At 42.2% G+C, this 511,990-nt stretch overlaps 6 protein-coding genes, 1 long non-coding RNA gene, 1 other non-coding gene and 7 pseudogenes across 38 annotated transcripts, besides 31 other annotated features; 6 read left to right on the top strand and 9 right to left on the bottom strand.

Annotated features, from left to right (window-relative positions):
• AFG3L2P1 (AFG3L2 pseudogene 1) lies at positions 19,981-40,673 on the top strand (annotated as a pseudogene).
• LOC101059977 (protein enabled homolog) lies at positions 44,978-45,829 on the bottom strand (annotated as a pseudogene).
• VN1R46P (vomeronasal 1 receptor 46 pseudogene) lies at positions 71,277-72,158 on the top strand (annotated as a pseudogene).
• Positions 75,473-75,602, top strand: VN1R45P (vomeronasal 1 receptor 45 pseudogene; annotated as a pseudogene).
• HGSNAT (heparan-alpha-glucosaminide N-acetyltransferase) lies at positions 89,231-151,622 on the bottom strand. 8 transcript variants are annotated; one of them, XM_005273409.2, is made up of 19 exons: positions 151,472-151,622; positions 145,023-145,138; positions 133,375-133,511; positions 133,042-133,163; positions 130,579-130,648; positions 122,844-122,913; positions 121,392-121,501; positions 119,700-119,776; positions 118,343-118,373; positions 113,852-114,012; positions 109,826-109,941; positions 100,491-100,612; positions 99,656-99,782; positions 98,243-98,329; positions 95,546-95,656; positions 95,061-95,138; positions 94,344-94,414; positions 94,134-94,246; positions 89,231-92,698 (listed from the first exon to the last, which is right to left on the bottom strand). In XM_005273409.2, the coding sequence occupies exons 1-19, from the start codon at positions 151,587-151,589 to the stop codon at positions 92,517-92,519; spliced, it is 2,019 nt and encodes a 672-aa protein (XP_005273466.1). In that variant the 5' UTR covers positions 151,590-151,622; the 3' UTR covers positions 89,231-92,516. The 8 variants fall into 8 exon arrangements, with proteins under 8 accessions (XP_005273466.1, NP_001350156.1, NP_689632.2 ...); NM_001363227.2 differs by having other exon boundaries at positions 95,570-95,656; NM_152419.3 differs by lacking the exon at positions 95,546-95,656.
• Positions 128,992-129,151: an enhancer, noted in NCBI's record as "active region_27324". NCBI's record gives its function as "activates an Ori minimal core promoter by ATAC-STARR-seq in GM12878 lymphoblastoid cells {active_cell/tissue: GM12878}" and the evidence as "EXISTENCE:reporter gene assay evidence [ECO:0000049][PMID:35858748]".
• Positions 131,535-131,634: an enhancer, noted in NCBI's record as "active region_27323". NCBI's record gives its function as "activates an Ori minimal core promoter by ATAC-STARR-seq in GM12878 lymphoblastoid cells {active_cell/tissue: GM12878}" and the evidence as "EXISTENCE:reporter gene assay evidence [ECO:0000049][PMID:35858748]".
• Positions 136,475-136,524: an enhancer, noted in NCBI's record as "active region_27322". NCBI's record gives its function as "activates an Ori minimal core promoter by ATAC-STARR-seq in GM12878 lymphoblastoid cells {active_cell/tissue: GM12878}" and the evidence as "EXISTENCE:reporter gene assay evidence [ECO:0000049][PMID:35858748]".
• RNY5P6 (RNY5 pseudogene 6) lies at positions 139,035-139,110 on the bottom strand (annotated as a pseudogene).
• Positions 148,395-148,444: a silencer, noted in NCBI's record as "silent region_19166". NCBI's record gives its function as "represses an Ori minimal core promoter by ATAC-STARR-seq in GM12878 lymphoblastoid cells {active_cell/tissue: GM12878}" and the evidence as "EXISTENCE:reporter gene assay evidence [ECO:0000049][PMID:35858748]".
• Positions 150,643-151,022: a silencer, noted in NCBI's record as "silent region_19165". NCBI's record gives its function as "represses an Ori minimal core promoter by ATAC-STARR-seq in GM12878 lymphoblastoid cells {active_cell/tissue: GM12878}" and the evidence as "EXISTENCE:reporter gene assay evidence [ECO:0000049][PMID:35858748]".
• Positions 151,033-151,822: a silencer, noted in NCBI's record as "silent region_19164". NCBI's record gives its function as "represses an Ori minimal core promoter by ATAC-STARR-seq in GM12878 lymphoblastoid cells {active_cell/tissue: GM12878}" and the evidence as "EXISTENCE:reporter gene assay evidence [ECO:0000049][PMID:35858748]".
• Positions 152,666-152,960: an enhancer, noted in NCBI's record as "tiled region #5985; K562 Activating DNase unmatched - State 5:Enh". NCBI's record gives its function as "activates a minimal TATA promoter and a strong SV40 promoter by Sharpr-MPRA in K562 cells {active_cell/tissue: K562}" and the evidence as "EXISTENCE:reporter gene assay evidence [ECO:0000049][PMID:27701403]".
• Positions 168,652-198,571, bottom strand: POMK (protein O-mannose kinase). Of its 2 annotated transcripts, NM_032237.5 has the most exons (5): positions 198,523-198,571; positions 194,471-194,562; positions 189,486-189,581; positions 188,256-188,558; positions 168,652-169,979 (listed from the first exon to the last, which is right to left on the bottom strand). In NM_032237.5, exons 4-5 carry the CDS (start codon positions 188,535-188,537, stop codon positions 169,209-169,211), a joined length of 1,053 nt encoding a protein of 350 aa, NP_115613.1. In that variant the 5' UTR covers positions 188,538-188,558; positions 189,486-189,581; positions 194,471-194,562; positions 198,523-198,571; the 3' UTR covers positions 168,652-169,208. The 2 variants fall into 2 exon arrangements, with proteins under 2 accessions (NP_115613.1, NP_001264900.1); NM_001277971.2 differs by lacking the exon at positions 189,486-189,581.
• Positions 174,686-175,244: an enhancer, noted in NCBI's record as "NANOG hESC enhancer chr8:42971985-42972543 (GRCh37/hg19 assembly coordinates)". NCBI's record gives its function as "activates a minimal SCP1, AML or CMV promoter by ChIP-STARR-seq in naive and primed H9 embryonic stem cells {active_cell/tissue: H9 hESC(naive and primed)}" and the evidence as "EXISTENCE:reporter gene assay evidence [ECO:0000049][PMID:30033119]".
• Positions 197,795-198,700: an enhancer, noted in NCBI's record as "H3K27ac-H3K4me1 hESC enhancer chr8:42948529-42949434 (GRCh37/hg19 assembly coordinates)". NCBI's record gives its function as "activates a minimal SCP1, AML or CMV promoter by ChIP-STARR-seq in primed H9 embryonic stem cells {active_cell/tissue: H9 hESC(primed)}" and the evidence as "EXISTENCE:reporter gene assay evidence [ECO:0000049][PMID:30033119]".
• Positions 198,334-198,543: a silencer, noted in NCBI's record as "silent region_19163". NCBI's record gives its function as "represses an Ori minimal core promoter by ATAC-STARR-seq in GM12878 lymphoblastoid cells {active_cell/tissue: GM12878}" and the evidence as "EXISTENCE:reporter gene assay evidence [ECO:0000049][PMID:35858748]".
• Positions 198,701-199,607: an enhancer, noted in NCBI's record as "H3K27ac-H3K4me1 hESC enhancer chr8:42947622-42948528 (GRCh37/hg19 assembly coordinates)". NCBI's record gives its function as "activates a minimal SCP1, AML or CMV promoter by ChIP-STARR-seq in naive and primed H9 embryonic stem cells {active_cell/tissue: H9 hESC(naive and primed)}" and the evidence as "EXISTENCE:reporter gene assay evidence [ECO:0000049][PMID:30033119]".
• Positions 200,942-201,131: an enhancer, noted in NCBI's record as "active region_27321". NCBI's record gives its function as "activates an Ori minimal core promoter by ATAC-STARR-seq in GM12878 lymphoblastoid cells {active_cell/tissue: GM12878}" and the evidence as "EXISTENCE:reporter gene assay evidence [ECO:0000049][PMID:35858748]".
• On the bottom strand, positions 206,301-235,763 carry FNTA (farnesyltransferase, CAAX box, subunit alpha). Of its 2 annotated transcripts, NM_002027.3 has the most exons (9): positions 235,540-235,763; positions 232,909-232,994; positions 227,871-227,985; positions 222,427-222,531; positions 219,779-219,905; positions 214,722-214,870; positions 208,906-208,968; positions 207,205-207,376; positions 206,301-206,926 (listed from the first exon to the last, which is right to left on the bottom strand). In NM_002027.3, the coding sequence occupies exons 1-9, from the start codon at positions 235,737-235,739 to the stop codon at positions 206,804-206,806; spliced, it is 1,140 nt and encodes a 379-aa protein (NP_002018.1). In that variant the 5' UTR covers positions 235,740-235,763; the 3' UTR covers positions 206,301-206,803. The 2 variants fall into 2 exon arrangements, 1 of the variants encoding a protein (NP_002018.1); NR_033698.2 differs by lacking the exon at positions 232,909-232,994.
• Positions 218,468-218,612, bottom strand: RNU1-124P (RNA, U1 small nuclear 124, pseudogene; annotated as a pseudogene).
• Positions 235,245-235,814: a silencer, noted in NCBI's record as "silent region_19162". NCBI's record gives its function as "represses an Ori minimal core promoter by ATAC-STARR-seq in GM12878 lymphoblastoid cells {active_cell/tissue: GM12878}" and the evidence as "EXISTENCE:reporter gene assay evidence [ECO:0000049][PMID:35858748]".
• Positions 235,945-236,134: an enhancer, noted in NCBI's record as "active region_27320". NCBI's record gives its function as "activates an Ori minimal core promoter by ATAC-STARR-seq in GM12878 lymphoblastoid cells {active_cell/tissue: GM12878}" and the evidence as "EXISTENCE:reporter gene assay evidence [ECO:0000049][PMID:35858748]".
• Positions 258,205-258,756: an enhancer, noted in NCBI's record as "H3K27ac hESC enhancer chr8:42888473-42889024 (GRCh37/hg19 assembly coordinates)". NCBI's record gives its function as "activates a minimal SCP1, AML or CMV promoter by ChIP-STARR-seq in primed H9 embryonic stem cells {active_cell/tissue: H9 hESC(primed)}" and the evidence as "EXISTENCE:reporter gene assay evidence [ECO:0000049][PMID:30033119]".
• Positions 261,551-395,108, bottom strand: HOOK3 (hook microtubule tethering protein 3). The gene is made up of 22 exons (NM_032410.4): positions 394,898-395,108; positions 385,828-385,913; positions 366,457-366,529; positions 361,914-361,964; positions 348,641-348,773; positions 341,631-341,698; positions 334,930-334,992; positions 332,772-332,855; positions 327,612-327,775; positions 325,473-325,613; positions 323,872-324,073; positions 318,687-318,797; positions 317,892-317,979; positions 309,390-309,459; positions 305,291-305,431; positions 294,449-294,536; positions 289,945-289,979; positions 284,157-284,239; positions 281,681-281,781; positions 278,931-279,035; positions 278,686-278,757; positions 261,551-273,728 (listed from the first exon to the last, which is right to left on the bottom strand). The coding sequence occupies exons 1-22, from the start codon at positions 394,952-394,954 to the stop codon at positions 273,588-273,590; spliced, it is 2,157 nt and encodes a 718-aa protein (NP_115786.1). The 5' UTR covers positions 394,955-395,108; the 3' UTR covers positions 261,551-273,587.
• Positions 308,633-308,833: a silencer, noted in NCBI's record as "peak7007 fragment used in MPRA reporter construct". NCBI's record gives its function as "represses an SCP1 promoter by STARR-seq MPRAs in K562 erythroleukemia cells {active_cell/tissue: K562}" and the evidence as "EXISTENCE:reporter gene assay evidence [ECO:0000049][PMID:32103011]".
• Positions 372,295-373,014: an enhancer, noted in NCBI's record as "H3K27ac hESC enhancer chr8:42774215-42774934 (GRCh37/hg19 assembly coordinates)". NCBI's record gives its function as "activates a minimal SCP1, AML or CMV promoter by ChIP-STARR-seq in naive H9 embryonic stem cells {active_cell/tissue: H9 hESC(naive)}" and the evidence as "EXISTENCE:reporter gene assay evidence [ECO:0000049][PMID:30033119]".
• Positions 394,490-394,549: a silencer, noted in NCBI's record as "silent region_19161". NCBI's record gives its function as "represses an Ori minimal core promoter by ATAC-STARR-seq in GM12878 lymphoblastoid cells {active_cell/tissue: GM12878}" and the evidence as "EXISTENCE:reporter gene assay evidence [ECO:0000049][PMID:35858748]".
• Positions 394,560-395,349: a silencer, noted in NCBI's record as "silent region_19160". NCBI's record gives its function as "represses an Ori minimal core promoter by ATAC-STARR-seq in GM12878 lymphoblastoid cells {active_cell/tissue: GM12878}" and the evidence as "EXISTENCE:reporter gene assay evidence [ECO:0000049][PMID:35858748]".
• RNF170 (ring finger protein 170) lies at positions 394,787-442,449 on the top strand. Of its 21 annotated transcripts, none has more exons than XM_047422279.1 (8): positions 394,787-394,846; positions 402,672-402,783; positions 404,215-404,358; positions 418,080-418,155; positions 421,974-422,082; positions 426,597-426,670; positions 430,231-430,341; positions 435,658-438,785. In XM_047422279.1, the coding sequence occupies exons 3-8, from the start codon at positions 404,222-404,224 to the stop codon at positions 435,925-435,927; spliced, it is 777 nt and encodes a 258-aa protein (XP_047278235.1). In that variant the 5' UTR covers positions 394,787-394,846; positions 402,672-402,783; positions 404,215-404,221; the 3' UTR covers positions 435,928-438,785. The 21 variants fall into 21 exon arrangements, 19 of the variants coding, with proteins under 19 accessions (XP_047278235.1, XP_011542968.1, XP_047278237.1 ...); XM_006716404.3 differs by lacking the exon at positions 394,787-394,846 and adding an exon at positions 395,481-395,602; XM_017013881.2 differs by lacking the exon at positions 394,787-394,846 and adding an exon at positions 395,481-395,832.
• Positions 395,530-395,889: a silencer, noted in NCBI's record as "silent region_19159". NCBI's record gives its function as "represses an Ori minimal core promoter by ATAC-STARR-seq in GM12878 lymphoblastoid cells {active_cell/tissue: GM12878}" and the evidence as "EXISTENCE:reporter gene assay evidence [ECO:0000049][PMID:35858748]".
• Positions 395,530-396,364: a biological region, named in NCBI's record as "NANOG-H3K27ac-H3K4me1 hESC enhancer GRCh37_chr8:42750865-42751426".
• Positions 395,685-395,896: a silencer, noted in NCBI's record as "fragment chr8:42751333-42751544 (GRCh37/hg19 assembly coordinates)". NCBI's record gives its function as "represses an EF-1alpha promoter that drives an FKBP-Casp9 reporter gene in an ReSE screen in K562 erythroleukemia cells {active_cell/tissue: K562}" and the evidence as "EXISTENCE:reporter gene assay evidence [ECO:0000049][PMID:32094911]".
• Positions 395,803-396,364: an enhancer, noted in NCBI's record as "NANOG-H3K27ac-H3K4me1 hESC enhancer chr8:42750865-42751426 (GRCh37/hg19 assembly coordinates)". NCBI's record gives its function as "activates a minimal SCP1, AML or CMV promoter by ChIP-STARR-seq in primed H9 embryonic stem cells {active_cell/tissue: H9 hESC(primed)}" and the evidence as "EXISTENCE:reporter gene assay evidence [ECO:0000049][PMID:30033119]".
• On the top strand, positions 395,811-395,889 carry MIR4469 (microRNA 4469). The gene has a single exon (NR_039679.1). It is a non-coding gene; the product is annotated as a microRNA 4469 (primary transcript).
• On the bottom strand, positions 410,569-410,850 carry RN7SL806P (RNA, 7SL, cytoplasmic 806, pseudogene; annotated as a pseudogene).
• Positions 435,002-435,111: an enhancer, noted in NCBI's record as "active region_27319". NCBI's record gives its function as "activates an Ori minimal core promoter by ATAC-STARR-seq in GM12878 lymphoblastoid cells {active_cell/tissue: GM12878}" and the evidence as "EXISTENCE:reporter gene assay evidence [ECO:0000049][PMID:35858748]".
• LOC124901940 (uncharacterized) lies at positions 446,674-449,152 on the bottom strand. Its single transcript, XR_007060901.1, has 2 exons — positions 448,703-449,152; positions 446,674-448,319 (listed from the first exon to the last, which is right to left on the bottom strand). It is a non-coding gene; the product is annotated as an uncharacterized LOC124901940 (long non-coding RNA).
• Positions 448,378-449,168: an enhancer, noted in NCBI's record as "OCT4-NANOG-H3K27ac hESC enhancer chr8:42698061-42698851 (GRCh37/hg19 assembly coordinates)". NCBI's record gives its function as "activates a minimal SCP1, AML or CMV promoter by ChIP-STARR-seq in naive H9 embryonic stem cells {active_cell/tissue: H9 hESC(naive)}" and the evidence as "EXISTENCE:reporter gene assay evidence [ECO:0000049][PMID:30033119]".
• Positions 448,683-449,042: an enhancer, noted in NCBI's record as "active region_27318". NCBI's record gives its function as "activates an Ori minimal core promoter by ATAC-STARR-seq in GM12878 lymphoblastoid cells {active_cell/tissue: GM12878}" and the evidence as "EXISTENCE:reporter gene assay evidence [ECO:0000049][PMID:35858748]".
• THAP1 (THAP domain containing 1) lies at positions 448,761-455,412 on the top strand. Of its 2 annotated transcripts, NM_018105.3 has the most exons (3): positions 448,761-449,062; positions 452,705-452,900; positions 453,750-455,412. In NM_018105.3, exons 1-3 carry the CDS (start codon positions 448,992-448,994, stop codon positions 454,122-454,124), a joined length of 642 nt encoding a protein of 213 aa, NP_060575.1. In that variant the 5' UTR covers positions 448,761-448,991; the 3' UTR covers positions 454,125-455,412. The 2 variants fall into 2 exon arrangements, with proteins under 2 accessions (NP_060575.1, NP_945354.1); NM_199003.2 differs by lacking the exon at positions 452,705-452,900.
• Positions 449,073-449,162: a silencer, noted in NCBI's record as "silent region_19158". NCBI's record gives its function as "represses an Ori minimal core promoter by ATAC-STARR-seq in GM12878 lymphoblastoid cells {active_cell/tissue: GM12878}" and the evidence as "EXISTENCE:reporter gene assay evidence [ECO:0000049][PMID:35858748]".
• Positions 475,499-475,666: a silencer, noted in NCBI's record as "fragment chr8:42671563-42671730 (GRCh37/hg19 assembly coordinates)". NCBI's record gives its function as "represses an EF-1alpha promoter that drives an FKBP-Casp9 reporter gene in an ReSE screen in K562 erythroleukemia cells {active_cell/tissue: K562}" and the evidence as "EXISTENCE:reporter gene assay evidence [ECO:0000049][PMID:32094911]".
• Positions 487,970-488,129: an enhancer, noted in NCBI's record as "active region_27317". NCBI's record gives its function as "activates an Ori minimal core promoter by ATAC-STARR-seq in GM12878 lymphoblastoid cells {active_cell/tissue: GM12878}" and the evidence as "EXISTENCE:reporter gene assay evidence [ECO:0000049][PMID:35858748]".
• Positions 497,241-498,075: an enhancer, noted in NCBI's record as "H3K4me1 hESC enhancer chr8:42649154-42649988 (GRCh37/hg19 assembly coordinates)". NCBI's record gives its function as "activates a minimal SCP1, AML or CMV promoter by ChIP-STARR-seq in naive H9 embryonic stem cells {active_cell/tissue: H9 hESC(naive)}" and the evidence as "EXISTENCE:reporter gene assay evidence [ECO:0000049][PMID:30033119]".
• Positions 501,360-501,619: an enhancer, noted in NCBI's record as "active region_27316". NCBI's record gives its function as "activates an Ori minimal core promoter by ATAC-STARR-seq in GM12878 lymphoblastoid cells {active_cell/tissue: GM12878}" and the evidence as "EXISTENCE:reporter gene assay evidence [ECO:0000049][PMID:35858748]".

Raw genomic sequence — 511,990 nt, 5'->3', positions numbered from 1 at the left:
CCGTGCGCACCTCGGGCGGCGTCACTGCACGTGACACAGACAGTGGCTGACGTTTGCAACCCGCGTGGGCAAGTCCTGGCGCCACAAATGTCAGTGACAGCCTGTGTTACTGCCAAACTTTGTGGGAGTTGGCCAAGCTTTTAGGCCATTGAGGAGAGGCCGCAGGTGGGAAAAAGCCTGTTGTAGCAGGCTAGAGCGCCTGGAACTTGAGGACGCTGACAGCCTCCTCTGAAGAAAGCCCCCAAGACACTCGTGGTGGTGCTGTTGTGGCTGGCAGCGGCTGCAGCTCAGAGCGGTGGGCTGGCGGAGCTGCTGCAAATGGCCTCAAAATCGCGGAGCACAAGCCGCCCATGGAGCCCAGGGCCTGCCTGAGGCGCCTTTGCCACCGGCTCCTCCTTGGTCCGCACCCAGAACACCGGACCATCAGCGACAGGGCACTCGGGGGCCACAGGATCGGGTACACTGCGACATTTCAGTTCACATTTGTTGCGTTGACTTCAATGTGACACTATGGGGATTTGGTCCCAATAATGCCAAGGAGAAATTTCACCAGAGGCTTCCTATGCTACAAATTCCTTCTCATCAGGCTCTCAGCAAGCACCTTAAATTACTGAGAACAAAAACGTTCCCATAGCGGCTCCTCCTGGAGGCAGCTGTGCCAGGAGGGCAGGCTGCAAGGTGCTCAGTGTGGAGACTCTGGAGGCAGTGGGGCTGGGATCTGCCCTGCAGGCCCCCGTGCCCGGATGCTGGCCAGGGATTTCAGAGGCAGAGAGCACCAGACATGCGGGACTCAGGTGGCATGCATGAGGCATCAATGAGATCGTTCACAGAAACAAACACGACATGGAATCACCCTAAGCATCCATCAGCTGACACACAGATAATGGGGTGGAACATGAACACAGCAGCGATGTTCATCCTTAAACAAGAAGCAAACCCTGCTGTCTCTGGCAGCAGGGCTGAACCCTGAATGCATGGTATTAAGTGACATAAGCCAGATGCATGAAGCCGAGCACCCTAAGATCTCACCTACCTGAAGACACTCAAACTTATGGGAGTAGAGAGTGGAAGGGAGGCTGCGGAGGATGGGGCTGAGGGACAGAATTGAGAGAGGTTGGACAAAAGGTACAAAATTTCAGACAAGGAGGAGGAGCAAGTTTAAGAGCTCTATTGCACTTCACGGTGGCTACAGGTAATAGCAATGTATCATATTCTCGAAAATTGCTAAGAGTAGATTTCATTGTTCTCACGACAAAAAATGTGAGGTAATGCATATGTTAATTAGCTTGATTTAGCTATTCCACAAAGTATTCTTATTTCAAAACATCATATTGTACACCTTAAATATATATTTTTGTCAACTAAAATTTATAAAACTAAATAAGTACTTGAAAAAAGGGGCTAATCCCATTGCTGAGCTCAACTAGCAACTGCTTCATGGACCTGGCTGTGATTGATCATAGTAACAAGAGTATCTTGACAGCCCCAGCCACAGCTCCAACCCCAGCTCATCACAGCAGTCGGTTTCACTGGGTAGAGAAGAGAAAGCCGCCCAGAAAGTGTGGAGACCACTCACACCTTAAATCCATCTCAGAGATCCCTGGGAGACTGACAGGAGCTATAAATCTCCAGCTATACAGGGCAACCAGTATTCACAGCCCCATGCTGTGATTTTTCAGACATTATATTTAAAGTCATTGTGCAACAAATACACACAAGAAAACAATGACCACGATTGAGGTCAACAGTGAGCTTAATGTTTTCAGGGACTGTTTGTGCCAAGAATAAAGTCGCTCCCTATTGAATGTAACATGAACATGTAATATCAATTTAAAGGCATATCTTATATAAAATAATATACTTTATTTCTATACAATTGAGTTTCAAGCTAAAGGCCACCTGGAAGAAAAATTACATAAAAATCAGATGACAAAGTGTGATTAGCAGTGGGAATAAAGAGTAAGTTGCAATAAGTTTAAGTTCTTTCTACATTTCTAATGTTTTGAAGCTTTGTCTGCTCATTGGAACACAGAGAAGGGACACAGATCTTACACGTGCTGGCATTAAGCGGTATTATATCAACACATATGGCACATTGTGGCTGCCTGTCTTGTTCTATGTAAGATGTGCAGAGGGTGGATTTTCAGAGTTAAAAATTTCAAGAGATAACACTTTTTTGGTTTTTTGTTTGTTTGTTTGTTTGTTTGTTTGAGACAGAGTCATTCTCTGTCACCAGCTGGAGTGCAGTGGCCCAATCTCGGCTCACTGCAACCCTCCGCCTCCCAGGTTCAAGCGATTCTCCTGCCTCAGCCTCTGCAGTAGCTGGGACTACAGGCATGCACCAACACGCCTGGCTAATTTTTGTATTTTTAATAAAGACGGGATTTCACCATGTCAGCCAGGACGGTCTCCATCTCTTGACCTCGTGATCCGCCCGCCTCGGCCTCCCAAAGTGCTGGGATTACAGGCGTGAGCCACTGCGCCCGGCCGAGATAACACTTTCTACTTCTTATTTTACTTAGTACTTTTGAAAGGATTGTAGAATTTTCTTATAGATAATCAGTATCTACTTATACTGAAACAGTTATAAAGAAAATTTATTCACAACATGTATTGCAACAAATCCCATGTAAATAAATCAAACACTCCTCCAATCTTCAGAACACAACCTCTCCCCCTGGGATGCATCAAGGTAATCCAGGACCTGCTGGAGTCAGGTCCCTTAGTTCCCCCGACTGTGAGGAACTGGCCCTGGCCTCGCCCACCTCCCTGGTTACGCCATGGCGGTGGAATGGCCTCCGTAGGAGAAGCATGGAGCAGAAACACACCACGTGCATGGTGGCGTGAGCTGCCGAAAGACCGCACGCCTTGTGCACCTGAAATCTGGACTCCCATTGAGGATCTGCTCCTGGAGTAAGGACCTTCAACGGGCCAGGTGACCTCTGGCCCTGACTTTCCTCTTCTATGCATGAGACATGGGACCAGGGGGTCGAGGAGAAGCCTCCCATCCAACCACACACTTGCAACCTTGCACAGGCACCAAACGGCTGCATCTGCTTTGAGTGCTGATAGCAAGAGGCAGCTCCTGGTGTCCAGGTGAGACTAGAAGCAAGGACGGTGCGGTCAGAGGCATCGAACGGACGAGTGTCTCCTGCACGTGAGATGCTGACCTGGAAAGATCGCCTAGCGGCAAATATCCGGGTCACAAGGGAGCTACTCCAAGAGCAGATGCCCTGGACCCTGAGTCTTGCCACTCCAAGAACATAACTCTCAACTAACACAGGCCTCAGCATCACGTTTCTATTTCACCAAACCAAGTGAAAGAAAATCAAGTAGATGGAGGGCATGTTGTTGCCATAAAGCAAAGCGACCAAGAGTGCCGTAGACTTGGAGGAGTCTCTGTGAAACCACCGAAATCTGTGACAGGTCTGGGTCTGAGTATTAGGGGAAAAATTCCATTTCTCTAAAATAAAAACCGTAACTCAACTCAAGCCCTACAAAGTGGAGTTGTTTATTGTTAGTATTATGAGTCAAGAGGCCACTTCCCTCAAGGAGCAGAAAACCAGAGCCCATAATTAGCCTGACAACTCTCAGTGAATAAACAAGGGCCTTTAAACTCTAGAGAACAGGGGATTCCCCTTTCAATAGTGTTATGGATTTGCTGCAATCTCATTCACCCTACTTGGATTTTCCTAGGATTTTCACCTCCTTTCCTGGCACCCAAAGCCATGAATTATGCTCCCACATCACCTCCACGATTTTTCTTTATGTCTGCCTCCTGCCCTCGGAAGCATCCCCTAATTTCCCCTCCAGCCTGGAGTCTTCCTGCCTCCGTGAACTGTCCCAGGCAGGTGGCTGTATTTGCCACATCCTGAACAAGCATTTTCTGTTCCACATACACCATCACCAAATTATAATATTTATAGATAAAAGATCGCTCAAATTGCTTTTGAAGCAGTACATTAGACTTGAATGTGCAGTTACAGTTCAACATTTTCTAGAGTAAAACTGGAAAGCATAATAAAATGATATATTTTGATTAGAACTGAAAAAAGCATACTAATGGCAATGCTTGATAACAATTCAAGACTATTTTTGAGATATACAAGTTTAAGCCATGCAAACATATTTAAACACATCTTTCCTACTATATATAATATGTTAAGTAGCTTGCAGTATGTAAACACTATCGACGACAGTGTATTCAGTGTAATTAGGCTACAAAAACAAACATTTAACATAATATCTTAATTTATGCTTGAGAAAGGCAAGATGAAAACAAAACTCAGAGGAACACCAGATTTCTTTGCAGTCTCTTTGAAATAGATGTCAATATTTGTCAAAGTACAAATTGAGCCACAATAATAATGGATATTTGCCTTCAGGGGATTGGGAACCCAGAGGTCCAGAGTAGGGTGAGGACAAGAAGGGAAGAAGATCTTTCTCTATTGATCTTCACAGAATACACAGTATTGGAGCTTGATGTAAGTTTAGCCTTAGCCTACACAAATTAATTGGCCGGGTGATTAGTCTTCTGTTGATTGAGAGTTTGGTTCACTATACTTCTTAAATGTCTGGGATGCTTATGGACCATATCATCTGCTAGGTATTTCAATGGGTGGCCCAATAATTCAGTAACATCTGTGATTTAGTGGATGTTTGAAATGCAACTTCTACAGGGTTTTTAACCAAAACTCCGCTAAGCCATTTTTATTCATTAGGTGAACTCTGGGACCTGTTTGTTAAATTTATTTTTGGGTAATTATGACCAGACTTAAACTTGGGATAGATGTAAAATAACCAACTTTTTTGACAGTAGGAATCTTTTTTAGCCTATATTTAATATTATCACATTTTTCTCTAGTAGGGTAGCATTTTATATGTCTCTTGAGTGTCCTACAAATTCTCATTTTTAATGGTGTGTTCATGGTGTAATTGATGTGTTATTGCATTGGTACTCCACACGCTATTATAATGTTTTAGGATTATAAACCATTAAGCTCCTGTATGCTCGGCTCAGTGCAGCTTCAGTTTCTGTCACTTGCAAATAAGAGTCCTAATATATGAGAAATAAAAGACAAGAAGATAACACAAGGAGATAGATTAGATGAAGGTAGAAATATAAAAGGATATGTATGAAATTAGAAACAAAGATTAAGGTAAAAATTATGGACTTTAATAAGGGAAAGATCAGGATATAAATACATCATCAGTATATGAAGAAATATTTCAGGATAAAGAATGAAAGAACAAACAAGATAAGTTAAATAAAAAAAGAGGCAAGAATGAAAAAGGGCAGAAGCAACAATCAGAAATATGTATGTGGAAAAGTGAGTTAAACGTAAGGAAATCTCTCATACCTTAAAGTAAAGAAGCTTTTTGGTACTAGTACAAATTATTAAGAAGTTGAGTTTTGGAAAAAAAAGAAGAAAAAGGAGGAGTTGACGAAGGAGAAGAAGAAATAATGCAAACTTCTAGATAGAAAAACAACAATCACAAAGATTACCACTATCAAAAATTATCTACTAGAAGAAGGGAAGGCAGGGATACCCTCCATGCATTGAATACTAGGAGAGGAGGGAACCATATCTCCAGAACTCAGAATTGGCACACAAAAAGAGGCCAGAGAAAGGAAACATTGTTACCTAATAACTGCATGCCTAGCAAAGTTATTGTTCCATTGATAAGATTATAGGAGCAAGGAATTAAATAAACTTATCTCCCATAGTTTTCCTTTAAAAAAATGTACCTTTGAGAATTACATAAAAAACTATGATGAATTTCAAAGAAGCAGGAATAAAACAAGTAGTAGAAAGGTTTGTGACAAGCATTGGAACCATATAAACATGTAATTATATGTAGATCAATGGTTATAGTCATAAACGCTTTCCAAAACAAAGCTAATTAAACATGATTTAAGAAGACATGTATATTGATATTCATAATTATAAAATTTAAAAATGGGTCTGCTAGTTCAAGATAATTTCAATTAAATAAGGGAGGAAAGTGAGAAAAGATCATGGGAGAAATATTATTCACCTGGCAAATTCTCCATAGGAATAATCAACAATTACTTCTTGAGGTTGATAAAATATATTTTGGCAATAAAATTAATTTCAGAAGTAAAAACAACATTTGTAAACACCAAATCTCCAAAACGCTGAATAAAGAATTGAAAGTGTTGTTCAAACATTCACAAGATAGAAAATAAAGTACAGTAAAACTGTTTGAAAACAAATTTATTCATGAAAAAAGTATCAATAGTGACATTATAGAAGTGTTTTCCTTTTGAATGAAAAAAATATGGATGATCAAACCAAGTCAAGAGATAAAATTGAAAAGTATTTAAGTCATTGAGTCTTACACCAAAGAGATTTAATGTGTGCTTGGGATACAGCAGGAAACAGAACAAGCAGCAATCCCAGCATTCTTGGATCATACATTTTAGGGGGAGCCAACAAACAACAAACATCACAAATATCTGAAATATTTAAAAAGTTAGAAAGTGATAAGTCATATAAAGGAAAATAAAGCAGATATCAAGGGGTGGGGCTGAGTAGAGGGGAAGCATAATCTGTATTACGATGGACTGGAAAGTTGTCACTGTGAAGCTGTCATTTGATCAAGACTTGAAGGTGAAGGAGTGATCAGATAAACGGGAAAAGTGGTTCTGGTGGAGGCATAGCCCGTTCAAAGGCCCTATGGTAAGATTATGCTTGGCAGTAATGTGGCTAGAGTAAGGGTGGTGGACGGCAGAGTTGCAGGAGGTGAAGTCTCAGATGGGGTGGGGTCTAATTTGCCAAAGGCCTCCCAAAGTGCTGGGATTACAGGCGTGAGCCACCGCGCCCGGCCTGTTTCCTGTTCATTTTAAGGAAACCTACTAAATCCAGTTAATATTAAAAGGACAGCACTCATTAAGAAATTTCTTTATGGCTCCTCTGAATACTTAAATGCCTTACTACAGTTATCAAGTTGACATGTTTTTAATTCATATAAGGTATATTGGATATATTGAAGTATATATTGTACCACAAAGACTTGTTCATATATTTTAAAATGTCAATGCAGAAAATATATAGTGGAGCCTTTCTTTAAAGTTGAAATACAGTATTATTTAAGTCTGAAAGGTTAAAAAGCTTTCTTCACCTTACATATGTTCTTCCACTGTGACTTTTTAGTTGAAGACTAGTAAATTAACTTTTAGTTAGAAGATGCCTACTGCTCTTGTTGTTTGTTTGAATCAGTGGAGCACAGAGACACATAAAAACTGTGGGAAGAGACTAGGGTAAAAATATCAGTAGGTATCTGTTTTAGATATTTCGAGTTTTGCTTTTTTATGCCTTGAATATTTTATTTCAAAAAGTATCTGAAGCAAATTCTAGACTGAACTGCTCCTTAGCCCTCACTGTAAGAATGCTTTATTCAATGTCTCATTTATGATAGATTTGCAAGCTGCTCATTTTTTAACAGCTTTTTGCATGGGATAGGAGAGTGTCTATTCTAATACATCAGCTATTCAAAAGCAAGAATTTTAAAAATAAGATAAATGTAAAGTTGTTTTACAAACAATCCTGTTAATTAAACCACAGACACCATATATCCTTCTGCATTCTTTGACCAAGAAAAGTTGCTGGAGAACAAAAGAAAAAAGAAGAGGACATATCATTCAGACGTAGATTATAGTTACATAAAACTTAAGATACTTGAAGAAAGTCATCCACATCAGTGGGGAAGAGATGGACTACAAAATACTGTTAAGAAATGTTCTTCATACTTATTATTTTTTTTTCTTTCAACAATTTTTTAAAACAATTTCAACTTTTCTTTTAGATTCAGGGAGTACATGTGCAGGTTTGTTACATGGGTAGATCACCTGACACTGAAGTTTAGGATATTAACGATTCCATCACCCAGATAGTGAGGATAGTACCCAGGTTAGTTTTTCAATCCTTCCCCCACTCCAGCCCTCCTCCCTCTATTAGTCTCCAGTATCTATTGTTGCCATCTTTGTGTCCATTAGTACTCAGTATTTAGCTTCCTTTCATAAGTAAGAACATGCAGTATTTGGTTTTCTGTGCCTGTGTTAATTGGCTTAGGATAATGGCCTCTAGTTGCATCCATATTGCTACAAAGGACATGACTTCACTATTTCTTTTGGCTGCGTGTAGTATTCCACGGTGCATATGTACCACATATTCTTTATCCAATCCACCACTGATGTAACCCAAGTTGATATCCTAAAATTCATATGGAACCAAAAAAAAGCCCAAATAGCCAAAGCAATCCTAAGCAAAAAGAACAAAGCTGGAGGTATCAGTATCATATTACCTGGCTTCAAACTATATCAAAAGAGCATGGTGCTGGTAAAAAACAAAACAAAACAAAACAACATAGCCCAGTGGAACAGAGAACCAAGAAATAAAGCTGCACACCTACAGCCATCTGGTCCTTGACAAAGTCAACAAAAATAAGCAATGGGGAAAGGACTACTTATTCAATAAATGTTGCTGGGATAGCTGGCTAGCTCTATGCAGAAGAATGAAACTAGACCCCTGCCTTTCATCATATACAAAAATTAACTCAAGATGGATTTAAGATTTAAATGTAAGATCTCAAACTATAAGAATCCTAGAAGAAAACCTAGGAAACATCATTCTGGACATTGGCCTTGGGAAAGAATTTATGAGTAAGTCCTCAAAAGCAATTGCAATGAAAATGTATATTGACAAGTGGGACCTGCTTAACCTGAAGAGCATCTGCACAGCAAAAGAAACTATCAACAGAGCAAACAGACAACATACAGAATGGGAGAACATATTCACAAACTATGCATCCAACAGAGGTCTAATATCCAGAATCTATAAGGAACTTCATTCAACAAGCAAAAACCAAATAAGCCAATTAAAAAGTGGACAAAAGACAGAAACAGGCACTTTTCAAAAGATGACATACAAGCGGCCAACAAACACATGAAAAAATGCTCAACATCACTGATCAAAGAAATGCAAATCAAAACTACAATGAAATACCATCTCACACTAGTCAGAATGGCTACTATGCAAAAGCCAAGAAACAATAGACGCTGGTGAGGCTGGGGAGAAAAGGGAACACTTATACACTGTTGGTGGGAATGCAAAGTAGTTCAGCCACTGTGGAAAACAGTTTGGAGATTTCTCAAAGAACTTGATACAGAACTACCATCTGATATAGCAATCCTATTCGTAGTATATATCCAAAAGGAAATAAAACATTTTACTAAAATGACACATGAAATGTTCATTGCTTTGGTATACAGAAAATAATTTGTACCTTCAGAAGCTGGATTCCAAATAAATTTGAAAAGTAAAATACATAAAAATAACAAATAACCAAGGTTAATAAATAGAATAAATTAAAAAACTGATATATTTAACTACCTAAAAATGAAAAAATAGATGTATCTACAAAAAATCAAAATTGAATGAAACAACAGGAAATATTTATGCTATATAAAGCAATCAGGCAATCAATTAGAAAAATTGTTATGGACACGGCAAGTTGATGAAACACATGGAAAATTTCCACATACTGTTAACAAGCACGTGGGAAAGTTTAATTACAGTAATAGTCTAACATAAAATTGTATAAATATTTCCAAAAAAGGATAACACATTGCTGGTGGATATCTGATAAACTGGTGTCAATGATTGCTGGGCAGAAAAAAAAGATGTTCCAATTCTGTTGGAAAACAATTTAGCAACATGTATCAATATCCCTTGACCTAGCATCTTTTTACCTAGTTTTGATTAGGCTGAAATTTGACTTAATTTTGCTTTCAAAATAAATTCTAAGAAAATTACCCAAAAATGGCTCATGCCTGTCATCCCAGCCCTTTGGGAGACTGAGGCAGGTGGATCACCTGAGGTCAGGAGTTCGAGACCAGCCTGACCAACATGGAGAAACCCCGTCTCTACTAAAACTATACAGTTAGCAGGGCGTGGTGGTGCATGCATGTAATCCCAGCTACTTGGGAGGCTGAGGCAGAAGAATCGCTTGAACCCGGGAGGCAGAAGTTGCAGTGAGCTGAGATCGCACTACTGCACTACATACAGCTTGGGCAACAAGAGCAAAACACCGTCTCCAAAAAAAAAAAAAACAAAAAAAAGGAAAAATAAGTAAATTACCCAAAAATATGGGGAAATTTTTATGTACAATAATGCTCATAATGACAAAAAATTAAAAAACCAAGTGGCCACAGGTATTAGAGAATGGGAAATGAATGAGAACAGTATAGAATATTATATTGTCACTACCCATGATGTTGACAAGGCACCTTCTATAATATGAGAAAATTCCATCACCAAAGTCTAATTGTTGCATGGGGACATTGGGTTCTCTTTCTTCCCTTTCTGTTTCTGCCCGTCTGTTTCCCACATTGTCTAACATGATCCTGGGGGACTTCTAGAACAGGAATATACTTAGTTGTGAGGAGGAAGGAAGCCAGCTCCAGTGTGTATTCTTGTGTGTGTCAGCGTGTTCCCGAGGCCAGGCAGCCTGGCAGTGGGAGGACCTAAGGTGAGTACATCCAGTGTCAGCAGCAGAGTGAGTTGTGACGAGTGTTTCTTCTCAGGCACTTCACTGAAGCGAAATGTTTTGAGATAGCTCTTCGAATCACGGCAATCAAGGCGTTGTTCTGAGACCGGCCCTGGAATTCCACCTCGGGCTCTCGCTCACCACCATGAGTGCTTTGGGTCTGGCTGTGATGTGTGCGTCTGTGTAAGGACCTGTGGAGGCGGATCCAGCCGTCATTCTTTCCCACACACCTTTGATCCGCTAAAGGGAGACTGCAAAGCCCATAGCCAAGGTACCCAGGCAGGGAGAGTTTCAGAAGGTGGAGCGGGAAGCGGGATGGGTCCCGGGCCGCTTTGCTAAATGAGTAGCAGTTAATTGGGCCTGTTAGGATCAGCAACTAGCTTGGGGCTATTCAGAGCTACTGACAGGGCCACCTTTGTCTCTGAACCAGGTCTTTATTGAACAATAAGGGTGCCGCCAGCCAGGGAGCAGTCCCTGCGGGTTCGCAGCAGGCCGCGGCACGTGGCCTGCTGAGCTCTCTGTGGATGGGATGATGGCGCCCTCCAGCGGGGAAGCGCAGCGTCGCCCGCTAGCTCAGGGCGGCATTCAGCAGGGACTCCCGCAGAGAAACTTTATTTCCCTTAGTCCCCATTATCAAGTTGTTTCTTTAACTAAAAATTACAAATTGATAAAACTAAGGGTTATATTTTGCTTTCAGACAGTGAAGGGAATATTTTAAAACTTCACTTCAGAAATGATCTACCAGTGTTGTTTTAAAGGTTAATAAGAGTGAAGTTTGGAAAATAAAACTTAGAAAACTCATCTCTGGGAAGTTTAAAAATTTTCCTCCTGCTTTTGATAGTTGAGAAGAAAATGTGTGCATTTCTGTGTCAGATCCTTAACCTTTTTATTTCTTCTTATTTATGTATTTATTTATTTTGAGACATAGTTTCCCTCTTGTCGCCCAGGCTGGAGTGCAATGGGGAGCTCTCGGCTCACTGCAACCTCCACCTCCCGGGTTCAAGTGATTCTCCTGCCTCAGCCTCCCAAGTAGCTGGGATTACAGGCGCGCCCCACCATTCCTGGCTAATTTTTGTATTTTTATTCAACACGGGGTTTCACCATGTTGGCGCCAGGCTGGTCTTGAACTCCTGACCTCGAGTGATCCACTCTCCTTGGCCTCCCAAAGTGCTGGGATTACAGGCCTGAGCCACCACGCCCTGCCTAAGCTTTATCTTTAATACTTATACAGACATGTAATTTCTTAAGTGGGTTCATTATTACTTTTTGCTCACTTTTCTTGTCACATCTGCACCTCTTTTTTGCATCTTACTACTACCTTAGAACCACCATGAAATTAGAGTAAAGTCTCGCTATTAAAGGAGCAGAAACAGTATTCTATACTTTTGTTATCTATTGGTAACATATTGATTAAATCGTATAGGCTTTTTTTTTTAGTAGAAAATACAGATAATCAATGTAAATGTTAAAACTACATAATCCTAACACCCAGAGGCACTACTTCATTGTGCTTATCTTAAGAAGTGAATTGATAATAGTAATATAAATTTTGGAGGACTGTTATCTAAAAACAGGAAAAAATACTTTTATCAACTAATACAAATGAAGAGATTCTTATAATTCTAATTGTAGTCAGTGAGACCTGTCTCTGTATAAAACATTTTCTAATGTTTAGAGATTAAGTCCTTCTGAGTAAAAGAAAAAGTAGAACGAGAACAATATGGAAGGCAAAAACCTCCCTTAAAACATAGCCATGCATTTCAGAGTTAATACAGTAATTACAATAAATTCAAGTTTCTGCAAATTTTGCTTTGATAGCAACAAAATAATAAATATTCTCTAACATTCCATTTCTAACAGTGTGGGCAAATGCAGAACACTAAAAAAAAAATTCTTGAAGATAATAATTTTGCCATCAGCACATGCCCTCAGTTACACAGTGTAACTCATTTTATAATATGCCTATTTCTCTAGAGGTCATGTATGAAGAAATCTCAACATTCCAGAACATAGTCTCTGAAACTAAAAACAAAAGTTGTTAAACAACAACTATCTGCCAAAAAGTCCATTTGCGTTACTTGATAAGAGAAATGGTGCCAGCCTTAGACCATTACCTAGATGATGATGAGTAGAATGACAGAAGATTCCAGCAGAAATAGAAAAACCTTTACAACATTCATCCTAATCTATTCCAAGTCATCAAAACAACAGTTCATGGTAATTAACACAAGCTTCACTGGCCCACCTAAAAATTATAGTAATATTCATAATGACACCATTGAGTCAGCAGGCAAAATATGTCTGAAGTACTCTAGTTAAAAAAATTAACAAAACCTATGATGCAATTTGAAGATGTTCATAAATGCATTAAAATGGCATTTTTGACATAAAAGATAAACTTACATGGGTCGCCCCCACAGAATAAAGGCAATTCTGCTATGGTGAAACTATTTTAATTAGCTCAGTCAACAAGTACTTGAGTACTTCCTACGTGGCACTAGGTGCCAGGTACTGGGATACAGCAGCAAATAAAACAGATGAAAACCCCTGTCCACAAGGAACTTATATTTCAGTGGAATGTACAAAACAGTAAGGGTGGTGTCTATTTATTTTTCCTTGTGTTGTGAAAACTCAGAGGTCTTTAAATCAGTGATTTTACTCTCACCTGATAGATGTAAAATAAGCACAAATGGAAGAGTTCTTAATCCTTTGTTTTAAAATCAAATTTTGACCGGTCTCTTTTAAAATACAATGCTAGAGGCAGTAAACAAATACTTCTTCATCAAAAATTCATAACTCTTCATCAAAAATTCAGAATATAAAAAAATTCAAAAGCTAGAGATTTTTCTCTAAGTTTAGAAATTGAGGTCCCTTTTTTTTGAAAAAGCACAGACAGCATTGTATTGGAATGGTGAGATTATGGGTATTTTTCTGGTTTACTTTCCAATTTTTCTGTAATGCTATGCATATTCAAAAATGAAGAAAAAGAATGGACTTTTAAAGAATGCTTGTTCTTTAAACACTACCAAGATAGTTAACTCATAACTTCTACCTAAAGAAATGAGTTCCACGTTATGAAAAGTTAAAGAGAAAATGGTAGACATGGCCACATAAACACATGTAAATGACCTGCACACCTAATGCCTATCTTTGTTACTCTTTCCCTGGACTTAACAAACAAAGCTCACAGGGTATTTTGAAACTCACGATTTTATCACTGCATTTTTGTTTAATACATGTTTTTATCTTCATTATATTTTCTTTCTCATTTTCTAGAATATAGCTGATTTTTTAGTTAGGGCAAGGGTGACAGTCTAGGGGGGATTTCAGTTGTACAAATATATACAGGAAAGTTTGAGTGTTTTTACTTCAACAGAAAAGAAGAAGAGAAACATTATTTGGAAAATTTAATCTATGTGTATAGAAAATTCAAATTCTCAAACTCTGTCTCTTGCTCTGTCTCTTCTTTCTTCATTGTTTTTTTAGCAGCATAATTGTGTCTTTTCAGACAATTGCTGAAACTACTAAATATTTAGCAAGTATAACTTTGCCAAGAAGGAATTTGAGGCTATGTAAAACATCAAGATTCCGGGGAAAACGAATAAAAATTTTAAAAAGATAAAAGTAAATTTAAAAGTGAGCACAGACATAGTCACTATGTGCTTCAGTCCGTTCAGATAACCATGTTTAATACATGTTTTTATCTTCATTATATTTTCTTTCTCATTTTCTAGAATATAACTGATTTTTTAGTTAGGGCAAGGGTGACAGTCCAGGGGGGATTTCAGTTGTACAAATATATACAGGAAAGTTTGGGTGTTTTTACTTCAACAGAAAAGAAGAGAAACATTATTTGCAAAATTTAATCTGTGTGTATAGAAAATTCAAATTCTCAAACTCTGTCTGTTGCTGTCTCTTCTTTCTTCCTTGTTTTTTTAGCAGCATAATTGTGTCTTTTCAGACAGTTGCTGAAACTACTAAATATTTAGCAAGTATAACTTTGCCAAGAAGGAATTTGAGGCTATGTAAAACATCAAGATTTCCGGGAAAACTAATAAAAATTTTAAAAAGATAAAAGTAAATTTAAAAGCGAGCACAGACATAGTCACTATGTGCTTCAGTCCGTTCAGGCCGCCATAACACAACACCGTGAACTGGGTGGCTTCTAAGCAGAAATGCGATTTTCGCTGGCGCCCTGCGCAGCCGGCTCCCAGGTGGCGGCGCCGAGGGCTGGAGGCGGCGGCTCCGGAGGCCGCAGGACATGGCGGAGCTGCGCTGAGGTCGGGAGCCCTGGCTGGAGGCCGCGTGGCGCCGTGGGTCCCGGGCCTAGCGGGAGGCCTGTCCCGCGGGGACACAGTGCGAGTCGAGCTGCTCCGCCGCTGCCGCTGAGCTTCCCGGCCGCCACCGGGCTCGGACGTCCCAGTAGAAAGATGGTTCCCGCCCTGAAGAAGCTGGTGGGGTCGGAGCAGGCCCCGGCGGGGACAAGAACATCCCCTGCGTGCTGCAGGCCAGGAGCTGAGGCCACGGAGGCGCTTCGCCGTGGCGTGAAAACATGAAGATGGCTATCCGGGAGACGGGGCCACCCGCCCCACCGCGCTGAGGCACGGTCCGCAGGGCAAGCATTTGGTGGAGGTGGATATCCCCACGCAGGGATCCAGGCCACAGCATCTACGGGAACCACCCCACCACTGAAGACGTCGTGAGAGTTGAAGTCTCGGAGGTAGTGGAGGGTGGAAAATGCAAACAGCCAGACCGGGGCTTGCAGGTGGAGAACAACCCAAGGAGGCGGAGTCCAAAATGGACCTGGATGCAAGTTCCTGGACGTGCCCAAGAACTGCCACCGGCTGGCCAGGTGATCCCCATCACCAAGCAGTGCGCCTTCAAGTGCATTCTCTGGGGCTTCAGAAAGTGCTGCCCACGCGCAGGTGTGCGTCCTGGGGACTGCGGGACAGGAGCCAGTGGGAGTCATCCTGCTGAGGCCGCTCCTCCTGTTCCCCTCCGCCGAGTCTTCCAGGAAGAACAGCTCGGGCCTAAAGCACCTTCACGAATTTTTCAATATTCCATTTTTGCAGCTTCAGAGGGAGAAAAAGCAGTTGGAGGTGGACTCCACGCTGGAGGAGCGGTGGTGCAGCAGGAGACTGAGGACCAGAAGCATTGCACTTTCCTCCACGTGGGGGCTCCCAGCCGCAGCTCCGCGTCCCCGCTGGCGGCCAACAGGCAAAGCCGGTCCTTGGCCTCCCAGGAGCCAGTGACGCTTCTGAGCGCAGTGTCCACCCGGAGCTCCAGACCCCCTCACCCCGCCCGCCCCCACAGCGGCCCCTCAATGCCCCATCAGCCTGTCCCCCGTCCGCCACCGTCCTCTTCGTCCTCAACATCCCAGGGTCGGAGACCCTGCCGGCTCCCACATGCCGCTGGGGCCCGTCTGGTCACCCCGCCCCACCGCGCAGCGTCACCTCCAGGCTGTCTGGGACATCACGCGGCCAATGCAGCCCCTTCACCTCCAGAGCTGGCCCCGGCTGCAGAAGCCTCAGCAAAAGTCCAGAATGTGGAGGACTTGGTTCCCAGCACCCACCTGGACTCCATATTCCTGGCAGAAACGGCCACACACCCACCCCCAGGGACACAAAGATAGTGGAAGCCAAGGCCACAGCGGAACAGCCACAATCTGGGGAGGCCCTGGGCGAGAGCCACACCCCCAGAAACCCTGGCAGTTCTCCAGGACGACATGGGCCTCAGAGCCCAGCACCACAGGAAGCCCCTGCCACCCTCGGTCCCCAACCCCAGTCAAAACATCACTCTTTCCAGGGAGGACGAACAGGGGAGGTGGCAGGTCCCTCAAAAGGCGCTGTCCGGGCTACCCAGCAGTGGGCAGAGCCAGAGACCACATGTCCTCCACAAAGGCCTAGAGGCCGAGGAGCGGGAAGCTCCCACCAGGGCTGCACCTGGGCTCCCAGGCGCTCTCAGAAGCGGGGCAGGCCCAGGCCCCTGCCGAGGGCCCCTCTCTCAGACCCGAGGAGGGAAGAAGGAGCAGGCATCTTTGTCAGCGACCCTGAGGGGCCCACCGCTGCTAAATGCTGTCCTTCTTCATGAATGAACCCAACTTTGAGAGAGAAGCGTGGGACACACAGCGGAGGGTGGATGTTTCCCGTGCCAGACAACATCTCTGATGTGATAGGAGGAAGAGGGCCCTGCCCAGCAGCCCCTGCAACCCAGTCCTACCTCCTGGCCTTCAGACAGAAGCTGCTCAGACCTCAAGGCTGGGGCTGGAGGAGGCAGACCCCAAGGAGAGCAGCAAGGAAGATTAGAAAGGCAAATTCCCTCCAAGGACCAGCCCAAGAAAAAGGCAAAGAGGAAGGAAAGGCTGTGAAGGAGAAGAGCAAATGCAAGAACAAGGACGAGGAGGGCAAGGAAAAGTGGAGGAGGAGGAGGGGAAGCAGGAGAAGGAGTGGGAGGAGGAGAGAGAGGGGAAGCAGGAGGAGGGACGGGGGAAGGAGGAGGAGGGGGAGGAAGAGGAGACGGAGGAAGGGAAGGGGGAGGAGGAAGAGGGAGGAGGATGAGGGAGGAGGAGGAGGGGAGGAGGAGCAGGAGGAGGAGGGGGAGGGGGAGGAGGAGAAGATCAGAAGGAGGAGGAGTGAGAGGAAGAGGAGGAGGGGGAGGGCAAGAAGGAAATGAGAATGAGGAGGAGGAGGGTGAGGAGAAGAAGGAGGAGCACAAGGAGGAGGAGGAGGTAGAGGAGGAGGGTAAGGAGGATCCGAGGAGGAGGAGGATGCAGGCTCTGTGCAGCAGCGAGAGGAAGGCAGCCAAGATCAGGGGCCCTTGCTGGGGACCGGGTCCCCAGGCAGCCGCCACCCTGGGGGGATGATTAAGGGAGGTCTAGTTCTGTGAGGGCAGCTGGCCACTCTAGGGAAGGGAGGGAGAACCTTGCCTGCCGCTGACCAAGGAGGCTTCTGCCACTGGGTCTACCCTTGCCTTTGCTGGCGATCCTACCGGCTGCTCTGTTTGCCCTTTGCTGCTGTATGTGCCAGGCCTCCAGGCCAGGCATAAGCCTGCTGTGCAGGGAGGGATGGGCTAGCTGGGCCTTTGGTAGACAACCTGGTCCTCTCGGCAGAGATGCCAGTCCCCAGCATTTCTCAGAGGTGTGACTGAGGCTGAGGAGGGTCCCCTCTGGGGTCTGTTTACAGAGGCCAGGAAACCAGGCAGGGACCACCTAGCTGCGCTGTTGTGCACAGCCCTGGAGCCTGTTTGCCCTCCCGTGCCACCCAGGGCATAGCATAAAGGCTCCGCTTCCAGCCGTGAGCCCTGAATACAGAGCTGCAGACCTGCAGGGGAGGCAGCAGCACCTGCCCTGCAGGATGGCCCAGGCCCCCACTAGGCAAGGCTGGGAGAGAGGTGCTTCCCAGGGAGGGCTGGTTTTCCCATGGTGGCCGAAGCTGCACCTCTGCTCAAGTGAGCACCTCAGCTCAGGTGAGTGCCCAGGCAGAAGCTGGGAGGTGCTACTCCTCAGACACTCCACTCACACCATGAAGCTCTTTAAAAGGAAGAGAAGAAAAGAAAGTATCTCTGAGCAGTTCTACAGGCTTGGAAGTCCAAGATCAATGGAAATTTCTATGAGGATTTAGTAATTTTTGCTAAAACTGGGTGTATTTTTTGTATATTTTCTACAGATTTTGAAGTTTTCAGAAGGATGGGGTCACCAGGGTCTTTTATTCTAATTATTCTAATTGATTACAGTTACATTTTTCAGAATTATTTTAACACTTTATCTTATAATTGGTATACATAGAAAAATGAGAGTACATTGGCATATTAATGTACTTCTGAGAAACTCTGGAGGAAGTCATCACAAAGCACACCACATTTTTAACCTGTTTCAAACAGTATAACTGTGTGTGTGCATTTAAATGCAGCACTTAATGTTCAGTTTTTTCAAACACAGAGGGGAGTGGAGACAACCTTTTACAACCACCCAGTGTCCTTTCCATTCCCTGCACAGTGTCCTACTTGTTCTGCCTGTCATAATGAGGAACTAGGGTAAGGAGACAGAACGGTCATGGGCTTAGGAGCTGCAGAAAATGAAGAAAAATCTTTTATCAAATACAACAATGTCACCAAAACACATGACATCTTTTCTGTGTTAGCTGCAATTAGTGATTGCCTAGAAGACATCCAAAGCATGTAGGATATTTATTTTGAATTCTTTATTGATAAACACAATATTAACTGTAATAGAAAAAAACCCTTTTTCTGTTTTTGGACGTGATAAATGAGTTAAAGAAACAGACAAGTTAAAGAATATCATGGCTTTACCCTTCTCATGCTGGAAGCAGTTTTTTTTTTCAAATAATGAATCACCTCTCTGCATATTTGTTGAATTTTCATTTATATTAGATATCCTATTTATATGCCCTATTAAGTTCAATTTATCAAATTAAGTTCAGAGTTCCAATTCAATAAAAATAAGATTTTGTTTAAAATAAGCTAAATATATTTTCTAAAATTAGTCATTGAAGGAGGTGTCAGAGAGGGGAGATAAAATGATTTGAGCCATGGGTGGGCAGAAGGGAAACCCAAAGTTTTTCAAGCAAGAACTCAGGGATTTGAAGCCATGAGTCACCCAAGAACAGAGTGATGGAGGCTATTAGCCTACTGAGATTAGAGGCTTCACTCAAGCCACATTTTTTTTTCTCCTAAGGAAGATCATAGTCATTGATAACTCACAACCTTAACTTCAATCTGGCCATAAAATGAAGAGTGAACCACTCAGGCATCACTTCTTTCCATCACGCAATTTTGAAGATGTCTGGATATTTTTAATTTAATACATACTTATAGGAGTTAAACTTAGAAAAAAACCAAAAGTCAAAATTGGCCTGATTTCTAACTGAAGATTTGTCTGACAACTATTTAAAACACAAATAAAAATACTCTGATAAGAATTGTTTTTTGATTAACCTTTGTTTTTCTCAAAGGTGATATCCATGATGATATGATTAGGGTCTGTGTCCCTGCCCAAATCTCGTGTTGAATTGTAACCCCCAGTGTTGGAAGAGGGGCATGGTGGGATCAAGGGGGCACATTTCCCCACTTGCTGTTCTCATGATAATGAGTGAGTTCTCACAATATCTTCTAGTTGTTTAAAAGTGTGTGTCCCCTCCTTCTTCTCACTCTTTCTTCTGATCCCGCCATGTAAGATGTGTTTGCTTCTCCTTCACTTTCCCCAGTGAATGTAAGTTTCCTGAGGGCTCCCCAGTCATGCTTCCTGTACAGCCTGCAGAACTGTGAGTCAATTAAACCTTTTTTCTTTATAAATTACCCAGTCTTAGGTAGTTCTTTATAGCAATATAAGAACAGACAAATATAGAAAATTGGTACCAGAGAAGTGGAATATTACTATAAAGATACCTGGTTGAGAGCTTGCGCTCTGCAGTGAGCCACGGGCGCACTTCGCTGCCTGGCAGCCTCTCCCGGAGTGGAGCCCGCTTCCCGAGGCAGCCCGTTGTCGCCTGCTTGCGCCTGCGCAGCGTCCCGGGCCAAGAGGGCCACTGCGGTGGCCATGGCTCGCTGCTGCTTGCAGCTGTGGGGCCGGGTCGGCTGCTGGGCCCCGCGGCCTAAAGCAGCTCTTCGTGCATGGCAGGCATGGGCCCTGGCGAGCAGCCCTGCCTTCGGACGCTTTATGGATTTATTACAACTCAAGCAAGGGCCAGCAGAAATTCTCTTTTGACAGATGTAATTGCTGCTTATCAAATATTCTGTTCTCGACCCCCAAAAGGATTTGAAAAATACTTTCCTAATGGAAAAAAATGGGGGAAAAATGCTAATGAACCTAAAGAAGTTATGGGACAGAAAAAAGAATCAAAGCCAGCTGCTACCACACACTCTTCTGAAGGAGGAGGTGGTGGCGGTGGAAAACGAGGTGGCAAGAAAGATGATTCTCACTGGTGGTCCAGGTTCCAGAAGGGTGACTTTCCATGGGACGACAAGGATTTCAGGATGTTCTTCGTCTGGACTGCTCTATTCTGGGGTAGAGTCATGTTTTACTTCCTGCTCAAGAGATCCGGGAGAGAAGTCACTTGGAAGGAACTTGTCAATAACTATGTTTCAAAAGGAGTAGTAGACAGACTGAAAGTTGTCAACGAGCGTTTTGTTCGAGTGACCTTTACACCAGGAAGAACTCCTGTTGATGGGCAACACGTTTGGTTTAATACTGGCAGTGTGGACACCTTTGAATGGAATCTGGAAACTTTACAGCAGGAATTGGGCATAGAAGGAGAAAATCGGGTGCCTGTTGTCTACATTGCTGAAAGTGATGACTCTTTCCTGCTGAGCATGCTGCCCGCGGTGCTCATCATTGCCTTCTTGCTCTGCACCATCAGAAGAGGGCCTGCTGGCATTGGCCGGACAGGCCGAGGGATGGGCCAACTCTTTAGTGTCAGAGAAACCAAGGTCTTAAAGGATGAAATTGATGTGCAGTTCAAAGATGTGGCTGTGAGAAGGCCAAGCTAGAGATCATGAAATTTGTGAATTTCTTGAAAAACCCAAAGCAGTATCAAGACCTAGGAGCAAAAATCCCAAAGGGTGCCATTCTCACTGGCCCTCCAGGCACTGGGAAGACGCTGCTAGCTAAGGCCACAGCTGGAAAAGCCAATGTCCCTTTCATCACCGTTAGTGGATCCGAGTTTCTGGAGATGTTTGTTGGTGTGGGCCCAGCTAGAGTCGGAGACTTATTTGCCCTTGCTCGGAAGAATGCCCCTTGCATCCTCTTCCAATGTGGTGGGAAGGAAGACAGGAAAAGGCAACTTTGGAGGGCAGAATGAGCAGGAGGACACACTCAACCAGCTGCTGGTGGAGATGGATGGTTTTAATACAACAACAAATGTCGTCATTTTGGCCAGCACCAATCAACCGGATATCCTGGACCCTGCGCTGCTTAGGCCGGGGCGTTTCGACAGGCAAATCTTTATTGGACTACCAGACATAAAAGGAAGGGGTTCTATTTTCAAAGTTCACCTCCGACCACTAAAACTGGACAGTACCCTGGAGAAGGAGAAATTGGCAAGAAAACTGGCATCTTTAACTCCAGGGTTTTCAGGTGCTGATGTTGCTAATGTCTGTAATGAAGCTGCGTAGATTGCTGCGAGACACCTGTCAGATTCCATAAATCAGAAACACTTCGAACAGGCAATTGAGCAAGTGATTGGTCGCTTAGAGAAGAAAACGCAGGTTCTGCAGCCTGAGGAGAAGACCGTGGCATACCATGAAGCAGGCCATGCGGTTGCCAGCTGGTATCTGGAGCCCACAGACCTGCTCTTAAAGGTGAAGCAGGGTGGCTGCACTAGGCAGCCAGTGCACGCAAGCAGCTGCTCGCTGCAGTCACTCAAGAAGCAAGCTACACTCCCGCAAAGGAGAAAGAAACAAGATATTTAGAAGGCTTTAGCCAAAACTTCTGGTAACTTCTGGTAACCATGGTTGCACAAACTGTCCCATAGATAAATATAAAATTTGGACAGAAAATCATTATTATTATTTTTTTGACACGGAGTCACTCTGTTGCCCAGGCTGGAGTGCAGTGGCACCATCTCGGCTTGCTGCAGGCTCCGCCTCCCGGGTTCACGCCATTCTCCTGCCTCAGCCTCCCGAGTGGCTGGGGCTGCAGGTGCCCGCCAACACGCCCGGCTAATTTTTTGTATTTTTAGTGGAGACAGGGTTTCGCCGTGTTGGCCAGGATGGTCTCGATCTCCTGAACTCGTGATCCGCCCGCCTTGGCCTCCCGAGGTGCTGGGATTGCAGGCGTGAACCACCGCCCCCGGCCCAGAAAATTATTTAAAGGGACCTCAGAGTGTCCAAAAGCAGGCCAGAGCTGGAGGAGAGTTTGCTCCTATAAAGCAGCAGCTGCAGTGGGTTTGAACTGGGAGCCTGTGGCTCTCTTGCCTAAGGGTTTTTCATAATCTCCACACTAGAGTGGTGTGAGACATAGGCTTTACTCTCCTAAGATGGTAGAGGAGATAGTCTGGAACTTGAAGAATACTGGAAATTTAATACGAAAATCCCAGAAGCGAGAAAACTACCAAGAGGTGAGGCCCGAATCTGAGTAGGAACTGCCCAAATCCCAGGCCGACCACTAAACTACACGTTCACAGTGGCGATCCCAGAAAGCCTGGCAAAAGGGTAAGCAGAGACCAAAGATAAATCTACCCCTGAAAGACAGGGGGGAACCACGTGACATTTTTACGTTTTCTGCTTTTCAACTGAGGGCATTTCCCAAACTACTGCAGCACAGATGACAGAAAGCAGCTGCCTCCCTGCCTTACAATGGGTATCAGGGTCACTGGGAATTGAGGTGGGCCAGGAATTGAGGTGAAGCAAGGGAACCATAGAGAAGACAACATTAGAGTGTCCATAAAACATCCTAAGGAACCCACAGAGAAGCCACTAGAACTAATAAGTAAAGTTAGCAAGTTTGAAGAATTCAAGGTCAGTATACAAAGACCAATTGTATTTCTGTGTATTAGCAGTAAACAATTGGAAAATGAAATTTTAAAAATTCAATTTCATTAGGAATTTCAGTAGCATATAAAAACTTGAAATATGGAGGAATAAATTTAAGAAAATATTTGTAGGACATGCACATTGAAATAATAAGACCTAAATAAAAACAGATGTAGACTTTGCTCGTGGAGTGTTACATCAGTTCTCCCCAAACTAATTGATAATTTCAGTGCAATCTATTGTAATTATAGCAGAATTTTTTTGTAGAAATTGAGAAGCCGAATCTAAAACCGATATGGAAATACAAATGAGTAAGAGTAGCCAAAACAGTGTAAGTTACTCACCCCAATATTAAGACTGTGTGCAGCTACAGCGATGAGAATGTGGTGCTGGTAAGAGGACTGGCACGCAGGCCATTGGGGTGGAATGGAGCCCAGAAAGCAACCCACACACTTTTGGTTAATTGATTTTCAACAGAGGTACCGGGATAATTCAAGGTGGAGGAATTGTCTTATCTGCAGGTGGCTCTGGCAACAGAGTAGTCACAGGAAAAACAGTGAACATTTGCAAAAATTTCTTGGGACACAAAAAGCACAAGCCACAAAAGAAAAAGTTGATAAGTGGGATCTCATCAAAATTTAAGACTCTCTTTCTTTGAAAGACAGTTAAGAAAATAAAAAGGCAAGCCACACCCTCTGAAAATACTTACAATACATATATAGGACAAAGGACTTGTATCGAGCATATAAAGAACTCTTAGAACTCAATAATAAGAAAACAAGCAACCCAGTAAAACAATGGGTGAAAGATTTAAACACGCATCTCACAGAAGGTATATGGGTGGGCATTAAGCACACACAGGGTATAATTATTCATCAGGAACATGCAAATTCACCCATAATGAGCTATCTGAACATACTTGCTGGAATGGTTAAAATAAAAAAGAGACAGTCTTCATTGTTGATAAGGATACAGAGCAGTTGAAACGCTCACATGTTGATAGGAATGTAAAATGGGGCAGGGTGCAGTGGCTCACGCCTGTGGTCCCAGCAATTTGCGGGGTCGAGGCAGGTGGATCACTTAAGGTTAGGAGTTTGAGGCCAGCCTGGCCGGCACGGCGAAACACATCTCTGCTACAAATGGAAAGGTCAGCCAGACATGGTAGTGAATGCCTGTGGTCCCAGCTGCTCAGGGGACTAAGGCAGGACAATCGCTGGAACCTGGGAGGATCACTTGAACCTGGGAGGCGGAGGCTGCGGTGGGCAGGGATCAGACCCCTGCACTCCAGTGTGGGGGACAGAATGAGACCCTGCCAAAAAAAAAAAAAGGAATGTAAAATGGTACAATCATTTTGGAAAACAGTTTGGCAGATTCTTATAAAGGCAGATGAACACTTCCATGTGACCAAACAATTCGACTCTTATTTCCCCAAGATAAGCAAAAACCTATGTCCATGCAAAGACTGTTACTACTTTATTTATAATATCAATAAACTGAAAATAATCCTGACATCCATCAAGAATGAAATGGATATTTGGTATGTTTGTAACAGTGGAATGCCACACAGCAGTAAAAATGAATGACTATTAATACACACAGCAGTGTCTGTGGATCTCAAAAAACAGGAAAAGAGACCAAACACAATGAAGTATGTGCCATACGATTTCATTTATTTCCAATTCTAGAAGCTAACGAATCCATAGGGACGGAAAGCAAATCTGTGGTTGCCTGGGGTTGGGTGTGGAGGGAAAGACTCTCTACCAAGGGGTACAAGGGAACTTTCTGGGCATGATGAGAATATTCTGTATTTTCATTGTGGCTTGAGGTTATGTTTGTCAAAACTCACTGAACTCTACACTTCAAATGGGTGCATTTTACCATATATGTCTTCTCTCAATAAACTGAATTTTTGAAAAATTAAAAAAACCAGATACCTGAAAATTTGGAAATGACTTGGAACTGGGTAATGGGAAGAATTTGAAAAAGTTTGGAGGGCTCAGAAGAAGACAGGAGGGTGAGGGAAAGTTTGGAACTTCCTCGTGACTTGCTAAATTGTTGTGACCAAAATGCTAATAGTGATATGGACAATAAAGTCCAGGCTAAGGAAGTCTCAGATGGAGATGAGAAACTCATTGGAAACTGGGGAAAAGGACACTCAGCTATGCTTTGGCAAAGAGACTGGCAGCAATGTGCCCTGGTCTAGGGATCTGTGGAATTTTGAGCTTGAAAAGAATGATTTAGGGTATCTGGCAGAAGAAATTTCTAAGCAGCAAAATGTTCAAGATATGACCTGGCTGATTCTAATAGCCTACGGTAATATGCCTAAGTAAATAAATTATCTAAAATTGGAAATTATATTTAAAAGGGAAGCAGAGCATAAAAGATTGGAAAATTTGCAGCCTGACCATGTGGTATAAAAGAAAAACATGATCTTATGTGAAGATGGCCGAATAGGAACAGCTCTGGTCTACAGCTCCCAGCGTGAGCAATGCAGAAGACAGGTGATTTCTGCATTTCCGTCTGAGGTATCGGGTTCATCTCACTAGGGAGTGCCAGACAGTGGGTGCAGGTCAGTGGGTGCGCACACCATGCGCAAGCTGAAGCAGGGCGAGGCATTGCCTCACTCGGGAAGCGCAAGGGGTCAGGGAGTTCCCTTTCCTAGTCAAAGAAAGGGGTGACAGATGGCACCTGGAAAATCGGATCACTCCCACTTGAACACTGCGCTTTTCCGACGGGCTTAAAAAACGGCACACCAGGAGATTATATCCCGCACCTGGCTTGGAGGATCCTACGCCCACGGAGTCTCACTGATTGCTAGCACAGCAGTCTGAGATCAAACTGCAAGGTGGCAGTGAGGCTGGGGGAGGGGCACCCACCATTGCCCAGGCTTGCTTAGGTAAACAAAGCAGCCGGGAAGCTCGAACTGGGTGGAGCCCACCACAGCTCAAGGAGGCCTGCCTGCCTCTGTAGGCTCCACCTATGGGGGCAGGGCACAGACAAACAAGAAGACAGCAGTAACCTCCGCAGACTTAAATGTCCCTGTCTGACAGCTTTGAAGAGAGCAGTGGTTCTCCCAGCATGCAGCTGGAGATCTGAGAATGGGCAGACTGCCTCCTCAAATGGGTTCCTGACCCCTGACCCCCAAGCAGCCTAACTGGGAGGCACCCCCCAGCAGGGGCAGACTGACACCTCACACGGCCGGGTACTCCAACAGACTTGCAGCTGAGGGTCCTGTCTGTTAGAAGGAAAACTAACAAACAGAAAGGACATCCACACCAAAAACCCATCTATACATCACCATCATCAAAGACCAAAAGTAGATAAAACCACAAAGATGGGGAAAAAACAGAGCAGAAGAACTGGAAACTCTGAAAAGCAGAGCATCTCTCCTCCTCCAAAGGAATGCAGCTCCTCACCAGCAATGGAATAAAGCTGGACAGAGAATGACTTTGACGAGTTCAGAGAAGAAGGCTTCAGACGATCAAACTACTCTGAGCTACAGGAGGAAATTCAAACCAAAGGCAAAGAAGTTGAAAACTTTGCAAAAATTTAGACGAATGTATAACTAGAATAACCAATACAGAGAAGTGCTTAAAGGAGCTGATGGAGCTGAAAGCCAAGGCTCGAGAACTACATGAAGAATGAAGAAGCCTCAGGAGTCGATGCGATCAACTGGAAGAAAGGGTATCAGTGATGGAAGATGAAATGAAAGAAATGAAGCGAGAAGGGAAGTTTAGAGAAAAAAGAATAAAAAGAAATGAACAAAGCCTCCAAGAAATATGGGACTATGTGAAAAGACCAAATCTACGTCTGATTGGTGTACCTAAAAGTGAAAGGGAGAATGGAACCAAGTTGGAAAACACTGCAGGATATTATCCAGGAGAACTTCCCCAATCTAGCAAGGAAGGCCAACATTCACATTCAGGAAATACAGAGAACGCCACAAAGATACTCCTCGAGAAGAGCAATGCCAAGACACATAATTTTCAGATTCACCAAAGTTGAAATGAGGAAAAAATGTTAAGGGCAGCCAGAGAGAAAGGTCGGGTTACCCACAAAGGGAAGCCCATCAGACTAACAGCGGATCTCTCGGCAGAAACTCTACAAGCCAGAAGAGAGTGGCGGCCAATATTCAACATTCTTGAAGAAAAGAATTTTCAACCCAGAATTTCATATCCAGCCAAACTAAGCTTCATAAGTGAAGGAGAAATAAAATACTTTACAGACAAGCAAATGCTGAGAGATTTTGTCACCACCAGGCCTGCCCTAAAAGAGCTCCTGAAGGAAGTGCTAAACATGGAAAGGAACAACCGATACCAGCCACTGCAAAATCATGCAAAAATGTAAAGACCATTGGGACTAGGAAGAAACTGCATGAACTAACGAGCAAAATAACCAGCTAACATCATAATGACAGGATCAAATTCACACATAACAATATTAACTTTAAATGTAAATGGACTAAATGGTCCAATTAAAAGACACAGACTGGAAAATTGGATAAAGAGTCAAGACCCATCAGTGTGCTGTATTCAGGAAACCCATCTCACGTGCAGAGACACATAGGCTCAAAATAAAAGGATGGAGGAAGATCTACCAAGCAAATGGAAAATAAAAAAAGGCAGGGGTTGCAATCCTAGTCTCTGATAAAACAGATTTTAAACCAACAAAGATCAAAAGAGACAAAGAAGGCCATCACATAATGGTAAAGGGATCAATTCAACAAGAAGAGCTAACTATCCTGAATATATATGCACCCAATACAGGAGCACCCAGATCCATAAAGCAAGTCCTGAGTGACCTACAAAGAGACTTAGACTCCCACACATTAATAATGGGAGACTTTAACACCCCACTGTCAACATTAGACAGATCAATGAGACAGAAAGTTAACAAGGATACCCAGGAATTGAACTCAGCTCTGCAACAAGCGGACCTAATAGACATCTACAGAACTCTCCACCCCAAATCAACAGAATATACATTTTTTTCAGCACCACACCACACCTATTCCAAAACTGACCACATACTTGGAAGTAAAACTCTCCTCAGCAAATGTAAAAGAACAGAGATTATAACAAACTATCTCTCAGACCACAGTGCAATCAAACTAGAACTCAGGATTAAGAATCTCACTCTAAACCGCTCAACTACATGGAAACTGAACAACCTGCTCCTGAATGACTACTGGGTACATAACGAAATGAAGGCAGAAATAAAGATGTTCTTTGAAACCAACGAGAACAAAGACACAACATACCAGAATCTCTGGGACGCACTCAAAGCAGTGTGTAGAAGGAAATTTATAGCACTAAATGCCCACAAGAGAAAGCAGGAAAGATCCAAAATTGACACCCTAACATCACAATTAAAAGAACTAGAAAAGCAAGAGCAAACACATTCAAAAGCTAGCAGAAGGCAAGAAATAACTAAAATCAGAGCAGAACTGAAGGAAATAGAGATACAAAAAACCCTTCAAAAAATTAATGAATCCAGGAGCTGGTTTTTGAAAAGGATCAACAAAACTGATAGACCGCTAGCAAGACTAATAAAGAAAAAAGAGAAGAATCAAATAGATGCAATAAAAAATGATAAAGGGGATATCACCACCGATCCCACAGAAATACAAACTACCATCAGAGAATACTACAAACACCTCTACGCAAATAAACTAGAAAATCTAGAAGAAATGGATAAATTCCTCGACACATACACTCTCCCAAGACTAAACCAGGAAGAAGTTGAATCTCTGAATAGACCAATAACAGGATCTGAAATTGTGGCAATAATTAATAGCTTACCAACCAAAAAGAGTCCAAGACCAGATGGATTCACAGCCAAATTCTACCAGAGGTACAAGGAGGAACTGGTACCATTCCTTCTGAAACTATTCCAATCAATAGATAAAGAAGGAATCCTCCCTAACTCATTATATGAGGCCAGCATCATCCTGATACCAAAGCTGGGCAGAGACACAACCAAAAAAGAGAATTTTAGACCAATATCCTTGATGAACATTGATGCAAAAATCCTCAGTAAAATACTGGCAAACCGAATCCAGCAGCACATCAAAAAGCTTATCCACCATGATCAAGTAGGCTTCATCCCTGGGATGCAAGGCTGGTTCAATATACGCAAATGAATAAATGTAATCCACCATATAAAGAGAACCAAAGACAAAAACCACATGATTATCTCAATAGATGCAGAAAAGGCCTTTGACAAAATTCAACAATCCTTCATGCTAAAAACTCTCAATAAATTAGGTATTGATGGGACGTATCTCAAAATAATAAGAGCTATCTATGACAAACCCACAGCCAATATCATACTGAATGGGCAAAAGCTTTAAGCATTCCCTTTGAAAACTGGCACAAGACAGGGATGCCCTCTCTCATCACTCCTATTCAACATAGTGTTGGAAGTTCTGGCCAGGGCAATTAGGCAGGAAAAAGAAATAAAGGGTATTCAATTAGGAAAAGAGGAAATCAAATTGTCCCTGTTTGCAGACGACATGATTGTATATCTAGAAAACCCCACTGTCTCAGCCCAAAATCTCCTTAAGCTGATAAGCAACTTCAGCAAAGTCTCAGGATACAAAATCAATGTACAAAAATCACAAGCATTCTTATACACCAACAACAGACAGACAGAGAGCCAAATCATGAGTGAAGTCCCATTCACAATTGCTTCAAAGAGAATAAAATACCTAGGAATCCAATTTACAAGGGATGTGAAGGACCTCTTCAGGGAGAACTACAAACCACTGCTCAAGGAAATAAAAGAGGATACAAACAAATGGAAGAACATTCCATGCTCATGGGTAGGAAGAATCAATATCATGAATTTACAGATTCAATGCCATCCCCATCAAGCTACCAATGACTTTCTTCACAGAATTGGAAAAAACTACTTTAAAGTTCATATGGAACCAAAAAAGAGCCCGCATCACCAAGTCAATCCTAAGCCAAAAGAACAAAGCTGGAGGCATCACACTACCTGACTTCAAACTATACTACAAGGCTACAGTAACCAAAACAGCATGGTACTGGTACCAAAACAGAGATATAGAACAATGGAACAGAACAGAGCCCTCAGAAATAATGCCACATATCTACAACTATCTGATCTTTGACAAACCTGAGAAAAACAAGCAAAGGGGAAAGGATTCCCTATTTAATAAATGGTGCTGGGAAAACTGGCTAGCCATATGTAGAAAGCTGAAACTGGATCCCTTCCTTACACATTATACAAAAATCAATTCAAGATGGATTAAAGACTTAAACGTTAGACCTAAAACCATAAAAACCCTAGAAGAAAACCTAGGCACTACCATTCAGGACATAGGCATGGGCAAGCACTTCATGTCTAAAACACCAAAAGCAATGGCAACAAAAGCCAAAATTGACAAATGGGATCTAATTAAACTAAAGAGCTTCTGCACAGCAAAAGAAACTACCATCAGAGTGAACAGGCAACCTACAAAATGGGAGAAAATTTTCGCAACCTACTCCTCTGACAAAGGGCTAATATCCAGAATCTACAATGAACTCCAACAAATTTACAAGAGAAAAAAAACCCCATGAAAAACTGGGCAAAGGACATGAACAGACACTTCTCAAAAGAAGACATTTATGCAGCCAAAAAACACATGAAAAAATGCTCACCATCACTGGCCATCAGAGAAATGCAAATCAAAACCACAATGAGATACCATCTCACACCAGTTAGAATGGCAATCATTAAAAAGTCAGGAAACAACAGGTGCTGGAGAGGATGTGGAGAAATAGGAACACTTTTACACTGTTGGTGGGACTGTAAACTAGTTTAACCATTGTGGAAGTCAGTGTGGCGATTCCTCAGGGATCTAGAACTAGAAATACCATTTGACCCAGCCATCCCATTACTGGGTATATACCCAAAGGACTATAAATCATGCTGCTATAAAGACACATGCACACGTATGTTTATTGTGGCATTATTCACAATAGCAAAGACTTGGAACCAACCCAAATGTCCAACAATGATAGACTGGATTAAGAAAATGTGGCACATATACACCATGGAATACTATGCAGCCATAAAAAATGATGAGTTCATGTCCTTTGTAGGGACATGGATGAAATTGGAAATCATCATTCTCAGTAAACTATCGCAAGAACAAAAAACCAAACACCGCATATTCTCACTCATAGGTGGGAACTGAACAATGAGAACACATGGACACAGGAAGGGGAACATCACACTCCAGGGACTGTTGTGGGGTGGGGGGAGGGGGGAGGGATAGCATTGGGAGATATACCTAATACTAGATGACGAGTTAGTGGGTGCAGCGCAGCAGCATGGCACATGTATGCATATGTAACTAACCTGCACAATGTGCACATGTACCCTAAAACTTAAAGTATAATAATAATAAATTTTTTAAAAAAGAAAAACATATCTTCTGATGAAGAATTCAAGCCAGCTACAGAAATTTGCATAAATAAAGAGGAACCAAATGTTAATAGCCAAGACAATAGGAAAATTGCCTTGAAGGAATTTCAGAGAACTTTGTTGCCATCCCTCCCATTACAGGCCTGGAGACTGAGAAGAAAAGAATGGTTTCATGGGCTAAGCCCAGGGCTGTGCTGCCCTGTGCAATCTCAGGACACTGCTCCCTGCATCCAGCTTCAGCTAAGGCTAAAAAGGTCCCAGATATGTTTCAGGCTGCTGTGCCAGAGGGTGTAAGCTGGAAGCCACTAGGGCTTCTATGTGGTGTTAAGCCTGCAGATGCTCGGAGGCTGAGCATCTAGGAATATCAGCCTAGATTCCAGAGGATGTATGGAAATGCCTGGATGTCCAGGCAGAAGTCTGCTGCAGGGGCAGAGCCCTTATGGAGAATGTTTGCTATGGCAGTGTAGAGGGAAAACGTGGGTTGGTGCCCCCCACAGAGTTCCCACAGGGGAACTGCCTAGTGGAGCTGTGAGAAAAAGGCCACAGTCCTCCAGTCCCCAGAATAGTAGATTCACCATCAGCTTGTATTGTGTGCCTGGAAAAGCCACAGGTACTCAATATCAGCCTGTAAAAGCAGCCATGTATCCTGCAGATCCACAGAGGCAGAGCTGCCCAAGGACTTGGGAAACCACTCCTTGCATCAGCATGCCCTGGATGTGAAACATGGAATCAAAAGAGATTACTTTGGAGCTTTAAGATTTAATGACTGTCCTGCTGGGTTTTAGACTTGCATGGAGCCTGTAGCTTCTTTGTTTTGGCCAATTTCTCTTTTCTGAAATGGGAGCATTTACCCAATGACTGTACCCCCATTGTATGCTGGAAGTAAGTAATAAGTAATATCGATTTGATTTTACAGGCTCAGGCAAAAAGGACTAGCCTTATCTCAGATAAGACTTTGAACTTTGGACTTTTGCATTAAGGCTGAAATGAGTTAAGATTTTGGAGGACTGTTGGGAAGACATGATTGTATTTTGAAATGTGAGAAGGACATGAGATTTGGGAGGGGCCAGGACAGAATGATATGGTTTGAGTCTGTGTCCCTACCCAAGTCTCATGTCAAATTGTAATCCCCAGTGTTGGAGGAGGGGCTGATGAAAGGAGATTGGATCATGGGGGCAGATTTCTCCCTTGCTATTCTCCTGATAGTGAATTCTCATGAGATCTGGCTTTTAAAATGTGTATATCATCTCCCCCTTCTCTCTCTTCCTCTTGCTCTCACAACGAAAGATGTGTTTGCTTCCCCTTCACTTTCTGCCATGATTATAAGTTTCCTGAGGCCTCTCTAGCCATGCTTCCTGCATAGTCTGAGAACTGTCAGTCAACTAACCCCCACTTTTTTTAACAAATTACCCAGTATCAGTTAGTCCTTTATCATAATGTGAGAATGGAATAATACACGTGGTGAGGAAGAGGAGAAAAAATCAGATTTTAGGTTTTACATTTTACATATGTATCAAATATATTTTCTTCAGTTGATAGCTTTATAATATTACATTCTGTTTCTTGGCCATGCATGGTGTTCACATCTGTAATACCAGTGCTTTGGGAAGCCAAGGTACGAGAATTGCTTGAGGCTAGGAGTTTATGACCAACCTAGATGACACAGCCAGATCCAATATTTACAAAAAAAAAAAATTTAAATGAGCCAGTTGGGGTAGCATGCACCTGTAGTCCCAGCTACTCAAGAGGCTGAGGCAAGAGGATCACTTGAGCTCCATAGTTCCAGGGTACAGTAACCCATGATTGTCCCACTGCACTCCAACACCTGGTTGACAGAGTGAGACCACAATCTCTAAAAACAAAAAAAGTAAAAATTAAAAATAGGTACTATTTTTTTGAAAGCATTAATAAACTTTAGATCCTGAATATTTATTAGTGAATATCCAAGTACCATAGTTACTTTTATCCTAAATACAATTTTAGAATATTTTCATATTTTGAATTTTCTTTTATAGTTGTTGATATTATTTAGAAAAAGGTTAACTTGTGTTACCATCTTTAATGCCTGCTATCACTGTGCAGGAAGATCAAACTCTATTTAACCAGTGTCTTAACTCTCACTGAAAGAGCTGGTACTGCTTTATCTCAAAGCACAGAGATGTGAAAGACTGGTACAGGTGGAAACCAACTAGATCTGAGGGATTTTTAGTCTTTCCTGAGCTTGAGGAGGAGACTAGGAGCAAGGTAGCAGAGACTGATGTCTTCAAGAAAGGAGATGAGAGTCTCATTCCTGACAGCAGCACCCAAGGGCAGACAACTGGCCTGAGCACTCCACCACCCCATCTCCTAGGTAAGGCAAAGGCCAACCCAGTGCCCACTGTGGACAGAAGCCATGGAGCACCCCTGATTTTCTTTTTCTGCTAACACTTATACCTCAAATTCCTATTCATATTTGGATCATTTCTATGCAGGGTATGAGAACACAATGTAAGCAACTGAGACTGAACTTACTAACATCCAAGTAGGCTAAGTCTTAGAACTAATTAATTTATGGCTTTATAGAAATGTGACTTTTTCAATGCAAATTGTCTTCATTAAATTTTATGCACACTACACTTCAAACAATGGATGTAGTACTACAAAGAGTTATCTAGGAATCCATTTTCCCCACAGTTGAGACATGTAGTTAACACTTACATAAGTAAATATAATTTTATTCCCCCTGGGAGAAACAGTTCTTAAACAGGATGTTAGAAAACAAACCTAACAGTAACAGAACAAATTTGATAAGTAACAGAACAAATTTGATAAGTAACTTTATTCCCCCTGGGATAAATAGTTCTTAAACAGGGTGTTAGAAAACAAACCTAACAGTAACAGAACAAAATTGTTATGTCAAATTAAGAAATTCTGGCCTTGCATGGTGGCTCACATCTGAAATCGCAGCAGCACTTTGGGAGGCTGAGACAGGTGGATTGCTTGAGGCAAGGAGTTCGAGACCAGCCTTGCTAATATAGCAAAAACTCGTCCCCACTAAAAATACAAAAAAATCAGCTGAGCTTAGTGGCACATGCCTGTAATCCCAACTACTAGGGAGGCTGAGGCACAAGAACTGCTTGAACCTGGGAGGCAGAGGTTGCAGTAAGCCTAGATCGTGCCACTGTACTCCAGCCTCAGTAACAAAGTGAGACCCTGTCTCAAAAGCAAACAAATAAAGGGAGAAATTCTGTGAATCCACAGGCACTATTAGCATAATAAAAATGAAGGCCAAAGATATAAGGAGATATTTTATGTGTATATTCTACATATCTATAGTATTCAATAAATGATAGGCAATCAAGTAGAAATATAGAAAAAATATTTTAAAAGGCACTTTATAAGATGGGATATTCAAACAGCCAGCATAAACACAAACAGATGCTCAACTTCATTACACACAAAAAATGCAAAATTAAATATAATATTTCTACAAACTCATCCAAATGTAAATATTTTTTAAAAACATACAATGTGTTGGTTTGGAAGTGGAGTGACTTGAATTCACATATACTAGAAGTACTTGTATAAATTTGAAAAATATAAATTTGAAAAACTGCTGGCAATATCTACTTTACATGTTCTATGACCCAGCAATTCCATTCTGAGAAATATGCCCTAAAAATGTGTACATGTTTCCAAAAAATGTTAAATATTATTATTGCAGCACAATTAGCATCAACCCTACTCCAGAAACTCCTCAAAGGTCTGTAAATAGGAAAATGGATAAACAAAGTATCTATATTCACATGGACTGCAATAAAGCTATGAAAATGAATGACCTGTAACTATTCATAACAACATGAATGAATTTCACAAAAAATCATTTGTAAAAAGAAGGCACAAAAGAAAACTTACTGTATCACCCCACTTGTGAGAAACTCAAAGCCTGAGAAATCCAATCTAGAAATCTAATTAGAAGTTAGGATGTAGCTATGGAGAGACACGGCGATGAGTTGGGTGGGGAGGCTCAGTGCTGTTTCTTAATCTGTGCTGCTTTCACAGGTGCCTAACTCTGTAAAAGCTCTTTGAGCTGCACCCTTGTAATCAGGCATTTTTCTGTATTTAGATTTTGCTTTAAGTTCACTTTAGAAAATAATTATATTTTTAAAAGTAAGATAATTTAAAATTATCTTGGCCTCTGCTTTCTGCTATGAGCAGAAATCTACAATCTACAAATCTACAAGAGAAGATTCGTTTTATAAACTTGGTATTTATAAATTATAAAAAGATTTACATTTACTTCCATTTTGGACACTCTGAAGTGCTCTTTTCCATCAGTATATTTTAATCAAATATAATTCAATAATACACTGTTCAGTATTCCTGGAGAATGAAAACAGGGAGATACTACCTTCTCATAAACTGTCTAGCTGGTCAACCCCAAGGTATTCTCTCTCAGACATGAGAGAGAGTAAGAGAGACAGAGAATATACAAGCTCCTACCATGTGTTCTCTTCTGTAATATTCAAATCAAAGTTTGATTTGATTTGATCTAAGCCTTATTAAGTGGAATGGTGCTGACTGAGCAAATTCAGAGCAGAATGTGAAGGAAAAGTATTATAATGATATACATCCTGTTTTAGCCTTGATAAAACATTTCAAATCCGCCACCTGTACAAAATATATTTCTATATTTTAGTTTTTCAATTTGTGGAAGATCTGTATATTCTAGATAGGAAAGCCATCAGCAGGACCAGAGACTTTGAGCTTTGGAGGGCAAGACAAAACATTTTATACAAACGGTTTTCTTAAGCAGATTTTGACAGCTTTCCACTACTCTAAAAGAAATTCTTCCTTTCTTCCATATTTTTTCTTCCTTCCCTTCTTCCTTCCTCACTTTCTTTTTTTCTTCCTTCTTTCCTTTTTTTCTTGTTTTGTTTCTTTCCTGCTTTCTTTAAACAAACTACAGGAACTATTTCAAAATCAGGATGCTACTTTACTCTAAGAAAAATACAAATCCATACTATTAAGTAAGCAGTCTGTAAGTCCTCTCAGTATGTGACCAGAGCAAGGAAAAAAATAGATGAATTTTTCTTAAAAGCTCCATCAAAGTATAAAAACTTCTTAAATCTTCCTGAGGCATCTGAGTCCTCAAGGACTGTTTTTGTCTTTCTTTTCTCTCAAATTGTGGACATCAACTTAGGTAGTCTTTGTCACATTTATTCAAAAGGTTTTTAGAGAATTTTGTCAATAGCACAGGGACATCTAACTTATACATTACAATTACTTTCATAATAATAAACTACCATGTTCACTTTATTTTGTTTGTTCATGTTTTCAAATTTGACATGCAAAAAGCCCAATAGAAAGTGGAGTAAGCAGGGAATGACTGGGGAGAATAAATACTTCTCTATAAAAAATGCCTTATGAAACAATTTATTTAGTAAGCTTCACACATGTAGTTGCCATATGATTTAGTTAAGGTGTTTTCATTTACCAGTGACTAGAAGAATGCTTCAGTTGTAAAATGTTAGCTACATCTGTATTTCACATTTTTATTTTATAATATACATGTATCAGTATCCTCATTGTGTATAGGCCAATGAAAATACTTCTCAGAGGTACTTGCATGTAGAGCTAGAGCTAGAAATATGACTAGAATTGAAACTGCTTTCTGCTGTCTCCTAGATCATGCCTCCGAGGGTAGTGGGAGGCCTCATCTGCTTTTACTTTGAAAAAAGAAAATCTCTAGATTTTTGTCTATCTTTAGAACAAAATGTACAGAACTCAGCTTTCAACTAAAGAATCAAATGCTAAATTTTTGGCTGAGGGGTTATGCTACTTATATGACAAAATCATACATGTCAAAACTTAACATATTTTAATAAACAACATAACGTAAATTCTGATTCAACAGAAACATTGGAGAGTGGTGATTTTTTTTAATATGTGAAAGTATATGTATTTGTTTCCAAAAATATTTAAAATGACCATGATGGAATAATAAGTTTAAACAGTTTGAGTCAAACAGATAAACTTGCATGCATGAAAGCACATTAAACAGACTTCTTTGGATGGGAATATTTGTTGCAACTCTCAAGGCAAGATATATTTTTATGTCTCTTCTCAGTCATTGCTTCCCTCCCACTGTATTACCATTTTATCATTTAAATAAATGTAATTCGTCTTTAAATGAATACAGAAAAAAGAATCTAGAGCTTATTTCTTTAGCAATTTTCTTTATGCTTATCTGGTTCAGAAGATCACATGGTATATGGCTAAATTAGTTTCCCAGCCCATAAGCCACTTGAAAGACTAATAGTGAGACTTGGGTTGAGTAATCAACAAAGATTACAAGAATATTTCCAGAAGTGTCATTTAGATAGCAGCACTAATTTACTTTGACACATAATTACACATTTAGATAACCACAGTGTAACCATACACATGAGATTTTCTTGAGTAGAAAATCAGAATGAATCAGATAACTTATAAAAAGAGAACAGCAAGTGAACCTCTGTCATTTTGTAGTTAAACTTTCTCTTTCTTCAAAGCCAGGGACTCTACTTGTAACATGCCCACCTCATTCTTAAACCTTTGGATATCTTGCTGTAAGTCTTCTTCTAGATATGCTTTTGATGTTCTGTCACTACAGGGTGGAGAATAACTTCTAATTCATGTTTTATGCTTTTATAGTTATTAACAGTGGGACTGTCATATGTAGGTCCCTGAAACACACTTGCCAGTCATCTTTAAGCTTTAGAAGAGCCTCTAAGATCCACATGAATTGTGGAACAAGTGCTGTATTGGTTTTCTATTTTTATAAGTGTCTGCAACAGCGGAAATACTGTGGCTTTCTATCTGTATCACATGATACATTTCTTTGGAGTGGCCAAACCACAAATCAAAAAGACTTTTTGGATCTCTAGACTGAGGCCAATGTCTAATGTGTAATTTCCAATCAGTGGTATTTTGGTTTATATTTTTTATCACTTGCATTATCAAACTCTGGGTTTTCTTTTATTTCAACCGTAACTACTGAGCTCCTTAATTTTTCATTTTCTGTATCATTTCAACCATTTTCTTCATCGCTGTTAGAAACAGGCTATGGTCTGTTTATAACTGTTTGTTATAATTTTTATAGTCTGATTTGTTTTCATTTGAATAAAGCTTAGAAGATGACTGGCAAGTTTGTTTGAGGAACCCAAGGTATAAATGCAATGACAAGACATGTTTGAAGAATGAACAGACATTCCTTCTGTTCAGGCAATGCCTGGAATACTACAGTTAGACACTCCAGATGCATCTGCTTCCTCATGATCAGGGATATGATTCATCAGATTAGAGGGCACTCCCTTTAAGTTTGTCCCTCTTTAGAGTTACTATGTACGAACGCTTCCTCAGGACAAACAGTAATTTTGAATATTTCAAAACTTTCACCAATCTTCAGTTGAACGTTTTTAAAATGAATTTTAAAGGAAGCCCTGAATAGACATATCCTCTTTATCACAATTCTTACTCAGTTCTTGTTCTCGAGACATTTTTTTGCAGGTGGAAAATTCATTTGCTTGTTTTGTTTCTCAGATGCCTTCTCTGTCAGAGTGCATGTTTTAAAATTAACTTTATTCTGAAGTAATCAAGTATGAGCAAAGAAAAATTATAACATAATTAAAATTTAACTGTGAAGCTTATTCTATGTTTTGCTACCCCTAAGCTACTGGATTATAACTAAGAAGTAAAAACTAATTTGCCTTGGTCTAACACAGGAGAAAAACATGAACCATCAAGCTTAACTCTCGTTGTTTCTTGGGACTAAATTTAATTCATTATGAGTTAAATCTACCAGAAATAGGTTCACAGAAGATATGTAGTATTATAAAAGCTTTCTCTCTTTAAAAGACTTTTACCTCAGCATACCATAAATAGTGAACCCCTACAGTGAATTTATACTTCTAAAGATTAACTGTAGGGTAGGCAAATGCCAAATTATTAGAAGCCAAAATGAACACCAATTAGAAAGAGAAGAAAATTTTTAGATTCTACTTCAAATGCTATACTGTAATATGATAGTGTTATGTATCTAGATAGATTATCTGCTTATATCCAGTTCTAATATATTCTAAGTTCCACTAGTGACAGTGGACTTAAAATTTTTAATAACATTTACTATTTATGTTAAAATAAGAAAGTTTTTGTTTGTATCCTAATACCAAAGGTCCCATTCTGGAAGGCATGATTCTCTTAATAGGCAGTTGGGTTGATTTTATGACCCAATTCTCTCCCTGAACATAGACACTGGAGGCAACCAGAGACCAAAAAACAGAAGTCTTTAACCTCAGCCACTAGTGACTGGCAACATAAAACTGCAAAGTTTGGGCCACTGGCAATGATGAGTCCTTTAACATGAGTTGAATTCAGTGGCCATCACTGTTAAATTGTTCGTAATTTCTCTTGCTTAGTAGCACAACTCAATTTTTGATGTTACCTTCTTTATCATGAAGAAGGTTATAAAAATAAAAGAGCAAAGAGACTTCTGGAAATTTCTGGCCTCAATTCCAAGGGTAAAGATAGCTATGAGTTACTACAGACTGTAAGAATTTTTTAAATTTTATAACTGGTTAAAATGTTTTAAAATTAAATATGAAATGATTATCTGTTGGATTCTAAAAGGGATAGTCCAGAAGGTCACTTCATTTGGACTATACCATGTTATTAAAGAAAAAGAAACAAACAAACCAATAGTAAGCCAGAAATTAAAATTTAAATTTTTATATACCTGTGGCTGTTTATTTTCACATCTTTCAAGCCTTTCTTGCTTTTCCTCTGAAGCCACTTTTAAGTCGTGTTCTGCTGACAAATCCACATGTTTAATTAAAATGAGTGACTTAGAACGGTTAGATAACGACTATAATCTTTATAAAAATTGATACAAAATAATATATACTCTTATTTTATAAATTGAGAGTTTAAATAAAGCTTAATGTTTACTGGAATATTTACATCTTTAAGAAATACTTCTAGTTATCTGAAACTTCAACGCACCACTTGGGGAGACACTAGGTATCAGTAGGTTCAAGCCATGCAAAAATCTAAGGTTTGCTCACAAATTGTTCCACCCAACATAAATAAACAAAACTTCTGGAAACAAAACAAAATTTAAAAATACAGTAAAAACATATAAAGTAACACTTTACTATTCTCTACTTCATAATAGTATCTTTTTAACAACATGCTATGCAAGTTGGTATTTACTAATAATTTGCAAAATTATTGTTACCATTTGTACCTTTATTAGTGTACACCCTATTTTTTACATCAGAAATGTTTTCCTCTACTATTCTGACAAATTTATTTTCATTTTTTAAGACTCTGAATGTAGGCTGGGCACAGTAGCTCACACCTGTAATCCCAGTACTTTGGAAGGCCCAGGAAGGAGAATTGCTTGAGGCCAAGAGTTTAAGACCAGCCTGGAGACCACAGAGAAACCCTGACTCTACAGAAAATTTGCCAGGCATGGTGGTGAGCACCTGTAGTCCCAGCTACTCAAGAGGTTGAGACGAGAGGCTCCCTTAAGCCCAGGAGTTTGAGTTTGCTATGAGTCTTAATCATGCCATTGCACTCCACCCTGGGTGACAGAGTAAGAATGTGTCTCCAAAAACAGAAAAAGAAAAAAAAAAAGGCTCAGAATGCTATGTGAAATCCTCCTTGAATCTGACTATCTTTCTCCACATACACAGGCATCTCCTTCCTTGGGGCTCCCTTAGTACTTTGTCAATTTTTCTAGTGTCACTTCACCACCTGAACTGTACATCATGTCTTTGCATGTCTATCCCCTTTGCAGCTAGACTGTAGCAATCATCTTTGTATAAACAGTCTTTATTTTACCAAATATTTATTATTGAGTTCCTACTAAGTGGTAGGCACCGGGGTGTAAAGAATAGGAATAAAACCTTCGGGGATGGCTTTTCTAGAGATCATGCCTGAGCTGAGACTTAAAGAATGAGGTCCACCAGATTAAAAGAGGCAGAGGGCAGGAAACCTGAAGATGATGAAGATGAAGACCTTTGGGAGGATTCATTTATGCTTTATGAATAGTAAGTATATTTTTTCTTTTCTATGATTTTCTTTATATCAGCTTCATTTATCTAGCTTACTTTATTTTAAGAACATAGTAAATAATGCAGCAGCACATACCAAATATATGTACCTCGACTGTTTATGTTATCAGTAAAGCTTCCAGTCAATGGTAGGCTAGTTTGGAAGAGGTCAAAAGTTATACTCGGATTTTCAATTCCACAGAAATAAGAGTCCCTAACCCCCACATTATTCAAGAATCAAGTGTAATTAATATTTATCTACTAAATACAAACCATTTATTATAAAAATTAAATAGAAGAACCATTTGCATAAGTCCAATTTGTTATAATATGACTATAGAGAAAAATACAACACACTAACTTAAAAATCTTAAAAGTCTAATTTCTTGTTTATATTAATACAAAAATATATAGAATTTCAGGGATCATAATTAGGTAAATGAATTTGTTTCAGACAGTACTGTTTGAGAAACCGCGGGCCAGTGGTGCGATGGATAACGTGTCTGACTATGGATCAGAAGATTCCAGACAATACTGTTTGAGATTATGAATTAGCTACAACTAACTTCTGAAATAACTCTGAATTCTAAGCTAAACTAATTAAATTAAAAGAATTAATTTATATATATATACATGTAATTTATATATACATTCTTTAAACTGCTCAGTCAGGGCAGGTAAACATGAACTTTTTAAGGATGGAAGGATCCTGAGAGATAGTAGAATATGTCTGTTACATAACAAGCATTCATGTTATGTTTGATGAATAAATGGATTGAAAGAATGGATAAATACAGTTGTGGAGTTCAATATTTTTAAATAAAACTTTTATAAAACAATATTTTTGTGATAGTAATTATATTTGCTATTTATTATTTTTGTAAGAATACAAAATGAAATGTTTAATCTGTCATTGTTTGCATATATTCAATGAATCTATACATAAGAAAAGCATATGTACCTAATAAAATATATACATAATAAAATCTGCAAGCATACATAAAAAGATTCCCTTTTTACTTCTGAAGAGGCTAAAAGTTCAAAGAAGATAACAACCCACGCAATAATAATGATAAAATAGACAGCGAGAAATTATTTTTACCTGTGCAAGATTCATATTCTCTCTTCCCAAGGATTATTCCATTAATAATAAACTTTTACTAGAAGTTTTATACATGATCATTGCGGAAATCACAGATAAGAAAAAGGAGCAAGAAACTTTACTTAAAATACCAATGCTCAGAAGTTACAATTTTTATCATATTTTGTACATAGTTTTGGCTAACACAAGACCATAGTATGTTTGTGTGTATATGCAAGCAAACTGACTTTTTTTTCTCACTGGCTATAACAAAATGGTCACATATTATTCCATCCTATGGATGCAACTGAAATTTATTTATAGGATCTATCCTATCATTTCTTGTTAAAATAAGTGCTGAGAAAAAACAAAGTGCATGTATCTCTATTTTCTAAAGGTATTTTAATATAATGGAATTGATAGGTAAAGGGCATATAGATTTTTTAAATGTGGTAATTACCACCAAATTATCTACTTGAAAAGTCATCAGCAACTTAAACTTTAAGCAGCAGTATAACTACCACTGCTCTTTATTCTCACAAACATTGTGGATAGAAAACAGTCTCATTTCTCTTTTAACTTAAATTCTCTTATGAGAAACACTAAGGATTTTTTCCTATGTACGTAAGTTAAGTTGTGGATCTGCAAAAAAGTACTTTGCTCACTTTTAGAGTTCTTTTCTTCTGGATTTTATTTGAAAGAATTCCCTGTAAAATAAAGATGTGCTTTTTATCTGTGTGTGTGTGTGTGTGTGTGTGTGTGTGTGTGTGTGTATAAAACTGATATATATAACATATTATATCAGTAATATATACAATTTGTTATAATCAGTAATATATATTATATATAATAAAAAATGTAATAAGTTCCCTGTAGAATAAAGACACACTTTTCATCTGAATATGTATTAATATATATTTATATATAGTAAAAAATTATAGCATTTTTCAAGTATGTCATCTTTTGTTAATTTTTTCTGATACACAAGGGGTTTTAATTTTTAGTTGCTAAATCAACCTTCAGAATGCCTACTTGTGAGGTCATTCTTAGGAAGGCCTTTGTCAATATAAAATGTACCTGTATAAATAAGCATTTCTGTTTTCTTCTGGTACTTTCTTCGTTTTGCATATGTAATAATTTCAATCTGTATTCTTTCAGGAACTCATTTTTGTCGCACAAAATTTTATTAGTTTTCTTCAAATAGGACACGTTATTAATAACTCATACCTTCCTACTCATCTGAAATGTTACCACAATCCCTACGTATATATCTTACATTTATCTCAGTGTTTTGGGATTTCCTATCCTGTTCCATGTATTTACGTCTTTTCAGCTGTTAGTCAACAGTTAATTGTGGGAATTAATAGCACATTTTGATATCTAGAGGAGCAAGACTTTTTTCACTCCATTATAAAAATGTTTAAATGTCATCGCAAGAGAAAAAGACAGACAGCAAGTGTCATGCAAAAATGTTAAAACGTTGATATTTTCACTTGGTTTACGTAAAACTGATAAATATAGAAAGAGCTCACATTTTGAGAAAACTGAGTCTTCCCATTCAAGAACACGGAACCCACCTCCCACTTCCAAGTTTCCCTCTAAGGAGCCCCAGTAAAGAATTTATCTACATAGGTGGATTCGGATGTAAAACAGACGCAGGGTTTTATCGGAGAACTTTTCGCCTACTGAAAATGACTCATGGCATTTTTGATATGGGAATGAGTTCTCATTAGGCACCTCCCTATCATGTATATGAGACTTATCTTTTAAACGTGTATATGCCTAACTTTGTGAGATAAATCAAATTCTCCACCAAGTGCTCCAGACGGGGAATTGCCAGCGATAGAAAGCAGCTGAGGCTCCGTTTGGCTTCGCTGTTCCGAGGGTGCCCGGCGCCCTCCAAGATCCCCGCCCCAGGTGCTGCGGGGCTTCGGGGCTACGGGGCTGCGGGGCTGCGGGGCTGCGGGGCTGCGGGAAGCCGGGCCTAGGGCCCCCTCCCACCTGGAGCTGAGGCCCCGCTGCCTGTCTTTCCTGTCGCGGGCGTACAAGTCCCGGCTTCTGCGCATCTGGCGGCGCTCGACCTCTGCGGCGGCGCTCCACCTCTGCGGCGTCGCCCCTCACTGCCGCCCTGTGGATCTTCCGCAGTTCCGCGTCCCAGGTGTGGTACCCGGGATCCGGGTACTCGTGGTCGATGGAGCAGGACCGCCTGGCCCAGGCGTCTCCAGAAGCTGAAGCGCTTCCTCGTGGTGGCGACTTCTCAGACGCTCAACAACCCGCTCCTGAGCCGCCGCGGCTCCAGGTAGCCTTTCCACCCCGCCTCCCAGCCCTAAATCTGCGATCCACCCCCAAATCCGCGATCCACCCAAAAACCGCAATCTACCCTCAAATCCCTGGTCGTGCCACCCGCCGTCCTCCTCTGACGGAGCTCGGGACCGCTGGCCAGAAGCAGTCCGCAGCCACCGGGGATGGGATTGAGCGGCAGGTTCTCGCCCCTGTGCAGCCGCCGTCGGGCGGACCGCCTGGCTCGGCAGCAGCCACAGGGACATCTGGTCCTGGTTCTTAGATGTTCGGAGAGCAGGCGGGCTTAGAGGTTTCCCGGAGGCTGCTGCCTGCACACAGAGGGCGACTGCAGCTTGGGTGCCCAGGCGGGCTGGAGGGGCATGGCCTGGGCGGCCTCGGGATCGCCAGCGCGACCAGCCTGAGGGCCCCTAGGCCGTGCCTCCCGCCCCGCTCCTCCGCCGCAGGGAGACAGAAGCCGCTGGCATGGGCACTCCGCAGTCACCCAGGATGGGGTTGAGCGGCAGGTTCTCAGTTCTCGCCCCTGTGCAGCCGCCGCCGGGCAGAACGCCTGGCTTGGCCGCAGCACCGGGACTTCTGGCCCCGGCTCTGCGATGCTGGCAGTGTGAGCGGGCTGGGGAGTTGCCGGGCAGCGCCCAAGTGCAGCCCCAAATCCGCGATCCACCCCAAAACCACAATCCACCCAAAAATTTGGGGCTGCAGCTTGGGCGCCCAGGCGACGGAGCATGGCCTGGCGACCTCCGGAATGCGTGCGCGCCAGGCCTGAGGGCTCCCCTGGCGGTGCCACCCGCTCTGCTCCTCCTCTGCCAGAGCCTGGAACAGCTGGAAGGGCCACTCTGCAGTCACTGGGGATGGGGTTAAGTATTCTTATCCCACGCATGCGCACAAAAAGCTATTATGTGAGGTAATTAATATGTTAATTGACTTCGTTTTGGTAATCATTTCAGAATGTGCATATAGATAGAAACACATCACATTGCAAACCTTGAATATGTTCACATTTATTTCTCAATTATACCTCAGTAAAGCTGAAAAAATTTAACAGGATTAAAAGGTTAAACCCACACAGTTCTATAATAACAGTTGGACACTTCAATACCTCATTTTAATTAATGGGTAGAAAAACCAGACAGAAGCTTCATGAGAAACAGAAGACTTGAACAATAGTATAAGCCGCTTAGATCTAATATACAGATACAGAACAGTCCACCCAACAACAGCAGAATACACATTATTTTCAAGTGGATATGGAACTTTCTCTAGGATAGGCCATATCTTCCTCTGCAAAAATATGTCCTAATCATTTTTAAAAGTTTGAAATCATACAAAATATAATTTACAACCACAATGGAAGAAACAACAGATAAATAAAAAATGAAAATGGGAAAATTCACAAATATGTGGAAATTAAACAATGTACTCTTAAACTACCAGTGAGTGAAAGGATAAATCACAAGTGAAATTATAAAGTATTTTGAGACAAATTAAAATAAAAATAAAGCATACCAAAACTTATTGAATGCAGTGAAAGTAGAGTTCAAAGGAAAATGTATGGATATAAACAATCACATTAAAAAAAAAATCTCAAATCAGTAACCTCACTGTGTACCTAAAAGCAGTAGAAAAACCAGAGAAAACTAAATCCAAAGCTAGCAGAAGGAAAGAAATAATAAAGATTAGAGTATAAATCAATAAAATAGAAGGTTGAAAAGCAGTAGAAGAAATAAACACAGCTAAAAGTTGATTCTTTGAAAAGATCAAACCTTTCACTGTATTGACTGAGCAAAAGATGGAAGACTTTCATCACTAAAATCATAAATGAAAGTAGAGCCATTACTACCAACTTTACAGAAATAAAAAAGGATTATAGGAGAATACTGTGAACAGCTGCATATTAACAAATTAGGTGCCCTGGATGAAATGGACGAATTGCTGGAAAGACACAAACTACCAAAATAGCTCAAGAAGAAAGAGAAAATCTGAATAGACCTGCATTCAGATAACAAGCAAGAAGATTGGACTAGTAATCAAAAACCATTTAACAAAAAAAGATTTATGACCAAATAGCCATATTTGGTCATAAATCTACCTAACATTTAAATGTGAGTCTATCTAACATTTAAAGAAAAATTAATACCATTTCTTCTCAAACTCTTCCAACAAAATGTATGAAGAAAGAATACTTGCCAATTCAGTTGTTTTGTGGGGTGGGGGCGGGGAGTTGTTTGTTTGTTTGTTTGTTTGGAGACAGAGTCTTATCCCCCAGGCTGGAGTGCAGTGGCACGACCTTGGCTAACTGCAACCTCTGCCTCCTGGGTTCAAGCGATTCTCATGTCTCAGCCTCCCGAGTAGCTGGGATTACAGGTCCCTGCCACTACACCCAGCTAATTTTCGTATTTTTAGTAGAGACGGGGGTTTCACCATGTTGGTCAGGCTGGTCTCAAACTGACCTCATGATCCAACTGCCTCAGCCTCCCAAAGTGCTGGGATTACAGGCATGAGCCACCGCGCCCAACCCTCACTTTTTGATAACAGCATTATCCTGATACCAAAGCCAGACAAAGCACAAAAAAAGAGAACTAAAGCACGATATCCCTTATGAAAATATAGGCAAAAATCTCAGCAAAATGCTAGCAATACTAACAAAATACTAGCAGCACTACTGTATAATCAAAGGATTGTAAACTATCACCAAGTGAGATTTATCCCAAAAATGCAAGTGTGGCTCAACATATTATAAACCGATCAGTGTAATATACTATAACAGTAAAATGAATAAGCACATGATTATTTCAATTGATGCAGAAAAAGCATTGATGATATACAACTCTCTTTTATGATAAAAATACCCAATAAACTAAGCACAGAAGGGAACTTCTGCAACATGACAATGGGATATAAAAAACTGACAGTTAATATCGTGCTCAATGGTGAAACACTGAAAGCTGTTTTCCTAACATCTAGAACAGGACAAGGATGGTGCATTTGCCAATTCTGTTCAGCATAGCACTGGAAATTCTAGCCAGAGCAATTAGGCAAGACAAAGAAATAAAAGGCATCTAAATTAGAAATGAAAAATAGAAGTAAAATTATATCTACACATGATCTTATGTGTATAAAGCTCTAAAGAATACCCAAAACCCATCAGAACTAATAAAAGAGGAAGGAAGCAAGACAAACACATGCTAATTAGTTGTATTTCTATATAGCTGTAATGAACTATGGAAACATTTTTAAAATTCCATTTATAATAGCATCAAAGAATAAGATATTCAGGCATAAATCTAAACATGGTGGTATGCACAAAACTTCGCTGAAAGAAACTGAAGAGTTTAAATAACTGGAAAGACATTCTGTGTTCATGGGTTGTAAGACAATATTTGATGACCATACCATCTAAAGTAATCTAGAGATTCAATACGATACCATCAAAATCTCAAAGACATTTTTTGCAGACACAGAGAAACCCATTATAAAATTCATACAAAAATTCAAAGAATCTGACATAGACAAAACAATCTTGAAAAAGAACATTGGAAAACTCACATTTTCCAGTTTCACAACCTACTACAAATCTACAGTAATCAAGAGGGTGTGGTACTGGCATAAAATCAATAGACATTTAAAATAACAGAATAGGATTGAGATCCTAGAAATTAGTCCTCATATATATGGTCAATGACTGTTCAGCAAGGAGGCCAAGACCAGTCAATGGAGGAAAGAACACTCTCTTCAACAGCTGGATATCCATGCACAGGAGTGAAGTTAGACCCCTACCTTGCACTATATACAAAAATTAACTCTAAATTAACAAAAGACTTAAATGTAAGGACTAAAAATATGTAACTCTTAGAAGAAAACACACACGTAAATCTTTATGACCTTTGAGTTTTAAATGCTTTTTGAAATATGACACAAAAGCACAGATAACAAAAGAAAAAACACGTTAGATTTAATCAAAATCGAAAAATTTTATGCATCAAAGGACACTATCAAGGGAGTGAAAAGACCACCCGTAGTATGTGAGAAAATATTTATCTGATAAAAGCAAAACATATATCCGATAAAAGCTTAATATCGCACAACTTAACAACAAAATTTCTAACATTCCAATTAAAAAATAGGCAAAGGACTTGAATAGACATTTCTCCAAAGAAAATATACAAATGTCTAATAAGGACAAAAAAAATGCTAAACACCATTATTCATTAATAAAGTGCAAATCAAAACCAAAATGAAATACCACTTTCCATCCTCCGATATGGCTTTCATAACAACAATGAAACAGAAAATAAATGTTGCTAAGGATGTGGAGAAAATGAAGCCCTCATGAATTGGCTGCTAAAAACAGAAAATGATGCAGTTGCTGTGGAGAGCAGTTCGGTGGTTCCTCACAGAATCACACATAGACCCAGAAATGCCACTCCTAGGTATTACACACAAAAAAGTTGACAGCAGGATCTGGAACAGACATTTTTACACCAAAGTTTATTGTAGCATTATTTGCCATAGCCAAAAGGCAGGGACAGCCCATGTCCATCAACAAATGAATGGATAAACAAAATATGATACATATATAATAGAGTATTATTCATCCATTAAAGGGAATGAAGTTCTCATGCATGCAACATGGGTGAAACTTGGAAACGTGATGCTAAGTGAGGTAAGCCAGACATAAAAAGACAAATGTTGTGTGATTCCATTGATATGAAATATCTACAATAGGCAAATTTGTGAAGACAGAACAAAGATAAGTGTTTATTTTGTGTACTTTGATATTTTATGTACAGTATATAATATGTATTTGGTATACTTTGATATTTTAGGTACAGTATGTAATATGTATTTGGTGTATTTGATATTTTAGGTACAGTATGTAATATGTATTTGTTGTACTTTGATATTTTAGGTACAGTATAAAATGTGTATTTGGTGAACTTTGATATTTTAGGTACAGTATGTAATATGTATTTGGTGTACTTTGATATTTTAGGTACAGTATGTAATATGTATTATGTGTACTTTGATATTTTAGGTACAGTATATAATATGTATTTCGTCTAGTTTGATATTTTGGGTACAGTATGTAATATGTATTTCGTGTACTTTGATATTTTAGGTACAGTATATAATATGTATTTCGTGTATTTTGATATTTTAGGTACAGTATTTAATGTGTATTTCGTGTACTTTGATATTTTAGGTACAGTATGTAATATATATTTCGTGTACTTTGATATTTTATGTACAGTATATAATATGTATTTTGTGTACTTTGATATTTTATGTACAGTTTATAATATGTATTTGGTGTAGTTTGATTTTTTATGTACAGTATATAATATGTATTTGGTGTAGTTTGATATTTTATGTACAGTATATAATGTGTATTTGGTGTACTTTGATATTTTATGTACAGTATATAATATGTATTTGGTGTAGTTTAATATTTAGCATACAGTATATAATATGTATTTTGTGTACTTTGATATTTTGAATACAGTATATAATATGTATTTAGAGTACTTTGATATTTTATGTACACTATATAATATGTACTTTGTGTACTTTGATATTTTATGCACAGTATATAATATGTATTTGGTGTACTTTGATATTTTATATAGAGTATATAATATGTATTTGGTGTACTTTGATATTTTATGTACAGTATATAATATGTATTTTGTGTACATTGATATTTTATGTACAGTATATAATATGTATCTGGTGTACTTTGATGATTAATGTACAGTATGTAATATGTATCTGGTGTACTTTCATGTTTTATGTATAGTATATTATATGTATTTGGTGTAATTTGATATTTTATGTACAGTATATAATATGTATTTGGTGTACTTTAATATTTTACATACAGTATATAATATGTATTTTCTGTACTTTGATGTTTTGTGTACAGTATATAATATGTATTTTGTGTATTTTGATATTTTATTTGCAGTACATAATATGTATTTAGTGTACTTTGATATTTTATGTATGGTATATAATATGTACTTTGTGTACTTTGATATTTTATGCACAGCATATAATATGTATATGGTGTACTTTGAAATTTTATGTACAGTATGTAATATGAATTTGGTGTACTTTGATATTTTATGTACAGTATATAATATGTATTTTGTGTACTTTGATATTTTATGTAGAGTATATAATATGTATTTGGTGTACTTAGGTATTTTATGTACAGTATATATTATGTATTTGGTGTACTTTGATATTTTAGTTATAGTATATAGTATGTATTTGGTATGTTTGATATTTTATGTACAGTAAATAATATATATTTGGTGTACTTTGATATTTTATGTACAGTATACAATACATATTTTGTGTACTTTGATATTTTATATACAGTATATAATATGTATTTTCTGTAATTTTATATTTTGTGTACAGTATATAATATGTATTTGGGGTACTTTTCTATTTTATATACAGTATATAATATGTATCTGGTGTACTTTCATATTTTGTGTACAGTATATAATAAGTATTTTGTGTACTTTGATATTTGATGTACAGTATATAATAAGTACTTGGTGTACTATTTCATGTTTGATATACAGTATATAATATGTATTTGGTTAATTTTTAATATTTGATGTACATTATATAATATATATTTGTTGTACATTTTGATATTTGATGTACAGTATATAATATATAATGTACTTTTTGATATTTGATGTACAGTATATAATATATATGATGTACTTTTTGATACTTGATGTACAGGATATAATATATATTAGGTGTACTTTTTCATATTTTATGTACAATATATAATATATCTTTGGTGTACCTTTTGATATTTTATGTACAATATATAATATGTATTTGGGGTACGTTTTGATATTTTATGTACAGTATAAAATATGTATTTGGTGTACCTTTTTACATTTTATGTACAGTATAAAATATGTATTTGGTGGACTTTGATATTTTATGTACAGTATATAATATATATTTTGTGTACGTTGCTTTTTATGTACAGTATATAATATGTATTTGGTGTACTTTGATATTTCATGTACAGTATATAATATGTATTTGGTGTACTTTGATATTTTATGTACAGTATATAATATATAATATGTGTGATTTGATATTTTATGTTCAGTATATAATATATATTCGGTGTACTTTGATATTTTATGTACAGTATATAATATATACTTCGTGTAAGTTGATATTTTATGTGCAGTATATATGTTTTGCATACTTTGATATTTTATGTACAGTGTATAATATGTATTTTGTGTACTTTGATATTTTATGTACAGTATATAATATGTATTTGGTGCACATTGATATTTTATGTACAGTATATAACATGTAATTTGTGTACTTTGATATTTTATGAACAGTATATAATATGTATTTGGTGTACTTTGATATTTTATGTACAGTATATAATATGTATTTGGTGTACTTTGATATTTTATGTACAGTATATAATATATATTTTGTGTACTTTGGTATTTTAAGTACAGTGTATAATATATATTATGTATACTTTGATATTATATGTACAGCATATAATATATATTTTGTGTACTTTGATATATTATGTATAGTATATAATATGTATTAAGTGTACTTTGATATCTTATGTACAGTATATAATACGTATTTGGTGTACTTTGATAATTGATGTACAGTATATAGTATGTATTTGGTGTACTATTTGATATTTTATGTACAGTATATAATATGTATTTGCTGTAGTTTGATGTTTTATGTACATTATATAATATGTATTTGGTGAACTTTGATATTTTATGTACTGTATATCATATGTATTTTTTGTACTTTGATTTTTTATGTACAGTATATCATATGTATTTTGGGTACTTTGATATTTTGTGTACAGCATATAATATGTATTTGGTGTAATTTTTGATATTTTATTTACAGTATATAATATGTATTTGCTGTAGTTTTTGATATTTTATGTACAGTATATAATATGTATTTGGTGTACTTTCGTATATTTTATCTACAGTATATAATATGTATTTGGTGTACTTTTTGATAATATATGTACAGAATATAATATGTATTTCGTGTACTTTTTGACATTTTAGGTACAGTATATAATATGTATTTGGTGTACTTTTTGACATTTTATGTACAGTATATAATATGTATTTGGTGTACTTTCAAACTATGTACAGTATATAGTATGTATTTGGTGTACGTTGGTGTTTTATATACAGTATATAAAATGCATTTGGTGTACTTTGATATTTTATGTACAGTATATAAATTGTATTTGGTGTATTATACACTGTGCATAAAATATCAAAATACACCAAATACATATTATATAGAGTACATAAAATATCAAACTACATCAAATGCATATTATATACTGTACATAAAATATCAAAGTACACCAAATACATATTTTATACTGTACATAAAATATCAAACTACACAAAATACCTATTATATACTGTCCATAAAATATCAAAGTACGCCAAATTCATATTATATACTGTACATAAAATTTCATAGTGCACCAAATACATATTATATACTCTACATAAAATATCAAAGTACAGCAAACACATGTTATATACTGTACATAAAATATCAAAAAGTACACCACATGCATGTCATATACTGTAAATAAAATATCAAAAAGTACACCAAATGTATCTTATATACTGTACATATAATATCAAATAGTACACTAAATACGTATTATATACTGTACATAAAATATCAAAAAGTACACCAAATATATACTATATACTGTACATAAAATATCAAAGTACACCAAATACATATTATGTACTGTACATAAAATATCAAAAAGTACACCAAATACATATTACATACTGTACATAAAATATCAAAAAGTACACCAAATACTTATTATTTACTGTACTTAAATTATCAAAAATTACACCAACTACTTATTATATACTGTACATAAAATATCAAAAAGTACACCAAATATATATTATATACTGTACATATAATATCAAAGTACACCAAATACATATTATATACTGTGCATAAAATATCAAAGTACACCAAATACATTTTATATACTGTACATAAAATATCAAAGTACAGAAAACACATATAATATACTGTACATAAAATATCAAAGTACACAAAATATATATTATATACTGTACACAAAATATCAAAATACACAAAATACATATTATATACTGTATGTAAAATATTAAAGTACACCAAATACATATTATATACTGTACATAAAATATCAAAGTACACCAAATACATGTTATATACTGTACATAAAATATCAAAGTACACCAAATACTTATTATATACTGTACATAAAATATCAAAGTACCCAAAATACATATTATATACTGTACATAAAATATCAAAAAGTACACCAAATACATATTATATACTGAACATAAAATATCAAATTACACCAATTACATATTATATACTGTACATAAAATATCAAAGTACACGAAATATATATTATATACTCTACCTAAAATACCAAAGGAAGTAATGGTGAGTCACTGTTTAATGGGTACTTTATTTTGGCTTGTGATTAATAGGATGGTTGTACAACACTGTGAATGTACTTAATGCTACTGAATTATATACTTAAAATTGTTAAAATTTTAACACAATAAAAAAATTAACATATATATCTGAGAATTATTCATTGTTATTTAGAAGTTCTTTGCTCAATTGCCAAATATTAAGGTTTTCTGAGTATATTTTTGTTGTTGATGTTTAATTTAGTCCTATTTTGCTCAGTATACAAACCCTCTATGATTTAAATCATTTTATATTTATTGAGAATTGTTTTATGGTCCAGTATTTGATCTGTCTTGATTAATGTTCCACAGACACTTAAAAAAGTAGATCTGATTATCGTCACCTTTACTGTTGATGTCTGTTTCACACATTTTGAAGTTTCATTAGGCTCACCCATTTAAGATTGTTAATCTTATGAACTGGCCTATTTTGATTGTGACTTGACCCCTTTATCTTTGGCAGTACTCCTGTTTGGAAGACCACTTTATCTAATATTAATATGGGCACACCAATTCTTTTAGGATGAGCATTTGTATGACACATTTATACCCATACTTTTGCCTACGTGTTGTTTCTATATCTAAAATATGCTTCTTGTGAACAGCATAGGGTTGGGTCTTATTTATTTTTTTTAATCTCATAAGTAATCCGAACTTTGAAATTGAGATATCCAGCCCTTCTATATTTATTTATGTATTAGAAACAGGGTCTGGCTCTGTCACACAGGCTGGGCTGCAGTAGCATGATCATAGCTCGTTGTAACCTCAAACTCCTGGGCTCAAAGGATCCTCTTGCCTCAGCCTTCTGAGTAGCTAGGACTGCAGGGACATGGCACCATGCCCAGCTAATCTTTTATTTTTTAAAAAAAATTTTCTTTGGGAGGCCGAGGTGGGCAGATCACAAGGTCGGAAGATCGAGACCATCCTGGCTAACACAGTGAAACCCCGTTTCTACTAAAAAAAAATACAAAAAATTAGCCGGGCATGGTGGCGGGAGCCTGTAGTCCCAGTTACTCAGGAGGCTGAGGCAGGAGAATGGCATGAACCCGGGAGGCGGAGCTTGCAGTGAGCCAGAGATCGCGCCACTGCAGTCCAGCCTGGGCGACAGAGTGAGACTCCGTCTCAAAGAAAAAAAAAATTTTGACCGGGCACGCGGTGGCTCACGCCTGTAATCCCAGCACTTTGGAAGGACGAGGCGGGTGGATCACCTGAAGTCAGGAGTTCGAGACCAGCCTGACCAATATGGAGAAACCCCGTTTCTACTAAAAATACAAAATTAGCTGGGCGTGGTGGCACATGCCTGTAATCCCAGCTACTCGGGAGGCTGAGGCAGGAGAATCGCTTGAACCTTGGAGGCGGAGGTTGCAGTGAGCTGAGACTGTGCCATTGCACTCCAGCCTGGGCAACCAGAATGAAACTCCCTCAAAAAAAAACAAAAAAAACACAGTGCATGCAGAGACAGAGACAGCATCTCACTGCCAGGGCTGGTCTCAAACTCCTGGTCTCAAGTCATCCTCCCACCTCAGCTTCCAGAGTGCTGGGATTACAGGCATGAGCCATGAAGCCTGGGCCCTTTTATATTTAATGTAATTGTTGAAAATGACTAGGTTTAAGTGTACCCTGTTGTTATTTGTTTTCTATTTCTTCTTTTTTTTAAACTATTCTTTCTTTAGTGTGCCTATTTTTTAGTCTTCTGTTTTATCACTTCTGCTGTCTTCTTAGCTATATCTGTTTGTTTTCATTTTTTTTGTTAATTGAAAGATTACAATATGTAGGCCAGGCACAGTGGCTCGCGACTGTAACCCCAGCACTTTGGAAGGCCGAGGCGGGCAGATCATTTGAGGTCAGGAGTTCGAGACCAGCCTAGCCAACATGGTGAAACCCTGTCTCTACTAAAAATTCAAAAATTAGCCGGACATGGTGGCAGGCACCTGTAATCCCAGCTACTCAGGAGGCTGAGGCAGGAGAGTTGCTTGAACCTGGGACGTGGAGGTTGCAGTGAGCTGAGATCTTGCCACTGCACTCCAGCCTGGGTGACAGAGCTAGGCTCTGTCTCAAAAAAAAAAAAAAAAAGAAAGAAAGAAAGAAAGATTGCAATATGTATCTTTATCATAGTCTATCTTGAATTAATATTTTAACATTTTTGTTTAAGGCAAGAGCCTTAAAATGGTATAATTCCAATTACTCTCCTCTGTCCTTTATGCTAGTTTTTTTCACTTTTTTACGTATGTTTGTTGTGAGTTATCAGAAATTAGCATTGGATTTTGTCAAAATGCTTTTATGTCTTTTGAGATGATTCTATTGATTTACTACTTTATTTTATTTATATGATGTACTATGTTCATTGGGTTTTAGATAGTAAACCAAATTTGCATTACTAGGATTAATTCCAGAGAGTTACAGTGTATCACCATTTTACATGTTGTTGGATTTAATTTGCTTCCGTTTTGTTAAATATGTTTGCATGTAAACTTATGACAGATATTGCTTGGTGCTTTTCCTCTGATGTCGCCATCCTGCCTTGGTATCAAGCTAATACTGGCTTTCTAAAATGTTTGGGCATATGCTCTTTTCTCCATTTGCTGAAAATGTTTGTGTATGACTGGTATTCTTTCTTCCTTAAATATTAGATGGAATTCACAGGTTAAGCCATCTGGCACTACACTCTTCTTCAGGGGAATATATTTAGTTACTAATTCAATTTTTTTTTACTTTATATACATCTATTAAGATTTTCTATTTTGTTTTTAAGTCAGTTTTTCTACTTAATATCTATCTAGGAATTTTATTATTTCATTTATGTTGTTAAACTTGTTGATATTAGTTGTTCATCATTACCTTACTTTTTTTATTTTATTTTATTTTATTTTTTGAGATGGAGCCTTGCTCTGTCACCCAGGCTGGAGTGCAGTAGCACAATCTTGGCTCACTGCAAACTCTGCCTCCCAGGTTCAAGCGATTCTCCTACCTCAGTCTTCCCAGTAGCTGGGACTACAGGCCTGTGCCACCACACCCCGGCTAATTTTTTTTTTTTTTTTTTTGTATTTTTAGTAGTGACAGGGTTTCACCATGTTGGCCAGGCTGGTCTTGAACTCCTGACCTCAAACGATCCACCCACCTCAACCTCCCAAAGTGCTGGGATTACAAGCGTGAGCCACCATGTCAGCCTTAAATTCTTTTTAAATTTCTGTTGAATCTGTTGTAAGGTTCTGCCTTTCATTCCTGATATTGACAATCTGTGCCTTCTCTCTTTCATCTTGATGAGTCCAGTAAAATCTCTACCAGTTGCGTTATTTCAAAGATACAATTTTAGGTTTCATTGTTTTCTCTATTGTTTTTGTGTTTCCTATTTCACTAATTGTTGTTCTGATTATTATTATTTCTTTTATTTTATTTATTTTTGTTTTTGTTTTTGTTTCTTAAGTTGATTAGGTAATTGATTTGAGACGCTCTTCCTTTCTAGCAAAACATTTGAATTCATAAGTTTCCCTGTAAGCATTGCTTTAGCTTCTTTCCATGTATTTTGATTTATTGTGTTATTCTTTTCAATCCACTCCAGATATTTTCTAATTTCCCTTGTGATTTCTTGTTGAAATGATGGATGGTTCAGAGCTATTTTGTTTAATATTTGTTCTGTTTAATTTTTTAATACACATGTGTACATATCTATTATTTTATATTGTGTTTTCTGATACACGTATTAGATGTTTTCTTTTGGAGGTGAGAAAAAGGGCAGCATAGGTAAGAGAAAGAGAAATAAGGTTGGCTAGAAATGGGAGTCAGTGGTTATTACTTTATGAGAAACCACAAAACTATAGTAAATTAGTGGGAAACAATTATCTGCTTGAGATAGAACACTTTTCTGGATGAGCCAAAAATAGGTATCCCACTTCAGAGTAGATTATGGGAAGAGAAGCTTAATTTCTCAGCTTCCTCCTACCTTCTTTTTCCATTGACAAAGTATTCCCCATAGGACATTAACTCCCTCATACCTCCAGAATGCATCATTCTTTCAATAGTGAGTTCAAATGCCAAAGCCCAAGCTATTTTATGGGTTGCTAGTTCCTACAGAGGAAAAAGCTGGAATCTCTGGGCAATCACTGCTGGACCTGGCTGTGTATCAGAGGCTATACTCCTAGGACAGACAGCACACTGGTTGTCACCAGGCAGCAAAGCTACTTGGGCCTGAGCAGGAAACCACAGGGCATGGCTGGTGGCAGAGTAGATGGCCAAGGATACATGAGACAGGTGCGCTAAGGAAACCGGTGACTGAGATCTGTGTCAGATCTACATACATACTTATTGATGTATAATTACAAACTTAGAAAATTATTGTGAAAGATCCACACAAGAAAGTTAACCTTTGGGAAAATTACAGCATGAACAGAAGAGGGAGCTTTTACTGCCTTTTTTTTTTTTTTTTTTTTTTTTTCCGAAATGGAGTCTTGTTTGCCCTGTCGCCCAGGCTAGAGTGCAGTGGCGCGATTTCGGCTCGCTGCAACCTCTGCCTCCCAGGATCAAGCAATTCTCCTGCCTCAGCCTCCTGAGTAGCTGGGACTATAGGCACATGCCACCACACCCAGCTAATTGCTTTTACTGCTTTACATGAATTTCAATAATAATATTATGGGTGATTTAAAAATTTTTAAATATATTTTAGAAAAATTAAAAATAGTTGTTACATTAAATTATTGTACATTCATACAATGAATGTCTTTGCAGCTATTTAGATACATCTCAAAAAAATCATTTAAAAAAGCACCATGTTCATAATAAGTAAAAAAATATTGAACAGTATACAGTCATCCCTCATTTTATTGTGCTTTGCAGATATTGAGTGTTTTACAAATTGAAGGTTTCCGGCAACGCTGCATCAAACACTTCTATTGGCATCATTTTTCCAACAGCGTGTACTTACTTCATGCCTGTGTGTCACATTTTGGTAATTCACATATTATTTCAAACTTTTTCCTTTCTGTTATATCTGTTATGGTGATCTGTAATTCGTGATTTCCGATGTTAATACTGTACTCGTTTGGGGTGCCATGAACTGTGCCCATAGAAGACAGCAAACCTAATCAATATGTGTTGCATGTGTTCTGCCTGCTACATTGACCACCCATTCTTCTCTTTTTGCCATCTCTCTCCCTTGGCCTCTCTATTCCCTGAGACACAACAATCTTAGGCCAATTAATAGCTCTAAAATGGTCTCTAAGTATTCAAATAAAAGGAAGAGTTGCATTTCTCTCACTTTAAATCAAAAGCTAGAAATTATTAAGCTTAGTGAGGAAGACATGTCAAAAACTGAGATAGCCTTAAAGCTAGGCCTCTTGCACCAAACAGTTAGCTAAGTTGTGAATGCAAATAAAAGTTCCTGAAAAAAATCAAAAGTGCTGGTCCAGTAAACACATGAATGATAAGAAAGCAAACAGTCTTATTGCTGATATGGAGAAATTTTGAGTGGTCTGAATAGAAGATCAAACCAGCCATAACGCTTCCTTAAGCCAAAGCCTAATCCAGAGAAACTCCCTAACTCTCTTCAATTCTGTAAAAGCTGAGAGAGGTGAGGAAGTGACCGAAGCTGCAGAAGAAAAGTTTGAAGTTAGCAGAAGTTGGTTCATGAGGTTTAAGGAAAGAAGTCACCTCCGTAACATGAAAGTGCAAGGCAAGGCAGCAAGAGCTGATAGAGAAGCTGTAGCAAGTTACCTTGATCTAGCTAAGGTCACTGAGGAAAGTGACCACACCAAATGACAGACTGTCAGTGCAGCTGAAATAGTCTTGCATTGGAAGAAGATGTCTCCTAGGACTTTCATAGCTAAGAAGTGAAGTCAATGCCTGGTTTCACAGCTTCAAAGGACAGACTGACTCTCTTATTAGTGGGTAATGCAGCTGGACACTTTAGGTTGAAGCCAGTACTCATTTACCATTCAGAAAATCCTAGGGACCTTAGGAATGATGCTAAACCTACTCTGCCTTTGCTCTGGAAATGGAACAAAGCCTGATGACAGCATATCTGTTTGCAGTGTGGTTTACTTAATATTTTAAGCCAACTGCTGAGACCTACTGCTCAGAAAAAAAGATATTTTTTTCAAAACTTTACCATACATTGATAATGTACCTAGTTACCCAAGAGCTATGACAGAGATGCACAAGGAGATTCATATTGTTTTAGGTCTGCTCACAGAATATCCATTCTACAGCCCATGGATCAGCAAGAAGTAAATTTGACTTCCAAGTCATATTATCTGAGAAATAAATTTCAACTATTCGATAGTACAACAAGCTGACTATACTCAACAGTAACTTAATTGTACAATTTAAAATAACTAAAAGAGTATAATTGAATTATTTGTAACAATGCATAAATGCTGAGGGGATGGACACCCCATTCTCCATGATGTGATTATTACTCGTTGCATGCATGTATCAAAACATCTCATGTACCCCATAAATATATACACCTACTATATACCCACCAACATTAAATTTTTTTTAATTAAAAAAAGAAAGAAATTTCATAAGATTATAGCTGCCGCAGATAGTGATTCCTCAGAGAGATTTGGGCAAAGCAAATTTAAAACCTTTTAGAAAGAATGTACTGTTCTTGTGATAGTTTACTGAGAATGATGATTTCCAATTTCATCCAGGTGGCTACAAAGGACATGAACTCATCATTTTTTATGGCTGCATAGTATTCCATGGTGTATATGTGCCACATTTTCTTAATCCAGTCTATCATTTAGTGGGTGCAGCACACCAGCACGGCACATGTATACATATGTAACTAACCTGTACATTGTGCACATGTACCCTAAAACTTAAAGTATAATAATAATAAATAAATAAATAAATAAGTAAAAAAAAAAAAAAAAGAAAGAATGTACTGTTCTAGACGCCATTAAGAACATTCGTGATTCATGGAGGCTGGGCACGGTGGCTCATGCCTGTAATCCCAGCACTTTGGGAGGCTGAGATGGGAAGATTGCTTGAGGCCGGGAGTTCAACACCAGCCTGGTCAACATAGTAAGATCCCATCTCTATGTATACAAAAAAAAAGAATATTTGTGATTCATGGGAGGAGGTCAAAATATCAACATTAATAGGAGTTTAGAAGAAGTTGCTTCCAACCTTCATTGATGACTTTGAGGGATTCAAGACTTTAGTGGAAGAAGGAAGCACTGCTGTGGTGGAAATAGAAAGAGACCTAGAATCAGCAGTGGAGCTTGAAGATGTGACTGAATTGCTGCAATCTCATCATAAAATTTTAATGGATCTTCTAGAATGATTTACATGGATGAGCCAAGAAAATGCTATTAACAGTGTTTAGATAACTGCAAAGGAATTCAAATATTAAATAAATTTAGTTGATGAAGCAATGGCAGGGTTATATAAGGTGAACCCCAATTTTGAAAGAAATGCTACTGTAGGGTAAAATGCTATCAAACAGCATTGCATGCTACAGAGAAATCTTCCCTTAAAAGATGTCAGTAAATGTAGCAAACTTCATTGTTTTCTTATTTTAAGAAATTACCACAGCCCCCCAACCTTTAGCAACCACCACCCTGATTGGTCAGCAGCCATGAAAATTGAGGTAAGAGCTTCCACCAACAAAAAGGTTATAACTTGCTGAAGGTCCAGATGATTATTAGCATTTTTTAGCAATACAGTATTTTCAATTAAGTTATGTACATTGATGTTTAGACATAATGCCATTGCACACTTAATGTACTACACTATAGAGTAAACATAGCTTTTCTATGTGTCAGAAACCAAAAAGTCTGTGTTACTCACTTTATTGCAATATTCACTTTATTGTTGTGGTTTGGAACTGAACGCACAATATTTCTGAGGTATGCCTGTATGGAGAAAATAATTGAAAATGTAATCAATGTTTAAGGTTTTTAAATAGAAATTGTCATAAATATCTGCTGTTAATGTTTGACCATGTGAATAAACTGATTAGAATGTATGGAGAGAAAGAAAATACTATAAAAACAATAAGATAAAATACATAATATAAATGAAACTGAATGTTTAGCTATCATAAACAAAATAGATTACAGAAAAAGAATTCTATATAAAAAAGACTTGTGGAAGAACAGTGGTTTTGGACACTGACAAATGCAATTTTGAGTTCTGCCATTGCCATCTTGAAATTCATCCTGTTTGAGCTCTCGTTTTCTTGCCTGTTAATAATTAAAAAAGAAAAATCAGTATCTCACAGGGTACCTATTATGAAGAATAACAAGAACATATTTTAAATGCTTTGGATAAATTGAAGAGATAACGATGTGAAAACGAACGAGAAAGTTTAAACAACTTTGTTTGATGGTGTCAAATGAAGGAAATTTATTTATACTATTGTTGTCTTTTCCCATGTAAATTAGTTGAGCTTACTCTGCTGTTAATTATCCAACTTCAATAAGAACAGTAAAACTTTTATTATATAACTGACTACTATTTCATGTGGGGGAGTTCATAACAACTTAGAAAGAAAATTTAAGATATTTGGTCAATGTGTGTCCTGCTTAAAAAACTATTATGTTACCACAGAATATTTACTTCTTTTTTTTTTTTTTTTTTCCGTGAAGGAGTCTCACTCTGTCACTCAGGCTGGAATGCAGTGACATGATCTCAGCTCACTGCAACCTCTGCCTCCCAGGTTCAAGCGATTCTCCTGCCTCAGTCTCCCAAGTGGTGGGGCTACAGGCACCTGCTACCATGTCTGGCTACTTTTTGCATTTTTAGTGGAGACGGGGTTTCACCATGTTGACCAGGCTTGTTTTGAACTCTCGACCTCAAGTAATCCGCCCGCCTCAGCCTTCCAAAGTGCTAGGATTACAGGCGTGAGCCACTGTGCCTGGCCAGAATATTCACTTCTATTTGTTTTGCTTTTAACACTCAAAACCACATGATGGAGTAACTTTGACACTCAAAATTAGCCTAATATGGCTTCAGAGAAATGAGAACAAACAATATTCATGGATTCAAATAATTTTTACAATTTTCTTTAAAAAAAGACATGATTGTTGACTATCATAAGTCATGTTATAAAATGCTATTTTAATTTCTTGGATCTTTAAAGGAAACAAGATATTTTATTTAACATCTATACAAGAAGAGAGTATTCTTATTTCCTTATAATGCTTAAATCTCTAAGAAACTGAATTTTAAATGGGTGTCAAAACTTCGGCATGATAATTATAAGTAATTTGTAAGACAGTAATATTTGAGCAGTCATAACTTTTCTAACTAATTTGCATTATGATTATTACTCCTAGCATCAAATTTCAATTATAATCTATTTAAATGTCATTGATATAATTTGGAAATTAAGTGTTTGCAGAAACTCCATTTTGAATTACAAACATGTAAATACATTCTGGCATTTCTAAATTTAAGACTCTCTTTTAAAGTAGACTTAAAGATAAAAGCATATATAACTTTTATCCAATTTGTGAGTCAATTTGGAAAATGTCAGGGGTTAATTTTAAGTAAACATTCACTGTCTAATAAACACATGAGATTAAAGCATTAAAAATCTGTGAACATAATTACTTTTGGGGCCCTAAAGATGATAACATTGCAATTCAGCCTTAGCAAAGATGACAGAAAAGGTTCTTACTATATTAAATGACTTGGAAACTTCCCCCAAATCATAAGCTCAGTACAATATTTTTCTTTTTTTTTTGAGACGGAGTCTCGCTCTGTCGCCCAGACTGGAGTGCAGTGGCGCAATCTCAGCTCACTGCAAGCTCCGCCTCCCGGGTTCACGCCATTCTCCTGCCTCAGCCTCCCAAGTAGCTGGGACTACAGGCACTCGCCACCATGCCTGGCTAATTTTTTGTATTTTGTATTTTTTTTTTTTAGTAGAGACAGGGTTTCACTGTGTTAGCCAGGAAGGTCTCGATCTCCTGACCTCGTGATCCACCCACCTCGGCCTCCCAAAGTACTGGGATTACAGGTTTGAGACAATATTTTTTATCTTAAATACATAATGTTTAAATTCCATCCCCACAATTATCATTCTCTCCCACTGCCTAGGAATACATTTAACCAAGGACGTGAAAGATCTCCACAAGGAGAACTACAAAACAAAGATGAGGTAATTGTAGATGACACAAACAAGTGGGAAAATATCCCATTATTATGGATCTGAAGAAGTAATATTAAAATGACTATACTGCCCAAAGCTATGTACAGATTCAGTGTAATCCCTATCAAAATATCAATGTCATTTTTCACAGAATTAAAAAAAAATCCTAAAATTCGTGTGGAACCAAAAAAACCTGAAGAGGTAAAGCAATCCTAAGCAAAAAGAACAAAGCTGCAGGTATCATATTACATGGCTTCAAATTATACTACAAAGCTATAGCAACCAAACAGCATGGTACAGGTATAAAAATAGATCAATGGAACAAAAGAAAGAAGCCAAAAATAAAGTCACATGTCTACAGCCAACTGATTTTGACAAAATCAACACAAATATACACTGGAAAAAGGACACCATTTTCACTCAGGGAGGCTGGGAAAATCAGGTATTTATATCCAAAAGAATGAAACTGAGCACATATCTCTCACCATATACAAAAATCAACCCAAGATGGACCAAAACTTAAATATAAGTTGTAGAACTATAAACATAGCAGAAGAAACCTGGGCAAAACTCTTTTGAACAGTTTGTCCACACAAAGAATTTATTAGTAAGACCTCAAAAGTACAAGTAACAAAAATAAAAATATAGAAATGGGTCTTATTAAACTAAAAAACTTCTACAGAACAAAAGAAATAATAAACAGAGTGAATAGACAACCTGCAGAATAGGAGGAAATATTTGCAAACTATGCATCTGACAGAGGACTGATACCTAGAATTTCCAAGGAACTAAAGCAACTCCATACACACACCAAAAAAAAAATAACCCCACCAAAAAGCGGGCAAAGATTGTTGTACAGATTATACTAAAAATAAATAAATAAAATAAAAAGTGGGCAAAGAACATGAACAGATATTTTTCAAAAGAAGCCATACAAATGGCCATGAAGCATATGAAAAAATGTGCAACATTATTAATCATGAGAGAAATGCAAATTAAAACCACAATGAGACACTATCTCACACCAGTCAGAATGGCAATTATTAAAAAGTCAAAAAATAACAGATTCTGGTGAGGAGGTGGAGAAAAGGAAACACTTATACACTGTTAGTGGGAACTAAATTAGTACAACCTCTATGGAAAAGAGTATGTAAGTGTTTCAAAGAACTAAAAATAGAACTACCCTTCGATCCAGCAATTCTACTGCTGGATATGTACACAAAGGAAAAATATTATATCAAAAAGATACCTGCACTTGTATGCTCAGAGCAGCACTTAGATTGATTCCATATCTTTGCTATTGTCCATCAATGGATGACTGAATAAAGAAAATGTGGTATGTATATAATGGATTACTCTTCAGCCATAAAAAGAATAAAATCCACAATAGTCCCATCTAACAAATCTGTACATGTATTCCTATATCTAAGATAAACTACAAAATTAAAAAATAAATAAAATCATGTCCTTTTTTTGAGACAGAGTTTCATTCTTGTTGCCCAGGCTGGAGTGCGATGGCAAGATCTAGGATCACTGCAACCTCCACCTCCTAGGTTCAAGTGATTCTCCTGCCTCAGCCTCCCAAGTAGCTGGGAATACAGGCATGCACTAACCACACCTGGCTAATTTTGTATTTTTAGCAGAGACAGGGTTTCACCATGTTGGCCAGACTGGTCTCGAACTCCTGACCTCAAGTGATCCACCCGCCTCAGCCTCCCAAAGTGCTGGGATTACAGGTGTGAGCCACCATGCCCAGCCTTGAAATCATGTCTTTTGCAGCAATGTGGATGGAAATGGAGGTTATTATCTTAAGTAAAATAAAAGAAACAAAGTCAAATATTCCATGTTCTCACTTATAAATGGGAGCTAAATAACATGTACTCATGGATATAGAAAGTGGAATAATAGTCATTGGAGGTCAGGCACGCTGGCTCAAGCCTGTAATCCCAGCACTATGGGAGGCTAAAGTGGGCAGATCACCTGAGGTCAGGAGTTCGAGACCAGCCTGGCCAACATGGTGAAACCCCGTCTCTACTATAAATACAAAAATTAGCCGGGTGTGATAGCGTGCACCTATAGTCCGAGCCACCCAGAGGCTGAGGCAGTAGAATTGCTTGAATCTAGGAGGCGGGAGGTTGCAGTGAGCCGGGATCCCGCCATTGCATTCCAGCCTAGGCGACAGAGGGAAACTCCATCTCAAAAAAATATATATATATAGTCATTGGAGACTCAGAAGGGTGGGTGAGTGGGAGGGTGTAAGGGATGAGAAATTACTTGGTGGATACAATGTGCACTATTCAGGTGATAAACCAAACTTCATCACCACCCAGTGTATCCATGTAACAAAACTACACTTGTACCGCTTAAATTTATACAAATAAAAATTAAAACATGCAAGACAGAGGACCTTAATTTTTCTTTTTTCCTTTTTTTTTTTTTTTTTTTTTTTTTTTGAGATGGAGCTTCACTTCACTCTTTTTGCCCAGGCTGGATTACAATGGCAAAATCTTGGCTCACTGCAACCTCTGCCTCCCAGGTTCAAGCAAGTCTCCTGCCTCAGCCTCTCGAGTAACTGGGCTTACAGGCGTGTACCACCATGCCCAGCTAATTTTTGTATTTTTAGTAGAGATGGGGTTTCACCATATTGGCCAGGCTGGTCTCGAACTTCTGACCTCAGGCGATCTGCCCACCTTGGCCCTCAAAGTGCTGGGATTACAGGTGTGAGCCACCGCGCCCAGCCAAAATCAGTTGTGAATTAGTTTTTAAACATATACCTGGCAGGGGTCCCAGGAGTGGGGGGACCATTATTGCATGCTTTGAAATTTGAGGGTCCCATTCTGCTTATTAATCTCTCGAGAGCAAAAAACAGAACAAACAAAAAACTCTACAATGCCTATGAGAAAATATTTTGGGTTTGTACTGGTGTTTTGTTTTACATGTGCTTAACACAGAATTTTGTTTTACTTGGTGGGGAGGCTGCGATCTAATTGCCTGGTTGTGACCAATTTTTCCCTAGATGCATAAAATTTTTCTTAAGACTGGCAGGCCACTAGGGATCACCTTGCCTGCCCATGTACCAGTTGAGTAATCCTTACAGAAGAGACTTTTTCTTCCAAGACACATCCCTCATAGAACATTGGTGACTGCCCTAATGGCTTTTTATTTTATTTTAATTTTATTTTATTTTATTTTATTTTATTTTATTTTATTTTAGACAGAGTCTTGCTCTGTCGCCCAGGCTGGAGTGCAATGGCGCGATCTCGGCTCACTACAACCTCTGCCTCCTGGGTTCAAGAGATTCTCCTGCCTCAGCCTCCCAAGTAGCTGGGATTACAGGTGTGCACCACCACGCCCAGCTAATTCTTGTATTTTTAGTAGAGACGGGGTTTCGCCATGTTGGCCAGGTTTGTCTCAAACTTCTGACCTCAGGTGATTCACCTGCCTTGGCCTCCCAAACCATTGGGATTACAGGCGTGAGCCACAGCACCTAGCCAATTGCTTCTAATATTTAAATTTTTTATAGTTATATTCATATGTCCTATATTTTTGTAATATGTGGCTCAAACCATGGTAAGTTCTCATATCACCTTTATGCACCTTTCCTAAAAACTATTGGGAAGATAGACTACTTTAAGATTCAAATAGTTTAGGTAGCATCAGTTTATCAATCAGTTCATTAGTAGAATTCCTTTCTGGATCATATGAACTTGGTGCTTTTGTGTATGTGAGGGACTCTGATAAACGTCTGTTTCTTTTATATATATTGTACAATTTAGAACTTCTATCTCTCTGGGGGTAAATGTTGATAAAATATATATTTATAGAATATATAACATCTACATTTGCAGGTTAAGTTACATTGGATTGCCCAAATTTGTTTCCATTTATTTTTCCTATCAGTATTGGACTTCAAGTTGCTGTTTGCACTGTAACCTGCTGACACATCCTTCTCAAGTTCTTGGCATGATCCCATTTCTCTATTCATAATCAAATGATAGTTTGGCTCAGGAATCTGAGGATTAGCAGAAAATTGGATTTTCCATAGGAGACCATCTCAGGAAAGCACAGACTCCGGCAAGACGCGTGTGCTCTGCTGCCAACCCCTCAGTCTGGACTCAGCCCTTCCTGCTCCCTCCTTGGGAGCCTCTTCCTGTTGCCTCCAAGGGATCGTGGAAAGCAAGAACCTCTGCCAAACACTCTCATCTCTCTGGAGATGCTCACTAGAAAATTATACTTGTTTTTGGTCATTGGTAACTGTGACAAAGTTTCTTTAAACTATCTTTAGCTCCCCAAGTGTGCACTGTCATTGTTGCCACAGGTGAAATGCTCATTGAAGTGCTGAGAAATGGTGAGGTCACAGGACAAAAACCCATATCTGAGAGCTGGCTGCCTCCCTCCGCACACTCATCTGCTGGCTGTCCTGAGCATAAACCTGCATTGTCCCAGCAGCAAGGGAAAAATCAGGTGAGTATTTTCTATTTCAGTCTAGAAGGCATAGCCTGCACCAGAAGGAAGTGTACTGGGAGATGGAGCAAAGGCTTTTGTCTGGGAAATGGGAATCTTCTGGGCTAGAAACTAAGTCAGTGCCAACACAATGCAGGGAAAGGGAAATAATCACTGGGTCATGGGCTGGACTCATGGAGAAGGAATGGAGGTCAAGACCATAAACCAGCCCCTAACTGCTTCTCATTTAATGTAATCCTCGCTGTTCATCATTGTTGGTTTCAATAAAGTCATTAAATCTTTTTTTGTTTGTTTGAGGCAGGGTCTCTTTCTGTTGCTCAGGCCAGAGTACAATTGTGGCCCACTGCAGCCTTGACTCAAATGATCCTCCCACCTCAGCCTTCCGAGTAGCTGGGACCACAGGCATGTGCCACAACATTCAGCAAATTTTAAAAAATTTTTTGTAGAGACAGGCTCTCCCTATGTTGCTCAGGCTGGTCTCCTGGCCTCAAGCAATCCTCTTGCCTCAACCTCCAAAAGTTTTGGGGTTATAGGCATGAGCCATCATACCCGGCCTATTTTTAAGTTCTCTAATATAATTTGGAAATTAATTTGCCAGCTGCTCTCTCTTATCTACATGAACATTTCTAAGATTTGTAGACTTGTTTCCATGACACCTCCATGCCTGTGATCATGTATAAGATGTAGCTGATTGAATTATCTTATTCTGTTCAGAAATAGTAAATATAGTGTTTTCACCAACTCTGTGCATAGAATATACCAAATGGAGACCGTAACTGTGCCGTGACAGAAAAAAAATCTGTTGTCTCTTTATTATGGTGAGGCTGTTTTCCTTCATGAAATCAGCAAAGAAAGGTAACTGACCTTAGGTTTTTGTATTCAGGAAAAAAGTTACACTCTTCAGCAGTTTTCAGAATTGCATTATTTTGTGATCTTTCCTCTGGTGTAAAAATGTTTTCATGCCATTCGCAGTCTCAGTGCTCATCTTAGTACTATTTTGAGTCAATGTACAATCTTTACCTCTAGTTTTTCTTTTGCATGGTGGACTCGTGTTTTAATATAGTGAACCAGTCTGACATTGAAATACTATATTTGATATTTTTGCATTCACAAATACTCATTTTCTTTCTACACTCATGGTAATTTAGTTTCTCCTGCAATGTTTTCCCTCCTACTCATTTTCCTGCTCCCTTGCTTAGCGCATGCCCATTCTATTGTATGCTCCTTCCTGGTTAAGATGGAAAAGAACCTCCTCTTTTAATTCCATTTGTGCATTCAATAAATTCCATTTGGTTTATATAATTATTCTTTTAAGGTTATACTAAAATCAGCCCATCTATATTTTACTTGGATCTCTAATCACTATAATGTTTGCCTAGAAAACAAGCAATGTTGTTTTCAATCACAATTGAAAAGAAAAACAAGACTCACAACCATTCTTTTAAAAACTCAAGAGATACAAAATATTTTTTTAAGTATGTGGATTGTTTTAAAAAATAAATATATCTGGGCCGGGCACAGTGGCTCATGCCTGTAATCCCAGCACTTTGGGAGGCCGTGGAGGGCAGATCACCTGAGGTCAGGAGTTTGTGACCAGCCTGGCCAACATGGTGAAACCCTGTCTCTACTAAACATACAAAAATTAGCCAGGTGTGGTGGCACGCACCTGTAATCCCAGCTACTCGGGAGGCTGAGGTGGGAGAATGACTTGAACGTGGGAGGCAGAGGTTGCAGTGAGCCGCGATGGTGCCACTGCACTCCACTCCATCTCAAAATAAATAAATAAATAAATATATCTGCTGCTAAGACAGCATAGTGGTCAAGTACACTAGCAGCTTCTGACACTGCCTCTTACAAGGAAGTGACTTTGGGAGTGTCATTCAGCTTTCCTGTGCCCAAGATTGCCTCACCTGTCAAATGGGAACAATAAAGCCCTTCAGAGAATTGTTGTAACAGTTATACATAAAACACTGTTATAACACTCTTATGCTAGGAATATGTATCTATATACACATATATATTTTTATAGCAAAACTCTCAGAAAAAGGAAAATGAAATTTAATAGGAAATTAATGGTTTGAAAACTATGGTCCACAAGAGTGGATTTCAGTTGTCATGGTACCACAGGCCTCCTGTTTTCATGCAGGATCTTCTCACTCTGAATAGGATGATCAGTCATTGAAAAATGGCAAATGGCCTCCAGGGATGTGACAATAGGAATGATCTTCTTATCTCAGGCCACAGTAGGATTCCTGGGCAATTGCTTTCTTCTTTATCATTATAGTTTCCTTTATTTCACCAGATGCACATTAAAGTCCACAGATCTGATTCTCCAGCACCTGACTATAGCCAACTCCTTGGTCATTCTCTCTAAAGGAGTCCCACAAACAATGGCCATTTCCTCAGTGACATTGGGTGCAAATTTGTTTTCTGTTTCCACAGAGTGGGCAGGGGTGTGTGCATGGGCACCACCTGATTTCTGAGTATCTTCCAGGCCATCACGATCGGCCCCACAAATTCCACGTGGGCAGAGCTGAAACTATAAGCTCCCAGATACGTTGGGGCCTTCACCCTCCTGTGCTAGGTGCTGAACATGCTGGTAAATACCATTTTTCTTAGGAGTATGACTGACAAGTGGAGTAACAAACATAACACACGGAAAAGAGATTTGGGATATTGTTGTGCAGTAAGTAATAACAGAATTACAGGATTACTACATACAACGTTGTCATGATCCTACGATGTTTTGTGTTTGGGCCTCATGACCTGGGCCAGCAGGTCCATGGTCTTTATTCGGCACAGGCACAGGGAGTGGGTCCAACACCTTCACAGGACTAACCTCCCCACCAGGTCCTCCCCTGAGTTCAGAGTGACCCAAAGCATCCTTGTTCTAGTGAGCACCTTTGCATCATTCTATACCCTCTCCTCTGTCTTCACACCATTTTTGGCTAAGTACCCTAACCCCAGCTGGTGGCTGGTGAACACGTCTGCACTGACCACTGCCTGTTTCCCCACAGTCAGCCCCTTTGTCCTCATGGGCCATGACCAGGGCATTCGGGCTCAGCTCTGCCTGATGTGGAAGGACTGGACAATCTCCTAAGCTAGTCGCATAGCTCTAATTTATGTGGGCTGTCTTGATTGTTTCTACACTGTGCAGTTATTTACTCTCCCTGTGCCGATGTTGAAGCGCCACTGTGAGCAGTCACATGACAGAGAGTGTGATCTGGAAACAGATCCTCTGCCTTCGTAGGATTGTCATGGGGTGAGAATGGCAGGTGTAGACTAAATGTTTTGAAAATGATTTTATAATTTTTTTTTTGAGACTGAGTTTCATTCTTGTCACCCAGGCTGGAGTGCAGTGGCGCCATCTCGGCTGACTGCAACCTCCGCCTCCCAGGTTCAAGCGATTCTCCTACCTCAGCCTCCTAAGTAGCTGGGATTACAAGCACCCGCTACCACGCCCAGCTAATTTTTTGTATTTTTAGTACAGATGGGGTTTCACCATGTTGGCCAGGCTGGTCACAAACTCCTGACCTCAGGTGATCCACCTGCCTCGGTCTCCCAAAGTGCTGGTATAACTTTCATTTATTAAACATTTTAGTGGAGAAGTTTAGAAGCTAAAAACTCTTTTCTCTTTTTTAAATGGGCCTCTAATAACTTGGAGACAATGGAAAGCTTATACGAGTATGTAATGTAGAACCGATTAATTAAAAATATCCTGAAATTAACTGGACACAGAAATATAAGAAGAGTTTAATAAAATGGAAAAGACTGAGTAATTGCTTATCAAGAAAGTGAAAAGGAAAAGCAGGAACACCACAGCAAGTGGCCTGGAATGAAGCATGAAGGAAAACGGTGTATCAGATACTGCAGGACATCAAAGACCAGTTTTGTCATTTTACCTTAAATCCTGAAAAGAAAGTTAATCATTTGAGATATGTGATTTTTTGGTGGGAAGAGAGTAGCATATTTTTCAAATATTTTCAGGTAAAAGTAAACAGAATGGCCTGGGTGGGGCAAAGTGAGCACAAGAATTTTTTTTTTTTTTTTTTTGAGACGGAGTCTCACTGTTTCCCAGGCTGGAGTGCAATGGTGTGATCTCGGCTCACTGCAACCTCCACCTCCTGGGTTCAAGCGATTCTCCTGCCTCAGCCTCCCGACAAGCTGGGATTACAGGCGCCTGCCACCACACCCGGCTAATTTTTATAAGTTTTAGTAGAGACGGGGTTTCACTGTGTTAGCCAGGCTCGTCTCAAACTCCTGACCTCAGGTGATCCACCTGCCTCGGCCTCCCAAAGTGCTGTGATTACAGGCCTGACCCACCATGCCCAGCCAAGAATCTTATCAAGAAGTTTTAATTAGAACTTGATTCACAGCTAATAAATATTAGAATTGTGGCCGGGCATGGTGGCTCATGTCTGTAATCCCAGCACTTTGAAAGGCCAAGGTAGGTGGATCACCTGAGGTCAGGAGTTTGAGACCAGCCTGACCAATATGGTGAAACCCCGTCTCTACTAAAAATTACAAAAATTAGCCAGGTGAGGTGGTGCATGCCTGTAATCCCAGCTACCTGGGAGGCTGAGGTGGGAGGATCGCTTGAACCAGGAGTCAAGAGGCTGCAGTGAGCCGAGATTGTGCTCCAGCATGGGTGACAGAACAAGACTTCATCTCAAAAAAAAAAAAAAAAAAAGAGGGAGAGGGATCATAGAGAAAACCAACTGGTTTTTGGAACACTTTGGAGGTAGAATATTCTGTATTCTTATCTCTCAAGTGATAATCTCAATTAGCCTGCTCCAAAGAAAGAAGTGGGATGAACCACACATTCTGATCTTTGGGAAGGAATCTATGGTGGAACCGTCCACTGTCCATGGAGGAGCTGAAGACAAGGTATCTGGGAAAAACGGCCATGGCTTCATTTTTTAGGGAAGATAATTGCTGGTTTGAATAGTAAGGGGGAACTTTTGACAGAATCATAAGATAAAATGTGCAGTTCTTTGACCACAGTGAAAAACTTTAACAGACCCTTTGTGATGTGATTATATTTGTGATAACACAGATAACATTTATTGATGATTCAAAATTTTCAACAATACGACACACATGCTTGTCCTAATTGACATATGCTGAATCTGAGCTTTGTATCACATTTTTCAGCACAATGAAACCATTGAAATATTTTGTTCTCAAAGAAAGTTGTTTTTTTTTTTTTTGCTTTTTCATGCTGGTTATTATTGATATAAAATAAAAAAAATAGGAACTTACAAGGCTTAATTATGAAAATACTTTGTTTTTATTATAAATGTCTGTACTTTTTGATAAAAACTCCAACTTTATAGTTTGAATGTAATTTTATTTTATTTTTTTTGTTATTATTATACTTGTTTAAGTACATGTGCACAATGTGCAGTTTACATGTGTACACATGTGCCATGCTGGTGTGCTGCACCCATTAACTCATCATTTAGCATTAGGTATATCAAAGAAAGTTTTTTTGTTTGTTTTGTTTTGTTTTGTTTTTTGAGACGGAGTCTTGCACTGTAGCCCAGGCTGGAGTGCAGTGGTGCGATCTCGGCTCACTGCAAGCTCCGCCTCCCGGGTTCAAACCATTCTTCTGCCTCAGCCTCCCCAGTAGCTGGGACTACAGGCGCCTGCCACCACGCCTGGTTAATTTTTTTGTATTTTTAGTAGAGACGGGATTTCACCGTGTTAGCCAGGATGGTCTCGATCTCCTGACCTTGTGATCTGCCCTCCTCAGCCTCCCAAAGTGCTGGGATTACAGGCATGAGCCACTGCGCCTGGCCTCAAAGAAAGTTTTACCAAGCATAAAATATTTTAATCAAAGAGATTAGCTTTGCTACTTATAATGTAATAATATTTGTAAATAATATATTAAAGAATTTTAAATTTTAAAGATTAAAACTAGGCAATATTCCTAATATTATTTTTTACACGAGAAGACAATATAACTCCTCCAAATCAAAGTTGTGCACGCTATTTGATTCAAGAGTTTTAGGCAAAATAAGATAACTGCAAATTCAATTACTAGAATAAAGGATGCCGACAATATGCATGCTTAATGTCAGTCTCTGGAACTTATACATAGAAGCATAGGCTAAATACAGTAATGTGTAACAACAAAGCATAAGGTAGACAGTAAAATATAGAATAATTATTACATAGAATATAACAAAAAAGGAATAAAATTATGATAAAATACACAGACCTAGTGCAATGGTGAGAAAAAGATGAAGAGACTAACTTAAATATTAATAAACACGATTAAAACAATTGATAGTTTTTAAACCCGTAGAGACTAATATAAACAACCTTATGGTAATAAATTAGAAAACAGAGAAAAGTGATTTCTATATAATATAGTTGCCATTCTATGGCTGCACTCATCACTGCCTGTTTTCCCACAGTCAGCCCCTTTGTCCTCATGGGCCATGACCAGGGCATCCAGGCTTAGCTCTGCCTGCTGTGGAAGGACTAGACAATCTCCTAAGTTAGTCGCATAGCTCTAGTTTATGTGGGCTGCCTTGATTGCTTCTACACTGTGCAGTTATTTACTCTCCCCGTGCCGAGGTTGAAGCACCACTATGAGCAGTCCCGTGACAGAAAGTGTGATCCAGAAACGGAGCCTCTGCCCTCCTAGGAGGTGTCAACTCAACTCAACTGGGAATAATTAGAAACTAAAAAAAATTTTTTTTTTAATATTTGGAAGCATTCACCAAAAGTGGTCATTGTTTTCAATGACACTTTTTCCCATGTTTTTCAAGTTTAGGTATTCATCTTTCAAATCCATTTCATTAATCATGAAAAAAAAGAAAAGCCATGGAAAGACTGTGTGTGCTATTAGATCCACTATACCCAAACTTTTAAAATAGGCCAGGAAGAATTATGAATTTTGACATAAAATTACTAGCTAAGTATACAAAATGATGACAGATGGTTTATTTCAAAAAGGGTGCAGAGTATGCTAATAAGAAAATCAAATCTATCATCCAGTACATTGCAAATAAATGAGACAACTACATTCACTGAGGAAATCATTTTATACCCTTGTAAATGTCCTTCATGTGTAAATTAACTTGGGATAAATATTCTGAGGACTTTCAATTATTAGTGATGACAACACATCAGGATAGAGAAATAAATGATACAAGAGGGCAATGAGCACAGAAGACATTCTCAACATCCACTTCACCCCTGTTAGTATGGGTGTAGTTCAGAAGACAGACAAGTGTGGGGGAAAACATGAGGAAACTAGAGCCCCATGCAGTGCTGGGGGGTTGGTGAAATGAGGCAGCCATTTTGGAAAACATTTTGGAAGTTTCTCCCAAGGTTAACATAGGGTTATCATATGGCCCAGCAATTCCACTCCTGAAGATATACCCAACAGAAATGAAAACATATGCCCACACAAAGACTTGATATGCTTTTCATACGAGGATTATTGATTATCACCAAAAAGTGGAAACCACCCAAATGTCCCTCAATGGAAGACTAGATACACAGCCGAGACACATTCATGCAATGGACAATTAGCCATACAAAGGAATGAAGCACTGATATGTGCCTCTATATGGACGGCTATTTAAAACAACATGATCAATGACAAAAGGCAGACATCAAAGCCAGAGACTTTATTAATCTAGTTGTATAAAATGCCCAGAATAGGCAAATCCATAGGAACAGAAACTGGATTAGTGGTTACCAGGGCCTTGGGGAGTGAGGGGAGCAATAGGAAACGAGCACTTAATGGGTGTGAGGTTTCTTTTGGGGGTGTCATACTGTTCTGGAACTACATAGTGATGATTGTAAAATCTTGTGAACACAACAAAAAGCACTGAGTTGTAAATTCTAACATGATTAATATATTAAATGTTATATAAATTTTATCTTAATAAAAAGAATTAAATAAACTCCAAACCCTTGTGCCAAAAGTGGAAACAGCTTTTCAGCTATAAATGTGGCAAAAAACTCATCAACATGAAATTAACAGAATGGAAAATTGAAATGAGAAAAGCAGAGTCAACAAATTTCCACTGATGTTTTGCAGTCACGCAGGAGAGCCAAGAAAAGACACGCCCAGGCTTCAGTTATGCATTTGATGCAACTTTCTGTCATAGAAATTTATCTGGTCCTAGTAGTTGAATCAATTGGGCATATTGGTGTGACCTTAAAAATGCTTAAAATACATCTTTTTAAAAAAATTAAGTCTGGCACTCATAAAGATACAAACACATGTTAAAATATTTTATTTAACTTATAAGAGATTAGCAGATACAATAACCAGTAGAAAAAAAGAATCCAACAAACAGAGGAATATTAACCAGGAGTATTTAAATGAGTATGTAAATGGGAAGAAAGCTCATTTCCTTCCTCTGTGAGAGGAGAGAAAATTGACCCTGGACTGGACAACACATTGTGCATGTCTATCAGTGACCTAAAACTTAAAAAGGGTTGCAAAACACACATTGAGTGCAGACTAGAGTCAGATAACCTGGCGTGGTATCTTCTAAAGAGGGTAAGGTTTTCCACTGAAGAACACATTTTTCTTTTTTCTTTTTTTTTTTTTTTTTGAGATAGGTCACTCTGTCACCCAGGCTGGAGTGCAGTGGTGCAATCTCGGCTCACTGCAACCTCTACCTCCTAGGCTCAAGCAATCCTCCCACCTCAGCCTCCCGAGTAGCTGTGGCCATAAGCGATGCCACCACACCCGGCTAATTTTTTGTATTTTTGCTAGAGACGGGGTTTTGCCATGTTCCCCAGGCTGGTCTCAAACTCCTGAGCTCAAGTGATCCACCTGCCTCAGCCTCCCGAAGTGCTGGGATTACAGGCATGAGCTACCACCAGCCAGAACGCATTTCTTTCTACAATAAAAAGTCAAATGAAAGGTTAGGTTTGGTCACTAGGATGACCAGGGTCCTATCATGGGCACTTCTAGGCCAAGTGGACACCAATGGCATCCCAGTGAGGGGCTGGCCCACAGGAACACAACGGTGGGAGTGAGCACTGGCATCTTGAGTGGCCCAGGCCAGGGGCAGGATCAAGCTGGGCCAATCGGAGCAAAGCTCCCTGTCTTCATCCTTTTTGTGCTGCTATCACACAACCTAAGAATGGATAATCTATAAAGAAAAGAGGTTTATTTAGCTCAGGGTTCTACAGGCTGCGAACTATAAGAGGCATGGGGCTGGCATCTGCTCGGCTTCTAGAGAGGACCTCGTGCTGCCTCCACTCATGGTGGAGAGTGGAAGGTGTGTGCAAAGAGATCACACGGCAAGAGGTGAATCAAGAGAGAAACCAAGAGAGCCAGACTCTTTCTAACAACCTGCCCTTGCAGGAAATAATGACAGTGAGAACTCACCCCTGGAAGAGGGCATTCTTTATGAGGGTCCACACCCATGACCTAAAATCCCCCACTAGGGCCCACCTCCCAACCCTGCCACATTGGCATCAAATTTCACAAGAGATTTTTTATTTTTGTGTTTCTGAGATGGAGTCTCGCTCTGTCACCCAGGCTGGAATGCAGTGGCATGATCTTGGCTCACTGCAACCTCCACATCCCAAGTTCAAGCAATTCTCCTGCCTCAGCCTCCCGAGTAGCTGGGACTACAGGTGCGCACCACCACGCTGGGCTAATTTTTGTATTTTTAGTAGAGACAGGGTTTTGCCATGTTGTCCAGGCTGGTGTCTCAAACTCCTGACCTCAAGTGATCCCCCCATCTCAGTCTCCGAAAGTGCTGGGATTATAGGTGTGAGCCACCACACCCAGCTCAACATGAGTTTTGTTGGGGACAAATAACATCCGAGCCACACCATTCACCAAACCTTGTGTCTAGAAAAAGGAGACTTTTAGAGGTCCTATAGGCTTAGGAAGCTGCCTGGCACCCTCTCAGCAGGAGCAGAGCTGCCATACCCCCTGAACTCTGTGGACCCCTCTCGTGGGAGATCCACTGTGCCCAGTGGCTTGGCCCATGCACGCCTGATTTCCTCACTGCCACTGTTGAGGACCTGATGGCTGACACCTTGGTGGGTAATAAAGCCCACAAAAGCCACAGAAGGTGCAGCTATATTGTAATATAATATAAAGTGTATATATAAAAATTATACATAATAGGTATTATATAGTGTAGGTACATATATATGTAAATATTCTGGCCAAAGACATGTATTCAAGTGGTTACTAGTTATTAAATATTCATGATCATACTTATTTATAAATACATTTTATTACAAACACAGTTACTCATCTCAGATGAAACACCTAATCCGTCTAATCATTACATATTTTACAGAGCTTCATAGAGTTATCAGTGGCTGAATAAATGCTTTTTGAGATAAAATATATTCCACGTAAAGTCTTATCCAAGAGATAGACTCAAAACCCATGTAAGTCTTTTTTTTTTTTTTTTTTTTGAGATGGTGTTTCAATCTTTCCCCCAGGCTGGAGTGAAGTGGTACGATCTCCTCTCACTGCAACCTCCACCCCCCCAGGTTCAAACGATTCTCCTGCCTCAGCCTCCTGAGTAGCTGGGATTACAGGCACCCACCACCACATCTGGCTAATTTTTATATTTTTAGTAGAGACAGGGTTTCACCATGTTGGCCAGGCTGGTCTCAAACTCCTGACCTCAGGTGATCCACCCACCTCGGCCTCCCAAAGTGCTGGGATTACAGGCGTGAGCCACCGTGCCCGGCCTGAACCCATATAAGCCTTACAGGCACTTTCATGGACTGCATTAAGATAAAAATGGGTGTCTCCCTCCTTCCCAGTGAAGTAAAAAAAAAAGTTACAAATAGGTGTCCCGTCAAATGTTGTAACAATCTTAACCCCATTCTCATGAGTGGCAACGTTTGAGGTTTTCTCCTGTTCATCAAAGGCTCAAATGACACCCTCTGCTGCTTGTGGCATTTTCGTAGAGAGCTGGCATGAGGCTGCCTAGCTCACCTAAAGTACGATCAGATGACCTGTCTTTGAGATATCAGTTTACCATTTACCAGCCATTTAATCCTGTCTATTTATTTATTCCATCTAAACGGCAGTTTCCTCATGTAAAATAAGGATAATGAGTTCCTCCATTGTTGAGTTAGCCCAAAGAATAAGTCACCCAGAGCCTATAACCTGCTGTTAGCACACGGCTTGGCACACCATGCCCTGAGTAAACAGTGCATCTGTCTTCTGTATACTCCAGATACTCACGTGTGCCTCCCAAAGACGCACCTGGGCTGGGTCCTCATATAATTCCCGGATTCTTGAGTCCCAGGCTATGAAACCACACCCTACTGAGCTTTGTAGCATGTCAATCAGAGGAGGAGGACAGAGCTGGGTGAGTGAAGTGCAATCCACGCTGGTTTCCTCTCTTCCCCACTGCCTGGTGACCCATGCACTCCGCCTCTTCCCACCATCAGTCAAAGCAGCAGGACCTGGCTTGGCTTTGCCTCCTTTGCAAAGATGACCTAAGAATGAGATAAGTACTATTGGGATTGTGCTTAGAATTCATTGAATATGTGCTTCTATAATACAAAAGGCTTCATTGTCACATAGTGTTCATTAATACCCATATTTACAGAACTCTCATTGGTCATATGTCACCCAAACAAATTTTTGATTTACTATAGAGAGCCATGAAGCACGCTTAGCATTAGCTCAGTAAGCACAGACCATGGTGATTCACACCTGTCTGAGTCAGGGGCTGACTTAAGATTGCACCATCCCCTGTGCAAGGGTGTGGAGGCACAAGGGGCCAGAAGGGGCTAGGGTGAGGAGAGGGTTTGGGTGATGGGATTTTTCTCTAAGGGTTGTGCTACCTTCTCCCCTGTGGGCATCCCAGCATTTGGAGAGCACCCAGGATCCGGAATTTACTCCTTTCTGCCCATTTGCCACCACTCTAGACCCTACAGTCCTCTGGGGCTTCCACCTACCCTGCACCCAGAGCTCCCCGTGTGCTCCAGGGGACTACACAGGATGGTTAACTGAACACCTATCTCCAAAGAGTTACTCTCCTCTCTCAAATACCCATTCATACTTGGCTTAATCTTTCAAGATGCTGAAGTTGGATACTGGTGGATGGGTGATTACGGAGTGCAGAGGGAATGGGCACCTCCATGCTGGTAAGAAAGCCACTAACAAAGCACATTTTCCTTTAGTTTCTAGCAGCCTCTTGCCACTCACAGATCAACCATATCAACTTCTAGTGCTTTGGATTCATTCAAGGCTCAGTGTCAGCTCTGGGGACCCCTTACCCCTTTTTCCTAGCAGGAGAAACATGAACAAGCAAAGTACTCAGGCTGCTTGTTTCAATCCTGTCTCACCCACTCGTCGCTACATTCGCAGACAGGACAGTGCAGGACACTCATCCCCACCTTGCTCACCACTTGGCCAAGAGAATTCACAGGTCCTCTTACCAGGCCTACAAAGGGGCCAGAAAGTCATCTCTCAGCATCCCAGCCTCATTACCAAAACTTTCCATAAGTGTGCAGCTTCTTCAATTCCATCCTATTGTAAGTCGTCATATTAACCTGCCATTTTCATGGATGCCGGTAGAAGCCATGGGATATTAGCTCCTTTTCAGGAGTTTGATTTGCAAAGACTCTCTCCTATTCCTTAGGTTATCTCATCACTCTATTTCCTTTGCTGGGCAGAAGCTTTTTGCTTTGATGTAATCCCATTTGTCTTAATTTTTCTTTTGTTGTCCGTACTTTTGGGGGTCACATCCAAAACACTATCACCCAGACCAATGTCATAGAGATTTTCCCCAGTGTGTTCATCTAGTCGTTTTAGTTTCAGGGAGTGTGGTCACCACAGACATTTTCTGAAATAACACTGCTGTCAGCATAGTGTAAGAGTAACATTCAAGAGACATCTGTAATACCTATGTCTTTTTTTTTTTTTGAGACGGAGTTTCGCTCTTGTCTCCCAGGCTGGAGTGCAATGGCACAATCTCGGCTCACTGCAACCTCTGCCTCCCAGATTCAAGCCATTCTTCTGCCTCAGCCTCCCAAATAACTGGGATTACAGGCATGCACCACCACACTCAGCTAATTTTTGTATTTTTAGTAAAGATGGGATTTCGCCACGTTGGTCAGGCTAGTCTCAAACTCCTGACCTTAGGTGATCCGCCCACCTCAACCTCCCAAAGTGCTGGGATTACAGGCATGAGCCACCACACCTGGCCTGTAATACCTCTCTTTAAGCATTCCTTAAGTGCATTACGGTGCAGTCATCACATCACTCACTGCCAAAACATTGTTCTTAACATAGTATGTATGTAGAATACCACAAAGCAGCTTTAAAACACGTGTCTTAGTACTTTGCTATAGGCATTATTTTATGGTCATCACATCCATTCTTTGAAACAACACTGTATGCGACATAGTGTACAAGTAGCCTTGTAAGAAATATCTTTTAAACAAGTGTCTTTTAGCCCAACTCTGCATGCATTAGAGTGTGGGCTTCACCTCCACCTGAAGTAACACTGTTCTCCACATGGTGTATGAGAAACATGATGACAAACAGCTGTGAAATGTGTGTCTCTGCATCCACCTCATGCATTACTTGGGGGTTTTCATATCCGTTCTGTGTAATAAGACTACGACAACATAGTGTACGTGTAGCATTCTTAGAAATATCTGTAAACATGTGTCTTTTAACGCTACATACAGAGTGCTCACCACATCCATTCTTGGAAATGACACTGATCTCAACATAGTGTGTACATAGCTTTCTCAGAAACATCTTTAAATATGTCTTTACACTATAGGCATTATTGTGTTACCACCATATCCAGTCTCTGAAATAAAACTATTTGCAACATAGTGTATAGAAAGCATTCTAAGAAACAGCTTTTAAACATGTTATAGTCACCATGTCTATACTGTTAAAATAACATTCTCCCAACACAGTGTGTGAGTAGCATTCTAATCAACTGGGTTTTTTTTAAATTTTTTATTTCTCTTCTTCCTTAGAATTAGGCATAACTATGTATCTCACAGGTTGGTGTGATAAACCAAGCAAATAATACTTGTCTAGTACCTAGCATTTAGTTAGGGCCGAATGCATACAGCTACTGGTATTTATTTTACCAGATACATATTTTAATTATTTTTCATAAATTTACAGCTAAGCCCAAGTGCATATTGATTAATCCTGATGCATATTATAGAATAATAGTATGCTAGGAGATTGGCTGTTGAGTACTCCCCAGAAGTAGCCAAACTGCAAAGTCTCATGGCACATTCCTTAAGACTGCCTTTGCAAGCTTGGGGTGTTCACAAAACCACTGTCAGATACAGTAATTCACAGAAGGACTCACAGAGCTCAGTGGAAGCTATTATACTCATGGTTATAGTGTATTACAGGGCAAGGGTACAAACTCATATCAGCCAAAGGAGGAGACCCACAGAGCTGAGTCTGGGAGATTTATAAATGCAAAGCTTCCACTGTCCTCCGGATGTGTTAGCCTACCTGCATGGATACACAACAACACACTAGGAGTATTTTTAGCTAGGGAAGCCCACCCACACTCTGCTGTCCAGAGATCTGACCGGGGCTTTCCTATGTAGACATGACTGACTGACTGATGATTTCTCACATGGGTCAAGTCAGTCATCAGGTAAACAAACTCATATCAGGGGACCAAAGCCACTACCCTAGGTTACATGATTGGTCTTTCTGGCATAATCACCCCATACCCTGAGACTGTTAGGTGTGGGCAGCCTCTCCATTAGATCCAGTGTGGTCAGCCCGGCTCTACACAAGGACACTCTGTCAGGTGTGATATGGGTTACCTCCCTGAAGTCAACAGAAGGGGCCAGACCTCTCTTTGGGCAAAGCCAAATTACTTACTATGCAGATGTCTTGCCAGAAATGTACAAAGAAGATGATGTGTTTTGTTTTTGCTGCATTATTTTATTTCATAAGAACCCAGTAAACTGAATACAGTAATATAAAGTATGAAGTAAATACACAATGTTGCTATTAGAAAATTTTCAAAGTATAAGCTTCAATAGTCAATATCATAATGGTGTTCTGTTATCAAAGTTTTATTAATTGACAAATAAAAATTGTATATATGTATGTGCGCAACGTGATGTTTTGATATATGTATATATTGTAGAATGCCTAAGTCCAGCTAATTCACATAATCCTCACTTAACAAACTTTTATTGTTGTGGGGAGAACACTTAAAATCTACTGTCTCAGCAGTTCTCAAGTGACTTCTCTCTGCAGGTTCACAGACGTAAACACATTGTTGTTAACTCTAGTCACCATGTTGCACTATGCAGCTCTTCAATTTATACCTCCTGTCTAACTGGACTTTTGTATCCTTTGACCCACATCTCCTCAATCAACTCGTCTGCCCCTGACAATCTCCATTCTACTCTCTGCTTCTGTGAATTCCTTTTTTGGATTCTACATAAGTGAGATCATGTGGGATTTGTCTTTCTGTACCTAGTTTATTTCAGTTAATGCCCTCCAGGTTTATCCATGTTGTCACAAATGACAGGATTCCCTTTTCTATTTTTAAAGGCTGACTAGTATTCCATTGTCAATATATACCACATTTTCTGGATTCATTCATTCATTCATGAACACTTAGGTTGACTTCATAAGGTTGGCTCTTATGAACAATGCTGTAATGAACACTGGAATGCAGATATCTCTTCAATATGCAAAATCCATATCCTTTAGATAAATACTTAGCACAGCTGGATCATATCACAGTTCTATTTTTAATTTTTTGAAGAACCTCCATACCGTTTCCCCTCCCGGCTGTACTAATGGGGTTCTCCAAGGATTTGGATGGGAGTCTGTCTGGGAATAGGGGGCCTCTAGGCTCTCTGTGGCCACCCCTACTGCACACCCACTGCCAGCTGCCTCTCTCTCTCCTCTTACAGATGGCCTGAACACGGCCCCCTCCATCACTTCCTGCCCCTCCACTGTCAAACATCTCACACAGGAGCCTCTGTCACGGTCCCCGCCCAGGACCTTCTCACCCCTGTTGGCAGTTACATCCCATCCCTACAGTTTGGAGCTTCACCCATGTCCACATATGACCACGGGTGGACAGGACCCGGGGCCCAGGAACCCATCGGCAAAGGTTGCCTATGTCCTCTGCCCAGGCCAGCCGCATGCACCCCCCTTTTCGCCAAACCAGGGGCTGTGGCCCAAACCTGTGGCCGAATAGACCTTCCTTGGGCTAGGCCTGCCCTGCTCTCTAGGGGAATGACAGAGATGGGGGCTAGGCCTACCCTGCTCTCTAGGGGAATGACAGAGATGGACCAAGAACGCAAACGATCTCTATACCTACTGGACCCATCCTGCAAAGCGTGCCTGCTAGTCCCAAGGCAGCCGCCAACGTGGGGCCTCGGGCCCTTTGGCCTGCTCTTTACCAATGCTCGAAACAAACGGAATGTTTGGTCAAGCCTCAGCTCTTACTGCAGGCATGGAGGAAAAGGGCACACTAAAGCCACGAGCGCACGAGGCTTCTACGGGCAGGCCCGGGTGCGGAGTCCCGGCTCCCTCCAGCAGGTGATGGCGCTTGCACTGGGCTCCACACTGAGGGATAATAAGGCCTGGCCTGGGCCTGTCAGAGAGCCGAGGGGCGCAGGAAGTTGAAAGGACCGTCTCCTGGGGCATTTGCTGCTGCTCTGGCTGCAGGACCTAGGCAGGAAGTCGGAATGACTTCCTCTTGGGCCGGGGGGGAGCCCCTTGAAGGTCTCTGTGCATGCGGGCTTGTGTGTGTGTGTGCGTATGTGTATGCTCGTGTCTGTGTCCTTGCACGTGTGCATTTGTGCGTATGTACTCGTGCATGTTTATGCGTGTGCTTGTGTGCACTTGTGCGTGTGCACTTGTGCATGTGTGCTTGTGTGTGCTTATGCATGTGCATGCTTGTGCGTATGTCCTTGTGTGTGTTTCTACACACTTGTGCATGTGTGCTTGTGCGTGTGTTTGTGTGTGTGCTTGGTGTATGTGTGCTTGGGTGTATATGTGCTTGTGTGTGTGTGCTTGTGTGTGCTTATATCTGTATGCTTGTGCATGTTTGCTTGTATTTGCATGTGTGCATGTTTGCATGTGTGCTTGGGTGCGTATGTATGTGTGTGCTTGTGCATGTATGCATATGTGTATGCTTGTGTGTGTGGTGTGTGTGCTTGTCTGTGTTTGCACGTGTATGTTTGTGCATTGTGCTTGTGTGTATTCATGTATGTGTGTGCATGTGTGTGTGCATGTGTGTGTGTGCTTGTGCATGTGTGCTGCTGTGTTTGTGCTTTTCTCCTCTTTTTGCATGAATCTGTGGACTCTATGAAACGCTTTGCTGATTCTTATGAATACTGAATAAGAGCAGGCCTAAGGGCCCCAGGCCCAGCAAGTCAGGTTTCCTTGAGCCTAGAGGACATACGCAGTCTGTTCAACGGGATGAGGGGTTGTGTCCTGGGTGAGTCCCTGTCTGGCAGAGGCCATTTCATTCTCCCAGAGAGTAGCCCAGGTCTAGTGGAGAGAAGGGATGTAGTTTGGGCGGGGCGCCTACTGGGGAATATTGGGAGCTCCCGCGAATGGCCAGGGTTCCCCAGCGGTGGATTCTGATGGAGGAAGTGGGGAGCCTTCACCAACGTGGGTGCCTGGTTGGGGGTCCTTACCCCCCTGGTCCTTTGTGAATATGGGTGAAGCCCCAAACTGTAGGGACGGGATGCCACTGTCAGCTGGGGCCATCCGATGGCCTGGGCACAGAGAAGTGACATAAACTTGGATGTGAAGTTCAATAGCGGAGGGGCAGAGGTGTTGGAGAGGGCCGTGCCCCAGCCACCAGCTGGAGGAGAGAGAGGAGTTTGGCTGGGGTGGGCATTCCGGAGGGGCGGGCACGGAGGTCAAAAGTCTCAAGGACCGGTGCGGTGGCTCATGCCTGAAATCCCAGAACTTTGAGAGGCCGAGGCCAGAGGATCGCTTGAGTCCAGGAGTTTGAGACCACCCTAGGCAATAGAGTGAGCCCCGTCGCTAGACCAAAAAAAAAAAAAAAGTTTAAAAAAATTAGGCGTGTTGGCGCGCCTGTAGCCTGGGAGGCTAAGGCGAGAGAATGGCTTGAGCCAGGGAGGTCGAGGCTGCATTGAGCCATAACTGCGCCATTGCACTCCAGCCTGGGCAACAAAAGAAGACCCCGTCTGGGGGGCCGTGGGGTGTGGCGGACGCCTAGAGGGCGCGGTATTCACAGGTGTTCTTCCATCAGAGTCTTTGAGGCTGGATTTCACTTGCTTCCGCGCGCAGCAGAAGAGCCCGGAACGTTCCTGGTGGGGCAGTGGACGGCTCCGGGAGCCTGCCTGGCGTGGCCTAGACGCTAAGCTGCAGCCGCGGCCAAACCGCCTGCTAGGCCTGGGCGCAGCTCCTCGCGCTGGTCTGGGAGCCCATTTTCAGCCCCACCCAGCCCTGTGGGTCAAGGTCGAGGCCCTGCCTCCGGGGCAACCTCCAGGGGCGCGGGGCCCCAGAGCTGCGTCCCTCACTGGGCTCTCCCTGGCCACCCCTCACGCCAGGGCCCTCCTGCCTGTGCAAGCCACAATTCAGTGGGCGTCTTCCTACAACTTGCATCGCTGCCTCCTATTACAAAGACAGACGGTTTGTTTCTCCCCCGGACAACGCCAATGAACAGAATCCAGGTGGCGTGGTCACAAGGACAGCCATCCCGCTCAGTGCCTCCTCGGTGACGCACCCCGCCCTTTAAGACGTCTCCAGTCTTTGCTCTCCATTCACGCTGCACCTCCCTGCTGTGACAGTGTTAGTGGCCAGTGTCCTCTTAGTGTCCTTTGACAGGAAAGCATCACCTGGGGTTGTCACACTGCCGGGCTGTACCTCTGCTCAACCAGCTGTGACCTGGACAGAGCCGCATAGGATGTAGGGAGAGGGAGGCACCAGTTTGTAGCCAAATGACACTCAGACTGTGACCAAATATCAGAATAGAAACTCTCGTTTATGGAAGTATAGGTGTGACTACATATACGATAAAATACAAGAACAGCTGACCATGAAAGGTGGAAAATCAGAAAAAGAACTGATTTCTACAGAAAAATTTCCAGTAGTCAGAGTAGGATTCCACCGAACCGCAAATGGTAATGGACACTGTGGGAAGCCACAAGCTCCTCCTGACAGTGGGCAAGACAGCTGTCCTCACATCTAGCACTTTGGATGGAATTCTGGAAAGAACAGCCAGCAGGTGATGGCGTATTTTGCCTATTACAGTCTTTTGACAAACACAATTAGATAAGGCATTTATGAAGTCCGAGGCATTTTATGGCATAATGCAAACATCTAGCATTTCCATTAACTTTGTTTTTTGTTAGTTTGTTTTTGTTTTTGTTTTTTTTGTTTTTGAGAGAGTCTTGCTCTGTCACCCAGGCTGGAGTGCAGCGCCGTGATCTCAGCTCACTGCAACCTCCACCTCCCAGGTTCAAGCAATTCTCTGCCTTAGCCTCCAGAGTAGCTGGGATTACAGGTGCCTGCCACCATGCCTGACTTTTTGTATTTTTTGGTAAAGAAGCAGTTTCACCATGTTGGCCAGGCTGGTCTCGAACTTCTGACCTCAAGTGATCCACCCACCTTGGCCAAAGTGCAGGAATTACAGGCGTAAGCCACCACGCCTGGCCAAGCATTTCCATCCACTTTGAATTTGGAAATGCATGTAGCTTGAAGAACAATTTTAAAATGAATGCTCAACAGAAACCTATTACTAAAAGAAAAATGCTGGCTTACTACATTCTAGTGAAAACTGATAGATTACACAAATATGTAACTGGTAAGTTTCCCCACTTAATTTCAAAGCTTACCAAGAGGTGTGATAAAGACTTTAAAAGCTGGAATTATGCCAGAAGCTTCATTATTAATAGGGTCATGGATTATATGGTGTATTGCTTAGCACTTTTAAAACTCTATCCCTAATTTTGTTTTGCTTTCTTTCTTTAGAGACAGAGTCTTGCTCTGTCACCCAGGCTGGAATGCAGTTGTGCAATCATAGCTCACTGCAGCCTCGAACTCCTAAGCTCATGGGATCCTCCCACCTTAGCCTCTCGAGTGCCTGGGCCTATAGGCACACGCCACTGCACCCAGTTACTCCTAGTCTTCTTAGAATCCATACAAAGATCTGTTTGTGAAAGGCAGTTTGATATGCTAAGAAATTTACTCAAAGTCCATTTGTCTCCCCCATTTATTTGGAAAACAGAATTACATTAAAAGGAAAAAGTAACAGCATGTTGAAATTTCACTTAAGTCGATACCCTTTGATACAAACTGGGTTATTATGCATTTATAAAAGATGCCCCTTGTTGGCCATGGAAAAGATACATTTTATGATCTACAGCGGCAGTATATTCACTTTAAGTAGGAATTAGGAATATAAATGCAAAAAAAAATTAAAATGTCACATTTTCTCTCCCCATTCTACAGAATAGAATTTTTTTGCTCCATTACTTAGGAGCTCGCACCTCCCTGCCTCCCTGTGAGATGCCATGCACCTGTTGCAGCTGTCAGCGGTTGTTGCCCCCTGACCATTCCTCTGCTCTACCCCTTACCCCAACACACTCCCTCTTCCCTTCCCAAAGGAAACCAATCTTGTGCTGGGGGTCGCCTTCCTCCACACAGCCACGGGCTCGGACAGTTCCCTGTCCCTGCTGGTCTTGGGACAAGCGAGGCGCTTCTAGCTGATAGGACAGGAGGGGAGGCTGCTGAGAGGCTTCTGGGAAGCATTTCCTGTTGAAGGGGATTATGGCACACCCTTCGTGGGAGGAGAGGGGATGCCTGGTGTCGAGCACCTGGGCCACCAGCAGCTGCCTCCGCTAGCTAACAGCAAGCTCAGGCTGGGTCTGGCCTCCCGCAGGACTTAGAGAAGCTCCCCTGTAGCCCAGCTGACTCCGGAGTTCCTTCCTTACAGCTCAAGACACCCAAGTTGATGTAACCCACAGTTTGAGAAATGCTTCTAGAAAACTCACCTGGAGAGGCCCAGCTCAGCTTTCCCTGCTGAACTTTGGGATGACACAGCTGGGACCATCCACAGTGACTCACTGAAAGAAAAGGGTGGCAGGAGGAGGAATGACGACTGTCCCCACACGGCCCCAAGAACATTTCATGGGCACCCCGGATACATGCTCATCTTACCAGCACTTAAATATTTATTTTAAAAATCCACATCATTTTGCTTTAAAAATGTTTATTCAGCGCCTGCAATGTAGAAGGCACTGTGTTTGGCACCATGAGGAATACAGAAACCAACAAGGCATGATTCTTGCCTTAGGAAGCTCACAGTCTAGCGTGGGAAATTAGAAATTGCACATGCACACAGGTAACTGTCACACCAGGCAGGAAGCACTAAATGCTGTGAGATTGATACCAACATTATAAGAACCCAGAGGAAGAAAACACTATTTGGGGATGAGGATAAGAGATTAGAGAAGTTCCCTTAGAAGTAGGGGGTTTAAACATGACAGATCAAATGTAGATAGGAAAAAATTCAGAGGAAAATGTAATCGGGGAAGGCTCTAATTAAAACCAGAAGCAGGAGGTACTTCTGTGATGTGATGGAGGCAGGAGAAGCCCCGCTGGGCTGGATTCAGAGGGGAGGGGAGACAAGAGGATGGGGAGGTGGAGGAGAGAGCAGGGAGTGGAGTGGGAGGGGAGGCTGGAAAGATGTGTGGGGATCAAGACGGGAAGGTGAGTATGTGAGTATGTGTGCCAGACAATGGTGTTTCCATGTCAATGGAGGTTTCTCAGAGAGAGGTGATCTGGCTGGAGAAAGCTTAATCTGGTGGCAATGGACAGGTGACTTTAAGAAGTGGGGAACGAGGGAAGGAGGCCAGTTTGAAAATGATAACAAGGGTCCAGACTCAGTGATGCAGCAGTGACCATGAGAACAGAGCAGCTGCAGGTAGAAGATGGAGACAGAACTGGGGAGATCTGGTGGAGGTAAGCCGGGTGGAAAGATGATGTCAGGTTTATACCTAGAGACACATGATCCATTCACAAAGCCAGGGAAACCTAAAGAGAAAACACTTAGAATTTGAGGAGAAGAGGCTAGGGCTGGGCCTGAGACATGGGCTGGCCTCCAGGTGGAGGGGTCCAGCAGGCAGGTACAAGCCGGATGAGAGTTCAGGGCAGAGGGCAGAGCCGGAAACAGACCAAAAGCTGCCATGGAGTGGCGAGGGTGGAAGCAGCGGCACAGGCCGAGGGCCATCTCGCCGGGGAAGGGTGGGTACAGCACAACCCTGTGGCCACGTTTTCCTCACACAGGAAATTCCCACAGAACACCCAGGAGGGTGACGATGCCTCCCATGAACAATGCCGTGTGTCTCTGTTTGTCCTTTGTCCCCGATTTCACACCTAAGAAACAATGTCTTCAGCTGTGTGATGACAAGTAGGAACGCTGCCTCCATTGTGGAGGATCATCTTGAAAAGACTTACTCCAATGAGAGTTTTTAAAAGTTTTCACTACTATTTATTTTGAAGAGTTTTCTGTAATGGAACTATTTCTTCTGAAGATTTCAGAAAAGCTTTTGATGTCTGTTACCTCACCATGTCTAAGAGGTGGAAGGAACTGAGAGTCATCTTCCCGCTCATTTCACAAGTGAGGAAGCCAAGGCCCAGACGGGCCAAGGGTCTTGCCCAGCATCACCCAGCAGGGATGGCTCAGCTGGACCCACAGGCAAAGACAGTACCTGCCCTCCCCACAGCCACTCCCCTGGGCAGCGGCTGCCATCCAGATACACAGAGATAGGGAGGAAGGAAGATGATGGACAGACAGGCAGATACATAGGTAAGAGGGTTTGGGAATAACACATAGATATTTTAACTTTTCGAGAGAGGAAAAGGAAAAAATGGCTTGTGATAGACATTTTTTGGACCCACCAAAGCCTTGCATATCTGAAAAGAAAATTACTTTGGCTTTCTGGAAACATTAAACTGCATTCAATCAAAAAAACAGACTAAATTATAACACATCACAACCAGTAAGCTTCATAGCAGCCGCAGTAGGAGTGATGGCATTTCGTGTTGGTGTGCGCGTACACGTGGAAAGGAAGTTTGCAGGGCAACAAGGTCAGCAAGAACCAGACCTCAGATTGTTTCACTCACCACAGAAGAAAAACACCCATGGCAATTCCCTTTTGGAAAGTTAAAGCTTATCTCCTCGGAATGAAGTTCCAAAGACATCCATTTCCACAGAAGATGGAGGAAAAAAGACAATTACATTTCAAATCTGTAAGTCACAAATAGACAGGCAGAGTTCTGGCGAGCCGTGTCACAGTTAACCAGTTTGAGGACATCAGTGTCTTCCCCCAGAGTCTGTAAACACGCAGCCAGTCAATTTCCTAATGAATGCTTCCCTTTAACAAAGGCTGCTTCAGTCCTCCCTGCAGGCCTACTAGAGTCTTCCAGCAGCACATCTCAGTGGGAGCCATCAGATTTTCCAAAAAATCTTCTTTCTATAGAGGATGTAGGCAATGAGCACCCAGAGGGCAGTGGCGACGATGTTCTGAGTCAGGTGCTCCTTGTGGGACTGGTTGTCCTTCAGCTTCCACTGAAAGGGGAAGTAGTTCTCAAACACCTCGTGGCCGACATATACCAGAATGGAATTCATTCCTTAAGGAGAGAGACATACAGAAGATCATGTTTCTCACAGATGAGTCACATCTAACCATCTATTTAATTCTTGAAACCAGTTCAATGAAAAAACAGAAAGTGTGCACTTCCATTGTTGGCTACTGCCAAAAATAAGTAATGCATATCTTAGGTATTTAAATATAAACCATATCAAAAATTATTGAAAGGCCTGGTGTAGTGGCTCACGACTATAATCCCAGCACTTTGGGAGGCCAAAGCGGGTGGATCGCTTAAGGCCAGGAGTTCGAGACCAGCCTGGCCAACGTGATGAAACCCCGTCTCTACTAAAAATACAAAATTAGCCGGGCGTGGTGGGGTGTGCCCGTAATCCCAGCTTCTTGGGAGGCTGAGGCACAAGAATCACTTGAACCTGGGAGGCGGAGGTTGCAGTGAGCCAAAATCACACCACTGCACTCCAGCCTGGGCGACAGAGCAAGACTGTGTCTCAAAAACACAAAAAAGGTATTAGATAATATTCATTTTATAACAGTACAATTCTTGAAAACTAAATCTGAAAGGAAAGCTAAAATTATTATTAATAACTTATATTTTCTAGGCAGAAAATCTGAGGTCCAAAGAATGTAACTATTCCTCGAATCAAAGGGCTGAAATGAGGCATTGAAATGATCTGATGTGTTTCTAAGTCCTCGGTTGGAACTGCATCTAAATCATTCCATTTATCCCTTGATATCACCTCTTGCTATTTCTTCTAATGCACAATCTCTATAGTAGTGGATTTATATTAAGAAAGCAAGCATAGCACCATTATTAAGAACCAGAGGCTGGGCACGGTGGCTCACGCCTGTAATCCCAGCACTTTGGGAGGCCGAGGCGGGCGGATCACGAGGTCGGGAGATCAAGACCATCCTAGCTAACACTGTGAAATCCCATCTCAACTAAAAATACAAAAAATTAGCTGGGCGTGGTGGCGGGCGCCTGTAGTCCCAGCTACTCAGGAGGCTGAGGCAGGAGAATGGCGTGAACCTGGGAAGCGGAGCTTGCAGTGAGCCGAGATCACACCACTGCACTCCAGCCTGGGCAACAGAGCAAGACTCTGTCTCAAAAAAAAAAAAAAAAAAAAAAAAAGAACCAGAAACTGGATAATGTGCCCTGAATCATTTCCGCTCCTCCACAATTTGGTATAGCCTGAAGAAACAGGTGGAGTCACAAACTGTCATACAACGACTCCACAACCTACACGGTGAAAATGGGGTGGACTGCTCTGGAGCAGGCCAGTGACATCTGGTGTGGGCTGGGACAATGTGGGCCCTGCTGCTTCCTCCCTCAGCCTGGCTTTTGGACACCTGCCGCTAGGGCAGTGGCTCAAGACCCCAGCACCAAGGATGCTCCAGAGGTCCCTGGGCCTGCCTCCTGGTCACCATCCCAGCTCTGTTTGAGGTTGGAGGTGACTTACCTGGATAAAAGAATGGGGTTCCTGTCCACAGCCCCTTCACATCCACAACTGGGTACAGGACCAGCAGGATGAAGAAGGCAAAAGAACTGAGCGTAGTGACATACGAAAGGGACCTGGGAGGGGTGGAGGAGACGTTTCAGTGCTCGTACGGAACAAATCCAATTTCAGCATGAACAGTCATCCATAAAATCATGCTTTTTCCATACATACCAGAGATTTTTGTTTACTGGAATAAAGCCTTCATTTTCAGAAACCTTCGTCAGAGCAACAGAAATGAGCCCCTGTAATGGGGAAGAGAAGGATGTTAACATTTTATATTATTATCTCAGAAAACACTTGGTTTCAACACCAATATATATTAGTTATTTAATCACGTAGAGAGGGCTGAAACTTGTGCCTTATATTTTTCTCTTTTAAATGGAAACATATTTTTTTAAATGTATGAACTGAAAAATACTCTCCCAAAATCTCTTCACCATTCTACTGAGTTGAAGAGGGTAAGCTTACTGATTAAATGACAGTGACTCTGAAGAGGAGGCATGGCTGCGGTCAGGATGAAATGAACAAACAGTCAACCTTGCAACTCTCTTTCCCATATAATCTGGAAGTTGATGTCTGCAACCTGGTCTGATTTGCCCAGTCTCTCTGATACGCCTCTCCACACAGAGCCCATACCTCACATTTCTTCAGGCATTCCTGGCTATCTGATGGCAAACACTGCCTTATTGATAAAGACATTTTCCTAAGAAAATAAATCTGTGCATTTAGGTGGAAAGATTTGTTCCTCTCTGTTATTCAAGTGAAGAAAATGGTACCTGCTGCCATGTGGTGACAATGGCTAGCTCAGTGTTGCTAAACATTTTATTCCTTTTAAATATCTATACATGTGAAGGAAAGGAATTTTAGCGAGGAATGCTGCTTACTTACAAGAATACAACACCAAGCAGTGAATCGAATCAGGATGTCTTTGGTCCGAGCCTTGTAATACAATAGTATTTTTCCTGCCTGGAGGAGATAACACAGTGTGACCAAAAGAATCGCCAAAGGGATATTTTTATTTCATATTAATCCACTGTCTTAACTACCTGACAAAGAGATTCACTTGCTGGGCACGCTACTAGGTGCTGGGATTACAGGGAGGCGGGAAACATCACCTCTGCCTTTGACTAGTGGAGACTAACAGAGGAGCATGGGACCAGAGATGAACGCCCTCTCTGGGGAGGAGGAGGCATCAGAGAGGACGAGCCACAGAGGTGAGGCCAGAGCACCAGAGGGTCCCCGCAGGAAGAGGCTCCTGAGCAGAATGGGGCAGCAGGCACAGAGCTCGGGGGAAGCATGGTAGCCACACCACATCTCCACTGCTGCAGGGAATGCAGAAGCCCAGGTCATGGGGAAAGGAGGAGAAGGGGCACCTGGGCAGGCTCCGTGGCTCTTACTTCCAGGCAGGGCCCAAAGAGAATTCTCCACAAAGGTGACAAGGGTTCCGTCAGACAGGCCTGTTTGGTGACCCAGTCTGGGCAGCACTAGGAAGAGGGACCGGGACAGGGTGGAACCAGAGGCAGGGTGGGGGAGGCAGGGAAACATTTAAAAACAGTGAAATATGGACTTCACATACAATCCCTCTGAAATTAGGTATTCATTTTTGAAAACATCAAAGGATGAGAAGCTTTAAAAATAATTTATAGTAATAGCTAATATTAATCAACATTTTTTATGTGCCAGTTCTTAGAACTTTACATGAATTAACTTATTCAATCCTTGCAACACCCTTCTGAAGTAGGTGCTGTTGAAGCACAAGAGGGAGTCAGCCACACGCCCGAGGTCACCCAGCTGGGAAGTGGCAGAGCTGGACACAAACCCAGGGAGCGTGGCTCCAGGTCTGCACTCCTAGCCTCCCCACTGGACTGACCGCTCCAGTGATCTACCTAGAAAGTGTATGTAGGGATTACATGAATATACGGAATATATGGAAAAGCACAATATCAACTAGAAAGTGCTACAGAGATAAAGGCCGTATTTCTAAATACAAAATTATTTCATCACCAAAATGTACAGCTGATCCTTGAACAACACAGGTTTGAACTGCGCAGGTCCACTTATATGCGGATTCTCTTCTGCCTCTGTTACCCCTGAGACAGCAAGACCGACCCCTACTCCTCTTCCACACCCTCCTCCTCCTCTTCTTCCTCTACCCCTCCTCCTCCTCTTCCTCCTCTTCCTCTACCCCCTCCTCCTCTTCCTCCTCCTCCTCCACACCCTCCTCCTCCTCATCCACACCCTCACCCTCCTCCTCCTCCAGCCCCTCCTCCTCCTCTTCCTCCACCCCATCCTCCTCCACACCCTCCTTCTCTTCTTCCTCCTCCTCCTCTTCCTCCACCCCCTCTTCCTCCTCATCCTCCTCCTCCTCTACTCCCTCCTCCTCTTCCTCCTCTTCTTCCTCCTCCTCCTCCTCCTCTTCCTTCTCCTCCTCCTACTACTCATACTCAACATGAAGATGATGAAGATGCAGATCTTCATGATGATCCACTCCCACTTAATGAATAGGACTAGATTTTCTCTTCCTTATGGCTTTCTTAATAACATTTTCTTTTCTTGAGCTTACTTTATTGTAAAAACACAGTATATAATATTTATATAAAATATGTGTGAATCAACTGTTGATGTTATTGGTAAGGCTTTGGGTCCACAGCAGGCTATTAGTGTTTAAGTTTTGGGGGAGTCAAAAGTCCTCTGTAGATTTTCCACTGCATGGGGGGACAGTGTCCCCATGCCCCGAGGTGTTCCAGGGTCACCTGTGTATGCTTCAGATCTGCACTACCCAACAGCCGAACCACTAGCCACAAGTGACCATCTAAATTTAAAATCATATTAAGTAAAATTTAAAATTCAGTTCCTCAGTCACACTCCCCACATCTCAAATGCTCAACAGCGACCCTGGCTAGGGACTGTCCCACTAGATAGCACAGAGGAGAAAAAAAATTTTTTGTTGGCTTCTGAAAAACAGAATTTTATTTCTCACAGTTCTGAAGGTTGGGAAGTCCAAGATCAAGGCACCAGTAGATTCGGTATCTGGTGAAGGCCTGTTTTCAGATAGATGGCGACTTCTTGTTCTGTCCTCACATGGTAGAAGAGGCAAGGCAGGTCTCTGGGGCTTCTCTTTCATAAGGGCAACAATCCCATTCACGGGATGCAGCGTGAGGGCTCCACCCTCATGAATGGCCTTAGAAAAGGGCTTGAGGCAGTAAGTCCTGTCTCTGCCCTTTCACCAGCTGGTGGGGACACCGTGTGAGGACACAGCATTTGTCCCCCCTGAAGGACATGCCCCAATCAAGTTGCCACCTTGGGAGGAGAGCCCAGACCCTCACCAGACAAATGAACCTGCAGTGTTACTGTTCTTTATGAATTACCCAGTCTCGGGTATTTTGTTAGGTCAGGACACACAGACTAATATGAGTGTACATGAAAGAAGTGTGACAAATGACACAGTGACTTCCCAATGTTACCAATACCCACACACTCTGCACACTCCATCAGGAAAACCTTTTTTTCTTTTTTGAGACAGGGTCTCACTCTGTTGCCCAGCCAGGAGTGCAGTGGTGCAATCAAGGCTCACTGCAGCCTCAACCTCCTTGGTTCAAGCCATACTCCTACCTCAGCTCCCAAGTAGCTGGGACTACAGGTGTGTGCCATCATGCCTGGCTAATATTTTTAATTTCTTGTAGAGACAGGGTCTCACTATGTTACCCAGGCTGGTCTCAAACTCCCGGACTCAAGCAATCCTCCTGCCTTGGCTTCCCAAAATGTTGGCGTTATAGGCATGAGCCACTGCAGCTTGGCAAGGGAAACCTTTTATCTAGAAACTGCCGTGCTAAGATAAGCCATATAAGTAAGAATTTTTTTGAGAATATAAGAATTATATCTAATTACTTGAATGTGCTGAATTTCAGTAACTTTTGGTTCTGCACAATCTGTCAAAGATAACAGAATATATTAGGCCCATAGCACAAGAGAGAATATGCTTCCAATTATTTTAATGAAATGGTTTTTAAATGAGTGAATAAAATATCATAAATTGTCAGAAAAAGTAACCTAATGAAATGAACAAATACCTGAACTCCTAAAAAGGCCATCACGATGGAGTTGATGGTGCCCAGGATGCCCTCGGGGTCATAGGCCACCTCGGTGTGGTAAAGTACCTTAACAAACAGAAGCAGAAGGCAGCACTCACTCACTGATCTGAAAACACGTACAAACAGCTCCTAGACCAAATACAAACCTGAATACACTCCAGTATGTCATGGTTTTCTGTTTTTGCTGCAGAAATTCATTGCCAACTTATAGGGATAACAGGCAGAATGCTTCCGGCTAAGAAAGTGTGCAGTGTGGACACTCAGCAGGGAACAGAGACTCCCAGGGACAAGTCACAGTCCAGCAGCCACTGTGATTGCAGCGGGGGCAGCAAACAGCGCTGGCTCCAGGCCTTGTGACATGACGCCTTCCTGACCAGCTTCAAATGCAATGCACGGTACCTTCCTAATTTCCAGATTTATTCTTTTTGGTCAACCCTACTGTAGCAACAACAGCTTCCTATCTTCTTTTAAGGCAAATAACATTTTTAAATATGTTTCTTTTTTTATTATAAAATAAATGTTACTGCAGAAATTGTAGAAATCTGGAAATGAACAGTGTAATTAGGTGCTGTCACACACCCTCAGAGCCCTCCAACCCTTTCAGCACAAAACCTTCATTCCTCCAGCTGCTGGAAGTATTCATGACCACAGCTCTCAGACAGGTGCCTCTTCTGGATCTGCCCTTGACTAAAGAGAGCTACCTCTCCAGGGATCAGCCTTCTGCAGGGGGCCTTCCGCACCATCCAGGGGTAGGAAGGGCCCAAACCTTTGCCTCAATTCAGAACAATTCTGCAGCGCCACCCCGGTGCCCCCAAGATTGGCTGGGGCCTTTGCTGGGGCTACCTACAAAGTTGACCGTGCAGGTCAACTTCTCCCTCTGCACGGTCCTGCCTCCTTTATTCCCCCGCAAGGACTGCCTGATCCACTTCCTGCATGTGACCCTCTGTCTCAGGGTCTGCTGCCAGGAAATCCGACCTGAGACGTACAGAAAAGCACTGTGCTATGATCATTTACACAATGCATTCTCACTTGCTTTTTTTTTTGTTTTTTGTTTTTTTTTTCCTTACAGAGACGGGGTCTCACTATTGCACAGGCTGGTCTCAGATTCCTGGGCTCAAGCAATCCTCTCACCTTGGCCTCCCGAGTAGCTGGGAATGCAGGTGTGAGCCACTGTGTCCAGCTCCACATTCTCACTTTAAAATCCAAAATAATGTTTACACACTGCCATACAGTGATCCCTAAAGTCATTAAGTTAGCTGACTTTTCAAATAATCATCAGTTCTCAGTGTGTTTTCTTAAATGGGCATGGTTTAACGTTTGCTGGCTCTTTCTACTTTCCTTCACTTCTGAAAGCCTGAGTTCCAGTTCTAAGCGAACTCGAGTCTCACTCACAGCAGAAGATGGGTGCTGGTAAAGGTGATCGTCTCCCAGCAGCAGGCGGTCGATGTAGCCTGCAGCTCCTCCAGTGCAATTTGGATACTTGCCAAAATCTCCAATGCCCCCAGGACCAAGATAACCACTAGGAAGGTGAAAAGCATATGTAAATGACAAGACCTCATAAGGGCGAACAGAGGGACAAGAATAAAAAAACCTCAGGCCGGGCACGGTGGCTCACGCCTGTAATCCCAACACTTTGGGAGGCCAAGGCGGGCAGATCACCTGAGGTCAGGAATTTGAGACCAACCTGGCCAACATGGTGAAACCCCGTCTCTATTAAAATACAAAAATTAGCCGGGCATGGTGGTGTGCGCCTGTAATCCCAGCTACTCAGGAGGCTAATGCAGGAGAATCGCTTGAACCTGGGAGGCGCAGGTTGCAGTGAGCCGAGTTCATGCCACTGCACTCCTGCCTGGGCGACAGAGCAAGATTCCATCTCCAAAAAGAGAAAAAAAAAACATGGTTTATATTGGCTATGTATGCAGCCCAATTCAGAGAGCCCCAAACATGAGCCAGCTAAAACGTCCTTCTGGCTCATGCACGCTCACTGACAAACTGCTCCCACACTATGAAGGTGGGAGGCCCGAATTCTATTCAAGCTGACCCTCACACCACCCACAGGGAAATCACTCTGGACACGTGCCAATCTCCTCTCCCCATGCAAAGCAGGCCTCAAAGGAGAAGGAAGAGGGAAAGAGAATTCCTCTGACTCGAGACCTGTGAAAGCCCAGAACCTCTGACTGGGCAGAACAGGACATGCACAAGGGATGACCCCCAGGGGTTCGCTTACGTAGGGCACCCAGGGACTGGCAGGAGGAATGTCAAGCCCAGCCACAGGCCTTCCAGCACCAGGATGAGCAGCCACTGGGGCCAGCTGGACGTGATGTCTCGAAGAGAAAGGCAGCTCCTCTCCTGAGTGGGGGCAGAAAAATAAAACACGGGTGAACTAAATGCAAATAGAAGGGAACTAAGCACATGTCTTTAGGAAATTCCCGGTGACTCATTTCTTGGCCTTTTTGGCAGTAATACAAAAACTTACTGACTACGTTAGGTTCTCCAGATGTTCCCTCTCCATGAAATCTCACAGCAAAACACCCATTCAAAAGAAATCAGCAGACAATTCTATTCCTATACCCAAGAGAACTGAAAACATATGTTCACACAAAAACTTGTACACATACATATAGGAGCATTGTTCACAACAGCAAAAAAGGGGACACAAGTCAAATGTTCACTGACTAATAAATGGGTGAGCAAAATGTGGTGTATCCCTAAAGCGGAATCTAATTCAGCAATTTTGGAAGGAAGTGCTGACATATGCAACATGGATGAACCTCAAAAAATATGCTAAGTGGAAGCAGCCAGGCACAAAAAGCCACGTTATATGACTTCATGTATACGGACTGTCTAGAGCAGGTACATGTGTAGAGACAACAAGTAGGCTGGGGTTGCCTGGGGCTGGGGGAGTTGTGATGTGGGGAGTGACTGGCGGTTAGTGCAGGGTTCTTCGTGGGGTAAGGAAAACCTTCCAGAATTACAGACTGGTGACAGCTGCACAACTCTGAATAGAGCAAATATCATCAAATTGTACACTTTCAACATGGGAGTTTTATGGTACGTAAATTATACATCAATATACCTGTGATTTAAAATTTAAAAATAAAATAAGTAAACTAACGAAATTCAAACTTTTGGATCTCTGTGGTTGAAGGAAGAAAGGGTGCAGCCCACCTGTTCTTAGTGTCCCACTGAACCCCTGACCCTATGGTGATGGCCCAGGATGCACCTCCGCGGACCCTCAGGTCCCACAGAAGGGCTGAAAATAGCAGCTTTCATATCCATGGCTGACCAAGCTCTGTGCCCACTCAGGCACGTCTCGCCTGTCCTTCACCCTAAGGAAATCCACAGCCAGAGGACACATTAATGACAAGGGCAGAGGGGGAAAGAGTAACAATGACTAAAACGCCCCCCAAACTAGATAACTAACATTGTAGGAAGCACCCAGAGAAAGTGAGATTCAGTGATGAACTTGCTAGTTACGTATCTTGAAAGAAGCTAGAAGACAACACGGCTTTATTAACTGATTGTTGAATAGGACCCCAAATGGAAGAATTTAAACATTTCCGTCGGAATTTTTGTCACTAATGGTGGGTGGGGGAAAGAAGTAACTGTCACCTGAGTGAACTCCACCTAGCAATTTATAGTAAGAGAGGAAGTAATCACAAATGAGATGGGACTCCGACATGCTTCTGATAAAGAAGCAATGCAAATAGCCAAGCACAATACCATCACTCTCCCATGCCCTACCTGGGGATTATCCTCAAAATTGAACTTTACAGCATTTGAACAGATACCAAAACGTTACATGAATTTTACACATATATATGTTATGCTACAAGGAAATTGAAAAAATCGCAATAATGCCCCAAGAGACTGAACCAGCAAACTGGATGCTGGTGGTATTATTTAATACTATCAAGAATGGGGTCAGGCGGCCAGACGCGGTGGCTCCCGCCTGTACTCCCAGCACTTTGGGAGGCCAAGGCAGGCAGATCACGAGGTCAGATCGAGACCATCCTGGCTAACACAGTGAAACTCCATCTCTACTAAAAAATACAAAAAATTAGCTGGGCGTGGAGGAGGTTCCAAGATGGCCGAATAGGAACAGCTCCAGTATACAGCTCCCAGTGTGAGCGACGCAGAAGACAGATGATTTCTGCATTTCCAACTGAGGTACCGGGTTCATCTCACTGGGGCTTGTCAGACAGTGGGTACAGCCCACGGAGCAGGGTGGAGCATCACCCCAAGTGCAAGAGGTCGGATAATTCCCTTTCCTAGCCAAGGGAAGCCATGACAGATGGTACCTGGAAAATCGGGACACTCCTACACTAATACTGCACTTTTCCAATGGTCTTAACAAACGGCACACCAGGAGATTATATCTTGCATCTGGCTCGGAGGGTCCCACGCCCACAGAACCTTACTCATTGCTAGCACAGCAGTCTGAGATCAAACTGCAAGGTGGCAGCGAGGCTGGGGGGAAGGGCATCCGCCATTGCTGAGGCTTGAGAAGGTAAACAAAGCAGGTGGGGAGCTTGAACTGAGTGGAGCCCACCGCAGCTCAAGAAGGCCTGCCTGCCTCTGTAGACTCCACCTCTGGGGGCAGGGCATAGCTGAATAAAAGGCAGCAGAAACTTCTGCAAACTTAAACGTCCCTGTCTGACAGCTTTGAAGAGAGTAGTGGTTCTCCCAGCACAGAGTTTGAGATCTGAGAACGGACAGACTGCCTCCTCAAGTGGGTCCCTGACCCCCAAGTAGCCTAAATGGGAGACACCTCCCAGTAGGGACCGACTGACACCCCATACAGCTGGGTGCCCCTCTGAGACGAAGCTTCCAGGGGAAGGATCAGGCAGCAACATTTGCCATTCTGCAGCCTCCACTGGTGATACCCAGGCAAACAGGGTCTGGAGTGGACCTCCAGCAAACTCCAACAGACCTGCAGCTGAGGGTCCTGACTGTTAGAAGGAAAACTAACAAACAAAAAGGACATCCACACCAAAACCCCATCTGTACATCACCATCATCAAAGACCAAAGGTAGATAAAACCACAAAGATGGGGAGAAAACAGAGCAGAAAAGCTGAAAATTCTAAAAATCAGAGCGCCTCTTCTCCTCCAAAGGAACGCAGCACCTCGCCAGCAATGGAACAAACCTGGTTGGAGAATGACTTTGATGAGTTGAGAGAAGAAGGCTTCAGATGAATGGTAATAACAAACTTCTCCGAGCTAAAGGAGGATGTTTGAACCCATCTCAAAGAAGCTAAAAACCTTGAGAAAAGATTAGACAAATGGGTAACTAGAATCAACAGTGTAGAAAAGACCTTAAATGACCTGATGGAGCTGAAAACTGTGGCACAAGAACTACGTGATGCATGCACAAGCTTCAGTAGCCAATTCAGTCAAGTGGAAGAAAGGGTATCAGTGATTGAAGATCAAATGAATGAAATGAAGCGAGAAAAGAAGTTTGGAGAAAAAAGAGTAAAAAGAAATGAACAAAGCTCCAAGAAATATGGGACTATGTGAAAAGATCAAATCTGTGTCTGATTGGTGTACCTGAAAGTGACGGGGAGAACAGAACCAAGTCGGAAAAAACTCTTCAGGATATTATCTAGGAGAACTTCCGCAACCCAGCAAGGCAGGCCAACATTCAAATTCAGGAAATACAGAGAACACCACAAAGATACTCCTCAAGAAGAGCAACTCCAAGACACATAATTGTCAGATTCACCAAAGTTGAAATGAAGGAAAAAATGTTAAGGGCAGCCAGAGAGAAAGGTCAGGTTACCCATAAAGGGAAGTCCATCAGACTAACAGCAGATCTCTCAGCAGAAACTCTACAAGCCACAAGACAGTGGGGGCCAATATCCAACATTCTTAAAGAAAAGGATTTTCAGTCTAGAATTTCATATCCAGCCAAACTAAGCTTCATAAGTGAAAGAGAAATAAAATACTTTACAGACAAACAAATACTGAAAGATTTTGTCACCAGCAGGCCTACCTTACAAGAGCTCCTCAAGGAAGCACTAAACATGGAAAGGAACAACCGGTACCAGACACTGCAAAAACATGCCAAATTGTAAAGACCATCAATGCTAGGAAGAAACTGCATCAACTAAAGTGCAAAATAACCAGCTAACGTCATAATGACAGGATCAAATTCACACATAACGATATTAACCTTAAATATAAATGGGCTAAATGCTCCAATTAAAAGACACAGACTGGCAAATTGGATAAAGAGTCAAGACCCATCAGTGTGCTGTATTCAGGAGACCCATCTCACGTGCAAAGACACACATAGGCTCAAAATAAAGGGATGGAGGAAGATCTACCAGGTAAACGGAAAACAAAAAAAGGCAGGAGTTGCAATCCAAGTCTCTGATTAAACAGACTTTAAACCAACAAAGATCAAAAGAGACAAAGAAGGCCATTACATAATGGTAAAGGGATCAATTCAACAAGAAGAGCTAACTATCCTAAATATATATGCACCCAATACAGGAGCACCCAGATTTATAAAGCAAGTCCTTAGAGACCTACAAAGAGACTTACACTCCCACATGATAATAATGGGAGACTTTAACAACCCACTGTCAACATTAGACAGATCAATGAGACAGAAAGTTAACAAGGATATCCAGGAATTGAACTCAGCTCTGCACCACACAGACCTGATAGACATCTACAGAACTCTCCACCTCAAATCAACAGAATATACATTCTTCTCAGCACCACATTGCACTTATTCCAAAATTGACCACATAGTTGGAAGTAAAGCACTCCTCAGCAAATGTAAAAGAACAGAAATTATAACAAACTGTCTCTCAGACCACAGTGCAATCAAATTAGAACTCAGGATTAAGAAACTCTCTCAAAACTGCTCAACTACATGGAAACTGAACAACCCACTCCTGAATGACTACTGGGTACATAACGAAATGAAGGCAGAAATAAAGATGTTCTTTGAAATCAATGATAACAAAGACACAACATACCAGAATCTCCAGGACACATTTAGAGCAGTGTGTAGAAGGAAATTTATAGCACTAAATGCCCACAAGAGAAAGCAGGAAAAGATCTAAAATTGACACCCTAACATCACAATTAAAAGAACTAGAGAAGCAAGAGCAAACACATTCAAAAGCTAGCAGAAGGCAAGAAGTAACTAAGATCAGAGCAGAACTGAAGGAGATAGAAACACAAAAAACCCTTCAAAAAAATCAATGAATCCAGGAGCTGGTTTTTTTAAAAGATCAACAAAATTGATAAACTGCTAGCAAGACTAATAAAGAAGAAAAGGGAGAAGAATCAAATAGACACAATAAAAAATGATAAGGGTGATATCACCACCGATTCCACAGAAATACAAACTACAATCAGAGAATACTATAAACACTTCTACTCAAAAAAACTAGAAAATCTAGAAGAAATTGATAAATTCCTGGACACATACACACCCTCCCAAGACTAAACCAGGAAGAAGTTGAATCCCTGAATAGAACAATAACAGGCTCTGAAATTGAAGCAATAATTAATAGCCTACCAACAAAAAAACTCCAGCACCAGATGGATTCACAACCAAATTCTACCAGAGGTACAAAGAGGAGCTGGTACCATTCCTTCTGAAACTATTCCAATCAATAGAAAAAGAGGGAATCAACCCTAACTCATTTTATGAGGCCAGCATCATCCTGATACCAAAGCCTGGCAGAGACACAACAAAAAAAGAGAATTTTAGACCAATATCCCTGATGAACATCGATGCAAAAATCCTCAATAAAATACTGGGAAACCGAATCCAGCAGCACATCAAAAAGCTTATCCACCATGATCAAGTCGGCTTCATTCCTGGGATGCAAGGCTGGTTCAACATATGCAAATCAATAAATGTAATCCATCATATAAACAGAACCAAAAACAAAAACCACATGATTATCTCAATAGATGCAGAAAAGGCCTTCGACAAAATTCAACAGCCCTTCATGCTAAAAACTTTCAATAAACTAGGTATCGATGGGACCTGTCTCAAAATAATAAGAGCTACTTATGACAAACCCACAGCCAATATCATACTGAATGGACAAAAACTGGAAGCATTCCCTTTGAAAACTGGCACAAGACAGGGATGCCCTCTCTCACCACTCCTGTTCAACATAGGATTGGAAGTTCTGGCCAGGGCAATCAGGCAGGAGAAAGAAATAAAAGGTATTCAATTAGGAAAGGAGGAAGTCAAATTGTCCCTGTTTGCAGATGACATGATTGTATATTTAGAAAACCCCATCATCTCAGCCCAAAATTTCCTTAAGCTGATAAGCAACTTCAGCAAAGTCTCAGGATACAAAATCAATGTACAAAAATCACAAGCATTCCTATACACCAATAACAGACAAACAGAGAGCCAAATCATGAGTGAAGTCCCATTCACAATTGCTTCAAAGAGAATAAAATACCTAGGAATCCAACTTACAAGGGATGTGAAGGACCTCCTCAAGGAGAACTACAAACCACTGCTCAACAAAATAAAAGAGGACACAAACAAATGGAAGAACATTCCATGCTTATGGATAGGAAGAATCAATATCATGAAAATGGCGATACTGCCCAAGGTAATTTATAGATTCAATGCCATCCCCATCAAGCTACCAATGACTTTCTTCACAGAATTGGAAAAAACTACTTTAAAGTTCATATGGAACCAAAAAAGAGCCTGCATTGCCAAGACAATCCTAAGCCACAAGAACAAAGCTGGAGGTATCATGCCACCTGGCTTCAAACTATACTACAAGGCTACAGTAACCAAAACAGCATGGTACTGGTAGTAAAACAGAGATATAGACCAATGGAACAGAACAGAGCCCTCAGAAATAATACCACACATCTACAACCATCTGATCTCTGACAAACCTGACAAAAACAAGAAATGGGGAAAGGATTCCTTATTTAATAAATGGTGCTGGGAAAACTAGCTAGCCATATGTAGAAAGCTGAAACTGAATCGCTTCCTTACACCTTATACAAAAATTAATTCACAATGGATTAAAGACTTAAATGTTAGACCTAAAACCATAAAAACCCTAGAAGAAAACCTAGGCAATACCATTCAGGACACAGGCATGGGCAAGGACTTCACGTCTAAAACACCAAAAGCAATGGCAACAAAAGCCAGAATTGACAAATGGGATCTAACTAAACTAAAGAGCTTCTGCACAGCAAAAGAAACTACCATCAGAGTGAACAGGCAACCTACAGAATGGGAGAAAAGTTTTACAACCTACCCATCTGACAAAGGGCTAATATCCAGAATCTACAAAGAACTTAAACAAATTTACAAGAAGAAATCAAACAACCCCATCAAAAAGTGGGCAAAGGATATGAACAGACACTTCTCAAAAGAAGACATTTATGCAGCCAACAGACACATGAAAAAATGCTCATCATCACTGGCCATCAGAGAAATGCAAATCAAAACCACAATGAGATACCATCTCACACCAGTTAGAATGGCAATCATTAAAAAGTCAGGAAACAACAGGTGCTGGAGAGGATGTGGAGAAATAGGAACACTTTTACACTGTTGGTGGGACCGTAAACTAGTTCAACCATTGTGGAAGTCAGTATGGCGATTCCTCAGGGATCTAGAACTAGAAATACCATTGGACCCAGCCATCCCATTACTGGGTATATACCCAAAGGATTATAAATCATGCTGCTATAAAGACACATGCACACGTATGTTTATTGCAGCACTATTCACAATAGCAAAGACTTGGAACCAACCCAAATGCCCAACAATGATAGACTGGATTAAGAAAATGTGGCACATATACACCATGGAATACTATGCAGCCATAAAAAAGGATGAATTCATGTCCTTTGTAGGGACATGGATGAAGCTGGAAACCATCATTCTCAGCAAACTATCACAAAGACAGAAAACCAAACACTACATGTTCTCACTCATAGGTGGGAATTAAACAATGAGAACACTTGGTCACAGGGTGGGGAACATCACACACCGGGGCCTGTTGTGGGGCAGGGGGAAAGGGGAGGTATAGCATTAGGGGATATACCTAATGTAAATGACGAGTTAACGGGTGCAGCATACCAACATGGCACATGTATACCTATGTAACAAACCTGCACGTTGTGCACATATACCCTAGAACTTAAAGGATAATTTAAAAAAAAATTAGCTGGGAGTGGTGGCGGGCGCCTGTAGTCCCAGCTACTCAGGAGGCTGAGACAGGAGAACGGCGTGAACCCAGGAGGCGGAGTTTGCAGTGAGCCCAGATCGCGCCACTGCACTCCAGCCTGGCGGACAGAGCAAGACTCCCTCTCAAAAGAAAAAAAAAAAAAATGAGGCCAGGCATGGTGACTCACACCTGTAGTCCTAGCATTTTGGGAGGCTGAGGTGGGTAAATCACTTGAGCCCAGGAGTTCAAGACCAGCCTGGGCAACACAGTGAAACCTCGTCTCTACAATAAATACAATCATTAACTGGGCATGGTAGTGCATGCCTATAGTCCCAGCTACTCAGGAGGCTGAGGTAGGAGAATCGCTTGAGCCTGGGAGGTTAAGGCAACAGTGAGTTGAGATCGTGCCCCTGCACTCCAGCCTGGGTAACAGAGTGAGACCCTGTCTCCAAGAAGTAAATAAAACAGAATGCATTTGAAACTAGCAGAGAGGATTGTGCATGTTCCTGACACAAAGAAATGATAATAACTGTTTGAGGTGATGAATATGCTAATTACCCTGATTTGATCGTTACACACTGTATGATACACAGGTATCAAAATATTACTCTGAGCCTCATAAATATGTACAAGTATTACATATCAACTAAAAATAAGAGGAAAAAAGAATGCATGTGATTACTGTCTGCTGACAAATTTGTTAAGAGGATAGATCTCATGTCGTGTATTTTATAATAAAAAAATTGACATAAAGATTAAAAATAACTAATGAAAGTGAAAATCAGAATGTATTTGATTAGCAGATGTACAGTATTGCATGCAGAAATTTTAGAAGTTCTAAAAACCATATCCCCCTTTGTTCTCCCTTTTTTTAAAAAACACTGTTTTGGCTGGGCATGGTGGCTCACACCTGTAATCCCAGCAATTTGTGAGGCCGAGGCAGGAAGATCACCTGAGTCCAGGAGTTTGAAACCAGCCTGGACAACATAGTGAGACCTTGTCTCTACAAAAGAATAAATAAAACTAGCCAGGCATGGTGGTGCGCTCCTGTAGTCCCAGCTAATTAGGAGACTGAGGAGGGAGGATCGCTTAAGCCTGGGATGTTGAGGCTTCAGTGAGCCAAGATCACACCACTGCACCCCAGCCTGGGCAACACAGCAAGACCCTGTATCAACAACAACAAGAACACAGTTTCTGGCCAGGCATGGTGGCTCACACCTGTAATCCCGGCGCTTTGGGTGGCCAAGGCAGGAGGATCACTTGAAGCCAGGAGTGAGGGACCAGTCTGGACAACATAGTGAGACCGTATCACCACACAATACATTTTTTTTAATTTAAAAAAAGTTTTTCTTAATTAAAACATGGTTTCTCACCGAGGCACAATGTTCAGGCACAGGTTTAGCAAAGAGGAGCTCCAACACAGCAACCACAAAGTATGTCACTCCCAATCGCTGCAGCACACCAGGAATGCGCACCTTGTCCCAAGACACTGCAAAAGACACAAGTTAGGTCAAGTGTTAGCCAGGACTTCTCCTCTCATCCCAGGACAACATTATTTGTTTCCTAAAGGGGAAGACATACCTATATTGCATCTAAGTAAGTCTTTTTTAAGCTCTTGGACATGGAAATATATACGGTCAAGAGACATGGGCTCAGCCCAGCTTCCAAAAACAGGCCAATCCCTCTTAATAGAGGGAGGGTCAGTCAGGGACATGGCTCAAACTCAAAACAGGAAGCTGGCCAGATGAGAGACTGGGATAAGAACCAAAGCGTCTTACTCAGGTGTGGGGATAAAGCCAGGCCTGTGCCTGACCCTGGCTCTTTCCTATTAGGAATTTGCAATCAACCCGCACGTCTGCTAGGACCTTGCAGGCCCAACACAAGCCACTCTCCCTGCCCTACCCACTACCCAGCTGTATCACCCCAAGAACGCCACTGACTGACCCTCCCTGCCCTATCTGCTACCCAACCGTATGACCGGAAGAACAGACCTGACAACAAACCCTAAAATGAATCCTACTGGAAGCAGTGGCTCCCTTTTTGGAGATCCACCAAGTCCACATTCATATGAAACACCATCTAGAAGTGACCTCCACCTCTTGCTAGTGCCTATTAAAGTACATATTGCCTGAGGGCTCCATTTGGCCATTGTCTAGATGTTTGTGTCCTCTTCTGCTAACGACAGTTGCAAGGCCCTTGAGGACAGTGACTAGTGCCCTCCCGACTCTGATACTCATTCAAAGCAGAGGGCTCACAAGCCTTCCCTCAGCTCTGCTGTCCCTGCGCACCACTAAACTAATGACAAAGATATTACTCCTTCCAGAAACCCAGCTGCCATACAAGTGCCAGTGAAGGTGGATTCGTGAACTGCCGCACACTATCGAAAGCTGATGAAATGCTCTCCCTCTCCCTCTCCCTCTCCCTCTCCCTCTCCCTCTCCCTCTCCCTCTCCCTCTCCCTCTCCCTCTCCCTCTCCCTCTCCCTCTCCCTCTCCCTCTCCCTCTCCCTCTCCCTCTCCCTCTCCCTCTCCCTCTCCCTCTCCCTCTCCCTCCACGGTCTCCCTCTGATGCCGAGCCAAGGCTGGACGGTACTGCTGCCATCTCGGCTCACTGCAACCTCCCTGCCTGATTCTCCTGCCTCAGCCTGCCGAGTGCCTGCGATTGCAGGCGCGCACCGCCACGCCTGACTGGTTTTCGGTTTTTTTTGGTGGAGACGGGGTTTCGCTGTGTTGGCCGGGCTGGTCTCCAGCTCCTAGCCGCGAGTGATCCGCCAGCCTCGGCCTCCCGAGGTGCCGGGATTGCAGATGGAGTCTCGTTCACTCAGTGCTCAATGGTGCCCAGGCTGGAGTGCAGTGGCGTGATCTCGGCTCGCTGCAACCACCTCCCAGCCGCCTGCCTTGGCCTCCCGGAGAGCCGAGATTGCAGCCTCTGCCCAGCAGCCACCCCGTCTGGGAAGTGAGGAGCGTCTCTGCTTGGCCACCCATCGTCTGGGATGTGAGGAGCCCCTCTGCCTGGCTGCCCAGTCTGGAAAGTGAGGAGCGTCTCTGCCCGGCCGCCATCCCATCTGGGAAGCGAGGAGCGCCTCTTCCCCGCCGCCATCCCATCTAGGAAGTGAGGAGCGTCTCTGCCCGGCCGCCCATCGTCTGAGATGTGGGGAGCACCTCTGCCCCGCCGCCCTGTCTGGGATGTGAGGAGTGCCTCTGCTGGGCCGCAGCCCTGTCTGGGAGGTGGGGAGCGTCTCTGCCCGGCCGCTCCGTCTGAGAAGTGAGGAAACCCTCTGCCTGGCAACCGCCCCGTCTGAGAAGTGAGGAGCCCCTCCGTCCGGCAACCACCCCGTCTGGGAAATGAGGAGCGTCTCCGCCCAGCAGCCACCCCGTCCGGGAGGGAGGTGGGGGGGGTCAGCCCCCCGCCCGGCCAGCCACCCCGTCCGGGAGGTGAGGGGCTCCTCTGCCCGGCCGCCCCTACTGGGAAGTGAGGAGCCCCTCTGCCCGGCCAGCCGCCCCATCCGGGAGGGAGGCGGTGGGGGGGGGGGTCGGCCAGCCGCCCCGTCCGGGAGGGAGGTGGGGGGGTCAGCCCCCCGCCCGGCCAGCCGCCCCGTCTGGGAGGTGAGGGGCTCCTCTGCCCGGCCGCCCCTACTGGGAAGTGAGGAGCCCCTCTGCCCGGCCAGACGCCCCGTCCAGGAGGGAGGTGGGGGGGTCAGCCCCCCGCCCGGCCAGCCGCCCAGTCCGGGAGGGAGGTGGGGGGTCAGCCCCCCGCCCGGCCAGCCGCCCCGTCTGGGAGGGAGGTGGGGGGATCAGCCCCCCGCCTGGCCAGCCGCCCCATCCGGGAGGTGAGGGGCGCCTCTGCCCGGCCGCCCCTACTGGGAAGTGAGGAGCCCCTCTGCCCGGCCAGCCGCCCCGCCCGGGAGGGAGGTGGGGGGGTCATCCCCCCACCTGGCCAGCCGCCCCATCCGGGAGGGAGGTGGGGGGATCAGCCCCCCGCCTGGCCAGTCGCCCCGTCCGGGAGGTGAGGGGCGCCTCTGCCCGGCCGCCCCTACTGGAAAGTGAGGAGCCCCTCTGTCCGGCCAGCCGCCCCGTCCGGGAGGGAGGCGGTGGGGGGGGTCGGCCAGCCGCCCCGTCCGGGAGGGAGGTGGGGGGGGTCAGCCCCCCTTCCGGCCGGCCGCCCCGTCCGGGAGGTGAGGGGCGCCTCTGCCCGGCCGCCCCTACTGGGAAGTGAGGACCCCTCTGCCCGGCCAGCCGCCCCGTCCGGGAGGGAGGTGGGGGGGACAGCCCCCCGCCCAGCCAGCCGCCCTATCCAGGAGGTGAGGGGCGCCTCTGCCCGGCCGCCCCTACTGGGAAGTGAGGAGCCCCTCTGCCTGGCCAGCCGCCCCGTCCGGGAGGGTGGTGGGGGGGTCAGCCCCCGCCCGGCCAGCCGCCCCATCCGGGAGGTGAGGGGCGCTTCTGCCCGGCCGCCCCTACTGGGAAGTGAGGAGCCCCTCTGCCCGGCCACGACCCCGTCTGGGAGGTGTGCCCAGCGGCTCATTGGGGATGGGCCATGATGACAATGGCGGTTTTGTGGAATAGAAAGGCGGGAAGGGTGGGGAAAAAATTGAGAAATCGGATGGTTGCCGGGTCTGTGTGGATAGAAGTAGACATGGGAGACTTTTCATTTTGTTCTGTACTAAGAAAAATTCTTCTGCCTTGGGATCCTGTTGATCTGTGACCTTATCCCCAACCCTGTGCTCTCTGAAACATGTGCTGTGTCCACTCAGGGTTAAATGGATTAAGGGTGGTGCAAGATGTGCTTTGTTAAACAGATGCTTGAAGGCAGCATGCTCGTTAAGAGTCATCACCACTCCCTAATCTTAAGTACCCAGGGACACAAACACTGCGGAAGGCCAAGGCCGCAGGGTCCTCTGCCTAGGAAAACCAGAGACCTTTGTTCACTTGTTTATCTGCTGACCTTCCCTCCACTATTGTCCTATGACCCTGCCAAATCCCAACACCCAAGAATGATCAATAAAAAATAAATAAATAAATTTAAAAAAAAAAAAAAAAAAAAGAAAGCTGATGAAATCACATTAGCAGGGGGCAAAGTTGGAGACCAAGGCGGCCTGGTCTGGTCCCTGCTGTGCCTCTCACTACACTCAGATAATCCAGAGAAAACCTTCAATCGCTCTTGGCCTCAGACTTTTCCTCTGCACAAGAGAAGGGTTTGAGTAGTCTCAGAGGCTCCTCCCAGGTCTAAAATTCAAAAATAATAATAATAATGCTCACAGTTAGACAACCATTGTATATACTTTCCTAATGATTATTCTATTTGCAGGCACCTGAGATGGAGGAATTGCATTTCTCTCAAATTACAACATATAGTTTCCATATTTCAACCTGAATATATATAACAGAGGGAAAAAGTACTTACATGGACCAAGGCAATAATTGGGATTCACAATGATAATTCCTATGCAGATTAACAGGAAACTCCTCCATGCAATCTTCCCCAGCAATCTGAATTTTGAACACCCCCGTTGCAGTATAGAAGTCATCGATAGAAAAATGGAAGATCCCATAATAAATACAAACCTAAAAAGAATCTAGTTATTAATAGGTGGCCATTTCCAAATTTTTTGTCTATATATCAGTAACATTTTATAATATGCTATAAAAGAGAAGCAACCATAATTTGTTTAAAGTAGCCAATTACTGAAATAATACTGAGCTAACAGTAGAGGAAGAGTTCAGAATATAGCCCCATGGGGCTGGAAGGTTTTTGACAGTGCACCTTCAAGTCCTGTCTTAGGAGAAAATTTCTTTAATATTAAATGGAATTTCCAAAGACAACCCTCCCATTTCGTTATCAAAAAGAAATGATGATTCGAAGCCACAGTAATGTCTTCAAATAACTTGACATTCACAAGCACACCCTCAAAGCCCTTGAAACACAGACATTTCAATCATTTCTATACACCCTTCTGCACCTGAAAGAAAAATGAAAGCTTACTTTTTCTCTCTCCATTTAGTCTAAGTAATACACATTTCCTTTCTTTTCTTTGACCATACTAAATTACTAAATTACTCTTTTTTTTTTTTTTTTTTTTTGAGACGGAGTCTTGCTCTGTTGCCCAGACTGGAGTGCAATGGCACGATCTCGGCTCACTGCAAGCTCCGCCTCCTGGGTTCACGCCATTCTCCCACCTCAGCCTCCTGAGTAGCTGGGACTACAGGTGCCCGCCACCGTGCCCGGCTAATTTTCTTTTTTTTGTATTTTTAGTAGAGACAGGGTTTCACCGTGTTAGCCAGGATGGTCTCAATCTCCCGACCTTGTGATCCGCCCGCCTCGGCCTCCCAAAAGTGCTGGGATTACAGGCATGAGCCACCACACCTGGCCCTAAATTATCTCTTTAAAAAAAAAAAAGTTAGAATACTGATTTTTCTAATTACTTGGCAAGGGATCACAGAGATGAAAGTTTGCTCTTGCTGCATTCCTTGGTGTCTCTAGGAAAAACTGAAAGCCTTTCCTCCAAGATCTGGAACATGACAAGGATGCCTACTTTTCACCACTGTTATTCAACATGGCACTAATAATGAGTACAAAAATAGAGCAGTCAGACAAGAGAAACAAATAAAGGGCATCCAAGTTGGAAAGGAGGAAGTCAAAGTACCCTTGTTTGCAGATAACGTGATCTTATATTTGGAAAAACCTAGACTCCACCAGAAAACTATTAGAACTGATCAACAAATTCAGTAAAGTTGCAGGATACAAATCAACATACAAAAATCAGTAGCATTTCTATATGCCAACAGAAAACAATCTGAAAAAGAAATCAGGAAAGGAATTCCATTTCCAATTGCCACAAATAAAATAAAGTACCTCAAAATTAACTTAACCAAAGAAGAGAAGGATTTCTACAATGAAAACTATAAACCACTGATGAAAGAAATTGAAGAGGGCACCAAAAAATGGAAAGAAATTCCATGTTCATACATTAGAAAAATTAATATTGTTAAAATGTTCACACTACCTAAAGCAATCTACAGACTCAATGCAATCCCTATCAAAATACCAATAACATTCTTCACTGAAATAGAAAAAAAAATGCTGAAATTTATATGGAACCACAAAAGACCCAGCGTAGCCAAAGTTATCCTGAGCAAGAGAACAAAACTGGAAGAATCACATTACCTGACTTTAAATTATACCACAGAGCTATAGAAACAAAAACAGCATGGTAGTGGCATAAAAACAGACACATAGATAGTGGGACAGAATAAAGAACTCAGAGCTAAATCCATATAGCTACAGTGAACTCATTTTCGACAAAAGTGCCAAGAACACACATTGGAGAAAGGACAGTCTCTTCAAAAAAATGATGCTAGAAAACTGGATATTCATATGCAGAAGAATGAACCTAGACCCCTATCTCTCATCATATTAAAAAAATCAAATCAAAATGGATTAAAGACTTAAACTTAAGACCTCAAACTATGAAACTACTAAGAGAAAACATTGGGGAAACACTCCAGCACACTGGACTAAGTGAAGATTTCTTGATTAACACTTCACACAGCACAAGTAACCAAAGCAAAAATGGACAAACGGGATCATATCAAGTAAAAAGCTTCCACACAGAAAAGAAGATAATTAACAAAGTGAAGAGACAACCCATGGAATGGGAGAAAATATTTGCAAACTCCCCATCAGACAAGCAATAAATAGCCAGAACATATAAGGAGCTCAAACAACTCTATAGGAAAAAAAATCTAATAATCCAATTAAAAATGGATTAAAAGGCCGGGCTCGGTGGCTCACGCCTGTAATCCTAGCACTTTGGGAGGCCAAGGCAGGCAGATTACCTGAGGTCAGGAGTTCAAGACCAGCCTGGCCAACATGGTGAAACCTCATCTCTACTAAAAATACAAAAAAATAGCCAGGTGTGGTGGTGCGCACCTGTAATCCCAGCTACTCGGGAGGCTGAGGCAGAAGAATCGCTGGAACCCAGGAGGCAGAGGTTGCAATGAACCAAGATCATGCCACTGCACTCCCACCTGGGCTACAGAGCAAGACTTCATCTTGAAAAAAAAAAAAAAAAAAAAAAAAAGAGGACAAAAGATCTGAACAGACATTTCTCAAAAGAAGACATCCAAATGGCAAACACGAATATGAAACGGTGCTCAACATCATTGATCATCAGAGAAATGCAAGTCAAAGCTACAGTGAGATATCATCTTACCCCAGTTAAAATGGTTTTTATCCAAAAGACAGCAATAACCAATGCTGATGAGGAGGTGGGGAAAAGGGAACACTTGTACACTGTTGGTGGGAATGTAAATTAGTACAATCACCATGGACAATAGGTTAGAGGTTCCTCAAAACCTAAAAGTAGAGGTACCATATGATCCAGCAATCCCACTGCTGGGTATATATGCAAAAGGAAGGAAATCAGTATATTGAAGAGATACTCCCATCTTTATTGCAGCACTATTCACAATAGCCAAGATCTGGAAGCAGACTAAGCATCCATCAACAGACACTTAGAAAGAAAATGTGGTGTATATACACAATGAAGTACTATTCAGCCATAAAAAAGAATGAGATCCTGTCATGTGCAACAGCATGGATGGAACTCGAGGACATTATGTTAAGTGAAATAAGCCATGTTCCAATTATTTGTGGAGCTAAAAATTAAAACAACTGAACTCAGGGCGATAGAAGGATGGATACCAGAAGGGAAGGGTAGTGGGGAGGGAAGGAGGGGGCGTGGTTAATGAGTACAAAAATATAGCTGGATGGAATGAATAAGATCAAGTATTTGATAGCATGACAGGGTGACTACAGTCAACAATAATTTACTGTACATTTAAAAATAACTAAAAAATTATAATTGGATTGTTTATAACACAAAATGGTAAATGCCTGAGGGGGTGGGTACCCCATTTACCCTGATGTGATTATTACACATTGTATGCCTGCATCAAAATATCTCATATCTACCATACTATATAAACTATGTACCCACAAAAATTTAAAATTTGAAATAAAAAATAACAATAATAAGGCTGGTACTACCTGCTAATGAGGGAGCAATGTCACTTAATACACCATAGCAAAGATACAAATTCCACATCACATAGGCAATGTCCCTTCACAAGAATAAGAAGCTATGAATGATCAGAGACAGAATTGAGCTACTCAACTGTTATTTTAAATTTTAGTTTATGACTATCATTGCCCACCTACATATTTATTAGCATTCACTGATACCAATATACTGTAATTCTTCAGGAAATAGGATTTTATAAGTATTTTCAGGATTAATGGAACTGAACTACATGTTCAGAATGTATAATTTCCTACAAGGTTTCAGGATCTGGCATACCATATCTACACTAACAAAATATTCCCTATAAAATCACTTTATTTTTTTTATTTTTTTTTTTTTGAGATGAAGTCTCACTCTGTCGCCCAGGCTGGAGTGCAGTGGCGTGATCTCTGCTCACCGCAACCCCCGCCTCCTGGGTTCAAGTGATTCTCCTTCCTCAGCCTCCCGAGTAGCTGGGATTACAGGCACGTGCCACTGCACCCAGCTAATTTTTTGTATTTTTAGTAGAGACAGAGTTTCACCATGTTGGCCAGGCTGGTCTTGAACTCCTGACCTCAGGTAATTCGCCTGCCTCAGCCTCCCAAAGTGCTAGGATTACAGGCGTGAGCCACCGCGCCCGGCCCCAAATCACTCTTTTATACACACGTGTAGGCACTGGGTCAAGTATGAGAACTATCCAGTAACAGGACTTTTGGAAGGACTTCCTAACCACATAACACATGCCCGTCTCAGAAGAGAGGCTCCAGCATCATCTGAAAAACAGGAGATTGGAGTCAACCCGTGGAAGAGAAGAGGGCAGACCGGCAACTCACCACGGGAACACGAGGTCAGCCACTGTCAGCCCTGCAGAACAAGTACAAAGCATAAGCAAAAGGACTCTAGAATACAAATACCTCCTAAATCTAGTGTGGACTTCATTACACACTGGTATAGAAAGTAAACCCAGGGGAGGCGCAGTGACTCATGCCCGTAATCCCAACACTTTGTGGGGGCCGAGGCGAGCAGATCACCTGAGGTCAGGAGTTCGAGACTAGCCTGGCCAACGTGATCAAACTCCGTCTCTACTAAAAATACAAAAATTAGCCGGGTGTGGTGGCGGGCACCTGTAATCCCAGCTACCTGGGAGGCTGAGGCAGGAGAATCACTTGAACCTGGGAGGCAGAGGTTGCAGTGAGCCAAGATCGCGCCATTGCACTCCAGCCTGGGTGACAAGAATGAAACTCCATCTCAAAAAAAAAAAAGAAAAAGAAAAAGAAAACTCATAGGCCAGGTGTGGTGTGGCTCACACCTGTAATCCCAGCACTTTGGGAGGCTAAGGTGGGAGGATCGCTTGAGCCCAGGAGTTTGAGACCAGCCTGGGCAACAGAGTGAGACACCATCTGTACTAAAAATTGTTTTAAAAAACTAGCCATGTATGGTGGCACACACCTGTAGTCCCAGCTACTCAGGAGGCTGAGGTGGGAGGATTGCTTGAGCCCAGGAGGTCGAGGCTGTGGTCAGCTATTATCACACCACTGCAATCTAGCCTGGGCTACAAAGCAAGACTCTGCCTTTAAAAAAAGAAAGTAAACTCACAAACTCTTCCTTGAGACTCTGCAACCAAGCACTGGACCTGGCTGGGACACTTCCTATGAACATAACTAGACACAGGAAAACCAAACTAGAAATATGTAGACACGTTTGTTATGTTTAAGAAGCACTAATCCATTTGTAAAGCAACTACCAAGCCAGACTTACAGATATTATTCACCACCACTCAGACCAATCCTAGTTCAACGCCATCTCAAAAAGGACCATAAGTCCTAGAAGACAGAGCCCCCAAGAGCATGGTGGCTGTAATAGAAGGCATATCTAGAATATGACCATGATCATTTACAACCAAATCCATAACATATTCTGCAGAGTCCCTCAGTCCCACAGCAGAAACTTCTAGAGTCTGTTATTACAGTGAAGCTTTACAGATTCACAGCACACAAAAGGAGGAACAAAACTAAAGGGCTCGCAGAATCATCTACAGGTCACCCTAGGAGGGAGCAGGAGCTCAGTGGCTCAGAGGAGGCTGCTGGGGCTCATTTCTGGAGTTTCTGGGGAGAATGCTGAGTGATTCTCCTGCCCTGAAGCTCTGTGAAGGACGTATATAAGCAACATTACTTTTAGGAAATATCTTACCATTCCAACTTGCATGTTTGAAGTACCAATATTTTCCTCCTCCATAATTGACAAAGACCATGAGTATAAGAGCAATCCTAGAAGAAGCCAACAAAGAGAAGCCTTTCAGGGTTTGCTATGTGAAAAGGAAGGGCTGAACTGAAGACACATTTATACTCACAAGGTGCAATCATGCAACAATGCAATTCTACTGAGCATTTTATTACACAAGATGAGACATCAAGGCCAAGAAGCGATTATTTTCTAGTCATCGCAATTAGGACCATGCACTACAGTTAGGACCATTGCCAACACTGCCAACATGATGTCTTAACCAAAGTGTATACTGCAGTCTTAAACTATGTAACTTGAAAACATTGCAAAATATTTCCAATAACTCAGTTTTGTGCTAATTATTTAGATGTCTCGGGTTAAAGAACTCTGGTGGAAGGCACACAGCCAGCTGAGTCAGCGAGCTCAGAATTCCAATCTTAGATCCTTTTCTGTCATTAGCCATAAGACCCTGGGCAAGGTTCTCATCAGTAAACTCAGTGTGCTCATCTGTAAAAGAAAGTGCCCTAACCACATGTGACTTTTAAGGAGAATGATGTATTTTACAGCAGCTAACCAGTGCCCAGCATATTTTAGACACTTAATAAATGTTAGTTCCTGTCTATCTGTGACCATCTTATCTCCAAAAGTAGCAATGGAAATCTAAAAGACAGAGTAATAGATTCCGGATGTGCTACTGTTTGAGGCTAACTGTGCAGAATGCTGAGGGTGCTGACCTTAGGTGTCAACAGACTAATTTGGGAGACTCTGTAACCCAAGTGCCTGCCATCAAACCCTGGCTTTCCTATTTGGTACCTGAGTGAGCTTGGGCAAGTTACTTCACTCAGCAGCACAATTTCTTTTACTTTTAATGTGAATCAGGCACATTAAAAGTATATATCTCATAGGATTACTAAGAGATTAAATAAATTAAGACGAGTTAGAACAGTGACTGGCACATTATGAGAACTCCAGAATTGTTAGCAAGTTTCATTATGATCATATTGTTCTTACTACCTGCTTCCAATCTACCTGCCAGGGCACTCAGGGCTCTGGTGAGACTGGGGCAAAGTTATAGGGTTGTCACTAGAGTTCAGAAGGCTTCAGTATGTAGAAATAAAAGAGCTGATACCTGTGTATTTATTCTTCGCTATACAGTTTTTAAACTTTATTTTCAGATTTCAGTCCTGGCCCTTGTTCTTCTACCAGGGCTATGGGTTTGCTAGCACGAGGGCCTGATACTCAAGTCACTCTGCTAGCAGCGCAGGATCAGCCCTCCCTCTGCCACATGCTGGTGTTTCCTTGCTAGACTAGTGCATCTTCTGAGCCGTCAAGCTACTGACTGGACATGGGATACAGTCTGCAGCCCCAAGTAACAGCGACTTGCCCAAATAAAAATGCCCTTCACTCAGCAGACCACGTATCCAAGTGGACACTGGCTCTGGCCTCATCCACTACTCCTCTGTCAATACAGACACTGAGGATCATGATGGTCTTCCAGACTGGAGAGGCTGCAGAGTTTACTTTTACATCCAAGAAATCCTTCCTAGCCTAGAAAGTAAAAGATATGTAAAAGTCCTTAAAAGCTAAAAGTGTGTGTATGTACAATTATGTAGTCCTGTGACTACCTGCACCCACTGTGCTACAGGGAGGCCCACATACCCCCTGAAGGTGTCCACGCTGCGGAGGCGGGGCGGCAGGGCAGATAGACGCCACGTTGCTGGCTGAACATCACCATCGAGAGGGTCTGTCCTGCTGGGAGATCCCAGCTCCTTCAGAAAAAAAGGGAGAAAGATGACAACTCATAATGCTAAGGGGTAAATTTCATTTTGTCATTTTTTGATTTCTTTGTTTTGTTTTGTTTTGTTTTGTTTTTTGAGACAGAGTCTCGCTCTGTGGCCCAGCCTGGAGTGCAATGGCAAGACCTTGGCTCACTGCAACCTCCACCTCCTGGGGTCAAGCGATTCTCCTGCCTCAGCCTCCTGCGTAGCTGTGATTACAGGCATGCGCCACCACGTCCGGCTAATTTTTGTATTTTTAGTAGAGATGGGGTTTCATCATGTTGGTCAGGCTGGTCTCAAACTCCTGACCTCATGATCTGCCTGCCTCAGCCTCCTAAAGTGCTGGGATTACAGACGTGAGTCACCGCAACCGGCATCAATTTTTTATTTCTTTAGGAAAGAATGTGATATAGTAGAAATCTAAAAATAGTTTAGAAAGCTAAAAAATAGTTTTTCTGTAGGCACAGTGGCTCACACCTGTGATTTCAGCACTTTGGGAGGCCAAGGTGGGCAAATCTCTTGAGCCCAAGAGTTTGAGACCAGCCTGGGCAACATGGTGAAACCCTGTCTCTACAAAAAATACAAAAATTAGCCAGGTGGAGTGGCACACACCTGTAGTCCCAGCTACTTGGGAAGCTGAGGTGGGAAGATCATCTGAGCCCAGGAGGTTGAGGCTGCAGCGAGTTGAGACCACGCCACTGAACTCCAGCCTGGGCAACAGAGTAAGATCCTGTCTCAAAAAATAAAAAAGTTTTTCTAAACAATACTTGGATTTGCTTTTGTAAAGATCCCATCTAGAGGTCTGGTTTTGTACTTTATCAGCTTTTCCTGCCTTTTACTGAGTTTGCCAGTGGCCACATTGATAAATGACACCAAAAAAACTAGTCGTAAGTGCATCTAGCACAAGCACAGAAGCCAACATCCCCATAAATGAGCCTGAATTTATTAACAAAAATTTAATGACATATTTAAATCATTAGAGGAGGCCATCAGCATTTATAGATTTAATATTGTTGTCTCTTATTTCTTTGTTTTAACTTTGACACTCTCTACTTAACTGGATTGATTCAACAATGCTGCCTGCAGAGTGAAAAATGTCTCTACCTCAGGTATCCTGATAGAGCGGAACGTTCCAATGTCACTGAAGCAAGAGAAGGGATGGAGCCCTTCCCAGCAGCTGAAGAGAGGGCTGCTCTCTATTAGGAATACGGGAGCTACAACCTGGCCTTCCTCAATATAAACATAAAACTGGACAATAATGATTAAATAAGAAACTATAAATTCCAAGTTTAGAAAACCACCTGGGCAATACACTATGCATCTCATAACTTACAGAATTGATGAGGCGATCAGTTTCTCGAGAACTTATGGCTTTAGAAATCCAATTGTTAAAGTCATCCAAACTGAAAATAAATAAAGGGCTCAATTAATTTATTTTCATTGGCAGAATTTTTTAAATGATTGGATATTATATGGAAATAAAATTAAAGCTCATATTCTATATTACTAAGTAATTAAACATTCTAAACATTTTTTAACAATATAAAAATAGAAATCACAATTTTCAGCAGCTCTACTTATAAATACTCAACTCTGACAGCATAGTTTCCTCATCAATAAAACAGGAATGATGACAGAGCTTTCATTAAAGACTTCAGAAGGTAAATGAGGTAACTATTCCCCGTGGCTGGGATTCTCACTAATAATACTATTAAAATTAAAATAGCAAAAACTTGGAAACAACCAAATTTACTCAAAACAAGGATGACTAAACACAGAATATGACAGCTGTGTGATAGGATGTGATACAGTCATGAAAGCAAAAGAATGTGGGCTCTGCCCACACAAAGAAACATTAAGATGAAGATATAAATTATTAGGCCAGGCATGGTGGCTCTTGCCTGTAATCCCAGCACTTTGGGGGGCCGAGGTGGGTGGATCACTTGAGGTCAGGAGTTCGAGACCAGCCTGGCCAACATGGTGAAACCATGTCTCTACTAAAAATACAAAAATTAGCCAGATGTGGTGGTACACGCCTGTAATCCCAGCTACTCAGGAGGCTGAGGCAGGAGAATTGCTTGAACCCAGGAGGCGGAGGGAAGTTGCAGTGAGCCGAGATCACGCCCACTGGACTCCAGCCTGGGCAACAGAGCGAGACTCCATCTCAAAAAAAAAAAAAAAAAAAAAAAAAGATCAACTATTAAATACAAAAAGCAAAAACCTAACATTTACATTCAATTACAAACAAAAATGCATATGTGCACACTGGGAAAAGTTGAAAGCAACTTTGGGGTGATTCAAATAGTTAATGTACTGGGTTCTTTTTGAATATGGTTGCTTTAATTCAAAATGATCCAGGCTGGGCGCGGTGGCTCACGCCTGTAATCCCAACACTTTGGGAGGCCAAGACGGGCGGATCACGAGGTTAGGAGATCAAGACCATCCTGGCTAAGACGGTGAAACCCTGTCTCTACTAAAAATACAAAAAAATTAGCCAGGCATGGTGGCGGGCACCTGCAGTTCCAGCTACTCAGGAGGCTGAGGTAGGAGAATGGTGTGAACCCGGGAGGCAGAGCTTGGAGTGAGCCGAGATGGTGCCACCGCACTCCAGCCTGGGTGACATAGCAAGACTCTGTCTCAAAAAAAAAAAAAGAAAGAAAGAAAAGAAAGATATCCAGATAACATTAAATTGATTTACATGACTAACAAAAGATAAATATATTAACTGGTTTTTCTTTAAAATGAGATTTCTACCTGGGAAGAAATCTTTTGAAAAGTATACCCTACCCTGGCATAAACAAATTATCCAGTGCATAGGATTTTTTCCCCTTTTATTTTTTGGTCATGAACAGTTACACAGAAGCAGAGAAACCAGTACAGGCATAGCTCAAGACACTGCAGGCTTGGTCCCAGACCACCACAATAAGGCCAATATCACAATACAGTGACTCTCACAAATTTTCTGTGACCCAGTGTATATAAAAGTTATATATTACACTATACTATAGTCTATTAAGTGTGCAATACCATTATGCACAAAAAGACAGTTTACATACCTTAATTTAAAAATGTATTGCTAATAAAAAGTTAATGATTATTTGAGCCTTCAGCAAGTTCTAATCTTTTTGCTGGTGGAGGATCTGGCCTCCATGTTGATGGCTGCTGAGTGGTCAGGGTGGTGGCTGCCGTAGGTTGAGGTGGCTGTGGCAATTTCCGAAATCAAGACAATACAGTTTGCCACAGACTTTTCCTTTCACAAGATTTCTCTGCAGCACGTGATGCTGTTTGATAGCATTTTACCCACAGTTAGACCTTCTTTCAAAATTAGAGTCAATCGTCTCAAACTCTGCCTCTGCTCTACCAACTACATTTATGTGATATTCTAAATCCTTTGTTGTCATCTCAGCAATGTTCACAACATGGTTACCAGGAGTAGATTCCACCTTGAGAAACCACTTCCTTTGCTCATCTATAAGAAGCAACTCCTTGTCTGATCAAGTATTGTCATGAGATTGCAGCAATTCAGTCACATCTTCAGGCTTCACTTCTAATTCTAGTTTTATTTCCACCACATCTGCAGTTATTTCCTCCACTGAAGCCTTAAACCCCCGAGTCATCCATGAGGGCTGGAATCAACTTCCTCCAAACTCCTGTTAATGTTGATAATTTTACTTCCTCTCATGAATCACAAATTTCTTAATGGCATCTACAATGGTGAATCCTTTCCAGAAGGTTTTCAATGGACTTTGCCCAGATTCATTGGAGAAATCACTGTCTATGTATGGCAGCTATACGGCTTTATAAAAACCTATTTTTTAAATAGTAAGACTTGAAAATCAATATTACTCCTTGATCCATGGGCTGCAGAATGGATATTGTGTTACAGGCATGAAAACAACATTCATCTGCTTGTACATCTCCATTGGAGCTCTTGGGTGACTTGCTGCATTGTCAATGACCAACAATATTTTGAAAAAAATATTCTTTTCTGAACAGTAGGTCTCGACAGTAGGCTTAAAATAGTCAGTAAGCCACGCTGTAAACAGATGTGCTGTCATCCAGGCTTTGCTGTTCCATTTATTGAGCACAGACAGAGGAGATTTAGCATAATTCTTAAGGACCCTAGGATTTCCAGAATGGTAAATGAGCATTGGCTTCAACTTAAAGTCACCAGTTGCGTTAGCTCCTAACAAGAGAGTCAGCCTGTCCTGTGAAGCTTTGAATTCTCCTTCCTGGCTATTAAAAGTCTTAGATGGCATCTTCTTCCAATAGAAGGCTGTTTCATCTGCATGGAAACTGTGTTGTTAGTGTAGCCACTTTCATCAATTATCTTAGCTGGATCTTCTGGATAACTTGCTGCAGCTTCTCCATCAGCACTTGCCGCTTCACCTTGCACTTTTATGTTATGGAAATGGCTTCCTTCCTTAAACCTTCTGAACCAACCTCTGCTAGTTTCCAACTTTTCTTCTGCAGATTCCTCACTTCTCTTAGTCTCTACAGAACTGAAAAGAGCTAGGGCCTTGCTCTGGATTAGGCTTTGGCTTAAGGGAATAGTTTGATCTTCTATCCAGACCATTCAAACTTTCTCCATATCAGCAGTAAGGCTGTTTCATTTTCTTCTTTTTCTTTTTTTTCTTTTTGAGACAGAGTCTAGCTCCTTTGCCTAGGCTGGAGTACAGTGGAGCAATCTCAGCTCACTGCAACTTCTGACTCCCGGGTTCAAGCAATTCTCCTGCCTCAGGCTCCAGAGTAGCTGGGATTACAGGCATGCAACACCATGCCCAGCTAATTTTGTATTTTTAGTAGAGATGGGGTTTTGCCATGTTGGCCAGGCTGGTCTCGAACTCCTAGCTTCAAGCAATAATCTGGCCTCAGGCTCCCAAAGTGCTGGGATTACAGGTGTGAGCCACTAAGCCCAGCCTGTTTCACTTTCTTATCATTTGTGTCTTCCCTGGAGTAGAACATTTAATTTTCTTCAAGAACTTTCACAACTTGGCTAACTGTTGGGCACAAGAGGCCTAGCTTTCAGCCTATCATGGCTCTCGACATGCCTTTCTCACTAAGTTTAATCATTTCTAGCTTTTGATTTAAAGTGAGAGACATGCAACTCTTTCTTTTACTCACTTAGAAGCCACTGTAGGATAATTAATTAGCCTAATTTCAATATTGTTGTATCTGAAAGGATAGAGAAGCCCAAAGAGAGGGAGAGAAATGGGGGAACAGTCAGTGGGTGGAACAGTCAGAATACACTCAATACTGATTAAGTTCACCATCTTATACAGGCAGGGTTCATGGCATCCCAAAACAATTACAGTAGGAGCATCAAAGATCATTGATCACAGATCACCATAACAGATATAATAGTATGAAAAAGTTTGAAATATTATAACGATTACCAAAATGTAATGCAAAGACAAGAAGTGAGCACATGCTGTTGGAAAAATGGTGCCAACAGAATTACTCAATGCAAGCCTGGGCAACACAGTGAGAACTTCATCTCTACTAAAAAAAAAAAAAAAAAAAAAAAAAAATTATCATGGTGGCACATGCCTCTAGTCCCAGCTACTTGGGAGGCTGAGATGGGAGGACTGCTTGTGCCTGGGAGGTCAATAAGGTCAATAAGCGTTGAGTATGTTCTGACTGTTCCTCCATCTCCCTCCCTCTCTTTGGGCCTCTCTATTCATTCAGATACAACAATATTGAAATTAGGCCAATTATAATTGCCCTACAATGGCTTCTAAGCGTTTGAGTAAAAGAAAGAGTTGCATGTCTCTCACTTTATTTTTTATTTTTTGAGATGGAGTCTCACTCTGTCACCCAGGCTGGAGTGCAGTAGCGCGATCTCGGCTCACTGCAAACCTCCACTTCCTGGGTTCCAGCAATTCTCCTGCCTCAGCCTCCCGAGTACCTGGGATTACAGGCGTGCGCCGCCACGCCCAGCTAATTTTTCTATTTTTAGTAGAGATGGGGGTTTCACCATGTTGGCCAGGCTGGTCTCGAACTCCTGAGTTCAAGCGATCCACCTGCCTAGGCCCCCCAAAGTGCTGGGATTACAGGTGTGAGCCATGGTGTCCGGCTGCACGTCTCTCGCTTTAAATCAAAAGGCTGCAGTGTGGGAGGTCAAGGCTGCAGTGAGCTGTGATGGCACCACTGCTCTCCAACTTGGGAGACAGAATGAGACCACGTCTCAAAAAAAAAAAAGAATTGCTGGATGCAGGGTTGCCACGAACCTTCAATTTGTAAAACATGCAATATCTGTGAAGTGCAATAAAGCAAAGCACAATAACACAGGGTTTGCCTGAATAATGGACCTCCATCATCCAGCTTCAACAAGTGTCGACACATGGCCAATCTTACTTCATATGTCCTCTCACCCACTGTCCCTCATTCCTGCCTCGGATTGTTTTATAGAAAATCCTAGACATCATATCATTTCATGCAAAAACAATTTAGTATGTATCTCTAATGGATATGGACTATTTTTATTTCTAAACATAACCACAATACCCTTATCACATTTTTAAATGTTAGCAGTAATTCCTTAATACCGTCACATAGCCAGTGCAGTTTCCCTGTTTCATAACATGTTTTTATAGTTCAGTGGTTCAATTCAGTATCCAAATATGATCCATATGCCCAAGGCATACATTTGCAATTTCTCTTTTTCCCTCACAACTCAACTCTGATTTCTAGTTTATTCAACATGGATAACATCACCATCACATGTAAAATGTTAAAATAGACACATCTAAAGAAGGGTGGCCAGGCATGGTGGCTCACGCCTGTAATCCCAGCACTTTGAGAGGCAGAGGCAGGTGGATCACGAGGTCAGGAGTTCAAGACCAGCTTGGCCAAGATGCTGAAACCTCATCTCTACTAAAAATTAGCTGGGCATGGTGTCACGTGCCTGTAATCCCAGCTATTTGGGAGGCTGAGGCAGAGAATTTCTTAAAACCCAGAGGCAGAGGTTGCAGCGAGCAGAGATCGCACCACTGCACTCCAGCCTGCGTGGCAGAGTGAGACTCCACCTCAAAAAATTAAAAAAAAAAAAAAAGGGTGAAAAGGAGAAGTTAAGATTTCTAAAAATAAAACAAAAATACTTAATTTTCTTGTTCATGCTTGTTGCCTAAGTGAAAAAGAGAGGGGCTCTTTATTCTCTCGACTTTTTCTGGTTGTTTTTTGGCTCACAGTCATCTGAACCTCCCTGGGTATGTTGGAAAGCGAGGGGGCAAGGAATAAGGGACTCCTGCTTTGTCAAGAAGAGCATTCTGCCCGCAGGCTGGAAGGGCAGCATCATGTGCAAAGAGTAGTTTCAGTTCCACATGGGGCAAGGTGGAATCTCTTCCCTTTGAAAATGCTTGATCTCAGCTATCAATTACTTTTTTTTTTCTTGAGAGTCCCCGGCCGGAATGCAGTGGCACAATCTCAGATCACTGCAACCTCCAACCTCCCTCCCACCTCACTGCAACCTCAAGCCATTTTCGTGCCTCAGCCTCCTGAGTAGCTGGGACTACAGGCACCCACCATCACACTTAGCTACTTTTTGTATTTTTAGTAGAGATGGGATTTCATCATGTTACCAGGCTGGTCTCAAACTCCTGACCTCAAGTGATCCATCTGCCTTGGCCTCTCAAAGTGCTGGTATTAGAGGCGTGAGCCACCGTACCCGGCCTAGCTACCAATTACTTTAAAAAGTCATGTAATATGACCAGGTGTGGTGACTCATGCCTATAATCCCTGCACTCTGGGAGTCAGAGACAGATGGAACACTTGAGTCGAGGAGTTCAAGACCAGCCTGGGCAACATATCAAGACCCCGTCTCCACTAAAAATACAAAAATTAAAAAAAAAAAAACCATTAGCCAGGCATGGTGATGCATGCCTGTAGTCCCAACTACTTAGGAGGCAAAGGTGGGAGAATCACCTGAGCCCAGGAAGTCAAGGCTGCAGTCAGCCATAATGGCACCACTGCACTCCAGCCTGGATGACAAGAGTGAGACTCTGTCTCAAAAAAAAAAAAAATCCATAATAGATCCATTTACGTGAAAAGCATCCTGATATACTGAAATAGCATTTGCATTTTATCAAAAGGTTGATGAGATAATACCTTAACTCAAAGAAATGAAACTCCACTGCTAGAATCTTCCTCTATCCCTAAAAAACAGGTTACACACCGGCTTCTGGGCAACATGTGGTTCTTTTACCCTATACACAGTTGGGGTCCTCACACATGGAATTATACTATTTCTAAGATGTACAAAGCTAGAGTATCACAGTGCAGAAATTCCCCAAAGCTTCAGGGTTTCCCAAGCTAGCCGACTTAGAGGTTAGGTTTTCATTCTTTCAGTTTGGATATTGCTCATCAATAAAACCTTGTGGTTCTTCTTGAGACCCTAACAAGATAAGCATGAGAAAATTCACTCTTATTCTTTTTAAAACATGAAAAAAACTTTCCTTTGAAAGTTAATTAAAACTGGATCTATTTTACTTTCTTGTTCTAGTCTACTAATTCACTCTTACCAGAATCGCTATTCACCACGCAGAGCAGGACCAGTCCCTTCTCCACATTGGCTAACAAACTAACCAAGGGACAGGGAGTCCGTGCGAGGTCCAGAAGAACAGCCACCAGGCATACATCTGTGCCACCAGATGCCTGGGCTGGCAGAGGTTGGGCAGCTGGACTAGAAGGTGCCTCAGGGCTCAGGGCCAGAGAGGGGGAAGGGAGTTCAGTGCAGCGACCTCCTCCTAAAATTGTCATGAGCCACTTCTGCTCGTTAAAAAGTCGGATGCTTTAGGAAATAATGATTTCTCAAGCATTTTCTTCCTCTTCAGCCATGTGGGAGGAAGGAAGGAAAAAATCCACAAGCACCTTTAATATCACTTCCCTAAAGTCAGAGACCACGTCTTAGTCTACATGAGTCCCTGAAGCCTAGCACTGGATGGACATGGGGGACACAGAAATGTTCATATCATCGAAGAATATGGCCACTTGAGGGTGACAGCTGCCCCTTCTGAATGTGTTATTTCTATACTCTGCCTTTCCAGTGGCGTCCTCCCCAAATATCTTACCTCAACAAGAGCCTCAGAAAGGATATCACAATGATGACAGCAAGACCAATAAGGAATGCAATGCTCACAGCTAGAAAAAGAGAAGAAAACACATTAGCCCCCAAAAATGTCATCATGAACATCAAAGACATCACATCATTACATTTATCTATAAATGAAAACCAGTGAGGGGAAGCCTATATTCTCATGCTGAATTTCCTATGCTCACCCTGAAGGGAGTGATAATTGTCATTATAAAAAATATCAAACATAAACAAAAGCACAGAGAATGGTACCATCACCCTATATATAATCCATCACCCAGATCCTAGAATTATCAAGATATTGTCCCTGTTGCTTCATCTATAACTACCCACCCACCCCCATGTCCTGCTTTTTCTGGCTAAACTATTTCTTTAGGAATCCAAGACATCATGTTATTTCATCCCTACATACTTCAGGATGTGTCTCTAAAGCCCTTGTAAAGACAGCCTGACACTGTGTGCCTCCTCACACAAGGCACTGAGAAGGACCCAGCCTCGCTTTTGCTGTATACCAGTAAAAAATGCAAAACCTCTACCTATTCATGAGAAAACACCAAACATCAAGCAAATCCAAATCAAGGACAGTTGACAAAACAACCAGACATTACCCTTCAAACCATCAAGGTCATGAAAGACAAAGAAAGACTGAGGAACTGTCCTAGACTGGAGGAGACAAAGGAGATCTGAAAGCTAAATGCAGTGTGGGATCCTACCTCAAATCCAGCACCGGAGAAGGATATTAAAAGGGACATTTAGAGAAATTTAAATAACCCCAATCAGTACTGTATCAATATTATGTTCAATGTTAAGAACAATGTTAAGTTGCTGGTTTCAGTAATAGTATGTGGGATAATTACACTGTGATTTTACAGTTTAGGGTTTAGGGGAAGCTAAGTGAAGGATATTTGAGAACTCTTTTTGCAACACTTCTACAAATCTAAAACTATTTCAAAACTAAAAGTATCTTTGAAATGGGCCTTTTGTTATATAAACACAATGTCATATGAAATTAACAATAACTTCCTGGCCAACACTGAAAGTGTACCTGTTGCGGTTGCCCCATGACTGGTGGATGTGTTCAGCTGGTAAAAATTCCCCTTCACCTCGTGGTTTCATCCACTCATATAGTATATGCCTGAATCACAATCACTTACTTCATTAAGGGTTGCGACATATCCTGCCCTTTTGCTGTATTTATTACCTGGAATTCTTCTCCACAGAATTTTCCCTCAACAGGGACTATCTTTGGTTACCCTGAATTACAGTTAAAACGGGCAAAATAAATGCTTAAATCTCTCCTTTCAACTGACAATTTTAAATCACACAGTTAACATCAGGTGCCCTGATTACCTATAAAGACAAAGCATTGTTTTTGTTTTCTTTGGGAAGGCAGGCCTTGCTCATCTTAGTTTCATATGACCTCATGGTTTTTATACATTCATTATTTTTCTTCCACTACATATATTATTCTTCTTAATGCTTAAATTGTCCTACATTGGCCCTTTCATATCGGCTCCTGCGTTCTTTTGATATAACCTCATAGTCTTTAATAGCTTCCCTGTGAACAGTACTTGTTCACACCACAGGGATTTGTTACTGCCTTTCAAAAGGCAGCACATACATTGTTACCTAATAGGGAGTTCCGAATGGCAGATTTTCTTCAGTGGGGTTATTAGATAATGAATGATCCCTCCTTAACCTAAGAGGATCTCTGGACTGGCAGCAGAAGATATACAGGAAATACTATACGCTCACTCCTAAAACAAGGAGAGATATTTGACAGTCAATTACCCTATTTCTAGTTTCTTTCCACTGCATTAACATTTTTGGCTTATTAATGCTTCATAATTAAACTAAAAACTATGAGAATGTATTGATATATCATATAATTTTTTTTGAGACAAGGTCTGGCTCTATCACCCAGGTTGCAGTGCAGTGGTACAATCTTGGCTCATTGCAACTTCTGCCTCCCAGGTTCAAGCCATCCTCCCACCTCAGCCTCCCAAGTAGCTGGGACTACAGGCACGCATCGCCAGGCCCAGCTAATTTTTGTATTTTTTGTAGAGATGGGGTTTTACCACATCACCCAGGCTCGTCTCAAACTTGTGAGCTCGAGTGATCTGCCTGCCTTGGCCTCCCAAAGTGCTGGGATTACAAGCATGAGCCACCATGCCAGGCCAATAAATAATTTTTTAATGTCACATAATTGTATTATTATATACAGATAATACAATAAACATATTTTAAATACATCATAACTAAGTAGAAATAACCTATAATTTATGTGGATTTTTTGGGGGGAGTGGTGCTCATCAATGACCTAAGATTTAGGTTTTCAACTACAGAAAGCGTCATGGACTGCTTTGCTTTACAAACAGTACTCAAAAACTGAAACCTCTGAAAATGCAAATGTGAAAATCAGCAGAGAACATATACGTACGAAGGTTACTATCAACTGGATCCTCGTTCACAGCCAGGTCACAGGCAATTTCACTAACTCCATTATGGATGTTCTTTACCAAGAGAGAATAGTTTCCAAATTCTCCAAATCTGTATTCCAACCTACAAACATTAGGTAAAATTAAGACAAGTGGTTAGATTAGAAAATAAGAAGTTGGATTTTGCTAATATCATGGAGGCAGAATAATACATGTTCCTGGGTACGGACCAGAAAAGATAAAGAAAAATACTGTAAAGAGAAAAAAAGCTAAAACCAAAATAGAAAAAGAGAAAATGCAGACTTCACTTAGATCACAACAAAGCAGGCACAAACCTACAAACTTCTTTCTCTTCCAAGGTGTCGTTCAGCTGCAGGATAGATCCGTGCTGGGTGCTGACAGAGGCAGCTGCAGCACTAGGCTTCCCTGCTTTTGGACTCTGAGGAACGTTTACCAGAACCTGAAACAAGCACTGTAAATAAAAGCACAACAGGTCAACCGCCAGAGGTTTTTCAACATCTGTTGATTGCTGGAGGACATAAATATCCAACTGGAGATCCTGACATGACTTTTCCTTCATACTTATAAAAAAACCTCTACATTTCAATAATTTAAATTTACCTATTATTTTGTACTAAAACAATGACTGGGCTGGGCGCAGTGGCTCATACCTGTAATCCCAGCACTTTGGGAGGCCAAGGCAGGCGGATCAGGAGGTCAGGAAATCAAGACCATCCTGGCCAACATGGTGAAACCCTGTCTCTACTAAAAAATACAAAAATTAGCTGGACGTGGTGGCACATGCCTGTAATCCCAGCTACTTGGGAGGCTGAGGCAGGAGAATCGCTTGAACCAGGGAGTAGGAGGTTGCAGTGAGCTGAGATCACGCCACTGCACTCCAGCCTGGCAAGAGAGCAAGACTCTGTCTCAAAACAAAAAACAAAACAAAAAAAAAATCACTGTGTCACTATGGAATTGTACAATCTTCATAGGTAAACTTCACAAATCAATAAGTAGAACATACATTAAGTCTTGCATTAAGTCTTGCATAAATTTAATATTAACAAGTAAGTTTCCATGATTTTATCTAATGTGCATATTTGTAACTTAATATATGTATTCTAGTCAGTCCATCAAATACTTTGAGTATTTAGGCTGGTTTCAAAGCTTTTTTAATCTATTTATTGTTTTTGCTATATAAATTATGTGTTTTAAAAGACCTACACATGAGGTTCTTATTACTTTTTTGTTTTGTTTTATTTTTGTTTTGAGATGGGGTCTCACTCTGTCACCCAGGTTGGAGTGCAGTGGCATGATCTCAGCTCACTGCAACCTTCACCTCCCAGGCTCAAGCAATTCTCCCACCTCAGCCTCCCAAGTAGCTGGGACCACAGGCACGCATCACTACGCCCAGCTAGTTTTTTGTACTTTTTGGTAGAGATGGGGTTTTGCCATGTTGCCCAGGCTTGTCTTGAACTCCTGAACTCAGGTGATGCACCTGCCTCAGCCTCTCAAAGTGCTGGGATTACAGGCATAAGCCACCATGCCTGGCCAAGGTTCTTATTCTTTTCAATTCTTTCTCTAAAGCAGATTTCTAAGGGTAAGATTACTGGATTAAAAAAATAGTCATTTTAATAGCTCCCGTTACAAATGACCAAATATTAGTTAAATAAATCAAATTAAAGCAATATATTTATTTCTCACCAGCTTTACTAGGATTTTAAAATCATTTTTTGTTCAGTTACTAGATATTTATATCACAGCATTAAGATTATATTTTAAAATGATCACAAATTAAATAATTCAATAATTTTGTTATTTTGTTTCCTATGGTGTGAAACACTGTTTACATACCAAGTTCCCTTGACATAATCTTAGAAATATGTCCTCATATACTATAATATTAAACTTTTAACCCTCTCAAATATTTCTCCATTCTAGTGCTTTCTGTTTCATCCTGCTATATTATGTTTTCAATTATAAGTTTTAAATTTTTAATATAGCCATACTAATCTGGCTTGTTGTTTCTTCTATTGCTTCATTAATTCAAAAATGTATTCTGCTGACATAGAATAGTTGAAAGGATTAAAAAAAACAGACCCAACTGTATGCTGCCTACAAGAGACTCCCTTCAATTTTAAGAACACACAGACTCAAAGAAAAGGGATGGAAAAAGGTATTCTATGAAAATGGAAACAAAAAAGGTCAAGAGTAGCTGTACTAATACAAAAGACATAGACTTTAAGCCAAAAACTGTAAAAAGAGAAAAAGAAGGCCATTATATAAAAGGCCATATAAAATGATTAATACAGCAGGAAGATGTAACAGTTATAAATATATTTGCACCCAACATTGTAACAACTAAATATATAAAGGAATTATTAATAGACCTAAAGGGAGCAAACAAGTCTAAACAAAGTTTAAAAATCAAAATCATATCAATTATCTTTTCTGACCACAATGGAATAAAACTAAAAATCAGTAACAGGAGGAACTTTGGAAACTGTACAAATCCATGAAAATTAAACAACATATTCCTGAATAACCAATGAGTCAATGAAAAAATTTTAAAAATTAGCTGGGCATGGTGGTGGGCACCTATAATCCCAGTTACGTGGGAGGCTGAGGCAGGAAAATCACTTGAACCCAGGGGGTGGAGGTTGCAGTGAGCCGAGATGACACCACTTCTCTCCAGCCTGGGCGAAAGAGTGAGACTCTGTCTCAGAAAAGAAAAAATTTAAAAGAAATTTAAAATTTTCTTGAGAAAATGTAAAAAGAAATTTAAAACTAAAAATGTTGTTTCCATATGAAAATGGAAGCACAACATTCCAAAACCTATGGAATACAGCAAAACCAGTTCTAAGAGAGAAGTTTATGGCAATAAATGTCTACATCAAAAAAGTAGGTGACTGGGCACAGTGGCTCATGCCTGTAATCCCAGCACTTTGGGAGGCCGAGGCTGGCAGATCACCTGAGGTCAGGAATTCGAGACCAGCCTGGCCAACATGGTGAAACCCCATATCTACTAAAAATACAAAATTAGCCGGGCATGGTAGTGGGTGTCTATAATCCCAGCTACTCAGGAGGCTGAGATGGGAGAATCACTTGAACCCGGAAGACAGAGGCTGCAGTAAGCAGAGATGTGCCATTGCACTCCAGCCTGGGCAAAAAGAGCACAACTCCATCTTAAAAAAAGAAAAAAAAAAGGACACACATTGAGGAAAGGACAGTCTCTTCAATAAATAGTGCTGGGAAACTGGATATTTACATGTAGAAGAATGAAACTAGACCCCTATCTCTCATATCTTTCACAAACCAACTCAAAATGGATTAACAGCTTAAATGTAAGACCTGAAACTATGAAACTACTAGAAGTAAGCATGGGGGAAACATTGCATGACACTGGTGCATAGGTAACAGAAGCAAATCTAGACAAATGGGATTATACTAAAGTAAAAAAGCCTATGCACAGTGAAAGAAGCAATCCACAGAGTGAAGAAACAAGCTATAGAATGGGAGAAAATATTCACACACTACCATCTGACAGAATATATAAGGAACTCAAACACCTCAATAGCAAAAAAAAGGCTCATTTTTTAAATGGGCAATAAATCAAAATAGGTATTTCTCAAAAGACATATACAACTATTATGTATCAGGGGAAAAAAAGAAGATATAAAAATCCCAACAGGTATGTGAAAAAATGCACATCACTAATAATCAGGGAAATGTAAATCAAAACCACAATAAGATATCACCTCAACTCAGTTATTTAGATTGGCTACTATCAAAAAGACAAAAAATAATGCATGCTGGCAAGGATGTGGAGAAAGGGGCACTCTTACACACTGTTGTTGGGAATATAAATTAGTACAGCCATTGTGGGAAACAATATGAAGGTTCCTAAAAATTAAAATAGAACTACCACATGATCCAACAATCCCACTACTGGGTATAGATCCAAAAGAAAGAAAATCAGTTTGTCAAATTTACAAGAAAAAAACAAACAACCCCATCAACAAGTGGGCGAAGGATATGAACAGACACTTCTCAAAAGAAGACAATTATGCAGCCCACAAACACATGAAAAAATGCTCATCATCACTGGCCATCAGAGAAATGCAAATCAAAACCACAATGAGATACCATCTTACACCAGTTAGAATGGCGATCATTAAAAAGTCAGGAAACAACAGGTGCTGGAGAGGATGTGGAGAAATAGGAACACTTTTACACTGTTGGGAGGACTGTAAACTAGTTCAACCACTGTGGAAGTCGGTGTGGCGATTCCTCAGGGATCTAGAACTAGAAATACCATTTGACCCAGCCATCCCTTTACTGGATTACCCAAAGGAATATAAATCATGCTGCTATAAAGACACATGCACACATATGTTTATTGCGGCACTATTCACAATAGCAAAGACTTGGAACCAACCCAAATGTCCAACAATGATAGACTGGATTAAGAAAATGTGGCACATATACACCATGGAATACTAGGCAGCGATAAAAAAGGATGAGTTCATGTCCTTTGTAGGGACATGGATGAAGCTGGAAACCATCATTCTCAGCAAACTATCGCAAGGACAAAAAACCAAACACCGCGTGCTCTCACTCATATGTGGGAATTGAACAATGAGAACACATGGACACAGGAAGGGGAACATCACACACCAGGACCTGCTGTGCGGTGGGGGGAGGGGGGAGGGATAGCATTAGGAGATATACCTAATGTTAAATGATGAGTTAATGGGTGCAGCACACCAACATGGCACATGTATACATATGTAACAAACCTGCACATTGTGCACATGTACCCTAAAACTGAAAGTATAATAAAGAAAAAAAAAGTAATACAAGTCTATCTTGCTACAAGAAGTTTGTGTGGCTAATAAGGAATTTCTAGCATGAAATTCTTGCCTTCAAAGCAGCCCCCTGGCCTGGATTCTACAATAAAGATCAATCTCATTTTCATCCTTCAAGAAAAAAAAGAAAAGAAAAGAAAATCAGTTTGTCAAAGAGATACTTGTACTCCCATGTTTAATACAGCACTATTCATAATAGCCAAGATATGGAATCAACCTAACTATCCATCAACCGATGAATGGACAAAGAAATGTGCAATATATTCACAGAGGAATACTATTCAGCCATAAAAAAGAATAAAATCCTCTCATTTGCAGCAACATGGATAAGCCTAATGGACATTATGTTAAGTGAAATAAGCCAGACACAGAAAGACAAATACCACATGATCTCACTCGTATGTAAAAGCTAAAAATGTGACCTCATAGAAGTAGAGAGTAAATAGAGGTTAGTAGGAAAGAGGAGATATGGAGGTTGATCAACAGGTGTAAAAGTCACAGTTACAATGGGATCAGTTCTGGTGACACATGGCACAGTAGGGTGACTATAGTTAACAATAATGTAATGTATATTGCAAAATAGATGAAGAGATGATTTTGAACCATCGCACCACAAAGAAATGACAAGTGTTTTGGTGATGGAAATGTTAACTACCCTAACTTGATCATTACCCAACGTGTACATTGGCTGGGCACGGTGGCTCACACCTGTAATCCTAGCACTTTGGGAGGCCGAGGTGGGCGGATCACTTGAGCTCAGCAGTTCGAGATACTGTACCCCATAAATATGTACCATTATTATGTCAATTAAAAAAAAAACTTTTTAAAAATGTATTCTGCCTTTTAAAATTTTTTTTAGTTTGTGGGTTTACTTTTTAACTTGAATCCTCTTGGAGTACTTGATACATGGTATACAGTAATTTTAAATACCTTTCCCCATGGTCTTAGTTATAATACTCTAGGTTCTTACATAAATTAGATTCTACTTCTCACACTTACATTGGTCTGTTAGTCTTCATTTCTCTTTTTTGGCTACATAAACGATTATGGCCTCACAATATATCTTATCTAATACAGCAAGTCTCCACATTGCCCAATCTCCTTTTGGGCCTTTTTTTTTTTCTTTTAAGCTAGTCAAGCATGGTTGTCGGGGGAGACAATATTAAATCAGCTTAACAATAACCCACAATACTCAGACCAATTTGGGCCGTCTTTTGATCCTCTGACTCATTTACTTTTTCATATGAATTTTGAAATTATTTATGTAGACTATATAATGAATTCTATTTACATATTAATAGAAATTAAGTATATTAATTAACTTGGGAAACACTGATATTTTTCCTGTTTAGTCTTGATATCAATGGTTATTGGCTATCTCTCCACTTAACCTTTATTTTTCTCATTTAAATGTATCATTTTCATCCAGATCTGTGGTTCACGCCTGTAATTCTAGCACTTTGGGAGGCCGAGGCAGGAGAATCACTTGAGGCCAGGAGTTCCAAACCAGTCTGAGCAACATAGCAAGACCTTGTCTCCACAAAAATTTTTAAATAAAAAATTAGCTGGGTGTCATGGTCCACGCCTATAGTCCTAGCTACTTGAGAGGCTGAAGCAGAAGGATTTCTTGAGCCCAGGAGTTTGAGAGTGCAGTGAGTCATGATCACACACCACTGCACTCCAACCTGGGCAACAGAGCAAGACCCTGCCTCAAAAATAAAAAATCATTTCTCAGCTTGTTCTTACTTCGATTCTGCTATCATTTTCTACCTTATGTATTTATTAATATTATTGCTTCTTTTTCTTTTTGTTTGGATGATTACACTGTTTGCTTTCAAAAACCTTGAGATCCCTACTGAATAGCTTTGCATTTCCCCTTTTCTTTCTTGAGATGGACTCTCGCTCTGTCACCCAGGCTGGAGTGCAATGGCATGCTCTCAGCTCACTACAACCTCCGCCTACCAGGTTCAAGTGATTCTCCTGCCTCAGCCTCCCAAGTAACTGGTACTACAAGCGCCCACCACCATGCCCAGCTAATTTTTGTATTTTTAGTAGAGATGGGGTTTCACCATGTTGGTCAGGCTGGTCTCAAAACTCCCAACCTTCAAGTGATCTGCCCACCTGGGCCTCCCAAAGTGCTGGGATTAGACGTATGAACCACTGCATCCAGCCTCCCCTTTTCTTTCTGATTAACATAAATACCAACCTCCAAAGCTACAGGGAGGGGTGAATTGTAGCTTTGCCACCTAACAGCTAGGTAACCCAGAAAAATGTCACTTTATTTCTCTTAATTTCAGTATCTCCAGCAAATCCTCTCTCCTGGATAGAATCTCTCTACTGGAGTGTTGTAAGTTAAATGAGACAGACCTAAAACACTGAACAAGTCCTCAGGAAACAGTAGCTGCAATTTCTATTACCATCGTCTTTATTATTATGAACATTTACATGCATTTTTTTCATAGGAATTGCTTTGGCCTGATCTAAAGATTTTCAACGAAATGCTCGTATTTATATTATAACCCTTATTATATTAGTTTGTTTCTTTGTTGTGCAGAAGTATGAGGTAGAATACATAATCCCTGCTTTTTTTAATTTATCCAGTCTCTTTTGACTTAACATATGATGAGTGTTTTGTGAAACGAATATATACAGGAATTTTTTAATTATCTACTTTTTTCATTTAATTTCTGCCACACGTGTTACTTATTTCTATTGCCAGTAACACTGACACGTGGAGAGGTCTCGCTCTGCTTCAGCTTACAGACACTCAGTCACGAAACACTCCCAAGGAGCTCAGCGGCAGGTTCCGTTATTTTTCCAGCTTCACAGGGGAAGAGAAGCAGAGAGAAGGTGAGAACCATACCCAAAGTAACACAAGTGACAGAGGTGGGATTCAAACCAGACACTTGGACTGCAGAATCCAAGCTCTTAACCACCTCACTCCCTGACATTATTCAGCTCAGTTCACCAGCTCTATGATGAAACCTTCAAAATGTTTGCCCTGGTAAGAGTATCTTATCATTTGTCTCTACTACGACTTTGTTTTGTATTATTAGCTGCTACCATTATTTTCGATGTACTTTGGGGACCCACATAAATTTGGTGCCTTTTTATTTAGGGTGTTCATATTTTAGCATTAGTATTTACTATTTATGCAAATGCTTAACTAGCCCCTTTTATTCTAATATCTACTTCATCAAAAAGTACAAGTTTTCATTGTATTCTTTATGAGTGCAATATTTTAGTTTTTAATACTTTATTTACTAATGTATATATATATAGCTCTTCTCTTTCCAAAAGCAATTTTATTTTATTTATTTATTTATTTATTTATTTATTTATTTTGAAACGGAGTCTCGCTCTGTCACCCAGGCTGGAGTGCAGTGGCGCAATCTTGGCTCTTTGCAAGCTCCGCCTCCCGGGTTCACGCCATTCTCCTGCCTCAGCCTCCCGAGTAGCTGGGACTACAGGAGCCCACCACCATGCCTGGCTAATTTTTTGTATTTTTTAGTAGAGACAGGGTTTCACCGTGTTGGCCAGGATGGTCTCGATCTCCTGACCTTGTGATCCGCCCACCTTGGCCTCCCAGAGTGCTGGGATTACAGGTGTGAGCCACCGCGCCTGGCCTCCAAAAGCAATTTTAAATACTCACAATATCTTTTCTTTTTTATGTATTTTCCACATTGTATAGTCTTGTTTTTGTTTTGTTTTGTTTTGAAAGAGATGAGGACTTACTTTGTTGCCCCAGCTGGTCTCAAACTCCTACCTCAAGTGATCCTCTCACCTTGGCCTCCCAAAGTGCTGGGATTACAGGTGTGAACTACCTCGCAGGGCTCAGTCTTCTTTTTTTAGCAATATTTTAAAGATACAGAAACATTAACTGTTTACCATACTGAGAACATCTTACTTATAAAAAACTAAATGTTGGCCAGGCGCGGTGGCTCACGTCGGTAATCCCAGCACTCTGGGAGGCTGAGGCGGGCGGATCACAAGGTCAGGAGTTCAGGACCAGCGTGGCCAAAATGGTGAAACCCTGTCTCTACTAAAAATACAAAATTACTGGGTGCGGTGGCGGGCGCCTGTAGTCCCAACTACTCGGGAGGCTGAGGCAGGAGAATCGCTTGAACCCAGGAGGTGGAGGTTGTGGTGAGGTGAGATCGTGCCACTGCACTCCAGCCTGGGCGACAGAGCAAGACTCCGTCTTAAAATAAATAAATAAATAAAATAAAAGGTCTTTCTACTTTAAGGAAGTGAGATAAAGAGGGAAACAGAACAGGAAATTCTTCAACTCAGCTAGTAACTGATCTCTTGGGCATACCTTCACCTTAAATATCTTAAAGATATCCTTCCATCAGCCCCAGATTTTTATTATCTGGTTTACTAAATGTATGAAGTTATTATAATTTGCATTTTTTGCATACTTGTGTCTCCTATAATCTACATCTGCTTAAAATTTAAAAAAAAATTTTTTTTTTTTTTGAGACAGAGTCTTGCTCTGTTGCCCAGGCTGGAGTACAGTGGCCCGATCTCGGCTCACTGCAAGCTCCGCCTCCCGGGTTCACGCCATTCTCCTGCCTCAGCCTCCTGAGTAGCTGGGACTACAGGCGCCCGCCACCATGCCTGGCTAACTTTTCGTATTTTTTCAGTAGAGACGGGGTTTCACGGTGCTAGCCAGGATGGTCTCGATCTCCTGACTTCGTGATCCGCCCGCCTCGGCCTCCCAAAGTGCTGGGATTATAGGCGTGAGCCACCGCGCCCGGCCTAAAATTTTAAAAATTATCATTAAATTTCAAAATTTAAAAGTTTATGTCTAGACATAATTTTATCAGTCTCTAGTTAAAAGAGTCATAAGTGTCTTTCCAGTTTCCAGGGTAAAATCTTTTTTGCAATAATGGGATATTTTCTACCACTATGATTAAATACAAACCCTGTGTCACTTCTTTATACATTTTCCTGACATAATTATCTCCATGCTCTTTTAAATAAATCGGCAATTTTTTTCTTAAAACAGTCTCGTGTAGTTAATTCCTTTATTTATTTATTTATTTATTTATTTATTTTTTGAGACAGAGTCTCGCTCTGATGCCCAGGCTGGAGTGCAGTGGCTCGATCTCAGCTCACTGCCACCTCTGCCTCCCGGGGTTAAACGATTCTCCTGCCTCAGCCTCCCAAGTAGCTGGGATTACAGGCACACACCACTGTGCGTAGCTAATTTTTGTATTTTTAGTAGAGTCGGGGTTTCACCATGCTGGCCAGGCTGGTCTCAAACTCCTGACCTCATGATCTGCCCACTAGGCCACCCAAAGTGCTAGGATTATAAGAGTGAGCCACCGTGCACGGCCTGTCTTCCTGTTTTTTAATTCTTTCTTTTTTTTTTTTTTTCTTGAGACGGAGTTTCGCTCTTGTTGCCCAGGTTAGAGTGCAATGGTGCGATCTCGGCTCACTGCAACCTCCGCCTCCACCCAGGTTCAAGCGATTCTCCAGCCTCAGCCTCCCAAGTAGCTGTGATTACAGGCACCTGCTACCATGCCCGGGTAATTTTTTGTATTTTTTAATAGAGATGGGGTTTCACCATGTTGGCCAGGCTGATCTCTAACTCCAGACCTCAGGTGATCCACCCTCCTTGGCCTCCCAAAGTGCTGGGATTACAGGTGTGAGCCACCATGCCTGGCCTCTTTTTTAATTCTTTAATTTGTCCACAGCATCACTGTTGTATGCCAATGATCCTACTTGTTTTATTCTAATAATGGTCTTACTTGCCCTACACCTAACACCTTGACGACAGCATAACACCTTGATATAGCATTACTATATATATGAATTTAATATAAATTTAATATAAATTAAATATAAATATAAATTAAAATTCAACCTCTGATGGTAGGTATAACGAAGCTCTCAATTTGGCAATAAAAATTTTTTCTTTTTATTTTTTTGAGACAGAGTTTCGCTTTTGTTGCCCAGGCTGGAGAGCAATGGCGCGATCTCGGCTCACTGCAACCTCCACCTCCTGGGTTCAAGCGATTCTCCTGCCTCAGCCTCCCAAGTAGCTGGGATTACAAGTCATGTGCCACCATGCCCGGTAATTTTGTATTTTTAGTAGAGACAGGGTTTCTCCATGTTGGTCAGGCTGGTCTCGAACTCCTGACCTCAGGTGATCCCCCTACCTCGGTCTCCCAAAGTGCTGAGATTACAGGCGTGAGCCACTGTGCCTGGCAAAAACATTTTATCATTTCAATTTTTATTTTAGATTCAGGGGCACATGTGCAGGTTTGTTACATGGGTATACTGTATGATGCTGAAGTTTGGGGCATGAATGATCCTGTCTCCCAGGTGGTGAGCACAGTACCTAGTAGGTAATTTTTCAGCCCTATAGGTACTACTCAGCTCTAGTACCCAAGTTTTTCAGTACTGCTTGGGTACTGCAGCCCAAATAGTCCCTAGTGTCTCCTGTTCCCACCTTTATGTTCATAAGTACCCAATGCTTAGCTCCACTTAGAAGTGAGAACATGCAGTATTTGGCTTTCTATTCCTGTGTTAATTTACTTAGGATATTGGCCTCCAACTGCATCCATGTTGCTGCAAAGGACATGATTTCATTCTTTTTTTATGGTTGCATAGTAGAATATTTTATTTTACATGAAAGAATAGCCTTGTCCTTAAAAAGCAACAAGGTCTAGAATAGGAGTAAAACCTTCAGAGAAAATGCATTTGTTATCATCAGGGAGGCAGGGCCCTGGAATAACTGCCACTCCCTCAACTTGCACCACTCTGCTGGCCCCTGGAGAATACCCTGGTGTCTCACTCCTTCCTTCTCTGGTCCAGCAAGAGGGTTATGCACTAGAGAGGAGGAAAATAAAACATAGTCTATCAAGGTTGTTCATCCCTGAGAACTGGCTTTTTAAAGGATGAGTAGATGAAAAGATAAAAATAGATGCTGTGCATTCCTAGGCATCCTCCCCTGACTGTATTTCTTCCGACTCTTTATATAGCTTCTTTGTTTCTTTAGCTGCAAAACTGAAATTAACTTGTGAAGGGCTTTAGACATGAGAGCATTAAGGATCATATCAAACAAGCCCCAAAGCAAACAGAACTGAGTGTGAACTGATACATACGTGATAACAGCATTCAGATTTCCAGTAGACGGTCAAGTTGGTCCAGAGAAGTTCATTATGGATGAGTAGCAAAGCCTGATCCATCTTCAGCTCTGCATGTCTTTTTTTGTCTAAGTCTGGTAGAAATTAGGAAAAGTTAAAAAAAAAAAAAAAAGGCACCCGAAAGATGTGTTAGAGACAAAGTACATTCGTGTGAACAGTTGCTTCCAGTAGTGCTTCTCAAAAGCTTACACTCTGGGATTTCTGGGGTCTCTCACACATTACTTTGTGTATGCGCAGATATATGTGCGTGCATGCATGCATGTGCACACACACACATGCATGCATGTGCACACACACAGGTCTCCTTTTGCACAGATGTCTCTACTACAAGAGGATTCAGTCAACACCACTCAAATCTAGTGCATCAAAGGATCGTGTAAGGAACTTATATTCATCGAGTGCTAAGATGTGACATGTACTGAATTTAGTAGTTTCCCTATAATAATGACAATCTTATGAGCTAGGTATTTTCCCCACTTTACAGATGAATAAATTAAGCCTCTCAAGAATTAGATAACTGCCTGTGACCACGGTTTTTCAATGAAATAATTGATATGAACCCAATTTGTATTACTCTAAAGTTCAAGCTTTCTCCCCTACCACGTTACTGAGCTGCGATTGTAGCCAGGCAGCTTGTTAGAAATGCAGAACCTGCTTGAGTCAGACAGGTTAGCGAGGCCCAGGGGCGGGGTGCACGTGTCTTGAAAGTTTGAGAAGTGCTGCTTTCTATCACTTTGTTTTGGAGTTTGGAATATCCTAATTTCCATGGCAGATCGGAGAGGGGTAAGCAGACAGTTTTAAGACAAGCCTCAGTCTGAAGGGCAGAGAAACTCACTGCTCCTGGATTGGGAGCAGTGAATCCTGGATTGGGAGCATGCCCCAATCCAGAAACTCACACAGCTCACCAGTTCACTAGATGATGTGCTGAGGATGACAGAAAGATGACGCACATTCTAAAATCACGTGTGCCAATTTGGTAGGAAAAATAAAGTGAACTGCTCTTGTCTAAAAGTCAAAGCAGAGTGGTTCATGTCAACCAACTGGGCCATTTATATGATATTATATAAAAGAGAAGTTAATTTATCCTCTGAGTAAATTTACCCAAAAGAAAAAAATGGGGAACTACTTAATAACACAATGAGGAAGGTAAGAACTCGGTCTCTATTTTGTAATGGGAAAGCTTCCTCTGGGCTCCCTAGTCACTCATTTGAATGGCAGAATCATGAATTCTTCACGTAGCCAGCTCAATCCCTCTTTCTTTCTTTTTTTTTTAAATGGAGTCTTGCTCTGTCACCCAGGCTGGAGTGCAGTGGCGCGATCTCGGCTCACTGCAACCTCTACCACTCGGGTTCAAGCCATTCTCCTGCCTCAGCCTCCTGAGTAGCTGGGACTACAGGCACGCACCACCAAACCCAGCTAATTTTTGTATTTTTAGTAGTGACGGGGTTTCACCACATTGGCCAGGATGGTCTCGATCTCTTGACCTCGTGATCTGCCTGCCTCGGCCTCCCAAAGTGCTGGGATTATAGGCATGAGCCACTGTGCCGGGCCTCAATCCCTCATTTTTAAGTTTATCTTACTTTACCCTTATTTAGCTCTCAGTGAAGACAAGCCCTGCAGTATAAAACTCTTAATCCACTAGAGCTGGCTTTTCCTTGGTGATGAAGGGGTAGAGATTGAGCCATGGGGATGCTTTAGGTTAAAGAATGCTTTTTTTTGGCCATCATGAGGATCTAACAACAGAGTAGAAGGAAGGATGCCCTAGGTCAGCACGCAGGGTGGTGGGAGGGCTTTCATCTTCCTTACCCAAGCCTCTCTTTTCACTTTTCTAGAAGTTCGGAAGTTGTTATATGATGAAATAGCCTCCTTTAACGTTTATTTCTGGGTGCCAAGGGAGGCCCATTCCTCTAACATTCTGATAATTCTTCTCAAAGGCCTATGATCTAAACATTTCACCATGGCATCCACTTAGCTGTGAGGCTGCATACACAGTCTCCACCTCTGAAATCTGAACTTCATTTACCAGTGGTGCTGTTTGAACTTCATAATGCCAGCACTTCCTGAACACTTACTGTGTGCCTGGCTTGTGTTCCTGAGTGCCTTATATCACAAGGAAACGGCAAAATCAGGGGACTGGTGTAAGTGGTGAAGCTGGGCTTGAATCTAAGCTTTGTCTTCAGAGCCAGTACCCCTAACCTCTCTTTCTGTAAAACATTACTTTTCAAAGAATGAAGTTGTAGCCAAATCTTGAAATTTTTCATTTACCCTAAGTGAGAACAAATAAAGCTTTCAGCAAAATAATAATAATAATAATAATCCACTATAGCTTTTGGTTCTCTAGGCCAAAGAAAGCTTTCACAATCATTTTTTCTGTTCTTTGGTCTCCTGGAAAGCTTTCAGTGGAAGCGATGTTTGGGACCTGGAGTATGACATAGTGGGATAAATTCAAGTTAAACTTGAATCTGAAGCCCAACTTGCCTCAGTTTCCTCACCAATAAATTAAGGGTCATAAGAGTATGTGCCTCATGAAACCGTTGGGAAATCTAAACTTGACCATCTACAAAGTGGCTGGCACAGAAACAAGTGCTCAACACATAGACATTACAGTGATCCAGGCCACATCCAACCAATGCAGAGACCAACAGAGCCTCTTCAGGATCGGGAACATCCAGTTAAAATTTTTTTTTTTTTTTTTTTGAGACAGAGTCTCGCTCTGTCTCCCAGGCTGGAGTGCAGTGGCAAGATCTCGGCCCACTGCAGCCTCAACCTCCTGAGTTCAAGCAATCCTCCCACCTCAGCCTCCCAAGTAGCTGGGACTACAGGGGCATGCCAGCACATCCAGCTAATTTTTTTTTGTCTTTTTTTGTAGACACAGGGTTTCACCATGTTACCTAGGCTGGTCTCAACTTCCTGGGGTCAAGTGATCTGCCCACCTCGACCTCCCAAAAGTGCTAGGACTACAGGCGTGAGCCACCACACCGGGCCCAAGAGTAAAATCTTTAACCAAAAACAGGCTTTTGAATAGCTTCTGATATGCATTACAAAATTTCTCTCCAATTCAGTTGTGCTGATTTCTAATGACAACTGTGATGGTTGAGATCTCCCAGGTAATACAAAGAACCACACTTACCAAAGAACCACCAGGCCCCAAGAGCCCTATGAAATAGCTCCTGGTGGGCCAGGCACGGTGGCTCACACCTGTAATCCCAGCAGTTTGGGAGGCTAAGGAGGGTGGATCATGAGGTCAGGGGATTGAGACCATCCTGGCTAACACGGTGAAACCCCATCTCTACTAAAAAATACAAAAAAAAAAAAAATTAGCCAGGCGTGATGGTGGGTGCCTATAGTCCCAGCTACTCGGGAGGCTGAGTCAGGAGAATGGTGTGAACCCAGGAGGCGGAGCTTGCAGTGAGCTGAGTTCGCACCACTGCACTCCAGCCTGGGCGACAGAGCGAGACTCTGTCTCAAAAAAAAAAAAAAGAAAGAAAGAAATAGCTCCTGGTGTCTCCATTTTGGGATGAGGCATCTGAGGCCTGAAGAGGTCAAGCAGCTTGCCCAAAGTCACCTACTAGCAGCCAGGATTTAAGCTGAGGTCAGTCTAACTGTGCACATAACGGCTAACCAGTCTCCTGAGCCTCAACAGATCCCTCCCTATAAGCCCAGCCAGATTAGCCTTTCCATGTTTCCCTCATATGTTAGCCTGGTGGATAGAAAATGGCACGTCCTAATTATTTTAGTTTTGAATTTGTGATTAACAAGTTTGAACATGTTTTCCAAATGTTTACCATCAGTATGTGACTTTCATATTAATTCCTGAATCATTTATTTATTTAACCACCTTTATTTAATCCCTGACACCTTCTGAGGTATTTGCATAACTTCTCTACATTAAAGACAAAAATATTAAATCCTTTGTCAATTTGTCATCGTTTTAAAATAGTTCTTTTTCATTTCCCTTCTTCAGTTTTAATGGCTTCCATTTTCACATTTCTAGTCACTCTCTGTAGACTTTTTCCTACACTTGATCATACCCAAGAGACCATGAAGCCATGAGCTTTTCCTTCGTAATTTCTCCACACATCATCATCCCTTCGTAGATGGAATAAGTACTGTGTGTACTCATGTTTCTCTAAGCCTTTGGTGGTGGGCGGAATAAGGTACTTGTTTTATACTTAGATTATCCACACGAATTTTAGGCTGAAAGCTCTTCATTGTCATTGTTACTAACTATGCTATTTGGGAATGTGCAGAGGGGCTCAGTCTTCATTGAATGTCAAAATTACCTGAGGAAGCTCTAAAAAAACTACAAAAGTTACCAATGCCCTGGCCCCATTCCAGACCAATTAAATCAGAATCTCTGCCCAATCAGCATGATTTTTTTAATTTCCCACAAAAAACAACGAACCTCCCAAAGGGATTCGAGTGTGCAGCCGAGGGTGAAGACCACAGCTAGGGAACCACAGCTAGAGACTGTCAGAGTAACGCCAGCGGATTTTGACACCTTTTTTTTTCACTTTGCATTATTTGAATGTGGTTTTTAAAAATAATAATAACAGTCTGTATCACTTACAGACACGACCAAAGGACCCAATTACTAAGCCATCAAATAAGTCATCAAATATGACCTCGAAACTGAGCTTGATGTTCAGCTTCAAGAAAAAGCTGTCACCTTCCCACACAGCAGCTGACCTAAGAAATTCCAGGGCAATACCCCCAGAGCGTTACAGACAAAAGAACAATTATTTCCTTCTCTCTCCTCTGGTCTACCTCGTCTTGGTGGGCAAATTACCAAATAAAGTCACCTTCCAATGGTGCGGGGATAAATGTGCTGCTTGTGTATTACACCTTTATTTCCTTTCCAAATATTTAATTTCTGGTCTAGCTCTCTGCTCGTGAGTTATCTTTGCTGGGCATATTTTTAAAGACATAGTCTACTTTTTTTTTTCTTCAAGCAAATGCTGAATTTTCAAAAAGAAGGAAGATGATGACGTTTTTAGTAGGAAAGCTGTGCGGCCCAAACATGGGCTCCAGGTGACAGGGAAAGCCTTGCGGTCCCAACGCGGCTTCCCCTCACTACGTGTGATTACTATTTACAAACCACCTCTCTCTAAAAGTAAGTGCCCTTTGATAAGCTAATACTGGCGCTAAAATGCAAAGAGTGTTCGGCGGGATCAGTCCCTGACAAATTGTGATCAGGCAGATTACATAACCTCCCCGGGGTCCTTGCAATTTTAAAGGAGGGGAGCGCAGGAGATGAAGGTTGGGTGGATCAAGGATCGCACAAAATGTAATCCTCTGAGCCGCTTTTCCAAAATTCACAACGCCTTTCTCCTCCAGCTTCTGCTTGGAGAGGAGGGGTCGTTTGAACTCCATACACAGACACTAAAACTTCGTATTCTGACCAAGAAAAGGGCGCGAGAGGGGAAAGACAGGTGACTCCCACCGTCCCTCCTACCCAAAGGGGTTTGCGATGCTTGCCCGACCCCTCTGGGAGGGGCGTGTGCGAAGGACCTAGGGCCTGGGGCTCCCCGGTGCAGGGGTCTAGATGGAGACCTGGAATCTGTATTTGTCACCGTTTTCCCCACCGAGTTCGGAGAGCAAGCCAGTTGTGCAATCACGGTATGAGCTGAGCGCCTCTTAAGCCAGCGCACCGGACAAACGCCCGGGGTCCGGGGCCCGGGGCAAAAGCGCCCAGCCCGGCCCCTCCCAGGCGGCGGCGGCGGCGGCGGCGGCTTCCCAGTCACCCTGGAGGGAAAACGCGCCGAGGGGAGACGCGCGGAGGGCTCGCCCGGGACCGGGCTGCAGGCCGCGCCCCCACCGCCTTCTCCGCGGTTCCTCACCCGCCGCACATCCACGCAGGTTCAACCCCAGCGCGGGGCGAACGCGCGTCCCGGCCCCAGGCTTCCCACCCGCTGAAGCCAATGGGTCGCACGGCTCCGGCGCCACGTCCTCGGGGGCGAGGCCCTCAGGGAAGGGACCCTGCTCTAAGTCCCTCCGAACAGTGGACTGGGTGCAGGGGGAGTCCGAGCCCCCCCGATCCTCGGCTGGCCCGCCTCCTGGCTGCCAGTTTGTGGGGTCCCGGCGTCCCGATCCGCGGCCTCTGTTTAGACGGAAGGCGCCAGGACGCAGGCTCCGCTGGGGTGGGCGCCGCCTGGGCGCCCAGGTTCCACTCCGCCGCGGTCCGAACCGCCCCCTCCCCCGCCTCCGCGGGGCCCGGCCGCAGCACCCCGAAGTCCGGCCTCCGGTCTGGGGCGCGGGACCGCGAAGTCGCAGCAACAGCCCAGGCCACGGGGGCGGTTCCGGCCCGGCCTAGCGCTCGGCGCCGCGCACGGAGATAGGGGCGGCGCCGCGGAGAGGAGACGCTGCGCTCGTAGCCGGCCGGGCGGCGGTAGGAGGTGTGCACTCACCTCGTGGCGGCGCGGCCTGGGCATCGCGCCCCGAAGAGCCGCCGGGGGCCAGCAGCGCGGCGCTCAGCACGGACGCGGCCAGCAGCAGCGCGGCCAGCGCCCTGCCCGCCCCGCTCATGCCCGCCGCCCGCTCGGCCGCCCTTGCCTGCCCGCTGCGCCCCGCCCTGCGCTGCTCCGCCGCGGACGCCCGCGCGCCCGTCATCGCCCCCTCCGCTGCCGTCACCGCCGCCTGAGTCACCGCGGGAGGCGGAGGCGCCCGGGAGCCGCGGGCGGGGGAACCTAGGGGCTGGGCCGGGCCATGCTAGGCCCTGCCTTGAGGGAGCTGGCCAGGAAAGAAGCCGAGGCTCTGCGCCCCTGCGTTGGGAGTGTTTGTCTTCGGGAGGAAAAACAGCCGGAAGAGAGGCCCCTGCAGGCCAGGAGCCTTCTTCCCTCGCCCCACCTTCTCCAGCCGCATTCTGCCAAACTCCCGCCCCCGCCGGCCACCCTCCGCACGGGTGTTAGAGCCCTCGGTCCCTGTTTTGGAAAACGCCTCAATAAGCAAGACTGCAAAGTCCCTGCCCCCAAGGCGTTTATTACCCAGAGGGAGAGGCACGACTTAGAAGCCACCAAGCGGCCCCACCTCTTGAAAGAGCCCCCGGCCAGGCTGACGAAGTGGAAGGGAGCAGGTCGAGGAGTGTGCACACCCATTCTTGGCTGTATGCCGGGAGACACTATCGCAGGTATAAGGGACAGGTACAGTAATACCTATAGCAGAGGTGCTTGTAATTGCAAAACCTTGTCAACAAGCTGAATGTCCGCCAGCGAGAAAACAAACTGCCCCACAGCAGGGGAAGTGCTCTACAGCTTCCCGCATCCACATGGATAAATCTCAAAACACAAGGCTGGGGAAAATGCAAATTGCAGAATGCCTTTTTAATATATAAAGCAAAACAATAATGTATGTTGTTTAGGGACATCCATATATGTAATAAAAATACAAAGGCACACATGAAAATGTTGCGGGACTTTTCCTTAGTTCAGCTAAAGACGGTGGAGGTCCTTGTCACACGCCAGGAAAGATTAGGCTCGCAGACAATTTGAAGGGTAAGGCAGGGTTTTATTGGGTGTAAAGGAAGAAAAAGGGGAACAGGGACTCAGCAGAGCCAGAGTTCTCCTAGTTGTAGGCTTCCCACCTCACAGATTAAATCCCAGGTTCTCCCGAGGAAGAGGAGGGCCAGGCTCCTCCCAGCTGCAAACTGAGGAGCGAACTTCTGTGGCTCCACCCCAGAGCAGTGCACAGGCCAGTTGGAGTTTTACCAGGGAACCCTTCCCATCTGGCTCATTCCTCGCTCTAAAGAAGTCTATCTAACTGCCACTAGGATAAGAATAGGGACAAAGACAGATCTTAACTGCTTCCTGCTGATAGGGGGCACTGTTTCGGGAAAATGGCAATCAGATCTCCCTCAGAGGCCTATCTAAGGGTGCCCAGCAGAAGGGGCCATGGTCCGAGCTTCCAGTAGCATGACCGTTTGATGTCCTGAAGGCAAGAAGAGACAAACTGGGTTATTAAACACATATGGCCGGGCACAGTGGCTCACGCCTGTAATCCCAGCACTTTGGGAGGCCAAGGCAGGTGGATCACGAGGTCAAGAAATCGAGACCATCCTGGCCAACATGGTGAAACCCTGTCACTACTAAAAATACAAAAAATTAGCCGGGCGTCATGGCAAGTACCTGTAGTCCCAGCTACTTGGGAGGCTGAGGCAGGAGAATCACTTGAATCCGGGAGGCAGAGTTTGCAGTGAGCCAAGATTATGCCACTGCACTCCAGCCTGGCAGGTCAGGAGTTCAAGACCAGCCTGGCCAACATGGTGAAACCCTGTCTCTACTAAAAATACAAAAATTAGCCAGCAGTGGTGGTGCCTGCCTGTACTCCCAGCTACTTAGGAGGTTGAGGCAGGAGAATCGTTTGAACGGAGGTTGCAGTGAGCCAAGACCACATCACTGCACTCCAGCCTGGGCGACAGAGTGAGACCCTGTCTCAAAAAAAAAAAGAAAAGAAAAGAAACAAGGGGAGGGATAAGGACAGCTCAAAAATCCTGAGGCTTTTTACCAATTTGTACACGGAGAAGGGGGCCAAAAGTCCGAATGGTAAACAACTTTACCCTTTTGCTGGCATGTTGGGCTTCTGGGTTCCCTTCCCCTGAAACCAATCCTAAGCCAGCCAGTTTAAGGTTTAGGAAATTAACTCTTTCCAGTTTGGAAAATGCATCTGAGGGGAGTGTCCCATAGTATGGAGACACAATTAGGATTGTCATTGTGAACCGAGGAGGAGAAAGGAAAAAAGAAGGCATTTTTTCAAAGGAATCCGAAGGGTTCCAGATGCATTTGAAAGTGGTGCAGACTGAAGATAAATGGCTACCCACATAGAAAGAGGGGAGCAGGCATCCCTGGTTCTTTTCCTAGCAAATACCTGGGGTACGTGAGGGATAGAAGGAATAGCGTCCTCTTCCATCCTTGCATCCCCATGCAACCTTCGAAAGTGCTACCATGGGTGCCAAAATGGCTTGCATCCATGAAGCAGGGGTCTAGAGGGTGGGAATTATCTCCTCTACCCATGAATGCCCTATCACCCCTGCTGTCAGTAGTCTTGGAGTTCCCTAGACCTCACTTATGCTCAGGGGTTGAGGGGTTGCATGGACTCCTTCTCGTAAGCCAAATGCTAAGGAAAAACTGTGGAACTGAGTCCTCCAACAAGGGAGAGAAAAGGATGTCTTGTGACACACCCAGATAACTGGTGGCTACAGTTATGTTTGGTAGGATTTGGGTGCATGGTGCTTGGCTTTGGTTAGCTCCCTTGGTCTTACTTTCCCAAAAGGAAACCTCTGGATGATGGGCACCCTATTTATTCCCATTGCCTAGCAGAATTTGCAGGATAATTGCTCATAACTAGAATACTAATCCAGATTTTTTTACATTACCCATCCCTCTTGTTCTTTCTGAGCTGCAGCTGGAGATTGCTGGTTGGTTCACAAGCAGGGTCAGTCTAAAAATGCAGGCAAAAATTTAAAAACAACTGAGTTTAGAATTGAATGACAAATTATGGTAAGTTTTGGAACATAATTTTTCTCCAGGCCTCGTTTTTGTTAAAAAAAAAAAAAAGAAAAGAAAGAAAAGAAAAGAAATTATGATAGGACTCAGTTGTTTGCAAAATAGACTTCAGTCTTATACTTGGCCTGATTATTTACATAAAGTGCAGCAAGAATAATTATTTCTACAAAGGCCTTTTGGACTGGCTTTGATGGAACTCTGTTCCACAAGGAATCTCAGATAAGATAAAGCCAAGCCCAGCCATGAACTGGGCTAATCCTCTCCTCTTAAGTTCCCATGATACACCTTGGGTTGGGTGATCCTCTCCTCTTAAGGTCCCAGGATAAACTTGGAGCTCCTGGACCTGTTAGCAAGTGACATTCTTTACTGACCACAGGTCAGGAACCCTGTACAGGGACTGTGTAGACAAGAGTATGAGGCCAACTTCCCCACTGGGCTTTTATTGGCCCTGCAAGTCGAGATTGATTCTTTAAACAGAAGCATAGCCTTCCAGTGAAAGCCTCGGGAAAATAACCAGTTTTTCCAATTGCGTCTTGTTAACAAAAGATAAATGGATTCCTATCACACCGATCCAGACAACTATATTGCCACAAGTTAAAAATACTCACAGATAGTTTCCAGATTCTAGAGGAACCAGGCCGGGCGCAGTGGCTCACAGCTAATCCCAATACTTTGGAAGGCCAAGGCAGGCAGATCACTTGAGGTCAGGAGTTCGAGACCAGGCTGGACAACATAGTGAAACCCCATCTCTACTAAAAATACAAAAACTACCTGGGCATGGTGGCCCGCGCCTGTAGTCCCAGCTACTCAGGAGGCTGTGGCAGGAGAATCGCTTGAGCCAGGGAAGCGGAGGTTGCAGTGGGCCAAGATCCCTCCACTGTAGTCCAGCCTGGGCGAAAGAGTAACAGTCTGTCCACAAAAAAAAAGGAACCAGGCAAAGAGAAACAAGCATGCTCCAAATCTTGTCCACAGGAGTATACCTCAGTCAATTATTAAAGACCATAAATAGTTTAAAATAAGTTTCCCTGACTCTGAAAAACAAAACAAGGATCAACAATATTCCCAGCAAAAGTCAAAAAGTTTGCTTCAGCTTTGAGTTCAGTCCATTTAGTTCTTGTTTTGCTTGATATTCGTGAACACTTCAGCTCTTTATGAATCCTGTACATTTGCCTTTATTCCAATGTGACAATCTCCAAAGTTATCAGAAACCTGTATTTGAGAGTACCTGCCAGAGTCCTATTGCTTATTATAAACCATCTTTTGAAAATGATTAAAACAAGACAACAATTGTCTGTGACTAGCCAAATGTCCAGGTTAGTTGCAGTTAGAAACACAATTGACAAAGAAGTTTGGCTATCTCTGTGGTTTACAATAACTTAACAACCTTAATTATGGTTGATAGCATATACTTAGACATTAGAGTTTTAGAAATCCCATATAATTTTGGAACATACATTAGCATTATTCACAAAAATATAACCTAAAGAAAACTGAACATCATTTTGGCAATCCCATGTACCTAAACATGTCAAATGATCCTGTTTACCTATTTCTTGGATATTTCAGGGGCACTCCAAACGGTCCAAAAAGCCAAACATCAGGAAAGACAATTTTGAAACTGAAGTTTGATTTGGGAAGGCTGTTAAATATGTTCGAGGTTTAAAGCACTTGATGTTATGAAACAGAATTCCAGATTACCATAAGTTATTTATTTTGCCAAAATGATGACTCAGAAATTTTAAAGAAGCAAAAATCTTTTATAACCCCTTACAAATTTTGCTGAAGAGCAGATCAGTGCCTTAAGAATACCTTGTTGTGCTTTTATTTCAATGCTCAATTTACAGAAAAATCATATAATACCCTTTGAAATTTAGTCAATATGTTCACATAGAAAACCCCTTTGCAAGATTAATTTCCACAATGCTTCCACCACTTGTTTGAACCTGCAACTTCATCCTAATTTAAAACAATCCTTTAACCCTAGGCAAAAATTTACATTTCCATGCCTTCTTATAACCTTTTACAAAAAAACACATTTGGCTGGGCGTGGTGGCTCACACCTGTAATCCCAAGCACTTTGGGAGGCTGAAGCGGGTGGATCATGAGGTCAGGAGTTAGGGACCAGCCTGGGCAACATGGTGAAACCTCATCTCTACTAAAAATACAAAAATTAACCAGGCATGGTGGCGCATGCCTGTAATCCCAGCTACTTGGGAGGCTGAGGCAGGAGAATAGCTTGAACCCAGGAGGCGGAGGATTCAGTGAGCCCTGATCACTCCACTGCACTCCAGCCTGGGCGACAGAGCAAGACTCCGTTTCAAAAAAAAAAAAAAATTTACTGTTCTTACACACCTCGCATATAAATCTATTTCCAGTAGTCTCAATTACATGTTAAAACAGTAACTCCTAGCAATTTTTAATTTTAATGTAAAACTTGGTAAGCTGTTTTGTGTGCCAGATGCAGCCAAGGTTTGACTCCTAGCATAATTAAGGGTGTGGTTAGTTCCATATGTTCCCAGGTCTTAATAATTGTGAAGCCATCAAGACAAATAGTTCTCAAAACCCAAAAAGCAGTTTATAACCTTAAAACACTTAGCAAACCTTGCATCTGGCCTGCATAATTTAGTCCGCCTATTTACATTTTGATGGCATCTGCTTTTTACCAATAATCTTTAAAGCTGTTTTTATTTCTCAAAGATTAAAGTCACATAAACTGAAAGGTACCACAGCTTTTATCTTCTCTTTAAAAAAAATTTGATCTAAGCGCTTGTCTTTCTTTAGGCCAGATTAATTAGAGCTCTTTTTACAGACATCATACACAACATATATATATAGTTACACAGGCAGGCAGAAGAAACCTCAGTCACTGGGTGGGATCCTTTAAGAGACAGGGCTAGGAAAACATGCAGCTATCGAACTAGAAAGGGACTCACTCCCTAAGGCAGGATTGCTAAACAAAGCCTTACCAGGGAGTTACAGGCCATGCCCCCAGATTGTAAAACAAGATGGAGGCCTGCAGTGAAGTTACCTACAAACCACACAGACATGCAAAGCACACCAGTGTGCAGGCCAGTTGGAGTTTCTCTGGGGACCCCTTCCCACCTGGCTGTCTCAGAAAGATAAACATTAAATTCCGGTAAGGGTTGAGAGCAGGAAGGGAGGAGAACCTTAAGGACTTCACTGGCAGTGTTTCATTGCTTAAGTTGGGTGATACGGTGCATTTTGTATTATTTTTTATACTTCTTTGGGTGTCTGAATTATTTGATAATTTTTTAAAGCTACAAGACAATGTGATTAGTGCTATTAGGAGAAGGACAAAATGCTAAGGTGGCATTTGACAGAAGCACCCAGGCTTGTCTGGGAAGGCTTCCAGGAGGACTGTCATTTAAGTTGAGCCCTGAGAGATGTTAGCCAGGAGAAAGCAGGAAGAGTGTTCTCAGGAGAAGGAACAGCCTTTCCAACAGCGCAGAGAAAGTGTCACTTTGTGAAGGAACTGAAAGAAACCTGGGGCAACTGGAGCAGGGTTCTCTAAGGGGAGAGGGGAGAGAGGAGGTGAACTAGATAGCAGAGTTGAGTGCAGGCTTCTTCCTAAGTACAGTAGAAGCTGTTGGTGAGTTTGAAGGTGGAGAATAACTCAGGAAAGTAATGGTCATGAGCTATCTCACAAACTCAAGTTCAGTCAAATGATTTTTCTCAAAGAAAGCCCCTATGCCAGAATGTCAGGACATTCAGGTACTCCCTCTTTCCTCTTTGCCCCCTGCCCCATCGCTCGAAATCCCAGGAGCTGAAGGACGCTGGCATCGGAGCGGTCTGGCCAGGCCATGGCCAACTAGTCATCTTCTGCCTAACACACAGCAGCGGCCCTCTCTAGCCCAGCCCTGGCTTAAACCACAGAAGTCACTGGCTGAATGTGCCCTTCTCTTTTCACTTGGAGGACAGCTTTGTCACACCCTCCATGTCCAGGAGAGTCTGGAGTTCCTGTCTTAGGGCTGTGCATAGCTGTTCCTGTACCTGGAAGACCCTTCCTTACCCAGACACCTCATGGCTCCTCCCTCACTTCATTCAGCTCTCAGGCCAACTGCTGCCTCATTTAAGGAGGCCTTCCACAAAAACCGTTATCTAAAGCTAAAAGGTGCTGGAGCCTCGGATCCTGCTTTTCTTCATTACACTAATCTCCACCTGACATTACGTGTATTTGTCTGCCCCACTTGCACTAGAATGTAAGCTCCATGAAGGCAAGGAGTTTGTCCTGAGGGCAAGAACCTTCTCATTAGACTGTAATACATTAACAAACAGCTCCAAAACCTCATGGCTTACCCCAACAACAATCCCTTTCTTGTTCACACTGATGCCCAACGCTTCATCACAGCAGAAGCGGCGGTGGGAGGACAATGTAGCAAATCCTACACTGGCTCTTCAAGCGCCTATCTAGAAGAGATGTCTATGACTTCCTTCATGTTTCTCTGGCCAGAGCAAGTCATATGGCCCCATGTGATCAACAGATTCAACACCTATTCAACTCTCAGCAACTAGAAAAAGAGGGAACTTCCTTAGTATGATAAAGGCATCTCCAAAAAACCTAACCTGACACTTGCAAAGACCAAATGCTTCCCCCTGTGGATCAAGAACAAAGCAAGGATACACAATAAGGCAAAGAAATATAAAAGCAAACAAACTGGCTCCATTCAAAGATGGCCTGATTGTACATGTGGAATATCTTAAGGAATCTACCCATCAAAAAGCTACTAGAACTCATGAGTTTGGCAAGGTCACAGAATTCAAAGTCAGTATACAAAAATCAATTGTATTTTTATTTTCTGGACATAAACAACTGGATGTTGACACTGAAAAAACTGGAATTTACAATTGAATTTTTTTTCTTTTATGATGGAATTTTTTTTTTTTTTTGAGACAGAGTTTTGCTCTTGTCGCCCAGGTTGGAGTGCAATGGGACAATCTCGATTCACCACAACCTCCGCCTCCTGGGTTCAAACGATTCTCCTGCCTCAGACTCCCAAGTACCTGGGACTACAGACGTGTGCCACTATGCCCAGCTAATTTTTTTGTATTTTTAGTAGAGATGGGGTTTCACTATTTTGGCCAGCCTAGTCTCGAACTCCTGACCTCGTGATCTGCCTGCCTCAGCCTCCCAAAGTGGGAATTTTTTAAATTTAACAAAACAGGTACAAGACCAGAACACTGAAAACTACAAACAATTTAACAAAATTAAGACCTAAAAAGTTGGAGAGATATACTGTGTTCATAGATTGGAAGAATCATTACTGTTAAGATGCCAGTTCTCCCCAGATTGATCTATAAGTTCAATACAATCCCAGTCAAAGTTCCAGGAGTTTTGTTGTTGTTGTTGTTGTTGTTAAAATTGACAAGTTGATTCTAAAAATGTATGTGGAAATGCAAAGGACCTAAAATGGCCAAAACAATTGTGAAAAATAACGAATTTGCAGGTCTTACAACTACCTGATGTTAAGATTTACTAAAAAAGGATAGGTGCCAGGCGTGGTGGCTCATGCCTCTAATCCCAGCACTTTGGGAGGCCAAGGCAGGCAGATCACGACGTCAGGAGTTCAAGACCAGCCGGACCAACACGGTAAAACCCCATCTCTACTAAAAATACAAAAATTAGCTGGGCGTGGTGGCGCATGCCTGTAATCCCAGCTACTCAGGAGGCTGAAGCAGGAGAATCACTTGAACCCGGGAGGCGGGGGTTGCAGTGAGCCGAGATCACGCCACTACACTCCAGCTGGGCAACACAGCAAGACTCCGTCTCAAAACAAAAACAAAAAAAACAAAAAGGGACAGGATAGAGAGCCTAGAAATAAACCCACCCATTGGTTTTTCACCAAGCTGCCAAAGGAATTTAATGAAGGAAAGGATAATCTTGTCAATAAATAATGCTGGAACAATTGGATATCCACATGGAAAGAAACCTTGATTCTAACTGCTACTTGGGAGGCTGAGGTGGAAGGATCACTTGAGTCTAGGAAATTGAGGCTGCAGTGAGCTATGATTGTGCCACTGCACTCAAGCCTGGGCAATAGAGAAAGGCAATCCAAAAAAAAACAACAAAAACAAAAAAACCCTACATTGAGACACTAATCACACCCACTAAAACAGCTAAAATTTAATGGGCTAAAATAAATAACAAGTGTTGGCAAAGATGTGGATCAAATGGAACTCATACATCGCTAGTGGGAAAATAAAATGGCACAACTACTTTGGTAAACAGTTGGAAGTACATGATATTAAACATATACTGACATATGACCATCTGACCAATCAGGTATTTGCTCAAGACAAATGAAAACATATGTCTACACAAAGACTTATATTTTAAGGTTAACAGCAGTTTTATTCATAATAACCCAAAACTGGAAACAATGCAATATCCATCAGCAGGTAAATGAAGAGTGTGGTACATACATACAATGGAATAACTATGCACCAATAGATACAACCTACTAATACATGCAACAACATAGATGAACCTCAAAAACATTACACTGAGCAAAAGCAGACAGACACAAAAAATATATACTATACTATATTACTATATTCTATGGTGTGAATATTTGTATCCCTCCAAAATTCATGTTGAAACTTAATCTGCAATGCAATAGTATTAAGAGGTGGGGTCTTTGGAGGTGATTAGGTCATGAGAGCTCTTCCCTGGTGAATGAGCTTAAGCCCTTTATGAGAGGGGCTACACACAGCATTTGCCCTTTTTTTTTTTTTTTTTTTTTTGCCCATCTGCCCCTTCTACCATGTGAGGACAGTGTTTAAAGCACCATCTTCAAATTAGAAACTGGGCCCTCAGACACCAAACCTGCTAGTGCCTTGATCATAAACTTTTCAGCATCCAGAACTGTGAGAAATAAATTCCTATAATTTATAAATTACCCAGTCTCAGGTATTTTGTTACAGCACCACAAACAGACTTAGACACTGTATGATTCCATTACTGGAACTCTAGAAAAGCAATTCTAATCTTTCTAAAAAGATAGGAAAGAGTCATTGTTTGGAGCCAGCAAAGGGGAAAGGATTGATTGGGATGGGACACATAGGAAATTGCCGGTGTGATAGAAATGTTTTGTCTCTATCTATGAGGATAGTGACACAAGTACATAAATGTATTAAAACTCATTGAAATATACACTTAAAACTGTTGCATTTTATTATATAAAACAATGAGTCAATAAGCTGAGTTTTTAAAAACTCAATAATATTTCTTCCTGGAGTCAAGAATAACTATGAGGTTTCTGGCTTGGGAAATCAGATGTATGCTGTGCCACCTACAGATGAGGAAACACAGAAGCAGATTTTGAAGAAAGAAAAGTTATCTGGGAAATCTTGAGCTTGAGATGTTCTTTAGAAAAATGTTCATTCAAATCTCTTCTCCATTTATTAATTGGACTGTTTGGTTTCTGTATTGAATTACAGGAGTTCTACATGTACACTGGATATCAATTCCTTATTAGATATATGACCTGCAAATAAAATAGATGTAAAGGTCGGGAGAAATAGGAATTTGGGGAAAATCAGCACATATATGGCAAGTGAAGTCATGGCAGAGAATGAGATCACCCAGGTAATGTGTGTAAGGCTGAGAACAGAACCTTCAGGAGCACCAGGGATGGACAGAGACTGAGAAGAAGCCACAGTGACAGGGGGAAATCTAGGAGAGTATGATGTCACAGAAGCCAAGGCTTGTATATTACAAGGAGGAAACAACAAAAGATTATCTACTCAACTAAGCTACCCAGTCCTCAGTAACCCAGTGACAGCAGTTTCAGGGCAGTGGTAGTAGCAAAGGTCCAACTGCCTTGGTTAGAGGAGTCAAGGGAATATAAAGAAGTGTAGGCATTTCAACAAATAATGCTGGGATACCTGGACAGCCAAATGCAAAAGAATGATGTTTGACAGTGACTTTACATCATATACAAAAGTTAAGTCAAAGATCTTAATGGCTCAAAGACCTTATGTAATAGCAAAAACTATAAAATTCTTAGAAGAAAACATAGGAGTAAATCTTCATGACCTTGGATTTGGCAGTGGATTCTTAGATGCAACACCAAAAGCATGAGCAACCAAAGAAAAATGTAGATACATTTGACTTCATAAAAATTTAAAACTTTGTGTATTAAAAGACACTACCAAGGAAGTGAAGACAACCCACCTGGGAGAAAATATCTGCAAAGCATATATCTGATAAGGGACTAGTATAAGGAATACAAAAAGAACTCCTACAACTCAACAACAAAAAAAACCCTGATTTTTAAATGGACAAATTAAAAAATTGGCAAAAAGTCTGCATAGACATTTCTCCCAGGAAGATCTACAAATAGCCAATAAGCATATGAAAAGGTACAACATCATTAGTCATCAGGAAAATGCATGTGTTCATGTACTGGAAGACTTAATAGTGGGAAGATGTCAATACTACCCAAAGCACTCTACAGATTCAATGCAGTATCTATCAGACTCCTAATGGCACAATTCCAGAAATAGAAAAATCCATCTAAAATGCATATGGAATCATAATTGACTCAACAGCCAAAATAATCTTGAAAAAGAAAAAGTTGGAGGTCTCACACTTCTGAATTTCAAAAACTACAAAACTATGGTAATCAAAAAACCGTGAGCCTGGCACTCAACTCCTGCACAACAAAGGACCAAAAAAGCAAGTAGTTAACCACATGTCAGGTAGAGCACCAAAGACAGAACACTATTCAACAGGGAACTTCTGAGGCACAAAGGGAGCAGTAAATAAAGCAGCCAGCATGTCTTGGACTGGCTCAGAAGCAGGAGGGGAATCCCATTTCTGGGAAAAGAAAAGTCAAAGAACTGCAGTGGTCCACATTCGCAGCACAGATGCTGGCACCCACAGGGGATGCCGTCAGCCTTCACAGGCCCTGAGTCCAGTATACGGAGCTGCCTGGAATCCATGCAAATGCGTTCTTCCAGAAAGGGAATTCCACTGGATCCTACTCACATCCCAAGAAACATGCTGCTGTGGCACAGCACCATTTTAAGAGGCTAGCCCCCACCAGATTATATCCTGCCCACTTGGGGTCCAATAAGCCCCTGCAGTCCACATCCCTGGACCCCCAAGAACATCCTCCCACATCCATCCAGAAGGTTGCAGTATCACAATCACCCAGCAGTGCAGCCAGGTCCCCAGTACTCTGACCCATGAAGTGTCTTATATCCCAGGGAACAGGCAGTATAGCACACCAGGGAGGCTACCCCAGGAAAAAGGGAGCTGAAGCTCCCAGAACCTGGGAGCCATCTTCCCAACACCAATGCCACCAACAGAACCTTGCCCCTCTCAGCAGGGCAACAGCATGCCTGTGTGCACCTTCAGGGGGCCTGAGGACCAGTATGTCCATATGTGCCATCCAAGAACCTAAAGACAGGCCTGCTCCACCCACTGTCACCAGTGTTCTCCAGCGCTATCTTTCCCTCATGCCACTACTGGTGCCTATATGCTCTGTAGGGGGGCCTGACGACTGGCCCACCCCATCCAACACCACTGGTGCCCACGCACACAATCCCAAGGCCTGAACAGGCCTGCCCCACCTACCACCAGTGCCCACCCAAGTGCATCACCTAGGGGGCTAGAAACTGTCCCATTCATCCTGCCACAGCTACTGCCAACAGCTATGATTGCCACCTGACAGTCCAGTGTCTAGCCCACTGCTGCTACTGCCACTGCCAGCACCATAAATGCTGCCTGGGGGCTTGAGGACCAGCCCACCTGGGCCCCCCACTACCAGCACTTACACCAGCTGGGGTCCTGAGGACTAGCATGCCCAGCCCATCGCCACCACAGCTAAAGCCTGCCCATGCCACCAAAAGGCCCAGGGACTGGCCCCTCTGGCATCCCTTTCCCCAGAAAAGCCTCACAACAGCCTCAGCTAACAATGGCAACTTAAGCCACTGAGGACTCACAGTGACATGGTTACATGACACCAGTTACATTGGTTACAGCTGAAGAAATCATTGAGCCTACACTCCTGTGCTCACCAGAATCAAAGCCAAAACATCCTAATCACAACCAAAACTACAGATATGCCTACAAAAAAGTCTTTCCTTATGAAAGCCAATCCATAAAATTGGAAGAAGCAACTCTTCCACTAGCTGAATAGATATCAATGTAAGGACACAAGAAACATGAAAAAGCAAGGAAATTTGATACCTCCAAAGAGACACAATAATTCTCCAGTAACAGATTCAAAAGAAAAGGAAATCTATAAAAATGCCAGAAAAGGAATTCAAAATAATGATCTTAGGGAAACTCAGCAAGTTGCAAGAGAACACAGATAATACAAAGTAGGAAAACAATTCATGATCTGAATAAGACAGTCAGTAGAGATAGATATAGAAAAATAACCAAACAAATCCTGGAACTGAAAAATTCAATGAATAAAATTTAAAAATGCAACTGAGAGCTTCAAAAGTACGCTAGATAAAGCAAAACTAAGATTTTCTGAACTTGAAGACAGGTCTTTTGAAATAACCCAGTCAGACCAAATAAATTCTCGGTGTTTCAGGAAAGAGAAGGGAAGAGGCACAGAAAACCTATTTAGCAAAATAACAGTCAAACATTTCTTAAGTCTTGCAAGAGATACAGACATCCAGATACAGGATGTTCAGTAATCCCAAAAAAGATTCAAACCAAAAAGGTCTTCTGCAAGGCACATTACAATCAAATTGTCAAAAGTCAAACACAGAGAGAATTCTAAAAACAGCAAAAGGAAAGCATCAAGTCACTTATAAGAGAATTTCCTGTTTAAAAAAAAAAAAAAAAACTTACAGGTCAGGAGAGAATGGGATAATATATATTACAGTGCTGAAATAAAAAAAACTGCCAGCCAAGAATATTAAACTAAGTAAAGCTATCCTTCAAAATTGAAGGACAAATAAAGTCTTTCCCACACAAGTAAAAACTGAGAGGAGGAGGACCCCAGGCCCTCAGAGGAGCCTCATAGTGAGGCATTATACAGGTCCTGTGAGGGAGCACCATCAAGGGTCCCTCAGGGTTGAGGAGTCGCCTCTGGCATCCCAGGACAACTAGCGATTGCACCCAAGGCAGGAGGAGCAACAGGAGGGCTGCCAAGGTCCAGTTGGAGGCTCAGGTCATGGCCACCCAGGAAATGGAACAGGGAGAAAAGGATCCAGAAACTGATGAGCACAGGGAAAGAAAACCTTTTGCAGAAACAGATGAGGAAGACAAGGGGGTTGATGTAGAGAAGCTACAAGTAATTGCAGCTGCCATTAAACAGGGTCTTGCTGCAAAAAGATAAAGGCCTCAAAAGTATATACAAAAGCTTGCATCAACACCGAGAACATAACTGAATGTTATTTTGAGAACACAGAATGCAGAAATGGAATTATAGATATCCTATACAGTTGCTGACTTTGCTTCAAGAATACAACATAGACATGTAGAAGACTGAGGAGAGGAAGAAAAACTAATTAAAATATTTCAAGAGCAACAAAAGAGGTGGCAACAAGTTAGCATTGTTAGGAGACAGCAAATGAAAGAGATTAAGCTGCTATATGAGCAATTCACGAAGAGTATCATGAAAGAACTCTTTTCAGTGAAGAAAGTCAATTTAAATCGCCAAGTTCCAAGATAAAATTGTGTGAGAGACACTGCAGCAAGAGTTGGCACTAATTCATAACTTGAGCTACACTAAACCACATGACAGTATTTTGATATTCTTGTATAAACCAGTTTATTTCTTCTATCATTAGTCTGTTAAATGCCAGACCTCATTTCTGTGGTCTGTTGAATGAATCCTAGACAGTTCTGTGAGAAAGCAGCAATTACACAGTTATATACATGGTCAGTTAAATTTTAACATTAATGATAATTTAGTTTTAAAAAAAAAATACTGGCCAGGCACGGTGGCTCACACCTGTAATACCAGCACTTTGGGAGGCCGAGGCGGGTGGATCACGAGGTCTGAGGCGGGCAGATCACGAGATCAGGAGATCGAGACCATCCTGGCTAACATGGTGAAACCCCATCTCTACTAAAGATACAAAAAATTAGCCGGGTGTGGTGGCAGGCACCTGTGGTCCCAGCTACTTGGGAGGCTGAGGCAGGAGAATGGTGCAAACCCGGGAGGCAGAGCTTGCAGTGAGCAGAGGTTGTGCCACTGCATTCCAGCCTGGGTGACAGAGTAAGACTCCATCTCAAAAAAAAAGAAAAAACAGGGAAATCATCACAACCAGATCAGCCCGACAAGAAATGCTTAAGGGAATCCTACATCTGGAAGAGAAAGCCATACTGAGGCAGGAAAGTAAAGAAAGAAAAATAAAATTAAAAAAAGAAAAACAAGCTTTCTATATTAGGCTGACTCATCCCAAAGGCAGTTAACAGTCAAAGCCTGGACCCAGACAAAGTCTCGATAACATTATCAAATAAGCAAAGGCTCAAAGGAATGTGCTCTGGAGACTCTCCCAGCACTTCCTCAACATAGGGAGAAAAAAACAAATTTTCCTTTCCCTTATGAGTAAACATATGAGTTTATAGATTCCGGTTTTCTGTAACCAGTAACTTCAAGTACTCTGTTTTAACTAAGCAGCACAGTGAAGGTTGTAAGACATGCCTGAGCAGGCCTGGGCTGCGGCAGTCTGGGTGCCATAGCGAACGTTATGAGATAAGCCCATGCAAGGCTCTTTTGAGCAAGCCTAGATAACAGCCATGTGAGCTGCACAGCAAGGGTCATATGTAATCCTGGCTCATGAACCTGTCACAGTTTGATTAGCTGCCTTTGTTCTGCCCCTGTATCTTTGCTTCACGCCACCATAAGCTTGTTTCAAGCTAGCCCACCCCCTTTTAGAAGTGTGTATAAAAGTCAAGTACTGTCTTTGTCTGGGCCCAGTTTTTGAATGTTATCAGCTGGGTCTGAGTGCACTCAATAAAAATCCTCTTGTCTCACCCCATTGTCTCTCCAGTCCTCCTTCATTCCCACATTAATACCACCCTGAACACGCCCAATCTCATCTGATCTTCAAATAGACAGGATGGTATCTACCATCATGAAAACAAACAAAGGCTTAAAACTCACTAATAGAACAGAAACACAAATGAGAAAAAGGAATCAAACATTATGACTATTTAAAAAACCACCAAATTGTAAAGTAAACAATACAAAAGAAGATAGGTGAAACCCCATCTCTACTAAAAGTACAAAAATTAGCTGGGTGTGGTGGTGGGCACCTGTAATCCCAGCCACTTGGGAGGTTGAGGCAGGAGAATTGCTTGAACTTGGGAGGCAGAGGTTGCAGTGAGCCGAGATCCTGCCACTGCACTCCAGCCTGGGAGACACAGCAACACTCTGTCTCAAAATAAAAAATAAAAATAAATAAAAAAGATAGGAAAAAATATATACAAGACAATCAGAAAACAAATGCACAGGACTAAGTCCTCACCTATCAATAAAAACCCTGAATGTAAATAATTTAAATTCTCCAATTAAAATACATAGACTGGCTGAATGGATTTTAAAAAAACAAGATTCAACTATATGTTACCTATAACAAACTCACTTCACATGTAAAAACACATATAGACTGAAAGTGAACAGATGGAAAAAAATATTCCGTGCAAATTTAAACCAAAAATGTGCAGGAGTAGCTATACTTATTCATAATAGACTAAGTCAGAAAACATAAAAAGGGACAAAGAAGATCATTACATAATGAAAAAGGGATCAATTCAGCAAAAGGATGTAACAATTTTAAATATATATGCACCCAATACCAAAGTACTCACATGTATAAACAAACACTATTAGAGCTAAAGAGAGAGGCAGATCCTAATACAAAAAAAAGCAGGGGATTTTAATGCCTCACTTTCAGTATTGGGCAGATCATCTAGAAAGAAACATCAGACTTAATCTGCATTATAGACCAAATGGACCTAACAGACATTTACAGACCCTTTCTTCCAACAGCTGCAGAATATACATTCTTCTCATCAGCACATGGACCATTCTGCAGCATAGACCATATGTTAGACCACAAAACAAGTCTCAATAAATTTTTAAAAATCTAAATCATATCAAGTACCTTCTCAGACCACAATGGAAGAAAAGTAGAAATCAATAACGAGAAACTTTGGAAACTACAAATCCATGGAAATCTAACAACTGGCCAGGCATAGTGGCCCATGCCTGTAATCCCAACACTTTGGGAGGCCGAGGAAGTCAGGAGTTCGGGACCAGCCTGGCCAACATGGTGAAACCCCACCTCCACTAAAAATACAAAAATTAGCCAGGCGTGGTGGTGTGCCTGTAATCCCAGCTACTCAGGAGGCTGAGGTGGGAGAATTGCTTGAACCTGGGAGGCAGAGGCTGCAGTGAGCCAAGATCACATCACTGCACTCCAGCCTCAGCAACAGAGCAAGACCGCATCTCAAAGAAAAAAAAAAAAATCTAACAACCAATGTGGACTACATACAAACGTACATGTGGATGTGGACAACGAACCACATGGCTAAGCCATAAAAAAAACAATAAAACACGAAACTCAGGCAAAAAACTCCACCATCAGAGTAGAATGCTGTAACTTCCATTCAGCCCTTCAATCCCACCTTCATTGGCTGGACTGGTTTTCACAGCATCTCTCTTGCCTGAGACATCATGGCATCTCTAAGTGTATCCAAGACCTTCTGGTAGGTCTCCAGAACGTCCTGGGCAGTGGGTCTTTCTGAGGGAGTCTGGCTCTTGCATGCTTTGTGAATATCAAACAAATGGAATCGGACCATATCACTCCCTTCAATGTGCCCCAGAAGGAAACTGGAGATGTCTGGGATCTTCCAAATGTCAATCTTCTCATCATATGAGGGCATGAGATCATCGTGGAAAGGCACGTCCTCTCCATAGGGCCACAGTTGCTCTGGAGCCACGAAATCCCCATGCAGCTCCCTGTGGCCGCACTTCACCAGCATCCCGGAGCTGTGGTTCACCAGGGGTAAGGCGTCCAAGTCATTTGCCAAAATGCTGAAGTTGCTTGTTAGCAGATACTGGGACAGTGTCTTCGGCAGGTCGTTGGAGTCGCACATGACCCGTGTGCCCACAGGGCTGTGGTGCAGGTAATTAATGATGCTGACATAGTCCATGGCCAGCTCCAGCCTGTGCTGCCACGTGTTCACATTTTGGTACTTTGAAAGGTTTAGTGTTTCTTCCAGGTTACTCAAGGAACCTAGAGGGTGATATTCAGTAAGCATAGTGTTGTCATCCTCACAATAGCCAAGCAGCGTGACAACATGTGTGCCTTGGAGAGATTTCAGCATCTGCAGTCCATGGAGGAAATCATCTTTCATCTCCAGGCTGGTGAGCTGTGAGAGTGCAACTTTGTGCTCCTTCCACTCAGACAGAAAGACCTGCAACAAAGCCATAGAGAGCATCAGGCCTGAACTCTCACCTAATTTAGTGACCAAAGAACAACAAATATCTTTTAAGTGGCAGGTGTTCTGCAGAAGATACAGAAATTAACAAGGTGCAGACCCCATCGTAGAGTTGCTCTCCGTCTAGTTATGAAGAGAGACCGATGAGCAAACACAGCATTCAGCAAGGCAAGTGCCACATTAGTGGGTGGAACCTCAGGGCAGGAAGCGATTGCCTCTGGGCAGGACACTGAGAGCTGCTGCAGAGGGTGCTGGAAGGCTTTGGGAAGCTGGTCTCATAGAACGAGGGGGACCTGCAGATTCAATGTAGGGCAGGGGAGTGCTAGCTCAGGAGGGAAGACTCCATATAACTGCATGGCAGGGAGGAGTGGCAAGTAGACTGCCAGTTCCAATGGACCACCACACAGTGGGTGGGGAGGAAGAGGAGGCAGGGGAGTGGACTGGAAAAGTGGGTAAGTGTGGAGACCCCGAAAAGCCTACATGAGGGCGTAGAGCCCTGCCCATCACGTGTAACAATGTTACTCATTAATTTTAAAAGGTGGCATAGTAAATCATAAATAGGAACATTTATATGTAAGGAAAACATTTTTGCATGTTCTGTGGTTTGGTGTTACTTCAGCTGTAAAGGCAGGAGCTGAAATGCTACATAAACACTAGACCTTCTCATAGAGTCCACAGCTAATAGAAGAGCAAGTTCACATTTCTGCCTTGGATTTTCACCTTTCATTTGCTTGCAGGAAGCACTGTAATTAAAGGAAGAACCTCTGATCTTTTGCTTAAATCCCAAGAGAAGGCAGAAGATTACAAAAGAGAAAGCAGGCTCAGGACTCAGGAGATTCCTGCCCCAGGCTCATTCTGCAAGCAGTGTGCCATGTCATTGTTCAAATAAAGGTTATGGTTTCCAAAGCAGTTTTTTGCATTATTTATCAAGAGACTCTAACATCTAAATCTAAGGCAATAATCGGAAATAGGTAAGAAGCTCCAGGAATAAAAATCTGACATTATTTATAAAAGCATACACTGAAACTTATCAAAAGATGGGAGCAGCATGATCAACATAGTGAGAACCCATCTCTACAAAACATTTTTTAGAAACTAGCAGGGTGGGCCAGGCGTGGTGGCTCACACCTGTAATTCCAACACTTTGGGAGGCCAAGGCGGGTGGATCACCTGAGGTCAGGAATTCAAGACCAGCCTGACCAACATGGAGAAACCCTGACTCTACTAAAAATACAAAATTAGCCAGGCGTGGTGGTGCATGCCTGTAATCCCAGCTACCTGGGAGGCTGAGGCAGGAGAATCACTTGAACCCGGGAGGCAGAGGTTGCCGTAAGCCAAGATCACGCCACTGTGCTCCAGCCTGGGCAACAAGAGTGAAACTCTGTCTCAAAAAAAAAAAAAAAGAAAGAAATTAAGAAACAAGCAGGGTGTAATGGAGCGTACATGTACCCCCAGCTACTCAGGGGAGGCTGAGGTGGGAGGATCATTCAATATATATATATATCATGCGGTCACCAAAATGTATATATTTATACAGTTATAACAGATAAAAGTAATGGTACGGCTGGGTGCGGTGGCTCATACCTATAATCCCAGCACTTTTGGAAGCCAAGGCAGGCAGATCACCTGAGGTCAGGAGTTGGAGACCAGCCTAGCCAACATGACGAAACCTAAAACCTAAAACCTCTACTAAAAATACAAAATTAGCCGGGCATGGTGGTGCATGCCTGTAATCCCAGCTACTCAGGAGGCTGAGGCAGAAGAGTAGCTTGAACCCCAGGAGGTGGAGGTTGCAGAGAGCCAAGATCACACCATTGCACTCCAGCCTGGGTGAACAAGAGTGAAACTCCATCTCAAAAAAAAAAAAAGCAATGTTACAAATGAGAAGTATACAAAACCATTTGTATAATATTGTTCCAACTGCATAAAACGAGACAAATTTAAATTACAGCACATGGAAATCAAAGGAAATATGCTAATGCCTTAGTTGTCTTTATGTGGTAAGATTCTGGGTGATTTTTTTTTCCTTCATATCTTTTGGTATTTTCCAAGATGAACATATATTACTTTTACAACTTAAATTTTTTAACTCAAAAATATATAAAATTTCAGAAAAACTAACATTGGGAATTTAAAAAAAAAAAAAGAAAAAGAAATATTATATAAAATGGAGTTAGACCCAAGGACCATGAAGATCTTTTCTGGATCTAAGAAGGGAGGTTCATTATGGAAAAACCCAGATAACTTTGATTGGCTCATAACATTCAAATGAAAACTCTTTCAAGACTCTCTAATCCTCATATTTGAGAAATTTCACTAAGGATAATAACTTCTATTAAAAAGCTGTTTTTGGGCCGGACGCGGTGGCTCACGCCTGTAATCCCAGCACTTTGGGAGCCGAGGCAAGAGGATCACAAGGTCAGGAGATCGAGACCAGCCTGGCAACATGGTGAAACCCCATCTCTACTAAAAATACAAAATAATTAGCTGGGCGTGGTGGCGCGCGCCTGCAGTCCCAGCTACTCAGGAGGCTGAGGCAGGAGAATTGCTTGAACCCAGGAGGCAGAGGCTGAAGTGAGCCAAGATCACACCACTGCACACCAGCCTGGTTAGAGACTTCGTCTCAAAAAAAAAAAAAAAAAAAAAAAAGCTGTTTTTCACTCTGGCTGCTACATGCACTAAAAATTTCCTAATTTTTAAGGACTAGATAAGACCACATTCTAAAAGTTCAAGATTTTTTTAAATTTTCATATTGAACACACGCTCTCCATAGATTTGCATCCCACTGAATCTGATAATTGGCTCTAATACGAACAACTGAGGTTTTGTTCAGATCCATGGCTTCCTTACGCCCACCTCTGCATGGTCACCACCAGAACTGGCAATGGCTTTGGTTTTCTAGGCCCATTTTTCACCTAAAAACGATGCTGGCTTTTGGGAAGCTGCTGCTACACATTCAACAATAAGTGGGGGGCCGGCCGCAGTGGCTCATGCCTGTAATCCCAGCACTTCAAGAGGCCGAGGCGGGTGGATCACGAGGTCAGGAGATCAAGACCATCCTGGCTAACATGGTGAAATCCCATCTCTACTAAAAATACAAAAAATTAGCCGGGCATGGTGGCAGGTGCCTGTAGTCCCAGCTACTCAGGAGGCTGAGGCAGGAGAATGGCAGAATGGCATGAACCGTGGAGGCGGAGCTTGCAGTTAGCCGAGATCAGGCCACTGCACTCCAGCCTGGGCAACAGAGCGAGACTCCGTAACAACAACAACAAAAAAAACAGTAAGTTGGGGAGGCTCAGCCACAGGCCCCAGGGCTCCTGATCCCTCATTTGTGTCTCATTCATTTTTGTTTCAGATAAATGAAGATTATTAAATATTATTATGAAATACTATTAGTCTTTGAGATCACACACAAATATTTGAATCCTCCAATATAAAAAATTTGCTAGTCATGGACTGTTTAAGAATCATTTCTCACAACCTCTAATTTAGTTGCTTTTAATCATTTTCTAAAAGACTTTTATTTGGAAAGAACAGTTAAAATACTTTACTTTTTTATTATAAAATTAATCGTGAACACTTTTCTTGGTAAAAACTCAAATACAGAGGATAGGCAGGATGTCTCCCTGCCCCCAGTTTTACTTCCCGACCCAAAGGAAACCTGGTAACTGGCTGTCATCCTCCCAGAAGTTTTTCTATGCCTTTATTTATTAATGTACACTTGTAAAACAGCATTTGGGTTTGCTGTTATACTAATGGCGTTATAACATACATACATTGCAGCTCTTTTTTCATTTAACTGAGCCTCAGAAATCCTTTCCATATATACATGTAGATCTAGGCCATTCTTTTTAAAGCTGAGTAATGTTTCATAGTGTGGGCATAATACCTACACTTGTGTATTTCCAGTAAGCTTTTACAGATACTACTACCTTTTTTCTTTAAAATTAAAGTATAATATAATAAAAATACCAGGAATTTGGAATTGATGCTGTCAAAATAGACTGGATTCTTTCTTAAGATTATTATGTAGCTATAATTTTGTAAAGACCTTTAATAAGATCTTATATGATCTATTTCTAAAGACCTGGACATTTAAGTTAGTCCCTTTTCTAATGACAATGCTACAGTGTATAGCCTTATATTTACATGTCTATGTACATGCACAAATATTTTATAAGCTAGGTAGGCAGACAGAATTTACCAAATATCTATTGCCATCATTACCCTCCAAAGTCTGTGCTAGCATGCACTTTCACCAGCAGCGCATGATAGAATCTTAGGAATACACCCTTAGTCACACCAGATTATTACCACTGTTTGTAATTTGTGCCAATCAATGGATGAAAATACCTTACTCTTCTAATTTGTATTTCCCTGATTACTAATAAGGCTAGGCATTTGTCATCTTTTTAGGCATTTCTGTATTTCTGCTGTCAAAAGTCTGTTCACTGTCCTTTATCCAATTTTCTATAGGGTTGTCTGCCTTGTGCTTATTAATTACTGGGAGCTCTTTATATATACTTGACCCTTGAACAACACGGGTTTGAACTGCGCAGTTCCACTTACACACAGATTTTCTTCTGCCTTTACCACCCCTTGGATACCAAGACCAACCTCTTCCTTTCCTCCTCCTCCTCAGCCCACTCACTGTGAAAAAACCAAGGATAAAGACGTTTGCGATGGATGATGGATCCACTTCCACTTAAAGAACAGTAAATGTATTTAATTAACAGTAAATGTATTTTTTCTTATGATTTTTCTTAATAACATTTCTCTCGTCAGGCTTCTGAGCCCAAGCCAAGCCATCGCATCCCCTGTGACTTGCACATATACGCCCAGATGGCCTGAAGTAACTGAAGAATCACAAAAGAAGTGAATTTGCCCTGCCCCGCCTTAACTGATGACATTCCACCACAAAAGAAGTGTAAATGGCCGCTCCTTGCCTTAACTGATGATATTCCACCACAAAAGAAGTGAAAATGGCCAGTCCTTGCCTTAAGCGATGACATTACCTTGTGAAAGTCCTTTTCCTGGCTCATCCTGGCTCAAAAAGCTCCCCCACTGAGCACCTTGCGACCCCCACTCCTGCCCACCACAGAACAAACCCCCCTTGACTGTAATTTTCCTTTACCTACCCAAATCTTATAAAAATGGCCCTACCCCTATCTCCCTTGGCTGACTCTCTTTTCGGACTCAGCCCGCCTGCACCCAGGTGATTAAATGCTTTATTGCTCACACAAAGCCTGTTTGGTGGTCTCTTCACACGGACATGCATGAAATCTACCTATCTTGAAGAATACAGTATATAATACTTATATAAAGTACAGTTAACCAACTATGATATCAGTAGTAGGCTTTTAGTTGTTAAGTTTTTAAGGAATCAAACAGTATAAGCAGATTTCTTATTATGTGGGGGATCAGTGCCCCTAATCTCCACATTGTTCAAGGGTCAATGTATTACCTATGAGATCCTTTATTGCAAATGTAAAAGACAAGATCCAGAAAATAATTAGGCCAGACACAGTGGCTCACACCTGTAATCCTAGCACTTTGGGAGGCCAAGGCAGGAGGACTACTTGAGCCCAGAATTCGAGACCGGCCTGGGCAACATAACAAGATCTCAACTCTTTAAAAAAAAAAAGTTTTAATTAGCCAGGCATGGTGGCACACGCCTGTGGTCCCAGTTACTCAAGAGGCTGAGGTGGGAGGATCACTGGAGTTTGAGGTTGCAATAAGCTATGATCGCACCACTGCACTCCAGACTGGGCAAAAGAGAGAGACTCTGTCTCTGAAAAGAAAAAGAATATAATTAACTTAGTTAATGTGGTCTTACAATATTTTAACTGCTATGTAGTCAAATGTGTCTTCATTATGTCAATAAACATAAATCCCTACCACCATGAAATTTACATACTAGTGCAGTAGGCAAACAATGAATAAAGTAAATAGGAAATGTATAAAGTATATTGGAAAGAGAAATGCGCTTTAGAGAAGAATTAAGCAGGGATGGTTTGCAATTTTAAACGGGGTTGAAGGACTTCTCACTGGGGTGGCCTTTGAGCAAGACCGTGAAGGAGGTAAGGGAAGGAACCACTTGTTATTTGTGGAACTACAGCCCAGACAGAAAACAGCAAGGGCCAAGGGCCCTGGAGTGGCAGCATGCCCACAGGCTTCCAGAACAGCATGGCTCTGATGCTGGAGTAGACCGGACAGGGACCATGGAGCAGGAGAGAGCTGGAGGGAGGCTGTTAAGTCTCGCAGGGCCTTGTCGTTGCAAGGGCTCTTTTACTCAGAATGAGACAGAGAGCACCAAAGGATTTTGAGCAGAGGAATGACACTATTTGACCAATAATTTAGAAGAGGCATTCTGAGTGCTGTGTTCAGAATAGACTGAAGAGGTAGGGAGCAAGTGTGAAGCAGAAAGACCATTTTTGGAGGCTGGTGAAACAATTTAAGTCCAGGGTCAGGGTGGTTTGGGGGGCTGGGCTGGGTCCTGGTGCAAGCCTGAGGAGTGGTCAAATTCCAGGTCTCTTCCAAAAGTAGAAACAATGTAACTTGCTGATGTACTGAAGGTGGATGAGAGAGAGGTCAGGATATTGACAAGATAGGTGGCCAGAACAGCAGGACTGATGGAGTTAGGAAATAATAAAAGGTGAGTAGGCTCTGAGGGAGATCTGTGACGTGGTGAGTTTGAGAAGCCTCTCAGAAACCCCAGGTACATGTCGGGTAGGCAGCTGTATAGAAAACTTCAGGGAAGCAGTCTCTGCACAGATGAAGCCAGAAGGCTGGATGACGTCATGCGGGGTACAAGCACAGAAGACGAGAGGTCCAGGATTAGAAGGGATGGAAGGGATGAGGAGGCAGAGCTGGCAAGAGGCCAAGAAGTGGACACTATTCCTCCATGCTTTAAACAGACTGTTCATGTAACATCTTTCCAGAAGGTAAGCATTAAATATAGCCTCAAACATTAAGACATCACAAGGGATCCTCCCAAAGGTTACACAAAATGAGAGCTACAAAATAATTTAAGAGAAAGAATCAAATCCACTCTTCTGACAGGATCCAAGCTATACTGTATGGATTTTTAATGTACTATACAACAGGCCCTTCAATAAGTCATTTCATTATAACGATGAGAAAAAAAAATTTGACTCCCAGCTCTGCTATAATCTTTCTTCTTAATATACCTGTTGCCCCAAATCTACATTCCAGACTTTGAGCAGCTCCCCTGACACAGGTGTACTGTGTCCTTGAGATGACTGGGAGAGTGCACAACTGGTTCTTTTAATGTAATCTTGGGTTTAAAAATCTCAAAGCATCGAAGGGGCAAGATGGCCGAATAGGAACAGCTCTGGTCTACAGCTCCCAGCGTGAGCGACGCAGAAGACAGGTGATTTCTGCATTTCCATCTGAGGTACCAGGTTCACCTCACTAGGGAGTGCCAGACAGTGGGTGCAGGACAGTGGGTGCAGCGCACCGTGCACGAGCCGAAGCACGGCGAGGCAGTGCCTCACTCAGGAAGCGCAAGGGGTCAGGGCATTCCCTTTCCTAGTCAAAGAAAGGGGTGACAGACGGCACCTGGAAAATCAGGGCACTCCCACCCTAATACTGCACTTTTCCCACGGGCTTAAAAAACGGCACACCAGGAGATTATATCCCGCACGTGGCTCGGAGGGTCCTACGCCCACGGAGTCTCACTGATTGCTAGCACAGCAGTCTGAGATCAAACTGCAAGGCCGCAGCGAGCCTGGGGGAGGGGTGCCCGCCATTGCTCAGGCTTGCTTAGGTAAACAAAGCAGCCGGGAAGCTCTAACTGGGTGGAGCCCACCACAGCTCAAGGAGGCCTGCCTGCCTCTGTAGGCTCCACCTCTGGGGACAGGGCACAGAGAAACGAAAAGACAGCAGTAACCTCTGCAGACTTAAATGTCCCTGTCTGACAGCTTTGAAGAGAGCAGTGGTTCTCCCAGCACGCAGCTGGAGATCTGACAACAGGCAGACTGCCTCAAGTGGGTCCCTGACCCCTGACCCCCAAGCAGCCTAACTGGGAGGCAGCCCCCAGTAGGGGCAGACTGACACCTCACGGGGCCGGGTACTCCTCTGAGACAAAACTTCCAGAGGAACGATCAGACAGCAGCATTCGCGGTTCACGAAAATCCGCTGTTCTGCAGCCACCGCTGCTGGTACCCAGGCAAACAGGGTCTGGAGTGGACCTCTAGCAAACTCCAACAGACCTGCAGCTGAGGGTCCTGTCTGTTAGAAGGAAAACTAACAAACAGAAAGGACATCCACACCAAAAACCCATCTGTACATCACCATCATCAAAGACCAAAAGTAGATAAAACCACAAAGATGGGGAAAAAACAGAGCAGAAAAACTGGAAACTCTAAAAAGCAGAGCGTCTCTCCTCCTCCAAAGGAATGCACCTCCTCACCAGCAACGGAAAAAAGCTGGACGGAGAATGACTTTGACGAGTTCAGAGAAGAAGGCTTCAGACAATCAAACTACGCCGAGCTACAGGAGGAAATTCAAACCAAAGGCAAAGAAGTTGAAAACTTTGAAAAAATTTAGATGAATGTATAACTAGAATAACCAATACAGAGAAGTGCTTAAAGGAGCTGATGGAGCTGAAAGCCAAGGCTCGAGAACTACATGAAGAGTGAAGAAGCCTCAGGAGTCGATGCAATCAACTGGAAGAAAGGGTATCAGTGATGGAAGACGAAATGAAAGAAATGAAGCAAGAAGGGAAGTTTAGAGAAAAAAGAATAAAAAGAAATGAACAAAGCCTCCAAGAAATATGAGACTATGTGAAAAGACCAAATCTACGTCTGATTGGTGTACCTGAAAGTGATGGGGAGAATGGAACCAAGTTGGAAAACACTCTGCAGGATATTATCCAGGAGAACTTCCACAATCTAGCAAGGCAGGCCAACTTTCAGATTCAGGAAATACAGAAAATGCCACAAAGATACTCCTCGAGAAGAGCAACTCCAAGACACATAATTGTGAGATTCACCAATTGTTATGTGTGTATTTGATCCTGTGATTATGATGTTAGCTGGTTATTTTCCTCGTTAGTTGATGCAGTTTCTTCCTAGCCTTGATGGTCTTTACAATTGGCATGATTTTGCAGTGGCTGGTACCGGTTGTTCCTTTCCATGTTTAGCGCTTCCTTCAGGAGCTCTTTTAGGGCAGGCCTGGTGGTGACAAAATCTCTCAGCATTTGCTTGTCTGTAAAGTATTTTATTTCTCCTTCACTGATGAAGCTTAGTTTGGCTGGATATGAAATTCTGGGTTGAAAATTCTTTTCTCTAAGAATGTTGAATATTGGCCCCCACTCTCTTCTGGCTTGTAGAGTTTCTGCTGAGAGATCCGCTATTAGTCTGATGGGCTTCCCTTTGTGGGTAACCCGACCTTTCTCTCTGGCTGCCCTTAACATTTTTTCCTTCATTTCAACTTTGGTGAATCTGACAATTATGTGTCTTGGAGTTGCTCTTCTCGAGGAGTATCTTTGTGGCGTTCTCTGTATTTCCTGAATGTGAATGTTGGCCTGCCTTGCTAGATTGGGGAAGTTCTCCTGGATAATATCCTGCAGAGTGTTTTCCAACTTGGTTCCATTCTCCCCGTCACCTTCAGGTACACCAATCAGACGTAGATTTGGTCTTTTCACATAGTCCCACATTTCTTAGAGGCTTTGTTCATTTCTTATTATTTTTTCTCTAAACTTCTCTTCACGCTTCATTTCATTCATTTCGTCTTCCATCACTGATACCCTATCTTCCAGTTGATCGCATAGGTTACTGAGGCTTGTGCATTTGTCACGTAGTTCTTGTGCCGTGGTTTTCAGCTCCTTCAGGTCCTTTAAGGACTTCTCTGCATTGGTTATTCTAGTTAGCCATTCGTCTAATTTTTTTTCGAAGTTTTTAACTTCTTTCCCATTGGTTCGAACTTCCTCCTTTAGCTCGCAGTAGTTTGATCATCTGAAGCCTTCCTCTCTCAACTCATCAAAGTCATTCTCCGTCCAGTTTTGTTCCATTGCTGGTGAGGAGCTGCGTTCCTTTGGAGGAGGAGAGGCGCTCTGATTTTTAGAGTTTCCAGTTTTTCTGCTCTGTTTTTTCCCCATCTTTGTGGTTTTATCTACTTTTGGTCTTTGATGATGGTGACGTACAGATGGGTTTTTGGTGTGGACGTCCTGTTTGTTAGTTTTCCTTCTAACAGTCAGGACCCTCAGCTGCAGGTTTGTTGGAGTTTACTGGAAGTCCACTCCAGACCCTGTTTGCCTGGGTATCAGCAGCGGGGGCTGCAGAACAGCAGATATTGGTGAACCGCAAATGCTGCTGCCCGATCGTTCCTCTGGAAGTTTTGTCTCAGAGGAGTACCTGGCCGTGTGAGGTGTCAGTCTGCCCCTACTGGGGGGTGCCTCCCAGTTAGGCTACTCGGGGGTCAGGGACCCACTTGAGGAGGTAGTCTGCCCATTCTGAGATCTCAAGCTGCATGCTGGGAGAACCACTACTCTCTTCAAAGCTGTCACACAGGGACATTTAAGTCCGCAGAGGTTATTACTGTCTTTTGTTTGTCTGTGCCCTGCCCCCAGAGGTGGAGCCTATAGGGGCAGGCAGGCCTCCTTGAGCTGTGGTGGGCTCCACCCAGTTTGAGCTTCCCAGCTGCTTTGTTTACCTACTCAAGCCTGAGCAATGGCGGGCGCCCCTCCCCCAGCCTCGCTGCGGCCTTGCAGTTTGATCTCAGACTGCTGTGCTAGCAATGAGTGAGGCTCCATGGGCGTAGGACCCTCCGAGCCAGGTGCAGGATATAATCTCCTGGTGTGCCACTTGTTGAGCTCGCTGGAAAAGTGCAGTATTAGGGTGGGAGTGACCCGATTTTCCAGGTGCCATCTGTCTCCACTTTCTTTGACTAGAAAAGGGACTCCCTGACTCCTTACGCTTCCCGGGTGGGGCAATGCCTCGCCCTGCTTCGGCTCACGCATGGTGTGCTGCACCCACTGTCCTGCACCCACTGTCCGGCACTCCCCAGTGAGATGAACCTGGTACCTCAGTTGGAAATGCAGAAATCACCCGTCTTCTGCGTCGCTCACACTGGGTGCTGTAGACTGGAGCTGTTCCTATTCGGCCATCTTGGCTTCACCCCCAAGACTTTTTTTTTTTAAGACGGAGGCTCACTCTTGTACCCCAGGCTGGAGTGCAATGGCGCGATCTCGGCTCACTGCAACCTCCGCCTCCCGGCTTCAGCTTCAAGCAATTCTCCTGCCTCAGCCTCCCGAGTAGCTTGGAATATATGCACCCAGCACAACGCCCGGCTAATATTAGTATTTCTAATAGAGATGGGGTTTTACCATGTTGGCTGGTCTCTTAACTCCTGACCTCAGGTGATCCTTCTGCCCCGGCCTCCCAAAGTGCTGGGATTATAGGCGTGAGCCACCACGCCCAGCCAAGAAATTTTATATAAGAAAAGATCTTGTATGGTAAAATCTGGTCCTAAAGTAAAATGACTGTTTAAAAAGAGGGATGTTTAGGAAAAGTCTGAAAGTCCAAGCATGTTGTAGATGGTCTCTGTAAGTTGTGAACGTATTCATGAAAAGGCAATTTATGCAAGAAATGTTGTACAATTCAAAGGTTGTTAGGCCTGTTAAATACTTCATAAAATGCCACTATGACTCTTACTGTACAACTTGCCTGCTTTATAGCTAGGTAAGGCCTGAGACATGTGGAGTTAGCCACACTCCCTAGCTACACTGGAAACAGTCAGACCTTCTGGTGTCCTAGGCTCCACTCCTGGTACGTAATTGAAATTGCTTACTCACCAGGCTTTCCACCAAAAGTAAAAGTCATTGAGTTAACAGTGTAATATGCACTTGAGACTACTGAAGAAACAGTTCTATACACGAGGCATGTAAGGGAAGTAAAATGTACTTTTGGTAAAAGATTATGAGAAGGCATGGGAATGTGGATTTCTTGCCTAAGTTTAGAGTGTTAACGGACTGTTTTAAATGAGATAGGAAAAGTCTAAAGGTTTGAACAAGTTGTGAAAGGGTTATAAAAACTTAATTGTAAGAGATTCTGTGTGTGAACATATTGGCTAAAGTTTAAGTCACGTTATGCAGTTTTTCCATAAATTGGAAATTGGAATAAAAGCACAACAGAGTTTTCTTAAAACAGTTTTGTTCTAAGAAAAAAACAAAATTGTAAAGGGTTATAAAAGATTCATAAAAATCTTACCTTATGGCAAGCCAGGTGTGGTGGCTCACGCCTGTTATACCAACACTTTGGGAGGCTGAGGCAGGTAGATCAAGGGGTCAAGAGTTCGAGACCAGCCTGGCCAACATAGTGAAACCCTGTCTCTACTAAAAATACAAAAATTAGCCAGGTGTGGTGGCACATGCCTATAGTCCCAGCTACTCGGGAGGCTGAGGCAGGAGAATCACTTGAACCCAGGAGATGGAGGCTGCAGTGAGCCGAGACCATGCCATTGCACTCCAGCCTGGGCAACAGAGAGAGACTGCGTCTTGAAAAAAATAAAAAATAAAAAAAAAATCTTACCTTATGGTCAAACTAATTAGAACTAGACAGATTTATAAGATGTAATTAAAACTGGCTTTAACGTTAAAAATACACTAATGGAAACATAAAATTCAGTTTTCTCTTTTAAAAAGGATTTTTATGGAATATTAAAAGATAATGAAAGGTTTTTATTTACCTTTTAAGTAAACTACAAAAGAAAAAAGGGGGAGGGGAGAGAGAGGAGGCAATCAGCCTCATGCTACCTTCATTGGGTCTTGTTTGGAAAGCTGAGTCTCCTACCAGAATAATGGTTTTTCCTTTTGAAAATTTTTGAGTTACTTTGGCTAAATGAATGACTTACGGAAACCTAAGACTCCATTTTGTAATATCCAATGTTTTAAACGTTTGGTATTTAACAAACCTTTCAAAATCAAGCTCTAAGTTAAAATAAAAAATTTTTAAAAATTAAGTCCCCTAAAGTACAAAAGACATATTCAGCTTATTTAATGTATTAAAATCATGCAGGAAACACTGTCAAATAGAAAATGGTGCTTAACTTTCTTTGGGTTATATTCATATAAATTTGTGATATAAAGTTACGTGCTGCAAAACTGTATAAAATTCCTACAATTCTGATATGACTCAGTATATGTCATCAGTAATAACTGTTGTGTTGAATTATTGTGTGCCACAGATTCACAAATTTCCTTGTTAATTGTGTCTTTGTGGCTTCCCTAAAATGCTTTTCTCATCCAAAGATAACTGCTGTTTTAATTTGGTCCTCTTTAGAAGATGGTTTTATAATCAGCTATAAAACTTTGATATGTGCTCTTGAATGCAAGTTTCTGATAACTCTGGAGATTATGACATAGAATAAAGGAAAAAAACTTTTAGAACTCTCATGGAAAGCTGAAATGTTCATAAATATCAAACAGAAGTTAAATGCATGGACTAAACTAATAAAAGTCTGAAGTAACCTTTTTGTTTAAAATGCTGCTGATTCTTTGCTTTTTCAGAGTCAGGGAAATTTCTTTTAAGCTATTTACAGCTTGTAGCAACTGAGTAAAGTACACTCCTGTGAATAAAATTTGGCGCATATTTGTTTCTACTTGATTTCTCCAGAATTTAAAAACTATTTGTGAGTATTCTTAATTTATGGCAATACAGTTATTTTCATAAATACAATAAGAATCTGTTTTCTTTTGTAACAGGACACTATTGAAAACACTGGTTATTTTACCAAGGGTTTGACTAGAATGGCATGCTTTCCTTTATGGAATCAACCTTGACTTGTACTTGTAAAGCCAGTAAAAGCCCTTGGGAAAACTGAGCTCATACTTTGTCTACACAGTCCCTGTACAGGGTTCCTGACCCATGGTAAGTATAGAATGTCACTTTCTGACAGGCCCAGGAGCCCCAAGTTATCTAGGGGCATCAAGAGGAGAGGAACTTACCCAACTCATAAGTATTTGAAGGTACAAACCTATGGCTGGACTCAGCTTTAGAAAGTCTTATCTGAGATTCCTTATGGAACAGAGTTCCATCAAAGGCAATTTAAAAAGCCTATGTAAAAAATAATTATTCTAGCCAGGCGCAGAGGCTCATGCCTGTAATCCTAGTACTTTGAGAGGCCAAGGCAGGCGGATTGCCTGAGCTCAGGAGTTCAAGACCAGCCTGGGCAACACAGTGAAACCCCGTCTTTACTAAAATACAAAAGAAATCAGCCAGGCATGGCGACGTGCACCTATAGTCCCAGCTACTCGAGAGGCTGAGGCAGAAGAATTGCTTGAACCCGGGAGGCGGAGGTTGCAGTAAGCCACAATCACACCACTGCAATCCAGCCTGGGTGACGGAGCAAGACTCCATCTCTACCAAAAAAAAAAAAAGTATTCTTGCCAGGTGATTACTGATTCATGCCTGTAATCCCAGCACTTTGGGAGACCAAGGCAGGCAGATCACGAGGTCAGGAGTTCGAGACCAGCCTGACCAACGTGGTGAAACCCTGTCTCTACTAAAAATACAAAAATTAGCCAGGTGTGGTGGCACTCACCTGTAATCCCAGCTACTCAGGAGGCTGAGGCAGGAAAACTGCTTGAACCCGGGAGGCGGAGGTTGCAGTGAGCTGAGATCACGCCACTGCACTCCAGCCTGGGCGACAGAGCAAGGCTCCATCTCGGAAAAAAAAAGTATTACTGATGCGCTTTATGCAAATAATCAGGCCAAGCATAATAAAATTAAAGTTTATTTTGCCAACAAATCAGTCCTATCGTGATTTGTTTTAATAAAAATAAGGACTAAAGAGAGAAAAATTATGTTCCAAAAACTATGGTACACATGTTGTTAGTTTTTTTTTTCTTCAATTTAGACTAAATCCTAATATTTTTGTGGACTATAAGTCCCCAGACTAATGCTTTCAAACCTTTACTTTTAAAACTGGAAATTGCACTCCTTATCCTAAAACTCATTATTTACCTTATAGTAGACTGTCTGTTTAAATGCTGTACTAAAACTATAAAGATACTACTGCCTTTGTCACGAAAGCCTTGGAACCACAGCCCGGCCTGCATGAATATACTCAGACAGCTGCAAAGCAGTTCTACTCCTCTCACCTTAGGGTCAACTCCGACCCCAACTATGCCCCCTGTCAGCATGAAGAAGCTAGAGTGATCAATGGCCTTTTTCCATCTTCATAGCCCACACCTTAAGAATAAGATGCTACAAAACCCCAAAGGGAGGGATTGAAACCGCCTTTGCAAAATTATAACTGAGGGCTGGGCCCAGTGGCTCATGCCTGTAATCCCAGCATTTTGGGAGGTCGAGGAGGGCGGATCACCTGAGGTCAAGAGTTCAAGACCAGCCTGGCCAACATGGAGAAACCCCATTTTTACTAAAAATACAGGCATGGTGGTGGGCGCCTGTAATCCCAGCTACTCAGGAGGCTGAGGCACGAGAATCTCTTGAACCTGGGAGGTGGAGGTTGCGGTGAGCCAAGATCATGTCACAGCACTCCAGCCTGGGCGATAGAGCAAGACTCAGTCAAAAAAAAAAAAAAAAAAAAGCAAAAGTAAACCAATGGGATTATAACAAACCAAAAACCTTCTTCCCAGCAAAGGAAACAAATAGAGTTAAGAGACAAACTACATAATGGGAGAAAATATTTGCAAGCTATTCATCTAACAAGGGATCAATATCCAAGGAACTCAAACATCTCAACAGAAAAAAATAACAATATGATCAAAAAATGGGCAAATGATCTAAACTGACATTCTCGAAAGAAGACATACAAATGGCCAATAAATTTGTGAAAAAATGCTCAATGTTACTAATCATCAGGAAAATGCAAACCAAAATCACAATGAGATACCATCTCACCCCAGTTAGGATGGCCATTATCAAAAAGACAAAAAATAACAAATGCTGGTGAAGATGCAGAGAAATGGGAACGCTTATACTCTGTTAGTGAGAATGTAAATTAGTACAGCCATTATGGAAAACAGTATGGAGGTTCCGCAGAAAATTACAAACAGAACTAACATATGATCCAGCAATTCCACTACTGGGTATATATCCAAAGGAAAGGAAATCAATATATCAAAGAGATATGCACAGCCAGGCTAAGTGGCTCACGCCTGTAATCCCAGCACTTTGGGAGGCCAAGGTGGGTGGATCACAAGGTCAGGAGTTCAAGACCAGCCTGGCCAACATGGAGAAACCCCATCTCTACTAAAAATATAAAATTAGCCGGGCATGGTGGCACATGCCTGTAACTCCAGCTACTCAGGAGGCTGAGGCAGGAGAATTGCTTGAACCCAGAAGTGGAGGTGGTAGTGAGTCGAGACTGCATCATTGCACTCCAGCCTGGGCAACAAGAGGGAAACTCCGTCTCAAAAAACAACAACAAAAAAAGAGATATGTGCATCCCGATGTTTATTGCAGCACTATTCACAATAGCCAAGATATGGAATCAACCTAAGTGTCCTTCAGCAGATGAATGGATAAAGAAAATGTGGTATATATACACAAAATAGAATACTATTCAGCTATAAAAAAGAAGGAAATCTGTCATTTATGGCAACATGAAAGGAACTGGAGGACATTATGTTACGTGAAATAAACTAGGAACAGAAAGTTAAACACTACAAGTTCTCATTCATATGCAGAAGTTTAAAAAAGCTTACTCAAAGAAGTAAAAAGCCTAACAGTTTTCTAGAGGCTGGGAAGGGTAGAGCAAAGGCGAGGATAGGCAGAGATTTGTTAAAGGATACAAAATTACAGCTAGATAAGAGAAGCAAGTTCCAGTGTTTCATAGCACCATAGGATGACTATAATTAACAATATATTATACACTCTCAAATAGCCAGAAGAGAAGATATTGAATGTTCCCAACCAAAAGAAGTGATACATGTTTGAGATGGCAGATATGCCCTGATCCGCTAACTACACACTGTAAGTAGGTATGGAAACATCACTGTGTACCCCATAAATATGGATAATTATTACATGCCAATTAAAAATAAATTGTTAAAAATCAGTATAATACCATCACAGAGTTTGAAAAACAGGAAAAGAAATTGCCCATAATCCCCCTTTCACCCTAGCACAATTTCTATCATTTTCATATTTTTTTTTTCCTTTGGAGACAGCATCTTGCTCTGTCACCCAGTCTGGAATGCAGTGGCAAGATCATGGCTTACTGTAGCCTCAAACTCCCCAGGCTCAAGAGATTCTCCCACCTGAGCTTCCCAAGTAGTGCGCACCATTATGCCAGGCTAATTTTTGTATTTTTGTAGAAACTGGGTTTTGCCATGTTGCCCAGGTTGGTCTGGAACTCCTGTGCTTAAGTAATCCGCCCACCTCCGCCTCCCAAAGTGCTGGGATTACATGTATAAGACACTGCGCCTGACCATTTTTGTATTTATCTACATATACACGTAATTTCACAGTTGAAAAGTCAATTATACAATTTTATATCTTGTTTTCTTCACTTATCATCATAAGGTTTTATTCATGTTGCCTCTTGGGGTTCCTAACTACACAACAGTTGCAGAATATTCCGTCAAGTGGATGGACCATCATTTAATGAACTATTCTAAAAGTTTTGTTTCTAGTTTTCTATCACTATGGCACTCTTTTATGCATTTGACTTTTTTCCTGCCTTGGATTACTTATTAAGATAAAGTCCGATTGGGAGGCCGAGGCAGGTAGATCACTTAAGGTCAGGAGTTCAAGACCAGCCTGGCCAACATGGTGAAACCCCATCTCTACTAAAATTAAAAAATTAGCCAGGCGTGGTGGCATATGCCCATAGTCCCAGCTACTCGGGAGGCTGAGTCACGAGAATCACTTGAACCCAGGAGGTGGAGATTGCAGTGCACCGAGATGGCGCCATTGCACTCCAGCCTGGGTGACAGAGCGAGACTCTCAAAAAAAAAAAGATAAAGTGCCAGATGTAAGATTATTGAGCTCAACAATAAAAACGTAGAGCTAGCAGGGCTCCTAACACTGGATGCCACACTGCTTCCCTAAGGGCTGAAACCTATGCCTACTGCAGCACTATTCACAATTGCCAAGATACAGAATCAACCAAAGCAAATGTGGTGCACATATGCAATGGAGTACACTTTGGCAGTAACAAAGGATGAAATTCCGTAATCCGTGCCAGCATGGATGGAGCTGGAGGACACTGTGTTAAGCGAAATAACAGGATGACAGCAATCGCAAATGAACCCGGACTCACTCTCTTTACAGCTCCTTCCCCAACACGCTTCAGCTGTCTCACTTCTGTTCTCAGCTCCTCGCAGGACAGCCAAGGTGAGCAGTTTTTCATCTGTCCTATCCTGAAGTGACCATAGGGACAGTGTGTGGGGTCCACAGTGGATTGTCGAGGAGCGATGAAGAAGTGGTCGAGGCAGAGGTAGAGCAGAGTATTCATCAGGGCCATGATCAGCAGCAGCCCAACAGCTGGCGGCACCTCTCGGGGGGCGAGGCCTCTCCTGCTGTTCTGGGGCTGCTTTTCCATGTTGACGGCCTCTGCAATTTCCTAAAATACACAATGAAACAAGAAGTCATGACAGTCAGCTTTCACTTCCTTTCATTTCCAAAAATGTGTTCTGATGCCTCTTCTACTCAAGGGTCCTGTAAGCTGCAGCGTTACCGTGGGGATTAAAGCAGGTATCGAACACCAGGCTTATCCCAAATGCCCAATGTTAGCTGTTTCCATAATCATTACTTTTTATTACAAACTAAAATGCGGGTTCCTCTAGATTAGGTTAGGTGGGAGGTGTTTGTGTCTGACTCTGTCCGACTCACAGTAGCATGCATTAAATAGATGCTCATGAATATTCAGTAAAATGAAAGCAAAATGTATTAGTCAACTGGTGGGACAGGGACAGAGGGTGGACAAAGGACAGCAGAAGGAGGCTGCTTAGGGTAGCAGGTGGAGGCTGGGAAGCTGAGGGCCTCTGTCGAACTCAGCTAAGCAGCTGTCCTGTTCCCTGGGAGGTACTCAGAATCCCCTCAACAGTTTTAAGAAATAAAAGCTACTCTTCAGCAGTTATGAAAGGTAGATTTGGGGTGAAAGAGACTGAGGCTGGGAGACCAGTTATTAAGAAGCCCTGGTTATGACCACGGACAGGAGCTGACAAGTACATGAGCTAGAATAACAGCGATGAGATTGGAGAGATGACCACTCAGATGTCACACCAGCGATAAGTAACCACTGATAATGTGTGGGCTCTACCGCTGGAGCCGTGCAAGGCCATGGTGGAGGGGCCTGGCTGCGGAGAAGCCTGAAGTAGGACCGTGGATGGCAGAGGTGATTTACAGAAGCAGAATGGAGCAGAATGGAAGTATATGGAGACTTTAACAGTGGATGTGGCCATGCCAGTGGGAGCCAGCTAAACAGCACTGGAATGCTGGGGCACTGGGACAGAACTGGGTCAGAGACAGCTGTGACATGCAGGGTTACCTCCCAAGCGCATCTCCTTCTCCAGCTCAGGTCTCCATCCAGGTACCTGGTCAGTCCATACTCTAGTTGGCGCCCAGGGACTGGTCGGGAAACACCCTGCCACAAAGTACCAAACAGGAAGTGTGTAAACAGAAACTGCAGCTATGTACCCAGACAAATCGCCATAGTCCAAACGGTCCAACTTTCCCAGGGCCCTCCTCCTGCCTCAAGTCCAGGTTTCCTCAGGTTCTCAAGCCCCAGGACAGAGCAGGGCCGTGGGGAAGCCCATCAGAGTCTCTCTGTCCCAGTCTGCTCTCTTCTTCTCCATCACTGACTTCCAGCTGCTCATTCCCGCAACATGTCCTGAGCAGCTTCTATGTGCCCAGCCCTGCAGTGGGTGCTGGAGACATTCACACACAGTGAATTACACCAGCATGGTTCCTATCCTGCTGGAGCTTAGGGGAAAAGTCTAGTGGGGAAGACAGACAATAAACAAGTAAACAAATAGGTCTATCATCATCCTGTGATGGGGGTTCAAAGATAGAGAGTAACTGTGTAGGAACTCCCTGGAGGAAGCATCCCAGGAGACCTCTCTAAGGAGGTGACCTTCACACTGTGACTAGAGGCCTGAGAGGAGCCAGCCATGAAAAATCCAGGACAGGAAGCTTGTTCCTACCTCCTCCTTGAGAAAACAAAATCCACTCCCATATACAGAGCTGGGACAAGACGTCAATGAAACCACAAAGTTAACAGGAAACGGCATTTCTCCTTAGAACACACTGCAGCCATAAAGTGTCAAAAACCCCCTTTGGATGAAGACTCCTTTTTTACTACCTAGAAATTCTGTTCTCTACAATCACAGACTACCAGAAATTTTGCAGTTTGAAGTCTTATCAGTTGGGATAAAACATCCCATGCTTTCCTGGAGGATCAAAGTCACTCTGACACACAGAAGCAACCTCAGTTCCCAAACAGGGCAGACCTTCAGATAAGGAGTTTCTGGAGATAATCCTGCACATCTATGTTAACCTGGTAGTCTCCAAGGAAAGAGGACCACTTTGCAGTCCAGACTAGATCTTGGCCCCTTTACACTCAGTTCTACATGGCTTTGAGCCCATCAAAACACTACTTCATTTAAATTTGCCTAAACTTTACTCATCTCCAAAATTCTATGATTTTCTTCCTTTTTTTTTTTTTTTTTTTTGACATAGGGTCTGACTCTGTCACTCGGGCTGGAGTGCAGTGGTGCAATCATAGCTCAATGCAGCCTCAAACTCAAGCAATCCTGTCACCTCTGCCTCCTTAGTAGCTGGGACTACAGGTGCGCATCACCACATCCAGCTAATTTTTGTATTTTTTTTTGTAGAGACTGGGTCTCACGATGTTGCTCAGGCTGGCCTTGAACTCCTGGCCTCAAGCAATCCTCCTGCGTCAGCCTCCCAAATTGCTGGGATTACAGGCATGAGCCACTGCACCTGGCCTTTTAAATTTATTTTTATCCCCTCCACGGCTCTACTCATCCCCTGCATCAGTATTCCCTGGAACCTCAACACATTCCAGTACCCCACAGATGCAAGCACACAAGCTCATACTGTTCTGGCGCTCTTGAGCGTACTCCAGACCTCACACTGCTGACTCTCCCAGCAATGGCACACACTTCAGTGCCTCTATGGCTCTAAACCCACAGTAGCAGCCTCTAGAACGCCTTAAACCATCCGGCTGCCCCTTCCTAGAGTGTCCTCGTGCTCAGGGACACACGTGCACCTCACACCAACTTGACCCTTAGCGCACCGGGCCTCTGACGGTACCAAGACCCTTCCCGCACCACCACCACCCCCTACCTCACAGAGATCCACAATCCTCATCCCCGCTAGCACAGGCTCAGGTCTCCCACCGTCCTCCCTCCATCAGATCCCTCCATGAGGTCCCTCCAGCTCTGTTCCATTAGCATGCACTGGGCTCCAACTACCCAGACCTTTATTAGCGCATGCACACACCCACCACGGCACAACCCCCACAAGCGCACACCCAGCACTTGAGTCCTTCAACCACCTCCCCTCCATAAGCACCCCATTCTCTCCTACCCTGCAGGCCCCCACAGACACACACACAGCACTAACACCATACACACCCCCATCACCACACACGAGGCCTCAGAGGCCTATTAGCACACACCCTGGTGCCTCTACCACACTATCCCCCATTAGCACACACACTGGGCCTCTCTCCAGCCATAACCCCTATTAGCTTGCTTTGGAACTTCCTCAACACCCTACCCCTGTGATACACCCACGGGTCCCTCACCCGCTCTGCTGCCCACTTCCCTAAGCACACACTGGGCCTTGAGCCTCACCTGCCATAAGGCTCATCACCACATGCTCTGAGCCCTGCTCAGCCCAGGCCCCCATTGGCAAAGCTCCAGTCTCTCCCGGCTCCACCACCCATTCCCATATCCTCTGTTCCTCTGACCCCCTGCTCCCTATTTGCACTCATGGCACTTCCATCCCCAGCTCCCTGCCCCGGGCCAGGTCAGAGAGGCCCCGAAGGACTCCTGCCCTGTGCCCTCTCAGATGACTCTCTGTCCCTCTGATGAAGATATGCAAGTCCCGCCAGTATGCAGCCTCGCTTATTGCAGTGAGTCAATAAAAGTGATAGGTGTGTCCCGAGTGGCCTTAGGCTAGCTGGAAGCTCACACTCTCCTTCTCCAAACATGTACCACCTGTTCCCCCACCTTCACTCTCAGCTGATCATCTAACGAGATCATCCTATTTTACTAGAAAAACAGAAGCAATCAGAGAGCATTTCCACCAGTTCCCAAGCCCCACCCCAGGTTCCTGCACTCTCCTATTACTACAAACAGTGTGTTACCATGAAACTGGCCCCGAGCCCAGCTCAGGCAAACCCCACGCCCAGCTCTGTCCTCTCATTCTCTCCAACTCACTGCCACTGCACCCAAACTGACCTTATCACAGTCAGCACAGGTGGCCTCCACATCACTAAACACAACAGTCAAAGCACAGCCCCAGTCTTCCTTGATCTATCAATAGCATCTACCGTGATTGATAACTCCCTCCTTAAACGCCTTATATAATTGGTTTCCAGGAAACTACATTCTGGCAGCTCCTCATCTCTGAGTCCACGTAGTGGGGTCCCCCAGAGTTCAGAGCTCAGGCCTCTGCCACACTCCCTGGGAGAGCTCACCCAGACTCAGGACTTTTCATCGCTGCCTGCTGACAACTTCCAAAGGTAAAACTCCATTCCCAGCCTCTCCTCAGAACCCAAGGCTTGCTTCCTTGACATCTCCATGTGGATGTCTGGTGAACAACTCAAAAGATTCAAAAAAAACAACTCAATTTAAAAATGTGCAAAGGGTCAGGCATTGGTGGCTCACACTTGTAATCCCGGCACTTTGGGAGGCCAAGGTGGGAGGATCGCTTGAGCCTAGGAGTTCCAGACCAGCCAGGGTAACATAGTAAGACCTCCTGTCTACAAAAACTAAATTTAAAAATTAGCCAGGCATGTTGGCCTGTGCCTATAGGCCCAGCTACTCAGGAGGCTGAGGTGGGAGGATCATTTGAGTCCAGGAGACCAAGGCTGCAGTGAGCTGTGATCGTGCCACAACACTCCAGCCTGAGTGACAGTGAGACCCTGTCTCAAAAAAATAAACAAATAAAATTTTTAAAATGGGCAAAGGACTTGAACAGACATTTCTCCAAAGTAGATACACAGATGGCCAACAGGCACATACATGAAAGATGCTCAGCTTCACCAGTCATCAAGGCAAACGCAGATCAGAAGTGTGACAAGATGGCATTTTACACCCATGAGGATGGCTATAATACAAAAATCAGTAACAACATAGGGGAATGTGGAAAAACTGAAATCCTCAAACATCACTGGTGAGAAAGTAAAATGCAGCCACTGTGGAAAGCAGTCTGGCCGCTCCTCAAAAGGTTAAGCACAGTCACCACACGACCCAGCAACTCCACTGCCCAGTATGTACCTATGAAAACACACACACTCACACACACACTCATACATGAATGTTCACGGAAGCATTATCCACAACTGCCAAACAGTGGAAACAAGCCAAGTGTCCATTGGCAGATGAATGGATAGACAAAATGTGGTACATCCATAAATGGAATATTATTCAGCCATAAAAAATAAAGCACTAATTCATGCTGCAACATGGGTGAACCCTGGAAACATCATGCTCAGTGAAATAAGCCTGACAAAAAGGCCACATGCTGTAAGATTCCATTTACATGAAATGTCCAGAAACAGCAAATTCAGACACAGAACATAGATTTGTGGCTCCCAGAGGCTGGGGAGGCAGGGGGTGGAATAGCTGCTGACAGGGATGGGGTCTCTTTTTGGCTAAAATGTTCCTGAATTAGACAGTGATGATGATTGTACAACCTTGTAAATATGCTAAATATCACTGAATTGTACACTTTAAAATGTCAAATGTTATGGTTTGTGAATTATATCTTCCTTGAAGTCTCCCCCTAACATTTAAAAAGATAAAAGCATTCCCAGCTCTCAGGCTACGCAAAAACAAGCAGAAGCTGTGGTTGGCCAAGCCCTGCCTTAGGTGATGGCATTCCTCCAGGTCTGCCAAAGACCCAGGTAACCTCACCCACACCTGGGACACTAGCAGCCATCTGAACTCTGCTGCTTTCTAAGTCTGCACTGCAGCCCAGGTCTCTCCTATGCTTTGCTCACTGGCCTATCAAGGTATGGGATGTCCACTGCAGAACTCCCCAGTCCCCACAGGCCCCTCCTCCAGGGTTCCCTCTGTCATGGGCTCATGACCCAACCACCCACTCAAGTTACAGACCAGGTGTGTGTGACTTGATTCCTCCCTCCCCTAAACTCTAAACCAACCGATTACCACATGCAGTCAATGCTCCCACCAAAACCTCCCTCACAACTGCTTGCATATCTCCTTCCTTGCTGCCCTTCCCCTCCACCCCGCTGCGTGAGCCAGCAGCACCTCTCACCTGGGTTTCCACAATAGATTCCCAAGCAGACGCCCAGTTTTTCCTCTCTTGCAGTCCATTCTCAGGATTACACAGCAAACAGGATCCTTTTTCTTTAAGTGTTTCACACACAGAGAAAAAAAAAATCATAAGCATTCATCCAGCTTTGTCAAGTCACACTGCATCATTTTTTCAGATCTTTTTTTAAAGAAATTAAATATTACAAATAGAGTTGAAGACCCTCTGGACTCCTCCCCATCCAATTCTACTCCCCCTCAAGAAGTGATCACTATCTTCAAGTTGGTGGACATCAGAGATTCTCAAACTGTGCTCCCCAGACCTGTGGCGTCATAGCCCAGGAACCTGGGAGAAATGCAAATTCTTGGGTCCACACTCCAAACCTACTGAATCAGAAATGAACATCTGTGTTTTAATAAATCCTCTAGGTGATTTGGATGCATGCTAAAGTCTGAAAACCACTGGTGTATATAATTCCTATACATGCTGTCTATCTATCTAATCGATCTTATCTATTTACCTACCTACTTATCTATCTACTTAAGACATGGAGTCTCACTATGTTGCCCAGGCTAGACTCAAGTGATCCTCCTGCCTCCACCTCCCAAGCAGCTGGGACTGACTACAGGGATGGGTTACCAAACTCCGCTTCTCATACATGCTTATTTTCACAAGTATGTGCCCATAAATCATACATATGTTTTCAAGCTTTATACAAACAGTGATGGGCTGGTATTATCCTCCTGCAACCAGTTTTTTTTAAAAGCTCAACATTACATTTCTGAGATTTATCCATGCAGATGCACAAAACTCAGTTCACTATTTTCAACTGGTTTGACTTTTCCACAATTAGTGAGACAAGCTGTGTATACATCTCCCCAGGCATACATGGAAGTTTCTCTGATACATGCAGGGAGAGCTTTCTTTTTTTTCTTTTTTCTTTTTTTGAGAAGGAGTCTCACTCTGTCACCAGGCTGGAGTGCTATAGCACAATCTCAGCTCACTGCAACCTCTGACTCCCTTGTTAAAGGGATTCTCCTGCCTCAGCCTCCTGAGTAGCTGGGATTACAGAGCTGGGATTACAGGCACGTGCCACCATGCCCAGCTAATTTTAGTATTTTAATAGAGACGGAGTTTCACTATGTTGGCCAGATGGTCTCAATCTCCTGACCTCGTGATCCGCCCACCTTGGCTTCCCAAAGTGCTGGGATTACAGGCATGAGCCACCATGTCCGGCCCATGCAGGGAGAGCTTTCTAAAGCACGGATCTGATCCCACCTTGCTTAACATTCAACAGCCCCCCACTCGGCCCACAGGATCAAGTCCAAACTCTTATGTGGCCTCCTGAAATCTAGCCCCTATCTGCTTCCCTAAACCCTCCCTGCACCACACTCTCTGGCCCCTGAGCTTTCCTCAAAGGCTCCCTTTCTGGGATACCCAGGCCCCGGCTTCCTCTAGATTCTGAGCACCAAGAAGCCTGCCTGCCTGTCCTGTTCACCACTGCACCCCAGTGCCTGGCACACAGCGGGTACTCGGCAAAGACGCACCAACTGCCTGGTCACTCTGCACCTCTCCCTCTTCATGGCCTCAGCCGCACAGGCTGCTTTCCCTCTCCTGTGTTCGCTCCACGGAATCCGCTCTTCCTCTCCTCACGGCTCCTGTCTTCTGAGGACCCTCATCTGCCACCTCCTTCTCCAATCCAAGTTTCCCAGCTCAAACCCTGCGATAAATCCTTTCAACCCTCCAACCCTCCTTACCCCTAACCTCCCACCAATCCTTCCTTGCCACTAGTGGATTCAGGTTTTATGGGGCCTGAAGCTTATACAAGTTGGGGCAAGGAGTGGTAATTCCTTAAGAGAAGAATAGTTATGAATGTAAAAGTGCTGAGCCTCTTGCCAGAGTTTTGGCAAGAGGATTTGTGCAAGGTTTTGGAAGGTATTTGTGCAAGTGAAGAGGCTAGAGGCTTCATCATAAACCCAGATCTGCTTGTCATTCACCAGACCCATGTAACTTGCCCTGTCCACTTCTTCATTTCCACTCAAAGGCTGCCAACATCAGCTACAAAACTCTGTGGGACTCTAGAAATGCATATTTTCTAATCTCTCTTGGACCCTCAGCATTACTCAGAAAACCTTTAATGCATTTCTTGCTGAATCCAAATTTCATATGCCCCAAAAACCTTTTATATATCCCTAAGTCCTCACATTCACTTCTGAATCCTCTCTCGGCAAAAACAAACCAAACCAAACCAAAACAAAACAAATAAAAAAAATACCCCAAAATTCATTTGACTTTTATACACTGTCAACTTCACACCAATTCTGTGAAGTGGATGTAATTGTTGTTATTCCCATTTCACAGATAAGACAACTGAGTCAGAGGTGAAGTAATATATCTAAGGTCACTGAACTATACACAGAAGAGCCAAGTTTTCTGGCCTCAAGCCCATTCTTCCCCTAAATACCGCAATGCTCGGGAGTTGAACTAAATCAAACCCAGCGTGGTCAGCTAGGGGCTGGGCTGGGGTACCCTGGGACTGCCGGTTTCTTAAAGAAGACTTCAGCCCACCTCAACCCCGATTTGCTTTTTTGTTTCACAGGCATATTCTGGAGTAGGCCGCCCAGAGCATAGCATGAGGCTGTGTGGCTAAAGGAACTTTCGTGTCCAGAAGTAAGCAAAAACCACTGAAATTTACTGGTCCTGAAAACAGCCTGCACATTAAGGAATAAAGATGGTGGGGCAGGTTGGGCAGAAGAAATTCAGGCACGACTGAAATGCAAAGCATTTCTGACACTGATAGGAAGGCTTATTGATAGAGAAAGGCTTGGGACCCACTGCTCCACATTTACAGCTTAAAAAGAAAAGAAAAGCAAAGGGACAAAACTAGTTTTTACCGACTTACAAGATATTTTCTACAACTAGGGAAGACACAGAGTAATGTCATCCAATACAGTTTAGAGTAGAATTCCATTGCGCCAATAAAGCACAAGGTACATTAAGAGGATTATTTTAAATATTCTGAACGCTTATTTAGCCTTAAGGTTCTATAGCAAAGGCAAAGGGTGGCAAAGACAAGATTATGCAACAAAACAGCGAAATTTTGCTTTCTAAAAAAAAGAGAATATGATTACACTTAACACCTCCTGGCAACAATGATCTCGTGCAGAATAAACACCCAAAGGCAAAGAGCTGAGACAGAGTCCTCGGTCCTTTCTGGTTTTTTTGTTTTTTGTTTTGTTTTGGTTTGGTTTGGTTTTTGTTTTTTTAAACAGAGACAGCCTCTGCCGGACCCAGTAGCTCACGCCTGTAATCCCAGCACTTTGGGAGGCAGAGGCGGGCGGATCACCTGAGGTCAGGCGTTCGAGACCAGCCTGACCAACATGGGGAAACCCCGTTTCTACTAAAAATACAAAAATTAGCCGGGCGTGGTGGCGGACGCCTGTAATCCCAGGAGCCAAGACCGCGCCACTACACTCCAGCCTGGGCGACAGAGCGAGACTCCGTCTCAAATAATAATAATAATGATAAAGTAATAATAATAGAAACAGCCTCTCACTCTGGCCCCCAGGCTGAAGTGCAGTGGCGCGATTTCGGCTCACTGAAACCTCCGCCCCCGCCGGGTTCAAGCATTCTCCCGCCTCAGCCTCCGGAGTAGATAAGACTATAGGCGGCGCCACCGCGCCCGGCTAAGTGCTTTTTTACGGAGACAGAAGTTCCGCCATGTTGCCCAGGCTGCTCTCGCCTGAGCTCACGCGATCCTCCCGCCTCGGCCTCCCAAAGCGCTGGGATTACAGGCTGGAGCCACCTCGCCGGGCCCTTCTCTGGTTCTTTAACGTCCCGCTACCGCGCAGGGGTGGACGCGGAGATAGGGGCTGGGCGCGGTGGACACGGCCGCTCAGGCCCAGCGCAGCCTCCTAGGGAGCCTCCGGACAGGCCGCGGGCAGGCGGCCGGGGCTGCGGGGGGTGCGGCCCAGGCCACGTACAGGGTCCCCCGGGAAACCCAGCTGCACGCCCCCTCGCCCCTTCGCCCTCTCACCCCTCGCCGCAGCACCTACCTGCAGCCCAAGCCTCTGCGGCTCCTGCCACCCCGGGCCAGCACGCACTGGGCCTACTGCGCTTGCGCGTTCGGAAGCGCGTCCTGGGCGGGTGAGCGTGGCGCTGCTGCCCCCTGGCGTCCTCCTCCGGCCGTGCACTGAAGCCGGAGCGAACGCCGCGGCGGTACCAGCGCGCACCTACCCAGTCTCCCTGTCTGGCTTCTGCTTCCCTAACTTGGGAGAACGATTTTGTGTTGACCGACTATTGCTTCAGCCTGGAGCCAGGCTCATGCAGAGCAGCTGTCAGATCTAGACGCACTGCGAGGCCTTCCAAAGCGTAGTCCTCAGACCCGCGGCATCTGCAGGGACCTTGCTGGAAAGGCTGATTCCCAGCTCCGGCCCAGACCCGCCACTCGGGGACCCAGATGCCTGAAGTTGGACAATCGCTCTGTAAAAGAAACTGTGGGGCTTAGCCTAGACGCAGTAAAGCTGAGCTGCACACATCAAGCGCAGCAGACAAGACCTTGGCAAGCCTCCGCGGAGGGGCAGGACTGGGCAAAGGCGGGGAAGTCCGTCGAGGGCCGGCCAGGAGCCCTGCCGGGAGCCCAACACGCACTCGGGCGCTTGCTCCGGGAAACCGAAAGGGAGGCTTGCAGCATCGAAGTCAGCTGGGTCATGGAACGTCTAGGTTGTGTACATCGGAAGCGTTAGCTGCTTCTACACTGACACACTGCGAAAGTCCAGAATCAAGACAGTAACATGGTGTGGGTTAAAAAAACTGAGCCGGTACTAGCTATCCAAACAGTATTAAAATTAACAGAAACGTTTGCCTATCACATGGACAAACAGCGGTAATACCTCCTGTCGTTACAGTAGAGTCTGAAAGTTTCCTCACACATACAAGTGAGTGTAAATTGGAATTCCTCCTACGTGCCCTAGCAAATCCATTTCTAGGAATTTATCCTTCAGAAATAACGTCTGTGGCCGGGCGCCGTGGCTCATGCCTGTAATCCCAGGACTTTGGGAGGCCGAGGTGGGCGGATCACGAGGTCAGGAGACCGAGACCATCCTGGATAACACGGTGAAACCCCGTCTCTACTAAAAATACAAAAAATTAGCCGGGCATGGTGGCGGGCGTGAGAATGGCGTGAACCCGGGAGGCGGAGCTTGCAGTGAGCCGAGATCGCGCCACTGTACTCCAGCCTGGGTGACAGAGCGAGACTCCGTCTCAAAAAAAAAAAAAAAAAAAAAGAAAAAGAAATAATATGTCTGCAAGATGTATGCACAAGAGATCTTGCTGAAGCATTGCTGATAAAAGATATTTATAATAGAGAAAAAAAGAAACCTGAATGTATAACAATAGGGGTTTCTGAAAGAAATTATATTACATCCACATAGCCATGAAAAATACTAACGGGTGCACAGTTTCAGTGTGAGAAGATGGTAAAGTCCTGGAGATGGATGGGGGTGATGGTTGCACAACAGTGTGAATATACACCAATAAATTGGGTGGAGGCCGAGAGCTCGGGGCCGTGAGCAAGCCTCCAACGCTCCGGTCCCCCGGACCCGCCTTTTAAACTCTTATTCTAATTCCTTTGTCTTCGCTGGACTCGGGGTACCCGCCGGGTGGTGTGGGGCTGGTTTCCCCAACAACTTCACTCTAGCCTGGGCAAAAGAGCAAAGCTCCGTCTCAAACAAACAAAGATAGAAACCAACCAGCAGCTCTCCTTGCTGAGTTCTTTGCCACGTGGCCACCATTTTGTGCCCACAGGCTTTTTGGGGGTGCTGGGAAAAGGTGAAATTTTAACACTGATGAAAAATTAGAGGAATTAAATTCAAACAAAAAATTAAAAATAAAAAGAACAGCAGAATTTGACGCACCATCAAACTGGTTGTGTCACCCATCTTCAAGCTGAAGGTAGTCCAAAGCCTGGAACTGAGTGTCGGGGGCACACACAGAGACTCGGGAGAAACCCTCTGATTCTGGCTCGTGGAGCAGAAAAGGAAACTCCTAACCCTCAGAGGGAGTGAAGAAAATTCCCTGTTCTTTCTATTTTCTTCTTTTCTTTGCACTCCAGCCCCCAGTCAAGCCCAAGGCCAGAGCAAAAAGCTTCAGCAGCCAAAAGTCTGAGGGAAAGAGATAGTCCTTTCCATTCAGTAGCACTGCAGCTCCAAGAGGACAGACACAAACTTGGTGTTTTGTTGTTTTTAACTGTTTCCCACTGCTGTGGCACAATTGTGGAAGTGGGCAGCTCCCCCAAGCCAAACTGAAAGTGGGAAGTTTCAGACCAGCGCACTGAAACCTGAGGGAACCTAAAAACACTGAGAAGATAGCGGAAGGTGAGAGCATCTGGCAAGCAACCTCACAGAGTTGTTTTTGAACTCTTGGGCTCATCGCTGACCTGCGTATCATCGACTTAACGAGCACACCAAACACTCAGAGAACTGTGCTCATGAACAGATTTTTGTTCAGGTACCAAACTACGGGAGGATGCAGCCACGAGACAGATCCAAATAGCCCCACAGAGGGTATGAACACAGAACTCACTTTGGAACATGAACCCCAGAAGAAGATCGGAACCTGCAGGCTGTCCCTAACTAGTTCATGTGCTTGCTTAAATTAAACTGTTGGCCAGGCGCGGTAGCTCACACCTGTAATCCCAGCACTTAGGGAGGGCAGATCACCTGAGGTTAGGAGTTTGAGACCAGCCTGGTAAACATGGTGGAACCCGGTCTCTACTTAAAAAAAAAAAAAAAAAAAAAATAGCCGGGCATGGTGGCGGATGCCTGTAATCCCAACTGCCCGGAAGGTTGAGGCACAAGAATCACTTGAACCCAGGAGGCAGAGGTTTCAGTGAGCCCAGATCACAGCACTGCACTCTAGCCTGAGTGACAGAGCAAGACTCCTTCTCAAAAAAAAAAAATTAAAATGCCAACATTCTCCATAGGATTTAAACAAGAATTAGAGCCTCATAATATTCAAAATGCTCAGGATACAAAATTGCTAGGCATATGAACCATCACAAAAATCTCAACTTGCATGGGAAAAGATAATCAAGAGTCACCAACTATAAAATGACTGTTAGGATTATCTGAAAAAGACATTAGTTATGAAAATGCTCAAAAAATTATAAACATTCTTGAAACAAAAGTTAAAATAGAAAGTATGGGGCTGGGCACAGTGGCTCGCGCCTGTAATCCCAAGACTTTGAGAGGCTGAGGCAGGCGAATCACTTGAGATCAGGAGTTCGAGACCAGCCTGGCTAACATGGTGAAACCCTGTCTCTATTAAAAATACAAAAATTAGCCGGACATGGTGGCAGGTGCACTCAGGAGGCTGAGGCAGGAGAATCGCTTGTACCTGGGAGGTGGAGGTTGCAGTGAGCCGAGATCGTGCCATTGTACTCCAGCCTGGGCCACCGAGCGAGACTCTGTCTCAAACAAATAAAAAATAATAATTTTAAAAAAGAAAGTATGAGTAAAAAACTTGGAGAAAGTAAGAGGAACCAAATAAACATTTAAAATAGAAAAGTACAATAATCAAATTTTAAAACTCACTGGATAGATTCAATGGCAGAATGGAAATGACAGAGGAGTCAGTGAACATGAAGACAGATTAATAGAAATTATCCAAACTGACCAACAGAGAGGAGGGGAAAATTAATAAAACTTCAAGCACCTGTGGGACATAACAAAAGGTCTAATATTTATGCCATCAGAATCCCAAAGCAGATGAGAAAGAAAGCACTAAAAAGCTTTTGAAGAAATAATGGCTGAAAACTTCCCAAGTTTGGGAAAGAAACACCAACCTACAGATTCAAAAAACTGAGCAAACCCCAAATGCAATAAATCCAAAGACATCCATGCCCAGACACATCAAAATCAAACTGCTGAAAAATAAAGACAAGGAAAAAAAATTGAAAACAGCCAAAGAGAAATGCCACGAGCTGTAGGTGACCCACAATCCTAATGACAGTGAATTTATCCTCTGAGATCATGAAGACCAAAGTGGCACAACGTTTTTCAAGTGCTGAAAGAAAAGAATTGCAAGCCCAGAATTCCATATGCAGTGAAAACATCCTTCAGGAATAACCTTGAAATAAACTAAGATGAAGGAAAACTAAGAGAATTTGTAGCCTGCAGACCTACTCTAACAGAACTGCTAAAAGAGTTCTTTGGTGGCTCAAGCCTGTAATCCCAGCACTTTGGGAGGCTGAGGCGGGCAGATCACCCGAGGTCAGGAGTTCGAGACCAGCCTGGCCAATATGGTGAAATCCCATCTCTACTAAAAATACAAAAATCAGCTGGGCGTGGTGGCACGTGCCTGTAATCCCAGCTACTGGCAAGGCTGAGGCACTGAGGTTGCTTGAACCTGGGAGGCAAAGTTTGCAGTGATCTGAGATCACGCCACTGCACTCCAGCCTAAGCGACAGAGTGAGACTCCATCTCAAAAAAAAGAGAAAGTTCTTTGGACAGAATAACAGAAATGAAAGAATAACAGAGAATATAAATAACTGGGTAAATGCGATACACTCTCCTTCTTTTCTTGAGTTCTTTAAAATATGTTTGGTGGTTTAATACAAAAGTATTATAAGATTATCTGATGGGTTTTTGTTTTTTTTTTTTTTTTTTTGTCTTTTTTTTTCTGTTTTTTTTTTGAGACAGAGTCTCACTCTGTCACCCAGGCTGGAGTGCAGTGGTGCGATCTCGGCTCACTGCAAGCTCTGCCTCCCGGGTTCACGCCATTCTCCTGGCTCAGCCTCCCGAGTAGCTGGGACTACAGGCGCCCGCCACCATGCCCGGCTAATTTTTTGTATTTTTAGTAGAGATGGGGTTTCACCGTGTTATCCACGATGGTCTCGATCTCCTGACCTCGTGATCCGCCCGCCTCGGTCTTCAAAGTGCTGGGATTACAGGCGTGAGCCACCGCGCCCAGCCTCTGATGGGGTTTTCAATGTAAGAAATGGTGAACGGTAAGGAGACATATGGTGGTAATGTTTCCATATGCCAACTGAAGTGACAAAATATTCTAAATAGGCTGTGAAAAGTTGAATATTTTGTAACCCCTGGAGTACCACTAAAACAAAATAAAACCAACTAGAAATAACAGAGATAACAGGAAATTCTCCAAACCCCTGAGAATTAATACTTTTTTTTTTTTTTTTGAGATGAAATTTCACTTTGTTGCCCAGGCTGGAGTACAGTGGTGCAATCTCGGCTCACTGCAACCTCCGCCTCCTGGGTTCAAGTGATTCCCCTGCCTTAGCCCCCCAAGTAGCTGGGATTATAGGTGCGTGCCACCACACCCAGCTAGTTTCTGTATATTTAGTAGAAATGGGGTTTCACTACATTGGCCAGACTGGTCTCAAACTCCTGACCTCAAGTGATCCACCTGCCTCAGCCTCCCAAAGTGCTGGGATTACAGGCATGAGCCACCACGTCCAGCCTAAAATTGTCACTTGAAAGCTCACATTTTTGGCCTGGCACGGTGGCTCATGCCTGTAATCCCAGCACTTTGGGAGGCCGAGGCTGGTAGATGACCTGAGGTCTGGAGTTCAACACCAGCCTCGCCAACATGGGGAAACCCTGTCTCTACTAAAAATACAAAAAATTAGCTGGGCGTGGTGGCGGACGCCTATAATCCCAGCTACTTGGGAGGTTGAGGCAGGAGAATCGCTTGAACCCGGGAGGCGGAGGTTGTGGTGAGCCGAGATCATGCCATTGCTCTCCAGCCTGGGCAACAAGAGTGAAACTCCGTCTCAAAAAAAAAAAAAAAAGCAAGCAAGCAAGCTCACATTTTATCACTGGCAACATTCCGTTGTTTTCCTTGAAATGACAAACTCATTTTTTAAACAGTTTTTGAGACACAGTCTCACTCTGTCACCCAGGCTGCAGTGGCACGACCATGGCTCACTGCAGCCTGGACCACCCTGGCTCAAGTGATCCTCCCACCCCAGCCTCCCGGGTTGCTGGGACTACAGGCGCACACCACTCTTCACTAATAACTTTAAAAAATATTTTTGTAGAGATGAGATCTTGCTGTTGCCCAGGCAGGTCTTGAATTCCAGGGCTCAAGCAGTCCTCCTGCCTCGGCCTCCCAAAGTGCTGGTACTATAGGCATGAGCCACTCCACCCGGCCTCACTATGCTTTTTATTAAGCTGTCTCTATGAGCTCTGTTGAGTCCAAAGTCCCAAATCCAATCAGTTTTGGGTCACCGATTATAGTTTCTGAGAGTAATTGCTTTTTTTTTTTTTTTTTTGAGACTGAGTCTCGCTCTATTGCCCAGGCTGGAGTGTAATGGCACAATCTTAGCTCACTGCAACCTCCACCTCCTGGGTTCAAGCAATTTTCCTGTCTCAGCCTCCCAAGTAGCTGGGATTACAGGTGCCTGCCACCACACCTGGCTAACTTTTGAATTTTTAGTAGAGATGGGGGTTTCACCATGCTGGCCATGCTGGTCTCAAACTCCTGACCTCAAATGATCTGCCCGCCTCGGCCTCCCAAAGTGCTGGGATTACAAGCGTGAGCCATCGTGCCCGGCAGAGAGTAATTGCTATCTTATGAGAACTTTTCTATGTAGCTTTTGATCCTTATGACACCTTTGAAATGGTCTACATGGAAATGGCACTTTATGGCAGCTTCAAAAATAAAACTGGAAATTTTTGGATTCTAAAAATAACAAAAACATGTAAAATGTTAGAAATAACACTACATATATTTTCTTCAAAAAGTATTAAAATATTATTTCCTAAATTTATCTTGAGAAAGGATGACTATGTAACGCTGTATGATTTCCTTAGTTGTATTTTGGTGCTTTGACATTGAACAAAAATTACAGATAAAGTGAGACTGAGGCCGGGCCTGGTGTCTCATGCCTGTAATCCCAACACTTTGGGAGGCCCATGCAGGCAGATTACTTGAGGTCAGGAGTTCATGACCAGCCTGGCCAACATGGTAAAACTCCGTCTCTACTAAAAATACAAAAATTAGCCAGGCATGGTGGCGGGCACCTATAATTCCAGCCACTCGGGATGGTGGGGCAGGAGAATTGCTTGAGCCTGGGCGGTGGAGGTTGCAGTAAGCTGCGATCACGCCACTGCACTCCAGCCTGGGTGACAGAGTGGGACTCCTTGTAAACAAAAAATCAATATATAAAAATAAATAAAGTGAGATTAAGTGCAGGTACAGCAAGCTAGCTTGCTAACCACTCCCAACTCCTTCCTGGCATGGCGTCCTGCATCATAAAAGGCTAGAAAGCTACAAACTACACTTCCCAGATTCCTCTGCAGTTAAGCTTTTAAGACATCCTGTTGGTTCCTTCCAATCAGATGCACTGCAGTGAGCCTTTAATTTGGAACCACACTACATGGGAAAAGCAGCAGATGTGCTTTGCGTGGAACGTGCAGACACAGCACAGTCCTGGAGCTGGCAGCCAGGATCGTGGCTTCCTCACTCCTCATCCAGCAGTTTCCTGATTCTGGCACAGGCAGCAGCAACGGGACGGTCCAGTTGTGTAGCATGGTTTGGGAATGTCTTTCTAAAAGATCAGGCAATTCTTCTGTGAGATATTTATAAACCTGAATAAACCCTTTGGGTTTAAACTACCTTGAGTGGATTTTGTCACTTTCAGTCAAGAACTGACCAATTTACATTTTAACATTTCCTCCAACACATCATGTTTCTAGTTTACAGTTTTATAGCAATATTTTCTTTCTCAAATGCTTTTCTAAGCTGAGACAATGTGTCTTGTATAATATATAGTTCAATGCTATTAAAAAATCAAACTTCTATGGCATTGTTTTTAGATACAGCTATAATTTTATTACAAAACCGTTCTTTTGGCATTAGTTGGTTACAGTGATAGCAAGATAATGTGAGTGTGCAGACCAGCTCTGATGGAACGACTGTATTCCCTGCTTACTGAACCAAACTTCGGCTACCTCACATCCATTACATACAAGTGACCTGCAGTTATTACTGCTACAAATCTTGACGCATGTACCACTGAGGGAGGAGCTGATGCTAAGGGATTAGATTATATGTTGATAAGACTACAAAAGTTCCTTTATGGGACTTTTTCTTCCTCCTCCCATCCAATGACTTTGCTTTAGAAGAATCACATTACTTAGAGCTAGTCTGAGTAGCAGCAGCACCCAAGGAGCATCAGTTCTTGTTAAAAAGCAATACCTGTGTGATGCACTTTTACACCACAGGCAAAGGGAAGGACCACTCTCGTGTGAAACTCCTGCAGGGTCCCTTAATAAAAAATAAAAGCATTCCATCAAGTTCTTCTGGATGGTGTTATTGCTGTACATTTGTTGGTGAGTCATTTTCTGTGCTGTGTTTGCTTTGAAGGGATCTTCCAATGTATCTCCAATATTCCTTTCTTATAGTGTCCTTTTCTTTAGCTAGGATTTCACATAACTGAAAATGAAAAATAAAAATTAAAGTAATATGTAATTCAATTTCAAGCGCAAATGCCTTTGAGCCAATACAATTTAACTCAAATCACATTCAAATGAAGACACACTATTAAGAGTCACCGGCTGTGTTGCCAAGTGATGTCAATGCTGCCCCTAACCAGAAATAGCCCTGCACTGAATTCTGAGGAACGATGTTGAAAGGGGACATGGATATTAGTGGTATTGGGCAGATCAATTCTGAGATACCAAAAATGACAGCACTGAGCCCCACCAGCTTACCTCTAATGCTTTATTAAGAATGTCTTCCTTATTGTCACACTGATTTTCTAGCATGTCTTCATAGATATCCACAAGAAAGGCAATTAGGTAGGGGGAACTATGACTTGGTTGTAAATCAAGTAATTGATTTAACAGATTAGGATATTTGGAAAGACCACGATCCTGCAAAATCCTGTAAACAACAACAAAAAACAAAGACTTGATTTTGTGAAGGAAGAACAAAAGCAGTAGAAAGATCAAGAGAAAATAAACCCTGAAACACAAACAAGAAAAGGAGAGTTATTTTGAATGAATGACGCTGAAACTATAATGAAACTTTTAAATTACATGAGTCTTATCATAGATCATTAGTTAATTAAGAGCTGGCCAGGTGCAGTGGCTCATGCCTGGGAAACACTCTGGGAAACAGAGGCAGGAGGAACACTTGAACCCAGGAGTTCAAGACCAGCCTGGGTAAAATAGCAAGATCTCGTCTCTACTAAAATTTTTTTAAAAATCAGCCATGCCTAGTGGTGGCACCTATAGTCTCAGCTACTTGGGAGGCTGAGGTGGGAGAATCACTAGAGCCTAGGAGATCGAGACTGCAGTGGGCCACGATCATGCCACTGCCCTCCAGCCTAGGCAACAGAGTGAGATCCTGTCTCCAAAAAAAAAAAAAAAAAAAGGATAATTACAAGCTAAGTAGAAAAAGTTTTTAAAAATGAAGTTTAAAAGTGTTCATTTATAACTTAAACTGTACAACACACAAAATAAATCATCTTAAAAAGTGAAGGACAAAACCAGGAGAGATGTTCTTCTTTTTTTTTTTTCTTTGAGACAGGGTCTCTTGTCGCCCAGGCTGGGGCACAGTGGTGTGATCTTGGCTCACTCTGACCTCCACCTCCAGGTTCAAGCAACTCTCGTGCTTCAGCCTCCCAAGTAGCTGGGATTACAGGTGTGCACCAACATGCTCAGCTAATTTGTATATTTTTAGTAGAGACGGGGTTTTGCCATGTTGGCCAGGCTGGTCTCGACCTCCTAGCCTCAAGTAATCCGCCCATCTTGGCCTCCCAAAGTGCTGGGATTGCAGGCATGAGCTAACATGCCCAGCCCTCGTCTTCTCTTGAGATGGCTTCTCATCCCTCGAGCTCTCCAAATACTACAGGCACCTCCCCTGACACATCTCCAAGGGTAACTGGTTCCATACTTTGTGCTCTTTGAGCCTAGTTTCCTTGAAGACCTCTTATGTTCAACAAGGAGCTTAGTTACGTCAGTGGCCAGGCAAGTGAAACCTTTTCTAGTTGAGGAGTAGGTTAACCTGAAGGCGGAGATCTCTAGAAATGAAAACAGAAAGGTTGGCTGCCCACTGGCAAAATCTACCTGTAAACTACCCCGCTTTACTGTGTTCCTGAGCCAACTAGAGCCTGGGGGTGTGTGTGTTCCATTCTTTGATATAAAGACTACAGGATTCTTAAATACAATTAAAATGGCATTATTTACTGGTGGATTATTCTGAAAACAGTGTTGGTAGGTACTTGGGAGGTGCATAGAAGGGCAAACTCCCAGAGAGTTTCCATAATGCTGTTATACTTCTGCTCTTAGGTTCAGAAAAATGAAAAATTATTTACTATCCTTTTGGAATCTGATTATGGAATACACTCCATGATGCATCATATAGCCACTTCTTTTTTATATATAAAAAAAGCAAAAACAACCTCTTACCCTTTCAAATAGTTCCATGCACTTTCATTATGTGGTACTAGTTTAATCATTTCCAGAGTGTATCTGCAAGAAAAATATATATATACAATTTTAAAAGAACAGTGCAATGATGAGACACAGTTTTTTTTTTTTTCTGAAACGGAGTCTTGCTCTGTCACCCAGGCTGGAGTGCAGTGGCACAATCTCAGCTCACTGCAACCTCCGCCTCCCAGGTTCAAGTCATACTCCTGCCTCAGCCTCCCGAGTAGCTGGGACTACAGGCGCCCACCACCACACCCAGCTAATTTTTGTATTTTTAGTAGAGACAGGGTTTCACCATATTGGCCAGACTGGTCTTGAACTCCTGACCTTGTGATCCGCCTGCCTCGGCCTCCCAAAGTGCTGGGATTATAGGCATGAGCCACTGCGCCCGGCCAAGACACAGTTTTACTAAGACTGTGGCACAGCTTTGTAAACACACTTTCACTTGTGTCAGCGTTTCTTAGTGTACTGTGGCACCTCTCTCAGTCATATTTAAATCACGAGAATCCCTTAAGGCTGCAGCTGTCAATTCAGTTCTAGGGAAGGACACAAAACTAATCTAAAAGCTTCAATTCACAATAGGAAAAAAAGGAACATAAAATATTTCCTTTAAATAATATGGAAGATTTTCCTTTTGAAGGAAACATCAGCTAAAAGAAGGAAACTTTCCATTTATTGGTAAAGCAACCTTGGGGAAACAGTCTAAGCTCTACTTACGTCCCAACAAATCCCTAGTCACTGAAATAGGAGAATTTACATAATCTTTAGCTATCATTAAAAAATGGCATGGAAATTACATAGGCAAAGAATAAAAATGAAAAATCAACACAAGAATGTATTTCTTATATTCCAAAGCAAGATGACTAGTAAACTGTGATGTGATTCCCTGTCAAAATGGGTGCTCCATACCTTTATCTTCCCCTTAAACAGATTAAATATAATTCAGACTCAATTATCACAAATCCCAAGGAAGCCACAGAACTTGCTTTACCACATAATTGCTCAGATGAGTAAGTCACTGACTAAAGCTTGGTAGTCTTGGTTCTGCTGCAGTGCTGTTACTATAATTTTTTTTTTTCCACAGAGTAATAATAAACTCATTCAACATTATAAAAATACTTTTCCAACTACTTTTACATGACTTAATGTTTCCAATTATTTGCGAAACCATGTCCCCGCAGGTCTTAGCTGGTCCTTGTTTAAGATTCTTAATTTCATTTTGGCAATATCTAAATTTTTATTTACATACATGTGTACTAAAGCATTACCTATTTTTATGGTTAAAACATGAACTTTAGCTGGGCATGGTGGCTCACATCTGTAATCCCAGCACTTTCAGAGATCAAAGCGGGAAGACTGCTTGAGGCCAGGAGATCAAGACCAGTCTGGGCAACATAGTGAGACCTCATCGCTACAAAAAATTTTAACAATTAGCTGGATGCAGTGGCACATGCCTGTAGTCCCAGCTACTCGCAGGCTGAGGTGGGAGGATTCCTTCAGCTCAGGAGCTCAAGGCAGCAGTGAGCTATGATCCGTCACTGCACTCCAGCCTGGGTGACAGAGTGAAACCCTGTCTCTTAGGAAAACAAACAAACAAAAAGACCGATGAACTTTGAGGTCAGGCTGCCTCGCTTCAAATCCTGGTCCCATAAATTATGTGCTCTTGGGCAAATTACAGAATTACCTGGAACCTCAAGTTCTTCATGAAGTGTCTCACAGAGCTGTTAGAATTAGTGGCATATAGTAAATGCTTGATAAATGCTGTTATTGGTAGTACTAGAAGACTATGCACTCATAGTCTAGAAAAAGGGCCATGACACATTAACTGAAAAGGCAATGCCTGTAACATTATTATCTAGGTTGCTGTGTATAAATGTTTGCAAGTGTATTTATAAAGTTTGGAAAAATTCACCCAATTATAGCTCACTCTGGAAAATGGGATGTGGGATGAAGAACAGTAAAAGACTTTGACTTTTTACTTTATAGAATTTAGTACAATTTCCCCCCCCATAACTACATTGCATTACTTTTATAATAAAAAGAAAAAAATGACAAAAATAATTATGTACATCTATCTGTGTATGCTTAGAGTTAAAAAAAATTTAACAAACTGTAAATTCTAGATACCTACAGCTACTCTTCACATTTTAAATACTTCTTTTACCCATCTTAAAAGGAAAATAAATCCTAAGTATAGGAAGCTCTTTTAGATTCTTGGGTAATTATTTCTGTTTCTATTTGGCAACAGGAAGCCAGTGATCTGCCTCTGAAAAGGCTAAACGTTTGCATTTTGAAAACTCTTCATATTCAATTTTTAAAATGCTTTGTTACCGCTAACTACTGTCAATCTTTAGACGAATAATGTTCAATAAAACTGCCAGTGATGATGCAAATGTTTTGTATGTGCTGTCCAATATGGTAGTCACTAGCCACATGTACGTACTGAACGCCCAAAATAGGACATGTGCAATGAAATAATTGTATTTTTAATTTTTTATAATCATACCGATTGAAACTTAAATAGCCATATGTGGCTAGTAGCTACCATACTGAACAATACAGGAATACCTTGCAGATATGGAAGGTTCAGTAAAGCAATTTTATCACAATTAAGCAAGTCACACGACTTTTCTTTTTCCCAGCACATATAAATTATGTTTACACTATATTGTAGTCTAGTATGCAATAGCATCATATCTAAAAAAACAATGTACATACCTCAATTAAAAAATACTTTATTGCTAAAAAATGCTAATGATCATCTGAGCCTTCAGCAAGTCGTAATCTTTCTGCTGGTGGAGGGTCTGGCCTCCATGTTGATGGCTGCTGACTGATCAGGGTAGGGTGCTGGGTGCTGAAGGATGAGATGGCTGTGGCAATTTCTTAAAATAAGACAACAATAAAAGATTTCTCTGTAGCATGTGATGCTGTCTGATAGCATTTTACTCACAGTAAAACTTTTCAAAACTGGAGTCAATCCTCTCATATATCCTGCTGCTTTATCAACTAAGTTCAGGTAATATTTACAATATTTAAAATCCTTTGTTGTCATTTCAACAATGTCATTTCACAACGTCGTTGCCAGGATTAGATTCCATCTTGAGAAACCACTTCTTTTGCTCATCCATAAGAAGCGACTCCTCATCTGATCAAGTATTGTCTTGATGCAGCAGTTCGGTCACATCTTCAGGCTCCACTTCTAATTCTAGTTTCCTTGCTGTTTCCACCACAGCAGCAGTTCCTTCTTCCTCTAAAGTCTTGAACCCCTCAAAGTCATCCATGAGGGCTGGAATCAACTTCTTCCAAACTCCTGTTAATGTTGGTATTCTGACCTCCTCCTATGAATCACGAATATTCCTAATAGCACCTAGAATGGTAAATTCTTCCCAGAAGGTTTTCAATTGACTCTGCAGATTCATTGGAGGAATCACTATCTATGGTAGCTCATAGCCTTACAAAATTTATTTCTTAAATAGTGAGACTTTAAAATCAAAATGACTCCTTTATCCATGGGCTGCAGAATGGATGTTGTGTTCGCAGGCATGAAAACAGCATCTCCTTGCACATCTCCATTAGAGCTCTTGGGTGATGAGGTCCGTTGTCCATGAACAATCATATTTTCCAAGAAATTTTTCTGAACAACAGACCTCAAAGAGGGCTTAAAATATTCAGTAAACCATGCTGTAAACAGATGTGCTGTCATCCAGGCTTTGTTGTTCCATTTATAGAGCACAGGCAGAGGAGATTCAGCATAATTCTTAAGGGCCCTAAGATTTCCAGAATCATCACCGAACACTGGTTTCAACTTCAAGTCACCAGCTGCATTGGGCCCTAACAAGATTCAGCCAGCTGTGTGAAGCTTTGAAGCAGTGCCTTCTCTCTAGCTATGAAAAGTCTTAGATGGCATCTTCTTCCAATAGAAGGCTGTTTCATCTACACTGAAAATCTTCTGTTTACATGCAGCCACCTTCATTAGTGATCTGAGCGGGATCTGGAAAACTCACTGCAGCTTCTCCAGCAGCACTTGCTGCTTCACCTTGCACTTCCATGCTATGGAGATGGCTTCTTTCTTATACCTCATGAACCAACCTCTGCTAGCATCCAAGTTTTCTTCTGCAGCTTCCTCACTTCTCTCAGCCTTCATCAAATTAAAGAGAATTAGGGCTTCCTCTGGATTAGGCTTTGGCTTAAGGGAATGTTGTGGCTGGTTTTATCTTTTATCCAGGCCACTCAAACTTTCTCTATACCAGCAATAATGCTGTTTTGTCCAGGTGTTCACTGGAGCAGCACTTTTAATTTCCTTCAAGAACTCTTTCTTATGAGTTTGGTGTTTGGTGCAAGAGGCCTAGCTTTGGACCTATCTCAGCTTTTGATATGTGTTCCTCACTAAGCTTAATCACTTCTGGCTTTTGATTTAAAGTGAGAGGCTGTGACTCTTCCTTTCACTTGAACACTCAGAGGACACTGTAGGGTTAATTGGCTTAATTTCAATATTGTTGTGTCTCAGGGAATAGGGAGGCCTGAGGTGAGGGAGAGAGATGGTGGAACACATGCAACAGTGATATTCTCTGTTTTATATGGGTGCAGTTAGTGGCACCCCCAAACAATTACAATAGATGACTGATCAAAGATGACTGATCACAAATCACTGGAACAGATATAATGATTATGAAAAAATGTGAAATACTGAGGAGTACCAAAATGTGACACGGAGACACAAGTGAGCACATGCTGTTAGAAAGAATGGCAATGAAGACATGCTCAACTCAAGATTGCTCAAGATGCTTCAACTTGTTAAAAAAAACAAAAAACAAACAAAAAAAAAAAACATAATATATACAAGGCTCAAAAAACCAGGTATGCCTGTACAGCTTTATATAGGAGAGCACTAGAAAAAAAGCATGAAGTGTGCTTGAGGGGTAGTGCACGCTCCAGACAAAAGCCCAGAGCAGAGTGTTAAGGTGAGACATGGATTAAAGCCTTTTATAAATTTTAAGTCACCAGAATCCTGTATAGAGCAGATAAAAGAAGAGCAAGCTGCCTCGATCCAGGCAAAATCAAGAGCTTGGAAGAGAGGAGATGCACTATACAAATCAGCTCCACTCAACAGTTGTTCAAACACATTTACACTAAAATTATGACTCCCATCTCATCAGGCTCTGAAAACAACAAGCCTGTTCAAATTGTAAAACAGACACTCAGACACAATGGACAAATAAGGTCACAAAAATCGTGGCTACTAATGTTTATGGATACAATATAGAAATTGATGCCAATTCAGAAATGTCTAGCTCTAATAACAGCTCTTTGTATAGAGCGGTTCTCAACTTGGGGGTGACTTTACCGCTCGGGGGACATTTGGCAATGTCTGAAAACATTTTTGTTTTAAGGCCAGGATGCTGCTAAATACCCTACAAAACACAGGATAGCCACCTACAACAAAAACTTATCCAGCCCCAAACTCTGCACTAGGGTAACATGGCATCTGGGGACGATTATCTAAAATGCAACAAAATTTAATGAGATGGTTTTAAAATAAAGCTTCTTAGACAATACCCCATAACATTAAGATTTCTTTCCAATCTCCAGTAGCAATATTTCAAGAAACTTAAGATACAATGAAGTAGAAGTATGCTACATTATTTGTAAATCTATCATCCTATGTTCCACTCAGTACTCTGTCCTCTTTTAGTTCCATGGGGTAGGATCTTGATCTGCTGTATCCCCAGTGCCTGAGATATGGTAGGCATGCAAACATGTTTGTAACGAATGAGCAAGTGAAGGAGATTACTAACTGGACTTCTCTCTCCAATACAGCACGATCATTGTAGCCAGTGGTGTTAGAAATAACGAAGTATCTTTGGTTCCAGACAGAGTTATTTCTCACATCCTCTTTCAGAAGTTGGTCCACATACTGCAGCTCATTATCCCAAAGTTTAAATTCCTAAAGGAAAAATTTAGAAAAATCATCCAATTAGAAATGTCCCATTATTTATGAATAAAAAATAAATTAAAACTACAACAAAGAAGGTAGAACTGAGGACACAGGATTTATCACAAATTCAGAAGGTAGTGATAGCTGCAAGTAAAGGAAATAGAGGGGGATACAAGTATGAAATTGATGATAGAGCCTGGAAAGACACATACAGAAAGCAGGAAAAAAGACATCCAAGAAAATTTTGAGGGAAAAAAACCCCAAACTCACTAGTAAGAGAAGGAGTGACCACAGTATAGATATAAATTTGATGTGACTTGATATTAATATATCTTATTATTATTTTTTTGAGGCAGTTTCACTCTTGTTGCCCAGGCTGGAGTGCAATGGCGTGAACTCAGCTCACTGCAACCTCCACTTCCTGGGTTCAAGCGATTCTCCTGCCTCAGCCTCCCAAGTAGCTGGGATTACAAGCATGCGCCACCACACCTGGCTAATTTTGTATTTTTAGTAGAGATGGGGTTTCTCCACGTTGGTCAGGCTGGTCTTGAACTCCCAACCTCAGGTGATCCGCCCACCTCGGGCTCCTAAAGTGCTGGGATTACAGGCGTAAGCCACCGTACCTGGCCGATATTAATATATCAAAGTAAAAGGGCAGCATTCAAAAATGAAAATTAAGTAAAAGGGTAGCATTCAAAAGTGCACATATGATAAAATTACATTAAAATACATGGAGAGAAGCATACATGGTCAATAGTGGTGGCTCTCATGGGCAATCCCACTGCTTCAGGAGGCTGAGGCAGAAAGGTCACTTGAGGCCAGGAGTTCGAGACCAGCAGAGGCAACATAACAAGATCTTGTCTGGAAAAATAATAAAGACAGTCCGGGCACGGTGGCTCAAGTTTGTAATCCCAGCACTTTGGGAGGTCGAGGTGGGTGGATCACCTGAGGTCAGGAGTTTGAGACCAACCTGGCCAACATGGCTAAACCCCATCTCTACTAAAAACACAAAAATTAGCCGGGTGTGATGACAGGCGCCTGTAATCCCGGTTACTTGGGAGGCTGAGGCAAGAGAATCGCTTGAACCCGTGAGGTGGAGGTTGCAATGAGCTGAGATCGTGCCATTGCACTCAAGCCTGGGGGACAGAGCAAGGCTCTGTCTCCAAAAAATAAAAACAATAAAAATAAAAAAATTAGTCGGGCATCGTGGCACATGCCTAGAATCCCAGCTACTCAGGAGGCTGAAGAGGATCACTTGAGCCCCGGAGTTTAAGGCTGCAGTGAGCTATGACTGCACCACTGCACTCTGGGCGACAGAAACAGACCCTGTCCCAAAAAAAAAAAAGAAAAAGAAAAAGAAAAGAAATATACACAATTGGACAAAGATATAAATTTCTATTATTTTTATTGAGACAGCGTCTCACTTGGTCGCCCAGGCTGCAGTGCAGTGGCATAGTCTCAGCTCGCTGTAACCTCCAACTCCCAGACTCAAGCGATATTCTTGCCTCAGCTCCTCAAGTAGCTGGGACTACAGGTGTGAGCCAACATAACCGGCTAATTTTTGTAGTTTTCGTAGAGACCAGGTTTTACCATGTTGGCCAGGCTGGTCTTGAACTCCTGAACTCAAGTAATCTGCCCACCTCGGCCTCCCAAAGTGCTGGGATTACAGGCATGAGCCACCACACCCAGGCAATATAAATTTTTTATATTATAAAGCTCTCTTAATAAAAAAAAATGGGGGAAGAGAACCAATAAAGATAATTTAAAAGAGGAAAATGATAAAAAAAACTTATAAATAATTTGAAAGTAGGGGACATTATAAAAAAGATAATGGAGTTTTCTTATTTGGTAACAGCAAAAAAGTAAGAATCTCCTATGATAGTCCCCGATTTTACAGGTGATCATAAAAATAAACGCATTAAGGAAAGTAACATTTTTGTGAAAGTTCCTAGTGGAGTTCAGGAACTAGTGCCTAGTGTGGGCACTGATTGGTGTCCTCCCACTGTTCTCAGTCTCCAGCATGCTAAGGATAGAGAGTAAACACCTACAAGCTTTTGTATCAATGTAACAATTTAATGTCTGTAGAGTCTAATAATGAAAAACAAAGAGTAGTGTTTTCTATACATATGTTTCTATTTGTTTTCAGACTCATGGAAGTTATAAAAATAACACAGTGCCCTGTGTACCCTTCACTTAGATTCCCCAAATGGTAAACATCTTACTAAAGTGCAATCCCAAAACCAGAAAATGACATCTGTACATTATTGTTAATGGAACCGCTCACCTTATTCAGATCTTACATGTACTCACTTGTGGGTATGTGGGACAGGTGGAGGAGTGGGGGTAGAATATAATTCTACACAATTTAATCCCATGTATAGTATAACTACCACAATCAAGATGGAGAACTATTCCCTCAGCACACAGAAACTACCTCATGCTACCCCTTTATAGCTGTACCCCCTTTTCCCTCACCCTGGCAACCTCTGATCTGTTCTCTACGTCTATAATTTTGCTGTTTCAAGGATATTATCTCAATGGAGCCATACAGTATGAAACCTGAGACTTCCCCTTCCACTAAGGATCATACCCTTGAGATCCATCCAAGTTGTTGCCGGTATGGATCATTCATTTCTTTTGACTGGTGAGTAGTAGTGTGTGTGTGTGTGTGTGTATTTCACTTTTAATTTTTTTTCTTTTGAGACAGGGTCTCATTTTGTTGCCCAGGATGGACTGTGGTGGCGTGAGCATAGCTCACCACAGCCTCCACCTCTTGGGCTCAAGTGATTCTCCTGCCTCAGCCTCCTGAGTAGCTGCGAACACAAGCATGCGCCACTACGCTCGTCTCATTTTTTTGTATTTTTTGTAGAGACGGGGTTTTGCCATGTTGCCAGGCTAGTCGTGAACTCCTGGCCTCACGGGATCCACTTGCCTGGGCCTCCCAAAGTGTTGGGATTACAGGCGTGAGCCACTGTACCCAGACTCATTTTTAAAGTAATTGATTTTTAGTGTATTTTATATAAATGAGATATACATGAAATACAGTAAAATACATCCAATCTGTGATCGGTTGGGGACAAAGAAGGGTCCTCTACTCCTTCATTTAAGAAGCTCTAGTACAGTCAATGCCAATGACATACAGGCCATGAATGTTTATAATTCATGTTTAAAACTAACGTTTAAAACTAAAATTTTACCACGTTTTTAATATATATGTCATGAAATATTTTTTAGAGATCTCATAGTCCCATTTTAGGTCATCAAAGAGTATGCTGAATTCATTAAATCCTCATTGAAAATAACTGAAATATTAATAAAATAGTTTTCCATATAGAAATAGACCACAGTTCCTTGGCTTTGACACTACTGAAAGTATGGGCTGGATAATTCTTTGTTGTGGGGGACTGTCCTGTGCATTTTGGGATGTTTAGCAGCATCCTGGCCCTCTACCCAATAGATGCCAATAGCAACATGCCCCAAGTTCTGACAACCAAAAATGTCCCCTAGGGGGCACAATCACTGCTGCTTGAGAACCACTGACTCACATAATTTTTTTTTTTTTAATAAAAATAAGCAGAGAAAACCTGTTCTTAAACCACGAAGACCAGAGGAAAGTGCCACACAGTCCCCCTATCACAAATTATGCAGTTGAGCTTCCCCCATTTGGGGAAATTGCAGGGGTCAGCACATCCAGAGTGCAATGAATGTGAAAGGCACCTTGGTGATCATATCTTCCCTGCCAGGTAAGTAACTCACATGAATTAAATAATGTATAAAATAAATAGAAATGCATAAGCTACAACACAATTAAGGGATATTCTGGAATCCTTTCTCATACGAACCTTTTATGATAATTTCAGTAAGAAGCATGCCAGTTAAGGGGGCTTTTCAAAAATACTGGTTATGTTTTATGTCTTAATCTATTGTGGAAGATGGAGAGAGCTGTATGTGTAAAATGTATGCTTTTATGTGATTAAGTTTTTCAGAGATAAGTAAAAATATTGAATACCTTTAGAATATGTTATCCTTTTAATCAAATTTGGAAAAGTTTAAAAATTTTTAAGTTTTAAGTATTTGGTGAAATGCTCTTGGTCTAATGAATAGTGCAGAAAGTAGCAATCCCTGGAAAAAATTCACAGGAAACAATACTAGAACTGTTTAAAATAAATAAAATACCCAGAGTGGGAGTTACAACTATTCTATTCAGAATTTAGCATAAAACTTTGACACATGGGTAGAAATAAAAAACTTAAGTTACTGTAAAATCCTATTCCAAAGTTTATATATGAAAAAAATGTATAATATGCCTTTGTTAGTTAAAATAATACATCTGTAGTAAAAATATGCTACTCTTTATACTCAATTTGCTAGCAAATATGATACAAATTCAATCTAAAAAATACTAAAAATTTACTACATCCAAAGAGATTATAAAGGTTAGCTAACATGAAGGATGTCAGGTTTTAAGTATGTTAATAATGTTTGTTTTTTTTTAAAATAGATAGGGTCTCACTCTGCTGCCCAGGGTAGACTGCAGTGGTGTAATCATAGTTCACTGCAACCTCAAATTCTTGGGCTCAAGCAATCCTCCTGCCTCAGCCTCCCAAGCAGCTGGGACTACAGGTGTGTGCCACCATGCATGGCTAATTTTTGTATTTTTTGTAGAGACGGGGGTCTCACTTTGTTGCCCAGGCTGATCTCAAACTCCTGGCCTCACTCAATCCTCCTGCCTTGGCCTCCCAAAGTACTGGGATCACAGACATGAGCCACCACACATGGCCAATAATTTTTAGTTATATATTGGGTGCAATGATCTACGTATGTGTGTGTTTTGGTTTAGAAACAGACTTTAAGAGTAATTTTATTTAGTTCAGTTAAAAAAAAAATCTGAAAAACACTGTACAAGAAAGGCAATACCTGAATAACCCATTGTCGATGCTGCCAGGCATGATAATTCTTTGCATCCTGATTAAGAATATCAGCAATAAATTCAAGCTCCTGAGATGGATCTCTTAGCCATTCCACTAATACTCGCCTATGATGCCTAAAGCCCAAAGAAGGGAGAGAAGTTTTTTGTTAATTTACCCATGAACTAAAATATCAGTTGCACATGTTGTAAAGGTGACATGAAAGGACACACAATAAACAAAAATTCATCTCTAATTCTTAACACTCCACTGTGGAGAAAAGGTAACACAAAAAAAATAGAAAAAAAATTCAGATAGTTTATCTCAAACTACATCTGGTAGTATCTTTCAACAACCATGAAATTGTGTCAAAAAATTAAGAAACATTACTAGATTGTATAATGAGAGACAAGACAAAATGTGCTATTATTTTATCAAATATATAAGTTCCTCTACTTAACACACGCCTGTCAATTTTCCCTAAGTGCAAAGTGTCATCAAACAAGCAGCTTCTCATTCTACAAATGAGTGGGCAGAACTGAATTTACTGCTACACTGGCAAGTAGCTATGACAAGTTGCAAGTTGTCAACAGAGGAGTTTTTTTGTTTTTTTTTTTTTTTTTGAGACGAAGTCTCGCTCTTGTTCCCCAGGCTGGAGTGCATTGTCCCCCAGGCTGGAGTGCAATGGCGCAATCTCAGCTCACTGCAACCTCCGCCTCCCAGGTTCAAGCAATTCTCGTGCCTCAGCCTCCCGAGTAGCTGGGATTACAGGCGCCTGCCACCACGCCCGGCTAATTTTTTGGATTTTAAGTAGAGACGGGGTTTCACCATGTTTGCCAGGCAGGTCTCAAACTCCTGCCCTCAGGTGATCCGCCCACCTCAGCCTCCTAAAGTGCTGGGATTACAGACGTGAGCCACCGCGCCCGGCCAGGAGTTTCTGCGCTAGGAAAATACTTAAGGATTTTATATTGGGTTCCATTTTTATAATTTTCTTTGGCTGAAATATTTATATAAATCTATTAGTGAAAATGTTCTAAAACTCACTATGGTGATGGTTGTACAGATCTGTATATATACTAAAAAACACTGAATTATATACTTTGAATGGGGGAATTGTATGGTAAGTGAACTATATCTCAATAAAACGGACCCTTAAAAAATCTATATTAGAGTATAACATTCAACTAAAAGTGAGCAGAACAATAGGAAAAAGGGAAGGATTTAATGCTTAATGAATGACCTATTCTACATGCCTGGAAAATTAAAAAATTCGTCTTACAGATTAAGACAAGATACTACCAAAAACAAAAGCCTAGACAGAAGGTTTCCAAATTTATTTTAGAAATCTTCCAAGTCAGTGAACACTAGCTGGATTTTATTTTTCCAGGTTGCTGGTGAGTTCAGTAATTTAGAAAAGCTAAGAATCAGATCCTCCAGGATATCAAACTGAGGAAGAAAAAGTTCATGCTGATGTTCTCGGATTTAAGGAGTTACACGGCTTTATGTTATAGCATAAGTTTTCAGTTAGAAGTTAATAAAAGTGATTAGTTAACTGGGATACAGAATTTGCATCGCCTGTACTACACTGGTTATAAAACGAACAGAGCGGATAATTAGAAATGTACAACAATTTCAAAACTGCTGGGCTTTCCATAGCAGCTACTTTGAGTGGTTTTGTGTTTTACATAACAGTGGGTGATGAAGTGCTAATGACAGTGTGCAGTATCCAGAAAAGAAAAGCAATTTCTCTTTAGCAAAAACTCGATGTAATCAAACACTAATGCCTGTGATGTCAGAATTTTATAGCTACAGATTTTTACATAAAAGCACCTTAATTCCACAGGGTAAATAACTTTAGTGAGGGTCTGCAACTCTCCATTTAATCTCTTTTCCCATTAAACCAATTATTTTATAATGTAATTTCTTAGAAATACAACAATCTTGTAATCAACAGGCTACAATGGTAAAGTTTTTAGTTTTTTAATTTATTTTTTATTTTTTATTTTTTTTGAGACAGAGTCTCACTCGGTCCCCCAGGCTGGAGTGCAGTGGTGCAATCTCAGCTCACCGAAACCTCCACCTCCCAGGTTCAAGTGATTATCCTGACAGCCTCCTGAGTAGCTGGGATTACAGGCACGCTCCTTGAGTAGCTGGGATTACAGGCACGCTCCTTGAGTAGCTGGGATTACAGGCACGCCACCACACCCGGCTAATTTCTGTATTTTTAGTAGAGACGGGGATTCACCATGTTGGCCAGGCTGGTCTCAAACTCCTGAACTCAAGTGATCTGCTCGCCTCAGCCTCCCAAACTGCTGGGATTACAAGCAGAAGCCACTGCACCTGGCTACAGTGGTAGTTTTTAAATAAAATTCTAGGCCAGGCGCAATGGCTCATACCTGTAATCCCTGCACTTTGGGAGGCTGAGGAGGGCGGATCACCTGAGGTCAGAAGTTCGAGACCAGCCTGGCCAACATGGCAAAACCCCGTCTCTACTAAAAATACAAAATTAGCCAGGTGTGGTTGCGTGCACCTGTAATCCCAGCTACCCAGGAGGCTGAAGCTGGAGAATCACTTGAACCCAGGAGGCAGAGGCTGCAGTGAGCCGAGGTCATGCCACTGCACTCCAGCCTGGGAGACACAGCTAGACTCCAAACTTACCAAACTTGATAGTTTTTGGGCTGCTCCTCAATTATTGCAGTGATGTAGTTCATTTCCTCATGTAGATCCTTCTGAAGTGACTTCAAAAGAACTCTCCGGAAATGCCTAGGGCAAACATACAACATCCAAAGTCGCATTATTACACAGAAGTTCCCTAATAACAATATCAAATACAGCTACAAGTCAGCAATACAGTTAGACAAATTTTTGGCAGGTAATCTGTATAATTTAACAATTATAGGCCAAGCACGGTGGCTCATGCTTGTAATCCCAGCACTTTGGGAGGCCGAGGTGTGCAGGTCACATGAGGTCAAGAGTTTGAGACCAGCCTTGCCAACGTGGTGAAACCTCGTCTCTACTAAAAATACAGAAAAAATTAGTTGGGCATGGTGGTGCACACCTGTAGTCCCAGCTGCTCGGGGAGGCTGAGGCAGGAGAATTGCTTGAACCCAGGAGGCAGAGGTTGCAATGAGCCAAGATCACACCACTGCACACTAGCCTGGGCAACAGAGGGAGACTCCATCCACCCCCACCCAAAAAAAAAATTATACATAGGTACTCTGTATAATTTAACAATTTAAGTGCTTGTGAGTGGACTATCTGGTGACTGGAAGAAATGAAGCACTTTTAGTAAAAATAGTGAAAGGTGGCCAGGCACAGTGGCTCACGCCTGTAACCCCAGCACTTTGAGAGGCTGAGGCAGGTGGGTCACCTGAGGTCAGGAGTTTGAGACCAGCCTAACCAACATGGAGAAACCCCATCTCTACTAAAAATGCAAAATCAGTTGGGCGAGGTGGTGCATGCCTGTAATCCCAGCTACCTGGGAGACTGAGGCAGGAGAATCACTTGAACCGAGGAGGCAGAGGCTGCAGTGAGCCAAGATCACGCCATTGCACTCCAGACTGGGCAACAAGAGCAAAACTCTGTCTCAAAAAGAAAAAAATAGTGAAAGGTAACAAGTATGAGATAGAAGAAAAGTAAATTTCTGATTCTTAAGTAATGACAGCCAACCAACTAAAATTATTTTCAGGTACTACTCTGGTCACCTATGTTCTATAATATGAAAATCAAAGACATCTCTTTCCCTACACAGTACACGTTGTTCGTGTACATACATTATCCATATAATAAATTAATTCTATTATAAACATTAACAAAATACTTCTAGAACAACCACAAAAATGCTACTTGTAAATGAAACAAGTTTGTCTTTAATTTCCCCATAGGTGGAGTTTTAACCACCACCACCAACAAAAGGAATTTTCCTAAAGACGTCGTTAGTTCTGGTCTAGTTTTACTTCAAAATTTCAAAAATTTCCAACTCGATATATAGTAAGGGACATTCCAGGACCTAATTTTATTAGCTTTTAAAATGAACTGCTAACTTTGGGAGGCTGAGGCAGGCAGATCACTTGAGGTCAAGAGTTTGAGACCAGCCTGGCCAACGTGGCAAAACCCCATCTCTATTAAAAATACAAAAATTAGCCTGTAATCCCAGCACTTTGGGAGGCCGAGGTGGGCGGATCACGAGGTCAGGAGTTTGAGACCTGGCTAACATGGTGAAACACCATCTCTACTAAAAATACAAAAAAATTAGCTGGGCATGGTGGCATGCGCCTGTAGTCCCAGCTACTCGGGAGACTGAGGCAGGAGACTTGCTTGAAGCCGGGAGTCGGAAGTTGTAATGAGCCATGATTGTGCCACTGCACTCCAGCCTGGGCGACAGAGCAAGACTCCGTCTCAAAAAACAAACAAACAAACAAAAATACAAAACTAGCTGGGTGTGGTGGCAGACACCTGTAATTCCAGCTATTCGCGACACTGCAGCACGAGAATCACTTGAACCCCGGTGACGGAGGTTGCAGTGAGCCAAGATCACGTCACCGTACTCCAGCCTGGGCAACAGCGTGAGACTCCATCTCAAAAAAATTAATAAAAATAAAATAAAATAAAATGCTAAATAGGAGAGACAACAGTATTTCTCTCCATTATTATTCCAAAAAAAAAAAAAAAGTAGACTTCCCAGAGCATGTAAATATAAGCCCTTGGCTTTTATGGGTAAGGATTCCAGGTATACTGCTTCTTTCAAAACAGCAATAAACTCACAGGAAATCTTTTAAGTGTACTGTCAGTTCCAAAAATGATGAAACACACTGAGAATTCCAGTTAAACAGGGTAGATTAAGTAAACAAGTTTATTCTCACTCCCTAATAAAACCCCACTAAAATGACAACAAAGGAATAAACCCACAAGAACAAAGAGAATCGGGGCAAAGATACCACGGCAACTGGAAGAGGTCAACAACATTATGGGAAGTGTGAGCAGATAGACAAGATTTAACTAAAACACAGAATAAGACTTTAAGAAAATTCCAGAAATCAGAGGTATGACGTATTTCCAAAACTGGGACTAAAAACAGTGGAAAGTCTATATAAAGAGTCCTTGGCGGCCAAGACCGTTCCCACTACCATGACAGAAGTGACATCCTGTCTTGGGCAGGAGACAAGTGGCTTTATTCTCTGGAAAAATCTGAAGCAGAATGGGTTACAAGGCACACTGGAAGGCAGGGTGAGTTAAAGGGTGGAAATAAGGACATTTAAAATGTTGATATACAAACTTAGAAAAAAAAGTTTCTATTTCAAATTACAACAGGATAAGATCTGCAAAAAGCAAAAAGTTGGTATCCTAAACAGTGAGACTCTCCTACCATCTTCCCCTGCCTAACACCCTAGAACTGTGGCAGTTAAATGTACACTCCTTAGGCAATAAACTACTTAATCCTCTTTGAGAGACACACTGTCCAAGAGAAAAGACTTAAATACTGACTAGTGAGATTTCACTACAACACAGCCACATCCCCACTCAGTAACTTCACAGCGAAGCCCTTCAGCTGACAAATCCTGCCACACACAGGGCTTCCAATCAGGATTTTTCCTGTCTCTCTTATACGCATAAAGAGAAAGTCAAGAATTACCAACCATTTGAGAAAAATATTTATATGAAAGAGAACAAAAGAGATGAGAAGATCTCACATCCATGAAATTAAACACACACACACACACACACACACACGAACGATGCTATTTAAAAAAGAATATTCAGGCCAGGCAAGGTGGCTCACGCCTGTAATCCCAGCACTTTGGGAGGCCGAGGCGGGCGGATCACGAGGTCAGGAGATCAAGACCATCCTGGCTAACACGGTGAAACCCCATCTCTACTAAAAAAATACAAAAAAATTAGCTGGGAGTGGTGGCAGGCGTCCGTAGTCCCAGCTACTCGGGAGGCTGAGGCAGGAGAATGGCGTGAACCCAGGAGGCAGAGCTTGCAGTGAGCAGAGATCGAGCCACTGCACTCCAGCCTGGGCAACTGAGCGAGACTCTGTCTCAAAAAAAAAAAAGCATATTCACAGAACAAAAAAACAGCTCCCCCAAATTAAAAATGAATGCAGAAATCTTTAAAAATCCATACGAGAGTTAGAAAATAAAATTGATGAAATTATCTCAAAAGAAAATAAAAAGATAAACAAATGAAAATAAGAAAAATTGAGGAGATACAACATAGAACTAAAAGGCATTCCAGAAAAAGAAAACAGAGGAAAGAGAAGAAATTATCAGAAGAACCCAGAAAAATCCCCAGAACATAAAGAGAAAAAGAAAAGTTTTAAACAAAGGAATGGAAATCTTCTCAACCTGAAAAGAAGCTAAGAGAAACAGAAAAAGAGTTTTAAAATTCTGAGGGAAAATAATTTCCAATCTACAATTTTATTACTAAAGTTGAAGGGAGACTAATGATTTTTAATTGTATAAATCCCAAAAATTATTTTCCATCTTTCTACTCAATGATGTGCTCTATAAAATGAGAAAGTAAATCAAGAAAGAGAAAGGTATACGATCTAGGACACAGGGGATCTAACACATGAATGAGCTGAAAACCAGGTATGCAGCATCCAATTGGTGAAGAGAAAAATGAAACTGAAGGATGACCTGTGTTCAATAGAAAAATGATACTTCACATATAGCAGAGCATCTGGACGACAAATTACCTATTGGTACAAAGAAAACAAAAATGACACTGTTAGAGGGAATGTCATTATACTATTAAATGTGGGTCAGCAGCCGTGCACAGTGGCTCACGCCTATAATCCCAGTACTTTGGGAGGCTGAGACTGGTGGATCACCCGAGGTCAGGAGGTCGAGACCAACCTGAGCAACATGATGAAACCCCGTCTCTACTAAAAATACAAAATTAGCTGGGTGTGGTGGCGTACACCTGTAATCCCAGCTACCTGGGAGGCTGAGGCAGGAGAATCACTTGAATCTGGTAGGCAGAGGCTGCAGTAAGCCAAGATTGCACCACTGCACTCCAACCTGGGCAACAAGAGCGAAACTCCATCTCAAAACAAACAAACAAAAAAAAAAAAGTGTGTCAGCATGAACATAAATTGAGTGCTCATTTGTGATGGAGGGAGGGTAGTGGAGAATGAACTATCTTTCACAGAAGGAATAATGTTTTAAATGAAAAAAATAAGCCAGGCACGGTGGTTCACGCCTGTAATCCCAGCACTTTGGAAGGCTGAGGTGGGCGGATCACGAGGTCAGGAGATCGAGGCCAGCCTGACCAACATGGTGAAACCCTATCTCTACTAAAAATAAAAAATTAGCCAGGCATGGTGGCGGGCACCTGTAATCCCAGCTACTGGGGAGGCTGAGGCAGGAAAATCGATTGAACCCTGGAGGCAGAGGTTGCAGTGAGCCAAGATCGTGCCACTGCACTCCAGATGGTGACAAAGCAAGACTCCATCTCAAAAAAAAAAAATAAAAGTAAAAATATAAAATAAAATAAAATAAAATGAAAAAATAATAACAGTTAAGCAAATTATCTAGAATATGGAGGTTAATTCAAGAAAAAAATCACTAAGAGTTACTTACCACCTCTGCGGAGTGGGACTGGCAGTGGGAGGGAATATTGGGCTAGAGATTGCTACTTTTCATGCAGCTTCTGACTTTTAAACCCATAAGCGAATTGCTATTTTGATAAAAATTAAAGGCCAGGCACAGTGGCTCACACCTGCAATCCAAACACTTTAGGAGGCCGCGGGGAGTGGATCACCTTAAGTCAGGATTTCAAGACCAGCTTGGCCAACATGGTGAAACCCTGTCTCTACTAAAAATACAAAAAAATTAGCTGGGCGTGGTGGTGGGCGCCCGTAATCCCAGCTACTCAGAAGGCTGAGGCAGGAGAATCACTTGAACCCAGGAGGCAGAGGTTGCAGTGAGCCAAGATTGTACCAGTTATACTCCAGCCTGGGCAACAAGAGTGAAACTGCACCCCCCTCCAAAAAAAATAAAGTACAGTTTAAAAAAATTAAAGTACAGTTTAAAAAAAGAAAAGCCACTTGAAGTAAAACATTTAAGCAGGGAATACTGATGATGTGTATTACTTACCACACTGTATAATTGGCTGCATTTAACTCAATAGCATCCCGGGTTAGCTTAAAAGCTCGTTCACTTCTTTCATCACGCTGCAGGACAGCTCGGAAGTAATCATAAACATCTCTAACTAGAGATAGAGCACACAACTACATTAGGACCATCTTACTTAAAATTAGCACTATAATGTATAATGTCACTATACCTATAAAGATATTTTATTGGCCTGTGTATCATTTATACCAACAAGCAAAATAAAGTCAAATGGCTGTGGCCGCCACCCTAATAATGCCCTAGTGCCTCAGCCACAAAAAGCATGGACTATTTATGTATAACTGTATGCTTACTGCTTACGTGTGTGCATGAGTTCATGCCAGATTCCATATCTCCCATAGGCCTTATGTATAAAAGAAAAATTAGGGTTGCATATATTCAAATATATTCATATAGCTGTTTTTCTGACATTTTGATCAGATTTTTAACTGAAAAATATGCCCAAAGGCAGAAAACTCAAACAGTACAAAAAGGTTCACACTAGATTTCCATTCCACTAAATTCCCAAGCCTCCTCCCCAGAAGCAACCATTATTAACTCATTCTAGTGTATCCTTCCAAATATAGTCTATGCATCTACAAGTATATAGCCTAATTCCATCCTTCATTTTTATGCAAACGAGATCCCATCACACTCTGAGCTTTGCATTTTTCACTCGTACATTATTAAAGATAGTGTAAACTAGTACAAATACTTCTACAACAAATCATTAAAATTTACATACTCTTTGACCCAGTAATTCCAGCTCTAGAAAGTTCTCTCACAAATATACTCCCATATGTGTGCAAGTATTCAAGGATATTTATTGGGAGCATTGGATTACAAAAAAAACAAACAAAAGACTGAGGCAGGCAGATCACTTGAACCCAGCAGTTTAAAATTAGCCTGGGCAACTTAGGGAAACTCCGCCTCTACAAAAAATATAGAAATTAATCGGGCGTGGTGATCCAGGCCTGCAGTCACAGCTACTCGGGAGGCAGAGGTAGGAGGATCGCTTGAGCCTGGGAGGTCAAGGCTGCAGTGAGCCATGATCGCAAGCACCGAGCCTGGGTGACAGCACAACACTGTCTCAAAAAAAAAAAAAAAAAAGGAACTGCCAGGTATGGTGGTTTGCACCTGTACTCCCAGCTACTCGGGAGGCTGAGGCAGAAGGACTGCTTGAGCCCAAGAGTTTGAGACCACGCTGGGTAACATAGTGAGAGCCTGTCTCTGAAAAGAAAAAAACAGAAAGGGGTCATTTACAGCCAAGTAGAATATTAAATGTGGGTAATGTGGTGACCCACTACTTGCAATGGCATCTGAAGTGGGATGGATGTTGCAGCACTGATCCCTTGGCCTGTGGGATCTGTGCTAACTCTGGGTAATGTCAGAACTGAATTAAATTGTAGGGCAACTAGTTGGTGTCTACAGAAAATTGCTTGGTGTGAAAAATCCAAACATTTGGTGTCGAAGTATTTTGACTATAGAGAAACAGTTTTTTCCTTTTAGCCTGTAACACTGAAAGTATCAGACACGAATATGAACAATTACTCCTCTTCACAAAATTCTGAGGTATACAAAGTTTACCTAGTTCTAAACACTATCTTTAAAAAGTTGAATTTGAGCAGTGGCTCAGGCCTGTAATCTCAGCACCTTGGGAGGCCGAGGTGGGAGGATCACTTGAGGTCAGAAGCTCAAGACCAGCCTGACCAACATGGTGAAACCCCATCTCTACTAAAAATACAAAAATTAGCTGGGCATGGTGACACATGCCTGTAATCCCAGCTACTCAGAAGGCTGAGGCACGAGAATCGCTTGAACCTGGGAGACAGAGGTTGCAGTGAGCCGAGATCACGCCATTGTACTCCAGCCTGTGCAACAAGAGCGAAAGTCTGTCTCAAAAAAAAAACCAAGCTTCCAAATAATTTCAAATTTAAAACAAAATGGTAACATATTAAATATGTATACAAATGTATATATATAATACATTATCTTACACACACACACACACACACACACACACATAAAACATACACATATGCACATTGATAAAATAAACTGGGAGGCTATCAGGCTGGGATAGCTCCAAAGCCTCAGGTTCCTATGTAAACAACCAAAATCCGATTCACTGTAAAAGGTAAAATGAAACATTATTCTTTTAATTCAAACATTATAAACAGACCAGGCGCGGTAGCTCACGCTTGTAATCCCAGCACTCTGGGAGGCCGAGGTGGGCGGATCACCTGAGGTCGGGAGTTCGAGACCAGCCTAACCAACATGGAGAAACCCCGTCTCTACTAAAAATGCAAAATTAGCCAGGTGTGGTGTCGCAAGCCTGTAATCCCAGCTACTCGGGCGGCTGAGGCAGGAGAATCACTTGAACCCGGGAGGCGGAGGTCGCGGTGAGCCAAGATCATGCCATTGCACTCCAGCCTGGGCAACAAGAGCGAAACTCCATCTCAAAAAAAAAAAATTATAAACAACATATTGTCATGCTCGAAGATTCTCAAACTTTGACTTTTTTAACTCAACATTGTTTCTGAGATCTGTTCATGTTATAATAGATCTAAATCCTCTTAACGGTTATATAGTATTAACTGTATGACAATGATACATTTTATTTTATCCATTTCTCCAAAAGATAGACATATAGCTTCCAATATCTTGCTTTTTCAAAAAATGCTGCAAATTATAGTAGCTAACATATATAGTGCTTACTATGAGCCAGACAGTATTCTACTATTTTATGTAAATAATTTACTACATCTATAGTTACTACCAAGATCCTCATTTTACACAGGTGGAAACAGAGGCACATAGGAGTTAAATAACTTGTCCAAGATTACACAGTCAGTAAAATGTGAAGTTAGAATTTGAACCAGATGGTCTGGCTCCAAAGTCTGTGCTTTTAACCTCCTGTGCATATCTTCTCATGCCATGTGCCAGAATGAACCCAATATTAAATTAGAAGCAACACACTGCTAGGTTGTAAGATAAGTGCATTTTCCAGTTTTAACAGATATACCAAACTACTTTCCAAAATGGCTAAACATTCGAAAAATCCCATATGAAATGTATGGAGCTCTTCATATATCTTAATACCTAATATAATATCAAGACAGTTTTCATTTCTGCCACTTAAATCATGGGTGGAAAATGGAATTCTCATTTTAACCTGTCATTCTTAATGATAAAGGATTCTTCCTATTTTATTGGCCAATGGGATTTTCTTTTCTGTGAATTGCCAGTTCATACCCTTTGTCCATTTTTTGATTAAACTCTCTGTCTCCTTATCCTGTTGTAAAAACGTCTCAGTTTTAATATGGATCCTGTTTAAATGACATACCTTCTTCCACACTGCTGCTTGCTTTTTAACTTGCTCATGGTTTCTTCTGCTGTGTAAGTTTTAAATTGATATATTTGTCTATAAACGGTTGACAGGTCAAACTTATCTTTTCCTTTAGGGTTTCTAACCATGGTGTATGTAAGAATTCACAAAGTTAATTTTTTTTTTTTTTTTTTGAGACAGAGTTTTGCTCTTGTCGTCCAGACTACAGTGCAATGGCGTGATCGTGGCTCACTGCAACCTCCACCTCTCAGGTTCAAGCAATTCTCCTGCCTCAGCCTCCTGAGTAGCTGGGATTACAGGCGCCTGCCACCACGCCCAGCTAATTTTTGTATTTTTAGTAGAGACAGGGTTTCGCCACGTTGGCCAGGCTAGTCTCAAACTCCTAACCTTAGGTGATCTGCCCACCTCAGCCTCCCAAAGTACTGGGATTACAGGCGTGAGCCACCGCGCCTGGCCCAAAATGTTAATTTTATACCTTGCAAAAAGGTTAATTTATCCTCAATGGAAACATATGATTATATTAGTTTCCCCCAACATCTCTGTTATAAGTACTTATGAATCTGAATAAGTTATGGTTTATATTTCTCTGATCACTAGTAAGGTTAATATCTCTTCATAGATATTTCTATTTTGTGAATTGTCTCTTCATATATACTATCTCTCAAAGTATGAGAGTTTTGCATTTCCGTGCAGTTATATATTCTGACCTTCTCCTTAATCGATTCTGAGGTTTACATCTTGCCTAATACGTTCTCCATCCTAAGAATGATAGGGATACAACTCTGCTTTTATCTAAGTGCACAGCCAACTGTTCCAACCATTATTTGATTAATCCACCCTTTTCATAAAGGTATAAAATGTCCTTTTTATCACATATTAAGCTTTCATAGAGTGAGGATCTATTTCTCGAGTCTTTACAAATCTACTTCTGTGCTACTTCCACTTAATCATTAAGTTTAGTAATATATCTGCACACTTAATACGGCAAACCTATCATTATGCTTTTTTAAACATTTATTGTCATTTTATTAGCAGAAAAAAAATGCTTTTGTAAAAGAATGATCTTAGAAAAGCCTTAACTGAAAGAAATATATATACATAAAATTACAAAACTATCATTCCATTTTATTCATTTTCCCTTTCCTAGAAGAACTAACAATTAACATTTCCACGACCTTCAATTTACACTTTCACATTCATTACAAAAGAATATTTTGTCAAAGAAAAAAATCCACTCATTTTAATATCAATAAATGTATTCCAACTGAGCTGAACACTTCACTGCCAAAATATATGTTTAAATCCTGATGTTTCAGCAACCAAAGTTTATTCTAAAAACAGTAACTCATTTATATTGTGTGGTACATGCATAATCTCCCTGGCGGTGGAGTCTCCAGCAAAGAAAAGAAAACCACAATCACATAGTAGCTATTATCTACTATACTGTAACGTTTATTATTTAGAATATGTCCAGTCTTTGGGCAAAATAAAACTTTTAATCATAAAGCTAAATCACACACACACATAAAAAAAACACAAAATTAACTCATCTTAAGTCATTCAGATTTTTATTAGACAGAAATTTGTCATCTATCTTGCTACATAGTTGTGAATTCCAATTCTGCTACTATATTTAACTTACAGACCTTTTCCTAATATAAACAAACTTACATTTGTCACTATAAATGATCTGGACCACGGGATTGGGGCCATCATTCTGCGGCACCGGATCTATATCAGCCCATTCTGCTCTGTCCCTGAAAACAGACATTCCCCAACCAGTGGTTACATTCAAATACAGAAGAAAAGGGACTCTAGTGTTTTTAAAATGACAATAATTACAGTTACATTGATATTAATAACTTACAGGGCTCATAATGTAATCATGGTTGGATTCTTCATGACCAAGTTTTGCCAATATGTTTTACACATTAAACTATTAAAGTAAAATTAAAACAAATAACCCTCAGATGCTGAAAAGCTAATCAACAGTTTTCAAATTTAAAGTTTTATAAGTAGAAAAATAAGTTTTTGCAGCAAGTAGACAGTACTTTTTTTTATTTTATTTTTTTGAGACGGAATCTCACTCTGTCGCCCAGGCTGGAGTGCAGTGGTGTCATCTCGGCTCACTGCAACCTCTGCCTCCTGGGTTCAACCAATTCTTCTGCCTCAGCCTCCCGAGTAGCTGGGACTAAGGACTACAGGCGGGCGCCACCAAGCCCAGCTAATTTTTGTATTTTTAGTAGAGATGGGGTTTCACCATGTTGGCCAGGATGGTCTCAATCTCTTGACCTGGTGATCCGCCCGCCTCGGCCTCCCAAAGTGCTGGCATTACAGGTGTGAGCCACCGCTCCCTGCCTCACAGTATTTTTAACTTAGAAATCAATCTAACTCATTGGTCTAGTAAGATTCTTTGAGTCAGTCAGCATTTTTAAAACGTTTGAGTAACAAAATACTAGGAATTGACATTTTAAGATAAAAATAAGTACTATTAATTTACTCAAGAGGTGGCGCAGGTGATCATTAATAAGACAGGCTCTGGAATCTGACAACTGCCTAAGTCGTAACATTGGCTGGAGCACTTAATAGCTGTGTGACCTTCAGAAAGTTACTTATTGGGGCCTCAGTTTCACCATTTATAAAATCAGGGCAGTATTATTACCTACCAACCTTAGAAGGGTATTTGGAGGATTAAATGAGATAAGCACTTAAAACATCCACAGCACACAGGCGGCATTCAATGACTACTTAATAAGCAATGCTAAAATAACTGTATAGTGACAACAGTGAGTGCTTACAGAAATTTCTGTGAACTACCTACCCAGTGTAACAAAATTTCTCTTAAACACTTTCACTTATATTCTTTTCCTTTCACTTTTTTTTTTTTTTTTTGAGATGGAGTCACGCTCTTGTCCAGGCTGTGGTGCAATGGGCGCAATCTCCGCTCATTGCAACCTCTGCCTCCTGGGTTAAAGCGATTCTCCTGCCTCAGCCTCCCGAGTAGCTGGAATTACAGGTGCCCGCCACCACGCCCGGCTAATTTTTGTATTTTTAGTAGAGACAGGGTTTCACCATGTTGGCCAGGTTAGTCTGGAACTCCTGACCTCAGGTGATCCGCCCGCCTCGGCCTCCCAAAGTGCTGGGATTACAGGCGTGAGCCACCGCGCCGGCCCTTCCTTTCACTTTTTATTTCTCTATAATGATCAGCTGTTGACAGCAGAGATTCTGTGGCATCCAATGCGCAATGCTAGTAATTGTGTCCATTATACAGGGAGAAATACAAGTGAAATCATGACCTAAGACGTGACACCTAGAGCCTGGGGGAGTGGCCTGGGAAAGGTAAGGCTGTATTTAGTCACCAGGAAATCACCCACAGTCACGTGAGAACCTGAGTATTTCACAATCCAGAGAGCAGACTTGAGGATTATGGGGCTACCAATTTAAATCAGTAAAACACTATCTCCAATCAAAAAAATATATATGGGTAGTGACTTCTACTCATTCACAAAATCAAGGTAAACAAGCCATCGAATGGATTTACCTAGAACTACAGAAGTAAGACCTAAGGCGATTATCTCTGCAGGTTCACAGGGAATTAGGAATCAACATTACCATCTGAAAGCAAAGAACTGATGGAACTGGGTGTCAGCAAAGACGGGGTGACAGAGGCAAGAAAGTTACCGCAGTCCCCAGTACACCTCACTTGTATTATGTACGAGGCGATGCAGGGAGACTTAAGAGAGGTTCAGTAGCAAATCTCTTTTCAGCCTTTAGCCTGGCTGATACGAGGCGCTAAAATACAGATTGGATGAAAATGTCTCTGGGCTCCAAGCAGAGCCAGCCACTGGAAGCCCTCACACTTCGTTTTTAGGGTGAGCAAATCTGGCCCTGGTTTCCTGCCCGGCTACCAGAACTGCACCCTAGCCCTTGGGTCTTCACTGGTTGTTAGCGACACAGCGTTCTGGGAAGCCGTGGAAGAGAGCGGGAAATTTCTTATATTTACGAATCGCGACGCCTGAACAGCTGAACGAGTGCAGTCAAGGGTGCAGCAGTTTCCGCGTGGCTTAAAGCAGGCGGAAAGCCGAGACCTCGCTGCTTCGCGTCCCCGCGGTCTCGCGCCGGCGCCGCCCTGGGAAGCGGCGACGTCCCGGCAGCCGCCCGGGCCCAGCGCCATGCACCGGCCCACGCGGCGCCACGGGAACTTCGGCCTGGCGCGCCGGGGCCGGAAGCGCGCGCCGCGGGTCTTGGGGCCGCTGGGCCTCCAGGGAGTGTCCCGAGCCGCGGCCGCCGCGGGGGCGTTACCTGTACAGGACATAGGAGGGCGAGTCCAGGCTCACAAACCCGTCGTCCATGGGGGACGCCACGGCTTCCCCAGCCTCGGCCGCCATCTCTTCCTTGTGCTGCTGCTGGGGCGGCGGTGGGTGCGGCTGGGGCGGGGGTTGCGCCGGCTGCCCGGGCTCGCCCCCTTGCGCAGCCTCCCCGACCCCCTCGGTGGCCGCCATCTCGCCTCGGTCCGCAGCTGAGGTGGTGGCGGAGGCCCCGCCCCTCCCTTCCCCCTCTCGAGGCCACTTCCTGTTTTCTGGGTTTCCTACCATAGAGGTGCGGGCCAGAGAGTCTTGGCGGGCTGCCGGGGTATGGGTGGGAGTGTGCGGGTGCTGGCTGCGGGTGCTGGCTGCGTCCGCCGCGAGTTTGCGCGGCTCTCCCGAGATCCCCCAGGCTCCCACGCGTCTTCCCATCTGTCGCCGTTCCCGAGCTTTGCCGATGCCATTCGGACCGTGTTAGTGCTGTTAGTGGCCCCAGCAGGGAGAGGGCGATTCCTTCTTTGGACGGAAGCTGCAACTGAGGGTGACTGGGGGACACTGAGCACTCAGCCCTTTGCGTCCATCTCAGCATTTTCAAAACGAAATATAAAGCCCGGGCGCGGTGATTAACGCCTGATCCCAGCCGCTCGGAGGCCGCGGCGGGAGGATCATGTGAGCCAGGGAGGTCGAGACCAGCCTGGGCAATCTAATGCGACCCCATCTCTACCAAAAATACAAAAATTAGCTGGGCATCATGTGGGTGCCTGTGGTTCCAGCTACTCGGAAGGCTGAAGTGGGAGGATCGCTTGAGCTGGGAGTTTGAGGCTGCAGTGAGCAGAAATCACCACTGCACTCCAGTCTGAGGGACAGAGATCCTGTCCCAAAACACACACACCATTAGAAAAAGAAAGTAATATTTGGTGAAGTTTTTGTTTGTATTTATATATGATCGGATATAATGGTGTAAACCAAAAAATAAAATTCTGAACCCAACACCAAACCATCTGAATAGACCCTTCCTCTCTGCCAAGGGCTTTCCAAAGTTAACCTGAAAAACTTGTTCAGGCCATGATGGAAGGAGGTGGGGGTGAGGGTGGGTCATTAACATCAAGGCCGACCTTAAGTCTGATGAGAAACATTTACAATCTATTCTTTCTGAAGCCTGTTACTTGGAGGCTTCATCTGCATAATAAAACTTTGGTCTCCACAACCCCTTATCACAACCTGGACATTCTATTGATAACAACTTAACCAATTGCTAATCAGAACATATTTAAATCGGCCTAGGACCCGGAAGCACCCCTCTCCCTACACTTTGAGTTGTCTTGTCCTTCCAAAGGAACCAATGTGTATCTTACATGTATTTGATTGATGTCTTATGCCTCCCGAAAATGTATAAAACCCCACTGTGCCCCAACCACCCTGGGCACATGTTCTCAGGATCTCTTAAGGGCTGTGTCACAGGCCATTAATCACTCATATTTGGCTCAGAATAAATCTCTTCAAATATTTTCCAGAGTTTGACTCTTTTCATTAACAATGGGTCATATGAATGTATGTTGTTGGGGCTCAGAAAAGAATATCCCAAATGAAGGTCTAAGCATCAGCTTCACAATCACAGTCTCTCTCTGACCTTCTCCTGCCCTCCTCTCTGTGGCCACTCATCCTCTCTGAAGCAAGCCACAGCAACTAGAATCTCTCTTCCCCCTGGCAGGTCATAGAAACCAGAACCCTTTTCCCCCAAAGCCAGCCGTGGCACCTGAAAATACTACTCTAACCTTCCTCCAGCCCTGCCTTTCTATGTGACAGCTGGCTGTAAAGAAACTAAACCCTAGTTCCAGAGGGCTCCTCTTCCACTGGGTGTTGCAGGGAGGAACAGTGAGGCCAAGGAAACCTGAACAGACAGGCCTTGTTGAATTTCTCCACTCCATATATTAGCATTAAATCATCCTCTTTTTGTTCAAATAGGGTATAGTATTAGGGCAGAAATAGCTACATCAAATAATGGGACACAGTAGAGAACTCACAAACAGATCCATGCATATGTGGATGCTTGAGACTAGACAAAGGCTTCATTGCAGAAGATTGAGAAAAGGACGGTGTTCTGAACAATGGTGCTGGGTCAATTGGGCACCCACAGAGGAAAAGAAATTGCATCCCTACGTTATACTACATAGACTTCAATGTGAAAGGCAAAACATAAAAGCTTAAGATTCTGCACAAAACAGAAAACCCAAAATGGCAAATAAATGCATGAAGAGATGATCAATCTCATTAGTAATCAAGAAAATGCAAATTAGAAATATCTTTATATACCATACACATCCACTACGTTGGCAAAAATGGAAAAGCTTAACAATTCCAAGTGGCTTTGGAAAATAGGTTGGCATTATGTAGGAAAGCTAAAGATACACATTGTTATCACCCAGTGCTATAGTTTGGATGTGTTTTGTCCCTACCAAAACTCATTCAGGGTTGAGAGGCAGGGCCTAGTGGGAGCTGTTTGGGTCATTCCTCATGAATAGATGAATGCCCTACCTCAAGGATAAGTGGGTTCTTGCTCTTGCAGAATAGATTAGCTGTCTTCCTTGGTTTCTCTCTCTTGCTTCCCCTCTTGCTATGTGATCTCCTTGCACATACTACTCCCCTTCCACTTTCCCCCCATGAGTTGAAGCAGCCTGAGGCCCTCACTAGATAAAGCTACCCAGTCTTGAACCTTTTGGCCTCCAGAATCATTAGTCAAATAAACCTCTTTTCTTTATAAATTACCAGCCTCAGGTATTCTATTATGGTAACACAAAACGACTAAGACACCCAGTAATGCTAAGATACATATATATATATATATATATATATATTTTTTTTTTTTTTTTTTTTTTTGAGACAGAGTCTCACACTGTTCCCCGGGCTGGAGTGCAATGGCATGGTCTCGGCTCACTGCAACCTCTGCTTCCCAGGTTCACGCGATTCTTCTGCCTCAGCCCTCAGCCTCCCGAGTAGCTGGGATTACAGGCACACACCACCACACCTGGTTAATTTTTTGTATTTTTAGTAGAGATGGGGTTTCACTATGTTGGCCAGACTGGTCTCGAACTCCTGACCTCATGATCCAGCTGCCTCGGCCTCCCAAAGTGCTGGGATTACAGACGTGAGCGACCGTGCCTGGCCAGATGTATATATATATATATATATATATTTTTTTTTTTTAAATGATGCACTCACATGCATCAGAACACAGAACAACAGTACTGGAAACACATTGTAATAGCCACAGACCAGAAACAACCAACATGCTCATCAAGAGTACAATGTGGTATAGTCATATAATGGAATACTATGCAAAAATGAAACATATGAACTAAAGGTCATACACTAATAAGTGTGGTTAAAAGAAAATCATGGCTGGGCACAGTGGCTCACATCTGTAATTACAGCACTTTAGGAGGACAAAGCAGGAGGATCACATGAGGCCAGGAGTTTGAGACTAGCCTGGGCAACATAGCCAGACCCCAACTCTAAAAAAATACAAAAATTAGTTGGACGTGGTGACATGTGCCTGTAATCCCAGGTACTCAGGAAGCTGAGGTGGGAGGATCACTTGAGCTCAGGAAGTCAAGGCTACAATGAGCCATGATCACACCACTGCACTCCAGCCTGGGCAACAGAGTGAGAGCCTGTCTCAAAAAAATATAAAAAAAGAAAAAGACGGCCAGGTGCGGTGGCTCACACCTGTAATCCCAGCACTCTGGGAGGCCAAGGCAGGCGGATCACCTGAGGTCAGGAGTTTGAGACCAGCCTGGCCAACATGGTGACACCCCGTGTCTACTAAAAATGCAAAAATTAGCTGGGCATGGTGGCAGGCACCTGTAATCCCAGCTTCTTGGGAGGCTGAGGTAGGAGAACTGCTTGAACCCAGGAGATGGAGGAGGTTGCAGTGAGCCGAGATCATGCCACTGCACTCCAACCTGGGCGACAGAGCGAGACTCTATCTCAAAAAAAAGAAAAACACTTGTTTCCTCTACTCACAACACTTCTGACACCAAATATGTGAGGTTTTCCTTCACATTAAGCAATCATCCAACCCTACTGACACCAGATGGGTAAACTACAATTCGGTTATGACACTAACTACCCTGAGCTAGTGGAGACCCCACAGGTTAAGGGCTCTGTCCCACAAGACTGCTCTCCCACTTCAGATGCCAGTCACAAGTCCCAGGTTATCACCTGAACTTCTAACAAACTGGCTATAAATCAGGGGTTCCTGCAACCCCACATTTGACAATTTGCTATAATGGCTCATAGAATGCAGGGAACCACATTACTTATGTTTACTGGTTTATTATAAAGGATATTACAAATGATCCCAGTGAGGAGGTACATAGGGTGAGGTCTGGAAGGGTTCTGAGCATGGGAGCTGCTGTTCCCATGGAGTTTGGGGTCTGCTACCCTCTTGCATGTGGATATATCCTTTCTCAGCAACCCTGAAGCTCTCTGAGCCTCTTCAGTTAGGGCTTTTATAGATGCTTCATTACATAGGCCCAGTTGATTAAATCATTGGTCACTGGTGATTGACTCAACCTCTAGCCCTTCTCCCATTCCCAGAGGTGGGGATGGCTGAAAGTTCCAATCCTCTAATCACATGCTTGGCTTCCCTGGTGTCTTAGTCCATTTAATGCTGTGATAAAGGAAAAGCTGAAGCTGGCTAATTTATAAGGAAAAGAGGTTGACTTGGGTCATGGTTCTGCAGGCTGTGCAAGAAGCATTGTACCAGCACCTGCTTCTGGTGAGGGCCTCAGGCTGCTTCCAGTAATGGCAGAAGCTGAAGGGGAGCCATTGCGCAGAGATCACAGGGCGAGAGAGGAAGCAGGAGGCCAGGAGGGGCCCATCCCTTCCTAACAATCAGCTCTTGTGGAAATCAATAGAATGAGAAGTCACTCATTACAGAGAGGATGGCACCAAGCCATTCCTAAGAAAAATCCACCCCCATCACCCAAACACCTCCCATAGGCCCCACCTCCATAAGATTTGGAGGGTCAGATATTTAAACCATAGCACATGGCAACCAGCCCCCGCCCTCCAAGAGTCAGCTCATTAGCATAAACTCAGGTTTGGTTGAAAGGGTTTGTCATGAATAACAAAAGACATGGACAGACATGGTGGCTCACACCTGTAATCCTAACACTTTGGTAGGCCGAGTCGGGTGGATCATCTGTGGTCAGGAGTTCAAGACCAGCCTGGCCAACATGGTGAAACCCCGTCTCTACTAAAAATACAAAAATTAGCTGAGTGTGGTGGTGCATGCCTGTAATTCCAGCTACTCGGGAGGCTGAGACAGGAGAATTGTGTGAACCTGGGAGGTGGAAGTTGCAGTGAGCCAAGATTGCGCCACTGCACTCCAGCCTGAGAACAGACGGAGACTCCATCTCAAAAAAAAAAAAAAAAAGACATTCCTTTCACCCTTCACCTTTATCACTTAGGAATTAAAAGAATTATAGGCTCTCTGGCCAGGAGCTGGAGATAAAGACCAAAGTACATATTTATTATATCACAATACCACAGTTGTATAAACAAAGTGCTGAGCAAAAGAAACCACAGTATATAATTCTATGTACATAGAGTTTAGTAACAGGCAAAATTACAGCCTATTGTTTTTACTTGAAGATAAAACTAAACAAATAAAGAAAATCGTTACCATAGAACTCAGACTAGTAGGTACCTCTAGGGGAGGAGAGCAGGTTATGGTTGAGAAGGGACATGTGTAAGGATCCCAGGGTGCTTGCAATGTTTGATTTTCTGCCTTGGATCACAGTGACACTGGTGTTCACTAGATCAGTAACTCAGGGAGAAACGTGGAAGTCTGCATTCCCAAGTTTCATGTATGTCGAATGTACACCAGGTAAAGGTTTTATGCTAGGTTAATTTGAAAGTGATCACTTTTCTAGAATATTGCATAAAAGCTGTACTTCACTAAAAACAATTGTCTGTTACTAAAAAAAAATTCTATAACTCACTTTTCATAAAGGCTGTTTTGAAATTCTGTAAGGGAAGAAATGTGACTTTAGCTTTATGAAGGCAACTTGCTTCTTTCTGTCTAAACACTCTGGAGACAAATGTTGAAATATATTGGCCAAACACAATGTGTACCTTGGTCTCCTCCACAGAAACAGATAGTTTTTAATGACTGCATGATATTTCTTTTAGATATTGTGCTTTATATAGTAGTTAATAGTTATATAGCAGTTACAGGCTCACAAGTTTGAGACCAGCCTGGGCAACCCCACTGCTACAAAAAAAAATTAGCTGGGCATGGTGTCGCGTGCTTCTGGTCCCAGCTACTCAGGAGGTTGAGGCAGGAGGATCACTTGAGCCGAGGAAGTTGAGGCTGCAGTAAGCCATGACTGTGCCACTGCACTCCACCCTGGGCAACAGAGGGAGACCCTGGATCTAAAAAATAATAATGTTGGCCAGGCACAATGGCTCACACCTGTAATCCCAGCACTTTGGGAGGCCAGGGTAGGTGGATCATGAGGTTAGGAGTTTGAGACGAGCCTGGCCAAGATGGTGAAAACCCATCTCTACTAAAAATACAAAAATTAGCAGGGTGTGGTGGCACACGCCTGTAATCCCAGCTACTTGGGAGGCTGAGGCAGGAGAATCGTTTGAACCCAGGAGGCGGAGGTTGCAGTGAGCCGAGATCGTGTCATTGCACCCCAGCCTGGGCGACAGGATGAGACTCCATCTCAAAAAAAAAATAATAATGTTAATAATAAAAAATAATCTATTGTTGAATGTTTAACATTGTTTCAAATTTCTCACTTGGAATGTTTCATTCATGAGTATCTTCATATTAATAAATGTATCTAATAAACATTCATTTTGTGACCATTGTGGACTACTATTCTCAACAGTGGTGATATAGCAGTGAAAACAAAATTTTTAACAACAACAAAAAAACTCTGCTCTTATGGTATTTTTATTCTAGTGAGGGAGATAAAGAAGATAAACGTGTAATAGTTGTTGAATATTATCTAGTGATAAGTGCTAGGAAGGAAAAGCAGGGAAGTGTAGGGATGGATTATAAGTGATAGCTCATCACTAGGGGAAAGTCCTCATTAAGGAGGTGACAGTCAAATAAAGATTTGAGGAATATGAATGAGCAAGCCCACTTGGAGATCTTCTAGACCATTCCCGGCAGAAGTCCAAAGATACTGAGCAGGGAGAGTCTGGTGCATCTGTGGATCTAGGCGGCCAGTGTGGCTGGAATGGAGTGACCAGATGGGAGTGGGGGAGGAGGTGAGGTCGGAGATGGAGGTGGAGCACATCACAGGGTCTTACTGCCACCCAGGCTGGAGAGTAGTGGCGCAATCATAGCTCACTGCAGCCTTGAACTCCTGGGCTCAAGCAATCTTCCCACTTCAGCCTCCCAAGTAGGTGGAACTACAGGTGTGTGCCATCATGCCTGGCTGATTTTTTTTTTTAATTTTTGTAAAGAGAGTATCTTGCTATGTTACCCAGGCTGGTTTCATTTTCGTAAAGACAGAATCTTGCTATGTTGCCCAGGCTGGGTTCAAGCAGTCCTCCTGACTTGGCCTCCCGAAGTGCTGAGATTACAGGCGTGAGCCATTGTGCCTGGCCTGACATAAATTTTGAAATCAGCAAGTATAAGCCCTTTATATTTACTTTTTATAATGGAAAATTTCAATCTACACAAATATAGGGGAAATAATTCAATAAACCCTCATATCCTCTCAGCCAAGTACCAAAACAATCATCAACTCAAGGATATTGATTTCAATACTTTTCTCTGTTTTTTTTTCTTTTTTTTTTTTTTTTGAGACAGAGTCTCACTCTGTCATCCAGATTGGAGTGCAGTGATGCGGTCTCAGCTCACTGCAACCTCTGCCTCCTGGGTTCAAGTGATTCTCCTGCCTCAGCCTCCCAAGTAGCTGGGATTACAGGCGTGAGCCACCAGACCCGGCTAATTTTTGTATTTTTAGTAGAGACGGGGTTTCACTATATTGGCCAGGCTGGTCTCAAATGGCTAACCTCAAGTGATCCACCTGTCTTGGCCTCCTAAAATCCTGGGATTACAGGCGTGAGCCACCGCGCTCGGCCCCAATACTCTTCTCTTAATCTCTCACCCTACAGAAATATTTTGAAGCAAATTCAAGACATCATATAGCATCATTATAATATAAAAAAATAACTATCATTATCCTGCCTACAAAATTGACAATAAAGATTTCTGTGGCCGGGCATGGTGGCTCATGCCTGTAATCCTAGCATTTTGCGGGGCTGAGGCAGGCGGGTCACCTGAAGTCAGGAGTTCAAGACCAGCCTGACCAACATGGTGAAACCCGTCTCTACTAAAAATACAAAAATTAGCTGGGCATGGTGGCACGCACCTGTAATCCCAGCGACTCAGGAGGCTGAGAAGGGGGAATCGCTTGAACCCGGGAGGCAGAGGTTGCAGTGAGCAGAGATGGCACCACTGCACTCCAGCCTGGGCAGCAGAGCAAGACTCTGTCTCAAAAAAAAAGACAAAAAAGTTTTCTGCTACTGCCAAGATGGAGTAACAGGGATCTCCCAACTGAAACAACTAAGACAGCAGGACCAAAAAAATGAGACAACAGTTCTCATCAGGACATCAGGAAAATAAGAACCATAAACTCTAAGCATGTGACACAAAAAAAGATGAATCCTGGCCAAGCACGGTGGCTCACACCTATAATCCCAGCACTTTGGGTGGCTGACATGGGCGGATCACGAGGTCAGGAGATCAAGATCATCCTGGCCAACATGGTGAAACCCCGTCTCTACTAAAAATACAAAAATTAGCTGGGCATGGTGGAATGCACCTGTAGTCCCAGCTACTCAGGAGGCTGAGGCAGGAAAATTGCTTGAACCCGGGAGGCAGAGGTTGCAGTGAGCTAAGATCGGGCCACTGCACTCCAGCCTGGGCAACAGAGCAAAACTCTGTCTCAAAAAAAAAAAAGAAAAAAAGAATCCTGAAATTGCCTTAGCTTATAGCTTATGAAAAAAATTCTAGGGGCTGGGTGTAGCCCTTATATACCTGTAATCTCAGCATTTTAGGAGATTAGATCTCTCTAATTTCCTAAATTGCCTGAGATCAGGAATTTGAGACCAGCCCGGGCAACATAGCAAGATCCTGTCTCAAAAAAAAAAAAAAAATTAGTTGGACTTGGTGGTGTGCACCTGTAGTCCCAGCTTCTTGGGAGGCTTAGGTGGGAGGATGACTTGGACCCAGGAGTTCGAGGTCGCAAGGAGCTATGATCGCACCACTGTACTCTAGCCTGGGTGACAGAGCGAGACCCTGCCTCTAAAAAAATTTAATTAAAAATGTGCAGGTCATGGCTGGGTAAAGGGGTTCACACCTGTAATCCTAGCACTTTGGGAGGCTGAGATGGGCAGATCACTTGAGGCCAGGAGTTTGAGACCAGCCTGGCCAACATGATGAAACTCTGTCTCTACTAAAAAAAATACAAAAATCACCCAGATGTGGTGGTGCGTGCCTGTAGTTCTAGCTACTTGGGAGGCTGAGGCAGGAGAATCACTTGAACCCAGGAGGCAGAGGTTGCAGTAAGCTGAGATCACACCACTGCACTCCAGCCTGGGCAACAGAGCGAGACTCTGTCTAAAAAAAAAAAAAAATGCGCAGGCCATGATGTAGAGGGCAGAGCACAACGGCCCCTCCACAATTGAAGAGGCAGTGCTGGACAATTGAGGAAGCCAGTGTGGCTACTTTTTACAGGGCAGGATACCTGAAGGAGACAGTTACAGAGAGAAAATTCTGAAGACCTGCTGAGGGTCGCCCTGAAGTATTCAGTTGCATAACGATCAGTGTATGTATTGGAGGAATAAACAAGGATGGAGAAAGGATCACACAAAGGATTAGATGCAAGAATTCCTGAAGCTCACACACGGTCACAAATACTGCCTGTTCAGATGGATTGCTTGGGCCCAGGAGTTTGAGGCTGCAGTCAGCTATGATCGTGCCACGGCACTCCAGCCTGGGTGACAGAGCAAGACTCTGTCTTTAAAACAACAACAACAACAACAACAACAAAAACGAAAAAAGAAATACTGCCCGTTTTAACCACCTACAGTGAGAAATCTTAAAATTCACAGAGTATCAGGTAGAGTACTCAACAGGGTCTTCCCTTAGTTGTGGGATGAAATTATCCCAAATGTGGACATGGTTGGGCAAGACCCAAAGGGATCAATCTGCTTCCAATTAACCTAACTGTACCCTATTAAAAAGTTCAAGAATTATTTTAGGAAAAGAAAGATACCCATCACCCAATAAAATAAAGTTCACAATTTCTGGCATCCAATTTAAAGTTTCCAGGCACACAAAGAAGTAGGAAAATTTGACTCATTATGAGCAGGAAAAAATTCTATCTATCAAAACCAACCCCGAACTGACACAAACATTACAATCAACAGTCATGGGCACTAAGACAGTTGTAACTGTGTTCTTATGATCAAGAAGCTAGCAGAAATATTCCACATGTTAAGCAGAGACATGGAAGATGTCAATAAAAAAATAAATTTAACCTCTAGAGACTCAAAAATACACTGGATGGCATTAGCAGCAGATTAGACATTCTAGAGAAAAAGATTCGTGAATTTGAAGACACTAATAGAAATTATCCAAAATGAAACTGAGAGAAAAGACTGGAAAGAGATCCACAGAGCATCCATGAGCTGTCAGACACCCTTAGCTCACTAATATCTGTGTAACTAGAGTTCTCAGAGAGGAGCAGAAGGATAGAAAAAAATATCTGGAGACATAATGGCTGCAGTTTTTCCAAATTGGAGAAAAATTATAAACCTACAAAGAAAGCTCAAAGAAGCCCAAGCACAAGAAATGTTCAAAAAATACATAACAGATCAAAATCAAATTGCTCAAAAGCAGTGATAAAGAGAAAATCTTAAAATCCACCAAAGAAGAAGACACATTAGATATAGAAGAACAAACCTGGCTGGGCAAGGTGGCTCACGCCTGTAATCCCAGCACTTTGGGAGGCCGAGGCAGGTGGATCACCTGAGGTCAGGAGTTTGAGACCAGCCTGGCCATTATGGTGAAACCCTGTCTCTACTAAAAATACAAAAATTAGGCCGAGCGCAGTGGCTCACGCCTGTAATCCCAGCACTTTGTGGGGGCTGAGGCGGGTGGATCACCTGAGGTCGGGAGTTCGAGACCAACCTGACCAACATGGAGAAACCCCGTCTCTACTAAAAATACAAAAAAAGAAAATTAGCCAGGTGTGATGGCGCATGCCTGTAATCCCAGCTACTCCAGAGGCTGAGGCAGGAGAATCGCTTGAACCCAGGAGGTGGAGGATGCGGTGAGCCAAGATCGCGCATTGCACTCCAGCTTGGGCAACAAGAGTGAAACTCCATCTCAGAAAGAAAAAAAAAATTAGCCAGGCATAGTGGTGGACGCCTGTAATTCCAGCTACTCGGGAGACTGAGGCAGGAGAATCGCTTGAACCTGGAAGGTGGAGGTTGCAGTGAGCCGAGATCGCGCCACTGCACTCCAGCCTAAGTGACAGAGTAAGACTCTATCACAAAAAAACAAAAACAAAAACAAAACAAAACAAAAACCTATAGATGACAGCAGATTCTCACTGGAAGCTGCAGTAGGCAGTCTTGCAGATGGTCCCTAAGGAGCCCACCTCTTGGAATTCATACCCTTGTAAAGTCCCCTCCACTCGAGTGTGGGCTGACCTCATGACCAGCTTCTAATGAATAGAATATGGCAAAAGTGGCCAGACCTGTAGTCCCTACTACTTGGGAGGCTGATGTGGGAGGATCACTTGAGCCCAGGGGTTCGAGGCTGCAGGGAGTTATGATCATGTCCTGAACTCCAGTCTGGGTGATGGAGTGAGACTCTGTCTCAAAAAAGAAAAAAAAAAAGGCAAAAGTGATAGCATGCCACCCTGAGATTACAAGACTGTGACCTCCACCATGTTGGCCCCCCTGCTCCGGCCCTTACGTCTCTAGGAGCCCTCATTTTGAGGGAAGCAAATGGCCATGTTGTGAAATGCACTACGGAGAGGCCAACGTGGCAGGAAACTGACGTATCTGGCCGGTAGTTGGTAAGGACCTGAAGTGTGCCAACAGTGATGTGAGTGAACTTGGAAGTAGATCTTCCCTTCGCCCAGCTTTTTTTTTTTTTTTTTTTTTTTTTGCGGGGTCTCCCTCTGTCGCTCAGGCTGGAGTGCACTGGTGCGATCTCATCTCACTGCCGCCTCTCCCTCTTGGGTTCAAGTGATCCTCCTGCCTTAGCCTCCCCAGTAGCTGAGACTATAGGCATGCACCATCACGACTGGTTTTTACATTTTTTATAGAGATGGGGTTTTCGCTATGCTGACCAGGCTGGTCTCAAACTCCTGGGCTCAAGAGATCCTCCCACCTTGGCCTCCTAAAGTGCTGGGATTGGCCTGGTACAGTGGCTCATGCCTGTAATCCCAGCACCTTGGGAGGCCAAAGTGGGCGGATCACCTAAGGTCAGGAGTTCGAGACCAGCCAGACCAACATAGTGAAACCCCACCTAAATAAAAATACAAAATTAGCTGGACGTGGAGGTGGGTGCCTGTAATCCCAGCTACTTGGGAGGCTGCAGCAGGAGAATCGCTTGGACCTGGGAGGCGGAGGTTGCAGTGAGCTGAGATGGTGCCACTGCACTCCAGCCTGGGCAACAAGGACGAAACTCCATCTCAAAAAAATAAATACAGTGCTGGGATTAGAGGAGTGAGCCATTCTACCTGACTGGTTTGTTTTTTTTTTTTTTCGTTATCAAAAGTCAGTAATATTTTTGTATATTTCCTCCTAAGAGGTTTTTTAACACAAATTTTTACATGGTGATAATCAGATTTTACATACAATTTTGCATCCTACTTGTCCCTTGACATATCCCCATGTTATTTATTGTAAATACAACATCCCATCAGGAGGGACATACTAAATTTTATTTAACTATTTATTGCTGGATATGGACATTATTTTTTATTTTTCTCTATATAATGTGACATGCCCCTTTATGCATAGAAGACTTTTCTGCAGGTAGGATTACTTCTTTGAGCTACTGAATTTTTTTTAAGGCTTTGACACATATTGCCAAGTTCCTTTTGCAAAGAGGTTGTACCAAGGCACCAGAGTGGCAGTTGTGTTGAACATGCCTGGCACCAAAGTTGTAGACACCCTTGCAGGAGTAGAGGAGTATGAGTGAAGGTAATTTGCTTAATTCATCTTGTACTCTATTTAAGGTCTTCCCTCATTGTTTTTGTTTGTTTGTTTGTTTGTTTTTTTGAGACCGAATCTCCCTTGTCGCCCAGGCTAGAGTACAATGGCGTGATCTCTGCTCACTGCAACCTCCGCCTCTGGGGTTCAAGCAATTCTTCCTGCCTCAGCCTCCCGAGTAGCTGGGATTACAGGCGTCTGTCACCACGTCCAGCTAATTTTTTGTATTTTTAGTAGTGACGGGGTTTTACCATGTTGGCCAGGTTGGTCTCAAAGTCCTGACTTCAGGTGATCTGACTGCCTCGGCCTCCCAAAAGTGCTGGGATTACAGGCATGAGCCACCATGCCCAGCTGGTCTTCCCTCATTCTTATGTGATATTTTAATGACAGTATAACACATATATAGAAAAATACAAATTGTTAGTCAACAGCTACACAATGATCATAAACAAGACACTCTCATGACACCAACGTCTGCACCAAATTACAGAATATTCCCACCGACCAAGCTGTCCTTGTGGCCCCTCCCAGGCACTCCCCTAAGGGTAATTATGTTTTGCCCATTTTTGAACTTTATATGTGTAGACCATGCTGTATCCATTTTTGTATCTGGCTTTTGTTCAATACTGTATCTACCAGAGTCAACTGTGTTGTATGTAATAGCAGTTCATTTGCTGTCACTGCTGAGTAGCGTTCTATTTTATGGATGTGCCACAACCTCTTTATCCATTTTACTTTAATGGATATATGAGTGGTCTCCAGTTTTGACTCTTATATACAGTGCTACTGTGAACATGCTAGTATATAAACTTTAGTGAACACATGCATGCTTTTCTGTTGGGCATATATGTAGGAGTGGAGTGGCTGGGTCATGGGGGATATGTGTTTTCAGCTTCCTGATCCAATTTTTTTTTTTTTGAGACGGAGTCTGGCTCTGTCGCCCAGGCTGGAGTGCAGTGGTGCAATATCGGCTCACTGCAAGCTCCGCCTCCCGGGTTCACACCATTCTCCTGCCTCAGCCTCCCGAGTAGCTGGGACTACAGGTGCCCGCCACAACATCCGGCTAATTTTTTGTATTTTTAGTAGAGACGAGGTTTCACCGTGTTAGCCCGGATGGCCTTGATCTCCTGACCTCGTGATCCGCCCGCCTCGGCCTCTCAAAGTGCTGGGATTACAGGCGTGAGCCACCGCGCCCGGCCTCTTGCTCCAATTTTTAATGGATCATCTTCAGTTGAAAGGAGATGGAGGTTCAGCAGCAAAGATCGCATTGAGGAGTTGGGAATTCTGATCCCCAAGGCCTACGACCTATGGGGGAGGGTAGGGGTCTGGGAGTGGGTGGCAGCTGACAAGTATTATCTGTCCCTAGCCCCATGCTAGTTGCTAGGGGGAAGCGATGGGAAGAGAGTCCGTTCTAGGAATTCACCTGAGAAAATAAGATCCTAGTCCAGTTTTGAGATGACTACAGCCAGGACAGGCACCTGGATTGCAGCTTTGTCAGAAAGTTTGAGCCGGAGGGACCAGCTGAGCAGCATCTGCATTCCCGCACCACAGAAACTGTGAGCCAACAAATGTGTGTTCTTTTATGTGGCCAACTTGGGGATTAATTTCTTTTTGGTTGTTGTTTTTTGAGACGGAGTCTCACTCTGTCGCCCAGGCTGGAGTGCAGCAGCATGATCTCGGCTCACTGCAACCTCCGCCTCCCGGGTTCAAGCAGTTCTCCTGCCTCAGCCTCCTGAGTAGCTGGGACTACAGGCGCCAGCCACCACGCCCGGCTAATTTTTTGTATTTTTAGTAGAGACGGGGTTTCACCATGTTGGACAGGATGGTCTCGGGCTCCTGACCTCGTGATCCACCCGCCTCGGCCTCCCAAAGTGCTGGGATTACAGGTGTGAGCCACTGTGCCCGGCCGCAATTTATTTCATAGCAATAGATAAGAAATACAGAAGGCTAGGGGCCGGGCACGGTGGCTCGCGCCTGTAATCCCAGCACTTTGGGAGGCCGAGGAGGGCGGATCACGAGGTCAGGAGATCAAGACCATCCTGGCTAACATGGTGAAAACCCCTCTCTACTAAAAATACAAAAAATTAGCCGGGCGTAGTGACGGGCGCCTGTAGTCCCAGCTACTCAGGAGGCTGAGGTAGGAGAATGGCGTGAACCCGGGAGGCGGAGCTTGCAGTGAGCCGAGATTGCGCCACTGCACTCCAGCCTGGGAGACAGAGCAAGACTACGTCTCAAAAAAAAAAAAAAAAGAAAAGAAAAAAGAAAGAAATACAGAAGGCCAGGCACGGTGGCTCACGCCTGTAATCCCGGCATTTTGAGAGGCCGAGGCAGGTGGATCACCTGAGGTCAGGGGTTTGAGACCAGACTGGCCAACATGGGAAAACCCTGTCTCTACTAAAAATACAAAATTAGCCGGGCATGGTGGCGCATGCCTGTAATCTCAGCTGATCGGCAGCCTGAGGCAGGAAAATCACTTGAACCCAGGAGGTGGAGGTTGCAGTGAGCTAAGATCACGCCACTGCAGTCTAGCCTGGGCGACAGACTGAGACTCCGTCTGAAAAGAAAGGGAAGGAAGGAAGGAAGGAAGGAAGGGAGGGAGGGAGGGAGGGAGGGAGGCAGGCAGGCAGGGAGGCAGGCAGGGAGGCAGGCAGGGAGGGAGGGAGGAAATATAGAAAAAATGCAAGGCCGAGGAAAGTAGAGCAACCTCTTTAAACAAGTGAAGGAAAAACCCCAGTAAAAATATGTTTCAAAAATGTGGCAAAGTACTTTTCAAGTTATAGAAAAGCTGAAGGAATTCATCACCAGTAGACTTTTAGTACGAAATACGTTAAGGGACATCCTTCAAGCAGAAGGAAAATGATATGAAACAGAAATCTGAATCTACACAAAAGAAGGGCACCAGAAATGGTAACTGTATTGTAAAATATAATATTTTTATTCTTATGCAGTCCTCTTTAAAAGATAAGTGACTGCTTATAGCAAAACAAGTGTATTATGGGTTTAAATAACAGTTATAGATTCAAAATATAGTAGCATAAAGCATGGGCAGGAAGAATGAAGATATACTGTTGGAGGCTCTTACGCTACACTTGAAGGGGTACAATATCACTTGAAAGCAAACTGTGGTAAGTTAAACATGTAAACTATAAACCATAAAGCAACCACTAAAACAACACAACAAAGAGTTATCACAAATATGTCAACAAAGGAGATAAAATGGAATACTAAAAAATACTCAATTATTCCAAAAGAAGGCAAAAAAAGAAAAAAGGAACAATGAACAGATAGAACAAATAGAAACAAATAGCAAGATGGCAGTTTTAAACTAGCCATACAAACAATTTTATTAAATGTAAATGGCCTAACACACGGATATGATTTGGATCTGTGTCTTTAAACAAATCTCATATTGAATTGTAATCCCCAGTGTCACAAGTGGGGCCTAGAAGGAAGTGATTGACTCGTGGGGGTGAATTTCTCATGAATGGTTTAGCACCATGCTCCTTGGTACTGTCCTCCAGGTAGATAGTGAGTTCTTGTGAGATATGATAACTTAAAAGTGGGTAGCATGGGGCCAGGTGCAGTGGCTCACCCCTGTAATCCCAGCACTTTGGGAGGCCTTGGCGGGCAGATCACCTGAGGCCAGCAGTTCGAGACCAGCCTGGTCAACATGGTGAAACCCTGTCTCTACTAAAAATACAAAAATAAGCCAGACATGGTGGTGGGCACCTGTAATCCCAGCTAGTCGGGAGGCTGAGGCAGGAGAATTGCTTCAACCCGGGAGGCGGAGGTTGCAGTGAGCTAAGATTGTGCCACTGAACTCCAGCCTGAGCGACAGAGCAAAACTCTGTCTGAAAAAAAAAGAAAAAAGAAAATATTCTGAACTGAATAAAAAGAAAAACATAGTATATAAAAATTTGCAAGATTTAGGCAAGGTAGTACAGAGAGGGTTTTTTTTGTTTTGTTTTTGTTTTGAGACTGAGTCTCACTCTGTAGCCCCGGTTGGAGTGCAGTGGCACAATCTCGGCTCACTGAAAATTCTGCCTCCTGGTTTCAGGTGATTCTCCTGCCTCAGCCTCCTGAGTAGCTGAGATTACAGGCGCCTACCATCACACCCAGCTAATTTTTGTGTTTTTAGAAGAGACAGGGCTTCACCATGTTGGCCAGGATGGTCTCGATCTCTTGACCTCGTGATCTGCCTGCCACGGCCTTCCAAAGTGCTGGGATTACAGGCGTGAGCCACTGTGCCCGGCCCAAAATTCCAACTTTTTAAAAGTAGAAGTTGATGAGCTGATTATAAAATTCATATGGCAAAGAACCCAAATAACAAAAACAATTTTGAAAAGGAAAAGAAACTGGAGGACTCACACCATGTGACTTCAACATTTCTTGTAAAGCTACCACAATCAAGGTAGGGTGTTACTGGTGTCAAGACAGAAATATAGATCAATGGAACCAAAAAGGAATCCAGAAATAAATAGGCTTACACATTATACTCAATTGATTTCCAACAAACATGTACAATGCAGTTCAGTGGAACAAATTTCCACTTTTCAACAAATGGTGCTGGAACAGTTTATATACCCACACACAAAATAAAAAGAAAGAAAAGAAACTTCAATCCATATTTTACACTATATACCAAAATTAAGCTGAAATGGATAATAAACCTAAATGTAATATATAACATTATGAAACGTCTAAAAAAAAAAAAGGAAATCTTTGCAAGCTTAGGTTAGAAAAAGATTTCTTAGATCCAAGATGAAAATTAAGAAATTCTGCACTTTGAAAGACACACTACTAAGAAAATAGAAAGCCAAGCAACAGACTGGGAGAAAATATATTGCACATCAATTATCTAATAAAGAATTTTTTTTTTCCCAAGATGGAATGTTGCTCTGTCACCCAGAGCTGGAGTGCAATGCTGTGATCTCGGCTCACTGTAATGTCCACCTCCCGGGTTCAAGCAATTCTCCTGCCTTAGTCTCCCGAGTAGCTGGGATTACAGGCATGTGCCACCATGCCTGGCTAATTTTGTATTTTTAGTAGAGATGGAGTTTCACCATGTTGGGCAGGCTGGTCGCTAACTCCTGACCTCGTGATCCGCCCACTTCAGCCACCAAAAGTGCTGGGATTACAGGCATGAGCCACTGCGTGCAGCCTTAAAGAACTTTCATCTAGAATACATACAGAATTTTCAAAATCAATAATAGAAAAATAAACCCAATAAAAATGGGAAACAATTTGAAAAATAATTTCATCAAAAGATATATGTATGGCAAGAACATGAAATGTTCATCAAGAGGGATGAACATTAATACCACAAGATATCATTATATGCCATTAGAGTGGCTAAAGTGAAACAGACTGACCAAATCAAAACCACAGTAATACCAGTTCACACCTGCTGGAATGACTAGAATAAAACAGATGGACCCAAGTATTGGCAAGGAGGTAAAGGAGCTGAAAGTCTCCTGTACTGCTGTTGGGAATGTAAAATATACAACCAGATCATAATATAGTTTGGTGGTTTGTAAAACATGGGCGGTGTGGTAGCTCACACCTGTAATCCCAGCACTTCAGGAGGCCAAGGTGTATGGATTACCTGAAGTCAGGAGTTTGAGACCAGCCTGGCCAACATAGTAAAACTCTGTCTCTACTAAAAAAATACAAAAATTAGCCGAGTGTGGTGGCAGCCTTCTGTTATCCCAGCTATTCAGGAGGCTGAGGCAGGAGAATCGCTTGAACCTGGGAAGCGGAGGTTGCAGTGAGCCAAGATCTCGCCATTGCACTCCAGCCTGGGTGACATAGTTAAGCATAGGCTGGGCACAGCGGCTGAGGCCTGTAATCCCACAATTTTGGGAGGCTGAGGCGGGTGTATCACGAGGTCAGGAGATCGAGACCATCCTGCCAACATGGTGAAACCTCTTCTCTACTGAAAATACAAAAATTAGCTGGGCGTGGTGGCACATGCCTGTAATCCCAGCTATTCGGGAGGCCGAGGCAGGAGAATTGCTTGAACCCAGGAGGCAGAGGTTGCAATGAGCTGAGATCGCGCCACTGCACTCTAGCCTGGCAACAGAGCAAGACTCCATCTCAAAAAAAAAAAAAAAATTAAAAAAAAATTAAGCATATGACCTAGCCATTCCACTCCTAGGTGTTTACCCAAGAGAAATGAAAGCACATGTTCATAGGAATGCTTATAAACAAACATTTAAAACAACTTTATTTGTAACAGCCCCAAAACTGGAAACAACTCAAATGTCTACCACAGGCAAATGCATAGATTGTGCATTCATAGTAGTACCCATACAATGGATCCTACTGAGCAGTTAAAAGAAATGAACTATGGGTGTATACGGCATGGATAATTTTTTTTTTTTTTTTTTTTGAGACGTAGTCTTGCTCTGTCACCCAGGCTGGAGTGTCTTGCTCTGTCACCCAGGCTGGAGTGCGGTGGCCCCATCTCGGCTCACTGCAAGCTCCGCCTCCCGGGTTCATGCCATTCTCCTGCCTCATCCTCCCGGGTAGCTGGGACTACACGTGCCCGCCACCACACCCAGCTAATTTTTTGTATTTTTAGTAGAGACGGGGTTTCACCGTGTTAGCCAGGATAGTCTCGATCTCCTGACCTCGTGATCCGCCCTCCTCGACCTTCCAAAGTGCTGGGATTACAGGCGTAAGCCGCCGCGCCCAGCTCGCATGGATGAATTTCAAAATAATTATGTTGAGTAAAAGAAGCCAGACAAAATGAGTACATACTATATGATTCCATTTACATAAAATTATAGACTATGCCAAATAATCTAGTGACAGAAAGCAGATAAATCATTGCCTGGAAATGGGGGTGAGTACATGGGAGCTTGGAGGGACCAGAGGAATGACAAAGGGGCCTGAGCAAACCTTAACTGGGAGTATGAACAGTTCATCACCACACATACGTGTATTCTTATTTTGGACAATATCCTTAAAATATAGTCCCCCAAGCTGGGCGCGGTGGCTCACTTGTAATCCCAGGACTTTGGGAGGTTGAGGCAGGCAGATCCCTTGAGTTTAAGAGTTTTGATACCAGCCTGGGCAACATGGGGAGACCCCTTCTCTACTAAAAATACAACAATTAGCCGGGAGTGGTAACACATGCCCGTAATCCCAGCTGTTCGGGAGGCTGAGGCAAGAGACTCTCTTGAACCTGGGAGGTGGAGGTTGCAGTGAGCCGAGATCATGCCACTGGACTCCAGCCTGGGCAACAGAGTGAGACTCTGTCTCAAAAAAAAAAACAAAACAAAAAAAGAGGGAGCGGGGTGGGCTGGGCGCAGTGGCTCAAGCCTGTAATCCCAGCACAGCACTTTGGAAGGCCGAGGCGGGCGGATCATGAGGTCAGGAGATGGAGACCATCCTGGCTAACCTGGTGAAACCCCGTCTCTCCTAAAAATACAAAAAAATTAGTCAGGCGTGGTGGCGGGCACCAGTACTCCCAGCTACTCGGTAGGCTGAGGCAGGAGAATGGTGTGAACCCAGGAGGTAGAGCTTGCAGTGAGCTGAGATCACACCACTGCACTCCAGCCTGGGCGACAGAGCAAGACTCCATCTCGGAAAAAATAAATAAATAAATAAGCCAGATGTGGTGGTGCACACCTATAGTCCTAACTACTCAGGAGGCTAAGGCAGAAGGATTGCTTGAGCCCAAGAGTTTGAAGTTGCAGTGAGCAGTGTTTGCGCCACTGCACTCCAGCTTGGGTGACAGAATGAGACCCTGTCTTATGAACAAATAAAGTCCCCCAAATTAGGCACCAGGGTACTTAACATTTTATATGTAACATTTTTTTTTGAGACTGAGTCTCACTCTCGCCCAAGCTGGGATTCAATGGCGTGGTCTCGGCTCACTGCAACCTCTGCCTCCTGGTTTCAAGCGATTCTCCCACCTCAGCCTCCCAGGTAGCTGGGACTACAGGCGCATGCCACTACACCCAGCAAATTTTTGTATTTTTAGTAGAGACGGGGTTTCACTATGTTGGCCAGGCTGGTCTCAAACTCCTGACCTTGTGATCCACCTGCCTCGGCCTCTCAAAGTGCTAGGATTACAGGTGTGAGCCACCGTGCCCGGCCAACATTTTATATATAACTTTTTTATAGCTTATGTTACGTGCAATTAGATACCTACCAAAAGAAGTACGAGTGTTACTTGTGGCTTCGAACCTACCAGATTTCTGTGTAGTTTCTACCTCAGGTTTTGTTCACACTGAAGTCATGTACCTGACTGTTGTGCACAGTGAACGTGCTTGGCATAGAAATCAGAAAATGGGGAAAGATTTTACCTCAGAAGTATGGTCCTCATAGCAGACATTTTCCTTCGAGTCCAGAGTGGCAGCTGTGTAACCTGGTCATCCTACCACTGAGAATTGCAGTGTATTCTGTCACCCCATGGACCTGGTCTTGTCCATGACAGTTTTGACAAATAAGAGACGTGATGCCATGTGGTTTCCAAGGCTACAGAAGCTGCAAAGCATTCACCTGGGTCTCTTAGGACTCTTGCTCTAGGGAAAGCTGGCTGCGTGGAATAACTCACCTAGTCATTTTGTGAGAAAATCCAAACAAGTCCTGGCATGATGCTGTGTGGAAATGTCCAATGCGCCTTGGAGGTGCCATCCATATCAGCCTGGGTGCCAGGCATGTGGGAGAGCAAGTCTTCAGATCACTCTGGCCTCACACGTCATCTAACCTAACCACACCCAAATGGGAGATCCCATCTGAGAACAGCGGAGCCTGAGCCTGTCTCCAGACTCAGGAGGGATAGTAATAAGTTGTTTGAAGACCCTAGGTTTTGGAGTGGTTTGTGATACAGCAATAGATAATCAGAACAGTAGCAAAAATGTATTTAAGGCAAACCTGGCAGGTCTTTGGCTGGGGAACACTTCTTTTTGCAGGGTTTTGCTCTGTTGCCCAAGCTGGAGTGCAGTGGCACGATCTTGGCTCACTTGCAGCCTCGACCTCCTGGGCTCAAGTGATCCTCTTGCTGAGTAGCTGGGACTACATTAGTGCATCACCATAACTTCCATTGTGAACTTTAATTAATATGGGTATCTCCGATGTGTGAAAGAAAGTATGGAAAACAAATTAATTGAAAGGGAGAAAGAATGTGGAATGGAAAAGTTAAAATACAAGTGAAAAGATGCTGAAAATGATCATTTTTTGGTAACTGAGTAACAGGACATGGGTAACTTTTTTTCTACTTAAAAATTAATCACCTCTCCCTCTCCCTCTCCCGTCTCCCTCTCCCTGTCCCTCTCCCCACAGTCTCCCTCTCCCTCTCTTTCCACGGTCTCCCTCTGATGCCGAGCCGAAGCTGGACTGTACTGCTGCCATCTCGGCTCACTGCAACCTCCCTGCCTGATTCTCCTGCCTCAGCCTGCCGAGTGCCTGGGATTGCAGGCGCGTGCCGCCACACCTGACTGGTTTTCGTATTTTTTTGGTGGAGACGGGGTTTCGCTGTGTTGGCGGGGCCGGTCTCCAGCTCCTAACCGCGAGTGATCCGCCAGCCTCGGCCTCCCGAGGTGCCGGGATTGCAGACGGAGTCTCGTTCACTCAGTGCTCAATGGTGCCCAGGCTGGAGTGCAGTGGCGTGATCTCGGCTCGCTACAACCTCCACCTCCCAGCCGCCTGCCTTGGCCTCCCAAAGTGCCGAGATTGCAGCCTCTGCCCGGCCGCCACCCCGTCTGGGAAGTGAGGAGCGTCTCTGCCTGGCCGCCATCCCCATCTAGGAAGTGAGGAGCGTCTCTGCCCGGCCGCCCATCGTCTGAGATGTGGGGAGCGCCTCTGCCCCGCCGCCCCGTCTGGGATGTGAGGAGCCCCTCTGCCTGGCTGCCCAGTCTGGAAAGTGAGGAGCTTCTCTGCCCGGCCGCCATCCCATCTAGGAAGCGAGGAGCGCCTCTTCCCGGCCGCCATCCCCGTCTAGGAAGTGAGGAGCATCTCTGCCCGGCCGCCCATCGTCTGAGATGTGGGGAGCGCCTCTGCCCCGCCGCCCCGTCTGGGATGTGAGGAGCGCCTCTGCCCGGCCGCGACCCTGTCTGGGAGGTGAGGGGCGTCTCTGCCCGGCCGCCCCGTCTGAGAAGTGAGGAGACCCTCTGCCTGGCAGCCGCCCCGTCTGGGAAGTCAGGAGCGTCTCCGCCTGGCAGCCGCCCCGTCCGGGAGGGAGGTGGCGGGGTCAGCCCCCCACCCCCCCCAGCCGCCCCGCCCGGGAGGGAGGTGGTGGGGTCAGCCCCCCGCCCGGCCAGCCGCCCCGTCCGGGAGGGAGATGAGGGGCGCCTCTGCCCGGCCGCCCCTACTGGGAAGTGAAGAGCCCCTCTGCCCAGCCGCCACCCCGTCTGGGAGGTGTACCCAACAGCTCATTGAGAACGGGCCATGATGACAATGGCGGTTTTGTGGAATAGAAAGGGGGGAAAGGTGGGGAAAAGATTGAGAAATCGGATGGTTGCCATGTCTGTGTAGAAAGAAGTAGACATGGGAGACTTTTCATTTTGTTCTGTACTAAGAAAAATTCTTCTGCCTTGGGATCCTGTTGATCTGTGACCTTACCCCCAACCCTGTGCTCTCTGAAACATGTGCTGTGTCCACTCAGGGTTAAATGGATTAAGGGTGGTGCAAGATGTGCTTTGTTAAACAGATGCTTGAAGGCAGCATGCTCGTTAAGAGTCATCACCACTCCCTAATCTCAAGTACCCAGGGACACAAACACTGCGGAAGGCCGCAGGGTCCTCTGCCTAGGAAAACCAGAGACCTTTGTTCACTTGTTTATCTGCTGACCTTCCCTCCACTATTGTCCTATTACCCTGCCAAATCCCCCTCTGCGAGAAACACCCAAGAATGATCAATAAAAAAAAAAAAAATTAATCAATGCAGATTTTTTTTTTTTTTTTTTGACGGAGTCTTGCTCTGTTGCCAGGTTGGAGTGCAGTGGCACGATCTTGGTTCACTGCAATCTCCACCTCCCAGGTTCAAGTGATTCTCCTGCCTCAGCCTCCCGAGTACCTGGGATTACAGATGCATGCCACCATGCCTGGCTAATTTTTGTATTTTTAAAAGAGATGGGTTTTCACCATGTTGGCCGGGTTGGTCTCAAACTCCTGACCTTGTGAACTGCCCCCCTCAGCCTCCCAAAGTGCTGGGATTACAGGCGTGATCCACTGCGCCCGGCCAATACAGATTTAAAAAAAAAAAAACAAACCAGACATTTTTAACTTAAAGAAGATGATGATTCCAGGTAAAATCATAAATTGGTATCATCAGCCAGGCACAGTGGCTCACGTCTGTAATCCCAGCACTTTGGGAGGCCAAGGTGGGAAGATTGCTTGAGCTCAGGAGTTCGAGACCAGCCTGGGCAACATGGAGAGAATCTCTTTAAAAAATAAAATAAAATATAAATAAATTGGTGTAACCCCTTTGGAAACCAGTACGACTACCCATTCAGCATTCTAATTTTAGGTATATCGGTAGTTGCAGATGTTGTCCACAGACATGGGGAAGAATGCTCATGAAGCACCTTCTATTTACCCACAAAAATTTAAAATAAAAAAGCTTTTAAAAGAAAAAAAAAATATGGGTATCTCCAAGCAAATGAGTAAAGAAAACTTGTATTTATTTTTCTGACATTAAAATGGGTACTATTTTGGCTAAATATATACTAGTTTTATTTTGCTGCTAACTTCACTTTGGAACTAACAAGTTGATATTTAATGTAAATATAATCCACTTCCATTCTGCTACTACCATTTTAAATAACAACAAAGATGCCAGATTTCAATGACTAGGGGAGAGCTGGGGGAAAAGGATAAATTGTAAGGATCTAAGAAGGCAGGAAAAGTGCATTTATTGCCTAAATAGGGTGTCAACAATGCTTTACATTGTGACCTTATCACAAAGAATACTATACTCTCTGTGGCAAAATCAATCATGGCAACATGCTAGCTCTAGAGAGAAGCAGCCATGTTTCATTTTTATCCTCAAAGGCTAATCAGCTTACAAACATAAAATACCAGCCTAAATCAACATGAAATCTACCACCAGTACTGGAAAAAAACCAAATACTACTCCTGACTTACACTCACTGCAACCTCCGCCTCCTGGGTTCAGCAATTCTCCTGCCTCAGCTTCCCAAGTAGTTGGGACTACACATGCATGCCACCACGCCCAGCTAATTTTTGGATTATTTATTTACTTACTTATTTATTTATTTATTGGCTGGAGTGCAGTGGCGCAATCTCGGCTCACTGCAACCTCCGTCTCCTGGGTTTAAGTAATTCTCCTACCTCAGCCTCCTGAGTAGCTGGGATTACAGATGCGTGCCACCAAGCCTGGCTAATTTTTGCATTTTTAGTAGAGACAGGGTTTCACCACATTGGCCAGGCTGGTCTTGAACTCCTGACCTCAGGTAATCCGCCAGCCTCGGCCTCCCAAAGTGTTGGGATTACAGGCATGAACCACCGCACCTGGCCAATTGTATTTTTAGTAGAGACGGGGTTTCACCGTGTTGGCCAGGCTGGTCTTGAACTACTGACCTCAGGTGATCTGCCTGTCTTGGCTTCCCAAAGTGCTGGGATTACAGGCATGTGCCACCGCTCCCAGCCAGTGACATAATCTTTAAATTGATAGGACATAATGGCAAGTCTCAAAGGTGAGTGGAAGAATATCACCAATTATGAAGTATATTTGTCAGAGTTTAAGAGCAGAAAAAAGAAATCTAGGCTGAATTTTTATACAAGTCTTTATTTACAACTTGTTTAACAACTGTACACTTTTTGCAGCCTTGAAAACATTTTTGTACTTGAATGGGAAAATATAGTTTGACCAAATCTTAACTTTATTCTTCATATACATATACATATATTATATGCATACATATAAACACATACATATAATTAATACCGTAACAAGTTGGCAGTCGTAAAATTAAAATGAGTAAATGATATCAAAAGGAAATACAAGATTTCAAAAACACTAAAAATCCATCTTCTGGTGGTTTCCTGGACTTTATGTTTTTGTGATTTTAGTTGAAATTTCTTACTGAGGCTCTGTAACAAGTCATTCACCTCAGAAAAACAGCCAGAAAACCCACCAATCTCAACACATAGTAAATGGTTGGAAAACTCAGTAAACAGGTGGAAAAATGCTTGGACATCATTATGTACAACACTGCTAAATCTGTATTTCATTTTTGAAGTGAGAAGTTCCAAGTCTGATGTGGACATTGTTTTTGGATTATAATGACAAAGAATGAAATTCTGAAAAATGTAAATTCAATACTCAATCAGAAATAAGAATATACCTAGCAATATCCTTTTTGCAAAGACTAAAATGCAAGGTGGATTACTACAATGTCAAATATGAAACTAACAACAATTCACAGAACAATCAATGGTACTTAAGACATGAATATAAGGCTTCAGAGTTGGGGCTGTACTCAATACAACTCCAGCTCCAATGTACTAAGGTTTCATCCAGCTCATCTAAAAAGTTTTAAAAATACTACAGGGGGAAAAAAAAGCCTCTTTCTATCCCCAAGTTTTTTGATATAATTTATTAATCAAACTAAGGCAAATTATTATTAGATATGTTTGAATTTTACTATTCATTTCATAATCAAAAATTGAGTATTGTAAATGGTGGGCAATTGTCAAAACATGAAAACTGCAAAACAAGATAAGCCTAGAAATTATTTTCTAAGTACAAAGCATTCTGAATTACACAGAACCTGTAAACAGCAAAGTTCATGACAGCGATGATATTTTAGTGCATTTGAATTATAAATAACTAAGGCTGTTAAAAAATAAAAGATTTGGGCCGGGCGCAGTGGCTCATGCCTGTAATCCCAGCACTTCAGGAGGCCAATGCGGGCAGATCACGAGATCAAGAGATCGAGATCATCCTGGCCAACAAGGTGAAACCCCGTCTCTACTAAAAATACAAAAATTAGCTGGATGTGGTGGCATGTGCCTGCAGTCCCAGTTACTTGGGAGGCTGAGGCAGGAGAATAGCTTGAACCTGGGAGGCGGAGGTTGCAGTGAGGCGAGATCGTGCCACTGCTCCAGCCTGGTGACACAGCAAGACTCCGTCTCAAAAATAAATAAATAAATAAATAAAAGATTGCTGTTAAAGACATTAAAAGGCCCCAAATCACTGATTAGCATTTGTGTACAGTCATTTCTTGTATTTAGAGTAAAATGCTATTTCTTATTTCAAGCATATTGAAAACGTCCCTTAACTAATATGAATCGCTACAGAACACATACTAAAGTAGGTCACCAAGAAGATAATAAACTGAAGTCACACCACTTACTCATCTGTACTTGAACTACAATAAGAATCATCATAACTTGCTTGGAATTCGACACTGCTGGATCAAGTCTGTTGCTTGATTACAAAAATTTAAAGAGAAAGAAGAAAGCATCAAGATTTCCTAACAAAATAATTGTAAGCACCAAGCTGACTCAAAAGGATTATGGTTAGTCCCTTATTTCCATTAAAAAATTTAGACATGTTACTATAGATCCATTTAGTTATGTTAAGCACTTTAGTAGCAGGCCAAGTAAATTAATACATATTTTTAAATGTTTTCATTAGCTAAGTCACTGGAATAGTAAATGCCTTATACATAAAACTTAATTTGATTCATAATACAAGTTAATAAGAGCAGGAAGTTATGAAGATAAAAAAATTGTTTGCATCTTGATGTACCTTTGAGGTGGACTTTCAGGGGAAATGTTTAAGGGACAGAAACAAAAAAAACTGTTGGCAATGTTCATTAGATCTATATAAATTTAAAAGGAAGGATATCATTAAATCTATCAATCTTTATTTGAAATAAGCATTCATATGAATTTGCCTGATAAATGTTAACTATATAACATCAATTTATATTATTTTTTTTTAGAGACAGGGGTCTTGCTTTGCCACCCAGGCTGGAGTGCAGTCAGGTGTGATCAGACCTTACTGCAGCCTGAACCTCCTGGGCTTAAGCGATGCTCCTGCCTCGACCTCTGGAGTAGCTGGGACTACAGGCATGAGCTACCATGCCCAGCTAATATCAATTTTAAAAGAGTTTACATAAAAAGGGAAAAAACACTGAAGATATTAAGAAATGATTTATAAAATGATTTTATCACTTGAAAAATAAAGTATTGAGAATCTGTTCTTAGAAAAATATATACTGAAGACTAGCTTAAAGGAATGGGGTTTTGATTTTTTCCAAGGTCTTTAAAAAGGATTAGTATTAATTTTTATAACAGAAAAACTTTCTCTAAGTATGGTGGTAAAATCTCAGAGTTGTCTTAAGTTACTTCACTGCCTTTATTTTGTCCTTATTTTCTCTCTGGGCAATAAAAGTGCTGTTGAATAGCATTTTTGGCAATACTGGAAATGTTCTATACCTGTACTGTCTGATAGGTAACTACTATCCACATGTGACTGTGGAACACTTGAAATGTGGCTAGGCCACTGAGAAACTATAGTTTTAATTTTACTTAATTTTAACTGTCACATGTGGCTACTGAATAATCTACTCTTGTCTAGGTTAACAAGAAGACAATGGAAGTTAAGATACTTAGAGACTTAATCATTCAACAATTAATTAGTGGAAGATATTCAGAACATTGTATTTCGTCCTTATGTGTTATGTTTCACTTTTAATTTTCTAATTTGGGAGAGAAAAAAAGCAGTCCTTTCCCTCAAAGGCCAGGGTCTAGACTTCTCTATTCCAGCGTTGCTCTCTTCTAGATGAGCTTCTCATGCAAAGCACGTCAGTAGAACAGGGGGTAAGGTAGAAGAGAAACGTTTTGTACTTTAAAAGCATGTCTCTCATCTACAAACAGAACAAATGACAGAATGTTCTCATAAGCAAATCTCTCTATTCTTTGGCAGTAATTGTGTCCATATTTATGTAACATAATAAACAAGTATTTCAGTATTTTTGAACTATGATTTGAATATTAATATACTCAAGTTACAAATGTAGAAGTCCTGGCTCCTAAAGAAAGTCTCTCGGTAGACAAGTTGAAAACTTTGCTATATATGAATGTAAGAAAATGGCCAAGTTCACTGGGCATGGTGGCTCACGCCTATAATAATCCCAGCACTTTGGGAGGCTGAGGCGGGTGGATTACCTGAGGTCAGGAGTTCAAAACCAGCCTAGCCAATATGGCGACACCCTGTCTTTACTAAAAATACAAAAATTAGTTGGGCGTGGTGGTGGGCACCTGTAATCCTAACTACTCGGGAGGCTGAGGTGGGAGAATCACTTGAAACCGGGAGGTGGAGGCTGCAGTGAGCTGAGATTGTGCCACTGCACTCCAGCCTGGGCAACAGAGTGAGACTCAGAGTGAGACTCCATCTCAAAAGAAAAAAAAAGAAAAAAGAAAACAGCTGAGTTCATAAAACCTATCTGTTACAGGGGAACTCAGAATGCTTTTGCAGCCTGCCATCTTTAGTGCCTGCCTTTCCAGTCACCTCTTCCCCACCATTTTCCTGATCCTCCGACTTGACAGCTCCCAGAACTTGGCTTTCCTGTCTTTTAGGTACATGCAGTGACGGAGGCACTGCTGAAGTTAGGGGCAATCTGCAGGTTTGTGTTTCAGGAGGCAGGCAAACCAAAGGTAAGAACATCTTCTGATTAACTGTAAGATGGGATAATTTTTATGAATACAACTTCAGAAAGCATCAAGTTTCAAGGGTGTTTGCGTTTGAAAGGATTTGGCTTCTAAGTATTACATTATAAAAGAGTCTTCTTAAGGAGACATGTAAAAAGTAACTCATATCCAGTAGCTCCAACCCAGCTTCCAACAGATTTCTAGACTTAGACCTTTAGATTCCTGACTCTAAGATAACAGAAAATGCCAGAAAGGTAGAGGGGAAGAGGGAAAATAATGATCTAATATTAGTAAAGTGCTACAAATTTTGCAGTAAAATATACTACATAAATGACTAGAAGTAACAGTAAATAATATTAAGATACTATATAAAGACTATATATTAAGACACTAAATAAAATACACACACTATAGAATGTACACGGAGTAATCACTACCCATGGGTTGACAAATACACCAGAATAAACATGAGTCCTTTTTATTAATTTTACAACATAACTGCTAAAGTAATTATTTTCCTTCATCAAGCTAGTTACCACTCAAGTGTTAACGCCTACCTGGAAGTCTCCCATGTTAAAGCCTCAACATGCTTTGGTAGTCTTCTTTCTCTCAAGTAGGAGTTGCTTTTCTCATGATACCTAATTCTTCCTCTAAGCTCTAAGTAGATATAATTCGGATTTGATAGTCCCATGGGCCCAAACTTTGAGGCCGTGGACACCTCTGATTTCACCTTTATCAGGTAAATAATGGCACAATGTTGAATATACTTTAAAAATGTCTACTTTTGCCTTCATTTAAAACAAAACTGTGTGGGGCTACTGTGTGTAAGTAAGAAGGACATAAAATTGAGCCTATGGCTTGCAAACTAGATAAAGCAGATCTAGATAACACCAAGTTGGTCACGATTTTCAGCCACCGCAGATTTCTTCTCATCTCATCAAATCATAGTATCCTTGGCGACCTAAAATCACTTTCTCAGCTTTAGTAATAGCCAAACAGTCTCAAAATGAAAATAAGTGTTTTTCCCTTTACTAGTAAACATATACAACTACATTATGCACCTAGTTAATACTCAATGAAGGGAAGGACAATTAGAAAATAAATTAGATATTTGTTTACTCTTTTACTGAATAATCATGTAATACAGAGGATTTTAGGCAAACTATTGCTTTGGGAACATCTGTTTAGATAATGCAAGTTTTCATTGTATTAGGACTTCCCTCTGCCTGCATATTTGTTTATAATTAGGCTATTTCTTATCCCAATGATCCACTCCACTTTCTAGGAATGAATTTGCCTTAATAGCCTTCCATTATGTTCTTAGGTTTCTATACTCATGCAAACACACACAGCATGCAAACCGAGTCTTACAGAGTATTACTGGAAATTATAAGAAAACAGAAAACTTCTGAAGAGACATCAAGTAATTCCTGATCTATATCTATATATTTATCTATCATAGGAAAACATTTATAACCCCCCACAATCACCAAAACTCATATACTTGCCATAATTAGGTACAGGTCTCTTGTTTCTCAAACAAATGTCCCTTTCTCTATCATTTCAGTCAATGTGGAGAATCCAAGGATGCCCATGTTTTAAGTCAACATGAATTAAATGTTTTATAAGTTTCTATAGTCATATAGATAATACATGTGAAATGGTTTGATAAAAGGCTATTTAAAAAATAAAATCATCTATATATACTTCCCCAGAAAATCATCAGTGATTTAAAAGAGATGGATGCCACCCCATTTGTGCTGCCCCTTGTTTTCTAGAAAGGAAGCTAAATATTAATACTTCGGTAATTTGAGGGATTGGGTGGAAATTAGCTCTGTTAGCATATTATGTTATGTTTTTTAGGCTTCTGGGAACTGAACAGCATTTGCTGCAAAACTTTAGACCACTTCTGTGTTAAAACTGGACAATAAAACATTTTCAACAAAAGGAACATACACCAATTATTATTTAAATATTCTTTATAGATAGAAAATAAAAAATTAGACGACAGATACATTGAGAATAGCCTTCCTCATAGAAAAAACTTCATGATATAAAACATTCAAATCATTATTATAGTTATCAAGAATAAGCTCTGAAACCTCCTTCTAAATGTAATGAAACTAGGTTGGATAATTACCAAAAGAAACTGCCATTTTGACAGAATGATAGGAAGAGAGATTATCCTTATTGAATGGAAAATCCTTCTAATTTATAAAAATGAAAAAATAGAAAAAATGATAAAATAATTTTCAAAGATTCTGACATCCCATTTGATTTTGCTCAGAATAGTCTTTCATCCTACTGTATGGTATTACACAGGCTTCACTGTTGAGAAGTACAATGCTACATCAGTTTGACGGCCACTGCTAGGCAAAGAATCCCTTCATAATATAAGAATAAAAACTCAAAATATTCTTCTACAGTTTCATGAATAGACAACAAAAAGCACTTTGTCTTCATGTTGTTATTTTGCCCTCAGCAAAAAGCAAGATACCAAGCACTTTCCTCTCACTTTAGAAACAAAGATGTTCTTATCCACGTGGCTGTAAACTAGCTCGGTTTCCACTAGCTGTGGGTTGTGGATGCTTTCTCAGATAAATCACACATGATCCAACTGGGGATAACTGGAGTTATCCTGGACTCAGAGATCTAGATAATAGGAGACTAAATGCAGAGTTAAGAGAATTTTTAAAAGTAATTTAGATTTTTGTTTCAAGATAATTCTTATATTGGGATAAAGACTTCCAAGTTTTTAACATGCTGTTATCATTAAAATGACAGGTGAATTTTTGTGAGGGAGCAGGAGAGGCTGAAAAATATTTCAAACAATTACTTAGCAAACGAGAATAAACCAAACTGCTACTTTCGAAAAGGAAATAGGAGGCTGGGGCAGTAACACACGCCTGTAATCCCAGCACTTTGGGAGGCCAAGGTGGACGGATCACCTGAGGTCAGGAGTTAGAGACCAGCCTGGCCAACATGGTGAAACCCCGTCTCTTTGTATTTTGTAAAAATACAAAAATTAGCTGGGCGTGGTGGCAGATGCCTGTAATCCTAGCTACTAGGGAGGATGAGGCAGGAGAATCGCTTGAACCTGGTAGGCAGAGTTTGCAGTCAGCCAGGATCGTGCCTCTGCACTCCAGCCTGGGGGAGGGGAGGGGAAGGGAAGGGAAGGAAGAAAGGAGGGAGAAAAGAAAAGAAAAGAAAAAAGAAAAGAAGGGAAGGAAGGAAGGAAGGAAGGAAGGAAGGAAGGAGGAAGGAAGGAGAGATAGCAAAGTGGCTCATCAATAAAATGTATATTTTCTTCAACCTAGCTCATCTTTCACTTAACACTCACTCACTACTGATCTATTTGCACAGCACGGATTTTCATTCTTCTGTGAGAACTACTGGAATATACAGGCTGATGTTTCTTTTTTTTTTTTTTTTTTTTTTTGAGATGGAGTCTCACTCTGTGGCCCAGGCTGGAGTGCAGTGGCACAATCTCGGCTTACTGCAACCTCCACCTCCTGGGTTCACATGATTCTCCTGCCTCAGCCTCCCAAGTAGCTGGGATCACAGGCGCCTGCCACCATGCCTGGCTAATACTGTATTTTTAGTAGAGATGGGGTTTCACCATATTAGCCAGGCTGGTCTTGAACTCCTGACCTCAGGTGATCCGCCTGCCTTGGCCTCCCAAAGTGCTGGGATTACAGGCGTGAGCCACCGCACCTGGCCACAGGCTGATGTTTCTGACTGGATAACATTTAGCTTAATTTTGTACAGTTGAGCTTTTATTATATTAACAATAAAACCTCAACAAAATTACAGACAGCAATTTCATCCTTATTATAGTCTAATAATCTAATTAAAACACTTAGGTTAAGGATGTCTAATAGAAATGTCAATCTTGGTAAATTTTGGAACACAGGGTCTTTAGGGACTTTTTTCTGCATTACTATCAAATAGACAAATGGTAAAAGATATGACGGAGTTTTTCAAAGTTCTTTAAAAATATGTACAATTGTATACTTGATTCTCTTTTCAGATATTATACACTACTATATTTTCTGGATTACAAACTTCTGAAATACACACTGTGGAACATAAATGCTAGGTTTTAATATTCTTTAGTTCTTTACTTTGTATTTTCTCACCCTGGTTAGAAGGAAAACAGAAAATGATCTTCCTGTTTATAAGACTTCAGACACTGTGGTGACAGTGTGCTCCAACCCAACACAGCAACCCTGTACTTGCTCCATGCTGGTGCCTGGACAAGCTCCACTGCACAAGCCAACGTGGCCCCAGGAAGGTGCTGTATGCGAGAGTTTGTAAAAATACAGCACAGCATCACTCACGATGAGGCAAAGCTCCTAGTGACTTTAAATTTCCAGATAGACCAGACAACATCACGAATCTCCTGAGGAATCATTAATCATTACTAGAGAAACAGAAACGTCATAAACCCTGTCCAAAGCTGGACACCGGACATGGAGTTGCCACCGTTAGAGCTAAATTTTATTCTTGGCTTTCTGATACCTAAAGTATATTCAGAAGTTTTTTTTTTTTTTTTTTTTACAACAGCCTGTTTTGTTTTTAAACATCATAAAATGTTTAGAAATATAATTTCTCCTATGTAATGAAACTAATACACTGAATTTTATAGGTAAAAGAGAATGAAAATTATAAATGTAGGCTGGGCGCGGTGGCTCACGCCTGTAATCCCAGCACTCTGGGAGGCTGAGGCGGGTGGATCACGAGGTCAGGAGATCGAGACCATCCTGGCTAACATGGTGAAACCCCGTCTCTACTAAAAAATACAAAAAATTAGTCGGGCGTAGTGGCGGGCGCCTGTAGTCCCCGCTACTCAGGAGGCTGAGGCAGGAGAATGGCGTGAACCCGGGAGGCGGAGCTTGCAGTGAGCCGAGATCGCGCCACTGCACTCCAGCCTGGGTGACAGAGCGAGACATCATCTCACAAAAAAAAAAAAAAGAAAGAAAATTATAAATGTAAACATCAAAATAATAGCATACAACAGATGCTGAAGAAAAGTCAGAAGTACGACTGGGCGCGGTGGCTCGTGCCTGTAATCTCAGCACTTTGGGAGGCCGAGGTGGGTAGATCACGAGGTCAGGAGTTTGAGACCAGCCTGGCCAACATGGTGAAACACCATCTCTACTAAATTACAAAAATTAGCCAGCCATGGTGGTGGGCACCTGTAATCCCAGCTACTCTGGAGGCTGAGGCAGGAGAATTGCTTGAACCCGGGAGGCAGAGGCTGCAGTGAGCCGAGATCATGCCACGGCACTACAGCCTGGGTGACGGAACGAGGCTCCGTCTCGGGGGGAAAAAAAAGTCAGAAGTAAAACTCCCCTCTAAAAGCCTGGGGCCTTTCCAACCCAGATAGAGAAAAAATATCTGGGTAGGTGGATGGGTAGGAGATTAGGACTGGGGCTGTAAATAGAAAATGAAAATGAAAACCTCTCATCTCACAGAACAAAATTCATTCAGTGAGTAGTTCACAGACTGTTTTTTTTTTTTTTTTTTTTTTTTTTTTTCTTGCGACAGAGTTTCGCTCTTGTCGCCAGGCTGGGGTGCAATGGCGCCATCTCGGCTCACTGCAATCTCTGTCTCCCAGGTTCAAGCAATTCTCCTGCCTCACCCTCCCAAGTAGCTGGGACTACAGGCACACACCACCATGCCTGGCTAATTGTTTGTATTTTTAGTAGAGACGGAGTTTCACCATGTTGGACAGGCTGGTCTGGAAGTCCTGACCTCAGATGATGTGCCTGTCTCGGCCTCCCAAAGTGCTGGGATTATACGCGTGAGCCACTGCACCTGGCTGTTGTTTTCATCCATCATATTCTGCAGGTACAATTTTCCCAAAATTTTAACTTACCAAGGTTAGTGCTCATATTCCAATTTGATTGATTGATTGATTGACTGATTGAGACAGAGTCTCACTCTGTCGCCCAGGCTGGAATGCAGTGGTGCGATCTCAGCTCACTGCAGTCTCTGGCTCCTGAGTTCAAGTGACTCTCCTGCCTCAGCCTCCCAAGTAGCTGGGATTACAGCCACATGCCACCATGCCCAGCTAATTTTTGTAATTTAGTAGAGATGGGGTTTCACCATGTTGGCCAGGCTGGTCTCAAACTCCTGACCTCAAGTGATCCACCCCCACCTAGGTCTCCCAAATGGTGAGATTGCAGGCGTGAGGCACCACGTCTGGCCCCAATTTGCTTTAAAAATAGTTGGATCCTCAGGCTATTTGTGAAACACGGGTAGAGGTAAGAACCGTCTGAAAGTTTTTAATCTTTTACTTTGGAAACTTTGCAGTTGATCAGGTCTGCGTAGCCTCCTGAAGCCCTACAGCAGTTCTACTCATGGCTATCTCCATTTATCCCTAACTTCTGCTGCTTTGTGGTCCTGTCAGGCAGAAGCATTCATGCTGTGCTCAGACTTCTGTACTTAATGTAAAAAATTAGCACAATGTATGGCTCCAGTTCTGTGTATACTCTAATATCTTTCTTCAACTACGGCTTCTGAGGACAAACAAATACCACTGATTTTTAGGTCATCTTTCTTATTAAAAAGAAAGAAAGAATTTAAAAATCAAACACTTGAATATAGTTGCTGAAAATTCTTAATTACATTTAGCTTGATTTGAGGTTACTTATTCGTATTTAACATAAAGAACCAAATGAAACCTGAACTTGCAAATAGCAAGTACATGAGAAAACATCCTCCTATATTAAGTGACCTAACCTAAAAATAAACAAAAAAACCATGACCTAATTTCAGAAATGTTTTGCTTTCAAAAAATGGGCTACGTTGCAAGAAAAAAGACTTAAATATAATTTGGGACCAAATACATAAGTCAATATGGAAAGTTAGAAGGCATTTCATTTATAAATGAATGATATTTCACACTTATATAGCACCTTATATATACAAAGTGCTTTACAATGATTATTCAACAGCCCATTCATCAATGTAAATAAATGTGGTTTACAATCTGTTAACAAATGTAAGCACTTTGAGGCAACCAAATATCCAAGAAAATCTATTTAGTAACAAATTCCTGGACTAGCAGATAGATGTGAGAAAAAACGTAAAGAGATCTGCCATAATATAACATACAAGAAGTTACTAATGTTAGTGACTGATATTAAGATATCAAGTGTTAGGAATTGTTAAAAAATGGAAGGGTTTATATTAAAGAACAAGTAAAACAAATGGGGCATAAGTCAACAAACAGCCCAAAAATAAGACTACCAATAACTTGTACATATATGAAAGATAACTCTTTTAGATGTGGAAAGCAACTGAAGGTATGTCAACCACATTGTTAGAAAATGATCCTCAGTTACTAAGATATTCCAAAAGAACAAGAAATTAATGCAGTGTCTAATTTTTTTTCTTTTGTAATTTATCCCAAAATAACCTCACCAAACATTCACTTCTGCCAGCAAACAAGATAGCAGGAAATAATGAAATTTTATGTATTTATGTTTTAAAAATAGTCTCCAAATCTTTGGACAAATTTAATTTCCTATAAAACAATGTGAAAACTCATTTTTTCCTCAAATAATTCTTCCAGGTGCCTTAGGGAAGATGTGATTAGCACCTCTGCCAATGTATTCAAGTCTTTGCAAAAAGAACACTTGTCAACCATTTTGTATAGTAAATATGCAAGTTATTTGAACTGTACTTGGAAAACAATTGAAAACACAGATTAATACATCATAAAAAGATTAATTCCCTTTAAACAAAGACATTCTTAGCATGGTAACACACAGGCACAATAAAGAATATAAATTGTATATCAATTATTGGCAGAAAATCTAATTCATTACAAAGCCTATACCTTTGAAGAAGAGGACATTTTCATACAAAGAAAAGTATTACACTATTATACAACATTTTTAATTGAACATGTACAAATTTTTGGCACATTAAAAATAACTGAAAGGACTACAAAATAAAAACCAAAGAAACTAAAACAAAGATACAGGAGAGAGAAAAAGTCCTCAAAATGAGAAACACTAAGTATTGACATAGAAGAGAAACAAAAAATAAGCTGGCTGAGTTTCCTGAAATGTTCTTGTGTGTAACAGAAGTATGTTGTGGGTGCAGGTGTCTGTGATTGAGCGGCACAACTTCTCTACCTTGCTGTGGCCGGCTGCACGTGGCCTGGGTATGATCTTCTGCTGCTGGTCGCTTGCCTCTGCCTCGCCAGAAATGACTGCCCTGAGCCTGTGCTTGCCAGTCTATCTTCAGCTGCCTTTTTATGCAGGGTCATTCCCTGCAACATTAAAACAAAAAAAGGAATCAATGAAAAAATAGTGGAACATACTTCACAAAAGAAAATTTCATCATGCAGAATTTGTTACAGTGTATCATAAAGCACAATTAGGAATGTTAATACTACTCACTATAGATTAAAATCTCATAGAGGCATTTTAGTTCCCATAATTAGGCACAAATTTTCTTTTGGAAAAATTCAGGCTTAATTGTCTGATTTTACAATAAACAATACAGCAGATGATAGAGACAGACTTTACCCATACTCAATCATACTTCCTTTCAAATTAAATGTAGAAAGTGATTTTTTTCCAAGGAAAAGAGTATGATTGGTAGCAGTTGATTCACTCAGGTGGTAGAAATCACAGGGTTTATTTAGAATGAAAAACACAAATGCTTGTGTTGTTTCTTAAGATGGAAAGCCACACTAGGTACTGTACATACCAGCATGCTGTTTTTCTTCACTTCAAGGCAGATTTGTATTCTCAAACAAATTAAGAAAACTTCCTGACAGTCCACAACAGAGGGCCCAAATGAGAGAAGGGGGTCTTTCTTGAAGACAGGAGAAGGATCGCCTACTAACTTAGAAGGGAGAGGAGGCAACTGCTGGACCCAGAGCACCTTAACAGGAGGGAGGAAACCTCCAGGGCACTACCTGACTGCGGAGGAATGACAAGAATATGATAATGACACTACTTACTAAAGGCAGAAGTCTATGAGTACATCAGGAAAAAAGCAGTTTTTTGGTACTCATTTAATAAGACAATGAAGAATCCTAGCCAGAGAAACATTAAGAACTGAGTAGTGGCTCATGCCTGTAACCCCAGCACTTTGGGAGGCTAAGGTGGGAAGATCACTTGAGGCTAGAAGCTCAAGACCAGCCTTAGCAAAATAACAAGAAACCCCCTCTCTAAAATAATAAAAAAATTAGCTGGGCATGATGGCATGCCCATAGTCCCAGCTACTTGGAAGGCTGAGGTGGGAGGCTCGCTTGAGCCCAGGAGGTTGAGGCTGCAGTGAGCCGTGATTACACCACCGCACTGTAGCATGGGAACAGTGCGAGAACTTGGCTCAAAAACGATAACAACAACAACAAAAATGAAAGAACTGAGAGCTGCTGTTTAATCTCACCAATGACTGAATGCAAGTAAACTGCTGGGCATAAGCAGAAGCTGGCAGCAAGGAAGAAAAAAGCAATCAAGAGGCAAAAGGAGAGCCAGGTGGAAAAGCCAAACTACGGGATGCAATGAAGGATGTGCAGAAGACAGAAGGCTGGAAGATACATCACTAGCTGGTTTCTAGGGAAAACAGTCATGGCTTTGCATTGTTTTATCTTTTTTCATTTTTTTTTTAGACGGAGTCTTGCCATGTTGCCCAGGCTGGTCTCGAACTCCTGGGTTCAAGAGATCCTCCCACCTTGGCCACTCAAAGTACTGGAATTACAGGCGTGAGCCCATGCGCCCAACCTCAGCTTTGCATTTTTAATACAATTTCAGTCTATTCTATCAACCCAAATACATAATATTTTCCAAATAAGAAAAATCTAAAATATGTTTTTAAACTCAACTTGAAATCAGAGAATTTAAAGTTTTGAATAAAATTGACAAATATTTATTGGTAATCTTTAACTTATACATTTGGCTACATATATTAAAAATTTGTATTTTATTTAAATATTCTCATTTTTCCACTTTCACATTTCAAGCAATTTATTCAAATTCTTCACATAGGTTAAAGACCTCAGTCTATTGCAAGGGCATTCTCTGAGCTACTTAATACCTCTTCCCAGCACTCATCATTTCCATTTCCATTTAAGTTACCTGAGAAGCAGAACTTTCTGAATGTAAGCATGATGGTTTACTTATCTGAACATAACTTCTGGGAGTCTATTTGGAGTTATTCCTTCACTCTCTGAAGAGTTAAAAATTAGGACTATTCTGGCCGGGCGCGGTGGCTCATGCCTGTAATCCCAGCACTTTGGGAGGCCGAGGAGGGTGGATCATGAAGTCAGGAGATTGAGACCATCCTGGCTAAAACGGTGAAACCCTGTTTCTACTAAACAAAATACAAAAAATTAGCCAGGCGTGGTGTCGGGCGCCTGTAGTCCCAGCTACTCGGGAGGCTGAGGCAAGAGGATGGCGTGAACCCAGGAGTCGGAGCTTACAGTGAGCCGAGATCGTGCCACTGCACTCCAGCCTGGGCGACAGAGAAAGACTCCATTTAAAAAAAAAAAAAACAAATTAGGACTATTCTTTAGTACCACTTCACAGAATAAATCATTCTGGCTCCATAAGAAACAAAATATGTGAAGTCATAAAAATCAATCCAGAATATGAGATTATTGGGCTCGGTGGGGTGGCTCATGCCTGTAATCCAGCACTTTGGGAGACTGAGGCGGGTGAATCACGAGGTCAGGAATTCAAGAACAGCCTGGCCAAGATGGTGAAACCCTGTCTCTACTAAAAATACAAAAATTAGCCAGGCGTGGTGGCGGGCGCCTGTAACCCCAGTTACTCGGGAGGCTAAGGCAGAGACTTGCTTGAACCCGGGAGGCGGAGGTTGCAGTGAGCCAAGATTGCACCACTGCACTCCAGCCTGGGTGACAAAGTGAGACTCCGTCTCAAAAAATAATAATAGTAATATGAAATTATTAATAAGGCCTGAAATGCAGAGCTCCTAGATTGCTAACACTAAGCTTCCAGGAGGACAGGGAAGAGACAGAATAGTTTAAAAGTTAGGACTAATTCCCAGAGAATTTCTTTAAATATATAGTTTTATTTTTTCTATTTCTTGAATTTTAATTTTCAAGAAATCTGTATTTGTTTGTTTGTTTTCTGAGACGGAGTCTCGCTCTGTCGTCAAGGCTGGAGGGCAGTGGTGTGATCTCGGCTCACTGCAACCTCCACCTCCTGGGTTCAGGCGATTCTCCTGCTTCAGCCTCCGGAGTACCTGGGATTACAGGCACCCGCCACCACAACCTGCTAATTTCTGTATTTTTAGTAGAGATGGGGTTTCACCATGTTGGCCAGGCTGGTCTCCAACTCCTGAGCTCAGGTGACCCGCCCACCTTGGCCTCCCAAAGTGCTGGGATTACAGGTGTGAGCCATCGTGCATAGCCTATATTTGTCAATAATAGTATTCTAACTCTGATACGATTTCCTCTCTGGTTTTAAAATTGCAATAAAATCTTAGATATGCAGTTTTTGTTTTTTGTTTTTTTTTGAGACAGAGTCTCACTCTGTCACCCAGGCTGGAGTAAAGTGGTGCAATCCCAACTTCCGCCTCCCGGGTTTAAGCGATTCTCGTGCCTCAGCCTCCTGAGTAGCTGGGACTAGAGGCATGTGCCACCATGCCTGGCTAATTTTTGTATTTTTAGTAGAGACGGGGTTTTACCATGTTGTGGCCAGGCTGGTCTCAAATTCCTGACCTCAGGTGATCTGCCTGCCTCAGACTCCCAAAGTGCCATGATTACAGGCATTAGCCACCGCACCGAGCCATCGTTACACAGTTTTGACCAAGGCAAATACAGATGTGAAAATAATATATAATGAAATTTATGAATTTTTGACAAAGATCAAATCACAGTGTTCAGAGGCCAGGGACACTAACCTTTAAGAGGCAGTTATCAATTATAACTGTAAAACAAAAACAATGGTACTGTGCCAGTAACAGAGCTACAGGGTCACAGTGGGATGTTAAAAGGAATCTGGGGCTGGGTGCGGTGGCTCACGCCTGTAATCCCAGCATTTGGGAGGCCAAGGCAGGTGGATCACAAGGTCAGGAGTTCGAGACCAGCCTGGCCAATATGGTGAAAACCTGTCTCTACTAAAAATACAAAAATTATTCGGGCGTGCTGGCAGGCATCTGTAGTCCCAGCTACTTGGAAGGCTGAGGCAGAAGAATCGCTTGAACCTGGGAGGCGGAGGTTGCAGTGAGCCGAGATCACACCACTGCACTCCAGCCTAGGATACACAGCGAGACTCTATCTCAAAAATAAATAAATAAATAAATAAATAAATGGAATCTGGTCCCATTTCTTGTCTTGGACAACTTTTTTTTTTTTTTTTTTTTTTCTGAGACAGTCTTGCTGTGTCACCCAGGCTGGAGTGCAATGGCACAATCTCGGCTCATTGCAACCTCTGCTTCCCAAGTTCAAGCGATTCTCCTGCCTCAGCCTCCCAAGTAGCTGGGATTACAAGCATGTGCCACCATGCCCAGCTAATTTTTGTATTTTTAGTAGAGACAGGGTTTCACCACGTTGTCCAGGCTGGTCTCAAACTTCTGACCTCGTGATCCGCCCACCTGGCCTCCCAAAATGCTGGGATTACAGAAGTGAGCCATCACGCCTGGCCAACTAACATTTTTTAAAAGCAGAAGTGGTCTTATTGGGAAGAACAAAAAACAAAAGGAAGACAGAAAGTCTTGAAAAAATACTTCAGAAGTGCAGCACTCTTTAAAATCCGTAACTATTCACATCCCAACCAGGATGCTGATGAGCATTAGTTTTTGTGTTGGGATATTCAATTTCAAAACCTGCAGTGGTTCAGGGTCTGACATTGTGAACATTTTCCAAACCCCATGAGATAAACTACCCTCAATCAAATACCATCCTGCAAAGACACTGAAATAATCCCACAAAACAAAAACTATTGCATCTGTGTTTAGATGGTATTAATGTCCCTTCTCTTACAATAAAGTCTCTGAGGGACAGAAATTAGACTGACATTTATCTTTCTATCCTCTAGAAATAATGTTTTCAAAATGCTCTAACCCTGTTTACAGTGGTTCTCATAGTTGCTTTTCAGTTCAGAAATAACATTAAGATTCTGTTAGTGTATGTTAGGATAGCAGTTACTTTCAGATTCATTTGGTAGAGTGACTTCTACAGTAAAGGGAATATAATAAGTATTACATATTCATTGAAGTTTTCATTATGCTCCAAAGTACTATTTTCTTACCATATTGTACCAGGCACTAACAATATATTTCTCTTCCATCTCTCTCTGACTCTTTGTTTTCTCATATTCTTTCTAAAAAAAAAAAAAAGCACATGTAAATATGTAAAGATATAAAATAACTCAATATAAATAAAATACTTACAATTAATTGTTAAAACTCATGAACACAATTGTAAAATATAACAAGGCTCCCAAAACATTAAAATCAAAACACAATTATTTTATTGTACAGTATAGTAAACTACCTCTAATGAGTGGAACAGTCGGTCTCGTTCCTGGAGCTGATTTTTAAGAGCTTGTATTTCTGGTGCTGCTCCTTGATTCTGTTTAGGATCTAAAGTACGGATGACCTGCAAAAAATAATAAAAGAAAAATTTAAAAAGTCTCAAACTTAAAGAATGTAACGTTTAAGAAAAGAATGACTATTTTTTTAAAATAAAAGGATAAACTTATGAAAAATCAAAGGTTATCTTACAAGGGTATTTTAAAAAGTAAATGCGGCCTGGAGTGGTGGCTCATGCCTGTAATCACAGCACTTTGGGAGGCTGAGGCAGGTGGATCACTTTAGCTCAGGAGTTTGAGACCAGCCTGGGCAACATAGTGAGAACCATCTCTACAAAAAGTGTTTAAAAAATTAGCTGGGTGTGGTGGTGCACCCCTATAGTCCCAGCTACTCTGGAGGCTGAGGCAGGACGATCACTTGAGCCTGGGAGGTTGAGGCTGCAGTGAGCTGAGATCATGTCACTGTGCTCCAGCCTGGGCAACAGAGCAAGAATCTGTCTAAAAAAAATTAAAAGTAAATGTATGAAATAGTATTAATTGTTGTAACTTGAAGTAAAAATTTTTTATGGGTACATAATATTTGTACAAACATAAAACTTTTTACTTATATAAAGAACCAATTATAAAAAGTAATTCTGGCTTAAAATTAATAAATGCAGTCATGTACCACATAATGATGTTTCAGTCAACGATGAACCACATATATGATGGTGGTCCCGTAAGATTATAAGGAGCTGAAAAAGTCCTATCACAAAAATAACATTGTGTAACTATTTCCTTATACTATTCAGTACAGTAATGTGCTGTACAGGTTTGTACCTAGAAGCAATACTCCATACCATATCGCCTAGTTGTGTACTAAACTATAGCATACAGTTTTGCATAAGTACACTCTACAATGTTTGCACAATGACAAAATCACCTAAGGATGCATTTCTCAGAACGTGTCCCTGTTATTAAATGACATGTGTCTGTACAGCGGACACTACTGACAGTGGTCTACTCTTTTTCTTTCCTCTGATCTGGTCTGCTAGACTTCTGTCTCTGATCAGATACGTACTTTGGGGAGAGGGTCCTGACTGGTGTAAGCCTATCACTGTGGCCCCATTTCTTCCTCTGCTGGCAATCCTGTTTGGGCATGGACATTGGATGTGATTCTGGCTGGCCAACTAGAGGACTACTGGGAAAGGTCTTTTTACTTCTCCACCCAATATTTTTATTTAGTTTTATTTTATTTTTAAAGACAGAGCCTTGCTCTGTCACCTAGGCTGGAGTGCGGTGATGTGATCATAGCCCACTGCAGCCTTGAACCACAGGGCTCAAGTGATTTTCCTGCCCCAGCCTCCTGAACAGCTAGGATTACAGGTGCATGCCACCATGACCAGCTAATTTTTTAAAACTTTTTTTTGTAGAGACGGAGTCTGGATATGTTGCCCAGACTGACCTCAAACTCCTGGGCTAAAGCAATCCTCCAGCCTTGACCTCCTACAGCGACAGGATTACAGGCGTGAGCCACTGTGCCCAGCTCCCCTAATACTTTTACTATCAAAATGTTCAAGCCCATAGAAAACTTGAAAGGGTAGAATAAAAATCCATTTACCTTTAACCTAGACTCACCAATTGCTTCACTGCCATATTTGATTTCTCTCCACACACACACACACACACATGCTGTTACTTATTTGGGAGGCTATTTTAAAGTCTCCCAAATAAGTTATTCAGGCCTCATAATGCATAACCTTTAAATACTTGAGCACAAATCTCCTTAAAGATATTAACTTACATAATCACAAAGCATTATCATCTGTAAGAAAACTGACCCCCTTGGCCAGGCACGGTGGCTCACACCTGTAATCCCAGCACTTTGGGAGGCCGAGGCGGGCGGATCACGAGGTCAGGAGATCAAGCCCATCCTGGCTAACACAGTGAAACCCTGTCTCTACTAAAAAATACAAAAAATTAGCCGAGTGTGGTGGCAGGCGCCTGTAGTCCTAGCTACTCGGGAGGCTGAGGCAGGAGAATGGCGTGAACCCGGGAGGCGGAGCTTGCAGTGAGCCAAGATCGTGCCACTGTACTCCAGCCTGGGCGACAGAGCGAGACTCCATCTCAAAAAAAAAAAGAAAATGGACCCCCTTAACCCCCAGTCCAGGACTCAGAGATGAATGCCTTGATTTGGCAATTAGCAGGGGGCTCTTTTCAATTAGAATGGGTCCTGTGCTCTCCCACAATCCACGGCCTGTTCTTGTTTTCATGACAGTGACTTCTATTCCAAATTTTGAATTTACCTGATGGTTTCCTGAACGTGTTATTTAGCTTGTTCCAATAAACCTTATTTTGCCTGTGAACTGGAAATAGAAGGTTGCTTAAATTCAGGTTAACTATTATTTACAACGATACTCCATCAAGAGGCACAGGATATCGGCTGTCCTATCATTAATTGGTGTTGTTAATTTTGATGACTAATAAGGTGGCAAGTGCCACTCATTTCCCACACAAAGTACATTTTCCTCTTGGTAATTAGTAAGTAATCCATGGAATGACCTATTTTGAGCACTGCTTGTTGCTCAGGTTCTTTTTATTTGTTATAAGATTTGTTCTTCTCCTGAGAGTTTTCTGCATTAAGAAGTTGCTGTAGTGTCCGTCCATTATATTTGAGACTTCACTGAAATGTGATCAGAAGGTAGAGTGAGATGCCTACAAAATTCATACTTACACTTTTGGCTTTCTCTAAGTATTTTTTGTATCGTTCTTCCATTTGCTTCATTTCTTCCTCTTTCTTTCGTAAAGCTTCTTGTAATTCTTCAATTTTTAAGGCTGCAGATGAGACACAGTAAAATATATATATTTAGATAATATATATAAATTGTTATAATATAAATAAATTTATTTTAGATTACCACAATTTTAAAAATATTTTAATTGACTAATAACAAATAGTTAACAGCTTTGAGAGACTGGTCTATTTTTACACATAATTTTATTTTAAAAAAATTCAGAATTTTTTTTTTTTTTTTTACAAAAAGATTTTCTTATAAATAAATAAAAACTCCAGTATGGAAGTACATAAATAAAGAATCCATGAGGGATGAATGGATAAACAAAATGTAGTACATAGATATAATATTATTCAGCCTTAGTTATGACACATGCTATGATATGGAGACATTATGTTAAGTGAAATAAACCAGATACAAAAGGACAAATATTATATGATTCTACTTATATGAGTGACCTAGAATAGTCAAATTCAGAGACAGAAAATGGAATAGCAGTTATTAGCGGCTGGGGAGAGGAAGGAAGGGAGAGTTATTGTTTAATGATAGAGAACTTCGGTTTGAGATGATACAGTTTTGTAGATGGGTAAAAGTGAGAGTTGTGCTATGTGAATGTCCTTAATGTCACTGGACTATACACTAAAAATGGCTTAAAATGGGTGTGTTTTGTATATTTTACCATAATAAAAATAAGTCTGTTCTCTCACCTCTTATCTCTTTATTAATACAAAAGAATTAACAAAATCAAGCTACCTACAGGAGTAAATATTTGGGAAGCACAGGTCTGGATGACTTACATGGAACTACATTATGAAAATATCTTAACATCATATAATATTCATTAGAATACAGAGTTAACGAAAAATTCAAAGTACAATCAGAAAGACATTATAAAGATGATTATATACTCCCTATATGTAAATAGAGCCTATTTCTTTCTTTCTTTTTTTTTTTGGAGACAGTCTCACTGGAGCACAGTGGCGAGATCTCGGCTCACTCCAACCTCTGCCTCCTGGGCTCAAGCGATTCTCCTGCCTCAGCCTCCCGAGTAGCTGGGTCTACAGGTGTTTGCCACCACCCCCGGCTAATTTTTTGTATTTTTAGTAGAGATGGGCTTTTACCACGTCGCCCAGGCTGGTCTCAAACTCCTGAGCTCAGGCAATCCACCCACCTCGGCCTCCCAAATAAGTGCTAGGATTACAGGAGTGAGCCACCGTTGCTGGCCTTCTTTCTTTTTTGTGAGACAGGGTCTTGCTGTGTTCCCCAGGCTGGTCTTGAACTCCTGGGCTCAAGCAATCCTCCTACCTTGGCCTGCCAAATTGCTAGGATTACAGGCATGAGCTACCATACCCAGCCAATAGAGCCTATTTCTTAAATAAAAATTTAGGCCGGGCGCGGTGGCTCACGCCTGTAATCCCAGCACTTTGGGAGGCCGAGGCGGGCGGATCACGAGGTCAGGAGATCGAGACCATCCCGGCTAAAACGGTGAAACCCCGTCTCTACTAAAAATACAAAAAATTAGCCGGGCGTAGTGGCGGGCGCCTGTAGTCCCAGCTACTTGGGAGGCTGAGGCAGGAGAATGGCGTGAACCCGGGAGGTGGAGCTTGCAGTGAGCCGAGATCCCGCCACTGCACTCCAGCCTGGGCGACAGAGCGAGACTCCGTCTCAAAAAAAAAAAAAATAAAAATAAAAATAAAAATAAAAATAAAAATAAAAATTTAATATAGGCCAGGTATGGTTGCTCACATCTGTAATCCCAGTACTTTGGGAGACTGAGGTGGGCAAGTGACTTGAGCTCAGAAGTTCAAAACTAGCCTGGGCAACATGGCAAAATCCCGTCTCTACAAAAAATTATAAAAATTAGCCGGGCAGGGTGGCTCATGCCTGTATCACAGCTATTGGCGGGGTGGTTAGGTAGAAGGATGGCTTGAGCATGGGAGGTCAAGACTGCTGCAGTGAGCTGTGATCATACCATTTACTCCAGTCTGGGCAACACAGCCAGACCCTATCTCAAAAATAAATAAACAGGCTGGGCACAGTGGCTCATGTCTGTAATCTCAGCACTTTGGGAGGCCGAGGCGGGCAGATCACGAGGTCAGGAGATCGAAACCATCCTGGCTAACATGGTGAAACCCCATCTCTACTAAAAATACAAAAAATTAGCCGGGCGTAGTGGCGGGCACCTGTAGTCCCAGCTACTCAGGAGGCTGAGGCAGGAGAATGGCAAGAACCCAAAAGGCAAAGCTTGCAGTGAGCCAAAATCGCACCACTGCACTCCAGCCTGGGTGAGAGTGAGACTTCATCTCAAAAAAAATAAAAATAAAAAATAAATAATTAAAAATTATGTAAACTCACTATCACTATGGCAGTATACAGCAAGCCCACTTAAAAACTATCCTAATTAGGAAAACTCACAGCTGTTGTTAAATCTTGGCTCGAGATCTTCAATAATGGCTCTCTTCTTCTGTAGTTCATTATTGGCCTCATGCAGCTTCTCTCTGTAACAAACAGGTAAACATCACCTACTACTGCTTCTGTAATTTTTTCCAGTTCAAATTAAAGATCTGAGTTCCTTATATTTGGATTACACTTGCATTGCATGCAAGTGATATGAAACATATATGAAAAGACAAAACACAAATTTAATATATTTAAAAAATAAGTAAAAAATAAAGACAAAAAAATTCCTCTGTTTGAAAAAGTAGTCATTTAGTTTAGATAGACCTGCATAAAGAGAGGGTATACATTTTTTCTAGGAATATTTAGATAACTTTGCAAAGGTTTTACCATGCAAAATCTTGTTGCAAAAAAATGAAGTTCTAAAAATAAGAATTAACAAATAGAACACTACCTATCAATAAAAAAATGAACTAATGATATACTCAACCACATGAATAGATCTCACAGAATGTCGAACAAAGGAAGTCAAAGCGGTAACAATGTACGATTCTGTTACGTACACTGATGTTAAAATGAGTGGAAGGTGATACAGATCAGCTGTGTGGCTAGTTTTGTGGTCAATCTACTGGGAGGAAGAATGAAGAACCGATCCGGGTCACCTAGGTTTGGGAGGCCTTGGCAGGCGGATCACTTGACATCACAAGTTCAAGGCCAGCCTGGCCAACATGGCAAAACCCAGTCTCTGCTAAAAATAGAAAAATTAGCCGGGTGTGGTGGTGGGTGCTTGTAATCCCAGCTACATGGGAGGGAGAATCGCTTGAACCTGGGAGGCAGAGGTTGCAGTGAGCCAAGATGGTGCCACTGTACTCCAGCCTGGATGACAGAGTGAGACTCCATCTCAAAAAAAAAAAAAAAAAAAAAAAAAAAATCTAGGAACTTAAGACGTGTACTTTATATGTTATATTCCAATATAAAGGTATTTAAATAATTAACTGAAAGTGAGATATTTTCCCCTGGTATTTGATAATATGTGTAATTTTCCCTTTATCATATTTAATATGGCACTATGTAACATAACTAGGAAAAAAGGCTGCAAAAATGGGAAGATAGAGAAAATCACTAATTAAAAAAAAGCACTTTACGTCTTTCTGATCTTTTCTATGCATGATGCTTTAATAAACCTTTTTCTTTCTCAATAAATTTTTTGAAGATGAGACTTGTATGCATTTATGACCTATGACAAAGAACATATACAATATAACAGTTAAAAGAATAATACAACTAAGCCCAATGAATCACTACCATGTTAAAAAATAGAAATTGGCTGGGCACAGTGGTTCATGCCTGTAATCCTAGCACTTTGGGAGGCCAAGGTGGGTAGACTGCCTGAGCTCAGGAGTTCGAGACCAGCCTGGGCAACATGGTGAAACCCCATCTCTACTAAAATACAAAAAATTAGCCGGGCATGGTGGTGTTTGCCTGTAGTCCCAGCTACTCAGCTACTCGGGAGGCTAAGGTGGGAGAATTGCTTGAACCTGGGAGGCGGAGGTTGCAGTGAGCCGAGATTGTGCCACTGCACTCCAGCCTGGGCAACAGAGTGAGACTCCGTCTCAAAAAAATAAATAGGCTGGGCGCAGTGGCTAACACCTGTAATCCCAGCACTTTGGGAGGCTGAGGCAGGCGGATCACGAGGTCAGGAGAACAAGACCATCCTGGCTAACACGGTGAAACCCCATCTCTACTAAAAATACAAAAAATTAGCTGGGCGTGGTGGTGGGCGCCTGTAGTCCCAGCTACTCGGGAGGCTGAGGCAGGAGAATGGCGTGAACCCGGGAGGCGGAGCTTGCAGTGAGCCGAGATCACACCACTGCACTCCAGCCTGGGCGACAGAGCGAGACTCCATCTCAAAATAAATAAAAATAAATAAATAAATAAATAAATAAATAAATAGACCAGGTGCGGTGGCTCACACCTGTAATCCCAGCACTTTGAGAGGCCAAGGCGGGTGGATCACAAGGTCAGGAGTTCAAGACCAGCCTGTCCAACATGGTGAAACCCCGTCTCTACTAAAAGTACAAAAATGAGCTGGGTGTGGTGGGGGGGGGCCTGTAATCCCAGCTACTTGGGAGGCCAAGGCAGAGACCTGCTTGAACCCGGGAGGCAGAGGTTGAAGTGAGCCGAGATCATGCCACTGCAGTCCAGCCTGGGTGACAGAGTGAAACTCCGTCTCAAAATAAATAAATAAATAAATATAGTTTAAAAACATAAAAATAAAAATAAATACAAATCATCCCCAAAACTTAGTAGTCATGCATGTCTCTATATTCTTCCCAGAGGTAACCAAAGTCAGAATTTGAATCATTCTCATTAAATTCATGATGGTTTTATTGTCTTTGTGCTATTCCTAAAAAATATATTGCTTAGGCCAGGCGCGGTGGCTCACATCTGTAATCCCAGCACTTTGGAAGGCCGAGGCAGGCGGATCACGAGGTCAGGAGATCAAGCCCATCCTGGCTAAGATGGTGAAACCTTGTCTCTACTAAAAACACACAAAAAATGAGCCAGGCGTGGTGGCAGATGACTGTGGTCCTAGCTACTCGGGAGGCTGAGGCAGGAGAATGTCGTGAACCCGGGAAGCGGAGCTTGCAGTGAGCTGAGATGGCGCCACTGCACTCCAGCCTGGGGGACAGAGCGAGACTCCGTCTCAAAAAAAAAAAAAAAAAAAAAAAATTATATATATATATAGAGAGAGAGAGAGAGAGAGCACTTAATTTTGTGCAATTTAAATTTTATACATTAATCATTACGTATTATTCTGACTTGCATCTTTCACTAAACACTATGTTCTTGAGGTTCATCTGTGTTGATGTATTAGCCATGGTTTATTTCACATTTCCCCTATTGTTTGGTATTCTATTGTTTGAATATACCTCATTCAATCATTTTCCAATTGGTGAACATTTGCATATTATTTTTACTTTTCTGTGATTACAATGCTCTTCCATACTTTCTTTTAAATGCCTCCTGGTATGCACGGACAATATTTCTAGGAATCTTGGATATATATAGTAGAACTGAGAGGTCACAGAGTATGTGGCATGTCCAGGTTTACTAAGCAGACTGATGTATGCTCCTACCAGCAATGGATGAGAATTGCCATTGCTCAACATCTTCGGCAATACTCAGTATGTTGGATTTTTTAAATGTTAACAATTTGATGTGTAAAATGGTCTCCATTGTAGTTTTTTTTTTTTTTTTTTTTTTTAGATGGAGTCTTGCTCTGCCTCCCAGGCTGCAGTGCAGTGACATGACCTCGGCTCACTGCAACCTCTGCCTCCCAGGTTCAAGCAATTATCCTGCCTCAGCCTTGCAAGTAGCTGGGATTACAGGCATGCGCCACCATGCCTGGCTAATTTTTGTATTTCTAGTAGAGATGAGGCTTCACCATGTTGTCCAGGCTGGTCTCGAACTCCTGACCTTGAGTGATCCACCTGCCTCGGCCTCCCAAAGTGCTGGGATTACAGGTGTGAGCCACCGCACCTGACTTTTTTTTCTTTTCTTTCTTTTTTTTTTTTTTTGAGACAGAGTCTTGCTCTGTTGCTCAGGCTGGAGTGCAGTGGTGTGATCTCGGCTCACTGCAACCTCTGGTTTCTGGGTTCAAGTGATTCTACTGCCTCAGCCTCCTGAGTAGCTAGGATTACAGGTGCACGCCACCATGCCCCACTAATTTTTGTATTTTTAGTAGAGACAGAGTTTCACCATGTTGGCCAGGCTGGTCTCAAACTCCTGACCTCAAGTGATTGACCTGCTTGGCCTCCCAAAGTGCTGGGATTACAGGCGTGAGCCACCACACCTGGACCACTGTCATTTTAAATATGCATGAGGCTGGCCATATTTGGAGATATCTGTGGCTCCTGTGGTGGGCTGAATTGTGTCTCCTAAAAAGAAAAATTGGAGTTTTAACTCCTAGGATATATGAATGTGACAGTATTTGGAAATTGGGTGTTTACAGGTGTAAGTAGCTAAGATGAGGGCACGCTGGATCAGGGAAGGCCCTAAATCCAATGATTGGCATCCTTATAAGAAGGTCATTAGACACAGACATACAGAGAAAAGAATGACATGTGAAGGTGGAGAAAGAGACTGGAGTGATCTGTCTACAACCAAAAACATCAGGACTGCTGGCGGTTACCAGCCACAAGAAGGATCACAGAGCAGATTGTCCCTCCAAACCTCAAGAAGGAACCAGCCTGCTGCCACCTTGGTTCTTCTAGCCTCCAGAACTATGAGAGAATAAATTTATGCTGCCATAAACCACCTAGTGTATGGTAATTTGACATGGTAGCTATAAGAACTAATACAGGCTCCATCTTCACTAATAAATCCTTTCTGATGAAGATTTTTCACCATGTAAATGACTGCGCACAGAATAATGGTCAGTTGGTAGTTCTATGAAATGACAGGTATTATATTTTTTGCCATAAAGGAATGAGAATTTTTTTTTTAAAGGACAGAATTCAGTACTAAACTCTCATTGCAGGTAATCTCACAAAAGGCAAAAGTAATATTTTCTGTTCTAGTACATTAAGAATCTGCCCACTGCTTGAATTGCTAGCAAATCTGTCGCCAGGAGTATCTTGTGTCTCCCACATTTATCATTTAAAACACAAAAACACAAACTGGATAGCATGAGGCAAATTGCCAGAAGAGAATTTCTTTCGCATCCTAGTAGAATAAATCCAAATTATCTTTGTGGTACTGAGGATGTCTGGTTTAGCACAGTGTAAAGTTGTAACACTTTAACAGGCTATTAATTCACAGTCACTAATTCAATGCTTGCCCGGAGTTTTGCTAGAAAAGGATGAGAAGGATTAAGGTTGTTACTGGGTGCAAGAAAAATTATGAAACATCTCTAATATGGTCAACCTCAGTTAAAGATAAAGAGAGAAGACTTCTTCTTCATGAAAAAAAATATGTGAATATTTTAAAATTTACTTCATCTTTTATACCACAAAGTCCTTGTTTGTAATTCCAGGAAATATTTGAAAATCTACTGACAAGCTTTTATAGACTTTAAAAAATTTACTTAAGAAAGAAGATTAGACTGGGTGTGCTGGCATGTACTTGTAATGCCAGCTACTCAGAAGGCTGCAGCAGGAGGATCACTTGAGACCAGGAGTTCAAGTCCAGCCTGGGAAACATAGTGACCCTGCCTCTTAAAGACCTTAAAGTCTCTTAAAGACAGGGTCTCTTTTTTAAAAGACCTTGTCTCTTAACTTTTATTTTTAAATAAATAGATTAAGCTGGCAATACTTTAGAGCTGGCAAGCTATAGCCCATGGGCCAAAACCAGACTGCTGCCTGTTCGTATCTATAAAGTTTTACTACAACATGGTCACAACCATTAATTGATGTATTGTCTATGGCTGTTTTCAAGCTACAACTGCAGAGCTGAGTGGCTGTGACAGAGACCAGCTTTCAACTCCTAAAAAGCAATTACTATCTGACCCCTTATAGAAAGAGGTGTCTGACCCATGATCTAGAGTGTCTCAAACTCCTAACTATGATTATCACAAAGACAGAAAACCCTGAAGTCTCACTTGAGAAGGCAGTTCTAAAGCAGTCATCATTCTGACCTGAGAACCTTGGGGAGAAGTGACCCTTCAGACTCTCATAATATGTATTATAATTTTCTATTTCTTCAAGGGCCACCTGTGCCAACGCCCAGACACACCGTAACTACCTAACACAAAGCACATGTGTTCCACTATAGAAGAATCAGCCTCAACAGCTTTTATACTTACAGATGTTCTTCAAGCTTCTTTTTTAGAAGGACTGACTAAAAATGAAAAACAAAATTAGTTTATTACCTCACATTTTAACTAAAATAGTATTTTCTTTTAAGTTAAAAGTACAATAGTCATTAATTTTGAGTGAGCTTTCAGTAATTTGTTTGGTCAAAGAGCTGAAAACACACAATGTACCCCAGTTTAAATCTCTTTAATAAAGGGAGAGCACAGCCCCTAAGGGATGACAATCAGTATGAAATACCCACAACCTGGATATATATGAATTCTCTATTTATAGTCGGGCAGATGAATAAAATAGGAATGAAAAAGTCACTTAATTATAGACCTAATATTCCTGGATTTGGCAGGCAGACAGGACCCTAGTAATAATAGACTTCCTTTAAGACACTTATCTGCTATACTATTTTCCTTGAGTCATGATAAAGTATTGGGCCAGCTTCTATAAATATGTCTGACTTAATCAGTGACTTATGAAAATGCACAGGTTACAAATAATTTATGCAGTGGTATGGGAATGTGAAGGATGGCAGATGCACAGCCTTTAATATGTTGGAGAATGTAGCTTTCACTGGGTAAAAAAAAAAAAAGTCTCCTGAAAAGCAGGAGATCAAAATTGACCTAAAAATAAACAATAAAGACATTCTCTATAAGACCACTAAATTTCATAATTTAACACTTATACAGTATATACTATTAATAAATTTTATGGAACATTTCATTTTGAGATAAATGGTTATATAATTAATTCAGTCAAAACCCAATTAATATAGGCTTATAAAACAAATTGTCCAATCAATGCCAGTGATAAGGGAAAAGGAACCCTCACACTAAGTTCTTTTGATAATAATTACCACAATTTTGTATTCACTTCCATTCTAACACAGCTCTATAATACTTCAAATTTCACTTCTTTCCTCAATATGTTAACTATAGTTACCTCAGTAGATCCACATGTCCTCTATCACCGCTTCCCAAATATACAAAAAGATAACCCTGTTACCTTTGTTTTATAAAAAATTAAAAAAAAAAAAATAGAGACAGGATCTCACTTTGTTGCCCAGGTTGGTCTCAAACTTGTGGGCCTCAGTGATCCTCCTCCCACCTCGGCCTCCCAAAGTGCTGGGATTACAGGTGTGAGCCACTGTGCCCGGCCAACTCTATTAACTTTCGATTATTGCTCATTCCTTCTTTAGCACAGGGGTAAAATGTAAATACATTTTAGAAACTTTAATTCTGTGCTTATGTTTTGATTAGACTCTAGCAAAACTTTAACTCTGAGAAGATATGTAGTAACATAGTTAAATGGATGGTTAATATGCCAAACAATGCTCTAAATCATGTCATAGACACTGTCATATGTAAACCTCACAGCCTGTGTAACAATAGCCCCATCTTACAGTTGAGGAAGGGCAGGCTGGAGAACATTTAGTAGCTTTTAAGTGGCAGATCCAAAACCCAGGTCTGCCAGACCCCAGAGTCCATGCATGTCCTTCACCTCTATGCTTCCTATGCTGCAGTGCCTCTCCAAACTGAAGACTGTTCCTACCAAAGCATGGGGCAGGAGGGGGATAGACTGTATCAAGATAATTTATATAAGTGAATTAATTATAATAATGGGATGGAACAGGAGTGGAATGGGGAATAAAACCAAGAGCAGACTTCTTGTTGGCTGACTCTTTAAGAGCTCGATATCCTTTGAGTATCTTAATTGTAAAGGTCTTAAACCTATGAGGCAAGTAATCCAGATATTCGTTTTGCACAAAACTACCTTAATAAAATTTTCCACACCATCAACTATGATGGCAGTCTAAATCCAAAAACTGCTCACTATATAAAAATGAAAAGGAAGCCATACTTACAATAGCCTTGAGCAGAAACCATGCCAAGAGACAGAGAGGACAAATTAGTATGAAGCAAACACAGCAGCCAAGAGAAGCAACGATTTAGTAATTCATGAACAGAAGTAAAAGATAAGTACTTTCTTTTTTCAGACGGAGTCTCGCTCTGTTGCCCAGGCTGGAGTGTAGTGGCGCAATCTCTGCTCACTGCAAGCTCCGCCACCCAGGTTCATGCCATTCCCCTGCCTCAGCTTCCCGAGTAGCTGGGACTACAGGTACCCGCCACCATGCCTGGCTAATTTTTTTTGTATTTTTAGTAGAGATGGGGTTTCACCATGTTAGTCAGGATGATCTCGATCTCCTGACCTCGTGATCTGCCCGCCTCGGCCTCCCAAAGTGCTAGGATTACAGGCATGAGCCACTGTGCCCAGCCCAAGATATGCACTTTTAAAAGAAATGTACATTTTTCTTTTTTCTACCGTCTCCTCATCCTGTCTTGTTCTCTGAAGTTTTATATATTGTGGCTAGCTCAAATTATCCATATGGCTGGATATAACAATGTTTTTCTGCTTCCATGCTAAAAACAAATTACATAAAAATAATAATAAAAATGTGCAACCCCTTCTACTCCGACTTAAGATCACATGAAAGGACTGTGCTTTTGATAACAGAAGCTGGCAGAAATTATGTTGTTCTTCTCCAGAGGGGACCACTTCCTTTGGCAGGTTGCTTTATGTGTTGCACATTCCCGAGATGCAACACTTTAAGTTAGAGAAAGAGAAAGGTAAGACAAAAACATAAAAATATTTGCTGGGGCAAGAACCATATATCCTGTATTGTACTACTTATTTCTCTAAGCCATTTGGAGGCACAGTTTCAGCTATCTGAATCTTTTCTACATATAGAAAAGAACTCAGAGCAAAGTTCTGCTTAGTTTACAGCAAGACATTGGCATCTGGACAGTCAAATAAATGGACTAGTTTATGTAAATAGTACTTGACAGGGCTAGCATCTCACTTCTGAAATACGTTCTGTTAAAGTAATGGCCCACAGCATATTTAATTAGATTTGATTACCATAGCGATACCTAATCAAGCTATGCCAAATTATCTTTTGAAGAATAAATGCTTTTATTTATGTTTTAATGTAAGAGAACCATGCACAATGGCCATCATTGTAACACTGAAGTTTAAGCTGATTCTGATATTTCACCATTTTTACTTCCTATGTACCACATGCCCTTCCCTCACTCCCATAACAAATCAATAAAAGTCTCCTCAGACTTTTAGAGACCAGAATGGATTTTACGTTTTTCTCAGTTTAAAGGACCTAGTGATTTCACTGAATTAAGAAATGTTGCCCCATTCAGTTCATCTCTAAGATACTTAATTAGGCTTAATAATATTTCAATACACTAATGGTAGTTTTGTTTCACCTCTTTGTGATTTCGCATTTTGAATAAAAACATGTTTTAAATTTTAATAAGGGCATAAGGAAGTTTAAATGTTGGTGACAGTTTTAGGAATCAGAAATCAATCTGGGAATCTAACAAGGACTGCCAACACATTGATTAAGGGATGAGCTAACATCACCCATGTTAGAATGAAGGACATGTTGCCAATATACATGAGATGATGTCTGGAGAAACTCATTAAGCTAGGCCATGGATGAGCTTTCTATATCTAGTATTCACAAGTTTTAAGTAACATACTTAACTCCCTTTCTTCGGTTCCTTTTGTTTTTATATCCTCTTATGTTAATAAGGCGAAATGGAATTGGCTACATCTATAGTTTTGAAGTTAATCCTCCAAAATGACTCTATCAATGGAAACAAACGTTTATGCTCAAATGCCAGAGTTTACAGCAAATTACATTGGTAACAGGAAAAAAACAAAACATCTGGTTGAAGCAAAGACTGATCACCAAAATTTTGTTTTTTCTCCTCTTTACACTATTTTTGAACACTCTAAGTCTTAGCTCGGTTGTTTACTGTTCATTAAACATAAAGGATTTGCAAAATTTGACTTACTTACACTTTTGCCGGAGATAGACGACTATGTGCTACCTGAGTACTGTGATAGAAGGTTAACACGCAGGTGTGAAGAAAGGCAGTCCTTGGCTAATACATTTACACTATTCTAGTGCAAGTGTGCAGAGCTGTGACAGAGATGCAGAGTGCTGGGGGATGTGCAAAAAAGGGCCAGTGTCGGGGAACAGAAGGAGTAAGAGGGATTCAGAGATTTAGAGAAAATGCAATACTAGGGACGGCAGTATTTTCTTAAAGTCACTGTTACATTAAAAATTTCTACTTGAACACTCCAAATTCCCACTAGCAATTTTTTTTTTGGCCAAAGGGGAAAAACCCTACACTTCATCTTTGAACACTGAGTTGAGCACATTTAAAACATAAAGCCTCAATTAATTCTTCAGTTGGTAACTAGAAATGAACTTCTAATTCCCAGCAGAGCGAATCTGAAGAGACAATAAAGTACTATCTGGTCCTTTTTATAAGGAATGTTAGTAAAAAGGAAAACACTATTTCTTTTCTATAACCAATATAATACTAAATTATTTTGACAAAAAACATCAAATAAAAAATAAAAGTTATTTCTCAACATTGTGAAACTGATGGACCATCGTTGGTACATATTAAAACTTACATCTTCTGCTTTTGAGCCTTGATCCTGTAAAGATTTTTGTAATTCTTCAACTTGTGACTGTACTTCCAGAAGTCTTTGATTCACCAGCCTAGAAATGAAATGTACATTAATTTTCCAAGTGGTGAGTTACGTATGCCTTTTTTCCCTAGGTTGTCATATTAGTTAGAAAGTATAATTAGCAAAATCAAGTCTCATGTTATAGCAGTAGTAGTATAGTAGTGGCCTAATGTCATGAGTGGCAGCTTACTTTTCTGATTATTTTTGGTATTGCTTGAAATTTCGAATGATGACTTCTAACACAGTGTTTGGGTGGGCACATATTTTAGAACCAATGTACTTATGCATATTAATTTCTCTGAAATTCACTTCAATACATGTTTATGAAGACTATGTCTCAAGGACTGTGCTCAGCACTAGTATTAAAAGATCTCTGCACTCAGGAAGTGGGTGGTGGCCCATGCCAGCACTTTGGGAGGCCAAGGTGGATGGACTGCATGAGCTCAGGAGTTTGAGGCCAGCCTGGCCAGCATGGTGAAACTCCATCTCTACCAAAAATAGAAAAATTAGCCAGGCATGGTGGTAAGCACCTGTAAGTCCCAGCTACTTGTGGGGATGAGGTAGGAGGATCGCTTGAGCCCAGGAGGTCGAGGCTGAAGTGAGCTGTGTTCGTGCCACTGCACTCCAGTCTGGGCAACACAGTGAGACCCTGCCTCCCAAAAAAAAAAAAAAAAAAAAAAAAAAAAGATCCCTGCCCTCACGGAATTAAAGTCTAGTGGGGAGGAAAAAGTGTAAACAAATAAAATACAATCAGATAAAAACTTCAAAGTAGTACATAGATGCATATAAAAATGATGGTCAAAGAAGCAATAACTCTCTGGAGGAGTTAAAATACTCTGGGCTTGAAATGAGACTAGAACAATAAATAAAACATCTATGAGTTAAGGGTGGAAAGGAGATTCAAGACAGAGGTCAGTATGTCCAAAGTATGCAGAAAAATAAGAGGATGCAGTGAATTCAGGAATGGTATAGATGATGAGTATGTTATGAGAGGAAGAAAGGCCGGAGAGAAACTGGGGGAAAAGGAGATCAGCACAACCCTGTATGGAATACAAAGTGTCTGCTGGGATTATCCTGTAATCAGCAAGCCTCAAGTCAGGCTGAAACTGGAACAACTCAGATAACCTTAAATAACGCTGATTCCACGGCTTGACTTTCTTTTTTCTTTTTCTTTTTCTTTTTTTTTTTTTTTTTTGAGACGGAGTCTCCTTCTGTTGCCCAGGCTGGAGTGCAATGGTGCAATCTCAGCTCACTGCAACCTCCGCCTCCCAGGCTCAAGCAATCCTCGTGCCTCAGCCTCCTGAGTAGTTGGGATTACAGATGCGCACCACCATGCCTGGCTAATTTTTGTATTTTTAGTAGAGACGGGGTTTCACTATGTTGATCAGGGTGGTCTCGAACTCCTGACCTCAGGTGATCCACCTGCCTCGGCCTCCCAAAGTGCTGGGATTACAGGCATGAGCCACCGCGCCTGGCCCATGGCTTGACTTTCATAAATTCTCTAGGTCATGATGCAACATTCAGGAGACCAGCTTACCTCCCAAGGTCTTGGGTGATACTGAAGGATTGCAAGAAGGGAAAACATGGTCAGACAGACCACACAGGTAGTATGTCAGACAGATCACTTTGGTTTTAAAATGGAAGATAGTATCAAAAAGGTTCAAGAGCAGGCATGAAGATGAGAGAAGGCTATTATTATTATTATTACTAAATATGCCTGAAATAGAAAGGGACAGAGGAGGAAATAGAAAGGGACAGACGAACTATCTTGAGAAAAGGCAAAAGAATATAAGGATTTTGGTATTCGCTGAGAAGGGAAGACAAAAGGAATAGGATAAGAAAGAAATATAGGAATCTGATTTTACATTTGTTGAAAATGAAATGCCTAGAAATTTGTCAAACAGCTAGATACCTCAATCTAAAGCAGAGAGAAGCCTGAGTTGAACATACAGATTTGGGAGCCATGTGGAGTTAACTGAGGCCATGAGCAAAAATGATATTGTCTAGAAAGAATGTGAAAAACAGTGTAAAAGACTAACAAAGAAGGCCCATGGCGGATCAATCAAGGGGTAGAAAGAGGAACCTCACCCTGAAGAATATCAGAGAATGAGAGAGAATGTAAGAGATGGGTATTATTGAAATAAAAAATTTGAAGAAGGGGGAACTGAATAACAACACTGAATATAGTAGAAAGGTGAGGAAAGATAAAAGTCTTGAGTGCTGCTATGGGATTGGCCATTTAAGAGATGACCAGTTATCTTAGTAAGAAATACTTTCGTGAAATGGTAGTAGCAGAAGCCAGACTGCTCCAAATTAAGGAGAAAACAAGACAATGAGTGTTTAGAATCCAAACAGCCAAACAGTTTAATAAGAAATGCTTTTACTTAAATTATAAGAAATTATAGGTTTATAATTTAGAAAGGATCACAGTAAAAATTTAATTAAAGCTATAACTTTTTCACATCAAGGTAAAAAAATCTGAGTGGTTTTGAGTAACAAAAGAATAAATTACCTGAAAAATCCACATTCAATATGGGGACACAGGTCCATAAACACATTACTAGTAATACCACAATACTGTTCACTCTTTTCAGAAAGCAAAATGGAAATATGTATTCAACTAAAAGATTATTTCAACTATCCATCTTAGTCATTTTTGAGATTATTTCATCAAACAATACTGTAAGCCAACTAGGCGGAAGCCATTGTAAACATCATAAAACACAATCCAGTATGTACCAAGATGTTCTTTGGAATGGTTTAAAAACAGCTAAATTCTCTCAATGGGGAATAGGTGAGCAAAAATAGTAATGTAACTGTTAAAGTATGCAGTATGTAAGCAACATAAATATAAGAAAATATTTATGAAAAAAGTACATCTAGAAAATACTCAAAAAATTGAAATAATATCAAGTATCTTCTCTGAACACAATAAAACTAGAAATCAGTTAACAAAAGAAATTTTACAAACTATACAAACACATGGAAATTCAACAATATGTTCCTGAATGACCAGTGGGTCAGTGAAGAAATCAACAAGGAAACTGAAAAATTTATTGAAACAAATGATAATGGAAACACAACATACCGAAATCTATGGGATACAGCAAAAGCCGTAGTAAGAGGGAAATTTATGGGCACAAGTACCTACATCAAAAAAGAGAAAACCTTCAAATAAACAACCTAACGATGCCACTGAATGAACTAGAAAAGGAAGAGCAAACCAAACCCAAAATTAGTAGAAGAAATAATAAAGATAAGAGCAGGCTGGGTGTGGTGGCTCACATCTATAACCCCAGCACTTTGGGAGGCCAATGTGGGTGGATCACTTGAGGTTAGGAGTTTGAGACAAGCCTGGCCAACATGGTGAAACTCCATCTCTACTAAAAATACAAAAATTAGCCGGGGGTGGTGGTGCACGCCTATAGTCCCAGCTACTCTGGAGGCTGAGGCAGGAGAATCACTTGAACCCAGGAGGTGGAGGTTGCATGAGCCGAGATCGCGCCACTACACTCCAGCCTGGGTGACAGAGTGAGACTCTGTCTCTAAATAAACAAATAGATAAAAAATAAGGATCAGAGCAGAAATAAATGAATTTGAAATGAAGAAAACAATACAAAAGAGCAACAAAACAAAAACCAGTTTTTTGAAAAGATAAATTGACAAACCTTTAGCCAGACTAAGAAAAAAAGAGAGAAGACCCAAATAAATAAAATCAGAGACAAAAAAACGAGACATTACAACTGATACCGGAGAAATTCAAAGGATTACTGGTTATTATGAGCAACTATATGCCAAAAAATTGAAAAATCTAGAAGAAATGGATAAATTCCTAGACACATATGATCTACCAAGATTGAATCATGAAGAAATCCAAAACCTGAACAGACCAATAGCAAGTAATGAGATTGAAGCCATAATAAAAAGTCTACCAATAAAGGCCCCAGATCCGATGACTTCACTGGCAAATTCTACAAAACATTTAAAGAAGAACTTATACCAATCCTACTCAAACTATTCTGAAAAACAGAGGAAGAAGGAATACCTCCAAACTCATTCTATGTGGCAAATATTACCCTGATACCAAAACGAAACAAAGACACATCAAAAGAAAAAAAACAAAACAAAACTATAGGCCAGGCATAGTGGCTCACGCCTGTAATCCCAACACTTTGGGAGGCCAAGGCAGGTGGATCACCTGATGTCAAGAGTTCGAGACCAGCCTGGCCAACACGGTGAAAACCTGGCTCTACTAAGCTACTGCACTCCAGCTTGGGCGACAGAGTAAGACCCTGTCTTAAAAATATATATATAAGTATAGGCCAATATAACTAATGAATATTGATGCAAAAATCCTCAATAAAATACTGCAAACCAAATTCAACAACACATTAAAAAGATCATTTATTATGACCAAATGGGATTGATCCCAGGTATGCAAGGATGGTTCAACATCCTCATACCAACTAATGTGACACATTATATCAATAGAATAAAGGACAAAGACCATATGATCATTTCAATTGATGTTGAAAAAGCATTTGATAAAATTCAATGACAATTCATGATAAAAACTCTCAAAAAACTAGGTATAAAAGGAACATACCTCAACATAATAAAAGTTACATACGAGAGACCCATAGCTAGTATCATACTGAATGGGGAAAAACTGAAAGTCTCTCCTCTAAGATCAGGAACAGGACAAGGATGCTCACTTTCACCCTGTTATTCAACACAGTACTAGAAGTCCTAGCCAGAGCAATCAGACAAGAGAAAGAAATAAAGGGCATCTAAATTAGAAAGGAAGAAGTCAAATTACAAATCAACATACAAAAATCAGTAACATTTCTTTTTTTTTTTTTTTTTTTTTGAGATGGAGTCTCTGTCACCAGGCTGCAGGGCAGTGGCGTGATCTCAGCTCACTACAACCTCCACCTCCTGCATTCAAGCAATTCTCCTGCCTCAGCCCTCTGAGTAGCTGGGACTACAGGTGTGCACCACCACACCCAGCTAATTTTTGTATTTTTAGCAGAGACGGGGTTTCACCATGTTGGCCAGGATGGTCTCAATCTCCTGACCTTGTGATCCGCCCGCCTCAGCCTCCCAAAGTGCTGGGATTACAGGGAAGAGCCACCGCACCTGGCCAAAAATCAGTAACTTTTTTTTTTTTTTTTTTTTTTTGAGACAGAGTCTCACTCTGTCGCCCAGGCTGGAGTGCAGTGGCATGATCTCAGCTCACTGCAAGCTGCACCTCCCAGGTTCATGCAATTCTCCTGCCTCAGCCTCCTGAGTAGTTGGGACTACAGGCGCTCACCACCACGCCTAGCTAATTTTTTGTATTTTTAGCAGAGACGGGGTTTCACCGTGTTCGCCAGGATGGTCTCAATCTCCTGACCTCGTGATCCACCCGCCTCGGCCTCCCAAAGTGCTGGGATTACAGGCATGAAACACCGGGCCCAGCCAAAAATCAGTAACATTTCTATAGGCCAACAGCAAACAATCTGAAAAAGAAATCAAGAATCCCATTTATGATCACTACAGATAAAATAAAATACCTAGGAATTAAGCAAAGAAGTGAATGAGCTCTACAATTAAAACTAAAAAACACTGATGCAAGAAATTGAAGACACAAAAAAATGGAAAGATATTCTATGTTCATGAATTAGAAGAATCAGTATTGTTAAAATGTCCATGCTGGGTGCGGTGGCTCACATCTGTAATCCTAGCTCTTAGGGAGGCAAAGGCAGGAGGATAGCCTGAGCCCAGGGGTGTGAGACCTGCCTGGGCAATTTAGTGAGACCCAGTTCTCCACTAAAAGGAAAAAAAAAACAAAAACAAAGTACTCAGTATGTCCAAGTGCCATGTGTTGGCATATTGTTGGCCAGACGCAGTGGCTCACGCCTGTAATCCCAGCACTTTGGGAGGCTGAGGTGGGTGGATCACCTGAGGTCAGGAGTTCGAGACCAGCCCAGCCAACCGGGCAAAACCCTGTCTCTACTAAAATACAAAAATTAACTGGGCGTGGTGGCTCATGCCTGTAGTCCCAGCTACTCAGAAGGCTGAGGGAAGAGAATTGCTTGAACCTGGGAGGTGGAGGTTGCAATGAGCTGAGATAGTGCCAGTGCACTCCAGCCTGGGTGACAGAGACAGACTCTATCTCCAAAAGGAAAAAAAAAAAAAAAAAAAGGTCCATACTATCCAAAGCTATCTATCTACAGATTCAAAACAATCCCTATCAAAATAACAATGATATTCTTCACAGAAATAGAAAAAACAATCCTAAAATTTATATGGAACCACAGAATACCCAGAATAACCAAAGCTATTCTAAGCAAAAAGAACAAAACTAGAGGAATCATGTTACCTGACTTCAAATTATACTACAGAGCTATAGTAACCAAAACAGCATGGCACTTACATAAAAACAGACACATAGACCAGTGGAACAGAAAAGAGAAGTCAGAGATAAATCTATACACCTACAGTGAACTTATTTTGACAAAGATGCCAAGAACATACTCTGGGGAAAGGGCAGTCTCTTTGATAAAAGGTACTGGATATCATTATGCAAAATAATGAAACTAGACCCCCTATCTCTTGCCATATGCAAAGATCCAATCAAAATGGATCAAAGATTTAAATCTCAGACCTGAAAATAATAAAACAAAACTGGACATTGGTGTGGGCAAAGATTTCTTGAGTAATACTCCATAAGCCCAAGGAACCAAAGGAAAAAGGAGCAAATGGGATCACATCAAGTTAAAAAGCTTCTGCATAGCAAAGGAAACAATCAACAAAGTGAGAGACAACCGACAGAATGGGTGAAAATACATGCAAACTCCCCATCTCACAAGGGATGACTAACCAGAATATATAAGGAGCTCAAACAACTCTACAGGAAAAACTCCAATAATCCGATTTTAAAAATAGGCACAAGGAGAGCTGGGCATGGTGTCTCATCCCTGTAATCCCAGCACTTTGGGAGGCTGAGGTGGGTGGATTGCTTGAGCCCAGGAGTTTAAGACTAGCCTGGGCAACATGGCGAAACCCCATCTCTACAAAAAAATAGAAAAAATTAGCTAGCCATGGTGGACATGCCTGTAATCTCAGCTACTTGGAAGATGAGGTGGGAAGATCGCTTGAGCCCGGGCTGTCAAGGCTGCAGTGAGCTGTGATTGTGCCACTGCATTCCAGCCTGGGTGAAGGAGTGAGATCCTCAAAAAAAAAAAAAAAAAAAAAAAAAAAAAAAAAAAAAGATCTAAACAGATATTTATTTCTCAAAAGAGGCTGGATATGGTGGTTCATGCCTATAATCCCAGCACTTTCGGAAGCTGAGGTGGGAGGATCCCTTGAGTCCAGGAGTTTGAAACCAGCCTGGGCAACATAGGGAGACCCTGTCTCTCCAGAAAATTAAAAAATCAGCCAGGCATGGTGGTGTGTACCTATAGTTCCAGCTACTTAGAGGCTGACATGGAAGGACAGTTTGAGCCTGGGAGGTTGAGTCTACAGTGAGCTGTGATCATACCACTGCAGTCCAGCCTGGGCGACAGAGTAAGATCCTGTCTCAAAAAAATAAAATAAAATAAAAAAATTAATAGGCACAGAAAATGTGGTATATGTAGATGTAGACAATGTAGCACTATTTAGCCATAAAAAAGAATGAAATCCTGTCATTTGCAAAAACATGCATGAAACTGAAGGTCATTATGTTAAGTGAAATAACAGGCACAGGAAGACAAACTTCACATGCTCTCACTTATTTGTGGGAGCTAAAAATTAAAAAAATTAAACTCATGGAGCTTGAGAGTAGATGGGATGGTTACCAGAGGCTGGGAAGGGTAGTGGGGAGAGGTTAATGGGTACATAAAAATAGAAAGAATGAATAAGACCTAGTATTTCCTAGCGCAACAAAGTGACTATAGTAAAAAATAATGTAATTGTACATTTAAAAATAACTAAAGAGTATAATGGGATTGTTCGTAACATAAATGATAAATGCTTGAGAGGATGGATAACCCATTTACCCCAATATGATTATTATGCACTGCATGCCTGTATCAAACTATCTCATGTAACTCATAAATATATATACCTACTATGTACCCACAAAAATAAAAAAAATAAAAAGTTCATCTACAAAATAAATGAGGATTATAATGCCTACCTCATGGGGTTGTTTAAAAGACTTAAGTGTGCCTAGCAGAGTCCCTGCATATTGCAGGTATTCTATCAATGTGAATTGCCTCTACCTTCTTTCTCCCACTTCAGGGATTGAGATAGTTAACATTTTAATCAAAGTCTAATTGCTGAATATATACAGCTGTGGGATGCAGGGACAGGGTGAGCTTGAGATTATAGCACAGTCTGAGAGGTACAGAAACAAGATCAGGTCTACTTTGACAGAATTCCTGGGGAATCCTGATGTGGCTTCCCCCTCAACCCTCCACCCTCTTCTAATATTGTTTGAGGATTGGCAGGTATTACAGATACACTAAAGTGCTCACTCTTGGGAAAACTAATTGGAAAGGACTTCAGAGGTCTACGACAGACTTTGCTTTCTGACAGGTGACATACATGGGCAGTGAGCAAACTGTAACAGACTCAGTGGGACCCAATGTTGTCAACTAGTAGGATATTAAGTTAGAGTCAAGGTAATATAAATACTCATTAAATTCAGTAAGAACAAACTTAGGGTAAGTCATTTAGGAGAAAAAACATCCTGTGAGAGGAAGACAGGAAAAGGAATAAATATTGTGCAAACATAGTAGAAGATAAATTGGCAAGAAAGAGGGTATGGACTAGGTATGGAGGCTTTGGAGTCAGGCAGCCAGGGTCTTGAGTCTGAGTTCCCTCATCTGTAAAACTTTCATAAAGTAAGAAAGCATATTTAAGACACCCAGCACAATGCCTGAGACAAACAGGTGCTTAGTAAATATTACCTGTTATTATCGTTATAGATCATAGGCAGCCATAATCTAAGTTATTCATCGTCAGTGTTGTAATTTAAGAAACAATCACAACACTAAGTTGTACCAGCGGTAAGTCACACAGGAACTTGGGTGGTGATTAGTCATCCACAGACATGGACACTGTATAAATGACAATTGGCTGTCCTGTCTCTGGGAAAAAGAGCAACAATTATAAAGCCTGTGAGAAACAACACAAAGCAGTATGAAGAAAGTTGTGGGTGCTTTCTCACTAAAAAAATACTAGGGTAGGGAGAGACTTTTCTGTCTAAAATGGCTAAAATACAGCCCAGAGGCAAAGGATGAATGAGGCGAACATCAAGACACTTGCACCAGAGGGACTGCCCACCCGCCAGCTGCTCCCGCAATCTCCTCCGCTCCACTGTCTCCATTTCCCACTTTTTCTGAGTACTTTAAAAAATCCCTCATTTCTCTAGACTCCTCAGAGTTGATGTAAAATTTTCTCCTTCTGTTTATGCTTGATGGTGCTCTTATAATCACTCTAGCATTTATACTGATTTACACTGTTTGTTGATTCTATCTCAGTAGCTTTAAAATGTAAAGCTATAGGAAAAAGGGTAGGATGGATACAACTGTCACAGCAATTGTGACTCCTAAGATTGACCTCCAACTGGGAGAAGCCAAATCAATCACTCAAAATAAACAAATAATCTGTAATGTCAGGTGAGCTATGAAGCTATTAATAAAAACGTCAAATCCTTAAAAAATGACAGAGTATCACTGCAGTAAAACAAAAACAGCGCAAAACAAAACAAAAAAAGAAAAAAAAACTGTATGTTTGTGATCTAAGAAACATTTCCAAAAAGGAAAAGAACAAAAAGACAGTCACAACAAAATATAAATGTAACCCTTGTCAGAGTAAATCACTGATTTTAAAGTGACTGACTTTGAGTGAATAGCACCATGTTGCTGAAAACTTACAAGCAGAAAAGTGATTTTCCTGTTAATTTTGCAAATTCTAAATTCTCAAAATAAGTCAGTTGTTCCTAAGATGAATCATTTCCTTTTAGGGTCACAATAAATAACAGATTAGAAGAAAAATGCTTTGTCAATCCAATTACGAGGGAGCTACTGCTCTCCCCACACCAACAGAGCTCCAACACACTGGCCTGTGGAAATGGTAAACTCTATTAGCCCGACAACAACTGTGAATTGAAATTCTTGTGAAAGACTGAATTATCGGATTTTTAAAAATCCTCTAGTTTTAATTAGTGATTAGAAAGGGTAAATGGTAGAGCTCTGGTATCATTTTGCATGAAGAAGTAAAGAGGACAACACCATTCTAAAAAGGCCCAATGTTTTTTGGCAAGTCTGCCCAAAAGTGGAGAAACGGATTCAAGTTCTCTAAAAGGGAAAGAGAACAGCACATGGCCATTTTTCAAACTACAATTCAGATCTTTGTTGTTGGTTTTTTTGTTTGTTTGTTTGTTTTGAGACAGAGTTTTGCTCTATTGCCCAAGCTGGAGTGCAGTGGTGTGGCCTTGGCTCACTGCAACCTCTGCCTCCTGGGCTCAAATGATCCTTCTACCTCTGCCTCCTGAGTAGCTGGGACCACAGGCATGCACCACCATGCCTGGCTAATTTTTGCATTTTTTTGTAGAGATGGAGTTTCATTCACCATGTTGCCCAGGCTGGTCTTGAACTCCCGAGCTCAAGCGATCTGCCCTCCTGGGCCTCCCAAAGTGCTGGGATTACAGGCGTGAGCCACCATGCCCTGCCAGTTCTTTGTTTAAGGGATTCAGAATCAAGGCAAATAGGGAAAACTTATAGCCAGATGCGGCCACCTATAATACTCTACCTATTCTCTGTCTCCAGTTCATTCTTGCGTAGATTTGCATCATCTAGAAGGCTCTGCAATAAGGCTATTTTTTCATTGTCCGAACCTTCTTGGTTAAGCTTTAACATCTTATTCTCATGCTGAAGACGAATAAGTTTCTCCCTGAATGAACAAAATAAAAACTAAATATTATATACACAGTCATTTGGTGCATTAATATACAACACAGGTATCAAATCCAGCTAAGCACTCTTACAAATTTAATACCAGAACAGAAATGAAAAATAAAGAACCTGCAACAAATTCAGCTATTATAGCTGGTAAAGACATTACATTTCAGGTTTTAAATATTTTCTTTATAGAAATAATACAGTCTCTAAATATCATGATTTGTCATAAATATGATTTCAAAATCCTATTTCTTCCCTGATTTAAATATTTAAACTATGAATGCATTTATTTATTTATCTGATTCTTATCAGAGAACATAATCTCTAATGATGCTATGATCTTAAATTATCAATCATTTGGTGGCAAGATACTATATTTGACAAGAATCACTTCAAGACATTCAGTCTACCCATTCCTGAAATATGTAAAATTAAATTCTTGAAACAAGCCAGATCATTACAATCAGGTTACTGGACTGCACTGTTTTGGACTCTGTATAAGCCAAAAACTTACATTAAGGGATATTAAAAACAGTATCCATACAGAACTTGCCACCATATTTACTGCAGGGACAATATAATTAAATGTTAGTTCATATGAAGACATACTTGTTGAAGATATAATTCATTCTTTTCTTTACACAGGGTCATCTTTAGAGGGCCCCATGAAGATAGTATGAACAGATACCAAACACTATGAAAAGCTGTGGAAAAGCTTCTTGTGGATAAAGAAAAATCAAAGAAAGAAAGAAACATAGACACACACGCATTGCTCTTATTTTGTAAACACAATAAATCTTTTACTTTTGCTACTGAAAAGATGAACCAAATCTGTGATCTAATTCAAGCAACTATTTAGAATTTGATGTATTTTATTATGGGCAACATGGACTTTTTTTTTTTTTTGAGACGGGGTCTCTGTCACCCAGGCTGAAGTGCAGTGGTACGATCTCAGCTCACTGCCACCTCCACCTCCTGGGTTCAAGCAATTCTTCTGCCTCAGTATGGGCAACATGGACCGTATATTTTTCAGTTACAAAGTAAACACATACATTGTACGGAAAAGAAGACAAATGAAAAGAAAATATAAACCCTCCATAACTATAGCACAAAATGACTACTGCTGAAATATAGCCTTCTAATTCTATGCACGTATACTCACATGCAAACATTTTTCAAATGGGATCACACAGTACATGTACATTGGTACCTGCTATTTACACCTAAAATTTCACAATCTTTTTATATCATTAAATATACTTGAATATTTTAAATGACATGACATTAAAATCGTTACTTATTTAATAAACCCCCAATTATTGGGCATTTAGATTGCTGCCAATTTTGAGCTTTAACAAGTCAATAAGATTAGCTTTATAAATATACTTCTCTGTATATCCTTGGTTTTCCTTAGGATTAAACTCCCAGAAAAGTAATTTTTGGATCAAAAGATAGGTGCATTTTTAGACAACAGACACATCCTGCCAGTCTCCCCAAAAGAAAGGTTGTACCACTTTAATCTTTTCCCTTCAGTTTATGAGATCTCCAATTTGTCCACACTCTTAACATCAATGAAAAGTATCAAATATTAACCCACTGTCTAAAACATGTTGCAAAATTTTCGTCCCAGTTTATCATTTTTCCTTGATAGCTCTCTTCTGGACACAGAGCATATTTTAATCCGTATCTAGTCATACTCAGAAAAGCCATATTTGCTGAATCTTTATCATCATTGTTCTTTTTTTTCAGACAGAATCTAGCTGTCGCCCAGGCTGGAGGACTGTGGCGCAATCTAGGCTCACTGCAACCCTGCCTCCTGGGTTCAAATGATTCTCGTGCCTCAGTTTCCTGAGTAGCTGGGATTACAGGCGTGTGCTAGCACACCCAGCTAATTTTTTTGTATTTTTAGCAGTGACAGGGTTTTGCCATGTTGGCCAGGATGGTCTTGAACTCCTGGCCTCAAGTGATCCGCCTGCCTTGGCCTCCCGAAGCGCTGGCATTTTGGATGTGAGCCACCACACCTGGCCTATCATTGTTCTTAGTTTAAAAAACCAACTGTATTACCAATAAGTTTCCTTAAAAATTGTGAGTTGTTTTGGACATAACCACTTATTTATAAATGTTCATAAATACGTGTTCATTTATTCAACAAATCTTATTGGTTCAATTATAAAGTAGCATATCAGATGGCAGAAAAGAAAAAGGTACACAAAATACTTCCAGATTTGGTGCTGCCTTAACACGCCTTTTGTTTGTACTTCTTATTTTTTTTTTTTTTGAGATGGAGTTTCACTCTTGTTGCCCAGACTGGAGTGCAATGGCGCGATCTCGGCTCACCGCAACCTCTGCCTCCTGGGTTCAAGTGATTCTCCTACCTCACCCTCCCGAGTAGCTGGGATTACCGGCATGCATCACCAAGCCCAGTTAATTTTGTACTTTTTAGTAGAGACAGGGTTTCGCCATGTTGGTCAGGCTGGTCTTGAACTCCTGACCTCAGGTGATCCACCCACTTTGGCCTCCCAAAGTGCTAGGATTACAGGAGTGAGCCACCGTGCCCAGCCCATTTGTCCTTCTTAAACAAATGCTAACCAACAACTACAAATTGTTTCCATTTATGCAAAAAATATTTGAATGCTTATTTCAACTTTTACAGTGTATGAAACCCTTACACAATTGTTATTTAATATCCACCAAGGAGTTTATGAAGAAGCAAGGCCAGTGTCCATTTTGAAAAGGGGCAAATAGGCCCCAAAAAGGTAAAAAGCAATATTCAGAATTAATCAGTCTCCTTTTAATGGACAATTGGTGTCTCCCCCACTTATTTTTCATTTTTACACATAAAGCTAGTTATGCATAAAAATAAATGAAACTGGCTGGGTGCGGCGGCTTACACCTGTAATCCCAGCACTTTGGGAGGGCAAGGCAGGCAGATCACTTCAGCTCAAGGAGTTCAAGACCAGCCTGGGAAACATGGCAAAACCCAGTCTCTACAAAAAATAGCCAGGCGTGGTGGCACGCGCCTGAGATCCCAACTACTAAGCAGGCTGAGGTAGGAGGATTGCTTGAGCCCAGAAGGTCAAGGCTGCAGTGAGCCGTGACTGTGCCACTGCACTCCAGCCTGGGTGACAGAGCAAGACCTTGCCTCTAAATAAATAAATAAATGGAATTTTTAAAATGCTATGATTAAAAATATAAGGTATGATTGAGGGAAGAATAGTTAAGATGGGGAGTCATTTCCTCCTGTCTATAGCATTATTATCTTTCCCAGACCTTTCCGTGTGGTTAGCAGATAAACCTTTTTTTTTTTTTTTTTGAGACAGAGTCTCACTCTGTCCCCCAGGCTGGAGTGCAGTGGCGCAACTTCAGCTCACTGCAAGCTACGCCTCCTGAGTTCACACCATTCTCCCGCCTCAGCCTCCCGAGTAGCTGGGACTACAGGCACCCGCCACCACACATGGCTAATTTTTTGTATTTTTTGTAGAGACAGGGTTTCACCGTGTTAGCTAGGATGGTCTCGATCTCCTGACCTTGTGATCCACCCGCCTCAGCCTCACAAAGTGCTGGGATTGCAGGCGTGAGCCACCAAGCCCAGCTGGTTAGCAGATAAATCTTAATAACTAATAATTTTGCATGCTTATAGCTAAGCATAACTATTGTCTACAGGCCAAATGTATTCATTGCTTAATGTCTGCTGAGGATACTCAAGCTTTGGACATAACAATTGGCTTTATATGTGTGAAAGATTGTCTTATTGAAGTGAGCAAATCAATTTTCCGTAGGCCAGTGGAAGAAAGCTTTTAACATGTTGAAAACATAAAAATTTAACACTGAGTTCATGTTGAAAGTGTCGGTGAGAAAGAATAAGGAAATTATCTTCTTCATATTGTAGAGAAGTACGTTTTCTCCAAGAATACTGTGCAGTGTAAGTGTGAACACCACAATCTCCTTACCTGATTTCAGGTGTAACAATCTCTGCAGCTAGACTGTCTGAAGACTCCTGACTTCCAAGAGGCATTAACCCTGTAAATATACAAACATAAATATAAGGCTAATGGAAAACACAGTTACACAACTTTCGATATGAAACCCTACTTTGAGCATTAATTTTAACAGCAAAAATCATTTTCAAGTAAAGGACCACGTCACAGTGGTCTTAAAATATTATTAAGTATTATTATTTTACCATTTTAAGCATTTTTAAGTGTGCAACAGAATGGCATTCAGTATATTCACAATGTTGTGTAACCATCACTACTACCTATTTTCAAAACTTTTTCATCATCCAAATCACAAACTCTGTAACCAATTCCCTATGCCTCCCTCCCCTATCCCCTGGTAACCTCTATTCTATTCTACCTTTTTTCTTTTTTTTTTTCTTTTTTTTTTTTTTTTAAGACAGAGTCTCACTCTGTTGCCCAGGCTGGAATGCAATGGCACGATCTTGGCTCACTGCAACCTCTGCCTCCTGGGGTCAGGCAATTCTTTTGTCTCAGCCTCCCAAGTAGCTGGGATTACAGGCGCCCGCCACCACGCCCAGCTAATTTTTTGTATTTTTAGAAGAGATGGGGTTTCACCACATTGGCCAGGCTGGTCTTGAACTCCTGACTTCAGGTGATCCTCCCACCTCAGCCTCCCAAAGTGCTGGGATTACAGGCGTGAGCCACTGTGCCCAGCCTTACTTTTTAAATGTAAAGATGTAACATACATATTTCTCTCTGTCAGGTTTATAGAAAATATTCCTTATTCTTTTTTTTTTTTTTTTTGAGACAGAGTCTCACTCTGTCGCCCAGGCTGGAGTGTAGTGGTATGATCTTGGCTCACTGCAACCTCTGTCTCCTGGGTTCAAGCAATTCTCCTACCTCAGCCTGCTGAGTAGCTGGGATTACAGGTGCCCACCACCACGCCCAGCTAATTTTTGCATTTGTAGTAGAGATGGGGTTTCACCATGTTGGCCAGGCTGGTCTCAAACTCCTGACCTAAGGCGATCTGCCCGCCTCAGCCTCCCAAAGTGCTGGGATTAAAGGCGTGAGCCACCACACCTGGCCACCTTATTCTTTTAAATGGCTCTACTGTATACAGTTGAATAAGAATACTATTCCTGTATTGCTGAACTTTCACACTGTTTCAAAATCTCACTAGTAGAAACAATGCTTTAATTCATTAGGGTAAATTTAATTCCTAGAGCAAAAGTGCTAGGTCAAAGGATACATACACAAGAAAGGTGTCCTAGTCCTTTTTCTGTTGCTTATAACAGAATAACTGAAACTCAGTAATTTATAAGAAACACTATTTTTGGCTGGGTGTGGTGGCTCATGCCTGTAACCCCAGCACTTTGGGAGGCCGAGGTGGGCGGATCGATTGAGCTCAGGAGCTCGAGACCAGCCTGAACAACAAGGTGAAACCCCATCTCCACCAAAAATACAAAAAATTAGCCAGGCATGGTGATGCATGCCTGTACTCCCAGCTACTTGGGAGGCTGAGGTGGGAGGATCACTTGAGCCCAGGAGGCAGAGGCTGCAGTGAGTTGAGATCGTGCCACTGCACTCCAGCCTGGGTAAAGGAGTGAGACCTCATCTCAAAAAAAAAAAAAAAATTATTATTTACAATTCTAGAGGCAGAGAAGTCCAAGACTGAAGGGGCACATCTGGTAAGAGCCTGCCTGCTGGTGGGGACTCTCTGCAGAGTCCCGAGGCAACACAGGGCATCACATGATGAAGGGGTTGAGCATGCTCACTTGTTCGCTCAGGTCTCTTTTTCTTTTTATTGAGGAGTTTCACTCTTGTCACCCAGGCTGGAGTGCAGTGGCGCGATCTCGGCTCACTGCAACCTCCTCCTCTCAGGTTCAAGTGATTCTCCTGCCTCAGCCTCCCCAGTAGCTGGGATTACAGGCACCCGTCTCCACACCCAGATAGTTCTTGTAATTTTAGTAGAGACGGGTTTTCACCATGTCAGCCAGGATGGTCTCCTGACCTCAGGTGATCCACCCGCCTTGGGACTTTCAAAGTGCTGGGATTACAGGTGTGAGCCACTGCACCAGGCCCTCTTTTTCTTATAAAGCCACCAGTCCCACTCCCATGATGACCATTACTCCATTAACATATTAATCCATGGATGGATTAATCCATCCCTGAGGGCAGAGTCCTCATGCTTTAATCACCTCTTGAAGGCCTCACCTCTCAAAACTACCACATTGGGTATTAACTTTCAACATGAGTTTCAGAGGGGACATTCAAACTATAGCGGCAAGGTTAAAACCTATAGGTTTACAGGTGCAAAGAAACAAATGTGATAGTTTACGTGAAAGGCCTTATGGTTTCTTGATGATATCAGAGCTGAGAGAAAAAGGGTTAAATTTCAGGTTAGATTCTTAAAATTGTATAAAAACTCATGTAGAGGTCGGGTGCAGTGGCTCACACCTGTAATCCCAGCACTTTGGGAGGCCGAGCCAGGTGGATCACCTGAGGTCAGGAGTTCAAGACCAGCTGGCCAACATGGTCTCTACTAAAAATACAAAAAATTAGCCGGGCATGGTGGCAGGCGCCTGTAATTCCAGCTACTCTGGAGGCTGAGGCAGGAGATCACTTGAACCTGGGAGGTGGAGGTTGCAGTGAGCAGAGATCGCACCATTGCGCTCCAGCCTGGGCAAAAAGAGCAAAACTCCATCTCAAAAAAAAAAAAAAAGAAAAGAAAAAGAAAAAACAAAACTCATGTAGAGATGATTAGAGATATGTGAAAGAACAGCAAGGCAGCAATGAGGATGCTGTTATAATCACAAACGATATATTTTTGGTGAAAACAAGAAAGATATATAATAATTTCCTTCAGTCGTCCTTGGTAATCTGGAATAGGGAAAAAAAATTAGGATATTTCAATTAGGGTTTGACAAGCTTGGTCTAGAAACGGTAAAGAGAATAACGAAGGAGAGTGGTGGTGAGAACAAAGTGAAAATGGTTTCTGTGCAGCTGGGTAAACTAGAAAATGAAGCAAGAAGAGAGCTGATTAATAAGAAAACAGAGAGAGGGCTAGGAGGTGAAATGAAGGAGAGGAGCAGGGAAAAAAGAATGTTGTAGTCAGAGGAAAAGAAAAATTCCAGTTTCAGGTAACTGAAAAGCCACAAGCTGGTTACTAGTCTGGGAGTGAACTGTGAAGCCAAACAAGCAATCCATCAGCCTCCACCATCCCCAGCTGATAACAAAGGAGTGGGAGGGGTAAACCTTGAGCGAAGTGTGGTTCTTTTCCTAGGAGAAAGAGCAGTTTTCTCCTTAGGATCTAAGTTCCTTAATGGAGTGACACCAACCCAACTTTTCTCAGTTGAAAAAAATTCACTGCTTTAGGAAGTCTGATGTACTTAAAAGAAAAGGATCATTTCCTTTTAGAGACAGGGTATCGCTCGGTCACCTATGCTGGAGTGAACCGGCACAATTTTGGCTCACTGTAACCTCAAACTCCTGGGCTCAAGTGATCCTCCCATCTGAGCCTTCCAAGTAGCTGGGACTACAGGCATGAGCCACTGCACCCAGCCATTATTTTTATTTTTATAATATATATTTAGAGACAGATGGAGTCTCAATGTGTTGGCCAGGCTAAACTCAAGCTCCTGGACTCAAGAAATCTTCCTTCCTTGGCCTCCCAAAGTGCTAGGATGACAGGCAAGAGCCACCATGCCTGGCCCATATCCTATTTAATCTTTGAAATAATTGTGTTAAGTGTGCAACACTAAATTACCTGCCACTAGGTATGAGCTTAGATCACCAGGAAAACTAGGTCACTCTAATCTGTCAAGAGAAAATGGTTATCTGGCTGGGCGCGGTAGCACATGCCTGTAATCCCAGCACTTTGGGAGGCCATGGTGGGCAGATCACCTGAGGCCAGGAGTTCAAGATCAGCCTGGCCAACATGATGAAACCCCTTCTCTATCAAAAATACAAGAAGTGACTGTGTGTGGTGGCTCATGGCTGTAATCCCAGCACTTTGGGAAGCCGAGGTGGGTGGATCACCTGAGGTCAGGAGTTCGAAACCAGCCTGGCCAACATGGTGAAACCCTGTTTCTACTAAAAAAAATACAAAAACTAGCCGGGTGTGGTGGCAGGTGCCTGTAATCCCAGGTACTCAGGAGGCTAAGGCAGGAGAATCGCTTGAAACCGAGAGGCGGAGGTTACACTGAGCTTAGATAGCGCCATTGCACTCCAGCCTGGGGGACAAGAGTGAGACTTCATCTGAAAAAAAAAAAAAAAAATTAGCCAGGCATGGTGGTAGGCACCTGTAATCCCAGCTACTCAGGAGGCTGAGGCAAGAGAATCACTTGAACCCGGTAGGCAGAGGTTGCAGCAAGGCCGAGATCATGCCATTGCACTCCAGCCTGAGTGACAAGAGCGAAACTCCATCTCAAAAAAAGAAAATGGTTATCTGATATCTTCTTAAGAAAGAATATCAGAGTATTACAGCCAACATAGGAAAAAACACAACTTTTTCTATATTACATTTAATACTGTTTTCATTTAAAATTACATATTGCGGAGTGCTTTGCATTTAAGACCATCTAAAACTCTTCATCTGGCTCTGGAGAAATAAGTTATGATTCTCATTTCGCAGAACAAACCAAGTCTTGGACAGTTTAGTTACTAGCTCGAGCTGCACAGCTAGTTAGCAGCAGAGCCCATTATGATGGTATTCAATGTTTATGATAGTACACACCAGTTTTCTTTTTAAAGTTGTGAATCTTTTTGGGCCTTCTTTAATGGTTAAGTGTTTTTGTTTTTTGTTTGTTTTTTCTTTTTTTGGAGACAGAGTCTCACTCTGTCGCCCAGGCTGCAGTGCAGTGGTGCTATTTCAGCTCACTGTGGCATCCACCTCCCGAGTTCAAGCAATTTTTGTGCCTTAGCCTCTCGAGTAGCTAGGATTACAGGCACGCACCACCATGCCTGGCTAATTTTTCTATTTTTAGTAGAGGCGGAGTTTTGCTATGTTGGCCAGGCTGGTCTCCGACTCCTGGCCTCAAGTGATCTGCCTGCCTTGGCCTCCCAAAATGCTGGGACCACAGGTGTGAGCCACTGTGCCCAGCCTAATGGTTAAGTGTTTTAATCAAATAAAGCATACGATAAAGTTAACCTAAATATGTTTTGGGGTATCTCCATACATCTTTTTTTTTCCTCTTAGTGATTGAAAGTTTGAATTATATGGAATCATCAGCCCACCTAAATGATTGAGCTTTGGGTCTTTTTGGGTCAACCAAGGGAAAGTGAGAAGGAAGTCAAGCAAGCCAAGAAACTACTCTCACACCCTTCTGTGGTTGGTTGTATTTGCAAGACAGGGAGTCCCCAGGTGTCTTCACTTTTTGATCCTTAGCATGGTTCCCATTTTAGAAGCTGAGGTCCCAGACTCCTTTCTGCTTATATAAGAGGTGTCAGGCAAGAGTGTTATTTAAGAAAATTTTTTCTGTAAGTCATTTCATTAATACTTCTTGAGGACTGTATGATCTCACACTGGTAATAAAGGGGATGACAGAAAGGTGAGATATAAATATGTTCTCCCAACATGCAAAGTGAGGAAATGAATTTTACTTTACATCTGCCTCCATTATCCTATGCCAGAGGGCCTAAAATATTGATGTGCACAAGAAACATCTGGGGCACTATTTTAAAATTCACCTTTCTGAGCCATGTCCCCAGAGTCCCTGATTTGTAGGCATGAGTGGACCTGGGAATCTGCATCCCAGGTGATTCTAACACTATTCACCATGCAGTAAGAAACACCATTCTTTCTTTGTTTTGTCCCTAGGCTGGAGTGCAGTGGCGCGATCTCAGCTCACTGCAAGCTCTGCCTCCCGGGTTCACGCCATTCTCATGCCTCAGCCTCCTGAGTAGCTGGGACTATAGGCACCCGCCACCATGCCCGGCTAATTTTTTGTATTTTTAGTAGAGACGGGGTTTCACCGTGTTAGCCAGGATGGTCTCGATCTCCTGACCTTGTGATCCACCTGCCTCGGCCTCCCAAAGTGCTGAGATTACAGGCATGAGCCACTGTGCCTGGCCAAGAAACACCATTCTTATACAAACTTGATGAGGTTTAAAAAACTCAAATTGCAATTAAGTCTTTGTTTCTGTCATCCTTACCAAATTGTCCTATTACTAAATTGGCCCTTTTCTTTTCCTTTTTGTTGTCCAGGCTGGAATGCAGTAGTGCGACCTCAGCTCACTGGAGCCTCTGCCTCCCAGGCTCAAGTCATCCTTCTGCCTTAGTCTCCTGAGTAGTTGGGCCCACAGGCACACACCACCATACCCAGCTAATTTTTAAATTTTTTTTGTTGGGGTGGGGTGTCTTGCTATGTTGCCCAGGCTGCTCTTGAACTTGTGAACTCAAGCCCTCTGTCCACCTCAGCCTCCCCAAGGGTTAGATTACAGGCATGACCACCATGCCTGGCCTAAATTTGCCCTTTTCTACCAAACACTGACAGCCCCTAACCTGAATAGCACTGTTGGGTCTAGGCTTAAATTGTCTGCCCAAAGCAATTTACAACAAAGTAGGAATTAGACTTAAATCACCTCTTATGGCACTTGGATTAAAAAATATATATACATATATATACACACACACACACACACACACATATATATATACACACACACATCTACATCTACATCTTGGCTGGGCGCGGTGGCTCACGCCTGTAATCTCAGCACTGTGGGAGGCCGAGGTGGGCAGATCACATGGTCAGGAGATTGAGACCATCCTGGCTAACACGGTGAAACCCTGTCTCTACTAAAAATACAAAAAATTAGCCGGGCGTGGTGGCACACCCCTGTAGTCCCAGCTACTAGGGAGGCTGTGGCAGGAGTATCGCTTGAACCTGGGAGGCGGAGGTTGCACTGAGCCAAGATCTCGCCACTGCACTCCAGCCTGGGTGACAGAGCGAGACTCCGTCTCAACATATGTATCTATCTTAAGGTAAGTATTAGAATACCTCTATTACACTACTTTTGTTTCTCCTTTGGAGAAATTAGCACGGCAGCGTCATCTAATTCGATAGCTGGAGAAGTCACGTCCACTTTTTTCATGGGCTTGATAAAGCCCTATCATTCCTTCTTGACTCATCCCGTGTCTTTGGGAAGCCTTTCTGGGTAAATCTATCCACAAGGAAGATCCTTTACGTCACTACCAGCCCTTGCACACGTTTCAATTATAGCACCTATCATCTTGTACCACGTTGCCTAATTTATTTTTGTATCTCCAGCTCTACTAATAGACACAGTGCCTGGCAAACAGCAGGTGCTCAGTAACTGCGGGATGAATGAGGCCATGGCAAGAGACTAGGCCGGGAGTTTTAAAAATCAATGCTGACTGAGAAATGAAGTACGGAAATGTCAAGGGCTGGAATAAAAATAATCCCTAACAGCACAGAATCCTCCTTAAGGGAACACAGGTCAGGCAGGTGTCCCAGCCCGGCGGCGCTGAGGGCTTGGTGGTGTTTTCATTGTTAGGAAACAGGCGGGCTCTCTCCTCCCCGCAACCCCTCAAGAGCCTGGCCTCCCAGGTTCCCGCTCCTGGGTGCGCCCCACCCGTAGCCGCCTCTCCCCAGCCCGCTGCTTGTCCACCCCAGAGCCACCCCTTCCCGTCGCTACGCCAAGGAGGGGAGTTCATATCCTCTAGTGAGGGCCTAGGAGGCCTTTCTTGGCCAATCAGTAGCCAGGCCCTGCAATTCAGGAGGGACTCGGCATCCACACAGACAGCTGGACTGCCAGGCGATTCCTTAGGGTTCTTGTTTTACCCACGGCTTAGAGGTCAAAAATAAGGGGGCACGGTCCTCTCAGAATGGAAGGGAGCCGCAGAGACTGTCTGGGTTTGGCCATTTTCTAAGACGAACTGCTTTTCAGATTCCTCTTCCCCTTTTTGCGCATTCATCTTAAAAAGGCAGGTGTGACTAATTTGGAAATTGGCTCAGTGACTAAGGGTTCGGACCACCATCTGGACCAATAAGAAAAGGCAATCGCTGGAGCCCGGGCTTTGCGAGGAGGAGCGCACGTGGGCCCAATGTTTCATTTTTATCTATCAGCACAATCATGTTCAAGTGAACCAAATAGTTTTATTTATACTACTAGAAATAAATCATCTGGCTGGGCGTGGTGGCTCACGCCTATAATCCCAGCACTTTGGGAGCCAAGGCGGGTGGGATTACCTGAGGTCAGGAGTTCCAGACCAGCCTGGCCAACATGGTGAAACCCCATCTCTACTAAAAATACAAAAATTAGCTGGGCGTGGTGGTGTGGCTGTAATCCCAACTACTTGGGAGGCTGAGGCAGGAGAATCGCTTGAATCCAGGAGGCAGAGGTTCCAGGAGGCAGAGGTTGCAGTGAGCCAAGACAGTGCCATTGCACTCCAGCCTGGGCAATAAGAGTGAAACTCCCGTCTCAAAAAAAAAAGAAATCATCTGGTTTGTACTCGCAAAACGTTTTTACCTTGTGTTGTGAGCTGCCCTTCTTGAGCTTGTACACAACGAAGCTCTTCAATGGTTTCCTTCAGAGAATCCCTTTCTGTTCTCAGCCTCTGGAGAGACACAAAAACATGGAGGGTTAGCTTCACGTTTTAAGAATTTATTCATCAGTGGCCTCTGCCTTACCTAATAGAATGATAAACAATAGTGAACATGAACATGTTTTACCTTTTGCTTTTCTATGGAAAGATCATAGAAGGAGGAAAAGATTAAAACAATTTTTCCCATTTAACAATACTGAATATCTACTATGTGCAGGGCAATATGCTATCCATAGTTAAACAAAACTGTCTACTCCATCTTTAACAATTAGTAACTAATTTCTTAACATTCTTTTCACTAGACATAAAACATTGGAGAACAAAGACAATAAATATTCATAAATCATGAAAAAGTAGAAATATTTTTAAAAGATTTGAAATATGCTGAACAACAAAAAGTCCTCTATTAATCATACAGAAAACAAGAAAGCTACACAAACTTATAGAAAGTCATGAGCAGAACAACGTAAAGGAGGCAACAGTGGTAGAAAAGATAACTATATAAAAAAGAAATCTGAATGGAAGTATTATAAAAATATTCTTTCCACTTTTTTGCCTTATTTCTGAAACACAAATGGAATTCTCCTACAGCTTAAAAATAAATAGGATTTCTAATTTTTAAATTCATAACTTAAATGAATGTGGCCAAACATGAATTAAACATAATCGCCTTAATTTTAGCAGTGCTCAAAACCAAAATGCCTAATATATATACTCACGTCCTTTTCTTTTTGAAGACTGTCAACTTTTTCTTTTAGCCGCTTATATTCAAAATCTAGTTTATCTGCTTTCTTTGATTCTTCGGATAATCTGTTTTGTAGTTCTACTACCTGATACAGAAAGATACCATTACTTATACATAATCTGAGACATTAGAAATTATCCTTATTTTCTTCTACAGGTTTAAGAAAACCAAAATCTCTCCCACCAGTACTCAAATGCATATGATCCAGCAGTCTAACACAGTGGAGAGAACTAGGAATAAAAACCTGCCCGGTTACTATTCGGTCCCAACCAGAATCATCCAGTGTAACAATGTTCAAAATCATAAACGAATCTATAGGATTTTCATTTCTAGCAATAGAGATAACCAGGTAGTCTGAAATTCTTTTTGTATAAAACAAAATAAATGCTGGGGTGGGGCAGGGCGATTCTAATTGCATAGCTAAGCTTACAAGAAAATAAGGGAAATCCTCAGAGATTAAAACCAGAATGAGAAGTTCATGCAGATGCTCTGGGTACCATGAGGTGTCAACTGCCGATAACAGGAACCTAGAGCTTTAAAAGGAGATGAGTGGTTGTTGAACCACCCTGGGCTCTAAAAGGTAGCAAATCAGCAAATAGGTGGATTAGAAAAAAAAATTTCATCAGCTGGAAAAATAAACTGAGTGCTTTGGGATTAAAAAAGCATAACTTGGGGGCTAAGTGCAGTGGCTCACGCCTGTAATCCCAGCACTTTGGGAAGCTGAGGTGGGAGGATGGCTTGAACCCAAAATTTGAGACCAGACAAGGCAGCATAGTGAGACCCAGTCTCTACAATTTAAAAACTAGCTGGGTGTGGTGGCACATGTCATAGTTCCTCAGGAGGCTGAGGTGGGAAGATCACTTGAGCCCAGGAGTTCAAGATTGCAGTGAGCTATGATCATACCATTGCACTCCAGCCTAGGAAACAGAGTGAGATCCTGTCTTTAAAAAAAAAGTAAGAAAGAAAAAAGGGGTAACTTGGAAGTTTGTAATGACAGCCTGTTAATAATACATGGACTTGTGTTTGAATTTTTACTACTTGCATTGTCTGGGAAAACCTAAGCCAAGCAATTAGAGGGGTATTAGCTGGTAATGCTGTGGAAAATCTGCCATAAACAAACACACATATTGACCACAGAAACAAAACCTCAACCCATGAGCCTCAGGATTCCCCAATGTAAAGATGAGCTAATGAAAGAGCAAAATCCAAAATTACAAAGGCCATAAAGAAAATGCCACAACGAACAAGACTCTATGGAAAACATTAACAGCAATAACAACCAAAAAATAACAGAATAAGATCTCCAAGGATTTCAGATTGGAATTATCAGATACAAAATATACATACTTAAAAAAGTAAAGAGGAAATCTAAATTTTAAAAGGAGTTAAGAGGCCAGGCACGGCGGCTCACACCTGTAAGCCTAGCACTTTGGGTGACTGAGGTGGGCAGATTGCCTGAGCTCAGAAGTTCCAGATCACCCTGGGGGCAACATGGTGAAACCCTGTATCCACTAAAATATGAAAATTTAGCCGGGCTTGGTGGTGCACTCCTGTAATCCCAGCTACTCGGGAGACTGTGGCAGGAGAATTGCTTGAACCCGGGAGGTGGAGGTTGCAGTGAGCTGAGATTGCACCACTGCACTCCAACCTGGGCCACAGAGCCAGACTCTGCCTCAAAATAAATAAATTAATTAATAAAATAAAAAACAAAAAGGAGTAAGAGACCATCAAAAATAACCAGGGAGATTTGAAAAAGCACACAAAGAAGGCTTGTAGATGAAATATTATCATTTAAAAAATAAAGTGGCCAGGCACAGTGGCTCACGCCTGTAATCCCAGCACTTTGGGAGGCCAAGGCAGGTGGATCACCTGAAGTCAGAAGTTCAAGACCAGCCTGGCCAACATAGTGACACCCTGTCTCTACTAAAAATACACAAAAATTAGCCAGGCATGGTGGCAGGTGCCTGTAATCCCAGCTACTCGGGAGGCTGAGGCAGGAGAATCGCTTGAACCTGGGAGGTGGAGGTTGCGATAAGCTGAGATCGCACCACTGCACTCTAGCCTGAGCGACAGAGCGAGACTCTGACTCTGTCTCCAGAAAACAAAAACAAAAACAAAAAACACACAACATATAGCAATCTTTGTAATATACTGGCAAAATAAAACATTCTGTATGTAATCAACAAGGAATGCTTTCCCACCATTATTTTTACTCCAAGTTGTACTGAAGTCCAGTTATGCTGATTAAGAAGAAAAAAAAGGATATGGAATAGAAAGGGAGAAATTGGGCTGGGTGCAGCGGCTCACACCTATAATCCCAGCACTTTGGGAGGCCGAGGCAGGAGGATGTCTTGAGCCCAGGTATTTGAGACCGGCCTGGGCAACATGGAGAAACCCCAATTCTACAAAAATTACAAAATTAGCTGAGTGTGGCGGCACACACTTGTGGTCCTAGCTATTTGGCAGGCTGAGATGGAAGGATCACCTGAGCCTGGGGGGTCGAGGCTGCAGTGAGCCATGACTGCACCACTGCACTCTAGCCTGGATGACAGAGTGAAACCCTGTCTCAGAAAAAAAAAAAAAAAAAAAAAGACCCAAATTCCTTTTATTTCTTTACTATATCCCTTCTGACAAGAGAATCTACAGACATTATCAGAAGTAATATGAGAATTTGGCAAGGTTGCAGAATCAACATATAAAAGTCAATTTCATTCATATAAATTAGCAATAAAGTGAAAATGGAATCTATCTAACTGCATTTAAAAAGCAACCCCAAACACAAAAGTACCCAACAGTAACTACAATGAAATATGCACAAAATCTTTAGAAGAACATTAATAAACTTAACCCAAAGACATGGAAGACCACGGAAAGGTATCATGTTCAGACAGAAACAGCTCTCCCCAAATTGATCGACAGTCAATGTAATTCCAATTCCCAAGAGTTTGGAGTTTAAAGGGAAAGCAAAGGGCTGAGAACAGACACTTTTGAAAAAGGACAAAGTATGAGAGTCTGCACTACCACCTATCAAAATTGCTAAAAATTTGTAAAACATGAGTGTGATATTGGTGTAGGAAGAGATAAATATACCAAGGGAACAGAAGAAAGTGTCCAGAAATAAACCCATATACAACATGGATATTTTAGATATACAAGGTAGAATTGCAGGTCATTGTGGAAGAAAGGACTATTAAATAAATGGTGGTAGGCTGACTGGTTATCCACACAGACAAAAAGAGTCTCAAAGGGATCCCTACTTCACACCCTACACAAAAATTAATTCCAAGTGGATTAAATACCTAAATGTGCAAAACAAACTTTAAATCTTTGTAAAGAAAATAGAGAAGATTAGACTATAACCTTATATAGGAAATAATTTCTTAAAATATAAAAAGTACAAATCATAAAAGTACTTTAAGTTCATTATGCTGAAATTATCAACCTCAAAAAAGTAAAAGGACAAGTCATAGATCCATAGGAGATTAAGTAAAAATATGTGCAAGTGATAAAGAACATCTAGAACATATAAACAACCTTTAGAAATCAGTAAAAGAAATGATTCAATTTTTTAAGTGGGTAAAAGATAAAAATAGGAAATTTACAAAAGAAATATGGTCAGTAAATATATTTGTAATCAGGGTAACATGAAGTATAATTAAAAGGAGACACCATTTTATACCCATCTAATTGGCAAATTTTACTTATTTTTCTTTTCTCAAGACAAGGTCTTACATGTCTCATGTTGCCAGCAGAGTCACATGCGGCACAAAAGCAAAGCTGGAATGCAGTGGTGCAATCATAGCTCACTGTAGCCTCTGAGGCCCAGGCTCAAGCGATTCTTCAACCTCATCCTCCCAAATAGCTGGGACCACAGGTTCATGCCACCATGCCCAGCTAACTTAAAGTTATTTTTAGAGATGGGGTCTTGCTATGTTTCCCAGGTTGGTTTGGAACTCCTGGGCTCAAGCCACTCTCCTGCCTCAGCCTCCCAAAGTGTTGAGATTACAGGCGTGAGACACTGTGCCAGGCCAGCAAAATTTAGTTTGCCAATACTGTGTGCTGGTGATGATGTGAAGCAACAGGAATATAAACTGCTTGTTGGTAGCACAATCACTTTAAGGAACAATCTGCTAATATCTAACTACATTGAAGATACTCTTAGACAGAAAGTCCATCAAGTTGTAAAACCTTCACACATATATAGTAGAGGACCTGTACAATACTATTTATATGGCATTTCTTTTAACATAGAAAAAAAAGCTGAAACATCCTGTAGGTCTCTTAACAGGAAAATAGATAAATTTTGGTACAGAGACTAACTGAGAGAGCAGCAGAAATGAATGTTATAAAGCTATACCTATCATGATAAACAAGTCTCACTGAGCAAAAGAAAAAAAAATTACAAAGAGTGCTTTCACTGTATCATTTATATAAAGTTCTGGAACATGTCAAAGTGCTATAAATTTTTAGGGATAAATATATATATGTAGCAAAAGTATAGAGAGACGAATGGGAATGAAAGCCGCAGCATGGAGGCTGCCTGTAACGAGGAGGGGGAGAGCATGTTTTATTCAAGCATGAATATTTACTGAACTATGCTTTTACATTTGTATATTTCTTAAGTATTACCTAATAAATAACTAACTAAATAAAAATAAGTAAATAAAATAAAAGTACCTGCTATGGAGAGTTTAAAGCTCTTTAAATATTAGATAAATATAAATAAATACAATAGGCCAGGCATGGTGGCTCACAGTGGCTCACGCTTGTAATCCTAGCACTTTGGAAGGCTGAGGCTGGTGGATCACTTGAGCTCAGGAGTACAAGACCAGCCTGGGCAACACAGTGAAACCCTGTCTTTACCAAAATACAAAAAATTAGCCAGGTGTGGCAGCATGCGTCTGTAGTTCCAGCTACTCAGGAGGCTGGGGCAGAAGAATAGCTTGAACCTGGGAGGTGGAGGTTGCAGTGAGCTGAGATCATGCCACTGCACTCCAGGCTGGGTGACAGAGTGAGACTCAGTCTCCTAAATGAATCAATACAATAAAGAAAAGGTAAAAAACAGAATACCATGAAAACAAATTAGTAATTTTGGTAAGCTACATGTCATAACTGAGAGCTTGCCTGAAACCATCATCAAGATGCTGTGTTTCTTTTACCTGTCTCTTGTAGGTTTCAAGTTGACTTCGCGCTGCGTTGGCCTTTCTTAACTCTTCCTCTAGACTGACAGTATTCTGCATATACATGGTATTCTTCTCTTCTAAGAGTTTAACCTGCCGCCTTAAATCACCAAGGTCTTCTAGCTTCTTTTTATAAGATTCTACTTGACCTTCTAGTTTAGATACTTTATCAGAAGAATGTCTAGAATTAGATGGGAAATTAAAAAAATCAGAAACACATCCACACTTGTAAAGTTGTTTCAGTGTTAAGAAGGATTGCCAGGAAACACACATCTAATGAAATAAGACAAAAGTGATTCCAGGTTAATTTTCTGCACAGGTTAACAAATATGACCTAAGTTACAACTAAATGTTTAATGGAGAATAATAATTTAAGGAAACCAAGCAGGAGAGGGCAGCCAGCAGAGTCACATGTGGCACAAAAGAAAAGTAAGTTTAACAGTGTCCGAATAATTTGGCAATTATCAGTGACCACCAGAATAGCAGCTTCAGTGGGGTAGTGTGGGCAGATAGTGGGGTTGAGGAGAGAATGTCAATTTTACCTTATGTAATCTAAGTTTGGTTCTAGTGGGAAGGAGAGAGTAATAACTCCCTCTCTTTTTAAGATTAAAGAGACCTAAATGCGCGTGTGCATGTGTATGAAGGAGAGAGATTCAAAAGGCAAAAGAAATGAGGATTGATGTAACACAGTCCCCGCGTAGGCCAGAAAGGTAGAGGTCCAGAACACTGAAGAAGGAATTAGCCCTGAACAGGAGGAAGAATAACAGGTCTACACTCACTAAAGAAAGGGTGGGTGGGAACCCAGGGAAGTTTAGAGGTTTTGGAGACAAAAGACATGGAGAGTTCAGCAGTTCACGGCCTCTTTCTTCGCTGCTATAGGAGACAAGGTCATCTATTGAGACTAAGTCATGGGAGGTGTGTGTGGAGGGCAGCCGGGGAGTAGAATCCTGAGGAATCAGAATGGCTATGAGTGAGACAATGAGCAAGGGGAGGGCGGGCCATTGGGAAGAACCCAGCTCAGAAGGAAGCCACCAATTGGCAGGAGCACAAAACTATCAATTATGCATTTCCCCTGTTCTCAGTATTCAAAGAGCAAAAGTGGAAAATGTAGATGGTTGAGATAATCAACAGAGGATAGGAGACTGTACAAGCAGAGGGGTGAAAAAATGAGGTGACAGGGAGTGAGGCACCTCATGAGAGAACTGAAGGGGTAATAACAAGGCCCAGCAAGAAAATGAGGCCTTGCGGGCGTGGCGGAAGAACAGCTCCAGAGCTGTACAAGTAAGAAGTGATGGTCACAATTTCTATTTTACAAACACTTGTGTATCGCTTAATTGCCAGACACTGTTGCAAGTGTTTACAAATATAAATTCACTCAACTCCTCATATAAACCTGAGGTAGGCATGTGTATTGTTTCCATTTTGCAGATGAGAAAACAGCCATACAGAGGTTGCATAAGCAGTAGACCCGGGATCCCAGCCCAGGTAGCCTGGCTCTTAAGTTTGCTAGATCCTCAGAAACCCTAGAGTTTCTAACACCAGAGCCAAACTGTGCTGGGCGGTGAAGGTGAGGTTTTTACCTCAGCACGTCGATCTCATCTTTCAGAGACTGAGCTTCATCTGCCAAAGTGGTCAGTTCATCATTCTGTTGCCGAAGTTCAGAGATCTCCTTTTCTAACTCTTCACAACGTATTCGATAATCATCTTTGGCTGCTTCTAGTCTGTAACCGATATAAAATAGACCAAGAAAGCACTATTTACTGCCTCCTCATTCTCCTTAGAACAGTAAAAGAAAGATATAAAGCATGAGAATAAAGCCTTCTTGAGTATGTCTCCCATGTTAGTGGCCACAAGCTGCATTCTCAAGCACTAACTGTCATAAAAATGAACTCCACTGTCCCAAGTCTTGGGAACGGTGACAACTGGTTACTATTTCCCTACCAGAAAGCAAGACATCATGCAACATTTTTCTGAAATATTGCAGATACAATTTAAGGGCTTTTTTTATTATAAAATTAACACATATGGTCTGGCACAGTGGATTACAGTAATAAACCCATTATGTTAATAAAAACAACATACTCTTTATGAAAAATAACTATTTTCTAAAACAAAAAAAGTGAGAAGAGTGGCACTGTTTTATATTTTTGTGATTCTATTATCTGTTTTAATAGAAGACAGCTGGGTTCTCATATTTGTTTCTACATTCATCTGTTGGTGACATGTTGTTTTTTGGCTGAAGCATATGAAGAAAATCCAGCCTTGCAGACACATAGTCGGGAAAGAGAGGGTCTTGCAGATTCTCCAAAATGGTTATCAGAGGACCTCCAGGAGCCTCGACCATTCTTTGAACTGCTGACGTGGACCAAAGGGAATGGACTGTTTCTAAGGTTTCTAAGGAGCCTAAGAAAAGTTTATTACTTTTTCCTGTTAAGGTAAAAGAAAAAAAAAAATCCAGAAACATTTCACTGAGGAATAACAAGAATAGTTATGTTACCACACTCAGTTACTCAGTAAAGTAAAAATCTAATTGATGTTTAATTTCTGTTTTAACACTAGAAATCTATGGCTAGGGAAGAAACAAGTGATGACGCACTTTTTAGTAAACCGTAACAAAATATTTTCATCATACTCTTGTCTTTCGATTTTGTGCTTCCGTCTTATCTTGCAGGACATATTTTCCTTTTTCTTCTTTTTCCTTTCACCACCCAAAGGTCAAAGGGCCCTTCTTCCTTCCTTTTGGGCTTTTCTTCCCACAGAAGATGTCTGGAAGATTGTTCCTTTAAATCTCGCCTGTCCTTTTAAATCAGCTCACCCCTTTAAATAAGTCTATCTCTATAAACACACACATACACACACACACACGTATATAGATTTCTATAAGTCTATAAATGCATCTGTCTTTTAAAAATCCCTGCCTGTAACTTTTCATGTCATCTGGCCCTTCCCGAAGATGTGCTTATTTTGAAATCCCTAATCTGTGGTTTATGGTCTGCTCTGACCATTACTTTTCCAAACCAAAGTCATTTCAGATTTTCAGTGAAATTTAATCTTTCTGGTGATCATGTCAACTCGCCTTCAGGCCCCTTCACAAATGTTCTTCCTCGGTCTTTCTTGAAAGTTTCCTCAGTCGCCTTTGTTTCCCACAGAGGGGCAGGTGTGGGGTACTCCCTCTCACTCAGGTATCCTATAGTTGCGGCATTCTGCCTTCAAACAATAAGGAGGGTGGCGCTCTGATAGAACACTTCCTAGACGTGAAGTAGTTTCATGTTGTGTGAGGAGATTCTGAGTTGTTTATTTGGAGCCTCAATGGACTGCAGTTTCCCAGAAGTCCTAACATTATATTTTTTTTTTCTTTTTTTTTTTTGAGACAAAGTCGCGTTCTGTTGCCCAGGCTGGGGTGCAGTGGCACGATCTCGGCTCACCGAAATCTCCACACCCCCAGTTCACGCGATTCTCATTTCTCAGCCTCCCGAGTAGCTAGGATTACAGGCACCTGCCATCATGCCTGGCTAATTTTTGTATTTTTAGTAGAGATGGGGTTTCCTCATGTTAGCCAAGCTGATTTTGAATCCCCGACCTCAAGTGATCAGCCCGCCTCAGCCTCCCAAAGTGCTGGGATTCCAGGCATGGACCAATGTGCCTGGCCAATATACTCTTAACTTTAAATGACAGCTAACAAATTTTTAAAAATCAGATTTTAATGAGTTGTCTTTTACCTGAATGTTTCTTCTTGGAGCTGTTCTAATTGAGTCTGGAGCTGCAAATGCCTTCTTCCTGCTGGACTGTTAGGGTCTTCTATAGAATCAGATTGATTGAGTCTTTCCATTAATACCTGATTCTCTGCCAACAAACTACTTTTCTCTTCCTGCAATGCTGCAACCTGTTGGAATATAGGACGACGGCAGTTATTTCTTCCAACTACACTGGCATCAGCTCAATCACTTGTGAATTACCATTACAAATTAAAGCCTATATATAGATTTTTTGAGGCGGAGTCTCACTGTCGCCCAGGCTGGAGTGCAGTGGCGCAATCTCGGCTCACTGAAAGCTCCGCCTCCTGGGTTCACGCCATTCTTTTGCCTTAGCCTCCCGAGTAGCTGGGACTACAGGCGCCCACCACCACGCCTGGCTAATTTTTTCTGTTTTTAGTAGAGATGTGGTTTCACCATGTTAGCCAGAATGGTCTTGATCTCTTGACCTCATGATCCGCCTGCCTCGGCCTCCCAAAGTGCTGGGATTACAGGCGTGAGCCACTGCGCCCGGCCATTAAAGCCTATTTTTAAAGAAGTACAATCAATCTCTACTTAAAACATTTACATCATTTTGGAATACTGCACGTGCAGAGCAAGATGTAAGAGTAACAATTCATTCTTATTTCATATTTGAAGAAACACCTCACCAGACAAGATATAGAGATGGCAAAGAAGCACACTAATAAATAATCATTAGTTATCAAGGAAATGCAAATTAAAATCACATTATTATATAACTACACTCCCACTAGAATAAATAAAATTAAAAAGACTGACTGTACCAAATGTTGGCAAAGAAACTTGTGGTGAGAATATAAAATGTTTCAAACATTTTGGAAAATAGTTTAGCAATTTCTTAAAGAATTAAACATGCAACTACCACATGACTGATTTAGCCATCCTACTCCTAGGTATTTACTCAGAGAAATAAAAGCATACGCCCACACGAAGACTTAGGAACAATGTTTATAGCAGCTTCATTTGTAATAGAAGAAAACTGGAAACAATCCAAACGTTTGCCAACAAGCAAATGGATAAATGATTTGCATCCCAAATCCAAAAATCCAAACTCAGAAATGCTTCAAAATCTGAATGTTTCTGAGCACCTACATGACACTCAAAAGAAATGTTCATTGGAGCCATTTCAGCTTTTGGATTTTTGGATTTAGGATGCTCAACCAGTAAGCATATAATGCGAATATCCCCAAATCCAAAAATATCCCGAATTTCATATATGGAATACTCAACCTGTACTACTACTCAGCAATAAGAAAGAATTAACAATTTACAGCTACAACATAGATGAATCTCAAAATAACGTAAGAAGTCAGACAAAAGGCTGGGTGCAGCAGCTCACACCTGTAATCCCAGCACTTTGGGAGGCCGAGGTGGGTGGATCACCTGAGGTCAGGAGTTCGAGACCAGCCTGGCCAACATGGTGAAACCCCATCTCTACTAAAAATACAAAAATTAGCCAGGCGTGGTGGCAAACGCCTGTAATCCCAGCTACTCAGGAGGCTGAGGCAAGAGAATAGCTTGAACCTGGGAGGCAGAAGTTGCAGTGAGCTAAGATCGTGCCATTGCACTCCAGACTGGGGGACAAGAGCGAGACTTTGTCTCAAAAAAAAAAAAAAAAAAAAAAGAAGAAGAAGTCAGACCAAAAAAAGTCAATATATTTGGCAGAACTCCTTTTTACACACAGACAAAAAGAATCTAATTTTCAAAACATAAACATGGCTGGCATGGTGGCTCCTGCCTGTAATCCTAGCACTTTGGGAGACTGAGGGAGGAGGATTACTTGAGCTAGGAGTTGGAGAACAGCCTGGGCAACACAGTGAGACCCTGTCTCCACAAAAAATAAAAAATTAGCTGGGTGTGGTGGTGAATGCCTATGGTCCCCACTACTTGGGAGGCTGAGGCAGGAGGATCACTCGAGTCCAAGAGGTCGAGGCTATAGTGAGCCACGATCACACCACTGCACTCCATCCTGGACGACAAAGCAAGACTCTATTTCAAAAAAAAAAAAAAAAACACACGGGCCAGGTGCAGTGGGTCACGCCTTTAATCCAAGCACTTTGGGAGGCCAAGTTGGTAGGACTGCTTGGGGCCAGGAGTTTTGAGACCAGCCTGGGTAGCATAACAAGACCCCATTTCTACCAAAAAAAAAAAAAAAAAAAGAAATGAAAATTTTAGCCAAGCCTAGTGGTAGGCACCTGTGGCCCCAGCTATTTGGAAGGCTGAGGTGGGAGGATCACTTAAGCCCAGGAAGTTGAGTGCAGCAAGCTGTGATCATGCCACTGCACTTCAGCCTAAATGACACAGCATGACCCTGTCTCAAAAAACAAAACAATGAGCCAGATGAGGTGGCTCACACCTGTAATCCCAGCACTTTGGGAGACGGAGGTGGGCAGATCACCGGAGCTCAGGAGTTTAAGACCAGCCTGGGCAATATGGCAAAACCCCAACTCTACGAAACATAAAAGAATTAGCTGGGTGTGGTGGCATGCGCTTGCAGTCCCTGCTACTCGGGAGGATGAGGTGGGAGGATTGCTTTAGCCCAGGAGGCGGAGGTTGCAGTGAGCCAAGATTGCACCACTGCACTCTAGCCTGGGTGACAGAGTGAGACCCTGTCTCAAAAAACAAAACAAAACATAAACATGATTATTTAAGAAAATAACAAAGCAAAGGGGCTTATAACAAAAACCTAGTTTCCTATGGAGTTTTCCCACTCTCCAGAGAATATTTTTACGGTTCCTAATTTTATTGCTTTTGGTTGTCACTTTACATATCTAAATAATGTTACACAATTATTTCTTGACTTATCAACCTTAGACATTATCTAGTGACTCTCTCCTCTGACATGTTTGATTATAGCAACTTGAGTCATTCCTTCCTACCATAAATATAGTTAATCACTGTTCTCACTTCTTTCATTGATCACCTCTGCAACTTTAAACTACTTACTGATTCATTTCACTCAGTCACCCACCCACTCATTCACTCACTCACCTACTATGTGCTAGGTATGGTTGCAGTTTTCTAAGTGCAAGGGATACAGTGATGAAAAAAGGGAAGTTCTTACTCATGTGTTATATATTCAAAACAAATTATAAGTAAAAACAAATCATTGCACAAGAAAGTAAATTAATAAATACATGTAAAAACCAGAATATAAAGTGCTATGCAGAGTGATATGGTTTGGATATTTATCCCCTCCAAATCTCATGTTGAAATGTAGTCCCAAATGTTGGAGGTGGGGCCTGGTGGGAGGTGTTTGGATCACAGCACTGGATCACTCATGAATGGCTTGGTAGTGTCCTCACAAGTGAGGGAATTTTTGCAAGACCTGGTTGTTTAAAAGTGTATGGCACCTTTCCACCCCTTGCTCCTACTCTTGCCATGTGACACAGCTGCTTCCCCTTTGCCTTCTGCCATGATTGGAAGCTTCCTGAGGCCCTCACCAGAAGCAGATGCTGGAGCCATGCTGGAAAGCCTGCAGAACCGTGAGCCAATTAAACGTCTTTTTTCTTTATAAATTATGCAGCCTTGGGTATTTCTTTACAACAATACAAAAACTGCCTAGTACACAGAGGGTTAAAATAAGAACAACAAAAAAGACTGGGTGATTATTTGGGATTACTCAACCATGGAAGGCCTTCCTGAAGAGACCTACTTTAGACCTACTTCAGTGCCTGATGCATCCCAGTGCCTGACACTTTATGACAAATAAATCAGGTGATTTTTGAGCTGAGGTTGGATGACAAGGAGCAGCCAGCCATGTAATGATTGTCTCCCTGTAGAAGTGGTTCTAGATGCCCTACTTGGTTAAGATGAAAGCCATCATTTCTGGCTCTCCCTTTCCTTCATCACTCCTGTTTTACTTCTCAAACTCTATCATTGGCATCTTAACTTTTACAATAGTGTTTCTCTGTAGGAATTCTAAATGTTGAAAACCAATAAGGTTTACATTAAACATTACATGCTTATGACTGTGTTGCTGTTTTCTCCACAGCAAAACATGCTGTAGGGCTACCTCTTCTCTTCTCATAACCTCTCTGCAACACTATCATTCATTTTGCAATCTGTCCATACCTGGGATTGGCAAACTGTTCTGGTGTAAAGGACCATACTGTAAATGTTTTAGGCAAGTACTCCACTCTGTCATTGAAGCCTGAAAGCAGCCACAGACAATACATAAAGGAGCCATGATAAAATTGTATTTGTAAAAACAGAAAGCAAGCCACAGTTTGCCAATCCAGTATACAAATTTAATTTTATATTACTAAAGATACTTATATTCTGCTTATAAAAATAATGAAATCTTATTAGTATAACTCTTAGCATTTGTATATAAATTCTAAAATCTGAAATGCAATTAATGGCACTTACATTACGACTTTGTAAATATTATTTCCTAGATAACCCAACAAGTGTGATGTGATTACCTTCTTCAATATGCATCCAATGCAATGACCAACTCATATGCCTTTCAAAGCAAAATGCCTCTTCTATTACCAAGTATTATGAACTCTACATATGCATAACCCAGTTTTAACAAGTATCAAAACATGGCCAACTATGTCTCCCATGTATGTCCCCCTCTTTAGTCAAAGTAAATTCCAGACAAATAATCTTATTTTTGTCTGTTATTTGTGAAAGGTATTCTCAACTTTACCTTTAATTATGCTCTTGAATTTTTTTTTTTTTTTTTTTTTTTTTTCAGATGTAGTCTTGCTCTGTCACCCAGGCTGGAGTGCAGTGGCACAATCTCGGCTCACTGCAACCTCTGCCTCCCAGGTTCAAGCAATTCTCCTGCCTCAGCCTCCCAAGTAGCTGGGATTACAGGCGCCCGCCATCACACCCGGCTAATTTTTTGTATTTTAGTAGAGATGGGGTTTCACCATGTTGGCCAGGCTGGTCTCGAATTCTTGAGCTCAAGTGACCCGCCACCCTCAGCCTCCCGAAGTGCTGGGATTACAGGTGTGAGCCACTGCGCCCAGCCATTTTTTCCCTAAAAAAGGGTTGCGTTATAGTTAAGATGTACTGTATGACAGTACACAGCACATTTGGTGGTATTTACAGTGGTATGTTTCAAAGAGGTGGTGCACAGAACAAATCTCTTACCTGCATATCCAGTTCATGGCATCTTTGAGCAATTTCTTCCTTTGCTGACAAAGCTTCATTTAGTTCCTCTGTAGTTTTCTTCAGCTGGTTAGAAACAAAGAGATAAACATTTTAATATGAAGTGGTAACAATTAATAATTCGTATGTTCAACACAGAATTAAAACATCTCCCCCCTGTCTTTCCTGAAGAGGGAAGGGTGCAAGAGGAAATCAAGAATCCTGTGGAAGAGTACAAACACAGCACTTTTAACTTTAAATTAATTTCTTTTACTCTAAGTCTTGATTTTTCTGTCCTTTGAATTTGGCTCATTCCCCATATCAAGTTTTCTTATGCGTCTTTTTTGATCTACACTACCTGGTTCTTGGTAAGGATAATTCTTTAATAACTGAGAAATTTTACCTTCATAAAATATGTATGTGCTAGGGGAATAGGGATTTTAATTGTTAAAATATGCAGCTAGAACATTTCAACACAAGTGTTTTCGTTATATTAAAACCTTATGCTGGGGGGTGGGGGAAGGAGAGTCATATTAAAACCTTATGGCAAGGCAAGGGGAGGGATAGCATTAGGACAAATACCTAATGAGTGTTGGCCTTAAAACCTAGATGATGGGTTGATAGGTACAGCAAACCACCATGGCACATGTGTACCTATGTAACAAACCTGCACATTCTGCACAGGTATCTCAGAACTTAAAAAAAAAAAAAAAAAAAAAAACTATCAAAAACTGTTGTGAAAATAGTTAGAATACGACGAAAATTTTGCATCTCCTGAGATTAAGAAAACAAAAATATTACTGAAGCAAAAAACCTTATGTTAATTTTGTACAGCACCGTTAAAAAATTTGTTTACTCTCAACATAAACCAAACATTCCTGAGTTGTATCTCATTACTATATAAACTCTAAATTAGCAAAGTATGAAAAAAAATTGATTAAAAGAAAATTTTATTGTCTCTTCATTTCATGTGACCAAACCTCTGTGTGGTAGATAAAAAAAAATTAAAGCTTGGGTTAAAATTGCAACATGTCCAAAGATTTTCCTGCAAAACATTTAGAAAGAAGGAAGTGAAAGAAGTCAAAGAATACAAAGATTTCTATTCATGTATTGCATGAGATGTACAAAATAGCTTGAACACAGAACCTGACAATGTAATTAACACTTCATTAAGAAGCGATATTTAGGCGGGGCGCGGTGGCTCACGCCTGTAACCCCAGCACTTTGGGAAGCCGAGGCTGGTGGATCACAAGGTCAGGAGATCGAGACCATCCTGGCTAACATGGTGAAACCCCGTCTCTACTAAAAATACAAAAAAAAATTAGCTGGGCATGGTGGCAGGTGCCTGTAGTCCCAGCTACTTGGGAGGCTGAGGCAGGAGAATGGTGAGAACCCGGGAGGTGAAGCTTGCAGTGAGCCGAGATTGCGCCACTGCACTCCAGCCTGGGCGATAGACCAAGACTCCGTGTCAAACAAAAAAAAAAAAAAAAAGGAAGAGATATTTAAAAGTACAAAGTAACTTTTCTGTTAAAATCACAAAAATACATTGCGGGATTCCTTTAAAAATACAGTAGTTCTTAGAGCATTTAATTATTCACTACTTTACAGAAATGAGGGGTGGGATCGAGAAGACATCTTCAACTGACGAAAAGAAATAAAAGGTAAGTATCTTTTGCATTATATACAAACCATAAAAATAAATTCATGTCATTTTCCAGGAATTTGACATGTCATTTTCCAAGAAAATGACAACTGTATATTTCATTTTACAAGAAAATGACATGAACTTATTCTTATGATTCATATAATCATAAGCTGTAACATCTATTGTGTTAAATGTGGCACACTGATATCACTAACAGAAAAATAAAAATTCATGACTAGAAAACAGGAGTCACAATAAACTAAAAAAATTAACCTATTTCAAAGTAGGTTATGCAACAGCATTTTAATTGCAAATGCATTTTATTACAAATTATAAACTTAATTATAAATGTGTAAATTCCACTAGTAAAACAGCTTATGTTCTTAAAATTTTAGGTAAAATATAAAGAATTAAACCAATATAATAAAAAGCAATTTTAACCCATTCTTCTCATTAACATCTGATGCTTATCCTTTTCAACCTTTTCATGAATAAAAACAATGTAAAATTATATACCTGACGATCAAGGTCAACATAGGCATCATTTCCAGCAGAGACAGGAGATTCTTTACTCATCAGCTGAAATCAAGATTTAAATGATTATAACTATGAGGCAAAAAAGACATTCTACATAAAATACTTAACATAAGAAAATGAATACCCAGCCACTATAGAAATATAAAAATTAAAATGAAAACATGCATGTAAAACACTTTGCATTAAAGCTTCTGAGTCCGGAACTTTTTTTGTCCCCACTCCAGAATAATGCCTTCATTTAAAATTAGAGGGCTGGCTGGGCGCGGTGGCTCACGCCTGTAATCCCTGCACTTTGGGAGGCCGAGGTGGGCGGATCATGAGGTCAGGAGTTCAAGACCAGCCTGACCAACATGGAGAAACCCATCTCTACTAAAAATACAAAAATTAGCTGGGCATGGTGGCGCCTGCCTGTAATCGTAGCTACTCAGGAGGCTGAGGCAGTAGAATCACTTGAACCTGGGAGGCGGAGGTTGCAGTGAGCCGAGATGGTGCCATTGCACTCTAGTCTGGGCGACAGGGCGAGATTCCTCTCAAAACAAAAAACAAAAAACAAAATTAAAATAAACAAATAAATAAATAAAATTAAAGGTCTATCAGCACCATAAGACACGGCAAGAGAAAAAAAGTAAATAAAATAATAAATTGAATTAGAGGTCTAAATTCTGATGCTCATTTTCACCGCAAGCCTAGTAATAAGAATCTAGTATTACTTATTCTTATCACAAAAATGACAAATCATTAAAATTAAAATGTGGCTACATACTTAAAAATAGTGGCTTCTCACTAAAAATAGCAATACTATTTATTTCTAAAGAATAAATGTGGACAACATCAGTATTAGCGAAAATTACTGGCTAATGTTTAATGATAACACACACACACACACACACACACACACACACACACACACACGCCCTAATCCTTATGTTGCAAAGAGAGAAGATCCAGAGATCTTCCGGATCTCTGGGGAGAAGGGAACAGAATTCTGGTTATGACAACTGTCAGGGAGAGACTCAAATGGCCCCAGTCTTCTGTTGTTTCCTTCTTATATTCTGTTTTAAAGACAAAAGGGAGAGGGACAATCAGTAATGTGGGGATGTATAACTGGGTGTGGTGGTAAGCATCCTTTAGTTCCAGCTACTCGGGAGGCTGGGGTGGATGGAATGCTTGAGCCCAGGAGTTGGAGAATACTGTGATCACACCTGGGAATAGCCACTGCACTCTAGCCTGGGCGATGTAACAAGACCACATCTCTTAAAAGAAAAAGAGGCAAAAGGATGTACTGTTGAGATCTTGTGATTCCAGCAACAGCTCTCAATAAAAATCTAGGTATCCTACTCTGAGCACAACCATCTCTCATTGTAGGCCTCTCATTAAATTTTATCTGTTCCTCAACATCAGGAAGACTTCTAGGCCCCACCCCTCTGTACTTTCTTCTTGTCTTTCAGTCTTAGCCCATCATTTCACTTTCTTCCTCACTTAGCTCAGACTTGATAGTGAACGCAGTTGATTTTGCCTGCCTGAAGTTTACTCCTGTTTCTTCTGCTAACATTGTCTACCATTGCCCCCTCCCTACTTTCGATTCCTAGGTTCATTTGTTTAATCAATTATTTTCTCTAGATTTCATGTCTTTCTATGACTTTTGTCAATATTCTCTACTCTCCTCTTACCTCATTTTTTCTTACTGGCAAAAATCTCAATCCAAGATTAATCCAGCTACAACTGCCTATATGCTACCTATACCCTGACTGCTAAAGTCATCCCACGGTATAGATGGGGAACTAGTTGTAGGACTCAGGCATATACCAACATGCACACACACTCAAGACCCACAGGCAGCCCTGCAGAACCTCCCTATGTGAAAAGTTGGTCTCTGTACATGTGAGTTTCACATCCTGCAAAGACTGTATATTCCATCTGTGTTTGGTTGTAAAAAAAGAACTGCACAAAAGTAGACCTGTGCAATACAAACCTGCATAAAAGTAGACCTGTGTTGTTTAAGGGTCAACTGTATTGAGAGGGTAAAAGAAATTTAAAAACCACAAAACTGGTGTCACTATTAATAAAGTTCCCAATCTCAACTGGGCCTTCAGTGCTACTCAAAAAGCAGAGCTGTTTTCCCCAGCCAGCAGCCTCATTTTCATCAGAGATTATTCCACACTGTTCCTGCTTCTCGAACCTCACCAACTCACCCACACTCATCATCAGACTATCTTGCCTTCAGATAAGAATTTCCCCTACCCTAATTTACAAACTTAGTGACAGGCATGCCCACCCCTTCCTTTCTTCATTTCTGTTACAACACAAGGGCTCTTCTTCTCACCCAAGGCTAATCCCCAACTGTGCTTTCAACTCCATCTCTTCCAGCATCTCCTATGAGACTTATGCTTTGTGAGGAAAGAGACCATGTCTATCTTTTTCATGGTTGTATCCCTAGTGCTGACTACAGTGCTTGGTACATACTGGGTACTCAATAAGTATTTGCTAAATGAATATGCAAATAATAGACATATTAAAAATCTAATTTGGATTCTCTTTTACATACAACTTTATATCTTGTTCTGGTCATTTGACATTTAAAATTTTTCCTTCTGTCCTAAGATACCCTTTTACACATTTTTATCAACTATGTAATATTCCATCATATGGACATACCACAATTTAAACACTAGCTTACTAATGGATATACATTGTTTTCATATTTCTGTTAATATAAAATAGTTTGATAAACATTGTTGTGTCCAGTCTTGGTCTGAGTTTTTAAATAATTCTTTGGGATAGGTTCATAGAAAGTCACTTGGTCACAGATTTAATTTAAAAAACATTCCTGGTTATAGATATACCACCTGTTATTATAGAAAAATTTAAAAATATAGAAAAGGGTAAAGAAAATTCAGCTATTTGGAGAGTTAACATTAAGCAAGTTTATTTGTTTTCCCTCATCTTAATTTTTATTTTTGACAGAAATGGGATCATAATATTGTTCATGTGCTTTCTATCTACCTTTTTAAACCTAATATGAGCTTTCCCTTATGTCATTAAATATTTTTCAAAGATATGCTTCAATGCCTATGTAATATGCCAGTATACTAGTATACCATAATTTATTTATCCATTGCCCTACTACTGGGTAGTTATTTCTAATGCTTCAGTACTAGGAAATAATACTGAAGCACACTATATTGAAGGGATACGGCACAATGGTTGTAGGTATGGGCTCTGCACTGCTTAGACCTGAGTGCTATCTCGGTCACTACTTCTATGCGAACCTGAGCAAGTTACTCAAACTCTCTGTTTCTTTTTATAAAATGAAGACAATAATATACACCTCACAGGATTGTAGTGAATTTTCCTTTATATTGTGATAAATATACCTAACAAAAATTGCCATTTTAACCACTTTAAGTATAAATTCAGAGGCATTACTTGCAAGTGTACAGAAATTTAAATGGAATTTGCTAACAAATGGAAATTGCTTACTCACAGCCCAATCTAGTATATAGTAGATGCTAGATAAATGCTTGTTATGACTACTATTATGTATCTTTGTATTTTACTTTTTTTTTTTTTCTGAGATGGAGTCTGGCACTATCACCCAGGCTGGAGTGCAGTGGCGCAATCTCAGCTCACTACAACCTCCGGCTCCCAAATTGAAGCCATTCTCCTGCCTCAGCCACCCAAGTAGCTGGGATTACAGGTACGTGCCACCACGCCCGGCTAATATTTGTATTTTGAGTACAGACAGGGTTTCACTGTGTTGGTCAGGCTGGTCTTGAACTCCTGACCTCGTGATCCACCCACCTCAACCTCCCAATGTGCTGGGATTACAGGCATGAGCCACCGCGCCTGGCCGTATTTTACTTTTTTTTTTTTTTTTTTTAGGATAAACTCCTAAAAGTAGAATTACAGGATCAACTACACTAAGGCAGAATGGTTGGCGGTCCTCTTATTCTTTTCCCTGCTCTTGCTTAGTAACAGAAGCCTGGAATTTTGGTTGGGTCCATGACTATCTAGAATAAGGACCCCATTTCCCAGACTCCCCCATGTGGCTAGGTGGGTAATATCTGGCTAACAGGAGTGAGAATTCCTGCAAATCTACTTGCAGGAGGTGGATAACTCTTTCCTCAATCCTTTCTGCCGGCTAGAAATATAAACATGAAAGCCAGCACTGCACCACTAGCTGGGAATCATGTATTAAGAACGGCACAGCAGCAAGATGGAAGAAAGTTGGGTTCCTGATGACTATAGAGCCTCCACACCAACCCAGGACCACTTGAGAGCAAATTAAACTCATATCTTGCTTGGGTAACTGTAGTTTTGGTATTTTAACATGACCAATCTAATCTTATATGATATAAAAGGGGATAACATTTTTAAAAGATATACCAGTTTGCATTCCTGCCATCAGTGCTGACTGCTAAACCAATGAACTCTTTAAAAGCTTTGCTGGGTAATAAAGAATTTCCCTAGAGATAGGAGTTGTCTTTGCTATTCACAGTGGGCCCTTAGATAGTTTAAGCTAAGGAGATGACTCCAGATGGCAGCTGGCCACTCCAGAAAGACCAATCATGTGATTAGAAGGTTGGGGCTTTGTTATCGGCCTGACCTCTGGGAAACAAAGGAGGCTGAAAATTGATTTGGACATCATGGTCACTGATTCAATCAAACATACCCATGTAATGAAACCCCAACAAAGAATCTGGATATAAAGGCTCAGGTAAGCTTCTCTGGTTGGCAATACTCTGCATATTGCTACCATGGGGTGGGGACAAAACAAAACTGCATTTGGGACCTTCCCTGACCTCACCCTATGCATTTTTTGGTTTAACAGAAACTTAACAATCCAGAAACGCATTTAATTTGATTTGTATCCATTTGCTGTAATAAAGCTGTTATCATTCCTGACTTCTGTGAGTTGTTCTAGTAAATTACACAATGTACAAGGATAGTGGGAATCCTTGAATTTGTAGGCAGTTGGTCAGATGACAGGGTGGCCTGGAGACCCCTGAGCCTGGAGCTGGTGTCTGAACTGTGGGCAGTCTGTGGAGAATGATGCCTTTAAATCTGTGAAGTTTGGCCCAACTTTGGGTAGTTGGTGTCAGAAGTCATTGCAAGATTTTTTAAGCACAATTTCATCTTAATTTGCATTTAATTGAATATTTTTCATGTTTTTCTTTTGTATTTTTCTTTTTTTTTTTGAGACGGAGTCTCGCTGTCGCCACGCTGGAGTACAGTGGTGCGATCTCAACTCACTCCAACCTCTGCCTCCTAAGTTCAAGCAATTTTCCTGCCTCAGCCTCCCGAGAAGCTGGGACTACAGGCATGTGCCACCATGCCCAGATAATTTTTGTATTTTTAGTACAGACGAAGTTTCACCATGTTGGCCAGGATGGTCTCAATCTCTTGACCTCGTGATCCGCCTGCCTCGGCCTCCCAAACTGCTGGGATTACAGGTGTGAGGCCACCGCACCCGGCCTGTCTTCTGTATTTTTCTATGTTAGGTGCATATTCATGTCCTGCATACGCTTTTCTATTTCTCTTAAGGGTTTCTTCCACTGCTTTTATGATTAAAAACATTCTCACATCCTGAACTTGACCAGCTATTAGTCTCTGTTTTACTTTTACTTTTACAGTTTTATGTTTTACATTTAAAACGTAAATATTCATCTAGAAATTGCTTTGGGAATGGCTGGAGGTGAAGATCCATTTTCTGCCAAACAGGAAACCACCAGTTAAGTGTGAGGAAGACTGCTGGTTTAAGATAGATATTATTTGGCCGGGCGCCGTGGCTCACGCCTGTAATCCTAGCACTTTGGGAGGCTGGGGAGGGCGGATCACCTGAGGCTCAGGAGTTCGAGACCAGCCTGACCAATATGGTGAAACCCTGTCTCTATTAAAAATACAAAAACTAGCCAGGCGTGGTGGCATGTGCTTGTAGTCCCAGCTACTCAGGAGGCTGAGACAGGAGAATTGCTTGAACCTGGGTGGTGGAGGTTGCAGTGAGCCAAGATCACACCATTGCCTGGACGACAGAGTGAGACTTGGTCAAACAAATAAATAAATAAATAATAGATATTATTTATTATTAGCTTTAGGAATTAGTCTGCTATTACTATTTCATTAAGGGCACTTTAAAAAATTAGGAATAGTCGGCCGGGCGTGATGGCTCACGCCTGTAATCCCAGCACTTTGGGAGGCCAAGGCGGGCAGATCATGAGGTCAGGAGATCGAGACCATTCTGGCTAACAAAGTGAAACCCCATCTTTACTAAAAATACAAAAAATTAGCTGGGCATGGTGGCACACACCTGTAGTCCCAGCTATTCGGGAGAGTGAGGCAGGAGAATCACTTGAACCCAGGAGGTGGAAGTTGCAGTGAGCCCAGATTGTACCACTGCACTCTAGCCTGGGTGACAGAGTGAGACTCCGTCTCAAAAAAAAAAAAATTTAGGAATAGTTATATCTATACCTGCAAAATAAATGTTTAAGATTTAAATAAAATTGGAAAATTTAAATGAGTATGATTTTTTAGAATAAAAACAAGAAAAGCTATATCATAAATGCAAAGTAAAAACTCTTTAAAAATGAGGAGAATCTCTTAAAATTTTCCACTTGTATTATTCATACTCATGTTTACTCCTTTAATTTTTCATAAACTATAAGCATGAAGCTCCAACATACCTCTTGAATGGCTGTCATGACAACATGTTGAACAGATTCCTCCATCATCATAATGGCTTGGATGTACTCTGAAAACAAGAACAATCTAGAATGTCACTGTTCAAGTTAAAGATGGTCAAGGGAATCAAGGCTCATACTTCATAAATTCTTATAAGTCATTTCCCTGTGTTTTGATTCCTCCTAGGAATCCCACATACACCATTAAATGTATTGGTAAAGTCCGAAAATCACACTATTTATCTTTCCTTAAGATCTTTTCTTGCCTTTTCAACATTCCTTCTAAAGTTGAGGCTACAGCTACAGGTCACGAGAATGGAATATTGGCATGAGTATGTGCCAATGTAAAACGATGAAATGGTAAAGCCTGAAACCAAGATGGAAAAATCTCTGTATTACTTTTTTCTAAAATCTAAAAATTATCTTTCACATTACTCTTTGCTATGCAGTTAAACAAAAAAAACTTTGAACTCTGTGCTTTATTTTTATGTGACATCAACGTGCTGCATTATTCTGCCTTAATATTTCCTTTTTTTTTTTTTTTAGACAGAGTCTCACTCTGTCGCCAGGCTGGAGTGCAGTGGCGCCATCTCGGCTCACTGCAACCTCCGCCTCCCAGGTTCACGCCACTCTCCTGCCTCAGCCTCCCGAGTAGCTGGGACTACAGGCGTGCGCCACCACACCCAACTAATTTTTGTATTTTAGTAGAGACCGGTTTTCACCATGTTGGCCAGGATGGTCTCAATCTCTTGACCTCGTGATCCGCCTGCCTCGGCCTCCCAAAGTGCTGGGATTACAGGCGTGAGCCACCGTGCCCAGCCTGGCTTAATATTTTCTTCTACAGCAAACAAAAAAAATGAAACTGAGAGCTGCTTAGGACAAAGAATTGAGATGAATTTAAGTTACAAATTGATACCATAGTTAAACAAATATTGTATAATCCCAGGCTTTAAAATAATTATTGACTGGTCTAAAGGTAGTGAGTTATCACAATTGACTGTTCACAGTTACAGATGGAACTCCTTGTTCTACTACTTCCCCCTTCTCACTAAGTCACTTGACCGGTCAAACACAAAAAATAAAATGATCCACACCTCCAATAAGCTAAAGCAGCAACTCCATCAATCTCATCCTCACCACTGCCAAAAAACAAAAAGATCTCTTTGTTATTAGTAATGACAAACTTGAAAACAATTTCTTGCCTTTGCAATAAGAAACACGTAAAAGAGTAAAGTAATTAGGAAATTTTAGGCTCAACCTACCTCTCCAACCCCATACATCCAAACAACATGCACAATAAAAATCTCACTCCTTGAGGTAGTATATGAAGGGGTCTTACCATGAAACTGTCAAAGTACTCTTTTGACAAGAGATTCATGTATTTGAAATGACAACTGTAATCCTCTACCCAACACAGGATTTAAAATAAATGAGGTATTTTTACAATACTATTAAATTATGACTTCTGGTTAATGCTAAAGCTTTAGTTTATCAGAAACATGTTTTTAAGGAAGTATTGCCCTAAGGCTACTTGTACCCAATCGATTGTTTGGTTATAAGTACAAATATACATAACACAACTAAATCATAGGCATTGTTCTTAGGCCAACAGGAATATCATAACTTAATCACTATTTAGTCAAAAAAGAATTCCTTTAGTCTGAGCTCAATTTTTGGTTTTGTTTTCTTAATGAGAATCACCCTATGAGTGTTGGAATACAGAAAGGGAGCTTTTAGATGTTCTGTTCAAAAGTATCAAACACAGAATTCAAAGGCTATGGAGAAACCAGCATAGGTAGGATGACTAAACAGCTCTAAAAGTAAGACTGTGAACATGGAAGAGAAGAAGCAGTGGCACTGATAATGGGGAAGGAGAATTTAATGACAGCCTATTGAAAGTGAAGGAAATAACAGTGGACTCGAGGGGTGAGGGGTTAGTAGGTGTGAGAGGGGAAGCGTTAGTTAAGAAGCGGTGTTGCCACGTCAAGGCCCTTCCCCGCGAACACCGTAAAATGCTAAATGATAAAATGATGATGAGAACTAAATTACTGTACAGTTTTTTAAATAAAAAAATTTATGAATCTTTAAAAGTCCAAAATACAAATGATATGCTATTACCGGGTGTGTGTCTATGAGGCAATGCTGGAGAATGAGATTTGCTATGTGAGGTAGCTTATCCTGAAGCCTTCACTGTTTAAAATTCACAGCATAGTTTATCACAGGGAGTATTAAGTTTAAATGTGGAAGAAACATGAGTTTTTGTCCTTGTCTAGCCTCTCACAGGTAGGAAGTATTGGGCAAGTCACATAACACTTACAAGTCCCAGCTTCCTAGTCTGTAAAAACCATTTTTTGGTACCAGAGAGAAGGGAAATAATAAATAATTATTATTAGTGTGTCTTCTACTACTAATCTTTGTTTTTTCAAACTTACCACCATTTTATTTGCCCCAATTTGAGAAGTAAGATAGCCAAGACAAATGTGCACTGAGTCAACATCCCTAGCAGATGCTCCTCACTTCTTCTAATTAGGAAACACATTTAAACATAAGCCTCTTTTAATCTGTACACTGCTTTATGGAGTACAAAGCACACACATACACACACACACACACAATTTCATTCACTCCTCATGACAACCAGCTTTTACATCCTTATTTTGCAGACAACAACACAGGCTAAGTATCTCATCCCAAGCGAGTCAGGTAGTAAACAGCAGAACTGCTTTAGTGAGTTTTACATTATATACCATAAATATGCAGTGACAGCTAATATTTAACCACTCAGACACTCATGTACTTGATTCTTAGCACTCTACTATGTTCCTGAGAGCAGAGGATGTCCTAAATCTAGACAAATGAGATGTTAAAATTTTGTTCAATAAGTTTCCATCATTTATACAATTTTGGGGGGAAACTCAATCTAGGTGTTTCTACAGAACATTTGGTCTGAGTGAGAACTTCAATAAATATTATAATTGACTATCTTCTTTCCCACAGGAATATGCATATAGGTAACATCTTTGTCTTTTCCTAGTCCTATTCTGTAGTAAATACAATTAGCTGACTCTCAACAGTTGTGCACTTCCAAAGACCCCCTACATATTAAGGAGAATTCCAGAAGTCAATGAATTTCCTAAAAGGATACATAAGAAGTTATTATCTGATATCAATCAACTTCAATTAAATAATTTCTATTTTCCACCTTAAAATCGAAGCATCTACTTAGAGATTTAATGTCTCAAATCTTAGGTATACCAATCTCCTAATCTTTGACAGAACACTTGTTAGACACTCCAGGAATATACATAGATCACAACTGCAGAAAATTCCATATTTAATTCTTGAGCTAAACTGAATAAGCAAACTAAAATTTACCTATAAGAAAATGGTGGCCAGGCGCAGTGGCTCATGCCTGTAATCCCAGAGCTTTGGGAGGCCGAGGCAGGCGGATCATGAGGTCAGGAGCTCGAGACCAGCCTGACCAACATGGTAAAAACCCGTCTCTACTAAAAATACAAAAATTAGCCGGGCGTGGTGGCACGTGCACCTGTAATCCCAGCTACTCAGGAGGCTGAGGCAGGAGAATTGCTTGAACCTGGGAGGCAGAGGTTGCAATGAGCCGAGATCACACCACTGGACTCCAGCCTGGGTGACAGAGTGAGAATCTGTCCCAGAAAAAAAAAAAAAAAAAAAAAGAAAGAAAGAGAAAATGGTATGATAAAATAGGAATGGGGCTAGAGAAAAGAAATATATTGTTTTAAAAAATACTGAATTGGAGACCAATAAAATTAGTCATAACTTCAAGAAAATAATGCTATTATTAAACTTACCATGGAACACCAAAAAAGTACAAACAACAAGTTAATAGAAATCTGTTTTGCACTATAAGGGGTAAACAGTGGGGAAACAAGAAAAAAACCTTTGGGCTTAAAAAAAAAAATTCATCGTCTTCAACATAAGTAATAGTAACATACTGTGCTGTCATCATTTATAATAGCCCCTATCTCCTGCCGTATTTTCCTTCATCCTTTTCTCACTATACTCCAATTATAGTGTGGTGGGTTTTTTAATTCCTCAGAGATAACCTAGGTCTTTCCTACATTCAGCTTCTACTATTTACATTACTCTTAACCCATTGTCTTCCATAGCTTTGCTTAAATAACTTCCCTGACCCCAAACCCAGGCTGTCCCCCTTTAAGCTGCAGCTGAGGAACACTCACCTCTGCGTTCATCATACGGGTATCTGTGGCATTATTTAATGTCCTTCCACTCAAGTTCCTTGAGGGCAGGTACTTGTCTGTTCTAACACTGTGTTCCTAGCCCCTAGTAATGTATAAGTTCAATATTTATGAAATAAATTGAATATAGAAGAGAAAATGAATTTAAGGTAAAATTTATCTGCTTTATTGCATGATAAATTTGAACTACAGCTTTTAGAAAACAAGTGATTTCTATGCAAATCAGTAGTTGTCAATAGAGAAAAAAGCTATTTAAGATTAGATAAGCACTTTGGAAGAACTATAAAAAAGATATTAATTATATTATTATCTATATATCAAAGCTGGTCTTCAAGTAACTTCAACAAAGTTCAAATCTGTCAACTTGGACTTGCTGTATACACAAAAATACACTTAACTAACAAAAGCTGTAAATTAAAAGTTAACTTACTGAGAATAGCCTTCTCTAATTCTATGTTAGTGGTTTTACTAATTTACATTCCATTTATTGATAAAATAAATATAATCATTGAACACCACCTAATGACATTTAAAAAACTGCGGCTACCTTAAAGTTCACAAAAGCACACAATAAAATAACTGAATGAAAATGTTTTAAAATACTATATATAGGCTGGGGTGGTGGCTCATGCCTGTAATCCTAGCACTTTGGGAAGCCAAGGCGGGTGGATCACTTGAGGTCAGGAGTTTGAGACCAGCCTGACCAACATGATGAAACCCTGCCTCTACTAAAAACACAAAGCATTAGCCAGGCATGGTGGTGCACATCTGTAATCCCAGCTACTCAAGAGGCTGAGGCAGGAGAATCGCTTGAACCCAGGAGGTGGAGGTTGCAGTGAGCTGAGATCATGCCACTGCACTCCAGCCTGGGCAACAGAGCAAGACTCCATCTCGAAAAAATAAAATAAAATAGAATAAAATAAAATAAAATACTATATGTAAAACTTATGTTTTCATGTTTCCTAGTAATAACTAATGTTTTGTGAACCACTACTATGTGCAAGACACTGTACTGTTCTATATACATGATCTCATTTAGTTTCCACAATAACCTTAGGAGGTAGGTACTATAATGAATCTCTATTTTACTAAAAAACTAAAATACAGAGGTTAAGTGATCTACTCCAAGTCCTTGAGATTGCCTGCGAGAGGTGGAAACGAGTTGAAATTCATGGGTTGATGCACACTGCAGCTCATGCTCTTAATCTCATATTTCAACGTAATAATAATGATATAATATATTGGGTCATTTCAGCTCTGGGAGCTTAAAATGGGGTATTTTAGATTGCAATACAAAGGACATGGGAAAAAATAAAAGACAGTTTTCAGATTTACATGCTTAGCGAGAAATTTTTCTAGCAGTGATAGATACCATTAAGTTATTTTATTATTTTTTTTTTCTGAGAAAAAGTCTTGATCTATTGCCCAGGCTAAAGTGCAGTGGCACAATCTTGGCTCAATGCAACCTCCGCCTCCCAGGTTCAAGTGATTCTCCTGCCTCAGCCTCGCAAGCAGCTGGGATTACAGGCGCCCACCACCGCGCCCGGCTAATTTTTGTATTTTTAGTAGAGATGGGGTTTCACCATCTTGGCCAGGCTGGTCTCAAACTCCTGACTTTGTGATCCACCTGCCTCACCCTCCCAAAGTGCTGGGATTACAGGCGTGAGCCACTGCGCCCGGCCCCATTAATTTTACAAGCCTGTTTATCGATGTGAAAATTAATCCCAAGGTTTTCCAGGTTTTTCAATGTTTTCTTGCCAGAGTATGTTACTACAAAATATCCTGTGGCATTTTTCTCTTTTTTTGAGACAGGGTCTTGCTCTGTCGCCCAGGCTGGAGTGCAGTGATGCGATCTTGGCTCATTGCAACCTCTGCCTCCCAGGTTCAAGTGATTCTCATGCCTCAGACACCTGAGTAGCTGGGATTACAGGAGTGTGCCTCCACACTCAGCTAATTTTTTTTTTTTCTGGTAGAGATGGGGTTTCACCATATTGGTCAAGCTGGTCTCCAACTCCTGGCCTCAAGTGATCCGCCCACCGTGGCCTCCCAAAGTGCTGGGATCACAGGCATGAGCCACCGTACCCAGCCTCCTGTGGTATTTCTAAGAGTTTTACAATTATTTAAAAATAAATGAAACAATTTTGATATATGTAATACTATTCCTTCCTTTAAAAGATAGTCAAGGCACTATCTAAAATTTAAGTCAGGGAGTGATTTCTTAAGGAAAAGTATCTGCCAGATTTTGGGGTAGGAAACCCAATTCAAAATTTATTTTTATTATTTAAACATTGCATATAATGATACTCTTCCCTCTCTTTTTCCCCACAGTAGAGGCAAACTTGCAAATGTTTTCCAAATACAATATGCCTAAAAAAAGAAAAAGGAGAAGCTGAAGGCATCTGTTACAGATATATGTTGGGAAGGCAGACCTGAATATCTATTAAACTGCTGTATGTCTCTGCTCATTTTTTCCAGATTAGGTAGATGTTGTCAAATTAACAGCAAATTTCACTGCATTCAGTGTAGTTATCTACTCAAGGAATTATGTGGTATTGCACAAAAGAAAAAATATCACCCCAGTCAAATTTATTTTAATGTGCAAAATTCATTTAAGCTTAAAAACAAATTACTAGTAAAACTGTAGAAAATGGCATTCTTTGGGGGTGACCTTAAACAGATGTTACTGTTGGTACTGGTGATTTATATATAAAATATAAAATATACACTACTTTCCTTCATTATTTTAAATGCAAACACTAACTTGAAACAAATTACCTTGCTTCTGTTCACAGTTCACAGCACAGCCTAAGATGAGCTGAAGCATCCTTCCAAGCTCTGCTGCATCAGAATGCTCCCCAATAAGGTTCACATCAGGAAGGGTAAAGTCATTAATTTGCTGTCCTAAAATCTGAATGGAGATAAAAGGATTATAATTGCATTTACATTTATATGACCAAAAAAAAAAAAAACTTGATCGAGGTTTGTTATTACCAGAAACTCATTGCCAAGGACAGAGTGATTATGTTCCATTTCACTCCCAATTTCTATTTCTACCTCCCATACCTAAATCATAACTATCTTGAGTCACAGCAACTTAGTCCCTACTCTGGTATGTGGCATGTACATCGAGCAAAAAAAACAAAACAAACAAAAAAACCCTGAGTACTCCCAGAAGAAATAGGTGTATACTCTTTGAAGAAGTAGAACTAAAATGGTTATGAACTAGGGGGCACCAGAAAGAGCTAAGATTAAATATAAATTCATGTCCCCAACAGTAAGATTCTCACTAGCCACCTTGATTCCCACTTGATTCCCAAAACACCGGCAGCAAAATACCTACGTCAGGAAGGAGCATGAAATTTCTTTATACGGAAACTGACTGTTCCCACATGAAATGATTCATATGCAGACAAATGGGCAGGTCTCTGCCTGACAATCCTACAGTGAAATGTACCACTCAAAAAGCACCCCCAACTCAGATTCCAATCAGCTTTTGATAGTGGTTTACTTTTAAATGTCAACAACCAACCAAGGACCATTAAAACATTTGAGAAGTCTCCAACATTAAAAATAGGCAAAAACAATGAAAGCAAACTCAGAAAAAAGCAAATAATGAAGCAAATGAAAGAAAATAAAATTTTAAACATCCTATAACTAGATGACATACAGGTGGTAAAACTATCAACACAAACAAGAAAACAATTATTTAAAAACCTGGGAATCATGGTTTTCCCTGGACAGGAGGTGAGGAAAGAGGTTGTGATCAAGAAGGTAAACACAAGCCCTGGTAGGTGCTGGTGACATTCAACCAACCTATGTTACATGGCTGTTCACTTCACAATTACCTTTAAAATGTACATATACATATGGTATGCTTTTCTGAATGCACATTTATTCTACAATGAAAAAGTAATAGGGGTTTTGGAGGAGCGGGACTGGTATTTTACTTTTTCTTTCTTTATTTTTTTGAGATGGAGTTTCACTCTTGTTGCCCAGGCTGGAGTGCAATGGCATGATCTCGGCTCACTGCAACCTCCCAAGTTCAAGCTATTCTCCTGCCTCAGCCTCCCAAGTAGCTGGGATTACAGGCGTGTGCCACCACACCCAGCTAATTTTGTATTTTTAGTAGAGACGGGATTTCACCATGTTGGTCAGGCTGGTCTCAAACTCCTGACCTCAAGTAATCCACCTGCCTGGGCTCTGAAAGTGCTGAGATTACAGGCGTGAGTCACCGTACCTGGCCAAGATTGGTATTTTAGATGGATGGTCAAAGAAGCCCTCTATGCTAAGTCAAAAACTGAGCAGAATCCTGGAATGAAGAGGCAGACCATATAGTTATAGGTGGGGGGATACGACACAGAGGTTACCATGGGCAAAGTCGTCAGGTAGGAGTGCACTTGATAAACTCCAAAAACAGTAGGGTCCTTCCCCACACTTGGCTGGGGAAGGAGTGGAAGACAAGGTCCAGGGGTCAGGATGGGGGAGGCATGTCACTTAGGTCCTCATAAGTTATGTCAAGGATGTGAGTTTTATTCTAAATAATAAGGAAAACAAATTGAATTAAATGAATAGAAATATACCACCAACCAGATTAAATTAAATTTTTCTCCTTGAATAGGAAAATCAATTCCTAGAAGGACATAAAAGAAAATACTGGCCAGACACAGTGGCTCATGCCTCTTTTTTTTTTTTTTTTTTTTTTTGAGACGGAGTCTCGCTCTATCGCCCAGGCTGGAGTGCAGTGGCGCGACCTTGGCTCACTGCAACCTCTGCCTCCCGGGTTCACACCATTCTCGTGCCTCAGCCTCCCGAGTAGCTGGGACTACAAGCGCCCACCACCACACCCACCTAATTTTTTTTTGTATTTTTAGTAGAGATGGGGTTTCACCGTGTTAGCCAGGATGGTCTAGATCTCCTGACCTCGTGATCCGCCCGCCTCGGCCTCCCAAAGTGCTGGGATTACAGGTGTGAGCCACTGCGCCCAGCCGGCTCATGCCTTTAATCCCAGCACTTCGGGAGGCCAAGGCGGGCGGATCACCTGAGGTCAGGAGTTTGAAACCAGCCTGGCCAACATAGTAAAATCCCGTCTCTACTAAAAATACAAAAATTAGCTGGGTGTGGTGGCAGGAGACTGTGGTCCTAGCTACTTGGGAGGCCAAGAGAGGAGAATTACTTGAACCTGGGAGGTGGAGGTTGCCAGTGAGCCGAGGTCGTGCCACTGCACTCACTCCGGCCTGGATGCCAGAGTGAGACTCCATCTCAAAAATAAGTAAGTAAATAAATAAATAAATAAATAAAATAAACAAAATGAAAAGACCAAACTTATGTTTGATTGGTGTACCTGAAACCGACAGGGAGAATGGAACCAAGTTGGAAAACACTCTTCAGGATATTATCTAGGAAAACTTCCCCAACCTAGCAAGACAGGCCAACGTTCAAATTCAGGAAATATAGAAAACACCACAAAGATATTCCTCAAGAAGAGCAACCCCAAGACACATAATCGTCAGATTCACCAAGGTTGAAATGAAGAAAAAAATGTTAAGGGCATCCAGAGAGAAAAGTCGGGTTGCCCACAAAGGGAAGCCCATCAGACTAACAGCAGATCTCTCTGCAGAAACCCCACAAGCCAGAAGAGAGTGGGAGCTAATATTCAACATTACTAAAGAAAAGCATTTTCGCTCTCCCTCTCCCTCTCCCTGTCCCTGTCCCTGTCCCTGTCCCCACGGTCTCCCTCTCCCTCTCTTTCCACGGTCTCCCTCTGATGCCGAGCCGAGGCTGGACTGTACTGCTGCCATCTCGGCTCACTGCAACCTCCCTGCCTGATTCTCCTGCCTTGGCCTGCCGAGTGCCTGCGATTGCGGGCGCGCGCCGCCACGCCTGACTGGTTTTCGTGTTTTTTTGGTGGAGACGGGGTTTCGCTGTGTTGGCCGGGCTGGTCTCCAGCTCCTAGCCGCGAGTGATCCGCCAGCCTCGGCCTCCCGAGGTGCCGGGATTGCAGACGGAGTCTCGTTCACTCAGTGCCAATGGTGCCTGGGCTGGAGTGCAGTGGCGTGATCTCAGCTCGCTGCAGCCTCCACCTCCCGGCGGCCTGCCTTGGCCTCCCAAAGTGCCGAGATTGCAGCCTCTGCCCGGCCGCCGCCCCGTCTGGGAAGTGAGGAGCGTCTCTGCCTGGCCGCCCACCGTCTGGGATGTGAGGAGCCCCTCTGCCTGGCTGCCCAGTCTGGAAAGTGAGGAGTGTCTCTGCCCGGCCGCCATCCCATCTAGGAAGTGAGGAGCGCCTCTTCCCGGCCGCCATCCCATCTAGGAAGTGAGGAGTGTCTCTGCCCGGCCGCCCATCGTCTGAGATGTGGGGAGCGCCTCTGCCCTGCCGCCCCGTCCGGGATGTGAGGAGCGTCTCTGCCCGGCCGCCCCGTCTGAGAAGTGAGGAGACCCTCTGCCCGGCAGCTGCCCCATCTGAGAAGTGAGGAGCCCCTCCGCCCGGCAGCCGCCCCGTCTGAGAAGTGAGGAGCCCCTCCGCCCAGCAGCCACCCAGTCTGGGGAGTGAGGAGCGTCTCTGCCCGGCAGCCACCCCGTCCGGGAGGGAGGTGGGGGGGTCAGCCCCCCGCCCGGCCAGCCAGCCCGTCCGGGAGGGAGGTGGGGGGGTCAGCCCCCCGCTCGGCCAGCCGCCCTGTCCGGGAGGGAGGTGGGGGGATCAGCCCCCCGCCCGGCCAGCCGCCCCGTCCGGGAGGTGAGGGGCGCCTCTGCCCGGCCGCCCCTACTGGGAAGTGAGGAGCCCCTCTGCCCGGCCAGCTGCCCCATCCGGGAGGGAGGTAGGGGGGTCAGCCCCCCGCCCGGCCAGCCGCCCCGTCCAGGAGGGAGGTGGGAAGGTCAGCCCCCCGCCCGACCAGCCGCCCCGTCCGGGAGGTGAGGGGCGCCTCTGCCCGGCCGCCCCTACTGGGAAGTGAGGAGCCCCTCTTCCCGGCCACCACCCCGTCTGGGAGGTGTACCCAATAGCTCATTGAGAACGGGCCATGATGACAATGGCGGTTTTGTGGAATAGAAAGGGGGGAAAGGTGGGGAAAAGAGTGAGAAATCAGATGGTTGCCGTTGTCTGTGTAGAAAGAGGTAGACATGGGAGACTTTTCATTTTGTTCTGTACTAAGAAAAATTCTTCTGCCTTGGGATCCTGTTGATCTGTGACCTTACCCCCAACCCTGTGCTCTCTGAAACATGTGCTGTATCCACTCAGGGTTAAATGGATTAAGGGCGGTGCAAGATGTGCTTTGTTAAACAGATGCTTGAAGGCAGCATGCTCGTTAAGAGTCATCACCACTCGCTAATCTCAAGTACCCAGGGACACAAACACTGCGGAATGCAGCAGGGTCCTCTGCCTAGGAAAACCAGAGACCTTTGTTCACTTGTTTATCTGCTGATCTTCCCTCCACTATTGTCCTGTGACCCTGCCAAATCCCCCTCTGCGAGAAACACCCAAGAATGATCAATAAAAATAAATAAATAAATAAATAAATAAATAAATAAAAGAAAAGCATTTTCAACCCAGAATTTCATACCCAGCCAAACTAAGCTTCACAAGTGAAGGAGAAATAAAACCCTTTACAGACAAGCAAATGCTGAGAGATTTTGTCACCACCAGGCCTGCCTTTCAAGAGCTCCTGAAGGAAGCACTAAATATGGCAAGGAAAAACTGGTACCAGCCACTGCAAAAACATACGAAATTGTAAAGACCATCAACACCATGAAGAAACTGCATCAACTAATAGGCAAAATAACCACTAGCATCATAATGACAGGATCAAATTCACACATAGTATTAACCTTAAATGTAAATGGGCTAAATGCCCCAATTTAAAGGCACAGACTAGCAAATTGGATGAAGAGTCAAGACCCATCAGTGTGCTGTATTCAGGAAACTCATCTCACATGCAAAGACACATATAGGCTCAAAATAAAGGGATGCAGGAAGATTTACCAAGCAAATGGAAAGCAAAAAAAAAAAAAAAGCAGGGGTTGCAATGCTAGTCTCTGATAAAACAGACTATAAACCAACAAAGATCAAAAGAGACAAAGAAGGCCATTACATAACGGTAAAGGGATCAATTCAACAAGAAGAGCTAGCTATCCTAAATATATATGCACCCAATACAGGAGCACCCAGATTCATAAAGCAAGTTCTTAGAGACCTATAAAGAGACTTAGACTCCCACACAACAATAGTGGGAGACTTTAACACCCCACTGTCAATATTAGACAGATTAATGAGACAGAAAATTAACAAGGATATTCAGGACTTGAACTCAGCTCTGGACCAAGCAGACCTAATAGACATCTACAGAACTCTCCACCCCAAATCAACAGAATATACATTCTTCTCAGCACCACATTGCACTTATTCTAAAATTGACCACATAATTGGAAGTAAAACACTCCTCAGTAAATGCAAAAGAACAGAAATCATAACAAACAGTTTCTCAGACCACAGTGCAATCAGATTAGAACTGAGGATTAAAAACTCATTCAAAACCGCACAACTACATGGAAACTGAACAACCTGCTCCTGAATGACTACTGGGTACATAATGAAATGAAGGCAGAAATAAGTAAGTTCTCTGAAATCAATGAGAACAAAGACACAATGTACCAGAATCTCTGGGACACAGCTAAAGCAGTGTTTAGAGGGAAATTTATAGCACTAAATGCCCATAGGAGAAAGCAGGAAAGATCTGAAATCGACACCCTAACATCACAATTTAAAGAACTAGAGAAGCAAGAGCAAACAATTTCAAAAGCTAGCAGAAGACAAGAAATAACTAAGATCAGAGCAGAACTGAAGGACATGAAAAACCCTTCCAAAAAAAAAAAAAAAAATCAATGAATCCAGGAGCTGGTTTTTTTTTAAAAGATTAACAAAATAGACCACTGGCCAGACTAATAAAGAAGAAAAGAGAGAAGAATCAAATAGACACAATAAAAAATGATAAATAGGATATCACCACTGATCCCACAGAAATACAAACTACCATCAGAGAATACTGTAAACACCTCTATGCAAATAAACTAGAAAATCTAGAAGAAATGGATAAATTCCTAGACACATACATCCTCTAAACACTAAACCAGGAAAGAAGTCAAATCCCTGAATACACCAATAACAAGTTCTGAAATTAAGGCAGTAATACCTTACCAACCAAAAAAAGCCCAGGACCAGATGGATTCACAGCTGAATTCTACCAGAGGTACAAAGAGGAGCTGGTACCATTCCTTCTGAAACTATTCCAAACAACAGAAAAAGAGGTACTCCTCCCTAACTCATTTGATGAGGCCAGCATCATCCTGACACCAAAACCTGACAGAGACACAAGAAAAAAAGAAAATTTCAGGCCAATATCTCTGATGAACATCGATGAAAAAATCCTCAATAAAATACTGACAAACTGAATCCAGCAGCACATCAAAAAGCTTATCCACCACCATCAAGTTGGCTTCATCCCTGGGATGTAAGGCTGGTTCAACATACTCAAATCAGTAAACATAATACATCACATAAACAGAACCAATGACAAAAACCGTACAATTATCTCAATAGATGCAGAAAAGGCCTTCGATAAAATTCAACACCCCTTCATGCTAAAAACTCTCAATAAACTAGGTATTGATGGAATGTATCTCAAAATAGTAACAGCTACTTATGACAAACCCACAGCCAATATCATACTGAATGGGCAAAAGCTGGAAGCATTCCCTTTGAAAACTGGCACAAGACAAGGATGTCCTCTCTCACCACTCCTATTCAACATAGTATTGGAAGTTCTGGCCAGGGCAATCAGGCAAGAAAAAGAAATAAAGGATATTCAAATAGAAAGAGAGGAAGCCAAATTGTCTCTGTTTGCAGATGACATGATTGTATATTTAGAAAACCCCATCATCTCAGCCCAAAATCTCCTTAAGCTGATAAGCAACTTCAGCAAAGTCTCAGGATACAAAATCAATGTGCAAAAATCACAAGCATTCCTATACACCAATAACAGACAAATAACCAAATCATAAGTCAACTCCCATTTGCAACTGCTACTAAGAGAATAAAATACCTAGGAATACACAACTCACAAGGGATGTGAAGGACCTCTTCAAGGAGAACTACAAACCACTGCTCAAGGAAATAAGAGAGGACACAAACAAATGAACAAATATTCCATGCTCATGGATAGGAAGAATCAATGTCGTGAAAATGGCCATCCTGCCCAAAGCAATTTATAGATTCAATGGTATCCCCATACAGCTACCACTGACTTTCTTCAAAGAATTAGAAAAAACTACTTTAAATTTCATATGGAACCAAAAAAGAGCCAGTATAGCCAAGACCATCTTAAGCAAAAAGAACAAAGTTGGAGGCATCACAATACCTGACTTCAAACTATACTACAAGGCTACAGTAACCAAAACAGCATGGTACTGGTACCAAAGCAGATATACAGACCAATGGAACAGAACAGAGGCCTCAGAAATAATGCCACACATCTACAACCATCTGATCTTTGACAAACCTGACAAAAACAAGCAATGGGAAAAGGATTCCCTATTTAATAAATGGTGCTGGGAAAACTGGCTAGTCATATGCAGAAAACTGAAACTGGACCCCTTCCTTACACCTTATACAAAAATTAACTCAAGATGGATTAAAGACTTAAATGTAAGACCTAAAACCATAAAAACCCTAGAAGAAAACCTAGGCAATACCATTCAGGACACAGGCATGGGCAAAGACTTCATGACTAAAACACCAAAAGCAACTGCAACAAAAGCCAAAATTGACAAATGAGATCTAAGAAAACTAAAGAGCCTCTGCACAGCAAAAGAAACTATCCTCAGAGTGAAAAGGCAACCTACAGAATGGGAGAAAATTTCTGCAATCTATCCATCTGACAAAGGGCTAATATCCAGAATCCACAAGGAACTTAAACAAATGTACAAGAAAAAAAAACAACCCCATCAAAAAGTGGGCGAAGGGTATGAACAGACACTTCTCGAAAGAAGACATTTATATGGCCAATAAACATATGAAAAAAAGCTCACCATCATTGGTCATTAGAGAAATGCAAATCAAAACCACAATGAGATACCATCTCACACCAGTTAGAATGGCGATCATTAAAAAGTAAGGAAACAATAGATGCTGGAGAGGATATGGAGAAATAGGAATGCTTTTACACTGTTGGTGGGACTGTAAATTAGTTCAACCATTGTGGAAGACAGTGTGGTGATTCCTCAAGGATCTAGAACCAGAAATACTATTTGACCCAGCAATCCCATTACTGGGTATATACCCAAAGGATTATAAATCAATGTACTATAAAGACACATGCACACATGTTTATTGCAGCACTATTCACAATAGCAAAGACTTGGAACCAACCCAAATGCCCATCAATGATAGACTGGATAAAGAAAATGTGGCACATATACACCATGGAATACCATGCAGCCATAAAAAAGGATGAGTTCATGTCCTTTGCAGGGACATGAATGAAGCTCAGAAACCATCATTCTGAGCAAACTATCACAAGGACAGAAAACCAAACACCGCATGTTCTCACTCATGGGTGGGAACTGAACAGTGAGAACACATGGACACACGGAGGGAACATCACCCACTGGGGCCTGGTGCGGGGGAGGGGGGCTAGGGGAGGGATAGCATTAGGAGAAATACCTAATATAGATGATGGGTTGATGGGTGCAGCAAACCACCATGGCACGTGTATAGCTATGTAACAAACCTGCACGTTCTGCACATGTATCTCAGAACTTAAAGTGTAATAATTAAAAAAACATATGAAAGTAAAAAAAATCTATGATTAATATTCTCATAGAGATAAGAGAAACATATTCATAAGCAAGAAGAGGATATAAAAGTTACATTCAGAAAACATAAAGCGCTCTTGCAAATTAAAAATGTGATAGCAGAAATGAAAAAATTCAACAGGCAAGCTAGAAGAAGGTGTATAATCATCTCAGTAAGTAGAGCAAAAACACAAGAGAGAAAAAACGAGAGAAAGGGTTAGATAATTAAAGGATTAACCCAGGCGGTTCAATAGCTAAATAGTTCAGAAAGAGGATAAAGTAAAGAAAAGTAAAGTAATAAAATAAATAAATAAATAAATGAGATAAAATAAATAATAATAAGATGAAAATTTCCTAAAACTAAAGCTAGTAGGCATTCAGATTTTAAGGGTGTGCTAAGTGCCAAGCGCAATAAAACAAAAGAAAAGAACAACAAAAAAACTCCTTCTCATACCAAAGCACAGCAGCATGAACATGGAGATAAAAAGGACCTAAAAGGTCCCAGAAAGTGAACAAGTTACCAACAGGGAGTGGGAGTCCACATGAGAGATGTCAGCAGCAGCACTGGAAGCCACAGGGCATGGAGCAATGATTTCAAAATACAGAGGAATGACTTCCAACCTGGAATTCCATATTCAACTAAACCACAGTGTAAAGAGAACTAAGATTATTTTCAGATTTGTGGGGCTTAAAATAAGTATCTCTCATGTATTTTTCTGAAGATGCCACTAGAAAATGGGCTCTACCAAAACATGAAAGTAAACCAAAAAAGAGAAATACACCGAATTCAGCAAACAAAATAAGATAGGAGAAAGACAAAGGAATTCCCAGAAGGAGGGTGAAAGGCAATGACAGAACCATGAATTTATTCTTCTTGTTTATCCTAGAGTGAATAATCTTATGTTTTGCTGCAGAAATGTTAATATAATGGAATAATGGTGTAACCCCAGGCCCCACTGGGTTATTTACACAATACGTAGTGTATGCATCATGTTACCTTTCCAAAAATCTGAAAAACTCTGAATTCCAAAATGAATCTGGCCTAAAGGATTGGGATCTGAAATTGTGGACCTACATACACATTTTTATAAACACATTTATGTATATTCATGTAAAACTGGTATCATATGGCATATACAATCTCACACTTTTATATTATTAAAGAGTATTTATAAATATGTATTTTCATGGCTGAATGGCATTTGTCCTACAACATGTTTCATAATTTTCTATTGTTAGACCTTGGGTTATATTCAATTTTTGCCTACTATGAAATAATGATGAGGTGGATAGCCTAATGTAGTTCTTAAAGACCAATTTCTAGAAATAGAACTATGGTGTCAAAGGGGTGTGCATTTGCAAAATGTTTAAATATATAGGCAAGTACCTTCATCTAGTTTATGAAGTATAACACATAAAATGAATTACTAAATGCACAAAGAAATATATAATATAAATCACAGTAGGCAGTAAGAAGGAAAAGAACCTTGGGCTATGAGAATAAATGGGGAAACTGATACTGAATCATATAGGTATGGGCTCACTGAACGGCAGTGTAGGCTCAAATTAGGCAAACTCCAACCACACGTACTGATTTTAGTTTTACTCCTGCTCCAACTCTTTCTCCTAATCATGTAGTAATGAATATAATTAGGTTTCTAAAAGGGCATAAGTTCCAAAGACACCACACCATTTTCAGAGACTGGATTTCTTCTTCCTCTCAGGCACGCTCAGGCTAGGGGATGCTATGTGGGGCTACAGGTAACACCAGTAGGCCTAGGACCCAAAAATGTCAGGGGGCTGGGTGAGGGGGAGAAAAAAAAGAAAAATTACAAGAAGGGAAGAGAAAGAGGTGCATATGAGCCTTGGCTTCTCATGTATGAGACGAGGATAATGGCTCGGATTTCCTCTGGGTGGCTTCCACTGAGTGAGACCTGGCTCAGGATGACACTCCTGAAACAGCATCACTATCTTCAATGCCATACATTTTCTATTCTTTTTTATCGTAATACTTTATTAAAAACTACTTTTTTTTTATGTAATAGGCATGATGCTCAGAACAAAACCAATCACCTCTTCTAAGCCCAAAAGATCTAGTAAATATAAGTACTTCTGGTCGAAGGAAAAAAACATTTTGTCAACGTGTCTAATACCAACCCTATGTTCGCATTCATATGTATCTTAAATATCATGTTTTTCTTGGAAATTAATATTTATTTGACATGATTAGGAAACTCTGAGTGCCTGCAGTGTAATAGCACTGTCCTGATGGCTGGGATGTACCAATGACTACATGAGGTCTGGCTCCAACCTCATTTCATGGCTCTAATAATATAATGGGGTGGCCAGGCACAGTGGCTCAGGCACTTTGGGAGGCCAAGGTTGGTGGATCACAAGGTCAGGAGTTTGAGACCAGCCTGGCCAATATGGTGAAACCCTGTCTCTACCAAAAATACAAAAATTAGCTGGATGTGGTGGTACGCACCTGTAGTCCCAGCTTCTCGGGAAGCTGAGACAGGAGAATGGCGTGAACCCAGGAGGCGGAGGTTGCAGTGAGCTGAGATCGCGCTACTGCACTCTACCCTGGGCGACACAGCGAGAATCTGTCAAAAAAGAAAGGACGGGATGGGAAGAGGGAAGAGGGAAGGGAAGGGAAGGTGCGGTGGCTCATGCCTGTAATCTCAGCACTCTGGGAGGCCGAGGCGGGCAGATCACGAGGTCAGGAGATCGAGACCATCCTGGCTAACACAGTGAAACCCCATCTCTACTAAAAATACAAAAAAATTAGCCGGGCATGGTGGCAGGCACCTGTAGTCCCAGCTACTTGGGAGGCTGAGGCAGGAGAATGGCATGAACCCGGGAGGCAGAGCTTGCAGTGAGCTGAGATTGCGCCACTGCACTCCACACTGGGTGACAGAGCGAGACTCCGTCTCAAAAAAAAAAAAAAAAAAAAAAAAGAGAAGAGAAGAATATAATGGGGTGAGACAACCAAATAAACCAACAAATAAGGAGACTGCTGATATGGCCAGGATTAAAGGGAATAAACAATAAACAGGGTGATGTGACTGAATAATGGGGCTGAGGGGTGAATGTGGCCCTGGCTGAGACAGCACATGCTCAGAGAAAGTCTCTGTAAGGAGGTAACAGAAAGTGCAAAAAAGCAAGAACAAGAAATGCCAGGAGCTGAGGGAAGAACACTGCATACAGCAACAGCAGTGGGGCAAAGGCTACGGAAGAAAAGGACTTAGCAGATTTCAGGCACAGAAGCAGAGAATGTGGCTCCAGTGCCTTAGGTGCGGGAAAAGTAGTTAGGAAGTCGTTCATGGTAAGAATGTGGATATGATTCTCAATGCAAGGGGAAACCACAGAGGACTTTAAGGAGGAGACTGATGTGATCACCTTTAAATTTTTAAAAATAATGCAACAGTAAAATCAGGGTCACCAGCGAGACTACTTTAGTAATCTAAGCAAGAGTGAATGATGGCTTGGCATAGTTGGTGGCCGCACAGATGGAGAAAGATCTATTTTGAAGGTTTGACTAATGGGTCTTACAGATGATATTAGAAGAAAGAAGGACTGTAGGAGGCTTTCTAGGTTCTGGGCTTGAGTAATAGGGTGAATGGTAGGGTCACTTACTGAGATGGGGAAGATCAGTGCTACGGGTATAAACATGGGTACTAAATGCAGGTAAGCTTGTAGGAAAACACAGTAGGGAAATAACTAGGGTATGGTGTTGTGTCCATTTGGCATCTTTGATCACAAAATTTAAACTAAAACTAGTTATTTCCACTGCCTGATTTCTTCCCCAGCAATGTCTGACTGTTCTGATGCAGACTCAGAGGACAAACTGAGTTCATCTAGGGGTGGGGGGTTTGCCAAGGAATAAAATGAAAGTAGACAATGGTGCATGAACTCTAAAACTATCTTCACAAGTAAAGGAAAAAAGACAGAATTAATAGATGACATAAAGTAAAATTTGACATTAATTATAAATCATCTACAAACTACCTATAATACAGTGAAAAGGATCATCCATCTATTAACTGACTGACAGATGGTTGGTTGAACCATCATCCTATTATAGAAACTATAAAATGAACGACAAACTGATTATTAATTTTGAAAGCAATTTTTCCTTAACTTGAAACTATTATAAAATTAAACTATCCGATAGTAACACTTCTAAGCAGAATGAGAAAAAAGTCTTTACCTCATGATTATAATCCAAGATTCCTTTTAAAATTTTCTTTAAATTGCTTATCTGTTTAAAGAGAGAGAAAACAACTGGGTAAAAGGCAAGACAGATCAAAACATAATTTAACATAAAAAATTTCTGAGCCAACCAATCACTGCAGTTAATCATAAAGTAAATATTAACAAATAAAATTCAAAAGCATATTTGAATTATCATCATCATCAAAAAGTACTACTATATAATCCAAGAGATTTATAAAACAAATTATGTCTCCAATTATGTAGAATTTTCAATGTTATGACCACACTGAAAACAACTGGAGGGTAACTGAATGAGACTTAACAATAAGATTAAATTATTTAGGTTTTCTGTGGGTAAAGTAAAAATATGCCATCCTTAATGAAGACTTGAGTTCAGAGCTATTCTCCCTAGAAAAGTCAAACTGCATCTATATAGAAATTAAGTTCTAAAGAGAGTATTAGGCAAAAATTATAGTAAAATAATCTTTAAAATAACCCATGAAGTATAATGTCTCTAAATTCTTCCCCTACCAGAAAAAAAAACTATTGTTTCTTTAGTCAAACATCAAAGTAAGTATTTATGAGCCATAATGTTAGGTGAAGAATGGGCAGAATCACCTGCCCTATTTATTGTAAACTATAATTTTTTTCTTTCTGTTTGACCCAACTCATACAGTTTTGTTAGGTTAAATGGGTATGTGATATAGTTCTATTGATTATTTTATTGATCTAGCTGTCCCTGGGTGGTGTCTGTAGTTGAGACATCCTAGAAAAGAAGCTAGTAGGGACTGAGGCTTTCAAATAAGAGCCTGAATCACAGCAATGTGATCCAGTACTTAATTAAAGGCATATTTATTTGTAAGGAAGAAAATAAACTGAAAACTTGCTTATTTATCTTTACAGGTCTCATAAAATTAACATGCTTAAACATCTACAAAAATTTGCAGATATGGAAAATGCATATAATATGCTTTCTTTCATTCTAGGATGTTCATTTTCCCGTATTTTTAATATTTGAAATTAGATGCCTTGAAAATCAACTACCATTCATTTAAAATGGTAGTTTTTTAAATCACATCACAAAAAGCTACATCTTATCTTTATTTATGTATTTATTTTTTTGAGACAGAGTCTCCCTCTGTTGCCCAGGCAGGCTGGAGTGCAATGGCGCAATCTTGGCTCACTGCAACCTCTGCCTCCCAGGTTCAAGCAATTCTCGTGCCTCAGCTTTCTGAGTAGCTGGGATTACAGGCGCCTGCCACCACACCTGGCTAATTTTTGTATTTTTAGTAGAGACGGGGTTTCACCATGTTGGCCAGGCTGGTCTCGAACTTCTGACCTCAGGTGATTCGCCCACCTTGGCCTCCCAAAATGTTGAGATTACAGGCATGAGCCACTGTGCCCGGTCGTATATCTTGTCTTTAATCAATGGCATCATAAAACTGAAGTAAAGCATAAAATATAGAGAATAAGAAGTTCAGTCCTGAATATTAAGACTATGATAAACTTTTCTACCCATCTCCATATACTACCACTGCCTTACTCATGACACTGGAGACAGTATATGTGTATCTATCTGTGTGCCTGCTGGGAGGAGATATACAACTCTCTCTGATCAAGCCAGTAAGCAGACACAAAATGATCAGTAGCATTATTTGAAACATCATAAATTGTTTTAAACATGCTGTAACATTAAAAAATAATCTTTTTTTTTTTTGAGACTGAGTCTTGCTCTGTCGCCCAGGCTGGAGTACAGTGGCGCAATCTCGGCTCACTGCAACCTCCGCCTCCTGGGTTCAAGCAATTCTCATGCCTCAGCCTCCCAGGTAGCTGGAATTACAGGCGCCCGGCACCACACCTGACTAATTTTGTTTTTCTTTTTTTTTTTCTGAGACAGAGTTTTGCTCTGTCGCCAGGCTGGAGTGCAGTGGCGCCATCTTGGCTCACTGCAACCTCCACCTCCCAGGTTCAAGTGATTCTCTTGCCTCAGCCTCCCGAGTAGCTGGGACTATAGGCGTGCAACACCATGTCCAGCTAATTTTTGTATTTTTAGTACAATGGGGTTTCACCATGTTGGCCAGGATGGTCTCGATCTCTTGACCTATGATCCACCCACCTCACCCTCCCAAAGTGCTGGGATTACAGACATGACCCATCATGCCGGGCCTAATTTTTCTATTTTTACTAGAAACGGGGATTCACCATGTTGGCCAGGCTGGTCTCGAACTCCTGACCGCAAGTGATCCACCCGCCTTGACCTCCCAAAGTGCTGGGATTACAGGCGTAAGCCACCACGCCTGGCCTGCCAGGTTGAGGCAGGAGGATGGCTTGAGCCCAGGAGTTCGAGACCGGACTGAGCATATAGCATGACCTCATCCCTACAAAAATTTAAAACATTAGCCTGGTGTGTTGGCCTGCACCTGTAGTCCCAGCTATTTGAAAGGCTGAGGTAGGAGGATTGGTTGAGCTCAGGAGGTGGAGGTTGCAGTGAGCTGAGACTGTGCCACTATACTCTATCCTGGGTGAGAGTGAGACCCTGTCTCAAAAAAAAGTAAATAAAAATAAATAAATTGCCTGTCCTTGAAAGACTGTTTAGAAATTAAAACAGGGCCGGCCGGGCACAGTGGCTCACGCCTGTAAACCCAGCACTTTGGGAGGCCAAGGCGGGCAGATCACCTGAGGTTAGGAGTTCAAGACCAGCCTAGCCAACATGACGAAACCATCTCTACTGAAAAATACAAAAATTAGCCAGGCATCATGGCGTGCGCCTGTAATCCCAGCTACTCGGGAGACCGAGGCAGGAGAATCTTTTGAACTCGGGAGGCGGAGGTTGCAGCGAGCCGAGATTGCACCACTGCACTACAGCCTGGGTGACAAGGTGAGACTGTCTCCAAAAAAAAAAAAACCAAAAAAAAAAAAAAACCAGTGCCATTAAACGGTTTTCATTCACTAGCTTAGTAAAAAGAAGGAATTAGATTTTGGCAAACCCAATACTTAAGCAACAAATAAATACTTTTCTTATCAAACATGTTTCTTGGGGAAAATACAAAGACAACTCAAACTGAACATGTCTTAAGTTCAGGGGCCTCGCATGGTTAAATCATTTGTATGTCTGAGTCTTTGCCAGTCTGTATCAAAAAGAAATGGTCGCAGGTTTCTCCACACTGCCAGAAATGACAATCACTGGGTCAAAACAATCAATTTAATGTTAACAAAATCACAGAGATGGAGAACAAATTAGGGGTTGCACGGGATTAGGGGTGGTGTGGATGTGGTTATAGAAGCAGCACAGGAAGCTGTGTGGTGACGGAATAGTTCTGGGTCTTTCACTGTGGTGGTAGTTACACAAAGCTACACATGAGACAGAGCTACACAGAACTGCACACACTAACATAGAGTGCAAGTAACCTTGGTGAAATTTGAATAAAATATGGACTGTACCAATGCAAGTTCCCTAGTTTTGATATTGTATTATAGTTACGCAAGATGTTACCACTGGAGAAACTGGGTAAAAGGTACACATAACCTCTTAGTACACATTTTTTGCAACTCCTTGTGAATCTATAATTATTTCAAAATATAGGCCGGGCTTGATGGCTGATGCTTGTAATTCCAGCACTTTGAGAGGCCAAGGTGGGCAGATCACCTGAGATCAGGAGTTTGAGACCAGCCTGGTCAACAGGGTGAAACCCCGTCTCTACAAAAATGCAAAAATTAGCTGGGTGTGGTGGCGGATGCCTGTAATCCTAAGCTCCTTGGAAGGCTAAGGCAGGAGAATCACTTGAACCAGGGAGGCAAAGGTTGCAGTGAGCGAAGATTGCACCACTGCTTTCCAGCCTGGGGGACAGAGAAGACTCCATCTCAAAAAACAAAAAACAAAACATAAAGTTAAAAAAATAATTTGGTGGATTACGCAAACATTTTTAAAAATAAAATGAAAACATCACTGCCTAATGTAAGGATAAAAACCTGTTCAGCTATATACACACACACATTTAGGTAGGAAATTGGTTGCAATGTAAACTTTTTTTCTTATTGTAAGTTTTGGTTAAAGAAACTTGTAAAATACTTAAAGGTTACTAGGAAGGAAATGAAAATGTTTCATTCTCTGAGTGTTTACGATACAGTTAATAATGATCAGTGTTATCTCATTATAACTACCACGTGCACTATTCTAAGTACTTGGCATAATATTAACTCATTTCTGTGAGGTAGAAGCTATATTAATCCTCATTTTACAAATGGGGAAACCAAGGCAAAGGAAGGTCACAACACTTCCCCATAGACAGTAAATGGCAGAGCTATGATGTGGACACAGGCACACTGGCTCCATGCCCTTGGTTGCTATGCGTTACTGACTCATATTATGTTATGCCTAGGTGTACAACTCCAGGTGAGTTCAATCTTCAATTCTACATTATTTCATTACAGGCTACCTAAGCTTCTAAAGCTCACTGGACACATCAGACAAAAAAAAATCAACAGATATTATACACATACAAATATTTAAAGATTTAACAGGTGGAAAAATAAAATACCTTTAGCCTCCAATTATCTCCTACTTCAGTTTTGATTCTGTTTAGCCAATTTTCATCAAAATATGCAGGATCTCTGCAAAATAAGAAAAAGCTTACATATTAAAATCATGTAGCTATCAAGCTAAACAAAGAAAATTGAATCTCATCCCATATAATCACTTAACTGCAACATAAAAATGTATTTGACACATATCAGCCACGAAATAACTTTCGTGTTACTAACAGTCAAGTTGGCCAGGTATGGTGGCTCATCCTGTAATCCCAGCACTTTGGGAGGCTGAGGTGGGCAGATCACTTGAGGTCAGGAGTTCAAGACCACACCTGGCCAACATGGTGAAACCTTGTCTCTACTAGAATTACAAAAATTAGCCGGGTGTGGTGGGACATGCCTGTAATCCCAGCTACTGAGGAGGCTGAGGTGGGAGAATCCCTTGAACCCGGGAGGCAGAGGTTGCAGCAAGCCAAGATTACACCACTGCACTCCAGCCTGGGCAACAGAGTGAGACCCTGTCTCAAAACAAACAAACAAAAAACCGAACAAAAACAACAACAACAAAAAAACAGTCAAGAATCTACCATAATTGCAGATTTTCTAGAAGTCAACTTGACTGTTAACACATAATCAATGACATAGTTTTTGGGTTTTTTTTTTTGAGACAGAGTCTCGCTCCGTCACTCAGGCAGGCTGGAGTGCAATGGTGTGATCTCGGCTCACTGCAACCTCTACCTCCCAGGTTTAAGCGATTCTCCCGCCTCAGCCTCCCAAGTAGCTAGGATTATAGGCCCACACCACCACACCTGGATAATTTTTCTATTTTTAGTAGAGACGTGGTTTCACCATGTTGGCCAGGCCGGTCTTCAACTCCTGACCTCAGGTGATTCGTCCACCTCGGCCTCCCAAAGTGCTGGGATTACAGGCGTGAGCCATCACCCCTGGCCAGTGACACAGTCTTTAAACTGATAAATATATAAAGAAAGTTAAAATAACTTTTTCAGTTAATATTTCAATGAACTCCACCACCTAATACTTCAAAGGTCACCAATAACATCACTAAATTCTGATTTCTTCAAATAATATATACCGAGAATCTATTTTCTCAGATGTAGTACTAGGTTTTGGACACATCTGAACACCATTGCTGTTTACAAAAGACTTAAAATTTAAGATAAAACACTGGTGTGGACAAACATATTGAAACGAGGATAGAATCTGAATATCCTTTATATTTTCCTAGAAAAATTTTCTATGGGAAAATTTCCCATATTTCTAATAAACACTAGGAAGGAAGGAAGGGAGGAAGGGAGGGAGGGAGGGAGGGAGGACAAAACTTTTCAAACCCAGCATGAGCCCCATTTTACAGGTTTTGAAATTGATCCTCTAAAAATTAAATTACATATCTAAGGCCACACACAGAACACCTAAGTTTGTCCTGCTTGAGCAATTGCTAAGTCCAAAAATCTTTCCATAACACCACAACTGCCTCTATTCACCTCAAAAAAAAACAGAATGACAATGAGACTGAAAGGTTAAGAAAAAAATGTATGTTTCAACTTTTACTGTAACTCATACTGATAAATACACAATCAGTATTAAATTTTACTCAAATTAGCTTAAAATGAAGCAACATGATATTCAGAATTTTTACCTATTCTGAAAAAAGAAAAATTATTTAGGTAGTAAGTATATTTTTTTAAAGTTACAACTAAGTTACCTCTATACAAATCTGTTATGATTATTTTTGAAGCCTGTATCATATCATTGGATAACATATTAACTTCATTATCTATTTACTTTTAGAAACAGCTTTATTGAGAAATAACTCACGACACAATTTACCCATTTACAGTACACAATGCATTTTAGTATAGCCAGAGTGGTACAACTATCACCACAATCTAGTCTCAGAGCACTTCCATCTTTCCAAAAAGAAACCCTATCTCCATTAGCCATCACTCCTGTTTCCTCTTCTCTCCAGCCCCTGAAAACCAGTAATCTATTTTCTGTCTCTATGAATTTGTCTATCCTGGACATTTCACAGAAATAAAATCATATACTATGTGGTCTTTTGTGTCTGGCTTCTTTCAATTAGCATGTTTTTTAAGGTTTATCCATACTGCAGCATGTATCAGTGCTTCATTCCTTTTTGTGGCTAAATAATATTCCATTTATAGATATATCACATTTTGTTTATTCATTTAGTAGCTGATGTAACTTGGGCTATTTCCACTTTGGGGCCATTATGAATAATGATGCCTTGAACACTGCTGTACTAGTTTCTGTGGGGACATTTGTTTCATTTGGGTATATGCCTAGGGGTGAAACTGATGGGTCATGTGAGGCAAGGCCAAACTCTTCCAAAGCAGCTATATTTTGCATCCTCACCAGCAATGTATGTTCTCTACAGCCTTGCCAATACTCGTTATTATCTGTCTTTTTAGTTATAGCCCTCCTAGTGGTTGTGAAGTGGTGTCTCACCATGGTTTTGATTTGCATTTCCCTAATGGCTAATGATGCTGAGCATCTTCACATGTGCTTATTGGCCATTGTATATCCTCTCTGGGAAAAAAGCCTATTCAAATTATTTGCACTTTGAAAAACTGTGTTGTCTTTTTTATTGAATTGTAAGAGTTTTGGTATTTTGTTTTAATATTCAGGATACCAGCCTCTTAACAGACATATGATGTGTGAATATTTTCTCCCATTTTGTAGGCTGGTTTTCCACTTTCTTTCCTTCTTTTTTTTTTTTTTTGAGACAGAGTCTCACTCTGTTGCCCAGGCTGGGGTGCAGTGACACAATCTCAGCTCACTGCAACCAATTCTCCTGCCTCAGCCTCCCAAGTAGCTGGGCTTACAGGCGTGCACCACCATGCCCAGCTAATTTTTGTATTTTTTAGTAGAGACAGGGTTTCACCATGTTGGCCAGGCTGGTCTTGAACTCCTGACCTCAAGTGATCCGCCCACCTCAGCCTCCCAAAATGCTGGGATTAGAGGCTTGAGCCACTATGCCCGGCCATGTTTTTCCACTTTCTTGATGGCATATTTTGCAAACAAAGTTTTTAATTTTTTTTTTAAGAGACAGGTTCCCACTCTGTTGCCCAGGCTGGAGTGAAATGGCATGATCACAGTTCACTATAACCTTGTACTTGTATTCCTGGGCTCAAGCCATCTTCCCACCTCAGCCTCCAGAGTAGCTAGTGCTAAGACACATCACAGTGCCTGGATAAAATTTTTTTCTTTCTTTTTTTTTTTGGTAGAGATGGAGTCTCACCATGTTGCTCAGGCTGGTCTCAAACTCCTGGCCTCAAGTGATTCTCCTGCCTTGGCCTCCCAAAGTGCTGAGATCACAGGCATGAGCCACCATACCAGGTCAAAGTTTTAAATTTTGATGAGGTTCAATTTATCTATCTTGAACTTTCTGTGTCATATCTAAGAAGCTCCTGCCTAATCGAGAGTCATGAAGATTTATTGGTATATTTTCTTTTAAAAGTTTTACATAACTTAGCTCTTATATTTAGGTCTATAATCAATTTTTGCATGGTGTAAGAAAGGGAGATAACTTCATTGTTTAGCACGTGGATAATCATACTTACCTATTTTTGTTTTAAGCTACTTTAGTTGAGGTTCTTTTGTGTTATTAAGAGAAACCAATTTGAGCAAACTTCTGCAAAAAAGGCAACTTACTGTAAGATCACTGATGTTATGGTACTTAAGATAGCTGGGCCTCACCAAGTACTGGACAATACTCTCTGACTTTCATCTTTCTTTCTTTCTATCCATCTACACCATTTTCTCTCCATACACCAGCCTTTTCCTATTCCTCCATAAACAACACTAAAAATGGCTGCAGGTATGTTCCAAGCCTGTATCACTTCAGTCCAAGCAATTTGTTTAAAGACCAGCTGTCATTTGGTCCCAATTCTAAATCCCCAGGAAAACCTCAATGATCCAAAGAGTCTCTTTTTCATTCCTGGTCCAATTATAGGTAGCCAAAAGGATAGGGGCTGCAAGGAGGACACACAGAACTTTAGGGACCATGCTGGTCAGGAGAGAACTGAGTTCTGAGGTTCTCTGACTTCTCAAAGAAACAGACAACCCCCAAAAGTGTTCTCTTTGCTTAAAACTTAGAAAAATAGATAATCAAAAGAAAAACAACTGAAGTGATTTCTACTAAAACATTAAAGAGTTATAAAAATCAATTCAGAAGTCAAAAAATATTCAATATTATTTTTGATCCTTAACCTAAAAAGCTATCACTTAAAAAGCACAATCATTAGCAATCAAGTATTGCTTTCCAACTAAAAAAGACTCACACATGAATCTGGTGCCCTGCAGCTGATGACTATCCAAAGCCAAAGAAAGGCATGAACCCACCAGAACCTACCACCCAAGCGGCAAGTCAGTTTCATTCAGCTGAAAGATTTAGTGTTTCTCTCACCAGAAAATCCCTTACTTTAAAAAAAAAAAAAACTTTAAAATGTCCAAGAAATTATATACTCCAAGATCTCCAAGGTTATAAAATACTTCATGTGCAATTTAGAGTAATACACCTTATGAATAAAAGAACTCAGAGAAGTTCAAATACAATGTTTCACATCAGGCATCATGATACAGCCTGCTTATTCCTTAAAAGATTACCAAATCAAAACCTAAGGATCATGTCTGAGTTCAGAAGGGAAGACAACAAAATCAGCTGCTACTATCATATACACCATGTATGACACCAGTAACATCTGTATTATATCAGCAACATACCAGGCATTGAACCAGGCACTGCGCATTCACAAAACCACTGCAGGGAAGGTAGGTATTATTATCCTTATGTTATAGTTAAGGAACATCAGACTCAGAAATTAAGTAATTTTCCCAAGCTCAATCAGACAGTTAACTGTCAGAGTTGACAGTACAATCATTTTTGTTAAAACAGATCAGGAGAGTTCAACACATAACCAGTTCTAGCAAAACACTAAGGCCCTGTGGCTAATTATCCCCTTCATACTCTGTAAACTAGGTCACAAGTAGAAAAAGACCAGCGTCATTCATCACCTTCTTGTTCATGAAGGGCAGGCATTTCCTCTTATTCACTGCTATCCTTCCCAATCCCCCGTGGCTGGTACATAGCAGCTTCTCAGTAAATTTGCTTAAAGGGACAGCACTTAGTAAGTTTCCAATCTACTACTTAGGCAAAATATACTAAGAATAGTAGTCTTTAGACTTCTCATATTCAGTATTACTTTCCCTGGTAAACTTTGAAGCCATATACGCAGGCATTTAACCGTAGCTTCCATTGCCATAAGTACTTTACAATTTCAGTAATGTTTTCTAAAGACCCCTTAATTAATGGTCGCAGGCTCGAATAAAACAATATAAAGGTAACTTTCTCAAAACTAGGAAGAGATGACAGTTCTGCATAGATATGTAAATAACAAGTGGTAATCTTACTGGAGAAGCTCTTCATGAGTAAGATGCTATTATTAGCTGCTCGCTATGTCCTAACTCCTGCTAAGAGAAAATATACAAAATCATTTCCTTAATTTGCCAGTAACACATTTACTTGTTTATAACTTTTGTACCACTCACAGCTTAAGCTAAAGGAAAAGCCCACTAATTTTAATTCTTAGAATAATTCCAGAAGTATATTGTCTTATGTCAAATGCCTTCACAGAAAAAAAAAAAAACCCTCTCCCTCTCCCCTTTTTGTATGGTCTCCCTCTGATGCCGAGCCAAGGCTGGACTGTACTGCTGCCATCTCGACTCACTGCAACCTCCCTGCCTGATTCTCCTGCCTCAGCCTGCCGAGTGCCTGGGATTGCAGGCGCGCACCGCCACGCCTGACTGGTTTTCATATTTTTTGGTGGAGACAGGGTTTCACCGTGTTGGCTGGGCTGGTCTCCAGCTCCTGACCGCGAGTGATCTGCCAGCCTCAGCCTCCCGAGGTGCCGGGATTGCAGACGGAGTCTCGCTCACTCAGTGCTCAATGTTGCCCAGGCTGGAGTGCAGTGGCGTAATCTCGGCTGGCTACAACCTCCACCTCCCAGCCGCCTGCCTTGGCCACCCAAAATGCCGAGATTGCAGCCTCTGCCCGGCCGCCACCCCGTCTAGGAAGTGAGGAGCGTCTCTGCCTGGCCGCCCATCGTCTGGGATGTGAGGAGCCCCTCTGCCCGGCCGCCCAGTCTGGGAAGTGAGGAGCGTCTCTGCCCAGCCGCCCATCGTCTGGGATGTGGGGAGCGCCTCTGCCCTGCCACCCCGTCTGAGATGTGAAGAGCGCCTCTGCCCGGCCACGACCCCGTCTGGGATCTGAGGAGTGTCTCTGCCCCGCCGCCACCCCGTCTGGGAGGTGAGGAGCGTCTCTGACTGGCCGCCCCGTCTGAGAAGTGAGGAGCCCCTCTGCCCGGAAGCCGCCCCGTCTGTGAAGTGAGGAGCCCCTCTGCCCAGCAGCCGCCCGTCTGTGAAGTGAGGAGCCCCTCTGCCCGGCAGCCGCCCCGTCTGGGAAGTGAGGAGCGTCTCCACCCGGCAGCCGCCCTGTCTGGGTGATGGGGGGCAGCCCCCGCCCGGCCAGCCGCCCCGTCCGGGAGGTGGGGGGCAGCCCCCGCCCGGCCAGCCACCCCATCCAGGAGGTGGGGGGCGCCTCTGCCCGGCCGCCCCGTCTGGGAAGTGAGGAGCCCCTCTGCCCGGCCGCCACCCCGCCTGGGAGGTGTACCCAACAGCTCATTGAGAACGGGCCATGATGACGATGGCGGTTTTGTCGAATAGAAAAGGGGGAAATGTGGGGAAAAGAGAGATCAGATTGTTACTGTGTCTGTGTAGAAGTAGACATAGGAGACTCCATTTTGTTCTGTACTAAGAAAAATTCTTCTGCCTTGGGATGCTGTTAATCTATAACCTTACCCCCAACCCCTTGCTCTCTGAAACATGTGCTGTGTTCACTAAGGGTTAAATGGATCAAGGGCGGTGCAAGATGTGCTTTGTTAAACAGATGCTTGAAGGCAGCATACTCGTTAAGAGTCATCACCACTCCCTAATCTCAAGTACCCAGGGACACAAACACTGCGGAAGGCGGCAGGGCCCTCTGCCTAGGAAAACCAGAGACCTTTGTTCACATGTTTATCTGTTGACCTTCCCTCCACTTTTGTCCTATGACCCTGCCAAATCCCCCTCTCCGAGAAACACCCAAGAATGATCAATAAATACTAAAAAAATTTAAAAAAAAATGTTAAAAAAAACACCTAAATTTTATTGCTACTGCTAGAATTATTGAAGCAATGTAATTTTTTCTTTTTTCTTTTTTTTGAGAGAGAGAATGTCTCGCTTTGTTGCCCAGGCTGGAGTGCAATGGTGCGATCTCAGCTCACTGCAACCTCCGCCTCCTGGGTTCAAGTGATCCTCCCACCTCAGCCTCCCTAGTAGCTGGGACTACAATCATCCACCACCAGGCCAGGCTAATTTTTGCATTTTTAGTAGAGACAGGGTTTCACCATGTTGGCCAGGCTGGTCTCGAACTCCTAACCTCAAGTAATTTGCCTGCCTCGGCCCAATGTAATTTTCTTAATGAAAGCAAATTAAGATGGGATCCAAAACAAACGTATTTGGTTTCATTTCTTAACATGGCATCTTTACTAGCAAATTTTAGTGTTTTTTACAGATACATTGATTCTTAGGCATGACTATTTCCTAATAATCATTTAATGACCTAAAATAATCTTGGTCCTCTGCCATTAAATGTGTGTTAGAGTTGACTATGATAAAATTTCACATCCATAATGAATTTACACTAAGCCCCTAAGTCAAAATAAACAATACAGGTACATAATGGATAGATTCCAACAGACAACTTAGTGTACTATAAAAAATATCCATTTATGAGACATTCCAGCAGGGTCCACAGCTTGACCTTCATCCTATTTTCTTTTTCCCCTTCTCGAACTTTGAAAACAAAAACCAATGGCACTTGGAGGCACAACTTGGCACTTCTGACCTTACTCTTTCAATCAGCATGTGGTTGTGTTATAATAAAAAATATATTTGGTCTCTGTCCCTTATTTCCTGGCACTGATCTCCTAAACTCTTGGAATTTCCTGAGTGGAGTGTCTTTTGTAATTCATAAGGAGCTCCTTTAAACCATACCAGAGTTTATACTAACGAGGGGATTCATTGTGGGCCCCTTTATTGCTTTAGGATGGGGGCTGGTCACAGAGGAACCAACCGATTTATTAGAGGTTGGAACATTCAGCCCCAAAGGGAAAGGGAGAGGTACCGGAGACTGAGCTCAATCACATGACCAATGACTTCAATCATGCCTATGTAATGAGATCCCAAATAAAAACCATTAACAACAGGGTTTAGCGAGCTCCCAGGCTGATGATCACCTCAACGCGCTCAGTGAGATGCATGCCCAGAAAGGGAAGGGAAGCTCTGCACTGCCCCTAGTTTTGTTTTCTGCCATATGCTTCTTTTCCACTGGCTGTTACCAAGCTGTATCATTTATAATAAAACTGATTGTAATTATAGTGCTTTCTGGAGTGCTGTGAGTCATTCTAACAAATTATCCAACTTAAGGGAGCACGGGGTCATGGGAACCCTTGAATCTGTGGTTGGCTGGGTAGAAGTACAGCTGCACTGAGGACTATTTCCAACTAGCTGTCTTTTGGCACTGGGACCTTAACTTTAATTTGTGGGGTCTGTACTGTCAACCCAAAAGGAAGAGGATGAAGCACAAAATACGATTTAAAGAGTTTACCTGAGCCAAAGCAAAGACAGCTGCCGAAAAGACTTAGACCCAAGTAACCTTGGATATGAGCTCCATTTGGCCTTTGTTATGTGCAGGTTTGTATTTAAAGGTTTCAGAAAAGGGGGGTGGGGAGACAGACAGTAGGTTGATACAAAGTTGTTAGAAATTCTCACTGATTTACAGAAATAGCATTGATTAGTGACTGGCTAGACACCTTTAAGCTACAGGTGTGGATTATACTGTCTGGTGCAGCTTTATTAGGTTAATGTACAGCTACTTGTGTCAACAGCAAGCACTTTCAAGAGGTGAACACACAGTGCAAAGTGGGAATAGGATGTGACTGCTGACGCATCTTAATGTCTCTCTGGGTCTTATAATTTAAAAGGACTCATTCCTCAGATAAAAGTTCTTTTCTCAATAGTAATTCTGGGTAGTTCCTGTCAGAATTGAAGGACTATGCCCTTAACTTGTGAGGTCTGAGCTAACTCAGGTAGTTAGCATCAGAATCCAATGGAACTACAGGGCACCTAATTGGTGTCAGAGAAAATGTTGACGGAAAACAACAGTGGTAAACCCTTCTTGAAAACAAAAAGCCAAAAAAAGATAAATTAGCTTTCTTTTAACTTTACAGTTAAATTGTATAATTCCACATTCATTTATTCAACAAATATTTTCTGGACACCTACAATAGAGCAGGATAAGAGGCGGCGGCAATATTAAAAAGGGTGGGCAGGGCAGGCTCCACTGAAAAACTGACCAATGTCAGGGGTGCTGGAAGGTGGTGAGGAGAGTGGGAAGGGAACATCTGATGGAGAGGCAGAGGATCTGCCATGCCAAAGCATTTAGGCAGGAGATATTTGGTGGGCCTGGGATGAGCCAGGGAGCTGCTGTGGGAAAGAATGCTGGGTGAATGAGGCCAGAGTGGTGACAAGTGGCCCACATCACTTAGGATCTCATGTACTACTGTAAGTACTTTGATTCTTAGCCTGAGTGAAATGGGACACTAATGCAGGGTTCTCAGGAGCAAATCTGATTTACTAAAGAACCACTTCAGTATCCTGGAAGCCAAATTTTAGAAGTGTTACAAGGAGATAAACATGGTAAGTGTTATCAAATGACGCTGACAGGTTAGGAGAAGAACTGAGAATGGACCATTAAAATTAACACTATATGGCCAGGCATGGTGGCTCATGCCTGTAATCCCAGCACTTTGAGAAGCCGAGACAGGCGGACCTCCTGAGGTCAGCAGTTCGAGAGCAGTCTGGCCAACATAGTGAAACCCCGTCTCTACTAAAAATACAAAAATTAGCTGGGCATGGTGGTGGGCACCTGTAATCCCAGCTAACTGGGAGGCTGGGGCAGGAGAATCGCTTGAACCTGGAAAGTGGAGGTTGCAGTGAGCCGAAATCGCACCATTGCTCTCCGACCTGGGCAACAAGAGCAAGACTCTGTCTTTAAAAATAATAATAATAATAACAGGCAATATCTACATCACGGTAGCCCTGACAAGTGCAGGTTTTTTGGGTCTTGTTTTGTTTTGAGACAGAGTCCAGCTCTGTTGCTCAGCCTGGAGTGCCGTAACACAATCCGACTTTGAGACTCAGTGATCCTCCTGCCTCAGCCTCCCAGGTATGGGAGGTTAGGACTACAAGTATGCGCCACCATGCCCAGCTAATTATATTTTTGTAGAGACTGAGGAAAGTGAAAATCACCTGGTGACCATCGGACAGTCCCTGGAGACAAAAACTCCTTATCTGAGGAATTTAGAAGGGAGCAAAGTCCACCCAGTGACTAACAAACAGGCCACCAGGAGGCAAAACTCCTTATCTAGGGAAAATTAGAAGGAATTAAACTTCCCTAGTATCTAAAGTCGGCATCTGGCTCTTGGCCTCTTTCAACTTTTATGAGTAATTTCTATACATCTCTGGAATGCCATACTGAAACTCAAATGATGGGGTTTCAGGTTCCCATGTTAGCCAGGCTGATCTTGAAGTCCTGACCTCAAGTGATCCGCCCATCTCCACCTCCCAAAGTGCTGGGATTACAGGCATGAGCCACGGCGCCCGGTGGAGAAATATTTTTAAAGATAAAAGAAGTAACAGTTTGCTTCTATGCTTAAGGATATGATCCAGTAGAGGAGGGGCAAATGATGATGCAAGAAAGAGGGGAGAACTGGTAAAGTGATGATCTTGAGTAGATTTAACCAGAGTTGTGGTATTGTCAAACAAATACAAAGAAATACAAGAAGGGCCAAGGAACTAAAAATGTGTACAAGGAGTGAATATGATTGGCCATGGAATCTCAGCTGACTAAGAGGAAAGAGACACAACAGCATGCAGGTGAAGGGCCATATTGAAGTCCCATCAGTGCTAGAGAACTGAAGAATTCTTGGCATCTTGGTACCAGAGCAAGTTACAGGGAATGACAGGAAGTAGTGATTAAATAGTGGTAAATAGAAAACAGATTGTGGATGGATTACATATTATTCATAATTATAAGGTATAGGGCATAATCATGGGAATGAGTAAGTGAAGATGAAGTTGGGTGCAAGACAAGATTAATGGAGAAGAGCTCAAGAAACTGAGAGGCAACAATATGAAAAATCATCTAGGTGCATACTTAAATCACTAAGAGTTTAGACAAGAGTACTATATCCACCCAAATTGTTGGGAAATGAGGGAGAATTACAGTAACAATGAAGGGCAGAGAATGTTGTCACAAGATTCAAAATTATAGGGCTTTAGGAAAAATGAAGGTGTGGCTAGAAGCAGTATGGAGGAGCACGACCATGAGTTTCCTGGTATATGAAGCCTGTGGGAGAAACAACAGCCACCACTTGAGAAGCCTGACAAAGCAGTGCTGTTAGGAGAGAACCAGATGTCTTTCAGATCAAGGTAAAGGGAACCAAAGATGAATCAGCGCAAAGCATTTACCGTTTTTCTGGCATATGTACTGTGTAGGCTCACCAAGAACTAACTACAAGTTCTACAGCATCAACAATGAATTTAAATTCTTTTTTTTTAATGACTGGCAAAGGAAACATCATTAATCATTATTGAAATGAAAATTAAAACCACTAGACAGCCACTAGAATGGCTAAAATGAAAAGACTGACCTTAGCAAGTGTTGGTGAGACTGTGGAGCAACAGGAATCCTCATACACTGTTGATGTAAATGTAAATGTCACATTGGCTTTGGAAACAGTTTGTCAGTTTCTTGAATATTAAGCATAGACCTACCATATGATCCAGCCACTCCTCTCCTAGGTGAAACAGAATAAACCCAAGGGAAACTGAAGCATATGTTCATACAAAGAATTGTACACTAATGTTCAAAGCACCTTTATCTGTAACAGCCCCACTGGAAATAGCCCACATGTTCATCAACAGATGAATGGATATGTAAATTGTGGTATATCCATACAATGGGAAATGTACGAAGTATTAATACAGATAACAACATGAATGAATCACAAAATTATACTACATGAAAGAAGAGTCACATTTCTTCCCTCAAAACATACTGAGTCCATTTATATAAAATTTAGAAAATGCAAATTAATCTATAATGACAGAAAGCAGAGCAGTGTTTGCTTGGGGATGGGAAAGAGGGTAGCAGGAAAGAAGGGGTTACAAAGGGACATGAGGATACTTTTAGAAGTGATGGATGCATTCATTGCCTTGATTGTGGGGATAGCTTCACAGGCATATACATAGGTCAAAATTTATCAAATTGTATCCTTTTTAAAATGTGCATTTATTATATGTCACTTTCATCTCAATAAAGCTGAAAAAAAAAGTGGGAAGCTCTAAAAAAAAATGAGCCATCAAGTCACAAAAAGACACGGAGGAACCTAAAATGCATACTGTAAGTTAAAGAAGTCAATCTGAAAAGGTTACATGGTGTATGGTTCCAACTATATGACATTCCAGAAAAGGCAAAACTATGCAGACAGTAAGTAAAAAGATTAGGGTTTCCCGGGTTTGGAGAGAGGGATAAATAGGCGGAACACAGAGGATAGTTATGGCAGAGAAACTATTCTGTTATACTACCATGGTAGATACATAAAACGCATTTGTCAAAACCCATAGGATGTACAACACCAAGAGTGAACACTAACGTTAACGACGGCCTTTGAGCAGTATTGATGTGCCAGTGCTGGTTTATCTATTGTAACAAATATACCATTGTGGTGGGGGAAGGCAGTGTGTGGTGGGCAAGGAGTGTGTGGTGGGCAAGGAGGATGTGGGAACTCACTGTATTTTCTTGCTGATATTTTAAAAACTTTTTAAAAATTGTAAAATGTACACAACATAAAATTTACCATTTTAACCATTTTTAAGTGCACAGTTCAGTGGTATCAAATACATTCACATTGTTGCACAACCATCACCACCACCCATCTCCAGAACTTTTTCACCATCCCATATTGAAACTCTTTTCCACTCAATTTTGCTCTGAAGGTAAAACAGCTCTTAAAAAGTCTATCAATTTTTAAAAACCTAAGTAGGAGACATGAATGAATCTACATAGACAAAGAGAGATGTCAACAGCAATAAAATTTTGAAGGCTGTAAATCAGATAAAACAAACAAAACAACTTAAAAGACCAAACAGATATAAAAACTTACACTAACAAAAAGCATACTTAGATCCATTCACATTTCAAATTTCTCCTAAAACTACAAAATGATGTAGCTTCTCACTTGTCAGCTCAGACAAAATGAGAAGGACTGATGTTTCCAGTAAAATCCTCTTTTTGGCACCCACACTCACCTGGCTTTCCTCCTACCCCTCTGGCTGCTCTGCCAGTTGCTCCTCTACCCAACAATTAAAGGCCAAACTTCAAGGCTCAGGGTACACATTTTTTCCTTCTTGCCCAATATTCTCCCCTAAAGTGATTTAATCCACACTTACAGCTTCAATTAAGGATATTCAAATAGATATCTCCAGTTTGGACTCCTCTTCTGAACTCTAGACTGTCAACTTCACATTTCCTCTTGATTTTTCAATACCACTCGGATTTGATGTCCCCCAAACTACACTCATGACACATCCAGCTTCCTTCCACAGCAGATCTTCTTTCAGTGTTCCAATATCAGTGGTTTATACTCTCTTCGGTGGATACTGTCTTCAGTGTATTTGCTTAAGTTAAAAACCTAAAAGTCAACTCCCCCACATACCAACCATCAAAATATGCTGATTTTATATACCATTTTGAGTCCACCCACTTGTCTTCATATTCTTCAGCACCTCCTAGTCTAAGGTACCATTATCTTCCTTCTGAATTACTACAAATTTCTTTCTAACTAATCATCACCCTGGCCTCTTCCAATTCATTTTATACCTGCAGCCAGAATATTTTTCAAAATGTAAATCCAATTTGTTAATCCCCCCACCCACCGCCAAAGCCTTCAACTGCTTCTTATAGCCCTTAGATTATGTCTTTTTTTTGAGACAGAGTCTCACTCTGTCGCCCAGGCTGGAGTGCAATGGCACAATCTCGGCTCACTGCAACCTCCACTTTCCCGGTTCAAGCAATTCTCCTTCCTCAGTCTCCCTAGTAGCTGGGATTACAGGCATGCGCCACCATGCCTGGCTAATTTTTGTACTTTTGTAGAGACGGAGTTTCACCATGTTGGTCAGGCTGGTCTTGAACTCCTGACCTCAGGTGATCCACCCGCCTCGGCCTCCCAAAGTGCTGGGATTACAGGCGTGAGCCACCGCACCCGACCTCTTACAGCTCTTAGAATAAAGACACAGCTCTGCATGGTCTGGCTCCATCTACCTTTTCATCCTGATCTGTACCATGCCCACCCTCTCTGTGCAGTAACCACTCGCACCTTTCCTTTCCATAGCAGTGCTCACCATATTCCACCATCCTGCAGGGCCTTTGAGTAAGCTCTTCCCTCCGTGAAGAAATCTGTGACTTTTAGATTTAAATTACCTTTACTTTGTCAGGTAAAATGTTCATGACCTCCTAAACCGAGTTAAAAATATACCTTGTGTAAACTTTCGTAACATTGTGTACTTCTCTGTACCACTTGTTACAACAGTTTTGTTCTCTTAGTTAATTAAAATGTTTTCCCCACTTACCAACCTCCTGAGGGTGGACACCATGTCTATGTGGCTGGTAGTTTTATCAGCCATGCTGGACACAAAGTAGCCATTCAATAAATATCAAATTGACAAAGAAAGAATCAATGTTGGTGAGGTTGTATACATCATACAACTATTTAAAATAGATACTGTGTAACAATATGGATAAATCTCACAGACATTATGTTGACTTTAAGACAAACACAAGAGTACATACTGTATGATTCTACTTACAAGACATTCAACAACAGGCAAAACTAATTAATGGCACTGAAGTCAGAATCATGGCTATCTTTGGCATAGCGGTATTGAGTAGCGAGGAGCTGGAAAGTTCTGTATCTCAATCTGAGTGGACGTTATAGGAGATACGCAAAACATATATGCAAAATTATCACTCTTTGTAGAATGCTCTTCTGTGTGTGACATATCTCAACAAAAGGAAAAAAAAAGGAAGGCATTCTAGGAAGAAAGAAAGACTGAAAACTAAGTATCAATAAGAAATATGCCCATAAGACTTTGGTAAATGAAAAGACCACTTTGCAAAACACAATGTATATTATGATCTTGTTTACTTCAATTCATGAAAAAAAATTTTCAAAATTTACATTGACAAACTATATTTATGGGTACAAAACTGATGTTATGATATCGTATACAATGTGGACACATTAAATCAAGCTAATTAGTATCCATTGCCTCAAATTTTTATGTTTTATGGTGAGAACATTTGAAATCTGCTCCCTCAGAATTGCAAAATACACAGTATTAACAACTATGGTCACCATGCTTTGCAATAAATCTCAAAAAAATGTATTCCTCCTAACAGAAACTTCATGCCCTCTGACTATCATCTCCTCCATTCCCCTCGGCCCCCCGCCTCTGGTAAACACCATTCTACTCTCTGCTTCTATGAGTTCAATTGTTTTAGATTCCACATAAGTGAGATGGTGTTTGTCTTTCTGTCCCTGGCTTATTTACTTAGCACAATGTCCTTCAGGTTTGTCCACGTTGTTGAAAATGACAGAATTTCCTTCTTTGGGGACATGGGCATGTTGTTTTACGCCTTTAATCTCAGCACTTTGTCAGGCCAAGGCAGGAGGATTGCTTGAGCCCAGGAGTTCAAGACCAGCCTGGGCCACACAGTGAGACCCCATCTCTACAACAACAACAACAAAAAAGGCTGGGTGTGTGCGTGCCTGTGCTCCCAGAAGCTACAAGGGAGACTATGGTGGGAGGATCATCTGAGCCTGGGAGTTTGAGGCTGCAGTGAGCCCTGGTCAATCCACTGCACTCCAGCCTGAGTGACAGAGTGAGACCCTGTCTCGATCAATCAATTAATAAAGGCTGAACAGTATTTCATTGTGTACATATACACCACATCTTTCTCATCGATCCATTCGCTAATAGGCACTTATGTTGCTTCCATAAATTGGGTACCTTGAATAATGCTGCAAGAAATGTGGAAGTGCAGGTATCTCCTCAACATACCAGTTTCAAATCCTTTGGCTATATACACAAAAGTGGGATTGCTGGATCATATGGTAATTCTATTTTTAGCTTTTTGTACAGTTTTCCATAATGGCTGTACTAATTTACATTCCCAAAAACAGTGTACAAGGGTTCCCTCTGCTCCACATCTTCACCAACACGTATCTTTCATCTTTTTGATAACAGCCATTCTGATAGGTGTGAGGTGACACCTCATTGCGGTTTTAATTTATATTTCCCTGGTGATCAGTGATGAGCATTTTTTCATATGCCTGTTAACCATCTGTATATCTTCTTTTGAAAATGTTTATTCAAGTCCTTCATGCTTTTTTAAATTCAGTTATCTGTTCTCTTGATATTCAGGTGCTTAAGTTTCTTATACAGACTGGATAGTAACCTCTTATTAGATGTATGGCTTGCAAATATTTTCTCCCAATCTGTAGTTTGTCTCTTTACTCTGTTGCTTGTTTCCTTTGTCATGCAAAAGTTTTCAGTTTGATGTAATCCCATTTGTCTGTTTTTGCTTTTGTTGCCTGTTTTGGGGTCAAATTCAAAAAATCATCCCCCAGACCAATAACAAGAAGCTCTCCCCCTATGTTTCCTTACAGTAGTTTTTCAAATTCAGTAGGTATGTTTAAAAGTCTTTAATCCATTCTGAATTGATTTTTGCATGTGGCGTGAGATAAGGGTCTAACTTTATTCTTCTGCATGTAGATATCCACTTTTCCCAACACCCTTTACTGAAGAGACTTGTCCTTTTCTCATTGGGTGTTTGTGGCACCTTTGTGGAAAATCAACTGACTATAGATGTATGGGTTCCTTTCTGGAATTTCTATACTGTTCCACTGGTCATTGTGTCTATTTTTATGCCAGCACTGTGTTTTAATTACCACAGCTTTGCAACAGAGTTTAAAATCGGGTAGTGAGATTTCTCCAGCTTTGTTCTTTTTCTCATGATTGCTTTGGTTATTTGGGGTCTTTTGTCATTTCATATGAATTTTAGGTTTGTTTCTTATTTCTGTGAAAAAGGTTATTGGAGTTTTTATAGGGAATGCATTGAATCTGCAAATCACTTTCAGTAGTATGGGCATTTTAACAATTCTTCTTCTAATCTATGAATACAGAGTATCTTTCCTTTATTGCAGACTTCAACTTCTTTCATCAATGTTTTACAGTTTTCAATGTATGGCTCTTTCACCTTGTTGGTTAAATGTATTCCTACGTATTTTATTTTACTTGGTAGCTATTATAAATGGTATTGTTTTCTTGATTTCTTTTTCAGATAGTTTGTTGTTAGTACTTAGAAACACTACTGATTTTTTGTAGGTTGATTTTGTATCCTGCAACTTTACTGTATTCATTTACCAGGTCTAATAGTTTTTTTCTGGAGTCTTTGTGGCTTTTTGTATGTAACGTCACATTGTCAGGTAACAGTGATAATTTCACATCTTCCTTTCCTATTTAGACACCTTTTACTGTTTTTTTTTTTTTTTTTTTTTTTGCCTCGTTGCTCCGGTAAAGACTGTTGAACAGAACTGGCAGAGTCGACATCCTTGTCTGGTTCCTGAAATCTTGTTTTGATGAAACAATATATATATATACTTTCTTTCTTCTGGTTTCTCTAAGTGATAAAGATCCTACTCAAACTAGCTTAGGCAAAAAAATCATGTATTGAACTACACCTGTAAAGTTCACTTAGCTAGGCCCACAGTCTCAAACAATTTTTATTAAGAACTTCTAGAGTGAAACGTTCTAGACAATGGGAAAGCTAAAATTAGGGCACCACTCAGAGGGGACCATGAAAATGACAAGATGACTCTTCTCAGAGTGCTCAAACCAGGGCAGGCCAGGTTCCCAATGAGCCTTCTTGAGCTTCATTAAAAAATCTGTGTGCCTATATATCTGGAAAAATGTACCATGCATTTTAAGTTATAGAAGAAAGTAAAAACAAGCTGTAATGTTCAAACACGAGTCCCCAGTTCTAAAGGCAAAGAGACAGATAATCTGAAATGTTGGCATCTGAGCTCTATGGCAACTCTATGTAGCTAATTGCAAAGAAAACCAATAATTCATTTAATAATGACACTGATTTTCAACAGAAATGCAGGGCAACCCAGCTAGTGACATGTAAATCTTTTAAAATCATCAGGCTGACAAGTGTTCAGGGCTTCAAAATATAAAAGTATCTGCAAATTACAACAAACCCTCCATGACTTCTTAAATTCACACATAATCCTTTATTTTAAAAAATTCCTAGGTCAAAAGCTGATAGTCATATAATATCAATTTCATAACTATTATGTTTTCAAAGTACTCAGAAGAATTGGGTATGCTTTATTTATCCCAAATACTCCTTCCTTTAGTCACTCAACAAACATAAACACCCACAATGCATATTAAACTAGGAGGAACTGCTGATTTTGATCATTTTGACCTATAAGGAAGAGCAATTTCATATGGTTCAACATAAAACCACGCATTCGCCTGTTGCTTGGATACAACAGTGAAAACAAATTCCCTGGCTCCATGTGGAGTTTACATTCTGTGTATATGTGTTTGGGGATGTTGGGGCAGATGAATGAACAACCAAATATATGGTATATCAGATGGTGTCACAAACTTGAAAGAAGAACACAAAAGCTTAAGTGGGATAGAAAGTATAAGGGAATTGTCGTTGCTATTTTATATGGGTACTCAGGGCAGGTGCCACTGATGAGATGATATTTCAGCAAAATCCTAAAGAAAAATGGAGTAAGCATCTTAGATACCCCTGTAACAGCAAAATCTGGCCACTAACAAGAAAATTTCTGCCAAGCATATGCCAAAAAATACAAGAATAATTCTGCTAAAACCATTAGAGTACTAACACAATCACAGCCCTTATTAAACTTGCAACCCAATCTATACCTAATAAGTACATTCCATTAAAACTAGTGCTGCTGCCGCCTACAACTCTTACTCTACACACGTTTCATGTAAGTACTTTTTTAATCCATGTTTTCAACCTAACAAATATCCATGCATAAGAATACACATAAAGATAAGCAATTTATTCTTACATCTTTTGAAGAACCTGGGCCATCACAACCCCATTCGTTAAATCTTCCACGGTCTGGCATGGTGCATCCACATTAAATGTCTGGATCTGAAGGGAAAAAAAGAGGGGGGGGGGAGAGATTCTGTGGTTACCTCTGTAGAAAATTTCTTAGGCCTTTTTTTTTTTTTTTTTTGGAGACGGAGTCTAGCCCTGTCACCCAGGCTGGAGTGCAATGGCCCCATCTTGGCTCACTGCAACCTCCACCTCCCAGGTTCAAGTGATTCTCCTGCCTCAGCCTCCCAAGTAGCTGGGATTACAGGAACGCACTACCACGCCCTGCTAATTTTCTGTATCTTTAGTAGATACAGGGTTTCACTATGTTGGCCAGGCTGGTCTTGTACCCCTGACCTCAGGTGATCTGCCCGCCTCGGCCTCCTGAAGTGCTGGGATTACAGGTGTGAGCCACCGCACCTGGCTGAAAATTTCTTAGGCTTTTTTTTTTTTTTGGTGATTATCTCATCTTAGGGATTGGAATAAATTTTAAAAAGAAGTCTAATTGGAAACTTTTGCCTTTAAGGGAAATGTCCTGCCAAGTATTACTGTAATTCTTCCCCACTGGTAAAAGAGAAATCGTGGTGGATACTGGGTGGCTTCCCAGCATCCATTCTACTCACACAAGATCAATCTATGAAAATCACGGCACGTTCATCCCCTCTACCAGTGACTGACTCAGGGACACACAGGGAAAAGACAATTTGGACTAAAGAGAGATAAGGAGATGCTTCTGGGAAAGAAAAGCCAATCTCCTGTTGATTTAAGTATGCTGCCTCCATTACTGTGAGCCGTCATCTCATGACTACAAAGGCAATCATCTTAAGATTAGGCCAATGCAGTGAAAGGCAGAGAGAAGAGCTAGAAAGAACTATATCCCCTCCACCACGGCACCCCCCCCCCCAAAAAAAGAAACAGGAAAAAAAAAAAAAAAGAACTATGTCCTAAAGGTAAAAACTGAACTACTGAATTTAAAAATCTTGATGCCTCCCGGTATGTGAGATGAATTCATTTATTCTTTACATCTGGTGAGGTTGCAGTTTCTGTTACTCGGAGGCCAAATATCTTTACACAGATGTAGAAGTCACACTTAGAATGGTTAGGTTAGATATTCACTTCATTTTGATTTCAAATATATTCTGAAACTTTGTACTAATCAACATGATGTAGCCAAGAAATGTACTTTCCCTAATAGTATAAATTCTCTCTCAAAGTAAGAAAATGTAGCTGAGCCAGCTACCCAGTAGTGTACTCAGGATTTAGACGGAAATCAATCCCTGAGAACAGACAGACACAGGCCATCCTCTCATAGAACTTACAACTAGGAAAAATGAAACAGTATAATAGAAGTGTCAACAGCAGGCATAAAGATGAGAAGTGAGAGTGGGATGCAATTTAGGTATGAAGAGCAGCTTGGTACAGATCGAGTAGGGGTAAGAATTGGAGGAAGAAACAGAACAGGGGAGAATTAAAACGGTGAAAGACAGGGCAAAAAACTGAAGAATTAACATGTAAAACCTTAGAAGCCACATTAGGACCTTATTCTATGAATAAAGTAAGCAAAGGATTTGAACCAGGGGAGTGAGCCATGAGGTTTGCATTGTATTAATATAAGATCTGGCCGGGGGCGGTGGCTCATGCCTGTAATCCCAGCACTTTGGGAGGCGGAGTCGGATGGATCACGAGGTCTGGAGATCAGAACCATCCTGACTAACACAGTGAAATCCTGTCTCTTCACTAAAAATACAAAAAATTAACCAGGCCTGATGGCACACACCTGTAGTCCAAGCTACACTGGAGGCTGATGCAGGAGAATCGCTTGAACCCGGGAGGCGGAGGTTGCAGTGAGCCAAGATCATGCCACTGCACTCCAGCCTGGGCGACAGAGCGAGACTCCGTCTCAAAAAAAAAAAAAAAAAAAAAGATCATACCGGCTGCAGTATGAAGGAAGGAGTGGAGGGAAAGAGACAGGAAGACCCATTTGAGTAGGTTTATATACTAACACGGATGAAGCTAAACTCAGTACAGACAATGAGAATACTGGGAATAACACTCAGGTGACCATATGTCTTCACACAAATTTTTATTTATTGGGTTAGAAAAGAAGTAAAACTGCTAGGTCAAAAAGTGTATGAACATTTTACGGTTTTTGATAAAACTGTCAAACTGCCCTAAATATATACTGTAGCAATTTATTCTCTTACTAACGGTGGGTGAGTGGCTACTTCTCCGCACCGTATCATTTATCAAATCTTTTTGTTTTGTTTTGTTTTTCAGACGGAGTCTCACTCTGTCGCCCAGGCTGGAGTGCAGTGGCGCGATATCGGCTCACTGCAAGCTCCGCCTCCCGGGTTCACGCCATTCTCCTGCCTCAGCCCCCCGAGTAGCTGGGAATACAGGCGCCCGCTACCATGCCCGGCTAACTTTTTTGTATTTTAAGTAGAGACAGGGTTTCACCGTGTTGGCCAGGATGTCCTCATCTCTGACCTCGTCATCCGCCCGCCTTAGCCTCCCAAAGTGCTGGGATTACAGGCGTTTGAGCCACCACGCCCGACCTCATTTATCAAATCTTTAAAAGACAACTATTGGCCGGGCACGGTGGCTCATGTCTGTAATCCCAGCACTTTGGGAGGCCGAAGAGAGTGGATCACGAGGTCAGGAGATGAGACCATCCTGGCCAACACGGTGAAACCCCGTCTCTACTAAAAATACAAAAAATTAGTCGGGCGCTGTGGCGGGCGCCTGTAGTCCCAGCTACTCGGGAGGCTGAAGCAGGAGAATGGTGGGAACTCGGGAGGTGGAGCTTGCAGTGAGCCGAGATCGCGCCACTGCACTCCAACCTGGGCCACAGAGCGAGACTCCGTCTCAAAAAAAAAAAAAAAAAAAAAAAAGACAACTATTAACAGTACAGTCAGTAGCTTCTTTGTATATAATACAGGAGAGTTTTGCAGGTAGAGACGGTTATGGTGGTAGAGGCCCAGGGAATTATCTTAAAGATCCTCATAGCAAGTTTTTACTTAAGTGTCTATTTGGGAAAGCTGATAAGAGGATCCTTCCAAGCTGCCCTGACACAAACCAAACACCTGGTAGAGGTGCAATAAATGATTAGTAAATGAATACATGAAACAAATAAACACCATCTGCGGGAACTGATTTTGAATTTTACTCCATACTATCTCCAGCTGCCTGCTCATTAGTAAAAGAAATAAGCACTTAAAAGAAATAAGCACTTGCTTCCATTCTACAGTTGCCAAGTCAATGGCCCATTTTCAAAAAAGAAAACCCAATCTTTCTTGTAGGTTTGTTTAGAAGGAAAAATAGAGGCAGCAGTGAGGACTATGTCTCATTCTTCTCTTTATCACTGACCTCAGCACAATGCCTGATACGAACAAGCCCTCAGTGGACGCCACTTTGAATGAAAGGAGCTAATTCTAATCCCTAGTTTTGCCCTGTAAATTTAGACAGGATGTTTCATCTCTCTCAATATCAGTTTTTCCATATAAAGAAAGATTGGGGAAAAATAGCCTATAGAAGGGTGTGTTGCTTCAGAATGAATGAGAAAATGAATGCCCATGAGGTATTTTGCAAAGTCTAAAGCAATGGTCCCAAACCTGGTGTGTAGGGGAATCATCTGGGGGGGTTTGAAAATACACATTTTGGCAGGGCGTGGTGGCTTATACCTGTTACCTCAGCACTATGGGAGGTCAAAGCTGGAGGATCACTTGAGCCCAGGAATTCGAGACCATGCTGAAAAACATGGCAAAATTCTGTCTCTACAAAAAATACAAAAATTAGCTGGGTATGGTGGGTCACGCCTGTAGTCCCAGCTATTCAGGAGGCGGAGGTGGGAGGATCACTTGAGCCTGGGGGGTCGGGACTGCAGTGAGCTGTGACTGCTCCACGGCACTCCAGCCTGGGCAACAGAGTGAGACCCTGTCTTAAAAAAAAAAAAAGAGAGAGAGAGAGAGAATACACATTTCTTGGCTCCCCCTACTGAATCAGAATCTGTGTGTAGGAAGCTGGGGATCTATTTTTAACAAGTTCATCAAATAATTCTTACACAGCTGGGCACTGGTTTGGCATTTGGAATCCTATGATCCAAAGCACTATGAAAGGGAAGGGATGCAAGATTGGAAAACAGCCTCTGGCCAATCAGAAGAAGCAACTCAACAAAGCAGGTAATTCAAAAAAGCAAGTAACTTAGTTGTTAAGACTTGATCTGGGCCTGGCACGGTGGCTCACGCCTGTAATCCCAGAACATTTGGAAGCCGAGGCGGGTGGATCTTGAGGTCAGGAGTTCAAGACCAGCCTGACCAACATAGTGAAACCCCGTCTCTACTAAAAAATACAAAAATTAGCCGGGCGTGGTGGTGCGTGCCTGTAATCCCAGCTACTAGGGAGGCTGAGGCAGAATTGCTTGAACCCAGGAGGTGGAGGTTGCAGTGAGCCGAGATTGTGCCACTGCACTCCAGCCTGGGCAACAGAGCAAGACTCCACCTCCAAAAAAAGACTTGATTTGTTTTTTTCTCTTGGGATTTAGGGAAGCTAAATTTTCATTTTTGTTTTTAAAACATGGCTTTATTCAATTATTTTCTCTGTATTAGCCCTTGAGGTACATAGTTGCTCATAAGGGTCAGAGATGTCCACCTCTGCTGCAAGACCAAAGTGAAACAGATCCTAAAGAAAATTTATCCCCTAGTTTATTTTTGGGGTGATGAAAATGTTCTTGGAACTAGATAGTCATGATGACTGCACAATCTTGTGATCATACTAAAAACCAAAAAAATTATACACTTTAAAAGGATGAATTTTATGGGTATGTAAACCGTACCTTAATTTTTAAAAATCTGTCACATACCAGTTCTCTGAGCTAACATCTATTTCAGGATAGCAGTACAATAAAACTGAAAGACAATTGCACTTAACTGCATTAAGGCATGAAACTCTACCTGAAGGGTTATAATCTTTCTTTTAATTCCAAGAAGCTCTATTACCACCACCCAACCTCTACCTCCCCCTCCCCAACAAAAGCATGAGAAGAGTAAAGCATGAGATCACCTGGAATTACTATCTCTAGAGCAATGGATAATTTTGCTCCCGAGGAGACATTTTTGGCTGTGAGTTGGGTGCTATTGTCATCTAGCTGGTTGAGGCAATGGGATGCTACTATTAAACATAGCGCATAGTGCAGTGCCCACACAGCAAAGAACTGTCCAGCGCAAAATGTCAAATAATTTTCTAGAGCCATGGTCCTCAAAATGTGGTCCCTATGTCACCAACAATGGCATCACCTGGGAACCTATTAGAAATACAAAATCTCAGGCCCAGCCCAGACCTACAGAACTAGCAACTCTGGGCATCTGTGTTTTAGCAAGCTCTCCAGATGATGCAGATCAACACTAAAGCATGAGAATCTCTGGTGAAGTTAGCAAACATAAAGTTAAATATCAATGCAATCAAAACACAGAGGTGAAGTTACAAAGTCACATCAGTTAGTATAGAACAAAACTAGGATTTGAACCCAGGCTGCCTAATGTCAGAACCTGTATGTACTCTTATGCTATACTATCTTTTTAAGTACTTTAACTTTTGTACATCAGTGACTTATTCTTCCATTAGAGGACAAAAATTGTTGGCAGAATCGAGTTAGGCAGAGGAGAATGGAATGGGGGAGATACCACCATAATAATTATACCACCCCCAATTCTATATACTAGTATGCATTTTATAGGCTGCCAAATAAGTAATATGAAAACAATAAGGACATATTAATGTTGCTAGGTTATCCCAAAGTGTACCGAGCCTATGTGATGACTTTTTTTGTCATAACTTGGTAGCATTGTAGACTTCGTTTTTCAGTCTCTAAAACCTGGAAAAGTGCTATCTTTTCATCGAGATTCACATACAGTTCAAGAAATTAGGCTTCACAGGTGTAATTGGCAGGGCAAATTTTGACTCAGAGGGTGGAGAGAGGAGGCACAGTGGAAATTTTCAAGCATGTCCTGCTGAACTTGTTTGCATAAACTTTGATTTGGAATTTAAGCTTAAGATGTTTCCCCTTGGTAAGATGATACTTAACTCTTTTTGTAACTCTCTCTTTCGAAAAAATTTGGAACATATGGTTCTTGGGCTAGTAGGCTGTCTGATAAAAGGGCAATTTATCTAGCATATGAGGCAATGAGACGTTCCATTGAGTTCTGTATAGGTGACAGAATCATCCCTTTAAGTACTTGAGCTTTTATTACTTTAGCCATTTCTAGTGGAATAATTTCTAAAATGTACTATATACATCTCTCCAATCTCAAACTAAATGCTATGTAGTGAAAACAAACTTTTATCTGATACTCAGGAATATAATTATGATCTTCAAAACTTGAACAGGGAGGCTCTAGAAGTACATAAGGCTGTCATCCCAAAGACGGAATCATTCAGCTCTTAGATCTTGTCTGTCACTGACAGTTGTCTGCATTTTGCTGAGTGTCAGTCACCTTCTAGCTTACTGTGTGAGAGCAAAACCCCCCACACAACCAAACTGACTAGAAGCTGACATAAAATCAAGAAAACTAATCTAAATGAGTCTTTTCTTTGGAGTGTATGTGTACATTTTTGCTTGCATTTGGTTTTAGAATTGTGCTTAGCATTAATCTGGCTTACAGATAGGAGGGGTGATATTATACATTTAAATGTCATCAAACATTGCTCATTGAAACATTTATTCTGCTTTTTATAATGACAGCTAAAAGAGAACAAACCCAGCATTTAAACTCTATTTTGAAACATGTCTTTTAAAGTGTTTCCAAATTTTAGAACTGTACATCTTCATGAACACTGCCCTCCAATTTTGTCACTGATAATCTCTAATCTTATCCAGAAATTCTCATTGATGAGTTTCCAGTGACATTTCAAAAAGCCTATTCTACAATACTATACTCCCTGACCTCTCTACAGCTGATAATGTGGATTACTCGTTTTCTTGACATTTTAGGAGATTCTAAATAGATTCTCTCATGTTGTCAGGTTCTGTCAGCAGGCCTTCAAACTTCTAAGATTTCTCCTGTATATTTTTATCAGCATTTCTCACTTAAATAAATGCAATTACTACCTACCATATTTTGTGGATACCCTTCAAATACAGACGGTCCCCAACTTAGGATGGTTTAACTTAAGACTTTTCAACTTTACAATGATGCAAGATACACATTCAGTAGAAACCATACTCTGAGTGCCCATACAACCATTATATTTTTCATTTTCAGTACAGTGTTCAATAAATTGCATTAGATATTCAACAATTTATTATAAAACACGTTTTGTGGTAGATGATTTTGCCCAATTGTAGGCTAAGGTAAGTGTTCTGAGCACGTTTAAGGTAGACCAAGCTAAGCTACCGTTTGGACGGTTAGGCGTATGAAATGCATTTTCAACTTACGGTATTTTCAACTTATGATGGGTTTACCGGGATGTAACCCCATCGCAAGTTAAGGAGCCTCTGTACACCTCTTTATTTCCATGTCTTCTTTCTCCCTAGATTTTAAACAATGTAGCCCTACTTAGATTCAATTAGCTTCATCTTTGCCTTCTGGCTGCTTCTTCTAGCATAAAGGGAAGCACTACTTGCACAGTCTCAAAAACTTAAATCTTAAGTTCCTCAGCATTCTGTTTACAGATGTACAGATTCTGCCAAATCTATTCCTTCCACAACATCAAAGAATTTAGTAATTCTTTCCTCTCTCTCTCTCCCCTGCCTAGTCAGAAACCTCAGCCACATTATACAACTTACCAGTCTTCCTCTTTTCTGAAATACAGCAGTGAAAGCCATCTCCTTGCCTGGAGGGAGAACTCATCAGAAGGGTAAGCTGCACGCTAACTACATACTACTGCTAACGATCTGAAATCCCCTAAATGGTCTGATATGCAACTGGCTACTCAAGCTCTACCAAGTCTGTTTCAGAGGACAGAAATTGATTCGTGACGTAGCCAAACTATAAAAACCTCAGACTATTTTTATTAATTTTTTTAACAACCAACGTAAGGCAATACTTCTCCAGCCTTTCCAGCAAAGTGCCTTGCACAGGATCGTGACGTCTACACTCCAGGGATCCTGACTCGTAACCCAAGACACCGCTAAAGAGAATTTCTCTCACATTCGTGTTTTACCTTTAAAAGTAATACAAATGCTGTAGTAGCCTTCATAAACACATCCGTAAACATTTAATTAACATTCTCAGCAATGAGTGAAACGGAGGCTCCCGAAGGCAGCGCGGGGTCCGCCCGGGCTCTGCGCATCCCTCCCCCTCCCCGGCCGCGCCGCGGCGAGAACGACTGGAACCCGGGCGTCGGTTCCCCTGCCGCGTCCTGAAGACCCGGCTTCAGGAAGGCGCGGCAGCTGACGTGAGAGGTGAACATGTATTTACTTCAAAGTATGAGGAATCTAAAACCGTTTAAGAATTCAAAATCAGAATCCCACGACTCTGTCCCCCAAGGCCTTCGAGTTCCATTGTTGACGCCCAGACACCTCCAGACTCCTTTAAACGTCTGCCCGACGCCTCTGACAGGCGTCCGCCCCTCGCGCACTCCCACCGCCAGCGGTGCCTTGCATCCGAAACGGGGTCCCCGGGCGCCTCCCGCATTCTCCCCACGCTCCCTCACAGGTCCTTTCAGTTCCCGGGCCGGAGCCGGGCCCGTCCTCCGCGAACGCGGCAACAAAGGCGAGGAGCGGCGGCGGGTCCTGGACGCGGGGCAGTCAGGCTCGGCCACCCCCAGAGCGCAGCGCAGCCCCAGCTGCGAGCAGCCGCACGGATCCCAGAGTCGCCCGCCGCGTTCCCAGCCCAGCCCCGGCCGGGGTCCGCCCGGAACAGCGACGCCTCAGGCCCGGCAAGTCTCTCTCGGACCCTGGGCCGAGCCTCCTCGCCCCGCCCGCCCCAGGCCCCGGATGTGACGGCACCGTCGCCCGCAGCGCTCGCCCCACGGGCCGCGCGTGGAGGGTCCCGGTAGGTGGCGGGGGGAGGGGGTCTTCCCGCCGGCCCGCGGCCCCCACGTACCCAAGTGAGGAGGCTCTCGCACAGCTCCGCCCGCTCCAGCGACTCTACGCTGAACATCTTCCCCGCCGCGGCCAGGCAGCGCCTACCGCCTGGCCAGACACCGCCGCCGCTCTGTCGGGGGATCCGGGGGCCCGCGCAGCTGACTCGGCCTCAGGCCCGCCTGCTCCTCGGATCCGGCCGCCGACTCTCGCCCAGCGCTGGCAGCGGCTCCGCACCGTCACCCCCAGCGCCCCTCCTTCTCCTTTCACTCGGGACCGCGCGCCAGCCGCGCGCGACTTCGGACACGCCCGCCGCCCCGCGTCCCCGCCCCCGGCCGCCCACACCGCTCCTCCCCAGCGCCGCCGCCCTGGCTGGAGCCGAGGCCGAGGAGCCACTGCGCACGCTCGCGCCCCGGCCGACCCGCGCCGCCGCGCCGCCGCCGCCGCCGCCGCCGCCGCCGCTGCCGCCGGGCGCGCCCCCGCCACCAGTTCGCTGCGTGTCGAGGCGAGCACGCGCTCCGCCCTGGAGGCTGCGGCGACGGGTCCTCCTCCGCCGTCCGGTCGCGCCCTCGCGGAAGCTCGGCAGTGCGCGTGCGCCCGCACCCGCACTCCAAATTAGAAAGGGGACGTCTAGTGGGTTGCCCGGGAGGGGTGGCGGGAGCGGTCCTGGAAATAATCTGTCCTCTGTCGCCGGGAACTGGCGAGGTAGTTCCTTCGCGGTGGAGAGGTACGTCCGGCGCGCGGCGGCCACGCCCACCCTATCGGGGCCCGCGGAGCCGCGGACGGCGGGGTCTGGCCTTCTTGGGGTAGCTCTGGCCGCCGAGGCTCTGCGGGGCGGCGGGAGTCGCCGCCTCCTTCCCCCCGGGCCCCTCCCTCGTCTGGAAGCCCCAGAATCGCCCCGCGGCTGTCCGGAGTCGCCGGCGACGGTGGAGGGGCCGACGCGGAGAGCGGCTCTAGGTGGGTTTGGCGGCGGCGAGGACACCGCCGCTCCCTCTAGGGTCGCTCGGAGCGTGACCCTGAGAACTCTCCTTAATGCAGGAGGGGTGTGCGCCCGCTCGCCAATCCGTAAGGACACCGGCCGACCCCGGGCCTGCGTTTCTCAGCGTTCGGAGTTGCCTTCGCTTAATGGCGAGGCGGATCGTTCTGGAGCTTCCACCTCTTTAGAGGCACGAATCTGTCTGCTGGGCTGCCGATAAATTTTTAACAGATATAGCATACGCAGAAAAGTGCATACGACATACACGTTTAAAGAAGAATTAATAAAACACCCAGATAAAAACGAAAAGGGCATTACCGGCACCCCAGGAGTTTCTCACCCATGCCCTGTGCTCCTTTCGGAGCCTGATTGTCTCCTAGCCTGACTAGTGTGATCATTTCCTTACAGCTTTACCATCTATGTGTGCATGCGATGTCGTTTTCCTTTGCCTGTTTTTGAACTTTTGCGGGTGGATCACAGTGTGTTGTTTTGTGGTTTTCAATCAGTATTAAATTGGTGTACTGTGTATGTATAGGTAATTTTAATTGTTGCCTAGTATTCCAGTGTGAATAGAACAGTGAATCCATTCTACTCTGGTTGGGCATTTTGTTCAGACTGAGGCCACTCAGAACATGGCTATAAACATTCTAGTGTACCTGGAACGTAGTGCAAATATGTTGGAATTTCCAGGACATGCACTTTGGAGTCCTTAGAGAATTGTCGATGCGTAGAGTATGCATAACTACCACCCAATGCCAAATTTTTATTTGGAGTGCAACAAAGCTAACTTCCCAAGACACACTTTGCTTTGTAGTTCCTGGAACCCCTTTCCCCCACTTTTTTTCCATTAAGAGTAGGTTTTCTCATTGAGCACTGAAAACTGCCAAGACAGCATTGAGTGGGGTTTTTTGTTGTTGTTGATGGTGGTTTTTGAGAAAGGGTCTCGTTCTGGAGTGCAGTGGCGCAATCTTGGTTCACTGCAACCTCTGCCTCCTGGGCTCAAGTGATCCTCCTACCTCAGCCTCCCAAGTAGCTGGAACCACAGGTGCAGGCCACGATGCTCAGCTAATTTTCTTATTTTTTGTAGAGAGGGGGTCTCGCTATGTTGCCCAGGCTGGTCTCAAATTCCTGGGCTCAAGTGATCCGCCCGCCTTAGCCTCCCAAAAGTGCTGGGATCAAAAGTGTGAGCCACCGAGCCTGGGTCAGCAGTGAGTTTTTAAGGTTGCCTTACAGAGTACCACTTGATAGTTGACCCCTGATCATTTAGCATTTTGTAAGTGTAAAAAAAAAAAAACTTACCTGAAGTATTCTCAATGGTCTTTTTTTCAAACATTCTTCCCTACACCAAGGGCAGAGAAACCTTTAGAAATTACACATACGTGGCCAGGCGCGGTGTCTCGCGCCTGTAATCCCAGCACTTTGGGAGGCCGAGGCGAGCGGATCACGATGTCAAGAGATCCTGGCCAACATGGTGAAACCCCGTCTCTACTAAAAATACAAAAATTAGCCGGGCGTGGTGGCGGGCTCCTGTAGTCCCAGCTACTCGGGAGGCTGAGGCAGGAGAATCGCTTGAACGCGGGAGGCTGAGGTTGCAGTGAGCCGAGATCGCGCCACTGCACTCCATCCTGACGACAGAACGAGAATCTGTCTCAAAAGAAAAAAAAAATTACACATGTGTGTCTCGCCTGTGTTTGGTTCCTGTGTTGGTGCCTCTGGATATTTGTCAAACTAGAGTTCCTACATTCCTTATCAGGTTATTTCTGTCGAATCTCTAGCACTTTTAAGTGACGTATAATCTTGTAGGCAAGTGAATGAAGTCAGTGAGTATATGTCACATTGACTTACTCCTGACTCACATGCAGCTTGTCTTTAGATGGGCAGATAAGATGCTGGCCCTACTGGAGCGACTGTGGTTGTGCCGTCCTGAGCACCCTTCCTCCAGTGGCCCCGGTTTTCAAGGCTTTGACACAATGGACCTAAAGTCTCCTTTTTCAAGCTTGGCTGCATATCCACAGTGCTTTTGTGCATGATGTTACGTTGTTCTGGAGGTTTCATTTTGTAATTCCAGTTACCTTTGATGAAAGAAATTAGTAAAAACTTTTTGGATGTGAGTAATTGCAGAAGCCATGTGGCTGCTGAGTTTCTACGTAAGCCTTGGGGTAAAAAGACACTGAGATTCTCTCCTTTGTTCCAGGAAGTCCCGGAATTTCCTATTTTTCTATTTTCTCTGTGTGTTTTATTTTTTTTCCTTCCCTGAAAGCTTTGGAAATGCCTGAGGAGAGGTGAGTTGAACTTGTCTTAGCTGTCTGGTTACTCCGGTTAGTTGGAGGCTAGTTCTCACCCACAGCTGCTTATCAGATTAAAGAGGGCATGTCCTGTGTGACAGTGCTCCAGATTGCATCCTGTCTTCCCAGGGAACACATACTTAGAGCTGTGATTAAAGAGAGTTTGAGATGCTATGTGGAGCAGCTCTGGGGCAGGCATGGCTAGTTTTTATCATATCAAAACATGGCTAGTTTTATCATGATTCCTTGGCGGTTGTTAATAATATTAACCAAACACTGTAGCTTCCATTTACTGAGAGCCTATATGATGTGCCAAGCAGTATGCTAAATGCCTTACCTTCATTATCTCATTATAAACTTCACAAGGCAAAGCACTTCCCCTGCCACACCCGCCCCAAAAAAGAGTGGCAGTTTGATATGGTTCAACCTAATGCCTTTTACGTATGAGGAAGCTGAGACTGAAACTTTATGTAAGTCCAGGGCTGTCTGACTCTGGAACTTGTGCTTGTTTGCTGTCTGAAGATACTGCTCAATAAGATGTAGCCAGCTGAGCAATAGCAAAGCCAGTTTCTCTGCAAACTTCTATCAGTTACACTGCACAGTTTCCAAGATGGATGGGGTTCAGTTTTTGTGAATCTTAAACAGTTCAAAACCGAGTATTAGTAACTCTTCTTTTCATATTTTACAGGATACCATGAAATAGATTACATCCCATGTTCTATACATTTAATAACCTTGTTTTTGGGTTTAATGTAAACAACCTTTAGTGGCCACTACAACATGTAAGACCCTGCGCACTACTAACAGTAATAAGATATGATTCCTGACTGAAAGGAATTCATTCTTTAAAAATGTATTTTTAATTTTTATAGATGTATAATAGTTGTACATATTTATGGGGTACCTGTGGTATTTTTATACAAATATGTACAATGTGTAATGATCAAATCTGGGCAGTTTTTTGAGACAAGGTCTTGTTCTGTCACCGAGGCTGGAGTGCAGTGGTGCGATCTTGGCTCACTGCAACCTCTGCCCCCCAGGTTCAAGCAATTCTCATGCCTCAGCCTCCCGAGTAGCTGGGATCACAGGCGTGTGCCACCACGTCTGGCTAATTTTTGTATTTTTAGTAAAGATGGCGTTTCACCATGTTGGCCAGGCTGGTCTCAAACTCCTGGCTTCAAGTGATCCACCCACCTTGGCATCCCAAAATGCTGTGATTACAGGCGTGAATCACAGCACTGGCCTGAATCTAGGGTTTAAAAAAAAAAAAAAAAACGCTGCAACAGAGCCTCCAAATAACATGAAAAAATAAATCCAGTAAGATATTACTTTATATGCTTGGAACTAAGTGCTTAACATTCTGTGATTAATAATAATAAAATTTTGAGGGTGAAGCAATTGAGCACAGTATCTACATATTCTAAAACTGAACTGTAGTCACTTGTGGATTCTGTAAATATTTGGCACCAATAAACATTAATTTTTGGCTGGGCGTGCTACCTCACGCCTATAATCCTAGCACTTTGGGAGGCCTAGGTGGGTAAATTCCTTGACCCCAGGAGTTGGAGACCAGCTTGGGCAAGATGGTGAAACCCATCTCTACAAAAAATAAAACATTTAACTGAGCTTAGTGGTGCACACCTGTAGTCACAGCAGGAAGACTGATTGAGCCTGGGAGGTCGAGGCTGCAGTGAGCCAAGGGTGCACCACTGCACTCCAGCCTGGGTGACAGAACAAGACCCTGTCTCAAAAAATAAATTTTAAAAATTTATAAACATTAATTTGAGCAATATCTGTTTTTCAAGAAGGAAATTTGTGGTGTAGTGAGAGTGTTTAGCAGTTGACATGCCAGTCATGCCACTTAGGTCAGTGTAGGTGCCTCCGGAGTAGGCACCGTCAGGAAACTGAGCGACTGGGTGGTAGATGAGAATGGGCATTGACCGGGCATTGAAGCTCAGTTTGCATATCGAGAGAGGAAGCAAGTATTGGCTTTATTTTTCTTGTTAAAGTAATTCATACTTGAAAGAATTGAAACTGTGAAACTGTGTCCTAGGGAGGGTGATGGTCTGGTTTTGCCAGTCCAGCTTCTCACTGATAACCACTCTAATGTTAGCTTTGATGTGGCTTTTTCTCTATTCCGAAACTCTGAATCAGAGAAATTTAGCAGTAGAAGGAAGTGAAGAAATAAAGTCACAGTTGTTAACCTAAAATAATTTAAAAGGTCAAAATCGAGTTTAAAGAGAGTTTAAGTGTAAAGGTTGAGGACAGGCCACCTGGGAAAGGACAGATTTAAAAGCATGGAAGTCAGTGCTCGTCAGTATAGACATTTGGGATTGTTTATATAGACAAAATTTAGGGACATTTAACAGAATTTTAATATCTTAATGTAAGGCTTAATGTACAGTTATAATGATCTGATTAGTCAAGGTGCGTTTTTTAGGGAAGAAAGAATGTAACTGTCATGAGACCCCTGTTTGGGGCACCATCTGGTCTGAGTTAGGTACAGGACAATAAAGGAGGCAGTTAATCTGTAATAAAAATCAGCAATTAGAAGGAGGAGATCTGGTCTCTTTTAAAAAAAAGACTTAGTCTTTTTTTAGTTGTTTATAGAACAAGAACAATGAGGAAGAGTTAAGCTAAAAATCTAAGAAACAGAATTGTAAACATGTTACGTGACCCAGATCATAGTCATATCTCTTTCAAGGCTTAAGGTGCTTTGGAGGTTCTAAAAACGTTTGAATTTTATTTACTTTTACACAGTTGTTGTAACAGAATTGGAACTAAAATTCAGGGCTCCTCATGTCCAAGCAACAACTGCTTGGGCTTCAGTTTAGAGCCTGTATGGTTGGACAGAATCAGCAGCACTGTTTAGTTCTGGATAATCACTGACTGTGAACAACAAAAGTTGGAGAACAGAAGTCCTTGATTTTGGAATTCATTTTCAGGACTGAGGTATTATGTCATCTCCCCAAGTAGGAAATTTTGTTTCCTGTTTATCTTCTGGAGTTATAAATCAGACCAGCCTCTTTCCAAACTGAAGTGATGGTACAATACCTCATTTTTGAGCCACTAGCACCTGCAGTTGCTTTTTTACTCCAATTTTATGAGAAACTATGGCAGAAGTTGTGCTGTCGAAGCCCCCAACAAGCAGGTCAAATGGCATTAGTAGATCTCCATTTGACAGCCTGGCTTTTGTTGGGATTTCCATGGGACAAGAAAATGCAGTGCCCTTCCCTTTTCCTCTCAACACCGCTGAGAATATCTGCTGTCAAATGATGCAAATAAAATAATATGGACATGCAATACTTAAATATCCTGGATCTCTGAGCTCTTGGAAATGTACATGAAGCAATATCTTAAGAGTATAATCACAGGCCGGGTGCAGTGGCTCACACCTGTAATCCCAGCACTTTGGGAGGCTGAAGTGGGTGTATCACGAGGTCAGGAGATCAAGACCATCCTGGCTAACACAGTGAAACCCCATCTCTACTAAAAACAGAAAAAATTAGCCGGGTGTGGTGGGGGGCGCCTGTAGTCCCAGCTACTCGGGAGACTGAGGCAAGAGAATGACGAGAACCCGGGAGGCAGAGCTTGCAGTGAGCCGAGATCGCGTTGCTGCACTCCAGCCTGGGCGACAGAGCAAGACTCCGTCTCAAAAAAAGAAAAAAAAAAGTCTCAAAAAAAAAAAAGAATATAATCACATAGTAGTCAAATATTTATATATAATATATATTATATATATGTTGTACAGTATAATTTATTCGCATTACCATTGATTGCACCTTGAAGGACATAGAAACAAATGCAATGCATTTTTTTAAGTACAAAATAATAAACGGCCTAAATGTATAGCATAGAGGAAAATGTGAGTAGGAATAATTACAATGCATTTGTTGATAGACTTAACTTACAAAGCACTTTCACCTCTGTTCATTTGTTTTAACCTTCACAGCTCTGTGAGGTAATTAGAGGTTGGAAATCTTGACACAGGGGATAACATTTGGGTTATCTTTGAGCAGATGCAAGTAGTTCTCAGTGCCCTTAGGACTTTTGAAACAGCTACAGCACCTCTAATTTTAAGAGAGGAAACCTGATGAAATAAAAACCTAAATTGACTCCGTGGCCCACCCCTAGCTTATTTGAGGCTCTTCAGTTCAGTTGGCAGCTCATTTAACTGTTCTTTTGAATGAAAATACTGCAATTAGAGCTGTTTCTGTGAGTTTCCTGGTGTGCACCTTCGTAATAGTTACTTGAAACCAGTCATTAAAAGTTCCATATATCAGGCGATTAGTCCGTGTAAAGCTGATGAAAGCTGCCTTTCATCTGTTTGCGTAGGTTTCTTCCATGAGTGGTAATTTTCTTGCAGCCAGTTCAGATGATTTTCAAAGGTATTAAGACGTCTATACTCAAAATACCTGATTAGTGATGATATTGAATAAAACTTTTTTCAGCTCAATAAGTTACATAAATGCAGAACTTTATTTTAATTATTCATATATATTTAATTGAATATATATTCCTTAATTTCTCTTTAGGTGTCTTATAAGACTTTGACACTTCCTGTTTTGTCTGAAAAAAATGTGAATTACCTGTGATATTTGGACTCCAGTGTGGCTGGGCTATCTCCCCTCATACCTATAGAATTAGGTACTACCATTTTTCTCTAGTTTAGAGTGTAGGAAGGAAAGTTTCTTATCCTCCCTTTTCTCTTCATAAGGAAATGCAGCATCAGAGTGATTCTATATTCCAAGCAGTTCAAAGAATTCTGAACCATAAGCTGAGCTTAGTTTCAGGTGGACAAATAGTTTTTCAAGCACCAGAATTTTCATTATTTCAAGTAGTTTTAGTATAGCTATAAATGTTCTATAGCCTAAATGTCTTTTACTTTTCAAATTACAACACTGTAAGTATGGTAAGTCACTTTTATTTAAACAGATATCTATTAGGTCCTATTGTGTACAAGGCATATGCTAGAGAATATGAGAATGCTTACAGAAAACTATAATATATTTCCTTTCCTATCAATACATGGGAAATGCCACAAGATATACACATGCTGTGAGGGGGAAAAGGGATCTGATCTATTTAGAGAACTTATTTGGTATTCAGGAATAAGAAGAGAGCAGTTGGATAAGAATGGCTTTTATTTATTTATTGTTTTTGGTTGGGGGGTGGGGAGGTTGGGGGGCGGGGGACAGGGTCTTGCTCTGTCTCCCAGGCTGGAGTACAGTGGCGCTCTCTGGGCCTCACTACAACCTCTGCCTCCCAGGTTCAAGCGATTCTCCTGCCTTAGCCTCCAGAGTAGCTGACATTACAGGCACACGTCACCCGGCTAAATTTTGTATTTTTAGTAGAGACGGGGTTTCACCATGTTGACCAGGCTGGTCTCGAACTTCTGACCTCAGGTGATCCGCCTGCCTCAGCCTCCCATAATGCTGGGATTACAGGCGTGAGCCACTGCATCTGGCCCAAGAATGGCTTTTTTTTTTTAAAGGGGTTAAGCTTGAAGAGGAAAAAACATTTTTAAAAAATACATAAATAAATGATAAATTATAGTAATTGTTTTCCTTAAAAGAAATAGAATTTGGCTGGGTGCAGTGGCTCATGCCTGTAATCCCGGCACTTTGGGAGGCCGAGGCAGGTGGATCACGAGGTCAGGAGATCAAGACCATCCTGGCTAACACGGTGAAACCCTGTCTCTACTAAAATACAAAAAATTAGCCAGGCGTAGTGGTGCGCGCCTGTAGTCCCAGCTACTTGGGAGGCTGAGGGAGGGGAATTGCTTGAACCCGGGAGGCGGACGTTGCAGTGAGCTGAGATCCGCATCACTGCACTCCAGCCTGGCAACAGAGCAAGAGACTCCATCCAAAAAAAATAGAAATAGAATTTTGTTCTCCACAAAATAATGTGTCTGGCAAATTTTAAAGAACTCCATCAGTCCCCACTGGAGTTGTACTTAATTGCAGCCTATCAGAAACCAAATATATTAGAAGTCAGTTATATTTACATTGCTTTTATTAGTATATTTCATTTTCACTGTGTCATTTGTAACTCTCATCTTGTTTCTTCTTATTTTAGACCTGGAATGGCCAAATATCAAGGTGAAGTTCAAAGTTTGAAACTGGATGATGATTCAGTTATAGAAGGAGTAAGCGACCAAGTACTTGTGGCAGTTGTGGTCAGTTTCGCTTTGATTGCTACCCTGGTATATGCACTTTTCAGGTGAGATTTAAGGACAAAAGAATTGAGTAGATTTGCAAGGGCTGCTGACTTTTTGACCCCTAATAATGTATAATACTTAATATGAACAGCAAGTAACAGATCTCAGTGATTGTAGATGTTTACTAAGGTATTTTATTTTCCACGGGGCTTTGAATGCTAACATATATTTCCTGTCATCAGCTGTCTTACCAAATAATAATTAAATTTATCATCCACATTTTGAATAAAATATTAGTACTTTCTATTGGCGTATGGCAATTTAAAAAACTTTAATTTCCATAATTAAATCCATCAACTTGTAGGTGATATAGATGATAAGTGCAAAATACTTTCAGTTTTAAATGGAAAAATTGAGGCAAAAAAAGACTTGTATAGTAAAAAGGGAACTAATATTAGAATTAATTTTTTTACTTATTTATTTATTTATTTATTTTTTGAGACGGAGTCTCAATGTGTCGTCCAGGCTGGAGTGCCATGGCACTGTCTCAGCTCACCACAACCTCTGCCTCTGGGGTTCAAGCGATTCTCCTGCCTCAGCCTCCCAAATAGCTGGGATTACAGGCACATGCCACCATGCCCGGCTTATTTTATATTTTTAGTAGAGATGGGGTTTCTCCATGTTGATCAGGCTGGTCTCAAACTCCTGACCTGAGGTGATCCACCTGCGTCAGCCTCCCAAAGTGCTGGGATTACAGGCTTGAGCCACTGCACCTGGCCCTAATTTTTTGTATTTTTTTGTAGAGACAGGATTTCGCTAGGTTGGCCAGGCTGGTCTCAAACTCCTGACCTCAAGTGAACCACCCGACTCAGCCTCCCAAAGTGCTGGGATTACACTCATGAGCCACTATGCCCAGCCTATTTATTTATTTTAGAGACAGGGTCTCGCTACATTGCCCCAGTTGGACTTGAACTCCTGGACTCAAGCAGTCCTCCCATCCCAGCTTCCCAGGTTGCTGGGACTACAGGTATGCACCACTGCACCTGATTCTAAAATTAATTTAGGCTGGATGTGGTGGCTCACGCCGGTAATCCCAGCACCTTGGGAGGCTGAGGCAGGCGGATCACCTGAGGTCAGGAGTTCGAGACTAGCCTGGCCAACATGGTGAAACCCTCGTCTCTACTAAAAATACAAAAATTAGCTGGGCATGGTGGCAGGTGCCTATAATCCCAGCTACTTGGGCGGCTGAGGCGTGAGAATCACTTGAACTTGGGAGGCAGAGGTTGCAGTGATCCAAGATAGTCTCTTATTAGGGTAACATTATCTTGATTTCAATCGGGTATTTTATAGAGTGATAATCCAGAGTGATTGATACTGGTGATACACTGTGGATATCATGGGGGAAATAATGACTAGATGATAGCAGAGTTAAGTGAACTCCACTAAGCAGGTTGTTCTTAGGATTCCTGACTAATGTTTTAATATACACCAAATAGAAGGACATTGTATATTGCTGCAGGGCTCTGTCCTTGGGCCTTTTCTATTATTATTATTATTTTTTTTTTTGAGACCGAGTCTCACTCTGTTGCCCAGGCTGGAGTGCAGTGGCGTGATCTCGGCTCACTGCAAGCTCCACTTCCCGGGTTCACGCCATTCTCCTGCCTCAGCCTCCTGAGTAGCTGGGACTACAGGTGCCCACCACCACGCCCGGCTAATTTTTTGTATTTTTAGTAGAGACGGGGTTTCACCGTGTTAGCCAGGATGGTCTCGAACTCCTGACCTCAGTTGATTCGCCCACCTCGGCCTCCCAAAATCGGGGGGTTACAGGCGTGAGCCACCGTGCCTGGCCTACCAAAAATTTTAAAATTAGGCAGGCGTGGTGGTGCATCCTGTAGTCTCAGCTACTTGGAGGCTGAGATGGCAAGATCACTTAAGCCTAGGAAGTCAAGTCTGCAGTGAGCTATGATCATACCACTGCATTTCAGCCAGGGCAACAGAATAAGACCCTGTCTCAGAAAAAACAAAACAAAAAAATAAAAATACACAAAGGACCTATATAGACATCTTTCAAAAGAAGACATACAAATGGCCAAAAGGTTTATGAAAAAATGCTCAACATTACTAATCACCAGGGAAATGCAAATTAAAACCACAATGAGAAAAAACCTTTTATCTTTTAGGATGGCTGTTATCAAAAAGATGAAAACAATAAAGATGAAAGAAGCATTGGCAAGGGTGTGGAGCAAAGGGAACTGTGGTGCACTTTTTTGGGGAGTATAAAATGGTACAGTTGCTGTGGAAAACAGTATGAAGGTTCCTCAAAAAGTTAAAAATGGACTACCATATGATCCAGCAATCACACTTCAGGGTAGTATATATCAAAAGGAAATTACATCAGTATGTTGAAAAGATTTATCTGTGTTCCTATGTTCATTGCAGCAGTATTTACAGTAGCTGAAATATGGAATCAAGTTAGGTGTTCACTAGTGAATGAATGAAGAAAATGTGGTGTGAGTATATAGATCTCTCTGTATACACAATGGAATACTTTTCAGCCCCTGAGAAGGAAGGAAATTCTGCCATTTTCAACAACATGGATGCACCTGGAGGACATGATATTAACTGAAATAAGGCACAGAAAGACAAATACTGCACGATCCCACTTAACTGTAAAATATAAAACATTTGAATTCACAGAAGCAGAGAGCAGAATGGTGGCTCTCAGGCGATGGAAAGATAGTCTAACAGCGCAAAGTTTCAGTTACACAGATGCATTTTTAAAAAGAGAGGCAGGGCGCGGTGGCTCGCGCCTGTAATTCCAGCACTTTGGGAGGCTGAGGCAGGCGGATCATCTGAGGTCAGGAGTTCAAGACCAGCCTGGCCAACATGATGAAACTCCGTCTCTACTCAAAATACAAAAATTAGCCAGGTGTGGTCGTGGGTGCCTGTAATCCCACCTACCCAGGAGGCTGAGGCAGGAGAATCGCTTGAACCTGGGAAGCAGAGGTTGCAGTGAGCTGAGATCGCACCACTGCACTCCAGCCTGGGCAACAAGCAAAACTCCATCTCAAAAGAAAAAAAAAAAAGAATTCATTTAATAAGGCAATTGTATATTGTAGATGCTGAAAACTGTATAGGCTACTTTTATAAAATTAATAGCTAAAGGTCAAATCTGCATTATGTTCAGTTTGGGACTAGCATTTTAAGCTGGAAAACATTCAGGGGAGACTGTCAAAATAGGGAAAGCTGTGGAAACAAATCATATAAAATGCTTGAAGGAAGGAGGGATGTCTAGCTTAGGGAAGGGACTCTTGGACAATAAAACTGTCTTTGTGATGAGGGCTTGGTCTTGTTAAAGAATTAAAATTTTAATTTGTGCAGCAGCAATAGAAAAAAAAAGAATTAGAGCCAGGCTCAGTGGCTCATGCCTGTAATCCTAGCACTTTGGGAGGCTGAGGTGGATGGATGGCTGGAGGTCAGGAGTTCGAGACCAGCCTGACCAACATTGTGAAACCCCATCTCTACTAAAAATATAAAAATTAGGTGGGTGTGGTTGTGGGCCCCTATAACCCCAGCTAGCTACTCGGAGGCTGAGTCAGGAGAATCTCCTGAACCTGGGAGGCAGAGGTTGCTGTGAGCCGAGATCACGCCACTGTACTCCAGCCTGGGTGACAAGAGCGAAACTCCATCTCAAAAAAAAGAAAAAAAAAGAATTAAATTTATTCTGCCAGGCGCAGTGGGCAGAACTGGGGCCACTGGAACAGTGGGTGGAGATAAATGATGAAATTTTTACTCAGCCTACAGTGACATCTTTTCAAGTTACATAATGTGCTCCCGGTTACTTGGACATTGTCTGAGGTAATCAGTGAAATAATCGTGATTACTGAGGGAATCATGATGTATTGGGGAAGGGGTGGCATTTGTAGTTTAAAATTCAGACAAGTCTCTTTTTTGTAATTTATTTAATGATTTTTAGTCATTATAATTAATTTTGTTTTGGTTTTGTGGTAAAATATACATAACAAAATTTATCATGTTAAACTTTTTAAAAAATATTTTATTTTATTTTTTTAGTAGAGACAGGTTCTCACTATGCTGGTCAGGCTGGTCTTGAACTCCTGGTCTCAAGTGATTCTTCTGCCTTGGCCTCCCAAAGTGCTGGGATTATAGGTGTGATTATAGGTCATGCCTAGACCTTTTTTTTTTTTTTTTTTTTTTTCTGAGACAGAGTCTCACTCTGTCACCTAGGCTGGAGTGCAGTGGCGCAATCTCGGCTCACTGCAAGCTCCGCCTCCCGGGTTCAAGCGATTCTTCTGCCTCAGCCTCCTGAGTAGCTGGGACTACAGGCACGCGCCACCATGCCTGGCTAATTCAGACCATTTTTAAGTGTGTAATTCCGTGGCGTTAAGTACATTCACATTGTTGTGTAACCATCATCACCATCTACTTCTAGAACTTCCTCATCATCCCAAACTTTATTTTTTTATTTTTAAATTTTAGATTTTGGGGGTGTGTGTGCAGGTCTTTTACATGGGTATGTTGCGTAATAGTGATGGCTTCTAGTGAACCCATCACCCAAATAGTGAACACTGTACTCAATAGGTAGTATTTCAACCCTTGCCCCCTTTCAGTCTCCCCACTGAAGTTCCTGATGTCTATTATTTCCATCTTTATGTTTAGCTCCCACTTATAAGTCAGAACATGTGATTTCTCTTTTTTTTTTCTCTTGAGACAGGTTCTCTCTTGGTGCCCAGGCTGGAGTGCAGTGGCACCATCTTGTCTCACTGCAACCTTCGCCCCCCAGGCTCAAATGATCCTCTCGCCTCAGCCTCCCATTTAGCTGAGACCACAGGCACACACCGCCATGGCCAGCTATTTTTTTGTATTTTTGGTAGAGACAAGGTTTCGCCATGTTGCCCAGACTGGTCTTGAACTCCTGGGCTCAAGCAATCCACCCACCTCATCCTCCCAAATTTCTGGGATTACAGGTGTGAGCCACTGTGCCCGGCCTGATCATGTGGTGTTTAATCTTCCCTAACAGAAACTTTATGCCCATCTAAGTAGCAACTCCCATGGTTCAGCTCTGGGTAACCTGTGTTCTACTTTGTGTCTCCATTAATGAGCCGATTTTATGCACCTCATAAAGTAGAATCATACAGTATTTGTTCTTTTGTGTTTAACTTGTTTCACTTAGCATAATATTTTCAAAGTTCATTTATGTTGTAACACGTATTAGAATTTCCTTCTTTTTTATCGCTAAATAATATTTCATTGGGTATGGTGCTCACACCTGTAATCCTAGCACTTTGGGAGGCTGAGGTGGGAAGATTGCTTGGGCCAGGAGTTTGAGACTAGCCTGGACAACAGAGCAAGACCTTGTCTCTAAGAAATATTAAAATTTAAAATTTCTCATTGTATGTACATACCATATTTAGTTTCTCCATTCATCTGTCAGTGGTCATTTGGGTTACTCCCACCTTTTGGCTGTTGTGAATAATGCTGCTAGGAACACTGGTGTACAAGTATCTGTTTGAGTCTGTGTTTTCAACTGGAATTTCTGGGTCATAAAGTAATTTCTATGTTTAACATTTTAAGGAACCTCCAGACTGTTTCCCACAGCAGCTGCCCTGCTTTATATTCCCACCAGCAAGGCACCATGGCAGTTTCTCTACTTCCTTGCCAACACTGTTGTTCCCTATGTGTGTGTGTTTTTTTTAATAATAACTATCCATAATAGGTATGAAGTAGTAACTCACTGTGGTTTTGATTTGTATTTCCCTACTGAGTAATGATGTTCAGCATCACTTCACATGGTTAGTGGCCATTCGTCTATCTGGTTTTTGAGGTTTCTTTTTGAGATAGGGTCTTACTCTGTTGCCCAGGCTAGAGTATAGTGGCGTGATTATGGCTCACTGCAGCCTCAATCTCCCAGGCTCAAGTGATCCTCCCACCTCAGCCTCCCGGGTAGCTGGGATGATAGGTGTGCACCACCATGCCCAACTAATTTTTGTATTTTTTGTAGAAACAGTGTTTCACCATGTTGCCCAGGCTGGTCTCAAATTCCAGGGCTCAAGTGATCTGCCCACCTCAGCCTCCCAAAGTGCGGAAGTTACAGGCATGAGCCACTGCTCCTGGCCCTAGTATTTGGTTTTCTGTTTCTATATTAATTCACTTAGGAAAATGACCTGCAGCTGCATCCATGTTGCTGCATTCTTTCCTTTTTATGGGTGCGTAGTATTCTATGGTGTATATGTACCACATTTTCTTTATCTAGTCTACCATTGATGGTCATGTAGGTTGATTCCATGTCTTTGCTCCTGTAAATAGCAACACCAGAGTTTTGACCTGCTCTGTTTTCATCCTGGGCCAATTCACTCCTCCTTAGGCAACCTGATGGGCCCCTGCTCCTGGGACGTCATCATATTGATGCCAAAGTTAGTGCAGACACCCAAGTGGCATATTGCATTACAGCTTAGAAGTCCTGGGCTCAAACAATTCTCCTGCCTCAGCCTCCTGAGTAACTGGGACTACAGGTGCGCACCGCCACACCTGGCAGTTTGTCTGTCTTCTATGGAGAATTGACTATTCAAGACCATTGCCCATTTTTGAATCGGGTTGTTTACTTTTTTGTTTTTGAGTTATAAGTGTTCTATATATATTCTGATATTATTATCAGATACAGTCATACCCCATAGATATTTCAGGTTTGGTTTCAGACCACCACAATAAAGTGAATAAAGTGAGTCATATGAATTTTTTGGTTCCCTAGTGCATATAAAAGTTATGTTCACATTATATCATAGTCTATGTGTGTAATAGCACTATGTCTAATAAACAATGTACATACTTTAATTATAAAATACTTTATTGCTAAAAAATGCTAACAGTTATCTATCTGAACCTTCAGCAAGTCGTAATGTTTTTGCTGGTGGAGAGTCTTGACTCCATGTTAACAGCTGCTGACTGATCAGGGTGGTGGTTGCTGACAGTTGAGGTGGCTGTGGCAGTTTCTTTTTTTTTGAGACAGAGTATCATTCTGTCGCCCAGGCTGGAGTGCAGTGGCGTGATCTCAGCTCACTGCAACCTTCACCTCCCAGGTTCAAGCAATTCTCCTCCCTCAGCCTCCTGAGTAGCTGGGATTACAGGTGCGCACCACCATGCCCAGCTAATTTTTGTATTTTTAATAGAGATGGGGTTTCACCATGTTGGTCAGGCTTGTCTTGAACTCCTGACCTCATGATCCGCCCGCCTCAGCCTCCCAAAGTGCTGGGATTACAGGCATGAGCCACTGCGCCTGGCTGGCAATTTCTTAAAATGAGACAACAAATAAAGTTGACACATTGACTGACTTTTCCTTTCACAAAAGATTTCTCTGTATGTAGCATGTGATGCAGTTTGATTGCTTATTATCCACAGGCTTTCTTTTCAAAACTGGAGTCAGTCCTCCCAAACCCTGACTGCTTCTGCTCTATCAACTTCGTTTATGTAATATTTTAAATCCCTTGTTGTCATCTCAACAATGCTCACAATGTCATTACCAGGATTAGATTCTATCTTGAGAAACCACTTCTTTTGCTCATCCATAGGAAGCAACTCCTCATCTGATCAAGTATTGTCATGATGCAGCAGTTTGGTCACATCTTCGGCCTCCGCTTCTAATTCTAGTTTCCTTGCTGTTTCCACCATATCTGCAGTGACTTCTTCCTCTGAAGTCCTGAACCTCTCAAAGTCATCCATGAGGGCTGGAGTCAACTTCTTCCAAACTCCGGTTAATGTTGATATTTTGATCTCCTCCCATGAATTAAGAATGTTTTTGGTGGGGCATGGTGGCTCATGCCTGTAATTCCAGCACTTTGGGAGGGCGAGGCAGGCAGATCACTTGAGGCCAGGAGTTTGAGACCAGCCTGGCCAACGTGGCGAAACCTTGTCTCTACTAAAAATACAAACATTAGCCAGGCACGGTGGCACACACCTGTAATCCCAGCAACTTGGGAGGCTGAGGCACGAGAATTGCTTGAACCTGGGAGACAGAGGTTCCGGCAAGCCAAGAGTGTAGCACTATACTCCCAGCCTGGGCAACAGGGTGAGACTCTGTCTCAAAAAAAAAAAAAGTTATTTTATTCTTTATTTATTGCTTTTGAGATGGAGTCTCACTGTGTTGCCCAGGCTGGAGTGCAGTAGCATGATCTTGGCTCACTGCAACCACCGCCCCCCGGGTTCATGCTGTTCTCCTGCCTCAGCCTCCCAAGTAACTGGGACTACAGGCACGTGCCACCGTGCTTGGCTAATTTTTGTATTTTTAGTAGAGACAGGGTTTCACTGTGTTGGCCAGGCTGGTCGCAAACTCCTGACCTCATGATCTGCCCATCTCAGCCTCCCAAAGTGTTGGGATTACAGGCGTGAGCCACCACACCTGGCCAAAAAAAAGAATGTTCTGATGGCATCTAGAATGGGGGATCCTTTCCAGAAGGTTTCAATTGATTCCCCAGATCCATCAGAGGAATCACTATCTATGGCAGCTACATAAAGTGTATTTCTTAAGTAATAAAACTTGAAAGTCAAAATAATCCTTGATTTATGGGGCTGTGGAATGGATGCTGTGTTAAGAGACATGAAAAAAACATTCATCTCCTTGTACATCTCCATTAGAGCTCGTGGGTGACTAGGTGTATTATCAATGAGCAGTGATATTTTCTTTTTAACAGATTTTTTTGTTAATACACTACACAGATGTATGCAGTAATATTTTCAAAGAAAGTCATTTTTCTGAGCAGTAGGTCTCTCAAGTGGGTTTAAATAGTTTGATATGCTGTTATCCAGGCATTGTTGTTGCATTTATAGAGCACAGGCAGAGTAGATGAGCATAATTTTCAAGGGCCCTAGGATTTTCAGAATGGTCAATGAGCATTGGCTGCAACTTAAAAGTCACCAGTTGCATTAGCCCCTAATAAGAGAGTCAGCCTGGCCTTTGAAGCTTTGAAGACAGGCATTGACTTCTCCTCTCTAGCTATGAAAGTCCTATATGCCATCTTCTTGCAAGGGAAAACTGTTTCTTCTACATAAAAATGTGTTGTTGAGCGTAGCCACCTTCATCAATGATCTTAGCTAGATCTGGATAACTTGCTGCAGCTTCTCCATCAGCACTTGCTATTCCATAAAATAAAAGTTTGCACTTTGTCTTTCCTTAAATGTCATGAACCAACCTCTGCTAGCTTTCAACTTTTCTTCTGTAGCTTCCTCTCCTCCCTCAGCTTCACAAAATTGAAGAGAGGGAGGGACTTGCTCTGAATTAGGCTTTGGCTTAAGGAAATGTTGTGGCTGGTTTGATCTTCTATCCAGAGTACTCAGACTTTCTCCATGTCAGCAATAAAGCTGTTTTGCTTTTTTATCATTTATGTGTTCACTTGAGTAATACTTTTAATGTCCCTCAGGAATTTTTCCTTTTAATTCACAACTTGGCCAGCTAGCACAACTTTTGCCCTAGCTCGACTTTTTACATGTCTTTTTCACAAAGCTTAATCATTTCTAGGTTTTATGTGAAGTGAGAGACATGCAAGTCTTCCTTTCACTTGAACACCTAGAGGCCACTATAGAGTTATTTATTAGTTGGCCTAATTTCAATATTGTCAATGCCTCAGGGAATAGGAAGGTCTGAGGAGAGGGAGAGAGACTGGGGAATGGCTGGTCAATAGAGCAGTCACAGCATACACAACGTTGATTGATTGATTGATTGATTGATTGATTGATTGCAAGTATAACCAAAAGACGACACAGAAACATGAAGCAAGTGCATGCTGTTGGAAAAATGGTGCCAATAGTCTTGCTCAACACAAAGTTGTCACAACCTTCAGTTTGTAAAAAACGCAATATCTGCTAAGTGCAATAAAGTGAAACAAAATAAAATCAGGATTTCCTGTATATGATTTGCCAATATTTTGTCCCTTTCTGTGGATATTCTTCTTACTCTCTTAAGTGCCCTTTGATATACATAGTTTCTGATTTTGAGAAGTCATCTTTGTGTTTTTTTCCTTTTTTTGGCCTGTGCTTTTGTCTTATATGTAAGGAATCATTGCCAGAATCCAATGGCATGAATATTTTCTTGCTTCTTCCTAAAATTTGTATAGTTTTAACTCTTAAGTTTGGCCCTTTGATGCATTTTGAGTTTTTATATTTTTAATATGGATATTCAGTTTTCTGGCACTTATTTGTTGAAAGAGGGTACTTTCCCTATTGAATGGTCTTGGCACCCTTGTCAAAAAGTATTTGACCATTGTCTCAATCAGTTTGGCTTGTTATAACAAATAACCATAGGCTGGGTGCGGTGGCTCACACCTGTAATCCTAGCACTTTGGGAGCCTGAGGCAGGCAGATCACTTGAGGTCAGGAGTTCAAGACCAGCCTGGCCAAAACATGGGCCAACATGGTGAAACCCCAACTCTACTAAAAATATAAAAATTAGCTGGAAATCGCTTGAACCCGGGAGGTGGAAGTTGCAGGGAGCCAAGATTGTGCCACTGCACCCCAGCCTGGAAACAGAGTGAGATCTGTCTCAAAAACAAAAACAGGCCAGGCGCAGTGGCTCACGCCTGTAATCCCAGCACTTTGGGAGGCCGAGGCAGGCGGATCACGAGGTCAGGAGATCGAGACCATCCTGGCTAACACAGTGAAACCCCGTCTCTACTAAAAATAGAAAAAATTAGCCGGGCTACTCGGGAGGCTGAGACAGGAGAATGGCATGAACCCGGGAGACGGAGCTTACAGTGAGCTGAGATGGCGCCACTGCACCCCAGCCTGGACGACAGAACAAGACTCTGTCTCAAAAAAAAAAAAAAAAAGTCCGGGCACAGTGGCTCACGCCTGTAATCCCAGCATTTTGGGAGTCCAAGGCGGGCAGATCATGAGGTCAGGAGATTGAGACCATCCTGGCTAACACAGTAAAACCCTGTCTCTAGTAAAAATACAAAAATTAGGGTGTGGTGGCGTGCAGCTATAGTCCCAGCTACTTGGGAGGCTGAGGCAGGAGAATCACTAGAACCCAGGAGGCAGAGGTTGCATTGAGCTGAGTTTGTACCATGGCACTCCAGCCTTGGCGAAAGAGCAAGACTCTGTCTCAAAAAAAAAAAAAAAAAAAACCCACAAAAAAACAAATAACCATAGACTGGGTGGCTTAAACAATAAACATTTATTTCTCACAGTTCGAGAGGCTGGGAGGTCTTAAGATCAAGGTGTTGTCAGATCTGGTGTCTAGCGAGAATTGGCTTCATGGTTTGTAGATGGTGGTTTTCTTGTTGTGTCTTTACATGGAAGAGAGTAGAGCAGGGAGCAGGTTATCTCATGTCTCTTTTTATAAGGGCACTAATCCTATCACAAGGGCACCACCCTCATGACCTAATTACCTCCCAAAGGTTTTGTCTCCAAATACCATTATTATGGGAGTTACAGGCAGTATTCAGCAGCTTGGGCTATTTGTTCTTGTTGTTTGGCTTCACAACAAGATGTAGGAATTCTTAAATCTGGTGGTAGAATATTTTTTAAAATATATTCTATTTAAATATATTTTTAAAATATATATTAAATATTCTACCACCAGATTTAAGAATTCCTACATCTTCTTTCTTATAGAAAGAAGCCAGAGGAGAGGCTTTCCAGTCACGTGGTTCATGTCTGTATTCTGAAATGTCATCACGATTTTTTTTCCAATGAAAAGGGAATGGTTTTCTACTCTCAAAGAATGGAGAAATGCCATTTAGCTAGGTATTCACTGGTATTTAAATGAGATGGTTCCTCTGCTAGTTAGATTGCTCCTTGACAGGGTGCTTTCATATAGTGAGTGCTTTCTTTCACAGATCATCTGTTCAATCATAAAAATGTGCCTTATTTTAAAATGAAGAATGCATCAAGCTTTAACAGGTTTAGGCCGGGTGCGGTGGCTCACGCCAGTAATCTCCACACTTTGGGAGGCCGTGGCAGGCAGATCACCTGAGGTCCGGATCGAGACCAGCCTGGCCAACATGGTGAAACCCCATCTCTACTAAAAATACAAAAATTAGCCAGGCATGGTGGCACGTGCCCATAATCCCAGCTACTCAGGAGGCTGAGGCAAGAGGATTGCTTGAACCTGGGAGGCAAAGGTTACAGTGAGTTGAGATTGTGCCACCGCACTCCAGCCTGGGTGACAGAGTGAGACTCCTTCTCAACAACAAAATAAGATTTAACAGGTTTAAACAGAGTTCAAATTGTTTCATTGTTTAGATATTTGACTTTAAATTGCTTTTATGTCTTCTCTGAACTAACAGTTATATTTAGGTGACTTCTTTTTCTAAAATTTGTGTTTTTTTGCTAACAATTGAATAATCACAGGATGGATTTCTATACTTTTCCCTATCACATTCGGATATGAGAGTCCTTATGTCTGTTGGATATTGGCTTACCCAGAGAGTAAAGGCTCTCTGTAGAGTAACCATGGGACTGTGTAGACTTAAAATATTCTTGTTCAAGACATTTATGTTTAGAAGATACATCAGTAGTCAAATGAAATTAAGCTGTGATAACATGTAACGCTTCACCCCCACCCCACCTACCAGCCTGACCAACACATCTTTCTTTTTTTTTTTTTTTTTAAGACGGTTTTGCTCTTGTTGCCCAGGCTGGAGTGCAATGGCGTGATCTCAGATCACCGCAACCTCCACCTCCGGGGTTTAAGCGATTCTTCTGCCTCAGCCTTCTGAGTAGCTGGGATTACAGGCATTCGCCACTAAGCCCGGCTAATTTTATATTTTTAATAGAGACAGGGTTTCTCCATGTTGGTCAGGCTGGTCTCGAACTCCCAACCTCAGGTGATCCACCGGCCTCGGCCTCCCAAAGTGCTGGGATTACAGGCATGAGCCACCGTGCCCAGCCAACATCTGACTTTCAATATGGGATGTTTTATCCCATCCATTTATATTAGCCACTAACCGCTTGCCTTTGATTCACCATTTTAATTGTTAATGTCAAGAGATTAGTGACATGTTAAGGTTTGGCTTTTCTTCCTTTTGTTTTTTTTTGAGATGGAGTCTCACTGTTGTTGGCCCAGGCTGGAGTGCAATGGCATGATCTCAGCTTACTACAACCTCTGCTTCCCGGGTTCCAGCAATTCTCCTGCCTCAGCCTCCTGAGTAGCTGAGATTACAGGCGCCCGCCACCAAGCCCGGCTAATTTTTGTATTTTTAGTAAAGGCAGGGTTTCACCATGTTGGCCAGGCTGGTCTCAAAACTCCTGACCTCAGGTGATCCACCCGCCTTGGCCTCCGAAAGTGCTGGGATTACAGGCATGAGCCACCACACTCGGCCAAGTTTTGGCTTTTCTACATTAAATTTAGTTTCTGCTCTGTTCCCCTCCCCTAATACCTGAAAATTAGGAGAAGGATCTAATTAGATGTGGAAAAGCGTTCAAATGCATAATAGTAGGTAAAATTAGATAGCTGCTTATTTTGAAGAAATTTCACCAAAGAAACAAATGTTCTTTACATTACTTGTAAGCTTCCATTTACAATAGATTTCCAAGGTACTAGGCCTCTGGATTTTACCATTTGCCGCTTGAACCTGAAATTGGCTAATGATCAGTGATCTCAGAAGAACTCACCACAGGACAGCCTGAAACGTACAGTCCTGGAAGTGAAGTGCTTGTATGCCATCAATTACATTAATTACCAGTAGTTATAAGTCAGAAAGTAGACCCATGAAGAAAATGGATTCATATGATAATATTTTCTATTCAAAATTTATTATATTCTATTCAACAGAAATGTACATCAAAACATTCACCCAGAAAACCAGGAGCTAGTAAGGGTACTTCGAGAACAGCTTCAAACAGAACAGGTATTGTATATGTATTTATTTGAGGAGTAGATGTGATAGCTCCCTTTGCATGTGAAATTGTGATAAAACATTACTAAATTACTTTTTGGAAACATGGGCTTCTTTCCAGCTTCAAATTACCTTATATTATTTTATAGATTGTATATTTGCAAGAATGGGCAAATTGCCTAGCCTTAATCTATTCAGATGTCTTCATGTTTGTTTATTATTAATTTGCTTTAAAAGATAGCAGTTTTCCTATTATTTATTAGTGTAGAAATAATTGCTGTCTAATTGACCTTAATGAAATGTAGTAGAAAAAACATTTTTTCTGACATATACTCCTTAATATCTACAAAGAAATAACTAGAAGAGGTGGCTGTTTTGTTTTTTGTTTTTTTTTCTCCTTTTTTCTTCAGTTGTCAAAGTTATAACAACAAAACTAGTTAGGCAAAGAGAAAAACTAACTTTTCTCCTGTTTGTTCTTTGCTTTTTACCAGATCGAATCTCTAAGAATTGGAGATATACTTTATGAAGCCTGGAATAAATAGGATATTGTACACCTTCAGGCTAAGATATCTAACATCAAGAAACAAAATTAAAAATTCCTTTCCTATAGATCAAACTTCAGTTCCAATAAGCGTTTTTTTTTTTTTTTGTAAAAAAGAGACAGGGTCTCACTATGTTGCCCCGGCTGCTGTCCAACTTTTGAGCTCAAGCAGTCCTCTCACCTCGGCCTCACAAATTGCTGGGATTAGTCTGGGCATGGTGGCTCACACCTGTAATCCCAGCACTTTGGGAGGCCGAGGCGGGAGAATCACTTGAGCTTAGGAGTTCGAGACCAGTTTGGGCAACATGACAAAACTCTGTCTCTACTAAAAATACAAAAGCTAGCTGGGTATGGTGGTGCACAGCTATAGTCCCAGCTACTCAGGAGGCTGAAGTGGGAGGATCTCTCGAGCCTGGGAGGTTGAGGCTACAGTGAGCTGTGCTTGCTTCACTAAAACCAAAGTGCTGGGATTATAAGTGTGAGCCCACCATGCCTAGCCCCAATAAGGGTTTTATAATTTATCCATTCACCAGATATTTTTTGAACATCTACCACATGCCATACATTTTCTAGGCATTGGGAATTCAATTGTGAATTAAACAGACAAAAATTCCTACCCTCATGGAACTTATATTTATTGATACAAGAATAACTTAAGCGGGGCCAGGTGCAGTGGCTCACGCCTGTAATCCCAGCACTTTGAGAGGCCAAGGCAAGCAGATCACGAGGTCAAGAGATCAAGACCATCCTGGCCAATATGGTAAAACCCCATCTCTACTAAAAATACAAAAATTGGCCGGGCATGGTGGCGCACACCTGTTGTCCCAGCTACTTGGGAGGCTGAGGCAGGAGAATCACTTGAACCCGGGAGGCGGAGGTTGTAGTGAGCTGAGATTGCGCCACTGCACTCCAGCCTGGTGACAGAGAGTGAGACTCCGTCTAAAAAAGACAGAATAGTTTAAGCCTATTAGTAGTACTGTGTTCCATAACAATTGTTACCCATAATTCATGTTGAGATAGTGTTTTATAATTTACAAAGTGATTTCCCAAACAACAATTGTATTTAATCTTTAGACATAAGTAAGGCAACTACTATTATTCTCATTAACATATGAGACTGCTAAGATTTGCTAACACTCACACTAGCAATTTCATGACTGGGTTCAGCTATGGAGGGGCCCCAGATTGAGGAGAATCTTCCAGGTCTCCTTGCAGCAGTGTCCACTCAACTGCCTCACCTCTTCCTGAGGCCCAGCACACAGCTCTCAGAGTGAAAATAAGGCTGGCGATGTAGTCTGTTCTGTGCTGTCCAGTATGGCAGCTACCAGCCACCTGTGGCTATTCAAGTGAGTTAAAATTAAACACAATCTGAAATTAAGTCTTTTAGTCACACTGGCCACATTTCAAGTACACAATGGCCACATGTGGCTCCTGGCTACTGTATTGGATAGCACTGATAAAGATTTCAATTATTGCAGAAAGTTCTGTTGGACAGCACCGTTAATTGTTTTTTGTCAATTTCTTTAAAAATTAATAAGGAGAAGGCTGGGTGCAGTGGCTCACGCCTGTAATCCCAGCACTTTGGGAGGCTGAGGCGGGCAGATCACCTGAGGTCAGGAGCTCAAGACCACCCTGGGCAACATGGCGAAACCCCATCTCTACTAAAAACACAACTTTAGCCAGGTGCTTGTAATCCCAGCTACTCCAGAGGCTGAAGCAGGAGAATCACTTGAACCCAGGAGGCAGAGGTTTCAGTGAGCTGAGATTGTGCCACTGCACTCCAGCCTGGGTGACAGAGCGAGACTCTGTCTCAAAAAAAAAAAAAAGTAGAGAAGGGAACATAAAGTGCTGTACACTTTTTGTAGCATTAGAACTGACATAAGTGACTATAACATCAAGGTGTAGCCTTGGATCACAGAATATTCTGGTGATTTAGGACTGTTTTGGAAGTATGAAATTTTAGTTATATTTATTATTATTTAAATTTATTAAATTTGTTTATGAATATTGAGTGGCAAAAATCTGATTCACTTAAGAACAGTTCCTATTTAGTAAACTTAATACTTTTTTCTGTAATTAGATATTTTTCATGCTAGCAACTTTATCTGTGCTGGGTTCCATTAAAACAAGTTTTGATAAATAAGTTTTACAATACAATAACATAAAATATATGTTATGTAGACACTTTTTTTTTTTGAGACAGGGTCTCTGTTGCCCAGGCAGGAGTATAGCGGTGTGATCTCGGCTCATTGCAGTCTTTACCTCTTGAGTTCAAGTGATTCTCCCACCTCACCCTCCCGAGTAGCTGGGACTACAGGTGTGCGCCACCATGCCCAGCTAATTTTTGTATTTTGTGGTAGAGACAGGGTTTCACCATGTTGACCAGGCTGGTCTCGAACTCCTGACCTCAAGTGATCCACCCACCTCAGCCACCCAAAGTGCTGGGGTTACAGGTGTGAGCCACCGTGCCCGGCCATGTAGACACTTTTCTAGGTCCTGAGGTACAATGAGTCCTACAGATAAATCCCTTGCCCTCATGATCCATCCTAGTGAGGTCTTTGATATCTAGATGTTTCTTGCATATGTGCAACACTTTTAAAATGAAAAAGATGTTGAAAATGAAAAAAGTGAAGACTTAGAAAACAGTTTGACATTTGATATTTTTTTCTTTTTGAGACAGGGTCTCGCTCTGTCACCTAGGCTGGAGTGCAGTGGTGCAGTCACGGCTCACTCCAGCTTCAACCTCCCAGGCTCAGGTGACCTCCCACCTCAGTCTCCCAAGTAGCTGGGACTACAGGCGCATGCCACCACCACTCCTGGCTAATTTTTCTATTTTTTGTAGAGATGGGGTTTTGCCATGTTGCCCAGGCTCGTCTGGAACTCCTAGGCTCAAGTGATCCACTTGCCTCGGCCTCCCAAAGTGCTGGGATTACAGGCGTGAGTCACTGCACCTGACCTCGACATTTATTATTGTTAGCTTATGCACTAGCTCAGCCTTGTGTTACTCAGAATAATTTACTTATTCCAGTAGAGTAAAAGATGAACTCTTGAGTTAATCTAAGTTTTTGTCTTTAAATTGTGTTTAGGAAGGAAAGTGGAAACCATGCAGCTTAAATAAAAACAATATAGCCTCATAACATTCTTAAAATTATAACCTTAAACTATTGCACGTTTACAGTTTGATGAGGGTTACACACTGCTGACTCTGTTCTCAAATATAATTTAACATGAGATACTGTTGAGGGCCACATGTGTTGTGTTCCAATGTGTGCACCTGTGTTCTTATTAGGATGCACCTGCTGCCACTCGACAGCAGTTCTACACTGACATGTACTGTCCCATCTGCCTGCACCAAGCCTCCTTCCCGGTGGAGACCAACTGTGGACATCTTTTTTGTGGTAAGCAAACAACGCTATACTTGGGAAAAGTGACTGTGTAGACCAAGACCTCTATGTGTACAAAGGCTGGATTCCCAATTTTCTCTTTGTCACATTTTGTATTTTGTGAGTAGGGTAGATTACCTCTGATATCCTGCTCTACTTGTCAACCAAGTATACTTAGCATCTAAATAATATACTTACTTATTTATTTTCTATTTAGTGTGTCCATGTAGCAGCTATGGGTTCAGAGGTTAAAGAAACTATTCAGCTTCCCCATAAACAGAAATGTGTTTGTTTGGACAGTAGTTCAAGTAGATCCATAGCATGAGGGATTCACTGAGTCCCTCTTTGTTCATCACTTTTTGGGACTTTCATTTATTATTCATCCTTGCCAGGGCAGGAAGGTTCTTCTCTCAAGAACCTGCCCAAGACCCTGCCTTAGTCCTCCTGCCTCTTTTGACTCTGAGTTTGTACTAAAAGTCTTAAAGGTCTTAGTCTCAGTCTGTTTGTCTCTGTCTCTGTCTCTCTCAACCTCTTGAGGTTTAATGAAGGAGAATGAGAATCCTAGAGCATACCTTGGGGTAAGAAGGGAATAATTTCACACTTACTTAGTATCAGGAAGGAGTGCTTTCCACCACTTATTTTTCCTGAATCTGCAGATTCAGGAAAATCTTCTATGGCTTCTTACGCCATAGAAGATTGAGGGGCAAAGTATCAGTTATTACATGCCTATGTATTGGACATTAATGTACTTCATCTAACCCCACCTATGAGGAAACAGGCTTTAGAGATGTGAAGAAATTTTACAAAGAGGCCAGGCGCTGTGGCTCACGCCTGTAATCTCAGCACTTTGGGAGGCTAAGGCAGGAGGATTGCTTGAGCCCAGGAGTTGGAGGCCAGCCTGGGCAACATAAGGAGACCCTGTCTCCACAAAAAATAAGAAATTAGCCAGGCGCAATAGCTCACATGTGCAATCCCAGCTACTGGGGAGGCTGAGGAAGGAGAATCGCTTGAGCCCAGGAGCTTGAGCCTGCAATGAACTGTGATCATGCTACTGCACTCCAGCATGGGCAGCAGAGCAAGATCCTGTCTCACAAATAATAATAATACATTTTACAAAGAGTAGCCCAGTTGTTAAGTGACAGAGCCAATTTTTTTTTTTTTTTTTTTGAAATGCAGTCTCGCCTTGTCGCCCAGACTGGAGTGCAATGGTGCGATCTCTGCTCACTGCAACCTCTGCCTCCCAGGTTCAAACGATTCTCCTGCCTCAGTCTCCCAAGCAGCTAGGATTACAGGCGCCTGCCACCATGCCCAGCTAATTTTTGTATTTTTGTAGAGATGGGGTTTCACCATGTTGGCCAGACTGGTCTCGAACTCCTGACATCGTGATCCACCCACCTCAGCCTCCCAAAGTGCTGGGATCACAGATGTGAGCCACTGCACCCAGCCCAGACAGAGCCAAGTTTTTAAACCGAGGTTTATCTTCAATCCCTGTGCTCAGTTCTGCATGATTAGTGGTTCATACAATAGTAAACACTCGAAGCCACTTCGATTTGTCCAATCACTAGACCTAGTTTTTTATTGTTTCTTTCTGTTTAAACAGTTGTGTTTGAGATAGGGTATTATTGCTCCCAAAATGTAGGAAATTTTCATATAGGGACTAATTTAACATGTAGCATATAATCGTCCTGTAAATTGTGTTGGCCCTTTTGTCTAACTTCATAGTATAGAATTATTAGATACAGTGTTATTTGTGCAGTTGGAGATGGCATATTTGGAACCCATACCATGTAATGGCAGGGTTTCCTGTACCTTGTGCTCTTTCAGTAATCCAATCTCATCATTGCTTCATCTACTCATTCCAGTCTCTTCTTTAAGGTTTTCACTTAAGTAGCTAACAAAGTATAAAATGCTTATTTCAGTTTTTATCTTTTAATTTTCTATTGGAAATGCTAATCACCAGGAAAGTTATGAAAGATTGGGCAGGGAAAATTAAACGGGCATCATAGAAGGCAGATACGTTTCTCCTCTTGAACCTAATCCACGTGACACTCCTTTCCGACATTTGCCCTTGCTGTTCTTAAAACCTGAAGTGTCCTCCCTCTTGTTTTCTGCCTATCTAAATCTCATCTTTCCTATGAAGTTCAGTTCAAATCCTTTCTTTTCTACAAGTTAGTTTCTAATGCATACTTCTCTGCACTCCTTTTTTGTATTTCTTTTTCTTTTTTTTTTTTTTTTTTTTTTTTGAGATGGAGTCTTGCTCTGTCGCCCAGGCTGGAGTGCAGTGGCATGATCTCGGCTCACTGCAAGCTCCGCCTCCCGGGTTCACACCATTCTCCTGCCTCAGCCTCCTGAGTAGCTGGAACTATAGGCGCCTGCCACCACACCTGGCTAATTTTTTGTATTTTTTAGGAGAAATGGGGTTTCACCATGTTAGCCATGATGGTCTTGATCTCCTGACCTCGTGATCCACCCGCCTTGGCCTCCTAAAGTGCTGGGATTACAGGTGTGAGCCACCGCGCCCGGCCTTTTTTTTTTTTTTTTTTTTTTGAGACGGAGTTTTGCTCTTATTGCCCAGGCTGGAGTGCAGTGGCGCAATCTTGGCTCACTGCAACCTCCACCTCCCAGGTTCAAGCAATTCTCCTGCATCAACCTCCCAAGTAGCTGGGATTACAGGCATGCACCACCAAGCCTGGCTAATTTTGTATTTTTAGTAGTGACAGGGTTTCTCCATGTTGGTCAGGCTGGTCTCGAACTCCCAACCTCAGGTGATCCGCCTGCCTCAGCCTCCCAAAGTGCTGGGATTACAGGCGTGAGCCACTGTGCCAGGCCCTTTTTTGTATTTCAAGTTAATATTACACAGTTGAAGATTTGCCTTCTACATTGATTTGAGTATGTCATCTTGGTCTCCTCAATTGGATTGCCATTGCTTGTCCTGCATTCTGAACACTTATTTGATCTGGAGGAATAAGGAACACATGAGGGCTAAGCCAGGTTGCTGAGGCAAGAGCAAGAATACACAGAGGTTCGTGGAGGGAGAAGGGACACCTAGTTCAGCACTTAACACTTAGTTCAGATTCACAGTGGGACCTGGATAGTTGAAGATGCAGGTGTCCTACAAAAAAGAAAGTGGATTGGCCCCTTAAATCCCAGACAGTATTCAAAACTATTCCTTCACCTCTTATTGGCCTGAAGTTTGGTGCTTATACACTTGGCACACCCGTGCCTTCTTGAGGTCGCCAGACTCTTCCTTTAGGCTGTGTTGCCCATCTTCGGCTGGCTTGCTGCTCATGAATACCTTCAAGCAGAAAAATCCAATCCATCTAGTGCAAGAGTTGATTCAATTCTTGAACTGGATTCTAAACTTCATTAGGGCAGAGCATATAATCTTTTTGTGTCTTTTGATTCCTTGCTTGTACTAGTTTTTTTTTTTTTTTCTGAGACGGAGTCTCGCACTGTCAGCCGGCTATAGTGCAGTGGCATAATCTCAGCTCACTGCAACCTCCGCCTCCCAGATTGAAGCGATTCTCCTTGCCTCAGCCTCCCAAGTAGCTGGGATCTCCTTGCCTCAGCCTCCCAAGTAGCTCCCAAGTAGCCTCCCAAGTAGCACCCACCACCACCCCCGGCTAATTTTTTTGTATTTTTGTAGAGATGGGGTTTTACTATGTTGGCCAGGCTGGTCTCGAACTCCTGACCTCGTGATCCACCCGCCTCAGCCACCCATAGTGCTGGGATTACAGGTGTGAGCCACCGCGCCTGGCCACTTGTACTAATACCTTATTACTATTAGTTAATACATTGATAATTTGGTTTTCTAAACTCTTCTAAAAGTTGTGTTTTGTAACATATCAAATTTAGAACAGAAAATTTATGCTCTGATTTGTTGGTTGTTATATTTACAATGATGTTTAATTATTGTTTTATTTATATCACATAGGAAATATAATGTTTTGTATGAAGCTTCATAGTATTAAGGCAGTTAATATATACTTGCTTTTGATTGTGTACAACTGTAGCTTAACTTGGAGGTTTTTTTTGAGACAGAGTCTTGCTTTGTTGCCCAGGCTGGAGTGCAGTGACATGATCTCAGCTCATTGCAACCTCCACCTCCCGGGTTCAAGTGATTTTCCTGCCTCAGCCTCCCAAGTAGCTGGGATTACAGGCGTGTGCCACCGCACCCGGCTAATTTTTGTATTTTTTAGTAGAGACGGGGTTTCACCATATTGGCCACCCTGGTCTCAAACTCCTGATCTCAAGTGATCCACCCAGCTTGGCTTCCCAAAGTGCTGGGATAACAGACGTGAGCCACTGTGCCCGGCCTTAACTTGGAATTTAAATAAAAAAATTTTTAATGGCTAGGAGTTCTTACTAGATTTGAATTTGCCTGAAGGGTTGGCTGGATGAAGTAAAAGGTATTTTTAAATAACGTGGTACTGTTAAAATATTTCAAATAGTTGAATCTTTCTGAGGATATGTGGACTTTAAAACATCAATATTAATGGGTTATGTGTTTGTTTTGTTTTGTCTATTAGGTGCCTGCATTATTGCTTACTGGCGATATGGTTCATGGCTTGGGGCAATCAGTTGTCCAATCTGTAGACAAACGGTAATGTTTTGTGTGCAGAAAGTATCATTTATGCTAGTTTATTTTGTACATTTTTATAGTTTTTGTATCTACATTTGGAATTATTATTGTCTTTTTAGCAGAACTTCATTTATCCAAATCTTCTTTGATGTCACCATATATTATTATTATTATTTTTATTTTTTTTTATTTTTTTTGAAAAAAGGTCTTGCAGTGCAGTGGCATGATCGTAGCTTCCTGCAGCCTCGACCTCCTGGGCCCAAGCAATCCTTCCACCTTAGCCTCCTGAGTAGCTGGGACTATAGGCATGTGCCACCATGCCTGGCTAATTTTTTTATTTTTAGTAAAGATGAGGTCTCCCTGCATTGCCCAGGCTGGTCTGAAACTCCTGAACGCAAGCAATCCTCCTGCCTCAGCCTCCAAAGGTGCTGGGATTACAGGCATGAGATACCACGCCCAGCCCACGATTTTTTTTTTTTTTAAACTGTACCCGGCCCACGATTATTTTTTTAAAACTGTCACTGAGATACCACTACAAAAGGGAATCCTATTTGAAATCCTACAGTTGTAGTGAAAGACAATCAGGCTTGAGCATATATCCTCTATATATGCATATATACTTGTTTTGAAAAAAAATTTTTTTCCTTCTCAATGTATATTTAATCTGTCTTTTTCCAGTGAGGACCCAGATAGCTTTAAATGGTATATAATGATTTTTTTTTTTAATGTTTCATTCCTTTTAGAGACATGGCCACATTGCATTGTCCAGAACAGCTTAGACCATGACAGTTAGCATCGAAGCCACCTGAGGAGGGAGGCAGTAAGTAAGCATGAACGTGAGACTGAAATGTCACTGCAGATGAGACATGCCAAATTCTCTCCATTTCTTTGATAAACTGGAGAAATGAAATACTGAACAATTCTGAGAAACCAATATTCTCAGTTTTTAAGTATGACAAAATAGGACATTGTGTCAGTTGTACACTGTTTTTCATAATTTCCTTTATATTTATTTTTCATTTAAAATAAAAATACAGGGTGGGCGCAGTAGCTCATGCCTGTAATCCCAGCACTTTGGGAGGCCAAGGCAGGAGGATCACTTGAAGCTGGGAGTTCGATACCAGCTTGGGCAACAAAATGAGATTCCATCTCTACAAAAAAATTTAAAAAATGAAATTAGCCAGGTGTGGTGGTGTATACCTGTAGTCCCAGCTACTTGGGAGGCTGAGGTGGGGGGATTGCTTGAGCTCAGGAGGTTGAGGCTGCAATGAGCTATGATCATGGGACTGCACTCCAGCTTGGGCAATAGAACGAGATTACATCACTAAAAAAAAAAGTATTCCTCCACTTACCCATGGGTGGAATGTTCACACACACTAAAAAAAAAAAAAGTATTCCTCCACTTACCCGTGGGTGGAATGTTCACACACACACACACACACACACACACACACACTCTCTCTCTCTCTCTCCTTCAGCCTTTATTGTAGCTGTCTGTTTCCCCTCAACTGCCCTCTTATTTTGGTGCAAAGAGGGAGGTCCAAGTCATTTTCTTACCATTCTTGCTTATACATTCCCAAATTCTGCCTCTTTCATATTTTACTTGTGGCCACATGGTCAGGAGGAAAACTGATGTTTCTATATGCCTCTCTGGCTGATTTGATGCGTGACACAAGGCAGTCAACATTGAAGCTTATGGCCGGGCGTGATGGCTCACGCCTGTAATCCTAGCACTTTGGGAGGCTGAGGCGGGCAGATCACAAGGTCAAGAGATCAAGACCATCTTGGCCAACATGGTGAAACCCAGTCTGTACTAAATATACAAAAATTAGCTGCGCATGGTGGCGCACACCTGTAGTCCCAGCTACTTGGGAGGCTGAGGCAGAAAAATCACTTGAACCTGGGAGGTGGAGGTTGCAGTGAGCCGAGGTGGTGTCACTGCATTCCAGCCTGGAGACAGAGCGAGACTGTCTCAAAAAAAAATTTTTTTTTTAAATTGAAGCTTATTTGCCCGTACTACTTCTTGGCATCTTTTGCTCTCGGTCAGCAACATCCAAACTAGGGAGTAGGTCTTACATTAAAAAAATAGTTCCAGGCCCTCCCTCTTCTTGGTTCTGCCCATGGCTTTTCATAGGACATGTGTACAGTAGCCAGTGGTATCCTGTGTACCATCCATAAATTGACTAGAGGCTCAGAAGGTCGAGATAAAGTTGTCTTAATATAATAGGTCTTGGTTCCCTAAGATAAGAGTAATTCATCCTGGAGGCAAGACAGATGGCAAATGCTTGTTCTACCTCCTGTTTTCAGTAGCCCCTTCAGTAAATGGTCATGGAAATAGCAATACACAGGCTGCCGCCTCTGACTGGAACACATTCACCACTTCTCCCCTTGAATGCGTGCACACCAGCCACAGTCCTACCACCATTTCCAGGTTTGGCTCAGTATCAGGCTTTCTGACCACCCCAGGCAGAAGAGATCCTCGCTCTCACAGCAGCATTCTTGCACCTGCCCCAGGACCATGTAAGGCTGTCGGCCAGGTCTTCCTCCCCTTTCCTTGTGGGTGTTGTAGTCACCCTGGAGCAGGCTTTTGACTTCATTTTTCTGGCATACCTAGCACTAAGCAGAGTGCCTGGCCCGCCATAGGTGTTCCATTAATGTGTATTGAAAGAATGCATTTTTATTAACAAATTTGTGAAGGAAGTGATGGCTGCACCTGCTGTTCTCACCACCTTCTGTGCTTAGTCACGCCTTCTTTTAGCTGTTTGGAAAGCATCTAAACAGTGGGAAGCCTTGGTTTTACAGCTGAACTGAGGAAGGACAAAACAACAACTAAATGATTTAAAACTAAATCGGCCACCACTCCTTCCCGTTTTTATGTCATCATACAATCATTAGTGACCATTTTCTATAAGGGTGCTACGTCCTAAAGTGTATTTATTTTTCAAGGTACTGTCACCGTCAGATTACCCCAGTATGGTCCTGGGACATTTGTACATCCTTGTTACCACAACCATGAAGGAAGCAGGGTTAAATGTATTATGTTATATGACAATATCAAAAATTTCTTTTTTTTATTATAGTAGGAATTGGTGTTTGAGAGCTGGTCCCTGCAATAACATAATCTTTATATTATGGTTGGTAGCATTCAAAGATCTTTCAAATACCAGTAAGAATAACCAATCATTATTTTAATACTGAAAAAGAAAACCATAATTTTTCTGTCTTAAAGTGACAGTTATATATTTTATGTCACTTTCCTCCTGAATGTTTCCTCATCCTTCTTTTATCTTCAAATATCTGTTAGCCCAAATAGAGAACTAAGGAATTTACCCCTGGTGTGGACAGGAAAATATTAGGCCAGTAGTTGGATATGGTGTCTATTTTATAGGAGTTCAAATTCTATGTTGCATTGGATTTTATTGCAAAGCAGTTACTTACTCCCCTCCCCCAGGTTGCCTTTATTTAAAAATGAGTGAAATATAAATATAGAAGCCTTTATCATTCTATTGAATAATAACACAAAATGAAAAAAACATAATGATGCAGAAAGTTGAAATAATTTTTTTTTCTGTAATATACAGGTAACCTTACTCCTAACAGTATTTGGTGAAGATGATCAGTCTCAGGATGTTCTGAGATTGCATCAGGATATTAATGATTATAACCGGAGATTCTCAGGGCAACCCAGATCTGTAAGTAATGCTAAAGCATGTTCAAAGTTAGAGGAAGACACATTTCTTCTCTTTTGTAAAGTGAGGTTTACCAACAAGTATTCTTTGACTATGAGAAATCTTGGCCAGGCACAGTAGCTAACGCCTATAATCCTAGCACTTTGGGAGGCCAAGGCAGGTGGATCACTTGAGCCCAGGAGTTTGAGACCAGCCTTGGAAACATGATGAAACCCCATCTCTAGAAAAAACACCAAAAAATTGGACAAGAGTGTTGGCACATGCCTGTAGTCCCTGCTTCTTGGGAGGCTGAAATGGGAGGATCACCTGAGCCCAGGAGGTTGAGGCTATAGTGAGCCATGATCGCACTATTGCACTCCCACCTGGGTGGCAGTGAGACCCTTCCTCAAAAAACAAGAAAAGAAAAAGAAAAAAAAAAATCTCATTATATGTGTTGGGTCAAGTTTTTACCTTCATTGCTGCCAATCACTACATTACACCTTTCCCAAGGACTACAATTTTCTTTCTTAAAAAACAAACAGCATTATAAAAGTTTTTATGAAAGAGAAACTAGCAGAAAAGCAATAGAAAAAATTAGAGGGAAATAGAAAATTATTTACTTCTTTGTGATACTAAAACACCATTTGTCTTTTGAGAAAAGTTACAACTGAAAACTTTAAGTTTCACAGTTGTGGTTTATTCTATTTGCCCTAGCCCTGTTTGAAATGTTCCCTTAAAAAAATTCCAGGTTGGCTGGGGGCGGTGGCTCACGCCTGTAATCCCAGCACTTTGGGAGGCCGAGGCGGGTGGATCACCTGAGGTCAGCAGTTCGAGACCAGCCTGGCCAACACGGTGAAACCCTGTCTCTACTAAAAATACAAAAATTAGCTGAGTGTGGTGGCAGGCACCTGTAATCCTAGCTACTCGGGAGACTGAGGCTGGAGAATCACTTGTACCCGGCAGACAGAGGTTGCAGTGAGCCGATATCACGCCACTGCACTCCAGCCTGGGCGACGAGAGTGAAACTCCAAAAAATTCCAGGTTTAGGCCGGGCACAGTGGCTCACACCTGTAATCCCAGCACTTTGGGAGGCTGAGGTGGGCAGATCATTTGAGTTCGGGAGTTTGAGACCAGCCTGATCAACATGGTGAAACCCTGTCTCTACTAAAAATACAAAAATTAGCTGGGTATGGTGGTTTGTGCCTGTAGTCCCAGCTACTTGGAAGGCTGAGGCAGGAGAATCACTTGAACCCGGGAGGCAGAGGTTGCAGTGAGCTGAGATCACGCCACTGCACTCCAGCCTGGGCAACAGAGTGAGACTCCCGTCTCAGAAAAAAAAAAGTTTGGAGGGATATGTTTATATGTCATCTTAGCTATTTAAAAGCAGAACACTGTACAGATAACCTTTCTTCCCCTTACCCTAGAAGTATTTGATAAATCAAAAACTAGCACATTTTACTGACTCATTCTTGTTTTATCAAAATCTAACACATTCTTAGAAATGTAAAACTGAATAAGTACTTCAAAAACTAGAATGTACTAAATCCAAATTTATATGGACAGCCCAGACCTCTCCTCTGAGCTCCAGACTCTGTAGATCCAACTGCTTCGCTTCCATTTCAGCGTGGGTGCTCCACAGACATCCCTAACTTAACACGTGGAGTATTGAGCTGATTCCCTCCTTGACATAGTCTGTTCTTTTCTCAGTTTTGATTTCCTCCTCTTCTTCATTCCTCTCATCTGGTCTATAAGTAATCCTACCTTTTCTTTCTATTTTTGGGGTGTCCTATTATTTTTACTGCATCAACATATTCTTGCTGGCTGGGCACAGTGGCTCATGCCTGTAATCCTGGCACTTTGGGAGACTGAGGCAGGCAGATCACTTGAGCTCAGGAGTTTGAGACCAGCCTGGGCAACTTAGCAAGACTTTGTCTCTACCAAAAAATACAAAAATTAGTCAGGCACGGTGGTGTGCACCTGTAGTTTCAGCTACTTGGGAGGCTGAGGTGGGAGGACTGCTTGAGCCCGGGAGGCAGAGGTTGCAATGAGCCAGGATCACATCACTGCACTCCAGCCTGGGTGATCGAGTGAGACCTTGTCTCAAAAAGAACAAAAATGTCTTGGCTGTGTTGTTGTTGTTGTTTGAGACAGATTCTCACTCTTTCCCAGGCTGGAGTGCAGTGGTGTGATCACGGCTCACTGCAGCCTCAACCTTCCAAGCTCAGGCCATCCTGCCGCCTCAGCCTCCCAAGTAGCTGGGACCACAGGGGTGCATCACCACACCCGGCTAATTTTTTATAGAGACTGGGTTTTGCCATGCTGCCCAGGCTGGCCTTGAACTCCTGGGCTCAAGCAATCCACCCCCTCAGACTGCCAAAGTGCTGGGATTACAGGTGTGAGCCACCGTGCCCAGCCTGTGTCCACTTCTTTCAATCACTGTAGACATTGTGCTGGTCCAGCCCTGTCATCTCTGCTCACGGCAACCACAGTGGCCTCCTCACTTCTACTTTTTTCCCTGCCACAGCAGCCTGATACATGTTTTCTAGACATAAATGAGACCATGATGCTCTTGTGTTTGAAAACTTCTATTTTGTTTGTTTGTTTTGAGACAGGCTCGAGTGCGGTGGTGCAATCTTGGCTCGCTGCAACGTTTGCCTCCTGGGCTCAAGCCTTCCTCCCACCTCAGCCTCCCAAGTAGATGGGACTACAGGTGCATGCCACCACAACCCGGCTAATTTTTATATTTTTTGTAGAGATGGGGTTTCGCCATGTTGGCCAGGCTGTTCTCAAACTCCTGGGCTCAAGTGGTCCTCCCACCTCGGCCTCCCAAAGTGGTGGGATTACAGGCATGAGCCACCACTTGTGGCCCAATGTCTTTGAATGTTCCAACTCCTTACTGTGGCTTACAGGGCGCCACATGATCTGGTCCTCCCTCCCTCTCCAAATTTCTGTTAACCGCCTCAATCACCACCCTGCAGCCACCCTGCTCTATGCTCTCAGCACACACACAAACTCCTTCCACCTTAAGGCTGTCACACCTGACACTTCCTCTGCATGGAATGCTTGTCCTTCTGCTCTTATGGTGATTTCCCAGTCTTTAAATGACAACTATCTTAAGTAGACCCTCCTTGGAGAAGTTTTCCCTGCTCTGTGGCGCCCTCTGTACCTTTCCTTCATGGCGTTTATCATAGACAGCACTCAATTCTTGTTCATTATCTTTCTCTCAGTAAACTAAAAGCTTCATAAGGGTAAGGACCATTTTTATTTATTTACCACTGCCGAGTTTCCAACAGTGCCAAATTTGGTGCCTTAATGTGTGTTGAATAAATGAATTACTGTTAAGATAAGAATTGATACTGCTGCTCCCAGCCGAATATATTAAGCTATTCAGATGCTTCAGTGTTAAACAGACATGTGCTCATGCTCCATTGTTCCTTGTTCTGTGAGGTCGTGTACATTTCAGGGCATAGATTTCAACTGTTATGGATGATAATGGGTAGATTTACCCATTTTTCATTGAGCAGGAAAAAAAAAAACTTAATCCAATCATGTTGTCCTCCATAATTATTTGGGAGCCTCTTCTGCAATTTTGACCCAGCAATTTTTTTTTTACATATCCTCCGGTGACATCAGTAGGATGGTTCTTTAAAAATGCAACCTGTTTCAAATTTAAGAGCTACCACTAAACTTTAATAAAGTCATTTAACATTTTTCTTTTCATTTCTTTTCTTTTTGAGACAGAGTCTCGCTCTGTCGCCCAGGCCAGAATGCAATGGCGCGATCTCGGCTCACTGCAACCTCTGTCTCCTGGGTTCAAACAGTTCTCATATTTCAGCCACCTGACTAGCTGGGATTACAGGTGTGTGCCACCATGCCCAGCTAATTTTTGTATTTTTAGTAGAGACGGGGTTTCACCCTGCTTTCCAGGCTGATCTCAAAACTCTTGGCTTCAAGCGATCTGCTCACCTTGGCCTCCCAAAGTGCTGGGATTACCAGTGTGAGCCACTGCATCCAGCCTTTAGAATTTTTCCTTCATTATTTTTAAAATGTGAAGCATACTATTACTCAATTATTATTTTTTGTGTCAGATATTTAATGAGTAAGAAAGCCTGGTATGTGATGAAATTATAATATAAAAAAGGCATTTAGCTCTTTAATATTCTGCCTCCTTCAAAGTTGGAGTAAGTTTATGCAGAAACATTTCTTACTAAACCATTTCATTATTTCTGGTCTAATTATTAAAGATTTTGTATAAATGATGATACTGTATTACAAGTGAACAAAATAGCTCTGAAAAAGGACAGAAGGGTATTCAAAAGACATGCTGGCTGTTTGTTAGAGTATCTAAAGTCATTTACTATAAACTTTGTGAAAGCTGTAAGGCTGTTTTGCTTTAGATATTAGTTCTTCCACAGAACATAGGAAGTGATTATGAAACAACCATTCTTGTACTTCGGTGAGCATTGTTCCAAAAGGAGTCACAAGATGATTTTCTCTTAGTCTGGGGGTTTCAAAAACTATTTTCTCCTCACTTGCTCAGTTCTTTGCGTTTTTGTCTCCATCTCCCTCTCAACTTATTTGGCACTTGTTACATAAAACGCCTATCTAGAGTTTGCGTGTATGACTGTTACACAGATTGTTAAACATAGCAGAGAAATGACCAGAGGAAGTGATTCACCAGAAGGAATCAGTTTCACTGCTATTCTTAAACTATTTAAGCCATCAAAGTTCCTATGTCTTTAATGTATAATCACTTCTATATTGTCTGGCAAGTTATAAAGGTCTTTCATACACAGTATCTCTTTTAGTTATTTTTTTCTTTTGAATTTTTAGTCCGCTTGCCAGGGAACCTTTTCGTTCTTAACAGTCCTTGCACATAAATACACAGTTAGTTGTTGAATTATCTCTAGTAGGTTAAGCAACTGTTCCTAAGATCACCTGGCTAGTAAGTGATTGATTTTGAATTCAAACCCAGATCTGTCTGACTTTAAAGCTGAGACTTAAGCTCAAGTCTCAGACTCTAATCCTGCGCGCTAGGTTCTTTGGTTTATTTTACTAACTCAAATCAGATGTTACTTGAGTTTTGCATTACTATATCCCGTATTTTAAGCTTGTTGACACTTTAGTTGCCTTTCAATTATCTGCAATAAGATCTATTCTGTAAGAACTAGTATTCAAAGAGCTATTTTTAAATACAACACATAATTAGAAAATATGTTCAATTAATGTGTAACTCCTTAATTCATCTTAACAATGTTTACATATAGTAAGAAAATTATATTATTTTGAAATCTGACACATTAGGTGCTGAATCATAATACTTGTTTTTCCCTCTACCAGATTATGGAGAGAATTATGGATCTACCCACTTTACTGAGGCATGCATTCAGGGAAATGTTTTCAGTCGGGGGCCTTTTCTGGATGTTTCGCATCAGGATAATACTTTGTTTAATGGGAGCTTTTTTCTATCTTATATCACCTCTAGATTTTGTACCTGAAGCCTTGTTTGGAATTCTAGGCTTTCTAGATGATTTCTTTGTCATCTTTTTATTGCTTATCTACATCTCTATTATGTATCGAGAAGTGATAACCCAAAGGCTAACTAGATGAAAAAGAAAACAAAACTGAGTTTACTAGGATATCTGAGCTAATGTAGAACATCAAACAGAAGGACCCATGGCAGTATAAAGCAATGAAGCAATGGAGTATTATCTCACAAATATAAAACCACTATAAGACAAACATTTGATTATCATTTGACAAATACCTAGGTATAACTGGAATTTTCATGTTTGAAGTTCTAATATTAAGTTTAGAATTATAATGATCTACAGTTGTATCTTGATTCTATGTTGTCTGGAAAAAATATGGAATTATATAAAAAGGGATGCTTTTATATATTTTTCTTTTCCCCAGAATTACTTAGATTAATTAGATGTATAGTAAAATATTGTTAAATGTCAGTTTATCCATCTTATCCTTCTCAGCAGGTACCTATATGATAATATATAGCTGTGAAACTCATCTAAATATTTTTGTTCCAATAAAATATTATATACTATTGGGGAAAATTCAGTATTTCTTTTAGTGCTAGCTAAGTTTTGTGCATTTGGAGCAGTTCTGCCTTTTCATTCTGGTATAATTAATTATTTGCTATCAGCTGAAACTGAAAGAAGAAACTTGAACTTCATACTTCGATATCATATTCTAGTTTACAGAACACATTTTAATCAATAGAAGAATTAAGATGAAAAACATGGCCGGGCGGGGTGGCTCACGCCTGTAATCCTAGCACTTTGGGAGGCTGAGGCGGGTAGATCACAAGGTCAGGAGATCAGGACCATCCTGGCTAACATGGTGAAACCCCGTCTCTACTAAAAATACAAAAAATTAGCCAGGCGTGGTGGCAGGCGCCTGTAGTCCCAGCTACTCGGGAGGCTGAGGCAGAAGAATGGCGTAAACCCAGGAGGTGGATTGCGCCACTGCACTCCAGCCTGGGCAACAGAGTGAGACTCCCTCTCAAAAAAAAAAAAAAAAAAGATGAAAAACATTTATCTCCAGTCAGCACACTTGATGTTCACAGTTAGACATTTAAACAAGAGCTCATCCTTTCGTAGTAGATATAAAAGTAATTTGTAAAGGGAAGATTGTTTTAGGAACCTGGGCGATGCTGCAAACACAGAGTAGCCTGATGCATTTCTGAGGAAGGTGAATCTTCGTGTCTTTGAGCATCAAGCCAATAGGAAGGTACTGGGAACGGTATTTACATTTGACAAAAGAAATTACTGGTTAGCTATAGCAACAGATTGGACAAATTTTGTTAGTTTTCTGTTGTCAGAAATTTTTATAATACTGTCTCAGGATGGCAGCACACAGCTCAGATTCATGTCTTGAGCCAAACAAGTGAATGTATCTGAGAAGACTCAGTACCACATGGTACTGGGAGATCTTACTCACTTCAGCTGGCGTTGCTCATTAGTGAATGTATGACAGCAGGATGTGAGGGGATGCCCAGGAGTCAGTGTTAGCATTGTCATCTGAGATCACTGCTATTAATATCATCCATTAATTTATTAGTGAGCTTCACTATATGCAGACTGGGAGATAAGGAGAAAATCTGTCACATTCTCTCTAGCTAATCAGATCAGCTACCAATTAATGAGATTCTGAATGAAATATCAATATGTGTTTTTCTAATTTGGACCTAGGACAGAGCTGTTGCTTGTCATAGAGAAAAACAATAATGCTTAAACATAGCACATTATAATTAAAGCAGGTTTCTCACATACTTTTCATTTTATCCTTTGGATAATTTTGTGAGGAACGCAGGACACCAACTTCCCTTTCATAGATACAATCCCCATGCTATTGATGAAAGTGTTTTTGAATGAAGTCATACAACAAATAACTGATCAAAGTGGCATTACACCAAAATTTCTTAGTAGGACTCCTGCATAGAATGTTTAGATAGACGTGAAAGTTGTTAAGAGGAACAGCAAGAGAGAAACTGGTTCTTTGGAAGTCTTTCGTGCTACATTATACCTCCATCAGAGTAAGACAGCTTAGGCACTCCTAAGAGGAAAGGTCTGTGGAGATGACATGAATCCGAATTCTACACTTCCAAATCAAATAGGTAAAAGGGTGGCATACATCACAGAAAAACATTTCAGCTGCAGTCACCAACTTGAAAAGCGAGTGAGTAGGAGTTTGTCACACTGCCATGTACCAGACTGGAAATGCATTTCCTACCAATTACACATTTGGTGTGGGGGAATGGTGATGTCATTTTTTGACAGGATTTTATTTTGTGTGCATGCATTCTGCTCCAAGTGTCACAATTCTGGTTACAATAATTATAATATTTGGAGTTACTACTAAGACTTTCCTGAAAGAGGTGTATTGTACCAAATTTTGTAACATAAAAAAATACTAAATGATCTTAAAGCTTCCTAAATTGTGAAAAGGGTATGTGCTAACATCTCAGAACTTTAGACCTGCTTGTTGTCATCTTTACCGATCTCTGATGATAAATGCAGAAGGGATCTGAGAGTTTTTAAAGCAAGTAGAGTCAATCAGAGTTTTGAACATCATAGTAATACTTCCGTGATTCAGAGTTAGATCATATAAATCAAAGTAACAATTTGGATTTTTTTTAAACAACAATATCATAACTGTCATAAAACAGATGGTCCAACCCCAGGAGCAGATAATAACTTGGGCAGCTCTGTGGGGAACAAGACGGGGAAAACAACTGTTCTAACTGCCCACTAGAACAGTGGTTTCAACTACTACAATTCTCAGTGTTTGAGAGGTACAAGGGAAGAAAGGACTATGTGGATCCCTTGTGGCTATGCAGATACCTACCTCACAGAGTTGTTGTAGAAGACTGGTGGTTTGGTTCAAACCTTGTGATTAAAGAGTTTGTCAAGCATTTTATTCTTTTGAATAAAAGCAACATATCTAAAACATTTTAAAGGTGTTATTTTTCTGTTTATTTAACAGTTGTTTGCTTTCAGAACTCCTGAAAGAGCATTCAGTATAATGGTTGCAACGGCTTTATCACTAATGGACATCCAATATCTCATCACATTTCTAATTAATTTTGTTAGGTTTTTTATTTTGTTTGTGTGTTTGTTTTTTGGTCAGAGACAGGGTCTCACTCTTGCCCAGGTTGGAGTGCAGTGTTACAATCATAGCTGACTGCAGCCTCGAATTCCTGGGCTCCAGTGATCCTCCTGTCTCAGCCTCCCAAGTAGCTGGGACTATAGATGTGTGCCATCACACCTGGCTAATTAAAAAAAAAAAAAAAAAAGTTTGTAGATACATGGTCTGGCTGTGTTGCCCAGGCTGGTCTAAAACTCCCAGGCTCAGCCTTCCAAAGTGCTGGGATTACAGGTGTGAACCACCATGCCCAGTGCTGAAAATTATTTTTCTATTAAGCAAATAAATTAATTTGCAGACCACAGTGAAAATTTAGTCACGGAGATGTTTTACAAAGAAAAATTCAACATTCAGTTCAATGCAACAAATTTTGTTTTAAATTATATGAAATTCTGCTGGACGCAGTGGCTCACACCTGTAATCCCAGCATTTTGGGAGGCCAAGGCGGGCAGATCACAAGGTCAGGAGTTTGAGACCAGCCTGGCCAACATAGTGAAACCCCGTCTCTACTAAAATACAAAAATTAGCCAGGTGTGGTGGCACGCACCTGTAGTCCCAGCTACTTGGGAGGCTGAGACAGGAGAATCGCTTGAACCTGGAAGGCAGAGGTTGCAGTGAGCTGAGATCATGCCATTGCACTCCAGCCTGGGTGACAGAGTGAGACTCCATCTCAAAAATTAAAAAAAAATAAATGAATAAATAAATTATATGTAATTCACCATACCAATGATAAGTTTACCACTTTGAAATAAGGAAATATAAGGATTATATTCAACAGGTAATAAAAGTATATATTTCATTTCCAAGTTATGGATCACTGGAAGACAGGAAACAAGAAAAGGGAACAAGGAAGAGAACTTGGCTGAGGGACACCACATTGACCAGTTTCATTCTAGATGGATTAATGATCATAGACACCAAGAGGGCACCCTGCTGGCAGGTGATCCTTGGGTGCTGCTTGAGTGGCTTGTGCCCCCAGCTTCTCTGAACTGTCTTAAACGTTCATTCTCTTCTGATATTCCTGCACCTCCCAGGTGACAACCTAGTTTTCCTAAACCACTTCTCCCCTGCCAAGGCCTTTACTTTGCTGGCAGAAATAGCTCCCTTCTTTTTATTAAAGGCCGTTTGACTCTCAGTAAAAGGAACCACCATCCATCCATTTAAATGCTCAAGCGAGGACAGTGTGGTGGCTCACACCTATCATCCCAGCACTTTGGGAGTCCGAGGCAGGAGGATCACTTGAGTCCAGGAGTTTGAGACCAGTCTGAGCAACATAGTGAGACCCCCGTCTCTACAAATAAAATTAGCCAGACGTGGTGGTGCATGCCTGTGGTCCTAGCTACTCCAGAGCTGAAGTGGGAGGATCACTTGGGCCCAGAAGTGAAGGCTGTGGTGAGCCTTGTGGGTTGCACCACTGCAGTCCAGCCTGAGTGACAGGAGATCCCATCTCAAAATGCTCAAGCCAGAGGTGCAAGCTTAATTCGGTGTTAATATCTGAATCCTTCTCTTGTTCTTTCTTTTTCTTTCTTTTTTTTTTTTTTTTGAGACGGAGTCTCACTCTGTCACCCAGGCTGGAGTGCAATGGCACAATCTCGGCTCACTGCAACCTCCGCTTCCTGGGCTCAAGCGATTCTCCTGCCTCAGTCTCCCGAGTAGCTGGGACTACAGATGCCCACCACCACACCCAACTAATTTTTCTATTTTTAGTAGAGACAGGGTTTCTACTAAACCCTGGCCAGGCTGGTCTGGAACTCCTGATCTCAGGTAATCCGCCAGTCCCGGCCTCCCAAATTGCTGAGATTACAGGTGTGAGCCACTGCACCCAGCCTCCTCTCTTACTCTTATAACCATCTATCAACAAGCCCTGGCATTTCTACCATTGACATGTCGAATCCTATCACTCTATACCCTCTGCCACCACCGCAGTCCAAGGAGAGTTCTGTGTGTCCAGGAGCCCAATGGGGGCTGTGGTGGTAGAGCCCAGGGAGCTGGAAGGAGGGCATGAAGTGAGGTTGAAGAAGCAGGAAGGCTGTTGATTTGGATTTACGTGCAGTGGGAAGACATGATCTAACAAACATTTTTAAAAGGTCATTCTGACTACCGTGTGTAGGGTTCATCAGAGAAGAGCAGCCGTGCAAGTGAGCAGACCCATCAAGAGGCTGTTGCATGCCTGGACACACAGAACTCTCCTGCCTGTACAGTCGGATGCAGGTCAGGGCCTCAGCATATACCCCATGACCGAATGCTCCCTTCAGCCTCACCACGTTTATGCTTCACGTTACTAGACTGTGTTTCCATCCTTTGGTTCTCAGGTTAAATGTTCCCTCCTCACTCAGACTACCCAAAAGTAGGCAGTGCAAAAGTAGTGCAAAAGTAGGCAGTGACCCTCCCCTCCCCTTACCCCAGGGCACTCTGAGGCATTCAGACATCTCAGCACAGCATCATCATATTGACATTTCCATTGTCTGTCTGCTTCTCACTAGAACACAAGCTCTATGAAAACAGAGACAATGTTAGTTTTGTCCACCCAGATATTCACAGATGTACCATTATGCCTGCCACCACAGTAGTGCTCAACACATTAAAGATTAATAAATAAAGCAAGGGAAAGACAGGAAAGGGCAGAAGACAAGGAAAGATCACTTCTTACTCAGTCATGGCTGCCGCCCAGGTCTAAGCCACCCTCACTTCTCACCTAAAGGATCACAGCGACCTTCCAGGCAGTCTCCCAGGCACCAAGTGCCTGGCTCCCTACATGCAACGCAGCCCGATGATCATCTCAAGTGTGACTCTGCTGGAAAGCCTGCTCTCCCTTTCCCACAGAGTAAAGGTAAAGTCCTCACGCCAGCCTGCAAGGCCCCATGTGACCTTGGTTGCTCATTTCCTCTCTAACCTCATCTCACATTTGTCCCCACAGCTCACTCTGCTCCAGCCATCCAGCCCTCCTTGCTGTCCTTTGAGCAGGCTGAAGACGCCCAGCCTCAGGAGCTCTGCCCTGGCCAGTCCCTCTGACTGCTAGGCTCCTCCGCCGGGCATCCTCACAGCCAACTCTCACCAACTCCAGATCTTCGCACAATAGCCATTTCCTCTGTTAGGCCTGTCCTGTCCACCATAAGGAAACTTGCAACTCCCTCAGCCCACAGAGCACCTCTCACCGGCTAACATACTCTGTGGTCACGTGTTTGCTATCTGCCTCCCTAATGTCTTTGAGAACATTAGCTCCCTGAGGGCAGAAATCTCCTTCACTGACATATCCCAAGCCCCCAGAACTATGCGTGCAGCATAGTCAGTAACTATTTGTTGAATCAATGAATGAGAAAACAATATCAGGGAACTCTAAGTTGAAATACACTTTCTCAGTTCACAATGTTATCCATTCTGACCTTTATCAGACACAGGCACAGAGGACCTCAGAGATATTCCCAGCAGTCTCAATATCCATGGTAATGCTAATAAACTACTATTCTGGCATTTTGGTAATGGCAGACCTCATTTTATTGTAATTTGCTTTATTGATTTTTGCAGATATTGTACTTTTTACAAATTGAATGTTTGTGGCATCGCGGCTTCGAGCAAGTCCATTGGCACCATTTTTCCAGCAGCACGTACTCAAGTCATGTCTCTGTCACATTTTGGTAATTCTCGCAATATTGCAAACTTTCTCATTATTATTATAGCTGTTATGGTGATCCGTGATCAGTGATCTTTAATGTTACTACTGATCTTTGTTTTGGAGTGCTACAAACCGCACCCACTTATGGTGAGCTTAATTGATACAAGTTGTATGTGTTCTCACTCACCACTGACTGGCCATTCCCTAGTCTCTCTCGCTCTCCTTGGGCCTCCCTATTGCCTGAGACACAACAACATTGAAATTAGGCCAATTAGTAACCATACCAATGCCCACTAAGTCCTTGCTAAGATTCTTACTTTCAATCATAAGGTAGAAATGATCAAGTGTAGTGAGGAAGGCATGTTGAAAGGCACGACAGGCTGAGAGCTAGGCCTCTTGTGCCAAACAGCCAAGTTGTGAATGTAAAGGAAAAAAAATTTTTTTTTTGAGACAGAGTCTCACTCTGTCGCCCAGGCTGGAGTGCAGTGGCGCTATCTTGGCTCACTGCAACCTCCGCCTCCCGGGTTCATGCCATTCTCCTGCCTCAGCCTCCTGAGTAGCTGGAACTACAGGTGCCCACCACCATGCCCAGCTAATTTTTTGGGTTTTTTTTTTTTTTTTTTGTATTTTTAGTAGAGATGGGGTTGCACTGTGTTAGCCAGGATGGTCTCGATCTCCTGACCTCGTGATCCGCCCACCTCAGCCTCCCAAAGTGCTGGGATTACAGGTGTGAGCAAACGTGCCTGGCATAAAGGAAAAATTCTTGAAGGAAATTAGAAGTGCTATTCCAGTGAACACACGAATAATAAAAAAGCTAAGCAGCCTTAATGCTGATATGGAGAAAGTTTAAATGGGCTGGGTGCCATGGCTCACACCTGTAATCCCAGCACTTTGGGAAGCCAAAGTGGGAGGATCACTTCAGGTCAGGAGTTCGAGACCAGCCTGGCCTACATGGTGAAACCCAGTCTCTACTAAAAATATAAAAATTAGCTGGGTGTGGTGGTGCGCGCCTATAATCCCAGCTACATGGGTGGCTGAGGCAGGAGAATCGCTTTAACCTGGGAGGTGGGGGTTGCAGTGAGCAGAGATTGCGCCACTGCACTCCAGCCTGGGCTACAGAGCGAGACTCAGTCTCAAAAGAAAAAAAGTTTAAATGGTCTTCCCTTAAACCAAATCCCCCCCAACTCTGTTCAATTTTGTGAAGGCTGAGAGAGGTGAGGAAACTGCAGAACAAAGTTGTAAGCTAGCAGAGGTCGGTTCAGGAGGTTTAAGACAAGAAGCCATCTCCATAATATAAAAGTGCAAAGTGAAGCAGCAAGTGCTGATGGAGAAGCTGCAGTGAGTTCTCCAGAAGATCCAGCTCAGATAATTAATGAAGGTGGCTACACTAACAGCAGATTTTCAATGTAGATAGAATGGCTTCTATTGGAAGAAGATGCCATCTAGGACTTTTAGTAGCCAGGAAGGAGAATTCAGTGCTTGGCTTCAAAGTGTCACAGGACTGGCTGACTCCCTTGTTAGGGGCTGATGCAACTGATGACTTTAAGTTGAAGCCAATGCTCACTTACCATTTCAAAAATCCTATTGGTCTTAAGAACAATGGTAAATCTACTCTGCCTGTGCTCAATAAATGGAATAATAAAGCCTGGATGACAGCACATCTGTTTACAGCATGGTTCACTTAATATTTTAAGTCCATTGTTACACCTACTGCTCAGAAAAAAAAATTCCTTTCAAAATAATACTGCTCATTGACAATGCACCTGGTCACCCAAGAGCTCTAATGGAGATGTACAAGGAGATGAATGTTGTTTTCATGCCTGTAACACAACATCCATTCTGCAGCCCCATAAATCAAGGAGTATTTTGACTTCCAAGTTTTATTACCTATGAAATAAATTTTGTAAGCCTATAGCTGCCATAGATAGTGACTCCTCTGATGGATCTGGGCAAAGTCAGTAGAAAACCTTCTGGAAAGGATTCATCATTCTAGATGCCCTGAAGAACATCAATAATTCATGGGAGGAAAAATATCAACATTAACAGGAGTTTGGCAGAAATTGACTCCAGCCCTCATGAATGGCTTTGAGTTGTTCAAGACTTTGGTGGAAGAAGTCACTGCAAGTGTGATAGAAACAACAAGAGAACTAGAATTAAAAGTGGATCCTGAAGATGTGACTGAGTTGCTGCAATTTCATGATAAAACTTGAACAGATGAGGAGTTGCTTCTTATAGATGAGCAAATAAAGTAGTTTATGAAGATGGAATCTACTTCTGGCAAAGATGCTGTGAACATTGTTGAAATGACAACAACGGATTTAGAATATTTTGAATATTAAATAAACCTAGTTGATAAAGCAGTGGCAGGGTTTGAGAGGATTAACTCCAATTCTTAAAGAAGTTCTACTGTGACCAAAATGCTATTAAACAGCATTACTTGCTACAGAGAAATATTTAATGAAAGGAAGAGTCAATCGATGCAGCAAACTTCATTGTTGTCTCATTTTAAGAACTTGCCACAGCCACCTCAACCTTCAGCAACCATGATCAGTCAGCAGCCATCAACATCAAGGCAAGACTCTCCATCAACAAAAAGATCACCATTTGCTGAAGGCTCAGGTGATCATTAGCTTTTTTTTTTAGCAATACATATCTGTGTGTGTATGTGTATGTGTATAAAATTTAGAGATGGGATCTCACTGTCATGATCATAGCTCACACTCCAGCAGCCTCAGACTCCTGGACTCAAGGGATCCTCCTTGCCTCAGCCTCCCAAGTAGCTGGAACTACAGGCATGCACCACCATACCTGACCAATTAAAAACAACTTTTTAGAAACAGGGTCTCACTCTGCTGTCCAGGCTGCCTTGAGTCCCTGCCTCAGCCTCCTGAGCCCTGACACCCAGCTCATGGTAACTGTTGGTTTGCTTGTTTGAGACAGGGTCTCATTCTGTTTGCTCAGGCTGGAGTACAAAGGCATGACCACAGCTCACTGCAGCCTCAACCTTCTGGGTTCAAGGAATCCTCTCAACTCAGCCTCCCAAGTATCTGGGACTACAGGTGTGTGCCAACATGCCTGGCTAATTTTTGTATTTTTTTTGTAGAGACAGGGTCTCACTATGTTGCCCAGGCTGGCCTTGAACACCTGGGCTCATGTGATCCACCCGCCTCAGCCTCCCAAAGTGCTGGGATTACAGGCGTGAGCCACTGCACCAGGCCATTAAGCCACATCTTAAGGGTGGACAGGTCAGGGATGGGCATTTCAAGCCAAGGAAAACAGCCTATTTAAAGAAACCACAAAAGAGCCTACCCTCTAAGACATAAAGCCGGAACAAAGGTAAAGACAAGTGGAGGGAGATGATGGTGGAAGAGTAGAAGTACTTGGTCTTAAAGAGCTTTATAATTCACCATAAGAAGTTTGGATTTTATTCAGTACAGCAGGTAGCCTTGGAAGGATATGAGCAAGGGCGTGGCAGGCATGCACCACCCTTCTATAGAAGATAGAATGGAGAGAGGTAAAACTGGAGACTAGGATAGTTAAGGGGTTGCTGCAAGGTTAAGACCATGAGAGCTTGGTCAAGAACAGTGAGGAGGCCAGGTGCCGTGGCTCACGCCTGTAGTCCCAGGACTTTGGGAGGCCCTGGCTGACAGATAGCTTAAACCCAGGAGTTTGAGACCAGCCTGGGCAACACAGTGAGACCTCATCTCTGTTAAATATAATAATAAAAATAATTAAAGAACAGTGAGGGTTGGGCGCAGTGGCTCACGCCTGTAATCCCAACACTTTGGGAGGCCGAGGCAGGCGTATCACCTGAGGTCAGGAGTTCGAGTCCAGCCTGGCCAACATGGTGAAACCCCATCTCTACAAAAATACAAAAATTAGCCAGGCATGGTGGCGGGTGCCTGTAATCCCAGCTACTTAGGAGGCTGAGGCGGGATAATCGCTTGAACCCAGGAGGCGGAGGTTGCAGTGAACTGAGATTGTGCCACTGCACTCCAGACTGAGCGACAGAGTGAGACTCCCTCTCAAAAAAAAAAACAAAAAAAAAAACAACAACAACAGTGAGGAGACATGAAGAGGGATGGATTTAAGGGGCATTTATTTATTTAGTCTACAAAATTAACCTGGTCATCAACGGGTTTTATGGGTGACAAAAAAAATCCAAGATGACTCCAAGGTTTCTGGTTTAGACAACTGTTGAACAGATAATTCACAGATGATAATTCACAGATGATAATCCCAAAGGCAGAACGGATATACAAAGGAAATAAAAGATGAGAGAATTATGGTATTTGGTTCAGTTTAAGGAGCAGGGTGTTTAGGAGTTAGAGGAGGGCAGAAGATGGAACCCTGGGGAAACAGCAACATTTAAAAGGGCAGGAAAGGTAGAGAATAAGGGCCAAGGGATTACTCAACAGTCCGCTCTCCAGGTCTGCCTGGCTCAGATCTATATAAAGAAAAGGAGCAGGGAATGAAGTAAAACTGTTACAGGAAAGGGGTCCCAATCCAGACCCCAAGACAGGGTTCTTGGATCTCACGCAAGACAGAATTCAGGGCAAGTCCACAGTACAAAGCAAAAGCAAGTTTATTAAGAACGTAAAGTGGTGAAAGTACAGCTACTCCACAGACAGAGTAGGGCATTCCCGAAAGTAAGAGGAGGAACGCGTCCACCCTAAGTACAACACTTAGTTTATATATAGGATAAAAAAAGATCATGGGGAGATGTGCTTTGCTACAAGGGTTTGTGATAAAGGATTAATTACTATATTATGTAAGAATCGATATTATCTTTATTTATGAGACAGAGTCTTACTCTGTCGCCCAGGCTGGAGTGCAGTGGTGCAAGCACGGCTCACTGCAACCCCCGCCTCCCGGATTCAAGCGATTATCCTGCCTCAGCCTCCAGAGTAGCTGAAATTCGAGGGCATGTGCCACCACACCCGGTTAATTTTTGTATTTTTAGTAGAGACGTTTTCACCATGTTGACCAGGCTAGTCTTGAACTCCTGACCTCAAGTGATCCGCCCGCCTCGGCCTTCCAAAGTGCTGGGATTACAGGCGTGAGGCACTGTGCCCAGCCCAATATTATTATCTTTAAAGCAAAATTAGGAATGCTTCTGTTCTCAAAATATCGGGATATCTGGACACTTGGTAGTCTGGGTCTGTGTAGTAAACATTATCAATCTGTTGCCTTAATGGTATACACATCTAGAGGCTAGGAATACCTAACTTCCCGGGAATGCAGCCCAGCAAGTCCCAGCCTCATTTTCCTAGCCCTCACTCAACACAGAGTCGCTCTAGTTCGAACCCCTCTAACATATTCTCTCTCAGGTGTGAAAATTGCTGCAGCAGTTCGCTATTTGCAACACAGCACATGGAAATCACAGCAATGGAGAGCCTTCAGAAAAGCTTCTGGGGAGGGACAGCCTGGTGGCTCAACTCCTGTAATCCCAACCCATGGGGAGGTCGAGATGGGAGGATCCCTTGAGCTCGAGTTCCAGACTGACCTGGGCAACGTGGGGAGACAACGCCTCTATTTATTTAAAAAATTACATATATATATATATATATACATACACACACACATATATACATACACACATATATACATACATATACATACATATATATAAAACGCTTCTGCGTTGGCAATTGAGATGATTTGGCGAGTGTGTCTTTTTTCATTGCTAAAAATCTGTCACGTTGGCTCTCACAGAAACTTGTGATACCTGAAGACACAGGTAATGGGATAAAGATTAGCACTCTGGGAAAAGGTTCCACAATTTTATTAATCATACACCATCTGTGTCCGCCCTTTTAAAGAAATGGGCGCAATCAGCCAACGACCTCGGCTTTACACCTGTTCTCCAAGAGGCCCTAGTTGTTCCCTACTGTAAGCTGCCCCAGAAAAGGTCCGCATCAATTAACCCACGGGAACAGCCCGGGGCTGGAGGATGCCCCAGGAATCCGGCCTCCCGCCGCGCCTCCTCCCCCCACAAGCAGTTCCTTCCTGCCTGCCGGAAGCTCAGGGCTCCGCCCACTTCGGCAACTCTGAAGCCACCGCCGGAAACACCTGGCCTCAGCCAATAGTTAGCTTCCCAGGAAACGTTACCTCTGACCTCGGGGCTAATCAGAGACAGTGGGACGCACCCCTCGCGAGAGGTGAGGTTGAAGCTGCCTCCGCCATCTTGGAGATGGGAGACGGGCGATGGCTGTGGTCCTTCTGCTAATGCAAACAACAAAACGGGCACACTAGTCACCCCCGAGGGAGGCCACCATCACTGTAACTGTTGGCCAAAGCTACAAAAGAAGCGAGGGAATCCAACCGAGCGCAGCGACACTGAGAACAGCTTCCCCTGCCTTCTGCGGCGGCAGAAGTGAAGTGCCTGAGGACCGGAAGGATGGTGCAGTCCTGCTCCGCCTACGGCTGCAAGAACCGCTACGACAAGGACAAGCCCGTTTCTTTCCACAAGTGAGGACCCTGCGCGCCTCGCGGGGCCGGTCTCAGCCGGGGTGGGGGCGCGCGGCCGGCGGGGCCGGGGGCGGAGCCAGGCGCGTGTCCGCGCGAGGGGCGGGTGGGGTCTGGGGCCGGCCGTGTCGGGCGTTTCCCACCGCGTCCCGCTGGGAACCGCCGCCCGATCGCGCGTTCTCGGCGCGCGTCGCCGCGGCAGCCGTTTCTCGCGCTCCTGGAACAGGCCCTGGTTGCAGGCTTCGCTCACGGCCTGGGTTGACGCGTTCGGAGCCCACGGGCGATGCCTAGGGTGGCGCGGGTTTTGCCACCACCAGGGTCACAGAGCAGCCAGGTGTTTTAATATGGTCTTAGGGGTAAATTTAAAATAGAAACAAAGGCCTTTAAACGAAGAAATCACTACTTTTCGCCCTTGCCGTGGATGGGAGGCCAGCATCGTAGCAATTAAGGGTTTTTTGGCTGGGAAATCAGGGAGAATTTTTGCCCCCAATCTCTAGGAACTAAGCTTTAAGGACCCTGTATTTTGGAGAAAGCTTCAGGTACTGCCGAGATAAATCGTTATCTTTTCAGCACACAATAATGATAATATGGACAGTTACAACATGGATCATAATAAAATGACTCACACGGATCTTTATTTATTATGGCATTACCTGTGCATAGAGAAAGCTCTTTCGAAAGAAACTGCCCCACAGCTTTCAGAGCTGTCTTATCCAGTAGGTAGCACAGTTAAGTGATAGGATCAAAAATATTCTCTTGAAAATAGGAAAAAAGTGCAGAGTTGTAATTACTTATGATAAACGCTTGTAAAATGTGACATAACATTTTCATTCAGCTGAATTTGTTTACAAATTTTAATTACATTTATGTTAAGTTTTCTTTGCAAGAATTCCTGACAGCTATACGCAGATGATAGGTAAGAAATCAGATCCAGGGGTAAACTATACAGATTAGCCATAGGTAATTAGCTAATTATCTTTTATAATTAGGTAAATAATTACAAAAGCAAAATGTTAAATATCTTTTCAGTTAATTTATTTTTTTGCTGTGGGGCCATCTGTGTTTACTAGGGGAGTGTCCATGCATTTTTTAAATATGTTTGATATCATGTGAGATGGACCCTATAGAAATAAGAGTGTGTAGAACATAGAGAGGTCTCCAGAGTAATAATGTTACCCCTTGGAGAAGGGGATAGAACACTTAGAGGATTCAGTTCAGGATATCCTAATATTATCTCTTGATTTAATTGGAATTTCTGTAAACATGTTCTTTCTAAATGTAGGGAAAGGTCAGGTGATGGTAACAGGATTACATGCCCAGCTCCCCACCCACATTTCTGATGGCTTGGCAGAAGGAATCTAAAATTATGGAAAATGTTTCATTGGCACTGGAAACTAGTTTAAAGAGGGTATTCACACGTCGGAAATAACTGTTTTTGTCGAGGCACGATGGCTCATGCCTGTAATTCCCAGCACTTGGGGAGGCCAAGGTGGGCGGATCACCTGACGTCAGGAGTTCGAGACCAGCCTGGCCAACATGGCAAAATCCCGTCTCTACTAAAAATACAAAATACAGGCGTACGCCTGTAATCTTAGCTACTTGGGAGGCTGAGGTAGGGGAATCACTTGAACCTGGGATATGGAGGTTGCAGTGAGCTGAGATCTTGCCCTGCACTCCAGCTTGGGTAACAGAGTGAGACTCCATCTCAAAAAAAAAAAAAAAAAAAAAAAAAGATACAACTGTTTCTGCTAGATGTTAAGCAGATATGGATTGAATCAAAAGAAGGGCTAACCTGCATCTTATCCCTTATCTAAAATAGCAGGTTTAGGGAGAGTAGATGGGAAAGATCTTAAGAGAATCTCACAAACAGCTGTAAATTTGTTGTCCTTGAGCCAGGAGGCCCTAGGTACTGAATTTTACCAGCAAATGCTACCATAGTTTATACTTACAGAGCCAGGAGGCCATAGGTACTGAATTTTACCAGCAAATGCTACCCTAGTTTATACTTATAGAGGCCGTTCCAGTTGAGATTTTCTTTCTTTTTTTTTTTTTTTTTTTTTTGAGATGGAGTCTTGCTCTGTCACCAGGCTAGAGTGCAGTGGCACGATCTCAGCTCAGTGCAACCTCTGCCTCCCGAGTTCAAGTGATTCTCCTGCCTCAGCCTCCCAAGTAGCTGGGACTACAGGTGTGCACCACCACGCCCAGCTAATTTTTGTATTTTTAGTAGAGACAGGGTTTCACCATGTTGGCCAGGATGGTCTCCATACTTCGACCTCCTGATCCGCCCTCCTCAGCCTCCCAAAGTGCTGGGATTACAGGCCTGATTACAGGCCATGCCCAGCCCCAGCTGAGATTTTCTAGGAGTACCACTTCTCCCACCCTCTACATAGTGGCAGCGGAGAGTGCTATGTCGTACAAAGAAAAGGGACTGTCATAAAGATCTCTTACTAGCAGAGTCAGGCTCTAGCATATCGTACATGGAAGAGAGACTGTGAAACATAAATTTGAAATTCCCTTCCCTTTTTCTTTCTAATCCCCCCAGTTTACCAAATTCTTAACTTGGAAGAGTAAAATTACCACAATAAATGTAAACTCTCACTATCCCCGTTTACCTGGGCCTAATGGACATCCCAGTTGATTAGAAAATAAATTCTTTCGTTATTATCTGCCTTTAATTCAAATTTAGCCTATTCATATTTGTCAGACTGATGCTAAGAGAACTAGAAGCCCCTTTTTCCCAGTACGCAGATACAAATGTGCAATCTTTGTCTCTCTGTGCAGCACACAGAAAATTACTGGTAAAAAATATGAATACAGGTTATTTTTTTCTTTTTGAGACGGTATGGCTCTGTCACCCAGGCTGGAGTGCAGTGGAATGATCTCAGCTCACCGCAGCCTTGACCTCCCAGGCTCGAGCAGTCCTTCCACCTCAGTCTCAGCCTCCTGAGTACCTGGGCACATACCACCATGCCCAGCTAATTTTTGTGTCTTTTGTAGAGACAGGGTTTTGCCGTGTTGCCCAGGCTAGTCTCGAACTCTTGGACTTAAGTAGTCCCTCGGACAGTGGCCTCCCAAGTGCTGGGATTACAGGCATGAGCCGTGGGCACATTTACTCTATAGTATGTATTTTACCTGAATCTTTTGGTGAACTCAGTATAAAAAGTTAAACGTTAATGAATGAGGGCCAGGCACAGTGGCTCACGCATGTAATTCGAGCACTTTGGGAGGCCAAGGCGGGCAGATCACAAGGTCAAGAAATCGAATCCATCCTGGCCAACATGGTGAAAGCCCATCTCTACTAAAAGTACAAAACTTAGCTGGGCGTGGTGGCGCACGCCTGAGTCCCAGCTACTTGGGAGGCTGAGGCAGGAGAATCGCTTGAACCTGGGAGGCGGAGACGCAGTGAGCCGAGATTGCACCACTGCACTCCAGCCTAACAACAGAGCAAGACGGCATCTCAAAAAAATTTTTAAAAAATTAATAAATGAGATAAATAGATAACTAGAGCTAATCTTTAATCCAATAGGATAATACAATTGTAACATCTTTAATACCAATGTAAGATATTTCCTAAGCTGGAAAGTTTGGGTGCCTTTATTTATTTAAAAAATCAGGACAGATAATTGAATTATGCCTTCTTCTTAGGTTTCCTCTTACTCGACCCAGTCTTTGTAAAGAATGGGAGGCAGCTGTCAGAAGAAAAAACTTTAAACCCACCAAGTATAGCAGTATTTGTTCAGAGCACTTTACTCCAGACTGCTTTAAGAGAGAGTGCAACAACAAGTTACTGAAAGAGAATGCTGTGCCCACAATATTTCTTTGTACTGAGCCACATGACAAGGTAATATGCATTTTAAAATATTGGGTTGCTTTTTGTTTATCAAACTGATGTGTTCATTGATTAAAATGTGGAAAATTGAGTTAGTGTTAAGAGAATAAATGTGCCTGGAACCTTGTAGTTAACAGTGATACACTTCTGAAAACACAAAATGCAGTTTATTAAAGATAAATATCCTCACACTAAGAAACTTAGTCCAGCTTTGTAACTTAGTTAAAAACCACTCTGTACTGCCAGTTATATATTGATAAGTTTTGGGTTTTCTTTATCAGTGACAGTTTAGTTTCAAAGCATTTTTTTCTCCTCAGTGCTTAATATTTAATTAGATCTGATGATTCATTTTGTCTCTTTCCTGCACCGTCCCTCTACTTCAGGTAGAAAAGTTTATTCAAACTGAAACTGTTTTCTCATTTTGGAATGTTTCTATACCACTGATTCCCAAAAAAAGTCAGTATTTCTTAAATTCCACAGATTCTTTTATTATTTATTTATTTATTTATTTTTTGGAGACAAAGTCTTTGTTGCCCAGGCTGGAGTGCAGTGACATGATCTTGGCTCACTGCAACCTCCGCCTCCCAGTTTCAAGCAATTCTCTTGCCTCAGCCGCCCAAGTAGCTGGGATTATAGGCGTGCACCACCACATCTGGCTAATTTTTGTATTTTTAGCAGAGACAGGGTTTCACCATGTTGGCCAGGCTGGTCTCAAACTCCTGACCTCAGGTGATCCGCCCACCTCTTCCTCACAAAAGTACTAGGATTATAGGCATGAGCCACTGCGCCTGGTCAGTCCACAGATTCTTTTAAACTGTTTTTAGTTACTAAATTCAAACATACTTTGTATTTTTGTTTTAGAAAGAAGATCTTCTGGAGCCACAGGAACAGCTTCCCCCACCTCCTTTACCGCCTCCTGTTTCCCAGGTTGATGCTGCTATTGGATTACTAATGCCGCCTCTTCAGACCCCTGTTAATCTCTCAGTTTTCTGTGACCACAACTATACTGTGGAGGATACAATGCACCAGCGGAAAAGGATTCATCAGCTAGAACAGCAAGTTGAAAAACTCAGAAAGAAGCTCAAGACCGCACAGCAGCGATGCAGAAGGCAAGAACGGCAGCTTGAAAAATTAAAGGAGGTTGTTCACTTCCAGAAAGAGAAAGACGACGTATCAGAAAGAGGTTATGTGATTCTACCAAATGACTACTTTGAAATAGTTGAAGTACCAGCATAAAAAAATGAAATGTGTATTGATTTCTAATGGGGCAATACCACATATCCTCCTCTAGCCTGTAAAGGAGTTTCATTTAAAAAAATAACATTTGATTACTTATATAAAAACAGTTCAGAATATTTTTTTAAAAAAAATTCTATATATACTGTAAAATTATAAATTTTTTTGTTTGTAATTTCAGGTTTTTTACATTTTAACAAAATATTTTAAAAGTTATAAACTAACCTCAGACCTCTAATGTAAGTTGGTTTCAAGATTGGGGATTTTGGGGTTTTTTTTTAGTATTTATAGAAATAATGTAAAAATAAAAAGTAAAGAGAATGAGAACAGTGTGGTAAAAGGGTGATTTCAGTTTAAAACTTAAAATTAGTACTGTTTTATTGAGAGAATTTAGTTATATTTTAAATCAGAAGTATGGGTCAGATCATGGGACATAACTTCTTAGAATATATATATACATATGTACATATTCTCATATGTAAAGTCACAAGGTTCATTTATCTTTCTGAATCAGTTATCAAAGATAAATTGGCAAGTCAGTACTTAAGAAAAAAGATTTGATTATCATCACAGCAGAAAAAAGTCATTGCATATCTGATCAATAACTTCAGATTCTAAGAGTGGATTTTTTTTTTTTACATGGGCTCCTATTTTTTCCCCTACTGTCTTGCATTATAAAATTAGAAGTGTATTTTCAGTGGAAGAAACATTTTTCAATAAATAAAGTAAGGCATTGTCATCAATGAAGTAATTAAAACTGGGACCTGATCTATGATACGCTTTTTTCTTTCATTACACCCTAGCTGAAGGACATCCAGTTCCCCAGCTGTAGTTATGTATCTGCCTTCAAGTCTCTGACAAATGTGCTGTGTTAGTAGAGTTTGATTTGTATCATATGATAATCTTGCACTTGACTGAGTTGGGACAAGGCTTCACATAAAAAATTATTTCTTCACTTTTAACACAAGTTAGAAATTATATCCCATTTAGTTAAGTGCGTGATTTATATTCAGAACAACCTACTATGTAGCGTTTATTTTACTGAATGTGGAGATTTAAACACTGAGGTTTCTGTTCAAACTGTGAGTTCTGTTCTTTGTGAGAAATTTTACATATATTGGAAGTGAAAATATGTTCTGAGTAAACAAATATTGCTATGGGAGTTATCTTTTTAGATTTAGAATAACTGTTCCAATGATAATTATTACTTTTATATTTCAAAGTACACTAAGATCGTTGAAGAGCAATAGAACCTTTAAGACAGTATTAAAGGTGTGAAACAATGGCATTCAAAGTGTCTTTTGTAGAACTGGTTTTCATTGTAGTTCACTGCCATGCTGCCAGTGGATAGCACTGTGATTCATGCATATTTGATGTTTTATGAACCAGTATCTCAAAAATAGAAATAATGATTAGAAGATTACTTGAAGTTGGGCGGGGCGCCATGGCTCACGCCTGTAATCCCAGCACTTTGGGAGGCCGAGGCGGATGGATCACAAGGTCAGGAGTTCAAGACCAGCCTGGCCAATATGGTGAAACCCCGTCTCTACTAAAAATACAAAAACTAGCTGGGCATGGTGGCGAGTGCCTGTAGTCCCAGCTACTTGGGAGGCTGAGGCAGGAGAATTGCCTGAACCCGGGAGGTGGAGGTTGCAGTGAGCTGAGATTGCGCCACTACACTCCAGCCTGGGCAATAAAGCAAGACCCCGTCTCAAAAAAAAAAAAAAAAAAAAAAAAAGATTACTTGAAGTTACATAGTCTGATAACATCATTTAGAACTCATGCTGATCAGTCAGAAGGCTTTTACAGATTATTCATGGAACTCGAAGCTACAAAGTATTCAAGAAGTTTGGTTTTATATGTCATCTTTCTAGCAATTCCTGGAAGTACTCAGGAATATTTAGATTTATTCCTGAATATTTTGAAAAGTATATACCTTCGGCCGGGCACAGTGGCTCATGCCTGTAATCCCAGCACTTTGGGAGGCCAAGGCGGGTGGATCACCTGAGGTCAGGAGTTCAAGTCCAGCCTGACCAACATGGAGAAACCCTGTCTCTACTAAAAATACAAAATTAGTCAGGTGTGGTGTCGCATGCTTGTGATCCCAGCTACTTGGGAGGCTGAGGCAGGAGAATCGCTTGAACCTGGGAGGCAGAGGTTGCAGTGAGCGAGGGCGGTGCCATTGCATTCCAGCCTGGGCAACAAGAGCGAAACTCCGATCTCAAAAAAAAAAAAAAAGAAAAGTATATACCTTCAATCTAAGTACTCTTCTACATAAAAGACAAATTCTATGTGTGTGTCCCAGAATGAAGAATCCAGGTAAGATTATAAAAATGGAAATCATAATTACTTAGCATATTAGCATTATTATTTAACCTCAAGCTACTTTCTTTTCATAACAGACATAAATCCCCATTTGGAGAGAACTGAGCAAGCAGCATGTACACCAACTGCTTTCATTTAAATAATTTATCATAGTAAACAGAAGTTTGAGGTGCAGGTACTTATTTCTGAATTGGCTATTGTTTATAACATTGCCAAGAAAAGGAGGTCATTTAGGTAAAAATAGGTTCTGTTCAGGCATAGTAAACAGTCTGACATAAACAGGGACAAAGACTCAATTTTTTTTTTTTTGGAGAAGGAGTCTCGTTCTTGTTGCCCAGGCTGGAGTGCAATGGCGCTATCTGGGCTCACTGCAACGTCTGCCTCCCGGGTTCAGGGGATTCTCCTGCCTCAGCCTCCCGAGTAGCTGGGATTACAGGCATGCGCCACCACGCCCAGCTAATATTGTATTTTTAGTAGAGACGGGGTTTCTCCATGCTGGCCAGGCTGGTCTTGAACTCCCGACCTCAGGTGACCAGCCTGCCTTGGCCTCCCAAAGTGTTGGGAATACAGGCATGAGCCACCGCGCCCAGGCGGTCTCAATCTTTTAATACTGCCTTATAATGCAAATATAAAGGTCACCTGAATTGCTACTTGGCTTGAATTAGCACATTCCAATTGAAGTTTTAAGTTTTTAAAAACTAATTTAAATGTTTACTAATTGTATAGAAGTGTACTAAAAATAATTCTGTTGTTGCAAAACTTTGTACTTGGAAATCCAAGTACATGAGGGGATTTTTTTTCTTTCAACTATAATTTATGTGATCCCTTTCTTAGAATTATAACAATAATGGTGATGGCAAATGAAAGTTTCACATGATACGGGCTCTTTAGCTTGCATTAATATTCCCTGATCATCTTTTAATGCTAAAAAAAAAAATACATGTGTGGCCAGGCGCGGTGGCTCACACCTGTAATCCCAGCACTTTGGCAGGCAGAGGTGGGCCGATCACCTGAGGTCAGGAGTTTGAGACCAGTCTGGCCAATACGGTGAAACTCTGTCTCTACTAAAAATACAAAAATTAGACTGGCGTGGTGGTGCGCGCCTGTAGTCCCAGATGTGCTCAGGAGGCTGAGGCAGGAGAATCGCTTGAACCTGGGAGGTGGAGGTTGCAGTGAGCCAAGATCACGCCACTGCATTCCAGGCTAGGCGACAGAGCAAGACTCCATCTCAAAAAAAAAAAAAAAGTATACATGTGTACACATACCCAACACTATAGCTTTTAGAAAGTTGATAGTAAACAACATATTTTAAAATCCATTTGTGTTCCAGAATTTTAAAAAGATAGTCCACCCTGAATAGTATTTAAAGAAAAAGAATAGATTTTCCAGCTGATGGTAACTGGTGTTGCTTGGCATTATGATTTTATATAGTCTTGTGTTTTAAAAGTACAGTCACTCACATGAAAGAAAAATATTGAAGAGCAACAGTGCTTTGCAAATAAGCAAAACTATTACACTTAAAAGTAATAGAAAAATTTGCTCAAGGTAATGTTCTCTTATAATTCTGTCTTTTTAAAACTTGGATATAGCTTTATTCTACTGAGATTTTTCTGAATGATAAATATTTTTTAAATTAAAAAGCTGTTGAATTTTTATTCTCTTTAAATTCATGGCATTTTATGTCTTGAGATTATAAAAATTTTATTTTTAAAATATCCTAAAGGATACAAATAAACGTCATTGTTTTAGTTTTTGGTAAAACTGTAGAATACAAACAATAATTTAATAGAAAAATGACTTCCAGAGTGTATTGGCAAGAAAAAAATTTTTTTAAATAACCATTTAAAGTCTCTGCCAGTTGTCCTAAGGGAATATAGCAAATGAAGAAATGATAAGGAAAGTTTACTAAATCTCCATAAGAACATTGAGTCTGTGGCATTTAGGCTACAATCCATTTCTCCCTAACCAAACCCCTGCCCCAACTCAATGCTATAGAAGCTCTACTCTGAGGCTCCACTCAGTCTTCTTGGATATGGTCAAGAAGATCGTACTCCTTAACTCCCAATCAAGGGCTATGGTATCTTTCAGGGAGGGGCTGGTTGCCAGTATTCTCACGTCCCTCTAGCTTTGTGTTGCAGAGACTAAATTCCAGGAGGGTCCAGCCAAGAGGTCAGGGACTCCCTACACCCAACTTCCACTCTAGGTGGAGGCTTTACCATAGGTATGGCAGGCCAAGACACAGGGCCTTGATCACCCTCTCCATACCTCACTCAAGATGGATTTTCCATGCCAGAAGTAAGCCAAGAACACCAGAGGCTATTGTCTCAACTGAGCCCATAAAGCAGGCATGTAACTCCCAGAGAGTCAGGCCGCTTTCCTCACTCCTAGCTCCAGAGTGTAATGCCCAACCTTGTTTTTTCCTTATTCACCTGGCCTTGTTTCTCCCTTAGCTAAGAGAACCAGACAAACTCCATCTTGGCTCTTTCACTGGCAGCCCCTTCCTCAAGGACTTAACTTGTGCAAGCTGACTCCCAGCACATCCAAGAATGCAATTAACTGATAAGATACTGTGGCAAGCTATATCCGCAGTCCCCAAAAATTCATCTGATTGATAATGCCCAAAGCCCCGTGTCTATCACCTTGTAATAGTCTTAAAGCCCCTTCACCTGGAACTGTTTACTTTCCTGTAACCATTTATCCTTTTAACTTTTTTGACTACTTAACTTCTGTAAAATTGTTTTAACTAGACCCCCCCATCCCCTTCCTAAACCAAGATATAAAAGTTAATCACGCCCCTTCCTCGGGGCCGAGAGAATTTTGAGCGTTAGCCGTCTCTCGGTCGCCGGCTAATAAAGGACTCTTAATTCATCTCAAAGTGTGGCGTTTTCTCTAACTCGCCTGGGTACAAGAAGAGCAATGACTCAGATTTTCCCAAGGGAGATGCAGGTTATAAGAACAGAGAGCTCTGGCCGGGCGTGGTGGCTTACGCCTGTAATCCCAGCACTTTGGGAGGCCGAGGCGGGCGGATCACAAGGTCAGGAGATCAAGACCATCCTGGCTAACACGGTCAAACCCCATCTCTACTAAAAATACAAAAAATGAGCCAGGCATGGTGGCAGGTTCCTGTAGTCCCAGCTACTCGGGAGGCTGAGGCAGGAGAATGGTGTGAACCCGGGAGGCGGAGCTTGCAGTGAGCCAAGATGGTGCCACTGCACTCCAGCCTGGGCAACAGAGCGAGATTCTGTCTTAAAAAAAAAAAAAAGAATAGAGAGCTCTGAAGCTATTTCCAAAGCTATTTCCAAACTGACAATTGGAACACTGTGGGAAAGTTCAACCCTAAGGATGCTGTCAAAAACAATGGAGAATTTAGTGGTAAGCAATTAAGAGGAAGTTAGTAGCTCCACAACAACAGCTAAATTGTAGGCTAGTAATTAACCAGAAAGAACCAGAGGAGGAGAGAGCTAAGAAGGGCCCTCCTGGGGTCAGAGGCCATCACAGTGGCTCACACCTGTAATCCCAGCACTTTGGGGAGCCAAGGAAAGCGGATCACCTGAGGTTGGGAGTTCGAGACCAGCCTGACCAACATGGAGAAACCCTGTCTCTAGTAAGAACACAAAATTAGCCGGGCATGGTGGTGCATGCCTGTAATGCCAGCTACTCGGGAGGCTGAGGCAGGAGAATTGCTTGTATCCAGGGTGCGGAGGTTGCAGTGAGCCCAGATCTCGCCATTGCACTCCAGCCTGGGCAACAAGAGCAAAACTTTGTCTAAAGAAAAAAAAAAAAAGAAGGGCCCTCCTGGGGTCAGATCAGATAACCCCTGCAAAGGGGCCCAAATTTAATAGGATCACACTGTGGAGCAATTCATGCCTTGGGGCATTGTCAAAAACAATAGAGAAATCAACTGGAAATTGGAGGCTTACAGCTGAGTGTGATACCAACAAAAGCAGTTAGCAAAATAAGCAGTCAAAGACAGACCTGCTGAAACTACTGTTATCCCTGGTGACTACATGTATACCTAAGCCTGCACCTTTTAAGGAATGAAATCAGAGACGTCACACTGAAGAAGATATAAACTTAATTAGTGCAGCCAAGTAATGAAATAAAGGAGCAGACAGGGCCAGGCACAGTAGCACATGCCTGAAATCCCAGCACTTTGGGAGGCTGAGGTGAGCAGATTGTTTTAACTCAGAAGTTTAATACCAGCCTGGGCAACATGGTAAAACCCTATCTCTACAAAAAAACAACAAAAAAAATTAGCCAGGTGTGGTGGCTCACGCCTGTAATCTTAGCACTTTGGGAGGCTGAGACGAGCAGATTGCCTGAGCTCAGGAGTTTGAGACCAGATGCAGTGAAACCCCATCTCTTCTAAAATACAAAAGAAATTAGCCAGACATGGTGGGGTGTGCCTGTAGTCCCAGCTACTCAGGAGGCTGAGGCAGGAGAATTGCTTGAACCCGGGAGGCGGAGGTTGCAGTGAGCCAAGATCGCACCACTGCACTCCAGCCTGGGCGACAGAGCAAGACTCTGTCTCTACAGAAAAAAAAAAAAAAAAAAAAAAAGGAAGAAGCTCAACAGTAGTTCGAGATGGCAGAAGAAAAATCAGTAAGCCTGAGGTAGAGATCATGCTATCTGAAAAACAGAAAAAAAAAGAAGAAAAATGAACAGAGCCCCAGAGAAATATAGGACTCCATTAAACACACCAAATATGCTTAATGAGAGTACCAGAAGAAGAGGGGCAGGGGGAGAGCAGAAAAAATACTTGAAGAAAAAACGACTAGAAATTTCTCAAGTTTGATGAAAAAGCACAAACTCAAGAAGCTCAATAAATATCAAGCAGAGTAAATGCAAAGAGATCCACTCCCAGACATAATAGTAAAAAATGCTGAAAACCAAAGATAAAAATTTGAAAGCAGTAAGAGAAAAATGACTAGTTCCAAGGGCAACAAGATTAACAGCTGACTTTCTCATTAGAAAAAATGGAGGCCAAAAGGCAGTGGATGGCATATTCAAGGTGCTGAAAGGAAAACTCAATCAAGAATCTTATATGTAGCAAAATTATCTTTCAAACATGATGGTAAAGGGGGCTGATTCTGGGAAGATGATGACAGAGTAGGAAGCACCAGAAATCTGTCTCACTACCTACACTACAATGGGACTGGCAAAATTTGATGTAACTATTTTGGAACTCTGGAGTCTATTGAAGGCTTGCAACTTGTAGGGGTAAGGCTTGGATTACAAACTGTGATTAATTTTGGTCAATTTCAGCTCTTGGCTTGGTGGCAATTACCCATCTCCCATTCATAGCCCCATGGCAAGTAGTGCACAAGCTACAGGAGCAGCTTGCATGTGACTTGACTTGTGGAAGCCAAGGTGGGCAATATCCAAAATTCAAATATCAGTATTAATGTCTGATCACTGATTGCTGCTTAGATCATGGACATGCAAACACAGGTGAACAGCCATTGTTACATCTACCCCACAGACAGTTGCAAGCCCCTTCCCCTTTAGCTAAAGCAACTTCCAGGGAAGTTAAAGGATTGGTGTCTTCCCCTCACTCCCTTCGTTTTTCTTTTTGTACCCTTTTGAGAGCCAGGCATTAAAGACTAGGGCATTCAAAAACAATTGCACATATGAGGGGGAATTAGAAAGTCACTGTGCATAGTCAGAGAAGGGTGCAGGTTCAGAAGAGACCTGAGAATATGTTAAGTTTACACCTCAGGCTAATGCTTGCCACAGAGACAGCTTAAAACCATAAAAGCCAAAACAAGACAACAATAACAACCAACCTTGGAGAGGGGAGAGAACCTGATTTCCATGGTTTACCACACCATAAAATTCAAATGTCCTGTTTTCAACAAAAATCACAAGGCATACAAACAGGCAAGTATGGCCCATTCAAAGGGAAAAAATAAACCAACAGCAACTATCACTTAGAAAGACCATATGGCATACCTATTAAACAAAAATGTTAAAATAATAGTATTAAAGATACTTAGAGGAAGCATCTTTATTTACTTATTTATTTATTTTTTAGACAGACTCTTGCTCTGTCCCCAGGCTGGAGTGCAGTGGCGTGACCTTGCCTCCCAGGTTCAAGCAATTCTTCTGCCTCAGCCTCCTGAGTAGCTGGGACTACAGGCGTGTGCCACCATGCCCAGCTAATTTTTTTGTATTTTTTGTAGAATTGGGGTTTCACCATGTTGGCCAGGCTGGTCTCAAAACTCCTGACCTCGTGGTCCACCTGCTTCAGCCTCCCAAAGTGCTGGGATTACAGGTGTGAGCCACCGTGCCCAGCCTAGGAAGTATCTTTAATGGAAGACATGAAGAAAGTGAAGAAAATGATGTATGAACAAAATGGAAATGTCAATGAAGAAATAGAAAACCTTAACAAAACAAAACAATTCTGGTGCTGAAAAATATAAAAACAAATAAAAATTCACTAGAAGAATTTAAATTTGGGCAGGCAAAAGAATCAGTAAACTTGAGGATGGGACAATTGAAATTATCAAGTCAGAGTAAGAGAAAGAAAAAAGACTGAAGAAAAGTGAACAGAACCTAAGAGACCTGTGGGACACCACCAAAGGGATCAGTGTGCACTTTATGGAAGTCCCAGAAGAAGAGAGAGAGAAAGGGGCAGAGAAATTATTTGAAGAAATAATGGCTGAAAACATCTCAAATTTGATGAAAAACATGAATAGAAACATTCAAGAGACTCAATGAATGTCAAGTAAAATAAACTCACAGAGACCCCACTGAGACTTTACAGTCAAACTAAATCATCTTAAAAGAAATCATCTTAAAAGAGCAAGAGAAAAACAATTCATCACATGTAAAGGATCTTCAATAAAATGATCAGCATATTTATTGACAGAAACTTTGGAAGCCAGAAGGCAGTGAGCCAATATATTCAAAGTGATAAAAGGAAAAAACTGTCAACCAAAATCTCTAGAGAGAAAAATCAGGACATTTCCAGATAAACAAAAGCTGAAGGAGGGAGTTTGTTACTACTAGACCTGCCATACAGGAAATGCTGAAGAGAGCCCTGCAGGTTGAAATGAAAGTACCCCAGGCACGGACTTGAAGTTGTATGAAGAAAAAAAATCTCAGTAAAGGTACATGGGCAGAAGCTGGTATTGTAAAAGCTGATATTGTTGTAACAATAGTTTGTAAGGCCACTTTTTGTTTTGTACATTATTGAAGAGACTAATACATTTAAAAGAAGATGATTATTAGTCTAAAGGCTAGTATTATTGTAACTTTGGTTTGTAACTTCACATATGTTCTGTATAATTTAAGAGACTAATGCATTAAAAATAATTAGTTTTTATTTTTAGACACACAATGTATAAAGATGTAATTTTGAGACATCAATAACTGAGGATGGAACTGTAACAGAGTAGAGTTTTTGTATGGATTAAAGTTAAGCTGAGATAAAAGATGACATAAATCAAATTAGAGTGTTATAACCTTACAATGTTAAGTGTAATCCGCAAGGTAACCACAAAGAATATAGTTATAGAATTATACACAAGAGAAAATGAGAAAGGAATTAAAATATTTCACTATTAAAAAATCAACTGAACACCAAAGACGATTCTAATGCAGGAAATAAGGGACAAAAAAGCTATAAGACATTTATAAAACAAATAGCAAAATGACAGAAGTAGGTCCCTCCTCATCAATAATTACTTTAAATATATTGTATTGAACTTTCTAATCAAGAGACAGAGATTAGAAGAATGGATTTTTTTTAAAAAAAGAACAAGACCCGGCTGGGCCCGGTGGCTCATGCCTGTAATCCCAGCACTTTGGGAGGCTGAGGCGGATAGATCACCTGAGGTCAGGAGTTTCAGACTAGCCTGGCCAACATGGTGAAACCCATCTCTACTAAAAATACAAAAATTAGCCGGGCATGGCGGCAGTCGCCTGTAACCCCAGCTACTAGGGAGGCTGAGGCAGGAGAATTGCTTGAACCCGGGAGGTGGAAGTTGCAGTGAGCCAAGATTGTTCTATTGCACTCCAGCCTGGGCAACAAGAGTAAAACTCCGTCTCAAAAATAAAAACAAGACCCAAGACCCAACTACATGCTACCTGTAGGAGACTCATGTTAGGTCCAAAGACACAAACAGGTTAAAAGTGAAAGGATGGAAAAAGATATTTCATGCAAATAGTAATCAAGATGAGCTGGGGTGGCTGTATTAACAGAAGATAAAATAGACTTTAAATAAAAAAGTTACAAGAGACAAAGCAGGTATTATATATTAATTAAAAAGTTTAATACACCAAAAGACATAGCAATCGTAAACATTTTTGCACCTAATAACAGACCACCAAAGTATATGATACAAAAATTGGCAGAATTAAAAGGAGAAACAGACTGATCTACAAAAATGAAGATTAAGTAGAAACATTCTCAGAAAAAGAAAAATAGAATCTGTTGTTAGCCAACCCACCTTAAAATAAATACTAGAGGAAGCTCTTCAGGCTGAAAGCAAGTGACACCTAACAGTAATTCAAAAAAGCAAAGATTGCCAGTAAAGATAATTATGTAGGCTGGGCAGGGTGGCTCACGCCTGTAATCCCACCACTTTGGGAGGCCGAGGCGGGCGGATCATGAGGTCAGAAGATCGAGACCATCCTGGCTAACACGGTGAAACCCCGTCTCTACTAAAAATACAAAAAAATTAGCCGGGCGTGGTGGCGGGCGCCTATAGTCCCAGCTACTCGGGAGGCTGAGGCAGAAGAATGGCGTGAACCCGGGAGGCGGAGCTTGCAGTGAGCGGAGATTGCACCACTGCACTCCAGCCTGGGCGACAGAGCGAGACTCTGTCTCAAAAAAAAAAAAAAAAAAAGATAATTATGTAAATAATTATGAAAGACACATAGCTGCATCTTTTTTCTTATTTAAAAGCAACTGCAAAAACTGTATATATAATTTTAGTGTTAGGCCTGTAACATAGAGAAATGTAATATGTTTGATAGTAAGAAGCAGATGAGAAGCAAGCTGTACTGAAATAAAGAAAGAACACCAGATGAGAACTTAAATCTATAGGAAGAAATGTGGAGAAACAAATAATAAATCAAAAATTAATTAAACTATAAATACATACTTGTGGCCCGGTGTGGTGGCTCACGCCCGTGATCCCAGCACTTTGGGAGGCCAAGGCGGGTGGATCACAAGGTCAGGAGTTTTGAGACCAGCCTGGCCAACATGGTGTAACCCCGTCTCTACTAAAATACAAAAAGTCAGCCGGGCGTGGTGGTGGGCGCCTGCAGTCCCAGCTACTCTGGAGGCTGAGGCAGGGGAATCACTTGAACCCAGGAGGCGGAGGTTGCAGTGAGTCAAGATTGCGTCACTGCACTCCAGCCTTGGTGACAGGACTAGACTCCGTCTCAAAAAAAAAAATTAAAAAATAAATACATACATACTTGCTCACCCTTTTTTTGAGCTTCCTCAGAAGACATAAAATTATTACAATAATTATAAAAATGCATTATTGGTTTGTAACATGTAGATGTAACATGTATATTAATAATAGTACAAAATGGGAGAAGAGGTAGTGGAACTATATACAGCAAAATATCACACTGGTAAGTTGAAGTAGATTATAATAAGATATATATGGTAAGCCCTATAGCAACCACTTAGAAAATAAGTCCAAAGTGTAGTGAAGAAAATCATTAAAATAATTAAAATATTAAACTAGAAATGTTTACTTAATGTAAAAGAAAGCAGTGAAGGAAGACTAGAGAAATAAGACATGAGACTAAAAGGCAAAATGGCAGATGTAAATCCAGCTATACCAATAATAGCATCTAATGTGAACTGATCTAATCAAAGGGCAGAGACTGTCAGACTGGATATTGAAAAACGAGCTCCAATTATATGCTGTCTGCAGGAGACACACTTTAGCCTTATGATAAAAATAGGTTGAAAGCTAAAGGATGGAAATGACATACTATGCAAACAACAACTAAAACAGATGTGAAGTGGGTATGGCAATATCAGGCAAAATAGGCTTTTAAAAATGTTATTAGAGGCCGAGCACAGTGGCTCACGCCTGTAATCCCAGCACTTTAGGAGGCCGAGGTGGGTGGATCACTTGAGGTCAGGAGTTCAAGGCCAGCCTGGCCAACATGGTGAAACCCTGTCTCTACTAAAAATACAAAAATTAGCTGGGCATGATGGTACGTGCCTGTAGTTCCAGCTACTTGGGAGGCTGAGGCAGAAGAAATGCTTGAACCCGGGAGGCAGAGGTTGCAGTGAGACGAGATCATGCCACTGCACTCCAGCCTGGGCAACAGAGTGAGATTTTGTCTCCAAAAAAAAAAAAAAGAGTAAACAAGCAAGAAACGTGGAAGAGCATGTTTTCTCATACAGGTAGTTCTAAATTTTGAGACTCCGCCTTAAAACAAAACCAAATAAAATAAATAAATAAATGTTATTCGATATAAAGGGAATTTTGTAATGTTACCAGAGTCAATCTATCAGGAAGATATAAGAATTATAAGCACATATGCAACTAACAATAGAGCCCTGAAATACATGAAGCAAAAGCTCACAGAAATGAAGGGAGAATTCAACAAAAATTGAACAACAGCTGAAGACATCAGTACTCCACCTTCAATATTAGATATAACAACTAAGCAGGAGATCAATAATGATAGAGAAAACTTTAACTGTGCTATAAACAAAATGGATCTAGCCAACTTCTATAGAATATTGCACCCAACCATAGAGAATATATATATTTTTCAAGTCACATGGAGCATTCTCCAGGATAGACCACATACTGGGTCATAAAACAAATCTCAGTAAGTTTGTTTTTTTTTTGAGACAGAGTCTTGCTCTGTCGCCCAGGCTGGAGTGCAGTGGCTCAATCTCAGCTCACTGCAAGCTCCACCTCCTGGGTTCACGCCATTCTCCTGCCTCAGCCTCCCAAGTAGCTGGGACTACAGGTGCCCACCACAACGCCCGGCTAATTTTTTATATTTTTAGTAGAGACAGGGTTTCACCGTGTTAGCCAGGATGGTCTGGATCTCCTGACCTCATGATCCGCCCATCTCAGCCTCCGAAAGTGCTGGGATTACAGGCGTGAGCCATCGCTCCCGGCAAATCTCACTAAGTTTTAAAGTATTAAATCATATAATTCAGGGGTCCCCAACCCCAGGGCCACAGATGGATACCAGTCTGTGGCCTGTTAGGAACCAAGCCACACAGCAGGAGGTGAGTGGTGAAGCGAGCAAGCATTACTCCCTGAGATCCACCTCCTGTTAGATCAGTGGGGACATTAGATTCTCATAGAGGCATGAACCCTGTTGTGAACTGTGCATGTGACGGATTTAGGGTCCATGCTTTTTATGAGAATCTACCTAATGCCTGATGATCTGAGGTGGAACAGTTTCATCCCGAAACCATCCCCCACTCCCAGTCCATGGAGAAATTGTCTTCCAAGAAACTGGTCCATGGTGCCAAAAGGTTAGGGGCTGCTGACATAATGTATATTCTCTGACCACAATGGAATAAAATGAGAAATCAATAACGATAAATTAGATAAACTCACAAGAAAGTGGAAATTTTAAAACACGTTTAAACAACCAATGGGTCAAAGAAGAAGTCACAAGAGAAATAAGAAAATACTTTGCCATAGATAAAAATGAAGACACAAAATACTAAAACTTCTGGTATGCAGCTAAAGCAGTGCTTTGAGGGAAATTTGTAGCTGTAAACACCTATATTTTTAAAAAGAAGAAAGATCTCAATAACCTTAAGACACAGAAAAAAGAAGAACAAACTCCTTTTAAGGTGAAGGATGAAGTTGTTGCTTCTGATCCTTCCTACAACCAAGAATGAGGCACAATGCCTAGTTGGCCTATTTAGATTTTTGGAGGCAACATATTCCTCATTTGGGTGTGTTATGTTGGGTCATTCACGAGTGATCCAAAAATCTGCTAGTTTTGAGTAGTATCCAGAATAGGAGAAAGCTCTGCAACAGGTCCTGGCTGTTGTGCCAGCTTTGCCACTTGGGCCATATGATCCAGTGGATCTAATGGTGCGTGTGGTGTCTGTGCCATATAGGGATGCCGTCTGGAGACTTTGGCAGGACCCCATAGGTGAATCACAGTGCAGGCCTTTAAGACTTTGGAGCAGGGCCCTGCCATCATCCACAGATAAATACTCTCGTTTTGAGAGACAGCTCTTGACCTGCTAATGGGCTTTAGTAGAAACTGAATGTTTGACCATAGGCCGCCAAGTTACCATGCAACCTGAGCTGCCTATTATAAACTGGATGTCATCTGACCCACTAAACCATAAAGTTGGGCATGCATAGAAGAACTTCATTATCAAATGGAAGTAGTATAAACATGATTGGGCCCAAGCACGTCCTAAAGGCACAAGTAAGTTATATGAAGAAGTGACCCCAATGGTTCCTATTTCCAGTTCCTATTTCTGCTACACTGCCTTCTCTCTCCCAGCCTGGGCATTTGGCCTCAAGGGAAGTACCCTATGATCTTTTGACAAAGGAAGGAGAAGACGTGCACCCGGTTTATGGTTCTGTGTGATATTCAAGTACTAGCTCCCAAGTAATTGGGATTACAGGCACCCACCACGACGCCCGGCTAATTTTTGTATTTTTAGTAGAGAAGGGATTTCACCATGTTGGCCAGGCTAGTCTCAAACTCCTGACCTCAGGAGATCTGCCCACCATGGCCTCCCAAAATGCTGGGATTACAGGCATGAGCCACTGTGTCTGGCCCATAAACTTTCTTAAAACTTTTTTTTAAAGCTTATCAGCTATCATTAGTGTTAGTGTATTTTATTTGTGGCCCAATACAATTCTTCTTCCAATGTGCCCCAGGGAAGCCAAAAGATTGGACACCTTGTGCTAGATATATATGGTGAAGAAAACCATGCTTATCATATATGGCAGCATTCTTTATAAAAGCAAACAATCTGGAAAACCAGGGCTTAACTAGGGTTTCAGACTCTTAAGAATAAGAAATGGTTACACATTTCTAATATGCCGAATTCCAGCTTTCCCTGAGGAAGTATTTTAAATACTAGAAGCAATTTGGAAATGACTTTGTGAACTTATTTGCACAAATTTCAGGACATGTGGAAAGTTTACAAATATTTGTGCAAAGTTGAGTAACATTTAAGAGCCTGATCTCCAAACACTCACCATTTCTTGGTGTCATTTTCTACCAAAACTTCTGTTGGGGCCCTTTCATCTAAAAGCTGCTCTGCTGGCAGATGAATTATGCATCTGGGGACAGAGAACTGGATTTTCTGTTCTGTACTAACTCCTCAGGGAAGTTTTCCAAGGTTGAGCTGCAAGCTGTACACCCTTGAACTTGCTTCTAATTCTTTGCAGAATAGGCTCACAGCTATGAAAAAACATGAGTTTAGTTCATTCATAAATGGACACACACAAAACCTGGGGCAAAGAATTGCCCTTCCCCATCTTCAATGCACTGAAAACTTAGTCTACATTTTTAGATCATGTCTAGAAAATGTCAATGTCAAAAAAAATTCCTCATTCACAAAGATGTTCTAGAGGCTAAAACACATGGATGACAAATTCAAATTTTAATATATACATCATCTTTTTTTTTTTTTTTTTGAGATGGAGTCTCGCTCTGTCGCCCAGGCTGGAGTGCGGTGGCGCGATCTCAGCTCACTGCAAGTTCCACCTCCCGGGTTCATGCCATTCTCCTGCCTCAGCTTCCTGAGTAGCTGGGACTACAGGCACCTGACACCATAGCAGGCTAATTTTTTGTATTTTAAGTAGAGACAGGGTTTCACCATGTTAGCCAGGATGCTCTCGATCTCCTGACCTCGTGATCCGCCCGCCTCGGCCTCCCAAAGTGCTGGGATTACAGGTGTGATCCACCGTGCCTGGCCTACATCATCTTTTTTTTTTTTTTGCTACTCCCCACCCTGTCACCTGCTTCTCCCCACTGTCTTCCCATCCTCTTCTCCCCACCATCTCCTTTTCATTCTTCTCCCCAAGGCTGTCTTTCCAGCCCCTCTGCATGCCCCTTTTCCCCACCCTCTCTCTCCACTATTTTCTCCCAGCCCCTTCTCCCCCAACAACCTGGTTTTTTGTTTTGTTTTGTTTTCCTGAAACAGAGTCTCACTCTGTCGCCCAGGCTGGAGTGCAATGGCATGATCTCAGCTCACTGCAACCTCTGCCTCCCGGGTTCAGGCGATTCTCCTGCCTCAGCCTCCCGAGTAGCTGGGATTACAGGCATGCACCACCATGCCTGGCTAAATTTTTTTGTATTTTTACTAGAGACAGGGTTTCACTATATTGTCCAGGCTGATCTCAAACTCCTGAGCTCAGAAAATCCACCCGCCTCGGCCTCCCAAACTGCTAGGATTACAGGCATGAGCCACTGCACCCGACCGTTTTTTTTTAAAGCTATTATTACTCTTTCTTTGTTTCTTTGGTTTTTTTTTTTTGAGACGGAATTTCAGTCTTGTTGCCCAGGCTGGAGTGCAATGGTGCAATCTCAGCTCACTGCAACCTCCACCTCCTGGGTTCAAGCGATTCTCCTGCCTCAGCCTCCCGAGTAGGTGGGACTACAGCCGTACACTACCATGCCCAGCTAATTTTTGTATTTTTAGTAGAGATGGTGTTTTGCCATGTTGGCCAGGCTGGTCTCAAACTTCTGACCTCAGTTGATCTACCCACCTCGGCCTCTCAAAGTGCTGGGATTACAGGCGTGAGCCACTGCACCTGGCCTCTTTTTTTTCTTAAATACAGTTTTCCTTCCATTTAAAAATACAAGTACAAATTTTTACCTATTAAACTTCATGTTTCAGCTTCTTAATTAAAACATGTTAGTCTGAAACAAGCTGATTAACAAATGGGCAAAGGACTTGAGTAGACATTTCTTCAAAGAGGATAAACAAATGGCCAATAAGCAAATGAAAAGATGCTCAATATCACTAATCATAAGGGAAACACAAACCAAAACCACAATGAAACACCACCTCTCACCCATTAGGATGCCTGCTATCAAAAAATAGAAAATAATACATGTTGGCAAGGATGTAGAGAAATTGGAGCCCCCGTGCACTGCTGTAGAAAACAATAGGGCAGTGCCTCAGAACATTAAACACAGAATTACCCTTTGATAGAATCCAGCAAGTTCCCTTCTGAGTACAGAAAAGAATAAAAAACAGACTCGGCCAGGCGCAGTGGCTCAGGCCTGTAATCCCAACACTTTGGGAGGCAGAAGTGGGTGGATCACCTGAGGTCAGGAGTTTGAGACCAGCCTGACTAACATGGCGAAACCCCATCTCTACTAAAAAAAAAAAATTACAAAATTAGCCAGGTGTGGTGGTGCGTGCCAGTAATCCCAGCTACTAGGGAGGCTGAGGTAGGAGAATTGCTTGAACCAGGGAGGCAGAGGTTGCAGTGAGCTGAGATTGAGCCATTGCACTACAGCCTGGGCAACAAGAGTGAAACTCTGTCTTAAAAACAAACAAAAACAAACAAACAAAAAAGACTGAGACTCAAAGATATATTTATACACCCATGTTCATAGCAGCAGTATTCACAATAATCAAAAGGCAGAAGCAACCCAAGTGTTCATCAACAGATGAATGGATTATTCAGCCTTAAAAAGAAGGAAATTCTGACAAATGCTGCAACACAGACGAACCTTGAGAACGTTACGCTAAGTGAAATAAACCAGCCTCAAAAAGAAAAGCTGAGGGCAGGCAGAGCGCGGTGGCTTATGCCTGTAATCCCAGCCCTTTGGGAGGCCAAAGCGGGCGGATCAGGAGGCAAGGAGATCAAGACCATCCTGGCTAACATGGTGAAACCCTGTCTCTACTAAAAATACAAAAAAGCCGGGCGCGGTGGCGGGGGCCTGTGGTCCCAGCTACTGGGGAGGCTGGCAGGACAATGGCGCGAACCTGGGAGGCGGAGCTTGCAGTGAGCCGAGATCAGCCACTGCACTCCAGCCTGGGGGACAGAGCGAGACTCTGTCTCCAAAAAAAAAAAAAAAAAAAAGAAAGAAAGAAAAGCTGAAGGCAGACTTTGGCCCTTTATAAGGAGAAATATTTAAATAATTAGACTTGTCCAAGAGTGTCATGGATCGCGTTGTGAAGTAATGAGTTTGCCATCCCTGGGCATAATAAAGAAAATCTTACATGATCATTGGTTTGCGACATTGTGGAAGGAATTCCTGGCTTGAGAGGAAAGCTGTTTATGCTAAAACAAGGTGGTGGGTAAGCGGGGGAGGGGGGAGCGGGGGCGGGGCTTGTCTTGAAAGAATCAGTCACTTTATATATATATATAATCAAAATAAATATTTTATATATATAATAAAAATAAATTATATAGTTTCAAATAAACAGAAGGAGGGTATTGAAACTTCCCAATACAAAGATGTGATAAAGGTTTGAGATGAAGGATATGCTAATTACCCTGATCTGATCACTAAAGATTCTGTGTACCAAAACATCACCAGCCAGGCGCGGTGGCTCATGCCTGTAATCCCAGCACTATGGGAGGCTGAGGCAGGTGGATCACGAGGTCAGGAGATCGAGGCCATCCTGGCTAACACAGTGAAACCTGTCTCCACTAAAAATATAAAAAAATCTTTGCCGGGCATGGTGGCACATGCCTGTAGTGCCAGCTACTCAGGAGGCTGAGGCAGGAGAATTGCTTGAACCCGGGAGGCGGAGGTTGCAGTGAACCAAGTTTGCGCCACTGCACCCCAGCCTGAGCAACAGAGTGAGACTCTGTCTCAAAAAAAAATTAATTAAAGATAAATAAAGGTATGACTAAATAAAACAAAATACAGCAAAATAAAATAAAACAAAACAAGGCTGGGTGAGGTGGCTCAGGCCTGTGGTCCCAGCTACTTGGGAGGCTGAGGTGGAAGGATCACCTGAGCCCGGGAGGTCAAGACTGCAGCGAGCTATGATGGTGCCACTGCACTCCAGCCTGGGTGACAGAGTAAGACCCCGTCTCAAAAAATAAAATAAAATAAAATAAAATAAAAGAGAGAACAAAACAAAATAAAATAAAAATAAATTGCCTAAGGGGCTTTAAAACTTCTCCCCATTCAGAGTATGTGTTTTTGTTTTTGTTTTTGTTTTTGTTTTGAGACAGAGTCTAGCTCTGTCGCCCAGGCTGGAGGGCAGTGACGCGATCTTGGCTCACTGCAACCTCTGACTCCCGGGTTCAAGAGATTCTCCTGCCTCAGTATCCAGAGAAGTTGGGATTACAGGCTCCCGCCACTATGCCCAGCTAATTTTTTTTTTTGCATTTTTTGTAGAGACGGGGTTTCACTGTGTTGGCCAGGCTGGTCTCGAACTCCTGATTCAGAGTATGATCTTTAAGAGTCTTTGACAAACATTTTTTCCCCCTACAACATTGTTCTCTGCGTTATTAAGAACTTCGGTGATGCAGCATTTATTAAAAGAGTGTTCTAAGCCTGGGCAACATTGGAAGACTCCATCACTACAAATTTTTTTTTTTTTAATTTCCTGAGCATGGTGGTGCACACCCATAGTCCCAGCTACTTGGGAGGCTGAGGAAGGAGAATTACTTGAGCCCAGGAGGTTGAGGCCGTAGTGATCTCTGATTGCTCCACCGCACTCTAGCCTTGGCCACAGAGAGAGACCCTGTCTCTAAAAACAAAGATAAATAAATAAATAATAAAATAATGTTCTACTATTGTCTCCTAAATTTCCTTCCAAGTCCCTGATAGCAGCTATTTAAGCTGTGATAGTAACACTTTCTTGATCTTACCATAAGGTGTTAAGAGAAGATTATCAGACAAAATCCAGGACTCATGTTCTTTCCTCAAATGGACCTTAAAATGGCTTCTTGGCAGAGCCATCTGGGGCTGCAGTTTTCCATCCTGCCAATCGGAAAATCAACCAAGTTCACATATGTTGATAGCATATGGCAATTGTCATGACTGTACCTGGCCAACAGCAGTGACAAGGCATCATCTATTGGAAGATGCTTCTGATTTAAAAAGATGTTACAAGTGTAAAAAAAAAAAAAGCGTGTTTAAGAATCAATGAAACATGGGCATTTCTTTATGTGTGTAAGTTACCCAGATCTGATTTCTGTTCACCAAGAACCTTGACTGGTACACTTCCTAACTTACACATTCAAATTTAACATTCAGAATATGTAACGTCCTAAAATCGAACTCATTTTGGGACTAGGTGCTCAGGAGGCTCTACAGTGTGCCCACCCCATCCCTTCCCCATTCTACCATCTAAGGCAGGACTCCTGGTTGTCAGCTGGGTCCCCTTCTCCATCTCGAGGGGACCCTGTGGAGCCAGGTCACCGCTCAGCTTACTCAGACAGATGCATCAAACGGCTCTGCCAGCTGATGAGGCACAGGGGATTTGGGCTTCTTGCCTACATTCTCATCTAGGGAATTTTGGGAAAATTTCAATCATTGATCAACTTCTGGCTTGGGACAATTGCTGGATACTGAGTGATAACCATTGACTAATTCCTCTGTCACTTTTCATTTGAAACTCTCATTCTTTCCTGACTTTTGGAACGTCCATTTTTCAAGGATGTCTAGAAAAATCATGACTCACGTTTTCCCTTGGGGGCCTGATGGCAGCACCAGTTCAGACTAAGCCATTTGGAGGGCCAAGTGTCTTATGTCCATATCATCTGATACAAGATGCCTGGAGGGTTAGCACTTGCTCATCCTGGGACTGCTGGCCGCACTGCTATGATACAGGACATTGAAGATCAAGGCGAAAGCTGTTTAACGCTTTACCAACATACTTACAGCTAAGTCATTTGATAGTTCTCACCAATAAAAAGGCAACCACACAGAATGTAATTAATGCATATGCACTGGATGAGATAGCTCATTTTGCTGTCATTTTATCCTAAGAGAGATCTAGACAAATGCTTCCGATTAGAAGAGGCTCATGATACTTCTCCGTGGGTCAAGATTTGTAAGTAAGTATCTCTTCGTTTGTTTATTTATTTATTTATTTATTTTTGAGATGGAGTCTCGCTCTGTTGCCAGGCTGGAGTGCAGTGGCGTGATCTTGGCTCACTGCAACCTCCGACTCCCTGGTTCAAGCGATTCTCCCACCTCAGCCTTCCAAGTTGCTGGGATTACAGGCATGCGCCACCATGCCTAGCTAATTTTTTTGGGTTTTTTTGTATTTTTAGTAGAGACGGGGTTTCACCGTGTTAGCCAGGATGGTCTTGATCTCCTGACCGTGTGATCCGCCCGCCTCAGCCTTCCAAAGTGCTGGGATCACAAGCGTGAGCCACCACACCCGGCCTCTTTGTTTGTTTATTAATCTTCTAGAAATACATAGTGACTATTTTATTCTTATTGGTTCATATCAACAGTAAGAGTAGCCCTGGCACAGTGGCTCATGCTGGTAATCCCAGCACTTTGGGAGGCCAAGGCAGGAGGATCATTCGAGGTCAGGAGTTCAAGACCAGACTGGGCAACATCATGGGACCCCCACCTCCACAAAAAATTTTAAAAATTAGCTGGGCATGATGGTGCACACTTGTAATCTGAGCTACTCAGGAAGCCAAAGTAAAAGGATCGCTTGAGCCCAGGAGTTTGAGGCTGCAGTGAACTGTGATCACACCACTGCACTCCAGCCTGAAAAAGCCCTGTAAGTGTGGTTGCTGTAAGGGAGAATATGGTTAGGCTGACTTTTACATTTTCTTAGTGAAAGAGGCTGCTATTTAGGAATTTCAGCTCCTTCTCAGTCCTCCTGGAGCAGATTTTTCTCTAATCTGGGAAGAATCACCTATCGTGTATTAGGTAAATGTGTGCAGATAGGTACTGTATGCATAGAGGAAACATGTCCATGTTTTTGGTTTGACTAGGTTGCCCTGTGAAAGAATTTTTTTTTTTAAAGAAACTGGTAGATAAGAAAGAGGTAAATATATTTGTATAAGGACCAGGGATTTTCCTGCACAGTAAGAGACTAAAACCTGGGCCCTTTCTCTTTCTCTCTTTAAAAATAAACTTTTAAATTTCGGAATAATTTTAGATGTATAGAAAATTTGGCCAGGCCTGGTGGCTCACACCTGTAATCCTAGCACTCTGGGAGGGCAAGGCAGGAGGATTGCTTGAGCCCAGGAGTTAAAGACCAGCCTGGGCAACATAGTGAAACCCTATCTCTACCACAAAAAAAAAAAAAAAAAAAAAAAAAATTAAAAACTTAGCTGGGTGTGGTGGTGTGCACCTGTGGTCTTAGCTACTTGGAAGGCCAAGGCAGAAGGATCTCTTGAGCCCAGGAGTTTGTGACAAGCCTGAGTAACAGAGTGAGACCCTGTCTCTACAAAATTAGAAAAAAAGAAATGGAAGGAAAGAAGGAAGGGAGGGAGGGAGGGAGGGAGGGAGGGAGGAAGGGGAAAGAAAGAGAAAGAAAGAAAAAGAAAGAGAGAGAGAGAGGGAGGGAGGGAGAAAGAACATTTGCGAAGTTCCTATGTATTTCCCATCCAGTTTCAGTTTCCTTTAATGATTTCGCCCTACAAGAGCATGGTAGCTTTGTTAAAACTAAGCGACCAACACTAGTGCGTTACTCTGAACTAAATTCCCAACTGTATTCTGAGGTCACCGCTGTTCCACTTAGCGTCCTTTTTCTGTTCTGGGAGCTGCATTGCGTTCTGTCCTCACACCAGACTTTGTTTTTCATGACCTTGGCAGTTTCAGGAGAACTATGGACTCCTTCCCCTTGGAGACCCAACAGTATCAGAACTTCTTGAGGGACCGAGTGCCGTCTATAGGCAGGGAAAGCCCCAAGGGCTTCTCCGGGGAAGCGCAGTCTGAAGAAACGGAGCCCAGGCCTGGTGAGAGAGAGACCACCCAGGGCAGGGGGTGAAAGTCCCGCTTCATCTTCCTCCTCCTTAGAGCGGTGTGCTCGGGCGGCATCACACCCAGCCAGCGCGAGTGTGAACTCAAGTGCACGGGCAGCCTTGACCGGGCTGGAGCTGAGTGAGGGGTCACCCTGCAGTGGCTGTGATGGGGAGTGGTCCTCGCTGTGGGGTCACAGAGGAGCAAGGGCCAGTGCTGTGCTGTGGCTGCCCCAGGGCAGTTCTCAGCACTGACTCTGCGGCCGCAATGGCATCCCCACCCCTTCCCCTGCAGGCTGTTTGCACTGCAGGTTTGGCGCCTGCCTGCATCTGATTCCTACTTTGGGACAGGAGCCCATGGGCTGACGAGCACGTGGTGAGTTGAGTGATCACTCAGAAATAAACATGAGGTGGGGTGATGTAAGCCACGCTGGTGAAACGGGCCACACAGCTGTCATTTATGAGGTGCCTGCTGCTACACTGCAGCCTCATGATAACCTTGTGAAGCAGGTGTTAATAGTAACCCTCCAAAATCATAGACGAGCTGAGGGGAGACCAGTCCAGGTGGCTCCAGAGGGCAACAGCCTACTTGGCAAGAAGCTGACTAGCAGGCCCTACACACGGAAACTGGAGGCTGCGTCTAGAGGTCCGTCATTCTAAAAAGGTCATTTCCTAGTATTGGAGGTTCCCATAATTATGGCTTCACTTAAGTTCCCTCTGCACCCCCCAGCCCTCCACATACTGTGTTAATATGGGAGGGATGTCCCCTACTGGGTGCTTGCATGGTGAGTCCAACTAGCTCAGCCCATTTTGTGTTGCTATAAAAGAATACTTGAGCCTGGATAATTTATGAAGAAAAGAGGTTTATTTAGCTCATAATTCTGCTGGCTGAGAAGTTCAAGGGCATGGCCCTGGCTTCTGGTGAGGGCTTTTGTGCCACGTCACAACATGGCAGAGATGGTCAAAGGGAAGTGGACACGAGTGAAGAGGGGGAAAGCTGAGGAGTCTCCTGGCTTTATAGCAACCCGCTCTTATGGGAACAAATCCATTCCCATGTGAACTAATCCAGTCTCAGAGAGCCAGAACTCACTACCCTGAGAGCAGCACCAAGCCATTCCTGAGGGATCTGGAACCGAAATATCTCCCACCAGGCCCCCCCACCTCCCAAACGCCACCACACTGGGGATCCAATTTCAAATTGAGCTTTGGTGGGGACAAACAAACCATATCCAGACCATGGCACCAGCCACCCATGCCCAACCCAGCTCGTAGGTGGCACAAGGACAGGGGATCTTTGGAGTCTGTGGCCTTTCTCCCTGTGAGTTTCCAGATAAACACTATTCTTCATGTACACCTCATGGCCCCAGTAATGGGTGGATCTATGACCCTTTTCCACGAAGGACTCACAGAGAGAGGTTCATGAACTTACACAAGGTCTCACAGCTAGCAAATGGGATTTGAATGTGGGTTCCAAATGTCAAATTTCCTCATTCTTCTTTTTTTTTTTTTTAGACAGAGTCTCGCTCTGTTTCCAGGCTAGAGTGCAGTGGCGCAATCTTGGCTCACTGCAACTTCGACTCAGTGCAATCTTTGCTTCTCGGGTTCAAGCGAGTCTCCTGCTTCAGCCTCCCGAGTAGCTAGGACTACAGGTGTGCACCACCATGCCCAGCTAATTTTTTTGCTTTTTTTTTTATTTTGAGAAGGAGTTTCACTCTTGTTGCCCAGGTTGGAGTGCAGTGGCACAATCTTGGCTTGCCGCAACCTCTGCTTCCCGGGTTCAAGCGATTCTCCTGCCTCAGCCTCCCAAGTAGCTGGGATTACAGGCATGTGCCACCACGCCTGGCTAATTTTGTATTTTTAGTAGAGACGGGGTTTCTCCATGTTGGTCAGGCTGGTCTCAGACTCCTGATCTCAGGTGATCCACCCACCCTGGCCTCCTAAAGTGCCGGGATTACAGGCGTGAGCCATTACGCCTGGCCAATTTTTTTGTATTTTTAGTAGAGACGGGATTTCACCAGGTTGGCCAGGATGGTCTCAATCTCTTGACCTCATGATCTGCCCACCTTGGCCTCCCAAAGTGCTGGGATTACAGGTGTGAGCCACCACACCCAGCCTCCTGATTCTTACAAATGCCATCAGCTGCCCACTGCCTCTTATTTTTTGCAAAAAAAGTATAACACAATCTCTTATACTTTACAGCATTTCTTCATTCCAAGCCTGGATGTTGCTGAAATGTTGATATTACACAAAGCGTAAGTGGCTTTGTAGTATTGTGTAGATATTACACAAAGCGTAAGTGATATTACACAAAGCACCTAAGTGGCCCTTCAGAACAGCATGAACAGATTAAAGGCCATAGTGAATGGCTGTGACAAGTAAAATGACCGGCTGTTTTATGTCTTCTTGCCTTTGATCGGTTCTCCAGCAGCAGGGCAATGCCTCTGACCTTTGTGGTTTCCTAGTAGACCTGACTATCCCCTCCTCAGTGCTCCCCTGAGCTCTGTGGAGACTTTTTGTCAGGCTACCTGTAGTATGTTACTGAACTTAGTTGTTTATCTGGCTGTCTTTCTTTCTTTTTTTTTTTTTTTTTTGTGAGATGGAGTCTCTATCACTGAGGCTGGAGTGCAGTGGTGTGATCTCGGCTCACTGCAACCTCCACCTACCGGATTCAAGCAATTCTCCTGCCTCAGCTTCCCAAGTAGCTGGGATTACAGGCATGTGCCACCACGCCCGGCTAATTTTTTTGTATTTTTAGTAGAGACGGGGTTTCACCACATTGGCCAGGCTGGTCTCGAACTCCTGACCTTGTGATCCACATGCCTTGACCTCTCAAAGTGCTAGGATTACAGGCGTGAGCCACCACACCCAGCCATCTGGCTGTCTTTCTCTACAAAAGTTGATACTTGAAAATAAAGTCAAGTCTTATTCACCTTAGTCCCCTACCAGAGTGCACAGCACACAATAGGCATTCAACAGTTAAACTGTCCAGAAAAGTTATCCAAAACATGGAAATAAGGCAAAGGATGACTGCACGTCCCTTCCATGCCATGCCAGAGCGCATCTAATGGGCTCCCTCAAAGACTGTTAAGTTCTCTAAGAAATTGTACCTTTTGTTTAATTTATTATTTACTCTTGATCCAGGACTAAGAGTCTTTGAAGTTGCATGCTAACTGGCAGATTTTTGTGAGTATGCATGCCTATGATTTCTGTTCAGTAAAAGAGATAACTCCAAAGGTTGCAGTTTTATCACCAGTAGGGTATTAATCTGTTTTGTATCTAATGTAGCCATTGTATTCCAGCATGTCTTTCAAACACTCTGAACCAGCTTTATCATCCTGCTGGTACCCTTATGAACGAGTTAAAAAATCTTTGACATATGTTCACTTTATATTCATGTGAAAGTCATGCTTTAATTAAAAAAAATTACCCCAGGCAACATAGCAAGTCCCCATCTCTACGAAAAATAAAAATTAGCCAAGCATGGTGGTGCACATCTATAATCACAGCTACTTGGGAGGCTGAGGTGGGAGGACTGCTTGAGCTTAGGAGTTTGAGGCTGCAGGGAGCTATGATTGTGCCACTGCACTCCAGCCTGCACAACAGAGACCCTGCCTCTAAAAAATAAAAGTATGAATAAATATATACTTTGACAGCTTTTTTTGACAGTTTTGGAGGCCCCACCAGAATGTTCACGTGGATTTATCTGTCAGAATCAATTAAACTGTGGTGCACGAGAAATGCACATCATGGATTGTTTAGCCCTGGGCACATCTTTCTTTAGCTTCCAGAATGAATCCCAAGTGGAAATAGAACTTGTCCTTCATTGACTCTCTATGTTTTTTACTTTGTTTATGGTTCTTGGTCAAATCTGTTAGTCCTTTAATGGTTTGGGCTCTGATCCTTTTCACAGCTGGGTCCAGGGACTGGTGTATCGTGGACCACTGTATGTCAGCCTCTGTGAATAGAATGAGAACATTCTACATTTATATAACTATAGTTTGGACATGGCAAACAAATTTTTCCTCATTGGCAGCCGCAATATCTGACAATCTATTTTATGTTCTGACCATTTGGTAATCTCTGTTGAGATGCTGGTATCTATTCTCTTTTGGATAAGACATAACAGATAATCTGTTTTTGTTTACTTGTTCATCTACTTGTGACTCCAAATTAATTACGAAGATATCTTGTCATTTAGACTGATGAGTTTTTGTTTCTTTGCTTTTTTTCTTTTTTTTTTAAGACAGGATTTGGCTCTGTCACACAAGCTGGAGTGCAGTGGTGTGATCTCCTCTCCCTGCAGCCTCTACCTCCTAGGCTCAAGTGATCCTCCCATCTCAGCCTCCCGAGTAGCTGGGACTACAGACATGCCACCATACCAGGCTATTTTTTTTTTTAGAGATGGGGTCTTGCTATGTTGCCCAGGCTGTTCTCAAACTCCTGGCCTCAAGTGATCCTCCTGCCTCAGCCTCCCAAAGTGCTGGAATTCCAGGCATGAGCCAGCATGCCCGGCCCCTTTTTGCTTACTTCTGAACCCATGATTGATGCTGTAAAATTGAAGCTGTGAGAACTCTGGGTATTTAGCTGTAATGGAGAAAAGTCCTTACTTTTCTTTACGTGTGTCAAATATTTTCCTACCTCTGAAACATATTCAGAAATTAGGTGACAGTATCTTAAAATTGGAGTTCTGACCGGGCACGGTGGCTTACGCCTGTAATCCCAGCACTTTGGGAGGCCTAGGCAGGCAGATCACTTGAGGTGAGGAGTTCGAGGCCAGCCTGGCCAACATGGTGAAACCCCGTCTCTACTAAAAGCACAAAAATTATCTAGGCATGTCAGCACACACCTGTAGTCCCAGCTACTCAGAAGGCAGAGGTGGGAGAATGCTTTGAATCCAGGAGGTGGAGGCTGCAGTGAGCCGAAATCGTGCCACTGCACTCCAGCCTGGGCAACAGAGTGTGACCCTGTCTCAGAAAACAAAATAAATAAACAAATTGGCTGGGCATGGTGGCTCACGCCTGTAATCCCAGCACTTTGGGAGGCCGAGGGGGGTGGATCAAGAGGTCAGGAGATCGAGACCATCCTGGCTAACATGGTGAAACCCTGTCTCTGCTAAAAATACACAAAAATTAGCCCAGCATGGTGGCGGGCGCCTGTAGTCCCAGCTACTCGCGAGGCTGAGACAGGAGAATGGGGTGAACTGGAGAGGCAGGCTTGCAGTGAGCTGAGATCGTGCCACTGCACTCCAGCCTGGGTGACAGAGCAAGAGTCTGTCTCAAAAATAAATAAATAAACAAACAAACAAACAAACAAAATAGGAGTTCTCCTCTGATTTGTTTGTAGAGACTGATTAAGCACTTCCATAAATCTACTGTGCCCAGAATTCCCAGCAAATAAACAGAACTTCTAATATGTTAAAAGCCTTTTAAGAAAGCCTTTTAACGTCTGGGCGCAGTGGCTCACGCCTGTAATCCCAGCACTTTGGGAGGCCAAGGTGGGCGGATCACCTGAGGTCAGGAGTTCGAGACCAGCCTGACCAACATGGAGAAACCCCGTCTCTACTAAAAACGCAAAAAATTAGCCGGGCGTGATGGCAGGCACCTGTAATCCCAGCTACTCAGGAGGCTGAGGCAGGAGAATGGCATGAACCCAGGAGACGGAGCTTGCAGTGAGCCGAGATTGTGTCACTGCACTTCAGCCTGGGCGACAGAGTGAGACTCCGTCTAAAAAAAAAAACAAAAAACCTGCTAGCTCAGAAGCAATTTTCTATAAGAAACCAAGTTCACATAATCAAGGTGAATCCTTGGACAAATCAGGCTGGTTTAACATCTCATGGCAGAGAAGCAAGGCTTTTTTCTTTCTTCTTATTTCTGAGCCATAATTTAGTAGACTATGCATTTATAATGTGAAATGAAGCAATCTTTAAATGTTCTCACTGACCTCTCAGAATGCAGGACCAAATATTTCTAATGAATCTTTTAATAAGAGAATGTATCCTGATTTGGTTGATGTAACATAACCAGACAAAACAGTGCAAGAAAAGAAAATTACATGCTAAGCTCACTCATTCTGAGCTATTAAAGTTTATCCCAAAAATGCAGGGATGGTTTAACTCTGGGAAAAAATCTATAATGTGCCAGGCACAGGGGTGCATGCCTGCAGTTCCAGCTACTTGGGAGGTTGAAGCGAAAGAATCAGGAGTTTGAGGATGGCCTGGGCAGCATTGCAGGACTCCGTCTCTGGAAGAAAAAAACTCAACAAACTATAATGTAACTCACTAGATTAGTGGAATATAGGAGACCAACCAAATAGAACTGTCATTATCTGCAAGGTCAAAAGATGGTTTTTGTTTTGTTTTGTTTTGCTTTTGGAGACAGGGTCTCATTCTGTCACCCAGGCTGGAGAGCAGTGGCACCATCTCAGTTCACTGCAACCCCTGCCTCCTGGGTTCAAGCGATTCTCCTGCCTAAGCCTCCGAAGTAGCTGGGATTACAGGTGCCCCCCACCATGCCTGGCTAATTTTTATGTTTTTAATAGAGACGGGGTTTCACTGTGTTGCCCAGGCTGGTCTCGAACTCCTGACCTCAGGCAATCTGCCTGCCTCGGCCTCCCAAAGTGCTAGGATTACAGGCGTGAGCCACCGTGCCCCACAAAGAGTATTTCTTAATAAGATCAAGGGCTATACACGGGTGCTGGTTTTCACCATTTCTATTCAACACTCAATTAGGTCCTAAGCAGCATAATAAGGTAAGAAAAATAAATAAAGGAAATGAGTTTGAAAGGAAATAAAGAATGTCAAAATTCATAGAAAATGATTGTTTTCATAGAAAATCCAAAATAATCTACAAATAAAGTGTTGGGGTTAATGAAATAATTTAACAATGTTGCTGGACACAAAATCAAAATTAAAAAATCAGTTGCATTAATATAGTCCAGTTAGGGTATCAAAAAATTAGTTAGGAAATGTCATTTTGGCCAGGCCCAGTGGCTCACGCCTGTAATCCCAGCACTTTGGGAGGCTGAGGCATGTGGATCACTCGAGGTTGGGAGATGAGACTAGCCTGGCCAACTTGGCAAAACCCCATCTCTACTGAAAATACAAAAATTAGGCCGGGTGCGGTGGCTTATGCCTGTAATCCCAGCACTTTGGGAGGCCGAGATGGGTGGATCACCTGAGGTCAGGAGTTCGAGACCAGCCTGGTCAACATGGTGAAACCCCGTCTCTACTAAGAAAAATACAAAAATTAGCCGGACGTGGTGGCAGGAGCCTGTAATCCCAGGTTCTCGGGAGGCTGAGGCAGGAGAGTCACTTGAACCCGGGAGGCAAAGGTTGCAGTGAGTCAAGATCACGCCATTATACTCCAGCCTGGGGCACAAGAGAGAGACTAGGTCTCAAAAAAAAAAAAAAAAGAAAGAAAATTAGCTGGATATGGTGGCATGTGCCTGTCATCCCAGCTACTCGGGAGGCTGAGGCAGGAGAATCACTTGAACCTGGGAGGTGGAAGTTGCAGTGAGCTGAGATTGCCCCACTGCACTCCAGCCTGGGCGACAGAGCGAGACTCTGTCTCAAAATAAATAAATAAATAAAATGTCATTTTAAAACAATGCACTTACAATGCTTTAAGAATATGAAATAATGAATGAATCTAACAAAAAAATTGCAAGGTCTCTACAGAGAAACTTATAAAACTTTATTCAAGATGACCTAAATAAATTATGTTTGTGTATGGAAAGCCTGAATAGCAAAAGTTCTCCTCAAGTGGATTTCTACGGCCCATGCAGAAGTCCACCAGGGTCATGAAACCATAGAAATAGCATTACACACCCACCTGAACCGCAAAAATCCAGAAATCAGACAATAGCAAGTGGGGATGAGGATGTGGTGCAGTGGGAACCTTTATGCACTGATGCTCAGAGCATAAATCGCTACAACTATTTTGGAGCAAAATTTAGAAATGACAAGAAAGACTAGAGATGTGTTTATGACAAAGCAATTGCATTACTGCCGTCTACCTAAGAAATCCAGCACTTACACATGGGGACATACTGTGGAATGTTCACAGAAGCTGTATTGGTATTGGTAAAAAATTAGCCATCATCTAAATGCCCATCAAAACAAGTATGGCTGGGCATGGTGGCTCACGCCTGTAATCTCAGCACCTTGGGAGGCCAAGGACAGAGGATTACTTGAGCCCAGGAGTTTGAGGCCAGCCTGAGAAACATAGTGAGACCTCATCTTTACCAAAAATTAAAAACAACAACAACAACAACAACAAAAACAAACAAAAAAAAACTGGTGTGGTGGTGCAAGCCTGTAGTCCCAACCACCGGGGAGGCTGAGGTGGGAGGAGCTCTTGAGCCTGGGAGGTCCAGGCTTCAGTGAGCTATGATGTGCCACTGCACTTCCAGCCTAGGTCACATGAGATCCTGTCTCAGAGAAAAATAAAATGAGTATGAACAAATAAATGATGGCAGCTCCACAAATAGAATTCTAGACAGCAGTGAAAATGATTATACTGCTAAATGTAGATGACTCTCATAAACATGTTGGTTTTAAAAGTAACCTACAGAAGATTCCATACAATTATATCATTTATACAAATTTTATGCAAAACAATACCAGTGTTGCTTAGTGATACATACATATGGACAACAATTATAAACAAATGTGTTGGGATGATAAACATATAATTCAAAGTACCGGATACTTTTGAGTAGGAGGGAGATGCAATTAGGGAGGAGTATGCAGGAGATTTCAAACTTCATTAATAATATTTTATTTCTTGGCCAGGAGCGGTGGCTCACACATGTAATCCCAGCACTTTGGGAGGCCGAGGTGGGCGGTTCACTTGAGGTCAGCAGTTCGAGACCAGCCTGGCTAACATGGCGAACCCTCGTCTCTACCAAAAATACAAAAATTAGCCGGGCATGGTGGCATGAGCCTATAGTTCCAGCTACTCGGGAAGCTGAGGTGGAAGAATCACTTGAACCGGGGAGGCGGAGGTTGCAGTGAGCCGAGATCGCGCCACTGCACTCCAGTCTCCTGGGCGACAGAACGAGACTCCGTCTCAAAACAAAACAAAACAAAACAAACAAAAAACATCATAAATGTCAATGCGCACACCACCCAGCTTTAGAAATAATTTCCTCTGTCGCCCAGGAGGCAGTGGCGCGATCTCGGCTCACTGCAGCCTCCGCCTCCCAAGAGTTCAAGCGATTCTCTGCTGCAGCCTCCCGACTAGCTGGAAATACAGACGTGTGCCACCAGGCTAATTTTTAAAAATTATTTTCACAACAACCTCTGGTTCTAATATACCACATCTTATTCAGAATTTTTTCATTGCAAGGAACAGCCAGTAGGTGGCAGGGGAAGCTTGGTATTTGCTGTGTCTGACAAAACAACCTTCCCCCCAACCCGCAATCACATAAACGTAAGGCTTCCTTTAAAGTCACTGATCACATGTCACTTTCCAAAATAAAATGAATTAGCTAAAACCATTGCTTTCCTTATTCATGAATATTTGCATTCTGGTATTCATTGTTCCTAATAGTAACACTATGATCTTTTGAAACATTATTAAACTTTCCAGTGGGGCAACTGGTTTTTATCCCCTGGTGCCACTACAGCAATGCTTCTGTGAAACAGGCTGCCACCGCAGGTTCCGACAACAGGGTTATTGCAGCATGTGCATGGGGGTGCAGTGGGGGAGTGGGACTGCAAAAACGGCAGCCATCTCATGCCTGAGTTCCTACCCATCTCGCTGACCTTGGGTGCAGACCGTCAGGCACATTGCTGAAATCTGCTTTCACACTCACTCCTAAGAACGTTCTTATTTTCTATGGGGGGTGAGGGAGGTGGCAAATGCCACATAAATATCTTGCTTTATGTAGAGCAACTAAGCAATACAGACTAGCTCAGCAAAATGATCTGTCTGCATATTTTCCTAAATAAAACAGCAACCGAAGACATCTTCTATTTTCTGCTTAGGGCCGAATTAGAAAATTATTGCAGGCCGGGTGCGGTGGCTCACGTCTGGAATCCCAGTACTTTGGGAGACCGAGGCGGGCCGATCACTCGAGGTCAGGAGCTCAAGACCATCCTGGCCAACATGGTGAAACCCCACCTCTACTAAAAATACAAAAATTAGCCAGGCATGGTGGTGCATACCTGTAATCCTAGCTACTTGGAGGCTGAGGCATCAGAATCATTTGAACCTGGAAAGCAGAGGCTGCAGTGAGCTGAGATCACGCCACTGCATTCCAGCCTGGGCCACAGAGTGAAACTCCATCTCAGGAAAAAAAGAAAAGAAAAGAAAGGAAAATTATTGTGGGTCATGGTCTGAATCTGGCCGGCGGATGTATTTTGTGGGGCTACTGCCATTTGAAGTGTGTTTTTAATTGGTCAAAATTAAAAATTCAGGAGAGATCACATAGAATTAAGATTTTAGGTTTCTCTTAAAAAAAAAAAAAAGCAAAACATATTCTGGCAATGCCTTTCCATGGGGCCCAGTGAGCAGGAACAGAGCCAGGCTGACCCTGCCTCTGGAAGGGGAATATGTGGCTGTCTCACCCAGGCCTTGCACTCCTGGCTATCTGTTGTTTTGCCCTGACAAAGACTCTCCTTATCCAAACTCTGGCCAGGCTCCTCTGAGCCCTTTCTCCACTGGACCTCAATGTTGGCCTAGCAAGAGTTGAGCAAAACACTGACCCAGTTTCTAGCAGCTTAAAGCCACTTCTCTAGGATGTCCCCAGAGGAAAAATGCCTGCCTGAGGAAACTCAAGCTGCCAAAAGAATTACTGACTCCCAACCTCGGTGGGGGCATAGGAGCCTAACTTGGGTAACACTAGGCCCTCATTCCTGCTTTTCATAACTTTTCACTTCCCTCAGTCTACTGAGCCCCTGCTCACTCACTTCACTGCTCCCTCATTCTCTCTTTAAAAACTCCCAGTCACCTCTGTACAAATCGAGGTTGAGCTCAATTCATGCTAGACTCTCTCTGTTACTGAACCACCAGGGTTTCAGTCTCCGTCCTGCCGCAAGCTGCACAGAAAGCCAATGAACTGGGACCACCAGTAATGCCAAGGAAGAAGGCGTTAATCCAGTGCTATGGCCGAGGAGATGGGGACTCAGCCTCAAATCCATCTCCCTGACCCACTAAAACTAGGGGTTTCTATAGCAGGGAGGGAATGTAACAATGTGTAAGAAAACAGGAACTTGGGAGGGCCAAGGAGGCAATCATGATGAATGAAGGGTCCAACTCATTGTCAGGATGTGGTGATCTGGTGAGTTTCAGTTCCCTGATACTTTTTTTGAGCAGCCTGAAGGTCCATTCCTGAGGAAAGAACTCAGATAAAACAAACGTAAGCTTCAAGCTTTAAGACCAGAAGGGTCCATTTCTGTGTCTATCCAAAAAAAACTGGCTGGGTGCGGTGGCCCGCGCCTGTAATCCCAGCACTTTGGGAGGCCGAGATGGGTGGATCATGAGGTCAGAAGTTCAAGACCAGCCTGGCCAAGATGGTGAAACCCTGTCTCTACTAAAAATACAAAAATTAGCCGGGCGTGGTGGTGGGCGCTTGTAATCCCAGCTACTCAGTAGGCTGAGGCAGAGAATTGCTTGAACCTGGGAGGCAGAGGTTGCAGTGAGCTGAGATCGCGCCACTGTTCTCCAGCCTGGGCAACAGAGCAAGACTCCATCTCAAATCCCCCCCTACCCCAACCAACTTAAATGTCAATAAGACTTTTTTTTTTTTTTTAAAAAACAAGGTTGTGCTCTGTTACCTAGGCTGGAGTACAGTGGTGTAATCGTAGCTCACTATAGCCTCGACCTCCTGGACTCAAGCGATCCTCCCACCACAGCCTTCTGAATAGCTGGGACTACAGGTGTGCATCACCACACGTGGCTAAGTTTTTTATTTTTATTTTTATTTTATTTTGAGACGGAGTTTCGCTCTTGTTGCCCAGGCTGGAGTGCAATGGTGCAATCTCAGCTGACTGCAACCTCTGCCTTCCAGGTTCAAGCGATTCTCCTGCATCAGCCCCCCGAGTAACTGGGATTACAGGCACCCACCACCACGTCCAGGTAATTTTTGTGTATTTTTAGTAGAGATGGGGTTTTGCTATGTTGGCCAAGCTGTTCTCGAACTCCTGACCTCAGGTGATCCACCCACCTCGGCCTCCCAAAGTGCTGGGATTACAGGCGTGAGCCACAGTGCCCGGCCTAAGTTTTTTATTTTTAGTAGAGATGGGGTCTTGCTAGATGATTTTTATTAAAGATGGGGGCCTTGTTGCCCAGGCTTGTCTTGAATTCCTGGGCTCAAGCAATTCTCCCACCTCAGCCTCCCAAAGTTCTGGGATTACAGGTGTGAATCACCACACCTGGCTGAATTTTTTCTTAAACACAAGGTTTTTGTAGCAGATAATTTAGAATTACCTGTATGAGAAAACATGCCCTTCTGTGTTTCTTGCTTGTTTCCTTTTTTTTTTTTTTTAGACGGAATCTTACTCTGTCAACCAGGCTGGAGTGCAGTGGTGCAATCTCGGCTCACTGCAACCTCCACTTCCCAGGTTCAAGTGATTCTCCTGCCTCAACCTCCTGAGTAGCTGGGATTACAGGTGTGTGCCACCATGCCTGGTTAATTTTTGTATTTTTAGTAGAGACAGGGTTTCACTGTGTTGGCCAAGCTGGTCCTGAACTCCTGACCTCAGGTGATCTAACTGCTTCGGCCTCCCAAAGTGCTGAGATTAGAGGCATGAGCCACCATGCCTGACCTCTTGCTTGTTTACTTTTTAAGTAATCAATATGACCATGTTTTTTATTCTGTTTAATAAATTCACTTTCTCCTTAATATCTCACATTAAGCCCTAATTTTAGATGGGACTAGATGTGTTATTGTTCTTCTTCCTTCCATCCTTCTGTTCTCAATAACACGAGCAACTCAAGGATACAAGATTAGTATTTTCAACCATCTGCAGTTTTGTTGTCTTTTTTTTTTTTTTGGTTATTACCAATTTTAATTTCAGACCCAAACTTCACTTGATTAAATTTGTTAGAATTTGTTAGAAGCTCTCTTAATGCCTTGCAGAGCAGAACTGGGGTTTCCAAACGAGTGTCTCTGATGTATGTGTAAGCCACAGTCAACAAAACAGCCCAAACTTTCTGGTCCAGTCCAATTTGGCCATTGCTGTATAAATATGACCTTAAGGCTAGAGGCCTTGAAGTTATTTGATTTAGTGCTTAGCTTTCAAGCTACCATAATCCTGTCCTTTAGCTCCCTGACATTTAAAATGCCATTTCACACAGGAAGTCACTTATACTGGTTAGTGATTCTGGCAGAGTAACCAAGCTTTCAAGTTTTTCTTCCCCCTCCCACCCACCACATGATTCCAGGTCTTGTCTGAATTATTCAACCTTCTTTCCCATCTTGCCTTTACCACCTCACTGTTTTATGCATAAATATGGTCTCCGTGCATTGTATTTATGTAATAGATCATTCCCTCAGTCAGTTGCTAAAGATATGAAGAATTTATAAACTAAGACCACGGCCTTCAAGGGGTTATCTTCTGATTTGAGTACTGGTTTGGAGTTTGAATTTCCAAGCCCTGATTAAGGTTGTTGAAGGTGACCACTGTGGTTGATCCGAAACATCCATTCCACCCCAGATGATTAGGCTCTAACCCAGAGCGGCAGCCCTGCTCTCCGGCCTGGTGGGTCAGTTTTAGAATCCGGTGCATGAATTAGTTCTGACAGAGGAGATGAAGGGGAAGTCAGCCGAGGGAGTCTCTAGGAAAGTTCTCTCTCCTAAGAGAGAGTCACAAGAGAAGAGCTTCTTGTTAAATCTAGTGGATTGGAAAAATGCCTCTCATCCAACAGAAGCTCCATTAAAATGCTATAAAAGGCCGGGCGCGGTGGCTCACACCTGTAGTCCCAGCACTCTGGGAGGCCGAGGCGGGTGGATCACAATGTCGGGAGATAGAGACCATCCTGGCTAACACGGTGAAACCCCGTCTCTGCTAAAAATACAAAAAAAAAATTAGCCGGGCGTGGTGGCAGGCACCTGTAGTCCCAGCTACTCTGGAGGCTGAGACAGGAGAATGGCGTGAACCCGGGAGGCAGAGCTTGCAGTGAGCTAAGATTGCGCCACTGCACTCCAGCCTGGGCGACAGAATGAGACTCCATCTCAAAAAAAAAAAAAAAGCTATAAAAGGGATTTGAAATAGTGTAAGTTCACAAGGGCAAAGATGATGGGAGAAATGGACATTTTGGAAGCAAGGAGAGAGAGGACTGATGATTGACCCAATGAATCCAAGAAGGCAGAAACCTCAGCCAGCCATGGAGAAAGGCCTATAGGAAGTCAGGTGGTGTTGAGTACCCCCAGAAAGGCCCAAAAACTGGGGCACCGAGCACTTATGAAATGGGGGTACATGTGGTGATAAAAACGAGAACTTTTCTGAATGTGTGTCCAACAAGCACGAGACCCCAGATCTCCCTTCTTCCTCCAAGCAAAAGAGTAGAGTTCATTCTCTCAAGATACTGAGCCAAAGAGACTTAGGCTGGCTGAGGATGAAGACAGGAAGAGGGTACTATGGTGAAAATAGGGAGATAAAGTGAAACGCCTCGTGTTGAATAAGATCCTTCCCACAGGCAAAACGACTGAGGCACTTGTAGGCACAAAATTTAAGGGAACACCAAAAACTCAGTAATCTAGAGAAGTAACATTCATGCACATCAATTCATATGTTTTTTATTTTCTTTGCTTGTGCTGTTTTTTTTTTTTTTCCCCGAGACGAGTCTCGCTCTGTCACCCAGGCTAGAGTGTGCAATCTCAGCTTCACTGCAGCCTCCATCTCCCGGGTTCAAGTGATTCTCCTGCCTCACCCTCCCAAGTAGCTGAGATTACAGGCACATGTCACCACGCCTGGCTAATTTTTGTATCTTTAGTAGATACCGGGTTTCTCTATGTTGCCCAGGCTGGTATCAAACTCCTGACCTCAAGTGATCTGCCTGCCTCGGCCTCCCAAAGTGCTGGGATTACAGGCATGAGCTACTGCACTCAGCCTCATGGTTTCTTCTTTCATCTCTGATCTTCTTTATGTGATCATTTTCCTCCTTTTGAAGTTACTATAGTGAGGGCCACTTTGTGAACTCTTAGATTTTATTAACTCTTTCTGAAAAATGTCTTCATTTCATCCTGTTTTTGAAAGATAGTTTTACTGGGCCAGTTGTGGTGATTTGCCTGTAATCCCAGCACTTTAGGAGGCTGAGGTGGGCTGATCACTTGAGCTCAGGAGTCCAAGACCAATCTGAGCAACATGGCAAGACACCACCTCTACTAAAAATACAAAACATTAGCCTGGCATGGTGGCACATGCCTGTGATCCCAGCTACTTGGGAGGCTGAGGCAGGAGGATCACCTGAGTCAGGAGGTCGAGGCTGCAGTGAACTGTGATCAGACCACTGCACTCCAGCCTGGGCAGTGGGAGTAAGACCCTGTCTCAAAAAAAAATAGAAAAAAAAAACAGTTTTACTGGGTTTGCAACTCTGGGTTGACTCTTGTTTTCTCTAAGCATTTTGAAGATACTATTCCACCATCTTCTGACTTCTATTGTTGCTGTAGAGAAGTTTACATTCAGTCTAAGTATCATTTCTTTGTTCATGATTGGTCTTTTCTGCCTGCTTGCTTTTGAGATTTTTTTTTCCTTTGATGTTACGCAGTTTTACTGTTGTGTGGATTTCTTTTTCATTATCCTGCTTGGTATATGTAGCCATTTGTGAATCTGATGTCTTTGACAGATTCTATAAAATTTTCACCCGTTGTCTCTTCAAATTTCTGCAACAACTCTCTTCTTTTTATCCTCTCTTTCTGGAATACAAATAAAATGTATTTTAAACATCAAACTCCTGGGTTCAAGTGATCTTTTCACTTCAAGCTCCCTAATAGCTGGGACTACAGATGCATGCCACAACACCCAACTGATTTTTTTTGTAGAGACAGAGTCTTGCTATGTTACCCAGGCTGGTCTTAAACTCTTGGCCTCAAGTGTTCCTCCTGTTTGACCTCCCAAAGTGCTGGGATTGTAGGTGTGAGCCACTGTGCCTGGCCATTGTTTCTCTCCTTAGATCAGTGTTTGACCAAGGATAGTCTGAGAACTCCTGGTAGAAACTGGAGTCTTTGGGGCTGAGACACTGGCATTTGCCCTAATTAAAAGAAAAATCTCGGCCACGCGCAGTGGCTCATGCCTGTAATCCCAGCACTTTGGGAGGCCGAGGCAGGCAGATCACGAGGTCAAGAGATTGTGACCATCCTGGCCAACATGGTGAAACCCCGTCTCTACTAAAAATACAAAAATTAGCTGGGTATGGTGACGCGCACCTGTAGTCCCAGCTACTTGGAAGGCTGAGGCAGGAGAATCACTTGAACCCAGGAGGCGGAGGTTACAGTGAGCCAAGATTGCACCACTGCACTCCAGCCTGGGCAACAGAGCGAGACTCTGTCTCCAAAAAAAAAAAAAAAAAAAAAGAAATCTCCAGGTGAATCTTAAACTCCTATAAGTTTGAGAACCTTCTAGATTTTAAATATATGAGGATACAGATGACTATTATTTGTCTTAGTAACCTTCTCGCTCTACCCCAATCCCTTACATTAAGTAGATACTCTGTGAACAATTTTTAAATGAAAATGGAACATTAAATGTATGTTACCAAAACACAATACATTAGACTGAACCATCAAAAAACTGCCATTTCTGTAGGTCAAAACAGTTGAATAAGCAGCAATTTCCTTTAGTTTGTCAAAAGACAAAATTACAGCAAACAGTTTAAAAATCTAATTGGCTTTTATTTGTGATACTTGAATTGGGCAACACTTTATTCCATAAAATAGAACAAGTGCTCTGATGAGCTAAGCAGAGGAGGCTGGCTTTACATCCAGAAAAGGGCTGAAGAAAGCAGAAACAGAGAACAAAAAGTGAATTGGTCATTTCAATGTTACTTTCCTTCTAAAGATTAAAGCAGAGAGAATTGCTTTATCATGCCGGTTAAAACTGACCTGTTCAGGGATTTGGCTAAACAAATCTCTAATATCTAATCCTTTTGTGTCTGGAATTGGTGGATTCTTGGTCTCACTGACTTCAAGAATGAAGCCGCGGACCCTCGCAGTGAGTGTTACAGCTCATAAAGGAAGTGCGGACCCAAAGAGTGAGCAACAGGAAGCTTTATTGCAAAGAGCGAAAGAACAAAGCTTCCACAGTGTGGAAGGGGACCCCAGTGGGTTGCCACTACTGGCTCGGGCAGCCTGATTTTATTCCCTTATCTGGCCCCACCCACATCCTGCTGATTGGTCCATTTTACAGAGAGCTAACTGGTCCGTTTTGACAAGGTGCTGATTGGTGCATTTACAATCCCTGAGCTAGACCCAAAAGTTCTCCAAGTCCCCACTAGATTAGCTAGACACAGAGCACTGATTGGTGCATTTACCAACCTTGAGCTAGACACAGGGTGCTGATTGGTTCATCCACAATCCCTTAGCTAGACATAAAGGTTCTCCAAGTCCCCACCAGATTAGCCAGATACAGAGTGCTGATTGGTGCATTCAAAACCTTGAGCTAGACACAGAGTGCTGATTGGTGCATTTACAAGCCTTGAGCTAGACACAGAGTGCTGATTGGTGTATCTACAATCCCTTAGCTAGACATAAAGGTTCTCCAAGTCTCCACTAGACTCAGGAACCCAGCTGGCTTCACCTAGTGGATCCTACACCAGTGCCGCAGGCGGAGCTGCCCACCAGTCCCGCGCCCTGTGCCTGCACTACTCAGCCCTTGGGTGATCGATGGGACCGGGCGTCGAGGAGCAGGGGGCGGCACTTGTTGGGGAGGCTGCGCCATGCAGAAGCCCACGGCGGGGGTAGGGGGGTGGGGAGGCTTGGGCATGGCTGGCTGCAGGTCTGGAGCCCTGCCCTGTAAGGAGGCAGCTGAGGCCTGGCGAGAATTCGAGCACAGCGCCAGCGGGCCAGCACTGCTGGGGAACCCGGCGCACCCTCCGCACCTGCTGGCCCGGGTGCTAAGCAGCTCAGTGCCTGGGGCCAGTGGTGCTGGCCGGCTGCTCTGAGTGCGGGGCCTGCCGAGCCGACGCCCACCTGTGGGGAAAAGCAAGAGAGATCAGATTGCTACTGTGTCTGTGTAGAAAGAAATAGACATAGGAGACTCCATTTTGTTCTGTACTAAGAAAAATTCTTCTGCCTTGAGATTCTGTTAATCTATGACCTTACCCCGCAACCCCGTGCTCTCTGAAACATGTGCTGTGTCAAACTCAGGGTTAAATGGATTAAGGGTTGTGCAAGATGTGCTTTGTTAAACAAATGCTTGAAGGCAGCATGCTCCTTAAGAGTCATCACCACTCCCTAATCTCAAGTACCCAGGGACACAAACACTGCGGAAGGCCGCAGGGACCTCTGCCTAGGAAAGCCAGGTATTGTCCAAGGTTTCTCCCCATGTGATAGTCTGAAATATGGCCTCGTGGGAAGGGAAAGACCTGACTGTCCCCCAGCCCGACACCCGTAAAGGGTCTCTGCTGAGGAGGATTAGTATAAGAGTAAGGCATGCCTCTTGCAGTTGAGACAAGAGGAAGGCATCTGTCTCCTGCCTGTCCCTGGGCAATGGAATGTCTCGGTATAAAACCCGATTGTACGTTCCATCTACTGAGATAGGAAAAAACCGCCTTAGGGCTGGAGGTGGGACATGCAGGCAGCAATACTGCTTTGTAAAGCATTGAGATGTTTATGTGTATGCATATCTAAAAGCACAGCACTTGATTCTTTACCTTGTCTATGATGCAAAGACCTTTGTTCACGTGTTTGTCTGCTGACCCTCTCCCCACTATTGTCTTGTGACCATGACACATCCCCCTCTCGGAGAAACACCCACGAATGATCAATAAATACTAAGGAAACTCAGAGGCTGGCGGGATCCTCCATATGCTGAACGCTGGTTCCCCAGGTCCCCTTATTTCTTTTTCTGTACTTTGTTTCTGTGTCTTTTTCTTTTCCAAGTCTCTCGTTCCACCTTATGAGAAACACCCACAGGTGTGGAGGGGCAACCCACCCCTTCACCCACCCAGAACTCACGCTGGTCCCGTTCCTGCCTGTGCCTCTCCACACCTCTCTGTAAGCAGAAGGAGCTGGCTCCGACCTCAGCCAGCCCTGAGAGGGGCCACCATAGTGCAGCGGCAGGCTGAAGGGCTCCTCAAGCATGGCCAGAGCAGGCCCCGAGGCTGAGGAGGCACTGAGAGCGAGCAAGGGCTGCCAGCACGCTGTCGCCTCTCACTTTCTCTCTCTTTCCTGATTTCATGGAAGATCAGAGGAACCAGTTAGTTTTGGCTTGGTGGCATGGAACTTTAGCATGAGTGACTCCATTTTGGTTACGTCTATTCACCCTAATGCAGGAGCTTAGTCTAAACCAACAGCTTTATAATTTTTTTTTCTTCTTTTTTGAGACAGCGTGTCATTCTCGCTCTCACCCAGGCTGGAGTGCAGAGGCACAATCACAGCTCCCTGCAGCCTCAACTTCCTGGGCTCAAGCAATCTTTTCACCTCAGCCTCCTGAGTAGCTAGGATCACATTTGGGCACCACTATGCCCGGCTAATTTTTGTAGAGATGGGATTTTGCCATGTTGCCCAGGTTGGTCTGGAACTCCTGGGCTCAAGCAATTCACCCACTTTGGCCTCCCGAATTGCTGGAGCTACAAGTGTGAGCCACTGCACCTGGCCTAGATTTTATTTAACAGGTTCATTAGTCTTGCTAATTTTCTCATAATCTAATAATTAAAGAAATGTATGAACCATAAGATGTCAAGTAAATTAGACTTCTTAGTTTTGAACCTTTTGGAGAGCATATGGAAACCGCCTAAACATAAAATTAGTCTTAGGTTAATAAATTCCTGAAGTTCAAACTAAAACGTAAAAATGGTTAATAGCATACTCTGAGTTGTAGTAGTCTTTAAAATGTTTATTACAAGCCATGAGAGCATTGAACTAAAAATGAGCACTGAGTTTTGTTTTGGTTTTGTTTTTGTTTTTTTGAGACGGAGTCTGGCTCTGTTGCCCAGGCTGGAATGCAGTGGCACGATCTCTGCTCACTGCAAGCTCTGCCTCCTGGGTTCACGCCATTCTCCTGCCTCAGCCTCCTGAGTAGCTGGGACTACAGGCGCCCAACACCATGCCCGGCTATTTTTTTTTGTATTTTTAGTAGAGACGGGGTTTCACCATGTTAGCCAGGATGGTCTCAATCTCCTGACCTCGTGACCCGCCAGCCTCGGCCTCCCAAAGTGCTGGGATTACAGGCATGAGCCACCACGCCAGGCTGAGCACTGGGTTTTAGAGTCTTGGTGATAGATGCAGGAGGTAGATAAGGTGGAGGATGCGTGGAGAATGTCTGACCTGCCTGCACACAGGGAGGACAGGGTGGAGCCATGGGAAGCTTGTGCCATTTGCATAGGGGAGGAGCCTGGTCTCTTCAGTTTCTGTGTGAAACTGATTGATTCTTGTGTCCTGAAATCAATCTGTGAGGTGTGGGCCTGTTAGCAGGAACCTCTCCCGCTTTGCTGAGAGGTTTCTTTTCTCTTTTAGCAGAACCCAGATTTAGCTGAACAAAAGAGCAGAAATTCTGCAACACTGGGATGTCTAAAGGCACCAAGAATATTCATTGGGGAAAGGATAATCTCTTTAATTTGTGCTGGAAAAACTGGATATCCACATGCAGAAGAATGAAACTAGATTCCTATCTCTCATCATATTCAAAAATCAACTCAACATGGTTGAAAGGCTTAAGTGTGTAAGACCTGAAACTAAAAAACTATTAGATGAAAACTTTGAGGAAACTGTCCAGGACATTGGTTTGGTCAAAGATTTTATGAGTAAGACCTCAAAAGTAAGGAAAACAAAAGTAAAAATAGACAAATGGGATTACATCAAACTAAAAATGTTTCCACACAGCAAAGGAAACAATTAACAGAGTGAAAAGATAACCTGTAGAATGGGAGAAAATATTTGTAAACTATTCATCTAAGAAGAGATTAATATCCAGAATATACAAGAAACTCAAACAGCTCAACACCAAAAACAAACAATCTGATTAAAAATGGGCAAATGAGCTGAACAGAAATCTTTCACAAGAAAATGTGCAAATGGTCAACAGACTATATTTTAAAATGCTCAAAATTACTAATCATCAGGGAAATGCAAATCAAAGCCACAATGTTATCTCACCCCAGTTAGGATGGCTACTTTCAAAAAGATTAAAAAATAAATGCTGGCAAGGATACAGAGAAAGGGTAACTCTTACACACTGTTGGTGGGAATATAAATTAGTACAGCCATTATGTATGGAAACAGTATAGAAATTATTCAAAAAACTAAAAATATAACTATTATATGGACACAGGAGATAAAAAAATTATTTAGGCAGTTAGTGAGGGTAAGAGAGCCCACAGTAAGTCTTCCTTTTTAACAAAAAGCAGCCCCCAAATCATTTCTAACAAAAAGCAGCCTGTAAAATCGAGCTGCAAACATATATAAGTAAGCTGGAAGCTTGCATGGGTGAATGCCAGCAGCTGTGCCAATAGGAAAAGGCTACTTGGGGGCCAGCCATGTTCAACGTGGAGGCTCCACCTTCCCTTTCCTTTTTCTTTTTTTTTTTTTTTTGAGATGGAGTCTCTGCTCTGTCGCCAGGCTGGAGTGCAGTGGCGTGATCTCGGCTCACTGCAACCTCCGCCTCCTGGGTTCAAGCAATTCTCCTGTCTCAGCCTTCCAAGTAGCTGGGACTACAGGTCACATCACCACGCCCAGCTAATTTTTGTATTTTTAGTAGAGATGGGGTGTCACCATGTTGGTCAGGCAGGTCTCCATCTCTTTACCTCATGATCTGCCCGTCTCGGCCTCCCAAAGTGCTGGCATTACAGGTGTGAGCCACCGCGCCTGGCCCACCTTCCCTTTTCTTTGTCAACCACGTGTACGGTAAAGGAACAGGCAACAATGGCCAGCCAGGTAGAGACCCCATCTGCATAATAAAATATTAGGGTGGGGTGGCCAGCTTCTTTGTGCACTATGCAAATGGAAAACCTGGTACAACCAATCTCTCAGGCTCTATGTAAATCAGACACTGCCTCCTCAAGTTCACCTATAAAACCCTGTACATTTCACCATGGAACTGGAAGACCCATGGAACTGGAAGACTGGGAGCCCTAACCTCTCTGCAGGAGAGACAACTTTTCTCTTTTTTTTTTGCCTATTAAACCTCTGCTCTTAATCTCACTCCTTGTGTATCTACGTCCTTAATTTCCTTGGCATGAGGCAACAAACCTCGGTATTACTCCAGATGATCGACACTGCTTCAATATGATCCAGGAATTTCACTAGTCAGTATACAACCAAAAGAAGGGAAACCAATATTGTTACCAAAACACCGGGGATTCAGTCTTGATCCTGCTGCTTACTGCAAAGAAAGCCAATCACTGAGACAACAATTATTGTCAAAGAAGGCTTTAATTGAGTGGTGCAGCAAAGAAGAAGGGAAATCAGTCTCAAATTCATCTCCCCCACTGACTAAAATTAGGGGTGTACAGAGCAGAGAAGAAATGTAACGATGTATGGGAAGACAGGAACTTGGGAGGGGTGAGGAAGCAATCATGATGAATGAAGGGCCTGGCATCTGATTGTATGAATATGGTGACATGGTGAGTTTCAGTTTTTTGATACCTTCTGAGAGGCCTGGGGTCCTTTCCTGAGGAAGGAACTCAAATAAAACAAAGGTAAGTTTCAAGCTTTAACACCAGAAGAGTCAATTTCTATGTTTATCCCCCAAAACTGTCTATGGGACTATTGGGTTGCTTTCAATGTGTTGAAGAGATACCTGTACCTCCATGTTTATTGCAGCTCTCTCATGATAGCCAAGGTCTAGAATCATCATAAGTGTCAATCAACAGATGAGGGAAAAAGAAAGATATACACAATGGAATACTATTCAGCCATAAAAGGAATGAAATCCTGTCCTTCACAGCAACATGGATGAAACAGGAGGTCTTTATTTAAGTGAAATAAGCCAGGCACAGAAAGATAAATACTGCATGCTCTCATTCATATGTCAAAACTAAAAAAGTTGATCTCATAGAAAGAGAGAGTAGAATAGTGTGAATTAGAAGTAGAGAGTAGAGGCTAGGTGCAGTGGCTCACAGCTGTAATCCCAGCACTCTGGGAGGCCAAGCAGGGTGGATCACCTGAGGTCAGGAGTTTGAGACCAGCCTGGTCAACATGGTGAAACCTCGTCTCTACTAAAAATATAAAAAATAAGCTAGGCATGGTGGTGGGCACCTGTAATCCCAGCTGCTCAGGAGGCTGAGGCAGGAGAATCGCTTGAACCCAGGAGGCAGACATTGCAGTGAGCCGAGATTGCACCATTGCACTCCAGCCTGGCCGACAAGAGCGAAACTCCATCTCAAAAAAAAAAAAAAAAAAAAAAGTAGAGAGTAGAATAGAATAGTGGTTACTGGAGGGGATGAGGGTGAGCTAGTGAGAGGTTGATTAATATATAAAATTACAGTTAGATAGGAGTAAGTTCCAGTGTTCTATAGCACTGTAGGATGAGTCAAATTGACAACAATTTATTGTATATTTTCAAATAGCTAGAGGAGCAAAGTTTGAATGTTTCCAACCCCCAAAAATGATAAATATTTGAGGTAAAGAATATGCTAATTACCTCAATTTGATCAGTACACATTGTATACTTGTATCAGCATATCACACTGTACTCTATAAATATGTGTAATTACTATGTGCCAATTTAAAATATTAATAAAAGCACAAAAGAGGTAGGAGGTGGGCTGGGCATGGTGGCTCACGCCTATAATTCCAGCACTTTGGGAGGTTGAGGCGAGTGGATCACGAGGTCAACAGATCGAGACCATCCTGGCCAACATGGTGAAACCCTGTCTCTACTAAAACTACAAAAATTAGCTGGGCATGGTGGCACACCCCTGTAGTCCCAGCTACTCAGGAGGCTGAGGCAGGAGAATCACTTGAACCCAGGAGGCAGAGGTTGCAGTGAACGCAGATCACACCACTGCATTCCAGCCTGGGTGACAGAGGGCGACTCCGTCTCAAAAAAAAAAAAAAAAGAAGAAGTAGGAGGTGAAACTGACTCAATAGTCCCATAGACAGTTTTTTGGATAAATATAGAAATTGACCCTTCTGGTCTTAAAGCATGAAGCTTACATTTATTTTATCTCAGTTTCTTCCTCAGGGATGGACCTTCAGGCCTCTCAAAAAAAGTATAACAGAACTGAAACTCACCAGATCACCATATTCAGACAATGAGATGCCCAGCCCCCAATTCATCGTGATTGCTTTCTTGTGGCTCCCTACTTCCTGTTTCCTACACATTGTTACATTTCTTACCTGCTATAGAAACTCCTAGTTTTAGTTGGTCAGGGCGATGGATTTGAGATTGAGCTCACATCTCCTTGGCTGCAGCACACAATTAAAGCCTTCTTCTGAAACAGGAATTAAAAGAAATTAAAGAATGTGTAAGCAAAAACTCAGTTGTATGTAAAAAAAAACCAATTCCCCCTGAGGAAAAGAAAGAGCTGAAGTCCTTTAAAAATTAATTGCCTGTTTTTCTGTGGCTAGTGAGCCTTATCTCTCCCTTTCCCAGGCATTGTGAAGACCCTGTTTCTCTAGCTGTGCAACTGCAAGGTCACTAGGCAGATAAACTCAAGTCGTAAAACATGTTTTTCCTTGAAAAGTAAGAAATGATGTAATGCATGTCTCAATTGAATAACTGTCTGTTTCTCACTTCTGTAATATGCTTCCCCCTGCACAGATCTCCCCCTGCCCCACAAAATGCTTAAAAGGTAACCGGACTCTTTGTTCAGGGCTCAGTCTTTTTGGATGTTAATCTGACTGGGCCAGTGCACCTAAATAATAAATAATAAGCACCCTCCTCAACCCCTCTGTCTCTCTGATTCCTAAATTATCCTGCTGCACTTCCTTGGCAATACTTGTCCTCTGAATAATCGGCTTTCTGTGCAGCAAGCAGCAAGACCTAGACCAAACCTTGGTGTTTTGGTAACAGATGTCTGGAGTGGATTAATTTAATGCATTTCAATACTTTTCAATTCTTCAAAATATTCTGAAGAAAATACATTAGGCTGGGCATGGTGGCTCATGCCTGCAATCCCAGCACTTTGGGAGACCTAGGCAGGCAGATCACGAGCTCAGGGGATAGAGACCATCCTGGCTAACAGAGTGAAACCCTTTCTCTACTAAAAATACAAAAAATTAGCTGGGCTTGGTGGCACATGTCTTTAGTCCCAGCTACTCGGGAGGCTGGGGCAGGAGAATTGCTTGAACCTGGGAGGTGGAGCTTGAAGTGAGCCGAAATCCGGCCAATGCACTCCAGCCTGGGTGATAGGGTGAGACTCCATCTCAAAAAAAAAAAAAAAAAAAAAAAAAAATATATATATATATATATATATATATATATATATAAATTAGCTGGGCGTAGTGGTGCATGCCTGTAGTCCCAGCTACTCAGGGAGACTGAGGCAGGAGAATCACTTGAACTCGGGACATAGTGGTTGCAGTCAGCCAAGATCATGCCATTGCTCTCCAGCCCGGGTGACAGTGAGACTCCATCTAAAAAAAAAAAAAGAAGAAGAAAAATAAAATACTTAAACAAATTAAAAATAGATTTAGGGTTACAAGTGCAGTTTTGTTACATGAATATATCGCATAGTGATGAAGTCTGAGCTTTAAGTTTAACCATCACCCGAATAGCGTATACTGTACCCATTAGGTGATTTTTCATCCCTCACTATTCTCCCAACCTCCTACCTTTCCGATTTTCCATTGCCTATTTCTATTATTCCAATCTCTATGTCCATGTGTACACATTATTTAGCTCTCACTTAAAAGTGAGAACTTGTGGTATTTCACTTTCTGTTTCTGAGTTATTTCACTTGTAAATAGTGCTGCAATAAACATGTAAGTACAGTTATCTCTTTTTGATATAATGATTTTTTTTTCTCTTTGGCTAGATACTCAGTATTTCATTCAGTGTTGGGATTGCTGGATCAAATGGTAGTCCTATTTTTAGTTCCTTGAGAAATCTCCATTTTCTTTTCCATAGAGGTTGTACTAATTTACATTCCCAGTAACATTGTATAAGCATTCATTTTTCTCTGCATCCTTGCTAACATCTGTTATTTTTTAACTTTTCAATAATAGCCATTCTGACTGGTGTGAGATAGTATCTCATTGTGGTTTTAAGGTGCATTTCTCTCACAATTAGTGATGTTAGGCATTTTTTCATATGCTTCTCGGCTACTTGCATGTCTCCTTTCAAATACTGCCCATTTTTTAATGGAGTTTTTTTTCTTGTTGACTTGTTTTAGTTTCCTGTAGATTCTGGATATTAGTTCTTTGTTGGATGCATAGTTTGCAAATATTTTCTCCCATTCTGTAGGTTGTCTGTTCACTCTGTTGATTATTTCTTTTGCTGTGCAGAAGCTTTTTAGTTTCATTAAGTCCCATTTGTCTATTTTTTGTTTTTGTTGCATTTGGTTTTGAGCTCATAAGTTCTTTGCCTAGGCTAATGTCAAGAAGAGTTTTCCCTACATTTTCTTTTGTTTTCTGAGATTGAGTCTCTCACACTGTCGCCCAGGCTGGAGTGCAGTGGTGTGATCTCGGCTCACTGCAACCTCCGTCTCCCGGGTTCAAGCGATTCTCCTGCCCCAGCCTCCCAAGTAGATGGTGTGTCCGGAATTGGTGGGTTCTTGGTCTCACTGACTTTAAGAATGAAGCCGCGGACCCTCACGGTGAGTGTTACAGTTCTTACAGATGGTGTGCCAGCAGTTTGTTCCTTCTGATGTTCGGACATGCTGGGAGTTTCTTCCTTCTAGTGGGGTTCGTGGTCTCGCTGGCTCAGGAGTGAAGCTGCTGACCCTCACTGTGAGTGTTACAGCTCTTAAGGCGGGGCGTCTGGAGTTGTTCATTCTTCCTGGTGGGTTCGTGGTCTCACTGGCTTCAGGAGTGAAGCTACAGACCTTCGTGGTGAGTGTTACAGCTCATAAAGGCAGTGTGGACCCAGTGAGCAGCAGCAAGTTTTATTGCAAAGAGCAAAAGAACAAAGCTTCCGCAGTGCAGAAGGGGACCCCAGCGTGTTGCCACTGCTGGCTTGGGCAGCCTGCTTTTATTCTCTTATCTGGCCCCACCCACATCCTGCTGATTGGTACAGCCGAGTGGTCTGTTTTGACAGGGCGCTGATTGGTGCATTTACAATCCCTGAGCTAGACACAAAGGTTCTCCACATCCCCACTAGATTAGCTAGATACAGAGTGTGGACACAAAGATTCTCCACCTCCCCACCAGAGTAGCTAGATACAGTGTCGATTGGTGCATTCACAAACCCTGAGCTAGACACAGGGTGCTGATTGGTGTGTTTACAAACCTTGAGCTAGATACAGAGTGCCAATTGGTGTATTTACAATCCCTTAGCTAGACATAAAGGTTCTGCAAGTCTCCACCAGACTCAGGAGCCCAGCTGGCTTTACCTGGTGGATCCCGCACCAGGGCCGCAGGTGGAGCTGCCTGCCAGTTCTGCGAGGTGCGCCCGCACTCCTCAGCCCTTGGGTGGTCGATGGGACTGGGCGCCTTGGAGCAGGGGGCTGCTGCTCGTTCTGGAGGCTTGGGCCACACAGGAGCCCATGGAGTGGGGGAGGCTCAGGCATGGCGGGTTGCAGGTCCGGAGCCCTGCCAAGGCGAGGCAGCTAAGGCCCGGTGAGAAATCCAGCGCAGCGCTGGTGGGCCAGCACCACTAGGGGACCCAGCACACCCTCTGCGCCACTGGCTGGGGTGCTAAGCCCCTCATTGCTGGCCCAGGTGCTCCGAGTGCGGGGCCGCTGAGCCCACGCCCACCTGGAACTCACGCTGGCCTGCAAGCGTCCCGAGCAGCCCCGGTTCCCGCCCACACCTCTCCCTCCACACCTCCTTGCAAGCTGAGGGAGCCGGCTCCGGCCTTGGCCAGCCCAGAAAGGGGCTCCCACAGTGCAGCGGTGGGCTGAAGGGCTCCTCAAGCCCAGCCAGAGTGGGTGCCAAGGCCGAGGAGGTGCCGAGAGGGAGCAAGGGCTGTGAGGGCTGCCAGCACGCTGTCACCTCTTAATGGGATTACAGGCACCTGTCACCATGCCCAGCATTTTTTTTTTTTCTTTGAGACAGAGTCTCACTCTGTCTCCCAGGCTGGAGTGCACTGGCACGATCTTGGCTTACTGCAAGCTCCGCCTGCAGGGTTCACGCCATTCTCCTGCCTCAGCCTCCCCAATAGATGGGACTACAGGCACCCACGACCAAGCCCGGCTAATTTTTTTTTTGTATTTTTAGTAGAGACGGGGTTTCACCATGTTAGCCAGGATGGTCTCGATCTCCTGACCTCGTGATCTGCCGCCTCAGCCTCTCAAAGTACTGGGATTACAGGTGTGAGCCACTGCACCCGGCCCATTTCCTTCCTTCCTTCTTTCCTTCCTTCCTTCCCTCCTCCCTTCCCTTTCCTCCCCTCCCATCCCCTCCCCTCTCCTCCTTTTCCTCCTTTCCTCCCCTCCTCTCCCCTCTCTTTTCCTTTCCTTTCCTTGGTGGAGTCTTGCTGTCACCCAGGCTGGAGTACAGTGGCGCAATCTCGGCTCACTGCAAGCTCCGCCTCCTGGGTCCAAGCGATTCTCCTGTCTCAGCCTCCGGAGTAGCTGGGACTACAGGCGCCTCCCACCAGGCCCCACTAATTTTTTTGTGTTTTTAGTAGAGATGGGGTTTCACCATGTTAGCCAGGATGGTCTTGATCTCCTGACCTCGTGATCCACCTGCCTCGGCTTCCCAAAGTACTGGGATTACAGGCGTGAGCCACTGCGCCCGGCCTGTCTTTTTCTTTCTTTCTTTCTTTCTTTTCCTTCCTTCCTTCCTTCCTTCCTTCCTTCCTTCCTTTCCTTCCTTCTTCTTTAGTTTTTTTGATGGAGTCTTGCTCTGTCACCCAGGCTGGAGTGCAGTGGCACGATCTTGGTTCACTGCAACTTGTGCCTCCCGGGTTCAAGCGATTCTCCTGCCTCAGCCTCTGGAGTGGCTGGGATTATAGGCGCTGGCCACCACACCCGGCTAATTCTTGTATTTTTAGTAGAGGTGGAGTTTCACCATGTTAGCCAGGCTGGTCTCACGATCTGTCTGCCTCAGCCTCCCGAAGTGCTGGGATTACAGGTGTGAGCTACCGTGCCGGGCTCCTTACATTTTCTTGTAGGATTTTTCTATTTTGAGGTCTTACATTTAAATCTGTAATCCATCCTCAGCTAATTTTTGTAAATAGTGAGAGGTATGGGTCCAGTTTCATTCTTCTGCACATAGAAATCCAATTTTCCCAGCACTACTTATTGAATAGGGTGTCCTTTCTCCAGTGGATGTTTTTGTCAGTTTTCTTGAAGATCAGCTGGCTGTAGGTATTAATATATGGCTTTATTTCTGGGTTCTATATTCTGTTCTATTGACTTACGTGACTTTTTTTGAGACGGGGTCTTACTCTATTGCCTGGGCTGGAGTGCAGTGGAGCAATCTCTGCTCAGTGCAATCTCCACCCCCCGGGTTCACGCCATTCTCCTGCCTATGCCATTCTCCTGCCTCAGCCTCCCGAGTAGCTGGGACTACAGGCGCCTACCACCACTCCTGGCTAATTTTTAAAATATTTAGTAGAGACGGGGTTTCACTGTGTTAGCCAGGATGGTCTCGATCTCCTGACCTCGTGATCTGCCCGCCTTGGCCTCCCTAAGTGCTGGGATTACAGGCATGAGCCACCGTGCCCAGCCCTTGTGTCTATTTTTATACCACGGTGTTTTGGTTACTACAACCTTGTAGTAATTTGAGGTCAGGTAATGTGATGCCTCCAGATTTGTCCTTTTTGCTTAGGATTTCTTTGGCTATTCAGGCTCTTTTTTGGTCTCATAAATTTTAGGAATGTTCTCCCTTCCCTTCCCTTCCCTCCCCTCCCCTCCCCTCCTCTTTCCTTTTTCCTTTCCTTCTTTCTTTCTTTCTTTTTTTTTTTTTGATGGAGTTTTGCTCTTGTTGCCCAGGCTGTAGTGCAATGGCGCGATCTTGACTCACTGGAACCTCCACCTCCCTGGTTCACGCAATTCTCCTGCTCAGCCTCCTGAGTAGCTAGGATTACAGGCATGCACCACTGCTCTTGGCTAATTTTGTATTTTTAGTAGAGATGGAGTTTTTCCATGTTGGTCAGGCTGGTCTCGAACTCCCAACCTCAAGTGATCTGCCCACCTTGGCCTCCCAAAGTGCTGGGATTACAGGCGTGAGCCACCATGACCAGCCAGATTCTTTATTTTAATGTCTTGGTTGGGGAGGTCTCGGTAGGCCCCTAAGAAGAGTCCCTGCCTTGTCTCAAGAGGGGCAGTTTCTAGCAGATAGCTACGCAGCCCTTCCTAAGAAAATTGCCTTTATTTGGAACAGAGCTTATTACAGGTATCTAAGAGCATTGTCCAAACCACTAGAGATTTACATGATAAGCAACTAAGAGGAAATGAAACAGCAGACCAGCTAGAAGTTTACCAGGGAGAACCAGAAAAAGAGATAGCTAAGAAGAGCCCTGCTAAGGTCAAAGCAAGCTTCAAAGCCTGGCATCACCCTGACTTTAATTAAATTAAATCATACTATAGAGCAACTTTTGCCCCACTGTACTGTCAAAAACAATATATGAATTAGCCAGCAACTAGTGCATGCTAACATCTGGGTGTCATTCTTGCTGAGTGCGTGACCAGCCAGAGGTTAACTGTGAGATCAGGGGAATAGACAGCCTTTTCTTCTCTTAACTGATTTTTAAAACAGTTGCAAAAGTGTATGTACATAATTGCATTGTTGGTCCTGCAACAGATAGAAATATAATATATTTGACATTAATAGCACAAAGAGGCTGGTGAGGACAAAGCTGTACTAAAGTAAGGCTAGGATTCCAGATGGTCACTGGACTCACAGAAACAAATGGAGAGGAACAGAAATGATAAATCAGAAGGTTAATATAACAAACTATAAATGTACACTTTACTTTCTCCTTTTGGTTTCCATAAAAGACATAAAATTATATAAAATAATTATAATAATGCATTGTCAGGTTTGTAACATATATACACATCATATGCATACCAGTCATAGCACATATAAAGGGAAGGAAGACGTTCTAGATATTTGCTCTACAGCATAGTGCCCATAGTTAAAAATATGATGTTGTGCTCTTAAAACTTTGCTAAGAGGCCGGGTGTGGTGGCTCACGCCTGTAATCTCAGTACTTGGAGAGGCCGAGGTGGGTGAATCACTTGAGGTCAGGAGTTCAAGACCAGCCTGGCCAACATGGGGCAAAACTGTCTCTACTAAAAATACAAAAATTAGCTGGGCGTGGTGGTACGTGCCTGTAATCCCAGCTACTCAGGAGGCTGAGGCAGGAGAATCACTTGAACCTGGGAGGCAGAGGTTGCAGTGAGCCGAGATCGTGCCACTGCACTCCAGCCTGGGCCACAGAGAGAGACTTCGTCTCAAAACAAAAAAAACCTTTTTGCTAAGAGGATTGATCTTGTGTTAAATGTTCTACACACACACACACTTGCACACACACACACTAACAAGCAAGAAAAAACCCACAAAAGGACACAAGAAAACTTTTGGAGAGGATGAATATGTTTACTACCTTGATTGTGGTGGTGGTATCATGGGTGTATGTATATGTCCCAAATCATCAAATTCTTTACACTGGACATGTGCATTTATAAAATATAAATTATATCTCAATAAAGGTGTTTTTATAAGTGTATGAGGAGAAAGGAACAGAGCTATATAGAAGTAAAGTTTCTGTGTCTCACTTGAAATAAGCTAGTTAAGGTTCTGAAGTAGATAGATTATAAGATGTATATTGTAAACCCTAGATCAACTGTAATGAAAATAAGTGAAAAATGTAGCTTAAAATTCATTAAAAATACACTGGAGGCCGGGCGCAGTGTCTCATGCCTGTAATCCCAGCACTTCTTTGGGAGCCCGAGGTGGATGGATCACGAGGTCAGGAGTTTGAGACCAGCCTGGTCAACATGGTAAAACTCCGTCTCTACTAAAAATACAAAAAATTAGCTGGGCATGGTGACGTGCACCTGTAATCCCAGCTAGTTGGGAGGCTGAGGCAGGAGAATCTCTTGAACCCAGGAGGTGGAGGTTGCAGTGAGTTGAGATTGTGCCACTGCACTCCAGCCCAGGCAACAGTGCGAGACTCTGTCTCAAAAAAAAAAAAACTACACTGGAAAAATTCACTTAGTGCAAAATAAGACTATAAGGAGAAACAAAGGAGCAAAAGGGACATGAGACACAGACAACATAAAACAAAATGGCAGATGTAAATCCAATCATATCAATAATAACAGTAAATGTGAATGGATTAAATAATCCAATAAAAGGCAGATATTATGAGACTGGATTTAAAAACATGATCCAACTGTATACTCTCTACAGGAGGCATACTTTAGATTGAAAGATATAAATAGATTGAAAGTAAAAGAATAAAAAAGATATACTATGCAAGAAATGATCAAAACAGAGCTTGAGTGACTATACCAATATCAGACAAACTATACTTTAAAACAAAAATGTTAATTCAGCTAAAGTGGGGTATTTTATAAACAAACTTGCTAACTCATCAGGAAAAATAATAATTATAACCACATATACACCTCATAACAGAGCACCAAAATACATGAAACAAAACCAGTTAGAAGTGAAGGGAGAAACAGACAATTAACAATAGTTGGAGGTTTCTTTTCTTTTTTTTTTTTTTGAGACGGAGTCTCGCTCTGTCACCCACGCCGGAGTGCAGTGGTGCGATCTCAGCTCACTGCAAGCTCCGCCTCCCAGGTTCACGCCATTCTCCTGCCTCAGCCTCCCAAGTAGCTGGGACTACAGGCACCCACCACCACGCCTGGCTAATTTTTTGTAGTTTCAGTAGAGATGGGGTTTCACCGTGTTAGCCAGGATGGTCTCGATCTCCTGACCTCATGATCCACCTGCCTCAGCCTCCCAAAGTGCTGGGATTACAGGTGTAAGCAACCATGCCTGGCCTCAATGCCTCACTTTCAATAATGGTTAGAACAACAAGGCAGAAGAACAGTAAGGAAATAAAAGACTTGAACAATATAAACCGATGAGACTTAACAGACATCTATAGTGCTTCCCACTCAAAAGCATAAGAATATATATTTTTCTCAAGTGTACACAGAACATTCTCCAGAATACACCATATGCTAGGCCATGAAAAAGTCTCAATAAATGTATTTATTTATTTGTTTGTTTGTTTATAGAGTTGAGGTCTCACTCTGTTGCCCAGGCTGGAGTGCAGTGGCATGATCATGGCTGACTTGAACTCCCATCACTGCAGACTTGAACTCCCAGGCTCAAGTGATCCTCCTACCTCAGCCACCTGAGTAACAGGGGCTACAAGCAAGCACCACCATGCCTGGCTAAGTTTTTGATTTTTGTAAAGATGGGATTTTCCTATATTTCCCAGGCTGGGAATAAGTATATTATTCTCTGATCACAATGGAATTAAATTAGAAATGAATAAGAGAAGATAATCTGGGAAATTCATGAATATGCGGAAATTAATCAACACACTCTTAAATAATCAATAGGCCAAAGAAGAAATCACAAGAGAAATTAGAAAATACTTTGAGATAACAGAAAATAAAATTACAACTTATAAAAACTTATCGGATGCAGTTAAAGCAGTGCACAGAGGGAAATTTATAGCTGCAAGTACCTATATTTAAAAAAGAAGAAAAGATGGCCAGGCACAGTGGCTCATGCCTGTAATCCCAGTACTTTGGGAGGCCGAGGTGGGCGGATGGCCTGAGGTCAGGAGTTCGACACCAGCCTGGCCAAAGTGATGAAACTCTGTCTCTACTAAAAGTACCAAAATTAGCCAGGCATGGTGGCGGGCGCCTGTAATCCCAGCTACTCAGGAGGCTGAGGCAGGAGAATTGCTTGAACCTGGGAGGCAGAAGTTGCAGTGAGCCAAGATGGCGCCACTGCACTCCAGCCTGGGTGACAAGAGTGAGACTCCTTCTCAAAAAAAAAAAAAGAAAAGATCTCAAACTAATAGCCTAGTCTTCTACTTTAGAAACTGTAAAAGCCTAAGGCAAGCAGAAGGAAATAATACAGATTAAGGTAGAAATTAGTAAAATACAGAATAGGAAAAAAAGAGGAAAATAATCAATGAAACCAAAAGTTTGGGCTTTGAAAACAATCAACAAAATTGGCCAACTTTTAGCTAGACTGACCAAGAAGAAAAGAGAAGAATGCAATTACTAAAATCAAGAATGAAAGAGGAAAACAATCTCTGCTTATCTTAAATAACTAAAATCGAGTATTTTGAATGCCTGTATGCCAAAAAGTAGATGACTTAGTTGAAAAGACAACTTCCTAGACAGACACAAATAGACCTATAAGAATTAAAAGATTAAGTGCTATGTTTTGAATATGTCCTCCAAAGTTCATGTGTTCAAAAGTTAATCCCCAATGCAACAGCGTTGAGAGGTGGAACCTAATAGGAGGTGATTAGGTCACTGATGCCTCATGAATAGGTTAATG

Source organism: Homo sapiens, chromosome 8 (genome assembly GCF_000001405.40).
Source record: "Homo sapiens chromosome 8, GRCh38.p14 Primary Assembly".
NCBI classification, from domain to species: Eukaryota; Metazoa; Chordata; class Mammalia; order Primates; family Hominidae; genus Homo; species Homo sapiens.
Note: the sequence above shows the minus strand (reverse complement) of the source record. Positions and strands in the feature narration are given on the sequence as shown.

Bases quoted from the DNA above. Each gene is read 5' to 3' on its own strand.
- HGSNAT (XM_005273409.2), bottom strand. From the start codon at position 151,589: ATGAGCGGGGCGGGCAGGGCGCTGGCCGCGCTGCTGCTGGCCGCGTCC. The intron at 118,374-119,699 runs GTAAGATATTTC...CTTGTTCTGCAG, and splicing joins CAAACATGCAAGTTGGAATG to GGCTGACAGTGGCTGACCTC. The intron at 114,013-118,342 runs GTGAGTTGCCGG...GATTCTTTTTAG, and splicing joins GCTGACCTCGTGTTCCCGTG to GTTTGTATTTATTATGGGAT.
- POMK (NM_032237.5), bottom strand. From the start codon at position 188,537: ATGGAAAAGCAGCCCCAGAACAGCAGGAGAGGCCTCGCCCCCCGAGAG. The intron at 169,980-188,255 runs GTGAGTCCGGGT...GCTTTGTTGCAG, and splicing joins GGGAAGGAGCTGTAAAGAGA to GTCTTTCTGTCTGAGTGGAA.
- FNTA (NM_002027.3), bottom strand. From the start codon at position 235,739: ATGGCGGCCACCGAGGGGGTCGGGGAGGCTGCGCAAGGGGGCGAGCCC. The intron at 208,969-214,721 runs GTTAGTAATCTC...TTTTTCTTGCAG, and splicing joins GTATTGGAGAGAGAAGTCCA to ATACACTCTGGAAATGATTA. The intron at 206,927-207,204 runs GTAAGCTGGTGG...TTTCATTTTCAG, and splicing joins TTCTTAATAAAGCATTAGAG to TTATGTGAAATCCTAGCTAA.
- HOOK3 (NM_032410.4), bottom strand. From the start codon at position 394,954: ATGTTCAGCGTAGAGTCGCTGGAGCGGGCGGAGCTGTGCGAGAGCCTC. The intron at 294,537-305,290 runs GTAGAGTATTAT...TTTCATTTCTAG, and splicing joins GAACTGGAGACAGAGAATAG to GCTGGTGAATCAAAGACTTC. The intron at 279,036-281,680 runs GTAAGTATGAAT...TATTTTTTGCAG, and splicing joins ACTTAGAGAAAGCCAAAAGT to GTCATCCGTACTTTAGATCC.
- RNF170 (XM_047422278.1), top strand. The intron at 404,359-418,079 runs GTGAGATTTAAG...TCTATTCAACAG, and splicing joins CTGGTATATGCACTTTTCAG to AAATGTACATCAAAACATTC. The intron at 418,156-421,973 runs GTATTGTATATG...TGTTCTTATTAG, and splicing joins AACAGCTTCAAACAGAACAG to GATGCACCTGCTGCCACTCG.
- THAP1 (NM_018105.3), top strand. From the start codon at position 448,992: ATGGTGCAGTCCTGCTCCGCCTACGGCTGCAAGAACCGCTACGACAAG. The intron at 449,063-452,704 runs GTGAGGACCCTG...CCTTCTTCTTAG, and splicing joins AAGCCCGTTTCTTTCCACAA to GTTTCCTCTTACTCGACCCA. The intron at 452,901-453,749 runs GTAATATGCATT...TTTTTGTTTTAG, and splicing joins GTACTGAGCCACATGACAAG to AAAGAAGATCTTCTGGAGCC.